The sequence below is a fragment of the Halichoerus grypus genome, chromosome 5 (genome assembly GCF_964656455.1).
Source record: "Halichoerus grypus chromosome 5, mHalGry1.hap1.1, whole genome shotgun sequence".
Lineage (NCBI taxonomy): Eukaryota > Metazoa > Chordata > Mammalia > Carnivora > Phocidae > Halichoerus > Halichoerus grypus.
The window spans coordinates 62,293,296-62,806,357 of NC_135716.1; the positions used below are offsets into that span (position 1 = coordinate 62,293,296).

General features: G+C 36.9%; 1 protein-coding gene and 1 pseudogene across 1 annotated transcript; both read right to left on the bottom strand.

The window, feature by feature from the left end:
* Positions 1 to 42,019: 42,019 nt before the first annotated feature.
* C5H8orf34 (chromosome 5 C8orf34 homolog) lies at positions 42,020 to 414,168 on the bottom strand. Its single transcript, XM_078072311.1, is given in 17 exon segments — positions 42,020 to 42,955; positions 45,903 to 45,962; positions 64,273 to 64,366; positions 75,028 to 75,075; positions 117,920 to 117,996; positions 125,140 to 125,225; positions 161,719 to 161,854; positions 256,610 to 256,776; positions 266,032 to 266,204; positions 296,423 to 296,451; positions 315,283 to 315,411; positions 318,111 to 318,242; positions 325,220 to 325,367; positions 413,545 to 413,612; positions 413,615 to 413,675; positions 413,677 to 413,736; positions 413,738 to 414,168. Coding segments are annotated over 17 exon segments (1,611 nt in total). The 5' UTR covers positions 413,873 to 414,168; the 3' UTR covers positions 42,020 to 42,947.
* A 27,130-nt stretch (positions 414,169 to 441,298) lies between these two features.
* Positions 441,299 to 448,802, bottom strand: LOC118536832 (tRNA (guanine(6)-N(2))-methyltransferase THUMP3 pseudogene; annotated as a pseudogene).
* Positions 448,803 to 513,062: the final 64,260 nt, after the last annotated feature.

Genomic DNA, 513,062 nt, shown 5'->3' on the forward strand with positions numbered 1-513,062 from the left:
TTCTTAAGCATTCATGCTATCTAAGCATTTTTGGCTCTAAGGGCACAAGGATTTTCTCCTGTGTGTATGTAATTTTTTCCAGGTCTTGTTAGAAGTAACCCCTTCTCTAGAATGATCTGATTTTGGCCATCTAATATCTCATTTATCCAGTTTATGGATTTTTATATTTGTTTTCAGTTATTCCAGGGAAGACACAGAATTCCCAAGGGTAATAAAAGGTCCATAGGGAAATATTGAACAGAAAATTAGGCCTTTGGTGTAAAGCTTGTTCTTTCTTTCTTTCTTTCTTTCTTTTTTTGGGGAGGGTGGGGGTAGTGACTCTAGAAGCAGTCAAAATTTGCCCATAGAATTTAAACCCAGAAGGGGCCTTAGAGATCTTCTAGTCCAATTGCTCCCTTTTGTAACATAAGAGAACTGAAGCTTTTAAAAGGTTAAGTAATTTTTCCATTAACACATGGTTAGTTCTTTGTTCTCTCTACACATTTTATCTTCCTTCTCTGAGGCATAATCTGAATTTTCACATGGAATTCTAAAGTAACAGTCTTATTCCAACTAATATTGATAAAATCACTGAGAATCTGCCATAGCTTAAATTCCAATTTCAAATATACCTCAGGAGAGCTATCTGAAATTTTCTAATTTGAATGAAGAATTTGGTTGTCTGTCCCCCAGGTAGTTTCTTTCTAAATGATAAGATGTCAGAAAAACTCCATTTATCAAAATATTCCCTATGCACCCACTGGATTAGTTATCTATTGTTACATAACAAATTACTCTGAAACTTAGCAGCAACATGTATTTACTACCTCACAGTTTGTTAGGTCAAAAGTCCAGGCATGGCTTAGCTGAGTCCTCTGCTTTAGGGTTCCTCAAAAAACTGCAGTCAAGGCCTTGGACAGGTCTGTAGTTGATCTCAAGGCTTGATGGAGAAAGGATCAGCTTCCAAGTTCACTCATGAGGTGTGGGTTGGATTCAGTTCTGTGTAGGATGTTGGACTGAGGGTTTCAGTTCTTCACTGACTATTGGCCAGAGGCAGCCCTCTGTTCCTTGGCAAGTGCCCTTTCCATTAGGACAAGCACCCAAGCTAAGCCAGAGAGAAAAAGCCATAGTCTTCTATAAGGTAACTCTGTAGGTCCAATCCACACTCAAGGGGAGATTACATGATGGTGAGAATACCAGAGACATGGATCACTGGGGGCTATTTTAGAAAGCTGCCTACTACACCCACATATAACAATACCTATATTTCCCACATCAGAGATTCATTTTCTTAGCTTAAGTCCTAACTTTTAAGAATTGGCACTTCAAAATTGGCACTATCCAAAATGATTCAACTATGGGAATGATAACCTCTTACTTGGTTATTATGTCAGATCCTTTTTATGGATTTGTTATATAATTAGTAATTTGGAAAGTAGATTCTGGTACATAGGGCAATATGGATCTTAGATTACCAAGAAGGGAGTAAAAATTCCCAATTAAGTATTCCTAACCAGTGGAAAAATTCAAAGAGCCAAGCAGCTGGAGTGATCAGGGAGCCATTATCTGGGAGCCCTTGTCTAGATACAGCTTCAGCCTCAAGAAATATTCCTTCACTTAAAACAAAAAACAAATGCCCTGAATTTGTGTCATTGAGTTCAATCTGTAGAATGATCCCATCACTGACAAGTTGGCATATGCTCTTTATCAACTGCTCTACCTACCCTCAAAGTTCCCACTCAGGTGGCACTTTTTAAAAGCATTCTAACCAGGGTATATTCTAGTCTATGCGGCCCCTCTGATGAGAAAAAAAATACAACCCCTTTGGGAAAAAGACGTCTCTGGGCTCACGGCCGGGAGAGCAGAGGGCACATGTTGAGAAGAAACAGTCACCCTTTTCTCTGACAGATGCAGTCCTCTATGCCAGTATCAGGCCCAGGGTGCAGACGGGACAGGACGGAGGACACTTCCGGCAAGACTCGTCTCCTTAACGGGGAATCTTTGTGCAGTGCGTATACTCCACAACCAGCTTCGGCAGCCTGAATCTCTAATGAGAGGAAACTCAGCATTTTCCTTTTCCTTTGCAGTTAAAAGTTGAATTTGGATTTAGAAGACCTGCGTTGGGTTTCAGTTTTGCTACATACTTCGATAGTGACCTAAGGCACCCATCTCCTGAAGTTTTGGTTTTCTATTTTTAGATGAGAGTCGACGTGACATAGGAAAGTCTGCATGACATAATCATTGTGGTAATTAAGTGAAACTGTATTTGGACACTTTGTAAGCTCCGAGTCTTATGTGGCAGAGTCATTTGGATTATCTTTTGGATAAGCCAGTGGGATCTGGGTCTAGTGCCATGTTTTCCCTATTCACTCCGAAAGAGCTGGAGAGGCTGCAGTCCAGTTGGCACAGACTAACACTGTGAGCTAGGAGGTCTTCAGACCTGTGTGTGTCTGTCATTCCTGGCCACGGTCTGCACAGATGTTCATTATCATAAACTTACTGGCAGGGTAAGTGTCCCAGGGCTCACAAAAAGGTCTGTTTCTTCCATGTTTCAGAAAACCTCATGTTTTTGAAAAAGAACTAACAGAATGAAACGAAAGGATTGCAAAAATAAGTTACAGCATTTTGAAAATCACAGATATTTGATCTCTGTCTAAACATCTACAAATCCTCAAAAACAACAGCTACAAAAATAAAATTGCTTTTTCAAAATACTTAAGCCCCCCACCCCCACCACAGAACCTCTCGGTTGTGAGAGTATTAAGTGACAGGACTCCTTCCTGGATCAGTTTTCCCACACAAATAAGTCCACACCCTCAGTTATCTTAGTTATTTCCTTCTAAACACCTCCCCCCAATCTTATCAATATCTTCATGGTTAAAAAAAAAAAAAAGTGGGTGGAGAGGCAAGTTATCTTACTAATGGCAACAACATGAAAAGGAAACCAGACAGAAAGAAAGACTGCAAAGGAAAAATTGAGTTTAGATAAAAGATTAAATACTTAAGTATCAACAAATTTGGCCTTGTCTCTGAGCCTCAAGAAATCTATGTGCTGGATCTTAGTGGGGGAGGGACGACAGCACAAGGATGGCACGTTTTGCAGAGCAAGAAGGTCCACCATGAAGAGGCAGCTGAAGCGGGATAGGCTCCGGGCTGCCCTCCCCGGTTCCCACAGGTCCAGAGTTGGACCAAGCACCAGATCTTCCTGAGAGTTTCTGTAAATAAGCCAGCCAGTCGCTGGGAACCCTGATCTCCCTTCCTATCCAAAAAAAGATGTGAAAAAGGGGCGCCTGGGTGGCTCAGTCGTTAAGTGTCTGCCTTCGGCTCAGGTCATGATCCCAGGGTCCTGGGATCGAGCCCTGCACTGGGCTGCCTGCTCAGTGGGAAGCCTGCTTCTCCCTTTCCCACTCCCCCTGCTTGTGTTCCCTCTCTTGCTGTGTCTCTCTCTGTCAAATAAATAAATAAATAAATAAATAAATAAAGATGTGAAAAAATCCATTTCAACCCTACTGCAGCACCAACAAGATTAGGATAAAAAAAAAAAAAAATCTCAGGGAACATAAAACAAAAAGCCCACAAAAGCTTGTCAAACTGACTTTATCTTGGAAAACTTAATGAAGTAGAGACTCATTTGAAGGGAAAAGGTATTTCTGTCCTATCCCTGAGCATGTCTGAAGACATTTTCTTCTACTATCAAGGCTCCTCAGACCCCAGTTACAGAAACACTGGCTTAAAAAAAGGTGGATTCCATGAAAATGGCTTTCAGTTGTGAATTATTGTTTCAGTCAGTATTTATAACTTATATGTTGTTAAAGTCTCAGAATATGTCTGTGGACTCCCAAGCTTGAGAATAAAGAACTAGTTATGCCTGGTGTTGAATCTCAGCACAAATATTTTTTGGTTCCATGACATTTATCAAGTTATTTAAATATTCTGAGCTTAGTGGGATTAATGCAGGGACTGGCACATAGTAGGTGCTAAATAAATTTTTCCATCTTGCTAAGTGCATTTTACTATTCACAAATGATTTCATATTCTATCTTGCATTATAATCTCGGCAAGAAGTCATTGGCTATTTCAGTTTATAAGATACTTATTCCTTTGTTCCTTACTCTTAAATGTTCTTCCTGCTTTTTGTTTTGTGATTAGAAATCAGATTTCAGGAAAACGTACTCACATTTCTGTTTTAAGAAAGACTAAGTGTTATCACTTCCAGATCTTGAAAGATCTTTATCTCAGTGATTGATTTCCAGATACTGTGGAAGATAGACATCATCTAGACGGTACTCCTTCGAAACACACAAAAATGTTGGATAAAATAGAATAAGAAAATAATTTTAAATATATAGTCAAGGTCGAAAGAAGGAAAGAAAAATCTCTTTATGACAGAAATGAAGAGTGAATGCAAAGCAAAGGCTACAGCCACAGAGGAAGTGGACCTGGGTAAAGTCCTTTGAGGAGTAAAGTTTTAGGACCTAAGCTGGAACAGGAGAGAAGGTCTCAAGACTGTGCAAGAGGGGATAGGATAGATCACAGGGTGCCCTGAGGAAAATTGGCAGGCTTAAGGGAACATACCTTCCACAAAACTGAGACTAGAAAATTCTGCCTCCTGCCCAAGAAATTTGATATTTTTAGGAACTGCTGAGGGGAACAGAGGGAAATTAAAGACCTTAGTCAATAATATATGCAAGAGTGAGGTATGGATTTATACTATGCTATGGCTTGGAGACTAAAATGAGGGAAATAACATAATAGCAGGTTTGATCTTAGGGCCCAGAAAGAATGCAGAAAGCGACTCAGTATGTGGCAGTCCCACATTAAGTTAACTACACCAAAGATGAGTTCATGTTAAAAAAAAATTATTAGGGGTGCAGGGGTGGCTCAGCAAGTGGAGCACCCGACTCTTGATCTTAGGTCTTAATCTCAGGGTCATGAGTTCAACTCCTGTTTTGGGCATGGAGCCTACTTAAAAAAAAAAAAAAAAATATATATATATATATATATATATATATACACCATAGAAGGAATTGTATCATCATCAGGAAGAGACAACATATGCAATAAACAGGAAAATGTGAACCCCAAAGTTGGGAAAAATAATGGAACAATTGGTATATTATAGCTGTTTAATAAAAGAACTTTTGACAAAGTATCAGCACGTTGAGGTTTTTAAACATCAAAGACAAAGGACTACTATCCAGAGTGTATGTGTGTGCGTGCACGTGAGATTCTGATATAGTCTAGAGCTGTATTGGAAGGGGTTACATTGTATGGGCCTGTCGTTAGAGTTTTGTCTCCTCTGACCGACAAGTCTTGGACAGGGAATTGATGTGGGGAACTCTCCATACAGGTGGGGACTCAAAAGATTCCTTAGTTTTATTTCAAAAGGAACTAGAAAAAATTCATACACCAGCCTAGTACAGCAGCAAAGGAATCTTGCCATCCAACTGGGACCGTGGGTGAGGAAAGAGAAAGACACCAGCATGAAATTGAATCCGAGCCAGTTCCGTACGTAATAGAGGGGTTTAAATGCGTTCAACCTGTGTGGTGCTAGAACCTTAAGACCAAATATGAACATAAAATCTGTCTGAGACAAGGGAAACACAAGGGCACTGGCAGAATCCAAAAAAACACTGCCTGTGAGAACACAGTCATCACGCAGGGCACAAAGCAGTGCTGATAGATGAGCTCACGACCTAGATTCCCAACCACCCAAGAAAACATGAGGTCAGATTCACATATACAACAAAGGAAAATTAGTGCCCCAGGAAATGGCCATAAGAACAATATGATTTACTCCGTATCTTTGAAATTGTAATGACCAAAAAGAATGGGAAGCCATAATGATTGCTCTCGTGTGTTCTCAAATATTTGTATGTAGGGGCAGGGTACAGATCATTAGACTGAGATTTTAAGGGAAACCACTGAAAGGACAGAAGTAGAATGGATAACTTCCAAACTCAGAAGAGGAAAAGGAAGAGAGAGAAAAAAAAGAAGAAGCAAAGGAAAAGTGTCCAAAAAGATGCACACGCACACAAACAAAACGTGTAGAAATAAGTGCGAATATATCAGTAATCATAATTTCCTAAAACTGTAAAATATCCCATTCGATAAATGTTTGTAATTTATTTAACCAGTCTTACAATCATGGACTTTTTGAATGTTTTTAAACACAGGTAATATCTTTGTGTAGGGGTGTGTGTTAAATATATATAAATATATAATATATAAATATATCATTATATATATAATTTCAGACATTTTCTGCTAAACCTATAGGATAAATTCATAGATGTGGAATTGTAGTGCTTTTTTTTTTTCTTGACACTTGCTGTCAAACTGATCTAACTTGCACCAGAAAAAAGAATGTGTTTCTCTACACCTTGGCCATAGCCATTTACCATTTAAAAATATATGTATTTTGCCAATCTAATGAATGACAACGGTTTAGGACTATTGTTTAATTTATATTTCTCTTAATTTGAGTTTTAGAGTCATTTGTATTTTCTGCTTCGACATTTCCCTCCCTACAGTCAATTTGAAATCTCACTGCCAGAGCAAACCAGTGAAAACCTAAGTCCATCACGTCGTTCTGCTTCAGCAAACCTCCCCTTGAGTATCTGGTTCGCTCAGCGAAAAGCTACCTCTCTGAGGTGACTCCCTGACCCCTCCCCCATTACGCCGCGGTGCCCCTCCACTTCAGGCCTCAGCCTCAGGTCTGGCTACTCCCTCCCTTGCTCTCTCCCTTGCACCGCCCTGGCCTTTTCTCATCTTCAATGCTGGCCGGGAGAGCTCATGCTTTAGAAAGTTTGTTCTGGCTGGTCTGCTTCTCCCAGCTATCTGCTTGGCTAATTCTCACCCTCTGCAAATCTTTGCTCTGATTTTACCTCTTCAGTGAAAGTCTCCCTAAATAACTTGTAATACTGCAGTTTTCCCTCTGGCACTTAGGCCTTGCAATCACCACCCCCTACCTGGCTTTTTTCCTTTTATTTGTTGTACTATGAATGATATACTATCCACAGTATCCTGTCATTTAGTATATGCTATATAATGTGCTACTTACTATTGTAGTAAAGTTTGCATACTCGTCTCCCTATTACCTTTTCTTGCTCTTTATCATTTTCTTCCATTCAATTGTTAGTTTTTAAAGCGCTGATTCATAGAGCATTTTTATAAATGAAAAATGGTCATTTTATTGCTTTATGTGTAGCAGATAGTTCTTCTGACTTGGCCATTTGTACTTTGATTTTTCACTTCAGGGCAAAATTTATTGATCTTATGCCTTCTGTTGTTTTTTGTTTTGTTTTGTATAAAAAAAGGTTTTATTTATTTATTTGAGAGAGAGAGAACAAGAGGGGAAGGAGCAGAAGAACAAGCAGACACTGAGCAGGGAGCCGGATGTGGGGCTCAATCCCAGGACCCCGAGATGATGAGACATCATGACCTGAGCCAAAGTCAGCCACTTAACTGACTGAGCCACCCAGCGCCCCTATGCTTTCTGTTTTTTAAGTCATAAGTGAAGAGGTCTTCCCACTCTGTATAAAATATATATATACACACACACATATATATACATATATATTTATACAAACTCACATAAACATACACACAGAACTGTAACATCACTTTGTAGGATTTAAAACACAAACATACACACAATGCCTTTTGTTTTCATTGATATTGCATTTCTTTTATAGATCAATTTAGAAAAGAAAATTTGCTTCTTTGTCATTTTGGTTCTTCCTATTGGAAAATGGTATAGCTCTTTATATATTTAATCTTCTTTGTATAAATTGGATGCATTTAAAGAGTTTGGGGAGGTTTAAATTTATTCAGATATTCTTTATTTGTTCTTAAGCTTATTTCCAGGCATTTTACACATTGAGTTGCTGTTAAAAATAAGATTAAAAAAATAATAAGATTTTTCTTGCATTATCTTTTCTACCATCTGTTATTCATACATAAGAAAACTATTGATTTATATGTTAATTTTGTACTCAGAAACTTTATTGAATTCTTTAATTTGAATAATGTTTCAGATACGTGGTTGTGAAGATATCATGCTGCATTATTTGCAAACAATGAGAGTTCTTATCTCCTTTACAGTTTTTCCTCTCTTTTCTTTCTTGTGAGTTATATCAGATACTACTTCCAAAATAATATTACATCGCAGTGGTGATAGTGAAATTCTTGTCCTAGTCTTAATTATCATGGAAAGACGTTTTTGGGTTGAGATAAAGTATACATTCCATGATATTAGTTTGTCTCTATTCATGTTTTACTTAGACACTTTCCAAAAATGGAAAAAAATGCCTGTTCAGCATCTATGGAGACAGTCATATTAATAGATTTCCTAATATTGAGCCATGGTAAAAATGTGTATATGAACCTCTCTTGGACAGGTGCTATTATTCTCTTTGCTAATATTGCAGATTATTAAGTTAATATCCACAAATCTTTTCCATGTGCTACATTTTTTAATTTTATGGTCAACATTACACTGGTTTCATAAAAAGGATTGAAAGCTGTCCTTGTCCATCTTCTGCCACAGTTTACATAGCTGTTTCTCTTCTGTCATTTATAGGTTTTATATAGTCCTCTTAGCAAACTATGATTCTGATGCTTTAAGGGAGATGAGTAAGACTTTTTTGCAAACATTATTATTTTTTTTTTTTTTAAAGATTTTATTTATTTATCTGACAGAGAGAGACACAGCGAGAGAGAGAACACAAGCAGGGGGAGTGGGAGAGGGAGAAGCAGGCTTTCCACTGAGCAGGGAGCCTGATGCGGGGCTCGATCCCAGGACCCTGGGATCATGACCTGAGCCGAAGGCAGACGCTTAACGACTGAGCCACCCAGGCGCCCCTGCAAACATTATTTCTGATGTAGAAATGTTGGGGTTCAGAGCCAACGGCCAAGGAAGAATTCTTGAGACGTCTTTGGTGCAAAAAGGTGGTTTTATTATAGCACAGGGACAGGACCCATGGGCAGAAAGAGCTGCACTGGGGTTGAGACAGGTGACTGGTTATATACTTTCAAGGTGGGAGGGGGTTAGGGATAGCACAACTCTAAGGAATTTTGGAAGCAAGGCTTCCAGAACTTCGAGGGGGCTAGCTATTGTTAGGAAAAAGTCATTTATTACTGTCTAGTAAAACCCTAGTCATGAGACCCTTCAGATGTATATCGGTGGGCCATATGCTTGGAGAATGATTGCTGACATATATCTTGGGGGGTAGAGATAAAGGAAGTTTCCAAAGGAATTTTTATATGTTAAAGTAGACTTACAGGATCCTGGGGAGTCGGGATAATGTTAAGCTGATTGCCTTTTGCCCTTAGCCAAGTATTAGCATCGAGGCAGCTGAGCTCCTAGAGGAATGTCACTCTGCTTGTTTCAAGGACTTGTCAATGGGCTGTAAGCAGAAAGGAAATTTAACTTTTCTCTTTTGCCTTTGTTTCCCACATCAATTTCCTCTTTGGAAAACTGGTCATTTTGTCAGTTTTAATCTGTTACATTTTCTTAGAAAATGATCCATTTTATCATGGTTTTCAAATTTATTTTCTTCAAGTTAAGCAAGTTTTCATTCATAATTCCTTTAATTCTTCTGCATCTCTGGTTATTTTCTCTTCTTACATTTATTTTTATACTTGTCTCCTTTTTCCTTGATTAAATTAAATAATGTTCCCTTTATATGGCTAATTATTTTTCAAAGAATTGACTCTTAGTTGAGTTAGTCCTACCATTTTTTCTGTTTTCTTATTCATTAATGTGTTCTTTACTTCTTTAATGTCTTCTTTATACTCTTTGGTTTTTATTTTTCATCATGTTTCAAACCACTTTAATTAAATGCTTGATCCTTTAACTTTTCATCTTTCTTATTTATTAATGTGATTATTTAAGGCTTTTCTTTATAGAGCACACATAGTTCTGATTTGTTTTCATTATGGTTTTTTTCTATGTATTTTCAATTTCAGTTTTGTTTATATCTTTGATATGATCAGTTTAATTGGTAGGGTTTTTTTCCCTACATTTTAATTAATATGAGACCTCAGCCAATTTGAAGTATAAGCAGAGAATGTTATCTATATCCCAAACCATTCCAATTTACTGAGATCTCCTCTGTGACCTAATATTTGGTCAATGTGTATTAATGTTCTTTGAAAATGTGAAAAGAAGGTACATTCTCTGTTTTTAGATTATAGAATTACATATATACACATAAATTTTATTATGTTACTTAGATCTTCTCTATCATCTTTATTTGGCTTATAAAACAAGAAGCAAGACTTCTCTTAATATCTTAATGTGTTCAGTTTATTTCTGTGCTATGTGTGTGTTTACAAGTTTATATTTTATTTTATTGTTTTTTAAGATTTTATTTATTTATTTGACAGAGAGAGAGCACAAACAGGGGGAGCAGCCAGCATAGGGAGAGGAAAAGCGGGCCCCCCGCTGAGCAGGGAGCCCGATGCGGGGCTCGATCCCAGGACCTTGAGATCATGACCTGAGCTGAAGGCAGATGCTTAACTGACTGAGCCACCCAGCCACCCCACGAATTTATATTTTATTTTATTTTATTTTATTTAAGATTTTATTTATCTATTCAGTAGAGACAGAGAGACAGAGAGAGAGGCAGAGGGAGAAGCAGACTCCCAAGGAGCAGGGAGCCCGATGCGGGACTCGATCCCAGGACCCTGGGATCATGACCTGAGCCGAAGGCAGATGCTTAACCATCTGAGCCACCCAGGCGCCCCACGAATTTATATTTTAGATGATTGGTGCATAGATATTGATGAAAGTCAGACAATCTTTATAGATTGTGCCCATTGCTATCATAAGAAGTGTTTTTATTTGTCTTGTCCAGTATTTTTACTCTGAATTCTACTTGCTTGATACGGAAATGGTGGCCACTGTTGTTTTTTTTTCTCTTTGCTTCCCAAAATGCTTTTTTCATCTTTTTTACTGTCTGTTCTTCTTAGTCACTTTGTTCTAGGTGTGTCCTTGATTTATGCTTTGTGAGCTTGATGATGACCTTATAATTTGGGAGGTTTGCTTTCTGTTTTTAGAACACTTAGCAGTTACTTCTGTAAGTATAACTGAATGTAACATATTTAATATTTTATTTATTTGGGTAGTATCAACTGACTCCACTGTGAGGCCACAAGAAATTAACATATCCTACCTACTTCCTTTCAGGTCTTCTTTCCTTTTTTCTCACTGCTACCAATACAATAGTTGATGTTATTTTCTTGGTTCTTGTATAGTATTTAGCTTTATGACATGAAAAAGACACACTTTGGTTACCTGGTTTGTCAGCTCTTAAATTGATGGATTGACTCTTGGCTATAAAGTGAATTACACTCTTCCCTAACCCTCCACACACTTCTTTAATTTTGTCCTTGTTGTGTGTATGTGTATTTCCATTCTCTTGGTTTTAGGAGTAATCTTTAAGAGATATCCAAATGGCAGAACTGTCTATATAGCACATCTTCAAAAGTGGAAATCCAAAAATAGTTTTATATCTCTGTAAAAGCAAATACATTTTAGATATTTTCCTATAGTCACCAAAGAGTTAACCAAGAATTTTAAGAAGGAATTTAGACAGAGTAAGTCCTGTACAGCACAGAAAAGAATAAGTTGAATGGTATAAGATAACTCAATTCTTACAGAATATTTTCAGTGCATAAATTTAAATTGTGTCATTAAAGTAGTTATTATGTATATAATAATGTTGCATGAAAATATTGCAAGGCAAAGATAATATTTGTGAAGTGGAATAAAAATGGTTTGTTTTAGCTTCACCTGCATAGTGCCTAATATAAACACATTTCTGTTTGCTCACTAGAAAGAATTAGTTGAATACACATTCTCTGGACAGTTTGACATACAGTCAAGGGGTACAGTCTGTTCTACTTGTCTAACTATACAAACTTTTCAACTTGAGTTAAGTAGAAGAGGCAGTTTCTAATGGGCTTGTCTTTTGCATGAGAACCTCTTTATGTCTCATATAACCCCAGGAGAAAATACCATTGGGGTTACTTGGATTGGAATCAGGACCACTAGAATTGGATGTGAGTGTTATTTGCTGTGTCAGGGAAAATTCAATGTCTATTAGGTGACTGTGGCTATCACAGAAGGAATCCAGAGTCAGTTGCTTAAGAAGTCACACATGGGCAGTCCCAGGATGGACTTTTATATGCATTTAATCAGATCAGCCTATTTCTTGGTGCCCCCTGGAGTACCTAAGGTTCATAGGCAGGGTTATCATCCACCTCTCTGAGAATGTGCATCCCAAGGTTATTTTTACTTCACTGTCTATTATTCATTCATGCATGTGTGACCATAAATAAAATTTCCAACTGACTGTATTATGAAGTAGACATGTAACATCCCACTGGCTCTCTAACACTGCCCAAAAAGAATTCTAGATGTTTCATTACAGAGACTCAACATGCTCATAACCAGAGAGGTAGACACAGTTGTGATAACCTGCCCAGCAAGTCACAAGCTTCAACTACCTTGTTTGAAATGTTATCAATACTAATAATATTTACCAAATCACCATCCTAAGTAAGCCAATCTCCTTCCTACATGCTCACTGAACTCAGTGCTTCCAATGAGGAGATGGTTTTCAATCAATATACCCATTGTGTTAGAGTTCCTGCAACTTGGCCCTTGGCCAAGGCTATGCCCAAGACATTAATTCTGTCTTCCCTCAGTGAATTCAGCCTTTCTTATAGGATGCAGGTATTTAATCACTCATGTCCACACAATACCACTGTGAGCCCTGGGAAGCATTACCACATTTCTGTTTTTATTTTGTCACTCACTCCCCTGACTGGTTTGTTTTTAGAGGTTTAACTGAGCCTTTAGCCTAAAGGCTGTTTCCTTTACACGTGTTATACAAAAGCATGTAGGAATTTCGCCGAGAGGCAGTATTATGAATGTTGAAAATGGGACGGGTTTTAGGGTCAGAGGGACCGGCTGCATTTGAGATCTGACTCTACCACTCACTTACTGAGCAACCGAGGAAAGTTTACTTCACTTCTCAAAATCTTGTTTTTGCATCTGTAAGTGTACATACTACCCTCCAAATTAAATAACTATTTTGAAAATTAGAAATAAAGCTGTCTATCTAGTAGATTTTAAAATATAACTACTTCTTTTCTTTATGAGTACATACGCATTTAAAGCAAAAGACTCGCACATACAAAACTGTCGCTTGTCTATACTATTAAGGGAAAAAAAGGAAAGGAAAAATAGCTATTACCATAAGAGAATAAGATACTCCTGGAATTTTTTGTTCTAATATTTAAGTTAATATATTTCATAGGAAATGTTTTTCACAAATTTTGAATGACAGATGACTCAATGCAACAGTCACCTTCAAACCTGAGGACTGTGCTGGGTGCCATGAGAAATTCAAGATGCAGTGGAAGGGCCTTGCCCTCAATGGCCATATGTTCCAATGTTGTGAGACTGTACAAGGAATGAAGGCATTATAAACACAACATCATGAAAACTACCTGAGAGGAATTGAGAGTGCTTTGCAATTTTAATGAAAGAATCCACATCTGGTTGGGGGAAAAATTAGGAAGAACTTCAGAAAGGAGGAGATCTTTGAATTGGATCTAGCAAGATGGATAGGAAACCTCCATGTGGGGATAAAGAAAAGGCATTCTGGGAGAATAAAATAAAAATAAATGTAGCTGCCAGCTGTTGACATTTTCCTACATGCCAGAATTTTTAATAAATATTTTTAAACATTTAGTCCCTAAAGTCTTCCTGTGAAGTAATTATATCCTTTTAATAAAACAGAGAACCAATGCATAGAGAGGGTAAGTTACTTAAGGTGAAACAACTAGTAAATGAATTTAATCTTTCTTGTTGAATTACAATCTGTCTGATTCTAAAGTCACTCTAGGAACACCATACTAGGTAGCCTGGAGATAAGTATGGTACATAAGTATGGTATGTACCTACATACTGTAGAAATTAGGTGGTAGTTCATTTCCAAGTTAAGGCTGGAACCATGTGGTAGGGTCGGATAGAAGAAAGTTTTGGTTGAAAAAATCGGAATTATTCTTAAAATGAAGAGAACTCTTGGAAGTATGAAACAATTGAAAATTTGCCTTGAATTTTAATGTGACTGTGGTGTTTAGAATAGGGACAGTGATAAAATTAAAGATAAATAATTATTTCGGAAGCTAGTGCAGTAGTTAGAGGAACTAGCTTGGAAATAAGAAATATCTAAGAATTACTGGATTATCTAAAAAACTATTGGATATAGAAACTAATTGAGTATTGTTTAAAAAGAAAAAAAGGATAAATCAAAGGTTGCTCTTGTATAATAAAGAATTTGATTGGCATTTATCCCTATTTCCTGGAAGGGAAACTCTAAATCCTTGGGATTTCTAAAGTAATAGGAGTATCTCTGTGATTCATGAGCCTCTGGGATCACACTTGAATTTATGCAAGAGATGAGATGATTCAGCATTTGGACTACTCACCAGAACAATCAACCAGGTAAACAGAGACTTGGGACTAGAGACTGAGTTCTGTCACAGCCAGTGATTCAATCATGCCTCCATAATGAAATTCCAATAAAAACTCTGGATGCTGAAGCTCAGTGGGGCTTCCTAGCTGCTGAACACATTGCAGGAAAGTGACATGAACTTATTCCATGAGACAGCACAGAGGCTCTGCTTTCAGAACCCTCCCGGACCTTGTCCTTTGAGTCTCTTCATTTTTTGCTGGTCGTGATTTATATAATTTACAATAAAAGTGTAATCATAAGTATAGCACTTTCCTGAGTTCCCCGAATCTTTCTAGCAAATTATAGAACCAGAGGGGGGTCTTAAGAACCCCTGAATTTGTATGCAGTTGGAAAGAAGTGTATGAAACCCGGGGATCCCTAAAATGTAGCTGGTGTTTGAAGTGAGGGTACTCTCGTTGGAGACCATGCAGTTTCACCTGTGGAGTGTGACACAGGTGAAACCAGGTGGTTAGTGTCAGAATTGTACTGCAGTATACCAGCTGGTGACGACACAGTGGTTGCTCAGAAATCTTGAGCCTAACTGAGAAGAAGACAATGGTAAAGATAATAGCACAACTAGAGAGATCATCTGGAATTGTACTCCAAGGTATTGAAGGGAATTAGAAGATTTCTAGAAATGGAAAGCTACAGCTTATTATTAGCATTGGCTTTCTAGGAGTTGCTTCAACAAAATACCACAGACTGGGCTGCTTAAACAACAGGAATTTATTTTCTCACAGTCCTGGAGACGAGAAGTGTTAAGGTCAGGGTGTCAGCGGTGTCTTAGTCTGTTCAGGTGCCACAGACTAAATGCCACAGACTCAGTGACTTATAGACAATAGAAATTTGTTTCTTACAGCTCTGGATGCTGGAAGTCCAAGATCAGGGTGTCAGCATACTTGGGTTCTGATAAACACCATCTTCTGGGCTGCAGACTATTGACTTCTTGCCTTGTCCTCACATGGTGAAAGGAGCAAGCAAATTCTCTGGAGTGTCTTTTTTAAGGGCACTAATCAAATTCATGACCAAATTTCCTCCCTGAAGCTCCACCTCCTAATATCATCACTTTGGGGGTTAGGATCTCAACATATGCATTTGGGATGGGGGCACTTTAGGACCACAGCATAGCATTGGGATCTTCTTCTTTTCCTTGGCTTGCAGATGACCACCTTCTTGCTGTGTCTTCACATGGCTTGCCTTTTCTGTCCCATGCATCCTGGTGTTTCTTCTTGTATTTATAAGAACGAGTCCCATTGGATTAGAGACCCACCCTAACAGGGTCATTTTAATTTAATCACCTCCCTAAAGACCTTATCTCTAAATATGATTATATTCTCAGGTTCTGGGAGTTGGGACTTCAAGTTGGGGCTGGGGGTGTGAGACACAATTCAGTCTATAACACTGTAGTCTTGAGAATCATCCATAATATAAGGTATCGTTGAAATACCTAAATATAAGGTATTCTGTTGAAAACAGAAGATTGGAAGAAGTTGCTTAGAGAACAAATATAAAAGGGAACATAGGTAAAGGCTAATAAAATACTTGGGAATCCCATGTAACAAATTACATGAAGCCAGAAATTAGAAATCTAAGAATACTTTAAGATCAAAAGGGCAAGAATGATGACAAAATGCTCCACTATTAAACACAAGTCGTTGATGCAATTGGTTGGTTGGTTACTCAACTAGTGAGAACATATTACTGTGGCCACTGCAGCAATTACCTAAGTGTTGAGGAAAGAGGCTAACTTGGAAGGCAGCCTCCCCAAAAGTGGATAGGGATGGATACAAGGAATAGTGGGTACAAAAGAACAAAAAATGAATGACTATAAGAATATCTGTTTCATGAAGTCTTTTATTAAAAACTGGCCTCTCATCCAAACTTGGAGGGTCAGTTAACTGCCTAACTGAATATCTCTGGTGTCCTAGGCATCTAAAAATAGCTTCCTACCTACCTACATACATGCAACAGCCTCCTCACCTTCCTCCAAAGGTCAAAAAAAAAAAATCTCTCATTGATTTTGCTTGAACTCAAGAGCATTTGGGAAGAAAAAGGGGAAATAGAAATAAAATTTCTAATAGGCTGAGCATTTATGTGTATAAATAGAAGTACTACTAACTCTTTTATATTTCAGTTATAAAACTGTAGCAAATAATCTAGAAAGGAAAGATCCTTTCATTGGCTCTCTAGGTATTAAAAGGCACTGAGAAGTGAACAGTCTCTAATTCTGTACTCTCATTGAATATAGTCATTAACATGAGCACAGCAATTTAAATCAGTACTCAGTAAGTGATTGGACAGATTCAAACTCAGTTAAGAAAAATGCATGATTTAATAAGCTCTAAAGCTATAGATTTTGCTAAAGAGAACTGTAGTCGGATCATAGTAGTGAGTACATGAAACCACTTTTAGTAGATTATGTTCTTCTAAAATGCTTTACAATGGTGTTTGTTTCCTGGGTGTTTTCCCCAAGCAAAACTATTGCATTTACCCTACCCTTGAACTGCTTCTATTCAGCCCACAGATACAGTCGAGGTTAATTCAGAAACAGAAAATGATGCCACAGTGCCACGCTCAGGATGAAGTTCAATATATATTTGTTCATTTTATTTTAATCAAAGGAAATAAAAGGTAACACTATACCATCGCTAACAGTATAGAATTCCTTTCCAACAAAACAAATGAGTCTTGTCTGTTCCACTATACCAAAAGACCTAGCATTCTCTTTGAAAATCAGAAGAATGAAGAACTAAACCTCCTGGTTACTATTCTGTTGTTTGGGTTGACACTATCCCTAGAATGTTACATGTTCATCTTTATAAACAAGAATATCATGTTGAGGCAATAACAGTGAACAGAATCTGTATTCTAAGTTAGCTGGGAGACGGGGCTCTCGTTTTCTTCTCTAACAGATAATATAATTTCCCACAACAGTGTACATGCTTCTTAAAAAATGAAACATCTTTAGAAGGCAACTGTCTCTTCTCACTGGGTCATTTGATGCCTTTCCAAAAACTGTAGCTCTTCGTATATTTTTATGACCTCCATATTCTGCACGTACCATGTTTATCCATGTTCTTGAATCATATTTAGTCATTTGGTCTTAAGCAATCGTGGAGGAACTGGGTGAGGATAGGAATGTTTAAAAAATTTCTCTGCTATAAATTCATGAATAATGTTTGTCGTCATGACTATTGTAACACAGTGATTTTAAAGTGAGACAGAAGCTGCTGTTTTGTTTTTGTGGAACTATTTTTCTTAGATGAAGAGATAAAACTAAGGATGAGGGATTCAAAATATGGCTCACTTTACTAAGCTGGCAAAGCACAGCATTTAAAGCAGTTTTTGGAAGAAGAATGGGGGTGGAAATACCATTAAACCACTAAAATGACAGGCATTGTATTATGTTTGTCTATACACATGTGTACTTTTCTGGTAAGAAGTCCCACATTTTGAACAGCTTCTCAAGAGAAATCTGTACTTTTAAAAATGTGACAAGCAGCTGAGTTACTGACTTTTATTTCAGGGCACATCTAAAAGCACAAAAACAGTGCATTTATTTTTTGTATTTATTTAACATTTATTGAGTTCTTATCATGCCACCCCACTCCTCAGGAAACTGCAACTTAGTGGAACAGATGGTAATTATAATACTAAGGTTATATGAATGCTAAAGGATAATGTTTTTTAAAAGATAAAAAAGCATGGCTCTCAAAAATGTACCATGAACACATGTAAAAGATTTTATTAAATTCATTAATGAGGGAATCAGTAAGATGTTACAACCAGTTCAGAGCAGAATTTTCAAAAAACAACACAACTGTAGGCAATCAGGAATGCTAAAACAAATCTATAAATCAATCCAAACTGGTTTATCCACAGGGCAATAGTCAATTGCATTCTACTAGGACCCAATATTTTTGCATTTCCCAAAAAGAATTGTTTACGATATATTTTGTCATTTTTTAAAAAAATTTATTTGAGAGAGAGAGAGCAGAGCAGGAAGGGCAGCGGGAGAGGAAGAGAGAATCTCTAGCCGACTCCATGCTGAATATGGAGGCTGGCATGGGGCTCAATCTCACGACCCTGAGATCATCACGTTCCTGAGATCATGACCTGAGCCTCAACCAAGAGTCAGACGCTTAACTGACTGCACCACATTATGATTAGTCTTAAAGAGTTCAGAGACAGTGAAAAGCACAGATAACCTAGAATGGTACAATGTAAAGGATACCAGTGATCATCCCCTCCCCCATTCTAGATCTGTCTTGTTTTTTCCTGCCATGAATTTGCAGAAAAATCATGATAAAGTTTTTTTTTCTTTGAGAAAAAAAGTAAGCAAGATTGGACTGAAGGAATTAAAATAAGTTCCCACGCAAATGATACATGAAAATTGAGGAATGAAAATGAGTCAGATAGGAAAAGGGAAGGTGAAGGGCCCGTAAAGCAGATTTAACAACATCTATGGCGCGAACGTTGTCACTGGGTTTGTCTGACGTCTGCACAGCTGTGTGAAGCTGCTAGATGGCAATGAAAATGTAATTTAGAGTCTTGTTTGGAACGAGCAACTTTGAAGTCCCAGTGAAGGAATTGGAATTTTTATGATTTTCCAAAGTATTTCTGATAGTAAAAGAAGTGCACTTCAACGCTTGAGGGAGTCTGAGCGTGTACCTGGGGTTTCTCAATGAAAAAGTCGAATTTATCTAGAATCATTTGTTTTATCTTAAAATTTTATGTTATGGTTTTTAATTTGAAAACTTGAGATTATCATTTATTGCATAACGTTTATCGTGTCTGAGGCACAAGAGGTAGACGATGTACGGGGGCTGAATTGGGCTGAACGGACATTCCAGGAAGGCATCTCAGGCTCTGAGTCACAGACTTTCTGGGCACATGCTTTTGTTTCTGGGGATACACAGGCTTTTCCATTTGAGATTCATAACAGATATTTACAACAGGCTGCTAAGAGTATTTCTTATGGAAGTCACATGGTTAGCTTGTTTGGTTTTTTATTTTGTTTTATTTTTTGCTTGACGGAATTTACTAGCAATTCCATGAAAAGAGAACTTGGATAAGCACTGATAGGAAGCAGGCTGTAGAGGCAGCTCAGAAGATAGGTTGGGAAGGCAGGGACTAAAGTGGTGGCAGCTCAAGTGCAAAGGGAAAGGCTATATTAAAGAGCTAATTAGAATTTTCTAACCAATTGGCTGCAGGGGAGAAGAGAGAAGGGGCCGATATATAGATACGTTGCTAGTGGAACCAGAGTTGGCTATTGAACAACAGGAGTTGGTGAAGGATTTACAGACACAAGTCCTCTGAGAACCAAATCCTAGGTTTCTTGGGCTATTCATAGATCTTTTCTTTTATCTGTTTAGGTAGATCTGTAAAAGACCAGGCCGCTTTAGAATTTCTTTTTACCTGAGATTCACATAAGCTTTGCACTTGAACAGGGTAACAGGTTAGTTGCCTTTTTGAGACCCTAAGGGACATGAGAAGAACTTCTTTGCATGATCAAAAGGCATCATCTGCTCCATGTGCATCTGTGAATAAGTCTTCCATGATTAAGTTCTAATAAGAAAACAACATTTCCATGTTCCTACTGGGGTAAAATAAAGTTCATGGTAATATTACCATTGTCGTTGAAGGGGTTAATGGGAGTGTACAAAGCCAAGCAATACTTAAACTTATCTGCCTATAAAAGAAGTCTCCAATCTGGCGTTGTAGCAAAGAGATCTCATAAAAAATTTCTTTTAAGTCCCTACATAACTGAGCTTTTAGAAATGCAACATAGGACCTTTCAGAGATAAGTTATATAATTACAAACAAAACTAGATATATATATGTATATATATATATATAAGAAACATATATATATATATATATATGTTTCATTGGATGACAGCAGGTAGAACCCAAGAGGAGAGATTCTATGCTGAGGTAATTGTGCTGAGTACCAGAAACACACACACACACACACACACACACACACACACACACACAAGTGTTTCTAGAACGAGAGGTACAGACCTGGTTTTAAGAGTGCTAGGACACAAATCCCATTCCTCTTGTATTCCAGGAGGCTGGTCTGGTTTAAAGGGCATCTGAGGGAAATTATCATAATTTCTTTAATACCATCTGGTCCTGAACTTTCCCACAAGTCTGGTCATGGAGGCATTTCCCAAGGAGCCCTGCTTTGGGTATTTATAACCATCTGACTTCTAGGAAAAAGCCAAGGAATTGACAGAGAAACAAAGAATACCCTAAAGACACTTAGAGATGAACCAGATTGTAATGCTGCACGTTTCTTATGACAACATAATATATTAGAACAGGGTGGGTTTGCTTGGATAACAATCAGAAATTTGGAAAAACAATGGCTCTGTTAGCATATGCAGGCTTCAGCCTACCATGGAGGCTGTTTTTCTTAGCACACAGTGGATTTAAAGTTATGGCCTGAGTGGATATTCCCAGCTCGGTTGATTTCTCATGAGCACATATATTCACATGCCCCAGACAAGATCATTTCCAGTTTTCAGCACTTGGAGTTCTGGGAAGGGAGAGCTAAATTATGTGAGAGCACTCCCAGTGGGGGAGCATGTAGAGATAGTTGTTCTAGAAGCAATAAAGCGAGGGCAATAAAGGGAATTGAAGGTTAGGCAAGTTTGAGGCCTCAGACATTGTGTTCAATTAATTATAACAGAAGGGCCTTAGCACTGATTCTAGCTGAAATCTTAAGTATATAGTGGCTGGAGAGAGGGAACACAAGCAGGGAGAGTGGCAGAGGGAGAAGCAGGCTTCCCGCTGAGCAGGGAGCTCGAGGCGGGGCTCAATCCCAGGACCCTGGGATCATGACCTGAGCTGAAGGCAGACGAAGAAGCTCTTATTTTCATATAAAATATTAACACCTCAATAAATAAAATCTTAAAAAAAAAAAAAAAAAGAGTGGGGTGCCTGGGTGGCTCAGTCGTTTCGCGTCTGCCTTCGGCTCAGGTCATGATCTCAGGGTCCTGGGATCGAGCCCCACATCGGGCTCCCTGCTCAGCGGGGAGCCTGCTTCTCCCTCTCCTACTCCCCCTGCTTGTGTTCCTGCTCTCGCTATCTCTCTCTCTGTCAAATAAATAAAATCTTAAAAAAAAAAAAAAAAAAAAAAAATATTAACACCTCAAAACAACATTAGTGAGTATATTCTGGACACTGGAAATACAAAAGTGAGGACACAGACCTTTCTCTCATAGAGCTCCCAGTCTTTCCATGGATTCCTTGTGGATTGACAACAGAAATAAAACTAGAGAATATGTATACCCATAACCACTAAGGTAACTTTTCAGGGAGAAGAAGGGTGAAAGAATATCCAAGAGAAATAAGATATTCTAAATAAAATAAAAGCTTATGCAACTCTTGTTTCCAGCTGCTAATGTTTTCTCTACCAATTTTTTTTTTTTTTAAGATTTTATTTATTCATTTGAGAGAGAGAGACAGAGACAGAGGGAGAGAAAGAGCAAGAGAGAGCACACAAACAGGGAGAGGCAGAGGGAGAGGGAGAAGCAGGCTCCCTGATGAGCCAGCCCGGAGCCCAATGCGGGGCTCGATCCCAGGACCTGGAGATCATGACCTGAGCGGAAGGCAGATGCTTAACTATCTGAGCCACCCAGGCGCCCCTCTCTACCAAGTTTTATCAGATTTTTCAAACTGCCACCTGCCCTTAATAAGAAACTTTTATTTTGATCATTTGGTTTCCATGGTTGATGTGAGCTGATTTATAACATTCAGCTGGCTATAAAAGCAGTGGCTACTGGATTCTCCTTAATAGCTCTACTTCCAACCCTATGCAGGAACCATTTCTAACTTCCTAGTATCAGTCTCCCCACCTGCAAAATGGGTTTAACAATACATTTACCTAATGGATATTTAAAATAAAATAAGTATCCCAAAGGTAAATATATATAAACCACAAAGAAGAATAGTTTATTCATAGTAAGCTATTAGTAAATGTCAGCAACTATTATTGCTCAGCAGGCTATTTTGGTTTCCTAAAGACTCTGGGATCCCCCTCGCCCCCAACCCCCGCTCTTTACTCCTGTCTGTGGTGTGAAGAGCTGAATCGAGCAATAGCTTATGCTTCTCACATGGGAGGGGCTGACCTAGCAACAATCCTCAGCACGGACATTGGGACTCTTTTCTCCTTCTTCCTCATCAGGTCTGGTGGGAGGCAAAGAGCTGAGTAGCGGGCACACTGTGTGCATTGGAACTTCTACTTGGGTGGGGATTTCCAAGGTCTGTACAGGAGGGTAGGTGTGAACACATGCATTTTTGTTCTCAATACGCTAGGTCTCTTGTCCAGTTGACTTTGATGTTCCATCTGCTCATACTCTTTTGTCAGATTTCTCAAATCACACAGAACTTGGGAGCAGGAAGCAGCCAGAAGAGGAAGGGTGATTTTCATTCAGCCCCTTCAAAAATCTCTGTATTGTTCATAGCCCGAACAGATCGTTCATAACGTGAACTATGAGCTTTACTAATAGTGTGGGTGAGTGAGGAATAAAAGCTCTCTTGTCTATTGCCATAAAATATTTAATGGTCCCATTAAAAAGCTTCCTCTGGCTATCCTGTGTCTTACTTCGAGCTAGGCCTTGCAGTCTGGCGGGCAGTAAGGTGGATGTCACTGACGGTCCAGCAGAAGCCATGGCGTATGTGTGTGTGCGCGCGCGTGCGCGCGTGTGCACATGGGTCAAAAGGAGTAGGAATAAAATATTAGAAATCAAGTTCTGGGAAGAATGGACTCAAGCTTTAGCTTAGATCAGAATCCCTAGAGGGCTTGTTAAAACAAGATCGCTGGGCTCCAACCTCAGAACTCCTGACCGCATAGGTCTGGGGTGGGGCCTCAGTGTGACTGCCCAACAAGGCCCCCGAGACTGTCTCTGTTAGTCTGGGATCATGCTTTGAGAGTCACTACGTCAGAACTATTTACAATAACGGTGTGAGTGCGCAGCGAAAGTATGTGTAACCTTCTCTCTGTAATTGTAGGATCAATCCAATGGACAGCTTCGAATAGGAAAATACCATAGCCAAAATAAAAAATTCAGTGAATGGGCTCAAAAGTGGGAGGGAGACAACAAAGGAAAGAATCTGTGAACTGGAAAATGGACTAGAAATTAGCCAATCTGAACAAAGAGAGAAAAATAGAAAAATTATTGAACAGTGCCACCAGGACTGACAATATTGTAACAAAAGATTAAAAAAAAAAAAAAAATCTAACAGATCATGTGAGTCCCAGAAGAAGAAGAGAAAGTGGGAAGGGCTGAAAAAGTGGTCCAAAAATATTGGCTGAAAACCCCCGACTTTTTTTTTTACTTGATGCATTTTGGAGCTGTTATTAAGTCCATTGACACTTAGCATTATGTCCCCTGGATGAATTGACCACTTTGTCATTAGGAAGTGTCCCTCTTTATCACTGGTGATTTTATTCCCTCTAGAAGCGACTTTGATACTAATATAACCACACCAGCATTTTTCAAATTAACGTCAGCATGACATATCTTTTTCCAACTTTTACCTTTAACCTATTTACATTTTAAATGCTCCCTTATAAGGAGCATATAGTTGGAGCATGCTTTTTGTCCAATCTGCAATCTAGTGCTTTTAAATCAGTTCTTTTGACATTTGCATTTAATGTGACTTGGATATGATTTGTACCCCTATAAATATTCCAAAACTTTGTCCTGGGACATAGTTAAGTTACTGGGAAATAGGTTGATCCTTTCAAGTCTTGCTTTTAAGCTTTAGTAAACAGGGCAATAGTGCAGTCAGTTTTGTGTTAATTCTGCCCCACGATACAGGCAAAATCCTTTTGTCTACCTAATACAGTGAATTATAAGGTTTGGTACTCTGGTAGTAACAGAAAATGTTCTAAGCCATGTGGGAGTTCCAAGTATTGTTCCCTCTAATCCTCTTGAGCAGTTCGTTTCTTAATTTTGTATAGTTTCTTCACATGCATGCGCTGATCAGTACTCAGTTGATGATTTGGAGGAAATGCTCTGGAATTCTCTGGAATTTTCTCTTTCCAGTTTTCTGTCTCTGTCTTCTTCCCTGTGAACTCAAGCTTCCTCAACCTCCTTATACTCCCAGATCTGTCTCCTCAGTTCAGGGAAATAAGCAAATCCTGCCTGGGTTCTTCCTTATTGTGCCGTTGTCTGGGAACTGGAAACATTCTCCAGGTAGTAAACTGGAACAATTGTAGATTTTGCCTTATTTGTTTCCTGACTCTAAGTGAGCATTATCTTTTATTGCCTGATGTCATATACTTGGTCCACTGTTTTGTTTTGTTTTTCAGCTGGGAGGGTAATTCTGGTCCCTGTTATCCTACACTGGCTAGAAGTGGAAGTCCCATTACTCATTTTTGAATGAGTATAGTTCTATTTCTACTATTTGTTCAGGAATAGTTTACAGAGTAGCAGAAGTAATCTGTGGCTGTCAGCAATTTTAAATGAGATGTGTTTCATCATCATCATATTTTTTTTATGCTATGTCATGGAAGCACATTTGTCCTAAAGTGAACAGATTATCCAAGCAGGTTGATATAGCTCAAAATTAAGCATCCTATTTATCTTTTGCTAGACTACTGAATGTATTTTACTTACGCTCTATTGACTTTGATCAGGAGTTAGTATTTTCTATTTCTTCCTAACTTTACTTCATATCCAGACTCCTCCCATATAGGAGCCCAGATTTCAAAGAAACCTACATCCCACAGGGATGTTTATTACTTCAGTCCACCCACACTCCCTTAGGATTCTTTGCTGATTCGGATGCCTTTTATTTCTTTTTGTTGTCTGATTGCTGTGGCTAAGACTTCTAATACTATGTTGAATAGCAGTGGTGATAGTGGACATCCATGCCATGTTCCTGACCTTAGAGAGAAAGCTCTCAGTTTTTCCCATTGAGAATGATATTTGCTGTGGGTTTTTCATAGACGGCTTTTATGATATTGAGGTATGTACCCTCTATCCCTACACTCTGAAGAGTTTTGACCAAGAAAGGATGGTGTACTTTGTCAAATGCTTTTTCTGCATCTATTGAGAGGATCATATGGTTCTTGTTCAGTCTTTTATTAATGTGTTGTATTACATTGATTTGTGGATGTTGAACCAACCTTGCAGCCCAGGCCGCTTGGTCATGGTGAATAATCCTTTTAATGTACAATTGGATCCTATTGGCTAGTATTTTGGTGAGAATTTTTGCATCCATGTTCATCAGGGATATTGGTCTGTAATTATCCTTTTTGATGGGGTCTTTGTCTGATTTGGGGATCAAGGTAATGCTGGCCTCATAAAATGAGTTTGCAAGTTTTCCTTCCATTTCTATTTTTTGGAACAGTTTCAGAAGAATAGGTATTAATTCTTCTTTAAATGTTTGGTAGAATTCCCCTGGGAAGCCATCTGGCCCTGGGCTCTTGTTTTTTGGGCGATTTTTGATGACTGCTTCAATTTCCTTAGTGGTTATAGGTCTGTTCAGGTTTTCTATTTCCTCCTGGTTCGGTTTTGGTAGTTGATATATCTCTAGGAATGCATTCCTTTCTTCCAGATTATCTAATTTGCTGGCATGTAGTTGCTCATAATATGTTCTTATAATTGTTTGTATTTCTTTGGTGTTGGTTGTGATTTCTCCTCTTTCATTCATGATTTTGTTGATTTGGGTCATTTCTCTTTTCTTTTTGATAAGTCTGGCCAGGGGCTTATCAATCTTGTTAATTCTTTCAAAGAACCAGCTCCTAGTTTCATTGATCTGTTCTACTGTTCTTTTGGTTTCTATTTCATTGATTTCTGCTCTGATCTTTATTATTTCTCTTCTCCTGCTGGGTTTAGGCTTTATTTGCTGTTCTTTCTCCAGCTCCTTTAGGTGTAGGGTTAGTTTGTGTATTGGAGACCTTTATTGTTTCTTGAGAAAGGCTTATATTGCTATATACTTTTGTCTTAGGATCGCCTCTGCTGCATCCCAAAGATTTTGAACAGCTGTGTTTTCATTTTCATTGGTTTCCATGAATTTTTTTAATTCTTCTTTAATTTCCTGGTTGACCCATTCATTCTTTAGTAGGATGCTCTTTAGCCTCCATGTTTTTGAGTTCTTTCCGACTTTCCTCTTGTGATTGAGTTCTAGTTTCAAAGCATTGTGGTCTGAAAATATGCAGGGAATGATCCCAGTCTTTTGGTACTGGTTGAGACCTGATTTGTGACCTAGGATGTGATCTATTCTGGAGAATGTTCCATGGGCACTAGAGAAGAATGTGTATTCTGTTGCTTTGGGATGGAATGTTCTGAATAGATCTGTGAAGTCCATTTGGTCCAGTGTGTCATTTCAAGTCTTTATTTCCTTGTTGATCTTTTGCTTAGATGATCTGTCCATTTCAGTGAGGGGGGTGTTAAAGTCCCCCACTATTATTATATTGTTGTGGATGTGTTTCTTTGATTTTGTTATTAACTGGCTTATATAATTGGCTGCTCCCATGTTAGGGGCATAGATATTTATAATTGTTAGATCTTCTTGTTGGATAGACCCTTTAAGTATGATATAGTGTCCTTCCTCATCTCTTATTATAGTCTTTGGTTTAAAATCTAATTTGTCTGATATAAGGATTGCCATCCCAGCTTTCTTTTGGTGTCCATTAGCATGGTAAATGGTTTTCCACCCCCTCACTTTCAATCTGGAGGTGTCTTTGGGTCTAAAATGAGTCTCTTGCAGACAGCATATTGATGGGTCTTATTTTTTTATCCAATCTGATACCCTGGTCTTTTGATGGGGGCATTTAGCCCATTTACATTCAGGGTAACTATTGAAAGATATGAATTTAGTGCCATTGTATTGCCTGTAAGGTGACTGTTACTGTATATTGTCTGTGTTCCTTTCTGGTCTATGCTACTTTTAGGCTCTTTCTTTGCTTAGAGGACCCCTTTCAATATTTCTTGTAGGGCTGGTTTCGTGTTTGCAAATTTCTTTAGTTTTTGTTTGTCCTGGAGCTTTTTACCTGTCCTTCTATTTTCAGTGACAGCCTAGCTGGATTTAGTATTCTTGGCTGCATATTTTTCTTGTTTAGTGCTCTAAATATATCATGCCAGTCTTTTCTGGCCTGCCAGGTCTCTCTGGATAGGTCTGTTGTCAATCTAATGTTTCTACCATTGTAGGTTACAGACCTCTTGTCCTGAGCTGCTTTCAAGATTTTCTCTTTGTTTCTGAGACTCGTAAGTTTTACTATTAGATGTCAGGGTGTTGACCTATTTTTATTGATTATGAGGAGGTTCTCTGTGCCTCCTGGATTTTGATGCTTGTTTCTTTCCCCAAATTAGGGAAGTTCTCTGCTATAAGTTGCTCCAGTATACCTTCTGCCCCTCGCTCTCTTTCTTCTTCTTCTGGGATCCCAATTACTCTAATATTGTTTCGTCTTATGCTCTCACTTATCTCTTGAATTCTGCCCTCATGATCCAGTAGTTGTTTATCTCTCTTTTTCTCAGTTTCTTTATTCTCTATCATTTGGTCTTCTATATCACTAATTCCTTCTTCTACCTCATTTATCCTAGCAGTTAGGGCCTCCATTTTTGATTGCACCTCATTAATAGCCTTTTTGATTTCGACTTGGTTAGATTTTAGTTCTTTTATTTCTCCAGAAAGGTTTTCTCTAATAACTTCCATGCTTTTTTCAAGCCCAGCTAGTATCTTTAAAATCATCATTCTGAACTCTAGTTCCGACATCTTACTAATGTCCGTATTGACTAGGTCCCTGGCAGTCGGTACTGCCTCTTCTTTTTTTGAGGTGAGTTTTTCTGTCTTGTCATTTTGTGCAGAGGAGAACAGATGAATGAGAGAACACAATGTTAACAGGGTAAAAATGACCCCAGAAAAATATACACTAAACAAATCAGAAGAGACCTGAACCCAGGGGAAAAGAAAGGGAAAGAAAGAAAAAAGAAAAGAAAAAAAAAAGAAAAAGATAAAAACAAACAAATAAAAAACAGAATATGATCAAATATAATCAGGTTGGTGCATAGATCAGTGCCACACACTAGATTTTGGGTGTATTTTGGTCTGTTAGAAGAAAGTGCCTCCCAAAATTTTAAAGAAAGAAAAACTTATATATGTACAAATGTAAGGGTAAATATGATGAAGGGATGGAATATGACTGTAAAGATGAACATTATAAAAGATTTTATAAAAGGAATTGATCAGATAAGAAGTTGGTTGATAAAGAAAAAAGAGGATTTTTTAAAAAAAGGAGAGAATGTGATCAGGCAGGAGACTAGAACAAAGCCATACACTAGAGGTTTAGGGTATATTTTGGTCTGTTAGAAGAAACTGTATCCCAAAATTTTAAAGAGAGTACAGCTTATATATATATATACTAAAAATAAGGTTAACTACTATGAAGGGATAGAATATGACTCTAAAAATGAAAAATAAAAAAGATTTTTTAAAAAAGGGATTGATGTTGGTTGAAAAAGGGAAAAAGAAAAATTAAAAAAAAAAGAAAAAGAAAGTTAAAAAAAAAGAATTAACTTTGAAAGACTAAAGAATCATGGAAAAAAAGCCATGAATTCTATGTGCTGTATTCCCCTAGTGCTAGAGTTCTGCCATTCTCATTGATCTGTAAACTTGGTCTTGGCTGGCTGTTCTTGCTGATCTTCTGGGGGAGGGGCCTGTTGCCATGGTTCTCAGGTATCTTTGCCGGAGGCAGAATTGCCCCACCCTTGCCGGGGGCGGGCTAAATAATCTGCTAGGGTTTGCTCTCGGGAGCTTTTGTTCCCTGCACGCTTTCCTTACAGCTTTGGGGGACAGGAGTGAAAATGTTGGCCTCCTAATCTCCACCCTGGAGGAGCCGAGAACTCAGGGCCCCACTGCTCAGTGCGCCCCCGGAGAAAAGCAGTCAATCACTCCCAACTCCCTGGTCTCCGGCCGCACTCCTCGTGCAACTGGCCTGTGACCGAGCATTTCTATCTCTGGGACACGACCCCGTGTGGAGTCTCCAAACCCAGCAGATGCCTGAGGTGCCCTCCCGCACCACTCCTCCCACGGGAGGAAGGGGACTCTCCCTGGATCTGCCGCTTATTGGGTCCCTTCCAGAAAGTGGTTGCTTTTCTGTTCAGAGAGTTGCTGCTATTCTTTTCTTCGATTTCCTGTTGAGCTCGTAGGTGTTCAGAATGGTTTGATCCCTATCTAGCTGAATTCCTGGGACCAGATGAAATTTAGGTTTCCTACTCTGCCATCTTGCTCCTCCTCCCTCAGCCACCTTTCTAAATATGGAGAGCAAGAGCAAAGGGTGAGTTAGTCATTTAGCTGTCAATTATTTTTCAACAATTTCCCTTACGTTGATCTCTTTTCACCACCAAGAGAACACTTGTGTAGGCTTTTATCATTACTGAAGTTTTTCTTTCATGTATTATTTTGAACTCTTCTTCTTTGAAAAGAATGTTCATATTGATTTACAATATGAGATACAGGTACAAGTCTAGATGTCACCTTTTCAATAAGGCCTGCCCTGATGACCAAACTGCCATCTACTTTCCTGATGCTACCTAATCTCCCTTATCTTGCTCTGATTTTTTTTTTCTTCCCTGAGAACTTATGGAAAAGCACTCTAATATATACTAGAGGCATATAATAGAATTATATACTATATTTACTCTACACTGTGTAACCTCTGATATATGACATAGCTTCCTTTTTTTATTATGATTGTTGTCTGTCTCTCTGTTAGAATGTAAGCTCATAGGAACAGGGAATCTGTTTTGTATTGCTGTTTTGTTCAGCTAGAACAGAGCTTGACATTTAGTAGGTTTTAAGACATGTTTGTTGAATTAATAAGTAGAACTATTAAAAAACAGATAAGTGATGTACTGGAGTAAGAGAAACACATAATTGAGGGGCACTTGGGTGGTGCAGTCAGTTAAGCCTCTGGCTCTAGGTTTCCCCTGAAGTTGTGATCTCAGGGTCTTGAGGTAGAGCATTGTGTTGGACTTCAGGCTCGGAGTGGAGTCTGCTTGGGTTTCTCTCTCCCTTTCCATCTCCCCCCAACCCAGGTGCTCACACATGCTCATTCTCTCACAAATAAATAAATAAATCTTTAAAAAGAGAGAGAAACAAATAAAATGGAATTGCTGCATTTGCTAAGTTTCTTGGCAGAACCAAGAATGTGATGAGTTAGAAAGGTTTCTTTTGAGAAAGACTGAAAATGGTTTTTTTGTCTAGCACTAAACTCTAAAACGGTTATTACAACAATCTTATACCCTGTCTCTCTGCACTGTAAAATTCATCTTTCTCATTCCTAGAGGATCATTCTTGTTAAAGTGCTACTTTATTACCAAGTATATTCTCCTGTTTGAAAACTTAAGATATATTCACATTTGCTACAAGATCAAGTTTTAACTTCTTAGTGGCATTCAAAGTCATTTTTAACCTGACCCTGATTTATTCTCCAACCTTTTCACTCTATAGTTTTCTAAATATTAAACTCCAGCGTTATTTACTTACTGGTCAACTGTCAATTAAAAAAAAACTTTTTAAGAGTATTCTACATTTCTTCCTCTCTTTTATTTACATGATTCCTCTTGTCTTAGCTCAGGCTGCCATAACAAAACACCACGGACTGGGTTCCTTAAACAAGAGATGTCTATTTTCTCACAGTTCTGGAGGCTAGAAAGTCCAAAGTTAAGGTTCTGACAGGGTTCAGTTTCTGGTGAGAACTCTGACTTGCAGACAGCTGTCTTCGCATTGTGTGTGTGTGTGTGTGTGAGAGAGAGAGAGAGAGAGAGAGATCTGGTATCTTTTTTATAACTGGAACAGTTCTATTGGATTAGGGTCCCACCCTAGGGCTTCTATATATGAATTATGGGGGAACATAGTTCAGTCCCACAGCACCTTTGTATCCATTCTGGGTTGTCATTGATTTATCAATGTCTTTCTCTTTCTAGAGCCTACCAAATTATTCCTCAAAGTATTCCCCCAAAACAGTGTACATATCACCTATTGATTCTTTTGTCTTCCTTTGAGTTCCTATGACAGCTGTCAGAGGCATTTATTTGGAAATTAATCATGACTACTGCATGAGATTTCTAGTGTTTTGATATTATTTATCTCTTTAACCTTTTAAGTGTTTATACCATTTCTTTGTAACTAAATTGTAAGGTTCTTGATTTCAGAGACTGTGACATATATCTTCATATTCTACAAGCACCTAGCATGTATTTACTACATATATATCAACTTTCATTTGTTTCATAGCTATTAATAATTTTTAAAGCACTTGGATGTATAATAACCAATTTGAATCTCATTAGATTATAGATAATTTGATTGATAGATTTGATTGATAGCCTCATTAGTTGATGGATAATAATCCTATTTCAAAAATGAAGTGAAAACTCAGAGAACCCAGGTAACTTGTCCAAAATAACACAAGTTAGCAAAAGTAGTAAGTCTAAGCTCTAAATTTGACTCTTTGTACAGATCTTTTTCCAACCACATTTACTAAGTTATGTTTGGTAGGACAAGTTTCTTTAGCTGTTCCTCAAATAATGCAACCACAAAAACAAAGCAATCCTCCCACCCTAGGCAGGGTCTTTAATAAAGGGTAGTTGAATACATGATGTGGCAGAAGTCATACTCACTTGCCTTTATATAATACCATTGAGTCATCCCTTAATGCGATGTTGGTACTGGAAGGGCTCATAGAGATTCAGAGCCACTCTAAGAGCCTGTGTGCCTACTCCCAAGCTGAGGACTCAAGGCCTCCCCTCTCCTCAGTATAAATGATCATTCATCATCTCTGAGGCCTGTATTACTATACTTTTCAGACATAGAACCTGACCCTGATTGATTGTGCCGTATCCTTCTCATATCATTGACTGTGACAATGGGCCTTGGGCCAGGAAGGATGTTAGTAGCAAGAATCCCCTTCCAGACCCCCCAGGGGAGAGGCCGTGAGTGCTCAGAACATCATGGGGCCAGAACCCCTCAATGAACAGTAGCCACTCACTCTGAAATCCTTTGAATTCCTCTCCTCTGGATTTGATCATTTTGAGAAAGGCTGCCAGACCCATGGCAAAAACTGGCATCTTTATTCCTGGCCCAGAATTTGGCTTAAAGGAGTGCTTTATACAAATAAATATACAGAAGAGGCAACCCCTTCTTAGAAAGAGATGGAAAGACTGACTTCAGAGAGAACTGGCTCTGAATCCCAACCCTGGCCTTCACTGTAAACTTCGGCAACTTAATTTCTCTGGGTTCAGTTTCACTTTTAAAATGCAGATAATCTTTGCCTTACATGGTTGAAAGAGGATTAGAGATAATGTACATTAAGAGACTGGAATATTGCCTCCTAGGGCTGTCACTCAGAGATGGGCTGTGAGATTCTTTCTGCTGCTTTGAGTAGCCTCAGATAGGAATGAGAAAGGTTGCAGGCTCATGGCGAATAGAACTGAAATACTAAGTCAGCTAGGATCCCCCTCCCTCAGGACTAGGGAACACATCAGAAATCAGACCCAGTTTAACTTCAAATGGTCAACTTTCACTGCCCCAAATTAGAGACCCATTCCTTAGCTTTTTTTTTTTTAAGATTTTTATTTATTTATTTGACAGAGAGAGAGACAGCGAGAGAGGGAACACAAGCAGGGGGAGTGGGAGAGGGAGAAGCAGGCCTCCCGCTGAGCAAGGAGCCCAATGCGGGACTCGATCCCAGCACCCCGGGATCATCACCTGAGCCAAAGGCAGACGCTTAACGACTGAGCCACCCAGGCGCCCCAGAAACCCATTCCTTAGCTTTTTAATAGTCACGCAAAAAGAGAAATAGAAACATACATCTTAATTTTCCTTGAAGCTTCCATAAACTACACGTATTAACCCAGAAAACACAGGGTGTGTATATGATATCACAGGCAATGAATATGTAGGTTGCCTGGAGTCATTATGCCCCCTCCTCCTATCCCTAGTTCTCTACCCAATTTGCGCACAAGAAGACCAGGGAACCTAATATCTCCACACATCTGCTGTAGAGACAAAGCCAGGTGTGATGTGTGAGTCGTATCCTGGGAGCGAGTTCACTGCTCTTGGCAAGGCCCTGTTATAAACATCTCTTTCTTACTGCATGGTCAGTGATGACATTGAAGCTTGGAATCAGGTGTAGTTAGGGTGTACTATATGGAAGGCATACACTACAAATTAGGGCCTTTTATTAGGGGAGATCAGGTTGTGAAATATTTACTAACACACCACCCAAGTACAACCTTAACACATCTTTATCCCCTGCACTTATACCAGCCTTAGGGTCTTTAACAAATGCAGGATCACACATGCAGCCTGGTTATGATTGAACTTTGATACCTGCTTAGAAGGGAAAGAATTAGTATAATATTTCACAACTTATAAAGCTATATATGTTGGATTACTGGAAGGATATTTACTTAATGGCTCTGAAAGAAAGAAAGGTTAACCCAAAAAGTCAATGTCGCTGACAGATGAGTGAAATAATAAACACAAACCCTGCAATGGTTTATACTGAGGAGGCCCACACATCACTCCAAACCTCTTTGGTCTGGCTATCAGGCTGGAAATCTCACAAACTTGAACTGGCAATGGATATTTCCAGTGTTTCTTGGGTTTGGCTCAGTGAGGGACACCACAAGCTCGGTTCACTTTCTTCTGTGGTATTGCTTTACTTCCGATTCCATAAGAGCCGTGAAGTCAAAGGATCAGGCAAACAAAACAAAGAACATGAAAAAGAAAACAGGAAGGGAATTTGACGAATGACTTTAACCCTCAACAAGGATCTGGTTTGATTTTCATGGCAAGTGTTCCCATGTAGCGTAGACCAACTCAAGCTCCCTCTGTTCCTTTTCATCCCCTCACATTCCACTCGGCAAGATTTCAACACAGAGATACAAAGTTGATGCCATGAATGTGTTGCTTTGGCTTCTGTCAGCTCAGATGAGGAGTGCTGGCAGGCAATAGTGAACCTGCTTTTGGAACCAATCAACTTGGCAGATGAAGTCCTTCAACTTGTAGTGAAAGCAAGTTTGGTGTGTTTCCCATACATCTGTGATCAGAACATACTAGACATTTTTTTTCCTCCCTAAAGATTATCTCTTCTGTTGAAATGTGACTTAAAAAATAATCAAGGGGAAATTCTATAAGCTCATTCTGCTTTTGCCAAAGATGTTCATCTCAGAGCAGGTTACATACAATAGAACAGAATAATAGGAGTAACTCAGAAAGTCATTCCTTCTCCTTCCCAATTAAAAGTTCTTCTAGTGCAGCATTAACTTCCATCAGGAAACAAAACTCCTAAGTATTTTACCACAATTTTCAAGAAAAAAAAAATGCCTGGATAGAGGCAGCCAGGAGCGTCAGGGAATGAGGTACCGAGTTGGGAGGTGTACCAGGATTAACCATAATCTCTTTCTTTAGAACCATCAAAGTTCAAAGCCACCTGGCTATGGCTACACACGGGAAATCCTTTGCTTTCATTGCATGGCAAAGAATTTGGCCCCCTGGCCTCCAGGGAGGTACCTACCATACCTTTCAGCCATAGCCTGCCTTTGAATACAACTTTGCACAACGTTGGCCTGCCTTGAATTGTACATGTATCTGAAGTCTGTTGAAAACTCTGAATTAAAGAAATGGAGAGGACCAGGGATTCTCTATAGACCAGAGAACCATCATAAATCTTTACTTTTAATTCCATGCTATTCAGCCTCATCAAAGGAAAAAGTGGTGTAATAGGCTCTTCCAGGAGGGGGCAGGAAAGCTGGGGTCACATCTTGGTTTGTTGTTCATCTGATCACTTACTCTATGTAGCCACGGCAATGTACTTACACACACTAATGAAGAGGAGACAAAGTATAATGGTCACATCCTTGGCTTCACACACCAGCCAACTGGGGTTCAAATCTTGTCTCCACCACTTCTTGGCATGGATCAAGTCTCCGAGCATTACATTTCATTTTTTTACTAAACATATCCAAAGAGACATATTTTGGAAACAAAATGACTCTAGGCTACAATGTTTACAATCATTGGAGGACCATGTTTCAGGACGCCAGGCTAGACTCAACTGTTTATGGACATTGGAGCAATTTTCTTAACATTACAACCTGTTTCTTTTCTTGGTGCTCCCAAGAAAATCTGGCTCACCCCATCGACAAACAGCAGTATCCCTTGCAGCTTTGGCTCTTTGGTTTAATTGTATTTGTTTTTAATTAACACCCAGACTATTAATATTGCTATTAATATCTTTTTATTTGTTCTTCTCATCAGCCCTCCTAACAGAAGAAATCAGCACAATTGCCTGCTAGATATTTAAGGTGATAAGATATGGTAACCTTTCTTCCAGGGAGAAGAAACTCTTGATTGCTTCCTCAAGAAAGAGCCAAGCTTAGGAAAAGAGTTAGACACCATCGTTAGAGAAGTTTCTTAAAACCAAGTGGCTGAGACCATCTGCTCATCTCTGTACATAACTCCAGGCAAGGTGCAATGTGCTAGAAATATGCTCTGTGTAAATAAGAGCATGACACACTCTCAGAAGTTGTTTTCCAGAATCACCAAGTCTTTCCATGACTAAACCATAAAGTCATAATAAGGTCTGGAAAGCGTACACCCCCATCTTGGAGGCGCAGAGTGCAAAGGCCTGGCCTTTGGAGTCTTGAGGTTCACAGACCCGCCCTGAAACCTGCTGCATCATCTCAGATAAGTTAACTCAAATCTCCCTTCATCTCAGTTGTCGCATCTATAAAATGAGGATAATCATAGTGCTACCTCTTAGGGCTGCTGCAAAGATTAGATGAGATAATACACAGAATGCTTAGGGAAGTAGCTGGTATGTGAGAAGGCCTCAACATATATTACTAACAAATAAATAGTATTTTTATAAAAATCTTTTTTATAAATAAAAACTTTTAAAAAAGAAAAAAGGTTTTTTTAATGTGTAACTACGAATCTGTGTCATGAAGAAATTATAGGTATGCTTAACTTTTGCTTAAAGAGAAATGGAGCCTTCAAATCTCTTTAATAAGCTACATCACTGTTCATAGTCCTCCAGGTTGTGGTATTTCTCAGCCTTGGCTGCATAGAAGAATCATCTGAGAAGAGTTATAAACCCTCATGCCTTAACTTCACCCCTAGGTATTCCGATTAATTGCTCTGGGATTGGATCCCAGCCCTGAGTATTTAAAAATCTCTCTCTGAGCAATCAGTAGGCACAGTTAGTTTTGAGAATGACTTGGGTTAGAAGAATGCCAAGTACAAGTTGGTCCTTATTGAGTTAAGTTGGACCTGCATGCTCCTATCTTATGTTGTTTCTGTAGTTCAGCTGCTATGGATGACTAAGCGAGTCACGATCAAGTAGGTTACTTTGCAGAACATGGCACTAAAACTGAATTCCAGTTTTCTGATATCAGATGTGTTACATTGATCATGTCTAATTGCTAGGCCCTCAGAGACTGCGAAGACCCAGATTTCCATAGCAGACATCTACATTTCTACAGTCTACATGAGTAGCAGTAATACTGTGACTATCAAAAAATAGTAATTACTGCCATTATTTAGCACTTTATCTGTTATGGACTGAACGTTTGTGTTCCCCACCCCCCAAATTCATATGTTGAAGCCTGATCTTTTGATAGTGATAGTACTTTGAGGTGGGGCATTTGGGAGGTGATTAGGTTTTAATAACGCCATGATGGGCTTAGTATCCTTATAAGAAGAAGAAAAGACACCAGAACTCTTTCTCTCTTCCACACGACTTGGTGAAAAAGTGGTCATGTGCCCACTGGGAAAAGAGCTCTCACCAGAACCAGACCATGCTGGCACGCTAACCTTGAATTCCCAGCCTCATCTAAGTGTGGCTACTACTATTCTGTAGATAAATAAGCCCCTTGGCAAAGTGATTAATAGCACTGGACTAAGGAACACTAGGACGGAGGGACTGCTCCACACTCATGGCAAGAGCGGAGGTGTGGTCTTTAACTCCTCCAAGCCTCATTGAACTGTGGGGAAGATTAAATGAGATAATGTATACAAGGCACAGAAGAAGACCCTGCCAAGCATTGTAACCACAGCAACAGCAACATTATTATTGTATTGACCCTGGGAGAGGTGAGTTAGATTCCTAAATTTACACAGCTTCTGAAGAATGCAGGAGGTGTTCAAACACATACCTAACAGCAAACCATATGATCTTATCACCACAATACACCATCCTTGCCTTCCTCCTTCAACAGATGTCTGCTTGGCACAATAATACTTCTTCTAATATGAAGGCTATGTTTAAATCTGACTATCATTGGCAAAGAGTCCCTCTGTAAACTTAATTTTCCAATGACTTTTATTACTGTCAGTAACAAGAGTTTTCCAAGGCATACAATTCCCGTTTGAGAACAAAATAAACCAAAGATAAAAATAGGGTGTTAAAAAAGTAACAGTAATGCACATGAAATTATACAATCCGTTCCATAAACCCTGGTGTCTGTGGCTAGGATCTGCCTATGGAAATGTAATATCCCCTCTGTACTTGATAAACTGTACTTGATAAACTTCATAGCCTTGGGAAGCTAACTCCCTTATTTGCCATCTGAAACTTAATTCTATCTTGAGGTTCTAGAGTCACTTAAATCCAAAATCCCAGAAAGATTGAAGAGATATAATCCTAAATGAAATGACATGACTGTCTTGCATGTATGTTAATGTATATAAGAGTTAAATCTGTGATACCATAAACAAACAAAAAGAATAAGTTAAGGTAAGACTTATTTTAGATGGACATTTTATTTTATGAATGTACCTAGTTGCAATCTCCTTTTCTCAAAGTACAACTCATAGTTTCTTTAAAAGGATCATGATCAGTTGTACCTGCTCTAAGCTCAGGAATGTCTACAGTGTCTACTGCAAATTTTGGAGCCATCATCTTCTGCAAATAGAGAATTTGATCTAATATTATTCAAAATAAGCCAAACTATGCTGTAATAACAGACTCCTAAGCTCAGGAGATGATTGCCAGACCCTGCCACCTCAATCCACCTCAGTCTCTAACACGCAGGATCGCTGCAGCAAAGAGACTGTGGAGAACTCACACCTGTGCCAAATGCTCTGGACTAGAAGCTACAGTCACTTGCACTGATGGCCCGTTGGTCAGAATTGATCCTGTAACCCTGCTTAGCTTCAGGGGGCTGGGAAATATTCCCAAATGCCCAGGAAGAAGAGGAGACCTACATTAGGTTGAACAATACTAACCTCTATCACAGACCCCAAGAAAGATATTTCACAAGGAATTCAAACAACAAGTGTATAAAAGATGCTAAAACCTTGGTTCATAACTTACTTAAGATGTATACATATTTGTTTTCCACAGGGAAGCACACATTTCCACAGCTCAATTTAAGCCACTGACAGTATGATGTTGATGACGCTCCAAGGAATATTTCCTGTTTATTCTCATTATCTTTACCTAAAAAGTTTTGCAAAATATAGTAGTAAAATTTCTACCAGCACAGCAGTTCCCCCTTTGACTCAGAATCCAGGTGGTAAATCTCGGGCTGGTCACTCAGTGAAATGCCCGTGGTTTATAAAGGGCCCTTCAGACACAGCTGATCTGTACTACACTGGAAAATGCAAGTCTAACCAGTGAGTTGCAAGTTCTTCTAACGACTCCTTTTTTAAACTATAGGTGGGCCATGTTCCCCGAGAAGCCATGTGCACCGCACATCCACAAAGCCATTCACTCCCCTTGCCATTTAGCTAGGCAGTCTGTGTGACCACAGTATTTTTCAGAGAGTGGGTCATTTTACCACTGTTGTTGTGCAGGTAGCACTCGGGGATTTTCAGGCACATTTTAAATGATTCCAATACTGAGGGGAGTGGCCAAATCATGGCTTCTGCTCATATCCAACGCCACTTATGTTGACTTCCCAGAGACGGGTTCTATAAACATCAAGGACTTGAAAGCGACAAGAAGCCATCATAGACATTTAAAAAAAAATAGAACAGTGGTAAGAGAGCCAAATGCAAGTTGAAAAACCAACAAATATTTATAGTGTGGGCAAGCCACAATTTGCAGCAGGGGAACAGCTCTGTCCCTAGGACTGGGAAAGATGTTCCCTCCTCTCTCTCAAAGGAATGCCTTTTAAGACTCTGAGTTCAGCAGCCGGCACTGGTTATTTTCCTTAAAATCAACCAAAAACTTATGTGTGATTAGTTTGAGGGGAAAAAAAAGGAAGGTAAAAATGTTACAGCTGGACTAATTCTTAAGCTCTTCCTAAAGATTTTAGTTGTCTCTTCATCACTATTAACCAAAGGAAAAGGAGTTTTCAGAGTAGATGCCTCCACACACTGACTAGAGAGACCTCAAATTAGTAATGCCTTAGTTTTTCTTTCTAAATAAGGGAAACTCTATGTTCCTCACACACACACACACACACACACACACACACACACACACACACACAGCTGTTTTTCCATCTATCCACCCACAGGAAGTTTCTACAGCCTCATTAAACTAGACTACTAAAGGTTGTTCAACAAATGAGCCCATGCTTTTCTCCCCCCCTGAAATCCAGCTGTGCTTACAGGAACCAGGGACCTAGAAGTGCATTGATTTTGACCTTCTACTTCCTAGAAACATTGTGTGGGCCACCCACTCTGTCCGGTGCACATAAAATCTTTGCTCTTGAAATCACTTTTCCAGTCCGTTAAGCACTGGTGTGTTCCTGAGGCTCTGTTCTCTTTTCACTCTCATTGGATGATGCCATCTACTGCCCTGATTTCTATGATGCGCTGTTTAACCATTTTTATGTTGATCGTGCTCAAAGTCTCAGATGTGTCCCAGTCTCTTTAAACTTTACAAGTCCCCAACTGAACTCAGCATCTTCCCCTCAATCCAAACATATGTCACTACCAGGTGTTTGGGCCGGAAACTTGACCATTATCTGTAACACTTGCCAATCCTCTGTAATCATTACCCATCTAGATTCTTCTTCTATCCATGCACTTCCTGTCTTTCATATTGACTACTGCAACAGTGTCCTAACTGTTCTCCTGGCCTCCAGTCTTATCCCTTTATGATCCATTTTCCACAGTGAAAAGAAAGAAAGAAAGAAAGAAAGAAAGAAAGAAAGAAAGAAAGAAAGAAAGAAAGAAAGAAAGAAAAAGAAAAAGAGAAAAAGAAAGAAAAGAGAAAGAAAGAAAGAAAGGTAAAGCAAAATGAATAATGGGAGTCAAGGTGAGTGCCTGGAGATTCAGAGTTCATGTACGACATTTGAAAGAGGAGATAGAAAAGCAACCTGGAGAAATCTCCTGATTTGGGCTCTAGCTGTTTACTGGCCTTGCCCTCTGTCCTTGGACTCCAAAAGTGATTATAGCGGTTGACAAAGAAGACAGGGCAGAGACCATGGTGTGTGTGTGTGTGTGTGTGTGTGTGTGTGTGTGTGGCCAGCATTGATGAAGATTCTCTTCTTGACCAAATTCTAGCCTGGTTCCCCTAAGCTCTCTTCTTGACCAGGCCTCAACCTTGGCCTATAAAAACTGCAGACTCTGAGCCCAAATTGTTTCATCCACTCCAACCCACTCCCACATTAGAAGATATGAACAAACACAAACATATTTTCTAACAATCAAGGCAGAATCTCCAGGATGATGGTTGCAGCCCCCTTAAGTTCCTTCCTGGGAAAGTGGAAGGCTGCCAAAGAATTTACTGTTTGTTCCTGCCAACACTTGAAGATAGAGCCCCTGTCTTCCAGTCTCTGTGGAAGGACAGAAGTCAAACTTCAATAAGCAAACCCAAATGAGTTTCACATGGGTCACTGCCCCTTCCTGTTTTATATAAATTTCCATTTCCCTGCCTCTCCTCAAGCTCTGGCAATTCCCATCCTTACTGCCTCTCTCTTCCTTTGAAATGTGCAGTCACCTCTGCACAAATCAAAGTTGAGTTCAGTTCATGCTGGACCCTCTTCTCTATTGCAATAGTTTATCACTGATTAAAATCTATCCTTACTACTTTAATAAGTAGTGTCCAGCTTTGTATGTCTTTGGTAGCTTTGTCAGCAACATACACTCTGATATCCTGGTCAGTCTGATTCCTGAGGTTGGTGTGGCACTTAGGAGAGTGACTGTTTCCAGGAAAATGTCGGTGGGCAAGAGGCAGACAAACACTGACCAAGTGAAGTTTGGAGGAAAATACAGCTCAGATGAAGGCATCAGGGATGACATGTTTTAAAGAAAGACTATTCCTAATAGGGAAAACATTTTTGAAGATATTCTTTACCGTAAGGACTTTTAAGTAGAGGAGGGTTCTGGTCCCATAAACTTACTCTTGACTTCTCTCTTTTCTGCTCAAAATATAGTATTTTCTAAGCCTTTAATTTGTTTCTACTTATAAAAACCAATAAATTGTATGAAAATTAGTCTCAAGTTTCTGTACATATGAAGGTGTTACGGGAAGAAAATGTATTATAATATTTAATTTAGGAATATAATGTCATTCATACAATCAGAATTTCTTTGTTTATTCTTTAACCATGTTCTGGCCTTTAATATTGTTTCTTTGACAGTAATACAGGCAATTTTATAATTTAACCATATGCCTTAAAGGTCCAGAAAGCAAACTTAGATTAAAACAAATAAGATAAAACAGACAATAGAGATACTCAATAGATTTACTTAGATCCATTCACTTAGCATCAGTGCATAATATATTCCAAAAGCAAGCATATATCAAATGCAAAATGGATAACTTTAATTGAGTTCAGTAATTGGATAAATAGTCAAACAATATTCATTGCATATGCTTTGGGGCATGCATTTCATTCCTTATTGATCTGCTTTATTGAATTAACATATCAATTATTTGATTTGATAGGAACAGGGAAGATGATCATAGGAAGGAGCAGTGGTAGAGAATATGTCTCTCGCTGCTGTACAAAACACACATGGCAGGTGATGATACCAAACAGCTAACTCCCAGAGAGACCTAAATGGCACATCTTGGCACATGTGGGTAAGTATAATGTTTATTAATCTAAAAAATGAGAAAATATTATAAAAATATAAGAAGTAGAAAACCCTACACAAGTTAAAATACAGAAAAATTTTAAGCAAAGTTATTTGAATCAGGCAATATTTAATGTATCAAATAGTAATCCTAATAACTAGGTATAAAGTAATCTAAACCCAGGACACTAACCATGTCAAAAGGCAGCAGACATCCTGACCATCCCAGAATCCTTTGCCAGGGTTAGTGTTCTCTGATTACACATTTAGGCACCCCCTGGTTACAAGAGTACTTGTTTATTACTGATATTATAAAAATAACCATTCTCTAAATGATGACACATAGTAAATAAAATTAGAACTATACATAAGGATTTGAATAATTGCAATTTCTTTAAGGACCACCTGCAACTTCTGCCTGCTTCACAGACCTGTAGGGGAGAAACAAAACAAAAGAAAATGTGCTTAATAATACCTCTATAGTCAGCATATTAAAAGAAAGTTTGGGATCTTAATGTTTTCCTATACCCTGTATAAACTTTTACAATGGCATTGACCTTAGGGTACCACTTCTGTCAGCTGTATTTTGTTGCCAGGATGTCAATTTCTGGTGTCTGTATAAACCCTTTTTGTATATTTAATTAGAATTAGATATTCTACAGATATCTTGGACTGTTGAAAAAGACTGGCTTCCCTCCCTTCTTATAGGAGGGAGCCAAGGGAGAAATATAGCCAATGAGAAATACTTGCAAGGGATGTACACAATTACTATCTTGGAAGGAATTATGAAAGCTTAATTTAGGAAGCTAGAGTGGCATAAGCTAGATCAGGCCATACAAGTCCTTACTTCAGCACTGGAACTGTGTGCCCATACTACTTGATTGAAAAGAATTCCTTTATTTTTTTCCTAGAGGAATCTGATTATGATGGCAAGGGGAAAGATCCATGCTCCTAGAATATTTTATCTGTTTTTTTCCTGCTTTGTTAATATTTGTATTAAATATTTAATATTTAATTAATATATTAATATAATTTATTATATGTAATATTTCTGATTCTTCTACTAGACCATAAATACTTTGAAAGAAAAACATAAATCTCCAACTTACTTACAGGACCTGAAAGAATACTTTGCATATGGTGTTTGCTCAATAAGTATTTGTTTGATGGGAAAGAGGGAGAGGATAAAGGGAGAAAAAGAGGAAAGAAGGGAATCCAGTTATTTTTGCACATAACTTTTCCCTTATCTGGAAAACTTTGCTTACCCCAACCAATCCCAGCTAACTCCTTTATCTAACTAACTCCTACTACTTCTTTAGGACTTGGTCTTCAATATCACTTTCTCTAGGCCCTTGACTACTAGTCAAGGTAGAGTTCGCTGCTGCATGCACTTATCTCACCCTAATGCTTACATGAGGATAATCTGCAGTGTTTTATATAAATCATGTTCAATGTGTGACTTCATCATTTAGTAAGCTTATGTCACATATGATAGTGACATGTTATTCTCTGGCATAGTTCCTGTTTTATTTTAGGTCTTTATTAAATATGAATCAAATGAATGATTTACTTATTTAGATCTCTTGGGTAGAAGGGCCATATACCTACATGTTATACAAAGAACATTAGAAGGACGAAAGAAGAGAACAACATGATCTGTGTGTTCCTACGATGGTAGAATTATGATGTGGAAGAGAGATAAAATTTTTGTCTGTGATACAAAAAGAACCAGAAAGAAGGCAGCTAAAGGATTCAGATTTTGGGGCAAAAGAAAATAATTTCATTTGAAGTAGGTTTTAAACATTTTGTACAACTTAAGCAAACTGTTTGCTTACTTGTTTGTTTTTGTCACCATACTGTATGTTACATCCCCATGACTTCTTTATTTCATGATTGGAAGTTTGTGCTTTTTGACCAACTTCACCTATTTTGCCCAATCCCTGCCTCTGGCAACCACCAATCTGTTTTCTGTACTTTTGAGCTTGGATTTTGTTGTTCAGATTACACATATAAGTGAGATCAGATGTTATTTGTTTTTCTGTGCCTGACTTATTTCAATTAGCAAAATCTCCTCAAGTTCCATCCATGTTGTTGCAAATGGCAAAATTTTATTCTTTATGGCTGTATATGTATATTGCATTTTCTTTATCCATTTATCTGTCGATGGACACTTAGGTTTTTTCCATATCTTGGCTATTGTAAATAGTGCACAGAACATGGGGATGCAGATATCTTTTCAAGACATTTTTGCTTGTAACCATCCAGATAGTATTCTGAAGATGTACATATATGACTGTGTGTCTATGCATTGTGTATGACAAAAAATCTATTTAATATACTGTTTTGTAACTCACTTTTTAATGTAACATTATTACAAGAATATTTCCACATCAGAATATATATAGAGATATAGATATGTAGACCCAGTTAATATCAGTATAAATACATGTATTTATCCAGTGAATATATATCTCATCCTTCATAAGATGTACAACAGTATTCCATTATATAGATTGCTATACTTTTTTAATCAATTCTTTTTTATTGGTCATTGGCTTGTTCACATCTTTTCACGTTTTCCATGTTTTAATATAAAACATTTTTTTGTTTTATTATAAAATATGTGCAATGAACATAATATTCTGATAACTACACAGCAAGGCATTGCAGAAATTATTTCTTCAGGTGATTTATTAATATAGAATTATTAGGTTAATGAGCAATTAGACCAGAATAAAATTGAATGAGAAGCCACAGGAGGTAGAATGCTTCCCATTACTCAAGATATTGAAGACTGAATGTTTATTTTGTAGGGGCATTGCAGAGAAGATACCAGCATTAGATTGGAAGAGAAGTACATGGTTCTAAAATTCTAATTTTGATATTCTGTGATTCTGTGAGTGCTAAGGACAAACAACCTTTTGCTTATCTCTGTGACATACTTGAGAGAAGAAACTATGAATTATTCATGTTATATATCCAGTTCATACAGTAGCCTCATGTCTATGGATGTAAAATTGTTCTGATATTCTGTATCTCTAAGATATATTTAATGGTGTCATAAAGTTCATGATCTTCACAGAGTGGGGAAATACGTTTTAATCTCAATTCTATCTAAAAGTGATTTTCCTGCCAAGGAGAAGGGATTTAAATTCCCATCCTACTTCCTCAGCATGGGAGAATACAGACTCAATGAGAAGCCTGAGATCCATAGAACATCACAAAAAGAGAAAGGAAACATTATGCAGAGTAGGAAGGAAATCTCTTTTTCATTAGAGGTCATGAGAACTACGCATTAAAAAAATCTAAACTTGGAGCAGTTGTAGATAGTACCCATAATTACCTGACATTGATATTAAGTGCCCTGAGCAAACATACCAGAGTAGACCAGGGTAGGACAAGAAGAGCATGGAACACAAAGGAGAAGATCAGCAGAACCTGCACAGTGAAAGAAAAAGAGATAATATGCTGGACCAGGAAAAAAAAAATCTATTAAACATAATTCCCTAGCAGGTTAAACAATTTCTAGTGAAGATTAATTGAAATTAATATGAAAAAACTACACTTAGAGTATATAATGAGCTGCAATTACATACACGTTAACTGCCTAATGGTGTGTATATTCTTATTCCGTACTCCAGTCATTTTCAATTCAAGCTTCTGCTGATTTTTAAATAAAATCTAGGGCAAAATGCCCTCCAGCTAGTGTTTTGAATATATATGTAGACTTTAAGAAGATCTCACATAAATCATATTCATAATTCTTATGTCCAGCATGGGTTAGACAAGAAAGTAACACTGTTCAGGTGGCTACCCTAACACAACTTAGTCGGGATTAGATATATATATATCACAGAATGGTGATGCTATCATATTTGCAATTTAATGTCATCATCACAAAGTTATTATGAGATTTATAAAAGTAGTGCATATAAATACATATACACTCTATTCATAATGCCTGGCACATAACATTACATGCTAAATGTAATTCCTCTGAATGCATCCCTGGCAGAAGGGCAGTACCTAATGGGACAAAGGGACAGGAGTATTCTAGTTTAAAAGAATGGGGAAATAGAATGGAGATAAATAAAATAAATAAATAAATAAAAAGCAGATGAACTAAAGGACTCAAGGAAGATAAGCAATTCCACATTTCTTGAAGAGAAAGGAAATAGAGTAAGTCCAAGTTTTCCAAAGCAAATCTTGGAATGCTAGTCCTGCATGGTGTTAATATGAATGATTCACAAAATATGGTTCCTTGGTCAAAGAATTTTGGACAGGGATGCCTGGGTGGCTCAGCTGGTTAAGCATCTGCCTTCTGCTCAGGTCATGATCCCACAATCCTGGGATCAAGTCCCGCATTGGGCTTCTTGCTCAGCAGGGAGCCTGCTTCTCCCTCTGCCTGACACTCCCCCTGCTTGTGCTCTCACTCTTTCTGACAAATAAATAAACAAAATCTTAAAAAAAAAAAAGAATTTTGGACAGCAACATACCATATCTGCTTTTTGGAGGATCAAAATACACACCAGCATATTAAATAAAGGCTCTTAGAAGTCTTCTGTAACTTGATATTTATCAAAGTTAAATAAATTTAGGTACTAAATAAATAAAACTATGTAACTTGGTATTTATCAAAGTTATTTGATACTAGATTTTCATATAACTCATTTTTTAAAAATCTGTAGAGATCCATTGGTAAGTTCTGATTCAACCAGAGTCAAAGACTTATCTCAATGCAACTGCTGTTTCAAATAATTCAGCAACAAAATTGAAAAAGCATGGGTTTTGTACTCAGACCTGAATTCAAATTCTGATTCCACCCCTTCCTATGTACATGACTTTGAGCAAGTTAGCTCAACATCCCTCTCAGAGGAAGACTATAAGGGAAACATCTTTGCAAGAATCATTAAGTAGTGGATATTTGACAGTGTTGCAGTATTCAAATTTAGATAAATAGGAACTACAAAAAAAATATGGACTGAAAGCGATGATTGTATGTGGCAAGTGGATGCTGAATAAAGCCGGAGAACTTGATAAACTTTTAGAAATCTTAAACATGGAAGGGTTTTGAATGAAATAATGATGCATTCATATTTAAATGTTCTTTACCACCCAAAGGTACTAAAGGTGCTTGCAAGAGAGCAATTGAATTAATGCTCTGTATTAGTGGTTCTCAAATTTTAAGCATATTAGAATCATCTGGAGGGTTTTTTAAACACAGGTTGCCGGACTTCACTATTAGAGTTTCTGATTTAGCAGTTGTGGAGTGGGGTCCAAGGAACTGCATTTCTTACAATTTCCAAAGTGATGCTGATGCTAATGCTGATGTGGCTGGTTTGTGGACCACACTTTGTGTATCACTGTTCTGTGTAGCATGGACTTTGGGTGAAGGATGAAGCCAGCCGTGGTTGGATATACTTGAAGAAAAAGTAGTGAAGTGTCTAGGTACAAAATTAGATTGAAGTGTAGGTTTAGTAGGAAATAGCCTTAAGGGCAGAAGGTTTGGGACAGAGAATGGATTATAGAAATATAAGATGTTAGAGTTGGATGCTATTTCACAATTGACTAAAAAAAAAAAAAAAATGCATTACTTTAGAAGATCACTACATTTGAGAGGGCCAAAGAATTATAATAGTAAAACATTGGATAAGTCTCCCAAGTTGGAATTAAGTTTTCCTAATGATAAGATTGGGGCAGAGAGAAAAGCAATGAATCAAATATAAACACCCCACATGAAAGAATAGGAGTGATTGGTAAGATTATAGTGACAAGGAAAGAAACAGGACAGCCAGACAAATGGCTTGAGCCCAAAAAGGAGAATTTCAGGCAGAACGTTAATGCTATCTCATGGTATTTGACACCTGGCAACTGAAAGAAGGAGCAGCTTCTCCTGGTAAAGGTAAGAGTAGCAGCTTTTCTAGAAACCATTTCAAATAAGGTAAAAAAAAAAAAAGGAGGGGGGTTATGAAGAGTGTTCTTTGAATAGCACTGACAAACAATCAGTTTGGAAATAAAATTCCAATTCCATAGGGCCCAGAGGAAAGATCTGGGAAATAGATCCACAGTGCTTAAGAAACAAACATATGAGGAGATTTTATTTTGGTAGGGACAGTGGGGCAAGGCAAAGTGGCCAAGGATAAGAGAAATAAAAGACAGAATTAACTGATCTCAAGTTTCTCAATTGAACTTTGGCATAACACTTGGTCTCGTGTGGCAACTGACTTAGGTATCCAGCCTTACACTGCTTCCCTCTGTGAAGCAGGACTACTTATACAGGGATGGCCATTATTACCCATACTTAGGGGGATTAAGAAATGAAGCACCTTTGGTCGGGGGAAGAAAGAGCAAGCTAGAGAGTAGCCATAAAGTCTAGAAATAAAGGTAATATTTTTGTTTACAGATTAGAACCTGCTTACTTTCTTCTTGAATGTTCTAGGTACAGGTCTATAGTAAAAAACAGCAACACAAATCACCTGAGGCAGTGATCACAAATACATATGTAGGGATAGATGTAAATGCTGCATTAATGCTCTATGTTCACTGCAACTCTGACTAAATTATCATTACAACAGAGGAACAACACACTGAACATATGAAATGTCATTGAACATATCATGTTCTGTTGTGTAGACGGATAAACCACTTATTAGATAGATATGTCTATGTTTCTAGACATTGTGGCCTCCCTGAATAATCAGAAGATAGAGACTCAGGCTTGGCCATTTCTCAAGTGATCTTCAAAGGTCACTTAAACAATATGACCTAAATTTATTCATTCTTTCATTTGTTCAATTCATTCAGTAAATATTTATTAAGTAAATCAATAGTGAATATATAAATATTTATTAAATAAATATGTGTTGAATACTTACAATGTAAAATAGGAACATTAAGAATAAATTTTCCCTAATAGGTTAATTTTGGGGATTAAATATGTGGAAGAAACTTATAAATTATGAAGCCTTGCATAGCTAGTAGAAACTTTCTGAAAATTATTTTAAATGTTAACAAATGGATAATCCTTTGTGTCCTAATATGAAGGAGAAAGTAACATATAACATATGTTTAATAATATAAAGAAAAGCCATGTTTTTGGTTTGAAGAATGTTTAATTATACTGAAGTTGATATATAGTTTTGGAATATTTAGTCAACATTTCAAAACAACTCATTTTTAAGAAATTTGGAAGCCTGCTTTGAACAGTTGTTCTATTTTTAATATCTAACTATGGGATTTAAAACATGTTTAATGTAATTACTAAATGTTATTTATTTTATTCTGTCAAAATTTTAATTTTTACGTTTATCATGTATGCCTCCCTTAATTTTCTGGATGACTTTGCATGTAGATAACAATTTGGAACACAGTGTAAATTTAACTAAATCAAGTTGAAGTTTATATTAAAAGCAGATTTTCTACCCAAATGTATTACTGCTGGTTTCTTTATATGTCACTTTTTCTTATTTTCATGCTCTGTAGTATTTTTTTTTTTTATGACACAAATTCTGCACTCAGTGAACTAATTCCTCTCTTGATACTATCTATACACACATTCCCTCCCCCCCTCCTTTTTTTAGCTTATAGAGATGGAATGACATTTTTGGAGTAGAACATATGGCCTTCGATTGAGCTAGAATGTAGATTGCACTTTTAATTGTGTTTCCTGGGGAAAGGATATTTAACAGATCTGAGTTTATAAAACCAGAGTAATATCACCTACATATTAAGTTGTCACAAGGATTAAAGGAAATACTACCTAGCACATACCAGCAAAAATTTAGCAAGTTCTCTTCCATTTTCTCTTCTTTTGGAGATACAGGTGTTCCTATGTAAACCTTAAAATGTCAATTACTCATAATAGGCTTTAAGGAGAAATGGAATGATATAACCCTAATTACTCAAATAGACTTTGTAATTCTATTTTATGTTAGCCTATGTGACAATTTTCCTAATTCATTATTAAATCATATATCTAATAGGATAGACACTAACTTTCTCAGTGAAAAGATTTATTATGCCACATTTTTGAAGTTCTGTGCTTAGAACTCCTCTTCTATCTTCATATACCCTCTTCATTATGCCTACACAAGTAGTTTCTTCAGCCACAATGCCTATCTTCAGGCTAGGATTTCTTATCAGATCCTAATAACAAATACATTTCAGCTTTTATTCCACCTTTTAGGAGACTATGCTAGTCAACTTTTAGAGCTCAGACAGTGGAAATATAGCATCTTCTGGAGAAAACAGTTTGTTCTTTGATTTTTTTTCCCTTTAGTTTGAGGTAAATAAGCACTTAAGTTTGAAATAAGAGGAAAAAGGAGAGTGAAATAATAAGGTGAGTTGAGATAAATGATGGTATGGCTGCAGGTACCCCAATTAGTAGAAATGAGATGAATTCTTTCAGCCTGGGAGAATATAAGAACACTGCAAAAGATATCACCCATCAACCACCCAAGGGAGAGGTCACTCTTTTGGTCCCAAAGTAGGACTATAAAATCCTTCTCTCCTCTGCTAGTGCCAAGGCATATTAGAAGCAGCAAGCTAAATGCAAAAGCCATAGAATAATTAAGAAAATCAGAAAAAATGAACTGTAGCTTCACAAGTGAAGACAGATTATTCTTGGTTAGTAAGTAAAAGGCAAAAATTATTTGGCACAAAATCTTAAAGGAAAGCATACTCTTTTACTCTTTTACTCTTTTACCAGAGGTAGAGTTAATGTACCTCTGATGTTAAAATCTGAGAACCGAGCAACTGTAGATGCACCTGAGTGAGTATGAGCCCATTCTTTGCAATTTACCAGCCTGGGGACCACAAGGATGGACGAGGACCTTATAGTCTTCTGACTCCTAGTTTTTTCACACTCCATCATATGTCTAGAAAGAAAATTAGCCTCCCACTGAGATAATTAAATGACACATGTGTATACTCACAGTAAAAAAAGTGAGTCCATTAGTCAGTCACAGTAAGAACCTAGCAAGTATCTGGGAACAAATTCCACACAGGAGTAAAAACACAATGTCATTAAAAATAACATCATTAAAGGTAAGTAGAAAACCTAATAAGAAGCAAGAGACAAGTCCTGGTGGTTTAGAAGATAAATTGTCCTTTTTTTTTGCACAAATAGAAACCATTTTATATGACATATGCCTAGCCTAAAAGTAAAAACTTAGAATTTACTAATATTTAGCAAGCATATACTATGTGTCTGGCACTGTTTGGCAGAAATTAAAGCAATGAAAAAGAAATGTTTTCTTAATCTTTGGAAACTAAAGGCAATTATCTGAAAATGTCCTGATTTTGCCCACATTTACTGAAATATACTGAAGTAAGAAATTTAATATCCAGGATTGGTTGGGTAAATTATTCAGACAGAGCATCAGGGATCTATCAAAATAATAAGGTATTAAATGGTCAATATCCAGGAGAATAAGAAAATAAACAGAAATGAGCATGGAATTTGGGGACATGGTTCCTCTACAGGTATCTACCAGTTGCAGAAGTCCTGAGAGACTGACAACTTGCAAAATTTCCATAGGCAGGCAGGACAAAAATTGGGGATCCAGGCTTACTGAGGAAGATGACCCACAGTAATTTCCTAGGTTTGGGGTTGCTACTCTGAAGGGCCACACTATAAGAATAAGGGCAAAATAGAATAAACCAGCCGTGTCAATGAATAAAGCCTACTTAAAATCTTCTCAACTTTGTGTTGAATTCAAATAATCTAGGATTACTAGTACCCCAGAAACAAAGTAAAATCCTATCTGGAAGAAGATAACATCATTTTAGGCCTCAAATTATCTTTGCAATTTTTCATATACAATTTCACACTTAATCTAAAATAAATAAACATGATGACAAGATCATGTGATCAAAAACCAAGAGAAAATGACAGAGAATAGAAAGACGCACAAGGAATCAAATAATGGACTAACACAGATTTCAAAATAAGTATGGGTAATAAGAAATGAAAGACAATATTTAGAGTTTTTGGAAAGAACTAGAAATTAAAAATAAACCAATGAAAATGCTAAAATAAATATAGTAACTGAAATTTGAAAGTCGAGATATGTGTTAAGCAGCAGATTTGATAGCATTAAAGAGAGAAATAATAAACTTGAATATAGATCAGAATAAAACATCCACAATGATACACAGAAACAAATGAATGGAAAATGAAGGTGGGGCACATTTTTCATACAGTTAGAATGTCTAATAGATGTTAATTGCTGGCTGTGGTAATTTTAAAACATAATGCCCGAAGTCTTTTACATTTTTCGCATCCATTGACCTTGAATCTATAATCTATGACTGCATAATCAACAAAATAAATCAATTAATTAAAAAAGAGAGATCATCACAGAACTGGAACACATTTTTCTAAAAGCTATATGAAAATATTACAAATACTTTGTAAGAATGAATTTGAAAATTCAAATGAAATGAGCAAATCTCTGGAAAAATAAAGCTTACCAAAACTGTCACAAGAGGAAATAGAAAATCTGAGTAGTCACATAACTATTAAAGAAATTAAATTCATAGTTAAAAATTCTTTACACGAAGAAATTTTGAAGCCCATATAGCTCCACCACTGAATTCCTCTAATCATTAAAAAAAAATTCAGTGTTACACAAACACTTCCGGAGAATCCATCGGGAAATATTCCCCAACACATTTTATGAGGCTAGCTAATGTTGATTCCAATGCATAACAGAAGAATTGTGTTAAAGGGAAACTTTTTTGCCTAAATAAGCCAATTGAATTATAAATATAGATATAAAAATCCTAAACAAACTTTTACCAACATCCTTATCAAGTTAGGTTTTATTGCAAAATGCAATACCAGATTAATTCTCAAAAACTAACCCATGAAATTAACCACAATAATATAATAAGTGAGAAAAATATTTAAAAATGGATTTAAAAGTTTGATAAATTTTGACATTTATTCACAATTTAAAAAAAACTCAATGGATTCAGAATGTAAAAAAATGTTCATAATCTAATAAAAGTGTATACACACACACAAACCTATAGCAAATATTGTACTTCATGATGCAAAATTGAAAGCTTTCCTTCTTAGATCAGGAATGAGACCCAATGATTTCATTTCCTTAGAACATATATCCAGAAGAGGGCTTGCTGGAGCATAAGGAAGTTTTAGTTTTACTTTTTTGAGGAAAATCATCCATACTGTTTTCCATAATGGGTATACCAATTTACATTCCCACCAACAATGTATAGGGTTCTCTTTTTTCCACATCTTCACCAACTCTTACCTTTTTGATTAAAGCCATTCTAAGAGGTGTGAGGTTATATCTCATTGTGTTTTTGATTGCACTTCCTTGATAATTAGTGATGTTGAGCACCTTTTCATGTACCTATTGGCCATTTCTATTTCTTCTGTGGAAAATGTCTATTAAGTTTCTTTGTCCATATTTTAATTGGATTATTTGAGGTTTTTTGTTGTTTTTGTTATTGAATTATATGTGTTCCTTATACATTTTGGATATTAATCCCTTATCGGATATATGGCTTAATAAAAATTCTCAATAAAATAGATATAAAAGGAAATTTCCTCACCCAATTATTGTCATTTATGAAACTCCCACAGGTAATATCATAATCAATGGAGAAAAATTGAAAGTTTTTCTTCTAAGATACAGTACAAGGCAAGGATGTCCATTTTTGCCACTTCTATTCAAAATAGTACAGGAAGTACTAGCAAAAGCAATCAGACAAGAAAAAGAAATAAAAGGCATCCAAATCAGAAAAGAGTAAAATTATCACTGTTTGTAGATGACATAATCCTATATATAGAAAACCCTAAAGACTCCATGCAAATACACAGACACACACACACACACACACACACACAAACCTGTTAGAACTAATAAATAAATTCCATAAAGTTACAGAATACAAAAGCAACATACAAAAATCATTTGCACTTCTTTATACTAAAAATGATCTATCTGAAAAGGAAATTGAAAAAAAACCAATTCCATTTACAATAGCTTCAAAAGAATAAAATACATAGGAATAAATTTAACCAAGAAGATGAAAGATATGTACACTGAAAACTATAAAACAGTGATAAAAGAAATTGAAGAAGTCATAAATAAATGGAAAGATATCCTATGCTGATGGATTGGAAGAGTTCATATTGCTAAAATATCCACACAAAGTGATATATAGATTCAATGCAATCTCTATAAAAATTCCAATGGCATTTTTCACAGAAATAGAAAACAATTCTAAAATTCTTGTGGAACCACAAAAGACTCCTAATAGCCAAAGCAATCTTGAGAAAGAATAGAGCTGGAGACATCACATTTCCTGATTTCAAATTATATTACAAAGTGATAGTAATCAACAGTATGGTACTGGCATAAAAATGGACACATGGACCAATGGAATAGAATAGGGAGTCCAAAGGTAAACCCAAGCATATATGGTTAACTGGTTTTTAACAAGAGTGCTAAGAATACACAATGGAGAAAGGACAGTCCCTTCATTAAATGGTTTTGGGAAAACTGTATATCCACATGCAAAAAAAGAAATTGGATCCTTATCTCACAATATACACAAAAATCAATTAAAACGTTTTAAAAACTTAAACGTGAGACTGGAAACTATAAAACTCTTAGAAGAAAACAGAGGGAAAACTCTTTGACATTGGTCTTGGCAATAATGTTTTAGACATGACAAAAGCTCAGGCAACAGAAGCAAAAATAAATAAGTGGGACTGCATCAAAATAAAAAGTCTGCACAGCAAAGGAAACAACAAAATAAAAAAGGTAACCTGAAGATTGGGAGACAACATTTGCAAATCATAGTTCTGATAATTATGTATTTTAATATAAAAATATATAAATATAAAAATATAAAAATACATAAATCATGCATACTTTGAGACTTTGGGTAGGAGTTTACTCTAAAATTAATTATGTTTTAAAGAATTATAAGCTCAAGCTACATATATTTAGTGATATGTAATTGATAGGTTAATGACTACACTCAATAACAACAAAGTTTTAAAAAGCACTTCAACAATGATTTATTTCTCCTCCTGTAAGTTGGGCTGTATTATGGTCCATGTTTGCCTTCTTTGCCTAGTAAAGAACATAACTTCTGAAAAACTTATTATTTATTTATTTATTACTGCCTACAGAGACTCCTTTTATTTTCATTTTTAAATTTTTTATTTCAAGTTTTTACTTAAATTCCAGTTAGTTAATATACAGTGTAATATTAGTTTCAGGAGTAGAATTTAGTGATTCATCACTTACATTGTATGTGGTATGAACCCAGTGTTCATCACAAGTGCCCTTCTTAATACGTATCATCCATTTAAGCTATCCCCCTGTCCACCTCCCCTCCGGCAACCTTCAGTTTGATCTCTATAGTTAAGAGTCTGCTAGTTTGCCTCCTTCTCTTTTCTTTTTTCCCCTACGTTCATCTGTTTCATTTCTTAAGTTCCACATATAAGTGAAATCAGATGGCATTTGCCTTTCTTTGACTGACTTATTTCACTTAGCATAATATACTCCAGCTCTATCCACGTTATTGCAAATGGTAAGAGTTCATTCTTTTTTATGGCTGAGTAATATTCCATTGTATACATATACCACCACTTTATTTTATAAGTCTTTTAAAAATGGCATGTCTTAGGGAGATGATGATCTCTGTTTGAAATAGCACTAGAGCACAGGTAGTTTAAAAACGAGTTTTATTCTCATCAAGTTAAGAAATATGTAAAGGGCCAAACACCTGGACCTCCCCATCATTTGTGTTAATGCTATCCAAAGTTCTGAATATGAATGTTCTCATCAGAGTTCCTCCCTATGTAAAGATTTCTCCACTGTTTATCAATTCACATTTTTTATCCTTATAATTTGCACCCTCTGTGTTCTTTTCATGACTTATATTTCCAGACTTATTTCTCTCTGATCCCCTGTGTCTAGTGTTTTTCCCTAAAAGTATGAATTGCTAGTTCCCTGGGCCACCAAACATAACCAATGCTCTTCCTATGTTCGCGTCCTTGCCCATGTGTTATTCTTGCTCATATGACATTCTTGTCCATCCCTGTACTTCAAAATCTTACCTATCTCTTAGTTCAAGCACCACTTCTTCATTAAGATCTCTCTAATTACATGTTCCTACTGCCAACTTCATGTGATATTTCCTTCCTTTGACTTCCTTAACATTCTGTTTATCTCTTAAGAAATATATACCTTATGCTACAGATGCTCATGCACTTCTCTTTAACTTACTAGAGAAAAGAGATCATAACCTTTTGTTTTGTTTTGTTTTTTGTATATCCTATGCCATAGCGCCCAACACATAGCAGCTTCTCATTAATGTGTTTTGAATTTTAAGATTCATAAACATGATTCTAAGGAGATTCTAAGGAGGTAATCTGGTCTCTGGAGCATAAGGAACATATTGGAAAATCTTAACTAAAAAAATGCTAGTTTGGGACAAATATGTCCAGGTCTGTTTAATTTGTGAAGCTGAAGCAGGTCAATGTTACAAAACAAGTCAGGGAAAATTATGCAACCAGTTTGTCCGGTGTGAACACGCTGAGTTCTTACAGCAACTGAAAATATACAGAATAAAATTCATGGAGAACAAATAGGTTTTACTTGCAGCCAATCAATACATTCTTTTCATTTGTGAAAGATATATCCCATCAAATATTAAGACTGCCTATAAGCTAAATCCATCAAGGTTAGAGTTATGAACTTCATTTTGTTTTCATTATTATATTTTGTAGTTTCAGGCTACACCTAGAGCAAATGTAAGAATATTCCAAGACAAACAAAAAGTGTTTGGTAAAAGGATTAAAAACATATGCTACTCATTTATAACTTTGATTTTTTTAAATAACCATGTATCTCCTATTTTCAGTTTTAAAAAATTCAACTCCATACAATATTCTAATCCAAAGAATTCTGCATCACAAAAGAACTGTTCTGTTGTTTAAATACAGCCTTCTCTGATACTTGTTATGAAATGTTCTGACTACTATTATTGCATATGACAAGGAAATGTCAATAAATAAAGCAGGTAAGCTTTGTATCTATTCTGAAGCATGTAACTTTATATATTGGAGAGCAACTTGATACATTTTTCCATTGTACTTAATAATAGTTTATTTGGTGAGATTAACTTTTATATTGTATTAAATATTACCCTTTAAATTTTTTCTAGGAGGTTAGTCAATTGAACCATTCATAATATCAAGGTTTTACCACAAACATGGGAAACATTTCAAAGTAAGAATGTCACATGAATAATTCAGAGGCATTTGGCCTCTAGAAATTGCAAAAACTTCTTTATAGCCAAAATATCCTCTACAATCACTATTATAATGGAAAATTACATTTTGACAGAATGTTTTGCTTGCAACAGATAATTAACAGTAATTATTAACTTATTTTATATTTATTGGTTAAAGATAAATTGTTAAATATTTATGATGATAACAGATACCAAACATGCAAATGCCTAAGGTATAGGATTTATTGCCTGGTATGAATTCAGATGCCCTGAATTTTTTAGGAGAAGCTTTAGAATTTTCTGAACACTCATAGAAGATTTAATGTGAAAAGTGAGATTAAAAATCATCACGATTTCTTTTGGTCTTCAAAAATAACCTAAAAGAGTTTGCCAGAAGTTTTTGTCTTTTTTTACTTTTAGAGCTCATCTTTCTAATTATTCTTGTGCTGTTTTTATCATATTACTGTTATTATTATTATTTTTTATTCTTGGTTGTTTCCAATGTGTGTATGTCTTTTCTCTACAAACACATATATTGTGTAGGACAATCCAGTTGACCTTTAAATCAGAACAAAATACTGAAGTCCTGTCTCATTTATCTCCTGAGGTATATATTTCTAGTCCCTATTTCTGATGCCACAACCCTAATATTTAAACTCTGAGTTCCAAGTCTCCTGAAGCCCTGACACCTATCTAAAATTGGCTATTAACTCATTTTGGTCTTTATGTTATCTACCTTCCACTGCCCCTAACACATCCTTTTCTACTCTTTCATTTGATAGTAAGTTAGTCCCTTATCTTGGGCCTGGTAAAATTATCAGCTGTGGTACAATAACATCACTGCCTCAAGCATTGCTCAAATACAAATCTTGGGAGGCTACGTGGAAAGAAGTAATGCAAGGTTAGATTAAGGAGAACAAAGGTCACACCACATCTTGAGTGGACAGTAGAATCCTGTAGCCCCATTTATTGCCCCAAGCACTTTGGTTCTCAAGAGTGACAGAATAAACTGTGTCACCCCCTGGTAAGGGGAACAAAGTGAAGTCATGAGTAAAGGATGAAGCAATAAGAGTAAACATCACTGGGCCCAAACAAGAACTCTTGATTCTACTCCTGGCATCTGCTACTAACCAGGTGACATGAACAAGTCTACAATCTCTTAGAGAATCAACTTCTTCATTAAATTAAGAGAATTGAGATTGAGAGGATTAGATTAGATTAGCACTTCCTAAAATCCTAGAACATTTGTTTTTCCCACAGTTAATAGGCATTCTGAAAATTATAAGCATTCTGAAAACAGAAGATAATAAGCATTCTGCACAAAGAACTCAAGTAAATACACAAGAACGCTGGACTCTACATAGTCAAGCAGATCTTGCAGCAGGACCACCTGGTGACTTTTAGAAAAGACTGTATATAGCATGTCTTCAAGTCAACAATGGACAATAATTTCTCTCATTTTAAGCCAAGATGCTGATTACACTTGATCTGATCATTTAAAAGTGTAGAACTGTTTTTGCTCCTCTTGAAAAGTTGTTACATCACTGGTATATCTTACAACTGAGAGTTTCTCAACTATAATGATATGTATAAAGTCCCAAAACTTATCTTACTACAAAATTGTTTTTAATAGCTTATCATGAAATTAGGACTTAAAGAAATAGATATTATCTGATTCTACAGCCCATTATGAAGATATCTTACTCCCATTCAAGCAAAGAGAAAACTAGGCTGATGAAAGCAGGAAAAATAGGAGAGGAGAAGCATTTCTGGAATGTGAGTATAGGAATCTCCAAAAATCTGCTCCTCTAAAAAGCAATGAGAACATTAGCAAAAAAATCACCAAAATCAACTTTTCACAACTCTAGAAATTAACCAAAGGCTTGCAATAATCCATAGAACATTTATTAAAGAAAAGCAGCTGAATCTCAATGAGAACAGTGAGCTGTGTGGGATTTTCACTTACCCAATATCAATAACCTTCTCTCTAACTCTGCAGTAGCCTTGAAACCAGCAGCCTCACAATGATGGTAGCTATGAAAAAAGCAGCCTCTGATCCACAAGAGGGGACAGAATGAGTTTGGAGTTCCCCCAGATGTCCCATATCTAGAGAATTGTCACTATTTGACCTATATAGAAGCTGCCTGCAAAATCCTCACTTGAATGTTTTTTCTTTATTTGTCCCAGATTAAAGCTCACTCAGTGAAAAACTCAATCCCTATGACATTTGTCAAAAACAGTTAGAGGCAACAGTTTTACTAGCAGGTGCCTGAGGCAGTGATACCAATTGAGGCAAACAAGGGGTTTACTAAAAAAGAAAAGAAAAAGAAAGAAAGAAAGAAGAAAGAAAGAAAACAAGAAAGAAAGAAGAAAGAAAGAAAACAAGAAAGAAAAGAAAAAGAAAACCTCATGGATGAGATGTCCTTAAGAAGCTTTCAAAAGATCTGACATATTCCTGAGGATCTAGAAGTCCACCCATATGTGTGGTACTATGCATCTGCCCAGGAAAAACCTAGTAAGGCTCTATCTCTCACCTTTTGTTGACCTAGAAGCTCTGTGTAAGCAAAGTTGTAAAGTTCTGGAGTGTCCATGGCATGCCTCAATACTTTGTCCAGGCATTAGCTGACTACTAAGCTACTGAGCAGAGACTTCAGCAGGTATACAAAAAATAATATAGACTTTAAAAATTAATTCAGGAAAGTCAGTAAACAAAAAGTAGTGAGGGCAATAACAACAAGAAAAAACAATAATAGACTGAAAATAACTTTGATCACTTAAGACTCTCAAAGCTCATGAATATAATTTTATTATATTAATAATAAATTATACTTGTACAACAATTAAGAAAGTATATTCACTCACACCTATCATTCTATTTGATCTTCACTCAAATCCCAGGAATTCAGTGACAATTAGGTAGCACTTTGCCTTATTTTTGACTCCATACACTAGCTCTTTGGGATTAATGAAGTGTTTGGACTGATTTATGCCATCACACTTTGCATCTGCTATTTGTCATATTTTCCTTTTGTTGTTGTTGTTTTAGCTTGGTTTTTCAAGTTTTAAAACTCCACAATCTAATTAGAGGGTGCTGGCTGGTTTGATGGTAGCTATTTTTGTCCATGTATATGTTGAACCTACTGATTAGAGAGCCTGTACCTCAATTTCATTCCATATTTATTCCTTCAAATTTCAGCCTTCTTTCTCCATTCTCATATTTTACATCCAAACTTAACTTACAGATAGGAAAAGCAGCCTAGAGAAATAAGGTCCAAAATTGAACAACACTATGGAGTCAATTCTGAAAACACAACCCTCTGATTCATTGGACTTTTCATTCCAGAGTTCTCAATCTTTAGAATAATCAAGGTTCACCTGAGGGGTTTATTAAAAGTGCAGAATTCAGAGTCCCATGCAGAGATTCTGATACAATAGGTCTGAATGAAGCCCAGGAATATGAGCATCAAACAGTATCCCAGTAGATTCAAAGGTCTGTGATATGAGTTATTTAGTGACTTCACACTACAATCTGAGAGATTAAAAACAAACACACTCCTAACATGATTTTTTTAAAATTGTGATTTATACTTTTAAACAAAAGCAGAATAAAGAAAAAAATCTATTGAATTAAGGGTTCTGCTTATCTTATTTAGAACAAAAGTTTTTAAAGCTTCCCGTTTGATGATTCAAAACATCTTTTCCTAAAAGGTGTCTTTTATAAAACTTCTTTGAGCTATCTTATTTTAAGATGATGCAATAAGAAATATGCACTACTACAAAGGTCCTCACATTATTTGGAAACTTTCTGCCATGATAATTTGTCTCAGGAGAAATGAGAACATTCTACAAAATTACCTAGGAATAATTTATAGAAAGCTGACTCAAGAAACAGGTGTTACTGTTGGAGTGATGAATCTTGTCCTTTTCCTCACTCATAAATTTCTAATATATGAGCCTCTAGACTCTAAATCAGATGTTGGGTTCACATGTATTTATGTCATTAATTCTCTTTCACTGAGAAAATCAAGAGGTAGATGATCTCTACACATCTTGCCGGCTGTTCCACACACCACATGCCCTGAGCACAGTATCAGTGGAGATGCGGGTACCACAGCAGCTCCATCTTACACTTCTCCCAGCACCTGAAGGTCGGATGCTGTTCTTGAAAAGTATTTGCATCTCTGTGCTATGAACTTGGCTACAATGTTAGCTAGCATTCCGTTTCCAGATGGCTCTTGTTACTACCTAATTATTTTTAAACCCTGATTTTATTTCAAACAATTTACCATTGTCAAGGGTCACCTCCAAGTACAACATTGCTGAAATAAAATAGTTTTGGTTCTAGGTCTATGGTTAGGAGAGTTCAAGAATGGCCTTTTTTAGAGTGATTGATAGACCATATGGCAGAAGCCATGGCTAAACTATAAATCCATTATTAAAATTTTAAAAACTATAAATAATTTTTATGGCAATTACTCAGTCACAATTATTATTTATTTTATTTGTTTAAATTTCCAACTGTCTTGATAAATGAATTAGAAAGAGTCAAAGAAATATATTCATTCATTCATTATTCTGATATTTATTGAGGTCTTATTGTGTATGTCAATATATAAACAGATTCCTTCTCTCAAAAACTTTGCATTCTAGTGGAAGAGGAAATTATTGCAACTTACCAAAATCTTGTGAAAGTATATGCAGAAAGGTAATATGATTCGGTGACAAGGGTTAAAGAAAGTTTTGGGGATTCTTATATATCTCCTTTGCATTATTAAGCTATTTTTTAGACTTAATACTGATTGGGAGGCATTGGATTTAAGGGGAAAAATAAGTCTAAATTTGCACATGGATTAAATACACTATTTTGATTGATTATGTTCTTGTTTTTAAGTTTTAGTTCATTATAAGTAATAGCACATAGAAGTAACACACTGTGCATCCTATAAGGATGTTGTTTACCTGGCCTTACTCACTCTGGGCACCTATGTGTTGATTCTGATAGAGCAAAATTATATATATTGTATTTATACAATACACATACACATTACCTTGAAGAGTTTTTTTTTTTTTAAACACAAAATTTATGAAGGCCTCAAAGAATTTGGTGAAAATGATTAAATCCAAAGTGTAGAATGAGTGTTCATGTATATTTAAATGTGTGGAGAGTAGGGATGGAGTATAAGTGTGTTTGCATTTGTTTTCATAAAAGTTTTGGGCCACTACTAATTCTTTCTTACTTGGGGGATTCTCTTCTTTGTATCCCATGCTGCTCTTTTCCTAGACCATTTTACTCAGGATCCCTTACATTGAAGATCTTCAAAATATTCCCTTTATTTTTGTACTTGCTTAAAGTACAGCCCACTTTCTGAGTCTTTATCAGATGTTGTCTGAAAAAGGTGATGTTTCCCTCCAGACAATCTGTAGAATGTCACCATGTTATTCTGTTTCTGAATGTGCCAGCCAAGTGACACTTCAGCTCTCTGCATCCTCTTACCTGAGCACTCTGCCTTACGTCCCTCTCCTGGCTATGTTCCCTCTGACTACATAAGCCTACAGCAATGGAAATGGGATAAGAATATTTTTAAATGCTTTTTTAACCCAGAAGAGTAATTTCTTTGATCCCCCTGGGTAAGGAATCATAATGTTGGTTGTGTAACATAATAGGTATTTCTGGTAGCTATGGCTTAGGGGAATTTTTAATTAATCACTTCACACCAATTATTATGAGAGCTACATTACCATTTACAATTTTTATTTCTCTCTGCAGGCTACCATTGATTTAAAAAAGTAAATTTTGATATGTTATTTTTTTTAATGATGGTATTTCTATATAGTCCAGACTCCAACCTGTCATCTGGATTGCTGAGCCCATATATCTGACAATGTCAGTAACCCCCTGGAAAGCATGCCGTGTGTCATGCCAAAGTAGAGTAATCCATCCTTTGTTATGAGTATAATATAGAGATTTAAATCAAGAGCTGTATATTCTATTTGTCTTAAATACTATAATATTAATTTGTTTTGTGAGCTTACAAGAGTTTCTATATACATGCACTTATTCATTTAACCAATAATGATAATTTCACATATAATAAATTATGAGATGATTCTCACATACTTTAAAATTTTTTAATAATCACAAATTATCACTGATCTAATTCCACAATATTTATAGAAGATTCACATTCCAAATGGACATTCTGTGCTGGTCTTTAGGAAAAATAATTCCTTCTTTTGAGGTGTTATCTACCCTTCTTTGCAAAGTCAGTTTGCAGCCTCTGCACCACAATGAAAAAACATCCCTGAATCAAGATTTAACCTGAAGTAGAGCGTATCTTTACACAGTCTCCCTAAACAAGCCTGAATTTTTTGCAGGCATTTAATGTTATGAAAGGGAAATACCTTCATTGTGGATTTCCTTTGGCTAAAAGCAATTTATCAGTAAATAGCAATGTCTACTCACATTTATCTTGTTCTGCTTCTACTCCTTCACTTTCTGTGTCACTTGGCAAGATCCACGGCTGATGAACTACTTGCAATTGCTTTAAAGATTCATCCTGCCAAAGAAAAAGTTCATTCTGGATTAAACTCTAGATGGATATCATGAATACCAACATGGGTGAACACTTAGTCTCTACGAATTATATGTCAAAAAGAAGAAGAAAAGAAGAAGAAGAAGAAGAAGAAGAAGAAGAAGAAGAAGAAGAAGAAGAAGAAGAATTTCCTCACAGCAGAGCAGAGTTCTAAGTTTAAATTCATTTTCAAGTCAAAGTCATGCCATAAACTCTGAACTCATTTTTTATATTCCCTTTTAAATAAGATTTAATGTTTTAATAAGAGGAAATATCTAGACTCTGTTCCTTCCTGAATTAATATTTTTATGGAAATCTTGGCAAGCATGCTTAGAAATATAACAATGAAATATTCAGTATAAAATTGCACAAAATGTGCCTGTTTGCCATCAAAGTTTCAAACTCCTTTTAATGAGAATAAAGATTAGTAGGATTTAGAGAACATTCTCAACTTTACCTTTCAGTATTACTTACTTCACTGACTTCTTCCTCTTCTCACTTCTTTATTTTTGTTAAGATATTTCTCATACTTCCTTCTTGCTCTATGCTTTCTGTCATTGCCCTAAAGCAGACCCTCATCATCTCCCACCCTGACTGCAGTAATAGCCATCTATGATGTTTTCTAGGGTCAAGTTCCTTCCTAATTCTCCCCACCAGTTTCCTGGCAGAGTGTGCTTTTGAACATGCCATATAATGTACTCATTACCTTTTCATAATCTTCCAGTGGCTTCATAATTCTCAGGATAAAATCTAAACTCAAGGTCCATACTTGATCCATACTTGTCTACCCCAATATACCACCACTTCCATCTCCATCCCACCTCAATTAACACTTCCACTCCAGCTACAGTTAATTGGTAGCTCCTCAAGTTGGTTATTCTGTCTGATATGCCAAGATGTTTTCACATATTATACTTCCTGCCTTCATTTATTTATCTGTCTCAAACATTAACATATCTCCCAAGGCTTAGATGTCATTTCCAATGAAAGCCTTCCTCAGGGAAGACAGAACTACTCCTCTATTCCTTTATGTGCCTATTGTGCCAACGTAATAATTACTACATAGTAATTGCCCTTTCATATTCTCCTGCTTCAAAGATAATGTGGAAAGTCCCTAAGGGCATGGATAACTTTTGCCATCTCTAAATTTGAGATTTATTGAGCCATGATGTAAGAAAATCATTTCAAATATATTTCAAAATTTTCAAACAAAATCACTATGACCTGTCAATTTACTCTTGACTTCTCAAATTCATCCATCATCTTCCCCCTCTTTCAATAATCTTTTTCTCCAACCTGAGGTATTTTGTTCAGACAAATGCTGACAAGATAAAAATAAGGGCCCACAACTCCTGATTTCTAAGAAAGATGATATCACCAAGTATTAAATGTCCACTTTCCTTAAAATGATTCCTGTATGAGAGAAACATCCTATTTGTGACCTCTTGATTGTGACAGTTACCACTGGAGATGTTTAGTCCTGATCTAGAGTTTCAAAAAGTTACAACTTTTCAGGAGTTTTGGAGGGGAAAAGGGGGTTGAATAGGTGAATCAGAGGGGATATTTTAGGGAAGTGAAACAATTTTATATTATAATGGTAAATACAAAACACTAGCATTTGTCAAAACCTATAGAACTTCACACAACAGGGTAAAACTTACTGTATACAAATGAAAAAAATCGATTAGAAGATTGGGGGATCCGAAGATGGAAGGCAAAATACTAAAAAAGAATCTAGATACATTACAAATGTATGAAATGTAGCTGAAGACGGTGGGGGAATAAGGTTCTAACCTAAGTCACTTTGAAAACGAGTGGAGTCTCTAAAACCAAAACCAAAAGGAACTGTGCACAAATACTGTATACTAATTGATAAAGTTGCTCCCTATGTACATACATGTTTACAATTCTGAAACTACTATACATATATTCTGGAATTAAACAATGAAGTAAATGGATGACAGATGCCGGGAGCCAAATATTTCACTGTTGAAGTGGGAGTTAATAGAAAGCACGGCTAGACTGATTCACGTATAATGTACTAGAATTGGAGACATCAGTATGAACTCATGTTTAGCTTACTATATATACAGAAGGCTACATAAAGAAATATTTATGGATATTTGTATATACATGGGTTACTATATACACATATATCTCTCCGCTCTGGCAGCTGAGAGGGCTTAAAAGCAATGACATCCCAATAGCAATGAACACAACTATCACCCAGATCTTGATTCCTAATACCATTCTCCAATGAAAGAACCAGAACTCTTGAAGAAATGACTGATTCTAGGACTGAGGCAGGAAAGATACAAGATAAGCCTGAAGCATCTTGTAGTGCCAGAAAGCAAGTGTTCACATATGCATGCACACACACACACACACACACACACTCACACACACAAACTCTCACACACACACACACACACACAAACTCTCTCACACACACACACTCACGCATACAGACTCTCTCACACACACACACACTCACACACACAAACCCTCTCTCACACACACACACACACAAACTCTCTCTCACACACACACACTCATGCACACAGACTCACACACACACACACTCACACACACAAACCCTCTCACACACACACACACACACACACAAACTCTCTCTCTCTCTCTCTCACACACACACACATAATGAGGGATATATCAAAGGGTTAAAGGAACCAACTGAAAAATCTATCAATGGCCGAAGCTAGCACAATTTATACAATTTTAAAATAAAAGCACATCTTTTTTCATCTTTTTTTTTTTTTTAGCACCAGCAACTCAAAAATAATCTGTTAATCAGATTAAAACTTAAATTCCAGAGAGTAGATCCTAAGAGTTCTCATCACAAGGAGAACATTTTTTGTTTTAATTGTATCTATCTGAGGCGATGGATGTTAACTAAACCTGTTGTGGTAATCATTTCATAATATATGTAAATCAAACCATCTTAAACTTATACAGTGATGTATGTCAATTACTTGTCAATAAAACTAGAAAAGATAAAAACAAAACCAAAAACTTTTATTGCTGTCATGAGAGATGGGCTTTGCAGTGAAAAGTCCTTGCCTGAGGGGTCAAGAGTCACAGGTTTTGTTTTGTTTTGTTTGTTTTGTTTTTTGTTTTGTTTTACTATGGTTAATTTAGGGCATGTCACTTCTCCTCTTGGGATGGAATGGAGTGCGTGAAGGTACTGGATAAGATGATCTCTAGTATATCACAAGTGGCAGATTCTAGGTCTAGATTCTTTAGACAGCCAGTAGAATGTGAGAGCCACTAGATGGGCTATTGCAGAGAAAGTTAGCCGAGAAAAAATATAGTCAATCTTGGAATACACACTTTACATATAAATCTGTTTATTTTTAGAATTTAACTTATTTTTTTTCTCAGATTTATCAATTATTGGATTTAGTCTTGCAGGTCCATGACTAAAGAAACAGCATAAATGCAAAAAAAAAAAAAAAAGTCTTGGATGTAAAACTCCATAGCAGTATAGAGGACAGCAGAAATATAATTTCAAAAATTTTTGTGTAACAGAGAAGAAAATCGCCTTCCTGCAATCTACTAAAAATAGAACACGTGATCTCTGGTGTTTAAAAAAGAACTATGAAAAATAGCCTTTTTGGTTTTGTAAGTTAAAATCAAAATGGCTAAATCTTACTCATTTAAAACATAAAATTTTAAAGTAACCATGAAAAAATCCTTTTAATTAAAAAAGTATTTTGGTTATTTACCTTTTGGGCCCAAATACTAAAACCTGTTTTTATAAGAAAACATATAGCTAATAAGTCACTTGTGTTACTTTTTCCCACAGTGGTTCAGAATACTAAGCAATCCTACTGACTGGTTTCCGGTTTTAATGGCTTTACTCCTGAACAGATAACAAGCATTCAGTTATTCTTTTGTTTATTGCAAATTATATAAAGTACAAATGGAACATTAGCTCAGTAAAACATGTAGTTTGGGAAGAACTTTAAAATGCTGAGTTGTTGGAATTGTAGAGATAGTACAAATATTACTGTTAATAGATCATTTAAATGCTTTATTTGGTTTTCCCTTAAATACAATTGGTAATATAATGCACCTGTTTGCTTCATCGATGCTGACAGGCAATACAACGTATGTTCATACTTGAGCCCATAATACTTTTTGATGGGGTCAAGAAGCTGAAATCTTGAACATTTTTAAAAACAAGAGCTAGGGGCACCTGGGTGGCTCAGTCGTTGGGCTTTCGGCTCCGGTCATGGTCCCAGGGTCCTGGGATTGAGCCCTGCATCAGGCTCCCTGCTCTGAGGGAAGCCTGTTTCTCCCTCTCCCACCGCTCCTGCTTGTGTTCCCTCTCTCGCTGTGTCTCTCTCTTTCAAATAAATCTCAATTCAAATAAATGAATAAAATCTTTAAAAATAAAAAAAAAGTTAACACGTTCATCTTTGCCAACTTATTGAAAAATTTTTCTACAGGAATATTAAACTAAGTCTGAGCCTAGTACAAACTGTTTCATATGCCCAAGGGCGAGCTCTTGGGTTGCTTTTAGAAGAAATGCCACTCATCCTTTTTCTAAAACACTTTCACCGTAAGTATGTAAACATCCAGGGACTAGGAGTGGTGAGAAATAGTGACATGCATCACATGGAAAACAGTTGCTAGCCCTATATCAACATATCATTTTATCTGCCAACAGAATAAGTGCTTTATAAACTTCAGCAGTATTGTTATTCCACATGGATAGCCTATTTTTGGATTCTCTAAATGCAATCAATCAGTGATTTATGTCATCTGTGGTCATGGAAGTTCAGTTTGTTTAGAGAAAAAAAATCCTCCTCTGCTTAAACTTTCACCGTTGGATACTTCAATTTGGAGGTAAAAGATATTCCTCTCCCTTTGGTTAAATACGAAAATAATGCACAAAACATCAGCTTCTATCTTTCAAAAAAGATTAATCACTTTCATTTTACTTCTATAACCATAGGATCCCTACAAAATAAAAATCCCTGAAGCATGTTGCATGTAAAGCAAAACAAAATTACCCTCCTCTTCAGATACATTTAATAGACTGCTTCTACTGACAAAGAATTAAGCCTATATTTCCATTAAAATGAATTTCTCCATATATAACTTACACACTTAAATTAATACAGGCATACCTCATTTTATCACGCTTCAGATACTGTATTTTTTTTTTTGTTTTTTTTTTTTTTACAAATTGAAGGTTTGTGGCAGCCCTGCCTTCAGCACGTCTATCGATGCCATTTTCCCAACAGCCCTTGCTCACTTCATGTCTCTGTGTCACATTTTGTTAATTCTCTCAATTTTTCAAACTTTTTCATGATTATTATATTTGTTATGGAGCTCCGTGGTCAGTGACTATGACTTGCTGAAAGCTCAGATGATGGTTAGCATTTTTTAGCAATAAAGTATTTTTAAATTAAAATATATACATTTATTAGACATAATGCTATTGCACATTTAATGGACTACAATGTAGTATAAACATAATTTTTATATGCACCGTGAAACCAAAAAATTCATTGGCTCACTTTATTGCAATATTCACTTTATTGTAGTGGTCTGGAACCAAAGCCACAATATCTCTGAGGTATGGCTGTAAAGTTTGAAAATACCTTTTTGTATTTGTTAATGAAATTCCTTGTATTATCAGACCGAAATCCATAAATTTTTAGTAAATTATACTTCTACAGCCCAATTCTTTTGGGAATTGTAAAAGGGCAATTAAATCATAAGAAGAGGGAAGTAATAAGTTTAGGAAGCTGTAAGTCTGAATTAACAGGGTTTGGGAAAAGAAAAAAGAAAAAGCAATAACAAAGTTAGAAATAAATGGTAGATTGTGAAAAATATTACAAAATAAATGCAAGGTGCTAAAATAAATTTATCTGAGAAATTTGCTATACTATACTGCACAAGGGGATTACACTCCATTTCATGTCCTAATTCATTCCATTTGGTGACTTTTCTCTCTGAGGAAATTGTGGGATAAAATTGTAAGACTCTGAAACGGATGAAAGATTATGGGTACAGACAATGAAAAACAATACATTTTTCTAGTATATCCTTCTCGTTACCTGATTCTGTGGAGGCTCTAGGTCTTTCATTGACTTTGAGCTGTTTAGTAACTATGTAATTCATAGACATTGATAGTAGTGCAAACGATTCCAGCCCATACATTGTATCCATTTGAATGTAACTGATTATTACCCTATGGATATTGGTCAGTTTTACCAATTTTTGCCTCTCTTTATAACTTCATTTCAGCATTCCTTATTTAAAGGAGGGTTTAAATTTTCCCTTGAACTGGTTGTAATACTTTACTGGTTCCCTTACTAATTAGTGAGTTCAATAAATCTTTGATATATGTTCATTTTATATCTGTATAAGAGCCATGATTATAACTTTTTAAAACACTGTTATCCTTTAACATCATGTATTAGTTATTGAGGAATGTCAAAGACAAAACAGGGTTTTCTTGACAAAGTTCCTTGTTTCCTTGTTTCTTAAGTGAATAAAACCATATAATTAAATAGTAACATCAATTTTTGAAAAGTAAATCCCTGTGCATGATAAAAAAGTTGATCATGCCTTATTTATTATAGGACGATGTCCTGCACTTTCCACAGAAGTAGAGTTGGGAGGAACTTCACGACGGTCGTGATCACAAATAATACAACACAGGAGAAACAAGACGGGCCAAGACTGGCATGAGAAGTGGTTTGAAGATATTTTGTTGCATAGAATCGATCCCTTTTCCCGTTCAGATGGTACAGCTGGCAAAACCCACCTCAACAGATTTGGAAAAGGCCTGCCCACTTAGCATGCTTTTCTTCCTGTCTGACACCCTTAGAGATTGCGAAGCTGCCTCTTGACACCTTGAGTTAGTTCACACTCCCGTGTATGTTGCCTCCAGCCTTCACCAGCTAACTTCCTCAAGTTTTGGGGAACTGCTCTAAATTGCTCTTTAGAAAGTTTCAAAAAATCATTAAGTTGAGTCTTTAGTTCTTTATAGCTTCTCAACCATTGAAGTTGACGATACTTTTCTGATAAATACATATTTAAATTAATAAATTTCTCATGATGAGGGGATTTTTAGCCAGTGTGGTGTGCTGCTTTCCAATTATTCATCTAGAAAATGTGATATGTTAAATGGATTAGCTTCTCTACAAAAGGTGTGACAAGCAAGCTCTGGAGGTACTTGATTTTGAGAAGTTCCTTCAAATTATATGTGTTTTTTGAATAAATGTTAGTATTATTTCAAAACTGAAATCTCTGCAATATGAAATTATAATGCCTACCTGAGTTATCAAATGTCTTTCAAGTGAAGAACACATACTTTCTTTTAAAAAATTTAACTGTAGGGGCGCCTGGGTGGCTCAGATGGTTAAGCGTCTGCCTTCAGCTCAGGTCATGGTCCCAGGGTCTTGGGATCGAGCCCCACATCAGGCTCCCTGCCCAGCGGGGAGCCGGCTTCTCCCTCTACCTCTGCTGCTCCCCCTGCTTGTGCTCTCTCCTGTCAAATACATAAAATCTTAAAAAAAATAAAAATAAAAAAATAAAAAATTTAACTGTAAGAATGATTTTGAAGATTAGTAAAAGTAGACTATTATAAAATATCTCATCTTTTATTTGGTCAAAAATACAAATCCTATTCTGGGGCGCCTGGGTGGCTCGATCAGTTAAGTGTCTGCCTTCGGCTCAGGTCATGATCCCAGGATCCCGGGATCAAGCCCCGCATTGGGCTCTCTGCTTAGCAGGGAGTCTGCTTCTCCCTTTGCCCCTCACCCCACTCGTGCTCTCTCACTCTCTCTCTCAAATAAATAAATAAAATCTTTAAAAAAAATACAAATCCTATTCTAGAAAAATAATACATTAAAAACCAGAAAATATAGAATGAAAATTCCATTTTAGCTTTTGTAGAGGAGACTCTGATGTCTCTAGTTTCAATTTAGGTCTAAACAATATTGTCTAATGTCATGTGGTTATAATTCTGTCTAATTATAAGACTGAATTAAAAAAAAAATCCAGACTTTGATCTGCAAAGAGTTGCCCACACTTTAACAAGAAATGTTAAATATATTAAAAATGTAAACACTATGGTTTATTTGAGTTTTAGTGTATACTAAATAAAAGCAAATGTTTGCTAGCACAGTTTTAACTTCAATGCTTCTAACATTTATAAATATTGTTCCTTATTGTTTGCTGATTTAACTAACATGCAGAAAGAGAGCAAAAGTGAAATAAAAGCACAAGTGGGAAAAAAAAGCAACTATCATTTTATGGCTCACACTCTCAACGTGTTCTCAGTGGAGAAGAATTTGAGTATATATTTCCTAAAGACCAAATGGATTAATGTCTACAAAAAGAATCCAACTAGTAATGAGTTAATAGTTCACTAATTAAGGTCATATTTATAGTTTTATTGTAAAGAATGATCATTTGTTGGTTTAAAAAAAGAGCTAAAATCTAAATATCAAGCAATATTAGATAAAAACCCTATGTGATACTGAACCCCCCAAAAATGTTTATGGGCAGTTCGCACATACTTGTAATTTTAAACTGAAAGTCAGTGATGAATCTCACAAGCTAGAGAGATTTTATACCCCTAATCAACCAAAACTTTTGTTCTTGAGAGTAAATGAATAAATAAAACTCAAATTTATTAACAGAATTTTCCTCTTTACCTGTATTATAAAAATTGGGGGTTTTTCATGATATATGTAGTTACTCTCTAGAAATAACATTGAAAGAACACTTTAGGGCAGTGCTTCTCGAACTTCAGGGTACTTTGAATTACACAGGCATCTTGTTAGAATACAGATTTTGATTCTCTGGATCTGGTGTGATTTTGCATTTCTTCCAAGCCCCTAGGTGTTGTCCCTGTTGCTTATCAGAGGACCACATTGAGGAGCAATGCCCTGCCAGAACCTCGAATGCAAAGGCACAAATTCTCACCCCTGTTCTCACATTAAGCATTCACAATTGTGTAAAACATGTATGTTTAGATTGCACATTCATAATAACGGAGAAAATAAGGATCTTTTTCCTGGATAAGAACTACAAATTTAAAATAAGATTTATTTTAAAAGTTCCGGGGTGCCTGGGTGGCTCAGTTGGTTAAGGGTCTGCCTTCTGCTCAGGTCATGATCGCAGGGTCCTGAGTTCGAGCCCTGCATCTGGCTCCGTGCAGAGGAATGCTGAGCCAAGCGCGTCAGCGACCACAGAATCCTAGAGAAATTCTGCTGGCGTACACATTGAAAACAGTGTCTGCCTCCCTTTGGCACATTAATTGCTTTAATGTATTCTACTCAATCTCTGCATCAAATTCATTAAACTGAAATTTAAAGTTGGTGCTCTAACCCTCCAATTTTTTTACACCATATATTTTGATTTTTCTAACCTGAACCCAGACAATCAACCTGGTTATTTCCTTTCGTTATCTCTTCTCCATGTGCCTTTGGCAAAACTTCAACCACCTCCAAACATGCAAACTGAAGATGTTAGAGACTTAAAGGGGTGCTAGGCACTCTGATTTTCCTTTCTAGGTGGTATCTGGAAGCAACTGTGAGTTTAAGCATGGGTACACCGTTCTGAATAAATTTTCAGTGGCACATTCAGTAGGCCACTCAAACTGGGTTTTGTTTTTGTTTTTTAAAGATTTTATTTATTTGTTTGACAGAGAGAGATACACCTAGAGAGGGAACACAAGCAGGCGGAGTGGAAGAGGGAGAAGCAGGCTTCCCGCTGAGCAGGGAGCCCGATGCGGGGCTCGATCCCAGGACCCTGGGATCATGACCTGAGCCGAAGGCAGATGCTGAACGACTGAGCCACCCAGGCACCCCTCAAACTGGGTTTTGAATGGATGCATGCATGCAAGAAGGAAATGTTTAGAGAACGAGATTCTATCTTTCTGAGGAGCAATATTCAAACCAAGTATCTGGTACTTCCATGATATCATCACCAAACTATTTCCCAGCTCCCTTCACCTACAACAGATTCAGATAGCTAATTTAGTGACCACTGTGGTTTGGCTTCAGATCAAGTCTTATGGATTCTATCCACAGATTTATCTGCGAGTTCCCAAATACCATTTGCAGACAGTCCAAAGACACATCTTGTGACACAGAGCACCCTTGAATATCTCCAAAATAAATCCAGACGTCTAAACGGTTTTCCAACAAAAATCTACCATATATTTTATTTGTCAAGACAGCACTTTGCTTAATGGCCTGCACAAGTAATGTCCTTGATGAACATTTATCACATGAATGAAAGCCAATTTGGTACAGATTGTTCTTTCCATAAGAGCAATGATCATGTCTTATTATTTTGTGCACATGTTTCTCATTTATTGGGATATCAACAAATGTTTGTGAGTGAAAATAAATAGCCCTAGGTTTGTGCAATTTCGCCTTCATTTTCAGGATGACTGAGTTGTTATAAGGTATGCCTCTATCAACGAGGAACAAAAAACATTTTGATAACATATTATTTATTATCTTGTTTTTGTGGGCATAACCAGTGAATGGGTACAGACTGGAAACCCTACAGTGGACGGTGAAAGCCCAAGTGAATATTCATCCTATATCTGATTTCAGACTATGTTACAAGGCTACCTTAAAACTCACTTCTTCCATGTAGTTTTTCAGTGACTGTCCTCCACTGGAGGCTTCTCCCTAGAGGCAAAGAGGAAGAGAAGTTGAAAAAGTCAGAGGAAGGAGAAAGAAAGAACAATGGAAGATGAATCATGGAGAGTAGTGAAACCTGGGAACAACACCAAATCCTTACTGTTCTCCCACCATCACAGTTGATATTTATGGGATGGTCAGTTTGGCAACTTTCTCCTCTGAAGAAAATAATTTTTTCAAGGCAACAGTATTTCTCTTAAGTGGATTTTAAGTCACATAAATGAATAACTACTTAGAATAGTTAACTAAGGGGCTCCTGGGTGGCTCAGACAGTTAAGCATCACCTTCAGCTCAGGTCATGACCCCAGGGTCCTGGGATCAAGCCCCACATCGGGCTCCCTGCTGAGCAGGGAGCCTACTTCTCACTCTCCCTCTGCCTGCTGCTTCCCCTGCTTGGACACTCTCTCTCTGTCAAAAATAAATAAAATATTTCAAAAAAAATTTAAAAAAAAAGAATAATTAACTAAATCTTAGGACAGAATGCTAAAGGAGATGCATAAAATTTTCTGTTACTAGGTTTATAAATACTCGCTCTCTCTCATTCTCTCTCTCTCAAATAAATAAATAAAATCTTTAAAAAAAATGAAATCTTAAAAAATTATTAAAAAAAATATATAAATATGTTCTTAAAGTTAAATTAAGAAAAAAGTCACTCATTCGGTATTCTATAAATCTGTATGAAGATCTAACATATGGACTTAAAAATATTTTATGGGGAGAGTACAGATCATTAGCCTGTCCTTTTCCCAATGTTTATATGAAGTCTTTCTCACCTCGCTTGTACGTTATTAGTAAATTCTCCATTATTTGCATTTTTCACTAGACTTTCACTGTGCACTAGTAATCATTGAGATTTAATTCATAGAAATTTAATATGAAATTAAACATATATCCCAAATTCATCTAAACATTGGTGGTCAAAATTGTCAAACAACTCGTTAGTTTGAATAAGTTATATTTTTATACTACGTGGTCAGAGACATTTGGAAATAAATTCTGAGATACCATGAAATGATAAATTCTAGGAGAACATGTGTGTTTAAAAGATAACTAAATAAGTGTGAATAAAGCTTACATTTGTTCCTAATTTTTCAAGGACATTCCTTTTTCACATTTCAAAAACCCTCCATATATTATCTCATTTGATTGGTTTTTCACTACAACTTGAAGGCAAGACATCCTCAAACCAATCTGATATATAAAGACCTTAAATCCAGAGGGGCTTAGGGAAGTGCTTAACTTCAAGTGGCTACGTATAGGCAAAGCTCCCCTGGGACCGGATTCAACTCTGACATTCCTCTATCTCACTAAAATGAAAAGTTTAAAACATTAAAAAAAAATTAAATGTACTTTATTTTTAAAAAATTGTGATGTATACTCCAAAGCACTTTGAGAGGGTTGATAAAAAAGCACGCTCATTTCAAACCAAAAATTAAGCCAGAAATAAAGTGCTGGTTTCCCTAAACGCTTAGAAATCACAGATATAAAATATTTTTTCCAAATTATGGTTTCCACTGGTGAAAAATTCGTATGCTATAGTTTAAATATTTCCAAATGCTTCCAAGCTTGTGGGCTTTTCAATAGATAAGACAGTCAAAGAGATAGGACAGTTATATTTACTTAAACTAAAATATAAACTATTAGGAAAAATCAAATCCGTATAAAACCTCCAAACTGGGAGGAATTTAACTCAAAGCATATGGAGAAGGCTGGAAATTTTCTTCAGATAAACTGCTTTTTCTAGTTGAACTTGCTATACTATCTCCCTTTATTTGGACAATTAGTCTAGAAAGAATGCTGTGGGCTCTTCTGGTTTGGCTCTTCCCTGTGACAGAACCAGTCTTTTGTGTACTAATGGCCTCCCTTGCCCCCCACTCCACGTGAGTTGCTAGGGGTTAGAAGACAAGGTGGCAAATGGCTCGCTGGTACGGATCTGCTTTCTGGAGGGGCCAGCGTCGGAGGCCTGCCTGGCTGACTTCTGAACATCTGAGGGCTCACAGTGGGGTCCTGCAGAGCAGCCCCTGGGTACTCACTGAAGAGGGCTATTTGTTTCCTTGGAGCTAGAGTGCAAGGGTTTTCCCAATTTGTCTGGACACTTACAGTCTTATGCTAAGACCTGGTAACGACTGAGGGCTTTCTTGATGGTCAGATATAACCAAAGCACTGTGTACACTATATGGCTTCTTGACAGGCTTGCTTCTTCCCACAGTGCCAGCTACTTTTCAATATCCGCACCACAGAAAAGGAGAAACCCACACAACACCATTTGTTTCAAAGGCCACATAGACTGGAGTTGGGCTCTAACTGCCATTCAGAAATCAATGACCTGGGTGGCACTGATGAATGAGGAGCATGAAGTAAAAACAATCTGGGAGGAAAATACAGAGGAAACACTTTGCAGAGAGGATTACAAATTTGGCACAGGGCCAAGTGCACAAAACAAAGAACAAGATGCGGGATCTCTAATTCTTAGAGTGGGAGTAGATGGCTCCTATCAAGAGGCTCCATTCAATATGTCGTCGCAGGTTCCCCATTTCCAAGGCGGGACTGCTGAAATGCTGATGCTGACCTTCGCTCCTTCCCCTGCTGGGGGCGCTAATGAAATAAAATCCCTTTCAAAGCACACAGTTGTCAATTTACGTCATCCTAGTCTAAATTTTAAAGAACTGGCATTTTAAGTATCAAGTCATTCAACAACATAATATTTTGATAATCATCCAGAAGTAAATCAAAATTATCCAAATGCAAAAACTCAGAGAGAGAAAATAAAGAAAACTGGTATGATTACGGCTTACCATTTGGCATGGGATTACGGCTGTTAGAGATGAAGGCTCTTGTCGCTCCCCTAGTTATTTTCCATTTAAGAAAATACTCTTAGTGAGACAGAATATACTAGAGACAGAGCTTGGACTAGGCCCACATTCTCCTGAAATCCAACACCATTTTTCACGATCCCATGCTTCTCTTACTTAAATCAGTATTTTCTATTTCACCTCTTACAAATCCTTAGATAAAATGCATATAGACTTGCACTTTCACATAGAATATATTTATTTGCAAACATTTTATGTCTGAGGGCTCTGGTATGAATTTCTTCCAAAGAAAGTTTCATGAGAACCCTACTTTCACCAGAATGCTCTTTCTTCCCACCTTTTCAAATGAAATTAAACAATAATCCTAACACAGCACCCTCTTAAGAATATGTAGGAGAAAGGGAGTTTGATAGGAATGGCCAAGGCATGTCTAAACCCCAGGGACTCATAAACTTCACCCATTATTTATTCCACAAGTATGTATTAAGCACCTATTGCATTCCACATACTACACTAGGTGTGGGGACAAAGAGGTGAACAAGAACTCATCCCTTACCATAAAAAGTTTACCTTAAGAAGACAGATACACAAGTTATTCGAATGTAGAGCAAATGTTACTTGACATAGGTGAGCCCAAGGTGCTATTGGGGAAAGGGCACCTAGCCTTTCATTTATTTAATAAGGTTGTATTGAGAACTCTCATGTGCTAGAAGTTTTTGTAGCCACTGCATACATGTGATCAAAAGGACAAAGTAGAGGAATTTAGGAATTTCCAAGAGGAAATTATTTTTAATCCTAGTCTTAAAGGCTTAGTCAATTAGCCAGATGAAGGAGCTGAATAAAGAGGAGAACTCTTACGAGGAAGGAAGTATTGTGCAGGGGCCCAGACACAATATAGCAAATACATGAAACCACAAGTATTATAATGAAGAGCACTAGTTAGACTATGCACAGAAATATACCCTATTTTTAGATATAGAGGTATTAATATCATACATCATTTCCTAATTTTATGCTATAATTTCCTATAATACAGCTGCTAATATGATGGTCATATGTTGTGTTTTCTCATTGCATTATTACACAGGATTACTGAATTTGTGGCAGATGTTATAGAATTTGAAGTTCAGCTTTGCAAACTCCAGCAAATTCTACAGGCAGCAATTACCACTGATGTCCAAGAAAATAGGCAGTGATCTATTTCCAATTAGTAAAAAGCTGGGTGCAGTAGTTTATAATTCAGAAATTTTTGGAAAGCTCAAAAGTCTTTCAAATCATTGATGGAGTCCATAAGTTAATAGTTACACTTGTCTTCAGACTCATATATTAACAAGTGCTGTTTCTAGTTGGCCCTGATGTCTTTCATATTAAGTTAATTTTTTTTCTGAAAATTTGCCCGCAATCTTATGAATAAATGTTGCACTAGTGCAGATACCTCTTTCTCTGAAAATAACACCTTTGTCCAATAGAAGAGATACCGGACTGCTTTAGCATTGTTAAGAGCTAAAAGATAGTGACATTGTAAGATAAGATGTTATGATTCACTCTGTCTTTAAGTTCCACTGATGCTGCAGGTTATGTCTGTACTTGAATCAGCAATCTAAGGCATGACCAGAAGCCAAATTTGTCCCCTCAGAAGGGACAAATAATACTCAATCCCTAAGCACATATCTAGCTGTTAAACTAAAATGAAAACAATTTACATTTTTCTTCCAATTTTTTTTTATGTTAAACTAAATAATTCCCTTATGGTAATGTCTTTGCCTTAGAGACTTACCTTAAAAAAAAAATGGAAAAAGGCAGGAGCAATTATGGGATTAACGATTGTCACTAATAATGTTAAATTTTAAATGATTTAAGGCATTTTAGTGTTCCTTCTTATTTTCTGAAAAGTAACCATGCAGTTGCAAAAATGGGGAAAAAAACCATTTTATTCTTTTCTTTCCTTTAATCTCATGTAAAACAAAAAAAAGAGGGGGAAATGCAAAGCCAGTAATGAAAGTCTCCCTGTTTGGGAGAGTGGTAACTTATCAGTGGATGCTAGACAGGGGAAGGGACAGGATGAGAGGGTGCAGCTAGTGTTAATGATATTTAATTGCACTGACTTGTAGAATAGACAGAGATATATATTATTGGTCAATTGATTTTAGAAAAATCCATTTGACCTTGAACTATTATTGTACTAGTCATGTGTGTCTTCTCTGATACACTGATGAATTTATCATATCAATGATTAATACTGTTTAAGTATTATCATATGCAGAAAGTAGTATTCATCCATTCTTTCTAAAACGGTTTAGGGGCACCTGGGTGGCTCAGTCAGTTAAGCAGATGATTGAGCCCCATGTCTCTGACATGACTCCGCATTCAGTGGGGAGTCTGCTTGTCCCTCTCTTTCTTCCTCTGCCCCTCCCCCCACTTGTGCACACACACTCTCTCTCTCTCTCAAATAAATAAATAAAATCTTTTAAAAAAATAAAAATAAAATGGTTTAATGTGCCAACAGAGCAAACTATCAACCATAAGATCTTGGACAGTCAACTTTTCTTCTGAAGCAGAGTTTCTACATATATAAAGTGTAGACAACAGAACCACAGGGTTGTGTTTCATATGACATAGTGAATGTGTAAGAGTATGGGAAATTTCCACTGTAAAGTGCAGTGTTATTATTTTGCAAATGTCTGTATCTCCATTGATCCCCCACCTATTGGTTTTCCCACTTCCTGCCCTGGCCCCATTACTCAAATTTCTATGTGTTCCTTTGATACTAAGACAGCTTTATCAAAACACCTATTACATTCTATTATAATCACTGGTTACTTGCTCAATTTTTCCTGTTTAAGTTCTTGGAGAGCAAAAATGGTTTTTATTAATTTTTGCTTCCTATGTCCTGGCACAGGGCCTGGCAAAATGTTTGAAGAATGAATGAATAAATAAACAATCTGTAGATCTTATGTGCTCTGGATCTACACAGAGCCTATAGAATTCAAAATTTATAAATACTGGGATAAAAGAAGTAAGTCACTTTTAAAAACAATGAGGAAATTATTATTGAAAGCTTGTTCAGCAAACCCACTTCTGAAGGGATACCTGGGTGGCTCAGTCAGTTAAGTGTCTTCCTTCAGCTCAGGTCATGATCCCAGGGTCCTGGGATCAAGTCCCACATCAGGCTCCTTGCTCAGTGGGGAGACTGCTTCTCCCTCTGCCTGCCGCTCCCCCTGCTTGTGTGCTCTCTCTCTCTTTCTCTCTGACAAATAAATAAATAAAATCTTTAAAAAAAACAAACCCACTGAAGCTGCTGATCAATTAAGATTTGTAAGTAGTTACTGAATAGAATTTTTTACCTTGAAATATGAAAAATATGTATTAATAAGTGTATTTTTATTATTTTTTTGGTAATTGAGTGCTATGGATGATTATTTTCATAACCTGAAAAATGGAAATGTTCAAAATTGACTTTTTAAAAATATAATGAGATACAGAATTAAGGAAAAACATGTTTTTATTTATTTTTTAATTTAATTTTATTATGTTATGTTAATCACCATACATTATATCATTAGTTTTTGATGTAGTGTTCCATGATTCATTGTTTGCGTATAACACCCAGTGCTCCATGCAGAACGTTCCCTCTTTAATACCCATCACCGGGCTAACCCATCCCCCCACCCCCTCCCCTCTAGAACCCTCAGTTTGTTTCTCAGAGTCCATGTTTTTTTTAAAAAACTTTGAGAAATAAAGGCTAAAACGGAAGAGACACAAGATGAAACAAAAACAACAGATAATGCCTTAGGAGAACCAGAAGGTAAAAAGAAAAGAAAAGGAAATTTTTTAATCAAAAAGAAAGGGATTTTTAAAACAGGATTTTAGGGAAAGTGATAAATACTGAAGATAGATAAAAGGTGAAATAAAGTTGACTCTTGAATGATGCAGGGGTTAAGGGTGCTAACCCCTACTCCCCCCCCCACCTCCGTGCCAGTCAAAAATACATGTATAACTTTTGTCTCACCCATAACTTAACTACGAATAGTCTACTGTTGACCAGAAGCCTTGCCCATAATATAAACAGCCAATTAACACATATTTTATATGTGATATGTATTATGAGCTGTATTCTTACAATCAAGTAAGCTCGAGAAAAGAAAGTGTTATTAAGAAAATGGTAAGGAAGAGAAAATACACTTACAGCACTGTATTGTATTTATGGGGGAAAAATATCCCTATATAAGTGGCTCTACACAGTTCAAACCCATGTTGTCCAAGGGTCAACTGTCTATGGATAATAGAAGACCCTAAAGAAGAAAACAAAAGCAAGGGAACAGAATAGATGCAAAAAATTGTAATTCCAGAAAACTTCCCTGAAATAATAATAAAAAATTACATACTGAACTGCATATCTGACAATAGTTAGCCAGACAGTCTGACTACCTGAAGATAAATTCTAGCAAATTTATTGTATTTTAAAGAAAAAGAAAAGAAGTCCTTTGAGCATTTAGAAAAACAGATCACACGACTTATAAGGGGAATTTAGATTATCATTAGATTTTAACAGCGATTTATACCAGTAGAAAAATGAAGTATTGTATTTAAGATACTGAAGGAAAGAAAATGTGAGCCCAGTAATCTGGTACAGAATGAGCTTCAAAAAACCAAAACCACATAAGAATGGATGGTGAGAATTAGCTACAGAGTTACCTGTCCTGAGGCCACATGAAAGGGGAGAATATATTAAGTATTAAGAGTATTAAGTATATACTCTGACAATGTGGATTTTGTACAACTATTAAAAATTTGGGAGAGAATAGAGAAAGCATGTGCATTTTTTTTGTTTGTTTTCAGTATTCATATTGGTAGATGGATTGGTATTTTTATCCTGAGACTGCTGGGTGTAATGTTTTAAAACAAATAAGTTATTATGGAATCTTTTAATTCTAATATCACTTTTATCAATGAAGACCAAAATTGTGGGTATGGAAAAAAAAGAGATAAAGATATAATAACAAAAGGTTAAATTAAAGTCTTGGTATTCTCTAATCTGAATTCAAAGTGTCAATATGAACTAACTGTACACTCAAAGCAGCTAGAAATAATGACCAACCCTGTAGCAATGAGCATCCTTAGTGTCCAGACTATGATCTGGAAATACCGTTTCTCACTAAAAGAAGGGCTTTTTCAAAAAATATTGTCTTATTCCATGTTTGGGGCAAGATATGTAAAACATAAACTTGGAACATCTTGTGCTACCCAATACCAAGGAAGCTGCCAGAGACTACCAGGGGCATAACAAAATGACCCGAAAATAAATGTGAAGAAGCTCTCAAGAGCCAATGATGGAACAATTTGAGCTTTGGAAATGACAGTAATTTCCATGGGTTAAAACATGTCAAATAAGTTTAAAGAAAGAATTGGTTATCTTCCGAAGATAATAGGAAACATATTCGTTATCTTAGAGAACTAGTAAAGAAGAGAAATCAAGCATGTATCCCGTGTTTCTTATGGGAACTGTATTACTGGCTAATCAAATGGTACATGAGGGAAAGGTTCTCTTAACAAAAGTATTCTAACAAATAAACACAAAAGAAATCATTAAAGTAAAATATCACCACTTTGCAACTATCAATGAATTAACAGATTTTGTCATGAAGCATCAATGGCTGTTAAGATGATAACATGAGAAACAGCCAGATATTACATGTCTCCTCTAGTTATGCCAAAGAGGAGCTTCATCCAGTTTCTGGATAATTTGCAGGAAAATACAGAGGACTGAAGAACATGTTGAATTGTACCAGGATTAAGAAGTTAGTAAAATTCAGATTGCAGAAAACCACAGATCAAATGGCCAGGGTTCTTCTAACAGATGAACTCTAAGAAAATGCTAAAAATGGTGGAGGAACCTATAGGTTAAAAGAGACTTAGGGGCGCCTGGGTGGCTCAGTCGTTAAGCGTCTGCCTTCGGCTCAGGTCATGATCCCAGGGTCCTGGGATCGAGCCCCGCATTGGGCTCCCTGCTCCACGGGAAGCCTGCTTCTCCCTCTCCCACTCCCCGTGCTTGTGTTCCCTCTCTCGCTGTGTCTCTGTCAAATAAATAAATAAAATTAAAAAAAAAAAAAAGAGAGACTTAAAGACATACCTGATTTTAAAAATTTGGCAAAGTTGATAATAATGTCAATAGATGCATCTTTGAGTGATAAAGCTACTTTTAAAATGAAAGGAACTGATGATTATAAAAGTTAGAATAGCTGTTATTTGTGGGGAGAAACAGAGGTTGTGACCAGGACAGGGCACAGTAGAGGGACTTCTCAGTTGTCTAGCAAAATTCTATTTCTTAATGTGGGTAGTGTTGTCACTATAATAAGTCATGAAGCCATACGTTTGATTTGGGTGATTCTGTATATTTGTATTTTATTTTGTAACAAAAAGCTATTTAAGATTAAAGAGTAGCCATTTCTAATATTAAACTATAAAGTTACAGGCATAATTGTTAGGTACAAGGGAAATTTAAAAAATTAGAGTGAAATGTTACAATGCTCTATTTACTGCTGGCTACAAATCCATGGTCACATATCTAATCTCTCATTGCTCCATATCTTTTGGTGTATGTAACGAAGTAATTATTGGTTATATATCTAGACAAGTAGTTAAAGAACACTCTTATTGTTCTGATTCAATCTTAAGCTAATCTAATTATAACACTGACCTCATAAAAATCAGTTGGCAATTCTGATTTTTACCATTTGAAATAATTATGCCTTTAAATTCTCTTCCATTAAGCTTTTAAAAAAATCAATAGATGTCACTTTGGAATCTGTAAAGTACCTGTATAAATTCTCCAAGGTCAGTGAAATATGAATGTCAGCGTCATAATTTAAACCAAACATACAATGTATTCTTTTGAAATTAAATTAACTTGTGTCTTTGCAAAATGGCTAAATGACTAAGGTGACCAACTTCCTGAACTGTGACTCAAATGGGAGCATGCAGGAAAACTGATATCCAATGCTCATGAAATACCAAGACTTTTATGTCTCTACTGTTCTCAGCCCATGTTTCCTTAATTAAAAAAATGATTGATTTTTTAGATAAGTAACAATACTAGGCATTTCTCTACATTGAAAGAAACATATTTCTCTAACAGATCATGGACACAAATAATTTTGTGTTTCCTTCAACATTATCTCTGATTTTTTAATTTAACAACAAAAAGATCAGTTTCATATTTCAGACACCCTTGCATTATTTAATAGACATCAAAGGGCTATGGAATAATTTAAACTTAGTAAGAAAAATTCTTTTTCACTGACTTGTAAATGTAAATAAATGTAGGCAGTATACTGCAGAAGTACTGCATTAAAAGTGTATTTTTAATCCTTAAAACATTTATTTAAAGGGCTGTGATTTTTTATGTTTTAATTGATTCCTTAAGTGGTCCAAGGAGAATGCTATCTGTAGAATTAAGTTTCAAACCAAATAAATAAAATGTATGAAGTAACATTATCTAGCCTGTCACAAACTTGGCAGCTGATGTCATAAACAGTGTCACGAGGAGAGTTGTGACTTGCTTAGAGGAAATATGTTGGAGCATAATCAATTTTCCAAGAAAAAGAGGTGACCTCCAAGTAAATAAGAAAAGTGACTTAGAGGGGAAGATAGAGGGAGTATTTATTCAAGGTATCTCAATTCCTGGCTCTGAAGTTTTGCCTATAGTCTCTAGGATAATTTGAAAAGACAATTCCCACTATTATGTCTGAACTCGCCACCTGTGTTTATGTACAGTATTTCTTTTGTTTAATATGAGTTTGTCACTAGACTAAGACTTGGCCTTGATTTGATGTACTATCAGAAGGTGGCAAAAAGTGATGTCCTAGAGAGGCAAGAGAACAGGCTTTGGAGTCAAGCAACCATGGGCTCATACCCCTGTTCTGCCACATATACTTATATGCATTGGGTAAATTATGTAACTTCCCTGGGTCTCAATTTCTTCTTCAGTAAATGGTGATAACGCCATGTGCACCTCATGGGTTACTGTGAGAATTACATGAAATAATGTCTATAAAGCATAGAAGACAAGATTGAAAACCTGTCTGTTATCATTATTAATCAGGATAATAAGTATTAGTACTAGTATTAGGAGGTTTTCGGTGAATGAAAGACAGAGAAAACCAACCTGATACAATGCAAGGAAGGGAAATTAGAGATATGCTTAATTCTTCAAGGAGATAGCTGGAAAGGGGACCCAACTGTGGGAAAATCAGATGCTACTTTTCCATTTATCTAGTCTTATTTTGGTGTCACTTTCATTACAAGGATCTTACACTTTCAATGACAGGTCATTATCGAATGACTTCACATACAAATAAATTTTCAGCAGTAACTTAAGGTTGACTGATGGTGAGAGAAAGAGGACTTTTACAAGACTGGACATCAGAACTAGAAAGAAGCAAATGACACAAGTGAAGAGAAATTGTTGAGAAAAGGGAGTAAGACAGCATCCTTAATAGGACTTTGTTCCTGACCATCTCTCCCTCAACTCAAGACCATCCCCAAATAGTCCAGTCATACTGAATAAACTCCAGGTCCCCTACAGTCAGCACCTCTGTCTCTTTGTCTCTCTGTCCTTCCTTCTGTCCTTCCCTCCTCAAGCCATTCCTTTGTGCATCCCATGTCCTCTTCCTGATGTCACCTAGCAATATTCTACTCTTGGCAAAGCTAAGTGCAGTGCCCCTCATTCCAAGAGGACTTCCCTGACCTTCCATGTGTTCCTGTGATTCCCTAAAATTAGAGAAAGGACTTCCCTGACCTTCCATGTGTTCCTGTGATTCCCTAAAATTAGAGAATTTGCCACACTGACCCTTGGCCTGTCCACTACATTGTCAGCTCCATAGACACATCTTTAACATTTGTGGGCCCGAGGCAAGAGGTCAAGCAGGCGTCCACATTGCCAACAAGCTATGACATAAAATATATTCTGACTTTCAAACAGACTTGGCAGGCCAGCTTCAAATTCAGAATTCTTATGTTCCTTCAAGTTCTGCACCATAATTTGGAAGAAAAAGGATAGCGGGAAGGCAGTGCTGACCCTAGCACCATATTCTTGCCTCTCTTTTCCCCCACCCCATGTTGTACCACCAGGGGCTTTGTGAGCGTATGTGTGGACATCCCTGCCTGCATCTCCAAGCTCGTTTACACCCTCCCAAATAGCTGCTGCTTGTCCATACCTCAGGCCTGGAAACTGAGCTCTTAGGGAGGGATGGACAAAAGGAAGAGGCCATGCAGGTTCAGGAAGCAGGCTTTAAATCATTTGGGCAGAAGATTCCAAGATCCTATATTTAGCACATGGTCGGGCTCCAGGGAGATATGTTCCCTTGACCGAGGGACTCCTCATCCCATGTAGAGGGGTACAGCCTGGGGCTGGACTAAGGATACCATGGAAGCTCTCTGACAGTAGATACTTGTATCTCTTTACTGTCTACAGCAGTTAACACAGGGCTTGGCATCTGAGAGTCACGCCAAAGTATTTACTGAATGAATGAGGATTATTACAAAAGGCACAAATTCTTAATTTAAGGTGCCAAATTATCAAAAGATAGTTAGAAAATGTGGTTACAAACATAGGAAGACAAGACTGTGTATAAGTTTTGAATATTTCAGAAATGACAGAATCCATGGAGATTCTAGTAGCAAGAGATAGGGAGAAAGGTCATATTTTAGATCTATTTAGGAGCCACAGAAAGTATGGTTGAAACATGAACTAGAGAAAGATATTTTAAAAATGGGTTCTGTTTTTTTTTTAATTGGACAATGACCCTAAAACATAGATGAACAAAACTAAAGATAGAATATAAGAATAATAATAAATGAGTGAGACCCAATGAAATTGCCCTATCAAAAAAGAGACTTCAGTCTCACCAGCTAAAATGGTCTGAGGAAAGATCAAAGGCACAATTCTCTCTAGGACAAGCAGAGTGCTTTGCAGTGTGATTACCAGGGAAGGTGGGTAAAACAGAAAGGAAACAAAATGAAAAAGGATGTGGAAGGACCTGTTTCCAGAAGGTACTCTTGCAATCAGATTCTGCTAACCACAGGGTATACCACACCTCTTCAGCCTTGTCTCACATTTCTGTGAACTATGAAGCGATACCAGAGGAGTTTATGTGGATCACCCGACACCCAACAACCTTGCAAACCACAATTCGAATGCTTGATTAAATCTAAGGCACGGCATAGAATGTAGAGCTCATGATGATGCTCCAAGTTTCTTTGATGCTCTACTGTTTTTTCTTTGTGGTCTCAAACCCTGGCCCCTTTGGGAAGTAGAGCCTCAAGATGTTCTATAAGAAGAAATTTCTATGTTAATTCTTAGTCCAAAAAGTAAATTTAATGTGCCTTACAGAACAAAGCTTACTTTGGGGCCCTGAAAAGGGCCAAACCACATCATAGAGAGTAAGAAGATATCTTCCATTCTCATGAAGGTATGCCCATCTTTAGAACCAAGTTCAAAGCAAACATCTTTTGAAGTCTTACTGAATATGACTGAACATTGAGGTTTATTACAATATTTTTGCATGTGTTTGCATTTTGTGAAAACAGCTAGGATCAGAAGCAGAGAAGCCAACAAGATTTGCTGCCAGGTCTGGGAATCTAAAAGCCAGAAATTTCAAGAGAAAAAATAATTCTTGTAACATGTGTAGCCTAATTTTACATACTCTCAATGTTAATTGAGATAAATACCTGAAATCCTGGATACTTTTTGAAAATGAACTTCAGAGCCAAACTACTTAGGCCTGTCTCATATCCAGGGCAATACTGCAAGTTAAAAGTTAAATGTAACTCATCTTATGGTCACTGCCAGTTAGTTAAACATATCAGTTTAATAAAGCTAAGTCATGAGAAGGCAGCCTCAGTATTTTTAAAGATCACAAATCTCCTGGGAAACTGTTCTCTTTACTCCTCCAGAATGCCCTTTGAAGCCCAGAGACAACACAGATCAAGCTCTTGTCACAAAGAGTTTTGCCTTAGAATATTGGGAGGCTTTAAACTCGCTTGGCTGAGCACCAACCTCAGGGCTGACCACCACAAACAATCATGCAGCACATACCCCAACCAAGGAGGTGATGGAGACAAATGTTGGCTGCTTTTGTGGAAGAGAAAAGTTTCAATGGCAGGTGAGAGAAAGCAATACACAACAATACATTTTCAAGTTTTTCAAGAAGCTGAAACTAACCCAGTGAAACTAATTGTAAAATACTCTGCTATGTTATTTAAAAGATCACATATAGAATCATAAAAACATAGCCAGATAGCAGTTCATATAAAAAAAGAGGGAACCTTTAGGTAACTACAACCCTAGTGTGTATAGCAGTGCAATGGAAACTACTGAAAAGCTATTTAAATAGTAGGTGTGGTTCATAAAAGCACAGTCAACTCCTTAGATTGTTAATAGTTGAATTGTACACACCTGACTTGGTTAGAGTGTTGTGCTTAGGCTTGGTATGTTGCAAGGAGAGATGATTAAAATGGAGAAAAGTCTGGGAAGAATGACACATAAGGAATGTTTGAAGAAGTTGTTCACTTTTCATCATAAGGACAGAAGACATAAAGAAAGAGTGAGATATTTAACTAACGGAAGATTTAAAAGATGGAGAGGAAAGTAGAGTTCTTTCTTGTTTCAGAGAGCAAAATTAGGGCATATAGATGAATGTTTCATGGAGACAGATTTTTCTCTCAAAATGAGGAGGCATTGTTGTAGAGCAGTAATAAAATATGGGTGGGAGCAAGAAGTTTCAGGAATGACTGTTGCCTGAAATCTTAGGAGCAAGATGAGGCAGTGAGCTACAGCAGGAGTTCTTCATGGAGGAAGAAGCTGAGCTTCTTGAGAAGCTGAGTCTTACATTGAGCTTTCATTGTGTTTCCTTCTCTTAGGAAACTTGATCTCTTCCTAAAGTTCCCAAGTTGGGTATCTACACTGAGGCATATTGACAGTGAGGGGATAGAATCAGATTGGCTTTTGTTTCCCACAATTATAACCTTGTGGCATTTAATTCAGGACAATGAGGTGGAAAAGCCTTCAATGGTTAGCCTTGCTTTTGACTGTGTTATCTGAAGAAAGGAAAGGAAAATGGCCTTTATCTAGTAGGTACTATAGACCACACATGTGGCTCTATGCTCAATCCTCACAATATTGGTGTCAAATAATTATCTCTATTTTACAGACAAAGAAACAGACTAAGAAAATTCCAAAGCAGAGCCAGGTTTTGAATCTTATGGTCTTGAAGCCTATGACCTTTCTAGAAGACAGAGAATGAAATCAATTGCATTAGTCAAATTGAATGTTTAGACTGTGACCGAGGTGGAATTAAGCCCCTACCTGGACACCTGGACTCCTAATCCAGTTCTCTGTCAATTCTGCTATCTGTAATTTTCTACTTCCTAGGTTTGCTAGTCTAGGGTCAACCCAATGAATTATTTACACTAAACCTGAATGTAAATTCTTATTCTGGACAATGAACCCATTCAAGTACATGTAAAGTAACGTAAAGAAAAACAGAAAACAAAAAACCTTACTGTGAATCATCAAAGCTTGTGTTAGGTTCTTATTAGAATTTATGATGTAATACTGCAAAAACTCCATGCCCAAATAAATTATTTCATTTCTGCCAGGAGTAGGAAGTAAGGGCAAGTGTTAGAATCATTAAGTGTCTCCTCAAGGCTTTCAGGATATAAACATGCCATTCAATACTCCTGGGAAGCCAAGCCCCCAAATCAGTAGAAAGAGTATTGGCTTTGGAGACAAGACTGGGTCTAAATCTTTTTTTTGTATATCATTCATTAGGCATGTAACCTTTGGGTCAAGTCCCTTAGACTCCCCAAGTCTCTCTTTTTTTAGTTCTAAAGAGAGAATAAAAAAGAGTAAGAATGCTTTCAATTGAAAGATTAGGGGTAATATCCATAATGTATGGTGGTAGGCCCTCAATAAATCGTTCCCGCTTTGATTATGAGCCAGCACTCCAACACCATGGCCTTCACTCTACCCACTGCCCTTCCACCATCTAATTCTCCAGCTGTGCTTAACTGCATGTGGGCTCCCAGGCAGACTTTTCTCTCCCTCTGTGGTAGTGAACCTCCCCAAGAACTCACTTAGCCATCAACCCAGAGGCCACCTTCTCCTGGAAGCTGTCTTTGATCACTCTTCACCCTGCGGGCTCCATTAAGTGGCTCCCCCTCCCATGTGCATGCTGTGTATACATATCAGAGCATTTCTGTGCTCTCACAAAGTCTGTTCATTCAACTGCCTTTCCTATCATACTGTCAGCTCTTTAATGCCAAGAAGTGTATCTTTCATTTCTAGATGCCCAGTACTTCACAGAATACTTTACAGTAGAAGATGGTCAAAGAATGTTTGTTGAAAGAACAGATGCACTAAGCCCAGAAGGTCAGGATAGCATATTATTTCAGTGCTATACTAAATCATTCTCTAAGAATAGTTTTATCTGTCAGTCTTCTCAAAATCTTATGTAAGAATTCAGCCAACTTAAAACAAATGTGCATTTATAAGCATTTTAGTTCATTTGGGCTGCTATAACAAAATAACATAAACTGAGTGGCTTATAAACAACAAATATTTATTTCTCATGGTTCTGGAGGCTGGAAGTCCAAGGGTGCCAGTGTGGCCAAGTGAGGGCCTTCTTTTGGGTTGCAGACTTCTAATTGTATCTTTGCATGGTGGAAAGAGCAAGGGAGCTCTCTTGGGTGTTTTTATAAGAGCATTAAACCCACTCATGGGTTGAAACCCAGTCATCTCCCAAAGGTACCACCTCCCAAAGGCCTCACCTCCTAATATTATCACTTTGGGTATGAGGCTTTCAACATATGAATTTTGGAGGGACACAAAACCTCAGACCATAGCAAGAAGATAACCTGAAAAGCATTCAGAAAAATCAAAGGTTAAGTTTCTCTACATTTTCCACTGATAGTCAAATAAAGACACCACTGATTTATTCCTACATGTATGTGTAAATTCAATAGACCCAATACATATGAACAAGGTGCTTATCCACACTTTTGTAATTTTACAGCCAAGGAGTCTTTTAAGAATTTAATCTTGGGAGAACTCTCACTTCCGGCAGCCTGGTTATTGAAGTTCCACATGGGGCGATGGGGGTGGGGGACTGAAACAAGGGGACTTGTGTCCAAGAAAATTGTAACTTACATTTTTCTAATTTTCACTCCTCCCACACAAAGGAAGGTCAGATTCTCCATTGTTGTTTTCATCTGAATGAAGGTGAAGTATTCTCTTGCAAATTTAGTAGATGTTAACTTTAGACTGATAATTTAATGTTTTTTCCTCCCTAAGTAAAATCAATGTGTATATAATGGGTAAAAAAAAAAAAGTGAATTTGGTTATACATATGCAAATATTAGAATGGTTTAAAGAAATATAGACTGTGTGTGTGTATGTGTGTACGTGCATCTATATAGAAATATTTAAATATTGCTTTCTTCAAAAGCTCTGGCACTCTTCTTGGAAATGCAAAATAGTTAAGGCTAAAATAACTAGTTTTTATTTTTATCATTATTGTCATAGCTGTGCCAAGGTCATAGCTGTGCCAATGTTGCTAAGAATCGTTACAGGAAAAGTAACTCTAAGTTCAGTAGTCTTTACTGCTGAGTTTAAAACAAATTCCAACCTTTGAGGAATGTTATGACCATTTAGAAAGGAAGCCTACCTATTCAACACAATGCACTATTTAAATAAGTGAGCCTAAGAACAGTACAAGAAAATAAGTCTAAGAATCATTTGCATGCTCTACATTATCTCTGCTTTGGGTGAAAAGAAGTGTAGTTCTGAAAGGCCCCAGGTTCCCATGCAGACAGCGAGCCGCCACAATCCCTTATAACTCTTCCTGCCTCATTTTGGAATAAAGTTAACAGACTCTGCAAAGCTCAGTTAAAGATATATAGTTCTTAATAGTGATACTACACTCCCTGACTTCTCAGAACTAATGTAAATATGTTCATACATCACTCATTTTAGGAAAGGATAATCCAGCCTGACAATCCCAGCCAAGAAGTATGGCTTGAATTCAACTTCATGAAGGAGTCATCCTGTGTTCCTGAGCTGACTCCAGTTTAGCTTGAGAATCTGCTGTTATAATACAAAGGGTAGGCCGACCCAAAACCACTGAGCCAACAGAAAAACAAATACGTCCACACGGGGGGAAAAAAGCAAGTCTGTTTTATTGTTTGTACAAAAAAGAGAGAATTTAAAAGCAAAAACAAAAATAAAAACAAGCCACCTTATCCCTGTGACTGTCCCTCTTGTCATGGCAGCTCGCATCCTGGGTTGGCGGAAGTACACAGTGTTTCCTGATCTCCATGAACAGACTGGAAGTCCCTGAAGGACAAAGGCAGGGCCTTGTCACCATTGTGTTCCCAGGGCTGTCAGAATGCTTGGCACTCAGAAAGCACGCTGTCCGTGTCTGCTGACTGACTGAATCTTACCCTGTTGGGCTACTTCAATCCAAGAACCCAAGACAATGCAGAACAACTGTGACCAAGTTCAATAGCTACCATTTTTTTGCACTTTACCTATAAATGATCTCAGTTCACCCTCATGCAATTGTAAAGAGTTGCTTTTATGAGTGAAAATACCGAGTTCAGAGAAACCATTGCTTGCTCAGTATCTTAGCGCTAAAAATGAATAATGCCAGATTTGACCTTGGGTTTTTAGAACTCCAGAATCCATGTTCTATCCATTGTGCATTGTCTTTACTTCTCAGAACACATATAAGATTTGGCTTGGCCTAGGTTTAAATTTTGGGAAACTCTACATAGATGTTCAAGGCAGGCAACATTTTTAACTTTGCAAAGTTCTTAAAGTCAGCTGGTTCATCAGCATCCCTGCCCCACCGTTTCCAGAGACTGATAGTAGAAAATGTACAGGGACACAGATCCTACAAAACTTTCCTACAGACAGCACAGGGTTTCACTTTTGTTTTAAACGCTGGCTTAAAGGACCTTGGTTGTAAGAAAAATGCAAAATAATAATAATAAAGTTTTGTCTTTTATCAGTTGCATAGCAAGACTTAAAATGGAATCAAGTTTATTTCCACTCTGACAATCACATTTTGATGATGAACTGCAAGTGTGAGGATAAGATGCCTTTTTTTTTTTTTATGTTATGGAGGAGGAATTGTTTCAGTTTGTGAATAGTATACTTGGTACGCATCTGATCACCCTGTGTGTAAATCATTTATTAAGCCCTCTGTCAACTGTGTTTAACTAAATAAGAATTCTCTTTCATCTATAGGAAGAAATATCCATATGTGAAGACTCCAGATTTTTAGAGAAATAAGCTAGTCCTGTTCAAAATCGTATCAATCAACACCATTTAAGTTATTCAAGACCTTGATCAGGATATTTATTTACATAGAATTTTTGGAGTGTTGTGGTGTGCAGATTCACTTCCACACTTGTTCTGTTTAGATTAACATTCCTTACTATCCTTCCAATTAACACATCACTGAACAGCAAAAATGAACAAAAACCAAAAAAGTATAGAATAGTTGACCAAAACGTTATTTAAATTTTTACTTTTTAAAAGTTCTTTTCCATTAAGCGGAGATGACTTTTCTTCACCTTTAAGGACTCATTTTAGAAGCAAAATTGCCCTCCCACCTCCACCTCTTCTACCTGGCATAACACCCAGCATAGATGCTTAGCAAATATTTAGGGATTTTGATATGAATATTGATATGAATATATCAATTTGATATGAATGATAATGAAGGAATTAGTGTTCATTATAATTGTTTTTAAGATTTTATTTATTTGAGAGAGAGAGAGATAAAGATAGCGACAGAGATAACACAAGTGGGGAGGAGAGGGAGAAGCAGGCTCCCTGCCGAGCAGGGAGCCCAATGCGTGGCTCGATCCCAGGACCCTGGGATCATGACCTGAGCCAAAGGCAGATACTTAACCGACCGAGCCACCCAGGAGCCCCTCATTATAATTTTTTAAGAAAAAAACTGCATTTTCTACATTTATCATGAATAGTAGGCCAGAAATCTGCTAAGATTATGCTTTTCAAAATAGAATAAATTAGTTCCTCATTGAATTAATTCTATATAAGTGGTCTATAGCATCTGAGTACTTCTATCTCTTGCAGGCCACGAATGTAGGGAAAATAGAGTCCCCCCACCTACCTCATGCCTTCAAGCAGGCACACACTCTGTGTTAGGTACTGTACCTGATGCAGGGGACATCGGAGGGTCTAATGGAAAATGCAAGGCTGTCAGTTACTCTCACATGCACCATCTACACTGGGGACACTCTTCGTTTTAAGCCACAGATGCTTGTGTGCATGAAGTTACTTCTTACAAAGCTGGGGCTATATTTCCCCACAGGTACCCAGTTGGCTTGGGCAATTGCGGGTGTTGGACATCTAGAGAGAGGCAGCAGTCTGACTACCAGAAGTAAGAGTACTGGCTGCAGAACCACGAGGATCTCTGTCAAAGCCGGCTCTGCTATTCCCTAGCTTTGTAATCTTGAGCGATTGTTGAGCCTCTTGACAGCATTTTCTACAGCTGTGAAACTGGTATAACAATGCCCATCACATATGAAGATTTTATACAATAGTATCTGGGAAGACAGCACAGTCACTAGCAAATAATACATTTTCAATATAAAGGCAGCTCTTAACGTGATGCTGAATTATTATTCTATTACTGTTATTACTGACATGGCCATTATACCTGTTCCTTCTGTCAGAGTCCGGAGGGAGTTACAGAAGATTCAATTGTTTTAGTGTCAAGAAGACTCAACAGGAGACCTCATTAATCTGGGATAAAACCTTTCCTTGACAGTGAAAGCATGACAGTTCTTCTAGAGCTGAGCTTGGGCTCTATTTTGAAGCCAGTGACCTTGAGTGATCCTGTTATCTTCTAGAATATTTATAATGCCATCACACACATTATTTCATCAGAATAAGCAACGCCAAAATGTATTCCACTTGTGCTACAGAATATTTAGTTTTTGTAGGTTCAGGAATTTCCTATGAGGTTAAATATTTCCAGGAAGTTTCTGAATACAGAAAAATATATTAATGTACTATTTATTAGCTAAAGGTTAAGTAACCATTAACAAAAGTTTTGATGTGTCTAGTCTATGGCTAGCGATATATGCAGTATAGTTGCTCTGAGAAATCTGCTTTACCTTGGTTTTTATGTAAAAGTAGACATTTTATGTGAACATTTCTAAGTGTGCTTTTTACTGTGATTGGTAGACTATGATGTTCATATCCCCTTAAGAGTTTCAAAGGTAGAGTTTATTGGAGTTGTCTTTGCATTTCTGTTTTCTTAAAAATCTCAGAAGTTCTCTGTGCAAATAGTATAGCTTCAGTTAACTCAGACATTAATTCACTGTGACCAGAAGAGCCTGGGGTATTCTTTTCCAGGCTCTAGATTTACTCACGTTCCAGGGTGAATTGGATAGGTTAAGTTTACTTAATGTCTTCTTTGGCCTCAAGGTTCCACCCTTCACCTGCTGTTTAACATTCCTTTCCAGATTCTTAAAAGCCCTGTTTACATCGAAAAGGAATTTTACGCCCTAACACAAAGTAATCATGAAAGAACGTACTTGTCAACTTAACTCCTGGTAGCAGGTTTTGGCTTCTTTTCCCCACTTTAAACTAAGGTAGCAATCTAACAGAGCTTTAGAAAAAAATGTAAAAGTAACACTTCCAGGATATACTTTCAGGATATACTTTTCCATTTCTAAGGTCAACGGTATGCATTATTAGTTTATAGTATGATTTATTAGTTTGGTTTTTCCCCTAGTACGTAGCACCATATTTTTTAATCCATTTGGTTAATGAAATCACTCTTGGCATTTTTTAAAGTGATTCTTTTTTAACTTAATACATGCACAGAATTGTTTGAAAGTACATGGTAACCAAATGCTAGAAAACCACAGAAACGGGAACTTGAACAGAATGTAGGAGGCGTGTTCTCAGAGCCTCCTGCTCCTGACTAGAACATGACTTGACCCCCTCCAGCAGCCACAGAAAGGGCTTTAGTACCACTGACCATGACTGTCCCTTGCCAGGAACAGAACACACACAAAGAAAGGTCATGTAGAGGCCATGTATGACAGGCCAGTTACTAGTTAATTTCAATAATATGGAGCATGTCATTCATACATCAGAATCCTCTTTATCATATTACAAACCATATTCCTGAAAAAATTTTTTTGGAAGTATAATTTGTAGGACAAGGCCTATTGAGTCTTATGTAAACTATATCCTCAAATTTCTAAAGGAGGGTCATATAAAATGTCCCCGAGGCTTCTAGTTTTCTATCTTCTTTATGTTTTTACTTGGAGAGATGGAAAAAGATACTATGTCAAATAGTAAAACAGGTAGTCAAAAATGACTTATGTGGTATAAAGATCAAATCCAAATCTCCGTTAAAATCTAACTCTTCCAACCTAAAGAAAGTTCTCTTTTCTCTAAACTGACTATGTATACAGTCTGTATCATACAATTTACTTAATGGTTTTCATCTTGGTGCATTTAGATAATCTTCCTAAGAGAACTAGAGTATCTTTAGGGCTAAAACTATTTCACTTTCCGTTTTTCTTCTACGAGGCTTTATGCAACGAGTGTGGTGGAAGGGGTCATATTAATATCTTAATAAATAAATCTCAGTTGGTTAACAAAACAGGATACACAATTTAATAGTGTGTTAAATTTTATACTTAGTGTTCACAAACACATCTATATGATCCAAGGGTGCTCTTTTTTTTTTTACAAAATAGTAATAATTTGCTCTAAGAGAATATGTTTTCAATATTCCAGTGCTATAACCATAAAATATGCTATTTGTCATTTTCTTTTAAGTATTACTTCAAGAACAAAATAATGTGCAGCACTACAGAACTTCACAAGATCCTATCTTTTTAAAACATCAACATTCTCTGGTGGATTGGTAGGAAATTGGATCCATGCTATTCTCAAAGAGAACTACCTACAAATTTATGGGGACTTTCCTGATATTCAAAAAAACAAAACATAAAAAAAAAACCCACTACAATTTAAGACCTAACTAAAGAGAAATGCTGGTCTAAATACACCACATAATGTTAAAATTAAGAAACATTTTCTAACTCAACCACTCTCTTTGATCCATAGAGTACGGCATCGCACTGCTGTTTTATGTAAGCATGGGAGAAAATTTCCCCACTTTTAAATTTGGAAATCCTAATCATAATTATAAACACAAAACTGTGGCAGTCCCTATAAGGATATAAGTTCCTGGGAGGCAAGCTCTGGAGCCCCAGCTGTGTATCCACGATCAAGTTTGCCAGTGATACCCCAGAGCCGTGACCTGTGAGTTTTTACGGAATCCTTCTCTATGTTTCTCACTTGGATTCCTTTTGCATGTGTGTGTTCTCAAGCTTTATTTATTTATTAATTTGTTTGTTTGTTTGTTTATATCTATTCAAGTATAATTAACATGCAGTGTTATATTAGTTTCAGATGTACAATGTAGTGATTCAACAATTCTATGCATTACTCAGTGCTCATCAAGATAAGTATACTCTTAATCCCCTTTATTTCACTCATCCCCCCCACCCGCCTCCCCTACAGTTTGTTCTCTGTATTTAAGAGTCTGTTTTTTGGGCGCCTGGGTGGCTCAGTTGGTTGAGCGACTGCCTTCGGCTCAGGTCATGATCCTGGAGTCCCTGGATCGAGTCCCGCATCGGGCTCCCTGCTCGGCAGGGAGTCTGCTTCTCCCTCTGACCCTCCCCCCTCTCATGTGCTTGCTCTCTCTCATTCTCTCTCTCTCAAATAAATAAATAAAAAATCTTTAAAAAAAAAAAAAAAAAGTCTGTTTTTTATTTGTCTCTTTTCTTCTTTGTTCATTTGTTTTGTTTCTTAAATTCCACATAGGAGTGAAATCACATGATATTTGTCTTTTTCTGACTGACTTATTTCACTCATTCTGTATTTTCACCTGGATTCTTTATATCAGTGATGTGGTAATCAAAGTTTAACAACCAGTTCTACAGGTGAAAAACTAGGGCTCATTAGGCAGCACTTGCTGATTTCTGCGATGTAAATATTCCCAGAGCACTGATGTCAGGCTACCAATGAGATGTCATTGAACACAGAGCTGGGAAACCACTGCGAGCCAGCTCTAGCACACTGCTCAAAATGCTAACAGTCTGGTCAAAGGAAGAGTACGTCCCAGGTGATAAGGAACAAGCTTACAGTTATAAGCCTTGCCAAAGAAATAGTTAGAAAGGTTTCAAGGAGTTGTTCTTTCATACAATTCAAAGGGAGGGACATTGAATTTAATGGGACATCAATACAAACCATCTGTGGGAGGTCAAAGGGGTCAAATTTTGGTCACTAAGTAACAAAGAGCTCTCCAACAAGTTTAACGGAGATATGTTTTTCATCCTGAAGTCTTAGTTTCCTTTAACCTGGAAAAGTTGAGGAAAGATTGGAAAGCCTCAACATCAATGTTTGAGAATGGAATTGCTCTTAGGATTCTCCATACATGTTGAGCCAGTGAAGCTGTGCCTGCAGTTAAACTAAAACATAAGGAACCTTAACCTTTTCACCTTGTGATGTGAAGGAAGTTCATGGATTGTGGGTATATATCTAAATTTATACAAGAGATGTTGACAAATTATTTGTAATATAATTTATTTTTTAAAAAAGTTCACAGATATTAACATTTTATATTTTTAAGACTTCAATGCAATATAAGTTCTACTAATTTCAGGAAGAAATGTCATAATAAAATAATTCATATATCTTTTCTAATCTCTATATTTTACCTATTCAAGCTTTAGTATAACCAAATATTTATCAAAGTAATTTCATATTTTTCTAATAACTAATGGTTAAATCTTAATGTCAAATAAATCCTAACCCACAGTTTAGAGGCTGATTGTAATTCAAGCCTCTAAACCCTCAATAAAATGTGGAGTGCGAGACTTTTAGCTTTCCATTGAGATCCTGTATACAACAACTTCACATAACCTACTTTTTCTATTAAGGCTCACTAAGTATTAAGTCCTTTAGCCTTTGTGATGTTTTCCAGCACAAGGGTAAGCTGGTCCACTTGGCCCTCAAAGTGATCTAAAAATAATAATTCTTTCCTGAACTGTGTTGCTGTCCTGGCAGTCAACTCTAATCCCTCAGTCCAATATTAGGACATGGTTCTGCTTGAAATGCCATGTAATTGAAATTATAAGCTCTTGTGTTCTTCTTGGAAGTAAGCCAGAATATTTGAAATCAGCTTATAGTAAACATATACTGAGCTAGGAACTGTCATGTTACAATGTGGGATAAATTATGGTCATTGTTCCAGTTTACCCAGGGGTCCACTAGCATTAAACACAATGTGAATTTCCTAAAACACTGAGGTTTCCAATAATAGAGTCCCTTTCCAGGTTCTTCTGCCTTCTTCAATAATAATGCTTTGTTTTACTATTCTTTTGTGCATGATGCCTTCCAGCTAGTACATGCTCAAACAATTTTAAAAGAACAAAATATAGTATAAAATCCAAAGCCTTTAGAATAAAAGAGAAGGTCTCTTGAGTCACACTTCCAGCATTTGCTAACTCTGTGACTGTGGATATATTAATCTCTTAGAGCTTCTATTTCCTAATCTTGAAAATTAGGGATAATGCCTGCCTGTTTGGAATGTTATGAAAATTAAAAGATAATGTCTGTAGAGCCCTGAGACCAATGTATGGACATAGTAGACACTGAATAAGTGAGCTATGATGATAATGATGATGATTAATTGATTCTAAGGAAGAAGAGTTTCCCTTGGCATCCTGACTCTCCAAGAGCAGTGTACCAAAGCAAATCAATTTACTCTATCCATGTGGATTTAAAAATGTTCAGTTTGTGGATCATACAAAGCTTTAATCTTTTTTATTATGGTAAAATATGCATAACATTTACTATTTTAACCCTTTTAAAGTATATGAATCAGTAACACTAAGTATATTCACAGTCCTGTGCAACCATCACCACTATGTAATTACAGAAGTTTTTCATCTCCCCAAAAGTAAACCCCAAACCCATTAAGCAATGATTTCCCTTTCTCCTTTCCTTTCAGCCTCTGACAACCCCTAATCTGCTTTTTGTTTCTATGAATTTGCCTATTCTGGATATTTCAAATAAGTGGAGTCATACAATATGTAACATTTTGTGTCCGTTTTCTTTCACTTAGCATAATATTTTCAATATTGTAGCATGTATCAGAATTTCACTTTTTTATGGCTGAATAATATTCTATTCTACATTTTATTTATCTGTTCATTAGTTGATAGAGATTGGGATGTTTCCACTTTTTGGCTATTGTGAATAGTGCTGCTATAAACAGTCACAAAGTTTTTTCTCTGAGCATCTGTTTCCAATTTGGGGGGTATATACCTAGGAGTGGAATTGCTAGGCCATATGGTAATTCTGTATTTCAGTTTTCATTTTGTGCCTTTAAAAATTGCAAAGGCAAAATTTTAGAAGTTATATATAAACTTACCATATAGCACAGCAATTCTACTCATGTGAATCTCCCACAGGAAATGTAAACATATTCACAGAAGTATCTGCACGTGAATCTTCATAGCATATTAATAATAGTCCAATATCAGAAACACCTCAAATGTCTATCAACTCATGAACTTATAATCCAAATATGGTATATCCAGCAATGTAATACTACTATTCATTAATAAAAAAGAATGAATCTACTGATCATATTACAATATGGATGAACCTCGAAAACATTATGTTAAATGAAAGACGCCAGATACAAAAGACCACATGCTATCTGTTTCCATTTATATGAAATGTTCAGAACAGGCAAATCTATGGAGACAGAAAGTAAACTGATTAGTGGTTGCCTAAGGCTAGGAGTGGAAATGAAGATTAACTGTAAATGGAACATGAGTTATCATATTGGGGTGATGATAATGTCCTAAAACCAAATCACTTTTTTAAAGATTTTATTTATATATTTGACACAGAGAGAGAGAGAGAGAGTACAAGCAGGGGGAGCGGCAGGCAGAGGGAGAGGGAGAAGCAGACTCCCCGCTGAGCAGGGAGCCCAATGCGGAGCTCCATCCCAGGACCCTGAGCTGAAGGCAGATGCTTAACTGACTGAGCCACCCAGGCACCCCCTAAAATCAAATGATGATGATGGTTGTAAAACTCATGATATTTAACAAAAATCACTGCATTGTATCCTTGAAGTGGTTGAATTTTTATGGTACATAAATTGTATCTCCTAAAGTAAAAACATTTCCGTAGAGGAAAATGCACGGTAAAAATCATACTATTCCTCCTTGTTATCCATTGCTATTCTGGGTTCAGAAATTCATCATCATACTCAAGGATTACAAAGACTCCAATTGGTGTCCTTGTCATCTCTATAATGTTCTCCATTCAAATTTAACCATATCAAGTAACCCTCAGGTAATTCCTTCTACTATTCCAAAACAAAAAGAACAAGCTCAGAGATATCCAAAGATCTCTACTTATTGCCCTCAACCTAGCATTCAGGACCCACAATCCACCATTATTTCTCCTACTCAAAAACAAATAATCCGGTGTGCCTGGGTGGCTCAGTCGAATAAGCGTCTGCCTTCGGCTCAGGTCATGATCCCAGCGTCCTGGGATCAAGCCCCACAACAGGCTCCCTGCTTGGAGGAAAGCCTGCTTCTCTCTCCCCCTCTGCTGCTCCCCCTTGCTTGTGCTTGCTCTCTCTCTCTCTGTCAAATAAATAAATAAAATATTTTTTTAAAAAGCCATAAAAAATAATCTGCTACAACATCACAGGCTTCTGTGGCCCTCACAACAATACCACCTATTCTAAACTCCAAGACTTCTTCATCTCTTTCTCATCTAGTGTGTTTTACCCCTTCTCATAATGCATAGGAAACCTTCCCAAGATGTAAGATTTCCCTAAGTTTTGTATCACGCAAAAGTTTTCTCTTTTAAGCCTACTTTAGTGTTTTGTAGTAATAGTTGTCTTACTTCTTCATTTGTACCCTTAAACAGAGATGCTATTGAGCTATACAAAGTTCGTGAAACAGATCACCTGGTCTGAATTATCCCTTGACCATCACTGTCCTTGAGCAAGTCTAATTAACCTTTAATTAATTTACTCATTAATAAAACAGATAATTTGTCACTAATTTGTCGCAAAAATTGTATGTCATGTGTGAGAACACTTAGCACAGCAATTGGAACATTGAAAGAAATCAATAAATGTCAGTTCTTATTACAATTTATATTATTTTCTACATAAAATTGTAATCTAATTTCTAGTGAATGCCTTAATTCAGATGACAAGATGATACATTTGAGAATATAAATTATATCCAATATGTCAGTTCTCTATAGCACTAGACAACTATTTATTGATTGAATTATTGATTGATTATTTTTAAAAAAAACTTAAGGAAAAACAGAGTTTCTGTATTTATGCTGAGTATTATTATTGTTATTATTATTAGTATTCTTGAGAATCATGTATACCAAACCAACAACTAGTCTGAATTTTACCCAACCAGAAACAATAACATGATCAGATTTTTATTTTAGAAAAATCTCCTTAGTTTTGAGTAGATAGACTGATGGAGTAAAAGACTGAAGTCATGATGATAATTTTTCAAAATAACTTGGGTGAGAGATGGTGAGTTCTCTGGATTAAGGCAAAAACAGGTTAAGTTTAAGGATTTCAGCTTTGATGTTTTAAGATTGAAATGCCAATAGGGCTTCTAGCGAACAGGTTCTGTGTTGTTTTCTTTTTGTTGTAGTGGTGGTGTTTTGGTTTGGTTTGGTTTGGTATATATAATTCTGAACCTTAGGGAGAGATCCAGAAGAGAGAACTAGACTTAAAGCCAACAGAAGTCATGGGTGTGAATGACATTACTTCGAGAGAGTATGCAAAACGAAAAGAAAAAACAACAGAGACAAGAAGTAGTATTGGTAAACACCAAAATTTTGGGGGCAGACAGAGGAATAAACCTAGCAAAGAAGACTAAGATAGATGGTCAGAGCCTAGATAATCAGAAGAGAATGGTATCTTAGGAAACAAAAGAAGCAGGAGCTTCAAGAAGAAAAATGTGTTAGTCAACTATACCAATTTGCATGAAAAGACTAAATAAAATGAAGACTGATCCATCCAGATATTGGGTGGAAGTTATTGAAGAATAGAATGTAAAATATTCTTGAAGATAGCATGTTGGATAGATTGGTAATGACAAATATCAAAGTCCCCAGTGAAGAATGTGAGCAGTGTATTGACATTGTATCAGATAATATAAACCTCAGAGGAAGAAGAATTGTTATTTAGAGTTGAAAACAAATGGTCAGTAAGTTGCAATGAAGAACTAGGATAAACACAATATTGCCTCTTATAACTGGTATAACTAAATAACGAGTATTTGCACAAAAGCATGAGTAATGAAGAAATGTCTGGGAAAGTACAGATCTTCTTCAACTTACAATGTTGTTATGACCCAGTAAGCCCATCATAAGTTGAAAATATCCTAAATCAAAAATGCATTTAATATACCTAACCTACCAAACATCATAGCTTAGCTTGGTCTACCTTAAACATGCCCAGAACACTTATAGCCTACAGTTGGGCAAATTCATCTATTTTATAAAGTACTATTTTATAGTAAAGTATTTAATATCTCATGTAATTTATTGAATACTACACCGAAAGTGAAAAACAGATCGGTTGTATGGGTACAAAATGGTTTTAAGTGTATTGGTTGATTGCCTTCGTGATCACATGGCTCACTGGGAGCTGTGGCTGCTGTATCATACATACCATATCATACCATATACTGCTAGTCCAGGAAAAGATCAAAATCGAAAATTTGAAGTACAGTTTCACTGAATGCATATTGCTTTTGTACCATCATAAAGTTAAAAAAAAAAAAAAAAACAAACCCGTAGGTCAAACCATTGTAAGTTAGGGATCATCAGTTTAGGTTTCCACTAAGGACAGAAAATGGAAGCACCATAGGTACTTATAGGTACCTTTGTAGGTAAAGAGGTTGAAGATACTTGACATTTGATTTTCTGTAAGATAAGAGTTCAAAAATAAGATAGTTTTAAGGACATTCTGCTTAGGGAGTGCTTTCCGAGTCTGTTTTTGAAGAAAGGACGTGTCTTGGAGGTACTGGGACCTCCTGGTTTCTAATGCCAACCTGAGCAGAACTCCATTTCTTAGAGTTATGCTGACATAACCACAATGACAATAACAATATTTCATCATATTCAAACATCTGATTAGGAGGTACTGTTACCTACTTAGATAAAAGGAGAAATTTGAAAAGAGATTAAAGGCCACAAAATGGAAATTATTCAGACCCACATCATCCTATAACCTTCAGCCTAAGCAACATGCTCCGGCAAATTGGGAGGTACCCAAGACAGGAGAACTGTGGCTTTACATGCAGTTATAAGAGTTGTAATGTTATGTTTAAGGACACCATTATATTCCACTTAGGACATCAGACCTTTGGAAAAGATGGCTAATAAATAAAAGAACACCCAAATATTCGGAGAGTGGTTTTCCTTCCTTCAGTGCAATCCAACAAGCATTCATTGAGCACCTCCTGCTCTTAGCACCGTGCTAGGTAGTGAATATCTTTAGATAAATATGACTCATTATAATAGAAATTTTACTTTCTACTTTATTATATTATTGGTAAAAATATCATAATGGTGATAATCTCAGAATCCATATCATGGAAATCTCTGGACTCATGTCAAACACTGGTAAAATAATTTGATTGGTGATTTTGCAAGCTACACTGCCATCTATTTGCTAAAATTCTAAAAGACATTCAGAATAAGCCCAAAGAAATTCTAGTTCTATGTGATTTGAGGCAACTATTCTCTCTAAGCTTCTTTTCACAAATCATAAAGACAAAGTTTGCCTTGTTACAGTCTCTTACCAACTGTGTGAAAACACATCAAAAATCAACTATTTATTGACATCTGCACATCATGGCTGAGCAAAGACTGAAAAACCACAGATAAAAGGAATATGTTACGCTTGAATCTCCAATATATAAAGGATGATTTAGTAAGTTTCTTTGCTTTCCTTTTATGTCAACAACTGTATGAAAAAAGTTACTCGTCTAAGAAATAGAGAACATCAGTATTCTGTTGTCTAGCTGGAAACCAGTCAACAGTAGAATAAGAAGGTTTTCCTAAGTGCTACAGAGCTGTTGTTGAATCAAAGATCATGAACTAACTCCATTCTGTAGAAAAAGCACCCCGGGACAGAATTTGAACAATTAAGCAGTATCATAAAAAGAGAGGAAAGTGAAAATTTGGTGTTTTAAAAATTTGGATCAGGAGTAAGGCAGTTAAAATTTAATGTCCATTAAAAGTGAAAGTGATAAGATTGGCTATGGTTAGTCTCTAAGTATAAAACACTTCCTCATGAATTTCTGACAATTTTCATTTATACATGACTTACTGCATTTATGTGGTTTTATTTCTTTTCTTTCTCTCAAGTTGAAGAGTAATTCAAAGATGCAGTCAGATATTTAATTAAATCTATAAGGACTGAATTCATCATACATACTTGCAAATAATTTAAAGAAAAAGAAATTATAACTGCCTCATATCTAATTTTATCCTTTTAATATCCTTTTGCTGATAAAGTTTAATATCTTTTGCTTCATATAATTGAATGTATTTGTTACTTGACCAAACCTCATACGATTTTCCAGGACCCTAAAGGCATTCAAAATCTCTAATATAAATTTCCTTGTAAAGAAATACCTTATATAATTCTCTCAATTCTTGAGCCCTTAAAAGTGTTTAACAAAAAGTGTTTAACAAAAAGACAAAACATTCACATGATGTAAAAGGAACAGCTCCATGTTAAGTTAGTGCTCTAAAAGAAAATAAATACTCATGTTTCTCAATAATCTAAACAGTAATTTTCAAAGTTTGTTTATAGTAGGACAGTTCATATTTTCAAAACAAATGTTACACCCAAACCTTATGCATAAAACAGACAACACTGGAACTACTCTACTGAAGAGGAGACGGGGTCGGAATGGTGCTCCCCGAAGCACAAGTGCATGCTTCTTGGTCTCTAAACACAGGTGAAAAGAAATGACTTGAATTCTAGTAGTGCCACGGTCACCCAGTCTGTCTCAAGTATGACAGAGACTTGGGTTCTGTCTCAGTCTGTTCAGGCCATCTTAATAAAATATCATAGATTGGGTGGCTTATAAACAACAGAAATTTACTTCTCATAGTTCTGGAGACTGGTAAGTCCAAGATCAAGGTACCTGCAGATTCTGTGTGTTGTGTTGTCTGGTGAGAGCCCATTTCCTGGCTCACAGATGGCTGTCTTCTTGTTGTGCCCTCATAGGGCAGAAGGGATAAGGGAACTCTCTAGGGTCTCCTTCATAAGGGCACTAATCCTATTCCTGAAGCCTCCACCCTATGATATGATCACCTTCCAAAGGCCGCACCTCCAAATACCATCACATTCGGGATTAAAGGAATAGGTTTCAACATACAAATTTTGAGGAGACACTACTAACATTTAGTCTATAGCAGGTTCTAATCACGCTTTCACCATTAGTGGTAGTTATTTACCTTCCCTGAGACTTAATGTCTCCATCTAAAAATGAAGATAAACTTACCTCACAGAGTGTTTATACAATTTTAAATAAGCTAATGTAAACAAAGCTGAAGTACTTCACATGGTTACAGCCAGGGTCCCTGCTCTCAAGGGAAATATATTCTAAGAGAGTTGCAAGCCTCTCTCAAATAGAATCCTTCTACATACCTATCAATATCTCTAGCAGTGAATCCTCAAGCAGAAAGATCTGACCTCCTAGAAGGTTTGTAGTCCACTACCTGCCAGAGGAGAATTCCTAGGTTGGAATTCCATGTGGACAAATAAACTGGAACAGAGTAGTGCAGAGATGTTAAGGTGGTGAGTGTAACTTCCCTGACCCAGGATCGAAGCAGACAGAGGGATCTAGGATGGTTGCCAGCTTCCTAGATTAGTTGACTGGGAGAAACAGTGGTGGCATTCTGTAGGAAGTACTTTCTGCTAAGGATGAGGGTTGTTGGCCAGAAGACAAAAATGAAAGGAGAAGAGATTTGGAAGTGGAAGGTATGTTGAGCATGGAAAAGACTGCAAGCAAAACTGGAGTCCAGAAGTGTTCATGCATCCTATGCTCCACCAGAAACGCAATCTAGTGAGGCAAATCCACCAAAGTATTATTGATTTCCCCCAAGTTGATCTCAAATGGTGGAACCACAGGAAGGAGACAAATGTGAGGGAATGGCATTCCTGGCAGAGATAAATGGCTTGTGTGTCTAAGATCTGAATATTGTCCACTCTCATTTTATTGTCCTTGGGCTGCAGGTCCTCCAGGCTGGGATACCTTTGTCCCTTCCTGAAGAGTAGACTCTACATGGCTATTTCTCAACTTTTGTGGTCTCCAAGTAAAGATGTCTGTTAATTATTGATTATGTTTTCTTGACCTCATTTAAAGTTTGTCTTCTTAGACTATAATACCTTTATATTTCTTATTTGATTAAGCAATCTTTCTAGAAATTCTCTTTTATGACATGTTTGCTTTTTTACTACTGAAATGCAAATACTTTTCCAATAAATATTAAAAAGCAGAACACTTAAAAAAGAAATGAAAATTTCCAGAAATTCAGATTTAAATAAAATACAGGCATCTGACTCATGATTCTTAAGAAATACAAATACTTATTTTATAGTTGTGACATCACAGAGATATTAAAAAATTACTCATCTACCCTTTTTCTCAAAAAGCTTGTGTTATTTCTGAATCAAAATGTCCCAACACACGGAACAAAATAACTGGAAGTTAAGATATCAGTTCTGTCTCTAATTTATAAGATTCTTGTAAATATTATTGAAGCTTTGTTTCAGAAACAGTAAAAATCACTAGTGAAATGCTTTTTATATAAACAAACTAAATATTCTGCAGAAACTGATGGGTAGGTTCCTATATTCTGGCAAATGATATACCAAGCTTCTCTTAAAAGATCAAACCCCTAAACCTATATTTAAAAAATTTATATATTTAAGAAGGCATGCTTCAGAGCTATAATAAAAAACAGCTAGTTATTGTATAATGGTTAAATTCTTTGATTTTTGGGAAAAAAAGAATGAAAGCGAGGGGCTTTATCTTTTCTATATTAAAACATATAAAGCTACAAGAACTAAAACAAAAATAGTATACAAGTCAATTGAGGCTGAGTCTCCACTTCCCAGATGGTAGACTGGTTAAGTGAGCAGACCCTGATTCAGACCACCTGGGGTAAGTACAATCCAGGCTTGGTGGGTTACAAACAGAAACCCAAGGCAAGTTATCACATCTTAAAGTTTAGTCTCCTCAGCTATAAACTGGGTAATAATTAAGACCCGTTGACAAAGATAAGGGATAATGTTTATAAAGTACCTGGCAAAAATTAAAATTAAATAAATATTAATTGTGATATTGTTATATCTAGTAAATTAAGTGAAAAGAAAAAAATATATGCTAATAAGAAAGGAAAGGTTCTCAAAAGCAAATGGCAGTAGCAAATTTTCTCTGAGAATATATTTAGATCTGTGCTTCACAATAACCACCAAAATGAACTCAAAATTGATAAAGGAATTTCAGGGGAAAATGTAAAGAACTTTAAGGCAAATATTTATCAAATACTGGGAAGGGAAAGCTATGTCTAAAAAGAATGAAAGAAATCAGAAAAAGTATAGCTTTAGTAGAATCTAAAAAAAAAAAACTATCATAAACAACATTAAAAGGCAAAAAAGTTTACTAAAAATATTTACCAGAAACATAAAGTCATTATTTTTAATGCCTAATAAATACTGACAAGTCAATGGGAAAAACAAATGCCCCAGAGAAATATGACCAACAGCAAAGAAAAATAATTCATAAAAAATAGAAATTATGAGTCCAACACATAAATGTAAAAATTGTTCATTAGAAATCAAAGAAATTTACTAGTAAATGAAGAAATCTAACTTTAAGGACCAAAAATGTTCCATTTTACATTTATCAGTATGATAAGTTAATTTTGTGAATTTTTTGTTTATTCATTTGTACATTTTAAGAGAATACTTAATTCTGGTAAGGCTTTGGGAGATTTCTGGTTAAAATGGCAAATGAACTTTTTCTGGTTATGTATCAAGAACTTGAAATAGTTCATATTATTTGACCCTTTTTAGAATCTAGCCCAAGGAAAACACTGAGACACTGACGATTTTGTTCATGGTTGGTCTCTAAAGCATTATGTCCAAACCCAAAATCTCAGAAGCAACTCAAAGCAGTGATTCCCAGCCTTTTTCACCTCAAAACAAACATGGAAAATAGTATTTGTGCAACATAACAGTGGGGCCTGGAATAGGCTGTTTGCAGCTGAGTGGGACTCAAAACAGTTACCAGGAGGACTGGAATGTCTGGATCCTAGCATATCTGTCACCAATTCATGACCATCATCAGCCTGGGACAAAATTGTTGGCCATAACCAGCCTAAAAATCTAACATTAAATCAATTATAATAACTCTGTGTTATGGTTTGACGCAAAAATTAAAGTCTTAAACTTTAAAAAGATAGGATATTTGGTCTGATACTAAAACAGGTAAGTCTGCAGTAATATACAGGTATTAAAATTAGCTTTACAAGAATTTTATGTGAGACCGTTGTCATTATGTTATATAAAGAAATGCAGAATGTAAAGTTGCTTGTTGACCACAGTCCAAAATTTAAATTATGATATGACATGTTTACTGATATACATGCTTAAAAATATTGGCAAAATAAAATGTGACAATTCATCTTTTTATGTTATGGTTTTTGGATTTTAAATTATATTCTTTACTTGGTTTTCCAAAATTTATACAATAAATAGTTTTATATTTATAATAAAAATAAACAAATTTGAAATAAAGAAACCTGTAACAGAGATGCCAAAGAGTTAAAACAAATTGTAGCTTAAAAATATTTTGCACATTGAATGTGGTATTGATGTTGATATTTTATTAACATTTGGAAATCTCTTTAAAAATCTGTGATGCTTGGAAAAGAAGCAAAAAGACTTCACTGTCTTAAAAAAGGATGGTCATTCATCTGACCCAAAAGTCAAGATCTTTCAAATATAGTTCCTAAAATAATTTTTTTCCCTAATGCTCTTTTAATATACATAATGTTAGGTCAACATAATAGCAGGGATATATAATATCTTTTTTAGTTTGAGTCAGCACATTCCTGAGACTCAGACTTTATATGTGACCACTTCTTATAATAGGCAAAAAAATGACCTTGGTAAGATCACTGTGGTTCAGAGGGAAAGGAAGCCCACCAATGTTTAAGTTTCTGTAGGAAAGCGCTTTGCATCTAATCATTTTTATGTAATCTATGTCGTTCCCTTAGCTGAAGAAGAAGATGAACACGTAAAAGAAAACCTTTTTGTGGGGATCTTCATGTTTTTTCATCTCCAGTTAGTGACTGAATATTAATTTAATGTGTTTCACACAAAACAGGCCATCCCAGCGTACACCCTGCACAGTTCCTGATCAGAGTATATACAGGGGTTTTACTGCACTACACAAATTTAACCTATATTTTTTTTTTCCTCTTCAGTCTATTTATATACCAATCAAATGAAATTTTCAGTAGCTGGCAATCATTTTAATATCGAATTAGCAATAATGTCAAAATACTGAAAATGTCAAAATGCATCTTCTCTTTTGCCCACCATATTTATAAGAATGAGTGGCCTCATGATGAGCTGGGATCCCAGGACATTAATAGCATGCTGTCAGACATCTTCTTGGGTATTATTTGTTTAGAAATCAACTTGTTCTACATCGATGGATATTAGGCCACTCTTCCTTCCAATTATCTTAAGAATAAAATGAAGAATTTAACTGACCTTATTTCTTAATTTTACTAACGGAAAAACAGTGAAATTATGTAAAGAGACTGATTAATGACAAAAGTTACAGTCAATATTTTAACATTTATCATATCATACTTTATCCTCTTAGGCCATTTTTTTCTGATGCAAATGTGCCATTTAGAAGTTACATTTTAAAAATTCATAGAAGTTTTAAAAATAATATTTGCATAGATTTGGGCAAATATTTCCATCCTCAATGTGTTAGAAATCAACAGACCTGAAATGTCAAAAGGAAAAATCCCACAAATTCCAAAACTTGGTCATATAAATTTCCTACTATAGTACTTAATTTTAAGCAGTTTTATTAGTGTCCTAGATCCGTGAATGATAAAAGCCAAGCAAAATTCCACAGGCTAGAAGGAAAAAGAAATGTTAAAAACCTTTAGGGTTCAGCAAAATGTGTACTAATTGCTGTTCATTGCTTCCATTGACCAGCTTTTTAAATCAATTCTCATAGAATTATAAACCTTCCAAAATATGTGTAACAATATTTATTTATTGTGAAATTATACTTGGGTATGAAAAAGAATTTGTTTTATTGGAAAGATGTAAGACGTCAAGTTGAAAGAACAATGAAAAGACAAAAATTTCCTGAGGGGAGGGTTGTGTGTAGGGTGGCATAATATTAGTAAGAAACAAGATAGAAAGTAGGGGTATCAAAATTCATAAAGAAATAGTCTAAATGTCCACTAAATATCCTTACCTGTAGTTTTTACTGGAAAGCTATGGTTACAATTCTTTTTATGCTTGTTGTTAAGTTTACGTGATAATTTTGTAATTTTATATCTTTTAAATGTGTATGTCTCTTTTGGCATGCCTTATAAGAGAAGAAATAAAGATCTGGGAAGGAAGAAATGGGATAAAAGGAATGAATCTCCAAGGGGACACATGCTATTTGGCTTGAAAATAGTGTGTAGGTTTGTAGAGGGGAAAAATAAAAGGCATTTGTGCAACCTATAAATTGTGAAAAATCATAGGATTTCAGCAGATTGCAAAATTTCCCTTAAATCTCAGCAATCAGTGCTCCCTTTGTGTAGCAGAATTCTTTTTTTAACATAATTCCCAAAAGCACCCAGGATTGGTTAAAAGAAGATTCCACAGTACTAATTAACGATCAGACCAGAAATAGAAATATAGGTGGAACTCTTTGCTGACCTATGTACTTTATTAGCTGAATAAAATTTTTTTAAGTTAACAAAGACTAATTCACCTAATTTTTTCCAGTAAAAAGAAATTCATTTAGGAACAATGTCCTTCCTATCAAAACTCTTTTCTGAATTTGTACATCAGTTGCATGTGTTACTGGAAGTACGCATGTAAATGTTTCTTTAACTTTATGTCTCTTCCAATTAGAGTTGTTATCAAAAGAGAATCATATTTATATCTAACCCAAATTTACTCTTTTTTAACTTCATATTCATGGAATATTGGAAAAATGTGGTATGTGTGGGATATTTCAACTTCAGACGATCAAGTATCTACCTTACTACTTGTGAGTGAAGTAAAAAGAATCAGTGAAGAAGAGAGAGACAGAGAGGCCATCCACTTGTCCCTGTATCACTAAACAAAACTTTTTATTTACTAATCAACAAAGCACAATATTATGCAAGCTTAAAAGTAATCAAAGTTTACCTTTAATCCCGAAAATTCCAGAATCCCGAGTTTCACTTTTGAATTGTTTGTCAGGGGAATTTTTTCCAAGATGTGTTGTTCTTTTCCTTTTCCCTTTCCTTCCCCCTAATTTTAAGATCCCCTTTCTTAGTCATGCTGCACTGGTTTCTCAGACTCCTTCAGTAATTAAGGACCCAAGAAAGACTAGTCTTTTATGTTCCAAACTTACTGATCCTTTCCTCTCATAAAAAATTACCTGTCATAGATGAATGGATAAAGAAGATGTGGTACACACACACACACACACACACACACACACACACACTAGAATATTATTCAGCCATCAAAAAAATGAAATCTTACCATTTGCAATGACATGGATGGAACTAGAGGGGATTATGCTAAGCGAAGTAAGTCAATCAGAGAAAGACAATTATCATATGATCTCACTTATATGTGAAATTTAAGAAACAAAGCAGAGGATCATAGGGGAAGGGAGGAAAAAATAAATGACAAACCAGTGAGGGAGACAAACCACAAGAGACTCTTTTTTTTTTTTTTTTTTTAAGATTTTATTTATTTATTTGACAGAGACAGAGATAGCGAGAGCAGGAACACAAGCAGCAGGAGTGGGAGAGAGAGAAGCAGGCTTTCCCCCGAGGAGGGAGCCCGATATGGGACTCGATCCCAGGACCCTGGGATCATGACCTGAGCCGAATGCAGACACTTAACAACTGAGCCACCCAGGCACCTGCCACAAGAGATTCTTAACTCTAGGAAACAAACTGAGGGTCGCCCGGAGGGGAGGGAGGTGGGGGGACGGGGTAACTGGGTGATGGGCATTAAGGAGGGCACATGGTGCAATGAGCACTGGATGTTATATGCAACTCATGAATCACTGAACTCTACCTCTGAAACTAATAATACACTATATGTTAATTAATTAATTTAAATAAAATAATTTTTAAAAATTATCTGTCATGATCCAGTACCTCAAACTTCTACTTTTTCACTATCTACTTAATCTAATGAATAATTCTACCTTTAATATTGGCTACTGATAATGGCCTAATTTTTATCTTTTCTATATTACATATGCTATTTAATAGTGGCCCTACTACCTTAGTAATTGTAGGGACCCCGACAAGTTCTGGGAGAGTGTGGGGCACTGCGAAATACAAGTTTTAGTTCTGCCCTGTCTATGTGACATGGACAAATCACCAGATCTTTTGGAAGCTCAGTATGCTCACCTAAACTTTAGAGTACTACTGATTTCACCCAAGGGTAGTCAAGCCTATATGCACAAGGACTTGCAAAATTCTGAGACAATTGATATTAAGTATGTAAAAATGCTTAACAATTAAAAAGTGCTGTAGAAATGTGTGATATCATTATTATTATTACTACTCTCATTCTAGTTAATTTAACATAACTTTTCAAAGGGATAAAACTTTTCAGAAGGAAAATGTATTAACAGCACACTTTCAATAATTCCTGAAAACTTTAGGAAAACCTTCCCTATTGGAGTCCTTTTTAAAATTTTTCTTCTACTTTAAGAAATGATGACTAGTTACATAAAATGCTATGGGAATCTGCTTATGATGGGCTGATTGGTATTGACTAATGAATAAAATAGATTTACAAAGGAAAAAGAAAAAAGTAAGATGTTGAACGTTAAATGTCTTTCTTAGTTATCTTTTCATCTTCCCATTATGCTCATATATGTGTTTCATACTTTCAAAACAAAATAGAATTGTGAAGATTAAGAAAGCTATAGAAATTGTGATATTAAAAAAATCATTAATATTAAATCTTTATGGATCATTGATCTAAACAAAAGTTGTGTACTATATTTATGAACTATATATATAATGAACTATATATAATGAACTAAAGTTCATTAATCAGTATCTGCTGCTTGGCATTTTCTTCCTAAGATTTTCTTTTTGTTGGTTCATTTCTAATAAATAGATGTCTCTAACAAGTCTACCTTTAATCTTCATAACATGTACATATGCTAAGAAACATTCCAGAATGCAGAAGGAGGTGGTGGAGGAAAGGGAAGTTTCAAAAAAATGCCTTGTTTATTTGGGGGAGGATAAAAATGTAAATCTAAATGTTCCCTTTACCTCCTTCAAATATTCACAAAATATCCACAAAATATTTTAAACATGGGTTAAGCCACTGGGGAAAACAGTTTTCAAGAGTCTGTTACCTACTTATTAATATCCAATACCCAACAAGGAAAGTTAGCAAATAAGACAGCATGTGTTGAAACTGCTCTAGATGGATTTCAACATTTGTGGCATGTTTATATTTTTACAGGATGTGACTCAAAATTTGCTTTGAAGTATTTTGCATTTCTCACGGTAATAAAGAAAAAAGTTCAGGTTTCTTCCAATTCTCCATTAATATTTAGATAAAGCCACAATTTTCTCTTTGATTAACCAAAAATACAATCCTAAAAAATATTATTTAGGGGATTTGCATCTAAAATATTATCTGACTTTTTTTTTTAACCCATGTTTTCTTCATAATAAAAGCAGCTGTTGTTTAGAAATTATGTTCAGGGTCCTGATATTAATTTATTTATCCATGTATTGTTTATATTCTGCATGCTTCCAAAAAGAATTAAATAGTTATTTTGACATTAAATAGAATTGTAGAATTTTTAAGAACCCAAAATCTAATGATGATAAGTGAAAACAAGTAAAATTGGCTTAGAACAAATTTTTGCGTTAGGAAAGCACTATGTAAACACTGAGAAAAGTAAGTAAAAATCTTTCACAGCTTGAAATCACTGAGAAGTTTTCTTCCCCTTTTTGGGTTATTAGGTATTATTAAGCAAGGAAAATACTATGGACAGGATCTATCTTGATTTTAGAAAGTGATTAGGAAAAGAATCTAGTAGGATTCTTTTATATATGAGGGAGATACAGGGATTTTGGTGAAATTCACAGAGGAATAAAAAAAGGTTTGCAAAAAGTAATGAATGAGACATTCTCACAACCTGAATGATGACATGCTTTTATCATCATGAGATTATCAAAACATACTGAATTTTATAAATGTCAGAAAGTTCCTTTAAAAAAGCTAGTAAAATCCCAGATTATAATCCAAAGATAATTTATATTTGATCAAGTGCATACCCCATGATACTCTCTGATGTGCGAACATTATCCAGAACCCTGGGCTTGGTTGTGGCAGAACCCACACTTTACAGGGACTTGGCAAACAAGAATATGCTCACAGAAAAGTATCAGAGGTACTGAAGTCTTTGAAAACTACACAATGTAAGAATTTGTTGAAAGAACAAATTGTGTTTGGGCTGAAAAAGAGTCTCAGATGAGAGATGCTAACAGCTTTTAATACCTGAAGATGACTTAAGAGGAAGGAGAGAGGCCTCAGAAGAAACAAATCCTAATACTTGGATCTCAGACTTTTGCCTCCAGAACTGGGAGAAATAAATTTCTGTTGTGTAAGCCACCCAGTCTGTGGTGCTTTGTTATAGCAGCCCAAGCAAGCTAATACAGAGACTATTGTTGTATATAAACCCAGTTTAAATATTAAATTTAAGGTGATGCAAGACTGCGTAGTCATTTTTATAGCAACTCAAAATCTTTTATAAACTTTACACTTAGAATTCACAGGTAGATTTTATTTTTTCTGTTTATTCTTTTAACATTAAATTTCATCGAAAATCTTAAACCTAATGGGTTTTTTTCTCAATCTACTCTATTGAAGAGAACTAGTTTAACAAAAAGAGCGCAAGGACTTCACAACCAATTAACAGCAAGCTTAAGTTATATGTAAACTTTCAGGATATGCAAAACATTTAATTTTTATCAAGATGTGTATAGTTAATGAAGTTTAGGATGGCAGCTCATAATCTTTTAGGATATTCATGTGCACAAGCCAGCAGTTAATAATAGCAGAACATAGCTTTTTCTAACTCATTCAAATCATCTGCCCCCGGGGCGCCTGGGTGGCTCAGTCGGTTGAGCATCTGCCTTCAGCTCAGGTCATGATCCCAGGGTCCTGGGATCGAGTCCAGCATCGGGCTCCCTGCTCATCGGGGAGTCTGCTCCTCCCTCTGCCCCTCCCCCTGCTTGTGCTCTCTCTCTCTCTCTGGGTCTGAAATAAATAAAATCTTTAAAAAAAAGTCTTCTGCCCCAATTGCTGAATGAGCTTAGTCCCGCTTTGCTGTATACCTGTAATCAAGCACTCAGCATGATGGTGTAAGGATATACTGAATGCACATTTGAAAATATTTTTTAATTTAAAGAATATTATTTCCTATTCCTTTTAGAATTTCCTATTGGTAATATACATTAGTTTTAGGAATTAAGAAAAAAGTAAGTAAATGAATGTACTTACAGGTCCTGTTAATTTAGATGCTTTCTCAAATTCTTCACCCTCTTCCATTAGTGCTTCTTCAGTCCCGGGTAAAGAATCTATTTTTACAAAAAGAATGAATAAATTGTTGTCAAATATTGCTTACTAACTCTGTGATATGTAAACCTATTATGAGAAGGATATGAAAGTGACCAAACTGGTTCTTGAAAAATCATAGTGTTGGTGAGTTAAAATAAACGGTAGAATGCTGTTTATTTAATTTAAAGACAACATATGAAAAATGTTAAGTATTTCTAATTGAGAAGGACTCTATGAAATAAAAAATGTGCGACAGCTGCAGTTACATTTGTCAGAGCAAGCCTGTTTTTGGCATGATTTAGCTAACTGTTGGAACTTTTATTAACGTCCATTTTCTGGCTTGTAATTTTATATTTGTTTTATTTCTCCACTGTCTCCTTTTCTTTCTTTCTTTTTGTTTTTTTTTTTGGCTACACAATTTAAGCACCAATTTGTGTTCTCTCTATTAAATGGAATGGCAAATTCTGAAAAGTTTAGAGAAAGGTGTATCCCATGAAATGGTAGTGGGTTTTCCATTTTAAGTATCAAGTGAGACGTCCTGATTACCTAGCTTGACTAGATTTGAGGAGTGGGTGAGTATTGACTTTCTAATATGTGAATAAAATGATGGCAACCCTTTCCTTATATCTACTGAGTTACATTAATTACAACAACAAGGATTTCTAAGGGTTATAAATAATTCTGCAGTAAGGATAGATATATGGAACATTAGAAAAAGTCTGTGTTTTAATAACCTTCTATTCGAATTCCAAAAATCAGTTAAGAGGAAAGTATTTTAAACCACTGGAAACTTTTAAAATTGATTTCTTTTATTTATTAATATTTGAAAGAGCCATATGAATCCCTCAAGAAGACTTCCTTCAGATTCACATACATATGGAGGTAGATTTTTTCCACTGCGTAAAATGTGCACTCTGGGAAGAAAATAAAAGCATTAAATCCTTCAAAAGCTTAATGGTCACCTAAGACCAGAGAGACAGTGGAAAGCTTAGCGCAAATCCATAATCATAGCTTTTGAACCGTGGAGCTCTGCCTCTAATAATTCAGAGTTTTACATTCAAAGGAAAAATTACTAAATCCCAGGGCACACTGTTTATCTAGATGTAAATGTAGATTTTTTTTAGAACACAGAATTCTTTCCAACATAAAACTAACTTTGGAAGAACAACATACTTTCTTGAGCCATAGATAAATTTTAAAATGTTACCTACCACCCTTCCAAACAAAACAATGACATCCAAAAGAAGCAAATTTTTGTTGATAAAATCAGGATAGATGATGAGAATTACACAAGTTCAAAAATATTAATCCATTTATGAAGAATACTTGAACCCCTACCTACTAACACCCAGTTGTAAGGGTGACAATACATTGATTCTTTAAATTAGAATGTATAAATTAGCATAATTTAAGTCCTGCAAGGCTGAATTATATTCTATATAACTGTGAGCAAATATTAGTGTAATTTTAGTATTCACTCACTATTTTTTGTTTCACTTATGTATTAAAATTAAGTAGAATATTGACTTAATAAATAATATTAAAATGTTCTATTCTACATTACAAAGCAAATTACATATACAGAAGAAGAAAACCAACCCTGTTGTAGATTTGTTGATTTTTTAAGTTAGAAATACTCACTATTCTCAAGTTTTTCTCAGTGAGTTAATGATTTTATTTATTTTTAAAGATTTTATTTACTTATTTGAGAGAGACAGAAAGAGCACAAGCACGAAGAGAGGCAGAGGCAGAAGGAGAGGGTCAAGCAGACTCCCTGATGATCGGGGAGCCCCATGAGGGGCTCGATGCCAGGACCTGAGCTGGTCAGATGCTTGCTTAACCAACTGAGCCAATCAGGCACCCCCAGTTAATGATTTTAAAAAGTACTGTTATTCTGTTTGATTTTTCTTTTTAATAGATTTTATTTATTTATTTGAGAGAGAGAGAGCATGAGCAGTGGGAGGGGCAGAGGGAGAGGGAGAGGGAGAAACAGACAGCAGACACTCCCCGCTGAGCACCAAGCTGACTCTGGGTGTGGGGGGGGCTCAATCCCAGGACCCTATCCCAAGAACCAGAGATCACGACCTGAGCTGAAGTCAGATGCTTAAATGACTGAGCCACCCAGGCACTCCTGTCATTCTGTTTGATTTTTAATGCATGTATGTACTAATCAATTCATTCATCCATTTATTTGTGTATTTGTATAATCATTTAATTCAATTGTATGCCAGGCATTCAACTTGATGCTTTCAAAACAAGTTGAGCAAAATAATTTTCTATGACTCTTTCTCTCTTGGAATATACTTGAACACCTTTACAATATTAATTTTTTAAGAAAAATGAACATTTATAAAGGGAAGGTAGTGGTAACTTTTTATGGTTTTACATTCTGTTCTGTTCTTGTCTTGGTTGAATTCTTCCTGGCTATTGGTGCCATATCCAGTGAGATCTACAATATAGTGAGGTCCATTCAACTTAGTGTAGAAGGACAATGGTGAAGTGCTGCCAGAATATTGGCAAATTTACATATCCATATTAAAAGTTGTTAAATTGAAAGAACCCTTCTAAATAGTCCAAATCTAGTGCCAGAATATCAATCTAATATACCAGTAGGGACAATAGACATCATGAAAATAACATCTTCGTGTTTAATGCTTGGAGGAGTACATTCCATTTTTTAAGTGTTCTGAGTGCATTGCTTATTAGCAATAATTGGTGGGTGCATATGTGTAAGCTATTTTACTCTATTCCAGAACAATTTCTTTATAACAGTATACTTACTTACTGTACTTAAAAAGTATAAATGATTTTCAAAATTCAAGCAATGAACTCTTTGAGCTTTTTTCAATCACATGGAGGTGGAAATGAGTATCTAAATTTCTCAAATATTAGAATTTATCTTGTCTTTTCATTTTAGAGAAGAAGAAACCAAAACACAGAAAGACAAAGTGATTTTGTCAAAATCTAACAGTATCTGGCAGCACTGGGCTGAGAAACTTAGCCAATGTGGTTGACTGGGCACACAGGTAGGAACCTAGAAATCTGTAGGGTTTATCACAATGTTTAGCTATATCCAACTTCTTTCTCTCATTAGTTTTACCTTTGCTGTTTATGTCACAACAGTTTTTTTTGCAGAAAGTTACACCTATTCATAGAAATATGTATGTTTATTTAGCCAAACTCAATGTGGATGCATAGTTGACATAAAATTCACATCCGCACATTCGGATAATGCCAAAAAATATTTAATTACTGAATCTAGTGATCTAACTTAAGTGGAAAAGAGTGTATTGAATCAGAAACATGTTTTGTAATTTGCTGATTCGGTTTACTAAAATTGGAAAGTAAAGAATTCAGGATATAAGCAGTTCAAGAAAGGAGCTTAGGGGTGCCTGGGTGGCTCAGTTGGTTAAGCGACTGCCTTCGGCTCAGGTCATGATCCTGGAGTCCCAGGATCGAGTCCCACATCAGGCTCCCTGCTCAGCGGGGAGTCTGCTTCTCCCTCTGACCCTCTTCCCTCTCATGCTCTCTGTCTCTCATTCTCTATCTCAAATAAATAAATAAAATCTTTAAAAAAAAAAAAAAAAAGAAAGGAGCTTAATGAATATCCCCCCCCCCATGGATGCAATGAAGTATAATCAACCACATATTAGTGATGATGCATTGTTAAAATTTTCCAAAAAATTTAAATCCCTACAATACTGTTATTATGCAAATGTGATTGCTGAAGGATATATATCTCCTTGGTGGATTAGTGGATTCCAGTGGTTTTGACAAAATTAAAAAATAGTAATGGGCCAGTAATTAAATAATGTCTGCTTTTTGTCTAGTTTTATACCAGGCATGATGGGGAACACAAGAAAGCCTCAAGAAGCATATAATCCAATGGAGCGAGAACAACACACAAGAAGTAATTCAAAAACTATTAGGGAAAAAGGAAAAAGAAAACTGGTGCAGGTTGGACACCAGGGAGACTTGACATGATCTTAGAGCATAGAATCTGAATGGGCAGAGGGGAGGAGAAAGAATTCACTATGAATCAAGGAAGAATGGCTTAAGTAAAGGTACACATGCAAGACTATCAATGAAGAGAAGCCAGGTTGACTCCAAACCTAGAATGCCAAGGAATGGCCAACCTGGGTTCTCCGTGTCGCTAGTGCCACATGGTTCAACTGTCATTGTCAATGTTAAAGGTCTACCATGGGAGTGTATCATCTCATTAGTACTACAAGAGATTTCAGTATAAAGAAACTATTATCATTTCTTGTCTTGTGCTACACTGGCATTGGCTTATGTTCCCACAACACATTGTTTTGTTTTGTTAAAATTTTATTTATTTAAGAGAGAGAGTCAGAGATAGCGACAGAAATAGCAAGAGGGAGCACAAGCTGGGAGAAGAGGGACAAGCAGACTCCCCACAGAGCAGGGATCCTGACATAGGGCTCGATCCCAGGACCCTGAGATCATGACCTGAGCAGAAGGCAGACGCTTAACCGACTAAGCCACCCAGGTGTCCCAACACTTTGTTTTTTAATGTTTAATGTTGTTAATATTTGACATGTAAAAAAGTATATATAGTTGACCCTTGAACAACACGAGTTTCAACTGCATGGGTCCTCTTACACATGGATTTCTTTCAATAAATACAGTGCAGTACTATAAATATATTTTCCTTATGATTTTCTTAATAACATTTTCTTTTCTCTAACTTACTTTATTGTTAGAATACAGTATATAGTACATATATAAAATATGTGTTAATCAACTATTTATATTATTGGTAAGGCTTCTGGACAACAGTAGGCTATTAGCAGTTAAGTTTGGTGAGTCAAAAATTATACTTGGATTTTCAACTGTGCGGGGGGTTGGCACCCCTAACTCCCACGTTGGTCAAGGGTCAACTGTATAAAATATATATATATTTTTTATGTATATATACATATATGTACATATATGTATATATAGTAAAAATATATATAGTATATTTAGTTACAAAGCACAATGGTAAACAGCCTCAAACCACCCCCTAAGAATTAGAACATTTCCAGTAACCTGCATATACCTGTGAGCACCTGCCTTATCCCATCTCCTTGCTTCCCCATCCACTGAGGATAACCACCATTTTGAGTCTATCATTCTCTTCTTTAAATATAATTTTATCATTTATGTATATTTTCCTAAAGAATATATTATTTAGATTTGCTAGTTTTGAGCTTTATAAAAATGGTGTTCTACGACTTGCTTTTGTTCAATCAGTATTATGCTTTTAAGATTCATTCAGTTGTGAGCTGTAACTGCTCATACAGATTGGGAGACCCACTGGCATTTTCAGATCAGTTGCTTTAAATCAGCCACAGTGGTAGTATTTACATCATGGAAAACATCAATCTCTACAAATCAGGGCTTTCTTTTTCAAAGAAAGAGTTGTTAACTTTTACCAGCACACCTCTGATTTCAACCATCCTATGTGTATTTGAAATGCAGTTTTCTATAATGGGACAATTCCACAGTGTATCCATTTTCCTGTCCACCAGCGTATCAACAAAGGTTGTTCACATTTCATGGTACCTGAGACTTGTTTCTCTAAGGTATTTACCCAGATGTGGAGTTTCTGAGCTTTAAGTTATGTGACTATTCATGACTTTAAAACTGTTTCCAAAATTGTTTATGCCCCACCTAGGGTGTATGAGTTTCCTTTCATCTCTGTCTTCACCAGCACTTTTGTTTGATTTCCTAATTAATACCGAACCAAAGCTTGTAAAATAACATCCCCCTAGGGTCTTAATTTGCTTTTCTTTGATTACTATAGTAGTTAAGCATTTTTTGTATGTTCTTTGGCCATTTGTGTTTCCTCTTCTGTGAAATATCTGTTCATATCTCTTGCTTATTTTTCTATTGGCTTGTTGACCTTTATTAAATTGTATGTTGTTTATGTGTTCTAAATATTCATCTTTAATCAGTGACAAATATATTGCAAATGTATTTTGCTATTTTGTGGCTTATTGATTCACCTATTTCTGGCATCTTTTGATGAACAGGAGTTTTTAACACTCTAAACTTGAGTTAAATTTTTTTGTTATGTTTTGGGATTTTTTTTCACCTTCTTTAATATGTCCTTCTCTATCCAAATGTAAGGAAAATATTTTCCCATAGCTTCTTTTCTAATTATCCCAACTGGATGTACTGACCGCATCTAGCCAGAACACTGAATGATGAAGTCGTGATATATCTTAGACGCCATTGTCATGGCACTATACGTACTTTTTTATTTATGCAGGAAACATTTTGAAGTCCCCTGACATGAACTTAATGTGCTATGTGTCTTTTTTTTAAGATTTTATTTATTAGAGAGAGAGAAAGCATAAGCAGGGGAAGGAGAGCAAGGGGGAGAAGCAGACTCCCCACTGAGCAGGAAGCCCTACAGGGGGCTCGATCTTGGGACTCCAGGATCATGACCCAAGCCGAAGGCAGATGCTTAACCCACTGAGCCACCCAGGCGCCCCTTAATATGCTGTGTTAAGGAGTTTGAATTGTGTCCTATAGAAAATGGGATAAAAGAAGCAGCTTTACTTTTAGAAAGGTAATAAACTAAAAAGAGAGAAGATAGTACAAGGAGTCCCATTTACAGGCTTGTTCCAGGAGGCAGAGGAAAAGGACAAAAGCACAGAGGAGGTAGTGTCATGGAAAATGAAGAGGAGGCTGGTCTGCGGAGGAAAGTCACCGCCACGATTTGAGACCAATTTAACATAGGGCTGAGAAAGAGGGAGGAAAACCAAGTATGGTGCTGACATTTCTGCTGGGAAAGTCTGAAGGGATCTATAATGTGAAAATGGGAGTAGGCAATGTAAGTTACAAAAACAAGTTGGAAGCAGTGACAAAATTTGGGGGGGAGCCAACATATAATTGACCAGTTTGTACCTAAATCAGGCACAGACATGACGAGGCTGTTCGTCAGAATCCACACGTCTTGTTTGCTTTTCTCCTTTGCCCTTAACCTTGTGACATACACAGCCCGAGGGAGTGGTGGATGTACGACTGACCGTTACCATGATCTGGATGATCTGGAGCAGGGCAAGGTGTTTGGTTTCATTTCTTTCTTTCTTTGTTTTTTAATCTTCAGGTGCCATTCAAATACAGTCAGTATTGTTGGATTTAAAACTTACCCAAAGAATCTGGGACTATTTCATCTGGAGAATGAAGTGCTTGTGAAGTCTCCTCTGCCCTTTCTGCCAGGTTGTCTCCTTGAAGCCTAAATAATTAAAAATGGTCATTGAAACCTCAAATAATGTTGAATTGTGAAATGTGAACCATATACTACTGGGGACATGACTATGAACTTTTCAACTTAAAATCAGGCATCCTTCCTCAAAGTAGAAATAAAAGTTTTCTAAAGCCTTTGTCATATAGTGTTTTTGTTTTTGTAGCCTTTAAGGACAAGTCTTTCATCATCCTTTTCCCTTATATACATGGGAAGATTAAGTGTAGGCAGAATCTGCTTTTCTTCTCAGCCTGACTGGAGGAAGGTTTATAAGCAAACATTTTCACTAAAACTACAATAGGGAAGTGAGTGGAAGAAAAGCAGGAGGCCAACACAGTGGGCTCGCTTTACTTCTGGATCCAGGGGATGAGAGGGTTTCCATGATTATACAGAGGTTTATCAAACACAGTTCTCCAAGTCAACCAAACTTGAGCTTAAAGGCCTGCAGGTCAAGGTAAGTCTCAACAATGGAAGTTAAGATTCCTAATCTGTGTGACTCCCCAGGGTTCTCATAGACACTGGGTCTTCAGGAAGGGAAGACATGGGTACTTTTAAGACAATATATTTCTGAACTCCTGTGTCCACCTTGCAATGGTGAGACTAGCGATACCTAATTCAGACAGTCTGGATTTACCTTATACTGTGAAATCACCCTACCAATGAGGTAGAGCTTATCAATAACTGTTGGAGCTCTATCCTAAGAATAAGCTCTGATAATATTGGAGGACAGTATATTAGATAATCCAGAGATTGGAAGTTTCTATCAGTGCCCTTATTTTTTTCTTGTATTTAGCTGATGGCAAGTGCCCTCATGGCAGAATATTAATAAATGCATAACAAATAGCATTAATATTTTTAAAAATACAAACTCAAGTACAATCCATAACTGTACAAGGCTCAAAAGTTAAACTTTTCAACTGCCTTATATCTTTGCTTTTATATGCCACAGTAGAATGACATACTAATTTGCATTTTGCTTTTGCATATTCAAGCACATACGCATGACTCTTTACCTTTTGTGTAACTATAAATAGTATAAATTATATTTTCATCTTTATTCTTTTAATATTAAGTTAATATTAATATTAAAATCTGCACATTTTTGTACATATTATATATTAATAGTTACATATTACCTTCTATACACAAAACCATATTTACTGTATTATATAAGCTAACTAAAGAATTCTCAAGAGTAATTTCCTGATAGGACATTTTTTGGTCAAATATATACATTTTATACCTTTTTTATTGATTTTATACTTTGAATTAATTTTTAAAATTTTACTTTGAAAGAACAACATCACTTTTAAATGATTTAGCTACATACTTCTCAAATCTGTCCAACTACTTGTTGTTTATTTCTAATCATCAGAATAAATACTTCACTAAACTGCAGTATCAAATAGTCTTTTTGCATTTCCTTTGTCTAGGACCATTTCATCAAATTTTCAAAGAGAGAAAGTATGTAGAAACATGAGATACTGAAAGGTGTAAGTAAACATTATTATTAAAAATTGACAATGAAATCCAACATATTTGGGTATTTCAAATTAGATTAAAAACCTAAATGGAAAATAAATCTCCAACAAAGGCAGAAAGAAAGAAGCAAGAAATAAAAACTAAGTTGTAAATTTCTTTTTGCTCACTGCAAGCTTCAATAAGACTTATTTTGTATTTATTAATATGCTCAGTAATAAGCCTAATATGGTAGAGATGTAAATAAGTGACAACTGATCCTGATTTCAGACTTCTCAATTTAGCTGAGTCAAAAAGACAAATGGCCATGAAAGCAACTCAACAGATTGGGTGGCCTTGAAGCTGGCTCATCTCTTGCAAACACTGCCCTCCAGATACCTTAAGAGTTGGAGTTACCGTGACTTGGCAGCAACTCCATTAAGGAATGCTTCACAGCCCTGCTATCCTTGAGTGCTCTGCCAGTGTTTCCCAAACTGTAATCCACACAGCACTACTTCTGTAAGAGGTTAATAGGCACTATGCAAACAAGGGTTATGTGGGCAAGTCCGGGAAATTCAGTCTTAATAAAAGTTAAATCTTTTTTTTTCCTTTACACTACAAGAGTTTTACTTATACTCCCAAACCTTTTCTCTTTGCTTTCTAAAACTCCTTTTCCATATTAAACACTCTCTTATATTCTCAGTGTCTAAACAAAATGTTTCCTGCTCCGCCTTGTCATCATTGAAACCCTTTCCCAAGAATATTGCACCCTTTTTTCCTCTAAGAATATGAGAGTGCATCCTCTCCAAAGGAAGCTGCCTAATTCCTTGACCTCAGATAACACAGGATTAGAAATATTAACCTTCTTTCTTTCTGCCTGTGAAGACTTTGCTCAGAATCAAAGTTTTCTTCTTCAACTCAAGCATCATTATCACCTTGAATGATTTCCGTGTTCTTGTGTATCTACCCACTAATTTGGCCCTTGATCTCAAATCTGGAAATCTTCCCTTCTACTTCACCTTCTCTTGCCCAAGGACATATAACCCAGAATTGCTCCATGTCAGCAATCTTTCAATCCAATGTTCTGTCTCTGACAATAAACTTGCTTCCTTTAGGCTCTTTCACAAACTCACTGTTCTTAACACTTTCTCTTCAGTCAAATATGGATCCCAATTTCTTTTTCTCCCAGGTACCTGGCCTCCGCTCATTCCAGTTCTGCCCTACTCAGCTGGGACTTGTGGTCTCCTCAGTTCCCATGCACCTACATCCTCCTGTCATTCGTGACCAACCAGACCCTAATTCTGTATTAATCCATCATTTTCCTACACATGTGCACCTGGAGCAATGCGGGAGAAAGTCAAGACACTCTAGGATTGGTGAGTACAAGTCAATGGTCTCCAACTTTAAACTTGGGCTTCTTGGCTTCTTGGTTGTCTTTCTTCTGTTCCTTTCAAAGTTTTTACAAAACTATTATCTCTTTTTTAGGTCACCTAGAAAAATGATATATTAAGGAAGAAAGATGTGCTACTCCCCCTCACACAGCACCTACAGAATTATCTTCAGCCCAGCCAGTATTCACCACCTTTCCAATTCACAAAGGGTGAGACCCTCTGTCCTGTGTAAGGCTCAGACCATCCATTTAGGCTGATGATTTGGATCCCCTCATCTCATCTCTCTCTTGGACCTTGATTTATTTTATCCATTACCATTCATTCTGTTCATCCCCATTGCTCATTTCCCACAGCATAGAAGCAAGCTCATTTCTCTTTCAGCCTTAAAAAAAAAAAAATAAATCACAAAACAAAATCCCTCCCATAATTATCTCAAACATCTAACTGTTGCTTTTTCTCGCTCATTCTTCTTTGAACCAAACTCTCTAAATATTCTTCATTCATTACCTTTGCTTCCATAGTTTTCATTCATTCCTCAACCTATTTTAATTGGTCTGTGTCTCTCCCATTCTGAAATGACTGTCTGGCTTAATTGCTATATAAAACAGAAACTTCTAATACCTTATTTTTATTTAACTTTCAACTGTACTTTGTATGCACACTCTTTTCCCAATCTCTTTTATACCATCTCTCTGAATCAGCTCATCTACTCATGGTTTTAATTACATATAGATTGACATTTTTCAAATCTTTATCTTGAGTCCTCAGCTCAAGATTGGTGTAGCCAAATTTTTGTAGGACATTTTACTTGGATGCACCAAAAACATCACAAAGGCAACATGTCCAAAAGCAAACTCATTTTCTTCATCACCCTGTATTGTTAATCAATCCCAGTGTTGCTAATTACGCCTCCTAAGGAGATTTCCGGAATCCATCACTTCTTCTTTATACACTACTATAAGTTTGCTGCTCATTTTTATTCACCTGGATTATTACATAATGTCCTCACTGATGGCCATACTTAGAAACTTGCCCTTCAAAAACCAATTTTCCATATGGCTACCAGAATGTTCAAAACAAATCCAAACATATTACTCTTATGATTTAAATATTTTAGTGCAAGAGGTCTTAACATGAGTATTTTTAGAGGGTCTATGGGCAGGTTTTAGGGGAATCACAATAATTCACAGTAAATGGGATGAAAAGTTTTTGGCAGATGTGCTCTCTTTGGACAGGGAGACAGTAACTTCAACCAGATTTTCAAAATAATCTTTGACTCCAAAAAGTTTAAGAACTACCATTTTTACTGGCTTCTCATCACCTGCAAGATGAGTTATGGTTTCCTTACCAAGTCATTTGAATCTCTATTGCACAACCCCTACCTGTTTCTGCAAATTCATCTTCTTTGATTTTATACTTCATAAAGCCCACTGCTTTTACTTTTTTGCAGATATTTTGTTATTAAGGTTCTGAACTATTATATAATTATCTCTGGCATGTCTTACTTCCCCTCTTTTACTATTTGGTTTAATCCTGGTTTTTCATTCTAGAGTCTCTTCTTTTCAGAACCTTTTCTTTCAGAAGTCTTAGCACCTATGCAAAACTTTACCATTGCTCTTGCTTTACTATATTTTAATTGTCTGTTTAGATGTCTGTTTGTCAATACACTCCAAGTGTCTTAAAGGCAGGAATTCTATTTTTCATATTTTTATGTCCCTAAAACCTAGCTTAGGTTGAGCTTGATACATTGGTAAGCTCTAAAAGAGATTTCTTAAGGCATTTTTTAATGATTAGCTCACCTTGGAGATAAGGACAGGAAAACAGGGCACACCCTGTACATGAATTTTCTACAGAATACTGCAATAGAGTTACATTTCCTTGAAAAGAGGTAACACTATCTGGTGTATACTTAGGGTTAAACAGTTCTTAACCTGGTTTGCCCTAATGCACAACATGAGACAGAGGCTTATGTGCCAGTGCTTGTATGACCTGGGGAACAGGAGTGAAGGTCATGGGAGTAAAATGCAAAAGGAGAGAAACACGATACAAGGATGTGTTATTGAGCCAGCCCTGTACAGATGGCTGCAGCACAATCCCAAAGAATTCTGAGGATCCTTATGAAATGTGTCCACTTGAAGGACGAAAGGGTAAAGAATTTATCCATAGGCTCCTGGTCAAGGGTGGTCCTTGAGCACTGATAACTCTGAACCTATAAATTGCATATACATTAGTATTGAGTGATTCTCATTGGTTATCCCAGGGCAGGAAATGAGATACAAAAGATACTAGCAAAAGTGGGATGCTAAAGATTGCACCGGCACAAAGCTGGTTGCTACAGTTAGGAACATGTGCAGATATAGTTGCTAATAAGAAGTATTTGAAATGACATACAGGTGGGGCTGATAACGACAGTAAATGTATTTGGCTTTAAAATAAATCAATCAGATTTAATTTTATATTGACCAGTGAGACCTGGCTAGAGGAAATGCTATTATTATACCTATTAGTAAATTCTATCTCTGAGTTTGTGAATCAACAATCATCTTCCATGGACTCAGTCTTAATAGTGACTAAACCAATGAAAGATAGCATCCTCAGAGACTGTTGTGATGTCTACCACAGAGCCTATCATAGTACCAGGCACATGTATATGATCAATAGATATTTGTTAAGTAAATGTTATCAAAAATTCCCTGGGTCTTATAAAATCGATTTAAGGATGATGGACCAGTCAAGAGAAAGAAGGTTGAAGCTCATTTAGGAGATTGGTAGCTAAAGCAGTGGCTCAAATTTTGGTGTTTGCAGATGTTTTGAGATTCAGTTGATCCCAATGTCTCATTCTGTAAGAAGCAAGGAAACCAAAACCAGCGTCAAATAGCAGCCCAGTTCTAGTTCAAAATGGTCAGTAAAAACACGCTATTCCATATCCACTCAGAGGAGGAAGTTTTGAATATTGTAAGCAGTGGGAGAATTGAAAAGATTAGTGCCACTTTTCTTTTTATACTTAAAAAAAAATCCAAAACACTCAAAAAGGAGACATATTTCCCTTTTCTTTAACTCTCTGGTATTGTCAATCCAATTGAACTACATGATGCAATGAGAGAAGATTCAAATAAGTGAATTCTTACTTTTTCACTTTGGCCTAGAAGACATTCAAATTCGTGAGCAATCATCTTTCTGTTTTTATGTTATTACACTATATATTATATATTATATATTTTAATCTTCCTTGAATACTTTCTGGAAGAAAGTAGTATCTAACTATAACTAGAATGGACACTTATCAAATGTTTCTTTGAACCAAACTGAATACACTATGGTATGCATGAAATTAAATGCCAAGCTGACATTTCTAGCCTGGATAGTTCAGAAGACATGATAAACAAAATCTGGATTAATTGGAGAAACATTAATAGAGAAGGTGGTATTTGAACTGAGCTTTGATAAAGCTAAAGTTTGATTAGAAAAAAAAGAGAGAGAGAGTGAGAAAGGGGTATAGCTGGGTCTGGATCAAGTAGGACTTTCTACAATGTCATCTAGAAATTTGATGCTAAAATTCCTAGTCTTCTTCCCTGATGAAAATGGAAGCCAGTGGAGGGTTGAAGCAGAATGACATGATCAGACTTCCACTTTGAGAAGGATGTGCTGTGTTGAGCATAGACTGTTGGGGAGCAATGATGAAAGCAGGGAAATTCTTTAGGAGGTTATTTCACCAATCTTGTTGAGAGTTGAGCATGGCTTGCCTAAGGGTGTCAATGGTGGAGGTGGTAAGAAGAGGACTGACTGTGGATAAATTCTGTAGGTGGAGCCAATAGCACCCCTGACGAATTAGATTTGGGGGGACAGGGGGCGGGGAAGGAGAAAGAGAGAGAGAGAGAGGAATAAAAAAAATGTTGCCATTTTTCTGTCCCTAGCAACTGAAATCACCATGTTGCCATTTGCTGAGATAAGGAACACTGAGGGGAAAGCAGATTTGTTGGGGATGAAGTGGAATTTATTTGGGGACATGGTAAGTTTAAAATGCATTTTAGACATGTAGGTAGAGGTGTGGAGAGGCAGCTGGATATCCATGTGGAGATGCTGAAAAGACTTTAAGGAGCTGTGGAAGGAGGCGTGCCCCTTCTGGATTCTAAGACCTCTACAAAGGACTTCAGAATATGATATACTACTATTTAGGTGAGCTGTTTTGTTGAAGAATATGATATTCTGTTTCACGGGAAAATAAATAGCATATCATAATAAATATCAATTAGAGCAAGTGAACCACAATAAACAGTTTTAGTTTTCAGAAACTTTGAACCATTTTCTTCAAACGGTTAGAAATTAACTTATCTCCCCCCTCCAAAGTCTGCTTTTAATTCACAAAGACTCTTTTACAGAATCAGTCATCGAGTCATTTCTAAGTCTCCTTCTAAACGTTAATATTCCATTTCAGGATTCCAGTATGTGTCTCCAGAATTATTTTTTGAGAAAAATTCTAACAATTTATTGTCACTCACTCACTTTTGAAGTCTTAAAAAAGCCAAAGTTGTCATCAACGTCAAAAATTTACTGGGAACCTTCAAAGGCCAAGCTCTCCACTAAGCCCTGAGCCCACAATGTGGCATGAGACCTGCATGGATTTGCATGATCTTTCTAATTTCTTTGCAAGCTTTCATGAAGTTAGAGATCAGGCCTGAGACTCCGACACTATCGGGGCCTAGTATATTCATTTACCTTTGTGCCCCCTTGAATAATGATGTAATTTGAATGGCATTTCTCTGAATTCACTAAACACTTATTGTAATTCCTTTTCTATCCTACAGCTGCTGTTCTCTGAAACTTTGCTGCCCTCCTCCCTAAGTTCTTCAGGGAATTACCTGGACATTCTTCCTCCCATACTCCTTTTGAAACCCACGGACACCACCCGGCATTCTCCCTTACCCCTGGCCATTCCAGTTTGACCCTCTGGTGAATGGTCTGCTTTCTGTGACTCGGGGCCCTATGACACCATCTCTCCGACTCCTCGGCAGCCTTCTCTAGACCCCCGACAGAGATCTACCTCCCAGAGCCTCCAGCAAATACTCCTTCCAGCAGTCCCCCGATTTCCCTTCTTATTTTAGCATAGTCATTTTAAAATCTTCCTTCCAGCATTCATCCGAGGCACTCTTGCTCTTTCTTGACTCTGGCTGTTTAGGTCACATGAGGATAAGTAACAATGCGACAGGATGAAGCATCTTTTTCCTGAAAGCAGAAGGCGGTAGAGTAACATCCTCCTTCACCAGAGGGCTTCCCTTAAATATTGCTTTTTAAATTCCCTCCCTCGTTCGCAAGAACCTCCGAACATCAACCTCTAAAATAGAAGGACTGATGGTAACGCAGAGATAAAAACCATGCTCTTTCCTGATAAATTTTCCTCTTAACTTCTTATCTCCTGAAAATGAACTATGGGTCTGCAAACTCTCTGTGACTCTCCAATCAAGTGTAGAGCTCTCTCCTGTGGGGCCAGTTGCAGACAGGTAGCTGCCATAGGTGGCCTCTTATCTGGGCTGCTAATTACTCTCCTGGCAGAGGCTTAAGAATTTTGAAAGCTAAATCTGAGGAAAGCACACGTGGAAAATACACATTTTATTTTCAGTCTCCTCTGCTTTATCTCAACTCAAAGGTAAAAATGTCAACACAAAGTAAGGTGGAGAAGATCAGGCATAGAGCAGGATTGATTCTCAGACCCTTTGGGACTACTAGAGCAGCTTCCAGGCAGATGTGACCGGAATGTGGGCCACTGACTCCCACACCTTGGCTAGATTGTTACATGCATGAAGGACAGCACTGGAGGCACTCCAACTGTCCCGAATCTGAGGCGGCCATGAGAAAGGATTAAAATCAAATTGCCAAACGGCTCTGGAGCTAAAGAAACGTCAAGAGAAAGCAGCCAAACCCAGAAGGTCTGAGCTAGAGGCAGCTCTGGGCATTGGAATTCTCAAGTTTCTTCCAGCACAGCATTCATGCACGTTTTTAACCCAATTCCATGTCTATCATCTGGCGAAGTGGAGGTATGCTTTCAGTCTGCTATCATCCCTAGAGAAGACCCTTTTTAAAATGTCTCTAAAGGAAATAGGCAGTTAATGTACTTATTTGACTTTGTAGACAGTGGTTCTTAACTTCTAGTATGCATTAGACTCTTCTAGAGGACAATAAAACCCAGATTGCTGGGCTCCACCCATAGAGTTTCTGATTCAGAAGGTCTGGAATACAGCCCAAGGATTTCTGTTTCTACAAAGTTCCCAGGTGATGCTAATACTGATGGCCAGGGGACTGCCCTCTCTGTAGTGCCTCCTTTCTTCACAGCTACGCAAGGACATGGCTTCCCCCACCCCCCATCCATTCTCAAGGTGGTCCTAGGATTGTGCCATACCCGGAACACCAAAAATAGAGAAGGATCTACCAAGGGATGTTAGTATCTTTCTTCCTCTAACTTGCTAGGTATTGACTTTTTGAGCTGAACACTAAATTTTAGTCCCAGGTGTATATGATTCCATCTTATATCCATCTCTTCCATAATAGAAGTTAAAAATCCAAGTCAGATTCCTCTTGAGCTCAGGATGCTATATACTTAGCCTAACTCAGAGAATTGCCTGGTCAGCAGGCATCTAGCTCAGCAGCAGCTGTGAGAGGTCTTTTTAAAGAGCTGATTTCTAACAGGTTGAAAATGGAATTGTGTGGGCAGTCAAAACACCCTTTTGGAAAACTAACAAAACTTTTGTTCCTTCCTTAGCCATTCCTTCCTTCAATCAGAGAGCCCTTACTCACAGTACTAAAACAGAAGGCTGCCTCACAAATGTACCTGACCCCCTCTTTCCTATATCCCCTGGAAGCATCTGTTAGATTGCTGAATTGTTCTGTATGGAGCCATTCTGTCTCCCACTCTCTGGTAGTTGAAAACAAACCCAACCCTGTCAGGCTTTTTTATGCTATAGCATCAGAAGAGATAATGTGTCTTGCTGCCTTAGTCAGATGCTTTATGTTCCTTTCTTTGCTTTTTCCATTTCACAAAATTTGGAATAATTGGAATTCAGTTGTGGTAACTAGTAGAATTATGAGGTATACTGAAATTCCCAAATTATGAGTGCTATTACTTTGTACCAGAGAGAGGTAATGTTTTAGTAGGGCTCTATTGGCTCACAGATGGCAATTGAGAAAATGTTGCCAGTGATATGCAGTATTACAAACTGAGCAATTGTTACTAGGTATGGAACTAGCATGAAGGAATGAACCATGGGCAGCCTCATGGCAATCCTCCTTGATAAAGTTGTACATTTTGGGGAGGATTAAATAAAAGAAATCCCACCAAATCCTACCAAGTTCCATCTACTTAGGAGGGATGGTGGATAGAGGACAGGGAAAATCTGAGAACATCCACTTAGAAACCACTGTGCACTGAGGTTATAGCCTAAGAAAGGTGAGCTAGCTTGCTTCTACATCAAACAGAAAGGCTGCTCCGGGTGGGATTTTATGACCTGACTTCCCCATAAAGGTAACTCTCCACGTTCCAATAAAGGACAGTAGAATACAAAACATTTAAGCATACAAACACGGTTCCCCTTTTTTCCATGCTTTAATGTAACCCTGATGTACCCATAACAGGCAATAAACAGTTGCTAATTGAGTCAGTCTTTAGCATTATCTCTAAGTTTGAGATCTTTTCTATGTTGTAAGTTTGTTGTAGGACAGGAAGCTTGGCTTGTTTAAGTTTGTTTTTAGCAATGACCCTGTGTAATAAATGCAACCTTTGATAATGAATTTTTTAAAATTCCTCAATATTAAATTGCCATATTTACTAGTATTTGGACAGCATAATGAAATTTTCTGATAAGCAAGTTGGTGATCTGGCAAACAAGATTGGTTTAGAAAACGTTAAGTATGTGGGACCCCTGAAGAGATTATAATAGAAAAGATAAAGGCATTCTTTTATTCTTTTAACAAAGCTTTTAAAATTCTTAAGAAGGACAACACTGAATACAAATGTCTGCATAATTGGAAAAGCCAATAAGCCATAAAGATATTAGGATGATTCATCTTTTGGCATAACATTCTAAAAGAAGAAATACATTCAGTGACTTACTAGGGAATATAAATACTGCTTTGTTAAATTTTAGCTACCTTAGTCTAGAATTTATTTTTTCTGATGTGCATATTGATTGATCTCTCAAAATATTCACAGTATTTGTTTATGGTGAAATTTTTTCTCTGTGCCTTCTGCTTCAGGAAAATAAAAATGGTTTGTATTGGTACCAAGACCTAGCTTGTACATAAGATTTTTCCAAGGGGTTTTTAAGTATTTCTTAATTTATTATTGTATAATTATCATATTTCAAATCATGTTAGTATTCCACAGATTTTATTTATTTTTCTGACTTTTATATGGCATGGTTTAGATGCTCTAGAATTTCTGATTTCAAGTGAGAAAACAGATATTTAAAACAGATATTTAAAACTCTGAAGAAAATTCATTAAAAACCTCAAACGAGTTTTCCTAAAAATACAGATATATTGAAACATAATACATCATGGGCAGTGATATCAAAACTATTGGCTTTTCTTTTTGGGAATTTCATACTCTGGTTTTTTATGTATTTATTTTTTCTTTTTTTTATTTATTTTTATTTTATTATGTTATGTTAATCACCATACATTACATCATTAGTTTTTGATGTAGTGTTCCATGATTCATTGTTTGTGTATAACACCCAGTGCTCCATTCAGTACGTGCCCTCTTTTTTTTTTTTTAAATAAAGATTTTATTTATTTATTTGACAGAGAGAGAGAGATAGTGAGAGCAGGAACACAAGCAGGGGGAGTGGGAGAGGGAGAAGCAGGCTTCCCGCCGAGCAGGGAGCCCGATGCGGGGCTCGATCCCAGGACCCTGGGATCATGACCTGAGCCGAAGACAGACGCTTAACGACTGAGCCACTCAGGCGCCCAGTACGTGCCCTCTTTAATACCCATCACCAGGCTAACCCATCCCCCCACTCCCCTCCCCTCCAGAACCCTCAGTTTGTTTTTCAGAGTCCATAGTCTCTCATGGTTCATCTCCCCCTCCGATTCCCCCCCTTCATTTTTCCCTTTCTACTATCTTCTTTTTTTTTAACATATAATGTATTACTTGTTTCAGAGGTACAGGTCTGTGATTCAACAGTCTTACACAATTCACAGCGCTCACCATAGCACATACCCTCTCCAATGTCATACTCTGTTTGAGCACTAATGTTTATAACTGAAAATATTACATATTCTAAGAATTTTGGGTTTTATTCTGAAATGTTATCAGAAAATCCAGAATTCAATGACACTTGGTATTCTTTGTTTTAATAGTAATAATATCTCCAGTCTGGTTTGATTCTAAAATATTTCTTTTATATTAATGAAGCTAATTAACTATTTGACAATTCTGGAACTAGTTAATAGAAGACACTAATAGAGATAAAATTAATATAATTATACACTTGATATGACTTACGCAGGCCATTCAGGAATTGTGACCCAATTATAAAGGTAATTAGCATAACACATAATTGAAAGTAACTGCAATTTCAATTTTACTACAAAGTGTACCAGGGAGGTCCAGAATGTCAAGCAAGTGAATAAATAAGTTTTCAGATAAAGATAATGATGTGAAATATAATTTTTCACTTTTGTTCCTATTTCTTACATAAGATAACTCATCTTGTGCCAGTAGGGAAACAAAAATGGGGGAAAAAATAGAAGAGTCATTTAAATCAATCTTCCATATTATGACAACAAAATAAAGCTCACAGTGCTGTTGCTATTACAGTATTAGAAAGGGTATTTAAGCAAGACTATATATTAGCAGACTTTCAAAAATTACTCTTTTCACATCATGTTTGGTATTCTTGGTTGTATATATATGCACAAAACTGAGGAACCCATGATTTTCTGTCAAAGTAATTTCTATGATTATTTTATCCATAGAGGTAGCATTTAAATAAAAATCCTTTCTCAACCAAACTCTCACCATTTATCAGATCACTTGAATAGTATGTTTTTATCCTGTGTCATTCTATCAAACACCTTGTTTTAATGTTCCAAAAGGGAAAAAATGCCAAATACACTTCAGGCCTATTCCTATTTTCCTAAGGTTTTTTTAAGGTAGCCGCTTTATGTAGTAACTAATTTGCTGGTGAAACAATTGCCCTACCATACCTAAGAGGGGAGCCCTTAGGAAACACCCAATAAAAAAACCCAAAAAACAAAACCAAACAAAACAAACAAATAAAACCTTAGTTAGAAGCACTTAAAAAAAAAAAAAAGGTTTGTAAAACTTGGAATTTCAGGGGCATCGCTGTAACAAATCAATAGATGTTTGGGGATATTGCTTGTGTTGAGGGAGATTATTTATTTGAACAACAAAACAGCATCTTGTACATTGCAACATTCCTCTACTCTTGTGGTGCCCCACCCGATTCTCGTCTCCTTCCTAAATGAATGTTAAAAGTCATTGACAATGGTGCGGGAGCTGCAGTGTATCCAGCTTGCTCATGGATGCTCAGCCAGTAAGTAGCAAACCTGGGGCACTGTTAGAGTCTGAGGTTCAAGGCCTTAACTACATGCTTACCTTGTTTTGCAGGCTCACCCAGTGAGATGGATCAATTATCAAATCATAGCAATTCAGTCTGAAAATAAGGGTTCCACCTTCATGACCTCATCACCACCTCCTAATACTATCACCTGGAGGGTTAGGATTCAACATATGAATTTTGAGGAGACACAAACATTTAATTAGAGCATCTACATGGTCTTTTGAAAAGCTAATATTTATAAGAAGAAACCTAAATAGAATTTGAACTTTAAATAAACCCACTAAGAACTGGAAAGGAGGCTTCTGACCCTGATATGAAGCACAGTAATAACTAGAATCAAGACACCTACAAAATTCATAGTTCGTCGTGTTTTCATTCCACAGTAGCAACTAAATATTTTTATCTTAAAATGTAGCTAGAGGGGCGCCTGGGTGGCTCAGTCGTTAAGCGTCTGCCTTCAGCTCGGGTCATGATCCCAGGGTCCTAGGATCGAGCCCCACATTGGGCTCCCTGCTCTGCGGGAAGCCTGCTTCTCCCTCTCCTGCTCCCCCTGCTTGTGTTCCCTCTCTCGCTGTGTCTCTCTCTGTCAAATAAATAAAATCTTAAAAAAAAAAAAACGTAGCTAGAAAAAGGATATTTAAATAACTGACGTCTCAGTTGGAAGTTATTACTACATTGGTTCTAAATTTCTTATATAGTATCTACATCACAAAGCTCATAATCTATAAAAACAGGATAATTAATTCATCTCAATAACATGGACAAAAATTTATGTTTGCTTTATTTGTACTTCGTAGCCTGAAAATTAAGTTTTTAATTTCTTATAAATAACATGCCTGACTCCATTCCATTAGCCTTTTATTCTAAAAATGGATTAGGCAGTACAATAAATTATTTGAAAAATGTGTCTAATTCCAAATTAGGACCAACAATTTGACTGCTTTAAAGCTAGGAGGCAGCACCATATAGTAACCAAGAATTGGGGGCTTTCAAGTCCGATGGAGCAGGGTTCAAATTCCACCTGTGCCACTTACTAGCCTTCTGACCTCAAGCAATTTACTTCGTCCCTTTGAACTTTATTTCTCATCTGCAGAATAAGGCTAAAAAGCACCCACTTGGAAGACTTGTCTGTGGGGATCAGAGATGTTCCCAAATATCTCTGTGTACCCACCTCCAGTGGGGTTTGGTACACAGCTGGTGCTTTGTATCAACCATAGCTTCAAAATGCTGTGGAGCAAGGGATACCTTCACCTTGCTTTTGAAGCAATTTCCAAATCCATGCCTCAATGAACATATTTGTTTAAATATTACAAATAAGGCCACTGAATTGGTCAGTTTGGCTGAATTCATCCACTGGGAATTTGAATGGACTGATCATCTGTTTTAGCACTTCACAGACATAGGATGGCTGAGTCTGAGTTGTTTGGTAAATGTCAGTTCTGAACGTTCTGCATGGAGCACTGGGTGTTATGCACAAACAATGAATCATGGAACACTATATCTAAAACTAATGATGTAATGTATGGGGATTAACATAACAATAAAAAAATTAAAAAAAAAGAATGTCAGTTCTGACTCTGAATTGCTACATCTTTACCTTACCCTCCCCACCTTTTTTCCTGATCACTGCACTTTGAAAATTTAACAGGCTACTTGAATTTAATCTGAACTCTTTATGCCTCTGAAGTCTTTGTGTTAACTGTAATGAAAGTGATAGTGAAGAGGAGCACTGGTTGTGAAAAATAAAGGATAGAGTGGAAAGTTTGGGATAATAATAGGTTTATACATTAAATATACATAGCATTCATTCATGGACTCTTTCACCACTTCCATTATCATAGATCATTTTCTTCCAGAAAAGCATGTACTATGTTGCTTATGTAGTACCTTAATTTCAAAGGGTTATAATAATAAAACCACTGGTACAAATCTCTGAATTTTTGAGATTTACCAAAACAGGATATTTGAAATGTATATAATTATTTACATAAATAATCATATTCTCATTTTAATTACTGCATACTAATAGAATATATAGTTCACATAATACAGTAAATAACATATAACAAAACAGTAATTATTCTAAATTCTTACCACTTATTCAAGTCTAAAAGATAAGAGAAAGATGTAATGACAATTCATGACTTTGGAGAAAGGAGAACGGCTAGCTATCTAAATGGCTGTCTCTGATTCAGAGCAATATACTCCTCCATAAAATTTAAGAATATTTCTTACAACTTGAATTCTTTTGCAATCCCAGTATCTGCTCAAACCGGCCCCTAGATCCTTATACTTTATGCCTGTTAAAAACTGTCCTTTTGTGGGGCGCCTGGGTGGCTCAGTCGTTAAGCGTCTGCCTTCGGCTCAGGTCATGGTCCCAGGGTCCTGGGATCGAGCCCCGCATCAGGCTCTCCACTCCGCGGGAAGCCTGCTTCTCCCTTCCCCACTCCCCCTGCTTGTGTTTCCTCTCTCACTGTGTCTCTCTCTCTCTGTCAAATAAATAAATAAAATCTTTAAAAAAAAAAAAAAACTGTCCTTTTGTGATATGGAGCCATTTTATAGAGAAGGTATCTAGGTCCTGTCCAATTTTCTTTCTCTTCTTAAGTGGTAATCTTGTGTTTTATTTTTGCCATGAAGCAGACATATCCCGGGCCAACACTCACACACACTGAGTCTCAGAAGAAAACCCTGTTGCACTCTATTTTTATGAACTCATTGAACATTTTAAAATAAACAAAGGTTTGGTTGGTCCCAAGGGACTTCATTCAGCTGGTGAAAGAAAAGGGAAGTAGAAACAAATAAAATAAGGCAGATGAAAGAAATAGAGAAATAAGCAAACTTACTCTCCTTTGGATGTTACACATAATGGTTACTGTTTTTATGGGGATATTTTTGGTTTGTTTTAAAAGTCAATTTAAAGGCATTAGCCAGGGTTGCCTGGGTGGTTCAGTTGTTTGAGCGTCTGCCTTCGGTTCAGGTCATGATCCCAGAATCCTGGGATCGAGCCCCGCATCCCCACATCGCGCCCTGCTCAGCGGGGAGCCTGCTTCTCCCTCTCCCTCTGCTGCTCCCCCTGCTTGTGCTCTCTCTAGCTCTCTCTCCTGCTGTCAAATAAATAAATAAAATCTTTAAAAAAAATTAAATTAAACACATTAAAAATCATAATAAAATAAAGACGTTAGCCAACCTTTAAAATAGTCCTGAAGGTAAGCAGAGTGCCGCTCCATGTCTGCCCCTGCATTCTGTGGGTTACACTGCCTGTGGGTACAGTCAGCGCTCCCTGGCTCGTACAAGCGGCTCTGCCCACTTCGAACGTTTGTAATTATTTTCATAATTTGAATGTGAAGTTTCCCCAAAGCCCAGTATGAAAAAATAATATATGTAACATCTTTTTTATTGTTGTCAAACTACCACCTATTTTTTTCTTCTAATCGTTGGAAAGATTATGTATAGATTCTGATTTTGCACTACAATAAATATTTAAAAGCTTTTGGGAGATACATTTTCCTTCTGAAACTGAGACCTCTTTCCAGACTGCTTAAATTTGTCATTTTGATCTCTACCAATGTTTTAGACTTGTGTATGTCACAGTTTTTTTTGCTTCTTTGTTTCTCTTTTTGTTCAGTATCAAGACGGGCAAAGCAAAACAGTGTAATCGCCCCTTTGTATCAACCTTTCTCCAAGCTCTTTGAGAAATGGATAGTTTGTAGAGAAACAGATCAATACTCCCTGCTACAATGGGGTCTTTGTTCCCCTTCATAGGAATCAATTTTAAGCTCCTTACCATCTAATGGAACCTGACTACTGGTTCCATTTCTTTTTTTTTTTTTTTTTCAATATTTTATTTATTTGACAGAGAGAGACACAGTGAGAGAGGGAACACAAGCAGGGGGAGTGGGAGAGGGAGAAGCAGGCTCCTCACTGAGCAGGGAGCCCAATGTGGGGCTCGATCCCAGGACCCTGGGATCACGACCCGAGCCGAAGGCAGATGCTTAACGACTGAGCCACCCAGGTGCCCCCTGGTTCCATTTCTTAAAATTTCAACGGTGAGGAGGACCTGTATTCACAGATCAACCCTAAGCCATAATTTTATCTAAGTCTTATAAATATCCTCTTGAGCAAAAACCAACCTGCCCAAACAATATTCCAAATGACATATGCAAAATCATTTGACAACAGTCAACTAAGTGAGCCTGTAGTCCAGGGATCTGAGAGTCCAGAACTGTCAGTGTTCTCACTAGGGTCAAATTCAATTGTAAGACACCTGATTTCTTTCTGTTCAATGTGACTGTACTAAAAAAAAAATTTCTTTGGGTCCAAAATCAGTGCTAAATCTACATAGCCACCTTGACATTCAGTCTGCCTTGCTGGCACTTGGTTACAATGAGTCTGTAAGCTGTGGAATCTTTAGGAGTATCTTTCCACACAGAGTGGCACAAAATATTTTTCTCCTGAAAACTCAATGGAAATACAATGGTTTGCTCCTCAATTTGTAAAAAAATAAACAAGATTTGAAAAAAGAATTTCATGAATTGATTATAAAACTCCTTCAGCCAGAAAATACTGTGAATATGTCTACGCTCTGAAACTTGCTTTTTTAATTTCCAAATTAATACTTTAGTGCAAATTTATTTATTTATTTATTTATTTATTTTTAAAGATTTTATTTATTTATTTATTTGAGAGAGCGAGCACAAGGGGGGGGGGTAGGGTCAGAGGGAAAAGCAGACTCCCCACTGAGTAAGGAGCCCGATGCAGGACCCGATCCTGGAACTCCAGAATCATGACCTGAGCCGAAGGCAGTCACCTAACCAACTGAGCCACCCAAGCACCCAGTGCAAATTGATTTAATCCAACACTGCTTATTTCTGACTTAAACTGCCTCTAGTACAGTGATTCTGTGTACTGAATGCACTAGTCTAACTAGTTGAATCTCAAACCTCAGTGAACTGTTTAAAGGGAAAGAATTCTCTGGAAGCCTAGAATCAATTTAAATTAACTTAAAATGTTAATACAATAAGAAATAAATCATACTGTTAAGTTTAAACTCCTTAGACAATTCTTAATTATAAAATTTTTAAATTGCAAATTCAATAAAATCAAAATTATAAAATAATAAACATTTAAATTGTCAGCAATAATTTAACACAATTATAGATGTAGGTTTGGCTGAAACTAAGCTATTAATGTATATGTGATGCTGACACCATGCCTCTGCCATTATGCATGTCCTCACATGTCCCTCCACTTTTCTCCACTTGAACTATTGAGAAATTTAGTTCCTTGAGTAAACTAAAACATATTTTGGCCTTACTTAGCTCTAACATGTCATGGAAATACTAGCTTCAGCTGTTCTTCTAAATAACTTGCAACTAAGTGGCGCCGGTAACTCTTAAACACCTGTGGGAACTGACATCCTGTGATGGTTCTTAGGGATCAGATGGTCATCCATATGATCCAGAAAATGCTCATAGTTTCTGATTCATCTTTAAAATGAAAATACAGAATTAATTTTTAGTTTTTAAAGAAATGTGAGGATCCAAAAATAAAATGTATTTTGAAAAACCTTAGATTCATCTAGGAAACTTCAGTGGCTGTCAGATTTCCCCTCTTAGCTATCACCCATGATTTTAGAGGTGGCACCAGCTGTGACTCTACATGCAGCAATTCCACTTTTGGAAAGTATTGGTGCCAATTATCCATTTATCTCTTGAAAACATTATTGAGCACATGGTATGTGTGTTATGTTGCTCTATATTTGGAAAATAAATGAGACAGCATGACAGACTCAGTCTAATTTTTACATGAAGCTCACTTTCTAGAAAGAAAAGCCCAGTAACTAAATGGTTATTATTATCAGTAACGATTGATTTGTCACAATTTTTTAGAGTACTACAAGAAGTCCTAGCACTAAGTCACCTAATATAGCTGGGTGACTTAACCTAGTCAGGCAATTATGACAAGACAGAAGAGAGACCTGCTGACCAGGGAGGACAGCAGCATGCCCTCGATACAGAAGCTCCACGGTCATGAATGGCACCAATGCAGTCAAACCCTCTAATGCGGAGGCATACTGCTCAGTGAACAAAGGTAGGCAGGTTATCAAGCTCATGTTACTGGTCTTCAACAATGAAAAGCATCTTTCTCAATTCTTTGGGGAAGCAGAAATCCATCCCCAAATTGGGTAGAGGGGACCTGAAGTGACAGTGCCCCCCTAAGATGATAATTCACCTTAAAGTAAAGCTCCATCACTCCAGTTAGTGGTTTGCATCTCTTCACCCTACCGATACACTAGGGCGCCCACCTGGTTGGACTGGAAGAACTGGCTCAACAAGTGATAGATGTGTGACTTCAAGCTCAGTTCAGAGTCTTATTCATAGCTGAGAAAGATGAATAGAACATTGCCTTAGTCCATTCAGGCTGCTATAACAAAATACCACTAACTGATGGCTTATAAACAGCAGAAATTTACTTCTCATGGTTCTGGAGGTTCTGCCTACCAGGTCATCTTGCCCAATCTCTTACCCCACACAGATGCTCCACCAGAGAGTTATTTAGCATCTGCTTGCGCTTCAAGCAATCAAGCAGTCACACTTGCTGGAAGTCAGACCTTCCCACTTTTCTACTACTCCAGTTGTCCCAACTGTCGTTAAGTTGAAATAAAAGCCTCTGTGTCCTTTAGTTTAGTGCCAGTACTGCATTTTTGGAGTGACAAAAATAAGTATATTTTTTCTTCCACAGGACTGCCTTTCAAATATGCACAGCTCTATTTATTCTTTTCCAATATAAACTCCCTAAATCCACCTATTTTCTTGAACCATTGAGCTGAGGAAAATTTTATATTTCTCCTGTGCTGGACAACTTGGTATTTAGACCCAAAGGCGATCTTTTTTTTTTTAAGATTTTATTTATTTATTTGACAGAGACACAGCAAGAGTGGGAACACAAACAGGGGTAGTGGGAGAGGGAGAAGCAGGCCTCCTGCGGAGCAGGGAGCCCGATGAAGGGCTCGATCCCAGGACCCTGGGACCATGACCTGAGCTGAAGGCAGACGCTTAATGACTGAGCCACCCAGGCCCCCCCCCCCCAGGGCGATCCTTAATGGAAGTTCAAAATTTAAAAAAAACAAAATAAAATCATGCATTTTTTAAGATTAGTTAGTTAGTTGACAGCAAGAAAGAGAGAGAGAGAGCACAAGCAGGGGGAGCAGCAAGCAGGGGGAGAGGAAGAAGCAGGCTCCTCGTAGAGGAGGGAGCCTGATGCAGGGCTCTCTATCCCAGGATCCTGGGATCATGACGGAGCTGGAGGCAGATGCTTAACCGATGGAGCCACCCAGATGCCCCTAAAATCATGCATTTTTGAGACTAACTATAGTAGCTTTTTATTGACATGTAGAAAAAAAGAATGTCTTTTATATAAATTTATACTTGAAAATAAAGGTATAAAATGGCCTTCCTTGATTATCTATTAAAAATCTAGATTATTTTCTAGAATTTCTGAATTCTCAATTATTTCTAAATTACTAGGTAACTCTCACCTAAAATTTCTGCTTTACATCGTGAAATATTTTATAAGGGCAATTCATTTTCTCTTCTGTTTTTTACTTGATTGAGTTAAAGCTGTTGGAAAGTGATTTGATTTCATATCTTTATGAAGTCTCTTTCAAAGTGTGCTCACTGACCAGTTGAGATAGAGAATTCAGGTTCCTTCATCCAAAGCAGAAATATTTACCCTAGACACTGTTCTTGTCAGTCACCTAGTGACTAGAAAATTGGCTCATTGATAAACACCTATTCCCATATTGGGAGGATTGACTAAAATATTGGTGTAAAATGTTTTTCATTAATAATAAAAATGAGTTCTAGTGGATCCAGAACAATGAACACTATTAGGCCAGTTTTTGAATCACCGTCATTGAAGTTTTTATTATATTCAGCTCATGAGACTGCATCCTGGATGAAGTCTCATTTTTTCTTTAGTTAGTGCCACAGTTCCTTGCACAAGGTAGGCATTCAAAAAATATTGATTACATTTAACCAAGTTGCTGTAACAACAACAGCTGTGCCTGGACTTAGCTCAGCAGGAAAATCTGGTACAGAAGAGAAAAAAAAGTCTATAACCACTGAGATAATAACTGAACTGTTGACATTAATCTTCTGTTTAACGAGTATTTCCTAAAACTGAAATTAAGGATTTGGAAATCAGGGAAGAGGATATCTAATTTGGGCAGCTTTGGTTCTTGTCTGATTTGATTCATTCTAAAAAAAGAAAGTAAAAAAAAATCTCTCTATGAAGTTTTTTTTAACTTTTAAGGCATAAAATCATTTGGTAAACATGAAGGAATATACATATTTTGATGAACAAAAGGAATTATAAACTTTTGTATTTGTTATTTTATTATATATATACTACTTAGTAAGCCAATAAACAAATAGGGGGTATCCTTTTGTTTGATTTATTTGCAAGGAAAATTAATTATATTTTGGCTCTCAAAGGTTTTTTTATATCTTGTGATAGCTCATCACTATGAGTTTTGTGAGATCTCTTCTTTCACAGTTAGAATTATTCTTTCTACATGCAAAAATAAATCTTTAAACAAATGAACAATGAATCAACATAAATTATAGTGATATAGTAACCTGTATCATAAATAATAGATGTATTTTGTTTTCTTTTCTTCATTAAAATTTTATTAAAATTTAGTTTAGGGGCGCCTGGGTGGCCCAGATGGTTAAGTGTCTGCCTTTGGCTCAGGTCATGATTCCAGGGTCCTGGGATCGAGCCCCACGTCGGGCTCCTGGCTCAGCAGGGAGCCTGCTTCTCCCTCTCCCTCTGTCTCCCCCCGCTGCTCATGCTCTCTCTCTCTCTCTCTGTATCTCTGTGTCTCAAATGAATAAATAAAATCTTTAAAAATAAATAAATAAAATAAAATTTAGTTTAAAAATAAAAGGTTTAAAGTTCACAGCTAAATTGAAGGAAAGGTATAGCTATTTCTCATAAATCCCTCTCCCTGCAAGTGTGCAGCCTCCCCCATGATCAGCATTCCCCACAGAAGTGGTACATTTGTTAAAACTGATGAACCAGCATGGACACATCATACTCACCCAAAGTCTATAGTTTACATTGGGGTTCACTCTTGGCATTGTCCATGAGTTTGAACAAATGTATAATGACATGTAGCCATCATTATGGTATCATACAAAAGCTTTGCACTGAGTTCACATCCTCTGTGGTTTGCCTATTCATCTCTTCCAGTCCACACCACCCCTGGCAACCACTGATCTTTTTATTGTCTCCATAGTTTTGCCTTCTCCAGAAAGTCACATAATTGGAATCATATAGTGTTTAGTCTTTCAGATTGGCTCTTTTCACTTTGTAATTGTTCCTTTAAGTTTTGTCCATGCCTTTTGATGGCTTGATAGCTCATTTCTTTTTAACACTAAATCACATTCCATTGTCTGGATGTACCACAGTTTATTTATCCGTTCACCTACTAAAGAACATCTTGGCTGCTTCCAAATTTTGGCGATTATGAAAAACGCTCCTATAAACATCCATGTGCAAGTTTATGTGTGAACATAATTTTTCAACTCATTTGAGTAAATACCAAGGAGCACAATTACTGGATCAAATGATAAAACTGTTTAGTTTTGTAAGAAAGCACCAAACTATCTTTCAAAGTGGCTGTATAATTTTGCGTTCTCAACAGCAATGAATGAGAGCTCCTATTGCTCCACATCCTTGTCAGTATTTGGTGCTCAGTGTTCTGGATTTTGGCCCTTTTTAATTTATTGTTGTTTCTATTTGCATTTCCTTAGTACATCTGCTCTGGAACATTTTTCATATGCTTATTTGCCATCTGTATATCTTCTTTGGTGAGAGGTCTCTTAAGGTCTTTGGTTCATTTTTTAATTCAGTTGTTTGTGTTCTTATTGTTGAGATTTAATAGTTCTTTGTGTATTTTGGGTAATAGTTCTTTATCAGATATGTCTTGGCAAATATTTGCTCCCAGTCTGTGGCTTGTTTTCTCTGTCTCCTGACATTGTCTTCCACAGAGCAGAAGTCTTTAATTTTAATGAAGTCCTGCTTATCAATTATTTCTTTCATGGATCATATTTTGGTGTTGTACCTAAAAAGGCATCATTATACCCAAGGTCTTCCAGGTTTTCTTCTTCGTTACCTTCTAGGAGTTTTACAGTTTTGCACCTTATATTTAGGTCTGTGATCCATTTTGAGTTCATTTTTGTGAAGGGTGTAAGGTTTGTGTCTAAATTTGTTTTTCTGTATGTGGATGTCCAGTTGTCCCAGTACCATTTGTGTAAAAGACTGGTTTTGCTCCATTTTATTACCTTTACTCCTTTGTCAAAGATCAGTTAACTATAGTCTTGTGGGTCTATTCCCTATTTTCAGCTTCTTCATTCTGTTCCATTGGTCTGTTTGTTCTCTTACCAATACCACACTATTGTAATTCGTTTAGATTTATGGTAGGTCTTAAAGTAGATTACTATCAGCCCTCCAACTTTATTTTTCTTTTTCAATATTGTGTTGGCCAATCTGTGTCTTTTGCCTCTCCATATAAACTTTAGAATCAGTTTGTAGATATCCACAAAATAAACTCTTGTGGATGGGATTTTGACTGGGACTGCAATTGAATCTATAGATTAAGTTGGGAAGAACTGACATCTTGATAATATTGAGTCTTCCCATTCATGAACATGGAAAACCTCTCCATTTATTTAGTTCTTTGATTTCATTCATCCGAGTTTTGCAGTTTTGCTCATACAGATCTTGTACATATTTTGTTAGATTTATACCTAAGTATTTCATTTTGGGGGGTGAACATTTAAATGGTATTGTATACTTAATTTCAAATTTCACTTGTTGACATTTGTATACTAACCAGTATCCTGCAACCTTGCTATAATTGCTTATTAGTTTCAGGAGACTTTGTCAATTGCTTCACATATTTTACATAGATGATCATGTCAACTGTGAACAAAGACAGTTTTATTTCTTCCTTCCCAATCTGTATACATTTTATTTCCTTTTCTTATTGCATTAGCTAGAACTTGAAGTACAGTGTTGAAAAGGATTGATGACAGAGAACATCCTTGCCTTGTACCTGATCTTAATGGGAAGGCTTTGAGTTTCTCACCACTAAGCAGCATGATTTTAGGCCTTGTACCTGATCTTAATGGAAAGGCTTTGAGTTTCTCACCATTAAGTAGCATGCTTTTAGCTATAAGTTTTTGTAGATATTCTTTCTCAAGTTGAGGAAGCTCCCCTCATTTCTACTTTATTGAGAGTTTTTATGAGGAATGGGTGTTGGATTTTGTCAAATGCTTTTCTGCATCCCTTGATTTGATCATATGATACCCTGGGTTCATGCCCACCAAAGACATTTATTAGCTCTGTGTAGAAGTTATTTAAATTCTCTGGATCAAGTTTCATCATTTGTACAGTTGATAGAAAAATTAAGAAGACTGGTTTTAAATGAATTAATATCATTCAAAATGCTTTCTACAATTTAAAGCTCTCTATAAATAGAATATTTTATTTTATTATGATGGTCATGCTATTATTTAAAGCTCTCTATAAATGATGGTCATGCTATTATTTAAAGCTCTCTATAAATAGAATATTTTATTTTATTATGATGGTCATGCTATTATTTTGTCTGTGATGAATCTCTTTCTTTTGGTAAATGCTTCTCCCTAACTTCTCATGATTCTGTTGAAATTATCAAATAAGAGATTTCTCTTCCCTAACACATGGGTGAGCCCATGACTGGAAGTTAATTAGAGATCTCATCACCCCCACGCACTGCCTAATCTCTGGTAGGCACATTACTTGGGAAGAGGTTAGCAGTGCCTTTTTAAAGATTATCATATAAACCCTGGGAGAGAAAGGACATAAGCTCTAAGGATATTTTAAACATAGATCATCCAGGCACCAGGACCACCTACATGGAGTAGCCCAACAGAAAGTAAAATCTGGAGGAAAAATAGAGATGTTGATAGAGAGAAAGAAAGATGAATCTAGAGATAGAGATGGAGATACACATGGAAAGAGACACAGAGAGGAATAGAGAAAAAGAGATTCCAGTTGATATTCCTCTAATCTTCTGTTCATCCAAGTATTTATTGACTATCTCATGTAGGTCAAGAATTATTTAAGGTACTGAGATGTATCAATGATCCAAGTCAGATTTGGTCCCTGCTTTCATAGAGTTAATATTCTAATGAGAGTGAAAGAATGATAAATGCTTTAAAAAGGAAAAGCAAGTTAAGCAGATTATGGTAGATCTTGAACCAATCATGCTGGGAGAGGTGAAGAGTTATGAGACATGAGGTGATTTTTGATCAGTGTAGTAGATTAATCCCAATGCCAGGGACAGTCAGTCACAAAGCCTGCTCTGGAAAGACATGGCAAACTCTTTAATTTCTTTCATACTGCTGAAAGAGAATATAATCTTTCACTCTATTAACTGTCAGTTCTGTTGCTGATTTTGACCACATATGTCCAATAGGAATCTCAAATTTAACATGTGCAAAAACTCCTAATGCCTCATCATCCTCAACAAGCTCCTCCCATCTATCTCTATCTCAACTATATTCCAGTTACTCTGGAAAATACTTGGAATCATCTGTGATTCTTCCCTTTATCTCATATGTATCACTTAAATCTAATGGCAAATCCTGTCAGCTCTAGCTTCAAAAAATTTCTAAGTCTGACAATATCTCACCATCTCTATAGCTACCACCCTAAGACTAGGAAATTTAGACATATGTCTTGTTGTTTTCTCAAGATCTTTATACTAGAAGCTGGGTGAGTACATCATCTCAGTTATTCCTGCCTGCAGATTTTGATGAAATGACATAAGCCATATGTCAAGATACTGAGTCCATGTTCCTTTTTTTTTTTTTTTAATACAAGAAAGGTGCCATACTCTGGGTAGTCTGGGTAGGATTTGGGCAATGCACACCCTAGGAATACAACAGGCAGCCTACAGGACATGGACAAGTTCTTATTTTCATCTTCTCTTCCTTATTTTCTTCCACTTATCGGAAGGGTTGGCTATGATTCATACTGGGGCAGTTTCCAGACCAAAAATACTTTGTTTGGATGGAACTAGAGGGTATTATACTAAGTGAAATAAGTCAATCGGAGAAAGACAATTATCATATGATCTCACCATCATGTGGAATTTAAGAAACAAAACAGAGGATCATAGGGGAAGAGAGGGAAAAATAAAACAGGACGAAATCAGAGAGGGAGACAAACCATGAGACTCTTAATCAGAGGAAACAAACTGAGGGTTGCTGGAGGGGAGGCGGCTGGGGGGATCGGGTAACTGGGTGATGGACATTAAGGAGGGCATGTGATGTAATGAGCGCTAAGTATTATAAAAGACTGATGAATCACTGCCCTCTACCTCTGAAACAAATAATACATTATATGTTAATTAATTGAATTTAAATTTTAAAAATAAAAAAAAAAGAATGACTTTTTTGTTTCAGATGGAAATCATAAACTGAACCTGTGTGCTTCTTTGTCTATTACCTGTGTTACTCTTCTCACCAGGGAAAAACAAGCAAACAAGCAAACTAAAACAGGAATTTACTATTCTTGTCCCTTGGCTACTCAGGTTTTTAGATGGATTCCTCAATTCTAGGGTCAGGAGGGTATCCCAGGCCTTTTCTTTTCCTTTATTTGTCTTAATTTATTTGATTTTCTTGGTTTAATCCAGGACCAAGATGCCCTGAAATATCCAACTCCTATCTCAGACAGATGGAATCATGTATCTGTAAAGCTGTAAAAAGAAAAAGCTCTTTAATTGTCTTTCTCAAAAATACCCAGTAAAGTTTGCAGAAACTCATTAAATACTTCAAGGTGGGGGTGGGGGGGTTGCCTGGGTGGCTTAGTCAGTTAAGTGTCTGCCTTTGGCTCAGGTCATGATCCTCAGGTCCTAGGATTGAGCCCCACGTCTCAGTGGGGATCCTGCTCTCCCTCTCCACCCGGCTCCTGCTCTCTCTCGCTATCTCTGTCTCTCTCTCTCAAATAAATAAATAAAATCTTAAAAAAAAAAAAGAGGATTTCAAGGGGGAAGAAATAGAAATCTTGGAGAAGAATCCTTCTTAGGAAACTCTAAAATGCCCCTAAGAGTAAAAGACCACTCCCTCTTTACAGGGACTGATCCCTGTATTACAAATTAATTATAATGCTATCCTATTAAAAACAATTACAGAGATCTGAATGTCTCAAGCATTATCTGTTTGGAAAGGTGCCCTCACAATAAGCAATTAAATATAAAAGTTAATAACCATGAAATCTGATAAGTGAATTTAAACAGTGTTTTTGAATACAGTATGTTGATTTTTGGGGCCACAGGGTGAATACCTGTAATATCTGTAAATAAAAATGATGTTAATTAATTTTTCCACAAGTTTTTAGTGATTAAATTCAAATTATAATAACCAATTACAATCTTTTGTAATACAGGTCTATTAATGAAAATTTTGGGGGGGGACAGGATAACATTTTTCAAAATTGGGGTCCCCTTTCATTAAAATTGATAGCAAATTTTCATCTGCTAATGCTGATTCTGTAATGAGATCTTATAACATCTGTAATGTCCTTTCACATAGATAGGTACTACCAAATACTAGTATTAATTCATAAGCATATAAAACACAAGCATATAAAACAGCTTGACATGATGTAATTCAAACTACATTAGTTGTCATCAAAATGACTTTACACAATATAAGGTTTTCATATAAGCACTGTTTTACCTTGTAATTTAGGTTGGATTCGTTAGAAAACATTATCAAGTCTGAAGCAAAAGCTAATTTCCAAAGCTATTCAGTGTCCAATATAGCAGTTGAGGGTGATTCTTCTCATTCAGAAAACTTTTCATATCAGCCCTTAGCTCAAAAAATTGCAAGAAAACATCACCACTAACGGAATCAAACAAATGTGCAGTAGGGTGTCAGAATATTCAGCTTTTTTGACAAAAATTCATGGAATTGATGATGGTTCAGCCCACAACAGCAAATGAAAATTCATCAATGACGCTACTAGTTCAAGAACATATGAGAGATTCAAATATTTCCCACAAAGTACCTATAGCTGTTCCAAGCAGACTATTCGTAGAGGCTAATTCTTCAGCCACTTTAAACGTGGCGTTGACTCCACGAATAAAGAACTGAACACCAAGAGTGGCATCTGTAAACTCAAGTGCTGGGGAAACCAGGTGAAATCATTTGAATTCTTATACAATTGACTCTTGGTGTTGCTCCCAACGTCCTCAACGTTTTGAGGAATTATTCTTGCCAAAAGGCTAACAGTCTTAAAATTATTGTTTCTAGACACGCTTCTTCAGAGACAATGCTAAGGGATTGTAAGTCACTAGAATCCTTTCCATCTTCTCCTCTCATCAGTTCTTGATACTGTTGTTAAATTGTACACACGTCAGCCATCAGGATGTCGAGAGTGGAAAGAAGTAGGTCCACAAGCGTGTTTTGCTTTTGTGCACTTACGTTGGGTGCTATTTCTAGAGAAGGAGCTTCTTTATAGAGTGTGCCCAACATGGATTTCTCTAAGTTGCTCCCACAGTTGGCCAGCTGCCCTCAGCATTAAGTCACAGCCTTTGTAGTTGTATAGAAACCAGCAGTCGCAGCAGGTGGGGATGGATTTAGTAGCTAACACAGGTGGAGCTCTGCGGTGCCCCAGGCTGGGTCTGAAGCACCTGAGCAGCAGTGCTTGCGGGGTCCCAGGAAGCTGGGAGACACTGGCTGGGAGACACTGGGCACAGGACCCTTTGACATGGTCCTGAGTTAAATTTTTCAAACCAAAAATTCTATCCTCCCCTTAGCAGTTTTAAGCTCCAAAAGAATGATTTAACTTTAGGTTAACAAGAAAAAAGTCACAGGCAAAGAATGAAAAAGTGGCCTGGGTCTAAAGCTTAGGGGGTCTAACCTGCCAAAACCCAAATGCCAGAAGATGGGAGTAGAATGAATACCTTTGTCCTTCATTATCACATAAATGCTGAGTTTTAAATCTTACTGCTATTGTTGTGGAGTGTTTTTCCTCCCTCCATCCAGTCAAAATCAAGGAATTTGTATTAAATGCCTTGTAATTTACAAAAAGAAAAAATTATTTTGTAATGAAATTGGGTGATTTATTGGTTACTTTCATTTTAAGAAAGCAATTATGAGTTTTACTTTGCAGTAACTGGTACAGTTATAGCTGAATGTAATACTGGGAATTCAGGGAATGTCATTTGATTCCATGTGGGTTTAGATTTCTGCATTAAATTCAATGTAAAGCTAAAGCTATATGTAGGTATGGTATAAAATATGAGATTTCAATTTTCACAAAAAATTTTTAACTTCAAACAAGTGATAGCAGTCCCATTTTGTCCTTCCCCATTTTTCTTTATGTCACTGCTGCTCACCTTTCCTTCCAATGGGAACTTGCTGAATTTAAGCCTTCTAAAAATAGTTGGGGAACAAAGAAAAAATGCCTAGGAACGTGAACCAGAATATAATGTATGATTAATTATGCAGATTTCCTCAGGTCAGCTAGGAAATCCTAATATAGACAGTTTGAAATTAGCTCACACTTAACAGGATTTCTCACGCACCTTTACTGCAGCCTGTCATCACGAAGGACGATCTCCTTCTGCTTTATTGAGTCAACGCACAACCAAACTCAGTATTTTAAATGTCATGATGTTTAGGGAAAATGATGAACAAGTGTTGGTACAATGACACGAAGCAAATCAGTTAAAACTCAGCAGGCTATTTGGAAACACATTTCCCCTAGCATTCTCATGCTGGAGTTTCTGAGCCGGTGTCACTGTATGTTCTCTGTAATCCAATTTCTTTTAAAATGGCTTTCAGTTCTTTTTGTGTGTGCACTATTGATGTTAGGCATGAATGAATACAAACACTTGCACCATCAAAAACAAATAGCATTTTACCACCCGGAATGCCCTGGCAGGAGTCCAAGAAAACAAGATTTAACTCCTCAGAATGGCAGTGGGTAGACAGAATTAATGGGTGGTCTTTCCAGAAAAATGGCTTATAAACTTCACTGAAATAGTAATTTGGTGTCTTCGTATCCACATTTGCCTGCTTGCTATTGGTATCTTAATTGTTATCTTACAACAAAAATTTAGGACATTTAATAAAAAATGTAATTTGAAACTCAAAATTTTACAAACCACTATTTTTTAAAACCACAGAAGTGTTGCTGATAATTACTGATAACTTGCATTACTGACGTACTGACACTTCACTTTTTAGTTGATACTATTCAGTGTGATTCCTAGGCAACAAACAAAATTTGTTTTGCCCATACATTCAAGGATTTATAGCTACAATGGTGGAATCTTCTAAAAGTCAAACCAAGATACTCAATGAATATATTAAAAATCTATTTTGTAATGAGTAAAATCACCAGTCATAAGGACACCGCTACATGCTACACAGAAAATTCTTATTTACTTAAAATTGCTGTTTTATAATGGCTACTTTATGATCTGAGGGGGACAAGTGAAATGTTCTGCATTAGAATCTTAATATATCTTGGTTGGTCAGATCTCTACGAGGCAACATTTTCCTACTTGCCAGGTGATGTCATCTCTTTGTTTAAATCACACAAATTGCAGCAATGCCCACATCAGACCAAGGCCATCAAGAGCTGCAGGCGTAACACTATCCTGGAATGATTTCCCAGCTTGAAAACACAAGCTTTCTTTCATCTGTACTTTCCCAACCATGTGTGAAGTATTTATGGAAAAAAAAAAAAAAATTCTGTAATCTTTTTATTTCTTGTAACTAGGCTAATCAATAAACTTTGTGACATTCTTGATGTTTTAGTCACCTTGTCTCACGTAAAACTTTACAGAGCAATTTAATGTGAACTGAATTCCTCTTTTCCTGATATCTTGGAAAGTGGAAGTCTCTCCAATGGTCACATGTATCTTATATCCCTCAAACATTCCCGTAGAATGTATCAGTCTCATTACAGATTATGTCTTCCCATCAGGTTCTGAATGAGAAGGGTTCTGTGGCCTTTGGCTGAATGCCCTCAACTTGATTAGAACAATAATGTTCTGTACATATCAAATGCAAACTCACTTCTAGATACTGTGACCCCGCAAGTAGCTCATAAGTAGTGCAGTATCTGAAAAAAAGATTGAGAAAAATGGCAATCTATAGAGAAGCTTCTCCCTCTTACCACTAACTTGTTCATTGATGGGCTCTTTGCAGAAACTCTAATATCACTTATGTTTCACTGATGCTCCACTGAGCTTGCAGCTATAGTATTATTTCAAGATCACAACAAAACCATTAAGCTCACTTATGCATTTTACCTCTCCAGTTCTATGGAAAAAATGGTTTCTTGACCTTAAAACTTGAAGAAACAACAAACAAACAACAAAAATATTGTCCTCTTACACTGTCTTATTAAATACAGAAATCCTGGAAGACGGACATCGTTTTTTCCCTAGTTGGAAGCCTAAGGCAGGAGAAAATTCCAGAATGTCAGAAAAATGAGGCTCTTTTTTCCTTCAATACCTGAGCACTTTCAAAAAGATGGGGGGGGAACCCTGAAGCATTTTAAACTGTTTAAGTATTTACATGGTAATTATCCCAGTGAGTGAGAGAAAAAGAGGAAACCTCCTGTTCCTTGACAGCCATGCACTGTGAACAATTTGCTAGCTGTCTTTGCATACATTATTCTGTCCAGACCTCTCAATTGTCCTTAGAGGTGATCTCCAGGATTGCAAGAATGCCATTTCACAGACGAGGGACCAGATTTTCTGAATATTTGCATAGTTTTTCCCACGATGATGCACTAGGTAAATTAGGGTATGTAAAGATCCCTTTGCCAGACTTCGAAGGAGGTTGTCTTTCTATTTTACCTTTACTGTAAAGTCTTGAAAAGTGTTGGTAATTACGTGCTACAACTGAACATTAATTATCCAAAACTTTCTTATCCATTAGTACCACACTGTCTCCAGTCCACTGAGATTTGGAATTAAATCCCCATCCCAAAGGGTCCAAAAAATCTAATGTCCAGTCTTCCTCTATAAAGTCTACATTATCTCTTACTATCTTCCAGGCAGAGTACCAGTGCCCACTCAGGAAGAGCAACGAGAATGGGTGCAGTTCTCTAAATGAAGCAACCGTTTTCTCCATTTTGGTCTAGTCTACAGCACTGGAATTCTGACTCCCTCTCTCTGAGCTCTGAGGGATCAAGTCATCACTCTAAAACTACCACCTGCCTGTCATAATCTCCTGTGGAGAGCCTGGTACCCTGAGACAGTATCTTTTGCCTTTTCTGGGCACCAGAATCTTCCCCCAGTGGACTGGCTAGGTACCTCAGCCTACATTCCTCCAGTCCTGATGCACTGCTTATCATCGAAGTCCCTACGTTTCTACAAATCAGAGGTTACAAAGGCCTATAGACTTTAGACAGGTAGTGTAAGTGAGTGAAGCTCGACAGACAAGCTAATGTGAACTGGTGCACAGCTGTGGGGTCCGAGGGTCTGGGGAGGAAGCTGCTACTGTGTGATCATCTGAGAATGTGGGCCAGGTGTTATAGCCTGTATGGATTTTTAAAAGAAGACAGAAATCTCAATATTTTATGTAAAATTGGTAACTAATCCAGTGGGTTTTTTTTAAAGATTTTATTTATTTATTTATTTGAGAGAGAGAGAGAGAGACAGAACACAAGCAGGGGGAGGGGCAGAGGGAGAAGCAGGCTCCCCGCTGAGCAGGGAGCCAGATGCCCAGGACCCCAAGATTATGACCTGATGCTTAACAGACTGAGCCACCCAGGCGCCCCTCAGTGGTATTTTTAAATGTTATGGAGACGCAAGACAACTGGACACTGCCCACAGGTCCTCCAGTTTGACTTCTGCCTCAGATAATTACTCAGCCCTGGCTTAAAAAGTATAATTCTCATTCTCACAGTCTTCTTCTTCTTCTTTTTTTTTAATGCTCACAGTCTTAAAAGTCTTACTTGCAACTAGGAGAGGTGAGCCAACAATATAAATTGATGTCTGAACATTAATTTTGGAAAAGTTTGATTACCACATCAATGCATTACAAAAGTAGTCCACTCTAAGTAGTATTGGGAGATAATTTTCCATGAGTTTCTCATGTTACTACATCTTGTGAGCAAAGACACTGACAGCCTTTGTTTCAGACAATCTGTTCAGGGATGTTTATATTGTTAACAGCCTTGGAAGAGACATACAGAGTCTCCCTCTAGAGCAATGCTAACTCCCCATTATAAAACATTCAGTTTTCCTAAACTCAGGTTTCCTCACTAGTACTGTAACCTATTATCCTATTTGTGTCATTCTGTGAAATTTGTGGATCGGGGGTCCAGTGAAAGTGGTAACACTCTGGCAATTGTTACTGTTGTGAGTGCTAAGTCCTTGGTCTCTGCCAGGGTTCATAAAACAGTGGCAGACTAACACATTCGGCTGCAAACAGGGTAAAATCTCAGGTTCTTCAGAGTTCTTGACAACTGATACTAGTTTTTCTTCCACTCTGAATTCTGAGTATGGTAGGTCTCTAAAATCCACAGCCTAGGGGCTCCTGGGTGACTCAGTCAGTTAAACATCCAACTCTTGGTTTCAGCTCAGGTCATGATCTCAGCGTTGTGGGATCGAGCCCCACGTCCGGCTCTGTGCTCAGTGTGGAGTCTGCTTCAGATCTCTCTCTCTCCCTCTCACTCACTGTCTTTCTCCCTCAAATGAATAAATAAAATCTTAAATAAATAAATAAATAAATAAATAATAAAATTCACAGCCTAGTGTCTTCTTCCGTACTATTTACCACATTTCCCTGAATCAGTATATCCCTGTCTTGCTTTTGGAAGTACAACATTGCCTATTCTCCATTAAAACAGTCATGAGCTCCCATCATTTCAAAAACCCAAATCTCTTCCTATCTCATTGTCTCCAACTCTTTGAGGCTTCCATCTTTACCTTCAGACAACAGCTTGGTGCTAGCAATAAAATAAAATGACGACGCAGGCAGTCAAGCTATACCTCCTGGATTTGAAACTGTATTTTGCCTCCTACTTGCTGTGTTACTTTGGACAAGTTATTTAATCATCTCAAGACTCAGCTTCCTTATCATATGAAATGAGGATAACAATAGTAATTAACTCCCAGTATTATTTGAGAATTAAATAAATTTATATATTTAATGTGCTTAGAATAGTATGTGGTACGTAGTGAGAAAGCAATAAATGTAATCGATTATTCAACTGAATATCTCTTCAGTAAATTAGTTAAAGACTCGACCTTAAATGCAGGTTATTTGCGACTTGCGGTCTAACTCTATTATTGGCAAGCTAAATGGTGGATAATTCAGGGTTAGGTAGTGCTTGGTCCTTTCTCAATTCAAATCCTCAGCAGTTTAGAAACGTATCATTTTCATAGGCTTTCTCTTCTGAAAAAACAATTTCCTACAAATGATATGAAGGACCAAATACTAATCCCCCTCAAGTCAAACAGTAAATGAACAAATATACTGTTAAAAAGAAACCACAGGGCCATAATGGAACCATTTAAGTTAAGGCCCCAAGTCAGTAAACCAAGACTTAATACTTAACCTAACTGCAGTTTCAACTCTCCAGGACTGTGTAACCTTTAACCAGTCAACATGGGAATTTCCTGGTCAGCCCTAGGAAGTTTACTGATAGACCCCTTCCGTTCCACCTAGGAGGGCAGCCTAGCCTAAAACAATGGATTCTTTGCTAACAATTCTCCCCACATCCCCCCACCCCTCCCGTACCTTTGAAAACCTTTCCTTTCCTGTTGCTCAGTGGAACTCTTTTCTGTTTGCTACATGGGATGTTGCCCGATTCAGGAATTATGTGATAAAGCCAATTAGATCTTCAAAGTTTACTCAGCTGGACTTTTGTTATTTAGCCATACTACAAAGGTTTTTCAAAATTGCCAAACAACTTTCGTATAGATAACTCTGTACACTCAAGATGCCTAAATACCATTACATAAACAGTAGAAGTTTTCTTTGCAGCCTTAATCAAAGTCAAGTCACCCAAATATTACTCGTCTGAAGCAATGTTTCCACTGTGCTGTGGCATTTCTAATGGTCGCAAATAACGTCACTGCTTTTCTAAGACGTATCCTTTCTATTTTCCTAAGCCTGTGACAATTAAAATAAAAATTTCAAAAGGGTAAAAGGAAAGAGGAAAAGCTACAAGAATCTGATTTGATTTTCCTACACTCCGTCCCTTCCTATTTCCAAGCAGCTAATCCCCTCTCAAACAGTACAATAGAACAGCTAGACATAAAGAAAAGGAGATAAAACTGGCCAGCCAGTGCATTGTTCTTGCTAATCTGCACCATTTACATAAGGGTTAGAAGGCTTGTTTTATCATTTAAACAGGCTTAAAAGCCTCTTTGCAAATGAGATTTAGTTCCTACAAAACAATGAATTCTAGCTATTTGGTGAGTTTCTGCTAGACAAGCACTGGGAGCTGACTTGGCAGTAACTTAAGCTAGTTCTTTGGCCACATACTGTATATGCAAAGATTGCTTCCAGCTGCCAAAACTGAAAAGTGTCAAGCTGATTAAATTCTTTCGAGGAGGTTAAGAGGCCAATAATATCAGATCTTAAACTATACCTGGGCAAACTCGTCTTTATGCAGGTGCTTTAAAAGAGGCTTTGAACCTTTAGAGCCCTTAGATTCTTCCTTTGAAAGGGAACCAGTAGGGCAGAGAGCAAATGAAATTCAGAGACAGAAAGACTTAAAATTTCTCAAACTGTGTAGTGAGGACAAGCTAAACTCTTTGATTCATTGTTGGTCTGAGTGGCATTGGACACAAGGATAAACTGCAGGACTAACTCCCTCACCAATGTTAGCACAAAGGATCTTTTGAAGGAAATGATTTTTTTTTTTTTTTTAACACAGAGGAGTTACACCCTTTGCATCAAAATCTTAGATTTAAAAAATTAAGATTATGTTTATATATACTATACCTATTATTTGTTTTACCTGGCACACCTTGAACAGATGTTCAGTGTGACCTTGGCCTGAGGTTCAGCAGGGTGAGTAGCACGACCTTGGTTAAATTTGCTCCCAGAAGGTACAAGGGTAGTTACTCCCTCCATTCTTAAATCATCAAGATCCTCTGTAACAACATAAACAATTGCAGAGAAAAAATTAGCCCTAATAGAATTAATAAGAAAAGTCCATGTTTTCAGGTATCTGCCAGTAGTTAAGTAAAACATTATTATTTCTGCTTTGCAAAAATATTACCTCATGTATCAGTTATTTTTCAAATCATTTCTAGATGTAGTTGGAGACATATATAAGAAAAGATTTACAGAAGAAAAATGGTGAGAGGCTGAATCCGTTTAGACAATGGGCAGATCATCATCTATGACCACAGAACATGGGTCCACCACCTTTCTGTAACCGTTCAAAGAAACCACACCAAAATCTCTGCTGCAATTAGCCCCAAATGGTCAGGACTTGGTCAATGACTGCCAGCTTCCCTATTTTTGCCTTTGCATCCCACTCAGAGCCAACCAAAGACAGACATATAGTCTTCCAAACTAATTATATAAGATCATTTGTTTCTAATTAGCTTGCCTTCACAGCTTCCTCATGCAACAACCTCTATTAAGCCTTCTTTGTTTTCACTCTTAACCTTTCCTTTTTGTTTTCGTGTGGGGAGGATAATATACTTGGATAGTCATGACCAAGTTTCACTGAATCCCCCTCCAAATTTTCCCAGGTCCTCAATCAAGACTTAAAAGATCTAAGTTTCCCTTGCAATTCAGTCCTGATATAATATGTACATGATCTCCTGTTTTATTCAGAGGACAAGGGCTCTGGTAAAAAGGATTCCATTTATTTGTTCTTATTTTTAGCAAAAGAGGGACATAAAGTTTCAAAAGATAAATTACAATTTTGCCAAAACATAATCCATTATTTGAGGTTATAACCTATATAAAGAGGGAAATCACTCTTTCCTGATAAGGCTATAGACTATCCAAACATCTTAGACCCCTCACAAAACAATCAAGAGTATTTCTGGTATAACTGGATATTGTAACCAACAAGTATCAAATTTTCCTGAGATTGTGACAACTTTCAGTTTAAGTCATAAACAGGCTTTCTGCCATCTGAAGACTTGTCAACAGACTCCTTCCATAGGCAATACCAACTAAAATCTTTTCTTCTACTTGCATATGAGCAATCTGGGCAAGCCCATCGAGTCTTAACTCAATTTCATGGGCGTCATAAAAACTCACCACCTTGACCTGGTTGCAAAAGCTTCTTCCCCTTGTTTTAAAGGCAGTAACCACCACTTCAAAACTTGGTCCTTTTGTTGAGCTAGTTATATAACCTTGTCTCTTGATCTTATGGATCTGTGTTCCTCATACAACATAGACATTACTGTCATCTGAGAACACAGCACTTTTCAGCGAGCTAATTAGCCTCCATGAGACTCTGTTAGTGTCTCATCCTCACATTACTATTTACCACTGCAACACCTTGATATGCTGTTCTCCTGACCCTACCAGGAGAAGAGAACTTCACGATTTTCTTAGCTCAGTTAGGGAACTTACTATACCCCATTCAGTTTTTTTGAAGACTCCCATTGAAAAGTCTGACCTAATATTATTTGTTGATAGATCATACTTCAAATTTCAAACTGGAGCAGAATATGCTATTACCAATTTAAGCTTGACTTTGGAATACAGCCCTTTACGTGAAGTAAAATTACTCTAGAAGGCAGAATTAATGCACTTACTTGAGCTTGTCAACTAGACAAAAGACCACAGAGTAAATATATACACAGACACACTTTAAAATATATACATATATATGAGTTTGGGATGCTTTGGAAACAAAAAGGTCAACCCTGTTGGAATCCCCATCAAAAATGGACAAGATGTTTGAGATCCTTTTACATGAATTCCTTCTTCAAAAGGAGGTAGCGATTGTAAAAGTTGGGGCTTATGAAAAAAAGAAATAATATGGGAGCTAAAGGAAATAATCTCTAGCATATCATTTTGCCAAACAAATGGCTTTAACCAAGGTTTTGATCCTATCTAAACTCAAAAGATAAATCCTTAAAGAAATTCAAAGAGACCATTATAAAATATCAACATTTAGCCCCTCATTTTGGAAAAACATAAAATGGAAAAAATGTGGTTCTAGCTTCATTTGCATAATCTCTGGTACTCTCAAGACAGTGCTTTGTGTCACTAGATGGTTTCAAATGTATATTAGCTAAATTTCTCCATGAAACTACTCATCATAGTACAGATAAATTGGCTATTATCTTAAATTTAAGAGAGCTGAGGTATTTTTTAAGTCACATGGACTTGTCACCAGCATTAATTCTAGAAAAACTGTAAATGTGGGACATGGCCAGAAACCAAAGCTTCAAGGGCCCTTTGAACACCTTCTGATGGATTTTATATGGCTTCCACTTTCCATGAGATTTCTCTGTTTTAGTTATTGTATGTCTATAGAATTTTAGGATGGGTTGAAACATTTCTTTGTCAAAAAGCTACCGTCTTTACAATTGCTAAAAATCTGCTCAATTCTGTGTTTCTAACCTTGGGAATATAAACTTTTATATCAAGTGACCAATGCACACCTTTCACAAGAAATACTATAAAAGAAATCTGTAAGGTATTACTCCTTATTCAGAAATCATGTTGCTCTTACCACCTACAAACTTCTGAGAAGGTGGAAAGAATCAATGACGTCCTTGAAATAAAACTAACAAAGCTTTCAGAAACCCTTGAGCTCTTTTGGTCAAAGGGACTCCTACCCACCCTTAAAGCAGTAAGGTCTGCTCCCTCAGGGACATACTGTTTGCTTTGTTGTGAACTGGTAACTGCAAGGCCCGCATGTTTAAGGATTTTACCTATGATACTATACTCAGGCACACAGACATCACAATATATTACAGGTTAAGGGTACATTCAAATAGTCTTCTTAAATGGCCTCTTTATGATATTCAACTATGAGGTTTCATGTATTGGAAGATATATCGGGGAAAAACTGCTCTTGAGCCTCACTGGAAGGAATTCTATCAGATATTGTTAGCGACAGATACAGAAGTAAAACTCCCTGGAATAAGTCCTTGGGTTCACATTTCATGACTAAAGAAGCAATCCAGAATCAACCAAATTGGAAACCTGACCTAATAGGGCACATCAGCTGAAGATTCTCAGAGATTCTCTAGAAGCAGTTGATCTTCCCAGTAGATAGATGACCCAAGACTCAACTTTAGAATAATTCACTCAAGATGGTGGACAGCTCCCGCACAAGATGCGGGATCAAAACATTTGCCTAATTCCTATCTTGTTTTTATCTGCGTACTTATAATCATTACTCATTTTCTAGAGACCCCTGGTTATTGCCCATGCATAATGGCCCTTTTTCTTTTATTTCCCTCTTACTAAAATTAGATCAGAGCATAATCATTATAACACCAATCTCAGATTATCCCAGCAATAGCCTTCAAGCTTACTGATTGCTGGATATGCTATTCCTCACTACACCCTAATGATGAAAATCTAAGGGAAATTCTAATCTACGGGAAATGAGATCAAAGGGAATTATAACCAATGGTGTTTTCACTTGTACCTACAGGGACAAATGACCTTAAACAGATCAATTTGTGACTCTGCTAGTGTCTCTCTCTTACAGAAAAAGAGAGGGACCTTCCTAAATTGATGGGCCAATTATTTGTCATCTGGACTAAAAGAAATACAAATATGTAAGCCAGCCAATGTAAGGCTTTTGTTCTAACCTCATGTCATAAATAATTCCTTTTTTCCTGGATATCCATGTGTTCCTACCAGATACTACTTTCTTTGCAGCTGGGATAATTAGTCTTGCTTGTCTCACTAATATCTCATGCACTTTAAGAATAGTATTACAAAATTTATCTGTACAAAGACACTCTAACTCTATATATCATCAAATCTGGAAATTACAATTGAGACACAAGCTCCAAAATGAGGCTACCTTTGATTATTCAAGCACATTACCTACAGGTTACCAATTCAGAATTTATACAAACAATCAAAGCAGTGTTTCCAATAATAAGAATCATACAAACAAAAGACTGTAAGACATGTGTTATTATAACTTTGGCAGAAGTTATAAAATTATACCACTTATAATCTAGATGGAATATAGATCAATCTCAATTCCTTGGCAAGAGTAGTAATAGACAATGTAGATTTCTTGTTCACTAGTCATGATGGTATCTGTGCCATTTCTAATACTTCTTGCTGTACTTGGCTCAATGAAGCACGTAAGTTACAGAAGGCAATATATTATCTTAAGGAAAAAAGCTATTTGGCTCTATAAGATTGATCTTTATGACCTGTGGGATTATTCTCTTGGCCTTGGTTAGACATTCAGGTTTCTGGTTCTGAAGAATCTTAAATGGAATTTTAATTATTCTTGTTTATGTCACAGTGGTCATGATACCAGTCCATTTAACTTTATCACTTAATACTTAGTGCAAGTTTTAAATGCTTCTATTAGCCACTTTCTTACCAGATGATCACCATGATGACACAACATCAAAAAGATTAAGAAGCCCTTGTGATACAATTGATTATGGAGACAAGTGAACAATCATCAACAATCATCTGAAGATGTGGATCTTTTGGCCAACTTCCTGAATAAAAGAGGGGACTTAGAGACTGAACATACAGACAGCGGAAAGATCATACAGGACATTAGAACACTATCCACAACCTCTGTTGGAATCAACCAGTGAAGCCTCAGCAGCAGTTATCCCCAAAACATTCAGGACTTGGTTCATAAAGGCCAGCTTTCCTCCTTTTATTTCCATTTCTAACTCAGAACCAATCAGAGAATGTCAAATATGCTCTCCAAACCAAGTGCATAAGGCAGTCTGCTTCTAGTTAGCTTGCCTCCAGGTTCCCCATGCCAACAGCTTCCAATCAAAACATACCTCAAGCCATCCGTCCACCCCATCCCCTCCCCCAACAAACAGTAGAATCTCCATGCCAGAATTCTCTTTGTACTTGCAAATTCAAGAGGGGTATTTCATAAAGCCTTTTGAAGATAGCCCAACCACCCTATCCCCATCTGGGTATCATCCTTTTTTTCTAGCTCAGAATAACTATCGCACTATGGGAGAAAAAGAGAACCCTAGAGTGAGAAGCCTGCTAGAATTTACTTGCTGGTTCATTGGAGACTTTAGGGTGCTGTAAGCTAAGTACCCGAGCAGCTGTGGTGGCTGTGAACTGTCCAATGAAGTTGTGATGATGGTAGTGCAACTGGCTCTTGAAATCTTGGGAGAAGCCTTACTCTGAGAAATCCTCATCCTTTCATTCCTTACCAATATTTGTTCTGCCACAGAAGGTCAATAAGCTCCTAAAAACTATGGAGTACTTGCCAAGCTTTAAAGGGCAATACAACTATAAAGAATCCTGCATCTTATTTAGTCATGGAAGAATACTAATAATCTATGTTTAGTTTGCAAAGGAAAAAAAAATACAAATCTAGGTCTCCATAGCTCCATCTCCTTAACAACTTTATTATAGGGAGCAGTTGTCTAGGATTAAATAAATCAAAAGAAGGAAACAGAAATGCCTAAACTTTAAAAATTTTGGAAAGTTTACACAAATTGAAAGAGAGAGAAAAAACAAATTAAGGAATTTGAGAAAGATCCTGTCCAAGGAATTTTCTTTTTTTTTTTTTTTTAAGATTTTATTTATTTATTTGACATAGAGAGAGACAGCGAGGGAGGGAACACAAGCTGGGGGAGTGGCAGAGGGAGAAGCAGGCTTCCTGTGGAGAAGGGAGCCCAACACGTGGCTTGATCCCAGGACGCTGGGATCATGACCTGAGCTGAAGGCAGACACTTAACGACTGAGCCAACTAGGCGCCCCCAAGGAATTTTCAATACCGGATAAGTCAAGGGAAGAAATGCAGAGCGCATTTCCTAAATATAGAAAACTTAGAATCTGAGAACATCAATGGTATCAATGTTTCCTTCTTCTTTTCTTCCTTCCCTCCTTCTTCTCTCCCTCGCTCACTCTTTTCCTCCCTCCCTCTTCCTCTTTGTCCTTCCTTCCCTCCTTTCTTCCTTTCTTTACTTCCTTCCTTCTTTCCTTCTTTTCTTCCCTTTGGGCCTTTTTTCTAAATAAAATATTCTCTAAGATATTCCCCCACAATAGGCAGCCCAGTGTTGTAGATAAAGTCGATATACCATATACCATCTTTGTGGTAAGTAGATACAAATTCAGTCTATTAAGGAGAGACTTCAGGCAACTAGAAATTTCTTTAAAGCAATCAGGAATACATTTTTCATCCGAGAATCTCATGAGTCCTAAGACAACAGTGGTAGAGAAAGATTATGTAAAAATAATCTGATGGAAATTTTAAAAAATATTCTTGGCTCTATTTTGATACTTTGAAATCTAACTATCTAGTGGATGTTAATGTCTACTTAAGAAGGTAGGTAACTCTAATATAATGTGATTAGCCCTATCCCAGAAACAAAACATATAAATGTTTTAAATGTTATGGAAAACAAGAAAGCAACAAACTGAGGTTTAAAAAAAAAGAAAAGACAAAACTGCCAGATACTGTCTATTAGCACTTGGCACTATTCTAATTATGTAGAGTATTTTCAGTTTTCTAACTGAAATATGAACGATAAAGGAATTATTGGAAAGCTGAATACATTAAGTAAGATGTGAGTAAAAGAATACAGGCCAGAAAAGGTGGTAAAGGGCTTTTTGGAAGGATGGAAAAACATGAAAATGTACACAGATTTAAAAGTACATAGTATTTTGGGGAATGTTATGCAGCTATTTGACTATAACCTGAAACGTATAGGGATATCAGGATGCAACACTGGAAAACAGCTTAGCCTCAGATAATGAAGGGTAATAAAGTGATCAAATCTGTGTTTTAAAGATAACCATAGGTATATTTATTAAACAATTTTCTAAAGTTATACAAAATTTTTAGAAATATTCTTTTTGAACATAGTTATAATCTCTATAATATAGATACATATTATATGTAATACAATATATAATCATGATAAAATACTCTCCATTGAAATGAATACATTCAACTATCATATTTAGTGAATAAGTTCATAAATACATTACTCATAACTATGAATGCATTTCTCATTAATATGTTCTTACATAAGGACTTACAATTGTACATGCAACTAAATATCAAGAATATATTTGATATAGTTAATGCAATCAATGTATTATAGAACTGTACCATCCAGTTCATTAGTTATTAGCCACATGTTGCTATGGAGCACTTAAAATGGTTAGTTTGAATTACGATATGCTGTTAAGAGTAAAGTAAACACAGGATTTAGAAGACTTAGCACAAAGAAAATAATATAAAATACCTAATTTATAACTTTTATATTGATTACATGTTGAAATAATAATAGTTTGGGGCACCTGGGTGGCTCAGTCACTAAGCGTCTGCCTTTGGCTCAGGTCATGATCCCAGGGTCCTGGGATCGAGCCCCACATCGGGCTCCCTGTTTGGCCAGAAGCCTGCTTCTCCCTCTCCCACTCCCCCTGCTTGTGTTCCCTCTCTAGCTGTGTCTCTCTCTGTCAAATAAATAAATAAATAATCTTAAAAAAAAAAAGAAATAATAGTTTGGGTAAGCTGGATTAAATAAATTTTATTATGAAAATTAATTTTACCTATTTTTTCCTTTTTTTTTAATGTAACTACTGGAAAGTTGAAAATTACATATGGTGCTCCAATTTGTTGCTCACATTGTATTTCTATTGGACAGTGCTATTCGAGAATATATTTCATGAATATGTTAATAAAAATTATATTTTTAAATAAATGGAACTATGCTATATCTCATAGCTTTAGACTAAATTAACATGCCTTAAATTGATGCAAATAAGAACACAGTCACTGAATAATATGCAAAAAAAAAAAAAAAGAAGATGATAGGAAGGGAAAAATAAAGGGGGGAAATTGGAGGGGGAGACGAACCATGAGAGACTATGGACTCTGACAAACAAGCTGAGGGTTCTAGAGGGGAGGGGGTGGGGGGATGGGTTAGCCTGGTGATGGTTATTAAAGAGGGCACATATTGAATGGCGCACTGGGTGTTATATGCAAATAATGAATCATGGAACACTACATCAAAAACTAATGATGTATGGTGATTAACATAATAAAATAAAATTAAAAAAATAATATTTCTGTGAATAATATAATCATATTCATTGACTCTATTCAAAAGATTATTTCCTCTGAGTACTTGCTATCCTGTTATCTGGCTTTATTTTTTTCTTATAGCCCTTATCACTACATGAATACGTATATGCACCTGAATTTATACACATATATATATATATACACACACATATATACAGAAGACAACATACATAAACCCTTGCAATTCATTTATTTTGAAAAAATTGTTTCTTTTCTGATACCTCAAGATAGGAACTAAGTCTTTCTTGTTTCCTATCATAATCTCAGTGTTTTAGAAGTGTGTCTACCACAGGATATTCATTGACATTTGCTGACTACAGGACTTTTTTTTTAAAGGATAGCCCTGAGTTCCTGTGAGACTTTACTAAAAGCACTTATCAGACACCAGTCTCAAGGGAAGATTTCAGTATAATCTGACAAATTCGGTTAATTATTTGACAAACTGATCTTTTATATGGAATTGGCTTTTTGGAAATGGGTTTCTGAATACATTTGTTGCACTTGTCTATAGCCCTTTGGAAAGGTAAAAACTGAAAACAGGGAGATGAGGCAGGAAGGAGTGTTTATCAGTAGTGAATGTATAAGCTTCTGAGGGCTTGGAGCAAGGAAGTCACAATAAGAAGCGAGAGAAATGTGTTAGAAGGTCGTTTCAGAGGAAGATTCAGTAGGGTTCGTGATTGAATGTGAAATCCTAGCAGGTTTCTCCAACATTACCTTTTTGGGGAATATAGAAAGAGAGAATACCTTTGGTTTGGCACACGTTGAGATGGAGCTAGCTGTCTTCAAGATATCCAACCGGATGTTTGGTAAACAGAAGGACAAGTCTAGGGCTAGGACGGGAGTGTGGAGTGAAGTGATAGACCATATGGGGGGGAAGCTGATACAGTTATCAGCCTAGCAGTTAAAACCAAGCAGGGTCAATTCTTACGTTAACTTTCTCTACCGGTGAAATGATACATTATGTTAATATTGTATTAAAAAAAAGAGTGCCGAACTTATTTTTTTCATAGTAGAAAATACAAGCAGTTATTTATTTTTAAAGGTAGCCTATAAAATTGTGCGGCATCCTTTGACTCACGGGGACACTACTGAGAAAAATGAACTAATTTATGACTAAAGACTGTGAACACTTTATACAATCTAAATAACCAAGAATTAATCAAGCAAAGAATTGTTTTTATTTAATTTAAGGAAATAACAGCTGCCTAGATGAAATAATCTCAGGACTTTCATTTCATTCAAGTGTAATCCATGAAATAGTTTACAGCTGCTTGAACTAGACAATGTGGGATATGAGTGAATTTTCACATCTGTTTCTGGGAACTTTATAACAAAAATTAAAAGCTTTCCAAACATAAGTCCCTTCACAGTGATTCAGTGAAGGGTTACATAAGAATTATATGGCAGTTTTTTCCTGCATTGCAATTGGTTTGTTGATTTACGTTGATAGTGATGATTTGGTCAAATATTTTAAGCAGATGTTATATATTCTGAGTGAATTATTAAAAATAAAACAAATGTTAAGAAAATACATAAGAAATTAGACAAGTTTAAATAAAAATATTTATGAAAACTTTTGTTATGTGAAACAGCTATATTTCTTTATAAGAAGGAAAGAAAAAATAGAGAGCAAAACATAATTCACTTTGCTGGGACAAATTCTGGTTGAAAGGTACAGGAAAAATGTTAAGGCCATGCTTCTATTGGTTCTCTTTCTAAAATCATGCCTGAAATATGAGTTCAGCATTCTTTCTTAGTACATCAGAATAGTACAAGTTAACCAAATTTTTAAATAGTAAGAACAAAGTCGTAGATATAAAAAATTATAGGATGTAATTTTTTAGAATGACCTTAATTTTTAAAAAATTTAACTTAGAATTGCATTTAAAAAAAAAAGTCTTGTGGAATTTATATGCTGTGCTGGTTTCCCTCTTTAAAAACATAAGAGAGAGCAGGTTACAGAATATTTACTTTCCTTGATCACATGAGATCAATAAACAAAGAAAGTGATTAGACCAGTAAGTTAGGGAAAATGTTTACAGAAATTTAAGTTTACATATATTCTGTATCTTCTATTAACTGAAAGGAGCAAGAAACTTCCTGAGATATCTTTGCTAGCTACCAGTTCCTGTTTAATTTCTTTGACCTTCAAGAGCCAAACCCATCATGACCACAAACATTTGTAAAAATTGAGGCTAGAATTTGTTCGCTTAGTTGCAAATGAATCACAAGACTTGTGCTAATTGAACCCATCATGATGTAAATTGTGAAGGTTTTTCTGTTAGTCAGAAAAATTAAGACATCTGGGAGTGGTTTTCTCTTTCCAGTCTGCAAAAAAATACTACTGCTTCTAGCAAATTCAAATCCAGACACTACCCAAAGTCTGGTTTCTGCATTAATGTATCTTTATTTTTCTTAATTTTCACCCACCACAAATCAAGAGATTATATTGTGTAAACAACAACAAAAAATTGGCTTTTCTCCGAAACTTTTTACCCTTGGAAGGTTTTACAGATAGAATTTGTGAACAATTCTCTTCCATAAAACTTACTGAAATTCCAGGCATGTGGACTCATGTCAGGTAAAGTTATATAAGCACAGTGGCCTGATATAAGTTAAAGCCCAGTTACAGCCCTAATTGAAGTGAGGACACACTGTGGACAACAGAGAACTAGAGAATGTATCAGAGGAGTAGCATCAGGGACCAGATTTGAGGGATAGTAGGGAGAGGCTCCAACAGATCAGCAAAGAGCTTAGAAGTAGAGGTGTTCAGGAATACAACTGGAAAACAGAATGTGAGGCAAGCCAGGCAAAGTGTGTAAACACGGGCAAGGCAAAGATGGTATCTAGGAGGTCAGAGGGAAAGGTTGGTTAATCTAAGAGACTGCGATTACGTCAATTATTAATTTTCATAAGGTGATGAGTAAAAAGGTGTAATTTTTTCAAATATTAAAATCACCACAAAAATCTTGCAAAAGCTTATCATTTTAACTACTGTTTAAAAGTGTATTTATTCCATTTTAAATTCCCTGGCATGTGTCTCTGGCTAAAGCACTCATGTAATTTTTATCTCTCAAGAGTGAGAAGGCGGGTGCCTGGGTGGCTCAGTCGTTAAGCATCTGCCTTTGGCTCAGGTCATGATCCCAGGGTCCTGGGATGGAGTCCCACATCGGGCTCCCTGCTCAGCGGGAAGCCTGCTTCTCCCTCTCCCACTCCCCCTGCTTGTGTTCCCTCTCTTGCTGTCTCTCCCTGTCAAATAAATAAATAAAATCTTTAAAAAAAAAAAGAGTGAGAAGGCATTTCTCATCCCAATGGCTTAGTTATAGAATGACTGCTGGCCATATTAGCCACCGTTATGTTATAGTAAACATTATTTCAGCCACTAGGGATGATATGACATAAAAACACCTATTCTTTCTGTTTTTAAACTAATTGTTAACCCTATTTAAAATAATTTTTATGTTCCTACAGGCTCTATGTTAAATAAATAAGGTCCTATGTTGAAAAGTCCCTATGTGCACTGTATTAATTTGTTGATTGCTAATGAACTTTGGCCATCAACCTAATAATGTTTGTATCCTGTACCATATTTGATGCTATTTTGATTTTTGATCCAGACCACAATTATTAATCAGGCTCATTCTGATGAGTGTTTCTGCATTGATTATATAATTTGCTAACTCAAAATAAGTCCTTTGAGAGAGTATGATAAATTTATTCACTAATTGCTACAGTCCCAAGACTAGCAGTTAAATTCTCTGTGTCCATGCTCCAAACTTATCTTTAGTAGAGTTGACTCTACCTGAAGCCAGTTTACTTTATATTCATGGTGCAAATACACAAAAGTAAATTACTGTGATATTTGTGATTAAACTCAAGATTCATTGTTAGTTTACTTTTTTCTTGGACTTCAAGTGTAACATGTCTTAGGTCATTGACATCTTCCACCACTATCCTCCTTTCTTTTTTCTTTTCTTATATTCTATCTTTATTTTTGATCAAGTCTTCAGTTTTGATCGTATTCTTCCTTCCCTAGATCCTTGACACTGTAGACTTCTTTTGCTCCAACAGTCCTCCATTGTAAATCCTTTGTACCTTGCTTCACTCCCTCGCTCAACTTTGTGCTACTGATATTGAGATTTTTTTCATCTCATCATGTGCCATTCTTAATTAGGCAAATTTTAAACAACTAAATGCACATTTGAAAAGTTTTTTAAAGTTGGATAAAGAAGTATTTCATCATGCTTGTCAAATTTGTTGGAATTCTAAATCCAAAATGGTTAATCTAAAAATAGCATTAAGTAGCATAGCTACCCCTTTTCCTGTCCCCTCCAAACTCCCTTTAATTCTGTTTTATACTCGGTCCTTTGGAATAAATTTTAAAAGAATCAAATTTTAGGAAAATAAAAAAGATCATGGCTGGCCATATACTAAAATTGCTACTGATGTATTTTGGCTGTGGTTGCCAACTCATTCTCCCTTGTGGTGTGCCACAGGCAAGAAGCAGGCACAGGACATACCTTTCCCATCACTGAGATGGGAGCCACATGCCACAAGATGTTGCCACCCTGTCTGACACACTGTAAATTCTCCTTCCATCCTATGCTGCTTTCTTGGAATTCACATGCTGTTCTCATCCTTTACACTTCAAGCCACAAAACATTGCTACCCCAATGAAATTTTACAAGACCATTTTTAACTTTGTTCCATTTTCTTGGATAGTTGCCTCTATGGAACTATTCTTTAATAACATATCATGTGGCATGATATCACCTAAGAACTCATCTCACATCCTATATTACATAAATGTTTTGAGTTTACTAAAAATGGATATTTCAAGATAAGAAAAAATATAAAAACCAAAAAATGTACAAATTGGCTATACAATATACTCCTTCTATAGCAACCCTAGCCTCTTTCTGTGCCTTAAGCAATCCAAGAATGTTAATGTCTTCAGGTCCCTAGACTTAACATGCACCCTTCCTGGGTGCCCTTTCCCTAGACATGATCATACTGATCTGCTCAAATACTGACCTCTAATAGGAGACTCTCTTGACTATTCTATCCAAGAGAACATCATCTATCATTCTTTATCCTTTTTATCCTTCCTTACCTCCAGAACATTTGTTACATTCTGTAAATACATTTTATATCTATTTGTTCATCATTTGATTCTCCACTAATAAATTTCCAGGAGGGTAGAGACTGTCTTACATTTCCTATACAGTCCCTGGAACATAATAGATGCTCAATAGGTATATAATGAATGAATGAGTGAATGAATCATCCCAAAACCATATCCATGCCATTGTTTTTCCATTTCATTGATAACTAAGGTATATTATAAATAAGGTCCCTTAGAAAATATGAAGCACTTCCCCAAGGGACATAATATTAACTGGAAGAGACAGTAATTGAAGCTTGATTGGTTTGACTTCAGAGGTGAGGGCCAGCTTTTATATATACACATAAACCCCTACAACTAATGATTTCCCAAATTAGTGCTCATATAAATTATTATTACATAGTATTATTTACCTTCTATATTTCAGTAAACTTATATCATGTATGATGCTACTCTCCAATGTCTAATATTTACAGGAAAACTATCATATGTTCAGTGTCAATTATGTTTTAATCACTCTTTCAGGTGCTTTCAGATGTTACACCTTATTTTGTCCCAAACAATGACCCTGTAAGGCAACGGTTCTCAACCATGGGTAATTTATTCCTTCCCTCCCCTACAAAGAGACATCAGAAAAATGTCTGAAGACATTTTTTTGTTGTCATAACTGAGGGGGCGGGGTGGTAGATAATACCGGGATCTAGTGGGTAGAGGCCAGCCTCTCACAACAAAGACTGTTAATAACGTCCAAAATGTCAATAGTGCTGAGGTTGAGAACCCCTGCTCTAAAGCTTGTATTATCCCCTTAGCTGCATTATAGGCAGGTACCTTATATGAATAAAACAGATAGGATAAGAAAACAATATTGGCAGGAGATTAAGCAGTTTTAGGAGTTTAAAGTATAGGCCAAACAATAGTGTAGGCCAAGTTAAGCCTATGGATTCTAATAATTGAGTTAGTCTTTAGTTTGAAGATTTTTTTTTTTTTTTTTTGACAGAATGAGAGAGCAGGAGAGCATAAGCCGTGGGAGAGGCAGAGGGAGAAGCAGGCCCCCCGCCGAGCAGGGAGCCTGATTCTGGGCTCCATCCCAGGACCCTGGGATCATGACCTGAGCCGAAGGCAGTTGCTTAACCAACTGAGCCACCCAGGTGCCCCGAGTTAGTCTTCAGTTTGATCAGGGCACACAGCTGATATGTTGTGCAGCCTGAATTTGAACACTAAGGCAATGTTTTCTCAACCATAGCATGATACTCTATTCATACTACATTACTGATTAACTCTATGTTACACAAAGATGACTTAGTCTGCTGGTGCTATTCTGCTTTTACCTTAACACCAATCTCTCCAACATCTCTCATCATATACCCTCATTCCAAATGATATCTAATGGATATTTTTCCTGAAAAGTTCATAAGACAGTGGAAGAGATAGTCTCTTGACTATCTATCTTTCGCTTTAAAGGAATAAAAAATTTATTTATTTATTTGAGAGACAGAGAGAGAGCACAAGGTTGGGTGGGGGAGAAGGGCAGAAAGAAAGGGAGAAGCAGATTCCCAGCTGAGCAGACAGCCCAAAGTAGGGCTCGATTCCAGGACCCTGGGATCATGACCTGAGCCAAAGGCAGATGCTTAACCGACTGAGCCACCCAAGTGCCCTTGACTATCTATCTTGACTAAATTGAATTTTGAACAGCAAAACTTCCCCCAAACCACCTTTAAACATTTTCGGTATTTCACCAGTTTTTGCTCCCTAAGGCTGCTCCAGATTTTGCATCCCATCTTTTTTGATTCTCCCATCTTTCCTAACTACAGCCTTATTCACAGTCCTTCTGGAGCACAACTGAACTCATTCTCAGTTTGCATCCCCACTCAACACCATGATTAATAAAACAAAGATTTCACCTTGAGATTCATCATCCTTATGAAATCATTTCTGTCATGACCATTTATTACAATGTCTTTTAGTATTACAAAAGCCCCCATCTTATGGCTGTATCATTCATCCCCTATCACTCTGCTGTATGAACAATGCGAAAAGCACATATGTTCTGGTCCCTTCTCCACTCACAACACTGATTTCTTTGCCCATCAAGAGCACTGTACATGAGAAAGAAAACAAGAAGAGTTACATAAAGGTTAATATGCTGAACACATCTGTGTCAGGATGACTCTAAGATGATCCATAACCCCTGCTTTCTAGTTACTCATGCCCTTGTATAATCCTCTCCCATTGAAGTATGGCTGAATATAGTGACTTATCTTCTAAAGAGTAGAATGAAGCCAAGTTGATTGGATATCACTTGTGTGATTAGGTTTTTAAAAAACGTGACTTTCATCTTTCTAGCACATTTTCTCTATTGTTTGTTTGTTTTTTGGGGGGGTTTTGGCTTGCACACTTTGATGAAATAAGTTGCCCTGTTGTGGAGGCCCACAACAGGAACAAGGAACAGAGCGTGGCTTCTGCCCAACACCTAGGTAAGAACTGAGATCCTCAGTCTGAAACCCTTGAGGAACTGAATTCTACCAACAACCCTTTGAACTTGAAGGGAGACTTCCCCAGCTGAACATCAGAAGAGACCCCAGGAGCCCTGACTAACACCTTGATTACAATCTTGTAAGAAACCCCAAAATGGAAGACGTACCTGAGCTGGACCTAGATACTTGACCCAAAGAAATTGTGAGATAATAAATATGTATTGCTTTAAGATGGTAAGTGTATGATAATCTGTTATAAAGCTATCAATAACAAATACAACATTCAAGCATTTTTTCTTTTCTCCAAATTATTAAGAATAAAATTCTTAGTGAAGTCTGAAAGAACTACTTTACTGGGTAGTTTTACATTAAATAACCTGACTTGCAGATTAGTTGAACTTACAAAATATATAAGAGACAAACAATTAAAATTTCAAAGGACCCTATTTTAAGACACGTGGTCATTCAAATGATTCCTTAAAGTGTTTTCCCAGTTTCAAAATGGCAAGTAAAATTATGAATTAAAGATGAATAGTTATCATAATTTAACATTTGGTCATATTTATTATACATACAGCTAAGTTGTGTGTAGAGTATTTTACATAGAGTTTACAGTATATTGGAGTTCCACCTATAATTATTTTATATAATACTTTTATCCATAGTTAATACTATCATGATGTAATTTTGTTATTTTAAATTATTATAAAATTTTGTAGTAACTGAGTTTTCCCTTTGTAGTTGTAGTGCTTATGATAGCTAGGATTTGATGTTGTATCTTAAATTTAAACCAAAATTATAACATCATTTGGGTAGGAAAAAATATGATCTACTCTGTGAGTCTCAGATCCAATATGTGGTTTTCATGACTACATTTTGACAAAAAAATGGAGTCAGCTTGTAGCAGCTTTTCATAGAAGGTACACACATATATATGCAGACAGACACACACACAGATATACATGCATACAGACACACATTTATACCCATACTCATACAGCCACACACACCCATACTCATGTACACATGCACATACAAATACACACATACACACTTATACACAGACACACACACATACCCATACACACACACACACACACACACACACACACACACACACACACACTCTGCTGGAGGACTAAAGCATCACATGACCCATTATGTTCTACACTGTCCTAGCTCAGAATCTCCAGGATGGACTATTGCCATAGCTTAGATAAAGCCAGAGCCAGAGGAAAACTCATCCAACGTTTCTGTGTTTCATCTTCTGGAACTTTTGAAATTAAAGCACTTTTTCATATAAAACACATTGAATATATTTCCAGATCCAACTTCAATGTATTGGTGTTCCCACATTCAGACAAATATTTATATATTTCTAAGTCTATGGATCACTATTTCCTAACACAAACACTCCACTCCAGGAGGTCTGGTTTATTCACAGCCTCCAAAACACATGCAGACTGCTCCAGAACTAGTTACAAGTCAACTGCAGCATTCTTTATTTTTTATAAGTGATCTATAAGTGATCCATCCTTTCACATAGGGGCAAATAAAATAAAACTAAACAAATAATGATAATAAACCCTTACATTTGCCTTTTAAAGGTATCTTAATTTCCTCTGGCTTAAACTTTCTTTTTCAATAAGCGTAGTCTCTTTTTAGCTTAGATCCAGTAAAATTTAGGTTCAAATTCCCAAAAAGTACCTTTTTTTCTTCTTTCAAGTTTCACTTTTCTCCCTTGCCAACTAAGGTAGCACCTGGATATAAAGGAAAGAGTATGTGTCCTCAGGACACTGGCTAGCAGGCAGCTACCACGTGTGTGGACTCTGATGCCCTCCTCTGTTCCTTGCTGGACACTGAGAGGACTGTGCTTAAGCAGCCTGGGGTCTGAGCATGGCTTGTTCTCAACATGGTTAGGAGCCTGGCCATCATCCCTCCACCACTGATTCAGCTCCACCTCCATTCTGGGATCCTCTGAGTCCCACCTCCAACCTCCTCCTGGACTCAGCGTAGGCTGGGACATCACATCTCTGCTGTGGGGTCCCCTTGCCCTCACTGTGGCAGCCCCCTAACTCTAAATTCTCAGCTTTCCTCCATGTCCCTCACAGGGCATGTAGGAGCTGCTGGGCCGCCTCTCTTGACCTGCAGCTCAGGAAGAACTGGAAGTGCCCTCTGAGGCCATCTTGCTAGTCCTCTTCTCTCTGCTCCTTTCTGTTCTTCACTGTTGGTTACATAAACATGGAATGGAAATCAACAGCCCAAGAGCTTTCAGATTTTATATCAACCAGTCTAAGGTTTTTGAGTAAAGATTCTGTCACCTTCCTCCCCATTCTTTTTTTTTTTTTTAAAGATATTTTATTTATTTGACACAGAGAGAGATAGTGAGAGAGAGAGAGAGCACAAGCAGGGTGAGCAGCAGGCAGAGGGAGAGGGAGAAGCAGGCTCTCCGCTGAGCAGGGAGCCCGATGTGGGGCTCGATCCCAGGACCCTGGGACCATGACCTGAGCCGAAGGCAGATGCTTAACGACTGAGCCACCCAGGCGCCCCTCCTTCCTCCCCATTCTTAATCCTTCTGGATGTTTCTATACCCTACACGACTGGGATTTGTATCCTGAGAGGTGAACCAGGACATTTGTCTCTGATCTCCTAAGTTGGTCTTTCTGTCTTTTCCTACTATCCAGGATTGTACGAGATTTCCTCTTTCACTCTGTCAGCTGGCTACTTTCTCTACATCTCATTTTCCATTATGAGTATGATCCATGATTAAACCTCTGACGGGTTTTGCTTTAGAGATGCAAAGGGAGCCCTTTTACACTTTAGAATACCTTTCTCTCCCCACAGGTCTTGCTTTAAGATGACTACATCCCTTTACCCTCAAGGAAGTTAGCTTTGAAAGATAAAGCTAATCAGAAATAACTTCTTTTTTTTAAGGCAGTACTTCTTTTTCCATGAGGTGATAGCTTCACTGTGGTCAAAAGCAGCAGGGAAACAACTTAAAATTAAAAAATAGTTTAAAAACTTTTAAAATTGGGGGGCGCCTGAGTGGCTCAGTCGGTTAAGTGTCTGACTCTTGATTTCGGCTCAGGTCATGGTCTCAGGGTCGTGAGATTGAGCTCCGTGTGGGGCTCTGTGCTGAGCTTGGAGCCTGCTTAAGATTCCCTCTCTCCCTCCACCCCTCCCCTCACTCATGCTCTCTCTTTCTCTCTCTCTCTCTAAAAAAATTTTTTTTTAATTTCATTCAATGGCAAAATATTATCCCCATTTTTCATGAAAACCTTGTTTCCCACATGCCTTGTTTATTATCATAGGCTATGTGTCCTCACTCAAATTTTTGTCTCATCTGTAAAGCCCTCTCATGGTTTCTCTATCAGTAAAAAAACAACCTCTCCTTCCAGTTTAGCTCAAATGTTACTTTCTCCATGCAGTCTTTCTCATCCCCTTAGCTCACAGACACAATTTATTTCCATTGAACTTCAATGACATATTACCCATGGTGTTTGAAACTTAATATATTGCTTTACATCCTTATCTAATTTTTAATATTTGTCTCCTCATTCATTGACTTACACATCCGTTCTTGAGAACTGACACGTATGTAGATCATCTTTTGCCCCTTCCCCACCATGTGCATTCAGCTTGTACCAGCTTGATAGGAAGCCTCCAAGCTGCAAACTGATTTTATATTCCTTAATTTCATCCATATAATTTGACCTTTTAAATGAAGTAACAGATATTCAACTTTTGGCAGAGGTAAAGAAGTATATCTAGATAAAGAAATGAAAAAGAAATTTTAAAAAATCTAATAAGTATATGAATTGCATCCTTATAATGGAATTAAGGACCTTAGATATGTGCTTCAGGAGTGTAATTTTGATCATCACTCCTGCTATTTTGTTAAAAAAAAAAAAAATAAAGAGAACATGAGTTTAAACATCCCTCACAATTATTTTAAGACAGTTAATACCTGTTTGAGACATTCAGATACAAGATTACAGTAAGTTTTGAAGATTCATTTTTAAATTGGTAAATAAGAAGGGGTAGGTGGTCCAAATGAAAAAACAGTATTTAAAAAGGCATAAAAATGGAAACACTCATAAAAAATCTTTTTCTTCACAAGAAAAGTTCAGACCATGGGACAAGAATTCCTACAGCTTTCTCCCCACTGCACTTTTGAGTTTAATTCCAATAATATCCACCATTCTTACTTTCTTTCAGTCTCACTGAAATCCACCGGGTTCAAAGTCAATTACCCAACCAATGATTTTTATCCCATTTATAATAGGTAGGCTATATGCTCATAGGTACAACTTTCTGGAAGATATGATAAATATTTTTAATTTTTCCCATATGAAAAAATAACCATACTTTGCATTTGCAAAATCACTAAGACATATTCAAGTGGATGAAACATTAAATAGTGTAGAAACAAACTCAGTCAATTGTGGGGTAGCCAACATTTTATGAGGTAACCAGGAATTTGAGATTTTCTAAACATGGGCATTTTATTGTGGATGTTGACTTATTAATTCAAACAGATCTATAAGACTCACAGGAAGAAGCATGTTAGCAAAAGGTGCAGACACACAGCAGAGAAAAACTTAGCCAGAAGTAATGAAGTAAGGAAAGAAAAAGTATAATAACTGATTTATTTGTCAGTGCTCCTATTAATTTTTAAGTTCCTGAAAATCAGAAACCATAGCATATTCATCTTTGTTTCTTTAGTACCATGCACAGTTCTTGGCATATATTTAATAAATGTTTGTTGAACGTATACATAAATAAAAGTTTCTTATAGGAAATACAATTGGATGAGTAAAGTGGTAAGAAAGGTCTTGAATGGCAATATAGGTTGAAATGATCAGACAAGCAAAAGGTTTATTGAGCTAGGTCAGGATAAGATTTCTGTAGTATTTCAGAACACTGGAAAGGTGAAATGGTTTAGTGGTTCAGTGTTATCTCTGGAGTCAGACTACTAAAATTCAAATTCTGATTACATTTCCATCTAGCTACTAGCTGTGTGATTTGGGGCAAACTGTTTAACATCTCAGAGCCTCAGGTCCCCATAAGTAAAATGAGGAAAAGCAGTGGCTAACTCAGAATTGTTATGTTGGTTAAATGAGTCAACACATGAGAAGTGTAAAACAGTGTCTGGCACATAGATAACAGTCAATAAATAGTACTTGCATTGTTATTAGTCCAAGAAATGATAAAAATGGATTTGAACTGGAGACACGGCCGGGAATGGTACCAGATGATTATTCTATATCCCTAAAGCTATGGGGAAGAACATTCCATCATTCCTCCTATTCATTTAACAGGTACAACTGACTAGTATATTTCACTTCCAAAGTTGCCCTTCACAAGTTTGACTTTTCCAAACTTTTCCAGGAAAATATAACAAATATTAAACTTAACACATGTCATTTGACAACAAAGCCACACTAATTTGAAATTAATGTGAAAAACAAAGCTTTTACCTTCTGACCCACTGAAGTACAAGAATTCATTGTTGGTGATTTTACTCTTGGTGCCTTTGTTTACGGTTTGTTGTTTATAAGTACACGGACAATTGAAGTCAGAGACAAAACTAACATGCATTTTTGTGTTCTCTCTGTAATCAAAATTGTTAGCAGACTCAAAATCTATAAACAGTGCATACCAAGCAATATAGCAATCTACAGTGAAGATATCAATAAATTAGTTGATACTGACTTAAATTCATGTCACTACAAAATGAAAATTTGTAAAACGTGAGGAAAAGATTTCAATTTAATTTTAAAGACTAAGAAATTTAATTAGGAGCTTTTCTTCCAATCTGACTTAAAATAATGCTGTATATTGACTTTATGAGTACCTTGTTTAAAACTGTAATTGACTTGAAAGTCTTAAAGATATTTACTTATAAAATGCATCCACTGCTTGCAATCTCAGCTAACAATCCTATAAGAGACCTCCTGAGATCCTAAGGTACTTTACCTTAGACCTAGGAGTTCTTCAATTTCTTTTTACCAAAATAAATGCAGCTGAACTGAATTGACAACTAAGAACAAGAACAAATACAGAGGTAGTTGGTTCTATCTTTCTTGTAAAAAGCTCATCAGTTTCCTCATTTCTTCCTAAACATTGCTATTTGTTTCCATCTCCACACCTTAGCTCATGCTATTTCCCTGATGTCTCTCTGTATAAATCTCTCCCTTGAAGACATGACTAAAGATTTACTATTACCATAAAACTTTGATCCAAAGTTTTTCAAATCAATTTCTTATTTATTCATCACTGGCATACATAATAAAATGTACATGACACTAATATGTCCTCACTGGGTACTTTTAATACTTAGCTTTTTTCTTATAGTTTTCAGGTGTCCACCAATTAAGTTAATAAGTCAAAGTAAGTTAAACTAACTCAACTAAGTTAATAATTGAGAAAGGACAATAATAATATTCTACCTCCTCCTATAGCTCTGGCATAATAGCCAGTTATCTCCCAAAGCTTAGTAGATACCTAACAGGACTTGCTGAATATGTGAATCAAGGCAAGAATATATGAAAGTTTGCCTACTTATTTTTAATGACCTAAGTCCAAATATGATTACATTAGACCTTAATATCACATATATGTTTGAGGACTTAATATAGATTTATAACACTAACCTACATTTGATTATCCCCTAGGAATAACTCAGAGAACTTCTACGCAGTACCTCATTAGAGAGAATCACTACATAAATAATATGACCACCATTTACATACAAGTGTCAACACCCAACTCTTGGTACATGGAGTGCCACAAATAGTAACATTCTTCAATGCATTGCCCCCATGTAATTAGTTTCATGAATTACTATCTTCCTATCCACCTCCCTCTCTCATGTATCCACTCTTCCAGAACTCTTAAAAACATCTGAACTTCATATTAATAATTCCTGCAAAAATTTATGTTGAGACCTATTTCTGTTCATTAAAAACTCCTATGCTGCATATATATGAAACAAACTGAATGCAGACATTGGAAATTCATGCTTGAAATTGGTCTTCAATTCTATATTCTTGTACTTTTTCCTGAGTTAATGTGTAGATCACAGTGGATTTGTTTCCATGCTCAGCCTCTCAGCCCTTCTTTATTCCTCATTGCATTTGGAAGAATCTGGGAAATGGCATATATTCCCAGTAAAATAGGAGATACTGTTGATTAGTTCATTAGTTCACTTCTTTCCATCATCATTCTTTATCTCCATCTGGCTCCACTTCCCTAGTTTTGTTGTTTGATCTCATCACTTTCCACCTTCCAGGAAACTAGTGATTGGACCATACCTGGTATTTATCTGACCTGCTTCTCCCTTGAGGTCCACAGACCTCCAAAGCTGAAGAAGGGTATTAATGGTGCAAAGAGAACTTAACACTTTCCCTGAAAGATTCATTCAAACTATACAGGAGAGTATTCTCCATTTTCTTACCCACCATTATTTTTTCTATTTATTGCAATCTGGATGCTGGCATCAGCACACCACTGTTTTCAAGAGAGCCAGTGATTTCCCAGATATCCAACCCAATGAGCCTACTCAGTTTCCATCTTAGACACTGGTGATCACCAACATTTTTAAAACTCTTCACACCCTTGGCTTCTGTGACCATGCCAATTTCTGGTTTCCCTTGTAGTTCTCTGTTAATTCTTCCTTTTGTGGTCTTCATTTTGAGATTCCTCAAGTTACATGCTTATTTTTCTCTTCTTCTTACTCTCTGTTCTCTCCTAGAAAAGAACTTTAATTCCCAAGGGTTTCAACTATCACAGACATGCTAATAACTCCTAAGAACATCTCCAGTTTGCTGAGCCCCATATAGTCAAAGTGCACCTGAATTTGTAACACAGAAATTAGGGATCCATCTTGACTCCTTTTCTACCCTCAACTCCCCACTTCCCATCTTCCAACTTACCATCGAGGTCTGCTAGTTTTACTTCCCAAGTATGTCTTATATTCACTTGATCCACTCTATCCTTACTACTGGTGCCTTGGGTTAAAAAGCACTTAGACTACTGCAAAGGCCTTCAACTCTTCTCCTTACTTCTTGCCCTGTCCCCTCAGACTATCTTCCACACAGCTGCCACATGATCAAGCGAATATGCACATCAGCTCACGTCATTCCCAGACCTTCCCTGACTACAGAACATATCTCAACTTCTCTCAGTGTCACAGGAGACCCTGCATGTGTGAGGAGAGGCTCTGCCTTGTTATCAATTTATTTTCCTGCTTCTAATTATCATCTAGCTTCACCAAATAGCTGCTTCTAGTTTCCTTTCATATACAATGCTGTTTCTTAGCACTGTGCCTTTGCTCATATAGCTCCCTGAGCTTTGCTGTCCTCTCTCCACCTTCTCATCATTTCGTCCTCTTCACCAAAGGAATTCTATCCATAATTTAAGGCTCTTCAACCCTGTTCTCATAACTCTAGTGCGGTCTGGCTCACTTTCCTCTATGTTCCCATTATACTCCTCTCTTTACCACATGGTATTATAATTTTTGCATGGCATGTCTTTCTCACAATGAAAAACTTGAGTAGGGAGGCCACGTTTTATTGTTCTTTCTGTGCTCAATGTCTACTTCATTGCCTAGCACATAATAGAATAGGTTTGTTGAATAAATGAGAGAATGAATAAATTAATAAAAAGTATTATATTGCTTGCTACCATCTGTCTATTTTCTTGACCAGAAAGTTCTGTTTACTTCCCCATTAGGAACTTCATTGACCATTCTGACCACACCCAGACTTCCAAAGTTGCTTTACAATTCATATTCATTAGAGTCTCACTGAACATCTTAACCATATCCTTTTGAACATATCTTAGCCATGAACTTTGCCAAATCATGATCAAGACTCAGTGTATGTGCTACCCTCCAAATGACACTACTCATTGAAAGTTTTTGATGCCAAAAACTTTAAGTGAGAAGTAGTAGAACAGAGGTTCTGCAGATTTTGGTATTCAACAGACTTGGTGATTCATTTACACTGCACCAGGAATGATTCCTAACTTTCCAATAAATCTGCATCTTCAGGCGTCAATGTAAATAAGTAGGTCTTATGAGCTAAATTGTGCACTCCTCTGCCCAAATTCTTATCTTGAAGTTCTAACTTCCAGTAGGTTGGAACATGACTATTTTTGGAAATAGGGTCTTTACACAGGTAATTAAGGGAAACTGAGATCTATAGGGAAGGCCTTAATCCAATATGACTGTTGTCCCTATAAGAACAGGAAATTTTACAAAGATATGGGCCAAAAAAATAGGACATGAAGACACAGAGAGAAGATGGTCAACTACAAAGCAAGGTGAGAGGACTCAGAAGAAACCAACTCTGTAGCATCTTGCCCTTGAACTTTCAGCCTCCATAACTATTGTTTGAGCCACCCAGTCTATATTTTGTTATGGCAATCCTAGTAAACTAATACAATAGACCACAATATTAATCTTGAATATTTCATTATAATAAAGAATATTTATTACAGGGAAACAAATCTTGCTACCAGTGAAGCAGGGAAGAAAAAAAATTAGCCTTTCTGTTTTGCTTTTTTTGATCAAGAAAGCCTTAGGAATACCTTCAGCTGTTGGTGATAACACTCTGATTGAAAGTAAGAAACCACAGATGGTAGTTTTCATTTTTTCAAATACTTATAAATGGTAAACATCTGGAGATGTGTACTGTGTGTGTGAATGTTTCCTGAGAGATGCTACTATGCAAAATTTTACTCCTCTGTCCAGCAGTGCTTTGAAGGTAGACACATGGAGATCTTAAATTAGTTCCACTAGTTTACTTTCATTTCAAAATATACAAGAAACAAGTAAAATACAACCAAAAAAAATCTATCTTAATACCAGGAATTAATTGAACACAGTGGTACCAGGCATTTTTAGTTTAATAGATGTGATACATGATCCTCAACTATGCCATCCTGTATCCAATTCCCACACTGCCCCCCTCTTCATCCTACAAAAAATCCATGACCATTGCTTTTCCATTACAACATTTTTCCAACAAATTGTAAAGATTAGGAGGGAGAATATCAGGTTGCCTGTGCTGACTTAGTTGCCGATTTACTATACCACATTAATCTCACTAGATTCAAATTAAATACCAATAAATACAATTTATCTTCCTTCAAAAGTCTGCAATCTGAGGTAATGAATGATATCAAAGTTCTTAAAATACAGTGAACTTCTGATTATTAAAGAATTAGCTAGTGGATGGTAAAATCCTTTATTCTGTTACCTCTCCCTAAAAGGCCCATCTTTTATCCACAAATATTTTGTTTATTTATGATTTTGTTAATAACTGGTCAGGATATATCAGAGACTATTTTTCCACACAACAAATATTTGTTGGATACATTATTCCAGGAACTGGGATATGAAATAGAATAAAGCATAACTCCTGCACTTAGGTCCTAAAGCTATGTTTCTTCATAATACTAACATAGGACAATTTACCAAATACTATACCAAGTACAAGTCACTTTGTCAAATACTTATTAATTATAATAGTCTGTTTCCTGTTTTTTTCTCAATAGATAATAGAATTAATTCCTAATAATTACGATTTTGTTTTTCACTATCAGTTATGCTTCATATGGCATTGGTTGATAGTTACAGAAAAAATATTATACTTTTACCTTATTCCTGACTTTATGAGGAATTCCAAATTTTGAAACCCATGAAAATTGTTGTCATTAAAAAGATTTACTTTTATTGACATAAATTCACATTATGTAATGTGTTAGATTATATTCCATTAATCTGGAACTTGTTTGTACTTTATTTTTACTTATAAATTCCTCTGAATCAAATGAAAAAAATAGAAAACTTCAGCCAAGAAATAGTAGTTAAAAGAGATCAAGCAAAAATGATAAAAGTAAAAAATACAGTAACAAATAAAAACCTTGCTGGATGAGCCAATAACAGAGTGGAGAATACAGAGGATAGAATCAGTAAATGTGAGGACAGATCAATAGAATTTATCTAATCTGAACAACAAAGAGAAAAAATAGATTGGGGGAAAAAGAGTGAACAGAGTCTCAGGATGAATCCATGGAACAATAACAAAGAAATAGTATGTGTACCATTGCAGTCCCAGAAGGAAGAATGAGAGAGAAAGGGGGTGGGGGGGAGAGAGAATGAAAAAGTATTTGAAGAAATAATGGTTGAAAACATTCTAAATTTGGCAAAATAATAATAATAAACTGACAGAAACCAGAATATGAGCAAATCCCAAACAGTATAAATGCAAAAAAATCTATACAAAGATACATCATAATTAAACTTCTGAAAACTTAAGACAAAGACAAAAATCTTGAAAAAGGCATCTAGAGAGAGATGCCACATTATTTATAGGAGAACACCAACTTACATGCTGGTGGATTTCGTATCTGAAACCACAGGTGTCAGAAGAAAGTGACAACATTTTTCAAGTGATGAAAGTAAAGAATTGTCAACTGCAACTTATATCAGTCAAAATATACTTTAGGCCCTGGGACGCCTCTCCACTGTTGTCAACACTAACAGAGGTAATTGGACATTTCCCTATAAGCGTCCTGGCTCATCCAGCATGCCAGTAAGGCTCTGGCCTCCACTATGAGAGCTGCACAGCTGTGGCTGAGTCTACTTCCTGTGTCATGACCTCAAGAAATAAATTTCCTTGACTTTATAAAAGCCAATATATATATATATATATACTTTAGGAATAACGAGAAATAGATATTCTCAATTGAAGGAAATTAAGAGAATGTGTTGGTAGCAAACCTACTCTTAAAGAATGGTTAAAGAAAGTTCTCTAAACAGAAAGAAAATAATAACAGAAGAATTAAAATTTAAAAAGGAAAGATGAACATTAGAATAGGCAAAATAGCAGGCTATCTTTATCACAAGTTTTAAAAATCATGTTTGTTGGTTGAACCAAAAATTGTAACATCACCTAATTATATTTACCATATTTTCATGTCCTTACTGGCCATCAGTGTATCTTCTTTTGAAAAATGTCTGGGGTGCCTGGGTGGCTGAGTTGGTTGAGTATCTGACTCTTGATTTTGGCTCAGGTCATGATCTCAGGGTCCTGGGATCGAGCCCTGTGCTCCATGCTCCGTGAGGAGTCTGCTTGAGGATTCTCTCTCTCCCTTTCCCTCTCCCTCTGCCCCCCCAAAATAAATACATCTTTTAAAAAAAGAAAAGAAAAATGTCTAAGTTTTTCCCCATTTTGTGGTTATGTTTTTACTATTGTTATTAAAGTTCTTTAGATATTCTTTTGACATATATCTTTGTGTGCATATAGATGCTACTTCTGCTTTTTAATTTTCTTAAAGGTGACTTTTGATAAGCAGAAATTTTTAATTTTGTTGATGCTTAATTTATCACTTTTTTTAATGATTGGCGTGTTCCATGTCCTCTCCAAGAAATCTTTGTTTTCTATGTTCATAATCTATGTTCATAACCATATTATCCTGTTTTCATCTAGAAGTTTTATAGTTTTAGCTTTTGCATTTATTTTTAAATTTATTTTTATATAATAGAAAGGAAGAGTCCAACTTCATTTTTATCAAGCATAATTCATTTAAAAACTTGCCTTTCAGACTACATTCATAAAGGTCCATTTCTAAATTCTCTATTGTTTTCTATTGACTTATTTTCCTATTTTTATCCTAGTACCACATTGTATTTCTTACTATAGCTTGCAAATATCAGATAGTATGAGTCCTCCCATTTGTTCTTCTTTTACAATATTGTTTTTTGGCTACCTAGGACAACTGTGTTTCCATACAAATTTTAGAAATATTTTGTCAAATTTCTATAAGGAAGCTTGCTGGGATTTTCACTGGTGTTGCGCTAAAACTATACTGACATCTTAATAACATTGATTTACCCAGTCCACGATCATAATGTATCTTTCCATTTATTTGAGTTCACTTTATTATCTCTCAGAAATGTATGTTTAGCATTTAGGGCAGACTCTTAAACTTTTGCTAAGTATATTTCTAAGTACTTTGTGTCTTCAATGTTATCTTAAGTGGGTATTTTGGTTATTTTTTTTTCTATTTTTTGTTGCTAGCATATAGCACTAAGATTGTTCTTTGTATAATGACCTAATCTTGTTTAACTTCCATTTTAATTTTCCTTTCTCTTTTCAAGCTCCATTTAAATTTCACCATGTTATCTTTTTATATTCTTTTTAATCCCTTTTTTCATAAACACCTTATTTTCTGAATATTGAGAGTACAAAGCAAATGTTTCCTATATTATAGAAATGTCTCTTATATTATAGAAAACCCTCTCAGTTCATTAAGAGAAAATCCTCCTCCTCTGTATATTATGCTCTCCTATTTATGATCTGTAACATTTTCACTTTTCTTTAAGTTAATGTTTTGCAGATTTCTATTCAGATCTGACATTTTCTCTGAAAGAGAATTGGTAAGTCCTCATTAGATTCCTTCATTCTTTACTTAAGTACTATAAGAATTCTCTTTTCACATCTGAAAAGGAAGGTCTTACAGAAGAAAATTTCTATAATATATTCAATGAACCAACAGTCTTAGAATTTGAGAGATGCTGGAGTCACAGGTAATCTAGGAGAGGAATCCTTTCATCTGGTTTCTAGCTTCATTTTTTTATATTTCTTTTTTTTAAATTGAGGTATAATTTATATACAATATTATATTAGTTTCTGGTATACAGTATAGTGATTGGACATTTGTGTTCCTTGCTAAGTGAATACGTCACTGTATTTCTGTATGGCTTTTTCCTCTACTAGTCTAGCTTCTTTTTGTTTGTTGATACCCTAAAGCCATGATCCAGATTTCTTTATCCATGTCAGCAAAGTTAGCTGTGCCATGGATTCTTCCCATTGGTGTTTTTGCTGTTTGAGTAATTAACCTCATACACACCAGGGTTAACTCTTATATCCTATAAACTGTGAGTCCCCAAGAACCATTGGTACCCATTACTTTTGATCTCCAGTAGCAAAAGTAATCCCAAATGGTATGCTGCTAGAATATTGTACATCTTGTGCTCCCTTTAAACATTTTGGGCATATTAATGGGACAGTATAATACTGCCTAGGGAGCAGAGTTGAAGCTGATCTGTGGAGTCTTTAGTTTGATCTCTGCTGCATTATTTCTAGCTTCAAGCTTCTAGCTTCAAGGATTATGGAATTGGTGGCCATCCTCCTAGGTTGTCTGTTACAATGCACTGTTTATTTTGACCGGTATGGGGGGTTTGAGGAAAGAGAAAGTTGCTTAAATATGTTAAAAGAGTCACCTTAGCCTAACACTACTTTTTAATTTTTAAAAGCAACAATTAACATTAGTTTGAATTTGTAAATTACCTTATCACAGCTTTATCAAATGTTAATTTTCTTGAATATAGTAAGGGAAAAAAAAAGGACAGTCATAATTAAAAAGTTCTTAAATCTAAATAGTTGTGGGAAGAAAAAAACTTCTTGGTTTTAAAATATTCACCATATTCATTTTTTTATCAGTATAAACAAAGTTAAAACTAAGACATATGTGCTACTGACTGTCAGACCATGACAAGAAACAGGAATAAAGTTACTCTTTCCTAGTAGTTATATTACTTTAAGGCTTAAAGTGGGTTTAAAGGTATTATCTGAAACATGAGAAAAATTGCTCTTACAGTATCAATTTTCTAGCAAAGAGACTCCCTTTGGGGTTCTTCCTTGGATGCCAAAATAATGAGGGAAAGAATCCATTTAAATTTCCCTTATCAGTGCACATGCACACACATACACATACTGATTTGGCTTATGTATTATGTGAACTGCAGGATGAATTTATTTAAGTTCTTCTGATTTCCCAGGATTTGTACTTAGAAAAATAGACAGATGAGTTTTCAATGTAAAGTTCACGCCCTTATAATTCAACCAGTCTTCCAAAGCACATGGATGAGGTCCTTTGTTTAAAGAATAAAGATATTCCTAATAAATCATTTTAAAATAAACATCTTATTTCATACATATATAAAAAAAGTCAGCCATTAGAATACAGTCAGAAAGCCAATCTGTACGCCATAAGAGAGTGTGCACGTGACCCACTCTCACATTTGAGACACCAGACGCCTGCCATTTGACTGAGACCGACAATGCTTCTCTTTGTGTGACCCTCACTTCTTGTTCCATAGGGAGTAGTCTGACCTCAGGAGCATACTCATGAGAGTGGGTTCACCTAAAATCCTGTCAGGGGATATCTTCTGACATCTCTGATGTTTTGACATCAGGATTCTAATTTGAGAGCTTCCCTCTGAGTTTCATTTGTGTTTTTGCACTTTTTGAAAGGCAAAATCCTCTTTGAAATGATTCAGATTCCGTTCATCTTTGGCTTTTTAAGCAAAGACTAAGTTTCTCAGAGTTTTACTCTATAGGCATATGGTATGTTTTTGAGGAGGATGGTGGCCTTGTTAAGAATTCCTACCTCCACGTGAATTGCGGCTTTGAAAGTGTGCATGTTTCCATGGAGCAAGATGACTGCAAAACATAATTATTTTAATTAAAAATAAAGAAATCAAATTTCAATTCTCAGCTACAATGTAGAAAATATTTTAAAGGCTTAAATGATTCATAGCAATTATATGTACATTGAGGATCCATAAGTATACACACCTTGGAAAATTCTTTGAATTGATTATTAAGATAGTTTACCCACCCATGTTCAGAAATAACTGTTTCTGCATGCCTTGACAGCTTTTTGTTCTGGACTGTCTTTTCAATGCATTTGTATAGTAAACAGGCTTGGGACATAGAAAGTATATCACTAGTATCTCCCTCCCGGACAAAAGTTGGGCAGGTTTGCTTGCATTCCCATTATAAAAGACAAGAGTTGCCCTGGCTTAGGGTTAATTTCCTGTATACAATCCACACATGTGCAGGTATCACCTGGCCTGGTGATGCCACCTGTGGGGACTGGGATATGAGGAATCACCAAAGGAAATGCTAATACCCTGGCTACTGTTATTGCTGTGGGTACTGAACTAACCTTTATCCCTAATACAGGAGTCTTGTGTCTTCTGCCAGCATCCATGAAACCATAGCAGACTATCTTATTGGCCAGAAAGTAGGGCAAAAATCACTGGCCCTTCATAGTTTTCGTTGTTGTTGTTTTTTTTTTTTAAGATTTATTTATTTTAGAGAGAGACACAGAGAGAGAGAGCACATGAGTGGGGGGAGAGGCGGAGGAAGAGAATTCTCAAGCAGACTCCTCGCTGAGCACAGAGTCCAACCTGGGGCTCAATCCCATGACCCATGAGATCATGACCTGAGCTGAAACCAAGAGTTGGACGCTCAACTGACTGAGCCACTGAGGTACCCCATCCTTCATAGTTTTTGACATCTGCATTTAAATAACATATATATGAATGGGCAAAAGTAAATGTGTTCAGAGTAAGGCCATGATACTTAAAAGATGAAAGAGGCTTTAGAAAATGAAGTATCCAAGGAATATGATTATCTAATAAGGGTGGTAATTGAGTTCATAGTACAACAACAAGGTTCTTTATCCTACCTCTATCCCCAGCTCCCTAAAACTTAGTTGGAGATGGGGACTGGGCTTTTGCCACTCTCTCTTAGGTCTCAGTCATGTTAGTCAAAGGGAATATATAGTCATAGAGAAAGAACTCTTATGGCATTCAAGGGGCATAAGTGCAATAAAAAGAAACACACAAACTAGATAATCTCTACCAAAGTAAGTAGACTTAAAAGATCAAAAATAGAACAATATTCATAAGGAGCATAATGGAGGTTCACAGAGAGACAAAGGGAGATCTCAAAAACACATAGCAAAAACAAGTAGTTATAAGAAAAAAAGACCATTTGAATATATTGGATATAAATCAAAGCATGCAGTATTTGCAATAAACAGCTGAATTTGTTCAATATAGGCATAGATACAAGCAAAGAATCAGTGTTCTGGAAATACTTTTTGGGATCTCTGCCAGAATGTTTCAGGAAAGGAGAAAGAAATGAGAAGAAAAAGGAAAAATTAAAAGATGTGGAGAATATAAACAAAAGAATCAATTTCTATAGAATGGAAGTCTTAGTTGAAGAGAAAACAATATAAAAAGGAGTCAATATTTGAAGATATATTGCCTGAAATTTTCCTGGAACATGAAAATCCTCTGAATCAAATGATTTATAAGGGGAATATCTAAAGAATAGGTAAAGGGAAAGAAACTCCCCCACACATAGAAACATTACAGAGAAACGTAAAAACCTCAAGGAAAAAGAAAACTCTAAAAGCTCTGAGAGACAAAAATAGATTACAAGAAACAATTACAATAGCCTCAGACTTCTCAACAGGAACAATATTCACATTTTTTTTTTTTTTAAAGATTTTATTTATTTATTTGACAGGGAGAGACACAGCGAGAGAGGAAACACAAGCAGGGGGAGCGGGAGAGAGAGAAGCAGGCTTCCTGCGGAGCAGGGAGCCTGATGCAGGGCTCGATCCCAGGACGCTGGGATCATGACCTGAGCCGAAGGCAGACGCTTAACGACTGAGCCACCCAGGTGCCCCAATATTCACATATTTTTGAAGAAAATCATTTCAAACTAGAATTTTATATCATCCCTGATTTAATGTAAGAGCAAAAAAATTTTAAATAATATTTTCAGATATACAAGTCCTTACAATTTTTTAACTAAAGATCTTCTTTGAAAGAACTGTTACAGAAAATATCCTATAAAGAGAGAAATGAACCAAAGAGGATGCTAAAAGTGTCTGGGAGGTGAGTATCAGTTAATCACTTAGAAGAGTTTGTTATTGTAAACGAACAAACAGAAAGTGCAACTGTAAAAATCAAGAGCTAAAAAGAACTATAGATGAAAGCAGCCAATGTGGAGAGCGAAAGCTCAGAAGGAAGTGAGAGTAAGCAAACATAATTGTGTTGACTCAAAAATCATTAAGGAAAGATACAAATATGCATTAATCTTAAAGTCAGGGAAAATGCCAGAAGGTAAAAACAGAATGCACAAATTTTAAACTAGCAAAAGTAAAATTGATCTATCCTATCGAAGGTATGAAAGAAGAAAAAAAAATGAACAGAAAATTTAAGACAAGATAGCAAAACTATTCCCTGATCAAAGAGTAATTACCATGAAGTTACATGGGTTAAGTCCACTGCTCAAAAGTCCAAGACATTCAGGTTGAATTTTTAAAAGATCCAGAAATATACTGGCTAGAAACTATAAATATAAAACAAAAAAGTACAGAAAGGCAGAACATAAAGATATGAAAATAATGAACCATAAAGCTATAAACAATGAATTCTACAGTACCCATTTTAATATTAAAATATTAATATTTTAATCTAAAAGATAAAAGAACTTAATGTAGAAAGACATCTCAACAGGAAAAGGGGAATCATATTTAAATAAATGGAGCAATAGATCAAGACATCTTAATTATCATCCCCATGCATGGATCTAACATAGTCTTTTTTTTCTTAAGATTTTTTTTTTCTTAAGATTTTTTTTTTTAAAGATTTTTATTTATTTATATGACAGAGAGAGACACAGTGAGACGGGGAACACAAGCAGGGGGAGTGGGAGAGAGAGAAGCAGGCTCCCCGCGGAGCAGGGAGCCCGATGCGGGGCTTGATCCCAGGACCCTGGGATCATGACCTGAGCCGAAGGCAGACGCTTAACGACTGACTGAGCCACCCAGGCGCCCCTCTTAAGATTTTTTTTATTCATTCATTTGAGAGAAAGGACAAGCAGGGGGAGCAGAAGGCAGAGGGAGAAGGAGAAGCAGTCTCCCCACTGAGCAGAGAGCCTGATGTGGGGCTCAATCCCAGGACCCTGGGATCATGACCTGAGTGAAAAACAATATCTGACAGAATTGTAGAAAGAGACATATATGCAGATATTAATAAATCAAGAGGACGAAAAAGAAGCATAGTATTTGAGAGCACATTTACTACACTCGACATATGGATATAGAAAACTTAACACTCCCAAACAGAGAATAGGCACATTTCAAACATTCCAAAAAATCTTTCATGGCCACAAGATATTCAATAAATACCAATGTATGAACATTGAAACTCTAAAAAAGGATACCTAAAAACAAAATCACACAAAAAATCTCTCCTATGTCTATAATAGAAACAAACCACTATTAAATAACCTTTAACTTAAAGAGAATATTTGGGAAACTTAAACAGTAGTTAAAACTAAATCAAAAAGAAGTCATTATATGTCCAAATTTGTGGGACACAATTAATTCAGTACCTTAAGGAATATTAGAGTGGAACGTGTTTACTAGAAAGCAAGAAACAACCGAAACTTTAATGATTTAAGATAATAAACCTGAGGATACCAGAAGAAATAAAATGATAAATGTTAGGTCAGAAATCAACAAAACAGAAAACAAACAACAAAAAAGAGATATTAATAAAACAAAAAATACATCTTTGGAACAACTAATAAGATAGCAAAACTCTGATTTTTCTAAATTACCCGTTTACATTTTGTATTTTGTCCCTTTGAAACATTTCTCTCATTTATTTCTTCTTTCATCTTGCCAAAGATTTATCTATCTAAGGTACTGAATGCTTTACACAGGAAGTAACCTTATGAAGAAATCTCAATATCTTTATGGAGAAACATGTAAAAACTCATTAAAAGTTATGTGAGTTGAATAGTTTACTACACTAAATTGATTTATAGATTAAATGCAATTCCAATCAAGACACCAAAAAGAAATTTTTGCGGAACTGAAAAATTAATTATGATTTTTTTTTAGTTTAAATGCATTACTATGAATGCCCATGTGTGGAGTGTGAAGAAAGAAAATATTAATAAAGGCTAAAAGGAAAAAATAACTATAAAATAAATGGAGAAAGATATTGCAGGTGCCCATGTGAGAATGTGTTGTGAACTGAGGTAGATGATCCACTCCTAAATTTATACACTTACAAGTTAAAAAACAAAATAAAATAAAACAAAAAACAAAAATTTCAAGTAAATCAGGGGAATTATTTATCTCTTAAAGAGATTATTTTCTTTTAGGGGTTCTTTTTTTTAAGATTTTATTTGTTTGAGATAGAGAACGAGTGGGTGCACACAGGGGGGAGAGGCAGAGGGAGAGGGAGCAGGAGAAGCAGGCTCTCTACTGAGCAGGGACAGCTAATGGGACTTGATCCCAGGACCCTGGAATCCTGAACTGAGCCGAAGGCACACACTTAACCGACTGAGCCACCCAGGCACCCCGTTTTAGTGGTTCTTTTTAACAGTAACCTTACTCTGTGCATAGTTTTATGAATTTCAATTTAAGAACAATCTTACTCAGGAAAGTGCGCTCGGATCATGAAATGAGAAAGCTCCTGTGGTCAGACTCAAGTGACAGCCTGATCATGGGCAATTCATTGAAATTAAGTTTTCTAAATCCTAGTTCATTCATCCGAGAAATGCAAATAACAACATGTACTTTATAAGTTTGTGGGAAGTACATGAGCATATATACATGTAAAAGCAGTTACAGTTTTGCCTAGCACTAGTATTTCCTCATGTATGATAGGTACCATCTATATTCTCCAGTGGGATAAGCTCTGGATGAACTGTGGGAATAAATTCTGATGTGTAGGGGAAAATATGTTAAGTTAGCCTATAGTTTAGGTTATTCCCCACCAAACTTTGGAGGATCTGCTAATTATGAAATATTAGGTATATTTAAGTATTCCACACTGCCTCACCATAGAGGTGAAATTAATACCATTCATACCAACAGTGAGGTGAATCTCAGCTATCCTAAAAGCAGCAGTTTTCAGATTTTTTTCAGAATCCTAATCTTGTGGGACAGTTAAAATTTTTTCCTGATATTGCCCAAATGTGCAAAGAAAATGTAGCTTCTTTATTTTCTCTTCTAACTACTCCTCTTAAGGTTTCTATCCTATTGGATAATAATGGAAAAAGCAAAGAAATCATCAATAATATTATTTTGTCAAATAAAACAATTGGAGAATTTTCAGTTCAATAATTTTCTCTTGAATGACTTAGACTTCACATATCTCAACTTATCATATTTTGCTCCCCTCCTGTTGATACTTTCAATATGGTAACAGGGTCTCCAGGGGGACTCACATGACTGCACGACCTTGAGGCAGAAATAGAGGAAGGGGCCTCAAATCTCTCTAGTACTTTCCCATGCGTTTCTCCTGCAGTGTGGCTTGTCTGATACTTGCCTTGTGTCTCTGGTATCCTTGGTAGTAGGATAGGTCTCAACCGGGTTTTTTAGAAGGTTGTGCTGGTGCCTCCTGACTCCAGTGAGAGGCCCTGCACATTACAGCATCTCTATTCTAACTCCAGGTTTCTGCCAGTCAGCTGTCTCAGCTGGGTGCCTGGAAGTATTGCTGGCTATGGGAAGTCAGCTGCCTCACATCCATCACTACACACTCCCTTCTGCCATTGTAGCCCTTTGCTCCCACATCATGCTGGGTAAAACTGTGAGCTAAGGGCTGGGGTTCTGGAATTTTATCCTGATTATAGATCCACAGGCTCAAATCCTTGGGGGGCTTCCATTACGTAGTTGTATGTTTTAATGATTTCATTGGTTCCAATTTTATTGATTTAATGATTTCAATCCCTTGAATTTGGCTTCAAGAGGGAATGAGAATTAGAACTCTTTCATCAACTTGTTCTCTGTTATTTCCTCCATCCTCCTCTGTCACATGTGTTTGGATTTTTCTCCTATGTCTGTGAACAGGAACTTCCTTTAATTGATATCCTGAGTTCTTGGACATCTTGACTTTATAGTACAACTCCATGATCTGCTTCAAAAGCCAGGCTCTTTAGGTTAATGAAAATGAAAGGGAGTAAGAAAATGTTCTTTCTTAATAAAATTGTTGTTGAGAAATTGAAAAGTCATGCTCTGTATTTTAAAGGTTTTTCCTTCTTCCCTCTCTCCTACCTCTTTCCCTTTCTATTTCTTCCTCCCTCGCTCTTTCTTTTTCTTTCTCGTTCTTTCTTTCTTTCTTTCTTTTTCTTTCTTTCTTTCTTTCTTTCTTTCTTTCTTTCTTTCTTTCTTTCTTTCTTTCTTCTTTTCTTTCTTTTTCTTTTTTTCTTTCTTTCTTCCCTTTTCTTTCTTTTTCTTTCTTTTTCCCTCTCTTTCTTCCTCCTTCCCTCCCTCCCTACCTCCTCCACCCCCCCCTTTCTTTTTCTTCCTCCCTCCCTTTCCTTTTTTTTTCTGTATTCCTGCTATATCAATCTTAATCTCCCTCATAATAACAGATATGTCTGGTCAAATAGGAGAGAGGTAACATATAATGAAATATGAAAGAGAGGCATGGGTTTATAGATAGATACAGAGCAGAGGTGGGCACCTGCTCTTACACTGTCCTTGATTTTGAAGAAAACTTAGGTAACGTTCTCTGTCATCCTGAAAAATCTGTGTAGAATGTGATTGATAGAGAGGATACTTGCCTGCATTTGCAGTACCCAGCCTTGTAAATTAGCTTAGTCATAGGCTCAGCAAACTGGCCTATAGGCCAAGTTTAACCCTTTGCTTAGATTACAAATAAAGTATTTTTGAAACTCAGCTACAGTCATTCATTTGCATGCCGTCCAAGGCTGCTCTGCACTAACTAAACAGCAGGGCTGAGGAGTTTGTGACAGACCATCTGGCCTGCAAAGCCTAAAATATTTATTATCTGGTCCTTTACAGAAGAAGTTGCTGACTTCTGGCCTGTTATGTTAGAGAGCCCAACTCTTAGAAGTTCTTGTAAATGCAGAGCTGAAATCAGTCATTAGCCACTTTCTGTCATTAGTCCTGACTCTACCCTTGAGTGCCACGTAAAATGACAGTCCGTTTTCCACATGATAGTCCTTCAAATTCATGAAGACCTCACTATGACCACCCCTAAACCTCTGTTGCATTGATTAATATCCACAGCTCATTTTTTTTTTCATTCAACTGTGTTTCTAGACCCTTTAATGTCTTATTCTCATTTTCCAATAAATTCCTAGGGCAACTTGTTTTCCCCAATATTCACGCAGTACTTGTTTACCACTGTATCTCTTAACCTTGAACAGTATCTAGTGGAAGCTCAATAAATATTTAATGATTAAATATAAGAAATATTGGGGAAAATCGTTAATATTTTAGAGCATATCCATTGTTTTTATTTTGCATTAGATTTTTTTTTGTATATCTATTGTATGCTTTTTTTTTTTTTTTTTTAAAGATTCTATTCATTTAATTCACAGAGAGAGACACAGCGAGAGAGGGAAAACAAGCGGGGGAGTGGGAGAGGGAGAAGCTCAGCAGGGAGCCCGATGCGGGACTCGATCCCATTATGACCTGAGCCGAAGGCAAACGCTTAACAACTGAGCCACCCAGGCACCCCTATACTGTATGCTTTTTATGCTGATTTTTACTACAATACTGTATCATGGTCTTTACTATTACCAACTCACATGAAATTCAGTGTCTTTTTATGTAAATAAAAAAATAATAATGGCTATCTTTGATATAAACAAGCTCAAAGCTAAAAGCTGGCTAGATTTCTACTTAAAACACCTCAGCTTTTTGATGGGGAAGGGCAGATAGTCAACATATGTAAAGGCTCTAGCACAATTCCTAACATATGGAGGTATAGCTACACCTATGAAAATAATCTGTGTAAATATAATTTAACTTTTCCTATTGGGGATCAATGTTCCCTTTAAAAATGGCATCTAGGGCCACTTGGCTGGCTCTCGGTCGGTAGAGCACATGACTCTTGATCTCAGAATTGTGAGTTCAAGCCCCTCATTGGATGTGGAGCCTACTTAAAAAAAAAGAAAAAAGAAAAAAAAAAAACATTAAAAATAAATAAATAAAATATGGCATCTACAACTGAACACAAATACTTACTTAAATATGATTGGTCTGATTTGCATCCTTTGATTTGTACATTGTATGCTTTCAATGGAACCTGAGATTGCATATTCTCTCTCTCTCATAATCTTTCCACCACTCCTCTTTCTTTCTCCTTTTATAAACAGCCATGCCTTAGTTTTATTCTAAGTCCTTCCAAATCTGTACTTTTTATACAATGCTTATCTATCTTTCCTATCTTTGGGTCACTTATGATAAGTATGTCGTCTGTCACCATTCAAGTCTTGGCAAAATGGTCAAAAAACCCTAAAGGCAATTCCTCAGAATTCCACATGAGGTCTAGATTAAAGTCAATTAACCAACACAGATTCTATAAAATAATAACATAACATAATGTAAAAGTTACATGCTTATGTTCAAAGGTATCTGCATTGAATTTCTCATTTCATTTATTTCTATTACTTATAGGTCATCTGTTTAATAATTTGTCCTAAAGTTTTACCATTGTCCAAAAGCTACGTACTATGTTGTACTAGGCATTTGGTACACTTAACGTCTCATCCTCAAAAAAAAACAAAAAATATCTTATGATAGACTAAAGGAGAAATGTGACTCCAAGAAATTAAGTAACTTGTTCAAAATCATAACACCAGAGAGGGCAAGAGCTGGTTTAGGAATAGGTAAGTAACCAAAGTTTGTGTCTTTAATCTCTAGACCACACTGGACCACACTGTCTTCAAATTTACCTGACACTCATATATTCTGGACACTCACTTAAAGCACTCAGAACAAGGGCTGGTAAACTTTTCTTATAAAGGGTTACAATAAAACTTTATTTACAAAAACAGGCAAAGTGTCAGATTTAGCCTTTGGGCCAGTTTGCTGACCTCTGATCTAGATGACATGTGTGTTTCTTTATTCACTCCCTAAAGCAAAATCAGTTTTGAGAAACTAGCTATGAAATAGGTTAAAGTACAGAAGAAAATATTAAACATGCTATATTGTTTTGTTTTTTTCAAAAATAAAAGAAATTAATCTTTATTTTATTTATAAGTTAATGCTGGTGCCCTTTGTTTCTATGTCTTATGGTCACATTTTAGGGAAAGAACATGAGGTATCTGGAGGATCGGGAGGATTCTCCTAAACTTGGCAGTCAACATTTTGTCTTTCTTCATCTGCTCTCAGTGAGTTAAAAGGTATTACAGTTTATCTGGCCAGATTAAGTGAATTAATAGATTTTATTATCCAATTTTACTTAAGCAGCCCTCACAAAATAGAGAGATGGCTTAACAGGTTTTTGGATAGAAATTACAGATTAAAGATAACACTAATAATGAAAAGTAAGGAATTAACAAGAAAATGGCAAAACTGGCCCTTCTCTTTCAAATAATACAATATCTGTGTCAACCAGAAGTAAAAAAAAAAAAAAAATCATCTAGTCATGTCTGATAAGTACAAAATTTTTACATAAGTACATATTTTTCATTGAAGTATTACTGATGATAGAGAACATGTAGACAATTTGAAAATAATTACATATACATGCATTGATGCTCTCCCCTCTCTTTCTTAGAGAGGGGCATAATCAAACACAGCTAGAGACCACTGAGCCTGGCCCTTCAGGGCAGGGGCCATAGTGATGTCTAGGGCCTTGCACTGTGCTGGAAAAGAGTATGCACTTCAAAATATATACTGAATGCTGAAATTAATGCAACAATACAACCTTAGTCTGATCGTTCCTATACTCTAACTCTTTAGTTAAAGACAGGAGGAAAGTAATACAGGATTCCTCGTACAGTAAGAAATTATTCCTGGGAATATCAAGTTGACTATGCAAAATCATGGGGGTCCACTGACTTCAAGGTGAATAGGGGCATCTTATATTTGTTGTTCATATGGAAACTTAAACGATACTGTATTTAAGCCCTATAAATCATCATTAAAAGTTTTGGAAATAAAAAGATACAAGATCTTTAGGGCAATAGATGTGCTATACCAGGCAGACAGTCTCTCCTCTGCTGTCCTGCCCACCTGTCCCTTGCAGTGTATTCAATAAACTTCTATCTCCTTTAAAAAAAAAATAGATGTGCTATAACACCCTAGATTCTATAAACAAATATTAATGTACTACAGTGGAAAGAAAGAAACTTTAAGGCTTCTCGGTTTAGAAAGACTTCTGTAGTATTTCAGAAGTATTTTATATCTTTCAGCGTTTAAAGCATTTAATTTTCAGATAGATGCCTAAACTCATCAAATGTATAGCGTATCTGAAATGTAGCCCATTTCAGTGATATATCACTTAAGATTTCTTCTTTAACTATGGATTAGCTTGATTTGGTAATATTTTGCATTCTTCTCAGCAAATAGTAAAATGCAACAATAAAGGATATGTTAAATATCTAGCTCTGTAAAATCTTTCCTCTCCTTTTTATATCTATACTTAGAATCAAAATCTCAGCCATTTTCAGTTCTTAGTGTTGTATTTTGTTTTAGTATTTGTGGTAGCCAGCCTCCAAGCTGGTCCCCAATGATCCTATCTCCTGGTATTTACGCTCTGTTCTTTCTCACGCTGTGTCACGGGAGAACTGGGTGACTCCTAGCATCCTAGGAGTGATGGTGGGTTACTTTCGAGGCTAGTTTATAAAAGACATCTGGCTTCTGCTTCTGTCTGCCTCTCTCACTCTTTCTCTCCCTTCCTAGATTGCTCACTCTAATGCTAGTTAGCAGCCATGTCATGGGGACACTTTGCACTTTATGGAGCAGTTTATATGACAAGGAACCGAGGCCTCCTGCCAACAGCCACGTGAGTGAGCCTCTTTGGAAACAGATTCCCCAGTCCCTCAATCCCTCACTGGGGAATGTGATCAAAAAAGACATGACTGGGTGGCACGGTCAGTTAAGCATCTGACTTTTGTTTTTGGCTCAGGTCATGATCTTGGGATCATGAGATCCAGCCCAGAGTGGGGCTCAGTGCTCCCTGCAGATTCTGTTTAAGACTCTCTCTTCCTCTCCCTCTGTCCCTCCTCCCACCCCCTCACACACACTCTCTCTCAAATAAATAAATCTTAAAAAAAAAAGAAAGACATGACCAACCAATTGAAGTGAGTTGCATCCAGGCCCTCACAGACTTCTCACCTGCTCCCGTGTCCTTTAAATGCAGATTCCACTTGCCTTTCCCACTCCCAGAGGCTGCTCCAAGGAAATAGCCTTGAGATGGTGATGTGATCTTGAAAACACCTGCATGGTATGTGGCTGAGCCCTCCTAAAGCCTCTTTATATCTTTATAAACCTTTTTTTGTTTTGTTTTTTGAAAGAGAAAGAGAGAGAGAAAGATTGAGAGCATCCATGGGGGGGAGGTGGTGGTGGAAAGGGGTAGAGGGTGAGGGAGAGAGAAAATCTTAAGCAGTCTTCACACCCAGCATGGAGGCTGATGTGGGGCTCAATCTCAGGACCCTGAGATCATGACCTGAGCCAAAATCAAGAGTCAGATGCTTAACCAACTGAGCCACCCAGGCACCCCCCTCTTCATAAACTTTTAAGATTTGGAGGGCGGGTGCAGGGATCCATTTGTCTTGCTGCTGTCCAAAGCAAGTCTCGTATATAAGTTCCCTTTGCTATTATTAAAATTGTCACCTATCAACATGGAGTTGCCAGCCTCTCTCTTGAGTCTTTTCCTGCCCTCTTCACACAGGGGACAATTTCAGATTATACCAGGAAAGCTGCTGAGAGGATTGTGAACCTACACTGCCCCCCTCCATGTCAAACCTGGCTGACATCCTGACTGTAACCTCCTGAGACCTTGAGTCAAAACCACCCAGCTAATCTGATTCCAAATTCTTGACCTATCAAGACTGTGAGATAATAATTTTTGTTGTTTTAAGCCACTAGGTTTTAGGACAATTTGTTAGGCTGTGATAGATAACTAATATAGTATTGTAACTCATGGTAAAGCAAAATACAAATTACTGCATAACTGTCTGCTCAGTATTTTACCTAATATACACCTTTTATCCAATATGAGAATCTAGTTTTTTGTTTAACCATACATTGAAAATGTCTTATCCCATTCTTGACCAAACTAAATTCATAAATTATCCCCACAAAATTCCTCCCTAACTTTCAAAGCTTTTATCATGGTTCCAGCGCTTCCAAGAAGCTACATTAAACACTAAAGTTTTCTTTCTCTCTCTCTTCTACAGATGTACTCAACACACTGCTATTTTCCCTACATTTTGCTCAATAAATTGAATTATAAGCATCCTAAGAGCAATCTAAATTCACATCTCAGGCTTTTAAGTTTTCTGCCTACAAGCCAACACTGAGCATCAAGCTCAAAGACAGGATTTTAGTTAATGCAGTCAATTAAAAAGAATCTTAGTTCAGAAATCTTAATATTTGAGGTCTACAGAGAGTAAGCAACCTACATAATGACAGGTCTGCATTAAATTGTAGGAATCCTACTTCTCCATCTAGTCCTACTTCCACATCACCATGTTAAAACAAAAAATGATGTTGGTATGACAGTTAATAAACTGCAGAGGCAAAAGAAAAAAGGGTTATATCTAACTCTGTTTTCTCTATGGGATCCTTTAAGCCCCATCACAACCCAATTCATGGTTATTGTTTTTATCATGCCAAATATTCCATTTTTAAGCAATAAGAACCAGGTTTAAAAAAATAGAAAAGAAAACCAAGACCAAAGGAAGTTACAGTCATGATTTATTTTAAGATCTATGTTTTAAACAATGTTTCTCTTTCCAGATTTCTGGACTACTTTGTCAGAGAGAACACTCCACCTGCAGGGTTTTTACCTTGATCCCAGCTATGCTTATGACTAATGATTCCCAGCTGTTCTCTTTGTGTTGCATTTGCTCTTTCTGTGCATTTGGTGCCTAAGAGATTAGACACTGAAGATACGGACATATGTATTTATATGCATATAAGTACGATTTACACAGAAAGATATATACATCTCAGTTGGTGGGACAAAATAGCTCCCCCACTGAGGAAAACAGATACCCTTATGAGTACTCTGTTTTGCTCATCCTTCCTTGTTTGCATTCACTCTTTAATCAGGTTCCACAGACTTTTTTCTCCTAGAGAATTCTTTGAGGATGGAGGACTTTTGGCAACAATCTCCAGGGACTTTTGGGGGCAAAATGAAGCAGATCTGATCTGTCTGGAGGTACCATTTAAGAATCAGGGGCAGATTTTCTAATTCTACCTATATAATAATACATTACAAACAGTACGCATATAATATTTGTTGAAATATAAAAAGATTAATGCACTAAGTGATTGCCTATGAATCCACAGCTAAAGAAAAGTCCTCATTATTCTACATCAGCAATTTTCAAACACTGTTAATCCCATGTCAGTAATGCCTGACAAACAGGCTTCAGCAATGTGAATTTTTTCCATGGTTGCCTTCACATGACAGATCACATTCACACAGATGACATATTCCTATATCCATAATTTTTTAAAAATTCCTGTACTTAATTTTTTTTTACTTAATCATAAGTAACAGACTTTAGGATTCATAACCATCAGTAAAAGCCACTCACAATGAATGTGGAACTGGTTAAATAGATAATGTTATGTAGCATTTCCTGGATGTCCATTTCATCTCAACCTCTCAAGAATGCAAATTGGAATGGAAGTGAGATAATGACCTTGTTTGAAAAAAACTCTGATTTTGTTCTAATTTGAAAAAGGGCATCATTTATAATCTTAGGTTCTTTAAATATTATTAAACACAAATTACAAAATTCTTCACAGCTATTGATGGCCTGAGAGTATAGATTTACACTTTCATTGAGAACCATTTATACATATGTCCTATTGACTTAAAAAAAATGAAATTGGATCAATATATTGAAAAATACCACTGTGGAGATTTGGAAATGAGTAATAATTTAAGCATACCGGGGTCATTATTTATCTGAAGAATTCATTGAGATTAGCACTATATGATGAATAGGGAAATAATTTTTTACTCAGAGAAAACGGAGTTCAAACATTAAACATTTGCTCTATCATTTACTAGTTATGTGAACTTGTTTAAGTTATTAAATTCTCTAAGCTTCAGTATAAATAGAGTAATAATTTAAAAGTTGTTTGAAATATTAGGGTAATAATTTAAAAGTTGTTTGGAACACCAAGTAACTTAAAAGCCCTTTAAAGTTTCTCATACATAGGAGGCATCTCATATATGCACTGTTTTCCTTCCTGCAAATTATTCTTTCTCTCCACATGTTTTCACCATTATTTCTGCTCAGCACCCCTTCCTATCCTTTTATGCGCTTTTCCAAGTTCCATAAGAGTTAGAAGACTGAGGATTACTTTCCTGAGATTCTCTTGCAGCTAGAATTCTGGATGCAATTTGGTTCTGTCATGAGATGCACTGACAAATTGGAAGACAAGGGTGATAGAGGACATTTTCCGTCTGGCAGTAGTAATGCCAGACAAACAGATTACAGGAATGTGATTTTTTTTTTTCCATGGTGGGCTTCCACGACTGGTCTCCACATCTAGTTACCAGCTTTGGCACTGAAGGACAGGTCTGACTTAAGGGCAGTTTCGTGAAGCTTCCTGATCTCTGGGTAGAAGCAGCTGCTCTAGGAACTTTGGATCAGCAATAGAAGCTAAAGACTGAAAACCTAGAACCCTGACTTTTGCTCCTTCATCCTGCCAATAATTTTGATAGCACCTAATCCCTGTATTAAATCACTCTTCACTTGAAATAGCTAAATGGTTTTCTGCACTGAACCTTGACTAGGTTCTAAACGCATTCTAGACACTGGGAAAGGTTAGAGGAGAAAAAGATTTTATTCCTGTTTTCAACAATGTGAGCCTAGGGAGTAGGCAACTCCATCATCAGAAAAATCAGTATCTTTTCATTATTTACATTAAAAGCTATCTCTGTAAAATGTTATATTATAAATTATTTAATAATTTTGATACAAATTCTTTAATTTCACATTTTCTCACAAGTAATTAGGCGTATCTTCTCATGATTTATTAGTATTAGGTACTGATTATGCTGGTAGACATAAGTAACTCAAGTTTTATGTTCTTTTTTTAAGATTTTATTTATTTATTTATTTATTTATTTATTTATTTATGAGAGAGAGAGCACAAGCAGGGGGGAGTGGCAGGCAGAGAGTAAACTAAATTCCCCACTGAGCAGGGAGCCTGACGTGGGCCTCAATCCCAGGACCCTGGGATCATGACCTGAGCCGAGGGCAGACGCTTAACCTACTGAGCCACCCAGGCAACCTGTAACTCAAGTTTTTTACCATGTAACATTCTCATGACCTCTGTTCTCTTCTGCAACCTAATTGTTAAAGCCAGAACACACCTTATTTGAATTAACCTGATCAGGGGCATAAGTATAATGTTATCACTGATAGCATTTATTATAAAATTACCTGGATTTTTTTCTCTTTTGTACTTCCAACTAAAGAAATAAAAATCCCAATTCTAATGATTATACATTAATGTAATATAATATAAATGAATAGAACTATTAACAAGTCAAATACACACTTTAGATCCCCTTCCTTCCTTTCTTCCTTTTTCTCCTCCTCTTCTTTTTCTTCTTTTCTTTTTATAAATTTAAAAGGCAAGTCTTGGGTTATTTCTCATATCCTTTAGTGCTCTGATACTGTTTCTCTATTTAAGAAAAAACAAGTTCTTGGTCTACAGGGACTTGGTCCAAGATATTCTTTACAGTTCTGGGAATGAATAATCCTTTCTCACTTACTACCTACATGTCAACTCTTGTCACTCATTCATTATGTATTTGTTCTAGTTTCTGTACTTACTATGAATTTATATTGCAATGCTCTTATATGCAGCCATTTATAAAGTAATTTCTCTTATTTTTCTCTAGGGGTGAACAAAGTTGATAATCTTTGTCCAGAAGGCTTAGATAAGTTATGATGAATAGATTTAATGTGAATCTATGTTAAGGGCTACTTAGAGTGCTGGTTTGAGAATTTGTCTCAGGCAAAGTCTGGGATCAAGGGAAAAGAGTGACATGTTCATTTAGTGATGATAGTTATTACCACCGGTCGGAATAGAGGAAAATACTAGCACATGTGCCCTCTATTTGCCATCCTTAATCTAAAATTCATTCATTCAGTCATCCTTGCCCTTAGAATAAGCACTCAGTTCGGCATAGCCTTCAGACCACAAATGGTAATGGGATGCACGTGTGCATTTCTAACAAGCTCCCAGGTGACGCTGCAGCTGGGGCTGATGATCTATAGAACACACCTGGAAAGGCAAGGCAGAGAAAGCTTCATGAAAAACAAAAAGTTTGCAACTTTTCTTTAAGGGGTAAGATACACCATCAGACCAGTTCTTGAGGGCAATAAAGGATAAGACAGTAATCAAAGTTTATCTGACCAAGAAACTGGTATTTTCTGAGAAGGAACAAAGCCAAGAAGAATGAATTTAAAGAACTACTAGGTCCTTTGGAACTGTGTCTTTATATTAATGTGTCCTTATATTTATATACTAAGTCAGGTATAAGTATACCTGGTTCAGTCTTTCTAATTGCATTTTTTAAAGATTTTTTATTTATTTTATTTATTTGACAGAGAGAGAGAGGGAACACAAGCGGGGGAGTGGCAGAGGGAGAAGCAGGCTTCCAGCTGAGCAGGGAGCCCCATGTGGGGCTTGATCCCAGGACCCTGGGATCATGACCTGAGCCAAAGGCAGACGCTTAACCCACTGAGCTATCCAGGCACCCCTCTAATTGCATTTTTAAGAATGGAGATGCTTTGAAAAAGTGAAAAAAAAATTTAAGTTCTGATCTCATCAAACATTTCCATTTTGTGTTCACATAAAATTTGAGAAAAATTATTTAGGAATTCTCTCATGTCAAGAATCAAGGCAAAGAAGTTTCTGCACTTGAGAGCAGCAAGACAGTTATGATCATAAAAAATAAAATCTCAGAACCTTAAGGGGACAAGAATTCAGAGGGGCAGAATCTGGAACACCAGCCACCTAAATAGGTGTTACTCATTAATTCTCATTTGGACATTAAAACATATATATTTTCTGCACAATTTTGGAAGACCTGTGCTGTATTCTTTTAATGAGGTAGGCTTGTGCTTTATAAACATCTAAAGACCTCTACCCCTTAACAAAGAAACAGATTTAATTATTTTACATGTTGATTTACTGAGGGCTGGTACTGGCAAATACTCCAAATAAGAAAGTAAAAGCATGTTTAGGAATTGTGATCGGTTGTTTGCTTTTAACTTTTAAATGATATGGTATTTTTTTCTCTAAGCAAGATCTTCTGTCAAAAGTAGAAGAGTAATAGATCAGATTTTGATTAGACATGCAACTGTAGGAAATTCAAATATATTAGTGATATTCAAGTATAGTTTATATACTAATGGCAAAATGATGGCAAACCAAGCAAAACCTGCTAAGTTCTTCGGACTGTGATAATAAGTACTGGAGAACAGGTAAATATTTACATATCATATTTCATCTACAATGAACCATACATATCTTTCACTAAAAATTTTGCCATAGTTTTTTCTCTCCTGGGGCTAAATTACTTATTATCTTATTATCACATTAATGAAGCCTCTAAGAAACCACTTCTGTTGGCCTCTAAGAAACCACTTCTGTTGGCCACCAAGTTTGTTCTAGATTTAGGAAGGCAACCACATTGAAGTTACCCTCCTGATTTAAAAAGAATTAGTATATCCTGCCAGATGAACACATTTGTACTAGTTTAGGTGTAGTCTCACTCAATAAGAAATTTCTATTGAGAGAATATCTAATGTTGCACTGATTTAAGCAGGAATCCAAAATCAAGTTATGTTACTTTCCTGTAGCCTTGGTAAATACTACATGAAGAGGAAAATTCAGGAGGTATCTTAGCACTGCAAATATTATTTAATCCTATTCACAAGACTTCAAATTCTTTGTTTCTTGTGTCTTTCTTACATTTAAATCATTTGTAAGTTTCAAGCAAAATTTGAGTATTAGCCCCAACATATCTTGACAAATGACTGTTAAATCTTTTCTTCCTTCCTTCCTACCTTCCTTTCCTTCTTAATTTTTTTTTTCCTGGTTTTAAATGTAATCTCCCATGACCATGGTAAGAATATGAAATGGAAAATACACAGAAACACATAAAGAGTATAACAGTTTCCCATAATGTTAGTCTCATGCTGTAGCCACTGTTCATATTTCAGAATATTCTCTTCAATGTTTTTATGCTAAAATTGTCTCTAAATTTTGCAGAATGTTCAAAAAACAATGGAAATATGAAGTTTTCTAAATTAATCTTTGTACATAAAAGCAACTTGTAAAATAAGTTTGATTTATAACCCAGATTTCTATTTTAATAATTTACACCATTTTGTTCTGTGTGGAGTTTACTTACATATAAGACATAGTCATTCTTTTTTGAAAACTTAATTTTTATCTAGATGTAAATTTTCAAATTGCAAATCAAAAGCATTAGCACCCCCTTGTGGTATAAAAAATTTTAAGCTCAAAGAAATGCTTTCCTTAAACTTGCCTCAATTTTTCTTTCACTCCATTTTTAATAATGCATAAAATAATTAAAAAATCTCATAACATGTAATTCTAAATATATTCTACTCATTTCAAAGTGCAAACTCACAACATAAATCATTTTAAAAAGTGTTAAAAGAAATATTACTGATATAAAGAAAAGTTTAATACTTTGTTATATATTTGTTATATACTTATATTAACACTTTATGTGACTTTTTTCTCTATGACCCTATGATAATAATAGCATATTTAAAAGCACTTATATGTATTTTTTAAAAGTACATAGAACTTGTCAAATGTGTGTATGAATCAGCTGGGCTTTGGTTAAAATGCAAATTCTGATTCAATAGGTTTGGATGGAGCCTGACATTTTCTAATCTCCCTGCAGATACTGATGTTGCTGGTCCAAACAGCACACCTTGAGAAGTAATTAGGTGGAAAAAAATATTTAAGCTTTTTGTATAAAGAATTTACAAATCTTTAGAAATACTTTATACAATGAGCTAAATAAAAGATATAAAGATACAGTCCTTTAGAATATGATTGCACTTTAAAAAGAGCAACAATTCTATAAACTAATTGATTTGTGTGCATTTTACTATACCAGCTTACATTAATAAGTTCACAGAAAATTCCCAAATTGTTTTTTTTTTTAAGATTTTATTTATTTGAGAGAGAGTGAGAGAGAGAGAGAAGAGCACGAGTCGGGTGAGGAGCAGAGGGAGAGGGAGAGGAGGACTCCCCACTAAACAGGGAACCCAATGCGATGCAGGGCTCGATGCAGGGCTCAATCCTGGGACTCCAGGATCATGACTAGAGCTGAAGGCAGACGCTTAACAGGCGCCCCAGAAAATTCCCAAATTGTATTTGTGGATTTCTTTTATGCCTTTTTGATTTGCAAATGTGGAAACAAAAGTCTATTTTGATACATATTTTACTTTTAAATGTTTCTATCAGATTTTCAAGAAATCTGTGTTTAAATTGAAAATCAATTAAAAGAATGAATTTTGACGCTAAAACTTCTTTCAGCAACAAATGTCATGCAACAATGCATTAAGCACTGTGTTTAACATATAATGAGAACTTTGTAAATTTTAACTATTATACCATTCCATCAAATACAATATCCAAACAAAGTCTCCAATTATAATACATTTATTAGTGATTCTGTAGACAATTACACTGAAAGGATTGTAGCTAAGCAAAAGTAACTAGGTAGTGATGATTCCTTCTGCTAAGGATACTTAGCCTGTTACCTATGACATTAAACAGCTATTTTAAAGACTCTTGGTTTCAATAACTTTCCATCCCTAATTTAGCACCATACTTAGAAGGAAAAAAACTACTTGAATGTTAGCTGAATTCATTTTACTGTTTGTGTTTTATACTTTATCACCGAGTACTGAAAGGTTTAAATCCTCAGGGAAAGGTTACTGTTTCTTCTAAAATATTTCCATATACTTATAATATTATTCTAATAATTTGTATTTCCAGAAAAGCAGAGAGATAACATATAGAATGATGGTTGTGCATGTGTATGTGTGTACGTGTGTGTGTGTGTAAAAAGAACACTAAACTAGAGATAAGTAAATGCCCTAACATTTCGAATCTTAGGATAGGAGTAAAAGCAAGATTATTGCACAGGTCCTGGGAAATGCTGGAAATGACAGTCATTTTTGATGTCTAAATAACACAACTTTATTAAACAATAAATAGAGAAGGGAGAAAATTCTCATAGCCTATATATCATCATAAAAAAATGTAAGCATGTATTGTCATCCAACTTATCCAAATTAGGAAATTAAAGTTAAAAGGAGATAAATGACTTACCTTGTCACTTGGAGCCAATGATAACACTTAAGTCCCAATAAAATCACTATGCTCCTGAAGAACAGGAACTACAGCTCTTTAATGTATGTAGACCTTTTAGGACATACAGCATATGGAAGACTCATCATATTACCTCTGTTCACTCTTAACATAGAACCCCATTAAAAGATCATTCATTATTGGGTGGTCAGTGCTCATGGTAGGGGCTGAGCACTTTGTAGCCTCGAGACAGATTTAGGATGTCATCATTGTGGACAGTTCTAGAGATTGCACACCTCCGTAATGACAAAATATCTTTTTCTCCTACTTCAATTATTTCATAAAATGAACAGTATCCATCTCTAACGCCAATTGCAAACTCCATCCAATGTATCACTGTAACACATACGGAATTAAAAATATGAGTAGGCAGTTACATACACACTTCAGGACATGACCATATGAGGGATTAGAAACTATACTGTGCCAAAAGTAGCAATATAAACTGAAGAATAACAGCTTGACGAAAAGAGTGATTAAGAAATAAGTGTGATAAATATTTTTAGCTATATTTAGTTTATACTGATTTAGGTGTATACCATTTTATTGGCATTTTAATACACAAAAATAGGAATGTATCACATTAGCTAAATACAAGTCATATTTATAAGTGAAAAATGAGGAACTTATGGCACCCCTGCATGCTCTACATTATTACATATAAGACAAACGATAACTAGGGTTCTCTTACTCTGATTTCCTCAGTGGGTCACATACTACTTAATTAAGTCTATGTGATTTATAATAAGTATTTTCTACTCTGCAGTTCCAAAAATTTAAAGCACAACACAACAGAGATGACCTTTGCTATATACTAGATTTTTTTGAATTAGAGAAATATTCTGATTTTAAGACACTAGATAATATATCCTTATTCTAATTTTGTGAACAAGATGAAGTAGCATAAGATGGATGTTATGTCAGATAGATGAATATTTTCTGGTTGAACAATGATAATCAGAGATTATCACATAATCATGGGACAGATAATAAGCTGAGGTAAGAGCTCCAGTACCTTGTCCTAATACTCACTTTTCACCATTTTTCTCATTATCTTAGATCAAGATAAATATCACATCTATCAAATACTTACATTTTTATACAGATGTTGAAATAGCAGCTGATATTATTGGAAAATCAAATCAAAATTAAATAGATCCAATAGAATAAATTAACAACTCACAAAATGTATCAAGCAGAACGCTTAATGATATGTCACTAACATTACTTGAAAATAATTCAGTAGTCAAATAAATTTGGGAAATATAAGTTTAAATTGGTTTCCTAACTGTAGAACTTCTCAGAAGTTTTGATTATCTAATAATGATGACTGAAAATCTGCAAGACAGGAAAAACAGTATAAGTAATTTTACAAATTTATTTGACCACAAAAATTTTTTCTTAAGGAAAATTCCATAGGATCAGTATGTCATAAGAGGCACTAGCCCCCCAACCCTATACTCTTTAGATTCCCCCAATATCTTCCAAGAAAATAAGACAATATCACAATCAGAATTTGACTTTGATACAGTTAAGATATAGAAAGAACTAATCATTAATACTACCCAAAGCAATATACAGATTCAATGCAATCTCTAACAAAATTCTAATGGTATTTTTCAGAGAAATGAAAGAAATAATCCTAAAATTTGTGTGGAACCAAAACCAAAAACAAAACAACCCAAAAACAAATAGCAATATTGAGGAGAAAAAAGAACGAAGCTGGAGGCATCACACTCTCTGATTTCAAACTATATTATGAAGCTACAGTAATTAAAACAGTAGGATATTGGCATAAAAACAAAACACACAGATCAGTAGAACAGAATAGAGATCATGATATGCACTTTTGATGACCTAATATAAATGGCCAAATAACTAAACTGAAATTTAATAGGGATCAACATAAAATTACATACTTAGATTATAGTCGAAAGGTCAACCAAATGAGTAAAAGACAAGGAGATCTACCATAGTTGTTCTAGATGAGCCAAGAATACGTTTGTAACGTGAACACAAAAAAAGCCAAATGCAATATTAAACAACATCCAAGATATGTGCTCATTAACACACATTTAATTAGAGTAGATCATGAAAAGATGCCAGAGATAGAAACAGCTCTACAAATGAGGATATTATGGAGCAGTCGAAGAAAATGAGGATGTTTAGCAGAAGGAAAGACTTGGCACATCCATGATAATTCACATCCATGATAACTCAACTAAAGGCCACGTATGAAGGAGAGCCCAGAATTATTCAGGGTTGCCCCAGGAGAGTGAAATAATAGAAAGGCAAATTCCAGTCCTTTATAAACAAACAGGTCATGCATTATCAGTACCCATGTTGTTTTGAAACACATAAAATCTGTCAGATTCAAAGCAATGATCATCACAGTGTAATCCTGCTAAGCTTAGCACCTTCAGAAACTAGACAGCAGTCATTAAACCCTGTTTATGGTGCACTAAAGTGTAGTGATCAAACTGGACAAATAGAGTAAAATGCCTATCAGTAAAATACAACCCCTAAGAACAGTTTAAAGTGGTGCAATATTTCTACAACCTGATAAGAAACAAAAACATAATACACACTGATCAAAGACATAGATAAATGAAATAGAATTTTTTTTCTGAATCATCAGTGTCAAATATATACACACATATGTATATATATGAACTTATATATATATGTATACATATATACACATTGGAAATCATATCAAACATATATATTCCAGAAACACACACACATATCTGGAAATAATGATTGCAATAACACCACAACACTGTTCCAGAATATTTTGTTTTTATAGTGTAAAAGCGTCAAATGGATAGTGTAAGATACATAGCTTATATACTGTTCTAATGATGTCTTCAGTTAGAAAACATTAAAAGCAGACAAATAATCTCACTGGGAAAAACCAGTGATCAAATTCATTAAAGTATTGTTTAACAATTTGTTTGAAATACTACATATATACATATTTATATTTATCATTATTGTTAGTATTAAAAATCCACACATTTGCTTTTTCATAGCAGTTAGAAGGCTCAATCAGTATGTTCACATACTGAAATCAATGTAAGCAACATAAATGCAAACCTAGCTATCTTTGGCATTAGAAGATAAAAAGAAGGCTAGTTTGCAATTTCCCTATGCTTCTTCCTTCTTTGATATAAGGGCTACTTATCAGTCATAATAAATAAGCTTGCACACAAAAAGTATTTTTTCTTATCTTTTTCACACTATTCACAGGCACATGGGCCATCTGCCTACAATAATCTCAACCACTGGCACAATAAGCACAATAAGATTAAGAGTAACTTTTAAAACATTTTACAGATTGTGGGTGCTCCACACCCATTTTTAAATGAAAGGAATGATGGACAGTTCCTGATGGGCTTGACATTGCATCCATTGCTATAATTGTCTTTGACTTCGGGGCTAGAAGACTGATTACAAAGTTCCCAAAGGGTAATTTCCTTCTGGGGATTTACTTATGAACAAATTAAACACAGTTAAAAAAAAATGTTTTAAAACCCTCATTATGTAGGAAGCAGACATACCAACAAAAAAATGTGGCCCTGCTGCTAAATGAATCTAGATCTAGCCAAACATACAAGGCACTCCCTCTGTAGAGAGGAGGGGTCTCAGTGGAATGGTTTTCTTGAGATTGCTGAGGTCGACCACGTGCATGGTCTCAATGCTTAAATCCCAAAGGTGGACACATTTCTGTAGGCCCCTGCTCTTCTCTGAGGGAGAGGACCATTTCCCAATGATTCCCTTGACTAGTCAAAACTTCTTCCACCAGCCTTCATGATCAAGCAGAGAGGAACAAAAGCACCCATTCCCTTCCCTTAAGTAAAGAGGGAAGTCCTTTTGCCCCAGGCTTCAGTGCCAGGCACTCAGCACATACCATCTCATTTAATCCTTTTGACCATTTATGTATTATGATTTCCAATTTAATGAGAAAACTCCAAGAATTAAGTTGGCACTTATACCTTAACGTGCAAATATATGACAAGGGATTTTGTTAAAATGTACATGATGAGGGGGGCGCCTGGGTGGCTCAGTTGGTTAAGCGACTGCCTTCGGCTCAGGTCATGATCCTGGAGTCCCGGGATCGAGTCCCACATCAGGCTCCCTGCTCAGCAGGGAGTCTGCTTTTCCCTCTGACCCTCCCCCTCTCATGCTCTCTGTCTCTCATTCTCTCTCTCGCAAATAAATAAAATCTTAAAAAAAATAAAAATAAAAAATAAAATAAAATGTACATGATGATTCAGCAGCTCTGGGCTTGGGACTAGCTCACAGGTGATACCTATCTGCTTGTTCCAAAGTACCCACCCTGTGAGCAGCAAGGGGTTCATGACTTATTTCACAGGGCTTAAACTTAACAGAGGAAAAGTCTGTGCCATTGACAGCACTTAAAGCTATATTTCAAAATGTGTGTAAGTTAGGTAGGGGAACTGCAACTAATATTGGATGCTCCGCAAACATCCACAGTGAGGTTGGTTTGTATTTTTTTTTTTATTAGCATGAGGACTGCCCCCCTGCCCCCACCACAGGAGAGCTCTAAGGCTATGTTGCTGAATACCAACATCACTGCCTTGTTTTATCTAGGTGGGGCATTAGTCTCCTATTATTGTTCCTGTGGTTGAGGGTGTTTGGACATTATCTAGTTTCATGATGACACAGTTAGGAAATGCGTTTGATAGGAAGCTTTCTAAGGATGAGTCAGAGACAGTAAATGCAGAAAATATAACAAGGAATATCTTCCCCAAATTTGTTTAAATGTCCTTAAGCCAGATTCAGCTTCAGAATTGTATTTACTGACTAGTGACTAGGTTCAAGTAATGTTCAGGTTTGCCCTCTAGTAGTGGTTCTGATAGACTGAAGAGAGAAAATTGCCTTTGATATAGAAATATGTGGGCTTCCAGCCAATTATTTTGATGATAATAGAAAATATGAGAGAATGGGACAGGAGGGAATGAGCAATGAGAAAAGACTGAGTCTCGGGAAAGCTGAAATTCCAACTGCATCCTGAATAGAAGCTTTGGTGTTGATAACTTAGTTGATGATCGCACCTCATGTTTTCTTGAAGTTATTCAATTATTAATAGAGATAAGTTATAAGTACAGAGGGAATGTCGGTGCTCTACAGAGGCAACTAAAATACTAAAGCCAGCAATATTTATCAGCAAGGCTATTTTAAAAGCCAACGAACGTAAGGGAAGCATGTTTAAACTTTAATGACACTGACTGACATTGTCCTCTGAATTCCTTGGCAAAAAATACTTGAATTCAGGGAGGTTTGTACCGTAGTTTGGTAACAGTTAAGAACTGTCTAGGAGATTTGCAAAGAGGAAGCGAAGCAGGAGCAATGTTGAACTAGGAACTACACCAGGAGCATATAACAAGCTCCGTGGAGAAGAGCACCAGCTCTGGGAGTCACCTGTATCACTGCAGTTGGAGGTCAAGTTGGGAAGGGGCTGATGTGGGCTCCAGTTGGTCCTTGTGGCTTTGGTTTGTCTTTGCTCTCTCCTACTTCATGCGCATCTTTCCTCCTTCACTTGCTGTGCAGCTGACATCAGCCCAACACCAGACATAGAAGCAACAGCCTCACCCACACTTTAACCAGCTCCCTCCATGTGTGTGGTCAAATCCTACAATAAATCCTTTCTTCTGCATCACTCTTAGAACTTTTGTTTCTCCGAGCAAACTCTAAGTCATGCAGGCTTAAATCCAAATGATCTTTTCTTAGTAAGGGTCAGTGTGTAAAGATTGATGATCTTGGCATAGAAACATGCACCTTATTTCTGAGAGCCAATAAACCAGGTGGTTATTTTTTTTTTTGAAAGATAAGTGAGTGAAAGGAAGGAAAAGAAGACAGTCTGCAACATAGGTTGACAAATGAAAGCCCATAGCCCAAATCTGACCCACTGCCTGTTTTCGTAAAGTTTTACTGAGACACAGCCATGTCCATTTGTTTACTTATTACTTATGACAGATTTCGTGATGTAACAGCAGAGCTCTGTAATGAGAGATAGTATGGCCTACAAAACCTAGAATAGTTATTATTTGACCTTTTACAGAAAAAGTTTTCTGACCCCTGTTCTTGACCTTAAAGATGGAATCCTTTAACCAGGTTTAATATTAAAATATTATAAATTTCTATTTTTAAAAGTTTTATATTATTAGAATTTCTTATATAAGGGTCTTTCAACAAAGGATTATGAGAACTTGGGGTCTTTATAAAATATACTGATGTAGTTATAATGTAAATTACCATACATTAATCAGGTACTTTGTGCTAGACACTGTTAAATATAAAAACATCATTACAGTTGCTCCATATAGTAATACACTTTACAGACTAATAATCAAAAGTTCAAAGAGCCTATTAAATTTCCTAGGATCACACAACTAGAGTGATGGGGTCAACATTAAAACCCAAATTCTATTCTAATTTTTAATCTTAAAGTCTCCCCTGGCAATATTTATGTTAAATATTTAGTGGAGTCTTAGTACTGCGTAAAGCTCACTAAACTAATACTTCACAAAAACAAAAATAAGAAGGATTTGATAGAATTACAAGTAAAATTAAAAACATAACTTTACAAATAACTAACCATAATATGAAGTTATATCTTTGAAATGCTTAACAGATAAAACAAAAATATAATTAAAATACATATGAAAATGCTGTAATGTTTAATAACAGCATCTCTAGTAAGACTCTTATCAGCTGACTTCTCCTTACCTGTTTATGTATAATTTGTACCTTCTTCCAACCTATTCCTGTTTCTTACGATGACTGTCCATTTTGAATACACCAAGATTTCACTTACAAAAAATCCCTGGTAACTATATAGCTATATTTCATTTTTTTAAAAATTGTCTCATAACAAACTAAGTCCTATTTCAAACATTCTGTTTAAAGGTTAAGATAAAATCTGAGTAAATCTTAGTCCATGCTGCCAGATAACAGTTTAAGCAATTTTATGATACATTTTGTGCTGTTCATCACTGATCTTCATTGAGATTAGAAAACTCTTGGCTATGGGGTACAAATGATGGGCCCGTTCTGCTATCAGCATTATTTAGCTTTTAAAATGTACCCTGTGTTTCTATTTTTTTTTTTTTCCTTTAAATGCTCATTCCCTGTTTCTCTTACTTTCCCTCACTGTGCACTGCTTTTTCCTTTCCTCTATCCCCTGGAAAGAGAGTTGAAGAAACTCCTGTTTCGCAAGGTACGTTTGAAGGCTATTATACGGGGAATGATGGCACTGATTCATTCTGGCTTCACCCTGACCTCTAACCACTGGGCTAGCAGCTTTATCTTTTGGGAATGGATTTGCTTCCTAAAATGTAGGGCGTATCAGTTAACTGAGTTGAATCTAAGAGAGACTTATCCTGTACAAAAACCCATTCTTTTTTATTTTTTTATTTATTTTTATTTTTTTTATTATGTTATGTTAATCACCATACATTACATCATTAGTTTTTGATGTACTGTTCCATGATTCATTCTTTAAAAGAGTGGAGATCCAGTTCTGAAAAAACATTGTGACTACAGTGCTAGAAACTACCCAAAAGCTCAGAAACACTGAGGCCAATATGGACAGACAAGGACAAAATAGAAAGGGATTAGATGCAATATTAAGCAGAGAAAAATAGACCTGAAAGTGCAAAGAACAGAAATTAAGAAAAGGAAAATGAAGAAACAATCCACTGTGGTTCCTACCTGCCCCCATCTGGCCACATGGAAGAAAAAGATACATAAGATGATGTTTTTGTGACGAGTGGTTCTGTGATTAGAAATGCCAGGCACTCTGTCTGCCCTTGCCTCAGCTCCAAGAGCATGTCCAGGGCAGTCAGTTTCCTCCTCCAGTGGTGGGTAGGGAAACCACACACTCTTTAGTTCCTTTGCACGTTTGTTTTTCAGTGTACTTACTAAAATCTAAGTCTCAGTTTCCCTCCTTCTCTGTCTCTCTCTTTCTCTAAGTCTCCTTCCTTCCCTCCTCACCCACTCCTTCACCTCCTCCTTCTTCTTTCCCACTTGCTCTCCTTCTCTCTCTCTCTAGAACAACCTGCAGAGTCCATTAAATCCAAACACTCAGCTTATATTTCATAACTTCTATGGAATTTATTTCCACCGACAAACCTCTCTGTTTTCTTCTGCTTCGCCTCCATCCAACATTGACTCTCTCACCTTCTCTGCCCTTTGTCCTGGTGGCTGCAGATCAGAGACCAGAGGGTGGACCAATGAGAAAAACAGGCTTCAGGAGGAAAAGCAAGTGAGGTGGTTGGAAGGAGCTGTCACCTGAATCTGTTCCTTGTTTGGATTTAGGAAAAAAAAAAAAAAAGAAAGAAAAAAAGAAAAAAGTATTCCAAAAAGCTGCAGTCTGATCCAGGATAAGACTCCTATACTTAGCCACACAAGAACCAGAGTCAAAGAAGTTTATAGGAGAAGGATGCACTATCTCTTTGTTATATCAGTCCACACATTTCAGCACTGAAGAAAGATAGGTAAGTAACTCAGAAATACTTGCCAATTAAGTGGCTACATACACATTTGAAAATTCTTGTCTGCCTTATTCTCTTGTCTTTTCAACCCTACAGTCAGTCTGGCTGGAACCTGGCAATGCAGTGAAAAATTGCAAATTGAAAATCTTGAAAAAGAAAGGATAATGTGAAGTGCTGGAAGTGGACTAGAGAACACTCGGAGTCCTGTGTTTAGCCATTGAGAAATGAGGATGCGGTTGAGTTGGACCAGTTAAACAACTGAAAAAGAAAACACAGATAGGAATGGTGAGATCATAGGGCCTTCAGAAGAGGAATATTTGCAAATCAAAAGATTGAAAGAGAACCTTGGAAAAATTATCGAAGCCTCCAGATCATTTTGCGAAAGTGGCCATTTCTATGAAAGTGCTTAACAATTCAATGTGAATGAAGGATACAGTGACTACTGTTATCCCACAGTGACCATGCCAAAAAAGTCCACACAACTTACTCATTACTGTAACAATGAGTACCTAGTAGAACAGCAACCTAAATTTTATAAGCAAAATATAACATAATTTTAAAGAGAATCATTCATTTGATTTTTTAGGAAATATTCTAGTCAAACTTTTCTCCAATATTAACTATGAAATTGTGCACAGCATTTTAAATGATTTCATTTTAAGTGATCTCTTCCTGGTACCACTTTTTCTTGGATAACAATATCCTCCTCTATTAGGAAAGAACCTTTGGGATCCCTGGTCCCGTTCCCTCATTCTACAGAGAAAGAATCCAGAGCCCACAGGATGAGATGAGTTGCCTAAGGCCAAGGGGACCCAAATCAAGGGCAGGGCTGTCAATCATCCCACTGGATCTAAACTTAGGACTCCCCTCCTCCATTTCTAGGCTAGGCCCACTTCCATATTTCAGATAACATGCAAAGTCCGTAAAAAGAGGTTTCCTATCATGTAAACATGTTACCCTTCCCAGGGTGCATCCTGAGTGAGCAGGTTCTACATTTGCCTTTTGGGATCTTTTCTAACTTCAAAGGTAGCAGTCCAGAGAGAAAAGATGACAATATATGTAATTAAATATCATTTTTTCGACTGAGTGAGGTTATAACTAAATCAATTATATTTTATCTAATTTTTATTCTTTTAAAATAACACAGTCCCTTTTTTAAAGAGAAGGATATTGTCTGCAAATGCCATTTTGCAAAAGTTTATGAAAACTGGAGTTTTTGTTCATTTGTAAAATAAAAAACTTCAGAAATAAAAAATATATACATGGCATTTTTATCACACTAACAAAATGTAGGGCATAAAGATGTTTCCTTACTAAGAAACTATTAACAGCAAACTCATCTAGTTAAGTATATGCAGTCTTCATAGTTATGTAACATAGCAATTTTACTTTCAAATTCAAATAAACAAATTATAGGTACTTCTTTTTCAGATATCCTTTTGTCCTATCCAGTCAATACTAAATGTTGTGTGGAAAGCTCCTAGCAGATTTTCTGAAGCTAAATTGTGTTTAAAAATTCCCCTTTCTTCTATATATCTGTTTGATTTTATTTTAGACAATGTTATTCGATTCTTCCTCAATTCCTCCTAGATATTTGCACATGCTTCTGTTATATCACTCACCACGTAATATAATTATTCAATTACATACCCATTTCCTCACTAATCCTCAGAAGTTTTGTTTTGTTTTTAAAGATTTTATTTATTTATTTGACAGAGAGACACAGTGAGAGAGGGAATACAAGCAGGGGGAGTGGGAGAGGGAGAAGCAGGCTTCCCACTGAGCAGGGAGCCTGATGTGGGGCTCGATCCCAGGACCCTGGGATCATGACCTGAGCCGAAGGCAGACGCTTAACGACTGAGCCACCCAGGCGCCCCTAATCCTCAGAAGTTTTAAGGACAGAAACTTTGTTTTATTATTTAAGTATTAATGCAGCATAATATAACATCAGGCACATACTGAGTTTTGATGGGGCTAATATGTCTTTTTATTTTTTCTTAATTTTAGCTCTCTCAAGTGGATAATCTCAAACCTGAAACATGAGCCTTCTAAATCTCCTAGCCGGCTTACAGTTGAGCTCTCCTTCTCCCCTTGTGGCACTGGGATCTGCAGGTCACCCCATTGAGGAAAAAGAAAACACTTTTTAAAAAAATGCTTTAAAAGCTGTGTTTTTATTTTAAATTTCCACAGGCTTTTGTTAAGGTCACTAACGTGACCATTTCTTATTATGGCTCCAATAAACATAGCATTTCTTTAATGCTTTAATTTTCCTGACTCAATTTCAATCCCTCCTCTAACTAGAGCTGTGAATATTTAGAGATGCCACAACTATAAAGTCTGAAAAAGACTGGCTTTTCAAAATATAGGGAGCTATGGCCCTAGAAATCATTTCATTTTTAATTACGTACTTCTTTCAGTAAGAAACCAATATTTTAATTAAGTTTCTTATTTATAAAAGCATTTCTCTGGCTATCAAACCAGGCTAGATCCTTTATCTGAAGCTTTATGTATTAATGGCAGTATGGAGGGTGTGGAGGTGGTAGGAGTATAGAGGGTTAGTGGTGTTAGAATGGGTCAAACAGGGGTGCCTGGGTGGCTCAGTCAGTTAAGCGTCTGCTTTCGGCTCAGGTCATGATCTCAGGGTCCTGGGATCGAGTCCTGCATCAGGCTCCCTGCTCAGCGTGGAGTCTGCTTCTCTTTCTCCCTCTGCTCGTGCTCTCTCACTTGCTCACTCTCTCTCTCAAATAAATAAATAAAATCTTAAAAAAAGTAGAATGGGTCAAACGGTCTTGGGAGACTGAGATGGACACTGGCCATTGTGTAACAGCCTCCCAAAACAAGAGTTTCACACAGCTTTGAAAGGTATCTGCTTTGCTAGTACTATAACCTGAAACCAAAATGGACTATGTCATCAAGAAACATATCTTTAAAAAAAAATCATAGTGATATGTCATAAAATGCAGTTTTGGAAACAGGTCCAGCAATTATGCATAACTATCAAGATTAGGGCATGAACAGAAATTTAAATTCCTTAAGAAAAGTTCAACATGTCAACATTTGACAGGGATTAAGAGTACCAGTGGTGTTTCAGATGCCATGTTAAATTACTGGATAGAACAACAGCAAAGATCAAGTCTTTACTCTGAAGGAGCTCCCAGTCTGATTGGAGACACACACAAACATGAACAAATAAGCTACATAATAAAGGAATGCATCAAGGTACTTTGCCCCAAATGCTGCCCCTGTCTCTTCCACTTTCCATGCAATAAAGCCTTTTACAAGAAATGGCACACAACAGATCCCTAGTATTTTTAAGATTAATCAGGCTATTCTTCCTCAGTCTCTCCTGTTTTCCCCACCACTATTTCAAATAACTGTATGTATTGGAACTTTACACATTTTCCTTCCAACTTCCAAATAATCAGAGGCTCAGAGATTGACAAATGGTGCCTAACACAATATCTGCAATAAGGGTGAGACTGCAGAAATGATTTATTGAACACTGAATGAAAATAAATCCCTTTATTGACTTAAAAGAGCAGTTAAAACATGATAAAAAGTCACAAAAGAGAATATTTCCCAAGTATCAACTTCATTTTCGTATCACGCACTCACCCTACCAAACAGTTAAATGAAGGTAAGTTGTCACTAATTTCGGTCCCAGTTTCAGGGCAAACTGGGAAATAGTAAAGGACAGTGAAAGGCAAATACTTAGAATTAAAATGGTCAGAAAGTATGACTATAAAATTTCATGCATTTTTTCCTGATATGAAACTAAATAACACAAGGTCAGAAATGAACGTTCCTGTTCCTTTCCCCTACTAAGTATGTGTGAAGTATTTCTCTATATGCATGTATATGAGTGTATTTTTCCCCACCTCTGGTCAGAATGTTTTTCCAATACATTACTAAACTTTCATGAAAAACACATAGGATCATGTGATTCCCTTGCTTATACCTTTCTGTAATTTTCCAATGAGCGGAGGAGAAAATCCAAACCATTTAATATGAAACACAAAACCCTCCATTATCTGACCTCAGCCAATCTGTCTGCTTCATCACTTTCAACGATTTGTCTCCCACCTCGTGAACAACCCAGTATGCATACTTCATGCTCTCTGTTGTCCTCATTTAAAACCTAATTTTCCGCTCTGTAACTATTTGCTTTTCAGAGACTCTTCCATCATCAGCTCCATGAATCCTTCTCTTCACACTCCACCCTCTTCCATTCATGGGGCACTTACCCATACGTTCCCCACAGTATCACATTCTTGCTACATGATAGCACGGATCACTCGGCATGTTTTAACTGTTCACCTAACCTATTACCTTCTTAACTCTCTGAAGTTCCTGGCTATGCGTTTAATTTCATACCTAAATCACACTGGGGCTTAATTTTTTAAGCTGAGATGTTTGTAGACATGTAAGAACAAAAACAAATCCAGACGATCTTTTCATGTACAGATTCTTCTGTATTAAGGCAGGTCACTTGTGACAACTAAGGAAAAATGAATATTTATCATGTGACTAATGTTGCCATTTCTCAAGTTCGCATTAGTATCCCTTCTGTTTTTACTTTAAAGCTCTCTCTAAGCAGTTTTAATTTGCAAAACTAAAATTCCTATCCTACTTTCATCAACCCCACCACCAACTTATAGATCACCCATATATGCCTTTTAATTTACAGATGATGTCAAAAAAAATTTTAAAACTTGTTTTAATATGAAATTATTTCTCATTCCAAAACTGAAAATTAATTATTTTGTCTTATATTCCTTTTCTAGGTTGGTGACACCAACATTCACAGAGGCCAGATATATGGAAATCATTTTAGATTCTTCCATCTTCTTCACCTCTCGAGTATAATCATCACGTCTCATCCAGATTCTTGCAAAGTTACCTCTGGTCTCCAAATGCAGTGATAACTGCCTTTAATCAAATCATTCCCATAACCATCAGAATTACTTCAAAAATGCCAACCTAACCTTACCTTGTTGTATTCACTACTACTTTTAAATCAGTCCTCAGTGTTCACTCTTAGTGGTATAACCTCTGCCACTCAATCTTCTTACAATAAAACCCATCTTTACTAGTCGAAACCCTGTCAATCTATCACTTCTATGAACCCTTCCCTAATTCTCCCACTAACAGAATCAATCACCCCTTTCCCTGAATCACATCTTATCTTGTACATACTTCTGATATTGTATATATCACATGGGTTTACCTATTTTAAAAAATGTTTTTGGTCTTTTTCTCTAATGTTACATTTGAGTAGGACTGTATTTCATTTGGCTCTGTATTTTCAGCACCTAACACAGCATGGCATAGTCAATGACCTAAACAGCTAATTGGGAATGCAATCATAAACCTTGACTGGCACTGTTACCTAACTATAATCACAAAGAGAATTAGCTTTTTTTATGTTTAACAATTTCTTTTTGAAAAATCCTTTTGAAAATTTCTTTTACTTGTGTGATCTCTCTTCCTCCTCTCTTCTCTCTCATCCTTCCCCTATTCTTAATAATTATGAAAAAATTTTTTCAAATAATTAAATTCCACACATTGTTACATTCTATGAGGAGGGAAAAAGAGAAACTATACGGTTAGGAATTTTCTTTTAAGCTTGGTGAAAACAATTTATTGTAAAACAGGTACATTTTATTAATTAAAAAAAACTAATAGCACAAAACATACATATGCTTTCCAAAATTTAAAAAACGGCAAATTTTTTGATTTTTACATTTCAGGTTAGTTATCACAATTAGACTCAAAGCCCAAATAAAGTGAAGAAGAATTAGTTTCTAATTTCACTCTTAAATTAGCTGTCTGCACAAACTTATGTTGCTAAATAACGGACAACTTCATTTTGTTCTGTGCTGACTCAGAATAAAAATACTGAGGGCTAATGTATAATTCTCATCTATTCTCCTACAACTTTCATTTATAAAAAATTCACAACTCAGAAATGAGGACCAGTAGATGAGAACCAGATTCATAAAGAAGCACCTTCTGAACCACAGGCATTTCAGCATCTGTTCGTATTTTAAGTGGAAAATTTCCACTTCTTTCTCCAACTATAAGGGCATTTTATTCAAGTGGCCAAAAATCAAGGCAGAGAACACTCTAAAACATTTCATTACTAACTCACATCTGTTGTTAATTCTTAGCCTCTCATCTCTGTCTGCCAACAACCCTGCTGCCCATATTCTGATGTTTATGCTATGAGCACCTGGTCTGAAAAGGCACCATCACTCGTATCCATCTGAATAAAATAGCACAAAGGAAAATATCCTTGTTGTTAACAGATTGAATATTAAGTAGAAGCCATAATGAAAGTCACAATATTCCCTGAGTAACAATGCCTCTCAATCACACTTTAGGAAGTATATTCGTTATTGGTGTGGAAAGCTGATATGATAAAGTCACACTTTTTGTTATGGGCTGTTCTATGGTAAGGGCATTTATAAGGAAATCAAAGCACCTCTGAGAATCCCCCATGCAAGGTGGGGGTTTCTATTTATGTGCAAGATCTAGGTGGGCATGTAGCAAATACATACTAAATATATTAAGTTTTGTTTTGATGGGTCACTTAATTCCCAGGATAAATAGACTCACTGTTGGCCTAATAGTAATTTGAATATGGTATCTTCACAAAGTAATCTGTAAATAGCTTATTTTAAAAGTAGAAATATTTTGGTTCACCTTTTGGGCATCAAGTTCAGAATCAGTTTCAAAAGGATCAGCTAATTAGACAATTCAATTTGCAAGAAAATGATTCCCCCACAGAGAAGGTTAATGGAGTTTTCAGTGTAAAATTATTTGCCTAGAACTAAGTGCTGAGTAAGATGCCAAATATAAATGGGTAATGAGTTAATTACAAAACACAGAAGCTAACAAACTTTATTTTACCCTGCAGGGAAATAATGTAGTCTGAAGTACTGTTCAATTAGTATGTAGAGAAAGCAAGATTTTTTTCCCCTGGTTCTATGCATTGAGATTCAATAAAACACACATTTTGTCCGTTGATGTGAATAATGTTGGTTGTATGTATGGCAGAAGTGATCTAAAGGTAGAGTCAAGATAAGTTAAGAAACTTAGGTTTAGGAAAATTTATCGTAAGCATTGTTATTTCTTATTTTATGATAAATCAAATATGGTTTGCGGAAGGTTGAATAAGAATGAAAAATTTAAAAAGGGAGTATGTGGCTACCAAAATTGAAGGCAGTGCACTCTGAAAGGGAAATTCAATTGACCTTTAAACGGCATTTGTGGATGGTATCTATCATAGCTGCAACCTGTATTCTTATAAATGATTTAAAATCCACAAGGACTTTGTGGCCCTCTATAAAAAGCACAAAATGCCATAAGGCTGACACAAACAGAGAGGACACAGACCGATACTGACTTCCTCCATGAGTGGCCACAGTTGATCTGATTCACCGGCTCCTTTGTCTCCAGCAGGCCTCCGAGACACGTTCTGCTCTTGGTCACTTCCCGCACCTGCTCCTGCACCCAGATCCTGGGGTTTGCTCTGAGGCTGACTGCATTTCCAGACTTATCCATCACACAGCAGTCAATGAAACAAGTTCACAATCTGTCTTTTTACAAGGTTTTTACTTTGTCTTAAAATTAGTAGTAGTGTTAGCATCTTTTTCTTGTTTAAATGCCTATACACAAAATCAACAACAAGGAAATAAATAAAGTAGAAACATGAAAGATTTCCTCCCTCCTGAGTTCTGTCCCTCTAAGTTAACCATGGATAGTAGTCTGGTTTGATGCGTGGAAGTAGAGATAGATACCTGTATGTTAATTTATATATTTATAGCTCATATAAATTTATACAATTTTTGACCAATTTGCTTTTCAAAAATTAAATGACATAATGTTTGCTACTTATTTATAAAAACTAATTTTTATATATTTCTCTATATATTTGTTGCATTTATTTTTAAATTTTTTAAAGATTTTATTTATTTATTTATTTGACAGAGAGAGAGCACAAGTAGGGGGAGCGGCAGAGGGAGAGTGAGAAGCAGGCAGGCTCCCCACCGAGCAGGGAGCCAGATGTGGGGCTCAATCCCAGGACCTTGGGATCATGACCTGAGCTGAAGGCAGATGCTTAACAGACTGAGCCACCTAGGCACCCCTATTTGTTACATTTAAAAACTATTATTTGGATTTCGTTCAAATTAAACAATGTAAGTTTCCACCAATGTGGCTAATTGAATGTCACAAAAGGCTTTCTGTCATCCCAAACACAGAAATGCTAAATAACGTATGACAAAATAAAGTTACTTCAAATAAGTTCTAAAAGAAATGAAGTCTTTATGTAGCAGAAACAGAGAACAAATCTAGAACAAAGACATCTAGTCTAAAGCCTAGGGCGCCTGGGTGGCTCAGTTGGTTGAGCGACTGCCTTCAGCTCAGGTCATGATCCTGGAGTCCCGGGATCGAGTCCCGCATCGGGCTCCCTGCTCGGCGGGGAGTCTGCTTCTCCCTCTCCCGCTCCCCCCTCTTGTGCTCTCTCTCTCTCACTCTCTCTCTCAAATAAATAAATAAAATCTTAAATAAAAAAATAAAAAAATAAAGCCTAGAGCCTACAGAGTTCTAGGACTGGATAGGTAGGCCATGAGGCTAGTGGCAGGAATTTATGAAGTAAAGAGATGCGGCCTTTAGCTCACGTAAATCATGAAGCTAGAATGGAGTCTTCTGAATAAAGTTAAGAACCCCCAAATGCTGTATGTTACATTAAACTGTGACCAGAAACTGAGCCAAAGAAATTCTCCTACTCAACCATGGAAGTGGTGAGGAAGCTTGTCATCCACGGATTCTTCTTGGAAGAGAAGTCATTAGAAATGGAAACACACAGATATACTACATGGTGGTGTAAAGTCCTCATTTACAATGTCTAAGTGATAAGGAAAGCCCAAGTTGAGAAATTAACATGAAAACTCAACTGAGAAATCCTCCCCCTTTCCTATAAGAGAAATGAAATAACACTTTGTATGAGTGCTTCCACAGCCCATGCTACATGGGTGGCACTCTCCACCGAACTTGGTCACAATTAAAAGCCACAAATAGCATTAAAAAAGAAAACTACCAGGAGGGAGCATAAACAAATGAAAACAAAGGAAGAAACAAACTGATACCCCAAGAACTGGAGATGATAGATTGACTTCAAAAACTAAATATAAGTTTATTTAAAATGTTAAAGAAAGAAAACAAACACTCAGAAACTATAATGAAAGACTGGTAAATATGGGGAAGACAACAAAAACAAACAGATCTGAATTAAAAAAATAAAATTACTAGGTATGAAAAATATAATAATTGAAAGTAAATATGTTAAAGGACAAGATAACTACAATCAAACGGAGAGAATGGGACAACATAGCTAAGGAAATCATCCATAACCCAAAAGAGATAAATAAGGAAATAGAAAATATGGTAATTCAACTTCATTTAGTTATCAGAGAAATGAAAATTTTTGAGGTAATCAAACTGACAACTTTTTTTTTAGGTTGTACATAACATGATCTTTTTAGGGCATACAACATAATGATTTAATATAGGTATACATTGTGAATTAATTTGATTACCACAATCAAATAAATTAATACATCCATCACCTCATACAGTAAAAAAAAATTTTTTTTAAATTGACAATATCATGTATAGTCAAAGTTATAGAAAAGCAGAAACACTTATTCATTGCTGTTAAGACAATAAATTGGTGCAATCACTTTGGAGTTCAATATGGCAATCTGAGCCATATTTGAAGATGTTTATAGCATATGGCAAAAACGGCAATATCACTCCTAGGTATATACCCTCAAGTAATGAAATGTGTCTTAACAGGGGTACTACTGGCAAATTAAGTAGGAAAATTATTCAGTACCCAGGACAATCTTGCACAATACAGGATATTTAACATTCCTGTTCCTGCACAATAAATGCCAGGAGTGCCCCCAGATGTTATGACAAGTAAAAATTCCTTCACATATTCAGAAATGCACCTGAGTGGTGCAGCACTCTCCCTGGTTGAGAACCATTACCCAGACTCTAGAGAAACTAACTCAGGTATACAAAGAGATAAATGAGAGAAATTAAGTAAAATCCAAACTGTTGCATATACACAAATACCCATGACCCAGAAGTGCTAGTCTCAGCTATGTACCCCAAAGATACTCCAGAACAGGTACCCATGGAGACAGGATAGGAATATTCATAGCAGCACTGACGGTAATAGTGTAAATCTGGAAACTGATGAATAGAAAAATGGATAAAAAAATTTTCGTGTATTTATACAATAGAATGCAGGAGCTGAATTGAATGAATTATATCTACATGTACCAACATGGGTACATTTCCAAAACATAAAATTAATTGAAAAGAGAAACTATCCAAATTGTATGTACAATATGATACCACATATGTAAATGTTTAAAAGTGTACATTATTATGGGCACATCTTTTACCATATAAACCATGGAATGAAAGAATACAAACCAACTTTAGCATAGTAGTTACCCCTGGAGAAGGAGAAGGAAGAAATGAAACAATGGGGATGGGATAGGGAACTTGGCTGTATCTATGTAATTTTTGTTCCTTAAAAAATATTTGGAGTAAATATGACAAAATGATGAAATTTATTAAATCTAATGATGAATACAATAGATTTGTTTGATTACTTTCCATAATTTCTTATATGCTTGAAATACTTCATGATTACATTTTATTTTAAAAAATATTTCACAGAGATTAAGATACATGGAGTATAGAATGTGACTAAGAGAAGGATCTCAAGAGTCACTGAAATGGAAGGACATAATATGCATACAGAAAAGACAAACTGACTTCTTCAAAGTATTGTCTTCAAAATCCTGATAAGAAATGACCATCATCCTAGAAGTCTACACCAGCTGAACTATCATTTAAGAATGAGTGTGCAATTGTAAGAACTCTAAGGAAAAGAACGATTAAAAAATCTTGTTTGGACATATGGTGATTAACATAACATAATAAAATTTTTAAAAAATCTTGTTTAGAAAGAGAGAAATTGAATCCAGAAGGAAAAAACAAAACAGCAAAGATGATGAAAAATACATTGGCAAATCTAAAGAAGCACTGACTATAAAAGCAAATACAAACTCTGAGGAATTTAAACACAGGGTAGAGCTAAAATCCTAGAGCACAATAAAGTGGAATATGGAGGTGGAAAATTAATAGGAAATGTTCTAAAATTTTAGTTTTGCTAAGAAGAAGGCTAGAGATGCTGATTACACTTAGCCTTTGTTATGTCAAAAATGTATGTTCAAAATTTTAAAGAATGTAAAGACAATGCAAGAATCTCACCAGAATAAAGGAGGAAAGAAAAAAGGAGAGGTGGGGGCACCTGGGTGGCTCAGTCGTTAAGCATCTGCCTTCGGCTCAGGTCATGATCCCAGAGTCCTGGGATCGAGCCCCGCATCGGGCTCCCTGCTCCGCGGGAAGCCTGCTTCTCCCTCTCCCACTCCCCCTGCTTGTGTTCCCTCTCTCGCTGTGTCTCTCTCTGTCAAATAAATAAATAAAATCTTAAAAAAAAAAGAAAAAAGGAGAGGTGGATAATAGCAAACACATAGTGCTTACTATAACTATGCATCAAGTACTATTTTACATATATTTACTCTTTTAATTCTCATGGCAATTCTCTGAGTGTCATTCTCGTTCTGCAAATGAGAAAACTGCAAAAGAGAGAGGTTGAAATAACTGGCTTAAGGTTGTACAATTACTAATAGGGAACTTGGGAGTCTTAAACCCTCTCATGCTAACTCCAAAGGCCATTCTCTTTACCATGCTACCTCTTTTGTTGTTTAATAAAAACTGACAAGCCAATGGAAATCTGTGGATGGGAAGTAAAGTAGTGAAACAAACAAAAACTAGGGGAAAAAAAGAGGTAGAAGAAGAAAAAATAGTATAGCAAATATAAAACACAGAACAAGGTAGCAAAATAAATTCAAATACTTTCAGACCTAACAAATGTAAACAGAATAAGCCCACCAATTAGGCAACAAGTCTCTGAGCTTGAATTTTAAAAACAAGGGACAAAACTAAAAAAAAATATTGGCACAGAAATACTAAACTAAAATGATAAAAAGATGATATGTGTGTGTGTATGGCAAACCACTGCCCCCAGAATTGGATAGACAGGCAGGCAGATACAGATAATCTCAATTTTCTGGAGAAGAAACCCATGAGTAGAAGCCTCCATGGGAAACAGTGCATCAGTAGGTATACCTAACCTGTAATTGATGAATTGCTTGGGCTCAGGCTGGACAAGTCTGAAAGTTAAAAACTCCAGGAGGCCCAGTCATGGAGAAGCACCAATACATTTGTGAGTTTTACTTCTAGGAGCTTTACCCCATTCTCATGGTAAATAGCATGGAAAAATCCCCTTGTGCTTCTGGCAGGGGGAGGGGTAAAGTAAATAACCATCTTAAAATATGCCAGAGTATTCTGTTCTTAACAAGGCCTGCCTTTGAGAGAAACTATTTTACCAGAACCCAAACTATTATGCTTTTTAAGAGTTTAATTGACCTGGGGGAAGTAAAATACCTAACACAAGGGAAATACGAAACTCCAGCATCCTGTAGCCATCCTGTCTCCATCTAAGGGGTTAGGGGGAGCAAGGAGAATGCAAAATATTTATAAATTTCACAGTCCAGAGGCACCAACTCATTAAAAAACTGAGACCTAATCATAGGACTACAGAACACTTCTCCTGCTCCCAAAAGTTACCACTACATTACAAAAGGCTTATTTACCACAGTTGCTTTTACCAAATACATCATGCTTAGCTATGAAGGAAAAAACTACAAGACATACTAAAAACCAAAAAATAATCCAAGTGACAGAGGAAGCATCAGATTCAGACTCAACACAATATTAAAGGAGAAGAACAAAGCTGGAGGACTGACAATACCCAACTTTAAGGCTTACTGTAAATCTCAGATATAGAAAGGATGTTGGAAATATCAGACCAGAAATTTAAAATTACTATGACTAAGATGCTAAGGGCTTTAATGGATAAAGAAAACAGCATGTAAGAACAGAGGGACAATTTAAGCAGAGATGAAATTCTAAGAAAGAATGAAAATGGAATGCTAGAGATTAAAAACTAACAGAAATGAAGAGCGTCTTTAATGGGCTCATTAGTACACTAGACATGGCTGATGAAAGAATCTCTAAGCTTGAGGATATGTCAATAGGAACTTCCAAAACAGAAAAGCAAAGAGAAAAAAGACTGGAAAAAAAAATCTCCAGAATATCTAAGAACTACAGGATAACCACAAAAAGTATAACATATGGATAACAAGAATACGAAGAAAGAGAGAAAAGACCAAAAGAAATATTTGAAGCAATAATGGCTGAGAATTTCCTCCAAACCAGTGTCAGCCACCAAACCACAGACCCAGGAAGCTGAGAGAATGTCAAGCAGGATAAATGTCCAAAAAAACAGAACAAAAACTCTACACTTAAACATATTGTATTCAAACTGCAGAAAAATCAAAGATAAGGAAAAAATCTTGAAAGAAGATGGGGTGAGGTGGGGAACACATTATCTCTAGAGGAGAAAAGATATGAATTACTTCCAACTTCTCAAAACCATACAAACAAGAATAAAGTGAAGTGAAATAGAGTTGAGAGAAAAAAATTCAACAACCCAGAGCAAACTTCAGAACAAGAAAAGTTATCAGGGATGAAGAGGAGCATTATACTATAATAAAAGGGCCAATTCCCCTAGAAGACATAATAATCCCTAATATGTATATGCCTAACAATGGAGCATCAAAATAGATGAGGCAAAAACAGAAAAATGGCAAGGAAAAATAGATGGACTCATTGTTATAGCTGGAGACTTCACCATCCCTCTATCAGAAATGGACAGATCCAGCAGGCAAAAAATCAGTAAAGACATAGTTGAACTCAACAGTGCCATCAATCAATTGTATATAATTGATATCTACCGACTACTTCATCAACAACAGCAGAATACATACTCTTCTTAAGCTCATATGAAACAGTCTCCAACACAGATCACATTCTTGGTCATAAAACAACAAATTTTACAAATAAAAATAATGAAATGTCTCCTTTCAGACCACACTGGGATTAAATTAGAAATGAGTAACAGAAAAACAATGGAATGTCAGAAAATAGTTGGAGATTAAACAACATATTTCTAAATAACACATAGTTAAAGAAAATATCAAATTTAAGAATATGTTGAACTAAGTGAAAATGAAAACAAACATCAAAATTTGTGGATGCAGCAAAAGCAGTGCTTAGAAGAAAATTTATAGCACTGAATATATATATAAGAAAAGAAGAAAGTTCTAAAATCAATAATCTAAGCTTCTACTTTAAGAAACTAGAAAAAGAAGAGCAAAATAAATCCAAAGCAAGGAGAAGAAAAAATACTAACAAAAATTAGAGCAGAAAACAATGAAATTCATACAGGAAATCAATAGAAAAAAATAAAACCAAAAGCTGGTTGTTGAAAAGCTGAATAAAATTGATAAGCTTCTAACCAAGCTAACTAAGAAAACAACAGAGAAGACACAAATTACTAAGATCAGAAATGAAAGAGGGAATATCACTACAGATACTATGAACATGAAAACAATAATAAAGCAATAATATGAACAGCTTTATGCATGCAAATTTGGTAACCTAAATTCAATGGACCTATTACTTGAAAGACAAGAACTGCCAAAAGTCACATAAAAAAAGTAAGAAATAGACAATCTGAATAGGCCCATATCTTTTAAAGAAATTGAATCAATAAATAATCTTCCAAAACAGATTCAGATGACTTAACTTGTGAATTCTACCAAACATGTAAGATAGAAATGATACTAATTCTCTACATTCTCTTCCAGAAGATACAAGCAGAAAGAATACCTCCTAACTCATTGTTTGAGGATGGCATTACCCTAATACCAAAAACAGATGAAGATATTACAAGAAAACTACAGTCCAATACCTCTCACAGACACAGATGCAAAAATCCTCAACAAAATATTAGCAAGTTGAATCAATTAATGTATCAAAAGGATATAAACCATGACCAGGTGAGGTCTATCCTGGGTATGCAAGGCTGGTTCAACTTTCAAAAATCAATTAACATAATTCATCACATCAACAGACTAAAAAAGAAAAATCACATAATCAAATCAAGGGATGCAGAAAAGCATTTGACAAAATCCAACACCCATTCCTCATAAAAACTTTCAATAAACTAGGAATAAAGGGGAGCTTCATCAACTTGAGAAAGAATATCTACAAAAACTTACAGCTAAAATCCTACTACTTAAGAGTGAGAAACTCAAAGCCTTCCTACTAAGATTTTAGGTGAAAGTAAGGAATGTTCTCTTTTATCAATCCTTGACACTGTACTTGAAGTTCTAGCCAATGTAATAAGAAAACTAAATAAAAGGTATACAGATTGGGAAGGAAGAAATAAAACTCTTTGTTCACAGATGACATGATTGTCTATGTAAAATACATGAAACAACTGACAAAAAAGCTCCTGCAACAAACAAGTAATCAGAGCAAGGTTGTAGGATACTGGTTAGTACACAAACGTCAATTGCTTTCCTAAAAAACAGCATAGATAGGTGAAATTTGAAATTGAAAATGCAGTACTATTTACATTTGCACCCTACAAAGTGAAATATTTAGGTATAAGTCTAACAAAGAAAGGAAAATTGCAAAACTCTGATGAATGAAATCAAAGAACTAAATAAATGGAGAGGTATTCCATATTCAGGAATGGGAAGACTCAATATTATCCAGATGTCAATTCTTCCCAACTTGATCTATACATTCAATTACAGTCCCAATCAAAATCCCAGAAAGTTATTTTGTGGACATCTTACAAAGTTACTCACAAGTTTATATAGAAAGACAAAAGTGGCCATCACAAAGATGAAGCTGAAGAACAAAACTGGAGGACTGCCAGTACCCAACTTCAAGACTTACCATAAACCTAAAATAATCTAGGAAGTGTGGCATTGGTAAAAAAATAGACACAGAGATGAGTGGAACAGAATAGAGAGCTTAGAAATAGACCCACATAACTATAGTTAACTGATCTTTGACAAAGAAGTAAAGGTAATAAAATGGAGAAAATATCGTCTTTTCAATAAATGGTACTGAAATAACTGGACATTCACATGTAGAAAAATTAAATTGGACAAAGACCTTTCACCCTTCAAAAAAATTAACTCGAAATGGAACACAGACCTAAACATAAAAGGCAAAACTATAAAACTCCTAAAAGATAACATACAGAAAACCTTAATGATCTTGGGTAAATTAATGCCTTTTTAGACACAACACCAAAGGCATGATCCATGGAGAATGAATTAAAAAGAATTAGTAAGCTGGACCTGATTAAATTCAAAACTTCTGCTCTGGGAAAGACAATGTCAAAAGAATGACAGAGAAAATATTTGCAAAAGATACATCTGATAAAGGCCTGTTATCCAAAATACACAAAGAGCTGTTAAAACTTAACAATAAGAAAACAAACACCAATAAAAAATAGGTCAAAAATCTGAATAGACAGATATATAGATGGCAAATAAGCATATTAAAAGATGCTCAACATCTTTTACATAGGGAATGTAAATTAAAACAATGAGATAATTCTTCACACCTATTAGAATAGCTAAAATCCAAAAAAACTTAAAACACAAAATGCTAGTGAAGATGTGCAGCAAAAGGAACTCTCATTCCTTGGTGATGGGGATACAAAATGGTTCAGCCACCTTGGGAGACAGTTTGGCAGTTTCTTACAAAACTAAACATACTTTTACTATACAATCCAGCAATCATGTTCCTTGGTATTTACCCAGATTAGTTGAAAAACTCATGTCCACACAAAAACTTGCACACAGATATTTTCAGCAGCATTATTTACACCACCAAAACTTGGAAGCAACCAAGATGTCTTTCAAGTAGATGAATGGATAAATAAACTGTGCAGAACTGTGTGAAAGTCAGTCTCAAAAGCCTATAAACTGCATGAGCCCAACTGTGTGATGTTCTGGAAGAGACAAAACTATGGGAAAAGTAAAAGAAATAGTGGTTGCCAGAGGTTATGGGGGAGGAGACACAAATATGGCATAGAGGATTTGGGGGGTAATAAAACTACTCTGTATGATGTTATAATGGAGGATACTGTATTATATACTTTCATAACCAATAGAATGTACAACACCAAAAATGAACCCAGATGTAAAGTATAGACTGGGTGACAGTAATGTGTCAGTGCAGGTTTATTATAACAAACGTATCACTCTGGTGTGGGATGTTGATAGTAGGGGAGGCTGTGCAAATATGAGAGTGGGTGGTATGTGGGAACTCTTTGTACCTTCAGTTCAATTCTCTGTGAACCTAAAAATGCTCTAATACGTAAAGTCTGCTTTGTTTTTTTTTTTTTAATGTTACAACATTGATCAATCTTGTAAACTTCATGCTAAGCAAAAGAAGGTCTTTACAAAAGACCACATGGTATATGATTCCATTTATATGTAATGCTGAGAGTAGGTACAGAAAATAGATTAAAGATTACCTAGAGGTGAGGGAGTGGGTGGTGTGAGAGACAAGTAGTGACTGTTAAAATTGGATTTCTTTTGGGGTAAGGAAAATATTCTTGGATTGCAAGATGCTTGCAAAATTCTGTGAATTTTGTAAAAACCATTGAAACGTACACATTAAACGAGTGAATTTTATGTCATGTTGTATATTTCAATAAAGATGCTTAAAAAAGAATATAATCATATTCACATTATAGTACTATACATTTTCAGTTGACAATAAGGGCATTTTCAGGTCAAATTTCCACATCTTTCACTCTTTATATCACAGGCACACTAGTGAGAAAGGAAATTTCAGTATATCAAATATATGATAGTGACCACATTGGAGGAGTACATATATTCAAAACTAGGAAATTTATCATCAAAGATCAAATTCTGCTTTTTGAAGTGCTACTATGAAATTAAAATGACAATTTCTGTTTCTGCTCAGGATTATTCAAACATCGTGCTTACAAAAGACACACATTTTTGCAAAATTTATCAGAGGTCACGGTTATGAGACATTACTGTAGTAAGGACCCATATGATTGTCTTGAATTACTTTTCATACCTCATGTGTTTTTACATGAAATTCAACCATCATTTCATTTCAGAAACAATAACAAATGTCAACTTTAATTTTAACTCCTGCAATAGTCTCATGATGTAACATTATAGTGCCACAATTTTTATTTGTGAAAATTGCTATTTTCTCTTTCAATCCAAATTTTTAGTAAAATGCACAGATATTAAATGTACGATGTAATGAGTTTTGCGAAATGTATATGTACACCCATGTAATGAACAACCCAGTCAAGATACAAAATATTTCTATCACCCCAGAAAGTTTCTTCATGCTAATCCCTCACCCGGCCCACCATGTTCTGATTTCTATTACCATAGATTAGTTTTACCTATTCTTGAATTTCTTATGGTTAAATTAATAGTATGTAATCATTTGCATCTGGTTTCTTTAGATCAACATAATGTTTATGAGTGTCTTAGTTGGCTTAGGCTGCCATACCGAGTATCTTAGACTGGGTGTCTTAAACAACAGAAATTTATTTTCCCATAGTCACGGAGGCTGGCAAGTCCAAGATCAAGATACCAGCATGGCAATAACTGGTGAGAGCTCTCTCCTTGGGCTGCAGATGCCCACCTTCTCACCGTGTCCTACATGGTCTTCCCTCAGTACCTACACATGAGTGTCACAGAGGGAGCAGAGAAGGGGAGGGAGAGGGAGAGGGAGAGAGAGAGAATGTTCTTCCTCTTCTAAGGCCACCAGTTCTACTAGATTAGGTAGGACTTTCTTTTTGGCCACTTTTATGACTGCATGTAACCTTAATTAACCTCCCCCAAACCCTATCTCCATATACAATGACATTAGGAATTATGGCATTAATGTATGAATTTGGCAAGGGAAACAATTCATTTCATAGTAATGATACTGATCCATGTTGTTACCTGTATCAGTATTTAATTCATTTTTATTGTTGAACAGTGTTCCATTATGTGAATATACCACAAATTGTTTATAAATTCTCCTGACTGTAATTTTGATTGTTTTCTGTTTGGATTATTTTGAATAGAACTACTTTTATATACAAATATTTGTGGATCCATGTTTTACTGCCCTTGGGAAAATACCTAAGAATTGCTAGGCTATAGGGTTAAGTACATATTGAACTTTATAAGAAACTGCCAGACATTTTCTACAAAGTGTAGAATTTTTCATGGGCAATGTTTGAGAATTCCAGCTACTCCACATCCTTGGTAACATTTCGTGTTGAGAGTCTTTAATTTTATCCATTCTAGTTGGTTGTGAAGTGATATCTCAATGTTGTTTTAATTTGCATTTCCCTTATAGCTAATGATGTTGAATAACTTATTATGTGCTCATTTACCACTTGCTTAGCTTATTTTGTGAGCTGCATATTGAAATCTATTTTTATTAGGCTACTGACCCTTTTAAAAAATTGATTTATAGAAGCTCTGTATACATTCTAGATACAAGTCTTTTGTTGAATATATTGCATATATTTTGTACCACTCAGTAGTATGCCTTTACATTTTATTTTCTTCTCTCTTTTCATTTTCTGAGAAGCTTGTAATTTTAATGAGGCCCAGTTTATTAAAATTTTCTTTCATCCTTAGTAATTTTTGTTATCTCTAAGAAGTCTTTGCCCACTCCAGGATTACTAATATATTCAGCATTTCTTCTTCTAGAAGTTTATAATCTTTGTGTTTATGTTTGCACATATAATCATTTCAAAATAACTTTTGTTGTGGTATGAAGTAGAAGGTCAAAATTCATTCTTTTTCTGTAGGTTTATCTAATTGTCCCAACAATAGAAGTTGAAAATATTATCCATTCTGTATCAAATTGCTTTGGTGCTTTTGTTGAAAACTAATTGAACACATTATTTCTGGACTTTAATCCATTCCACTGATTTGTTTGCCTATCCTTACATTAATACTACATGGTTTTGATTATGGTAGCCTTATGTTGAGGCTTAAAATCAGATACTGTAATTCCACTGATACTATTCTCTTCCTAGATGACTTCGGCCATTCAAGGTTATTATTTCAAAGTAAATTTTAGAATTAGCTCATCAATTTCTTTTTTACAAAAGCCCATTAGGAATTTGATTAACACTGTATTAATCATAGAGATTTAATTTAATAATGTTTGGTTAAGAATTTATGCATCTATGTTCATAAGAGATATTCATCTGTAATTTTCTTTCAATGTCTTTGTCAGGTTTTGATATTATAGCTACATTGCTCTCAAAACAATCTGAGAAGTGTTCCCTCTTCTCTATTTTCTAAAAGTGTTTATTAGATTTGAATTTATCTCTTCCTTAAATATTTGATAGAATTCACCAATAAAACCATCTTCACCTTAAGTTTTCTTTTTGGGAAGGATTCTGTTTACAAATTCAATTTCTTTAACAAATATTTGACTACTCAGAGGTACAATTTCCTGTTTTATCTCTGGTATGAAGTTTCACCAGAATTTTTTTTCATTATATCTAATTTGTCTAATACGTTGGCATAAAGTTGCTCATAATATTCTTTTGTTATCCACTGTGTATATATGATCTGTAGTAAAGTTTAGTCCTGTCTTTCATTTCTAATATTGGTAATTTTTGTTTCTCTTTTTGTCAGTGTTACTAAAAATTTATCAGTTTTGGCATTGCTGATATTCTTTATGTTAGCCTATTTTCTATTTCATTGGTTTGTCTTATCTTTATTATTTCCTCCTTTCTTATGTAGATGCAATTCGCTTTTTTTTTTAGATTTAAAGGTAGAAACTTGTATCAATGATTTAATAACCCTTGCTTAAACCTCTGAGCTTCTCTTTAAGCACTGATTTGTATGCTCTGTATGTTGTATTTTTATTATCATTTAGTTTAAATTATTTTCTGAGTTCCCTTTTCATTCTTCTTTGGCCCATGTGTTATTAAGAGCATTTAATTTCCAAATTTTGGGATTTTCCTAATTTACACTGTTATTGATTTTTAGTTTAATCCTGTTGTGACTTAAGTACAGAAAGTTGACCCAGTATAGTGTTTCTCAATGAACATTTCATCTGCATATGAAAACAATGTGTTTCCTGTATTGTTAAGTATACTGTAAATTTCAATTTACAATAAATTTGACAATGTTGTTCAAATCTTCTCTCTCTCTATATATATACACACACATTTTCCACTTTTCCTGTCAATTACTGAGAGAAATGTATTAAAATATCCAACTATGAATACCCATTTGTCTAGTTTTTTATTTTGTCATTCTATATTTTTAAGCTCAAATGCATACATATTTACAATTGTTATGTCTTCCTGATGAATGTGCTTTATATCATTGTGCTATATGTTCTATGCCTACTTTTTGCATGTAATATATTTTCCTATCCTTTTATTTTCAATCTATCTGGTCTTACACTGTGAATCTTATACTCAGTCTATATAAATCTTACTTGCTTATCCACACTGACAATCTCTGTCCTTTAATTGGTATATGTAGTCCATTTATATTTAATGTAATTATTACTATGTTTGGGTTTAAAGTTTATCATCATGTTATTTGTCTTGTATTCACCCCAACCACTTTTGATTCATTTCTCCTTAGCCAAATGAATTTAGTATTCCATTTTTATGTCCTTTATTAGCTTTTCAGCTTAACTTCTTTGGTTTCCTATTTAAAAAATGTTTTTCTCAGTGATTGCTCTTAGGATTAAAGTAATGCATCCCTAATGTATTAGAGTCTACTTAAAATACAGTCTACTTATTAATATTGTATCATTTTTTTGTGTGAAAATGTAGAAACTACAGCACTGTAACTCCATTTACTATCATCTGCTTATGCTATTTTTCATATGATTTTATTTCTATGTTATAAACTCTACTGCATTGTTTGCACTTTTGCTTTAAGCAATCAGTTGTCTTTCCAAAAATTAACAGAAGGAATATAGTCTCACATATTTATTCACATATTTATCATATCTGGTGTCTTCATTTCTTCCTATAAATCTTATTTTCCATCTGATATAATTTCCTTCAGCCTGAGAGACTCTAACATTTTTATAGTGAAGGTCTACTGGTAACATACGCAGTCTGCTTTTGTTTACCTGAAATTGCTTTACTTTGTCAGCCTGATATTTTCTAAACTTGTATTGTAGGCTCGTATTTTTCATCAAACTGGGGGGGAAATGGGCAATATTGCTTAAAATATTTTTTTTCTTTCTTATTCTTTCTCCTCTTGAATTCTGATTAAATGTTTTGTCATTTTAAACTGTCCCACCAGTCATTGAAATCCTTTTCATTTTATTTTACTTTTTAAATCTCTGATCTTCAATTTGGATAGTTTCTGTCAACCTATATTCAAGTTCACTGAAACTTACTTCTACATTGTTCAATCAGCTGTTAATCTTATCTAGTAATTTTTAAAATTTCATATATTCTAGACTTTCCTTTATATTCTAGACTTTCCTTTGGTTCTTTTTCTAGTTTCAATTTTTCTACTGAATTTCTTGTTTACTCTTTGTGTTCTTTTCCTTCAAGTCCATAAAATATGTGTAATAATTGCTTTAAAAGTATTTGTCAGCAAATTCCAGCATCTGAGTAAAATGCTCTATAGGTTGTTTTTTTTGCCTTGATTTTGGGTCACATTTTCTTACTTTGTTGAATGATTAATAATTTTTATTAAATGATGGACATTATAGTTGATTCTTTTTAGGAAGTCTGGCTTATGTTGTCTTCTCTAAATGACATTGAGTTTTCTGTCAGGAATTAACTGGCATACCTACTTCACCTTTGTAGGCATGGTTTTATGCTTTGTAAAGCTAGTCTATTTCAAGTTTTCCTTCATTCTTAGGAGTGGCTCTCAATTCAGTGTGTGATCATTACTCCTAATGGTTGACTTTTCTAAGGTCTCCTCTGAATGCTAAAGGAACTCAGGAAGGTTTCCTTTCTCTGGTTGGGCTGGAACTCTGATGTATCCCAGCTCTGTATGAGCCCTCTTCTTCCATTCAATTCTCAGACACACAACAACCACTATCAGGTCGTGGGTAGTTTTGCTCTGTGCAAGAGCAGCACAGTCTCAGCCAAGGATTTAAGGGAACATACCTGCTGACTTACGTCTACACCCTCTGCTCAGCTTCCTTCTCTTGCTATACTGTCTCACCAATCTCAGCCACCTCAACAGCCCCAACTCCAATCTCTTCCTCCTCAAATCAGTGAGACTGCCACTCTTCACTCTCCAGTTGAGCTCCTCATCCACACAAGTTGGTCAGAGAAGTGTCATGATGAAAAAAGCCAGTGTGAAACATAGGGCTTACCTCACTTTTTCCCCTTCTCTTAAGAATCAAGGTCCTGTACTGCTTTTTGTCCAGGGCCTGAAAAGTTGACCTCATATACTTTGTGTAGTTTTATAATTGTTAAATATAAGAGATAAGGCCAATACCAGTTATTCCATCATAACCTGAAGCAGAAGCCCCTGATGTTAAATTTTAAAATTTTATTATGTGAGAACTGCATATATGTGGCAAGTAAATATATACATGTTAATTTAAATGTGCATTTTAATGTGTATGTATTGCACAGTTAATGTTTAGTTCAGAAACGTAGGCATCTGATTCTTGAGTATCAACTACATAATCTAGGTAAATTTTGCTTTGCAAGGATTTGTGTCCTTTTCTACAGTGTGAGGATAATAATACAGCCTACTCCATGGTATTTTGTAATTATTAAGTAATGTACAGAAACACTTAGCACAGTTTATTGCTTATTACAAATGCACATGATAATACTATTCTTCATACATTATATATAAAAATATCTAAAACATCACCAAAACATGATACTGTTTTTAAAAAGTTTTAAGATTTCAAATTGCTGAAAATAATTTCTTCAGTCAAATTATTAGAAAAAATTGAATATTATAATATTCTCTTCTAATGGGGGTATTATCTTTCAATGGAACAAAAGGCCAAGATTCTTTCTGACACACTGGGGGAAATATAGGCTCATGTGGCATTCTCTTAAGAGAAAGTTGTTTGTGATTTTTTTAAGGTAAGGGAAAAAATTAGAAAGTAGGACTTAAATATCAAGTGGAGAATACCTGTTGAAATAATTTCTTTTTTTTTTTTTTTAATATTTTATTTATTTATTTGACAGAGAGAGAGACAGCGAGAGAGGGAACACAAGCAGGGGGAGTGGGAGAGGGAGAAGCAGGCTTCCCGTGGAGCAGGGAGCCCGATGCGGGGCTCGATCCCAGGACCCTGGGATCATGACCTGAGCCGAAGGCAGATGCTTAACGACTGAGCCACCCAGGCGCCCCTGAAATAATTTCTAAATATTTAGAACATATCTATATGAGACATTTATGATAAAAGACTAAACACTTAAACCCAAGGCCAAAGTCCTATGATCTTACTTTCTTTTTCACATGTACTAAACCTCATGGGCTAGATGGAGATAGGAAAGGAATTGGTATAAAAAATGATATGAAGTATAGTAACAAATCCTTTTCTCAGCTCTAATCCTTTATCAGATGCACTGAATACTTCATCTGAATGATTTATTTAATCTTCACAAAACCCTATAAGTATTGCCAAAGTTCCTATTTTTCTGATAATGGATCTGATAGAAAGAAAAAAGTTGCTGTTCTCAAATCACAGAATTAGTAAGAGGCAATGGTGAAACTTGCAACTAGGGTTACCTGAATACAAGGCTCATGTATACTGTTGTTATTTCTAATATCATGCTATACTATCTTCCATAAAATTAATCTCATTAGATTAACTTTTGTTTTTACCATATTTATAATATTCTACATTAAATTCTGAAATAGATTTTATTCAAACACATGTTGGTAATTAAAGAAGTAAATATGACAGCACTAAAAGATGAAAAACAGCTGGCCTAGTAAACTCCCTTCTGAAAATTCCTGAAAAAGTAAATTTTAAAGAAATCAAAATTTTACATGAAATTTTACATTTATATTCTGATATAAGTAAATTCATTCTATATTAATATCACGCATTGAATCATCTTTTGCAGAAAGAAACTAAAATGTTGAAAAGCAAAATAAAATCAATAAATTTAATTTACCTCCATTAGAACAGTGTCATATTTTTTTCCGATTGTGTTCCTTAGTGCCCTTCTATTTAAACATTTTAGAGCAACTTAAAAAAATATTTTCAGATTGTTAAGAATATTTTCTGGGGGCGCCTGGGTGGCTCAGTTGGTTAAGCGACTGCCTTCGGCTCAGGTCATGATCCTGGAGTCCCTGGATCGAGTCCCGCATCGGGCTCCCTGCTCAGCAGGGAGTCTGCTTCTCCCTCTGACCCTCCTCCCTCTCATGCTCTCTGTCTCTCATTCTCTCTCTCTCAAATAAATAAATAAAATCTTTAAAAAAAAAAAAAAAAAAGAATATTTTCTGAAATTACACAATATAAGACTATTTAAAAAAGAAAATCATAATACTTTCATTTTAAAAGAAATTCCTATATAGGACCAGTTTAAATATTTCAGATTTTAAAAAATGTATTTCTAAAATACCTTTAAAAATCTTGAATGAAACTTTACAAAAACTATTGCTTTTAGATATTGAAAATAATTGACAAGTTCTGTGACCCCTCTATTACTGTGTACTCAATATTTCAACTTCAATAATTTTAGTTTTCTATTTAAAGATGATTAAATATCAGTGATATTGTAATATATAGAAATCTAAACAGATTACTGTAGTTAGACAAAAAAGTTTTAAACAATTCAGAAGAACAGTTTTAATACCTCTTTAATGTCTATCGTTTTTTATGTCAAAATGCAAATAACTGCTAAGTTAATAACACTCTGTTGCATATTTTTAACCAGGAAAAAAATACAATAAAATAGTGATTTTGGCACCACTTTCAAATGGCTCTTACATAGAATACAAAATTAATTTAAATTCAAACTGTATGAAAATCAATAGCACAGCTAAACAAATCATCTTGAAGTATAACATTACCATTTTATTGTGTATTTGAAATGGGAAAGTTTATTTCAAAAGCAACAAAACCCTAATAATATTTAACACTGATTTTTAAACTGTTTGTGATTTGATTATACAATGAATTAATGTAAAACCAGAAAATTGTGCTGTATCAATATTTTCATACTTATCAATATAATTGAAGAGTTTTTAAAGCTTGTAGATTTTTCAACACTTTTATGGTTTTATTTACACAAAAGCATGTAAACGTATTGTACAAATTTCTAGTCTTATATATCCCGTCTTTGTCTCTCTCTCTTATTCCTGCTCCCAGCTCAACTTATACTAGTGAATAGTCTTGTGTATGCACAAAACATTTTTCTTTTCCTCCTAGAAATTACACACTTATGTGGAAGAAAATTAAAGACAATGGAGTAATTTGCTCTATATCCTTAACTAAATCACATCAATGTTTGCCCCTGTTTAAATACCCACGTTAAAAATAAAAAATGTAATGCATTGTATTGATATATAAATTATTTTGGGTTACAAATACATTTGTAGCTTTACCTCCTTTCTCTTCAAGTCTTTGATTGTATTATCTTGTGGGAAACATAAATTTTTACTACTAGTAGGTATTTCCAAAGCTACAGAAAGCTATTTTTTTTCTTTGCTTATAACTAGACAAAATGTATGCGGGGTTGGAGAATATAAATTTACTTGGAAGGAAAGTTCCATCTATAAATTCTAGTGTCCTTTTTCAAACATTCCTGTTACGCATGACAAAAAGAAAATAATAATAAAAGCGTTTTCAGAGAACATCTCATTTTTATTCCTACAACATCCCTATGTGATAGGAAGATTGAAGTTGTTACCAGCATTTTATAATTAAGTACTTGTAGCTCAGATGACAAAACTAACAAAAGGCAGCATGAGGGCTGGAGCTGGTCTTAGAGTTTTGTAGCTCAATGCTCTGGACATAGACCACATAATCACATCACAATGTGGCTCACACCTTTGCAAGATACTCAGTGAAAAGCTATGACCTAAATATGAAAAAGCACATTAACTTATATTACTGTTATATGTCAAACAATCTGTAACTTATTTCAAAATGAGAAATATGTACTAAACAACTTACTTACAAATATACTGAAACAGCTATCTCTGAAATAAAGGAATTTTCAAAGAAGTCTACAATTGAGATGAAGGACAATTGTCAATAATATGTCTATGGGTTTAGGTTTTATTTTCAAACTCTTGACTTTATTCTGCTATGTTGATCTACTTTTACCATTAGAAAAAATTTTTAAAGAAAAAAAACATTTCTTATTAAATGCCATAAAAGTAAATCATGTAGGATGATGTATGTTTTTAGTGACATGCAAGTTTGTATTTATTTAAAAGGCAATCTCTACATGTAAATGCCAGTTATCATTTGTAAATGTTCCAATATTTTGTTGAAAGAAGCACAAATGAAGAATGAAGAGAATGAATCACAAATGCAATTCCAAACACAAAACAAGTACTTCTAGAAGACTGTGAAGGGGGCTATGAGTCACATCTAACAAAAGCAAAGTCAGAATCCCAAATAAAGTTTAGAATAATAACATGATAAAACAGAATCTCAATGAAACCACGTCCACAGGTCTATGCTAGAATCATTTCATAACTTATGTAATTTTTGTACTCTAGCAGTTTGTCTTTCAAGTGCTCCTATAAAATATGATATTGGGAGGGAAGACAGAAATAATCAGTAATACAAACTACAGTAACCAAAGCTTCTTAGCAAGACTTTTCCTTGTTTTCAGGAGACATTTCAAAAGAGCTTGGTTAACTCAGAAACCTCTATTCCATGCTTTTTATTATAAAAATCACACTTTCTATAATTTTATTCCCCTTGCTTCAGGATATATTAGATCAAACAACAAAAAAGTTCATTGACCATACCTTCTAGATTAGAGTTTCTCATTGTATGCTATACAGATCACCCGCAACAGAATTTCTTAAAGGACAGGAGGAAGGGCATTCCTGTTGGAAAATGGTAATTCATGGGCTGTATTCAAATCTAATGAACCAAAAATTGGGGATAGAGGGAACTGGAATTTTTATTTACAATAAGCTTCTTAAGCGAACCAAATTTTGAGAATCATCCCTGAATAGTTAGTATTTCATGAAACATGCTCATATTTGTGCAAATGTGAACTCCCAGAAATGTGCAGAGTCACTTTGTAAGTGGAGAAATTGATAAACTTATAAATCAATTAATTAATGGGCTAATTGGGAGTTGAAGCAAAAATCTACAAATTGTTTGGTTCTATATAGATGTCAATGTTCACTAGATTCACCGTTCTCTCAAAGCCCAGAGATCAAGTAATTAGAAAAATAAAAGACATAATATTCTACTGCTGTATATTAATATGAATTAGTACTGTTCACATAGCAGGTGCATGATATTTGCTGAATGAAAAAATACGTCTGAGTGGATTTACTCAAATGCTGTCACTGTAATCCCAGAGAGACAAACACAGTGCTATTCAATTCCACTTAGAAGACACTTCAGCCTGAACTTACTTGGCATTTGTGCAGGCAATGATGGCTCTAAAGAGAGCTGAAGTTAAAATTCAAAAATATAGGACCAAACTCAATAGCAGGGGCATTTCACGGAGTTTCTGTTACAATATATCACACAACTCAACAGCAGTTAATATTTATTATTTAGCATGTGAAAGATATTTTCATATATCTGTGTGAAGCCCTAGGTTTTCAATTATATTAATTCATTTAGTGAACATTTAAAATATATGTGCAGATTTTTTATAATGTTTGGGTAACTGTGGTCATCAACTGCCAGTGTAATTACTGGAATTTCTGAGAGTATCTTGTATTTAAAAAAGAGAGCTACTTAGATTGAGGTGGTCTGGGTGTTATTTTATTCAGTATGATCTAGATTTCACTGACTTCAGTGGTCCTCAAATTTGCTGTACCTTAACACCCCACAAATTCAGAATATTTTAATCTCTAATATTAAGTTATTTTGGTACTATGCTGAATGAATTTCTAAGCAGTATTTAAAGCAACCTCACAGATAATATTAAAGAATCCATAAATTTAATTTTGGAAAGTCCTTCACTTTTTAAAAGAATCTTTTCTACAAAGAATCTTCAATTTAAAGTGATAATTCTTCTATTGTCCTGATATTCCCAATGATCAATACTCAAAGGAAACAAAGTTTATGTGTGCTTTAGACTAGTTCTCATACTTAATATCATTAGAAATAAGTATATTGATAGGTAGGTAGATTTTTTTTTTTAACATTTACGGTCCTCTCCCTTCTTTTTCTAACATCATTGAATGACAGCATTTTTCACTAGGTGAAATACATGTTTTTATTCTGTAAATATGGGTGCTTTCTGCTTTAAGAAGCCTCCAACTGGGAAAAAAAAAAAAAACAAAACAGAAAGTAAATGTTTAATTTTATTTACTTATTTTTTTTAAAGATTTTATTTTTTTTATTTTTTGTAAATGTTTAGTTTTAAAGATTGGTCACAATGCAAAAGAATTTGCCAAAATACTGCCTTAATGCAATGAGTTCTTCTTGAAAATTAAATGTTTTACATAATCTGGTAAGATATTGGGGTTTTAGAAATTTAGAAATTACTGTATTCTACAAAGAATAGCAGTATAATTATACTTGTTTTTAATTACTAAATTTAAAACAAATAAAATATAGAAGATGATTTGTAATCACCTTGTTTGCTTTTGGTAATACAATGTTAGTTTTAATTTTTATATGATTAATTAAATTTATATGATTATACTTTCTAAGATCAGAAAGTATAAATCATGACTAACGCTGCTTTCCTTTTTTAGCATCTCTGGAATGTGATTTTTAGATATTTGCCTCATCATCAATTCTGAGAGAAAGCCAAAAAAAATTTTTTTTAAGTAATTATCTTATACTAAAATGTGTAAAAATAATACTTGTGCCTTTCAAATAATTCTGATATTTTCAAGGGAGTATAAATTATATAGAAGATAAACACATAACTGCAATTAGCATTTCATCAAAAATAAAATAAAAATGCATGTAATGAAAATGAGCTTACATTTAAAAGCTGAAATATCTTTTAAATTAGTGAAGTTCCTCAAATTTTCTGTGAAAGTTAATGAAGTAAAAGATACATATAGGCTTTTTATAAATCCCTTGCTGTACCACTGTAATTTGTTTTTCTACTTTTGAAAAATTATTGATTTTAATAACTTCAAAAATATGCAAATTTAATCATTGTGATCCTTAATTTCCAGCATAGTTTAAAATATTAAGGAATATCTTAAATTTGAAGATGAGAACTACTTACTTTGAGGTGAATTGGCAGATACTTTATTCAATGTCTTCTGTAATTACAGCACCAATTTCAGTGGTGCTTAAAATTGTTATATCTTAAAATTCCAGAAATTTGGATATTTTATTCTCTGTTATATATTAATTCCATTTAAACTACTTTTGTGCTATGAATTTAAAAGTAGTATTTAAAGCAATCTTACAGTAAATATTTAATCTACTTAAAAATTATAGATGCTGTATGTACTATATTTTCATATGCCCAATACACTTGGAATAGAAATCCAAAAACATACAATTAAACAACCGTGAAGAATTAAATCTTAACCAGTATGTGTTATCAATGATAAATTCCTTAACAAACAAATTAAGATAAGAAGTGTTACTGACTTCTATTTATTCAACTAAAAGGCTTATTTTCCCCCTTCAGTTTTACTGAAGAACAATCCTTTGTTACATTGACATGAACTAGTAATTACACTTCTCATTTATTTGTCACTTCACAAAGAGTACAGACTACTCTTGGGCATAATAAAATTTTTAGCCAGTTATATCTGATATAGACAAGTTATACACTGAAAACACATAAGTTATAGCAAACTCATTCTACACAATGTTGCAGATTTGCAAAAGATATTTTAAATACCAGATGTCTCTTGCCTTTTACAATGATTCTATGTACTAAAATTTGATTTCAAATAAATTTTCAGGAGCTTAGCATTTCTATTTTCCTCAAATATGTACAATCACATATGTTTCCCTGGGATCAGGGTTTCAAAAAATACTGTCTTCAAATTCTTTAATAATAAACAATATGACTGAAATCTAATATTAAAAGGGCTGGAAAAGTAGGCATTATATAGTTTCTAAATTGATTTAGCAATATCACATTAACTGATTAGTGTAGGGACTGAAATCTACTGAAATACTAATAGAGACATACACGGCTACTGAGGATATAAGGTCTTAAAATTGAATAACTTAATAATCATTGTATTTTATACCCATACTCATCCATATTAATCATTCATCCATTACTATATCATGACTGAAAAAAAGTTTTAACTTTTATATTAACTGAAATTTTTCACGTACATCTGTTCGATTTCATGTAAGAGATTAACCATCATCTTAGATAAAAGCATAAGTAAAATTTTAAGTCATGAATTTATATACACTACTTTTGAAGAAAACTGAACCTATATTTTAAATATATATTTTCTAAATAATTGAATGGATAGGTATACTTGGGTCTTAAAGACAAATATATTTCACACCCAAATACCATTTTACATAATTAATGAACTCCTGGGCCAAACAATCTTTTGGATACAATTTTCTGCTCTATGACCTTTATTCACTGAGACAGCTAGGCAACAGGGTTGCATATGGCATTATTTTAGAGGATAGCCCAGTGGACTTGGAACATCCTATGTCATGGCAGAGAAATCTCATAATCTAGAGACCAGCATTAGTATACTACAGCTGTCTATGCTGAGATATAAAGTCCAAACTCAAATATTTCTCATTCTTAAATTTGCTCAGACATTTAAAATGTCTAAATGAAAAAAAAAAAAATGAGGACCAGCTATTAACTGTTCACATTAGATAGTCTCCAAAACCTAACAGTCTGGTCTTCAACTTGGGAGACTAGAAACTTCAGAGGAGCTGAGATCTATGGGGTATCAGCACTGAGTGACACCTAAGTTTTCATAAAGAACTCCTCAACATCACTGAAATTTATGATTTCCTCCACTCTGATGAGATACTCCTGAGGCTATCAGGAAATCCAAAGTGATTTGGAGCATGCCTGCATTTCTTCAAAAGATTATCTTTGCGGGCGCCTGGGTGGCTCAGTTGGTTAAGCGACTGCCTTCGGCTCAGGTCATGATCCTGGAGTCCCAGGATCGAGTCCCACATCGGGCTCCCTGCTCAGTGGGGAGTCTGCTTCTCCCTCTGACCCTCCTCCCTCTCATGCTCTCTGTCTCTCATTGTCTATCTCGCAAATAAATAAAAAATCTTAAAAAAAAAAAAAAAAAAAGATTATCTTTGCAAGTTAACTGTAATTGCCCTCCTGTGGATATCAACTGACGAAGAGCTGTCATGTAAAGGAAGGGAGAGAAAGAACACTACCAGCACAACCCAATGTCGATGTACCAAAAAGCCAACATTGATGTGATATGAACAACCTCCTGGCCCTTCCACTGACAGTCATGGTTCAAGCCTTGCCCCCTTCACTGTTACTGACCAAAGCAAAGGAACAATTTACAGGCACAGTTATGGAGCACAATAGCAAAAGAGTCCATTCCTACAAGGGTAATGACCACACTTTGCCTGCTGAACTTCCATCTACTTGGCCTCCAGGACTCACCTCACCACCGGAATCAGTTTCTCTATGAAACATTCCCTGGGCACCATCCCCTACCTCCACATTAGGTGTTATCCCTACATTAAACTGTCTGCTTAATCAAATTGGCACCTGTCGCAAAAACTACTAGAATGATGTATTTACATTTTTATTTCAAACACTAGAAATGTAAAGTTCCTGCAAACAAGATCCAAGATTACTTTATTTTTACGTCTCTAGGACTGAGCTCAGTGCTTAGCACATGGTAAGTACTTAGTAAACACTGGCTGAATTGAAGCTGAATGAGGGTACCACAACATCTGGCACATCTGCCACATTAATGATTTGGAGGTGGGGAGATAAGATTCCTTAAAAAAACATCCAGACTTCATTGTTCTTAAAAAAAAAAAAAAAAAAAAAAAAACAAAAAACCAGATGAACATCATGAAGTGAAAATGCCATGACAGTCTCCTCAATGCTGGAATGAATGCAGTATTATAAAATCAGAAAACATCAGTGACCTTGCCATCACTGAGTAAATAACACATTTGTAGGTCTATGCAAGAAGACCTATACCATTTTTTAACATGATAATATTTTACTGCCCTAAACACTTAAAACCCAGGAAGCTGGTTTAGAAAAAAAAATTTTTTAAATGTCTGTATATTTCTGGGACTCCTTATTCTATGTTAAACTTATTTGCAGCTTTCAAATGATTACATTATTTATTCACTTCAGTACATGGTTACAAAGTATTTGGAAATTGCTTTAATGACTTAGAATAAAAGGAAAGTTCAATTTTAAAAAACTACTATCCAAAGATTTATGGTGAAATAAAAACATACATTTACTTCATGTAAGATATAAAGGGTTCCCTATATATACAACACTAATAAGGTTTTTCATGAAAGTAACAAGCCTATAAAAACACCGAAATCTTTTTGCAAACTCTCCTCTAACTTATGGAAGACATAAAACACTAATTTACTATCTGCCTCTCTAAATTTTACTGTATTTTTCTAAAACATCCTTGAAACAAGGGACTATCTTGGGATGAGGGCTGAAATATGTATTTGGATGTATTTTATAGACAAAAGATGTGATCAAGGCAATCATAATCAGAGAATAAAGCAGACAGACTTGAATTTTTATCACAATTGCACATAGAATAAAGCTTGAGTAAGGAGTCAGGAGGTAAAGTGCTGCATATACAAAGCACAAAATACAGTCTAATAAATACTTCACATGCTTAGGTGATTTCAACTTAGTTCTTACATGCAACTTCGTGAAAGGCTAATGTTTAAAGTATGTGTTAAACGATTTCTTTCCCCTAAGACAAAACTATTCAAAAACTTTAAAATCTCTTAATCACTACACATTTTTACAATGCCAGAGAAGAAGAAAAAGAGAAATTATTAATTTTTAAAATTACCCAGCAATTCCATTGCATCATCTTCATTATCAATATCTTCTTCTGTTACAGATGGGGTAGGGCTGTGGAGAGACTCAAAAGAATCTTGAGAGAGCATTGCTGCCAGAAGTTTCTTATGTTGTTGTTGCTGTTGTTTTAATCCTTTAGTCTTGGGCTCCACCTTTAAGCTGAAGAAATATTTAAATGTTAGTTTTCAGCGATGACAACTCTATCTCAATTAGCTGTGGTAAATAAAGAAATCTACAACCAAATTTTCATTCGATTATTTTGCTGTGTAAAATTATATATTATATATATTATATTATATTAGTATATATTATATTAGTAATATTTTCCCTAAGGATAATGGAAATATAGACTGTCTTCTTTCCTAGACATCCTTTGGTACCTTATTAACCATACTGCAAGTGGGTATAGGTGAGAAATATGGCAAACTGAAACTCCTGCCCCATTTAAGGGAGGAGGTGCTAATCAGCTCCTACCAATTGTCGCCATGCCATAATGAAAGCCCACTGTTAATGGATTTTTGATTTTTTTTAAAAGATGAGGCAGAAAATCCAGATTATTATATGAAATTCCTTGACTTACAAATAAATCCATGTCAAGAAAAACAAACGTAATGGGATAACTATTTTAACATACTATGACAAGATTATTTTTTAAAGATTTTATTTATTTATTTGAGAAAAAGAGAGAGACAGAGCACAAGCAGGGCGGAGGGGCAGAGGGAGAGGGAGAAGCAGGCTCCCCACTTAGCAGGGAGTCCAACGTGGGGGTTGATCCCAGGACACCAAGATCATGACCTGAGCCGAAGGCAGACTCTTTTTTTTTTTTAATTTAATTTTATTATGTTATGTTAGTCACCATACAATACATCATTAGTTTTTGATGTAGTGATCCACACAATTCATTGTCAGACTCTTTACTGAATGAGCCACCCAGGCACCTCTGACAAGATTATTTTAAATGAAAATTTTAATTTTTTTAAAAAATGATTTATTTGAGAGAGAGAGCACAAGTGGGGGGAGAAGCAGAGAGAGAATCCTCAAGCACATTCCCCACTGAGTATAGAGCGTGACCTGGGGCTCGATTCAGGACCCTAAGATCATGACCTGAGCTGAAATCGAGTCTGCCGCTTAACCAACTGAGCCACCCACACACCCAAAAATTTTAATTTCTATGATTAAAATAAATTTCCTCATTGTTCTATCATGCTGCCTAGATCTTGGGGTAGGATGAGGTAAAAGAAAGGATGGATCCAGAACTGGTATATAAATGTTTCTCAGTTTCTTCCAGTCTAGAGAGTCTTTGTAAATTTGGAAGAGTTTCTTTGTGATAAAGCTGGGCTCCTTTGCGTAAATGCTATCTTTCATGGTTCTCTCTCTCCCAACTTCTCAAGACAGTGTCTGACTAGACAACTTACAAGTCCAAAGAGCAATCACATATAGTTTCAAAAACTGTCCCAAAGTTTTTCTCTTCTCTGTAATCCAATTTCTTTTCATGTTATTGCCCAAAGGAAGGAAATGCCAAATGTCACCCCATGAAAGAAAAAGACATGATATGTAGAAGAAGTCTTCCCCAAGCAGGATGGAAAGATAATCTTTTCTATATTCAGAAGGAGGGCCCATAAGGCAAATGGGTTAAATGAATTGTCCCCACTGCCACCAGGCCAAAATGCAGAGGTAGCTTGGTAAAAAACAAAAACATAGAACCAACCAGATAAATTTCAGGGCACAGACTGAACATCTCAAACTGTCTTAATAGAAGTACCAGGTTTAACACTGTCTAAGAAGACGATGGAAAACAGCAAAATGACATTGTATGTCATCAGTGGGCAAAGATCAATCAGCCCTACCTCACTGGTTCACCTCTAAGTTATGGTGAATATGTTAGAGAAGGCCAGGGGAAATAGGGATGGATAAAAAGCTTTTATTTTCCACATTAATGCTAGTTAATAAATGTAGAAGGAAAGACAGAATCAAAAAATCACCATCTTGCAACCACCAACATAGTAACTGTTCAGGTAAGAATCATCAGTGGATACTAATGCCCTTTGCTGAAAGATTGTTGGGGGAGGTGGACTGTCAAAAATCTCAAGGTGGGGGCGCCTGGGTGGCTCAGTCGTTAAGCATCTGCCTTTGGCTCAGGTCATGATCCCGGGGTCCTGGAATTGAGCCCCGCATCGGGCTCCCTGCTCAGCGGGAAGCCTGCTTCTCTCTCTCCCACTCACCCTGCTTGTATTCCCTCTCTCACTGTCTTGCTCTCTGTCAAATAAATAAATAAAATCTTTAAAAAAAAACTCAAGGTGTTTTCAACAGATCACTAACATTTTTAATTGATTTTTTGGCTTTGAAATAATATAGATTTACATGTAATTCTAAGAAATGATACAGAGAGATCCTGTGCACTCTTTACACTGTTTCCTTCAATAACATTATCTTATAAAACTAGAATACAATATTATAACCAGGATCCTGACAATGATACGATTTTCCAATCTTATTCAGATTTCCCATTTTAATTGTACTCATTTGTGTGTATATGCCTGCATGTATTTAGTTCTAGGTAATTTTAGTACTTGTGTAGGTTTGTGTATCATATATCCACCACCAGGATCAAGATACAGACCATTTCAAATACCACAAGGCTCTTTTCTAGCCACTCTTGCTTTCCGCCATATGCCTTCTTCCCCTTCTCTAATCCCTGGCAACTACTAGTCTGTTCTCCATTCTTTTAATCTTGTCATTTCTAGAATATTATATACATGGGATCATACAATTTTAAGATTGGCTTTTTCAGGCAGTCTAAATCCCTGGAGATTCATTCATGCTGTTGCATGTATCAATAGTCCATTCCTTTTCTTTGCTCTGTAGTATCCCATGGCATGGATATACTTCAGTTTATTTAACCATGCAAACATTGAAGGACACCTAGGTTAAGTTTTTTGGCTATTATGATGGAGTTGCTATGAACATTTGTATACATTCTTTTGTGTGAACATAAGTTTTCATTTATTTGAGACAAGTGCCCAAGAGTGCAACTGCTGGGTCATACGGTATTTGCATGGTTAGTTTTATATAAAACTCCCAGACTATTTTCCAGAGTGACTATGACATTTACATTCCTAGAAGGGTCATCAGTTGAACATGAGGACTGAGGAGAAGTGCTGGAGGTTTGAGGAGACAAGAAAAGGCATGCAATCATCACTGAGGAGCATGGACATGTGAACAGACTAGGTGAATGCAGAGTATCTTTGGGCAGGACCAATGACTTTCTGGAGTTTGGTGGCCACGAATTCACAGTGACACCCATCAGTGTGGCCATGTGTTCTCCAGTCTATGCCAGTTCAGCCACAGAATAGGCAAAGAGTTAGATTTGAATAGGATAGTTTTACCACACAAGGAAAACAAAGGACAAGAGAGGTAAGGGAACTAGGATATATTCAACAAATAGATCACAATAATGAGCCAAAAATAAAAACTGGATGAGTGGCAAGGAAAACTCAGTGGAACCAGTGTGTTTGGGTCCCAGTTAAAGCTGGGTACCAGAGGGAACGAACTAGAAAGACAGGAGGTGTAGTCAGAGAGTGAAATATATGGAAATTGACATTAGGGTTTGCAGTTAACTATAATGAGGCCTAGATATAACAGAGGGAATAAGTGATTGAAGTAGGGTGGAATTCAGGATCAGTGGTGAAGTGCAGGCAAAGGAAGGAGAGGCTAGGTTTGGGGAAGAATCATCAATGTGGATATTAACTTCATCAAGATAGGAAGGGTGTTGGGGAAAGTGTCAGTTGAGCCGGATGCTTGCATATTTAGGAAAAAGGGAATGACCTGGGAATTGATAAATTATTGCTACAAGAAGTGGTAGAAGATTACCATGTGTGAAACATGGAATTCAGAACCAGAGACTTTTTTTAGGGAGAAAGGAGACAGCAAGGTCCACAAGCAGGAAAGGGGAGCAAGGATGATACCTTCCTCTTTTCCAGCTCCGTAACCTATAGACTGTAGAAGTGAAAACTACAACATTAGAGAGAAAATACCACCCTTCCTCAGGGAAGCAGGACTCTTACTGCAGACAAGTGGTGAGTAGGATGGGGAGAGGTGGGGTGCAGGGTCTTTCTAAGAGCACTTAGGGCTCTGGCCCCCTCTCATCCCAACCTCGAACCTAAACTTTAATGATAAGGGGATTCTTAGAACTCCTTTCTGAAGAAAGGTGGCATAGCAAAGCACTTAAGGGCACAGAATTTGCAGCAAGACAGACTGGCTCAGCTACTTAATAGTTGTACAATCTTGGGACTGATGCAACTGCTTCACGACTTAGTTTCCTTATTCCTAAAATACAGATAATAATGTTTCATGAGGATGAAATGAAGTAAGAGATATAAAGCCCTGACAGCAGCCACTAAATGGTAATTAATACCATATGTGCTCAATGAACACAACATGCAGCATCCTAGATATTTACATGTGTTTCCTTGAGCAGTAATATCCCACATAGAAAGAAAGAAAATCAGAAAAGGGCCTTACGAAAAAGAAGAGCAGTTAATACTTCAATGTGGTGAATATACTCTAGGACTGCATTTTACTTTGGTTCAAAAAGATAAATTCTAAAGCAGATCAGATTGAAAAGGATGGTTTAACGTGACTACCCACCCCCAAACTTACCTATCTAGGTGGAACCTTTCTCCCCTTCCTGATGGCCTACATTCTGACCATTGTTCCCCTCCTCCTGACCCCACTCTTCCCTGGGTGCCTGACGCTGCTTTTTTTGTTTCATATTCTTGTTTCTGAACACAGGTTGGTAAGTATTAGTTTTATCTGACCCCAGGTGCTCTTTTTGGTGGAAAACTGGATTATTCCTCTCTTGACCCATCTCCTAAGCTTGTTTAGTTCACCACTGCAGCCTAGCAGGCAGAATCTGTGCCCTTCCTCTCGACTCTAGTCAGAAATCAAAGGACTCTCTTTGCAATAAGGCCCAGGTTGTTGACGAGATCATAAAAAGTTTCACACTGAATTGCTGCATTTTGGTTTATGCATAAGAGCTCTGTCTTTTTTTTTTTTTAACATGTCTAGATGTGGTGTTTTTATAATTAATTTAGCAGACATTTATTAAGTGCTTTTTATAGACCAGGGATTGTGGGTACTGTACTAGAGAAATAAGACATATCTCCTTGTCATTCTCCTCATTTGAAAGTAAGTACTTTGAATCTGGGATGTTCTTTTTCATATTGGTCTCACCTAGTATCTAGCACATATTCACTTTTTCTTCCTGAACCCCATTTTTTTAATAATCTAAATAAGAATTAATTTAAGAAGATGTATATGAGTCTTACAACTTGACAGATATGAAAATCGAGGGAAATATATTGGCAGGGAAAGAGAAAAAGGAAAACTATGTAGGATTGGGATGTCGAAGATAAGGAACAAATGGCAGATTATAAATGCATAACTCCCGGGCACCTAGGTGGCTCAGATCATAATCCCAGGGTCCTGGGATCGAGCCCCATGTCGGGCTCCCTGCTCGGTGGGGAGCCTGCTTCTCTCTCTCCCTCTATTGCTCCCCCTGCTTGTGCTCTCTCTCTGTCAAAATAAAATCTTAAAAAAAAAAAATTTAAAAAGTGCATAACTCCTATTCAACAGCCAACAATGATCAAGATCATTTCATGAAGGTTGAAGCAAGTGTTTTCCTGAGTCTCATGAAAATACATGGTTTGGTCATGAAGATAGTGCTAGGCTATGAGTCCTAGACACTAAGTCCAAAATGTTGCCTGTCTCGTAAGAGACCACCTATGAGTCTATGAGTCCACAGGTAACTAGCAATGTGTTTCATAAAATAATAACTTGAGTTAGGATATGTATTTCCTAAAGAAATAAATGAATAAATGAGAAAGAACAAATTTTGAACATATCAAAATGACCTCATCAACATTCCGAAATAAATGCATGACTTAGTTACATACTTTCTGGCTTTAAAAAAGAAATGTGTGAGTCACAAGGTACATTCTTTAATATATATTTTAGATATTTTTAAGGCCTCTATTCTTTGATTCCTTTGACAGATTAATTTTTGATTAATCAATATTCTTTCTCCTTAAAATTTACATTTAGAATATCCCTAAATTACTAAACTTAATTCAGTTTCTGGCATATGTATTACATATTTTCTATCATGTCCAAAATAGCCAAAATCTGACAATATTAAGGTTCTTTTTTCTTGGACTTCTTATATAAAATAGTGCCCTTTATTAATTTTCTTCCTTCTTATTCTGGTTTATTTTCCATCTTGCCACTTATCACTACTTGAATTTATGGTATATATTTGTATATTTGCTTGTTTATTATTTGTCTTTTGCTGCCAATTGAGGAACCTCTAAAAGAAGGGGAACATTTCCAGGCTTTGTTAACAGATACATCAGAAGAAATTAGGAGCTTTAATGAAAAGAAACATTTCTTAATGGAAAGTGAAGTTAGCTTTTATTTTAATATTTAATACATATTTCTAAATTGTAAGATTTTCTATTCATTTTATGGCATACTTACCATCTAATAACAATGCTCACTTAACAAAGCCAATTCACCAGACCTATAATATTTACTGATATTATTCTTGCTTTAATAAAGTGGTTAAGCTTAGAGGAGCTTCATCAGGCTTTCAAGGCTTGATAAGCCTATTTACAAATTCACATTACAATTTAGCTAGTAATTTTAAGAAATCCATTACCCAGCTATTGCAAAGTTTAATTAAGATGGCTTAAAATAGAAAAAAAAGATAGCTTAAAACAGAATTATATAGATCTATTACACTCAATTTTTATTTACAGTTACATTATCAATGTGTGATTATTTTTAATATCCCTAATGTGCAATAAACACATAGGATTTCCCACTAAATGGCTAGATAAGCCATAGCAATTCATGCCAATTGGTAGTATCAGAAAGCCTTCAATTATTCCCCAATGTATTCACCTCTCTCTTTTATAAATTCCTGTTTTCTTGCTTAGATGTTTTAATTTCTTTCTTAAACTTACTTAATAGAACCTTTTGAAAAATCTAAGAAAGATGTGTCAGGAAAATGCCCATGTCCACAGAATCTTGTCCACATAATTTAATTTCAAGAGATTCACAGATCTCTTGGGTCGATCCAGAGACCATGGAGGGGTCAGGAACCCCACGTCAGTCACTCTTGTCTTATCCTATTAGTTTCTCCTTATTGCCCTCATAACTGCTTTCATTTTAACCAGCACTTAACCCTTCAGGTGACAGCTCTGTGTACTAAAGTTGCTGACCCTCTTCATACAATGTCCCATATGCAGCACCTAAGGAGAAAAGTTGGCTATGTACTAAAGATGGAGTGTTGTAATAACAGCCATTCAAATTAGACTTGAGCAATTAACAACAGGAAAAACTGTGATAGGAAAGGGCAAAAAGTTAGGACAGACTATAAACAACCCTTCTTATAAATAAGCTTTATTTAGCAGATGTCTACTCACAGCCTTCTATGTGCCTCCTTCACTCACACAACAGATGTCTATTGGTAATGACAATGCACCAGGCCCAGTAGGGAAGAGAAAAATGGAAGAAGTCGTCCTTGAAAATTAAATCTTCTCCTTCCAAAGCCTAGAATACCACTTAGCCTGTTAATGTTTAAGACCATTATACTACAAGTTCATTACTATTTAAAGGCAAAAGCTAATACTCTAGTTATAGCCTCTAGAGTCATTAAAAAATTTCTCCCAATCCATTTTTATTCATCCAATTCAAATCTAATGCTATGTGAGTTCCTTGTATAAATTTGGAATCCTGTTTGGTATTAGAAGATGTGAGAGATACTGTTTCTAACCCATAGTTTATTGCTATTCTTTAAACTAAGTTCAGATATGCATGCATTCTTTTATGCTCTGATGGGGCATCGGGGTGGGATTTCACCTGTCTTCATTTCATAGAGAATACCTCAATTCATGATTTAAAGAGAGAGAACAGTAACACTAAGAAAAACTTTTCGTAACAAATACCTGAGAGAGGTCTTCATGGGTTGAGTTTTCTGGGAAAGGGATTTGACTTGGATTGAAGGAAAGATTCCCCTTTATTGGGTATTCAAGAGGGAATCAGAGCTCACTGAAGCTAGGAAGAAAATAGAAGCACTAACATTTGCAATAAATAGCTCCGATTACTATTATGACTAAATGAAAGCAAAATGAAAGTTGACATTTCTCTATTTTACGTTAAAGATCTGGCAATGACTAAAGATGAAGGTCTAGAGGGTTTCATAAGTCTGGTATTAAAAATAAAATTACCTTCATTGACAGGTGAAATTGATCTGGCATTTCACAAAAGAAGGTAAATGGATTTTTTAAAATGGCTTTCTTCTCCTTACATGGGACACTTCAACTATTTAAATAATTTAAAAGTTATTTCTCATGGAAACAGAATCAATTTTCTATATGCCTGAAGCACATTAATGAGTATTCTGAATTTCCTTCCTTCTAGCCAAGTGATAAGTCAAAGTAAAACCCCCCCAAAAGCTATTACATTGTAGAAAATACAATTTTCTCCTTGAGAAAGAACAGTTATTGGTTGCTGCCAAATTTAATGTAGGAAATACAAAGTTACTGTGGCTATGCTATGCATAGGAAAAACTCTTCTGTGGTGGTCAGCTAGCAGCACCCAAAGAAAGTTGTGGCTCTCTTACATTCAATTCATGAGCATTTAAATCCATTTTCTCAGGCTCGTGTAAGCCGTGCCTCCATAATGCTTTTTCACTCCAACTTCCTTGTGGAAGTTTTCATTTTGAGGTTTTACTCACTGCAGCTGGTGTTACAAGACAAGAAAAAGGTTGTTCTGAATATACTTTTTTCTAACAAATATGAAACTTTCAAATTTAAAAATCACAAATGCTTCCAAAATTAAACAAAGAAAATGAAAAGAATTATGTTCAATCATAGTTACCAACTCTAAATTTAAATGGTTCTAAACGGAAGTTTTTCTCTCTTATTCTACACTAACTCTGCTTCATGTGGTCTATTATAAATAGTTTTCTTCTTGTTGATCAACTACATCTCTCTGGTAAATGAGAAGCTCCTTCATCTCCAGTTCTTAATAGTCAGCCATTCCCTGCCGAGCATTATAGTGCGCCTTGACTGACAATCTATGTCTTTGAAATTATTTCTCTATTTGGTTTTAGTAGCAAAGAGATGGTGATTTTCTTAGATATAAAGAAAAAATTAAAACCAAAATCTAAAAGCAATCTAGTAAAACTTTAATTTTAAAAGAGAAATTAATTTTTATCTCATGTGGAACCCAGCATAATTTTCTATATAAAATTGCTAAGTTATTTCATCAAAATCATGCCCTTGGATTTATTTCCCTGTTAGCTTTTAACGATCAAGAATATTCAGAATCTTAGAAGGCATCTCATCTCACCTTCCTGCAGGGCTAGAGCTATTATCTTCATTTTCCCATTTTTCATTTTTACTTCTTGGAACTGGGGGCTGTAGCATTTCAGCGGCTAGTGGGTCAGCATCGTTCTCTTCTCGACCAATCCATTCTCCAATCACTCGGGGTCTCAGAAGAGAAGAATGAAATGCCACTGTTTCCTAAAGAGAAAAGAATGTACTGACTCAGATGACTTACTCTTTTTTTTTTTTTTAAAGATTTTATTTATTTGACAGAGAGAGCACAAGCAGAGGGAGAGGGAGAAGCAGGCTCCCCACTGAGCAGGGAGCCCGATGCGGGACTCTATCCCAGGACCCTGAGATCATGACCTGAGCTGAAGGCAGCTGCTTAACCGACTGAACCACCCAGGCGTCCCTCAGATGACTTATTCTTATTAATGGGACAACAGGGAAATAGTTTTGTCTAGAGTTTCGACTGCCTCTGCAAATCAAAATGTTCCTTTTTTCTTTCTGTTGACTTAATATTTCAGGTCTCTCCGTTTCTATTAGGTGACTTACTCTTCGTAATTTGTGCTGACTCCTGAAGGTCACTGACAAAGGATCCAGGAGTGAAACCTTTGATTTGCATCTGGAAGGCTGCATGTGTGTTCTCAGGAAGGAGGAGCGGAGACTAGCATTTGTGACAGAAGGAAAAGCGTGTGGCAAGGCTCCCACAGTGAAAGAGCTTAGCATTGCTGGGAAATGGTAAATAATTTCTTAGGAGGAAACTGGTGTGAGGTCAGGGAATAAAGTCAATAGTGGTGGAAGGATGGATTGCCTCCAATTGTGGAACAGTCTGGACTTGTAGGGATCCAGTAGAGGTTGGAAGCAGGGCAATATCAATGACAGGTATGGTATGCTAATTCAAAAAATGCTAAAGTGACCTCTTTTCATAGATTTTCAGATGATGTGGGTCTTAAAATGATACTTAACCTATTTAAATCATTTAATAATTTGAAAGGTATACTAGAATACTGAATGTGTATAATTGCTGGAGGTATCTCAGTAAGTGGGAAAAAAGGTTAAAAGCAATGCCTACTCTATGATCTTAGGTTTGTTTTAAAAATTCATATGGGTGTATATCAATATTTTGTGCTGGTCTCAGCCTCTCAATAACCAATGTTGTGGTTCTTATGATTACAAGATGCCCTTCAGCAATAGCCATCAGGAGACTTTAAAAAATTAAAAGTTTATTCCTCCTAAGACCTGCAAATTATACAGCACACCTGGGGGCCACACACTGAGGTCACAGGTAGAAAGAGAGAGAAAAAGAGAGAGCTAGCAATCACAATGCTGGGGTTCTGCTTTTATTGGGGTTGAAGGTGGAAGCCTAAGGTTTTGTGGGCTCACTCTTTATTGGTCAATTTAAAAAATAAGAATAAGAATTAAAAGCATCGGGAGAGAAAAAACAAGTGGCCCAAATGGTCAGTAATTGAAATCAACCAAGATCTCTAAAACAAAAGAGCTTCAGTCAGGGGAGGTGGCCTGGACCTTTATCTAGTCCATTATGGCTAACAATGTGTTTATCAGAAATAGCCATCTTTGAAGTAGACACTTTGACAATCAAGGTTTAAGTGGGGCACTTGCATTACAAAAAGAAAAAAAAAACAAAACCAATTGTTAGGGCTTATACTACAATCCATCATTCATACAGTAATTACTTATTAATTTTCTTAGATTTATTAAGACCCACTGTGCGCCAGACACTGCTTTATTTGTTGGGAAAAATAATCGTAAGACCAAAATTTGGTGGTTTTATCTGAACAGAGGGACTACAGGTAATTTTAGTTTCTTCTTTTTGTGTTTCTATGTCTTTGCAATATTATGATAAATATATATTTGTCTTATAATGAGAAAAATGCATTTTTTTAATTTTTAAAATTTTATTATATTATGTTAGTCACCATACAATACATCATTAGTTTTTGATGTGGTGATCCATGATCCATTGTTTTCGTATAACACCCAGTGCTCCATGCAGTACGTGCCCTCCTTAATACCCACCACCGGGCTAACCAATCCCCCCCCCGCTTTCCCCTCTAAAACCCTGTTTGTTTCTCAGAGTCCACAGTCTCTCATGGTTCATCTCTCCCTCCAATTTCCCCTGAGAAAAAATGCATTTTAAAAATAACCTGATCTGAGAAACATAGGCTTGACTTAAATTATGTTTCCCTATAGTTTTTAGTATTACAAGAGTTCTGAATAATTCCTTAAAAATTCAGACCTGGTCTTCTGAGTCTTTACAATTCTCCAAAATATTATAAAAATACAATACAATGCAAATATGGTATAACAATATGTACAATATAATATTAACTAGTGTACAAATATAACACCAAAGGAAACATATGAAATATGATTAGGACATAGCTGATGAATATTTATCCAAGTCATATCAAGGGATAGAAAGTAGTTGGATATCTTAATACGGATTTCCTAGCCCACATGAAAATGTACCAGATAAGTTTTAGTAATAGGTATTTTTATAACACAACAAATAATCTGAATTCTTTCTGTATTTATGTTCCTGTCGTCAGGAAATCAAAGCACTATAATGGCGTTCAGCTGTGAAATCATGCAATCAAATTCTTGTTTGAAATTACTAGAAAGGCACATTCACCTATCACAATTTAATATCATTTGAAGTATAACAATTAAAATTAACATCAACATTGTTAAATCTTAAACCTGTATTTGTTTTTAAAAGCAAACTGAAGTAAAGTCATGTTTTAGAATTTTAAAAAATTATAAACATATTTACAGCTTCAGAATCAATTCTGGCCTGTGTCTGAAGTACAACTTATTTTGTGAATTTCACTTTCTCCAAATGTAAAACAGTGATGATGGGAATTATAAAGCCTACTGTATCAACTGAGTTCATAGGGAGCACAGTTAAACCACAGAATTATGTACATTTGCTAGATACAATTATTTAAGGATGTGGACTATATTAAAACCACTTCTACATGTGTGATATATCTGGGGGAAAAATGGTAAACAGAACTGCAAGAATGGGCAAGTTGGGTAAAAATAAATCCTTGGTTGTCAATATGGGCAGAGTAACAGAACAGAGACTTGATGCGACAAATTTTCAACCTCTGAAGTTTTACAGAGTATTAAAAAGGTTGGATAATTAAGTTCAATGTTATTAATCTCATTTATGTAATAAAGCAGAATTGGGCTTGGAGATTTGTCCTATTATAGGTTCAACAATAAGAATGGGGACAAAGAGACTGACCACTGTAACAACAGAAAGGAGTGGGTTTGGACACTGTAAATGAAAAATGCGAAACAGAATTTAGAGTTGAGTATGATCAAAAGTTGAGAGCTGAAGAGAATCAGAAATAACTCCCTGGTTGCTTACTGAGAAATTAAATAAAATGATAGATGCCATTGCTGTTGGAAAAGTAGAGCACTGAGAGGCTAAATCGTTTGATATGCAGCCTGTTTTAACACTGGCTGGCAGCAGAAATTTCAGTGAGAAATAGCTGATGAACAAAATACAAAGAGCTGCAAACAGGGTCAGAGGAGTTAGGAAGTGAGTATTTTACAGGTCAAAAAATGGGACTCTAACTTTTTGTATTTTTCAGAATGATTAAAGCTCTTTTGATATCTATGCCTTTTTAAAAATGTTATAGCTATAGAAATTATTGAATGTAATCTATTTACTTGTAATAGATTAAAATAGCAAATATTTCCTTGGATATATTGCTTATATTTGATTAAGCTAAGTAAACATAAATTTTTATGAAAGGATTTCAATGAAGAAAGCAGTTCTTAACACTATATACAATGTACCACAAATGTCATTACAGAGCAAAAGAAATTTTAAAATGCACATCAAAAGCAGTAACTTCTTTTTTTTTTTAAAGATTTATTTATTTGACAGAGAGAGACACAGCGAGAGAGGGAACACAAGCAGGGGGAGTGGGAGAGGGAGAAGCAGGCCTCCCGCTGAGCAAGGAGCCCAATGTGGGGCTCGATCCCAGGACCCTGGGATCATGACCTGAGTTGAAGGCAGATGCTTAACGACTGAGCCACCCAGGCACCCCAAAAGCAGTAACTTCTTGAAAATATTTTAAGTACATGGTAAACAAATAATTTAAGGTGTCAATCTAAACAATGTAAATCCTAATGATTCTTTAAAAATGTATAAATACATATTCCTTTGCCATCCTACGGATAGAGTCTCTAGAGGTTGAGATTCTTAAACAAGTATGTTGAAATTTAATAAGAAAAGCATTTCTGGTCAAAATTCAACCAAAGATCACAGATTTGCTTAGTATTTTCGATCAGCAGAAAGCTAACCTATCCAAGAAGCAGTTACCGTAAACCAGGCCTACTCTCTCCAAGTAGCTTACTCCCACTGGCTAACTCACAACGGGTTCAACTGCTCTGACCACTTTATCACATTTGATCATACTCCGTGGTTTTGTTTCTTTTTTCTTTTATTTTTTAATTCCACTATGATTAACATACAGTGTTATATTAGTTCCAGGTGTATAATATAGTGATTCAACAATTCTACACATTACTCAGTGCTCATCATGGTAAGTGTACTCTTAACCCCCTTCAACTATTTTGCCCATCTCCCCACCCCTCTGGTGGCTACCAATTTGTTCTCTATATTTAAGAGTCTGTTTTTTTCTTTGTCTTTTTTTCTTTATTTGGTTTGTTTCTTAAATTCCACATATGAGTGAAAACATATGGTATTTGTCTTTCTCTGATTGACTTATTTCACTTAGCATTATATCCCCTAGATCCACCCATGTTTTTGCAAATGGCAAGATTTCATTTTTTTTTTTCATGGCTAAGTAATATTACATCGTATATATGTATATATACACTACATCTTATCTATCCATTCATCTATTGATGGACACTTGGGTTGCTTCCATATTTTTGCTATTGTAAATAATGCTACAATAAACATATATATATATCTTTTTGAATAGTGTTTTCATATTTATTGGGTAAATACCCAGTAGTGGAATTACTGGGTCATATGGTAGTTCTATTTTGAATCTTTTGAAGAACCTTCATACTGTTTTCCACAGTGGTTGCACCAGTTTGCATTCTCACCAACAGTACATGAGCGCTCCTTTTTCTCCACATCCTCACCACCTGTTTCTTGTATTTTTAATTTTAGCCATTCTGACAGGCATGAGACGATATCTCATTGTAGTTTTGACTTGCATCTCCCTGATCATGAGTGATGTTGAGCATCTTTTCATGTGTCTGTTGGCCATCTGATGTCTTCTTTAGAGAAATGTCTGTTCACATCTTTGGCCCATTTTTAATTGGATTATTTGTTTTTTGGTGTTGAGTTGTATAAGTCTTTACATATTTTAGATACTAATCCCTTATCAGCTATGTCATTTGCAAATATCTTCTTCTATTCAGTAGGCTCTCTTCTAGTTTTGAAGACTGTGTCCTTTGCTGTGCAGAAGCTTTTTATTTTGATGTAGTCCTGGTAGTTTATTTTTGCTTTTGTTTCCCTTCCCTCATGAGACATATCTAGAAAAATGTTGCTACAGACGATGTAAGAGACATTACTGCCTATGCTGTGTTCTAGGATTTCTATGATTTCAGGTCTCACATTTAGGTCCTTAATCCATTTTGAGTTTATTTTTGTGTGTGGTGTAAGAAAGTGGTCCAGTTTCATTCTGTTGCAAGTTGCTGTCCAGTTTTCCCAACACCCTTTCTTCTTTTTTTTTTTAAAGATTTTATTTATTTATTTGACAGAGAGAAAGAGAGAGAGCACAAGCAGGGGGAACAGCAGAGGGAGAGGGAGAAGCAGCTCCCCACTGAGCAGGGAGCCTGACTTGGGGCTCCATCCCAGGACCCTGGGATTATGACCTGAGCCAAAGGCAGATGCTTAACTGACTGAGCTACCCAGGTGCCCCTCAACACCATTTCTTAAAAGGACTTTTTCCCATTTAATATTCTTGTCTCCTCTGTCAAAGATTCATTGACCATATAATTGTAGGTGTATTTCTGGGCTCTCTATTCTGTTCTGTTGATCTATGTGCCTATTTTGTGCCATTACTATACTGCTGTAATTATTACAGCATTGTAGTATATCTTGAAATTGGAGATTGTGATACCTCCAGCTTTGTTAATCTTTTTCAAGACTGCTTTGGTTATTTGGGTTCTTATGTGGTCCCATGAAAATTTTAGGATTATTTGTTATAGTTCTATGAAAAATGCTATTTGTATTTTGATAGGGATTGCATTAAGTCTATAGATTACTTTGGGTAGTATGAACATTTTAACAATACTTGTTCTTGCAATCCATGAGCATGGACTATCTTTCCATTTGTTTGTGTCATCTTCAATTACTTTCATCAATGTTTTATAGTTTACAGAGTACAGTTCTTTCACCTCCTTGGTTAAGTTTATTCCTAGGTCTGGAATGACTCCCACCAGCCCCTTTGCTCTGCAGAAGTCTCCAAAATGTCTCTGCCCCTCCACCACACATTCTGAGATTAGCAAATAAATCTCAGGTACTTTCCAAACTGCTGCTTCTATACTGTATCTCAATAGGGCTGTTTGTCTCTTTTAGGGTGGGACTCAGTTTCCTATTACTCTCTGTCTCTCCCAGAGCCAAGCCCGCTGATTTTTTTAAGTTCCAGGTGTTTAGTCCCACTGACTCTAAGAACTTTCAAAGTTAAGCCCCTCTGGTTTCCAAAGCCTAATGTTATGGCTCCCAGTGCAGGTCCCTCATGCCTGGGGTGCCTAGTAGGGGCTCTACTCCTTCCTCCTCCCTATGCCTATGTTGTCTCTCCCCATCATGGACAGTCTTAGGGGTTAACTTGTTTCCTGACCATGTCTCCACCCTTCCGACCACTTTCAATGTGGCCTCTTCTCTAAGTCCAACTGTGAAGAGTCTGTTCTTTCAGTTCTCGGGTTGTTTTCTGCATTATTTACAGTGATGTGGGTGTTATATAGGTATATCTGTGGGATGAGTTGTGCCTAGGATCCTCCTACTCTGCCATCTTCCCCAGAAGTCTGTTTTCTCTTCTTAATAAATCAAGATGTTTATGGAAGCCTGAGATCACATCTTAAATGCCTTTGTTTCCTCCATAATAACTAGCATAATTATGATTTCATAAAATAAGCATAAAACTTGTGTAAATGAATTAAAAATAATTCATATAATGAAAACCAATGCAAATGTGGTTTATGTTTAACTAAAAATTATATAAATGATTCATGTACAACACTGATTAATACATTTTTTTTTTTAAAGATTTTATTTATTTATTCATGAGAGACAGAGGCAGAGGGAGAAGCAGGCTCCCTGCGGAGCAGAGAGCCCGATGTGGGACTCGATCCCAGGACCCTGGGATCATGACCTGAGCCCAAGGCAGATGCTTAACCGACTGAGCCACCCAGGTGTCCCTGATTAATACATTTTTAAGCAACATAAGAAAGTCTACAAGATGTGATCTATTTAAAATCATTAAATATTTCTTACAAACTCTTAAGTTTCGAGTAAATTATTTTAATACTACCAGTTCAAAAAAGGAAAATTATGGAACACAAATCACACATTAAATGTTTAACACAAAATTGCATTAAATGTTTAATTTAATAATCATTGTTAAGTAATCCACACATTGAACTTGCATTAGAGTTTAAAGAAAGTAATGTAAGCAGATAGTTAAAAGCTTTTTTCCTACTGCTCCTACTTCTATTTTCTTCCAGCTTTGAGATATAATTAACATTATTATGTAAGTTTATACTGTATAACATAATGATTTGACATACATATATACTGCAAAATGATTACCATAACAAGGTTAGTTAACATACTCATCACTTCGCATAATTACCATTGTGTGTGTGTGTGTGGTGAGAACTTTTAAGATCCACTTTCTTAGCAACCTTCAAGTATACAATATAGTGTTGTAAACCTTAGTCACCATGCTGTGCATTAGATCCCCAGATCTTGTTCATCTTATAACTGGAAGTCTGCATCTGATCACTTGCACCCATTTCCTCCACACCCTCACCTCTGGCAACCACCACTCTACTCTCTCTTATTATAGGTTAGTTTTTTTTAGATTTCACAAATTAGTGAGATCATACAATATTTGTCCTTCTCTGGATGACTTATATCATTTAGCATAATGTCCTCATGGCTCATCCACATTGTCACAATGACAATGGCAGGATTTCCTTCCTTTTTATGGCTGAATAATATTCCATTATGTTATATATATATATATGATGATATATATTATTATATATATATAAATAATCACTTTCTCTTTATTCATCTATTGACAGGCACTTAGATTGTTTTCATGTTTTGGCTATTGTAAATAATACTGCAATAAATGTGGAAGTTCAGATATCCCTTTGAGAAAGTGATTTCATTTCCTTTAGATATATACTCAGAAGTGGGATTGCTGAATCATAGTTTTATGTTTTTTGAAGCACCCCCATGCTGCTTTCCACAGTAGCTATATGAATTTACATTCCCACCAAGAGTATACAGGGGTCCTCTTTTCTCCATATTCTTGCCAACACTTGCTATTTCCTGTCTTTTTGATAAGAGACATTCTATCAGGTGTGAGGTGATACCTCATTATGGTTTTGATTTGCATTTCCTTGATGATTAGTGATGTTGAGCACCTTTTTATGTACTTGGCCATTCATCTATCTTCTTTGGAAAAATGTCTGTTCAGGTCCTCCGCCTAATTTTGAAAAATCAGATTTTTTTTTTCTATTATTGAGCTATCTGAGTTTCTTATGTATTTTGGATATTAAACCCTTATCAGATATATGATTTACAAATATTTTCTCCCATTCTACAGGTTACCTATTCAGTTTGATTTTTTCTTTTCTGTGCAGAAGCTTTTTAGTTTGATGTAGTCACACTTGCTTGTGCTTTTGGTGTTAAAAAAAAAAATTTTAAACCACTGTCAATACCAATGTAAATGAGATTTTTCTTCTAGGAGTTTTATAGTTTGAGTCTTACATTTAAGTCTTTAATGCATTTTAAGTTGATTTTGTACTTGGTGTGAAATAAGAGTCAAGGTTCATTCTTTTTTTTATAGTTCTATTTTTAATTTTAATTTTTTATGCTATAAATGCTTGTATTAAGAAACAAAGTTCATGGGGCACCTCGGTGGTTCAGTCAGTTAAGCGTCGTCCTGGGATGGAGCCCTGCATCGAGCCCCGCATTGGATTCCCTGCTCAGCAGGGAGTCTGCTTCTCCCTCTCCCTCTGCCCCTCCCCATAGCTTGTGCTCACTCGCTCTCTCTCCAAAATAAATAAATCTTAAAAAAAAAAAGTTCAAATAGACAACATTACACCACAAGGAACTAGAAAAAGAAGAAACTTAACTGAAATTTAGTAGAGAAGGAAATAAGAAAGACCAGAAATAAAATGGAGACTAGAGTAAACCATAACATAATATTGAAAGTAGTAACAAATTTTTCCAAAAAAATAAATGCAATTGGCAATATTTTAACTACATTAAGAAAAAAGAAGATTCAAAAAGCAAAATGAGAAAAGGAAGAGAAAACAATACAACAGATGTCACAGAAACACAATTTCATTTTTTGCAAGTGATTATCTAGTTTTCCCAACAACTTTTATTAAAAAGATTGTCCTTTTACCTGCTGGATTAAATGTATTCCTATTTACTGTATTGTTTTTTATGCTGTTGTAAATGGGATTTTTTTTTTCTTTTTAGGATAGTTCACTGTTAATATACAGAAATGTAACAGATTTTTCTATGTTGGTTTTGTATACTGCAACTTTACTAAATTCATGTATTAGTTCTAACAGTTTACTGGTTGAGTCTTAAGGGTTTTCTATGCATAAAAACATGTCATCTGCAAACAGAGACAAGTTTACTTCTTCTTGTCCAATCTGGATGCCTTTCATTTCTTATTCTTCCTCAGTTGCTCTGGCTAGGACTTCTGGTACTTTGTTGAATAGGAGTAGTGAGATTGGGCACTCTTGTCTTGTTCTTGATTTTAGAGAAAAATCTTTCAACCTTTCATCACTGTTGAGTATGATGTTAGCTGAGGGTTGTTATATATGTCTTTTATTATGTTGAGTTACATTCCCTCTATACCCAATTTGTCAAAAGTTCTTACCATGAAAGAATGTTAAATTTTGTAAAATGTGGGTTTTTTGCATTGAGATGATCATGTGATTTTTATGTTTCATTCTATTAATGTGATGTGTATTTATTGATTTACATATGTTGAACCATCCTTGTATCCCAGAGATAAATCTCATGTGATTGCAATCCTGGTATCTGATTCTTTTAATGTGCTGTTGAATTCAGTTTGTTAGGACTTTGTTTTGAGAAGTTTTACATCTATATTCATCAGAGATATTAGTCTATAGTTTTCTTTTCTTGCAATATCCTTACCTGGCTTTGGTATCAAGATAATGCTGGCCTCATAAAATGAGTCTGAGTGTCTTCCCTCCTCTTCCAATCTTTGGAAGAGTTTGAGAAAGATTGGTGTTAGTTCCTTAAATGTTCAGTAGAATTCATCAGTGAAACCATCTGGTCCTGGGCTTTTCTTTGTTGGAAAGTTTTTGATTCCTGTTTTAATCTCCTTACTTGTTATTGGTCTGTTCAAATTTCCTGTTTCTTTGTGATTCCATCTTGGTGAGTTGTATGTTTCTAGGAATTTATCCAGCCTTTTTTTCCTATGTCATCCAGTTTTTGGCACTAATTTTTCATGGTAGTTTCATGATCCTTTGTACTTCTGTAGTATTAGTTGTAATATCACCTCTTTCACTAATAATTTTATTTATTTGAATCCTCTCTCTTTTTTTCTTGGTTAGCCAAGCTAAAGATCTGTCAGTTTTATTTATTTTTTTGAAGAACCAACTCTTAGTTTCATTAATCTTTTCTATTACTGTTCTATTTTCTATTTCACTTATTTCTGCTTTGGTCTTTATTATTTCCTTTCTTCTGCTAACTTTGTAGCCCTTACTCTTCCTTAGTAATCAATATAAACTGCTGAAAGCCAGGACATCAGCAATTGGAAGTATTCAAAGTATTTTGTTTTAGTCTTTAATATATTTACTTAGCACAAGTTTTTCTCAAAAACTATATATCACATTCTGTGAAAAAACTGAAATATGTTTTGAGCATTTTGATGGATCCCCAGTGCTCCTGGCTTAGTGATCATGCCTTTAGTGTATGGTATGATGGCATTAATGGTCCTAATTGTTCAACCTCATTGTGTCCATGCCCCTTATCATGTGAGTTTATAGTTTCTCTTCTAAAAGTGGACAAATTTACCCTCCACATGTGACCTGTTTTAGCCAATGAAATAGGGACATTATTGTATGCCTGTTATAAACCTAGGCCTTAAGGCACCTTACATGTTTCTACTTACTCTCTTGTATTTCTGCCATCCCATGAGAAAGATATGCCTATTCAAGTCCACTTGCCCCAAAATGAAGATAAGAAACACTTGTAACAGACCTGAATGACACCAAACAAGCCCACCTTATGTCAGCTGACAGTAGCCAACCTCCAGTCACATGAGAAACTCCAACTGAGATCTGTTGAGCCCATCTAACCAAGATCCAGCCACGGTCAGCCGAATTCCAGAAAAGCAGGAAAAATAAATTTTACTGTTTCAACCCTCTGAGTTTGGGGTTAAAACATTACATAGCTATAGCTAACTGAAACAAACTGATCCTAGAAGTAGAATGCTGCTTAATAAAAACTTCAAATATATGTCATTGGCTTTGGAATATAGGGGCAGGTGTTGGCTGTAAAAACAGTGAGGAAATTATTATAAGAGGCTGGAAAAATGGAGGCCAATGTTATGTGGTGTTAATTGCTTAGTAAAACTATCATCTCTGGTTAAGATAGAAAGTGATCTAATGAAGTTTCAAAATTGCACAAGGAGATCTCTAAGAAAAAATCTGTAAACATTACCTACTTGCTTTTAGCCACATATGATAAGTTTCTTCAAGAAATAGATGAGTGCAAAAAATAACCTACCAATTTGCAAGCAAAATTTAGAGGAAATATTAAGAGTCTGGCTGATTTCTTATATCCAGCTTTTCTCAACAGCTCAAGATTTTTAAATTAAGATAATCCTTGTATAAATATTAAATCCATGGCCCTGCCAGAAAGACAAAACCTCAGGGTAAAGAAGAAATTAAGAATGTGGTTATAAGGCCCTTCATTAAGACTTCTGAAAAAATTAAGAGAGTGTCTTATTAAGGATGTTGTTTCACAACACCTAAAATACCATTAATTAAATCTAGAGAGAGAGGCATGTCCTGAAAAGAATTGTGGATGTGGTTTTTGGCACAAGAAGGAGAGAGGAATCAAATACAAAGGAAACCCAAAAATTATTTAAGACAGCTGAATTGGCAAAAAGCACCTGAAGTAAAAGGGACATAGACTACAAAATGTAAATGCCATTTTTCTATAAGAAAGAACCTGAAAAAGTTGCTCAAAGTTATCTTTTCTAAATCCCTCTTCAGAAGTGGCCAAAGACATTAACAAAAAAGAAAGTCCTACAGGAAGAAGCCACGAGCTATGGAAAAATGATAGATGGAGACTCCCAGGGAACCCAGTTTCTACTCCCACAGAACAGAATTGGGGCCCAATTAAGGAACACTTCCAATGCCTTGGAGAGGAATACCTAATGATATGTGCCCATAAGAACCAATAATTTCTATAAACCTCTCATTATTTCCCTTTTCTAGTGGGAATATTTAATGTGGTTACCTCACGTCAGTCTTATCACTTAATGGAGAGGAAGAAACAAAACTATCAGTCACATATGTTTCCCTATAAAGAAAAATCAAGAGAATTCAGAGGCAATTTATAACACATGAGTTTGGCAAGTTTATGGAATTTAAGATAAAATTAGAAAAATAATTTTCATTCCTACATTCCAGCAAGTTTTAAAATGGTAATTTATAAAACAGATTCCATTTACAATAATAGCCAAAAGTACAAGTTATCTAGGAATCAATTTAATAAAATTTGCATGGTTTTATTGAATATAACTATATGACTTTATCATGTAACATTGTAATATTTAATTAAATGGAAATATGCCAAATTCACAGAATGACTCAGAAATGTAACAATGTCAATTCTCTCATATCAATCTAAAATACAATACAACTCCAAACCAAATGGAATAACAGATATAAGCAAATAGGGCAATAGAAGAAAAAGGGCCCAGAAATAAGACAAGTAACACAAGCATGCATCCTGATGGACAAATGATGAATTTTTCAATAAACAGTTATAGCAAGTATATTATCCATATGGGGAAAATATGTTCCAACTTCTTACCATATTAAAAAAATAATTTCAAGTGGATGAAAGACCTAAACATGAAAAACAGAACTTTTAGGAGAAAATAAAAAAACAATTATTTTCATGACATCAAGTAGAAAAGGATTTCTTAAAACAGTATTACAAGTTAATGTTAAAAATGTCTGTTAATAGAAAGCACTATTTAAAAAGAGAAGACAAGCCTCAAACTTAGAGAATATATTTGAGGCACATATAACCAGTAAGAGATGACATCCAGAATATAGAATAAACTCACAAATCTAAAGACAAAAATACTGGCAATAAAAATGGGCAAAAGAGACAAGCAGGCATTCAATCTTATTGAAAATTATAAAATCACTAATTGAATCTACAAGAAACTATCTTTCATTAAAATGTTTGATGACAGCTAGTGTGAGCAAGGATCAGGAGCAAAAAATATTATTACAAACTGTAGGTGGAAGTGTAAATGATACAACCTTTAGAAATTCTGCATTACCTAGTAATGTTAAAAATGCACATGCCACGGGGCGCCTGGGTGGCTCAGTCGTTAAGCGTCTGCCTTCGGCTCAGGTCATGATCCCAGGGTCCTGGGATCGAGCCCCGCATCGGGCTCCCTGCTCTGCGGGAAGCCTGTTTCTCCCTCTCCCTCTCCCCCTGCTTGTGATCCTGCTCTCACTGTGTCTCTCTCTGTCAAATAAATAAATAAAATCTTAAAAAAAAAAAAAATGCACATGCCACATTGTTAGATTAATTGAAGTTCATTTGGTTGTGTTTTTCTCTTTCAGTTCAGACACATTTTCATTCCTCAGTTAATTTCAACATTCCCTCTCTCCTGGTTCTCAGCTTATTATGTTGCTTCTTATTTCAATGGGAAAATGAAAGCAATCAGAAGAGAATTTGTTTATCTTTTCATCAACAAACCCACCAGCTATTAGCATTCTTTTTTTTTTTTTAAAGATTTTATTTATTTATTTGACAGAGAGATAGAGAGAGAGCACAGATAGGCAGAGTGGCAGGCAGAGGGAGAAGCAGGCTCTCTCCCGAGCAGAGAGCTCGATGCAGGGTTCGATTTCAGGGCCCTGGGATCATGACCTGAGTGGAAGGCAGACGCCTAACCAACTGAGCTACTCAGGTGCCCCAGCTATTAGCATTCTTGTCTACAGTGACAAAAGATGAACTGTCATTTCTTCTTTTCTGGCATATAGAAGGTATTCTATATATACAGTGAATAAAAAATTGATAAAACTTAGGTAACGTATGATTCAATGGTTCATAATGCTTTATCAACATTACTAGTCATTGGAATATGTAAATGTAAATCAAGACCACAATGAAATACTACTTCACACCCATGAGGATGACTATAAGTGAAAAGACAGGGGCGCCTGGGTGGCTCAGTCGTTAAGCGTCTGCCTTCAGCTCAGGTCATGACCCAGGGTCCTGGGATCGAGCCCCGCATCGGGCTCCCTGCTCTGCGGGAAGCCTGTTTCTCCCTCTCCCTCTCCCCCTGCTTGTGATCCTGCTCTCACTGTGTCTCTCTCTGTCAAATAAATAAATAAAATCTTAAAAAAAAAAAAATGCACATGCCACATTGTTAGATTAATTGAAGTTCATTTGGTTGTGTTTTCTCTTTCAGTTCAGACACATTTTCATTCCTCAGTTAATTTCAACATTCCCTCTCTTCTGGTTCTCAGCTTATTATGTTGCTTCTTATTTCAATGGGAAAATGAAAGCAATCAGAAGAGAATTTGTTTATCTTTTCATCAACAAACCCACCAGCTATTAGCATTCTTTTTTTTTTTTTAAAGATTTTATTTATTTATTTGACAGAGAGATAGAGAGAGAGCACAGATAGGCAGAGTGGCAGGCAGAGGGAGAAGCAGGCTCTCTCCCGAGCAGAGAGCTCGATGCAGGGTTCGATTTCAGGGCCCTGGGATCATGACCTGAGTGGAAGGCAGACGCCTAACCAACTGAGCTACTCAGGTGCCCCAGCTATTAGCATTCTTGTCTACAGTGACAAAAGATGAACTGTCATTTCTTCTTTTCTGGCATATAGAAGGTATTCTATATATACAGTGAATAAAAAATTGATAAAACTTAGGTAACGTATGATTCAATGGTTCATAATGCTTTATCAACATTACTAGTCATTGGAATATGTAAATGTAAATCAAGACCACAATGAAATACTACTTCACACCCATGAGGATGACTATAAGTGAAAAGACAGACAGGTACTAGCAAAGATATGGAGAAATTGGAACCCTCACACTTGCTGATTGGAACGTAAATGGTGCTGTCACTGTGAAAAATAGTTTGGCAGTTTCTCAAAGAGTTTAAACAGAGTAACATATGAGCCAGCATTCCCATTCCTACAGATATGCCCAAGAGAAATGAAAACACACATCCACACAAAAACTTATACATGACTATTCAGAGAAACACTATTCGTAATAGCTGAAAAGTAGAAACAACTCAAATGTCCATAAATTGATGAATGAATAAACAAAATTAGGCCTATCCATACAGTAGGATATTATTCACCAACAAAAAGGAATGAAGTACTGATACAAGCAACAGCATCACTGAACCTTGAAACCATTATGCTAAGTCAAAGAAGACAGTCACAAAAGACCACATTTGTTTGACTGCATTTATATGAAATTTCTAGAATAGGCAAATCTATAGAGACAGAAGGCAAATTAGTGGTTGTCTAGGGCTGAGGGGCTGGGGGGATGGGAATGGGTACAAGGTTTCTTTTGGGATGATGACAATGTTCTAAACTTAGGTTGTGCTAATATACTTTGAATATAATAAAAACCAGTTTAGATTTTATTATATGAATTATTATCTCAATAAAGTTGTTATAATAATGCATTAAACCCACTTTAGCTTTTCCCCTTTCATGGGGAGTATAGTGTTAGTATAAGGGAAAAGCATGGATTTGGAGTCAGATGAACAATCAGAAGCCAGAGGGAAGTATTCTAGATCTAAGTACTAATTCTGATTCAGCAAATCACTTAATCATTCTGGCCTCAGTTTCCTTATCTGTAAAACAAGAAAAACACAACCACTTCATTGGACTGGTCCAAAAACTAAATTCAGTAACACATCAAAAACCCTTAGCATATCTGCTAGCCCTAATAGAGACCCAATATTATCCCTCCTCCTTTCCCCCACTATCTTCCGCACCCTCCTACCTGTGATCTAAAACATTTTATTCTTCATTATGGAAATTTTCTTGCAAATACAAAAGTAGACAGAAGAGCAAAATAAACCCCTTTGTAGTCACACACATTTTCACCAATAATCAACTCACAGGTAAACTCACTTCATCCTATCTCCATCCATGTCCCTTCCACATCCCCCCATCCCTGCCAAGATCATTTCAAAGCAAATCCCATTCATTGTATCATGTCACTTGTAAACGGTCAATTATGTATCTCTAAGAAGGGTGCTTTTATAAACAAATACCATTATCACTTTCAACAATAAAGTAACAATATTCTTTAATATCAACAAATAACCTCATTAATTTTCAAATTTCCTTGATTATCTCAGGGAAATTATCTGTTTGTACAAGTCAGACTCTACACAAGACTTGATGTGTTATGACTTACTTTTATGTCTCTTCTAATCTACAGGTTCTCCTATGTCATTTTTTGTCCTGTAATTTTGTTGTTGCTGTTGTTTTTCCAAAAAACCCAAATTGTCTGTCCTGTGAGTTTTCCATAGTCTGGATTTTTCCCTTTACATCCCTGTGATGCGGCTTGAAATGTCCCTCTACCCCTTGTAATTTCTGTAAATTAGTAGTCAGTTTTGGATAAAGTTTTTGTTGTTGTTCTGAGTACTGCTTCAGAGAGAATGGTTATACATTAGTCCCCCCACCCCATTATCTGCGGTTTTGCTTTCTGTGGTTTCAGTTACCCGCAGTCAACTAACTACAGTCCAGAAAGTAGTTGATCCTTCTGACATATCGTCAGAAGGTCAACGGTAGCCTCACAGTACGTCACAATGCCTCCATCTTTCACCTCACTTCTCTCATCACGTATGCATTTTAACATCTCACATAATCACAGGAAGTACAGTGCGATATTTTGAAGGAGAGAGACCACAGTCACATAACTTTTATTATAATATATTGTTATAGTTGTTCTCTGTATTACTTATTGTTAATCTCTCTGCATAATTTAAAAATTAAACTTTATAATACATATGTATGTATAGGAAAAACATAGTATATATATAGGGTTTGGTACTATTCATGGTTTCAGGCCTCCACTGCACTGGGATTTTGGAACGTATCACCCCACAGATAAGGGAGGATGACGATAGTTCCATCTGGAGGCACATAATGTCCTGTTGACTCTTCACTCTTCTTGACTAATTTTGGCAGGATTGATAATTATTGCTTAGATCCATTAATTCACTAAAGATTGCCAAATGGTGATTGTCTAATTTTATAAGACCATATTCATTTATTTGCTGGAAAACTTCTGTAAAGAGAAACTTCCTCAAATACTTGGTTACCCTGAAATACAATTTGTATAGGAAAGGTAGATTAAATGTTTGATTCTTTCCCTTTACTTTTACCAGTTTTTGAAAGTAGTAACTTTGGCCTCCTCACATATTTTTAAGGTTAATTTTTGGATGAACATAAAAATTTTAAAATGTTAGATATAATTCACTGCATTGCAGTTATTATTCTTATTCATGTTCAAATCTTCTCAACTCTTTCCAGTGGGAGACTATTTAAAGTTGGCTCCTGAGCTCTTTTGACACAGCCAAGTGGTCTTTTACATGTTTTGCTTTCTGGCATGACAGGATGTTTAGGCTCATTTTGCTTCCAACTCAGAATCAACCATTATTCCAAGGGACTCCAATTCATTTTAGTGGGAAATACATTTTAAGACTAGATTCTGGACACTTGGATGAACTCATTATTTTGGGGCCGGTAATAGTGGTCAGATATAAGAAACATGTAAGTTTTAAATATTTTACTTTGACATAATTCAGGTTTACAAAAAAGTTGAGAAAAGAAAAAAAAGAATTTCTGTATACCTTTCATTCAGATTGCCCAAATGTTGCTAATGTAATAATGTCAACATTGGTGGTTAATATTTTGCTTTATCATTTTCCTTCTCTCTTTTTCATATTTATAATAAAATTTCCCCAGAACCATTTGAAGGTAAGTTGCTCTTTACTCCTAAACACTTCAGGGTGTTATTTCCTAAAAAGGAGGACATTTTCTTAGGTGGTTACAGTATAATTATCAAAATCAGTAATTAACGTAAGAACAATACTAATATTGTATTAAATAACCTTGTTTAAATTTCCTCAATTATTTGAATAGAGCTGCTCAAGGCAATAGAGAATCCTAGATCATATATGACATTCAATTGTAATGTTCTTATTGTTGTTGCTTAATTTCCTTTAATGTAGAACAGTTTTCAGTATTTCACATTTATGACCTTTATGTTTTTTGAAAATATGGGCCATTTATTTTTTTAGGAGGTCCCTCAATTTGTCGTTTTCCAATGTTTCCTATGATTATAGTGAAGTCATGCATTTTTGGCAAGTATGACACAGAAGTGATGTATTCCTTTCATATCAAAAGGCACATGATACTGATTTGTCTCATCACAAGTGATATTAACCTTGGCCACTCGGTTAAGGTGCTGTCTTTCATGCTTCTCCATCGTAAAGTTGCTACTTCTCTCTTGTTAATTATTAAGTATCTTCTGGGGAGTAAGTCTGAAACTATGTAGATAACCTGTAATTCATCAAAATTTCACCCACTAATTTTAACATCCTTCGCTGACCCTTCCCTGCATCAATTACTATGATGACTACCAATCTGTGATTTTCTAATTTCACCATTCCTTCCAGATTTATTTGTTGATACTCTACCATGAGAAAGAGCTTCCCTCTCATCTCCATGTGTGTATGTATGCATGTACATACGTAGGTATATCAGAATGGGCTTATGGATTAATTTTTTTATTCAATGGACTGTAACATATTAGTATCATTATTTTTAGGTTTTAAAAAGTCCCTAGAAGGAGCTCCTACAAGTAGGCTCCTGTGTTTTCTTGAAATGTTCCATCATTCTTTGATTGCATCTTACTTCCTGACACTAAAAGACAATCCAGACAAAACACATACTTTCTTAGCTGCAGCCCTAGATTCAGCCATTTCTCCAAAGAGCCCTGGTTCCTTTTAACAGAGAATGATATTTAGAAAACAGTATCTGCTCTCTAGTTGTGCTCAGTGTCAGTGGAGAGTGTGTTATACTGAACTAATGAATCATTGAACATTATATCAAAAACTAATGATGTATTATACTTCAGCTAATTGAATTTAAATGAGACACCACCTCACACCAGTCAGAATGGCTAAAACGAACAAGTCAGGAAACGACAGATGTTGGCGAGGATGCGGAGAAAGGGGAACCCTCCTACACTGTTGGTGGGAATGCAAGCTGGTGCAGTCACTCTGGAAAACAGTATGGAGGTTCTTCAAAAAGTTGAAAATAGAGCTACCCTATGACCCAGCAATTGCACTACTGGGTATTTACCCCAAAGATACAAATGTAGGGACCCAAAGGGGTACATGCACCCCAATGTTTATAGCAGCAATGTCCACAATAGCCAAACTATGGAAAAAGCCAAGATGTCCATCGACAGATGAATGGATAAAGAAGATGTCCATCAACAGATGATGGATACACACACACACACACACACACACACACACACACACACACACACACTGGAATATTATGCAGCCATCAAAAGGAATGAAATCTTGCCATTTGCAACAACGTGGATGGAACTGGAGGGTATTATGCTGAGCGAAATAAGTCAATCAGAGAAAGACATGTATCATATGATCTCACTGATATGAGGAATTCTTAATCTCAGAAAACTAACTGAGGGTTGCTGGAGTGGTGGGGGGTGGGAGGGATGGGGTGGCTGTGTGATAGACATTGGGGAGGGTATGTGCTATGGTGAGCGCTGTGAATTGTGTAAGACTGTTGAATCACAGATCTGACCTCTGAAACAAATAATACATTATATGTTAAAAAAAAAAAAAAAAGAAGAAGAAGAAGAAGAAGATAGCAGGAAGGGAAAAATGAAGGGGGGGAAATCGGAGGGGGAGACAAACCATGAGAGACTATGGACTCTAAAAAACAAACTGAGGGTTCTAGAGGGGAGGGGGGTGGGGGGATAGGTTAGCCTGGTGATGGGTATTAAAGAGGGCACGTACTGAATGGAGCACTGGGTGTTATATGCAAACAATGAATCATGGAACACTACATCAAAAACTAATGATTAACATAATAAAAAAATAAACACCCAAATAAAACATAAAAAAGAAATAAATGAATGAATTTAAAAAATTAAAAATAAATTAAAAAACCAGGAATTTTTTTTTCTTTTTCAAGTTTTTATTAAATTCCAGTTAATTAACATACAGTGTAATACTAGTTTTGGGTGTAGAATTTAGTGATTCATCAAAAAAAATATGAGTTCTTAATGATACTTCCTCTTAAAAACAGGATTATTGGATTTTTACTTAATATTCATCCTACATCTGTATTTCCTTTCCCTTATGCCAAAAATTCTGGTTCTTAAGGATATTAACATAATTAATTCTTTGTTATATCACACAAAGCATAGACAATAATCTCTTTATAATAATGCCAACACTATCCATCAATGACACGATTGCCAAAAATAGCTTTAGATTGTACTGCTGTTCCCTCTGTCCTTAGGGAGCAGAGAACAATCAAATCACTGTGTTTATAATGACTTGGAGTAATTCATCTCAGTGGGTTTACACCATCAACCCTGAAACACAGTTGTGCTGATTTGTTTCATTTTGCTTTTGATTATTAAAAATTACTGTTTTAAGATTTTATTTTGTTTTAAAATTATATATGTAAGTGGTCCCAAATGCATACATATTCAAAGTTCTAAGAAATCAAGCCTCTATCCCTATCGTCTCCTCTCTACACCTTTCTATATGTAACTTTTAAAAAACAATGTGTCTGTGTGTGTGTGTGTCTGTGTGTGTGTGTGTGTGTGTGTGTGTTTTACAGTATGACAGATTTTGCTCTTGTTATTTTGGCTTTCATCTAAGCAAATATGTATCTATATTTTCATTACACTTACTCAGATAAATGGTACCACACTTACAAACACATTTCCTCTTCTTGCCTCTTTCATTTAACAATATATCCTGGGAATTACTCTGAAGTCTCTATAGAGAGATTCTTTCATTTTTACAGCTATATAATATTCTATTGTGTGGAGGTACTACAATGTATCCAATATTTTTCTTTTAATGGACATTTAGCTGTTTTATATTTTTGCTATTAAAATAGCATGACAAGGTGTAACCTCATGCATAAGTCTTTTTATATTTTTGCCAGTGTGTCTTTGGAATAGACTCAAGGAACTAATCAAAAAGTATTGCACCTAAAGTTTTTTAAATGTTGAAAATTCTCCCTGCATAGCGTTTGTACCATTTTGCATTCTCACCAGCAATGTCTGAAAGTGCCTATTTCCTCACAGCCTCACCAAAAGAGTATTTTAATTAACTTGGGGATTTTTAAAAGTCTGATAGGTAAGCAGTGGTGTTTAATTTGCATTTCTCTTATTCTGAATGAGGCAACTAGCATCTTTTCATATGATTAAGGAACATTTTCATTTTTTTTTTCTGTGAACAATCTATTCATATGGCTCATTTTTAGTGGAATTTAGGCCTTTTATTCTCTATTTTTAGAAGCGTCCTATAATTAGGGTTATTAAGATTTGCCTGTGATGTAAGCTGCAAATATTTTTCCTTGATTGTCACTTTCCACATTTCATTTTTAAGAGATAGGTTTTTAAGATAAAACATGAACAATAATTATACTGGTGGTCTCCCTTAATATTAGGACTATTGCTTGTTATAAATCAAACATATGACCAACACAAGATATTAAGCAGTTTTATGGATTTTCCTCTACTGCCAAAAATATAGGATACACATGTAGGTGGTCACATGTGGGTGGGCAAGAGATTCTGGAACACAGAAACAAGACAAAGGATCATAACAGTGTAAGTATGCCCTAAATCCCAAAACCATTCTCTAAATAATCACAAAGACATGTACGTACACACACACACACACAGACACACACACACACACACACACAAGGAATGCAATCCAGATTTGTTTGCTTGGGAGAAATGAATAGAAATGGAAAGTCAATAGCAAAACAAATCTATCTGGTGAAAAAATATCTTATCTTTGAAGGAGTTAAGATTTCAGTCCTTCCACTGGTATACTCAGTGGGGGCAATCATCAGAGGCTAGAAAGCCCATGGCATATTATGTCTGTACCAGATTATGTTACTCGCATCAGATAGCCAGTCTGAAATAATAAAAAATAGTCTCTTGTTGAGCTTCTTACTTGTTAGTGAGGCAACATAACATAGTATTTAAGAAAATGGGTTTTGGAGTTAAATTTGCACTCAAATCTGAGTTCTACAGTATATTATCTATGTCTGTAAATTCACAGAAGTTACAAAACTCCATGGGCTTCAACTGTCCTATGTGTAGAATGGACATAAGAGCTTTCTCAAAATAGGGCTCTTGCAAATGTTAGTAAGAAAGTGTACTTACGACACCTGGCACAGTACCTGTCATACTGTATGCTTGATAAATACAATCCATTATTATGTACCTAGTTAGTCTTTTGCATGGTCTCATATATACTTAACTTCCATGCTGAAACATTATTTGTGAGAATGAACACTACACTGTCGACCTCCCTTTCTAGATTTCTATCATATTAGAACTAGAGCTCTTAATATAATAAAATAACTCAAAGAAAATGTCTTGATAGTAGGCAATATGGTAAAAGGCCACAAAAAGTAAAACTGGATTAGAGAAATGGAACATACTTAGTTCTGGCTATTACACAATTATCTCCCCAAAGCTTAGTGCAGACTTAGTAGGCACTGTGAACTAAGAGTTTCTTTCTTTCTTTTTTTTTAAAAAAAGATTTTATTTATTTATTTGACACAGAGAGATACACAGCGAGAGAGGGAACACAAGCAGGGGGAGTGGGAGAGAGAGAGAAGCAGGCTCCCTACTGAGCAGGGAGCCCGATGCGGGGCTCGATCCCAGGACCCTGGGATCATGACCTGAGCCGAAGGCAGACGCTTAACGACTGAGTGACCCAGGCGCCCTGAACAAAGAGTTTCTAATAAAGATAGTAATTATTAAGTGAGTGATTTTTCTGCACCAGGCACCTGTAATAGGAACTGTACTGGCATAATCCACTGGAGAGACTATGAGTATAGATTCTGGAGTATAAACTGTCTGGGTTTGAGTTCCAGTTCTTCCATTTACTGTGGGACCACGGGGAACTTATGAAACTCTAAGAGCTCCTGTTTTGTCATCTAATAGACCGATAACTAACAGTAACTATATCACATACATGACATAATTGTTAAGAGCATGGGCTCTGAGGTTAATGTGTCTGTGTCCCACTTCTATTTTCAATTAATATAACTTCTGATAAACTTATTAACCTCTATGCATCCCAATTTTGTTGTTCGTCAAACAGGAATAATAGTACCTAATTTCACAGAGTATTGGTAAATATTAAATAAGATACTACAGGTAAATAATTTAGAACACTGCCTGGCATGCAGTAAGTTCTCAACAAATGTAAGATATTTTTTCATTAGGGTAAAATGGTGTAATCTATAAGAAATGCTTAGCCCAAGGTCTAGAATATAGTATGCACTAAATAGTCCATTATTATTATATCCATTATTATTATTATTACACCTATTTAAAGATTCAAGGACTAGAAACTCAAGCTGTCATTCAATAGTTAACAAGTTGGTTAAATGAGTTGTCTAAATGATGAGTTGTCTAAAAGAGATGCAAACTATCTATAACCCTAAATACTCTAAAATGTATCTTTTACTTGAGCCAGAACACCAGGGAGCCCTGTCCTATACATCACTATTTAGACTTCCTGTGGAATTGTTCCAACTAAACTTTGCTTTTGCATTATGACATCTGTCTAGGTCAGCAGACATTATTCAAGGAATTCCTATGAAACTAATGATCTTATTTACTGTAAGAATACATTGTTTTAAATTATAGTAAAACAAATGAACCTCCTAAACCATTTTTAAGTATACAGTTTTAAGTATACATTTTAAGTATACAATTCAGTAATGTTAAGTACATTCACGATGCAGTCCAAACCAATGTTGAGCAGACCTCTTTCATCTTGTGAAACCGAAGCCCTATACCCATTGAACAACTCCCGTGTCCCACTCCCTGGCAACTATCATTGTACTTTCTGTTTCTATGAATTTGACTACCTTAGATACCTTGTATAACTGGAATCAGACAGTATGTGTCTTTCTGTAACTTTTTTTTCACTTAGCATAATGTCCTCAAGGTTCATCCATGTGGTAGCATATGACAAGATTTCCTTCCTGTTTAAGGCTGAATAACATTCCATTGTATGTGTGTATCACATTTTGTTTCTCTATTCATCCATCAGTGGACACTTGGTTGCTCCCACCTTTTGGCTATTGTGAATAAGGCTACAATGAACATGGATGTGCAAATATGTCTTCAAGATCCTGCTTTTAGTTCTTTTGGATACATACCTAGAAGGAGGATTGCTGGATCATATGGTAATTTTATCTTTAATGTTTTTAAGAACTGCCATACTGTCTTCCATAGTGACTGCACCGTTTTATATTCCCACCAACATTGTGCAAAAGTTCCAATTTCTCTACATCCTCACCAACATTTATTATTTTCTGGAGTTTTTCTGATAGTAGCCATCCTAAGGGTTTGAGATGGTATCTTGTTGTGGTTTTGATTTACATCTCTCTAATGATTAGTGATATGGGGATCTTTTCATATATTCACTGGCCATTTGTACATCATCTTTGGAGAAATGTCTATTCAAGTTCTTTGCCCATTTTAAAATCTGGTTATTTGTTTTGTTGTTGAATTGTAGGAGTTCTTTATATATACTGGATATTAACCTCTTATTATATATATATGATTTGCAAATATTCCTCCTAATCTGGAAGTTATTTTTGCACTCTGTTGATTATACCCTTTGGTGCACAGAAGCATAAAAATTTTTTAAGAATATTATTGATACATTATACGTATCCACTTCATGAGGATTAATGAGGGATATTTTTCTTAAGATTCAGTAGTAGGAATAGTTAGTTTCCCTGTGAACAACTAGTTTGCTATGATCCTGTGAGTGGTGATGATACCAAGTAACAAAAAGCTCAATTGTGTCTCAACCAGAGTGATGATATTGAGCCCCAAGACTGCATTTTGCACAGGGGACTCACATATTTCCTATGCTCTGTTCCCTTTGAAATGATTTTCCCAAATATTCCTTTTAAATGTTTTACATTTTAGCAATCTGCCTAAAATTATTTTTGAGTGGGAGAGTAATTGATGTTATTTTCAATAGTTACTAAAACCATTACATTTCACAGAGAAGGAAACTAAAGCCCAGCATCTATAAATAACTTTCTGAAGTCCACATAATTAGTAAATGGCAGGAGCCAAGGTTCAGTCCAAGGTTTCCTCTGTGGATTTTTCCAAAATATCAGGCAATTTCTTCAAGCAGTGAACAAAAATTTCCATAATATGAGACAAGAAGTGTCATTTGTGATGTGGTTGCTATATCCTCTAAAAACTCAGAGGAGGTAAGATCACTTTCTGCAAGAGTGATCAGGGAAGGCTGGAGCTTGAAAAATGGAAAACTTAGAAGGGAGGGAATGACAATGAGCAAAAATGTGGAAATAAACAAAAAATATGAAAAGTACTATAGTCTAGCTGCCTTACACTATTCCTTGTTGAGCACAAAACAGACTCTGAATAGAGAAAAAGAGGGAAGAAAAGCATAAAATATAGATTTGAGTGACAAAATGGAGACCGCTTAATCTGTTAGAAATTTGGACTTAATTTGAAGTAGCAGGGAGTCATGGAAAATTTTTAGCAGGATTCTCTAAGTAAGCTTCCCTAGAACCAGAGGCTAAAAAAGGTGATATATTCATAGGGTGTCTCATGTGAACCTGTAAGAGAGTAAAGGAAGCAGAAGACAGGGGAAGAAACTAGGCAAACATATGGGTTCAGGTAAAGTCTACTCACAGCCTGATCTCATAAGGATCTCTGGAATGTAAATGACAAGTCAGAGTCTTATTTCAGTCAGTCACTAACTGAGGGCCAACCCAGGCATCTCTGGGCAGGATGGCTCCCAATGGATTGAAGCAATCCTCAGGAAAACAGTGAGCCCAGAAGCATCCAACCCTCACAGCACTTGAAGGCTTGGTCACACTGCCCCAACGAACAGAAACTGAGCAGGCACCAGCCATGTCTACTATATGGCATTTTAAAGGATGAACTGGAATGGCAGCAGCCTGAAGAATTAGATACAGATATGAAAGGTAATACTATCTGAACCTGAATAGTGGCTGTAAGGCAAAACAATAGCTTCCCCAGAATGTCCACATCCTAACACCCAAACCTGTGAATATGTTACATTAAATGGCAAAAGGGACTTAGCATGATTAAAGTTAAAAATGTTAAGATTCGATTATCCGGATTAGCCAGGTGGCCCCAACCTAATCACATGATCCCACAAAAGCAGAAAGCTTTTCCTGGCTACAATTAGCCAGAGATGAGATGTTTCTGGTTTTGAAGATGGAGGAAAAGGGTCATGCACCAAGAAATAGAGCAGCCTCTAAGAGCTGGAAGGGGCAAGGAAACAGACTTCCCCTAGAACTTCAGGAAGGAATGCACCCTATGATAACTTGATTTAAGCCCAGAGAGACTCATGTTGAACTTCTAAACTATAGAAACATAAGATAATAAATTTGCATTATTTTAATTTGTTACAGCAGCCATAGAAAACCAAACAGGGGCTAAGGAAAGAGGAAGGACAAAACTAATGAATAAGAAATTGACAGAATTCCCACAACTAAAAATAAAAGCCTTAAAACTAACATTAGCCTCTGTTTTGTTTTACTGTTTCCATTTTAAGTAAAATTAATCATTCTTACTACCTTTATCAGAATCCACAAACTAACTTTGAAATCCGCAGGAAAAAAAATCATTTCAAAGAAATGACAATTAAATATAATTGGAATAGGATAGTAAATGATTGGTAGTTTATAAAGGTTAAGAAAAACAGATCTTTAGCAACCCCCCCAAATTTTTAATGGAAGATTAAAAGGAAGAAACTTAATTGATTTTTATTATTACATTAAAGACATAGGTGTCAGGTCAACGCAAGTTGTAAATCATTCCTTTTGGGTTTTTTTAGTATCTGCCTGAGAGTCACATTTTCTTACCGAGAAAAATGCAGGACTGTGAGCTTAATGGTCAGCAGAGAGCGCCATGGGGCCAACTCTCTCCCCAACTAAAGCTGCTTTCCAGGCAGGCAAAGAATACTGGCTATGGCTCTGGCAGCCTGTGTTTGCCTTTTATTATCTGGGAACTCTTAAAAAATTAGGTATGAGAATGGGAACAATTTCTTTACACTGACATAAGTATTTTTAAATAAAAGTTTATTTATGACAATTATTGACACCTCAGTAAAAATTAAAAATATTAAATGTACAATAAATTTCATCAATTTCCATGAAGTCTTCAAAAATAGGAATATCAGGTAAGTAAATGAAAAATAGCAATTTAGTTAAATTGAAACTCCTTTCAGCTAGTACTTGGAAGAGAGAGGGTATTGGGGTACGGATGTGTTCTGAGGATGATACTAATCAAGGATCATGGCATCCACTGAGGGTGAAATCTATTTTCAGTTGAAAGAACAATTAGTATATTCTTTAGCTTACAAAAAAGGTGTAGGCACCAACCCCACTGCTAATTAGAACCCAGAAGAAAGGAAGGACAAGGGCCAAGCAAAATCAGACAAGCTCATATATGGCTCAGGCAGCCAGGGCTTTGCAAAATATATTGGAAGGAGCAAATGAACCTAGAAATAGAGATGATGAGGTCTTTGTACTTAAAGTGAACACAGAATAAAAATGCAGGAGTAGGGATTATGAAACTTCTGCAAGTTGTAAGGAAGGTCATGGTATAAGAAGGAGGCCAGCTGGGGCAAAGACAATGATGGACACAAAGAGGAAGAAGACTAGAAAAGCAGGACAAAGTCAGGAGACCACATCTACCACTTTTTCTACTTGCTATTGTTTGTAGTCAAGATCTAGCTTTGCACAGAGTTAATATAGATACAAATTAATTTTTAAATATTATGATGGTTTATTGACTTACTTAATACTTATAAGTATATTGATAAATTTTACTTATTATTTAGTCAAACAGAAATGTATTTTTATGGTACAAAATTCAAAAGGTATAATCCTATTTGGAACAGAAGAGTACTAACTTTATTGTTTTTGTAAAAATAATACAATTATTACATTATAGTTTATTATTTTAAAATGTAATGATTCATAGAATTCCATTTTTTTGTATGATGCTTTCTATCATTTTCTTTCTATATATCTAGCCACCAAGCCAGCTGTAATATGTCTTCTGTTTAGAGAGATTTTGGGTCAACATTCACCAAATATTAATGGCTATTTCTAGGTGCTTTGCCCTTTTCCAACTACATATCTGACGTCAGATTTTTTTTTCAGCCGAAACAACATAACACAATGAGTGCAGAAGTAGTTATGAAAATGCAGAAGTTTCCAATTAAGCCAGGCATTAAAGAGACTTTCAAAAATGTAAATAATGTAATGTTCTCACAAATACCTTGTTTTGGCAAATAAAGTATTTTTCATAAAAAACGTTACCTTTGTTAATATAATGGCTTTATCACTGCTATTTTTAAAATGAACAACATATACATTTTTTAGAAGTCTTAATTTCTTACATGGTAAATATCGATAGATATAATCTACACAAACCAAAGCCTCTTGAGGCCCTCTGTCATAAGAATGTAGAGGGGTCCTGAGACCAAACCAAACCAAACCAAACAAAAATGAGAACTTCTATCCCAATGACTCCTAGATGTATAACTAAATCGAGTCTCTCATGAGTAATAGTGCATATAAATATGCTTAATAGACAACTCAAAATAAACAAGCCAAAAGAGAACTCTTACTGTTACTGCAATCTGCCTAATCTGCTTTTCCCCAGTTTTTCCAATTTTGATAAATGGCACTACAGTGTACCTAGTTGTTTATCTCCCAAACCTAGGAATCATCATTGACTGATTCCTTCTTTTTTTAAAAGATTTTATTTATTTGTTTGACACAGAGAGAGAGACCACGAGAGAGGGAACACAAGCAGGGGGAGTGGGAGAGGGAGAAGCAGGCTTCCCGCGGAGCAGGGAGCCCGACATGGGACTCAATCCCAGGACCCTGGCATCATGACTTGAGCCGAAGGCAGACGCTTAACGACTGAGCCACCCACACGCCCCCCCTTTTTTTTAAAGATTTTATTTATTTATTTATGACTGATTTCTTCTACAACTCCCCACATCGGATACACTTAACAAGTTCTACTGACACCACTGTTAAAATACATTCCTAATGATGTCACTTCTCACCACCTTCACAACTATCACCCCAGTAAAGGTACCATCATATTCTCTTCATATCTTGGAATTTAAAAATAAAACAATACAAAACTTACTAAGTTTTCCAAAGGATAGCTATAGAAAAGTACAAGTGTCTTCCATATCCTCATCTTCATCATCATGTACAGAAAAAAATATTTTACGTAATATAATATGATTAGTTTTCTTTTTTTTTTTAGTGATTCAGTGAGATTCAGTTTTCTCTAACCAAATTCTAAAACTCCTGACTCTGAAGAGTAGGTGATATATATACTTCATGCAATAACTTTCATAAAAGAATCAAAGCATATAACCGGAAGTTTTGAAAAGTTAGCACCAAATAAATTATATTTGAAGACTTTATGTTTCAGAAAGTCTTTCATTTAGATAGTGAATTAAAATAAAATGTAAATTCTATATTTTCTCTTCAACTTACCTTATCGAGTTCATCTGAAATTGCAATACCTGGGATTCAAAAGAGATGTATAAAAAAGTTTTAGAAGAAGTCTTTAACAACCCAATGTTAGAAACAAAAACAAAAGTTCTATTTGTAAAATTAGTACATTTTCCATTCTATTTTTGGCTTTTATTAGTGCTTCAAAATAATGTGGTATATCCTTTCTACTAACAAAACAAATTAGGAATTTAAGTCAACTATAACAACATGAACTGCTGAAACAGTGCAATGTGTGACAAAAACAAAACAAGTACCATACTGCTTGCAGATTGTTAAATGCAGAGCAAACATGCAAAAACAAGTGTAGAGATGACAATCAAGTACAGCTTAGCATGTTACAATTTTGTTCCTCCTGAAGAATTGATTTAGACTCCTAGAGTGATAAAATATTATAGCAGAACAGTGGTTGGAGATCATTTATTTTAATTCCCTTATCCTACAACTGAAAAAACAGAGACCAGAGTTAAAGGGATTTGCCCCATATTCTCTTAGGTTGACAGCTTCTTGAGCCAATGGATAAATGATTCCTCCTCACAAGTTCGCCTTCAAACTATCCACGCATTTCTCATTGTATATCAAATTTCTATCTTTCCTATTCCTCCAAAATTGGTCTAAGTCAGCAATGTAAAAAGTTCTAGTCCTTAATTTATTTATCTGTGGTAACAGGCTCTTTTAACCTCATTCTCCTCCTTGAAATGCTGCCCTCTCTCTTCATTCTCTTTGTCTTCTTCACAGGAATCCTCTTTTTTGGGGGTAGGGAGTCCTTCCCTGAAATGCCTAGGGTTCTTTGCTGAGCCGTCTTTTCTTTAGCTTCCCGTGGTAATCTAACTCATACCAATGATGTTTTTATTTCTCTATACGGTGATGACCAGGGAATCTTTATCACCAGCATAGACTTTCTTCCTGAGCTGGTTGCTGAGTCCCTGTGGGCATTTCAATCTCGACATGCCAGGTTAAAGACATCCTCCCATCTCCTCACTTCTTCTTTTGAACAATGGTGTGCCTATGGCTGAACACACTGTGGCCAGGCGCAGGAGTAGTGCAGCCAGCCCTCAGGTTTGAGGCAGAGGGTAAAGGGAAGCTGGTGTCAAACCCCAGTGTAGGATGGGCCAAGAGACAAGGAAAGTTCTAAGGTTTGAAGTCAAAGGAAACACAGAGAAAATAAAAACAGCTTGAAGCCAACGTTCAGCAGGCTATAAATAAAGCCCAAGAAAGAATGAGCTGGGTTAGAAAAAAGAACCTGAAAAGAGTAGCAAGAAAATAAGTCTGAGTAAAAATCCCCTCACCTGATCAGGTACAGAATGTCTGTACAGAATTTCTGTCCTTTGTCGATTGCTATATATTATTTCGCTCTCCACTGACCTCATAAATCAATTATACACAAAGTAGAAAAAGATGCCCTACTTCCTCTCAGTAAGCAGCATAACACTTCCCCTTGTAGATAAAACTAAAACACAGGTGTATTTGAGACACATTCTTCATCGCAATACTCTATGAAATTCTTTTTTGGTAAAAGTTACTGTAACTAAGAATTTTTATGTGTCACTATGCTAAAAGAGAGTCTAGCTACCACTACTGGGATTTTGGAGGACCTAACTTAACAATTATTCAGGGACTTGCTGTATTATAAAGACAGCTCAAGGAGAGACGACTTCATGAAGGAGCACCGCAGGCGGGTGTGCGGTGAACTCCGAGATACAGTGGTCTGCAGCAGGGGAGCACACGCCGACGGACGAGGGACCCCAAAGCTCTGCGCGGTCATAAACATGTCGGAAGGCCTCACCGAAGTCACACACTTATGAATGTTTGGGTTTAAAAAATATATACAAATATGAATGTCACTTAGAATGACTCTGATTTCAAGCTAATGTAGGAATTTCAGAGTATCAAGTGGTTTATGTCACAGTCTATAGAAGATTTAAAAAACATTATTCTGGTTTATAGAAGCCAAATATGCATTTTAAATGCTTGGTATTTACATTTATTATAGTACTGAGGAAGTGTTCCTTTCCAGTGAGTTCAAGATTAAAACTGAACATATGGTTTAAAAATAAATATTTAAGACTTAATCTATTTTTTTTTTAAAGATTTTATTTATTTGTTTGAGAGAGAGAGAATGAGAAAGAGAGCACATGAGAGGGGGGAGGGTCTGAGGGAGAAGCAGACTCCCTGCCGAGCAGGGAGCCCGACGCGGGACTCGATCCCGAGACTCCAGGATCATGACCTGAGCCGAAGGCAGTCACTTAACCAAGTGAGCCACCCAGGCGCCCAAGACTTAATCTATTTTTAAAAAGAGAGAAAAAAGATATACAAAACAAAACTCTCTTTCTCATCCAAAGTCATAAAACTTAGCTATTTAGAATTAAATAATCCATGATTCAATTGACTGGGATCTTTTAAACTCTCTTGATTTTTTCAACTTTCTGCATTAATGCCCTTGGCCCTGCAATGAGTTTTCTTATTAGATTGTTAGAAATTGTTCAGTTGATCCTTAAATTTTTTACCCCTCATATTTATGCAATCCATTATTCATAAAGATAATAATACCTCACCTATCTAGAATGTAGCCAAGATCTAGCAAGTAAGTCAAAAGGCCTTTGAATAATGAGAATACATAGCACAGAGTACTTGCCTATCACTTATGAGCTAGCTCCTTGCAGCATCTGTTTACTGTCCATTACTTTTTTTTAAAATTTTTATTGTTATGTTAATCACCATACATTACATCATTAGTTTTTGATGTAGTGTTCCATGATTCATTGTTTGTGTATAACACCCAGTGCTCCATGCAGAACATGTACTGTCCATTACTCTTGATATTTCACACACATCAGGAGCTTTTTTGCAAGACAAAAAAATATTTGCCAGTGGAAACTGGAGATAAAGAGAAGGTTGCCATGAAGAGATACTGAAGTACGATGAAGTGACAGGTCCCAGAATAAACCTCAAACTAGCTAAAAAGGAAACGTTGTTTGGGAAAGGAATTATGCCTCTAATTATTCCAGGTGTTTGGTCTTACATATTTTGTTCAAATACCTATTATTTTCCTAACATTTATATATTTTGATGACTTTGCCTAATAAATTATCTAAACAAATCCCCACTCTCTTATATATATAATTCTATCAGCTCCTTTTATTTATATCAAATTGCATGGGAAATTTTTCACTTTTTGTTATTTCATTTTTAATCAAAGCTTAAACTGATTAAAAGCAGTTGAAAGAGCGCTAAAGAAATGTTCCTTTACAGAAACATGAAGCTGTGATGAGAACAATTCATATTGAGGAGCCGAGATTTTTTCTCCTAGTGCCTACCAGAGCATTCACAGCTATTCCCTGAGAGGAGATTAACAATTTTTGGCCATTTCATTAACTCGTAAAAGCCTTCATATCTTAAGTTATATTTTTTAAGTTTATAGAAGCTGAGAAGAAGTGGGGAACAGAAAATAAAATACCCTGGAAAATACGCAAGGGGAAATACAGTGGGTTACTATAATATGTTGTAAGGAAAGAAGGCCCGGAGTTTAATTGTGCAACTCTCGATGCATACTGGCACACATGGTCTTCCTAAAGGTCAACCTCTATCTGGATGGATTCCATTTGTGTCCTTCAGCTTATGGGCATTTCCATTTATTCTAATCTCCAAAGAGGTCTCAAAGTATCAGAAATTTATGCCAAAACACGGTTCTCACATTCCTAAATTTGAGCTGTGCTCTATCAAGGAAACAACAGCTTTTCTGCTTCACCAAGATGTGCATCTTCCCAGGTATCAGCTTAGCCCTAGAGTTCAAATTCAGCTGTAGCTACAAAAAATGGAAGTAGAAACTTTTCAAAAGTCTTTACAGTTTAGTCAGTGTAATTAATTCACGAGAGTAGGTCAGAAAATTCATATGGTATGAAATGGAATGAGCTATTTCTCCAAAATTTGTTTCCCTGTGGAAAAAAATCCCAAACTGGCCCAAACTGGCTTGTTGAGAACCAACTCTGCACATTTCTTCCCAACTTCTCATTCAGTACTAATTGGTAGCCTGAAATTAGCCATGTTGGGAGTACTTATACCATGGAAATTGGCAAATGCTACAAATTAGGGATTATTTTTTGAGTTATTGTCCCAGCACACTATGGAGTCATGCATAGTGTTAAAGCAAATACCTATGTAAGCATCACACATATCAACAAATTGAACACTGCTCATACCTCAGACCTATCCCTGACCATTTGCCAATTAAAACATTCTTTAGATAGGTTGCTGACTGCTTTTAGAGCAAATGGAATTCCTGATACAAAGTGAGGGATTCTACCTTCAATTTGATTACCAAAGAACAAAGTTGGAAAAATTTTCTGTAAGGAGTTAAATAGTAAATACTTCAGGATTTTCAAGTCACATATGGTCTGTGTCATATCCATATATTTCTTCTTCTTTTTTTATTTTTTTATTTTTTATTTTTTTTTATTTTTTTTTAAAGATTTTATTTATTTATTTGACAGAGAGAGAGACAGCGAAAGAGGGAACACAAGCAGGGGGAGTGGGAGAGGGAGAAGCAGGCTTCCTGCCGAGCAGGGAGCCCGACGTGGGGCTCGATCCCAGGACCCTGGGATCATGACCTGAGCCGAAGGCAGATGCTTAACTGACTGAGCCACCCAGGTGCCCCTCTTCTTCTTTTTTTAAACAAACTTTAAAAATGTAAGAAGCATGCTTATTAGCTCATGGGCCACAAAGACAGACCACAGGCTAGATTTGGCTCCCTGGTCAGGGTTTGCTGAGTCTTTTTCTAGAAACACATACCAATTTTTATCCTTGATTAACTGACTCTTTCAGTCTTTGAGGGACACTTCCAAACCTTAAAGGTTTTCATCAGGCCCCTACCCATCTCTTCACTATAAAAAGACTTGCTCACTGTTAAAGGACTATCAGATTTAAACTCCTGGATGTTCTGACCCATCTTACCCCCTTAAACAAGCCATTTACACTGTTCTCTCTAATCTCAGAGGACGATATGTTCTTTCCCCTAGGAAGACCAATCTCCACACCTGTTTCTTGACTCCATCCCCATCTACCTTCTCTGGTTTTTGTTCCATCTATTATCTTCCTTCTCTGTCCTGAATCTGCAAGTTCTTTATTTTGGTTTCCTCTGATCACCCTAAAACCCATTACACATTTACAGAGAGACACACATATTCTCTGTAATCACCTCTCCTGTCTTTGTTACACAAACCCACACACGCACACACGTGTGTACATGCACAAAACTAAAGAAAAACCAAACCAAAATGACTCAAAATCCTAACATCCTTTACCTTCCTCCACTAATTATGTTCTCTTTCACACCTTCCCTTTTGTCATCAAAACTTTTCAAAGGGTCATACTCCTTGTCTCTCTTTCTTACCGTCCATTCACTCTTCCAACCCCTACCTACTAGCCTCTGCTTCCACTATCCTCTTGAAACTGTTCTCTATACACATCCTGATCATGTAATCAAATGGAACCTTTTCTACTACAAAAAGATACCTATTTTATTTCACTTTATCAAGCCAATATCTGTTTATCACCAAAAAAATAGAAAACATAATAAGGGGAAAAAGGAAAACAAGCCTCCATTCATAGACAAATAATGATAACAGCTGGTTGTGAATTCTTTCAAATAATTTTGTGCACATATATAGGCATGCATATAAATACTGTAGGTCTATATAGGCATATATACACGACAAAATGAAATATACACACTTTTGTTACCTGCTTTTTACTTAAAGCATATCTTAACTATATTTTCATGTTACTACTTCCTGTATCATTTTTAATGGCTATACAGTGTACCATTGTGTGAATGTACCATGATTTCTTTATCCATTTCTCTAATAAAAGATACTTAATTTCCAACTTTTCACTATTATGAATCCCATGGCAGTAAACAACGGAAGCGGAGCTTGGAGATAGCTGCACACACAGTGGAATAGGTTTCCAACTTTTTCTTATAAACTTATCTGCCTCTTCAGACACTTCAGTTTTCTGAAATATTTTCCCTCTTCGATTTTTATGAAAATTCTATCTTGGTTTTCATCCCACCCTTTTCAGTCTCCTCAGCTAGATCACTTGTCTACCTGTATCTCAAATGCTGATGGGGTGTGTGTGTGTGTGTGTGTGTGTGTGTGTGTGTGTTGTCTTTCCCTACGTACTGAAGATTCCCACATCTATATCCCTAACCCAATTTCTCCAAATAGGCGACTTCTATATGTATGTGCTTGACTGCTGGGACCAGAGAAGAGCTATCCAAACCACTTGGATGTGCCAACAGTATCTGCAACTGGAGTGTGAAACAATACTCCTCCTTCACCCCAAAACCCTTTTGAATTTTTATTTGAGGTAGAGAGAGCACCCAGTCACCTTGATTATAAAAAAAATAAATAAAACAAACACATCCTTTTCTCTTTATGTGCACCCTTCCTTCATATAAACCAAGGACTAAGCCCCCTTCTCTGTTTTCTATCCCATGGCTTTTTTAGGCTCTCTTCATCTCATCTTTGCCTTGAGGCATGGACTATAATCATTGTGCCAGAGTGATTATTCAAAAACACGGGATGATGACCTGCTTACAAGATCCCTGTAGCACAGAAGCCCTCACCCCTGGCTGCCCTGCAACCTAGACTTCCTTCTTCATAGCTTTCTTACTCACTTCATCCTTTATGCATCAACAGTATAAAATTTTCCTCTTACATACATGCTTCTCTCTCTGCCAGGTACCTCCCTCTCCCCATGACACATCTTCCTTCTCCTTTTACCTTAGCTTTATCTTTTCATCCTTCTAGACTCCATTCAGATATAGTTTCCATCAGGTTGGCCCTAAACCCCCTTGTCAGAGGTTCTTCTACATTCCCATAGCCCCTCCTAAGGCGCCTTATATGAGGCTTTGAAATTCTGCTTTTCACAATTATGCCTCCTACTAAAAGGTAAACTTGAGGTCTGGGTGCACATGTTAACCATCTTTTAATGTATGAAGACTAGATAAATCTATGTGGCAATGAATGGATAGACAGCTCCACATTATCTGCTTCCATTCTCATTCACAGGCTGTCATCCTCTAACTCCTCAGGCTGTTTGTCAGACAAGACTTTCTTGGTATGTTCATGATTGATGAACTAAAAAAGTCATTTGTTATTTTTTCTTGGCTGAGTCCAGATTGCTATTATCAGTCACAAAGCATAAATATCTGTCTTCTGTCCTCTCAACAGCTGGGCTCTTTCCCTTGGAAAAGTTCCAGCCAGTGTTTCTCATGAACTGCATCTGTAGACCGACGTCCGATGAACTAAAGATACTCATCCTATCGCTGCCTCATTTCAGAGAAAACTGCCAAAAGCAGCAAAAGCCTCAGGCTCAGAAAATGCTGGAAGCACTGCTACCCTAGAAACAGAACTCTGCTAAGGAAAAGATTCTGTTGACCAATGTCATATAATATGGAACTGCTACTCTGTTGCTTTTAGTTTGTTATTTACCTACTCACTTACCTATTTATTTTTAAGCATTACTCCTTCAATAGATAAGCCACAGTCAAAGCTAAAGATCTCAGCAAACAAATCAAACCTACAAATACCAAAGCCATGTCATCTGATATCAAAGGCCCACATGTAGAGAAGTAAGAAGTAGCTCAGCAGTGAAGAAAGAATAAGGGAGGTCTCAGAGAAGAGGGATCAGGAAGAAATGAAATCACAGGTGGCACTCACTCAGCAAATCATAGCTGAGCTACATGCTACGTGCTGAGAAAGGCCAGGTACAGAGTGGCCCTGGCACCAGGGAGGAGATGAGTGAAAAGCAGGTAACAGCAAGGAAATGTGTTCAGAGAAAAACACAGAAGCACAAAAAGGGGGCACCAAATCCAGTCCAGAGAAGGACAGCAACAGGAAATCATTTTCGACGAACTGGTATTTGAGCTGAGGCTAAAGGGAGGAATAGGAGTAACTTGGCAGAAACAGAAGCCCTGGAGAGAAGTGACGGTGACATTTCAGGGAACAGGGACAGCATAAGCAAATATGTGAAATGGAAGAACTTCAGTAAGTGTGAAAAACTCCCATGTTGTTAGTGCATAAATGGCTAGTCATGAGAGATGACACTGAGACAGGATTAAGGGTCAAATCATGTAGCACCTTCTATGAGGTTTTAAGGAGACACTGAATATCTGCAAGAAGTGGGTGTCAGGTTTTAGCTTTAGATCCATCATAACGATCACAGTGAGGTACTGGAGGAACTAAGAAACAAGAGCATGGGCAAGACTAGTTATTCATTCCTCAAGCCATTTCCATGTTCCTCCCGGGCACACAAGCTAGACTACATTTCCCAGCCTTATTTACAGCTGGTTGTGCAATGTGGTCAGGTGTAATGCACTATTACTTTTACCTCTAGGCATTAGAAACCTCCCCCTTCAGCAGGACCGTTGGAGGTCATGTACTGAAGATGGCAGAATAACAGGATGGAAGTAGTCTGCATCCCTACCACATATCATCGGGCTACTTCCTGAGTAAGAAAATACTTATATTGTATGAAGCCACAGAGATTTTGGCCATGAGACTCCCCTACATAAGGTTATTGCAATCCAGCCAGCCACTAGCTCAGTAAGGGCAGGGACTTCATCTGTTTTTCTCTGTCCCAGGACAGGAATGAAATGGGACAAAACATAACATGTCAAATGGGTAAACCAATGATGTGGTTGGTGATGTTGAGTGTGAACAAGGGAGTACTAATAGGAGTGAAGAGAATCAAACCCAAGCCAGAGGGAAAATGAACAAAATTTGGTAATTGGTTAGTTATGAACAGCAAGGAAGAGAAAGGAGTCTATAAGGGTTCCAGTTTGGGTGAACTGGTAAGCGATGGTGCCATCACCTGAAGAAAATATGCAGAAAAAAAGTCATGTTTGAAGAGAGATGTATGATCTACTTCGATATACTGAGTTTTGCATGGCAGTAGGATATCCAAGTGGAGATACACTTCAAACATTTTGTATAAAGTGTAAACGTCTGGATGGTCAATATACTCACCTGACTTAGCTGTGTAGGGGTGATAGTTAAAACTATGAGGGAGGATGACAATGGAAACAGAGAGCATTTGAAAGAACAAAGGATGACTTGTGGGAACAGTATTTAAAGTGGTCAGGAAGAAAGAAGAGCCCAGAATGAAGCCTACAAGAAATGGTGTGAAGGGCATCTAAGAGGATCAAAAAAATAAGGGCCAGGTCCCAGGAAGTAGAAGATGAGCATCTGAAGAAAGACAGAATAATCAATGGTGTTAAAACTACCACAGCAATTTTGTAAGATGAGGATTTGAAAAGTGTTCATTCAGTTTGACAATGTGGATTCAATTGGTGACCATAGTGAGAAAGGTTTCAATAGAATGATAGGTGCAATCACATAGCCACACTGAAGGGAGAAAGGAAGATGAGCAAGTAGAAATAATGAGTGTTCATTATTTCTTTTGAAAATTTGTATGAAAGAAGAATAATTCTGATACTGTAATGAGGTAACTCAAATTCAAGAGAAGAGTTTTCATGTGTGTTTGTTTTTAACATTAATGAGAGCTGTGGTATCCAATACAGTAGCCACTCATCATGTGGCTATTGAACATCTGAAATGTGGCTAGCTCAAATTGAGATGTGATATAAATTAAAATTCACACCTGATTTTGAAGACTCAGTATGAAAAAAAATCCCAATAATAATTTTATATGGAATACAAGTTAAACTGATAACTTGGATATAGTGGGTTAAATAAAATATTTTATTAAAATTCATTTCACAGGCTTCTTTTTGCTTTTTTGTAATGTGCCTGTTTGAAAATATAAAATCACACATGTGGCTCACATTACATTTCTGTTGGGCCATGCTTAGCTGGAGCATGTTACAGGCTATTAAGGTAAACAGTAGTAATACTAATGATATATGTGGTAGGCAGAATTCTAAGATGGCCCCCAAAGTACACAACTGTGTAATCCTTTCCTCTTTGAGTCTGCATGATGGGACCATCAAATATGAAAGGATATCACTCTCCTGATTGGTTACTAACTGGTTCACTGAGTAAATCAGAGAGATTATCCTGGATGGCCCTGACCTAGTCAGGTGAGCCTTTCAAAAGAAGGCCAAGCTTCAGAGAGGTGATCCCCAGTGGACTCAAAGAAGTAGTACTAAACTACCATTACGAGAAGATCACAAGGCAGGAACCTGAGAATGGCCTCTAGTTTTAAGAGCAATCCCCAGCCAATAGCCAATGAGAAAACAGGGATCTTAGTGCTACAAGAGCAAGGACTACATTTGGCCAATGACCTGAGTGAGCATGGAAAGAGACCCCAAAGCCTCAGGTGAGATCATAGTATGAACCAGCACCTTAATTTCAGCTTGCCTAGACCCAGAGTAGAGAATTCAGCTAACCCACAACTGTACTCCTGAGCCGCAGAAACTATAAGATAGTAAATTTATATTTTTTAAAGCCACAAGTTTGTGGTAATTTGTTACACGGTAATAGAAATATAATATCTCACATTTAATTAGCATTTATTATATACCAGGCGCCATATGAAGCACTGTAGATACACACCATCTCATTTCATCTTCACAAGAACCCTAACAAATAGGTGCCATTATTGCAGTTTTGCAAAAAAGGTAACTGAGACACAGAGAGGTTAAGAAATTTTCCTAAGGTCACAAAACTAATATTGGGGGAATGGAATTAGAAAGATTTCCACATACAGAAAAGACAAAGTAATTAATGGAATCAGATCTCAGAGGACTGGGCAGGAACTGGGATCAAGATCATGGGTGGAAAGCTTGGCCTTAAACAAGAGAAACACCTGCTCTCTTGATAATGGAAGGAGAAGGGTAGGACAGATGTGGATGCACTTACGTATGCAGATGGGTAGAGGGGAACACATTCTACACGTTCTACAGTTAAGTTTTTCTATAAAGTTGGAGGCAAGCTAATTGCTAACACAGTGAGGCAGGGAATAAATAGGGGTGTGTAGATTTTTCACAGTTGCAGGAAGAGTGCAGAAAGGGAGGAACTCACCAAGGTAAGTAACATGTTGGAAACCAAGAATTTGTAGGGTAGTGTTCAGCTGGGCCCTGCCATTTTTCTCTGGAGCTCTCAGCCTTACTGGTGAAGAAGAGCTGAAGATGGCAGCACTTATTCAAAGACGGGAATTTCATATGGAGACACAACAGAAGGTTGGAAACAATAGGGAACAAGGATATTGGTAAAAGTGGCCCACAGTTCAGTCTGGGCAGGGGAAGAGGGAGATCAGAAATGAGAGAAAAATATGAAAAAGAATGAAAGGAGAATACACCGGAGATACTCCAATATACTGAAAGTCACAATGCAGGAAGAACAGAGTGAGGATAACAAAGAGCTAGGAAGAATGCAAGCAGGTTGGGTGCCTGGGTGGCTCAGTCAGTTAAACGTCTGCCTTCGGCTCAGGTCATGATCCCAGGGTCCTGGGATGGAGCCCCACGTCCAGCTCCCTGCTCAGTGGGGAGTCTGCTTCTCCCTCCCCTTCTGCCCCTGCCCCCAACTTATGTGCTCTTCTCTCTCTCTCTCAAATAAATAAACAAAATCTTAAAAAATAAAGAATGCAAGCAGGTTGAACCACAATCTGTAAGCCATGAATACAATTTTATTTTGGAATATAGATTATAGATCATTAAAATAAAGACCTGTGAAAACTGGAGAGACTCTTGATGGTAATTGGGAATAAATTACTTCATTTTAATGAAGAGGAAACTTGAGGAAGGAGGTCAAATGGTATACGCACAACTGGAAGCAACTGAGTGGCAGCGCAGGACCCATGACATTTCCCACAGCAGCCCCTGCATCTATTCTACATGATATACATTATGGTCTCAAAAAAGGATAGAACTAAGACAGCATAGAGTATATAATATTATATATTAAAAAACACTTTAAAAATGTGTACCTAACAATGACTGAATTTACAGTTTAATTACAACCTCAGACACATGTACATGAGTGTGTGTATGTGAGTATAGTTAAATGAGATGTTATTCAACAGAGAAGGATTCAGAATAACATAATAAATGTCTAATACAAGTGTACTACTGTTTCTTTCATTCTCCGGAAAAGTTTCCTAAAATTATTAATTATATATTCATATGTCCTTATTCCCACAAAGCATTCTAGGGAGAAATATTATTTATTTTGATGGACACTAGACCATTCCAAAGCAATAATTACTAATAGTGCTATCTCATACTTCTACTGAAGCACAAATCCCTGGAGATACTTTGCTAGGTTTTAGAACATGTCTTTGATCCAGGTAGAGAGTAGGCATAGAAAATGTAGGTAGAAGAGAAATATCAAGACCTCTTAACAAATCTGTCCCTTTTAGATTGTGGTTTCTTGAAAAAGCTATTAAATAAATTCAACCTGACAAATTTAGCATATTCAAAGCCAAGAAAAATCAGTATGAATTAATTTTGGAATATGTATTTTATTCTCTTTTATATCAATATCAGAAGATAAATGCCTATACCTATATTCACATTTATATCCATATCTACATATACATATATCCATATTCATATCCATATGCATATCTGAATATTAGATAAAAAGAAATATGACCAGTCATGAACAAAGGTGAATAGACCTTGTTATTCTGGGGGTGGTTATAAGTCCATTTTTCCTTCTCTCCATTAAAGAAGAATTACAATGAATAAAGGAATGAGAGAAACAGAAACCATCTTTTAGAAAACCCCAGTAATAATTGTTTTAGGCAAGATTTACCAATGGATGCTGAGATTACTGGGTAAAAGTGTGAAAAAGAAACATGATATTTTCAGTCTTCAAGTATCTCTCCTAAGATATTTATTAACTAAAAAAAGGAAAAGTATTAACGGTGGTGAAACCTGACAGACACCACCTTAACCAACAGATTGAGGTTAACATCACCAGTAATAAGATGATGGGCCCTAATATAATGCACTGAGAAGGACACTGCCCTAAGGCCCTTCAATCACAGTCACTAGAAGAGATACATTATTTGGGGATGTGAAGGTCTTTTATCTTCCCAATTTCCCTATTCAGAAACAGTTTTTCTCACTACTTGAAAGTCAGATGGAAACAAACACTTGAAGGAAAGGGCATGAATCCAGGCTCCTGGATGAGAAAGTCATGTTTGAAGAACGTTCGGAAATGCTGCAAAGGGAGGGATCCAGGCACCAAAAATCCACTATGCCTACCACATCATGACTATGCCGCATTACTAGCCACTGCAAGTTTTTCTAGCACATCTACCTTTTAAGGGAATCATAGCATGAGAGTGTCAGCTCCTGACTGACTTTAAGATAAAACATCACACTGAAAGGTTTGCAAAAATCCAGGAAAAAGAAGCATGGTACAGTTGTTACTAAAACAAAAATCCCATTTGCAAATTGGAGAGAATATCTAGTCTTTCCTGTTATTATCTGAATCCTGTCGAGAAAGAGAGAGAGAGGGGGAGAGAGAGATTTTAAGTCTGGATAAGCTGACAGCTGAAGAACTGAGATAATTCTATCATTTTGAAGGATACAAATGATTTTTTGCTGTCAATCTCAGGTACATAACAAAATGCTTCCAAAATATGTCACCATCTTTTGGACAGTACAACTAAGATAAAGCAAAGTCCAACCTTGCCAGAGAGAACTCTATCATAAAGTACGAAAATTAAGAAATCACTAAAAACTTTGAAACTTTCCTATCAACAGCTATGGCCCTGGAAAGAGAGGTCCACAATAACAAGACACTGAATATTCCCTTCGACCACACCTTGAAGGAAAAGTTCATTTCCAATGTCTTGCTAGTAAATAAAACAATGCATAATAGAGATTAGAGATAAAGGTCAGATTAGAGAAAGAGTTACCAATTTGAAGCTATTATAAGATCAAATAAGAACTAATGACATCCTGCTTCAGGACAACAGAACTGAGTTTGTGATTACATAGTTAAACAGTGGGCAGCTAGACTGCTAAATAAACATCAGTAAATGGTAAAGCTGCATTTCTACTAACTTACCCTGGCCATCTCAGGCAAACTGATAACTTGGTAGTTAGTCACATATTGGGCCTAAGACAAAAAGTTAGTATTAAACCTCAGATAGCAAAAATCACAGAAACTCAAGTCATTCCAAGAAAGCAGCATTTTGTTCCAAGAGACTCAAAAAAACTTAAAGGGAAAAAAAGCAATCCCTCCCTATGTGAAGACCTGCTCCCTTATTCCCACATAAACCCCACCACTACTGCCACAAAAAAATTGAGCCCCCTCAAAACCATCAAGGGCAGCCAAAAGCAACTCTCCATCATATACATAGAACTGAATGTTACACCTTATTTCTGGTCAAGCTACTGACTCATCTGATAGCCTCCTTGACCTTGACTTTGTCCCAAGAATAATGTCCCATATTTGCATCTCTTCTACTCTCCCAACCAAGGATTGCCCTCTGGCCATTTTTGTTTCTCCAGACTTCCTTCAGGAATTAAATGAGCCCCGTGTTACAGCCCCTACCTAACTTGTGATCATAGGAATCAGTTGCTAGGTCCCACCTATAAGGTCACACCTAGGTTTTCTTGGGACAGACCATCACTTGAACCTTGACATTTCTGCTACACATCTTGGCAAATACATAAGTGAAAGGCAATCAAACTCCTTTATTAAAAAGTTTTAGGTACAGGCCAAACGTTTTCTTACCAGCTAACAATGATATAACAAGTCTCTGTAAGGCAATTATCATATGTTAAAGAACGAAAATTGACTAATACTCTATTTGAAGATCTGTGTAATAACTGGGCATATTCTTCAATCATCTTTCTTTTAACTCATGCATTTAGATAAATTGAGAAGCTATAAGGAGCCACAGGCTCTTCCCAAAGGGGTAAGATTTATACATATTAATATAAACCTTTGACATTTAATAGGGTAAGACTTATTTCACGAACATAATATAGTAATAAGCTGCACTCACTTTATCATTATTTCTTCCAAAAGTAAATCTAGCCAAAAGTAGGGCCTTCTTGAATCCCAACCAGAAGATGTCTACTAATGGCAAAATTATAAGATCCTATGCACCAGGAAAAAGACAGTCTCTTCAACAAATGGTGCTGGGAAAACTTGACAGCTACATGCAGAAGAATGAAAGTGGACCACTTTCTTACACCATACACAAAAATAAACTCAAAATGGATTAAGACCTAAATATGAAACCTGAAACCATAAAAATCCTAGAAGAGAGCACAGGCAGTAACTTCTGCGACATCAGCTGTAGCAACATTTTTCTAGATAGGTCCCCTGAGGCAAGGGAAGCAAAAATAAAAATAAACTATTGGGACTACATTAAAATTAAAACCTTCTGCACAGCAAAGGAAACAATCAAGAAAACTAAAAGGCAACCTACAGAATGGGAGAAGGTATTTGCAAATGACTTATCTGACAAAAGGTTAGTAATCAAATCTATAAAGAACTTATAAAACTCAGTCCCCTAAAAACAAATAATTCAATTAAAAATGGGCAGAAGACAGTAACAGGTATTTCTCCAAAGACGACATCCAGATGGCCAAACAGACACATGGAAAGGTGCTCAACATCACTCATCATCAGGGAAGTGCAAGTCAAAACTACAATGAAATATCACCTCATGCCTGTCAGAATGGCTAACATCAAAAACACAAGAAACAACAAATGTCAGCGAGGGTGTGCAGAAAAAGGAACCCTTGTGCACTGTTGGTGGGAATGCAAACTGGTTCAGCCACTGTGGAAAACAATATGGAGGTTCTTCAAACAATTAAAAATAGAATTGCAATATGATCCAGCAATCCCACTACTGAGTATTTACCCAAAGAATATGAAAACACAAATTCAAAAAGATACATACATCCCTATGTTTACTGCAGCATTATTTGCCACAGCCAAACTATAGAAGTAGCCCAAGTATCCACTGGTAGATGAATGGATAAAGAAGATGTGGCGTATATATACAATGGAATATTATTCAGCCATAAAAAAGAATGAAATCTTGCCATTTGCAACAACATGGATGGAATTAAAGAGTATAAGGCTAAGTGAAATGAGTGAGTCAGACAAAGACAAATACCAAATGATTTAATTCATATGTAGAATTTAAGAAACAAATGAACAAAGGGAAAAAAGAGGCAAACCAAGAAACAGACTCTTTATTATAGAGAACAAGCTGACGGTTACCACAAGGGAGGTGGGAAGGGAAATGGGTAAAATAGGTGATGGGGATTAAAAAGTACACGTATCATGATGAGCACTGAGTAATGTATAAAACTGTTGAATCACTATATTGTACACCTGAACTAATATAATACTATATGTTAACTATACTGGAATTAAAATTAAAAACTTAATTGAAAAATTATATGATCCTATCATAAGGCAAATTAACTTATGACATAGGTTCACCACACAAAAGTTCTAGTGAGTTATGCATTAAGAGGTATGAAAAAACTCAATCTCTTTCTATATATAAAATTATAATATAATAAAATGTAAGGTGTAAATATATATAATTATAGTATAATACAATATGCAAATACACATATATTATATATACATATGATATCTACATTATTTCTCCCAAAATATACAAAGGGGCAATTTTATTTTTTTTTCAGTTCCCTATGCTGTGCCTTTTAGTCCCATGACTTATTCATTCCATAACTGGAAGCCTATATTTCCCACTCCCCTTCACCCAATTTGTTCATCCCCCCCAGGCAATTTTAACTTTGATACATCATGAAACTAGTAAAACTGTGCTATCTAAAGAAACATATATATCTTAAAATATAATCCACTAGAACGTGCTAGTATCCTATTTTCTATTTAAGAATTTTTAATATTTCATGACATCAAAAGAAAATTTTAGTGAGGTCATGGCATTAATGTACTCCTAAAGGTATCTAATTTTAAAATTGAGAGATATTTCAGAACCAGAGAAAGATAAGAATACTCTGAACTCACTACTAAAACCACAAGGTATATATATATGTCTACATATATAGAATGCATTTATCAAATATTTGATTGTCTACTCTCATGACAGTAATATTTAAAAGTTTTTACTTGAAATATATCATTTTAAACTTTCACACCTACCAGAAAAAGGAGACAGAATCACGTCTTCCTTCTCTGGAGATGAGAGGACCAAGGTTCATTGGAAGTTTAATGATTTACTTGAGGTTATTAATAAGTGGCAGAGCAAAACCTATAACCTTGGCTTTGGATTACAGAATCATTGTTTTTACAAAAAAGTATGTTGCTAGGTTCTGAAAGGATTTTAAGAAGAATTCTGCCCCAGTTGCTACTCTTAGAAGTTTAGAGACGTCAATGGCATCAGGGAAATACAAATCAAAACCACAATGAGATACCACCTCACAAAAGTCAGAATGGCTAAAATTAACAAGTCAGGAAATGATAGATTGTTGGCGAGGATGTAGAGAAAGGGGAACCCTCCTACACTGTTGGTGGGAATGCAAACTGGGGCAGCCGCTCTGGAAAACAGTATGGAGGTTTCTTAAAAAGTTAAAAATAGAACTACTCTATGATCCAGCAATTGTACTATTAGATATTTATCCAAAGGATACAAAAATAGTGATTCCAAGGGGCACATGCACCCCGATGTTTATAGCAGCAATGTCCACAACAGCCAAAGTATGGAAAGAGCCCAGATGTCCACTGACAGATGAATGGATAAACAAGGTGTGGTGTACACACACACATACACACACACACACACACACACACACACACAGGAATATTACTCAGCCATAAAAAAGAATGAAATCTTGCCATTTGTAATGACACAGATGGAACTAGAGGGTATTATGCTAAGTGAAATAAGTCAGTCAAAGAAAGAAAAATACCATATGACTTCACTCATATGTGGAATTTAAGAAACAAAACAGATGAACATGGGGAAGGGAAAGAAAAATAAAATAAGATAAAAACAGAGAGGGGGGAAAACCACAAGAGACTCTTAACTGTAAGAAACAAACTGAGGGGCGCCTGGGTGGCTCAGTCAGTTAAGTGTCTGCCTTTGGCTCAGGTCATGATCCCAGGGTCCTGGGATCGAGTCCCACATCGGGCTCCCTGCTCAACAGGGAGTCTGCTTCTCCCTCTGCCTCTGCCCCTCCCCCCTGCTCATGCTCTCTCTCTTTCTGTCAAATAAATAAATAAATAAATCTTTTTTTAAAAAAAGAAACAAACAGGTTTGTTGGAGGGGAGGTTGGTGGGGGGATGGGGTAACTGGGAGATGGGCATTAAGGAGGGCACTTGATGTAATGAGCACTGGGTGTTAAATGCAACTGATGAATCACTGAACTCTACCACTGAAACTAATAATAATACACGATATATAACTAAATTGAATTTAAATAAAGAATTTTTTAAAAAAGTTTAGAGACATCAAAAACTCATGGAGGCAATAGGTGTGTTTACTATTTAGGATGACACAAAACAATCAGGTTCAAAAGAGAAGAATGAGTAAGATACCATTATATGTGTGCAGCTGACCTGGGTGACAGAGACCTTGTAGAGAGATTGGAGTCAAATAGCAAGGGCAAGGGACAGGGTGGGGCAGGGGTGGTGTCTACAGTTCCTCCTACTCTCTATACCTATCTTCCCAGGAACGTGTGGAAAAGGCAAGATCAATCCTCATTTCCAATCACATACACACTCTTACAACCTCTCACGTAATTATAATGAGGATGTTGGAAATGGGTTACTGGCAATAGTCATAAATGTTTTTACTTTAATATTGGTTAGGAATTTCAATTATAATCAAGTAAATGAACTTACTTCGAGAGAGATTCTCAAGGGCTTTTCCCAGCTTCTTGCTCTCTTGAAGGATGTGGTTCAATTCATCAAAATCACGGCTTTCTGGTTTAATTCGCCAGTTCCACTTAGGATGATCTACTGACCTTGGCACTATGTTTTAAAAAAAATGATTACTTCATAAGCATGCTACATAATGATAAAAATTTCCTATTCATCATTATGTGAAAGATTGTATCAAGATCAATGTACAGAATAAAAATGTTTGTTTTGGAAATAGTTTTCTTATGAGCAAACAGAGGGAAGTTACGAAGCTGGGCTTTAAGAAATGTTTGAACTGAACTAGTAAAGGGAAGTGTGACTGTTTATAGAAAAAAGAAAATTCAGGCACTGATTTACAATTAATGATTTCTATAACTTAGGGGAAAACATATAAGCAAATTATATTTTATATCATCTTCTAGCAGCTTAAAAATTACTAATTTCTTCATCAGCAATTAGTATATATTTTTAAGACATTTTGCTATCTTCTGATAAAACAGAAGACAGAACACATCTACCTTCACTTCCCCCAAATTCCTACTAAAATTATATTAAATATTTTTGGGGTCAAATAATTAGTAGAACAAGAAGAGAAGACATTACTAGGCAAGAAATAGCAAATCTTTTTTTTTTTTTTTGAAGATGCAGTATAAATTGAGGAGTGGTAACTGCATCTAGCAAAGTAGAGAATACTGAAATCTAGTCACTGAGGAAAGACAGATGCCCCAAAAGGTGGATATTTCATAACATTTCAACACTCAAGCATCAATCAATCAAGGAGGACAAATGTCAAAGTAATAAAGATATAAAAAACCCATTTCTCAGATTGGAAGGATCCGTTAAATGTCCAGAACAATGCAAACCATATTATCACAAAATTTTACAACAGTGGTAAAAAAGAAAAGATCCTAAAAGCTTTCAGGGACAGAAACAGCAATCAAGTTCTTGTCAGACTTTTTAATAGCCATACTTGCCCCAGAAGACACAGGAGAAATTCCTTCAAAATTCCAACTGAAAATTAGTTCTAACTTAGAATTTTATACCCAACTAAGGAACCAATCAAGTTACTTATAAGGATTCAAATATTTATCTTGCAATCATTCTTGTTCAGAAAGCTTGTAGTGGAGATAATCCACCAAAATGAATAAATAAACCTAAAAGCGGAAAGACTTGGGATTCAGGAGACAGATGGTCCTCCACAAGAAGGAGGAAAAGAAAATCCTCAGGATCGCAGTGAAGGATGGTCTCAGAAGACAGTTGAGAAAAGGCTAGAAACCAAGAAGCCAAGATTAGAGCGAGAAGACAAAGGGCTACAGAAGAGAGGTCTCTAATTTTTTTTTAATGAAATAAAATATAAAATAAAATAAGATCAAAGTTAGAATTACTTGATGTATTTGATCATATTGAGTGTTGAATACTTTAAGGCAAGGTTTAGTGAAACAGTGAGGGGTACACAGAAAACAAAGCAAATAGAAAAACAAGACAATTATTAGTTCTAGAAACAAATTAATAGTTGGACATCTATGGCTCTACTGAAATTATGGCTAATTAATGCAGTCATAACAACATTGTGGGATATACATTCAACATTTGAAATACTTGCATGATTGTACTGTGAGGACGAAATGGGCCTGAGGTATGAAACCACAATGTCTTAGAAGGAGGTCAAGAGATGATGCCTCAAATTTAAAAAGTAAAAGGGAACTATGTAAATAACTTGTATGTTTGGATATGTAAACTTGTGTACCAAAAGGAACATCTAAAAGAGTTAAAAGTGGCTCCACATTAGAAGCCTATAATACTACTTTAGTTTTCAAACCATATTTTTTTGTTTTGATTAAAATAAAATAATTTTTAAATATTTATATGGTAATGCTATAGCAAAGGCGAGCTCAGACTACTGAAATATTTTTTCTGTCACCTTTTTAAAAAGTAATTGGAAATATTTACTATAATAAAAATATGCTGATTCTCTGACCCCACAATCTTATGTCTGGTAAATTATCATAAAGAAATGAGAACACATTCATTTATTTCAGTTAATAGTTTATGGAGGCAAAACTCTGTAATCAATCCAACTGTTCTTCCACAGGGGAATAAATAAATTATGGCACATTCACAGCATGCTACAGTATGTACTTATTAAGTAGTGTAACTTAGATCTAAGTTTAGCATGGAGATATATCCACAGCACATTCTAAAATAATAAAAACAAATTGCTCAAGAATGTGTATAGTCTAAAGCCATTTTATAAAGCAAATCAACTCACATATATTTTATATGCTAGTTTGTACAAAGAAAAGGATGTAAAAAGATGCAAACTATTTCAAAGGATGTGAAAATTATAAACTATTTCTGAGGAAGTAGAATTTGAGGGGGCTAAAAGAAGAGAGAAGGATTAAGAATTTAAATTTTGTTAAATTTTTTTAATATAAATCTCCTTTGCTTCCCCTCTAAAAGATTTAATTTGCTTTTATGTACTTTATTAAATGTAGGGCTAGTTTTGCTCTGAATGTGATACAAGGCTGCAACTGAACGTGACAGGCAAGGAACCTGCTCCAGTCAGCTTACGTTCTTAAAAGAATATACTCCAGAAGGTCTAAATCAATTAAACATGCTTGAGAATATGAGTGAGTAGATATTTATAAATAAAGCTCAATGTTACTGCTGAAATGAACACAACATTCATTAGGATTAATAGCCAGAAATATCAGATAAAAAGTTTGACTCCAATTCTTACCTTTTCTTCATTTTGTTAGTAACACATACTTACATACATTAAGTAACATTTGAATGACAAAATTCCTTACATGATTTGGATTCTGGTGATGGTGGAGAAATGTTAGACACAGCAAGGTCACTTTTTGACTTTTTAGGCTTCTTTGCATTTAATTGCCAAGGCTTATCATAACTTCTGAAATCCCTCCTTGTTCCTTTATGTTCTGTTAAGAAAAACAAACAAACAATATATATATAAACTCAACAATAAGTGATTTCAAGATTGACCAAAAACTAAATCCATGAAGTTATTAGATATGCCTGGCAAAAGCTATAGGTCACCTCACATCAAAAATAATGCAGGGCGCCTGGGTGGCTCAGTTGGTTAAGCAACTGCCTTCGGCTCAGGTCATGATCCTGGAGTCCCAGGATCGAGTACCGCATCGGGCTCCCTGCTCGGTGGGGAGTCTGCTTCTCCCTCTGCCCCTCCCCCCTCTCATGTGCTCTCTCTCATTCTCTCTCTCTCAAATAAATAAATAAAATCTTAAAAAAAAAAAAATAATGCAAATATTCAAAAGTATTTTTTGCTTAATTTCCCATGTAAATTTTAGTTTTGGATTTGATATGATTCAATTTATATATTAATATGATTAAGATCATTTTAAACTGTGAAAGGCTTCTGGAAAGACTCTTTAAGGCATGGCTTACCATTACTTAAAATAACATTCTTTAAATGGGTATTATGGAATAAAGCACTGTATTCTAATGTAAATAAAAACAACTGGGGCTCCTGGGTGGCTCAGTCCATCAGGGAACCGACTCTTGATTTCAGCTCAGGTCATGATCTCAGCTCAGGTCATGATCTCATGGGTGGTGGGACTGGGCCAGTGCTGGGCTCTGCGCTCAGTGGGGAGTCTGCTTGAAGATTCTCTGCCTCTGTCCCTTCCCCCACTCTCTCTCTCTCAATTTCTCTAAGGTAAATAGATAAATCTTTAAAATAAAAATAAAAATAAATAAAAACAACTAAACACTTGTTTAGTTGTAAATTTTACTCATCTGATTTTACCTTATCCATTATTCACTAAGACACATTAAACCATTGACAGTCATCTACATTCTTTCCCTAGCATCATTCATTTTTTCCACTTCTCTATTCAAGAAAGGGTAATTCAGGGCACCTGGGTGGCTCAGTTGGTTAAGCGACTGCCTTCGGCTCAGGTCATGATCCTGGAGTCCCAGGATCGAGTCCCGCATCGGGCTCCTGCTCAGCGGGGAGTCTGCTTCTCCCTCTGACCCTCCCCCCTCTCATGTGCTCTCTCTCTCTCTCATTCTCTCTCTCAAATAAATAAATAAAATCTTTAAAAAAAAAAAAAGGGTAATTCAACCAACTTTGTTGAAAATTATAGCTCCCCTTCAAATGTGGTCAAAGTCATACTAATTCCCAAATTAAATGATCTTTCCAAGAGTTCACCCCTCTCGACATCTTTGCCAAGCATTTCATATTTTTAGACAGGCCTAACTTTGTGGAATATTTTCTTCTCTTATCCTCAGGGCCCTACATTCTCCTCATCTCCATATCACCTATTTGACTCTTCCTTCTCTGTCTCATTCACTGCTTCCTCATCTTCCCCTTTCATCTATGTGACATTCCTTAGAGTTTACAGTTTCCTTCTGCCTTCCTGTTTAAATTTATAAGTTGTTGAATCATTCTAGCTTTATGAATGACTCATCAATCTTTCTCTAGCCACCCACTTGTAAATACCAAATAGACATCATGAAACATTATATGGATTCCTCAAATTTGTATTTGAAGGTTGTGCAAAACTAGCTGTTACCTAATTTTACTACCTCCAACACGCCATTCAATACCAAAAGAGGCATAAATATTCTAAAACTCTAGGAATAGAAATATCGGTCTGTGGTCTGCCAGAATGCAGGACATATTTCCACAGATAGGAATAAGACAAAAGATAGGCAAATCAGAAAAGGACTGGAAGATTTCTAGGCATCCATGATACTTGCCCCTATATCAAAGTCATCTGTTTCTGTTCTTCTATGAGAATCTGTCTTTCCACATCCATCTTAGGACCATAATATCTTCTAATGCAACATGGCTAAAGGAACAAAGAATCCTGATCATAAAACAGAGCATTTCATGATGCAAAGAAAAAGACTAAAAAGAACAAGGGAGGAATAGCATACTGGATTTTGTGGCTTTTTAACTTTTCCACTATAGTTAAGGAGAAAAATCCACATTAATTTAAATAATCTAGCAATGATACTGTTCTTATTTAGTTGGTTGAAAACAAGATGAGACAAAATTACTCATGAACATAGGAGAGACCCATAGGATTCAACTGATAATGGAATTTTAGTAGCAGTCATGATTTCTTCTGTCTCTCTAAAATTTTTGAAAGGGATCCAAATTGTCCTGAGCTATATGTTGAGGGGACAAAGAGTCCACCTATAATATTAACTGACAAACGTAAAACTAGATAGAATACTCCTCGTTTAAATTTGAATTAATGGAAAAAATATCGTTCTAAAAAATTTCAATATGAAAAGCAACACAGCATTCAAGATACAAAGAAAATTCATAGTTTTAGAGAAGATTTACTCTGAAAAACCTTTAAATTTTAGAATGCGGCTAATTGCCTTCTTAATAAAAATAAAGAAAATGGATTCTATGAAACAAACAGAAATGTGAGAGGAGATAAGTTAACCAACTAACCTACAATAAAATATAACTGCAGACAGAAATGAATAAAGAAGATAAGGAAATATTGACAATAAACCAAAATGTAATACCAACATTTAAATTTGTTTTCAAAGCCAGAGAAAGAAAACTGATACTGCAGAAAATTGAATCAGTGACACAGAGAGCACACCTGACAAATCTCCCCAGAAGTTAGTCAATAAAGAAAGGCAAATATAATGTGAAATGAAATGAGAGGAATGAAGAACAGCAAGGCAAAGTCAATTTACACATAGCTGATTTTCCCAAAGAAGAAATTGAAAACAAATATAATAGAAGCAATAACTAAGTACACAAGAGGAAAACAGTTTTAGGCTGAAGACCTGGATTTGCTGATTGAAAAGATTCACTGAATATAAGAAAAAAAATTTAAAGAAAAAAGATAATCATCGAGATATAGTCCCAGTAAAACTCATCAATATCAGAAAGAAAAAACAAATCCCGTTAAGTATTTAAGAAAAATAATTAAATATCTAAAAAGACATAAAAATAAGGAAGGCTTCAGGTTTCTGCACAGTAATATTAAATGACAGACTTTTAGATGATGTTGTGTCCTGAGTTGCTAGATACATTTGATGGCAATAAGAGGACAACTTAAGATATTTTCAAAAGATATTATACCAAAACACTTTGAATACTGAGATAATTTCTAGCTAATTAGAACATGCACCAGAAGAAACAATTCAAAATTGCAGTCAAGGTGTAAACTGGCATTATTTACTATCACCCAAATTATAACTTCATCACTTATATTCATATCCAGGAATTATCCTATGCTTTTCCTTCTCCTTCCTGTCATATTCTTTCTCTCTAAAATTTTGCCCCTTCACCTTCTGGGACATACATTCCACGGTAAACAAACACTCTTCTATCCTCAAGACCCCTCTTTCATGTTTTAAGAGACCTCACTCTTTCCACAAGAGTGCTCCCTCCTCTGCAGCTTCCTGGGACAGAGGGTTCATTTCCCTACGTGGTACCGGCCACAGGCTGGGTTTTCCTGGCCCAACACCGTTAAGCTGGAAGTCCCTCCTCTCTGGTGATAAATGCTGCCTGTCTACACCATTCACTGCTCCTCACTGTTGCCATCACTCCTCCTTATTACTCCACAGCCCAGCTCAAGACACTGGCACAGTCTCCCTTGACTTTTCAACAACTTGAACGCAACTCTGGTTTCATCTTCTTAATGGTCAGACTAATCATGCATTAAGTCTCATTCTTCCTTGTCCTCCCTAACTCTGAAAAGCTTCACTTCCCTTATAATTAAGATCACCCCACAACTAAGGCTACCAACAGGACCTTCTCATCATCTGGACTCACTCCACCCCCAAAGTCTTGATCTCAAATATCACAATTTCCTTCCTTCTAATCTCTCTCATATTTTCACTGCACCTACCCCTGCACCAGCCTTCTAAAGGTCTTTATCTTCAGCTCTCTGATTTGCTTTTTTGTCTAATTATTTTCCTATCCTTGCTCACTACTCTCTCATACCAGACCATGTGCTTTGATCACTGGAATAAATTCCTCACAAATGTCCTCAACTGCTTTGCAAAACTGTTCTTCCGCCCTCTACCCTTGCCATGCCACAACCACAATTCTCATTCAGTCCCTCAAACAGTTGGCTCTGCTCCCTTCCCACTGCTTCTGGGCACTGTTGGAGAAAATCACAACTGTCTGATGGTTTCTAGGAGTCATTCATGTCTTCAACTTCAGAGAGGACCCAGAATTGCCTCACAGTCTTTTTTTTTTTTCCTTTTGCCAACTGTTTTCTCCTTTTCCTTGGTGACTGTTAACAATTGGCATCACTACAATCTCCCCTCTTCAATTCCCAATCCTCTTGTTCTCAGCAAACCTCACTTCTTAATAAAAAGACAAAATTTCAGGCATCAGATATAATCTCACACTTGCTTTGCCCCATCCATCTCCCACTCTACTGGCAAATTTGACAACTTCTTCCATTCTTTCACTCTCGTAACTTTAACGATTATATATGATCCTAAATGCCACTCTGTGACTCCTGCCTTGACCCATCCCCAGAGTTTTAGACTTGTATCTAACTGCCTGCTGGAATTATTTACTATGATGCCTCACAAAAACTCAGTCATCAATAGAAGTGGACTTATCATTGTCCTCTGTTCCCATCTTGCTTTGTTAAATAAGCATTTATGCCATTACCCAAGTCAGTAAATTGGAAGTTATAATAATCTCCTCCCCTCCTTCACCTCTCCAAGCAGTAAGTCATCAGTACCTGTTTTTTTTAAAGATTTTATTAATTTATTTGAGAGAAAGAATGAGATAGAGAGAGAGAGCATGACACGGGGGAGCGTCAGAGGGAGAAGCAGACTCCCTGCTGAGCAGGGAGCCCGATGCGAGACTCGATCCTGGCACTCCAGGATCATGACCTGAGCTGAAGGCAGTCGCTTAACCAACTGAGCCACCCAGGCGCCGCAGTCATCAGTACTTGTGCTACTCAGAATTCTAAGATGATCCCCATGATCTCTGCCCCTGACATTATGTCTTATATAATTCCCCTCCCCTTAAGTGTAGTAGATAGGACCTTTGACTTGCTTCAAACTAACAGAATATGGTAAAGGTGATGGGATGTCAATGTTATGATTATGTTATTTTATATATGCTAAGTAGACTTGAATGACAGAAATTCCCTTGCTGATTTTAAAGAAGTAAGCTGTCATGATGTGAAAGAGCCATGTGGCGAGGAACTGTGGATTGCATCTAGGAGTTGACAGCAACCCCGGGCTAAAATGCAGCATGAAAACAGGAACCTCAGTCATACAGCTGCAAGGAAATTAATGCTGCTAACAACCTGAATGAGTTTGGAAGCAGGTTCTTTCTTATTCCAGCCTCCAGATGAGAATGCAATGCAGCTGATACCTTGATTTTCACCCTTATGAGATTAGACAGGGGATTTAGTTGTGGTAGGTACAGACTTCTGACCCATGGAAAGTATGAGATACTAAATATGTGATGATTAAAAGTGCAGAGTTTAACATACTACTATCTCTCCAGATAATATAATTTATAAACACGGGCTCATATGAGCTTCACTGGGCTCACAGATTTCATATGGTCTGCCTTTACATGATGGGTGCCATCTTTGTACCTACAAACCAGAGTTCATGCCTATATACCCATGCTACTTAGAATCTAAACCCAAGAAAGTGAGGCCAGGAAAATGCAAGAGTTCTCTTTTATATGCCAAAAGTTTGTATCCTAGTTTCCTGTATAATGCAGATATCTCCTATATGGATAACTGCCAGCAGAGAGCTCTACATTCTTTCAGAGGATACCCTATTTCCTACCCACTTTAGTGTGGCTTTGAGACATGGTCTCAAGAAGGTACCGATATGAAAATATGCCCAAAGAAGACCAAAATCCTTTCGGGGGATCTCATAAAGCATGAAGAGGATAAGAAAAGTGAAGATGTCAGGAATGCATTTGGAGTCCTGTCAGTCAGATTCCCACGGGAATTAGGCAAGGAGTTGGCTATTGCCATAACAGGCATAGGAGATTTGGTTTTAGAAGGAAATGTCAAACCAACAAAACAGTATGTAGAATAAAAAAGCTGTCAGACACACAATCCATAAGCAAAGATCAAAGTCGGGGTCTACCCAATTATCTTAACCAGTGCTTATTGGGGAGATGAGGTTATTGCAGACTTGGTAAGGTTGGTTCCCCAATGTCCAGAGTAAATGAATCTTCCTAAAGTTAAATTTACTACATAAGATAAAAATAGGCACCACAGGAAATAGAGAATAATCATCAGTTTGGGCAAAGTGAAAGGTAACTTTTTTAAAATCTTTTTTTACCTCTCTATAGGTAAGCTATAATCATTTAATTCAAAGTCTTCATGAAAAGAAGTAAGTTGAGAATAATTAGTTTGAATTCACACAGAATGAAATCTTTTTTTGCAAATCTGAATCTTCTATTGAAATTGAACACACACAGATTCTCATAATACATAGCATAATATATAACAATATATTCAAATTCAAGAATATTTTATGACAAATTAAAATTTTTTTCTTTTTTGGAATATAATTCACATATAGTGTTATATTAATTTCAGGTGTACAATATAATGATTCAACAATTCTATACATTACTAGTGGTCATCAAGCTAAGTATACTCTTGATCCCTTTTATCTATATCACTCCTATTCCCCCACCCCCCCACCTCCCTTCTGGCAACCAACAGTGTGTTCTCTGTATTTAAGAGTCTTTTTTGTTTGTCTCCTTTTTTCTTTATTTGTTCATTAGTTTTTTCTCTTAAATTCCACACATGAGTGAAATTTTAGCATATGAGTGAAGCTGCAAATGAATACATGAAACCCTTGGTAACCATCTACATTTATTATAATCAAAAAGACTTTTATACATTTTTACATTAAATATATAAAAACCAACTGTAAAATATACTTTTTCACTTACCTGATGTTTCACTTTCTGCCCAGAGAGCTGCAGATCCAGATAAAGTTCTTTGAAGTTGTCCGCGGTTTCCTTGTTTAGACTGAAGATGGTCAATGAGAAATGGGATTGGCTGGTCAGGTGTTTCAGTTATTAATTTGGTCATTAATTCCTGAAGGCAGAATAGAGCAAACATTTATATCTAATAATAATAGTGAACACTTACATAGCACTTACTAATGCCAGGCATGGCTCTAACTGCTTTACATACAGCAAATGATTTAATCCTAATAATAATCTTTTAAGGCAGGTACAAGTTATTGTCCTCCTTGTGAGGAAAGTAAGATGCAGAAATGTAAACTATGTTATACAGCTAACACATGCAAAGCCAAAATATATTTACTTATATTTATTTTTATTATTCTACTTGGCCAAAGAAATACTAGAACTTTGATCTAAATTCTTTTTTTTTTAATTTTTTTATTGTTATGTTAATCCCCATACATTACATCATTAGTTTTAGATATAGTGTTCCATGATTCATTGTTTGTGCATAACACCCAGTGCTCCATGCGGAACGTGCCCTCCTCAATACCCATCACCAGGCTAACCCATCCTCCCAACCCCCTCCCCTCTAGAACCCTCAGTTTGTTTTTCAGAGTCCATTGTCTCTCATGGTTCTTCTGATCTAAATTCTTTTAAAAACTATAGCCTAAGAATTTTAAACTTCAGATTACTATTTTGAGAAATGCCACTACAAACTAAACTTTTGGTAAACCTTGGTTTACCAATGTTATTTTCCTTAACCATTTATATAATCCCAAAATGAAGGAAATTTTGTTGGAATAAAAGAAACAAGTAACAAGCCACAGACTCACAGAAACCAAAAAGTGTCTTAAACTAGTCTCCAAACAATACAGAATTTACTTTTTCCAAAAGCCCTAATGGGTATTCATTCTTCTTCTTTTTTTTTAATGAGTTAAGCAATGAAGATTTCTCTACCTGCTGAAGCAGCCTGTTCCATTTTTGGACAGCTATAATGAAGCCTTAAATTGGATGGAAAGCTGCCTGAGGGTAATATCTATACATTGTTTTTTTCCAGTCAGGAACAGCAAAGAGCAAGCTCCAATTTGTGGTCAGTTAGAATCCCCAGATTGTTCCCAGATGAACAGCTGCCAAGCCACATGGATATCATTTTGTGCTGTGTAACTAAGTTTGTGAACTTGTAAGCACCATTGTACGTTCATATCAATCACGTTTCACTTTGCTAGTTTTAGCTGAGAATTCTAGTCTGTCAATTATCATTTTAAGTTTAGATTCTGTGAGAGGCAATGGTCTTATGAGTGGGCCAGAAAATCAGGTATTAGGAATGCTAACAGAAGGAATACTGGAAATTCCCCCATTCCATTGTCTTTTTTTGTTGGTGGCCTATTTCCTTTGCCTTGAATGCTCTTCTCTCAGATGTTCAGATGGCTGGCTTGTCATCATTTGTCTCTAATAATATCTTAAGAGAGGCTTACCCTAATGAATCTTCGTAAGTCTTTATCACTTCATTATCTTATTTTCTTCATAGCATTTAGTACTCTCCAGAATCATCTCATTAAATATTTGCTCATCTTTTTGTACCTGCCTCTGCTCATCCTCTACTACAGCACTAAGAACATGGGCTGGTCTGGTTTGATCTCTACTCTCTCCCTAAGGCCTGGAACTCTTCATAGCTCATAGATGGTACTGAATGAATGAATGGATTAATTAATTAATTCTTGGTTTACTGATCCCAGGTAAATATTAGTAATTAAAGTCCCTTAATGTCCTAATAAACAACAATTAAAGCATTCATAGATTTCTTAGCCCAGCAAAATACACTCTTCAAAATTCCTATACAAGAAACTGCTGTCACGATATCTCAGGTATATTTGCTGACATTTCTAACAGTCTAGAAATACACAGATTTATCTGAGTAGAGGTTAAATGGAATTTGTAGATGACAAGATTCCAAGGTGATCTCAAAGACATGGATAAAATAATTCAAGGTATCTCAAATGTGCAGATTGAACACAGAGTTGGAACTAAAAAGAGCAAAGGATTTCTAACACAAAAACACTGTGTGGCAAAATATTTATTGGACAAATGTGATTTTTTTATATATATACTCTGAAAAAGAAGTAAGCAAACAACCAGTTGGCACAGGTCTTCTTTATTTCTGTTTTTTAAGATCTCAACTATTAGTTATAAGTAAAGAAATCATTTCTATACTGTGGTTAAAACAATGCAAGGTTCAATTAAACCCCAATTATACATCAGTGAAATGCAATTTAAAACATTTTGGATTTTGCTTCTGTAGAAAAGATGTATTTTATTCTATTTAAATTCATTGTATGTTACAAAAAAAAATAGAAAAATAAATAGAAGAACCAACTAGATTACTCTTGTCACAGAAGGCCTGGGCACTCAGATAAAGCAAAATCAGGTCAGATAATAAGGCTTTAAAGCCACAGCAATTTCTATTCTGAAACCTCTGAAGATCTCATGCACTTCTTTTTACCTTTCAAATTAGATGGAAAGTTTCTGTGGGTATTTTCTTTCTTTTAAAATAAACTGAAGTGTTCCTGTATTGTCTTTAGACAATGTCTATAGTCATAATAAACCAAGTAATCACTGTTAAATTTTAAAAATATCATTAGTCTAGGGCGCCTGGGTGGCTCAGTTGGTTAAGCGACTGCCTTCGGCTCAGGTCATGATCCTGGAGTCCCAGGATCGAGTCCCGCATCGGGCTCCCTGCTCAGCAAGGAGTCTGCTTCTCCCTCTCCCGCTCCCCCCCTCTGTGCTCTCTCACTCTCTCTCTCAAATAAATAAAATCTTTAAAAAATATATATATATCATTAGTCTAGTAACTAATTTTGGATATCCTTATATTCCATTAATGAATATATATTAACGACACAGGACAAATTCAGTCATAAATAAAATGAAAATAGTTTGTAATAGGGTATGTTGGGTACCTTGACTGTACAACAGTATAGCTTTAGATTATTGTGTTTATAAGAGGAATTATCCTGACTCTTACTCAATCCCTGTATCCACCAGCATTTGGACGTGAATAATTTTGAGGACTTGAACTGGACAGAAACCTCTTTTCCAGACGTGAAAATTTAAATCCTCAGATTTGCAAAGATGCTCTTGGTAATAAAAAGGTTGATTTCCACCACCACGACCCCCCCCCCAAAGATTTATATACACACAGACACAACTTTAGGGCAGATAGACTGGGGAAATGAGAGGGGAGTCGTGCAGCTAGAATGTCGGGTTGGCAACAGAAACCCCACTGCTGAAAAGTTTCACAGGGATCGTTCACATAGGGCAAAAAGTACTCCAGAACAGCAACGGGTATCAGGTAAGGAGGCTGAACTTCCGGGGAGGGAGAGGAGGCTTATCTACAATTCTTACCATCAGCGCAACAGCTGTGACATGAAATTCCCTGGGTGCTAGAACCTAACCAAGATGGAGACAATGCGCCTGGCCGTCCACACGACATGGGCCACATGTGGACCGTGCTGGGTGTCAGCTAGCAGAGCCCGCTGACGAGCGCCGACAGCGCTGGCACCCGGGCCAAGCTCGAGACGTCCCGCTCTGCCGCGACGGCGGCTCTGCGCAGGCGCAGACACACGCGCCAGCGCGCGATCCCGACCGACCGGCGTCGTGGAGGTACCCGCCCGCCTGTCCCGGAGCCCTAACAGCGCCCGAGGGCCTAGAGAGCAGAGTCCTTGGGTAACAACGCCTTTACTGCCCCGGGATGCAGTCACCTCCGCAACTTCCCCAAAGGAGAGACACCGACGCCGCTCGTTGGACTCCGCCCCAAGCCTGTCCCGGGATGTAGACCTCCCCGGAGTCCGGGAACCAGGACACGCCCTGAAGACGCCCCCTAACCCTGTGGCCTCGAGGCTGGCTGCAGTGGATCAGGGGATCCCTGTGTCTCCCGAGTCCTGCCCCTTGCCGTAAACCCACTCCTCCTGCCCCGCCCAACTTGCGCGAGACTCCAGCCTCAGACCCAAAGGGGATGCTGGAACCACCGTGTGGAGCTGCTCCCCAGCTCTGAGGACCAGGCACCGGACCCTGCCTTCCAGCTCAATGACGAAAGCCCTCCCAGAGCTCAGGCCAACAGCTCAGTGGCTGCCCTGAACTTAGGCAAGATTTGGAGAGAACCCGCCTGGGCCTCTTCTACTAATGGCCTTGCCTGCCCCCTTTTCAGCCGGGAATCAGGCCTATAGTGTGGGGCGCCCTCCTCATCTGCTGCTTCAGTGACATTCAAGTCTTCCTTCAGCCAAGGATTCCTGGGAGATGTTGGCCGTGGGAACATAAAAATTGAAACAACAATGGAAGTCATAGCACTCATGCCTTGGAACAAAAACATTTCCGGAAATTTTAGGCTAAGGACTTGGGGATTGATAAAATGTAGGTATTAATTTTAATGTGATCAATTTGCACTTACAAGCTTAAATTTGGGGCATTAAAGTTGCAAACAAAATATATTAACAACTGTCACCAATGGAGGATTTAATTCATACTTAACTAATATTAATAATATTACTAATGTAAATGAAATGCAATAGAAGACAAGGTAGTGATTAACACCAAAGCTTTGAAATCAGAGAGACACTTTTTAAAATCATCTTCTACTTACTAGCTGTAAGACTTTGGGCAAGACAATCACTTTAACATTCAATAGGACCATCTACTAAATGTGAATGATACTACTTACATCATAGAGTGCCCAGGAGGATTAAATAAAAAGATTGCAAAGCACTCATAAAGTGCTTGGAATATATGTGGCCTACTATAACAGGTTGTCTACATTTCATTCTAAGGCTGGGAACTGTTTCCCAAAATCTCCTTTAGATGATCTGGGTTACAGTTTCCTACTGTGAGGAATTCAGAGGAGACTTGGAAAGAGCATAGAGAGGCAGAAGAAATTCTCCAGAGTTAACTGCAGGCAGATGTGAGGGCAGATGAGGAAGTCACAGCAGTTTCCCAGCAAATTTGTGAAAACCACTGCAGACTGGAATAGCTGTGGGAGCTCTGCAAAGGTACTGGAGAACTGCAGCAGCTTCCAGGCAAGCATTTGAGAGCCACTTACTTCTGTGCTCCAGGCAGAAATCTTCAGGGTCAGCTCCTCCTGCCTTTGGCGACAGCCCCACAACCTTCAGCAGCATTTCCCTGGCCTCTGTGTCCCACCTTCTAACTCACCATCACATAAACTGGTTTGCTTTAAACCCTATATGACCCAGATACATCTGTTTTCCTGACTGAACCCGTAATGATCCACCCAAAAGAAGTGTTACCTTATATTTTCATGTTTACTATTACTTTTATATATTTACATAATATTTTATATATTTATGTTTATTATTACTACTACTATCACATTACCATTTTTATCACATTTTATAGCATACATTTTTTGATGCTATAAATGCATACTGCATCTTTTTATTGGCTTTATTTTTCTGGTTATAAAACTAAGATATGTCCTCTTAATATAGTTTATTACCAACTACAGTCTTTAACTTCATGAATATACTATATATTGAGACAGTCCCCTGCATTAATATCTGTTTCCTTGTTAATTATAATTCTGTTACTGGTACCAATTCAAATATATTAATTTTAAAAATACACATATGAAGATAACATTCTTTTTAAAAATTTTGAAAAACAATTTAAAGAACCATTAAGTAATTACTGAATGCAGATTTATATTATATAACATGTAAGGACTAATGGAATTTAGGGCTATTATAGCTAGTAATAGACAACTGTGTACTATATGTAACATTAGCACAATTAATGAGCTGGAGAATGGATACTAATTAAATAACAATGATGAGTGTCCCAAAATACATTTTAATGTCCACTAGATAAAAGCAAAACTATGAGTGAGGACGTAGCTCATCATAGAGTCATTATTAAAACCGGAATGAGTAATCAGTCAACAGTAGAAATTATTTTAATAAAAGATCATTTCATTTAATGAAAGCTAAGGGACTCCTTAGTTAAAAAACAAACAGAAAAAGCACATATGTACACACAAACACCAAATTTTACATAACATTCCTGGTGGTTTACCCATCCACAGGCTGACCCTCCGAGGTTCCAGGTTAAGAACCCTTGTTCTGGGTCCCACAACGTACAGATAGCATGGGATTCTGCCCCAAAATTACTTAACCTAATTACTTCCTTAGGAGTAAGTTACTTTGTACTTCATTACCCTAAGAGGTAAGTACTACTTTTGTTCCTCTTAACCTCAGGAGAAAGTTATCAAGAAACAAAATTAAAGCCAGTTCTAAAATTTCAGGACTTTCTAGTCTTTTTGTTAAATCAATAAACATGCAGGACAATTACAGTCAATAATGGAGGTGGTGTCAATCAGATATATTTCTTACTCAACATCTACAATTACCTTAAATATTAATTGCATATGGCACATTATCATCTGTAGAATGTTATTTTAGTTCAAAACTGTATTAAGATCTGATCACTGAATTAATTCTAAATCTGCACATCTTTCAATTTTCTGTTTTTAATTAGATCTCTTAAAAATTTGCATTTGAAATCTCAACCTTCTGAACACCCACCCCACCCCCACCACCCAACTATATGTCATAAATAGGCAGGTAATGGACATTGGGTTATCAACAAATATATGAGAGAAGTCTACTTAAAATTCAGTTGTCCCAGAAACACTTTTTTCTGATTTATTTATTTATTTATTTGAGAGAGAGAGAGAAAGAGAGCAGGAGAGGGGGAGGGAGAGGGAAAGAATCTCAGGCAGACTCCATGCTGAACACAGAGCCCCATATGGGGCTCGATCTCATGACCCTGAGATCATGACCTGAGCCAAAACCAGGAATCATATGCTTAACCAACTGAGCCACCCAGGCGCCCCTGAAACAACATTATTTTAAATCGATGTCACCAATCCCAGTTGGTTGAATTTTACTTGGTTTCTACCCACACCAGAACCCATGCTTTCCTTTCTCTCCTTCCATTTTTCTGAATGGGAGTAGAACAAGGGGGATTTTTTTTTCTGCCTTAAGCTCTGTTCTGAGTTTTGGCTTTGGCCAGGAATGGGTTCCAATGCATCATCTAGGTTTCCATGCACATGTGAGAAGGGGACAGACATCTGTTTGGATGTTTTTCTGTCCTCTATTCAGAGAACTCAGATTATCTGCTGGTTATTCAACCTTCCTGCATCTCAGAACCATGCCCACACCTGACCTAAACTCACTTCCCTCATTCCCAATTAAAACTGAGATTTCACTGGAACAGTGATCTCAACAGAAAAGGAAGCAAAGTGAATAGCAATAATTAAAATATCAGTTATTTATTGCACTCAATATGCACAAGTATCAAGTATTTTATATAGAGTTAATCATTCACTGTAAATTAAAGGCTTGCATACAAGATGCACAATCTAACTAGTATGTGCTTGTTAAATCCTTGCTTATTTCTGGTTACCTGCCCCTCACCAACAACCTATCAATGCAAACCATCACAGTCACACACCCACCCACAACAATATAAGCCTAGGGCAAAGAAAATTTGCACTCCTCTTCTGAAAGGCTCTTGGCCCTTTTCAAATATAATCTAATATAAAATTAGGATTATAATCCTCATTTATAATTAGAAAAGGCATCTAATTAGCCCTGCTGTATATTATGGAATATAATCTAGATAATCTAGGGAAAGCAAAAACTAAGTTGTTCTATAATAAAAATTAAGAATAATGAAATTACCACAATTAAAATGAACAATTCTAAATCTAAAGCTAAGTCACTGATACTGAATCCTCCCTGCTTTTAATAATATAGGCAAATAATAAGTAAATCTACCCAGTAGAACTACTGAATGATGACAAGTGATAAAATATTTATCTAATGCCTACTAATCTTTCCTCTAATACAGAAATGTCTTTTCAGATTAAATTATTTAGAATATTTAGTATTTTAGTATATTTAGTATTCACTTTGAGAAAATCTTCATATAAAAGTACAAGCTTATAATTAAATTTCCAGGCAAATGTCAAGGTCCCCAGTGAAAAATATTAACATACTCTATGAAAATACTTTCAGTTAGGGAATTATATTGTTCAGCATAAAAGTCTATCAAAACAATTTATCTGGTGTTAGGAATTTCCAGAGTCTTACTTGAAAATACCACTGTAGGAGTAAAATATGGGTGATACTCAGAAGAAATAGTGAAACACTTCAAAACTCAAAGAAATTACTTAAATCAACCCATGATGGAAGTAGCAGATGTATATAGAAATTACCATAAAAAGGATGTCTCTCAGTTGAGTATGAATTAATTTGTTTTAGACTTTTATCATTTGTAAAGAATATGTAACTAAAACAAAGTGCTCAGCATGACAGAATAATGAGGAAATTTCATAGTGCATGCCCAGAACTTCCTCTTAGAACTAATGATCTAAGGAAAGGATGTACACACTTCTGTCTCTATGGCAAGTATAGCTTCAAATTGGTGATGGATATATTGGACTATCATAGGTGAACACTGCTACATAGTGAGTACTTATTCTGATTGCATGCACCCCAAAAAGTCATAAAATCAAGTGGCCATATATACATGGTCTATTTCTAGAACCTACATTCTCTTTCATTAATCATTTGCCAATCTTATGCCATTGTTAAAATATCTTAATGACTGGGGTGCCTGGGTGGCTCAGTTGGTTAAGTGACTGCCTTCGGCTCAGGTCATGATCCCGGGGTCCTGGGATCGAGCCCCGCATCGGGCTTCCTGCTCGGCCGGAAGCCTCCTTCTCCCTCTCCCACTCCCCCTATTTGTGTTCCCCCTCACGCTGTCTCTCTCTCTGTCGATTAAATAAATAAAATCTTTTAAAAAATAAAATAAAATAAATAAAATATCTAAATGACTATGGTCATACAGTAAATTCTGATAGCTCAAGGAAAAAATCTTGTATCAATCACTTTTCTATCTATTTTGTCAAAACTGTTCATTTGTCTTCCTTTGCATTAACTGAAATTTATTCTACTTTTCCCTCTGTTAGTCTGAAAGTCATACACACTTTTAATATTCTTTTAGTGGTTATCCAGAGATTATAAATTAATACTGACTTATGTACATTAAGTATTCATTGGTCCTTTTCCCTCATCTCAGATTTTGCAAGGAACTTAGAATACTTTAATTCCACTTGTCACACCTGGCATTAGCATACATTTATATGTATCTACATATTTACTATTCTTATTGCTCTATTTCTTCCTTCATCTCCAACCATCCATCTGGGATCATTCTCAGCAGCATAAGGAATACCTTTTATTTTAGTAGTGACAAATTCTGTGTTTTGTTTTGTACAGCAATCTTTTTTTTTTTTTTAGACCTGAAGATATTTTCACTGTATCTCACTATATATTGGGATTACTTTCTTCCCCTTTTCTTTTGTTTCCAGTATTATTTTTGAGAATTCAGCCACATTTCTTTTTTAAAGAAAATTTGAATTTTTCTAAGGATGTTTTTAATATTTTCTCTTCTTTTTATTTTTTATTTGCAGTTTTTTAAGAGACTTTTTTATTTTGAAACAACTATAAATTCACAGGAAGTTGCAAAGATATGTACAAAAGGTCTCATGTACCCTTCACCCAGCTTGCCTCATGCAAAACTATACAGCATAATATCAAAACTAGGAAATTGACATTACATTCACCAGTTTACATGCAGTGTGTGCATGTAGCTCTACACAATCGTACCACATGTGTAAATACTTAACTGCACCATTATCACAAGACTTCCTCTTGCTATCACCTTATAGAAATACCCACCCACTCCCTGCTCCATACCTAAGCCCTGGCGACCACTATTCTATTCTTCATTTCTATTATCATGTTATTTCACAATGTTATTATATAACAGGGATCATAAAATATATCTCCTTTTGAAATTGACTTTTACATTCAGCATAATTTCCTTGAGATTCATTCAAGTTGTGTTGATATGCACAATAAACAATAAACAATAGTTTATTGCTGAGTGTTATTCCATGATATGGATGTACTATAATGTGTTTAACCATTCATTTATAACTATCAATAATCATTGAAGGACATTTAGTTAGTCCAGATTTTTTTTTTTTTTTTAAGATTTTACTTATTTGACAGAGAGAGACAACGAGAGAAGGAACGCAAGCAGGGGGAGTAGTGGGAGAGGGAGAAGCAAGCTTCCCGCTGAGTAGGGAGCCCGATGTGGGGCTCGATCCCAGGACCCCGGGATCATGACCTGAGTCGAAGGCAGATGCTTAACGACTTAGCCACCCAGGTGCCCCGTTAGTCCAGGTTTTAACTATTATGAATAATGTTACCATGAACATGCATGCATAGGCTTTTGTGTGAACATACATTTTCATCTCTCTGGGATGAATGCCTAAGAATGTAATTGCTGGGTTGTAATGCTAAGGCCATTCTTAGTTTTAAAAGGAACTGCTAAGCCATTTTTAGAGATTCAATTTTACTTTCACAACAGCAATATATGAGTAATTTTAATCATTCTTGTAGTTTTATAGTGATATCTCATTTTATAGTGATAATTGCATAGTAGCTGTACCAGTTTACTTCCCACCAACAGTGTAAAAGGGCTCCCTTTTCTTCCCATTCTCACCAACACTTATCTCTCTTGTGTTTTGACAATAGCCCTTCTAGCAGGTGTGAGGTAATACCTCATTGTGATTTTCATTTGCAGTTCCCTGATGATTAGTAAACTGATCGTCTTTTCATGTACCCTTTGTCCATTTGCACTTTTATTTTTGCAAAAATGTCTGTTCAGATCATCTCTCCATTTTTAATCACGTTTGTTTTTGCTATTGAGTTGTATGAGTTCCTTATATTTTGGATCTTAACTCTTTATCAGTTATATGGTTTGCAAACATTTTTCCCATTCCATATGTTGCCTTTTCATTTCGTTGATTATTTCTCTTGCCATGCAGAGCTTTTTAAAGTATATCTGACTTTTTTATTTTTGCTTTTATTGCTTGTGCTTTTGGTTTTATAAACAAAAATTGCTGCCAAGACTGATGTTAAGGAGCTTTTCCCTTATGTTTTCTTCTAGGACTTCTATAACTTCAAATCTTATAATTAAATCTTTAATCCATTTCAAGCTAAATTTTATGAGTGGTGGAAGACAAGGATGCAATTTTATTCTTCTCCATATGAATAACCAGTTTTCCCAACACTTTATTGAAAAGACTATCATTTCCCCACTGAGTACTCTTGACTCCCTTATCAAATATTAGTTAACCATATATGCATGGGTTTATTTCTGTGCTCTCTATTCTATTCCATTGATTTATGTGTCTGTTTCCATGCTAATAGGATACTGTTTTGATTTCTATAGCTTTGTAGTATAAAATATGAAATCAGGAATTGTAATACCTACAGCTTCATTCTTCTTACTCAAGATTGCTTTATCTATTTGGGGTTTCTTATAGTTTTATACAAATTGTAGGATTTTTTTTCTATTTCTGTGAAAAATGATATCAGAATTTTGATAGGAACTGTATTGAATCTATTGAGGCTTTGAGCAGTGTAGACATTTTAACAATATTAATTCTTCTAATCCATGAACATCGTATATATTTCCATTTATTGGTGTCTTCTTCAATTTCTTTCATTGAAATCTTATAGTTTTCAGTGTACAGATCTTTCACCCACTTGGTTAAGTTATATATTTTACTTTTATGTATTGTAAAGGAGATTGTTTTCTTTATTTCTTTTTCAGATAGTTCGTTGTTAGTGTATAGGAATGCAACTGATTTTTGTATATTGATTTGTATCCTGGAACTTTACTAAATTCATTTGTTAATCCCAAAAGTTTTTTGGTGGAGTCTTTAGGATTTTCTATACATACATCATGTCATCTGCAAATAGAGACAATTTTACTTTTCTTTCTTTTTCTCGACTAACTGTTCTAGTTGGGACTTTCAGTACTGTGTTGAATAAGAGTGATAAGAGTAGACACCCTTGTCTTGTTTGTGATTTTAGAGAAAAAGCACTTAGCTTTCCACCATTGAATATAATGTTAGCTGTGGACTTGTCATATATGACCTTTATTTTATGTTCCTTCTATACCCAATTTGTTGAAAGTTTTTATCATGAAAGTGTGTTGAAATTTTGCCAAATGCTTTTCCTGACTCTACTAGGAGGATCATGCGATTTTTTCCTTCATTCTGTTAATGTGGTATATGTTTATTGATCTGCATATGTTAAACCATCCTTACAACTCAGGGATAAATCCAACTTGATCATGGTTTATAATCTTTTCAATGTGATTTTGAATTGAGTTTACTAGTAATTTGTTGACAATCTTTGCATCTATATTGATCAAGGATATTGGCCTGTAATTTTCTTTTCTTATAGTGTCCTTATCTGGCTTTGGTATCAGGGTAAGCTAGCCTCCTAAAATGAGTTCAGGGGTATTCCCTCCTCTTTCATTTTTTGGAAAAGTTTGAGAAGGACTGGCAAACATTCTTTAAATGTTTGATAAAAATCACCAGCATCTCTTTCATTTATAATTCTTTTGAGTCCTCTCTCTTTTTTTCCCATTGGTTAATCTAGCTAAAGGTTTGTCAATTGTGTTTATCTTTTCAAAAAACCAGCTCTTAGTTTCATTGATTTTTTTTCTATTGTCTTTCTAGTCTCTATTTTATTTCTGCTCTAATCTTTTTTATTTTCTCTGCTAACTTTGGGTTTAGTTTGTTCTTTTTTCCCCCCTAACTCTTGTAGTATAAAGTTAGGTTGTTTGAGATTTTTCTATTTTCTTAATGTATTCATTTATCATCCCTTCACTTTCAGCCTATATGTGTTCCTAAAACTAAAGTGATTCTTTGGTACGCAGCATATAGTTGGAGCTTGTTTTTAATCCATTCAGGCACTCTGTGTCTTTTTATTGGAGTATTTAGTCCATTTAAATTTGATGTAATTATAGATAGGTAAAGATTTATTATTACCATTTTGTTATTTTCTGACTTTTTGTTGTTCCTTTATTCCTTTCTTCTCTCTTGTTGTTTTCCTTTGTAATTTATTTTCTGTAGCAATATACTTGAATTCCTTTCTCTATAGATAAATATAACAGTCTACTTTAAGCTGATAACAAGCAACCTTCAATTGCATTAAAAAACTCTACACTCACAATAAAAAAGTCTACACTTTTACTCACCTCCCCCACATTTTATGTTATGGATGTCACACTTCACACCTTTTTATACTGTGCACCATTTACAAATTATTATAGCTATAGTTATTTTTAATAATGTTTTTAACAATTATGCTAGAGATAAAACTGATTTTCACACCACCATTATAGTTTTAGGGTATTCCGGATTTGACTATTTATTTACTTTATCAATGAGTTTTATACTTTTATTTGTTTTCATGTTGTTACTTAGCATCCTTTCATTTCAGCTTGAGGAGCTCCCGTTAGCATTCCTTGTAACACTGGTCTAGTGGTAATGAACTCCCTTAGCTTTTGTCTGGAAATGTCTTTATCTTCCCATTTCTGAAGGATAGTTTTGTCAGACATAGTATTCTTTGCTGGCAGCTTTTTTTTTTCCTTTCAGCACTTCAGATACATCATCCCTTCTCTCTTGGCCTGCAAAATTTCTGTAGAGAAATTTGCTGATAGCTTTATGGGTGTTCACTTGTATGTGATGAGTCATCTCCTGAGACTTCAAAGTTCTTTTGTGTTTGACTTTTAACATTTTGATTATAATATGTCTTAGAGTAATCTGTGTTGGAATGATTTTGCTTAAGGTCCTTTGAGCTTCCTATGCCTGAGTGCCTTATCTCTCCCATGATTTGGAAAGTTTTTAACTATTATTGCTTATAATAAGCTTTCTTCCCTCTTCTCCATGTGAATATTCAATTTTTGGTGTCCCATACCTCATGTAGGCTTTCTTAACTCCTTTTCATTCTTTCTTCTTTTTGTTTTCAATTCTGTCATTATATTTTTCATCTTCAGGATGTCTGTCTGGGTTTTTTTTATGGTTCCTTTTTATTAAACTTCTTGTATTGTTCATGCATTCTTTTCCTGATTTTTATGTGTGTTCTCTTACATTTCATTGAGTTTAAGATGATTATTTTGAAATTTTTATGCAAATCATAGACCTCCATTTCACTGGGGTAGATTATTGGAGCTTTATTGGTTTTCTGTGGTTGTGTCAGACCTGCCCAATTCTTCATGATCCATGTAACGATAGCCTTGCATTGGTGTCTGTGTATATGAAGAGCAAACACCTCTTCCAGTCTTTAAAGACTGGTTTTGGCAGGTAAAGACCTTCTTCTGTCAGTTCCCCAGACTGATAGGTTTACTTCCAGAATTTCAGGGTTACAGTTGGTTTAAAGCTGTCACTGGGACTACGGTGGGGCCCATGTCAGTGGGCTTGTTATCAGGGGCTTAGGTAGGCATAGATCTTCTCTGGTCTCTGCATGAATGGGACTGCCTCCTATACCTTTCTCAGTAGGATGGTGCTGTGGAAACGGTCTGGATCAGGTTCCTCAGTTGGGTCTTCAGATAGTGGGCCTATTACCGGGTGTGCAGATGGCTGTGTCCCACCAGATCCATAGCAGAGCTCCTGCCTGGTCACTGGATGGGTCCCTAGGTAGAAGGATGGCCCTGGATCATGGCCGTGAGGGACAAGAACCAAGCTCTAGGACTGCTTCAGGTTCCACAGCTAAAACTAAGGTCTACATATCCAATTCTGAAGGCACAGATAGGTATGTCTCCTGCCAGGTCCCAGGACATGCTTGATTGCTCCCTGACCACAGCTGGAGAGACTGAAGTTGATTATAGGGCCATTTCAGGATCTCCTGAAGCACAGACATTAGTGACTCCTGCCTGATCCCTCTGCCAACCAGACTACTGGAAGATTATGGCCATGAAGGGGATAGAACCAAATATAGGGCCCTTTCTGGATCTTGGAGGGCACAGACAGAAGTAGCTCCTGCTGGGTCCCTGTGCCAGAGGACTATTCACAGCATGCAGGTGAAATGGACAGTTACAGGGCCCTTCTAAAATCTAGTCTGACCCAATTTAATAGGCTTATCTCCGGGAGCTCCCGGACCACACCACAGAGAAGCTGCAGCTGGTTTATGGGCTTCAGCATCTACAGCCAAGACTGAGGTCTGTATGCCTAGTACCCAATGCATGGGTAAGCATGACTCTTCCTGGGTTCCTTGGTCCATGGTACTGGTGACAGGATTAAGGCCAAATGGGGTTGTTGTGAATACTCAGAGGGTACCTAGTTATCTGTAGGGCTGTAGCTGGGATCAGGATTGGTGAGTCAGCTACCTGGGTGTGAGCCTGCCTTCACAAAATGGTTCTCCTTCGTCTTGGACCACATCAAAATTTCACAATCTCCTACCAGATCCCAAATCTACCTCAAAAACACTTCTGTCTGTGGATGAATGTCCAATTATTGTTGCTGAGAAGGGGATCTGAATGGAGGACATCTTATTTATCTATCTTCCTAATACCACTCCTGTAGTTGTTAGATCATTTTTACGACAGCTGTTTTAAAATCCTTATCTGTTGACAAGGGAGCTAAAAATATTCAATGGAAAAAAAAGTCTTTTCAATAAATGGGGCTAGGATAATTGGATATTCATATGAATGAAACTGGACCCATAACTTATACCACTCACAAAAATTAACTCAAAATGGATCAAAGATTTATATGTAAGACCTGAGATCATAAAACTCCTAGAAGAAAATATAGGAGTAAAGCTCCTTGACATGGGTCTTGAAAACAATATTTTGGATATGACACCTAAGCCACAAGTAACAAAATCAAAAATAAACAAATGGGAATACATCAAACAAAAAGCTTCTGCACAGCAAAGGAAACCACTAACAAAGTAAAAAAGAAAACCTAATGAATGGGGAAAAATATTTGCAAACCATATACCTGATAAGGGGTTAATATCCAAAACATATAAAGAGCTTATACTACTCAACAGCAAAAAAACAAATAACTCAATTTAAAAATGGGCAAGGGCTTGAATAGACATTTCTCCAAAGAAGATACACAAAAGGCAACAGATACATGAAAAGATGCTCATCAATACCAGTCATTAGGGAAATGAAAACTAAAACCAGAATGACATATCATCTCATGCCTGTTTGAATGGCCATCAACAAAAAGAGAAAACAAATGCTGGTATGGATGTGGAGAAAAGCAAACCCTTGTGCATTGTTGGTGGGATGTAGATTGGTACAGCTGCTATGGGAAACAGTATGGAGGATCCTCAAAAACTTAAGAATGGAATTACCATATGATCCAACAATTCCACTTCTGTATATCCAAAGGATATGAAAACACTATGTTCATAGCAGCATTATTTACAATATTTACAATATTAAATTATTTTCAATGGCCAAGACAACAGAAACAACCTAAGTGTCCCTCAATAGATGAATGGATAAACAAGTTGTGGTACGTATATATACAGAATAGAGTAGCATTCAGTCATAAAGAATACAGAAATCCTACCATTTGCAACAACATGGATGGGCCTTGAAGACATTATACTAAGTGAAATAAGTCTGACATAGAAAGACAAATACTGTATGATCTCGCTTATATGTGGAATCCTACAAAAGAAAAAAAACTTACAGAAAAGATCAGATTGTGGTTACTAGAGGTGGAGGGTGGGGGAAAGGGAAATCATAAGAAGGCTGCCAAAAGGTACAAACTTCCAGTTATAAGATAAATAAGTACTAGGGATGTAATGTACAACATGATGGTTATAGCTAATACAGCTTTATGATATATACAGAAGTTGTTAGGAGAATAAATCCTATGAGTTCTCATCACAAGGAGAATGTTTTTTCCTTTCATTTTACTATATCTATATGAGAAAATGGATGTTAGCTGAATCTATTGTGGTAACCATTTTACAACATACATAAATCAAACCATCAAGCTGTCTGCCTTAAACTTATACAGTGATATATGTCAATTATTTCTCAATAAATCTGGAAAAAAAAAACAATCCTTGTCTGGTACTTCCAACATCCAGTTCTTTTTGATATTAGCTTCAGTTGATTAGTCTTTCCTCATTCAAATTGTGGTTTTCCTGGTACTATGTTTGGCAAGTGATTTTATATATAATTACATTTATATATAATCCAGGACATTCTGTTTAATACATTAGGAGACTCTTGATCCTATTTACCAATATCCTATCATTTAACATGCAGTCATACTGTTTAGGTTTAGCAGGTGGGTTCTGTCCTACTTTTGTGGGCTTTTGTTTAAAAGACAGCTAAAACATGCAGAAGAATGAAACTGGACCATTTCCTTATACCACACACAAAAATACTCAAAATGGATGAAAGACCTAAATGTGAGACAGGAATCCATCAAAATCCTAGAGGAGAACACAGGCAGCACCCTCTTCAACCTCAGCCGCAGCAACTTCTTCCTAGAAACATCGCCAAAAGCAAGGGAAGCAAGGGCAAAAATGAAGTATTGGGACTTCATCAAGATAAAAAGCTTTTGCACAGCAAAGGAAACAGTCAACAAAACCAAAAGACAACCGACAGAATGGGAGAAGATATTTGCAAATGACATATCAGATAAAGGGCTAGTATCCAAAATCTATAAAGAACTTATCAAACTCAACACCCAAAGTACAAAGAATCCAATCAAGAAATGGGCAGAAGATATGAACAGACATTTTTCCAAAAGACATCCAAATGGCCAAAAGACACATGAAAAAGTGCTCAACATCGCTCAGCATCAGGGAAATCCAAATCAAAACCTCAGTGAGATACCACCTCACACCAGTCAGAACGGCTAAAATTAACAAGTTAGGAAACGACAGATGTTGGCGAGGATGCAGAGAAAGGGGAACCCTCTTACACTGTTGGTGGGAATGCAACTGGTGCAGCCATGCTGGAAAACAGTATGGAGGTTCCTCAAAAAGTTGAAAATAGAGCTACCCTATGACCCAGCAATTGCACTACTGGGTATTTACCCCAAAGACATAAATGTAGTGATCCAAAGGGGTACGTGCACCCCAATGTTTATAGCAGCAATGTCCACAATAGCCAAACTATGGAAAGAGCCAAGATGTCCATCAACAGATGAATGGATAAAGAAGATGTGGTGTATATATATACCATGGAATATTATGCCGCCATCAAAAAAAAAAAAAAAAAAAAACGAAATCTTGCCATTTGCAACAACATGGATGGAACTAGAGGGTATTATGCTAAGCAAAATAAGTCAATCAGAGAAAGACAAGTATCATATGATCTCACTGATATGAGGAATTCTTAATCTCAGGAAACAAACCGAGGGTTGCTAGAGTGGTGGGGGGTGGGAGGGATGGGGTGGCTGGGTGATAGACATTGGGGAGGGTATGTGCTATGGTGAGCACTGTGAATTGTGTAAGACTGATGAATCTCAGACCTGTACCTCTGAAACAAATAATACATTATATGTTAAAAAAGAAAAAAAAAGAAGAAGAAGAAGAAGAAGAAGAAGAAGAAGAAGATAGCAGGAAGGCAAAAATGAACGGGGGGAAATCGGAGGGGGAGACGAACCATGAGAGACTATGGACTCTGAGAAACAGAATGAGGGTTCTAGAGGGGAGGGGGGTGGGGGGATGGGCTAGCCCAGTGATGGGTATTTAAAAAAAGGGGGGAGAAGCTTAATATTTGGAGCCCTTGCAATGTTTATTTTAGTCTGATTTGTTCTTGTAGCACTGCAGGAACGCCTGCTCAATCCTGGTGCTGCAATCAGCAGAAGCTAAGATTCTTTCCTAAGCTAATTGGTATCAATGGGTGATCATGGTCAGGGGCTAGGCAAGAAGCCTCTGGCCCTTTTGTTCTTACACCATTCAGTAGAAAGCAGGTGAATAGGACTGCGGGTGAATGGAACTGCCTGCTGGTGTGCCAACTTGTAGAGCCAGGACTAGGTCAGCCTACAACTTTGCCACTGCCACTGTGGAAACATCAGACAATGCACTAGCTCTCTAATTGTGTACGAGGGACTAGAATGGCCTAGAGCTTTGGTGATGCCACTGCTGACAGATCAAACTGCACAGAGGTGCCTCAGTTGTACAGTGGTTTCTGTTCGGGGTTCCTGGTCAACCTCTTAATGGCCTCTTAGAAAGGACCAATGCTCTCAGGGTAAAAGTAACCCCAAACACATGGCTTACCACCCTGAATTTTCATCTTCTCCTTGATCTTGGCCCAGTCATCTTTCACTAATTTGTTAGCTTTTTGAGGCTCTCAAAAAGATGTTTTCTATATTTTGACCAATTATTCCAGGTTTCCTTAGTTGAATGCTTGATCTAAATTATCTAGTACACCAACTAAGCTCTTTCAATATTATTTATAAAAATGTGTTCAAGAACAACATATGTTCTTATTCCTTCCTCTCTCATAAAAGTAACATATTTTGCATACCTCACTCTTTCATTTAATAGCATATCCCTTATATATTTTCATATCAGCACACGGAAAAAATCATCTGTATAATATTCCATTGGGTGTACAAAGTTTATTTAATCAGTGCCTTGAGAGACCAGGGTTAATTTCAATGTTCTGCTATGACAAACTGCAATAATATGTGGTCCATTTTGTATATACTGTGCTAATATATCTATGGAATAAGTTCCAAAGAGACTTAAAAGCAAACTTAAAATTTAATTTGAAAAAAAGTATATGGAAACTCTCTGTACTTACTATTAAAATTTTCTAAAAACCTGTACATGTTCTAAGAAATCAGGCACTTTTTAGTCTATTAATAAAATAAAATCTATTACTTTAAAATAATAGTCTATTGGGGTACCTGTGTGGCTCTGTCAATTGAGCATCTGCCTTTGGCTCAGGTCATGATCTCAGGGTCCTGGGATCTGGACATCCGCCTCAAGCTCCCTGCTTAGCAGGGAGTCTGCTTCTCCCTCTGTACCCCCCCAAGATCGTTCTATCAAATAAATAAATGTTTTAAAAAATAAAAATAATAATAGTTTATTAACTTTTAAAGTTCTATTTAGAAATATTTTAATTAAAAGAATGGCAGTTGGATTCTCTAACAGGAGCTTAGGAATTACTATGTATACTAAGTCTTTATATGAATAGTAGTTTTAATAGCAGTTGTTAAGAACTATGAGCCATTTTTATCAAGAGTGGAACTGCTCCCATATGGTACCTAAATCTTTCCTCCATCCTTCCCTTCTCCCATGTCTTACAATGTCAGCTCTGAGGAAAGCAATAATATAATACTTAAGGAACACAGAAGAAAGTTTATAAATAACTGTTTTTGAAATTGATGTTAACAAATACAACACAAGTAACAGTCATAACATTATTCTAAAATATTCATTCACTCAATAAATATTTACTGATCACCTGATATGTGCCAGTCTCTTTTTGAGATATTTGGAATACAGAAGTGAACAAAACAAACAAAATCTCTGTTCTCAGGGAATTTACATTATAGTGGTAGGGAGAAGACAATGAATAAAATAAATACACAAATTATATAACATATTGATAGGTGATGAGTACTATGGTCAGAAATAAAGCAGGGAAAGGGAGGGGTCAGGTGTCCCATAAATGGGAATGGTTTAACAATTTCACCCAGAAAAATGTCATAAATTAATTCATTTTTAACCAGCTAGGGGAGTTGTTTAAAGATTAGTTATGACCTTAACATTATTCTTCCTACTAAGAACCCAAAGGTTAAAATACCACCCTCCAATCATACATCCTGGTTAAGAATGAAGAAAGAAAAAAATTATCTGCAAGGCACAGTCCTAGGTGTTTAAGACATGCTTTCTTTTCATGCTCACAACAATAACCCACGAGGCAGGTATTCTTTTGCTCGTGTTAGAATTAGGAAATTGAGATATAGAAATTTTAAGTGACTTTCCCAAGAGATATCAATTAATTGCTAAGTCCATCCCATAAGAATTTTTAAAAAAGGAAGTCTTTTTGAACATAATCCAGGCTCCATATGTATATAAGAGCACAAATAGAGAAGCCCTTTTGAGCAGAGTTGGCAGCTGTGGATACCATTTGCTGTAGCATATGCTAAAGAACAACTCCCCTTAATATCACTGCTAAGAGGATAGATGAAGCCATGTATTTGATGATCCCTCTGTGTAAAGTATAAAGTAGATGGAGAATTTTCTGTAGTTAATATTTTTAAATGTGTGGTTCTGGTAACCACAAATCTGATCTCTTTGTCTGTAAGGTTTTTGTTTTTGTTTTTGTTTTTGTTTTAAATTCCACATGTGAGATCATACAGTATTTACAAAAGTTATTGATCATACAGTAGAGAAAGTATTATCTTTCTCTGTCTGACTTAATTCACGTAGAATGATTACCAAAGCCGGGGGTGGAGGAATTGGGTGAAAGTGGTCAAAATGTACAAATCTCCACTTATAATACAACTATGTCCTGGGGATATAATGTACAACATGATGATTATAGTTAACACTGCTGTAGAGTAGATTTGAAAGTTACTAAAAGAATAGATCCTAAAAGTTATCATTAACAAGAAAAAGAAATTTTTGTAATTATGTGAGGTAATGGATGTTAAAAGAATTTATTGTGTTAATCATTTCACAATATATTTAAGTCAGGTCATTACGCTGTATACCTTAAACTTATACAGTGCTGTATGTCATTTATATCTCAATAAAACTGAAAATAATAATAATATTGCCTCAAAAATTTATGGCTCAGTCAAATCTCTAGCTTGGGCAAAAATGTAGATTTATTGGCTTACAGATTCCAGAATGAGTTGAATAAACCAATCTACAGGAAGTGGAGGGATGAATGCTGGCTTTCAGGAAAAACTGGAGGCAGACTCTTGAAGCTTATCACATGTCTCTCTCCATTTACTTTCTCTTTCTTTGCAGCTGGCTTTCTCCACATGTTGGGAGTCAATTCCTGCAGCTTCCAAACCAACTGTCCTCTGTGGCTGTAGTGTGTTACATGACCACACGTAGCTAACCTAACTTAGCTCATGTCAGGTCAACAAGACATAAATGAACTTTGACTCTCTGGGTTTCAAATATAAAAATTCCCAGAGAAGAGATGGAGTGGACATATTGATCAGGTTCTCATGAAGAATATCATAGCCTTTTTAATAGCCATATGGATGGTGGAAATGGTAGTTTATTAGAAGAAGAGGAAATGGTGGGAAAGTGATATTACAGATGCCTACTAAATATAGCTTCAAAGAAGTGACTATCATAATAAGAACCACATGGAATTAAAAAAAAAAAAAAAGCAGCTCTGATCAGCCCCAAGCACAGTTGGTTAGGCATAAGAAGTATTTGAATAACATCATGAATACAGTTCTAGACAACACTCATCCCACTGTATTGAATCATGTGTTTACCAGCGCAGCTCTCTGCAGAGTTCAGGAAACATGTCTTAGACATCTTTGTTTCCCAAGATCAAAGAACAGTTCTTGGCACATTTGCTACAAGAAAGAATGAGTAAATGAATAAATTATGTCAATAGCTTTACCAAAAATCTTCTGTAGCTGCATATTACCTGCAAAAACAACGATACATACCTCCTATCATGGCATTCATAAATATATAAAAACTGTTCCCAACCTGCAGTTTCAGATCTTACAATAATATGCTCCAGACTCTACAGATAGCAAAGGTTCCCTTGATAATCTTTCACTTTCATATCACATATTTATAGTAGTCTCTAGTCTCAAAATAAATTAGATGGCCTAGGGAGCTTACATTCTTTGGAAGAGTAAGATAATAAACACTCATATCAACAAATAAAATAAATACAAATTCTGGAAAGCTCTATGGAAAAAAATGGCAGAATAATAGAGAAAAATGGGGGTGGGATATATTACATAGGGTGGTAAAGAAAACCTCTCTAAGGAGGTAATATTCGATCTGAGACTTGAGGGTAAAACTAGAACCAGACATTCCAGGCAGAGAGAACAGTAAATGCAAAGTCTGCTGGGCATTGAAGAGTTTGATACATTCTGAAGAGCGGTCAGAATGCCAATAGAGACTGAATAGTATGTGAGTTGAAGAGGTAGGCAGATGCCAGACCTTGCAGAGTCTTGTCAGCTAAAGCACAGAGTCTGAAGATTACTTATTTTTTTTTTAAGATTTTATTTATCTATTTGACAGAGAGAGACACAGCAAGAGAGGGAACACAAGCAGGGGGAGTGGGAGAGGGAGAAGCAGGCTTCCCGCCGAGCAGGGAGCCCGATGGAGGGCTCGATCCCAGGACCCTGGGATCATGACCTGAGCCGAAGGCAGACGCTTAACGACTGAGCCACCCAGGCGCCCCTGAAGATTACTTTAAATGGAGTGCAAAGCCAACGAATGCTGTTAAGGAAGGAAGTGACATGGATTTACCCTTCTAAAAGGTGATCTCTGGCCACTGGGTAAAGATCAAGAGGGGAATCCAGAAGAACTGTTCAGAGACCACTAGACTACTAGAGTGGTGGCATAAGTGGGGGTGCAAAGCCTTTGGCCTGACTTTACACAAATTTCAAAAGTAGAGCTGATCTGGGGAGGGAGTTGGTAAAAGCAGGCTGAGGAATGAATCTCCTAGGTGTTGAGCTCGAATGACTGAGCTGTGGCCAGTGCCACTCACTATGACAAGGAACAACGAGCAAGGGATGGTTTAGGGGCAGAAGACCAAGAGCTCCAATTTGATAAAAAGAGCCGTGAAGTAGCCAGACAAATGAGATAGTGCTCACAGCAATTTTCAAGTTAATATTTTAATGCGTCTTTTAGAATATCAATGATACTATTTATTTGTTCAGCAGATATTCGATAAGCACCCACTGTAAACCAGGTAGTTTGCAGTGTTGCAGATTGTCAGTGAACAAAAGAGAAGGGTACCCCTGCTCTATAGCTGGTGGTGTTGGTCTGGAGATTTTCTCTTCAGATCAGAGTGCTTCAATTATCTCAGGAAAGTAGGAAAGAAGGTCAACAGCAGAAACAGAGCATGGGAGATGAGGACTGGGAGTTTTGGGGAGAGGGAAACATGTAAAATAGTGACCCAGGAGTGCATGAGAGTGATTGAACTATGAATGTGATCACTGTCTGGCCACTTGATATTTGTGGTCACAAATCTAAAGCAAGGCAAGTTAGTGTCACCGCATGTTTCCCTCCCAGCCATGTTCAGCTACACAGGTACAGGCATGAAAGAGGTAAATGTTTCTATTTAGGCAGGGTTATGGTTTTGCTAACTGAATGGGATGAACTGAGAGAGGGGCAAGGCACTTGAGGGTACATGCAGGGGAGCAATTATGACTGGCCATGGACTCCAGAATCTAAGCTGGGTGGGAAGCAGAGTCAGGACATCAAGGAGGTAAGGGAAAATGAAAACATGGTAGGATCCATGGCCTGGATGTCCAGGTAAGGTCAAAGAAATGCTGGGGTTGGAATACTAGAGGTAGTGAGCTAGAAGGATAGGAGGAGATGGTCAGAGAGAAGGATGCTTGAAGGTGAGACTATGGAGAGTCTGCAGTTATTGGTGATGGCAATAGGGGTGGTGGAAGATGGAAATCAGGTAAAAATTATTGGTTAAAAGCTTAATAAAGATACTAGGATGAGGGAAAGGTCATCTACACATATATGAAAATTGTCAAGAATGAATACATGTGTAGTATTAGAAAGAGTGGTAATGATTAGGAGTTAAGACTTTTGAGGAATATGGGGAACCACCCAAGGGTCTGTAGATAAAAGTAACAATGAGGGGTGGTGGGCAATATAATCGGATAACATGGAGTTGAAAGACAGGACTATATTTAAAATATCTCTTAAATCTAGCAAGTCTAGAACAGTTAAGTACTAATCTTTCTTCTTTACTAGAAATATTTTCTCAGCTATACTATTACTATTAAAATCCAAAATTATAAAACATTACATTAATATTTGAATTTATGTATTCATTTTAGAAGAAATATTCTACCCAATATGCAATGTAGAAAAGTCAGTATAGAAAAAAGTTAATGGATAAGGTATTTAGTACTAAATACTATATCTACATTAAAGCAAAAGCCATGGCATTAGGCATAGACAGACATTCTTACATAAATTAATTTAGCGGCATGCTGACAATCATATATTCCCTGTGGTTTGTGACAAGTAAAAGAGCAAATTCACGTCATCAGTAATTGCTGGTAACATATTTCTAATTTACAGACACCTAATACCCCCATTCACAAGGTAGGTATTGAGCTCTGTTTATATTGCTTTATACAAGGTTTTGTTGAGTTACATATGTTTTGATAAAAACAGATACTATGTGTTTTAGACTAAAATTCCTTAATGAACAATAAAGAGCAATCATTTCAACAAACATTCAGAGTCCAACCGAGCTCACTGCAGCTGGTAAACCACAAGGTGATTTAGAAAGATTCACAACCATTCAGTAAACTCCATTTTCGGCTAAGGCAGTGAATAATCTTGCCAGCTGTTTTCAAGACTGCTTTCCATATGAAATATGCTGTGTACACTTATATACATTTCTTTGACCAAAAATGTTCTCCCTCAACACAAAATCCAGACCACAAGTTCTATTTGGAAGCATGTGGTTGTGTGACATTTGTGCAACAAGTTAAAAACATGTCAGTTTCTCATGTAATATAGTGGAATGATCTTACACATCTTCACACTGACTAGTCCTTCCCTCATGCCCCAAAGTCCTATTAAAATAAGAGAAAAATATTATTTAAAGAACGAAAACACTTCATAAGAGAAAGCAAAAAAAGGTGCCATCAATGGACCAGAAAGTTTGAGAAACTCTGGAAGCATGAAGAATGAAGCAGGTAGGGTAAGACTAGGGGTTCCATCAGAGCAGGAGAGACACTACAGCCCAAGACATGGGAAGTAGAGTTCTTTTCTTTCCAAGAAAGCTAGAGAGAACATTCAAGCTGAAGCACATAACCAGAAGCCAAGGAAAAGCCTTTGGTGCATTCTTTTATGAATGGCGTTCTGAGCAACTGGGCTAGTTGGTGTCCCATCTCCCTCTTATCAGGGGTGCTGATGACAGCTAGGGCTTTTACCCACACAGTGAGGTCGGAGAACTCTTTTCCCATGGCACCTATCTCAGAGAGTCTCCAGGAATGGTGTTAGACTCCAAGAAGTAGCAGAGCAGTAGATAACACTGGACTCCACATCTCATGAAAAGTGAGGACAGATGCCTGTGACTGAGCTACGGGGAAGCATTCTACCCTCCTCATTTGGGCAGCTAGGTGTTCCACCTATGCATTGTATGAGGAAGACTGATTGCTAACCTCTCAAACAATTCACCCAGCCTTCCCAGTGAAGGAAGAGGTCAGATGGGGGAATCTAGTCAAATACAGAGAAACCTATCTATAATAAGCAACCTCATTTTCACTCATATATATGAATCAACAACCAGAAATCACCAGAAATTTTAGGAAAAATTTACAAGTGTATAAACAAAGAGCACAACTGAGCCAAGAAGAAATAGAGCTATTTCAAGAAATTCAGCTGGAAAGACTGTGGCATTTATAAAACAGGAACTTACTGCCATGAAAAGTTAAAAATCTGAGAAAAATAGAGAGTCCATGGGGATTAAAATATTATGGCTAAAATCAAAATATAAATGGAAGGACTCAATAAACTAAAGGCAATGTTAGTGACCTAAAAATAAAGACAAATGGATCTAATGATGAATGAAATAAAAATATGAAAAGAATGGGGAAATATAAATGAAAAGTTATGGAAGTGAGATATGGAAGTCCCAACAGTCTTTTAAGAAGCATTTCAGAAGGATACAGTGATAATACAAATAAGAAAATAAAGAAAAAAATATAATAAAATTTCTCTAAGCTGAAGAGATACCCAAAGCTTCAGACTGAAAGAGCTCAGATTTAATGAAAAGACCAACTAAAAATATCCTGATGAAATGTTATTAGCTCATAGATAAAAATAAAATAATAAAAGATGTCAGTGGGGAAAAATATTGCCTATAAAGAAAATCTGACTATTACCAACTTCCCATCAGTAGAATTTGACGTTAAAAAACAAAAGGGCTGGGGAACCTGGGTGGCTCAGTCAGTTAAGCGACTGCCTTCGGCTCGGGTCATGATCTCAGGGTCCTGGGATGGAGCCCCGCCTTGGGCTCCCTGCTCAGCGGAGAGCCTGCTTCTCCCTCTCCCTCTGCTGCTCCCCCTACTTGTGCTCTCTCACTCTCTCTCTGTCAAATAAATAAAAATAAAATCTTTAAAAACAGAACAAAACAAAAGGGCCGTACCTTTCAGATCCTTGGCTAGGGCAAGAGGGGAAATGAATGTGTTGTGTTATAATCAACTGTGTGGGGGAAAATAAGGATATTTTCAGATATGAAATTCAGAGTTTATCTCCCTCACACCCTACGTAGGGGAAAAAAGTATAAAAAGAGATATTCTATAAAGAAAAAGGAAAAGAAAAAAATAGGGTATGAATATAAAAATCAGAGGCAGCCAGGTATACAGAAATGTGGTAAAATGTTAGAAAGAAAAAAGAACATTTAAATATAGAATTTGATCTTTAGTAAAGTCTTTAGGTGATAGTATTTTAATAAGATGTGGTTACTTTTCAATTTTTATGGGCACAGTCCCCCTACAAGGCTCTGCAGCCATGGGCAGAGGCAGCGCCTTCACATCTCCCGCTTCAGCCTCCACAACAACCTATGTCTGGGGCAGCCCCGGTCTCTGGCTCCAGGCTAGCTTTCCTCTCCCTGAGCCACCCACACCATAGCTCCACCAGAAGGAAGATGTCCTCACGGTCCCTGTGCTCTAGTCCACCCAACAAAGAAGTCCTCTGACACACCATCATCACTGGGATCTGTGAGGAGAACAGTGTTGCCCAAGAAGCTCCTGATCCCATGTGGGCAGATGACCCTCCTTCACCCATAAGGCTCTCAGGAGGACACACCATGCCTCACATTTCTCCCAACTGAGTCATCAGCAGAAACACACATCTCTCAGTTTACCACCCAGAATGTCACACCCAGTCTTCTGTATAGTCACAAATCTAATCTATCTTCAACTCCTCCCTATGATTCTGGATCCTTCCGCTGTTCTATGATAATATGCTTCACGGAGGACAGAAGCCACATTTAAATTTACTAAGACCAAAGCCACCAGAGAACCAGCAGATTGACTTGTCGTGCTATCCACACCCCTTCCCCCTTTGTTTCCTTGGTTTCCACAAGGCTCTTAGCCCCGTGACTGGGTCCCCTGGACCAACCTGCTTCACGTTTCAGGGCCACATTCCCTCCTCCCTCTTATACTCAACACTCTACCCTGTAAGTTAAAATAATTTCTGTAAATAATCTTTGTGCCTTTCCTTTGGTAACATGGATTTTATGTTGCTCTACCTTTCATTCCTCCCCCCAGTAGCCAACTTTTTTGTGTTCTTTTTGCTATTTTTCATGGCGAAAGAAGCCAGAAAAACTCAGGAAATCTAAAAGTTGGGATATAACAACAAAACTCTCTAACAGTTTCATTACAGCAGGAAAATAGAAGAGTTTATTTTATTTGCTTTGGTATTTTTAAAAAATTAGATTGATTTGCCTTTATTTTAATTTCTCATGGAATTATGGGAAGAAGTGAGATTGGAAACAAAAATCAAATGTTTATTTTCTTTTGAGATAGTTGTCAAGAGTAGTAAGTAACCAGATTTTGTCTGGGTGTTTCTTTTGCCTGCTCTTTCATATGTCTGACATGGGTAGCTACAGATTACAATACTCTCAGAGGTAAAGGACCCTCCCTGGATGGACTTTAGATGACATATGAAGTGTAACCTATCACACAACATATCACCCACCTACTATGTGTTCTCTGCCAGTCTAGTTCAATCCTCCACCAAGTTATTGTGGTGGGTCTGTGAGGACTGTCCTAATAAGCAATGACTCAGACTGGCCCACCCCTTTGAATTTACAGTATCTTAGGGAAGATCAGGTTAGGTAACAGACTTACAATATTTTATTTTAGGATCTGGGTGAACCCAGTGATCCCAGAGTAAACCAAATTCTTAGGTCTTAAGTAACCCCAAGGGCTCTAGGGATCTTCTGTGAGATTCAATATAGGATCCTTATGTCAAAATAAGTGACTTAGTAAGCTAACGTTGATGTCAGGCTCTGATGGACAAATGATCATCGAATCACCTCAAAAACGTACAGAGTCGAAAGACAAACTGACTCACTCATATGTAGTAACTCTGAGGCTTCCAAAAGATGGGGGGAGAAAGCACAGAAGGCTAAGCAGAAGATGGCCAGTGGTGAGAAAGAGCAAGTCTCCAGGAGGTGGAGCATGACCTGACAGCTACAGGAGTCATGGCTGGTCTTCAGGCGCTCCTACCTCCCAGGAGCCTCCCCCACGGGCACAAATGTACATTGTGGAAGAGGAGCATCTCTACTACTGCAACGATAACATCACAAAGCTCCTTACTGATGTTTGTTGCAGATGGAATCAGGGTCTTCAAGAAGTAAGTTGAAAAAAAGTAGGAAACCTCATTCATCAAGGGGTTCTCCGTGACTGCAGAGGGTAGAAAAAGAAAATGTGGGACCCCTTGTTAAAAAATGATTAAGAATTTCAAGACAACAATAGCAGAGCATTAAGCCAAGAGTGGAGACTTCCGAGCCCGGGGCCTGTGTGATGGCGCAAGTCGCACACCCACAGAGCCAGCCCTGTCTAAAGGAAAGTTAAGAGTTGCTGACTCAGATACTGCTGTGATGTAAACTGCTTTTTCAGTAAATTTCCCCAATGCTAAAACTGCATATTTAGCAAAACAATTCAAATATAGAATGAATATCTCAAGAGTACTTGAAACTTTCTCAAACTGCTTTGAAATCATTTCTTTCTTAGGGATGTTGGATTATGTAAGTGAATTCTTCTGTGCCAAAACAATAACTCTATTTTGTGATGATACTACTAGATTTTCAAAATACTATTTCAGTATACTGTGTTTTGCTCCTGATGACTGTTTGATTACATATTCCTTTCAGGCTTACGTTCATCAACCCGTGACTACACATTTAATATAAATGGGATAGTCTTCACAAATATTAATTACTGGTTCAACTGCAAGGGAATTTTAATTAGCTTTGTTTAAGCATAACTTTTAGGCTTTTCAATTAAGGGGCCCTAAAGACTTTCAATAGTTAAAGTGGCTACAGAAAAATCATAGGTTATATTTTATATCTTTGTGTTCCTAAAATCTGTGTTTCTGGTTTATAAATTGTATTATTGGCAGTACATATGTCATAAATAAAATAAAAAGATAGACTAAAAGGAACCAGTAAAAAATATAAAAAGATAGTTCACAGGACAAAAGGAATGGCTCTTAAACAGTACAGCACAATGTAGCAAGGCATTTCAAAAGTAAAAATGTGCATCCTAATCTAGCCAATTCAAAAAGGACAAATAAACAAGAACATTTATTTAAAGCACTATTTAAAATAACAAAGATTGTAAACAACTAAAAGTCTGTAAGATTTTGGCTAAAGAAATTACTATACACCACACTTTATTTTACAATTATTAAGCAGAATAAAACAGTTTATACATACACATACCATCTTCCCCCAAGTTAAACTGCTAAATGAAAAAAAAACAAACAAGGAGTTAGCTTATGATTATTAAGATAATGATCCAGTATAACGGAAGTTAAGAGCCTAATTAATATAGCATTTAGGAAAATAATGGGATTGAAAGGAGAATGGGGCAGTATTTGGGGGGCTAGGAGAAAGGTGGCTGCCTCAATGTAAAAGAAAGAAGAAGCAGTACAGGTGAGAGGAGCAAGAATGACCATCTAACACGGCCAGAGCTTGAGGAGACCTTCAGAATAATCTGGCAGAACCTTCTCACTTTACAGATGAAGGAACTGAAGAACACGGTCTACTTGTCTAAGCTGACAAAGCCCCTAAGAGTTGTACTGTATACTGTACGAGATGGAATTAGTCCTTCATTTCTTACAATGATTAATTATTAATTCATCATTAAATTTTTTATAAATATTACAAAAATAGAAACATGTTGATATATTCAGTAAATAGATACTGAGTTTTTTTTTTAAGTCACATGCCAAACTCTGTGCTAAGGCCTTAGAGATATTACAATGAATAGGACATGTCTCTTACTGTTTGGTGGCAGGGGTGATGGGGGCAGGAGTGGAGAAAAAATTATGCCCCCGAAGTTGCCATTTAGTGTAAAAGTTGCTAAACTTCTATAGGTACTGCCCCCTTAGGAAGAGATATAAACGGAAAGTGTATGGTTTTATTACATGTAAATTTCCATTAAAACTAGCGGGCACATTTCTATTTCCCTGCCTTCAGGATCTGTAGGTTTCCTTATGCCTGAACACTTCAGACAAAATATGGATGTTAGTCTTCTACCCCACAACATCAAACTCCAGCACAGATACTGAATGAAGCTGACAGGTTTCCCACTTGGCCCTCTAATAGCCCTCTCCCACATTCCTTGCCTGCCATTATATAGTTGTTTTAATAACATAGTTCTAATGTAATAGGTGTCCACTTATCTCTCCCCTAATAGACTATAAACTTCTAAACCACAAAAATCTGGGCTCTAATATGGGTGCCTGGGTGGCTCAGTTGGTTAGGTGTCCAACTCTTGATCTCAGCTCAGATCTTGATCTAGAGTCATAAGTTCAAGCCCTGCATTGGTCTCCTCATTGGGCTCCTCACTGGGTTCCACATTGAGCTCCGCACTGGGCATGGAGCCCACTTAAAAAAAAAAAAAAAGATCTGCGCTCATATCTATTTCTAAATTTCTCAAAGTACATATCAATGATTTGTACTGATTAGGTCAGACTGTTAACTTTTATTTTAATTTTTGTTTGTTTGACATGGTGAGGCAAACATAGGAAATATAAAACAACACGTTCCTTGACATCAAGGAGTTCATCATTAGTACTTTGACCAGTGATATTCAATAGGAACAGGAGGTCCCATTCCAGATATTCAGAATCTTGAATTATTGGTTGGAGCATGTGTATACGTGCATATGTGTGCGCGTGTGCATGTGTGTGTATAGTTGGATTCAGAGAGGGCTAGAAGCAAACAGTATATTTTGCTATCTTCCCCCAGTGAAGTTATATTTCCAGGGAAAACCCTGTGCTCTGCTCTTTATTTGCATCCTTCAGAATATGACAAAATTAATCTTTGGGCACACAAAAACTGTTCAGTAGGCATCTACACACTGATAGTTATAAAAACCCCTTTGTAAAAAAAACAAAAACAAAACAAAACAAACAACAAAAACCAACACTTTGTACCTTTTCCACATATTTGCCATTGAGGGGCATTCTATTACTTGACATGATATGAAGGAATTTGAACTATTGCCGACTGTTTTGCTAAATTCTCCCTAAAAGTGCTAAAATAAGTTGTTCGAAGTCCTACTCCAGAAAAACCAGAATTAATACTACAAAATTTAACAGAATCTTCACATCACTAACCCTCTATATAATATGATTCATTCAACTGTAGGGATTCTTACTGAATTTTCAAAGAAGCTGATTCTCCAATAGCTAATATTCACTGTGGTATAGCCTTCTCTCAGAGCAGTATAATGCAAGAAATGAAATCTTGAGCACAAAATTAAATGAAAGGCACCATAACTAATAATGGCCACTAGATGGCAACAGCAGAAATGTCATCATTTTTAGTACTAAATCATGCACTGATATAACTGCCTTCACTTAAAATGAGAAACTGTGCGCTCACTGTAAAGCCTGAGTCCAAAACAAGATGGAATTCATCATTAAAGCTATAGTAAATATCACAAATTTAGAAACAAAATTATTTTGCATAATACCTGGCACTTAAAAATGAGGCAATAATTGCCAGGGATGTGTGTTTCTTCCCTCAGAAATAGCATGTCTACCCACTCAATTTCACTACCTATCCAATTATTCTCGAATACTCCTTCACCCTCACCCCCACAGGTAATCAAATACTAAGTCTGACTGATAACACATGGGCTGATGACTATATCTTGAAGCCGGAGTATACTGTAAGCTTTCATCTAATTATTTCACTAATCTGTTTCAAAGCCCTTCAATGGCTTGCTATCACCTTCAGAAACAAGCCCAGGCTCCTAAAGATGGTTATATGGACCCACATGAACTCACTTCTGCTGAATTCTCTAATTTCATCTCTTTCCACTTCTCTCTTCTCAAACACTACACATTTCTGAAATATTTTGTTTCCTGTAAATCTTCTAAAGTTTCCCCTTTCTCTACTTTTTCCATGTTCTACATTTTCTTTCCCCATGCCAATCTTAGGAAGCCAGATGAGAGAAAAACTCACCTGATTTTTAGGCTGCGATATAGCTTCCAATTTGTCACTGCAGCCTAGTACTGTTCTGTTATGGTGGGAGAGAAGGTTCAGTGCAAAATTCCCCACTTTTCACTGATCTGCTAACATTCCCATGACGTGTGCTACCAAAAAATGTGAGATATTCATGAATTTTTTTTGTTTCAAGATATCCTCCATTTATTTCCTGCAACAATGAACAACTCTGCTGGATGTGTCAATTCTCCATACTTCTTTATTTCATCACATCATATAACATAGACAACATTCCTTGTCATATATGGAATAAGACTGAGATTATCCCTCATTTTTAGATGGACTGGGCTTGACCAACCACCACTTATACCCGAATTCAACTCAAGTTACTCACAAGAGGCTATTTAGTTGTAGAAAATTTACTGCATACATAGACATATATCCACCTCAGTCTTCAGCATTTTGTCCTTTCACCAGCCCCAAATAATTAGTTTAAAGCATGAGTGAGAATTACAGCACTGTTTTACAAATGAAATGAAATTCTGGCTAATGGATTAAACAAAATTAAGAAAGTAATGTGTTTCTCTAACACATTCCCTTATAAAACATTTCCAAGGTCAACATTCAATCCTTGGGCTTTTTCCAAAGCTTAGTCTTTATTCCCTGAAGCCAAGAACATGACGTTATCACTTTTCAAAATCATAATAACCTATAAAAGAAAACAAGACTGCAGTCCCTAACACAGGCATATTCTTCAAACCAAGACTAGATTGAGGATGAACTAGGGTCAATCTCCTTTAAAGTGGATTCTGAGAAGCTATCAATTTTTATATATTTAATTAGAATATTCTTGCATTAAGTATTCTTTTTAAGTAAAGCATAATTGGGGATAAAAAGCATTTGATAAACAAAGCTATTTTGTAATGAAATTTTATCTGTAATATCTTCAGAAACTTTACAAAGAAAAAAATGGTTCTGGCTAAACATTACCTTTTTATATTTGGGAATATATACAAAAAGTTACAAAGACTAATCCACCAAACATTCTTTTACTCACACTCAAAATTAACATACATTACTTTTGTTTCCAGGTTTGTATGTTTCTTTTACTATAAAAAACAGAACATTGTGAAGAAAAATCAGAAGCCCCTAGGCACCCAAGTAAATATGAGAAATTAATATATTTTAGAGGTAGCCTTGTATATCCAAGAAGAAAAACGGACTATTTTATTAAGGGTATTGAGATAATGTATTTTCTATACATAAATAAAATAAAAACTAGATTCCTAATTCAAACCCCATATAAAAACAAACTCCAGATCTATTAAATGCCTAAATGAAAAAAGAAAAAACTATTAGAAGAAAATATAAAAGATGATCTTCATGACCTCATGGAAGAAAAATATTTTGTAGATAAGAAATGGAAAAAAAAAAGAGAGAAAAAAATGGTAATTTTGAAATCAGAATTTATATTCCCTTCAGATCAGTTACCTTTTACCAACAAAACTATCTAATGTGTTTTACATGAGTTTAAAGTTGTGCGAACCATTTGGTATTTATTAGGGATGTTCATCGATTTTCCTGGTTTTGCCCTTCTGGATGTGATAGGATTACACTTTCCCAGGTCCTTGCGTTTTGGGGCGGCTATGTGATTTGCTTTGGACAATGAAATATGAGCAGAAGTGATTTATGTTACTCTGGGCCTTTAAGAACCAGTACACAATCTGCCATCTTCCTGTCCCTCTGCTGTGGTGGACAGCCATACTTCAGAAAGCAGAAGTTTTTACATGAAGATGACAGAGCCCAGAACTTCCCACTGACCCAAATGGGCATGGAATGTGAGCAAGAAATAAAACTTGTGGCTTAAACTGCTGCGATGTGATGGTTGTTTGTTATGTGTCACTTTGATAGTAATGTAGCAGTATCATGCGGGACTCTGATAGCAAGTGTCAAACACCTAACTGTTGCTTAAGGAAAGAAAAGCAACAATTAGTTAATAAGGGCAAATTGTAGGACAGAAGAGACCTCTTGTAACATCCGTCGTCATTGCTCTTTCTCTGACTGTCACCATTGCTTCTCTGAGCATGTCGGCCTCATGCTCTTCAACCACCCTGTTACGTGGCATGCGCGACATGGCCACCAACATGTCAGTACAGCCTGAGCATTGAGATGGTAGAGAAAAAATGCTTTTCCAATTTGAATTGGAAAACGTTTGTGACAGGACTCCAGCTGACCCAGACATGACTCCCATGCTTGTGCAAATTTCAGTGGGACAGTGGCAAGTTTTATCCTTTCTAAGATAGTAAAATCTCCTCTTGCAATGTTTATCAGAACCAAGTAAAGTAATCCACGTGAACATTTAGCTCAGAATAAGTATATATTAGCTATTACTAATATGAAAACTGTGTGATAATTAGTTTTATGAGTCAACGTGGCTAGGCCACAGTAGTCAGTCATTTAGTCTAACACTAATCTAGGTATTACTGTAAAATACTTCGCAGATGTGGTTAATATCTACAATCAGTTGACTTTAAGTAAAAAATATTACCCTTGATAATGTGGGTGGGCCTCATCTAATCAGTTGAAAGCCCTGAGAGAAAAAACTGAGGTTTCCAAGAAACAAATTCTGTCTCCTGCTTGCAACACCAACTTCTGCCTGAGTTCCCAGGCTGCTGGCCTGCTCTACAGATCTTAGACTTGCCAGCCTCTACAAATGCATGAGTCAATTCCTTAAAATAAATCTCTATTGGATCTGTTTCTCTGGAGTACCCTGAATGATACACACTACAAATATACTCACACGTTAAAAATCTCCATCTCCAAAACTGAGCTATTAACTGGTACAATTTAATTCAAACTCAGATCCCCTGGTTCCAAAGCCTATGGCCTGGGGGAGATGCACAGGATAAATTTTTAAACTTGATAAATTTCCCATAGCCAAAGTAAAAAGGAAAAATATGACAGGGATGAAAAGAAAGCCTGTTCTGGTTTTAAAGAATCTATGAGATACAGCTTCCATTCAAAATCCCCTCTGATTTGTATTAACTTCCACCACCAGAGCATTTGTCTTTGTATATATTATTTTACTGCTAGCTATTTCTTCTTGACCCATTTATAGCTTATGTGGAAAGCAAGTAGCTATTATCTTCTAGTTCAAAAAATTTCATAAATTTAATTAGTTACATTCAGCTATCCCTCCAACTTTTCCAAAGAGAATAAATTTAGTTCATGGTCCCAAATTCATGGACATGGAGCCCAATGTGCTAAAATTTTCAAACACTGGTCCAGGGGACAGATTGGCAGACTCAGAAGCCGAACTCCTATCCTTTATCCCTGACCAAGTGTATGCTCATTGCATCCTGCTTCTTTTTAGTCCCTTCCATGGCAAAAGATGCCACACCAAAAGGGAAAAAAAGATATAACAATAGTGAGGAAAAAGACAAAACAAACTCAAATTTGAAATAGGATATATAAATCCAGGGTAATGAAGGAGTCACCTATTCATTAATAGTAATGGTGATGGTGATAACTTCAAAAGTAACTGTAGCTCAAAATGCTTACTCATATGCCTTAATACATAAGCACCTTAGAAAGAGGTTAAAAGAAAAGTGGTCAGCATTAGGATTATACAAGCCAAAAAATAATTTCCATCTAAAAAAATTGTCCTTGAACCAGATTTTGCTTCTTATGTGAAAAGTAAATATATTTCTCTCCACACGAGTTCACCAAGCCTTTTAGAAAATAAATAGAAAAGAAATTGTCAAATCATCTCTTCCATATATCAAAAGATCACTTTATTTCTTTTATTAAGTCTCACCTTCAGATTTTTAATATATAAACCCTTGAATAAGTAAGTCTCCAAGTGCCTGATAATTCTGAGTTCCTAAGCTACAATCAAAAAAGAGACTGTCACCCATGCCCTTTATAATACAATAATTACAAAATAAATTCTTACCTTTAAAGAGGGAGGCTCATGTGCTTTGTACAACAACTTGAGTAACAAGTATACTTAGGTATTGGATGTGCTCGAAATGTGCCTATAAGTCATCACTACAATGCCTTACAAGAATCTTTTTCTTTCTATCTATCATGGTCTCTCCTATATACACATTCTTTTTTTGTTTGTTTGTACCTCACATCTAAGTAGCACTTGCTAGTATACAAGGCACTTACAAAACCTCACTTAATTCATGGCGGCTGTGTGAGTTTTATCATCACCACTACATCACAGATGTAGAAACTGAGGAGCATGCCCAAGATCATAGATCATGCTCGATCACTGAGATGAAAACTATGTCTTAAATTTTATAATTGCCTACTTATTATTCTTTTTCCTCAATACATTACAGGTTCCACGAGGGCAATAATTCACTAATTAATCTACCTACAGGAGGGGGTGGGATTTGATAAATCTCCATACAATAAATGTATACTAAAATCTGGATGCCAGATCTTATTAGCAATGATAAAGCTTCAATTAACTGAACATCTGCTGGATAGCACATCTTGTAATTGGTATTTTACATGTATTCTTTATCAACTGACAATACAAAAGGTTGCAGTACAGATCCTAATCAGAAAAGGCTAACATAAACTTGTAACACTCATCTAAAGCTAGTACAGAGCATTGGTTCTCAAAGTGGGATTCCTGGACCAGCCACATCTGAATGCTTGGGAACTAGAAGGGCAAATTCTTGGGTCTCACTCCATATCTACTGACCCAAACGTTCTGACAATAGGACCTACCAATGCGTGCTATGACGAAGCCTCCAAATTATTTTTATATATATGCTAACACTCTGAGAAAGACAAGACTAGACTAGACTAGTGAAATAGCATCCATGGAAGATGGTTTGAAGGCTATAAGGTCTTTCTATTTCTCTATACCACAAGCCACGTTATTTTGGTCCTCTATAACATTGCTTTGCCTGCATTGTGTCCTGGCATCAAGCAACTGACCTGTGTCAAGAAAGAATAAGCTAAAAAAAAAAATTAGTAAATACCCATTTGTTCATTGCTCAGTAGATTCAGTATGATAACACCATAGCACTTCAGTCTGCTAAAGTGCCTGTAGCCAAGGGAGATGGGAGGGAAAGGAAGTAAGCCCCTATTCCCAAGAAGCTTAAACTTGAGAAAAGAGGAAAAATAGTTACATAAAAATGCATACCATAATGACATGGGTGATAAGTGGTTACAGGTAATCCACACCTCAGAGGAGGGGTGGTTCCAGCTAGCTGAGTAGCTAAGGTGATCAGATAAGACTTTTTATGCACTCTGGAGAGGAAGAAAGCTATGTTAGACTCCACTGGCTCTCTGGAATGAAAAACAATGAGGCTAGCAAGCTTAAAAAATGAAGTTGCTAAATACAAAATATAAGCAATTGCATTTAATCCCCAAATCCTTTATGTAAGCTTTGTAAAGATTTTTCTCCATGGAATAATGAGTAAGAGAGAAAAAAAAAAAAACAAACCATAAATTGAATGTTTACTGAAAAAAACAAAATTGGTCCTGGGGACAAAAATCGGAAGCAGTCTTCATGGAATTCATTATTAGAAATGATCAGTGGAAAATAACTATCAACAATAGGAAGCAACCAAGTATTCCCCGTGACACACCACTGGGAAATATACAACTGGTATTAATCAAAAAAGTAGCTCCCTACTGGTAGGTGCCATTTCCCTCCACCGGGCCCCAGCATACACACAGAGACACCTGGGGGAACCAGCATTGCCCCAACATTCACTATCTAACTTGCTAACAGTGTGTCCCAACCTGCATTCTCCTACAGACACTCCCCCTCAAGTTAGGCCTCAGCTCCAGGTCTCCTCCAACAGCTAACTGAACAAACTATGCTAACACCACACCTCCCAACCACTGGGCCCCTCCATGGATCCACCCTCTACAACTCCTACAACCTCCCCTGCCTCAGTCCCAGCAGCTGTAGGTCCCCTCCTGGTGTGGTCCTTGCTGGTACTATGTGCTCTGCCCCTGCATTCTTCTGCAGTGTGATGCTACTGCATCTCTGGTAAATGCCTAATCTTACTCAACTTAAGCCCAATGCAACCACAGATTGGCCCACTAAACACACAGGAAACAAACCCTGCCAATAATAGACAAAGCGAGCCATTACAGACAACTGCGCTGAAGGCAAACACAGCTCAGCCACAATAGCAGGGGGCAGGCAACACACATAGGAGACACCCCTGAAGTGTGAGGTTCTGGTGAACAGGAGATATTCCACAGCAGGGTACTACAAGACCACTTCTTCATAAGGCCACTACTTTCAACAGCAGATGTAGCTGAATTTACTAACACATAGAAACAGACACAGAGAGTTAGACAAAATGAGGAGACAGAGGAATACATCCCAAATGAAGGAATGGGACAAAAATCACAGCAAGAGACCTAAATGAAATAGAAATAAATAATACAGCTAATAGAGAATTTAAAGTAATGGTCATAAAGATATTCACTGGACTAGAGAAAACAGTGGAGGATCTCAGTGAGAACTTTAACAAAGAGATAAAAAACATGAAAAAGAACCAATCAGAGATGAAGAACTCAATATATAAATTAAAGATAGACTAAATGGAATAAATAGTAGACTCGAACACCCTGAAAGAGTAATGGAAAGCAATCAAACTAAACAAGAGAGAGAGAAAAAAAATGAAAATCGACTTAGGGAACTCAGCAATACCATAAAGCATAATAATATTTACATTATATGGATCGCAGAAAATTTAGTTGAAGAAATAATAGCTGGAAACTTCCCAAATCTAAGGAAGAAAACAGAAATCTAGATCCAGAAAGCACAGATAGTTCCCAACAAAATCAGCTTAAGGAAGTCTACACCAAGACACATAGTAATTAAAAAGGCAAAACTGTAGAGATTTAAGAAAGAATTTTAAAAGCAGCAGAAAAAAAAAAAAAAAAAAAAAACAGTTATATACAAGGGAAACCCCAAAGGCTTTCAGGTGATTTTTCAGCAAAAACTTTGCAGGTCAGAAGAGAGTGGCATGATATATTCAAAGTGCTGAAATTAAAAAAAAATAATAAAAAATAAACTACAACCAAGCACTCTATCCAGCAAGGCTATCATTCAGAATAGAAGGAGAGATAAACAGTTTCCCAGACAAACAAAAGTTAAAGGCATTTATCACCACTAAACCAGCCTTACAAAAAAATGTTAGAGGAGACTCTTCGAGTAGAAAGGAAAGACCATAACCAGGAGTAAGAAAAGTAGGAAGCTCAAAAGCAGTAAAAGTAAGTATATCTATAAAAATCAGTGAAGGGATTCACAAAATAAAAGGGTGTAAAGTATGACACCATAGACTTAAAATGTGAGGGCGGTGAGTAAAAATGTAGTGCTTTTAGAATGGGTTCAAACTTAAGCAACCATCAACTTAATATAGACCACTATATGCATAAGATGTTTAATATAAACCTAATGGTAACCACAAATCAAAAAATAGTAATAGATATGCAAAAAGAGAGAGAGGAAATGGGAGAGAGAGAGATAGAGAGAAAGGAATCCAAGTATATTACTAATGAAAGTCAACAAACCATGAGAGAGCAAGAGAAGAATGGAACAGAGAACTACAAAAATATTACATAAAACAAGTAACAAAATGGCAATAAATGCATACAAATCAATAATTACTTTGAATGTAAATGGACTCAACACTCTAATCAAAATATACAGGGTAACAGAATAGGTAAAAACAAAAGACCAATATATATGCTGCCTACAAGAGGCTCATTTCAGACCTAAAGACACATGAAGACTGAAAAGTGAAGGAACAGAAAAACTTTGGAATGGAAGTGAAAAGAAAGCTGGTTAGCAATACTTACATTGGAAAAAACAGACTTTAAAACAAAGAGTGTAACTACAGTCAAAAAAGGACACTATACATTCATAAAGAGAACACTCTAACAAGAAGATAACAATTGTAAATATTTAGGCACCCAACATGGGAGCACCCAAATATGTAAAGTAGCTATTAACAAACATAAAGGAAGTAATCAGTAGTAATACAATAATAGTGGAGGACTTTAACATCCCACTTACATCAATAGATCATCCAAACAGACAATCAAAAAGGAAACAGTGACTTTGAATGACACATTTGACCAGAGAGATCTAACAGATATATTCTGAACATATCATTCTAAAACAGCAGAATACATATTCTTCTCAAGTGCAAATGGAAGGTTCTCCAGAATAGATGAGATATAAGGCCACAAAACAAAGCTCAACAAATTCAAAAAGAGTGAAGTCATACCATATAACTCTTCCAACCACAATGCTATGAAACTAGAAATCAAGCACAAGAAAAAATCTGGAAAGAACACAAAAACATTGAGGTTAAATAACATGCTACTAAACAATGAATGGGTCAACCAAGAAATCAAAGAGGAAATAAGAAACTACAGGGAGACAAATGAAAATGAAAACACAATGGTCCAAAACCTTTGGGATACAGCAAAATCTATTCTAAGAAAATTTATAGCAATACTGGCCTACCTCAAGAAGAAAAAAAAATGTCAAATAAACAACCTAATCTTACACCTAACGGTGCTAGAAAAAGAACAGAGCACATGAATAGACTTTTTTCCAAAGAAGACATACAGATGGCCAACAGACACATGAAGGGATGCCCAATAGCACTACTCATCAAGGAAATGCAAATCAAAACCACAATGAAATATCTTACACCTGTTAGAATGGCTAGAATAAAAAAAAAGTAACAAGTGTTGGCAAGGATGTGGAGAAAATGGAACTCTTGTGCATTGTGGGTGGGAATGTAAATTGGTATAGCCACTGTGGAAAACAGTGTGGCAGTTCCTCAAAAAATTAAAAATAAAACTACCATATGATCTAGTAATTCCACTACTGAGTATTTACCCAAAAATAAAATAAAAATACCAATTCAAAAACAGAAATGCACCCTAATGTTTGTTGCAGCAATTATTTGCAATAACCAAGATATAGAAACAGCCCAAGCCTCCATCAACAGATAAATGAACAAAGATGATGTGGTGTGTGTATGTGTGTGTGTCTGTGTGTCTGTGTCTGTGTGTCTGTGTCTGTGTGTGTAATGTATACACAATGGAGTACTGCTGAGCCATAAAAAAATAATGAGATCTTCATTGTTTCGCAACAACATGGATAGACCTAGACAGTATTATGTATGCTAAGTGGAGTAAGTCAGAGAAAGACAAATACCATATGGTTTCACTCTTATGTGGAATCTAAAAAACAAAACATGTGTGGGATCTAAAAAAAGAAAAAAACAAAGAAACAAACAAAAAGCAGAAACAGATCCATAAATACAGATAACAAATTGATGGTTGCCAAGGGGAGGAGGGGGTTGTAGATGGATGAAAAGGATTGAAGAGGAGTGGGAGGTACAGGCTTCCAGTTATGGAATGAGTAATTCACAGAGATGAAAGGTACAGCATAGGGAATATAGTTAATGGTATTGTAATAGCATTTTATGGTGACAGGTTGTAGCTACACTTGTGGGGAGCATAGCATAACGTATAGACTTGTCAAATCACAATGTTGTACACCTGAAACTAATGTAACTGGTATCAACTATATTTTAATAATTTAAGAAGAAAACATTCTGCAAAAAAAAAATTCTATAATTTGACTCTAGATCAATTAATCTTGTTTTCCAGTGATTCTTGAATATACCTAGTCTTCTATCTTGAAAATTAAAAACTCCTTTCCTGCCTTCAGTGTTTTGGCACTTCTGTGTTTCAGCTTGGCAAGTATGGCATGGGGATTAAAACCATGGATACTGATATTGAAGTACCTGGGTTTGAATCCTAGTCCCTCCAGTTGATTGATGCATGACCCTAGAAAAATTAACTTCTCTATGGCTCAGCATCTTTATCACTAAAAAGAAGCTAACAAAATTACCACATAGAGCTGTTGTGAGAATCAAATAGATAATATCCTAACACTGAGAACAGTGACTAGCACATCATAATTGTAGTTAGATGTCAGCTTATTAATAAAAGAAGGTACACAGTGGTTCTATGACCTCAATTGTTGAATTCACAAGGATATAACTCTGAGCCAAAAGACTTTCAGCTCATTAAAAGCATATTGCATTATTTTTTTTCTCATTTCTTGGTCTTCAGCTTCATCTTAATCAAGAACATCCTGTTTTATGGTGTTTAAAGATAATCCTCTTTGATAGAAAATATATTAACAAAATAAAAGTTGAATTACTCTACTTTCTCCATGTCATCTGTTAAAATTTCACCATTTGCTCCCACCATGAGCTTTGTTCCATCATATTATTAGAACCTACATTTCCAATCTTTCAAAATATATGCAGAGAGAGAACAATGCCTTTAGCTGAGTGGAAATAACAGTTATGTCTATGCATAATGACCGAATCAATTTCCTTGTCAAAGTATTTTTATGTATTTAAACAACCAACTTTAGCCTATTAATCTGATAGTAATCAGCAACAGCAGAGGCTAAATTGTGCCTTTATACAATAAATTCATACTGGCTTCTACTGAGCATCTTTTTTTGATGTGACCAGCAATATATTTGTATTTGGAACACTAAACTGGCAAAAGTCCTTGAATCCATGTTCTTTTGATCCATTGTTTTTGCTATTGATATATTTTCCTTCTATAATTAAGGACTTATTAAAACTTCAAAGAAGAGGGTTAAGAACTCTAAATTGACATTGACTTGAGATGCAAACAGATTTTTTTTAGTTTCAGAAAATATAATTGGAACAAGTCAAATTTCTATCTCTGAAGCATAGCTTTAGTTCAAGTTATCTTAAAAAGGTGAAACTTCCCTTCTTAATATATCTGCTGAGAAAGGGCAGTGTTGTTACACATGAACTTATAAAACTTATAAACAGGACACACATTTGAATGGCAGACTACTTAAAATACATCCACAGCTATCCCAATGTCTAGTGTATTGCTTTTCGTGGAACCGAAATACTCTTTCCACCCCCGACTAGAGAGATTGCACAGGTTCATTTAGACTGCTTGATGACACAAACCTGGATTCTTTCATCCAACAAATATTCTCTCAGTACCCAGTAACTGCCAAGATAATCTCTTGGGCACATGGTTGCAAAATATTTATGGAGATACCAATGACCACAGAGAGGATATGAGCAATTCTCACCACACGTTAAAGAATTAGATGGGCTGCAGTGTTGAGGGGGGAAGTTTTTTCCTATATTTTTTCTCTGAAAGGTTCACTGTTGTATACTCTACAACTTGAAGCATTAATCTGGATGTGATAACTGAGAAGCTTATTGATCATTTTCACACTGCAAGTGTAGATGTACATATTGGACTTGAAACCTTAAAGGATCATCCCAGATCCAAATATATTTCCTCTCAGTAAACAGTCGGAAGAGAATGTGTCTTTATAGTTTATATACTATAAATTTCAACGTTAACACTGGGAGGAAAATCTTATGATGGAGAAATGTCTAAACCATACAAGCAAGACACAGATCTCTGAAGCAGCTCATGAATGATCACAGTCACCATCATATGGGTCTGGAGTAGAAGATGAAGAGATGGAGGGATGGAGGACACAATTTCATGTATAACAACCTCCCCAAATTTAGGCAAAAGGTTCTCTTTTGGTTCAGAATTTTCAATAAAATTTTACTAGAAAGTAAGAAAACAGTTATATGAACACAGTCATGATAATGGCCTTGGATAACTTTATTTTCAAGTGTGTACTCAACCTAGGATGACAGTTACATCTTGCCTGTCTCATGCATTTCTGAATTCTTGGCCTGGTGCCATCAGTCACTTCTGCTACACTGATACACAGGTATCCAGTTTCTGGTCCACTCTTTTTCTGCACACTAGAATCATCATTTTCTAGTTCTTGTCTAAGGAGCCCCCTCTTTCCCAGGAAGATGGAGCTGTCAACAAATCTAAGCAACTAGGATATAAAGTAAACATATCAGAAGACATGATATGAAGTGAAAGTATAAAACTCAAAATTGTCAGCCAACAAAAAGCATTTGAATCCAAAGAGGTGGATGAGTCTAGGATTGAGCCCTGAGAATATACAACATTTAAAGACTTGGTGGGTAGTAGAAGCCTGAGCAGAAATGGCCTAAAGAAGCAGGGGCAAAACTGGTGTCATAGGGGCCCAGGGAAGATGGCATCTCACTGTGTGAAATAGCTGGGAAGCTAGAAAGGATAGAAAATAGAAATACCTCTAAATCGAAGGCAACACCACCCAATAAAATATTCTGCAATGATGGCAATAACCTATTTCTGTTGTGTTCAACACAGTAGCCACATGTTACTACTGAACTCTTGAAATGCAGCTAATGAAACTAAGGACTGAATTTTTAATTTAATTTAATAATTTAATTAATTTGCCACATGTGGTTGGTGGCTGCTGTACTGGGCAGAGTAGAGAATCTAAGGAGATATAGGGCAAACTAGCCTAGTAGTTAAAAGTATGAGCTTTGAGGGGCGCCTGGGTGGCTCAGTCATTAAGCGTCTGCCTTCAGCTCAGGTCATGATCCCAGGGACCAGGGATTGAGCCCCACATCGGGCTCCCTGCTCTGTGGAGAGCCTGCTTCTCCCTCTCCCTCTGCCCCCACCCCTTGTGCTCTCTCACTCTGCTCTCCCTCTCTCAAATAAATAAATCTTAAAAAAAAAAAGAAAGAAACTATCAAATGATGTAGTAATTCCACTTCCAGGTACATATCCAAAAGAAATGAAAACAGGATCTCAAAGAAACATCTGCACTCCCATGTTCATTACATATAGCATCCATGCAGCATTACTCACAAAAGCCAAGATATGGAAACAACCTAAGTATCCATCAACAAATGAATGAATGAAGAATATGTAATGTGTATGTGTGTATATATATATATATATACAATGGAATATTATTTAGCCATGAGAAAAGGGACATTTATAACAACATGGATAAAACTTGAGGGCCTGGGGCGCCTGGGTGGCTCAGTCGGTTAAGCGGCTGCCTTCGGCTCAGGTCATGATCCCAGGGTCCTGGGATCGAGTCCCGCATCGGGCTCCCTGCTCAGTGGAGAGTCTGCTTCTCCCTCTCCGTCTGCCTGCCTCTCTGCTTACTTGTGCTCTCTATCTCTCTGTCAAATAAATAAATAAAATCTAAAAAAAAAAAAAAAAAAAAAAAACTTGAGGGCCTTATGCTAAGTGAAATGAGTCAGATAAGTATTGTATTATCTCACTTATACCTGGAATCTAAAAAATCCCAACACATAGAAACAGAGAGTAGAAGGTGGTTACCAGGGTAGGAGAGTGGGAAAAATGAGGAGATGCTGGTCAAAGAGTACAAACTTCCAGTTATAAGAGGAGTAAGTTCCAATGTACAGCTTGGTGATTATAGTTAATAATACTGTACTATCTACCTGAAAGTTGGTAAGAGAGTAGATCTTAAATGTTCTTACCACAAAAGAATAAAGGTACTTATGTGACCTGATAGAAGTGTTAACTAATACTATGGTGGTAATCATGTTGTAATATATAAGTACACAAAATCAACACTTTGTACATCTTAAACTTATACAATGTTATAAATAGTCATATCTCCATAAAGCTGAAAGAAATCTAAAAATTAAAAAAAAAACTTAAGTATGGACTTTGGATTCAGACAATACCAGCTTCATATCATCTCCTCTAATTGTACTCTGTATATTTTGGGAAAGTTGTGTCATCTCTATAAAGCTAAGATCCTTCACACGCAAAATGGACACAATAAAAATAATAGCATTGTTAAAAGTATTAAATAACTCATGTATTTTAAGTGTTAAGGGTCATAGACTTGGCACTTCTAAAAAAACTTATAAATGAGATAAATGGAACACTAAGCAAAAATCTATAAATAGCAACACTCAAGAGGTGAAAACATAGATATAAAAAGTCATCTAAAAAGAGGCTCCCTTCCTACATGGCTGCACTTAACAAACTAAAAAAAGAAATCTGTCAACTGGAAGGGATGATGGTCAACTATGGAAGCATAAAAAGTACAGTCAGGAGGCAAACAATGCAGTGCTCATCCAAGGCCCATCCAGCGCTAAGATCTTAATAACTAGTCTTTAAGTATTTATCTATTTGCAAAAACTAAACCTTCCTTTTGTAAGATTAATGTATGGAACATCTTAGCCTGATACCAACACATCAAGCTCCCGCTGTTCCAATCAATGTCCCTAAGGAATCTTCTGAGTCTCACATAGCTCTATTCATATGGAGAGAAAATCCTGGAAAATATATAGTTTGCCTATTTTCAACCCCAGTGATAAAGATTTCTTACAGAAAAAAAAATTGATGAGATGTATTAGAATAATAATTTTCTTTTCATAAAGCTTGGCTCCAAGAAAAACTCCTGGTCACGCCCACCAGTATTACTGGTCCAGGATACATTTATCAATCTCTCTTTTTAAGATAAACTTAGCATTCTGCTGTTCTCCCCTGGCTGCTATGTATTTTGATAAGTGAGGTGGGGTTTTTTTTGCTTGTTTGTTTTGTGTTGTTTTGTTTTTTCCAGGGCTTGATCACCAATGCTGGATATCAAGAGCTAGTCTCTGGACTTTGCCAGCTAAGGCTCAGATCTCAATGGCTTCTCCTAAGATGACATTCTCTGATGGTTGCCATCTAATGGCAGGGGGTCCCTGACAGAGATTACATTATACACACACACACACACACACACACACACACACACACTCTTAGTAAGAAGTTTTAAGCTATTTTGGAAATTATGTGAAACTAGAGGACCAAATGGAATTATGGAAGATAATCTTCCTTAGATGGACAGATATTTGGAAATACCCTTTGGAATCATGTGTGGGGTCTTTCACAGAGGGTAAATCACACAGCAGCAAAGAGAATGGCCTCTTCCTTAAGAAAAAGCTTGGTTTATAAATCTATAAATCAAGCCCTTTGTATTTAGAGCACACAAAGAGATGGACTGATGCTTACCCCTCCTTTAGATTATATAACCCCTTGGGTTTTCCTGGGCCTTATAAAGAGTAGGTTGGGACAGAGACATGTTATTTCCAACTAATAAAGGCATGTGGAGTTTTAAGGATTAAGCAGGTAAACAGATGCAATTGCATAACTGCTTTATTGAGTGGGTCACAATATCACCTTTTCAGACTATTTTATTTGTATTGAATGTAAAGTGATTGGCTCAATATCTAGAACATAAGAACTCAATGACAGGAGAGAGAGAGAGAATCAGCAAGCAGAGAGGCTCACAGAAGCCACAGTAAGAGAGAACTGCAGGTTATTGGAGAAAACTCCCTTGGGACCTTGAAACATCAAGCTTCTAATTCTTTATAGAAACCATTTTCACATGTCATTACAATGTGTTTTCCCAACAAGCCTAGAAAGTGGGAAAGAACTGTATTATTATCAGCATTATTCTTATTTTATAGATGAGGAAATAAAAGCTCAATATGAAGAAAAAAATAACCTACAACACTGCCGAGATTGTGACCTGTAAAAATCACTCTGGAAACAAGTTTGGCAATATATGTAAAATTCCCTAAACTGAGCACATCTTTTTATATAGCAAATGTATTAATGAGAATTTACTCTAGAAAGCAGAGATATATATGTATCCATCACAGCAATGTTTACAGTTGCAAAGATGGAAAAATGGAAAAACAAATGCCCAATAAAGTAGGAAACTGGTTAAATATGTTATGATGCTTTATACAATGAAATAGTATTAAATTTAAGTTATCAAGGGAATTTTTATGCAAGATATATTTCTAATTGAAATTTTCAAGTTGCCAGTTTGTGTAGTATGAATCACTTTTGTTAAATAAACAACATATATGAATAAGAATGGAAAATGTGTATTAAAATCTTAACAGTTACTTCTGATGATGAGGTTATAAAACTTAAATTTATTATGATTTTTTTAATGTCTATTTTTAAGCAATGGTTATTTAAATATTTTTTTAAATGGAACAGAACACACACCATGTTTAAGACACATAACTTGTAACCCATTTAATTGCCTATTTTAATTGCCTATTAAAGCTTATAAATGCTTTGGTGTTTTAAATGTAGGCTATAAATAGTGAAGGTCTTCCAATGATGATGGAATATTCAAAAAGCAACATTTACAAATCGGAAGATATGGTACTGACTACATGAAATGCAGGGATTAAGTGGACTAATTAAAGTCTGGTTAGTTAACCTGTAAGTCTTCTCTTTGGAAGATTTAAACTGAGAGCAGGGCTTCTGAATACAGACTCATGAAGTTTGTTGTTTTCCCTTCTTGTTAGAGAATCACAACCTAACCTTCCTCTTTCAGATAATGTGACAAACTAGCCAATCCCATATAGTCGTTTCTTGTTGTAATTCTCAAAATATTCAGAAAAAAATATTTAAGTATTCTTTCATTAACCTGCTCTTCTACTAAATAACTAAAATCCTTCATACTTTAGTTCACGATAATTGTTCTAGAATTCTTAATTGTAATTCCTTCACCTAAAAGCCTTCTTTTCCCTAAGACAACTCATCTTAGCAGCTTTCACCTTTCTGCTTACATTTTATTATCTACTTTATTAATATGGACTCTCAGTTGAAATTTAGCTTCAAGGTACAATTCAACACATTAAAAAAGTTAATGTTTTCCCAAAAGAATCTTCTGAAGCAAGTGCTTGTGTTGTAAATCTTGATTGCCTTGGATTAAGTAATATATATATTCTTCCAAGCTTGGGTTCAACCTGAGTTTCTTTCCAAACTGTCTGTGCAAATAAAACATTTGCTGACCTCATCAGTGTCTTATATATATCTATTTACCAAGTGATACAACTGAATTAAGTTAGTGTTACATAAAGTGGGTTTTTTATGTCAATAAAATATCAACGCATTCAGTAAACCCCAATTAGAGCCAAGAAATCTAGGGCTTGCATTCATCCAATCTAAAAAAACCTATCAACAGTTTTGCTGGCTTGACAGCCACAGAGCCAAATACTGATAAAAACACACTTGTTGGAAGCAGGAAATTATCCTAATCAAAATGTCACTTCTAAAAATATCTTTTAAAAATGACAATACTGTAAACAGAAATTTCCACAGTGACAATTAAACATAATTAAATGCTGGATTTATCTTCAAGTTTCTTTCATTCTCTACAACTTATTTTTTTGGGCTGAACTCAATTTCTCTTTCAAGTACATCTTGTTCCTGTCAGAGAAAATGTAGCTACTATTTTTTTTAATTTATCAAGTGAATTTAAAGGCACGTTGAGCCATATTACAAATCTTAATGACCCTGAAGATATTTTCTCTAACCATTAGAGGAGCCTCGGATTAACATGCAACAAGACAAAGGGTGGAAGGTTTATACATATGTGCCCAGGAGGAACAGAAGGGTGTCCTGGCACATTTGTCTCAAAAATAATAATACGATTTTTTTTTTAGTTTTCTAAAAAGTAGCCTACATTGTTCAGGTTTTATTTTATGTGTTTCTTCCTTTGAACATCAACAGCCTGTGGAAGGAATCAGATAACACTGCAAAGAGAAATGAAAGGAAGGTCCAAGCAATGGAAGGAAAGAGAACAGATAAAGTTGCAATAGCAAGAGTGGGACCAAAGTCAGAAAGAAAAACAAGAGTAGCAAAAATGGTTAAAATGATATCCCAATATGGGGTGCCTGGGTGGCTCAGTCAGTTAAGCATCTGACTCTTGGTTTTGGCTCAGGTATTGATGTCATGGGTCATGAGATCAAACACTGGATGGAGCTCCAGGTGGGGCTCCCTGCTCAGCGGGGAGTCTAAGTGGGAATTCTCTCCCTCTGCCCCTCCCCCTGCTTGTGCTCTCTCTCCCTCTCTCTCACAAATAAGTGAATAAATGAATCTTTAAAATAAAATAAAATGATATCCCAGTAAGTTTTATCTAAGTCAACGCTGCTATGGAGTAGGGCAGATAGACGTGGAGGGAGATAAACTTCATGCTCAGTCTACCTGTAGGAATGTGAAAACTATAGTAGACATTGCCCCTTTGTGGGAAAGAGAACAGATGCCTTCTGGAGTATTGTTCATAAAAGTATGATTCTTCTCACCAAGAATAGGCTGCACATGGGATTGATAAACAAGTAATGATGGAATGTCCTAGAGTTGCAAAGTCTGATTTTCAAATATCCATGAACTGCTAAAGCATTCCATCATCTTGTTCCCTCTCCAATTAGTTATAAGCTATTGTTTACAAATTAGTACAATGTTCAGTTTAATCTATTTATATAAATACATGTGTTTTTTTAATAAATTAGGGCATGTAAAGTATGCTTACTTTGTTCACATAGCAAGTCTTCCTTCTTTGAAAGCCCTGAAGAACAACTTTAAAACACATTTAATAATATATAGGGAATTCATACAAATGTTGGATGCCTCATTGTCCCTTTTCATTTCAAAGATAATCCTTTGTTTTTTGAAATTTATAGTATCAGATTTCTATTTTTAGACATTCTTAATATCAGTCTTTATATATTGATCCAGATTTCAAACTTTAAAAATAAATGTTCCTCACAACACAGACACCCCAACCTTTTTATTGCTTATCCCTCAACTTACCCATCCTATATGTGTACTGCTTAAGATGTTTGGGGTTGCAAGTAATAGAAAACCCAATTCTAACTATATTAAATAATAAACAGGATGTATTGACTTACTTAGCTAAAAGTCCTCAGCTTGATAGACTCCAGGTTGGTTGACTGAAGGGCTCACTAGCATCAGTAAGGAACCAGCAAGGACCTAGTCATTTCTGCTTCTCTGCTTTGATATCCATACTGTGGGCTGCATCCTAAAGAAGGCTCTACATTGATGTGGGAGAAATTTAAACTTAACCCTACCCAAAACAATCAAGGCATGGAGAAGTTTAGGGGACAAGGAATTTATTCTAAAGATTATTACCATTCAAGCATAGAATCTGAAAAATAGAGTTTTCAATAAATATTTGTTGAAAAAGCAAGTAAATGAATTATCCAGGAAATAAATTACATAGTATGATTCCAAATCAATGTTATCAGGTCTCTGCCTTAGCACATTCACACATATGGCTTTAAAAAAAAAAAAAATTGCCTTGCCAGGCCTTAAAAATAAAAATAAAAAAACACCAATCACTAAATCACTCTACAAAATGGGTGGGGGGGGAAGTCATGTAAATGTTTCCTAAGGATTCACACTTAATATAACATAACGCCCAATGAGACTCAAAGACATTAGATACAATTGTGAGTAGCAGAATCTTAGAAAATTCTTACTGAGATTGTAACTGAAACCAGTACTTCTACCATCTGCTTTTATTCCTAATGACAGGCTTACCAACTCACCACTCTTGCTTCTTGCTTCTGCCTTTCTCATAATTGGACCTCTATGAGGTTCCTTTTCTCAGCTTTTATTGCTGACATTTAAAACAAGAAAAAAAAAAAACAAGGCAAAACAAAATAGCACATTCCTGTCTTAGAATGTCTGGATTATTATTTAAAAAAATACCACAGAGTAGGTAGCTTATAAATAAAACCATTTATGTCTCAAAGTTCAGAGTCTGGGAAGTCCAGGAACATGGCACTAGAAGATGTGGTGTCTGGTGAGGGCTCATTTCCCGGTTCACGGATGGCTGGCTTTTCACTGTGTCCTCACATGGTGGAGGGGGTGAGGGATCTCTGTGGAATGTCTTTTAAAAGGACACTTCATGATTCACCCTCATGACCTAAGCACTTTGCAAAGGCCCACTTCCTAATACCATGACATTGGACGTCAGAACGTCAACATATGCATTTTAGGGAGACACAAACATTAAGACCATAGAAGTTCCTTTGGAACTTTGGACCACTGAGATCCAAATCCTTAGGTTACAGACAACTTTCTACTATGGCCTTTGTGGCCAAGAGCATGGCCCCCCTGTTAACATAGCCTCACTAGAAATTCTGAAATAGAAATCTGTATAAAAAACAAATGTCATAGACTAGCTCAGTCAGATTCTAAGTCAGTAGCACTTACAATCCACTGAGTGCTATGGACTCAGTTGTAATGGTGCATACAAGGAACTCAGGATGGCTTTCCTTTAAAAGATGTACATGTTAGGCAAGATTTTTTGTCTTTTGTTTTGTTTTTATCTGTTTAGTTAAAATACAGTCAAATAAACAGGCATGGTCAGAGTGAAGTAAAATGATTGAGGGTAAAAGACAAAGACACACAGTACATAAAAGGAAAGGCAGAGGAACCAAAAGTAGGTAGTGCAACGACCCTACAGATTTTGGAGGATCTGACTCCTGACCACTGTTGCAGCCACTTTCTGCACCATTCCTCCCTTCATTCTCTACTTCTGAGGCACACCAGTCAATATATTCCAGTGTCAATTAGGCCAAGCATCTCACTACCTCAGGGCATTCTTCCACCCTATTATGTAATTCCTCTGCCCAAATCTTGTTCCCACTCTTTCTTTCAACTTACATCTATTAACCCTATTAAATCTATGTTCTGTCTCATCACTACCTGAAGAAATACTCACAGGGCCTACCTATACTTCATGAGGTACTCTCATTTATAAGCTCTCACAACAGCTGTACTTTCCCTTTCTCTTCCCAATTCAATCAAGATTAAATAATTATTTATCTAAGTTTCTTTACTTAATGTCTGCCTTTTATGATATACCAAATGATCTTCCCTCCCTTCTTTCCTTCTTTCCTTCCCTCCTTCCTTCCTTCCCCCACTCCCACCCCATCCTCCCTCCCTCCCTCCCTCCCTTCCTGCCTTCCTTTCTTCCTTCCCACAACAAATATATACATTGTTCTAGGTCTTGGGGATACAAATGTGAACAGAAAAAGGATGGAGACCTTGACATTGTCTCATGCAACATTGTGTCTCCTCAACACCTCAGCACCTAGCACAGTCAATGGTATATTGCAGCACTCCATAAACTTTGAAGGGTAGATGATGGTTGGATTGATGGAGGAGATTAGGAGTATAAATACGTTTCAGGACTGGATTCAAAACTAGATGTACCTGACTCTAAAGCCCAGCCTCTTAAACACTTGGCTATCTTGCTGAATGCATCTATGTATTATTTATAATACGTAGTGTCATCAAATCTAATCATACTTTTGGAACAAATTAACACCTAGCACAGTGTTGGTATATCATCAGAATTCACTAAATAGGTGCTAATTCCTAGATTACAATAGGTCAAAACATGTGAGTATTTTAAGTAGTTTGTACTTTGTTTCTCTAAGCAAAACAAAATACCCTTAGGGGCCCACTCTATAACACATACTTCATGAATCAGTCTTTCATGACTGAAAGACCACCTTGTCTCAGGTCACCCCATTTGTTTTCTGGGCTTGAAAGACCAGAATACCAACAGAAGCAGAAAAGAACATAGGAATATCCTATATAATGAGTTTCTATTGTAACAATGCTTGTGCATGTCCACTAAATGGTTGGAGCAATGGTTTCTTAATGGAGTGTACATGACCATCTATTAGGGAATGGGAAGAAAATATTAGAACTTCTACTTAGATTTATTTTTATCTCATCTTTTGCAAAGGTCTTTGTTCACATGTTTTATTATATACAAAATTTATTAACACAGTTGTATATGCCTATAATTTATATATGCACATAAATATTATGGGTACATAAAGAAACAATTTTTATGGACAGCGCTGCACAAATAAAGCATCCGAGTTAGAACATGATATAGGCAAAGCTCACGTCAAAAATTCAATTTCCTATGTGACCTTATAGCACAAAAATAAAATCTCTCTCCTATAAGGCGTAAAATTAAGTCCAATTAATTCTATGTGGATGAGTCACTACCGAACTATCTCTGAGAGAGTTAGAAAACATCTCAAAGAATTTTAATGATGTTGATTCTATAAAATCTTTTCCTATATGGAGAAGAGAAAACTATTTATTGACTCTTGTTTTATAATAGTCACTAAATCCAAGCATATATCCTTAATCTTCACAACAAGCCACTAAGGTAGGAAATATTTACCCTACTTTATGGTTCATTAAATGAAAGTTAAGGAAGTTAAGTAATTTCCTAACATCACACTTCTAGTAAAAGGAGAAATTGTTATTTGAACAATTTTTTAATTGCAAGGGCCAAGTATTTTTCCCCTAAGGCTGATCCTAATTTTAGCACTTAGACATGATCTTGGGCAAATTATTTAAATTCTTTAAGCCTCAATCATTTATTTTTTAAAAGAGAATGATAAAGATAACTACCTTTAGTTGATTGGTATGTTTCACATATGGATTCTTCTTGGCGCTGGGAGATATATAGCTGTTTTAGGAGCTATGTGGTGTCCTCAAGGCCTCACTCTGAATTTCAAAGCTCAAGCTGAATAATTACAAGAAAGGTCAAATATCTTCATCTGCATTTGGTGGACAGCTGGGCCCTCAAACGATATCCATGTCTGGTTAGTTCTGAACTACAACGAATCCTATCTAATATGAACAATAACATAGGTTCAGATACGTTGTGCTATAGTCAGAAATGGGGGAAAACTTTCATTTTAAGTTGGATTTCATTAAAAGAGGAGCTCGATATCAAGGACTAGGAGCTTGCATCTTGTATTTGCTGTAGATTTATCTAAAACACATCAGAAGACATACAAATATATTTCTAATAGAATCTTCAAATCAAAAATTTTGAAGTACAACTGCCCTTTAACAAAGAATTATATCTCTTTGGTTTTTGTTATTAATGTCTTCTGGCTGTATTTATTTTAATTTTGTCATATACCAAGACTACTAATTAGAAAATAAACTCCAAAATATGTATTTCATATCAAAATGAATGTAGAAAAAACATTTTAATTTTTTGGCCATATGCTGCTAAAAATAAAATATACTGTGACTTAAGAAAAGGAAATAAATCCTATTAGTAAATTAACCAGTGTACTAGGACATGGAATGAGGCAGTTCCAGCTGTCTCAGAAATTTGGGCTAAAGCATTAAAGCAGAGAACAGTGGATTAGAAGTAAACCATATTGAATACTGTGATGACTAGTTTTATGTGTCAAACTGACTGCCTAAGGGATGCCCACATAGCTGGTAAAACATTATTTCTGAGTATGTCTATGAAGGTATCTCCAGGAGAGAGATTAGCATTTGAGAATCAGTAAAATGAGTAAAGAAGACTGTCCTGACCAAAATGGAGGGGCATCATCCAACCCACTGAGAGCCTGAATGAACAAAAAGGCAGAGGAAGGGGGAAACTTACTTTCTCTGTTGAAACTGGAATGCCCACCTTCTTCCAACCCTGGACACGGGTGCTCTCCTGGTTCTCAGGCCTTTGGACTAGTAACGAATTATATCACCAACTTTCCTGGTTCTCTAGCTTCAAGACAACAGATCATGGGACTTCTAAGCCTCAATCATCTGACTCAATTCCTATGACAAGCTACGTGTGTGCGTGCACGTGTGTGTGTATGTGTGTGTACATAGGTACTGTTTCTCTGGAAAATCCTAATACAAATATGAAGCTCTGCACACATCTGCCCAGCACTTGTTAAGAGGGACCAAACTGGTGTAAACACCATTAACTGCAATAGCCAATGTAAGATAAAGCTAGAGAGGGAGGAGGAGCAAGATGGCGGAGTAGTAGGAGACCTAAATTTCGTCTGGTCCCAGGAATTCAGCTAGGTGGGTATCAAACCATTCTGAACACCTACGAACTCAACAGGAGATCAAAGAAAAGAATAGCAGCAACTCTCTGAACAGAAAAGCAACCACTTTCTGGAAGGTAGGACATGCGGAGAAGTGAATCTGAGGTTATATTCGGGAAGACAGACAGCGGGGGAGGGGGCCTCCATCAGCCACTCCCGGGAGGTGATAGAGCAGCAGAGCACAAAATTGGAACTTTTAGAAGTCTGCTCCCCTGAGGGACGTCGCTCCAGTGGCTAAGTGGGAGGTGGAACCCTTGCGGGGACAGTGTGGTCGCAGGACCCTTGGGGTCACAGAAAGACCAGGGGTGCCTGAGTACAGCAGAGCCCCCAGGTATCGGAGCGGGGAAGCCGGCTGCAGAGACGGAGCCGAGGTGCGGGCTCTCAGCTCGCGGTTGCCATAAACTGTGATCCGCGGCACAGTCGGGCCACTGCTCTTCCAGCAGGGACTCAACAAGCGGCAGATCGGGGGAGACTCCCCTTCCTCCCCCAGGGAGGAGCGGCACGGGAGCACACCGCGGGGATCTGCTGGGTTTGGAGACTCCACATGGGCTCGCATGCCAGAGATAGAAACGCTCGGTCACAGGCCGGGTGAGCATGGAGTGCGGCCAGAGATCGGGGAGACGGGAGTGGCTGACTGCGTTTCTTTGGGGGCTCACTGAGGAGTGGGGACCCGAGTTCTCGGCTCCTCCGGGCAGAGATTGGGAGGCCGCCATTTTCACTCTCGTCCTCCAAAGCTGTACAGAAAGCCTGCAGGGAACAAAATCTCCCGAGAGCAAACCTGAGCAGATTACTTAGCCCAGAGCCGGCAAGGGTGGGGCAGTTCCGCCTCCCGCAAAGACATTTGGGAACCACTCCGACAGGCCCCTCCCCCAGAAGATCAGCAAGAACAGCCAGCCAAGACCAAGTTTACTGATCAATGAGAATGGCAAAACTCCAGCACTAGGGGAATACAGCACATAGAATTCATGGCTTTTTTCCCCCTGATTCTTTAGTCTTTCAAAGTTAATTTTTTTAATTTTCTTTTTTTTCTTTTTCTATTTTATTTTTGAATTTTTCTTTTTCCCTTTTTCAACCAACATCTTATCAATCCCTTTTTTAAAAATCTTTTTTATTTTTCATTTTTAGAGTCATATTCTATCCCTTCATAGTAGTTAACCTTATTTTTGGTATATATATATATATAAGTTGTTCTCTCTTTAAAATTTTGGGATACAGTTTCTTCTAACAGACCAAAATATACCCTAAATCTCTAGTGTATGGCTTTGTTCTAGTCTCCTGCCTGATCACATTCTCTTTTTTTTTAATTTCTCTTCTATTTTCAACCAACTTCTTATCTTATCAATTCCTTTTATAAAATCTTTTATAATTTTCATCTTTATAGTCATATGCCATCCCTTCATCATATTTACCCTTATTTTTGTACATACATAAGTTTTTCTTTCTTTAAAATTTTGGGAGGCAGTTTCTTCTAACAGACCAAAATACGCCCAAATTCTAGTGTGTGGCACTGATCTATAATCCAGCCTGATCATATATGATCATATTCTGTCTTTTTCTTCTTCTTCTCTTTTTTTCCTTTCTTTTTCTTTCTTTCTTTTTTTTTTTCTTTTTTCTTTTTTTCCCTTTCTTATTCCCTGGTTTCAAGTCTCTTCTGATTTGTTTAGTGTATATTTTTCTGGGGTCGTTGTTACCCTGTTAGCATTTTGTTCTCTCATTCATCTATTCTCCTCTGGACAAAATGACAAGACAGAAAAACTCACCTCAAAAAAAAGAACAAGAGTCAGTACCGACTGCCAGGGACCTAATCAATACGGACATTGGTAGGATGTCAGAACTAGAGTTCAGAATGACGATTATAAAGATACTAACTGGGCTTGAAAAAAGCATGTAAGATACTAGAGAAACCCGTTCTGGAGAAATAAAAGAACTAAAATCTAACCAAGTGGAAATCAAATAGGCTATTAATGAGGTGCAATCAAAAATGGAGGCTCTAACTGCTACGATAAATGAGGCAGAAGAAGAATTAGTGATACAGAAAACCAAATGATGGAGAATAAAGAAGCTGAGAAAAAGAGAGATAAACAACTACTGGATCACAAGGGCAGAATTCGAGAGATAAGTGATAGCATAAGACGAAACAATATTAGAATAATTGAGATCCCAGAAGAAAAAGAGAGGGGCAGAAGGTATATTGAAGCAAATTATAGCAGAGAACTTCCCTAATTTGGGGAAGGAAACAGGCATCAAAATCCAGGAGGCACAGAGAACCCCCCTCAAATCCAATAAAAATAGGTCAACAACCCAACATCTAATAGTAAAACTTACAAGTCTCAGAGATAAAGAGAAAATCCTGAAAGCAGCTCGGGACAAGAGGTCTGTAACCTACAAAGGTAGAACCATTAGATTAGCTCAGAGACCTGGCAGGCCAGAAAGGACTGGCATGATATATTCAGAGCACTAAACAAGAAAAGTATGCAGCCCAGAATATATATCCAGCTAGGTTGTCATTGAAAATAGAAGGAGAGATAAAAAGCTTCCAGGACAAACAAAAATTAAAAGAATTTGCAAACATGAAACCAGCCCTACAAGAAATATTGAAAGGGGTCCCCTAAGCAAAGAGAGAGCCTAAAAGTAACACAGACCAGAAAGGAACAGAGACAATATACAGTAACAGTCACTTAACAGGCAATACAATGGCACTAAATTCATATCTTTCAGTAGTTACCCTGAATGTAAATGGGCTAAATGCCCCCAATCAAAAGACAAAAGGTATCAGATTGGATAAAAAAAAACAAGACCCATCGATATACTGTCTACAAAAGACTCATTTTAGATGCAAAGAGACCTCCAGATTGAAAGTGAGGGGGTAGAAAACCATTTACCATGCTAACGGACATCAAAAGAAAGCTGGGGTGGCAATCCTTATATCAGACAAATTAGATTTTAAACCAAAGACTATAAGAGATGAAGAAGAACATTATATCATACTTAGAGGGTCTATCCAACAAGAAGATCTAACAATTGTAAATATCTATGCCCCTAAAATGGGAGCAGCCAATTATATAAGCCAATTAATAACAAAAGCAAAGAATCACATCAACAACAATACAATGATAGTGGGGGACTTTAACACCCCCCTCACTGAAATGGACAGATCATCTAAGCAAAAGATCAACAAGGAAATAAAGGCTTTAAGTGACACACTGGACCAGATGGACTTCACAGATATATTCAGAACATTCCATCCCAAAGCAACAGAATACACATTCTTCTCTAGTGCCCATGGAACATTTTCCAGAATACATCACATCCTAGGTCACAAATCAGGCCTCAACTGGTACCAAAAGATTGGGATCATTCCCTGCATAAGTTCAGACCACAATGCTTTGAAACTAGTACTCAATGACAAGAGGAAAGTCGGAAAGAACTCAAATACAGGGAGGCTAAAGAGCATACTACTAAAGAATGAATGGGTCAACCAGGAAATTAAAGAAGAATTTAAAAAATTCATGGAAACAAATGAAAATGAAAACACAGCTGTTCAAAATCTTTGGGATGCAGCAAAGGCAGTCCTAAGAGGAAAGTATATAGCAATATAAGCCTTTCTCAAGAAACAATAAAGGTCTCCAATAGACAACCTAACCCTACACCTAAAGGAGCTGGAGAAAGAACAGCAAATAAAGCCTAAACCTAGCAGGAGAAGAGAAATAATAAAGATCAGAGTAGAAATCAATGAAATAGAAACCAAAACAACAGTATAACAGATCAAAGAAACTAGGAGCTGGTTCTTTGAAAGAATTAATAAGATTGATAAACCCCTGGCCAGACTTATCAAAAAGAAAAGAGAAAGGACCCAAATAAATAAAATCATGAATGAAAGAGGAGAGATCACAACTAACACCAAAGAAATACAAACAATTATAAAAACATATTATGAGCAACTATATATCAACAAGTTATGCAATCTGGAAGAAATGGATGCATTCCTAAAGATGTATAAACTACCAAAACTGAACCAGGAAGAAATAGAAAACCTGAACAGACCTATAACCACTAAGGAAAGTGAAGCAGTAATCAAAAATCTCCCAAAAAACAAGAGCCCAGGGCCAGATGGCTTCCCAGGGGAATTCTACCAAACATTTAAAGAAGAATTAATACCTATTCTTCTGAAACTGTTCCAAAAAATAGATATGGAAGGAAAACTTGCAAACTCATTTTATAAGGCCAGCATTACCTTGATCCCCAAATCAGACAAAGACCCCATCAAAAAGGAGAATTACAGACCAATATCCCTGATGAACATGGATGCAAAAATTCTCACCAAAATATTAGCCAATAGGATCCAACAGTACATTAAAAGGATTCTTCACCATGACCAAGTGGGATTTATCCCTGGGCTGCAGGGTTGGTTCAAAATCCGCAAATCAATTAATGTGATACAATACATTAATAAAAGCAAGAACAAGAACCATATGATCCTCTCAATAGATGCAGAAAAAGCATTTGACAAAATACAGCATCCTTTCTTGATTAAAACTCTTCAGAGTGTAGGGATAGAGGGTACATACCTCAATATCATAAAAGCCAACTATGAAAAACCCATAGCGAATATCATTCTCAATGGGGAAAAACTGAGAGCTTTCCCCCTAAGGTCAGGAACGCGGCAGGGATGTCCACTATCACCACTGCTATTCAACATAGTATTAGAAGTCCTAGCCTCAGCAATCAGACAACAAAAAGAAATAAAAGGCATCTGAATCGGCAAAGAAGAAGGCAAACTCTCACTCTTTGCAGATGATACGATGCTTTATGTGGAAAACCCAGAAGACTCCACCCCAAAACTGCTAGAACTCATTCAGGAATTCAGTCAAGTGGCAGGATGTAAAATCAATGCACAGAAATCAGTGGCATTGCTATACACCAACAACAAGACAGAAGAAAGAGAAATTAAGGAGTCGATCCCATTTACAATTGCACCCAAAACCATAAGATACCTAGGAATAAATCTAACCAAAGAGGCAAAGAATCTGTACTCAGAAAACTATAAAATACTCATGAAAGAAATTGAGGAAGACACAAAGAAATGGAAAAACATTCCATGCTCATGGATTGCAAGAAAAAATATTGTGAAGATGTCAAGCTACCTAGAGCAATCTACACATTCAATGCAATCCCTATCAAAATACCATCCACTTTTTCAAAGAAATGGAGCAAATAATCCTAAAATTTGTATGGAACCAGAAAAGACCCCGAATAGCCAGAGGAATGTTGAAAAAAGAAAAGCAAAGCTGGTGGCATCACAATTCCGGACTTCCAGCTCTATTACAAAGCTGTCATCATCAAGACAGTATGCTACTGGCACGAAAAAGGACACATAGATCAATGGAACAGAACAGAGAGCCCAGAAATGGACCCGCAACTCTATGGTCAACTAATCTTCTTCGACAAAGCAGGAAAGAATGTCCAATGGAAAAAAGACAATCTCTTCAACAAATGGTGTTGGGAAAATCGGACAGCCACATGCAGAAGAATGAAACTGGACCATTTCCTTACACCACACACAAAAATAGACTCAAAATGGTTGAAAGACCTCAATGTGAGACAGGAGTCCATCAAAACCCTAAAGGAGAACACAGGCAGCACCCTCTTCGACCTCAGCCGCAGCAACTTCTTCCTAGAAACATCGCCAAAGGCGAGGGAAGCAAGCGCAAAAATGAACTACTGGGACTTCATCAAGATAAAAAGCTTTTGCGCAGCAAAGGAAACAGTCAACAAGACCAAAAGGCAACGGACAGAATGGGAGAAGATATTTGCAAATGACATATCAGATACAGGGCTAGTATCCAAAATCTATAAAGAACTTCTTAAACTTAACACCCAAAGAACAAATGATCCAATCAAGAAATGGGCAGAAGACATGAACAGACATTTTTCCAAAGAAGACATCCAAATGGCCAACAGACACATGAAAAAGTGCTCAACATCGCTCGGCATCAGGGAAATCCAAATCAAAACCTCAATGAGATACCACCTCACACCAGTCAGAATGGCTAAAATGAACAAGTCAGGAAATGACAGAGGTTGGCGAGGATGCAGAGAAAGGGGAACCCGCCTACACTGTTGGTGGGAATGCAAGCTGGTGCAGCCACTCTGGAAAACAGTATGGAGGTTCCTCAAAAAGTTGAAAATAGAGCTACCCTACGACCCAGCAATTGCACTACTGGGTATTTACCCCAAAGATACAAATGTAGGGATCCGAAGCGGTACGTGTACCCCGATGTTTATAGCAGCAATGTCCGCAATAGCCAAACTGTGGAAAGAGCCAAGATGTCCATCGACAGATGAATAGATAAAGAAGATGTGGTGTATATATATACAATGGAATATTATGCAGCCATCAAAAGGAATGAAATCTTGCCATTTGCAATGACGTGGATCGAACTGGAGGGTATTATGCTGAGCGAAATAAGTCAATCAGAGAAAGACATGTATCATATGATATGAGGAATTCTTAATCTCAGGAAACAAACTGAGGGTTGCTGGAGTGGTGGGGGGTGGGAGGGATGGGGTGGCTGGGTGACAGACATGGGGGAGGGTAGGTGCTATGGTGAGCGCTGTGAATTGTGTAAGACTGTTGAATCACAGACCTGTACCTCTGAAACAAATAATGCATTATATGTTAAAAAAAAAAAAAAAAAAGGAAGAAGAAGATAGCAGGAAGGGAAGAATGAAGGGGAGGAAATCGGATGGGGAGACGAACCATGGGAGACTATGAACTCTGAGAAACAAACTGAGGGTTCTAGAGGGGAGGGGGTGGGGGGATGGGTTAGCCTGGTGATGGGTATTAAAGAGGGCACGTACTGAATGGAGCACTGGGTGTTATATGCAAACAATGAATCATGGAACACTACATCAAAGACTAATGATGTATGGTGATTAACATAATATAATAATAATAAAAAAAAATTCTTTGCAGTGGGAATTTTGTCTTATTCGTATAAAGGAAGAAACATAATGTTGTCTACAACAGGGTTTGATTGACATTGAAATAAAAATACGTCATTCTTCTAATAGCTTCCCCAAGGCAGCTTCCTGGAGAGACCTGACTATCTGACTCTAATTTCTGAAAGGTAATTTATGGTATATTATGTGTAGCTAGCAAGAACAGGGCAACTCTAGAGAGAGATCTCTGAATGTATTTTATAGCAAATTATGATTAATAATCACACATGTAAAATTCCAGATCCTTAATACATTAAAAGATTTGATTCATAAACACTTTTTCCTGAATGCAAAAAATTGTATTACCTCAATAGGTTGCAAAACAATAAAATGATTATTAAAAAAAAAATAAAAATAAAAAATAAAAAAAATAAAAATTGAGTTCACTTGGGGCACCTGGCTGGCTCAGTTGGTAGAACGTGTGACTCTTGTTCTTGGGGTCGTGAGTTTGAGCCCCACATTGGGCATGGAGATTACTTAAAAAAAATTGATGGGGCGCCTGGGTGGCTCTGTCAGTTGAGCGTCTGACTCTTGATTTCTGCTCGGGTCGTTATCTCAGTGCCCTGGGATTGAGCCCCATGTTGAGCTCTGCTCAGTGTGGACTCTGCTTGTTCCTCTGCTCCCCGACCCCCCAGCTCGTGTTTTCCTTCTCTCTCTAAAATAAATAAATAAATAAATAAATAAATAAATAAATAAATAAATCTTAAAAAAAATTGAGTTCATTTAATATTTAAATGTCTTTCTTTGTATATTGAGATTATCATATGATTTTTCTCCTTTGTTCTGTTAATTGGAAGAATTACATTATTGGATTTTTAAAATGTTAAACCAGTTTTGCGGTTCTGAAAGAAATTGATTCTGATCAAAATGTATAATCCTTTTTTTACATTTGGATTGCTAATATGTTATTTAAAACTGTCCCCTTCTACTTTTGGAAGTATTAAACTTAATTTTGTGTGTGTGTGGTTTTCCCAGAAATAGTAGGATGCATGTTGAGCAATATATTTACCTTCCTCCTGAATAATGCAGAGGCCTTAGAGGGCGGTGCCTCTTGCCACCACTTTTCCCAGCTTATATGCTGTTGTTCTTTATTCTGTTTACTTTTTTTTTATTCCAACCCACAAAACAGACAGGTAACAAATATCTTAATCCTTTATTCACATTTTAAGATGTTCTTTCACATACTTCTCCTTAGACATCCTTGAAACCAATCTTCCAATTCTGTTCTTTTCAGATCTTTGAGCCACACCATTATCCACTGTCCATAAATAAGTGAATCCCTACTTCTGGCAATAGATCCATTATATGGGCAAGTAAATATTCTTAAAGCTGGGGAGCCTTTCTCTCTATCTTTCCAGAAGACATCTTAGTGCACATATAATGCTTTAACAGTCCACTTTGATTTTATGCCAGTATATCATGCAGGTCTAAACCAGTCTCAAGTTTTGGTTTGGTTGGTTTGCTTTGCTTTGCTTTTCCTTCTTTCTCCTTCATCATGGGTCATAATGGACTCCCCATGAGGATGTACCTACAGACTGAGGGAAGGGAGGCAATGTAACAGAAGTATGTATTTACGGAGTCTGAGCCACCTGCATATGTAACTTACTGTGCTCTGGATTTCTGCCGTATATATCCAATCTTACAGTTTGGTAGTCAGAAATACCCAGTTCATGATGGACAGCTCAGGTCTCATGGTCAATTCATGTCCAATAGTCAGGTGTTCTTCTACGGCTCAGTATAAACCTAGAAGTGTATTTCAAGAGGAAACTGGTTGTTTGGAGGAGCACATAGGACTTTACTAAAAATCTCTTGGGGCCTGTGCTTATTCTCTTATGCAGGCTTGCTCAACACTCAGCGCAGCATCCCACTTGGCCCATGCACTTGGAGTATTCTTGGATCTCCTGGACATAAGGATTTGGTGCTAGAACAGCACGTACTACAGCTGCATCTGCTGCAGAGTCTGGCCTTGCTCTGGACCCCGCTCAGAAACAGCAACCTAATGGGTTATTCAATGTATTCAAGTATTCAGTATATCAAAGGCGTGCTCCTTTGTCATGTTTGCTGGTGTGGGTGCAGCAACTTTGGAGGGGATAATCTTGCAGGATTAATGGGCCCTCAGAGATTTCACTAACTTGGTACATCCCTAAATTTTCACGAGCCAGACTCTCCATTGTGGTAACTCAAGTCAGGTTTTAGCCTACCAGATCTACCAGATTTTCTTTTTATATAGATTGAGTAATAGTCTGTAGGCTGCCCATCTGTTCCACTTCTAGGGACACCATGATTAATTATTAGCCAATATGAAAGAGTACTGTTGGTCAGAACATTTTGCTTATCATTCGGTTCTTGTTGCTCTTTGCGATAAATATGTCCATCCTGTCTGTGGAAGTTAAGCAGTGGCACCTGACCTTCGTTACTCAGGAAGCCATCATCCCTGTTAAAAGCAGAGCCTGTCTTAGTAGCAGGGTTTTCCCTGTCATCCCTGGCCTTCAGGAGACAGCCATCACAGGGCTTTTCAAGGAGACCCTCTCGGTCTTCTCCCTAATATATTTACTAATGCTTTAGTGAAGAGAATGTCCTCGTCCTTTTGTAGATTCAAGGGTGAGTGAGAGTGCAGTTTTCACATGATATATTTGCTCCACTATTCTTATCTTTCCAAGCACTTGGATTCTTTCCTTTGTATCATGATATACTGTGACATCTCAACCTTATCGAATGCAGGACTCTGTTGAGGCCCAGTGTCAGTCAGCCAACCCAGCAAATTGTTAGAACATGAGAGCGAACACTTTACATAAGGAATCTGTACATTCTTCCATATCAATCAGTCCAGCTCAATCCAGTGTTTTTATTGCATTTGCTCTGATCTGACATCCTTAGAATTCATTTCTACACATATTTTTCCCAAAATAAATTAGGGACATCTTATGGAGTATGAGCTTTCTCCTACATGGTCAACCTTTTTACTTGTCTCCCAGGAAGAAATTGATACCTGATTGTAGTTATTAATTTAAAGGAAAAAAAAGGGTGATTGAGTGAGTCTTAGCAAGAAAGGTATCCCATTGCAAGGCAGCTGCCCAGGTGAGGTTATTCAGGGCCCCTGAACAAAGTAAAACTATCTCCTTAACAAAGAAGGGCATGATTCCCATGAAGTCATATCTATAGCTATAAGAAATAAGAGATTGTTTTACAGCTGCCGGTGAAGCATTGTGGTTCTCTGACTGTGATTTGAGCTGAGAGTTTAAAGCTCTGAGCTTGCCATTATTTCTATAAGCTGTCAGTTTAGGCAGAATCCCCCTTATGATCATTACTGCAGTCCTTATGCTCACCATTATTACAATCGTGGTTAAGTGTAGCAGCCATTCAGTTCCCCAAGGCACAGGCTTCTCCCAAGTGATTTATCACAGTCAAACATAGGTGGTAATATTTTAAAGTGTGATGTGTCTACATGTCACATATTATTATCATAATTCTCATTGGCAAGGAGTTTAACATTGGGGTTCAAGCATATGACCAAGCTAATCATAAAGTTCCATCTCCGAGGGTCTCAATCCTAAGTACTGATTAGGAGCAAGTTGGAAAACAGAAACCATATTTAGTATTTCAACAGAGATAGTTTATTATGGGGAACTGGCAGAATAGGGGTTGGAGGACTGAAAAAGCAAATAGGGAAAAGCTGAGGTTAATGCCAATTCAGTAACTTCAGGGGCAGCTACACTGAGAGCCTTGGGAACAAAGGGAAGAAACTATAGTTATCAGAATTTAGAAGCTCAGTGGAGGGGGGCCCCTCCTGCTCAGAGAGCAGCTTAACCTAGATGGTGCTGGTACCTCTACGGAGCTGTAATGAGAGTAGCTCCCAAGTGCCAACAGAAGCTAGAGACAGGAACCCAGCGGGACAAGGGGTTATATTGACAGGAACAGCAAGAACTCAGGATGGAGTAACTGCCTTCTCCCCTCTTCCAGTTTTCCTCAAGTTCCCTCTGTTGGTATAAACTTAATAGGAAGCCAGCTGCCAAAGGAAATGAAGTTTTCAGAGTCCCAGCTTCTGAATTATGAAGCAGACTATAGAAGTATGGAGGATATGTACTCTAGAAGTATGGAGGATGTGTTGAGAAATAAGGTTTCATAATTGGCACAAAGATTATAAATTTTCTCTTGGCTTGGGTTGGGGGAGTGCATCATGGAAGGAGAGTGAAACAACCCAGCTTTCTCTGCGTACAGGAATTACCTTCAAAGAATTTTCCTCTCTAGCTTTTTTTCTTCCTTTAATTTTTTTTAAATTTTATTTTATTATGTTATGTTAATCACCATACATTAAATCATTAGTTTTTGAGGTAGTGTTCCATGATTCATTGTTTGCGTAAAACACCCAGTGCTCTATTCAATACGTGCCCTCTTTAATACCCATCGCCAGGCTAACCCATTCTCCCCACCCCCCTCCCCTCTAGAACCCTCAGTTTGTTTTTCAGAGTCCATAGTCTCCCATGGTTCGTCTCCCCATCCGATTTCCTCCCCTTCATTCTTCCCTTCCTGCTATCTTCTTCTTCCTTTTTTTTTTTTTTTTTAACATACAATGCATTATTTGTTTCAGAGGTACAGGTCTGTGATTCAACAGTCTTACACAATTCACAGTGCTCACCATAGCACCTACCCTCCCCCATGTCTGTCACCCAGCCACCCCATCCCTCCCACCCCCCACCACTCCAGCAACCCTCAGTTTGTTTCCTGAGATTAAGAATTCCTCATATCATATGATACATGTCTTTCTCTGATTGACTTATTTCGCTCAGCATAATACCCTCCAGTTCGATCCACGTCATTGCAAATGGCAAGATTTCATTCCTTTTGATGGCTGCATAATATTCCATTGTATATATATACACCACATCTTCTTTATCTATTCATCTGTCGATGGACATCTTGGCTCTTTCCACAGTTTGGCTATTGCGGACATTGCTGCTATAAACATCGGGGTACACGTACCCCTTGGGATCCCTACATTTGTATCTTTGGGGTAAATACCCAGTAGTGCAATTGCTGGGTCATAGGGTAGCTCTATTTTCAACTTTTTGAGGAACCTCCATACTGTTTTCCAGAGTGGCTGCACCAGCTTGCATTCCCACCAACAGTGTAGGCGGGTTCCCCTTTCTCTGCATCCTCGCCAACATCCATCATTTCCTGACTTGTTAATTTTAGCCATTCTGACTGGTGTGAGGTGGTATCTCATTGAGGTTTTGATTTGGATTTCCCTGATGCCAAGCGATGTTGAGCACTTTTTCATGTGTCTGTTGGCCATTTGGATGTCTTCTTTGGAAAAATGTCTGTTCATGTCTTCTGCCCATTTCTTGATTGGATCATTTGTTCTTTGGGTGTTGAGTTTAAGAAGTTCTTTATAGATTTTGGATACTAGCCCTGTATCTGATATGTCATTTGCAAATATCTTCTCCCATTCTGTCCGTTGCCTTTTGGTCTTGTTGACTGTTTCCTTTGCTGTGCAAAAGCTTTTTATCTTGATGAAGTCCCAGTAGTTCATTTTTGCGCTTGCTTCCCTTGCCTTTGGCGATGTTTCTAGGAAGAAGTTGCTGCGGCTGAGGTCGAAGAGGGTGCTGCCTGTGTTCTCCTTTAGGGTTTTGATGGACTCCTGTCTCACATTGAGGTCTTTCAACCATTTTGAGTCTATTTTTGTGTGTGGTGTAAGGAAATGGTCCAGTTTCATTCTTCTGCATGTGGCTGTCCAATTTCCCAACACCATTTGTTGAAGAGACTGTCTTTTTTCCATTGGACATTCTTTCCTGCTTTGTTGAAGAAGATTAGTTGACCATAGAGTTGCGGGTCCATTTCTGGGCTCTCTGTTCTGTTCCATTGATCTGTGTGTCCTTTTTCGTGCCAGTAGCATACTGTCTTGATGATGACAGCTTTGTAATAGAGCTGGAAGTCCGGAATTGTGATGCCACCAGCTTTGCTTTTCTTTTTTCAACATTCCTCTGGCTATTCGGGGTCTTTTCTGGTTCCATACAAATTTTAGGATTATTTGCTCCATTTCTTTGAAAAAGTGGATGGTATTTTGATAGGGATTGCATTGAATGTGTAGATTGCTCTAGGTAGCTTGACATCTTCACAATATTTTTTCTTCCAATCCATGAGCATGAATGTTTTTCCATTTCTTTGTGTCTTCCTCAATTTCTTTCATGAGTATTTTATAGTTTTCTGAGTACAGATTCTTTGCCTCTTTGGTTAGATTTATTCCTAGGTATCTTATGGTTTTGGGTGCAATTGTAAATGGGATCGACTCCTTAATTTCTCTTTCTTCTGTCTTGTTGTTGGTGTATAGCAATGCCACTGATTTCTGTGCATTGATTTTATATCCTGCCACTTGACTGAATTCCTGAATGAGTTCTAGCAGTTTTGGGGTGGAGTCTTCTGGGTTTTCCACATAAAGCATCGTATCATCTGCAAAGAGTGAGAGTTTGCCTTCTTCTTTGCCGATTCAGATGCCTTTTATTTCTTTTTGTTGTCTGATTGCTGTGGCTAGGACTTCTAACACTATGTTGAATAGCAGTGGTGATAGTGGACATCCCTGCCGTGTTCCTGACCTTAGGGGGAAAGCTCTCAGTTTTTCCCCATTGAGAATGATATTCGCTATGGGTTTTTCATAGATGGTTTTTATGATATTGAGGTATGTACCCTCTATCCTTATACTCTGAAGAGTTTTGATCAAGAAAGGATGCTTTACTTTGTCAATTTTTAATTCAAAAATCCTAGCAAACTACTAAGAAGGAAACTTTCCTAACTTTATAAAGTATCTATTAAAAACAAAAACCTACTAATGTTGCAATGATCATTCCTCTTAAAATCAGGACCCACTCAAAAAAATATTAAGTATTACCACTTCTTTTCAACATTGTATTTGAATTCTTAGGCCCAATTAAAAAAAAAGACATAAAAGCTATCAAGACTGAAAAGAAACAAAACTGTCATTTTTACTACTTTTCACTAATGATAGCGATCATATAATCATATAGAGAAAAAAAGAAAAGCTATAATAACTGGAAAGAAAGAAATAACACTGTCATTTTCACAAACAATATGGCTCTTTACATAGAAAAATTCAAAATAATTTCTGACTAAGTAAGAATAAATAAGATAATTTAGCATGTTTCTCCATGCACATTTAAAATCAAAATAATAAACTTCTTTTATCATAATTAAATCCACTTTCTGGTCCAATCTCAGAGAATAATCCATGGTAAAACCTCCTCATTTTCAGAGTAGGCTGGCATTGAAGCCCTTTTGAAGCAGGACTTCAATGAGCTGGATGATCCTCCAAAATCACACTTTTAAGTATATTAAAATACAGAAGAAAGTAAACTAATAGATATAGATTCTGTAGCACCTTCACTAACCCAGAGAAGAGTAAAATAAACAATTTGTCTATCTCTATCTCAGCAAGGCATTTACTTTTCACAAACTAAAACTCTGCTAGATATTAAATAAAATCTCAGTATCAGTGAAAAGAAAACATCAAATTCAGAATTTCTACAAACTATATGATTTTTATGAATAACCATTATTTGGTCAAAATGAGCCAGCAAGAAAAAAAACCCTCCATTTAAGAATCCCAGATGTATACCTGGGGCGCCTGGGTGGCTCAGTTGGTTAGGTGTCTCCCTTTGGCTCTGGTCATGATCCCAGGGTCCTGGGATTGACCCCCATGTCAGGCTCCCTGCTCAGTGGGAGCCTGCTTCTCCCTCTCCTCTCTGCTTGTGCTCTCTCTCGCTATCTCTGTCACTATCTGTCTCTCTCTCACAAATAAATAAATAAAATATTTGGAAAAAAAAAAGAAAAAGAATCCCAGATGTATACCCCATGTGAGTGAAAAGGCAATCAATTAAACAAACAAAAAAGGATGCTATTTATTTTAGCTGCATCTTTCTTAGGCTTGCTTAGATTGAATGGAGTCACATAAATAGTTATGTTTTTACTTTACGCAAATCATAATATTTTTAATCACATGGATAACTTAAGACTCTTACAAACAACAGAAAATCCAACTCAGTCCTTCTTACACACACACACACAAAAGGGGGATCCACGGACTCCTGTACTAGACTATAGAGATTTTAATTCCTTTTACTTTGTGGATCATCTTTTACCCTTCTTTGAGGTCTTTGCATATTTTTCATTTGTGAAACTTAGAAGTAGTGGAAAGGTTTAGCCTGCTTTGTAATAAAGCAAAGATTATCTTGTATTTCTGCAAACCATAATGGTTTTATGCATTTATTCATTCAACAAGTATTTAATTAAATTCTTATGATGCATATACTATAAATTAGATACTTAGGAGGAATATTGGGGGGGGGGAAGCCAATAGTATAGTTAGAAAGACAAACTATAACCCAGAAAGTAGTTAAATAACATTGTGATTAACCCCTAAAGTGAGTGGCACAGCCCCTAAGTGCAATAGGAGTTCACAGAAAGAGTATATCTAGGGTAGCCATACATGTCCAAAATATTTAATTAAAAAGGCAAAACATGAAATATCCCTTAATGAGCGGTTGATACTCAGATAGGAAAATGTAGATTCTGGGGTATGTGCCCAGATCCTTCCTTCAGAAACAAAAGCTCATTCTGCCAAATGCCAGGAGTGTTGGCTGTTGGGAGGCCCTCACTTAAGGCCTTTTCCAGAATTGTCCTTCCAGGAAGGCAGTTGCCTCATCCAAGGTCACATTCTCTCTCTCTGGAGGAAGCCTGCTTCTAATCACTAAGTACAAAAACCCAGCCCCATGCTTCTATTGGAACAGTCTTTAAAGGCCTCCCCACTTCCAGGGCTCTCCCAGTGAGGGTCCCTATGTGATCAGCCGAAGGCTTTCTTATAGCAGCCTCACAGTTCACTTTGTTCCTCCACTCAGTCCCACTGCCTTCACTCCCTTCAAGGTGCTGCTCCCATGAGCATTCTGCAATTAACCCTCTGCATGAAAATCTCCATCCCAGAGTCTGTCTCCTGAGGAACCTAGTCTAAGACATTATAGAAAACAGAGAAAATACTCAATGTAGAGAGAACACCAAGCAAAGACTTGACATTATAAGTTTTGGGGTAATTGGACAAACTAGCCTGGTTCACACTGAAGGCAGTGTGTGGGGAAAACGAAAAGTATGGTTAAACAGATTTTGGAGGACCCTGAATGCCACCCTCATTTGGAATTCATCCCATAATTCAGTGTTCCAAAACTCTTGCACCTTCAGTGGCCCAGGACTGTGAATTCATCCTCCTGGATGTCTGGACACAGAGCTAAAAGTGACAAAGTGCAAGCATGAAAATTCTCTGAAGTTTGATTATCTTTAAAATTTACATGAATCTTGCATTTTGCCCACAGTTATTGGCATTTGTCATAATGAATGCATACTCTTGTTTAAGAAGCATGGCCACAATGAGTGGAGAAACAGTGTGTGTGTGTTTGCGTGTGTGTGTGTGTTCACAATTCTGTGTTTTCAGCTCTTTAAAGAGGGCTTTAAAGAGGGCTAAAAAAAAAGAGGGGGAATAGGTAAAAATGATAGTCGGATTGTGTTTGAAAATGTTGACTCACTTCTTCCTCCTGCCCCAGCACCATTTCTACCCACCTGATGCTCATTTCCATGCTACCTGCTCTTAGCCTCTCCTAACCATCACTTCTGATTTGTCTACTCAATGAGGGGTTTTCCTCTCATCCTCTGCCAATAGGCCCCATTAAGGTTTTAGTTGACAAGAAATTCAGTACTAATATGCAAATACAGTATGCATGTGGGAGTCAGCAGGGGCCTCAAGAAGACGAAATCATCTAAAACAAATGACTTAATACTAATAGCAATAGCGCAGTAACACAGAGAGCTTGGAAAATCAGAATGGTTGTGGGAGCAAAAACAGCCCCTTAACTTGGTACCTCGTATAAAAGCTGGATCCCATTCTTATCCATTCTTATCTTTTTGCACATGCTACAGAGTTATAATAATATCACACATACAATCTTGAATTCATCTTTTCTACATTTTTAATGGTTCCATAATATCCCATCTAGAGAAAAGTTTATTTAACCTTTTAAAATAATGTTTAGTAACAAGAGTAAGAACAAATAGCTAATTGCAGGAAATGGGCTCCTGTGCACTGTGGAAACAGGTCAGAGAACAAGGCTGACCAAGTCTCTTTCCTTGTGGAGGTTTTATTTAAGACAGGGAGCCAAACACTAAACAAATAAATGAGAACCTGCCACACCTGATGAGTGCTGTAGGGGATAAAACACTGGAATGGTGGAGTCTGATGGGAAGCTGTTGAGACTGAGTTGCCTGTGAGGGCCTCTCTGACATGTTTAACCCTGAGATCTGAACAGCAGGAGGAGCTAGCCACGTGAGCGAGGCATGTAGGGGAAACTCCAAAGCAGAGAAACAGACCATGCAAAAGCCCTGAGTCTCAAAGCTTGCCTTTTAGGCAGCTTCGTCTCTGCTACTCATAAGGCTAACCCTGGGAGACATCGTCTTGCAAATATATTCTCACTAAACAATCCAGAATGAGCCAAGCAAATATTTTTAGAAAGAAAGCCAGCTGTCGTGGGTAACAACAGGAAACAGAGGATTCAAATATATCCTAGGATGTGCCTAAATTATTTGGACCAAGAGTAGGTCATTTTATGAGTTATAGAACATATTTATATTCATCCTTATTTCAGAAAGAAGTATTTTCCAAAGAAGTATAAATTATGATCAAATAGCATAAATAAAAAGTGGAGGGAAAAAAGATAAAGTAAAAAAACGTAGACAATGTGGGGACAAAACGAAGGTATAAATGCTCATGAAAAAGGAATTCTCATATACTATTGGTGGGAATGTCAATTGGGGAGGGGTGAAATAGAAGAGATTAAGAATACACTTATCTTCATGAGCACTGAGACATGCATAGAATTGCTGAACCATTATAATGTACAACTGAAACTAATATAACACTGTATGTTAATTATACTTCAATAAAAAAAGGAAAAAATGTTCATGATAATGGCCTACATTCTGGCTACCACTAGGTATGACTTTTCCAGAACTCTATGCAAAAAAAGGAAGGGAATACTATGAATTACACAGTTCAAAATAGTTATATACGATTATTTTTCTTTCTTTTTTATTTTACTTATCTTTTAATTCCAGTATAATTAACATACAATGTTATATTAGTTTCAGGTGTATAATATAGTGTTTCAACAATGCTGTATGTTAGTGCTCACCATGATAAGTGTACGCTTGATCCTCTTCACCTATTTCACCCATCCCCCCACCCACCTCCCCTCTGGTGACCATCAGTTTGTTCTCTGTAGTTGGGTCTACTTTTTAGTTTGTCTCTTTTTCCTTTGCTTGGTTTCTTAAATTCCACATATGAGTGAAATCATATGGTATTTGTCTTTCTCTGACTGACTTATTTCACTTAGCATAATACCCTCTAGATACATCCATATTGTTGCAAATGGCAATATTTCATTATTTTTATGGCTAAGGAATATTCCATTTTGTGTGTGTGTGTGTGTGTGTGTGTGTACACCACATCTTTACATCTTCTTTTATTCATTCATCTACTGATGGACAGTTGGGCTGATTCCATAATTTGGCTACTGTAAATTATGCAACAAACATAGAAGTACATTTATCCTTTTGAATTAGTGTTTTCATATTCTTTTGGTAAATACCCAGTAGTGGAATTACTGGATCATATGGTATTTCTATTTTTAATTTTTTGAGGAACCTCTACACTGTTTTCCACAGTAGCTGCACCAGCTTGCATTCCCACCAACAGTGCATGAGGGTCCCTTTTTCTCGGCATCCTCGTCAACACTTGTTGTTTCTTTGATTTTAGCCATTCTGACAGGTGTGAGGTTCATACACTATCTTTGACATTATAAAATTGAACAATAGTTCAATTTCAAAGAGGATGCTGCCTAATGCAATGAACATGCCCCTCCACAACATCCTTTAACAGATGACAAAACTGTATTTTCATGGTTTGATTCTTATGACTCCCAAAGGATTTTTTTTTTGGTGATTTTTTTATTGTTATGTTAATCCCCATACATTACATCATTAGTTTTAGATATAGTGTTCCATGATTCATTGTTGTGACTCCCAAAGGATTCTTAACCAACTGAGCCACCCAGGTGCCACTCCCAAAGGATTCTTAAATCACTCCACTGCACAACTCAGGGAAAGAAATTCTTCAGTGGGTCACCCTAATGCTGAATGGGCACCCAAGTCACTGTTCAACTAACTTTATCCAAAAATATGTTTGCTAGTAACTTGAGAACTTAATGTATATGACCCTCATGAATTATTCACTAAATATTATTTCTCAAAATTGAACTATTGATAAACCTATTGACACTGATCTCTGTCTTAGATTCCCTATCAATCCATACACCATAGAAGTGGATGTTGCCAATTGTGCACAGACCTCAATGTCTTTTTTTTTTTAAGATTTTATTTATTTATTTGACAGAGAGAGACACAGCGAGAGAGGGAACACAAGCAGGGGGAGTGGGAGAGGGAGAAGCAGGCTTCCCGCCAAGCAGGGAGCCTATGTGGGGCTCGATCCCAGGACCCTGGGATCATGACCTGAGCCAAAGGCAGACGCCTAACAACTGAGCAACCCAGGCGTCCCTAGACCTCAATGTCTTAACTGAAAGTTAAGAAAGGGTTAGATTTAAAACAATTCTGTGAAAACTAGGACTTTAAGCTTCCACAGAGTAGAGGATTTGTCATCTGTATACTTTAAGAGTGTTTTTTCATATCATTGCTACACCACTAAAATGAAAGATAATAAGAAATGTTTCAATAAATTTTCAGTCGGAATAGAATAATATTCTGCACTTAATAAACTGTAGCTGGTTTCAATTACCATTTTATATAATGCTAAGCTGATTATTATACATTGTAAACAAAAAATACAACAGGAAAAAATGAAATAACCAAAACAATACCAGGTCCTCTGGAGAGAATTCATAGAAGTAAAATAGCATTAAAATAAAAATAGTATCTCAAAAACATACGGCTACAATAAATCTTACACAATAAAGTTCATTTCATACAAACAAATATATTACTTCAATGTACAGACAAATAAAATGTATTCTCAATTCAATATAGCTAGTCACTTTGAATTTAGATCATGTTCAAAAAGTGAAGAAACAGCAGGAGTTAAACACTCCTTTACGCTCCAGGCTATCCTTCAAAAAAAAGAGTTCTCTTTTTTATGTTAAAGTAACAAATTACAACCTAAAACTATCAGTGTGTTTCATGTAGAACATTACCCAACAATCAGATCATTTAGATATTTTTAATAATTCATGTTTAGATATCTTACTGTTGCTAAGAACTTCCAGGAACAAAGACAACAGAAACTAAGTCTATTTAACATATCTACTTTTCATGTTATTTAATTTACATACTTGATTCTACGGCAAATTTCTTGAAAACCAATTTCTAAATGTCAATTTCAAATATGAATTTCTTACTTCTATTAGTATAATGATGGAATGTATTGATGAGTATGAAAATGGACCAAGCATATAAACAGAAAACCAAGATAGGCTTTTGTAAAATTACCAGAATATGATAGTTGAGAGTGCCCCCAAGTATTGCCAGTCTTTTCCAAATACACAGGAGTTTTTGAGGACAGGAAATGTTTTATTTGAATTTATATTTCTCAGTACATAATACAGCACCCAATAAACGTACCAAATGAATATAAATGAAGTTCCAAACATCATGCACCAAAGAATTTAATAGCTGTTGAAAAGATAACAAAGTCATAATGAATTTTCAAGAAAGTGAAATCTCCCATAAACTACTGACATATTCCCAGACTCCTAGTGGCAAATGATTATTCATACGCAAACCACCCTTTTCAAATTTGTTAAGTTGGTCCTGATTTTTTTATTCATAAATGTATTTGACAACTATTTAGTAGAACACCTATTATGCACCAGACATTTTCTAGGCATGAAGATATAAGCAGTTAAAAAGACTGACAAATATCTTCCTGTAAGAAGCGTATGTACTAGTGGGATAAACAATATAAACTGAAATCAAAGGAATAAATCCAATAAAACAATATCAAATGACAATAAGGTATATATAAAAAAAAATCATGCTACAGAGAGTGACAGGGGAGGCTGGGTCTGTGTGTGCTATTTTAGTTGAGGGTGATCCAGCTTGCCTCTCTGAGTCAAGACATATTCGGGATTGTTTTCTAATTACATATAATGTTTCCAAATTTAGCCAAAGTATACTTTTGTGATACAGCCAACAAACAAGACTTGCCCCCACCACTGAACAAAGAACACACACACACAAACACACACACTGTTTGGCCAAGTGCTACTCTTTCTACCTGTGCCAAAATGCTTTTTCAGAGAATCCAGAGCTACAACATAAAAATGCAGACGCACACTTTGAATTAGTCCTAATTTCAGGATACTAGAAGGTCATCCTTCAAAAGCATCTCTCTCTCCACATCGTCTGTCATTGAGGTATCAATATTAATAGGAAAGAGAAGTAGCAGCATCTAATGTGATGGCAGCCAAAATTCACTGGGTGTACACCAAGTGCCAGGCACTGGACTGGGTTCTTTAGACCTTGGTTCATCTCATACATTCCTCATAAAGCCCCTCTTAGGTATTATTTTGCAGATGAGGACATTGATGTTCACAGAGATCATCAAGCAAAGTGCTCAGGGTCAAGCAGAGAGTAAATGATTGCTAAGCTTGAGATATTTCCAAAGATCACCTGCTTCATCCCATATAACTGTGTCATGCGACTTCCTCATGCAAATGCACTTGAGGGGCATGCAGTAAGCCTTGCACAGTGGTGTGACTTAATTTATCAGGCCCTCTCTTAAAAGCAGATATTAAAAAGGGAAAAATATGACTGAAAGTGAATTAGGTAGTTAAGTACGTAATTAAAATTTATTCACTGTACATAAAGGGTAATTAATGTGACGGGGAATATTTTGCTCTAGGTCTTAAAGGAATAAATATGAAGATGCTATTTGCTAGCTGGTTATATCTTCAATGTACTTTTTCCATAGAAGGAAAAAAAATACACAAGTTAATGTTTTGTTTAATTCAACAGATATCAATTAAGCCCTGTGTTATAGTCTGTGCTCCACTAGATACAGTAGATGCACAATAAAGAATGAGGGAAGATACTTGTTTCCCACCTTCAGGAACTAAAGATCTACCTTCAATACCAAACATGATATATTATACGAACAAACACCTCCTGTCAGCAGATTACTGATATTCATACATCTTTCACTGTAGAAGAGCCTGCTGTCTAGCTGGATAGATTGTCCTCTATGAATGGAAGGGCCCAGAGGAATGACATAAAAAGCAGGCTCCCTATTCTAACCAATCACATCCGTCCACTTTTTAAATGTATGCATGCTAGCCTACAAAATTCCCTCTCAGCACTGCTTGAACTGTGTCCCACAAATTTGGATATATCTTCCTTTTCCTTGTTTGATGGATTTTTATTCCCCTGAGATTTCTTCTTTTTTTAAGATTTTTTATTTATTCATTTGTGAGAGAGAGAAAACGAGAGAAAGCACAAGCAAGGGGAGCAGGAGAGGGAGAGGGAGAAGCAGGCTCTTCACTGAGCAAGGAGCCTGATGCATGGCTGGATCCCAAGACCCTGGGATCACGACCTGAGCCGAAGGTAGATACTTAACCAACTGAGCCACCCAGGCGTCCCTGAGATTTCTTCTTTGCCCATATTATTTAGAAGTATGCTGTATATTTTCACAGTGTTTTAGAAATTTTCCTGTTTTCTTTCTGTTACTGACTTATAGTTCTATTCCATTGTGATGGAGAAAATACATTGCATGATTTCAACTGAGGTTTGTTTTGTGGTTCAGGGAATGATCTGTCTTTGTATACATTCCATGTCACTTGGAAAAAACATGTATTCTGTAGTTGTTGCATAGAATGGTCTACAAATGTTGACTAGGACTTAGTTGACTAAGTCTACATAGAATGGTCTACAAACACTTAGGACTGCTATTTTTCTTGGGTTGACTCTTATAATACTATATAATGATAGTTTCTATCTCTGGTAATTTTCTATCCTCTGAAGTCTACTTTATCTGATATTAAGATAGCCACTCCTCCTTTCTTTTGATGTTTGCATATTTTTTTTCTATTCTTTTACTTTTAGCCTGTTTATATCTTTGTATTTTAAATGAGTTTCTTAGACACAGCATATGGTTACATCATGTTTTTTAATCCACTCTGACAATCTCTGTCTTTTAATTGGTATCCTTAGACCATTTGCATTTAATTTAATTATTGACATATTAGGGCTAAAGTCTTCCATGTTATTTTTTGTTTTCTGTTCTTTGTTTTGTTTTTATTTTTCCTATTCCTGTGAGTTATCTGAACATTTTTTAGAACTCCATTTTAAATTACTAGAGTTTTGGGGGCACCTGTGGCTCATCTGCCTTCAGCTCAAGTCATGATCCCAGGGTCCTGGGATGGAGCCCCATGTCAGGCTCCCTGCTCAGCAGGGAGTCTGCTTCTCCCTCTCCCTCTGCTCCTGCCCCCCTGCTCATGCTCTCGCTCTCTCTCTCTCAAATAAATAAATAAATAAAATCTTTTTTAAAAAATCTATTAAATTACTAGAGTTTTTGAGAGCATCTTTATGTATAGCTTTTTTAGTGGTTGCTCTAGGTATGACATTATATATATATACAACTTATCCATAGGAGTCGTTGTTTGACCAATATAAGTGAACTACAGAAACCTTACCTCCTTTGTTCCTCTTTACTCTTCCTTGCTTATAATACAACTGTCTTAAATACTCCTCTACAGAACCACATCTGACACTGCTATAATTTTTGCTTCAACCATCAAACGTAATTTAGAAAACTTGAGAAGAAAAATGTATTATATTTAGTCATATCTTTGCTCTTTCCATGTTCTTTCTTCCTTCCTAATGTTCTCAAGTTTTTTCTTTTATAATTTTCTCTCTGTTTAAAGGACTTCCTTTAGCCATACTTTTAGGGTAGACCTGCTGGTGACCAATTCTCTTGATTTATCTTTCAATTTCTTTTTTTGAGTTTCAGAGGTAAAATTTAGTGATTCATCAGTTGCATATTACACCCAGTGCTCATTACATCACATGCCCTCCTTAATGCCCGTCACCCAGTTACCCCATCCCCCCACCCACCTCCTCTCCAGCAACCCTCAGTTTGTTTCCTAGAGTTCAGTGTCTCTTATGGTACAGCAATGTCCACAATAGCCAAATTATGATTTCCCCTTCATTTCTAAAGGATATTTTCTCTGAGCACAGAACTCTAGGTTCTTTCTTTCAGCACCTGAAAAAGGTTTTGCCACCGTCTCCTGATATCCATAGGTTTGATGAGAACCTGCTGTCAAACTGTTTTTCCTGTATAGGTAAGGTATTTCATTTCTCTTGCTGCTTTCAAGATAGATCTTGTCCTTTTTTTTTTTCCAGAAGTTTAATTATAATGTATCTTGGCATGGATTTAATGGCAGGAGTGGCCTCATTACCACTCAGTAATGTAGAAAGTCCTGACTCTTTTCTAGGCCTCCTCTGACATGACCCTCTGGGGAGGGAGAGGAATATCTCATTATTGCCAGGGGTAAGAGAAGCCAGGCTTCCCAGATGGTCTCCGCTGACACTGGGCTCACATGGTAGGGTTAAGAGTGGGGCCACAATGTAAATGTAAAATAAAACCACAATAAGAGATCACACAAATCTATTAGAATGGCTACTATTACAAAGACAGGTGATACCAAGTTTTGGTGAGAATATGGAACAACTGGAACTCTCACACAATGTTCACAGGAACATAAAATTGCACATACACTTTTCAAAACTAGTGGCTAATGTCCTAAAAAGTTAAACCTACACCTACCATATGATCCAGCCAATCCACTCCAGGCATTTACCCAAGAAAAACAAAAGCATACATCCATACAGAATACTGCTCAGCAATTAAAAGAAATAAACTATCAATACATAATACAAAATGGATGAATTGTAAAATAATTATGTTGAGTGAAAGAAGATATACCCCCAAAAAAGTACATAGTGTATGATTTCATTTATACAAAACTCTAGAAAAGGAAAACTATTCTATAGTGACAGAAAGGAGACCAGTGGTTGCCTAGGGAGGTGCAGGGAGTAAGGAAAGGTACAAAGGAGGAATTACAAGGGGCATTCTAGACAACAGGAAGGAGAGAAGGCATATGAGGAGCACGTCCTAACTAAGTCCATGTATTTTAAGGCACCTTCCAGAGAATTCCAAATAACATTTCCAATATTTATCATTGCCTCTATGCCACTTATATATTTTATTATGCACCATATATACTGCAAAGGAGATATCACTATTCATAATAAAGAAGTTCTATTATAAAGAAGGAGAAACAGTCTCTCTGTCTCAGCACCCTTCCTTGTGTTCCAGTACTCTTGTGCATTTATTTTTTTAAGATTTTTGTCGATATTTCAATAAAATTTTGAAGGAAGAAGAGGAAAATGTATAGGCTTAGTTGACCAGAATTGTAAATTTTCTTTACTCAGAATTATAGCTTGTTACTTATTGGTTTCCATGTATAAACCACTGATACAATTCTTAACTATATTCACATAATTTAATGTTTAAAGAAAACCCAATGGGTGAACTATTTGTAAGTACTTATTTCCTAGATGCTCATTTTTATTTTTACTTTTAATATTTTTTTACTTTGAAATAACTTTAAACGTACAGAAAAGGTATATGAACAGCACAAATAACTCCATATACCCTTCACCTAAAGACCCCATTCACGTTTTGCAAAACTTTCCCAAGAATGTCCTTCTTAGTGAAAGTGTCAGTTCTAGGACTATATTTTGCACTTAGTTGTACTGTCCCATCAGTCTGAAACTTCCCTTGACCTTCATGACCTTCACATCTTTGAAGACACCAGAAAAGCAGGATTTCCCTATCAGGTTTATCAGATATTTTTTTCATTAATCAGTTCAGGTCATGCATGATTGGCAGAAATATTAAAGAAGCAAAATCATGTTGTTTTAATTGCATCCTATCGGAGGCACACAATATTGATTGTCCCATCACTTGAGTAAAGCAGCATCAGCCAGCTTTCTTTACTATAAAGTTACTTTTCCCTTTGTAATTAACAACTACTTTGTGGAAAGATACTAGAGATTAGGTAAACATCTCATTCCTCCTCCAACTTTCACCCATTATTTTTGGCAACAATTAACGTTTCTTGCCTGAATAATTGCTAAATGCTTGCCAAATAGTGATTTTCTAATTCCACCACCCCTTCTACTCTTATTAATTGGCATTCTACTATAAGGTAAAGCTTTCTCTTCTCCCCATAAATTGAATATCCCATTATATTGCAGGATAATAAAATACTCCTATTTTATAAGTAAGAAAATCTGTTACACTCATACTTCGGGTCTCAAATTGTCCCAGATTTAGTTAACAGAGCCTCTTCAAGCTTTTGACATGTTCCTATAATTCTTTGACTACTTCCTTATTTCACATAAGATGGTCCAGGCTCATCTTGTACTTTCCCAGACCCATTTCTCCAAGGATACCTGGTTCTACTTGATGGAGAATGGTATTTAGAATGTAAAATCTGGTCACTAGGTGTGCTCATTGCTACTGAGGTGTTGCTATTCCCAGGCCATCACAGTAAACAGAGTAAGAAAATAAATGCAGGCATATATACTTATGTATATGTTAATACGTACAAATCTATACTTACTTCTGTTTCCTATTTTATAAGTAAGACAATCTGTTACTCTCATATTTTGAGTCTCAAATTGTCCCAGATTTAGTTAACAGAGCCTCTTCAAGCTTTTGACATGTTCCTATAATTCTTTGACCACTTCCTCATTTCCTGATATAAGATGGTCTAGGTCTTGTACTTTCCCAGACCCAAGTCTAGAATCAACCATTTCTCCAAGGATACCTGGTTCTGCTTGATGAAGAATGGTATTTAGAACTCAGAATCTGGTCACTAGGTGTGCTCATTATTACTGAGGTGTTGCTTTTCTCAGGCCATCACAGTAGACAGAGTAAGGAAATAAATGCAGGCATATATACTTATGTATATGTTAATACATACAAATCTATGCTTACTTCTATTACATTTATATCTATTTCTATTCTTGAAGTCATGAGATACACCAATACTTCCAATTTCAATCCAACACCACAGGGTTCATTCTACATTTTTTCCTTTTTATATTTGTGACTCCCATCTCTAATAGCAAGAGAGCTGGCTTGCATTATTTTCAATATATTTACTTATTCTCTCAACAGCCCCTTACCTCATATATAACAAATCTCCTGATCCTGCCAGGCGACTGCCTGATAATCTGCAGGCCAACTGGAGTTCAAGGTTGCAGACATGGCTGGAAAGTGTGGGGTAGGGTACCAGAGAAAAACAAGTTGTGCAGTAGTAGGTGTGTGAATGATGCAAGCTGATGGTTGACCACCTGTTTGATATGAGTCCACCTCATAACACATATGTCAAATTGGTTAGCACGAATTTAGCCCATGTAAGTAGAGGTACTTTGAAGTAAACAGAGGTGATAAAGTGGTTCCATTCTACTTGGAGTGGTTCAGACCACATTTGGAGAAATGTAGTGAATTGGGTTTGCCACATCTTCAATACACAGAGATTTAAATATTCTATGGAGAGTTAATGGGGGCTCCATTATCCTGCTTTTAATAGTTTAGGATTTCACTCTCTTATAAATGTAATCATTCCTAAACCAAGATATATGACTGCCCTAAGCACCCTTCCAACCAATAATATTCAAATAATTATTCTGTTTATTTCATGGGAAATGGGAGAAGCTGATAAGTATATACTTCTCTATGTTGAAAATAAGGAATTTATTGTGATGTTCCACATCATATAATTTATCGGGAATGAAGTTTAACTGCTTACAGTATAGATGAAATAGATCACTTGATCCCAATAAGCAGATATATGCCAGTTAATTATTCAGTTTCAGAATTTTTGACTGTCAGGTTCTTCAACTATTAAGTGGTTGGTTGAGATAAGTCTTGTGTTTGCACCATGAATCTTGCCCATATGTGCTACAAAAAAAGCATACTTTGGTGGAAGCCAAACCATTTCACATCTTGCTAATTAAGTAAGTCATTACATGTGGAAATCTATATTAAATAGGATTACAGTTCTAATTTATTGAAGCGATGTCCAGCATTCCTTATAGATTGATGCCTAGGCTGTTCACTACTAACCTGTCCTGAATAAGCCAATGAGAATACTAATAGTATTCCATCTTACAAAAATTTCAAAGAGGTTGTAGAATATAAGTCATTATTACCTTATCCACCTTACATCTTTATATTATTTAATTAAAATAGCATTACCCAAGACTCTAATGCAATGATTTCTAAGCATGGTTTTGTAATGCCTCAAAGCATGTTAAATCATTTAAAGGCAATATAAATTTATACTCTTAAATCACCTGGAAACAAGATAAATTTTCATCTAGAGTAGTTTTTGAAATACAATACTGTGTACAGTTTTATAAGCTTCTCACATGATAAAATGTTAGAAATAAGCAAATAGGCTAAGTAAGAAATAAACTAAGTAACTAAATTAAGTAATTAAGCTGTATAGGTAAAAACAGCAGGATACAAGTATTCTCAACCAGTATATGTTACCTTTGCTTTTTGTTTTAAACAATATTCATGTGCTCTCTTTAAAGCGCCTTACTCCCAATAAGTTCTCTCAAAATATTCCTACCTTACAAAATCTGTAAAGGGAACATCTTGTCGGGTCTTGTATATTTTCAAAACTAAGGTAAGCCTATGTCACCAACTCCAGTGCCTTAGCACAAAAAAAAAAAAAAAAATCACAACACAGAACAGATAAAACTTGGGAGTCACCTATTTCAATCTGTGATAGGTAAGAGATTTTAACTTATGTACTGTTTCTTACATTGTGGTCCAGGAATTAAATATGTAACAATCATTTGTGCCACCTCTTACTAAATTCAGGTTTCTGGGATCCTCCTTGATTGATCTCCTAAAGCAGTTCTTATGAGAACCATTGACCAAAGTCCTGGGAGCTTTGAGGAAAATGCCAGATCAACAATATCCATTTTACACTAGTTTCACTGGTTTTCTAGCATGAGGAGAGAGAGGCTACAAGCTAGTGAGATTTTCTAATTTTGTGAAGTACGTAGAATTCTACTCAAAACCAAGCTCTGTTAGGATCAAAATTTTTGCATATGAACCTGCTTTTAGTAGAAGTTAGCTATTTTCTCCCTTCAATTATTTAAAGTGCAAATCAATCCTCAAAAATTACCTACTCATCACTGCAATCCAAGCTAATGGGGATGTAGGTAATATGTAACCCCCCCCCAAAAAATCAATAAAATACACAGCATATAATTTTGTCATTGTTTGGTTTTTGGTGAGCAGGTCTTATGATTTTATGAAAACAATTCTGCCATCACTTAAAATTCATCAATGTAGAACTATCTGGTGAGCTAGTTTTTTTTTTTTTTAATGAGCACTTGATAAAAATCAAGTTGGATTTATTTCCTAATTATGTAGAAAGTTTACATATACCCTAAACTCTATTATTATCACTTGGAGAGAGTCTCAGGAATTTTAAAATAAGTTAATAAATCTATTAAAACAATTCACTTGTTCTCCCTGGTAAATGGTACTTTATATTTTAGGGGAGTAAATACACTCTAAAAGTATTTATTTTAATATTTCTTTTGACACAATTAATACACTGTGTCACAAAGGGTTCTTATGCTTTAGCTTTTAATAGATAGATAGATAGAATTATTTATATGTAGTCTCTAATCATTAGACTAAAGAAGAAAAATCTAGTCGCTCCAGCAATTCTACATTGCTTTTATATACGGACTTCCTTTGCTAACACTTTTGGCAGAAACAAGAATCAAGACATGCATTATAGGATTTTATGACTCTATACAAAAAATGAGTTTCAGTTGAAACAATGGCCGTATCTCTCTCTAGACAGTACAACGTTAACTTAAAGTTGGGCAGAAAAACTTGAGACCTAGTTATCTGAAACCCATCCTTCCCACATCTGATCACATCCCTGTCTGCCTCTCCCTTTTTCTGCTAGGGCATTATTTCGCATTATTTTTTTTCTCTGCAGTTATTCTCTTCTCTTCAGTACTAGGGAACCAGCTCGGTTCTCTCTCCCCCAGCGCGTTCCAGCCTTATTCCGACGCCGCGGACACGTAAACCCCCAATAATGACCACAACTGCTTTTTTGCGGGGGTGGGGGTATCTTGACCCTTCCACGTCCGGTCGTCTCCTATCAGTGCCCAGCTGGACGGTTGAACCGGGATGGGAACGGACCGTGGGCGTCCCTCCCCGCCGGCACCGGCGTCTGCCCAGCGCCCTGGCTATCCGCGGGACGCTTTGCCAGCGCCGGGTTCAGTCTCCCGTTCTTTTTCTCATGTCCTCCCGCTCTTCCTTTCTCCTACTGTATTTCTGTCATCAGTTCTTTGATGGCGAGAGAAAACAGCTCAGAGCTACACGTCTCTTCTCATAAATACGTGTATGCTTTTCCTGAATCTTCCTCCGCCCCTTTCTCCCCCTAACACATGTAGGGTCTGCAATGCAAAGGACTCTCCGTCCATCCAGACATCAATGTCAGCGTCTCAGTTTGACAATTTCATTCAACGCTCCAGCACCTACCGAAGCCTACTCCTTACCACTTCAGTTTTCTCCCAGTTAACCATATTCCTCTCCATTGCTAAGCACCTCTTCCCCCTTTCTGGGTTCTACTACTGCCCACATTAAAAAAAAAAAAAAAATCCAACACGCAATATAGTGTAAATTCCAGGAAGAAAGTGTGCATGTGTAAGACAGTCTAAGTGTGTGCATCTATCCGTCTCAGCCTGTCCGGGTCCTGTGCATGAGGCTGCGAGATGCAGGACGGTCAGACCGCTCAAACTTCCCTGCCAGACTGAGGCTGGGCCCTCTCCAGCTCACCTGTCCGCTCCCAGGTAACCAGCGAGGAGCCCGCCCGGCCGCGTTCCAGGACACCTGGCCCGGCCAGAGCTAATGCCAATGAACTGGGGCCGTACGGCCGCCTCCTCCCGCGCATTTTTTCACTATCCCTCCTTCCTCCGGGTGTTCTGAACCCCTTCCCCCAAACACAAACGGGACCGCCCTCACCCACAGCGCCTTACCTCAAACAGGGGACCGATTTTATTCTTCTCCAGGTAAGCCTGGATCCGGGATTGCTGATGAGACGCCATGGAGAGACAGATCGGGCCGCGGAGAGTGCAGGAAAAGCGCGCGGCCGTGCGCCTCGGCCAGGGGACAGCCCTCCTTTTTCCCAGACTGGAGCCGGGACAGGAGCTCCGGAACCTCGGCTCCCCCGGAGCGGCGGGCAGAGCCCGGGCCCCGGGCGTGGGCTGCAGCCCCGCGAGCCGCGAGCGCGTGGGGCGCCGAGAGCCGGAAGCCCGGGCGCGGCGCCGCCAACTCAGTCAACTCCGAGGCGAAGGGAGAACTCATTCACCGCGTTCTCCTCCTCGCGCCCACCTCCGCCGCTCTCCGCAGCGCGCGGCGCCGGGGGAAATTCTAGGCAGAGGTTCCAGGTTCCTCTCTCCTCTGGGCGGCAGCAGCCGGAGCCAGGGGGCGGGTGCTGCTCCGCCTGGCGCGACGCGGGGGGCGCCCTCGGGCGGTCGGGGGCTGCGGGGCTCGAACTCGCCGCGAGCGTGCGTGAGCGTGCGTGTGTGTCCGCGCGCCCGACTGTGTGCGTCCCCTCTCCCGGGTTACAGGAACAAACAGGCTGGGCTTCTCCCGGGGCTGCGCTCGCCCTGCCCGCCGCTCCCTAGCGACAGCGCCTCTCAAAAAGCCAATGGTGAAGGTGCTTCTTTCAAAGTGCTCATAAATCTGGTGCTTGTTGGCTACTCTTAGCAGCTACAAATGCTGTTCGAAAGTGTCGTTCCCAAACGCCCCTTGTAAACCTGTCCTCGGCACCTCGTGCTCTGCCCACTCTAGCTCAGAATCCGAGAAAGGCAGAGTTGTGAGAAGGTGCGTGGGTCTGAGGGTTTGCCGCTAAAATGAAGTTGCCTTCCTTTAGAATGTCTGGCTTGGCCTGGAACAAGTCAACGCGCCAACTAGAGGCTGAGAACCCAGCTGAAGACTCCCAAAGTGTAGACAGCCAAATGTTGGGAGCCACCCTTCAGCTTTTGACAGGAAGAAGGAATAAAAGTGAGCCGGTCCTCCCTTCCAAATTTGAATTCCTGATTGACATGTAACTATAATCCACATGTAATTGTGCTTATATGTCTATAGCTATACGCCAGATGCTACTACTCTATCCCACTTAAAAATGTTTCCTCTAGACACTTCATGAAATCCTCAAGTTTAGCCAATACCTTTCTTACTATGCAGGGATTTCCCGAGTTGAAGATGACAGACATCAGAGGTTTCTTCACAGAGCTCTCTTGAAAAACCCACTGAGGTCTCCAAAGACGATTTCCGTGGCTTCTAACCATGATGTGCTACCAAAATTAAGATTTGTGTTGGTAAATATGAACGTTTAGAATGAAGGGAATAGTTGTACCTAAAGCAGACTGCAACAGTGTAGATTTATTTTTCTTTCTCATCTGCAATTCATAATTTCTTTATTGGTATCGATGTTTTTTTTATTTCCTTCTGTAGGACTACTTAAACAGATCTACTTATGTGGAAACATTCAGTAATTAAAAATGGAATATTTCAGAAAGTTCTGTTAATTTCATTTAATAATTCATATAAGAAATCTGCCAGAAAGTGAAACAAAAGCAAAAATGAACTTTTGGGATTTCATCAAGGTAAAAAGCTTCTGCACAGCACAGGAAACAGTCAACAAAACTGGCAGCCCACAGAATGGGAGAAGATATTTGCAAATGACATTACAGATAAAGGGGCTGATATCCAAGAACTATAAAGAATTTCTCAAACTCAACACTCAAAAAACTAATAACCCAGTCAAAAAATGGGCAGAAGACATGAACAGACACTTCGCCAAAGAAGACATACAAATGGCTAACAGACATATGAAAAAATGCTCAACATCACTAGCCATCAGGGAAATACAAATCAAAACCACAATGAGATACCACCTTACCCCAGTTAGAATGGCAAAAATTAACAAAACAGGAAACAACAAATGGCGAGGATGTGGAGAAAGGGGAACCCTCTTAACACTGTTGGTGGGAATGCAAGTTGGTACAGCCACTTTGGAAAACAGTATGGAGGTTCCTCAAAAATTTAAAAATAGAGCTACCCTCTGACCCAGCAATTGCACTACTGGGTATTTACCCCAAAGATACAGATGTAGTGAAAAGAAGGGGCACGTGCACCCCAATGTTCATAGCAGCAATGCCCACAATAGCCAAACTGTGGAAAGAGCCGAGATGCCCTTCAACAGATGAATGGATAAAGATGTGGTACATATACACAATGGAATATTACTCAGCCATCAGAAATGATGAATACCCACCATTTGCATTGACATGGATGCAACTGGAGGGGATTATGTTAAGTGAAGTAAGTCAAACAGAGAAAGACAATTACCATATGGTTTCACTCATGTGTAACATAAGTAATAGCACGGATAACCATAGGAGAAGGGAGGGAAATCCAAAGGGGGAGAAATCAGAGAGGGAGATGAACCATGAGAGACTATGGACCCTGAGAAACAATTGGGGTTTCAGAGGGGAGGAGGGTGGGGGCAGGGGATAACAGGGTGTTGGGTATTGAGGAGGGCACGTGCTGTGATGAGCACTGGGTGTTCTACTTAACTAACGAATCATTGAACACTGCATCAAGGACTAATTATGTGCTACACCGTGGCTAACTGAACATAAAAAAAAAAAAAGGAAATCTGCCAGAATACCTAAGAGTTTAACCATTACTGATAACTTGAATTACACATGATTTGGAATGAAATGATCCCCCAGTTATTACTTTTACAATCAGACTTAGGTGATCTGCCCAGAGGGAATTAATTGAATAGCAGTGAGATGCATAGGGCTTTCATGTATTTTCCATTATGGATCAAAGGTATACTTACTTATATATTTTAAATATGTTCAGGAGAAATTAAATGTGCATAGTGAATATCAACATTTTTATTTGCTAGAAGGTATGGTGTATCTATGACCCAGCTAAAAAGTCAAGTACTTTTGATACCACATTGTGCTGGAGAATCAGAATGATATCTTCTTCCAAAAGACATTAGGAAGATGCTTCTTTAAATCAGATAATTAACACATAGTCTTCATCCCACTCAGAGCAACTGCACCTTGGGCCTTGAATAGAAAAAACAAAGCCTTACCGGCAAAACACTTATGTATTAAAGGGAGAATCATGAAGATATATACATTATGTGTGTTAAAACACTGAACATCCCAAAGTTACATTTTTAAAATTAAGAAACTATTTCAGAAGTTTTTCAAGGCCAACCTCACATACCACCTCCTCCACAAAGCATTTCTTGGTTCTTTCCACTGATCCCCAAACATGATTTCATTATTACAATAAATATTTATTGCACAGCCTTTCCATGGCAGATGTTACGTTAGGGCTGAGGATTCAAAGATTAAAAGCCTTGTCTTTGCTCTCAGGTGTTCAATCTTGTTGAGGCAATTGGCATATAAACAAATATGACATTTGAATGCATTATGCTAACCTAGGTATATAAAACATGCTGTGCACATACTGTACCAAGATTCTCAAGGAATTCTCCACAAAGGAGATGGTGTTTGAGCAAAGTCTTAAAGGAGGACCAAAATTTTTAAGTTTTCCAGATGGGATTGTTGGAGTGTGGATGGGGGCAATGTTTCAGGCTTTGGCATTAAGAAGTAGTGTATGCAAAGGCACAGAGCACAAAACAGGCTGGTGGTTAGAGACACATGGGGTCTATATGGAGGAAGACTGGCATGTGGGGTTAAAAATGTAAGCAGAGTTCAGCTCATTAAAACTCTTGAATGCCTTATTAAGACGTGTAGACTTGCATCTTCTAGACAATGAGAAGTAACTAAAGAATTTTGAGCAGAGGAACGTTGTAGTGAGGTAAAAGTCTTAGAAATACTGCTCTGGTTACAACATGCATGATAGATTGAAAAAGAATGATATGGAGATAGAAAGCAAATTTGGTTTACAGAAGCCATAAGCAATCAGGAGAGCCAACCTTAGGATTAGGGATGTGGGGATGGAGACGATGGAATGTATCCAAGAAATACTTGAGGACTAATTTGTTGATGAACTATACATAGGATGAGGTTGGAAGAGAGAATCAAAGATGATCCTCTGATTTCTGCAACGAAGCTAAGAGATTATAAATTACTTGCCCAAGTCACCCAATGGTTTTGATTCAGGTTTTTCTAATTCCAAAGCCGACACTATTTCCATTCTCTGCCTTGTATCCTGAAAAGTAGTCAAGAATTTAGTTTGCAGATATCAGTGTCCCTTAGTGAGAAGAGCACCTAGTAGGTACTCAATCAATAGCAGCTGAATGAGTGAATTAAATTTTAGTAGATCTATTCAATCCAGCTATATTCTTTCAGGCTAAACTTTGCCTCAAACACATGTCATTTATGTTCTGTTTTGTTCCATTTAATTGCATGCATATCCTGGCCCCTCTTTTGAATTGCAAACCCTCTAAAATCATTAACTGTATCTTAATAATTATCTTATACTTTATAGCATGTAACATAGTATTTTTTTCCATGCAGTAGGTTCTTCATAAATAGATCTTTAATTATTGTCCTGTTGCTATACATTTAAAGAATTTATTTCATTTAGTCCCTTTAAGATTAGCTGAAAAGCATCCATTGTCTTGGATTGAATTTAACAACTTTCTTCTGTACACATAATATGGTGCTTTTATGATCATTTTCCTTTTTTTTTTTTTTTTGGCTTGAGTACAGCATGAAAAGACCATTTTCGGTGAGATTGTTTTGACCTCATTGTGTTATAGGAGTGCCTGTGAGCATAATTTACAAATATACAGAATCCAGTTTATAGAATGTACTAAAGCTCTTGTCTAACTCTGTAAGATACCTTGCACAGCTCCTTAAACAAATGATTTTTGATGAGACAAGAACAATGGCGAAATTCACCTGTTGACCTAATTAGGAAGTATTAGCAATGTAATTCCATGAAATTAATTAAATATTAAAATCAAAGAGCAGAGAAATTTATAAAGGTTGCATATGTGCCCCTTTCCTGTCTCTCTTCCACTTTTCCACTTTATAACAAACAGGGACAAATATCTTCACAGACAATTCAGTGAACCATCCAGGATTTTTTTTTTTTTTTTTTTTTGAGCTATTAGGTGGGAAGATTGTGTCCGAGACTGAAATAAAGGAGATTCTGGAAGAGATGAAGAAGAAAAGTGGGGACATGGAATTGTCCTGAGTGACGGACTTCCCAAATGTATTTAGATTTCCAAGTCTGAATTGTCAAAAATAAATGATAATTATGGTTTAAACCACATTCAACTATTACATGGTCAGATACTCTATATATGGAAACTTTCAATATACATGTTTCAGGAAACAATTCAGAAGATGCATGGGTACATTTTGATGCTAATGCAAGAATATTATCATTATATATATTATAGTATACTTCGTTATGAAAATACTAATTTCAACATAGTGTTGGTTTTGTGATTAGCATGAGGCCTCATATCTGTGTATGAGTGAAGGGTCACGTAAGTGTCCCTTGACTTTGATTATCTCTTCAATAGCTCCTCAAGAAAATTTAGAACGTGTTTTCTTGTTTACTCAGCTAGTAGTTCAAATTCAGCTGAAAGGGAGGGACATATTCCAGAGCCTATCAAGCATGATCATTGAGAATACTGACCTTGGAGTTCTAACATGGGATAGAATCTAGGCTTTGCCACTTACTGGCCATGTAATCTTCACAAGCTTCTTAACCTCTCTATCCTCAGTATCCTCATTTGTAAACTGGAGATAAATAGTACTTAGTTCATCAGTTTATCCTGAAGATTACATGAGATAATGCAGGACATAGTCAGTACAAATCCAGGCACATAGTAAAGATTCAATAAAGGGTAGTGCTAATATTGTTATTATTGTCATCATATCATCATCATTACCTCCATCATCATTGTCAATTCCCTGAGATTTAGACTTGCAAAATTCACATGAACTGTATTGAACCAATATCCCGAAGATGTCCCAGGTAGAAAGAATATCTTGCTAATCAAAGCAGTGAGACACGGTATTATAGTCCCCTTAATTAAAAGAAGGTATTCTAGATGCAAAAAGAGAGCTGTAAGATAAGTATAGATTATAATATAAAATGATCTACTCAATTGTATTACTCTACATAAAGAAATTATAACAAGGGAAAAAAGTTTTGTACCCGAAGCCTGGAAAATGGGAGGCAAGAGGAATTGTAGGTGATTATTCAGGCCTGTCTACCAAGACAGAAAGTTATAAAACCCAGCACATATGAGTAATCTGGCCATTAAGGGGCTGACGGTGGTCACAAAGAGTTTTCTTCGTTTCTGCCTGAAATACCTCTCACAACTAATGCAAGTGATGAGCACATATATAGCATCTACAGTGCCAGGTACTGTTTCAGGCACTTTATCCACTGCCCTGACTCATTTAATTCTCAAAACAATGTCATAAAGTAGGTACTACTATTACTCCCATTTTTTTCAGGTGAGGAGACTGAGGCACACAGAGGGTAAGAAACTTGTACAAGGTCACAGCTAGTAAGTAGCAGAGTCCATATTTAAATACCACTCTTCTGCCTCCCAAAGCCTTGACTACCAAAGTCCCAGGCATACCACTTCCCTTTTCATTTTGACCAAGAGGTATTTTTTTATTTTTATTCATTTATTTTAGAGAGAGAGTGTGTGTGTGCACGAGCAGGGGGAGGGGCAGAGGGAGAGGGAGAGAAAGAGTCCTCAGGCAGACTCCCCGCTGAACACAGAGCCCCACACGGGTCTCGATCTCAGGGTCCTCGATTCAGCCCTTGAGTTGAAATCAAGAGTCAGACACTTAACCGACTGAGCCACCCAGGCACTCCTTGACCAAGAGGTATTTTGATGACTAATTTTACTTCCCCAGTTTGTTTTTATGGGAAAAGAAGTAGTGTAGGGAAAGATCCCACGGTGATTTTCTGGCCACATACTAAATGAACATAGTGACCAAATGGCTTGTATGCGTCCCTTGTGTTTTTGAATAATGATAATCACGTTGGGACTGATTCTAACCGCACTAATAACTGTGACTTACTGGACCTACAGAATTCAAATGATGCTGCCAGCTTATAAAGTCCTGCCATCCAGCTTTCTCAAGTGACATTTCTCTGTCTTTAATCTCCATATTTGAATATTGGGTTTTAATATTTAATTTTTAATATGTGGCATATTTATGAGCAATTATCATCTAAAATACTTTATGTCAATATCTTTTTATCACTTGTTTATTTGAATTACATTATGAATCACTTAAAGGAAATCTACAGATATCAAACTGTGTAGGTAACTTTCATCTCAATCATCAATAAACTGTTAACTCTGACATGCTTTTTGCTTACTATTTCCAAAATGATACTGTCTTGATTTTTCATCCCAATTAGTGAGAGTCTTTGTTAGGAATAAAAAAAAAAAACCCTTAAACGAGGAAAAATGTTACAGAATACTGAATTTATTGATAATTTACATGATAGTAAATTTATTGAAAAGAAGGAGAAAATAAGAGCAACTAAGCAAACAAAAGATGACTTGGGAAGGAGAAACAATTCTACTTGTGCACCCTGGGGAACCAGGCACTCTGCCTAGGACAGAATGTGCTATTGTTCCAGCCTAGCTATCAAGGAGTAAGTAAGTAACGTGGGACATATTTCTTGAACATGCATCTCTGGAAATGCCAACTAATGCTCAGTCATGCAGCTCATCTCAACAACCCCAGCACTAAAAGTTAAAGGTATATTTTAGCAGAATTGGTGGAACTGTCACCAGCTAGACCCTAAGACCTGACCTTTACTACCCACTTGCTTACACTTACCAACCTTTGTCCCTCATTTTTCCTTAAGTTCTTCTTTACAGCTTGTCTCTTAACTCAGGCAAATGAGAACCAAAACCACCACTCAGTGTTAGGGACTGCCCTGACAAGACCTCGTGTCCCAGACCACCCAGATGAGTTTGAGCCTAAACCCTGACTCATACCTGCTCAGAGGGACCATGGAGTAACATCTAGAATGACCGACAACTACCTTTACCTCATTCTAATACTAAAATCTCTGCTCAAGGATGAGAGCACAAGCCTCATTTACATAACAGAATGTAGGCCTGTTTCCTTAAGGCACATGCATGGCCTTCCACCCACCTCTACATACATCCTAAGGCTCCCCTTCCTAAGTATTCATCCTAACCCTAAATAAAAGGAACCTATTCACCCTTGCTCAGGGAGTCACAGCTATGGAAGTCATTCCCTGTGATCTCCACTTGCTATGAATAAAGTTTACCTGTGTGACAATTCCACCTGGTCTATCTGTGATTCACCAAAGAGTGAATTCACATTGCTTCAGTTACAGGGCCACCATAGCCTAGAGTGAATTTAAATTGAAAAAAGAAAAAGAAAAGGATGACAGCTTTCTCCAAAAATACTCTCCTCCCAAAGCAAATGTTGACCTATTTCCTATGGGTAATACCCTCCCTCCAGTCCTCAAATGGTTTTGGTCCTGAGAGAGAATTTTGTGATGTCTAAGGATATGCTAAGCTTCCACAAACAGAATCACACTGACTTACTAGACACCTAACACAAAAGATTTATGATGAGGTCATGAGGAACAGCAGCTGACCCTACTAATTTTGCCTGGGAGGATTAGGAAACCAAAAATTGAATGAATGAATAGATGAATAAATGAAAGAATAAATGAATATTAAAAAGAAAGAATAGGGGCACCTGGGTGGCTCATTCAGTTAAGCGTCCGACTCTTGATTTCGGCTAAGGTCATGATCTCAGGGTCCTGGGATGAAGCCCCAAGTCAGGCTCTGTGCTCAGCGGGGGTCTACTTGTGGATTCTCTATCTCCCTCTTTCCCTCTCCCCCCCCTTCAAATGAATGAATTAATTAATTAATAAAAGAATAAAATGCTAGTAATTCATTAGGTAACTATGAAGCATATCTAATAACCAGGTCCTCAATCTCTTATGTTTAAATCACCTTTTTACATGCATAATAACATCTAGTTGATTTTGTTCAAGAGAATATTTTTCTAAGTATCTATAAGTACTTCAATATAGTGTTTCAGTAAGATAGCAGCATTGATTTGCCTTTATGTATTTCTTTAGCCTCTCCTCTTTAATTTGCCACTTGTCTTGGTCTCTTATTTTTGTCTTTTACTTTTTTTTTTTCTTAAAGCATGTTGTTCATCTTCCAGTCTAGGCCTGAAACAATTGTCAGTGATCGATGAAAACCAATTGACTAGAATTGATGACAAATATTTTCTGCTACATCTGTTTCTAAAATGTATTTTAAGATCCCTTTGTCTGTAAATGCTTGTGAAAGTCATATCCCTACACATATTTTATTATCAAATCACTGCCAGAGAACCCAAGATTTCATATACCTTGGGATGGTTATTCCTTACTCTCAGCGTATACTGACTCAATTAATCTGTTTTGCTCAAAAAAATATTATCAAAAGAAAAACATTTTTCTCCTTTTCATTTCATTATCTTTAATAAAATGGCTTTATAGCAAAAATTTGTAGTCTTAGTGAAGCAATGACAATAAGAATATTTCAGAATTCAAACAGGCAACAAAGATATATGTCAAACCTTCTACATTTCACTGATATTTCATTTCAAAATGGTCTCCCTCCAATAAAAAAATTACAGTTAGGTAGTGACAGACTGGCACCTTATGAAATGAAATATGCAAGGCTAAATTTTTCTAATATGTGTCCATCTCTCCCCAGAGTAAATGGTCTCTCTTTGTATTTGTTTAGTATTTGAATTACTATCTATAAGTTTTGGAGGTTTTTTGGTTTTTTGTTGTTGTTTTTTTTTTTTTTTAAAGATTTTATTTATTTGACAGAGAGAGAGATAGCGAGAGCAGGAACACAAGCAGGGGGAGTGGGAGAGGGAGAAGCAGGCTTCCCGCTGAGCAGGGAGCCCGATGCGGGGCTCGATCCCGGGACTCCGGGATCATGACCTGAGCCGAAGGCAGACGCTTAACGACTGAGCCACCCAGGTGCCCTTGTTGTTGTTTTTTACTATGTACAAGTTTAAGTGTCTTTTGATATTTTTTGTTTCCTTCAGAGTACGCATTTCTCAAAGGTAGTTAAAGTGGCTTTGGTGTCAAACCTGAGGTTAAACTATGGGTCAGCTACTTACTGACAACTGTGTGACCATGATCATCTGTCATTATCTGCATTTTACATATGAGGAAACCAAGGCCAAGAGCTGTTTGATAACATATACTAGTTGATGGAAAAGTCAAAATATAAATTTAAGTCTATCTTATTCCACAGCATGTGTTCTTTCATTTTATTTCTCAGGACCAGTTTCAATTATAGTTGAATGCTTTGAATACTCATTAACACCTCAATTCTCTCTTATTTTTATAACATTTTCATTTTCAGAGCTATTTCTATCTGGAAGAATATTCATTAATGTCTGGGGCACCTGGGTGGCTCGGTTGGTTAAGTGTCTGCCTTCGGCTCAGGTCGTGATTTCAGGGTCCTGGGATAGAGCCCCGAATAGGGCTCTCTGCTCAGAGGGGAGTCTGCTTCTACCTCTCCCTCTGCCCCTCCACGCACTGGTGCTCACTCTCTCACACACTCTTTATCTCAAATAAATAAATAAAATCTTTAAGAAAATGTCCTTTAATGTACCTGTAATTCAACTGATCAACTCATATTTTTCCAGCAATAGGAAGAAGTATGGAGGCACCTGGGTGGCTCAGTCATTAAGCGTCTGCCTTCGGCTCAGGTCATGGTCCCAGGGTCCTAGATAGAGCCCAGTGTCGGGCTCTCTGCTGGGCGGGAAGCCTGCTTCTCCCTCTCCCACTCCCCATGCTGTGTACCCTCTCTCGCTTGTGTCTCTCTCTGTCAAATACATAAATTAAAAAAAAAAAAGGAAGAAGTATGTGTTTGAACATTGTAATACAATTTTTTGGTAATTTCTCACTACCTGTTTTAGAATAAAAGAGGTCATATTGGAGAATGTTTAAAAATATGGGCTTGGAGTTAGACTTTGCATTGTTTATATTTTTTAAATTTTCTTTATATTTTGGTACTTTTGTCATCTTAAAAACCTTGCAGGTTGGGGAGAGACTGCCCAACTCAGGGCTAGCCCATTCATTTCCAGATAACAAAGAGCTCAGCCACTTTGCAAACTAACCACATATGCAAACTAACCAATCCGGGAGACTGACCTTCTCAATCCCACACATAACCCGCCAGGAGGCAATATTCTTCTGCCTTAATCATCCAAAGGGCGGCTACCAGGCAACTAAGGACCATCCATATAACTCAGAGACCAAGGAAATTATTTAAACTAGTCAATCCTAAACTGTTCACTCTGCCCTGCCTTGACTTCTCCTTGGAAACCTCAATAAATATTCTAGCCTCAGTTTTCCCTTTGCTCTTCCTTTCTGCCTCCTCACCACCCTGAGGCATTTCCATGTGGCCCTGTGTGGTGTGCCTGCCTCCAGTCTTGAGGGCTTGTTAGTATAATCAACTTTGTTTTCCTCAGCCTCTCCTGTGTCTGTGCCTGTGGCCACATCGGACCCACCATCTCATAAAAGAACATAGAACAGACTTCCATGGATTTGAATCCTGGTTCTAGTACATACCAACTATGTAGATTTTAAGCCTCGTCTGCCTTAGACTTACAATCAACAATACTAATAGACCTGTATTGTAAGTTTATGAGGTTCCATGAGAATATGTCAAGCATTTAGCACAGTGCCTGCCAAGGAGTAAGTACTCAATAAATATTAACTGTATTGCTGTTGATTATACGGGAAGGTATTTCAGAGATAATCCATATTTCCTCCTCTTCCTTTTCCCCATTTTAAAGGTAAGGAATGACTAGCCAAAAAAACTAAATTGCTTTTTTCTCATTAATCTTACCTCTTAGTCTAAAATAGCTCCCATTTCACCATTCTGCTCCTTATGAAAAATTAGAGATTCAAGTGATATGTGTTTATTGGTCAGAATTTAATATTTTAACAGATTTCAAATATCAATATTAAAAACAAAAAAGGAAAGGATTACAGATAAAAAAAACAAAACCCAACTTGGAAGTTATTATTGACACTTTTATTAGATGACACATATTCATTACCAAACACAAAGAAAAATTAACATAACATAAGCTGCCTAGGCCTAGTTTAAAACCATATATTATATTTCCTTGTGTCATAAGAAGTATGTAGATCATTTAATACCTCATATTGATGAATTTGATTTTTGTTGTGCATGAATTATATAAAAACAACTGACAGAAGTTTAGGGTGGGTTTTTTTTTTAGGGTTTTTTATTTTTATTTTTTTTAAATATTTTATTTATTTATTTGACAGAGAGAGAGAGATAGACAGTGAGAGAGGGAACACAGCAGTGAGAGTGGGAGAGGGAGAAGAAGGCTTCCCGCAGAGCAGGGAGCCCGATGCGGGGCTCGATCCCAGGATCCTGGGATCACGACCTGAGCCGAAGGCAGACACTTAGTGGAGGAGCCACCCAGGCGCCCCTTTTTTAGGGTTTTTTAAAATGAAGTTTTACCTCCAGCCAAAGCTTTGAGATCCAATTATATTAATGCATTCTTGATTGTGTGATAATCCTACATAAATTGATGCATATTCTAAAAAGAATAAGCTTTATATTTTGACAAGGAACCTCCACAAGCTTCCAGGCTGTTAATTTCCAGACCATGTTTCAGGCCCAGACCAGTCTTCCATACTCTTCTGGGTTCCTGGAAGAGGCATGAGAGCCCATCTGCTCTCTTTCTTTCATATTGCTAATGGTCACAACTCCTCTTTCTCCCTTTTAGTTGTTCTCAGTCAGAGTTACAGGACACTGTTTGATTTCCACCAACTCACTCCTTCCTTACTGCTTCTAAGAAGAAAAGACACAAGCTCTTTTATTTTACTACTTTACCACTAGTTGTAAGAAGTAAAAAAATCAGAGAGAAACACAGGCTTCTTTGTCTTTAAAACTCCCATTTTGGGGGGGAAAGATGGCAGAGGAGTAGGGGACCCTATTTCAACTGGTCCCTGGAATTGAGCTGGATATCTACCAGACCACTCTGAGCACCCACAAAACCAGCCTGAGATGTAAGAAGATCTGGATCTCTACAAACAGAATATCGCAGGCGGTTGGTTTTGAGGTACAAAGCGGGGAGCCATGATTCCGCGGGCAGATATCGGAGGATAAACGGCAGCGGGAGGGTGCCTGGCCGTGGGGATCCTATACTGCCGGTGAGTGACAGCCTTGCGCGCTGCGGACAGGGCACAGACTCGCAGACCGGTAGCGGCGGGGAAAGGACTTTAGGGCAGCCCCCGGGGTGGAAAACCAGATCGGCAGGGTCGTGCCTGCGAACTGCAGCCCCGGGGTGGAAACCGGGAGCGGCGGGGTCGCGCGCTTGCGAACTGGGAGCGGCTGGCGGTTTTAGAAGCACAAAGGGCAGAGACGGGCCCCAACCTGAAGGCAGGACTGGGGGCGCTGACCAGGGGCGCACAACCCAGGACGCTGCAGTTTATAGCAGCACGGACAGAAACGGAGACAGCGTGGCCCAGAGAGCTCACTGAAGAACAGACTATGATCTCTCTGCTCTGAGGCAGAGGGTTGGAAACGGTCTCTTCTGCTCTGACTCGCGGAAGAGACGCGGAAAGCCGCCAGGGAAAGCCATCAGAGAACAAAAGCCCCAAAAACTGATTCCCACTGAGCCCATCCCCCACCACAGGGGCGCAGGGCAACTCCGCCCAAACAGGGTTGCCTGAGTAACAGTGCGGCAGGCCCCTCGAGCAGAAGACAGGCTGGGAAAACAAGAGGCCAGCAACCCTAAGGTCCCAAGAAAACAGGTACATCTTGCTTGGGTTCTGGTCAATAATTTGGACTTTATACATTCCCTCAAACACCCATCAACAGAATGACTAGGAGGAGGAGCCCCCAAAATAGAAAAGACTCAAAGATTATGACTTATGCTGCAGACTTACAAATGGATGCAGATATAAAAAGAAGTCGGAGATGGAATTCAGGCTAGCAATTGTGAAGACAATGGCTAGAAGGGAGAAATCAATTAATGGCAACACAGAGTCTCTAAGGCCAGAAATAAAAGGTGAATTGGCAGAACTTAAAAATGCTATCAGTGAGATCCAATCCAATCTAGATAAGCTAACAGCTAGGGTAACTGAGGCAGAAGAGGGAATAAGTGACCTGGAAGACAATATAATAGATAAAAAGGGAAAAGAGGAGGCCAGGGAAAAACAACTCAGAATCCATGAAAATAGAATCAGAGAAATAAGTGACACCATGAAGCATTCCAATGTCAGAATAATTGGAATCCCGGAGGGAGTGGAGAGAGAGATAGGACTAGAAGATGTATTTGAGCAAATCGTAGCTGAGAACTTCCCTAATCTGGGGAATGAAACAAACATTCGAGTCCTAGAGGCAGAGAGGACCCCTCCTAAGATCAAGGAAAACAGGCCAACACCCCGGCATGTAATAGTAAAACTTGCAAATCTTAGAACCAAGGAAACCATCTTAAGGGCAGTTAGGGGGAAGAGATTCCTCACATACAGAGGGAGGAACATCAGAATAACATCAGACCTATCCAGAGAGACCTGGCAAGCCAGAAAGGTCTGGCAAGACATATTCAGGGTACTAAATGAGAAGAACAGCAGCCAAGAATACTTTATCTGGCAAGGCTTTCATTTAGAATGGATGGAGAGATGCAGAGCTTCCACGACCGGCAGAAATTGAAAGAATATGTGACCACTAAGCTGGCCCTGCAAGAAATATTAAGGGGGGTTCTGTAAAAGGAGAAAGACCCCAAGAGTGATATACAACAGAAATTTACAGGGACAATCTATAAAAACAACATCTTCAAAGGCAACATGATGACAATTAATTCATATCTTTCAATAATCACTCTCAACGTGAATGGCCTAAACGCTCCCATAAAACGGCACAGGGTTGCAGATTGGATAAAAAGACAGGACCCATCGATATGCTGTCTACAAGAGACTCATTTTGAACCTAAAGATACATCCAGACTGAAAGTGAAGGGATGGAGATCCATCTTCCATGCCAGCGGACCTCAAAAGAAAGCTGGGGTAGCAATTCTTATATCAGACAAATTAGATTTTAAACTAAAGTCTGTAATAAGAGACACAGAAGGACACTATATCATTCTTTTTTTTTTTTTTTTTTAAAGATTTTATTTATTTATTTGACAGAGAGAGACACAGCGAGAGAAGGAACACAAGCAGGGGGAGTGGGAGAGGGAGAAGCAGGCTTCCTGCAGAGCAAGGAGCCCGATGCGGGGCTCGATCCCAGGACCCCGGGATCATGACCTGAGCCGAAGGCAGATGCTTAACAACTGAGCCACCCAGGCGCCCCAACACTATATCATTCTTAAAGGGTCTATCCAACAGGAAGATCTAACAATTATGAATATCTATGCCCCCAACATGGGAGCAGCCATCTACATAAGCCAACTGTTAACCAAAATAAAGAGTCACATTGATAACAATACGTTAATTGTAGGAGACCTCAATACTCCACTCTCAGCAATGGACAGATCATCTAAGCAGAAAATCAACAAGGAAACAAGAGCTTTGAATGATACATTGGACCAGATAGACCTCATAGATATTTACAGAACATTCCACCCTAAAACAACAGAATACTCATTCTTCTCGAGCGCACATGGAACTTTCTCCAGAATAGACCATATACTGGTCACAAATCAGGTCTCAACCAATACCAAAAGATTGAGATTATTCCCTGCATATTCTCAGACCATAATGCTCCAAAACTGGCACTCAGTCACAAGAAAAAATTTGGCAGAAATTCAAACACTTGGAAGCTAAAGACCACTCTGCTCAAGAATGTTTGGGTCAACCAGGAAATCAAAGAAGAACTTAATTCGTGGAAATCAATCAGAACGAAAACACATCGGTCCAAAACCTATGGGATACTGCAAAGGCGGTCCTAAGGGGGAAATACATAGCCATCCAAGCCTCACTCAAAAAAATAGAAAAATCCCGAGTTCACCAAGTAACTCTACACCTTAAAGAACTAGAGAAAAAGCAACAAACGACTCCTAAGCCACGCATCAGAAGAGAAATAATTAAAATTAGAGCAGAAATCAATGAATTAGAAACCAGAAACACAGTAGATCAGATCAACAAAACTAGAAGTGGGTTCTTTGAAAGAATTAATAAGATCAATAAACCACTGGCCAGACTTATCCAAAAGAAAAGAGAAAGGACCCAAATTAATAAAATTATGAATGAAAGGGGAGAGATCACGACTAACACCAAGGAAATAGAAACAATTATTAGAAATTATTATCAACAACTATATGCCAATAAACTGAGCAATCTGGATGAAATGGAGGCCTTCCTGGAAACCTATAAGCTGCCAAGACTGAAACAGGAAGAAATTGACAACCTGAATAGGCCAATAACCAGTAACGAGATTGAAGCAGGGATCAAAAACCTCCCAAAAAACAAGAGTCCAGGGCCTGATGGATTCCCTGAGGAATTCTACCAAACATTCAAAGAAGAAATAATACCTATTCTCCTGAAGCTGTTTCAAAAAATAGAAACAGAAGGAAAACTTCCAAACTCATTCTATGAGGCCAGCATTACCTTAATCCCCAAAACAGGCAAAGACCTCATCAAAAAGGAGAATTTCAGACCGATATCCCTGATGAATATGGATTCCAAAATCCTCAACAAAATCCCAGCTAATAGGATCCAACAATACATTAAAAGGATCATCCACCACAACCAAGTGGGATTTATCCCCGGGATGCAAGGGGGGTTCAACATTCGCAAATCAATCACTGTGATAGAACACATTAATAAGAGGAGGGAGAAGAACCATATGGTCCTCTCAATTGATGCAGAAAAAGCATTTGACAAAATACAACATCCTTTCCTGATTAAAACTCTTCAGAGTATAGGGATAGAGGGAACATTCCTCAAGTTCATAAAATCCATCTATGAAAAACCCACAGCGAATATCATCCTCAATGGGGAAAAGCTGAGAGCCTTTCCCTTAAGATCAGGAACACGTCAAGGATGCCCATTCTCGCCACTATTGTTCAACATAGTACTAGAAGTCCTAGCAACAGCAATCAGACAACAAAGAGCAATAAAAGGTATTCAAATTGGCAAAGAAGAAGTCAAACTCTCTCTTTTCACAGACGACATGATACTTTATGTGGAAAACCCAAAAGACTCCACCCCCAAATTACTAGAACTCATCCAGCAATTCAGTAATGTGGCAGGATACAAAATCAATGCACAGAAATCAGTTGCTTTCTTATACACTAACAACGCAACTGTAGAAAGAGAAATTAGAGAAACGATTCCATTTACAATAGCACCAAAAACCATAAGATACCTCGGAATAAACCTAACCAAAGAGGTAAAGGATCTATACTCTAGGAACTACAAAACACTCATGAAAGAAATTGAAGAAGACACAAAAAGATGGAAAAATATTCCATGCTCATGGATCGGAAGAATAAACATTGTTAAAATGTCTATGCTACCCAGAGCGATCTGTACCTTCAATGCCATCCCGATCAAAATTCCAATGACATTTTTCAAAGTGCTGGAACAGACAATCCTAAAATTTGTATGGAATCAGAAAAGACCCCGAATCGCCAAGGAGATGTTGAAAAAGAAGAACAAAGCTGGGGGCATCACGTTGCCCGATTTCAAGCTATATTACAAAGCTGTGATCACCAAGACAGCATGGTACTGGCACAAAAACAGAAATATAGAGCAATGGAACAGAATAGAGAACCCAGATATGGACCCTCAACTCTATATTCAAATACTCTTTTTCAAAGCAGGAAAAAACATGCAATGGAAAAAAGTCTCTTCAATAAATGGTGCTGGGAACATTGGACAGCCACATGCAGAGGAATGAAACTCGACCATTGTCTAACACCATTCACAAAGATAAACTCAAAGTAGATGAAAGACCTCAATGTGAGACAGGAATCCATCCAAATTCTAGAGGAGAACATAGGCAGTAACCTCTTTGACATCGCCCACAGCAACTTCTTTCAAGACACATCTCCAAAAGCTAGTGAAACAAAAGCAAAAATGAACTTTTGGGACTTCGTCAAGATAAAAACCTTCTGCACAGCAAAGGAAACAGTCAACAAAACAAAGAGGCAACCCACAGAATGGGAGAAGATATTTGCAAATGACACTACAGATAAAGGGCTGGTATCCAAGATCTATAAAGAACTTCTCAAACTCAACACCCAAAAAACAAATACTCAAGTCAAAAAGTGGGCAGAAGATATGAAAAGACACTTCTCTGAAGAAGACATACAAATGGCTAACAGACACATGAAAAAATGTTCATCATCATTAGCCATCAGGGAAATTCAAATCACAACCACATTGAGATACCACCTTACACCAGTTAGAATGGCAAAAATGGACAGGGAGAGAAACAACAAATGTTGGAGAGGTTGTGGAGAAAGGGGAACCCTCTTACACTGTTGGTGGGAATGCAAGTTGGTACAGCCACTTTGGAAAACAGTATGGAGGTTCCTCAAAAATTTAAAAATAGAGCTACCCTATGACCCAGCAATTGCACTCCTGGATATTTACCCCAAAGACACAGATGTAGTGAAAAGAAGGGCCACATGCACCCCAGTGTTCATAGCAGCAATGTCCGCAATAGCCAAACTGTGGAAAGAGCCGAGATGCCCTTCAACAGATGAATGGATAAAGAAGATGTGGTCTGTATATACAATGGAATATTACTCAGCCATCAGAAAAGATGAATACCCAACTTTTACATCAACATGGATGGGACTGGAGGAGATTATGCTTAGTGAAATAAGTCAAGCAGAGAAAGTTAATTATCATATGGTTTCACTTATTTGTGGAACATAAGGAATAGCATGGAGGACACTAGGAGAAGGAACGGGAAAATGGGAGGGGGAAATTGGAGGGAGAGATGAACCATGAGAGACTATGGACTCTGAGAAACAAACAGGGTTTTAGAGGGGAGGGGGGAGGGGGGATGGGTTAGCCCGGTGATGGGCATTAAGGAGTGCAGGTACTGCATGGAGCACTGGGTGTTATACGAAAACAATGGATCATGGATCACCACATCAAAAACCAATGATGTATTGTATGGTGACTAACATAACATAATAAAATTTAAAAAAAAGAAAAAGAAACACAGGCTTAAAAAAAAAATAATAACATCTTACCACTTCTATTCAACATTGCATTGGAAGTTCTAGCCAGCACAGTTGGGCAAGAAAATGAAATAAAAGTTATCCTAATCAGAAAATAAGGAATAAAACTATATTTGCAGGTGACAGATCTTATACATATAGAATCCTAAGGAATCCACTTAAAAAAAATCTATTGAAATTGATAAATGAATTTATTAGCTAGGTTGCAAGATTGAAGCTCAATATACAGAAATCAATTTTATTTCCATACATTTTCAGTAAACACCTCAAAATGGAATAAACACAATTACAACAGCCATCAAAAAGAATGAAACATAAATATATTTAATAAAAGAGGCATAAAACTTATATCCTGAAAACTGTAAAACATTGTTGGAAGAAATTAAAGATGACCTAAGTAAAATGAAAGATATCTTGTGCTCATAAATCAGAAGACTTAATATTGTTAAATAGTAATACTCCCCAATTGATCTACAGATTCAGCACAATTCCCATCAGAATTCCAACTAGCTTCTTTGTAAAAATTGGCATGCTGATCCGAAAATTCATATGGAAATGCAAGAGACCTAGAATAACAAAAACAATCTCAAAAAAAAAGAGCAACGTGGGAAGGTACACACTTTCTGAATTCAAAACTTACTATAAAGCTCTGCAGTAATCAAAACAGTGTGGTACTAGCATAAGGACAGACATATATATCAATGGAACCAAGTTAAGAGTCCAGAAGTAAAGCCTCGCATTTATGGTGACTTGATTTTAGACAAGAGTGTCAAGATAATTCAAAAGGGAAAGAACAGTATTTTCATCAAATGGTGTTGGTACAACCAGATAGCACATGCAAAAGAATGAAGTTGGACTCCTACCATACTATACACAAAAATTAATTCAAAATGGACCAAAGACTTAAATGTAAGATCTAAAACCTATAAAAATTTATAAGAAAGGGGCACCTGGGTGGCTCAGTCCATTAAGCATCCAAGTCTTGATCACAGCTCAGGTGATGATCTCAGGGTCGTGAGGTCGAGAACGAGGTTGAGTTAAGCATGGAGCCTGCTTAAGATTCTCTCTCTCCCTCTTCCTTTGCCCCTCCCCCTCCACTCATGCTTTCTCTCTCTAATAAAAAAAAAAAAGAAATTCACTTAAAAAATTTTATAAAAAGGGGCGCCTGGGTGTGTCAGTTGGTTTTGTCTGCCTTAGGCTCAGGTCATGATCTCGGGGTCCTGGGATTGAGCTCTGGGTCTGGCTCCCAGCTCAAAGGGGAGTTGACTTCTCCCTCTGCCCCTCCCCCAACTTGTGCTCTCTCATGCATGCACTCTCTCAAATTAATAAAATCTTTAAAAATATTTTATAAGAAAACATAGGTGTTCATCTTGATGACATTGGATTAAGTAATGTTTTTTTCTGATATATATGACACTAAAAGCACAAAGAAAAATAGATAAATTGTATGTCATCAAAAACAAACAATTTTGGGGCACCTGGGTGGCTAAGTTGTTCAGTGTCTGCCTTCAGCTCAGGTCATGATCCCAGGGTCCTGGGATCGAGCCCTGCATCAGGCTCCATGCTCCACGGGAAGCCTGCTTCTTCCTCTCCCACTCCCCCTGCTTGTGTTCCTTCTCTTGCTGTGTCTCTCTCTGTCAAATAAATAAATAAAATCTTTTTAAAAAATTAAAAAAAAACACTTTTTTGATGCAAAGTCCATCTAAAAATTTAAAAGACAACCCACAGAATGGGAGAAAATATTTTCAAATCATATAGCTGATAAGGGACATGTATCTAGACTATATAAAGAACTCTTACAACTCAGTAAAAATGACAAATAGACAATAACAAAAATCACAAACTCAATGACAAAAATGACAAATGATAAATGACAATTTATCAAATTGTCAAAAAATGATCGAAGGAGCTGAACAGACATTTCTCCAAAGCAGATATACAAATGGAGCAAATAGAGAGGTAACTAACGTGATTATCTATTTGAGAAAAACTGATCAAAACCACAGGGCGATACCACTTACACCCAAGAGCACGGCAATATTAGAATCACAAAGATGGATAATAACAAGTGTTGGCCAAGATGTATAAAAATTGGAATCCTCATACACTGTTGGCGTGTACTACCAATTTACAAAGCAGTCTGGCAGTTCCTTAAAGGGTTAAAGACTGAACTATATTCCCCAGCAATTCTGCTTTTAGGTGTATACTCAAGAGAAATGAAAACACATGACTACACAAAAACTTACACATGAATGTTCATAGCAGCAATATTCATAATAGCCAAAAGCCAAAGTAATCCAAATAACTCAAATATCCATTACCTGATAAAAGACTAAATTAAATGTGGTATGACCATACCATATAATATGATGTGGTGATAAAAATGAATGTAGCACTGATACAAGCTATAGCACGGATGAACCTTGAAAACATTGATCTACATGAAAAAGATCAATCATAAAACACCATCTATTATATGCTTCTACTGACATGAAATATCTAGAATAAGCAAATCCATACAAACAAAACATACAAAAAGTAGATTCATGCTTTCCCAGGGCTGAGAGAGAACAGGAGGCAGAGAAGGGGGAAGGTAGGATTAGGGAGGAGAAGATAGGGGGCAGGAATAGGGTGGGGGAATGGGGAGTGGGTATGGGGTTTCTCTTAGGGGTGATGAAAATGTTCTAAAATTTATTGTGCTGATGGTTGTACAGCTCTGTGACCATTTAATCGTACACTTTAAATAGGTGAATTGTTTGGTGTGTATATTGTAACTCAATAAAAATGTTATTTTAAGAAATAGCAATAATTATTAAATTTTGTTGGCTCCAAGGTCCTCAACTTCTGTTGTGTTTTTGTTTTTTTAATTGCTTGTAACAGAGAAAAATATTGCTATGAAACAGACACACAGTTATAAACAGATCCTAAAAAAGGAGCCTTTTTTTGATGAACAGCATGATGGGCTAAAGATGCAAGTTTAAAAGCAAAAGGAAGTTAAACGACTTTGCATAAGTTTGAAACCATGTGTATATGTGTGGACTCAGGAAATAAGAGACACATGGTGAGGCCAGAAAGAGGTGAAGATGTAGTGTGGAGAGAAAGCAAAGTTACAGATAGACTGAGTTGATTTAAGTTTTGGTGAAATAAATGAGAATACGAGAATATTTCCTATTTAATAAAGCCACCATTCTATCTCTCGTGCCATGCTGCTGGACCTGTTTTGATGGTCTGGTCTGCAAGGTAGATACTGGGCCAAACAGAAGCCAATTACATCTGCAATGCTGGTGTGGCTTTCATTTTTGAGAGAAGTCCTTTTTGGTCTCCATCTTGAGGTTAAGAATTACAATTTTTTTTTATTCTTTCTGATTCTCTACATTTCAGCTCTTAGGTTGAATGCTGCAAATACTCTGCAGCTTGTCTTTCTTTTTCACAAAAGTGAAGCTTTTGAGAATTACCCCTTGATGATACATATCTATAGTACATTGATTTTCACTGCTCTGTGCATTCCATTAAATGAATATAGCACAATTCATTTATCCACTCTCCTGTTCCAACTTTTTACTAATGCAAACAACATTGCAATAAAATCCTCAGCCATGTCTGATTTTTCCCATGGCCTTGAGCTTCTCTAACATATAAACCTAACAAAAGAATTGCTTTGTCATAAGGATGCACATATTCAAATTCACGGGACATTGTCACATTGCTCTTCAAATAATGATGTAATGTATGGTGACTAACATAACATAAAAAATAACATTTAAAAAAGTGGTTGTATAAATTTATAATTCTTCCCACAACTGTTGAGAGTTCCCTTTGCCTGAATCCTCACTCATACTGAAGGGGTAGCACTATAAAGATGGGGGTCTCAGTCCCAACTCTCTCTCTCCAAGTACTGGTATTAAATTCAAGACCCTGTATTATTAAATGTGATAAATACCTCACCGCCCCCCCTCCCCCAGCAGACACTATGTCAGCTCCACAGTTCACTGTTCTGATTTTCAGTCCCTTCTTCATTTCTGACCCAAGGCAACTTCCCTGCCTTTCTTAGCAGTTCAACCGTGCATTTATAAGGATGTTAGTTATAATTTATTGAGCAATTCTTGGTGTTTGTAGCTGGAGGGTTTTCAAGTTGTCTGTACTGCTAGACCCTTATATGCCTGACAACATTTTCAGCACCTGAGCAATCTTTAAACTTTAAGCTGCCCAGATGTTGGACATTATAAAGAAAATAAGTGAAATCAAGTTAACAACTATGATGAGCAATTAAACTCTCTTTACATGTATTCATTAGTCACCACACTGCAGCGCAGAATGACAATAGACACTAGGGACTCTACAGACGAACTGGGTTTGATTCCCAACTCTGTTGCTCACTAGCTGTGTGACCTTGGGCAATGTATTTCATCTTTCTGGGCCCCAGTTTCTTCATCTGTAAGGTGAGGATGTAAATCATAGAACCTACTCAGTAGGGTTCATATAAGGATCCAATGAGTTAATATTTATAAAAATGCTTAGAACTATATCTGACACACAGCATGTATCATGTGATAAATAAAAAATGGAATAATAAATATTAGAAATTCATTTTTGTATTACCTATGAATATTCAAATAATGAATTGTCCTTCAATCCCCAGCAGGACGATCTAACGCTGGCAACATCATAGCTCTTCTTTTCAAGTTTAATGATTCTAGTGCTAAATGGCTTTTACCTAAGAGGATCTCTGTGCCCCAGAATACAAGCAAAATCGTTGTGGTCCATTGTGCTCCAGGCACAGGAAAAACACTGCCTGCCCAACCAAGGGGTTACGGGGACTGGGAGCAAGGATGTTAAGAGATGGTAAGATGGAGAAGGAAATAAACAGGAGAAGAAGGAGAAAAGAAATGCAGATACGTTCTTCCTCCCAACCTGGGACCAGGCCAGAGTGCTGGCAGGATGCTCCCTCAGGGAGCCTCTTCCCTCCCTGCTGCATCCCCCCCCCACGCTCCCTGCTTCAGCCACACAACTTCTTGCCTGCTCCCCATGTGGACCCTTCAGCTTGCTTAGGTTCAAAGAGGAGATCTGAGCAAAACAGGGCAAAAAGCTTTCTCTTAGTCTAGACAATTTGCATGTCTGAAGGTGTTCAGGCTGTGAGAAATGGCATCTCAGGGATCTGACTCTGTGTTGTTATTACTGTCCTTTCACGCCATATGCACACCACAATATTTTGTCCTTAATAGATACAAAATACACTTTAAGTTGAAATCAATGGATCGAGGCTCACCACATAGCCCCTACAACAGACCTGGCAATAATGCTCCATGATAACTTGACAAGCAGTGAACCCCCCTCCTCTACACGGTGTCCATTCCCCACAAGGCAGGCCAAAGCCAGTTTCCTTCTGGAGGGGAGTGATGGGAGGTGATTACCTCATGACCATTATGGACTTTCTCCTGCCTGGAAAGGTATGTGTTCTGTTAGAAATACATAGTTAATTTCTTACGCAGCTAATAAAAGTCATTATTTTCTTTTTCCACACCATAACTGGAAGACTGACTGAAAAAGTTTGTTTGCAGTATTGTTTGCAATCCCACATTTTACTTGACTAAACTTTTCTTCCTTTTTTTTTTAAAGATTTTATTTATTTATTTGACAGAGAGGGAGAGAGCACAATTAGGCAGAATGGCAGGCAGAGGGAGAAGCAGACTCCCCACTGAGCAGGGAGCCGGAGGTGGGGCTCGATCCCAGGACCCCGGGATCATGACATGAGCCGAAGGCAGACGCTTAAATGACTGAGCCACCCAGGTGCACCTTGACTAAACTTTTTGACCTCACTTATGGTTTTACAGGGGAGTAGAGGAGTATTATTTTATTTCAAGCATGAAGAGAAAAAAATCTCTTACCAAAACTGGGTTATCTATATGGTGGACACATCAATTACTAATTCTATAGCTTGTCTACAACATAGCATTCATGATTCAGAAAGAGATGTAAGGTTAACCAACAGTTGATTTCTAAAGTAAAAGAATTTTAATTATTTTTAATTTTTAAGATAACTAATGTTCTAGTTAAAGAACTAGATGGCAGGAATCCTTTCAATTGTATACATATATCAAATCATCACAGTTTACATTTTTAAATATCTTATAATTGTATCTGCCAACTATACCTCAATAAAGCTGGGAGGAAAAGGACATGGAAATACAGTATTCCTGTATGTATATTTTTTGAGCTAGAGGAATAAATTTTTTCAAAAAATAGTGTTATCTGATACAATTTAACACCACTGTATATTAAATATTATTTTCTTATTTATTTACTGAAAAGTCAAATCACTTTATAGTTTATAATGGAAAAAATTGTCTTCTAGTCTCTTCCTCACCCCGATCTATGTTTTCCAGAGGAAAGATGTTCAACTCATTTTCTTCTGTTATTTACCATCATATTCCTAAATTATACCATGTATTATTGATTTTTTGACTCTTTCAATACTAGTATCTATTGACTTCATACTATGAAAGATGAGGATTTAGTTTCCTAAAATACCCTTTCTCTATTCACCTAATGTAGTTATATACCATGTTAGGTTAATATTCAATCTGATATTAATATTGTCATATAATAATCACAGCTGAACCATGTGCTCATTAACGAAGGAAGCATTTCCTTGTATAACTTTATTTCCCTGGCTTCAATCAATGCCTCTTATTTGTTTAATTCATTTCTTATGTACCTTCCACTGATTCATGCCTAAACTCCCTCCAATTAGTGTGACTAAAGCTCCCCAGAACATGTCCATAAACAATAGGTAAATGTGGCTATTTTGTTTCTTAGAACAATCCTTCCAGAATCCCTGGATGTTCTTGCTGTAACTGAGTTTGCTTCCTGGACCTGCTTCCCTGCCATGATTCTAGGACTTCTCTTTACCATCATGTCAGGAATTAACTTCACCTGGCTCTCTAGTTGGGTTTTCTGTTTCCCAAATTCCATATCTTTTCTAAAAATTCATTTTACTTGAGCATCATCTAGCAGGTTCCTGAGAAAGGATGAATGAAGATCAATGTTTTGTATCTTTTAAAATGTTTTATTCTAATCTCACCACTTGACTATTTGACCATAAAATCCTAGATTGGAAATAATTCTCTCAGAATTTGGAAGGCACAATTCCATCATCTTCTGACAATAGTGTTGCAAGTAAGAGTCAAATGCCATTGTGGTCCCCAGCCTTGTTGACAACTTCTTCTGCTGCCCTTCTCATCCCGCCCCACACCCCAGCCCCTCCCCTGCACTATGCTTGGAAGTTTTCCAAATCATATCTTTATCCCTAGTTTTTTGAAATTTCTTGGTAGTGGTTAATTTTTTTCTTTATTCACTGTGCTGGGCACTTAGGTGTTCAGTTGAGGAAAGCACATTCTTTTCAACCGGTTGTTGGAAATATTTTTCTTTTACCTTCTCCTCCTCCTCCCCCTACCTCCTCCTCTCCTCCTCCTCCTTCTTCTTTGATAATTTCCCTTGTCACATGTTTTCAATTCTCACTGCCTGGAATACCACTTAGTTAATGTTGCCTAATTCTCTAATTTTCTTATCTTTGTTCTTCTATTTCTCCATCTTTTTGTCTTTTGGGGAGATTGCCTCAACCTATACTTCCCATCCTCCTGTTGATTTTGTGCATATGTAGGAGATAGGATCTACTATTTAAGAGATTGTTGCTGTCTGAATACTCCTTGTTTAGAGCATCTTTTAAAAAAGTTTTTAATGTTATTTTCTTTCTTTTTTTCATTACTGAAAGAGAACTGAATTTGCTTTTAATCTGGCTTATTGCTCCCATGCTCCGTTTATCAGTGTATTTGCTACTGTTTGTACATAGACATGTCCTATACTAATCGTAAAGGATCTTTGCAGTTCCTTCGATGAATTCAGTCCTCTATTTCAGTTCTGTGTACTAATCTGAATAACAGATGCCTATTTTCATTTTCAAGGCAGATGGCAAACTTTCCTACAGGTCTCGTGAGATTTCACCTTGTCCTGGACTTTGGTTTTTAAGGATGAGGTAACGAAATATTGAGCAGCTAAACAGTGAAGCTCCCCAGGCAAAGGGACATGGCCCCAGATGCTCTCATGTCCTCTGCCTTCCCTTTAGGCCAGGGGAAATTTCTACCTGCCACAGTGGAAAACAGGAACTGTTCTAAAACCTGAAAACAAACTGTTCTAAACCCAAATCCCAGAGCATTTCAGTAGGCTTTTCTCTGGGCATTTTTGAAGCATTTTAAGGAAAGTACTAAATGCCCAGCTACCTCTTCAGAACAGATCTAAAGAAAAGCTCTGCTTCTTCATACGATATTTTGCAATCCCATCATGTAACGTTCACATCTTTTGCTAACCAGGGTAAAGAGCCTTAGACCAGTTTAAATAGTGCAAACTGCACTTTGGTTAATGCTAGTTTTCTCAGTTCTTCGTGCTGACATTTCCAGTGTTGGAAAGTACCAATACTGCATTCTTTGCATTACCAGAGAGTTCCTCTTTCTCCATCTTCTGAAGGATAATCAACAGCTTGGGATGGATGTTTCAGAACACAAACTGCTGCAGGAAGACCCTCTATGTCGCCCAGACAGTAGATGCCTTTTGCCAGATGTGTGTCATTAAAGATAATGCCCTGGTAGAGCATTTCCGGTCCCGGTAAGCAGTAGAGCCTGGCCCATCTCAGGTCCACAGATACAGTTCATCTCTGTAAGCAAGCTGGATAAAGGTTACAGTTTCTCTTCTGGGAGGCCATCATTTTTCCAAATGGCATATATGTTACAGTAATATCAACAGAGCCAGGTCTCAGTGGTGAATTGCAGATAGATATCCCACTGAACGGCATCTATGGACAAGCCCCAGAATGGTTTGCCTTCTTTAATTTGGCTCTTGGTCAATCAAGAAGAGATATTACGTGCCACCCTCCCTATTAACAGCCAATGTATTATTATCACCAGCTTCTGTAACCCCCTCTCTTGGTATTGCCCCTGTTCCATATATCCCATCAACTACTCTATCAGTAGTTTGAGGAACACAGAGCCTGAGCACCCCATAGGTGAGAGCAGATCTGAGTTGTAGGTCCAAAATGTGAGATGTTTCTTTGGTGGAGACTCTCTTCTGTCAATGCAATGCTTGCAATGATTTGATTATCATGGATTTTCAAAAGAGTTTCCATATCAAAATTGGTCATGTCAACTTTCCACTTAAATTAATCCTGAACAGCACCCCTAGAATTTCTTGCAGCCCGATTTGAGGTACAGCACTGTTTCTCTCCTTTCTGCATATGACTCTAAACTTTAACACTTGAGGATTAGTTTCCCCTTTTGAACTTTCATCAGTCTCATCTTTGCAAGATGCCAAGTCAGAATCTACTAATGTTGGTATCTCTTCGATAGCTGGATTTTCATCAGAGTCGAAGACATATGAATCTAAGCCAGTGTTAGCAAACTCTTTTAACATCTTTGTCTTCTGTTTTGTCTCCTCATTCATTATCAATTTTACCTTTACTCGAATTCTTATTTATCCTTTTGTAATTTTTTCCTTGAAACTGGCTTTAATTTTCCGTATCTTTTAAGGGTCTGAGCATGGGAGTTTCCAGGCAATTCTTCAAAATCCTTTAGAACTTCTGTTTCTTTAAACTGGTAATCTTCAAACTCCTGAACAACCACAAATAAGCTATCAACTGATTTCAGACAATAGACCTGAGCCAGGCTTTCCACCAAAACGCCAAAACACATCTCACTTCATTTCTGCAGTTTGCACGATGATCAGTTTCTCTCTCACTTAATCTGCAGCTGTCTGCGCAAAACCAGTAAGTAGTATGGCTCCACTCACTTGTGAGTGTGAGTAGGTGCTCAGACTCACTTGTGAGACTACTTCCTGTCATGAATGTTCAAATCCAAGAGTTGGTCAGTGGTTTCTTGAACATCAGACCTGCTGGCAGTTCTTCCAAGATCCCTAACTTTCCTGCCAACACAGACCCTTCCAGTTCCAGCCCCACAGGCCCGTGCACCCCAATGCTATGTTTTCTCTTCTCTCTCAAGATGTTGGGTATAGAACTTTTTCAAAAAATTTATTAGCAAAATATTGAAACAAAGCAAAACTGAAAGAATTTTAGAATGAATGCCAATATACCCATCATCTAGATTCTAGCATCAACATTTTACTATACTTGCTTTTTCACATATTTATTCCTACATCGATACATTGCATGTTTTATGTATTTTAAAATAACTTGCAGACAAATGTATGTCCCCCTAGGTACTTCAGCCTTCCTGTCATTAACTAGAGTTCAATATTTGTTTTTTTTTCTTTTGATGTAAAATTTATATACAATGTAATGCACAAATTTTTCTGAGTTCTGAAAAGTGCAAATACTTGTATAACCCAAAGCCTGTCATTATAGAACATCACTATCATCCCAGAAAGATCTTTCATGCCCTTTCTAATTACTGATACTAATCCCACCCTGAAACCACTGTTCAAATTTTCTTCCATCATTGACTGATTTTGACTGTTTTAAAACTTCATAAAAATTAAATAATAGAGTATGTACAATTTTTGTCTGGCTTCTTTTGCTCAACATAATGTTTTTGAGATTTAATCATACTGTTCCTTGACAATGTTGATTCTTTTTACTGCTGAGTAGTATTCCATTATATGAATATGCTCTACCTTGTTTATCCATTCTCCTATTTTAGGATATCTGGGATACTTTTCACTTTGGACTATTATGAATAAAGCTGATTTGAATATTTTTGTATAAGTCTTTTTATGTGCATATGTGCTTTTATTTCTCCTAAGTAAATACCTAGAGATGGAATTATTGGACCATCGGTTAATGTATATTTAGTTTTACAAGGAAATGCTAGATCTTTTGCCATGATACTTGTCACATTTGACATTCCCAACAACAATTTATGAGATTCCCAGTGGCTGTACATCCTTACCAAAATTTGGTATTGATAATCTTTCTAATTTTATTTTTCTGATGTATGTGTAGTGGTATGTCTATATAGTCTTAACGTGCATTACCCAGATGACTAACAATATTGGTCACATTTTCATGTGCCTGTTGATGTGTCTATTCAATTCAAGCTATTTTGTTTTTATTATTCAATTGTGGGAGTTCTTTATAAACCTTGCATCCCAGTCCTTTGTCAGATACATGTTTTACAATACATATTTTCTTCAAATCTGTGGCATACCTCTTTAGCTTATTTTTATTTATTTATTTTTAAAGATTTTATTTATTTATTTATTTATTTTAGAGAGAGAGCACAAGCAGGGGGAGGAAAAAAGGGAGAAGAGCAGAGAGGGAGGGAGAGGAAGGTTGAAAGAATCTTAAGCAGATTCGATGCTGAGGACAGAGCCTGCCATGGGCTCAATCTCACGACCCTGAGATCATGACCTGAGCCGAAACCAAGAGTGGGACACTTAACCAGCTGAGCCACCCAGGTGCCCCATCTCTTCAGTTTATTAATAATGTCTTTTGTTAAGTAGTTTTTAATTGACACGTTGAACTAATCAATTTTTTCTATTATGATGATTGCTTTACATTTCAGAACTTTGCTTTTCACAGATCACAAAGATACTATCCTATGTTTCCCTTTAAAAGCTTTATGGTTTTCTTCTTCATTATTATTCAGTTCAAAATATTTTGTAATTTCTTTGGTGATTTCTTCACTAAAGAAATGAGAAAGGTTTTCTATAATTTCAGTGATTTTCCGAGATGTTACGCTGTTATTGATTTCCAATTTAAATCTGTTATGTTCAGAAAACATATCTTGTATTCTTTCAATCCTTTTAAATATATTTAAGACTTGTTGGAAGATCCAACATATTATCTATCTCAGTGAACATATCGGGTACACTTGAAAAGAATATGTATTATGCAACTAGTTATTGAGTGTAGTGTTCTATAAATATCATTTAGGTCAAGATGTTGAGTTTGTTCAGATCCATCTATATCTTTTTTTTAAAAAAACATATTTATTTATTTTAGAGGCAGGGGGAGGGACAGGAGGAGAGGGAGAGAGAATGCTGAAGCAGACTCTGAGCTGAGCGTGAAGCCGGACTCGGGGGTCTGTCCCAGGACCCTGAGATCATGTCCTGAGCCTAAATCAAAAGTCGGCTCCTTAACAGACTGAGCCACCCAGCCACCCCAGATACATCTACATCTTTACTGAATTTCTTTAGTTCTATCAATTGCTGAAAAATAGTGTTAAAAAATCTTCATTATGATTATAGAGTTGCTTATTTCTTCCTTTGATTCTGTCATCTCATGAATTTTGAAGCTGTTATGAGAGAAAAAACATTTATGAATACTATGTCTTCCTGATGAACTGACTCTCTTGGCATTTGAAAAGTCTCTCTTTATTTCCAGTGCTCTTAATTCCTTCTTGAAGATTGAATTTCAATGTGGTGTCATTTCCCTTCAGCCTGAAGAATTCCCATTAGCATCTCTCAAAGGGTATGTCTGCTGGTGATGAATCCTCTTTTTCTTAGCTACAGTTGCCTTTCTCTAGCCTTCCTCATTTTTGCTGGATATAGAATCTTGAGTTGTCAGATTTTTTTTCTGTTCTTTCAGAACTCTAAATATGTGTTCTGCTATCTTGTTAACCTATATAGAATGTATTGTTTTCTCTGGATACTTTCAAGATTTTCTCTTTATTTTTTTTATTTTTCTTTCTGATTCCCCCCCTTCATTCTTCCCTCTTTATATTCGATATTCAGTAATATTAATATGATGAGCTGAAGTTTGGTTTTATTTTTATTTTTTCCCAGTTGGAGGTCCTTTATTTTTCAAAAGCAGCCTATTGAAGTATAATCGACACACAGTAAATCAGTGCATATTCAAGTATACATTTGGATACATTTTGACATACATACTCCAGAAACCATCACACAATAAAAATAATGAATATTTCTGTTACCCCAGAAAGTTTCCTTCTGCCTCTGTAATTTCTCCCACCTTTCATCCCATTCTCAGGCTCACTGGTCTCCTTCCTGACACTATACATTATTTGTATTTCCTAGGATTTTGTATACTCTTTTTTTTTTTTGAGAGAGAGAGAGAGAGAGAGCATGAGTGGGGGGATGGAGGGAAGGGCAGAGGGAGAGGGAGAGAGAGAATCCTAAGCAGGCTCCATGCTTAACTTGGAGCCCAACATGGGGCTCCATTTCATGACCCTGAGATCATGACCTGAAATGAAATCCAGAGTCAGACAGTTAACTGACTGAACCACCTAGGCACCCCTGTATTGTCTAGCTCTTTTAGTCTGCATACCTATGTTGAGATTCATATGCTATTGTGTGTATCAATAGTTCAGTCCTTTTCATTGCTGAGTACTAATATACCATAATGATATAGCACATTATGTTTATCCATTCACCTCTTAATGGACATCTAGATTGTTTCCATTTGGGGGCCATTACAAATTAAGTTGCCATGAACATTCACGTACAATCTTTTCATCTCTCTTGGGTAAATACCTAGGACTGGAATGGCTGGGTCACGTGGCAGGTGCGTGTTTAACTTTTTAAGAAACTACTAAACTATTGGTATTTTCCAAGCAGGTTTTATATCTCACATTCTGGCCAGAAGTGATTGAGAGGTCCATTTGCTCCATATCCTTACCAACATTTGATTTGGTTGGTCTTTCCTCATTTTAGTAATAAAAAAAAGAGCCTAAGAGTATAGAACTTAATAGGTTTATCACCAGTGTGATTTTGTGTATTAAAATTGATTTAAATAACTTAAAAATCTGATTACAAAATTAATGTATTTTGTAGAAAATTTCTAAAATGTGGAACTATGCAAAAAATAAAACACCTGTTATTGTGTCAGTTAATCGTAATGCTCGTTGAGTCTAGACTTCTTTTCAATACTTACATATACTCGTTTTATTTTACTTTTTTATTTTTTTTAGAGAGGGAGAGAGAGAGAGAGAAAATGAGAGGGAGAAGGTACAGAGGGAGAGGGAGAGAGAGAATCTTAAGCAGGCTCCACACACAGCACAGAGCTCAATTCATGACCCTGAGATCATGACCTGAGCCAAAATCAAGAGTTGGATGCTTAACTGACTGAGCCACCCAGGCACCCCTCATACACTTATTTTAAAAAATGGATTCTGGTTCACACACTGTTTTCTAATCCACTTTTTTTAAAAAAGATTTTATTTATTTATTTGACAGAGAGACACAGTGAGAGAGGAAATACAAGCAGGGGGAGTGGGAGAGGGAGAAGCAGGCTTCCTGAGCAGGGAACCCGATGTGGGGCTCGATCCCCGGATCCTGGGATCATGACCTGAGCTGAAGGCAGACGCTTAACGACTGAGCCACCCAGGTGCCCCTCTAATCCACTTTTTTTTTCTTAATACTGAATCATGAGTTTTTGAAGTCATTAAAATTCTTCTACAATGTATCAATTTTAGTGACTATAAAGTTTTCATCAAATGCAATGCCATACTTCATTTAATGTCTGCTATCTATTGTTGGATGCTTAGGTTCTTTCTAGGTTTTCACTTAAAAAAAAAAAAACCTGCATCTGGGTGGCTCAGTTGGTTAAGCGACTGCCTTCGGCTCAGGTCATGATCCTGGAATCCCGGAATCGAGTCCCGCATCAGGCTCCCTGCTCAGCAGGGAGTCTGCTTCTCCCTCTGACCCTCCCCACTCTCGTGCTCTCTCTATCTCATTCTCTGTCTCAAATAAATAAATAAAATCTTTAAAAATAAATAAATAAATAAAACCTGGTAAGGTAAAATACATATAACATGAAATATACCCTATTTTAACCACTTTTAACTGTACACTTCAGTGTTAACTAAGTACATTCACATTGCTGTAAAATCAATCTCCGTAACTTTTTCATCTTGCAAAACTGTAACTCTATACCTATTAATTAACAACTGTCCATTTCCTCCTCTCCCAGCCTCTGGCAACCATCACACTACTTGCTGATTTTTTTTTTTTGAATCATGTTTTTGGGGTCATACCTAAAAATATTTACCTAACTGAAGATTGCAAAGATTTTCTCATAGATTTTTCCTTGAAGTTTTGTAGAGTTCGATTTTACATTTAGGTCTATGATCTATTTTGAGCTAATTTTTCAATATGGTGGAAAGATATGGATAACACTTCATTCTTATGTGTGGATATCCACCTGTTCCATTACCATATTAAAGGATTATCTTTTGTCCACTGAATTGCTTTTGCATTTTTGTGGAAATAAGTTATCCATTTATGTATGGATGTATTTCTGGACTCTTCAATCTATTCCTTTGATCTTTTTCTCTCTATGCCGGTATCACACTGTCTTGATTACTGTAGCTTTATAATAAGTATGAAATCAGAAAGCATTAGTCCTCCAACTGTATTCTTTTTCAAATTTATTTTTGCTGTTTTAGGTACTTACATTCCATATGAATTTGAGAGTCAATGTGTCAACTTATGCAAAATAATCTGCTGGGGTTTTGATTGGGATCGTACTGAATCTGTGAGTGAATTCAGGGAGAACTGACATCTTAACAGTATGGAGTCTTCTGACCACGAACAGTGTATCTTTCCATGTGTTTAGGTCTTTCTTAATTTCTCGCAGCAACATCCTTTTCCTTTTCAGAATATAACTCAGAATGGTAATGTCAGGCACTATTCCAAGCTCTGTGTGAGTACCAGGCACTGTTCCCTCCAAATCCTTTCTGATCATTCTCTCTATGGCCTCACATGGTCTCCTTGCCTCATACATGCACCTATCAGTTCTCTGCTCACCCTAAAGAGGACCCTCTGCAATCTCCAGGAATCTCTCTCTGTAACTCTTCCCTCTTTAATATTCTTACAAACTCTAACTCTTTTGTCCTCCTCAGACTCTCAGCTCTGTCTCATCAACTCAGGGAGACGGCACAACTAGGTTCGTTTTCCATTCCGTGTAGCCTGGAAACTCTCTTAAGGCAGTAAGCTGGAGCAATCGTAGTACTAACCTTATTTCCCATCTCTAGGCATCATTGTCCTTTACTGTCTGATGTCCAGTGTCTTGAAAACTGTTGTTTCATGTATCTTGTTTATTTTTTTGTTGTTGTTTCACATAGGAGGGTAAATCTGGCCCATGTTACTCTGTATTGGCCAGAAGTGGAAGTCACCACCATTATTTTTTTTTTAAATATGTATTTTTTAAAAGATTTATTTATTTATTTTACAGAGAGAGAACGTGAGTTGGGGGAGGGGCAGAAGGAGGGGGAGAGAAGCAGACTCCCCACTGAGTACGGAGCCCAACTGTGATCTCACCACCCTGAGATCATAACCTGAGCCAAAATCAAGAGTTGGATGCTCATCCGCCTAAGCCATCCAGGCGCCACACACAACCATTATTTTTCACATATTTTTTTTCTCTCCTGTGCTTTTTCTGTTTTCCTTCTGGGACTCAATTACACTTATATATTAGACATTTTTCATATTGTCTCACAAGTTCCTGAGGTGCTCATCCTTTTTCCCCCTTTTTCTCCTACTTCTTCAGATTAGACAAATTCTACTGATTTGTCTTCAAGGTTACTTGTCTTTTCTTCTGCCACCTCCATTTTGCTAAATCCATTCACTGAATTTTAACTTCAAATATTATACTTCATATTCTAGAATTTTCATTTAAACTTATTTCTCTGCTGAGAATTTCTATTTGTTCATCTGTTATGAGTGCATTTTACTTTACTTTATTCAGCATAGTTGTAAAATTCATTTTTAAATCCTGCCCGCTGTTTCCAACATCTGGGTCATTTTGGGGGCTCAGTCTTTCCTTGTCCTCTCTTCTTTTGAGAGTGGGTAACATTTTTCTGTTCTTCTTTGCTGAGTAATTCAGTACTGTAGCCTCACATCATGAATTCTATAATTTAGAGACTCTGAGTTCTACTTTATTCCTTCAAAATGGTTTAATTTTGTTTTGATTAACTTGGTTGGTCTCCTACTAAACTCTGCTGCTTGGAGTCTGTTATACATATGCATGGATAAGGTTCGACCAGGGATCAAACAAAGCTTTGCAAAGCTTAAACACATAATTAGAGGATTTCCCTCCCTTTCTCTCACGTTTTCAGGATTTCCTCCAAGACTCTCTAGTGTGTCTGGTAGCTCTGTTCTCATTTCTTCAGGACAGGAAAAGTATATGTTTTCTCTCATGATCTTAGCCACTCAAAGTGGTGCCAACTTCGGGCTGCTCTTAGGCTAAAACCATTCTGAAAAGGAGGGTCCCTTCTTCCAAATGCCATCTTCTCTCCCAAATCTGCCTGCTTTTATTCACTCATTAGTTAGTGAGGTAGTTGTTTCTCATATTTTGTCAGTGGAAAAGAAGTGGTGCCCCCAGTAATTTATTTATTTATTTATTTATTTATTTATTTATTTATTTAAGATTTTTTATTTATTTAACAGAGAGACAGAGACAGCGAGAGAGGGAACACAAGCAGGGGGAGTGGGAGAGGGAGAAGCAGGCTTCCCGCTGAGCAGGGAGCCCGATGTGGGACTCGATCCCAGGACCCTGGAATCATGACCTGAGCCGAAGGCAGACGCCTAACGACTGAGCCACCCAGGCGCCCCCCCAGTAATTTATTTTTGAAGTTTTCTACATTCTCTCTTTTCTCCTGAAGATGTCCTATTATTCATTTGGGTCCCTTTCTGTCACATTAAAACTGTTCTTAAGGAATCCTTGGTTGCACTTTCTTTCTTAATAGTGACACACCGAAAGGCAGATTACAAGATCCACACTGGTGGCTGTACTTAGTGAGTGGTAGACTTTCCCTAAAGCTAACTTTGCCAAGACATTTTCATTATTTTGATGGTGGACCCTCAAATGTGCATATTCACATGTCTTTTCTTTGGGGCTGGTCAGTTATATGGTCAAATATCTTAGAAATCATTTTCATACCAAAAATCTTTCAATGGAGTGGTTGTCAATCATATAGACATAGATCTTTAATACAATTCCTTCTTCAAATATAATGCATATGCTTTATTTGTACTCTCTTGTGCTTTTCTCAGTGAACACTTGCCTATTGACTGAATTAAATATTTCAGTTTAAATATAAAAAAAAAAAAAGACAAGCAGAACTCCCTCAAATCTTAAAAGTTTGGTTTAAGTGCTGGATGATGGCATCATATTTCAATCACCCTTTATTTTCATTGAGACTTTATTTCATCCCCAGTAAGAGAGGCTTCTTTGTCACATGTATTCTATGTTATAGCCATCCAAAACTATTTATATTCTGTCAAACAGATCTTTCTGACTTCTCCAGACATACACAGTCTGACTTCTTCACCCTTTTTATGCTTAACAGAAGCAGTGCATCTACCTCTATTGAAATACTTACTGATTTCTGTTTTCATAACTTTGTTTATATGTCTCCCTTACTAGTTTGTGAATTCTATGTAGTCAGGGACTCAGACGATTTTATGAAACCATCTTACCAACTAACAGCATCTCCACCATTGACCAAAGAGGTCCACACCAATCACATTCGGTACTCTCTTGTAAGAATCAGATTGCCCCAGATGAGAACTTATACTTTTATTTTGGAATAGCTTTTAGTTAAAAAAATACATACACACGTGTGTGTTCATGTGTGTACATATATGTGTGTAATTATCAGTATTTTAGGAGAGTATTAACTAAAGCTATTTTATATTCAAGTATTTAAAATTCTAAGTTATGATAACTTAGAGAGCCTCATCCTGTAAACTCAAATGTATGCATTACAGGTAGTCCAGAGTCTGTTCTCCTTTTATCTACTATGATTTTTGCTGCGAAATTTAATACGAGAGAGATGGTTGTTTCTGTAGTGAATTTGCAATATGTTTCCATTTAGAAATACTGTGTATTCATGTGTGCAGGGTGTCAGCTGGATAAATATTTAGAACAGCTTTTTAGGTATTATAGATTTTACACAATAATAGAGATGGAATCACTACTTATAAAATAATCTGTGGAAGCTTATCTTTCAATTATAAGTGACAAACCCCAGGCCTGGCATATAGAGTGAGCCCTGAACAGTACTTTTTCCAGATCTTTGTGTTACTAAACTGTTTGCAGGAGAACCCAGCAGCTGTTGTGTGAATCTGATGAAGCATTAGGAAAAAATATTCTCTGAGTAAATTTAGCTTAAAATTCTATAGAATTTTTTGAGGATTGTGAAGATGCAATACCTCATCTCTATAAGAAATGTGACATGATAAAAAAACAAATGCTTTTACAGATGTAGTAAGACTGCATTAAGCAGCGACTTCAGCCATCCTGGAATTAAATGCAAGACAAATTATAAATGAATCTATCTTCACTTTAAATGTATCGAGTGTAAGTTTCACTACACTCAAATGAAATACTTCTCTGAAAATAAGTGTGCCACTAATTTCCTGAGAATTTTTATGAATTTTCTCACCCCAGATGTGAAGAAAATGAATATTTAAAACCATGAGAATGTTTACCTAGCCAGATGGAATCTGGAGAATCAAAGAAACAGGAAAAAATGATAAAAGGTGATCAAAACAACTATAACATGCTGAAGTTTTGTCCTGGTGAATCGGAGGCAGGCTTGGGGGTGGTTAACCACGGCCGTGTCCTTGCCGGCAACCCCCTTGAGCCTGGCTGTGCACCGCTGAGCCGCGCGTGGGGAGGGCAGCTTTCCCCCATCAAGTCCCACAGGGAAGGACTTTGCAGTAGCCTATCGTGGACCTGAAAGATCTCATATAAAATTTTGACCTGAAGCTGGATTCCCCCAAATGTCAATCTAAATAATTGGTATTCAATTAAAATATTCTCTTGTAAGGAATAGCTCCATCTGACCTCATCTACGAAAAAAAAAAAAGAGAGAGAGAGAGAATTCAAGGTGAGATAAGTGATTCAATAAGTTACACAGATCAGTTTATAGCCTGGTAGTTAATATTGAGCTCAGGAGATCATTACCATATTTTCAGATATTTGGTTTCAACTTTTAATTCAAATTCACTCATTTAAATATTAAAATAATAATAACCCCCACACAAAAATAGTCAATTGATCTCTGACAAAGGTGCAAGAACAATTCAATGGAAAAAGAATAGTCTTTTCATAATTGATACCGGTACAATTCCACATCCATATGCAAAAAGAAAAAAAAATTAAAAATGAACCTGACACAGACCTTATACCTGTCATGGAAACTTATTCAAAATGGATTATAGACCTAAATATCAATTTAAAAATATAAAACTTCTATGGGGCGCCTGGGTGGCTCAGTCGTTAAGCGTCTGCCTTCGGCTCAGGTCATGGTCCCAGGGTCCTGGGATCGAGCCCCGCATCGGGCTCCCTGCTCAGCGGGAAGCCTGCTTCTCCCTCTCCCGCTCCCCCTGCTTGTGTTCCTGCTCTCGTTGTCTCTCTCTGTCAAATAAATAAATAAAATCTTTAAAAATATATATATAAAACTTCTAGAAGAAAACATAGGAGAAAACTTACAGAACCTAGTGGATTAGTTTGCTAGGGTAGCCAAAGCAAAATACCACAGACTGGGGGGCTTAAATGACAGAAATTTATTTTCTCACAGTGCTGGAAGCTGGAAGTCCCAGAACAGGTATTGGTAGGTTTGGATTCTCCTGAAGCCTCTCTTTGGGTAGCAGATGGTTGTCTCCACACTGTGACTTCCTGTGGTTGTCTCTCTGTATGCATGTATCCCTAGTGTCTCTTCCTCTTCTTAGAAAGATGACAGTCACATTAGAGTAGGGCTCCAACCTAAAATCCAAAAAACTGACAATACCAATTGCTGGCAAGGATGCAGAGCAATAGGAGCTCTTATTAATTTCTGCTGAGAATGCAAAATGATGCAGCCACTTTGAAGACCATTTGGCAGTTTCTTTCAAAGCTAAACATAGTTTTACCATATGATCCAACAATTGTACCCCTAAGTATGTACCCAACTGATTTGAAAATTTATGTCCACAAAAAACCTTTGTCCAAATGTTTATAGCATCTTTATTCATAATTTCCAAAAACTAGAATTAAAATGTTCTTCAGTCCATTCAATGGAATACTATTTAATGATAAAAAGCAATCTGCTATCAAGCATGAAAAGACTTGGATGAATCTTAAATACATATTGCTCAGTGAAAAAGCCAGTCTAAAAAAGTTACATACTTTATGGTCCCAATTATATGATATTCTGGAAAAGTCAAAACTATAGAGACAGTAAATACATGAGGGGTTGGGTTTGGATTGGGGATGGGGAGGTTTGAATTAGTGAAGCACAGAAGATTTATTTAAGGCAGTGAAGCTATTCTTTATGATATATAATGGTGGGCATATGATACTATGGGTTTGTCAAAACCTATTAGAACTTTACAGCCCAAAGAACAAACCTTAACTTATGCAGAGTTTAGAAAATAATTTAGACAGTTCAGAGATCTCAGAATGAAATGCAGATGCTGACAAACAATCTGACTGAATTGTTAAATGAATCAAACAAGGAGGACATTAGACTGAGGTGGCTTTAATGCCTTAGCAGCCCATGTAAGCAAACCAAAATCGAAGCCTGAAATGCCTCAAGGTTAAGGAATCAAAACCTAAGGACAACCAATCACAAACAGCCAACTAGGCTTTCCCAAATAAGGCAACTGCATAAGCGACAGTCAATCAAATCATTTCCTTGCTTTGCTTCAGCCCCATCTCTAGACAAGTCTTTCCCCTGGCTCCTGTTGGTGGAGCACTTCCAACCACTTCCGGTTCGGCACGACCCAATTCCAATTGATTTTGCGTGAAGAAACTCTTAAAATGTTTAATAAGCCTCAGTTTAACAGTTGTGCAAATGTATGACACAACCTCACTGGGGGGAATGAAAAGTATGAAACAAGCAAAATGGGGTAAAGGTGCTGACCTGAATACCTTTGGAAATTAATAGTCCGTAGGCCCAAAGGCAAAGGGACCTCTACAAAAGCACTGTACTCTAGTTAATAAAGTTATTTCCCACAGGATGCAGGTAATCAATTCTGAAACCTGAGTAGATACTTGAACAGATACTTCTCCAAAGAAGATATATGGGAGGCAATTCAACACATAAAGCGATGTTGAATGTCACTAGTCATAGGGGAAATGCACCACAGCACACACATGAGAGTGGCCCAAATCAACGTTACTCACCAGGGGGCCTGGGTGGCGCAGTTGGTTAAACATCCGACTCCCGGTTTTAGCTCCGGTGATAATCTCAGGGTCGTGAGACTGAGCCCCGAATGAGGCCCCACACTCAGCCCGGAGTCTGCTTCAGATTCTCTCCCCCTCTCCCTCTGCCCCTCCTGCTTGTGCTCTCTCTCTAAAATAAATAAGTCTTTAAAAATAAATAAATAGGGGCGCCTGGGAGGCTCAGTGGGTTAAGCGTCTGCTTCAGCTCAGTTTATGATCCTGGGGTCATGGGATCAAGCTCCGTGGGGGGGCGGGGGAGGGGTGGGTCCCTGCTCAGTGGGGAATCTGCTTCTCCCTCTCCCTCTACCTCTCCCCTCCTCCCCGACCCATGCTCTCTTTCTCCCTCTCAAACAAATAAATAAAATCTTTAAAAAAGAAATAAATAAGTAAATAAATAATTAAAGTTACTCACCAAACCAAAGGCTGGTGAGAATACAAAGCAACTGGAACACTCCTATAGTGTTGGTGAGAAGGCAAAATAATATAAGCACTCTGGAAAACTGACTCTTTTCCATGAGGTTAAACATAGACTTAACCGGATGCCAACATTCCCTCTCTTGGATATTTACCCTAGAAGAATGAAACATTATGCTCACACACAAACCTGTATGCAAATATTTATAGCGGGACTACTACAGTTGCCAAAATCTGGAAACAGCTTGAATATCCTTCACTGGATGAATCAATAAACACAGTGTTGTCCCTCATACAATGGGATACTACTCAGCAATAAGAAGAATGAGATTTTAAAATTTGGCTTCAGTTTAATTAGTGTTAATTTTAACTTTAAAAACTGATATTTGATTCGGTTAATGAAAAACTTTAAAGTATGTTTGGAACAACTTGGGTACATGAATATTCTTTTTCAACTGTGAATCTTATAACATCTACATACAGATGAAATACATTTGATAAAATCTAACTTTCAAATCAAGATGTGTTGTAAATGTAAAATTATAATTGGATTTTGAGCCCTCATTCTAAATCAAGAATATAAAATATATTACTCATTTTTATGTGGATTGCATTTTAAAATGACAAGATTTTGGATTTATTTGGTTAAATAAAAATCTTATTAAAATTAAAAAATAATAATGACATGAATAGCCATGTAAGTTATTATGTAGTGAATATAATAAGGATGCATGAAAGAATGAAACAATAGTGAAAAATCACAGAGTGCTAAAGGGCTTTGGGAAGATACAGGAGATAAGAGAAGGATTTAAAAGGGAAGATGATTGCAATTAGCCCACCACAATGACGTTGGTGCTGAACTGATTAATTTAGGCTCTGAGGTTCCACTCACCAAGTACTAAACTAATTTTTCTTTTAATAAATTGGTCTATGGAGATCATTGAGATTAGCATCTTTTAAAGTTAATGAAGGGGAGGCTTCTAAACGTTTCTGTGTGCTCCTTCAATAAATTGCCATGTTCCTTCAGAGGGAGAAGTTGAATTAGTTAGGAGGTGACGAATTAACAGTTTAAAGGTGTAAAACCAATTCTCAAGGTCAATGCTTTGTGTTATGTGGGTCAAATTTTGCCAGTTTATGAGAAGGGAATTTAGGTTACTCTAAGATTTAACTTCATATATGCATTTTCATTGTTTGGAGGCACCCCTTTATCTCTTTGTTTTCCTAGAATGAAGACTTTTTGCTTTTGGGTTGAGTAAACACAATAGTGCCGTCTGGTCTTAGAATCTCTTCCTGTCCCTTGTTTAAGCCAGAATGGCATTCTGATACCTCATTTATTATTACAGGCATTCTTTGCCAGTATACACAGTGCATATGATGAGATTCAAAGTTCAAATCAAATTTTAAAATGGGTGTTTTTGTCTGTTTCTCTGTAATAATAAGAATATTTCCTTCAGATATATGTTTTTTAATCAGTGATTAAATCCCTCTCACTTTTCCAGATTCTGATAGAAGACAGTCTGTGTCCCGGTTAATAGAGCTGGGAAAATACAAGGACAAAAAAGAGGCAAGTAGTGGATTTAGTATTTATTAGCTTTTTCTTCTGTATAACTAAATAATGGCTCTGACACTCTGTTCTCTTCAATGCTTCCCAGATCAGGACAGGGTTGAGGAAGGCTGTCAGACACATGCAGAAACCTTAATATGATTTATTCATGCATACATAAGGTGACCCTCCCACTCTCCTGATTACCCATGCCATGTGAAAAATTTCCTAGTTGTTTCTATTTCCCCCTATAGAAAAGATTTAACCAAACACACAGACTCCAAGAATAATACGGTCAAGATATATTTTTCTTTCAGTTTTTTAATATCAGTAATAGGTTTCATTTGATTTTATGAGAACATTTAAACATTGCTATAATGCATGAAGTTATTTCTATACTCTGTGTCATTACATTTTTAAGGTTTTGTATTGAAAATTAATGGTTCATTTGGTTTTTAAAATGAAACTAAAAATTAAGTAAAACCAGTTAATCTAATAATGAAAAGGAAGATGACAAATATTCTCAGATATTTGTTTTATTGTTATTATTTTTTGAAGCAATGAAAAAGCCCTGTATATTTAAACAAGAGTAAAAAAAATGAAGTATTAGACTCTCTGATATCTGGACTCCAATTAAACTTCTAAAAACTCCTTATCCTATTTCTCCAATTAAACCAGATGGTTCTGCTCATTATTCTCTAGAACCTGGGCACTTTTACTCAAATCATTCCCTGGGTTAAATATCTGCCCCCCCAACCCCCCCCCTTGAAATGTAAATCTCTGAAGCCTCGCTCCCGTGGCACCTCACCTACAGTCTCTCTCTCTCCTGGATCTACACCCACGGCTCATACTCGGTAGCGCATACACACTGGTGCCGCACATCCATTCTAATTGGTTAGCTATATCTTTTTATTCACTGGAAATTATGCCATGTCGATTTTTAACTTTTAAAGTCTTACTTCTGCTGCCCATTATTAATTCAATGAATATTCATTGAGTCTCTGCTCTAGACACTGGGAATAAATAGTGCATAAAAATCAGCTCGGTTAGAAATAAAAAAAAAATCAGCTCGGTGTTTCCCCTCATGGAACTTATACTCTAGCATTCATTCACATATTGGACAACATTCTGATTCTAATATGTCTCGGTAATTACATTTATACAGGCATAGATCTTATGACTGTAACTATATTTCAAACACTTCTAGGATTGTCTCAATCATTGTGCCCAACATAATGTCCAGAATAGAGCTTACAAAAACAGTGAAAGAAAACTGGAAGAATCTTTGGAGATTAAAAAAAAAAAAAAAGTTGACTTACAGAAGAGAAAATTAACAGGGAGAGAAAGTGCCAAGCCTAAAGTCACATGGTGAAACATTCCAAGCAAGTACTGGTTGATTTGATAAACTTGAAGAAATCTCTGGTTCAAACTCTCATGAGAATCTTTGTCAAACCATCTCCCTCATTGGCTGGTTTACATTTTTCATGTCCTCAGTAGTTTATTTGGTAACAGATTTTCAGAGACATATTTTCAATGAATCTCTCTATTTTTACAAATGGGAAAATGAGCCAGGAGACAATTTGACAGTTTGATTTGTTCAAGAACATATCAGCTGACTATAGATAAGCAACAGCAATACATAAACTATAACTTGTATTTTTTTTTGTTTTTTTTGTTTTTTTTTACAAGGCAGTGAGCAGAGGCATAACTTGTACTGATGAAAAACAAAGGCAAACTTGACTAATCAAAACATAGTTGTGAAATAAAATAGAGTGCAAAAACAGACACACACACACAGAAAGCCATCTGATTTTGAAGTATAACCCTCATACATTTTAAAATGCATGCTTGGGCGCCTGGGTGGCTCAGTCGTTAAGCGTCTGCCTTCGGCTCAGGTCATGATCCCGGGGTCCTGGGATCGAGTCCCACATCGGGCTCCCTGCTCGGCGGGAAGCCTGCCTCTCCCTCTCCCACTCCCCCTGCTTGTGTTCCTGCTCTAGCTATCTCTCTCTCTGTCAAATAAATAAATAAAATCTTTAAAAAAATAAAAAATAAAATGCATGCTTTTGGTCAGTGTAGAACTTCTAGCCCAGATATGATGGCATATACTTCATTTCTCTCTGCTCCTCCTGACTTAGTAAGATTATAAACCCCAGAAAGGATGCAATAGGCAACCAAAAGACACCTCTGAAAGGCCGCAAGAGGAAGGAGAACTGGTTTGGGACCCCAATGACTGGAGGAATAACATAGCTGCCGCTTCCCACAGTTAACAGAAGAAAGTCACCCGGGTCTGGTGTTTTCTGACACCCGGTCTCACAACAGAAGGAACAGCTCAGGTAGGTTTGTTTCTCCCCTGAACTGGAGTCTCACCGACACCACCAGCCAAAACCAAAAACTGAGAGCCTGGATGATTTAAGTGGCCAGGGAAAGGGTTCAAATCACAAATGCCCAGCTGCAAGAATAGTAACCAAAAAGCTCAGCGATATTCTGAGTTTTGTTTTTGAACTCACATAGCCATGATTCTTCTCACTGTATATCAGAAATTTACATGATTTGATTGGAGGTTATAGAGATGAGTATTCCACTTGTTTCCCTATTTTGAGGTCTTTTTCATCCCGGCTTTACTTGGGGACATCTCTACAATATGTCATAGTATTCAAAAGCTAAGGACTGAAATGCCCAATGATTGCTTGGCAGTGAAGGTTCTCCCCACTCTCTCAGGGTACTTCTATGTGGAAACCTGCCAACATGGCCAGCAAATATTGGATTGTGCTTGTGTTGACTATTGTGTTTCCAACATAATTATTTTTTGGAATTGATTTGTAGCACCACTAGGAAATCCTGTCATAGAACTCCACATTTTTTGTTGTGCCTACATTAAACTTTAATGAATATAATAGAAGGAAATTGACCCTGTGATTTAAGACAATAGCAGGAATCAAAATTTGTGAGTTTACAGGTGCTCTTTCAGTGGATATATGAAGCTAAAAGTTCTGAAATTTTGTTGCTGGTGTGTGAATTTCTGTTAATTTTAAAATACTTGTCCCTGTCTTTGGGTACCTGGGTGGCTCAGTTGGTTAAGCAACTGCCTTCGGCTCAGGTCATGATCCTGGAGTCCCTGGATCGAGTCCCGCATCGGGCTCCCTGCTCCACAGGAAGCCTGCTTCTCCCTCTGACCCTCCCCCCTCTCATGTGCTCTTTCTCTCATTCTCTCTCTGTCAAATAAATAAATAAAAAATCTTTAAAAAAAAAAAAATAAATAAAATAAAATAAAATACTTGTCCCTGTCTTTAACATTTTTTCTGTAATAACACAAATTGTATGCTTCTGTTTTACCTAAGTAATCCTAGAATTGGGAATTTATGGACTTTTTTGTTCCCATGGATTGTTTTTGTGCTTAAAACCAAAGGGAAGATATGTCATTTGCAAATATCTTCTCCCATTCTGTCAGTTGTCTTTTGGTTTTGTTGACTGTTTCCTTTGCTTTGCATAAGCTTTTTATCTTGATGAAGTCCCAATAGTTCATTTTTGCCCTTGCTTCCCTTGCCTTTGGTGATGTTTCTAGGAAGAAGTTGCTGCGGCTGAGGTCGAAGAGGTTGTTGCCTGTGTTCTCCTTTAGGATTTTGATGGACTCCTGTCTCACATTGAGGTCTTTCAACCATTTGGAGTCTATTTTTGTGTGTGGTGTAAGGAAATGGTCCAGTTTCATTCTTCTGCATGTGGCTGTCCAATTTTCCCAACACCATTTGTTGAAGAGACTGTCTTTTTTCCATTGGACATTCTTTCCTGCTTTGTCAAAGATGAGTTGACCATAGAGTTGAGGGTCCATTTCTGGGCTCTCTATTCTGTTCCATTGATCTATGTGCCTGTTTTTGTGCCAGTACCATACTGTCTTGATGATGACAGCTTTGTAGTAGAGCTGGAAGTCCGGAATTGTGATGCCGCCAGCTTTGCTTTTCTTTTTCAACATTCCTCTGGCTATGCAGGGTCTTTTCTGGTTCCATACAAATTTTAGGATTATTTGTTCCATTTCAGATAAAGGGCTAGTATCCAAAATCTATAAAGAACTCATCAAACTCAACACCCAAAGAACAAAGAATCCAATCAAGAAATGGGCAGAAGACATGAACAGACATTTTTCCAAAGAAGACATCCAAATGGCCAACAGACACATGAAAAAGTGTTCAATATCGCTCGGCATCAGGGAAATCCAAATCAAAACCTCAATGAGATACCACCTCACACCAGTCAGAATGGCTAAAATTAACAAGTCAGGAAATGACGGATGTTGGCGGGGATGCGGAGAAAGGGGAACCCTCCTACACTGTTGGTGGGAATGCAAGCTGGTGCAGCCACTCTGGAAAACAGTATGGAGGTTCCTCAAAAAGTTGAAAATAGAGCTACCATATGATCCAGCAATTGCACTACTGGGTATTTACCCCAAAGATACAAAAGTAGGGACCCGAAAGGGTACGTGCACCCCGATGTTTATAGCAGCAATGTCCACAATAGCCAAACTGTGGAAAGAGCCCAGATGTCCATCAACAGATGAATGGATAAAGATGATGTGGTATATATATACAATGGAATATTATGCAGGCATCAAAAGGAATGAGATCTTGCCATTTGCAATGACGTGGAAGGAACTGGAGGGTATTATGCTGAGCGAAATAAGTCAAACAGAGAAAGACATGTATCATATGACCTCACTGATATGAGGAATTCTTAACCAACTGAGCCACCCAGGCGCCCCTGATATGAGGAATTCTTAATCTCAGGAAACAAACTGAGGGTTGCTGGAGTGGGGGGTGGGGTGGGAGGGATGGGGTGACTGGGTGATGGACACTGCGGAGGGTATGTGCTCTGGTAAGCGCTGTGAATTGTGCAAGACTGTTGAATCTCAGATCTGTACCTCTGAAACAAATAATGCAATATATGTTAAGAAAGAAAAAAAGAAGAAGAAGAATGTAGCAGGAGGGGAAGAATGAAGGGGGGGAAATCGGAGGGGGAGAAGAACCATGAGAGACGATGGACTCTGAAAAACAAACTGAGGGTTCTAGAGGGGAGGGGGTTGGGAGGATGGGTTAGCCTGGTGATGGGTATTGAGGAGGGCACGTTCTGCATGGAGCACCGGGTGTTATGCACAAACAATGAATCATGGAACACTATATCTAAAACGAATGATGTAATGTATGGGGATTAACATAACAATAAAAAAAATAAAAAAAAAAACCTAAGGGAAGAAATAAATGAAGAGAAAAAAATAGCTAGAGTCTAGCGGAAAACACATGCATAAATGAGTTAAGTGATTTACCTTTGAGTCTTCTATTCATTAAGTTTCCTCTGAAAGTCATACCTGATATTTTCCCATTTAGTTAGGTTAATATCAAGTTGTAATGTAATATTATCCTTCGTTACCCATACGGCTAACCCTTTTAGCCAAAACTATCAAGATGATATAAACAAAATTCCTTTAGTTAAAATGGTCTCATGTCAGGCAAAAGCCATTTTCCCCAAAGATCAGATTTGAGAAAATAGAGCGGAGCTGAGGCAATTTGGAGTTATTAAATATTTCAGATGCTAGATTCAAGATCCAAATGATCAGAGTCTCACTTTCTGCATTACACATTGTCCAAATTAAGGCTGAAAGCAATTCAGCTTTCATGACAGGTGAAAGCAATTCAACTTATCAGTTCTGATGAGAGGGAGAATAAAAGGGTTAAAAATGATCAAACCAGGGGCACCTGGGTGGCTCAGTTAGTTAAGTGTCTGGCTCTTGATTTGGGCTCAGGTCATGATCTCAGGGTCGTGAGATCGAGCCCCACATTGGGCTCTGCGCTGAGCGTGGGGCCTGCTTAAGATTCTCTCTCTCCTTCTTTCTCTGCCCCTCCCCACCTCACTCTCTCTCTCAAAAAAAAAAGATTAAAATAGAAATAACAATGGTAATGAAAATTAGATTTTACTGGCAGCTTATGGGACTTGCCTTGCATTAAATACTTCACATGTTTAAATAATTATGAACCTTATAACATAAGTGATATGTTAATTCTCAGTTTACAGAGATGTTGAAACTAAAGTTTAAAGAGTATACTCAAGGACATAGAGCTTTAGGTGGCAAAGCTGGGTCTTGACCTCAGAGCCATCTAGCCTTGGAGTACATTATTTTGTCATCCCAGTAATGAAGATGTAATGATTGATAACTTTATAGCTTTATCTACATTATTCATTCAACACTCCCTATGTGCCAGTCACTCGGTAGACAGTATGTTTTCTAAATCTAGAGAAGATATAATTCAATTTCAAGAACGTGCTGTTGAACAGAACAGACAGTAGCTATGCAAATATAATGAGCATTAGAAACATATCAACAAAAGGAAATGATTTAGAGTAAGAGGAGACATGTGAACTTGAATTACAATTCCAGTATCAGTTGTAATTTATTTCTGGTAAATTTATGAAGATCCAGGGCTCTCCTAAAAGATTGTCCAATCTTTCTAGGATTAGTTGCTTGATCTTGGCACTGTCTCAGGATTATCAAATTTGGGGTACTGATTTATGCTAACCCAACTCTCAAGGACTGGAAGTCTAAATCACAATTGTAGTTTTTAATTTATATAGAAAATTTTATTTGCCAAAACATAAGAATTTCCATTTCTGATTATCATTTTTTTTTCCTCTCTGCTGAAACACTATATTTGAGGCTAAATTGATGGAATGTTGTAAGTTTAATCATGGAGCCTGGGCAGAGAGTCATTGCTCTGATTTGAGTCTTCGGCGATATCATACTCCTCTCATGCATCCTATATTCCATAGAAGAAAGCCAGACTTTGCATGAACTTGTCAAAATACCTCATCATGCTGAGACACACAGACAAAAAAGTGCCATTTGTTTCACCTCAAAGTCGACTAACCAACCTCTAATTGAGATAGTCTTTCTAAAACTATGCTAATACTCTTCATAAGGTAGTCTACAACTCCATCAGATGTGATGTTACCATCTTATAACAATTAGTTGTTATACCCCCTTTATGATCATGAAATGCATAGAAATAAAGCCAAACTTCATCCATATTTTAAAATAAAGACTTGTTTTCATATACAGTATATTAACAGAAAATTTGAGGTATGGTAAGGCCAACAGATCCGGAGACAATTGTGACTGAAAAGCTTGTTACTCACAGTTCCCAAGAGGAGAGGGCCACACAGGGAAGCACCGGTGTTGGTCAGGAGGCAGAGGAAAGTGGGAGGTGGGGAACTGTGGGCCAGAGTCTTTATTACAGTTTCCACAGGAAGGAACAGGTGAGGCAAGGTAAGCAGATTTAGGCCTGGCTAGTTTGCATAATTTCCAGACTCCAGAGCATGGGGGCTGCCCCTCATTGTGTGGTAAATGGCCCTGGGGTGATTAGAGCAGGTGGATAGTGGCCTGACGTGTGAGAACCTATAAAGGAGATGATTGGGGTGTAGCCCCAGGATTGGTTGGTTTGTATTTTGAAAAGCATGACTTCAGGCAAACTGTTTACTACCTCTAGAGATTGGCTAACCCTGTGAGGGGCAATCTCAATAGGGTCAGCAAGTCCCCAGATGTCACAACGTTATAATACGTTGAACGAAATGAAAAGACATGATTTATATGACATTATACCCTAAATCTATTAAAGGAATTGATCTGTAACATGCATTTCAATAGACAGATGCTCAGGCATGACTACACTAGAAGATGTAATGAAGAGATCCGATCTTTGCATGAATACGTAGAATCACTACAGAAATGACACGAGAGCAGACGATGCTGGTGGGGGTTTTCCTTGATTACTTCTTTGTGTAGGTTTATTTTTCCTTTTTGAGATTAAAAAATCCTAATTGGCATTGTAACCAGGGGACTGCCTTCCCCAAATGGTGAACAATTCTTAGGAAAAAAATACAATTCTCCTTCAACTTGTATGGTAATGACATTTCTTGAAATTTCAGTATATATTTAAGAATAAACTGTTCAGGGGCACCTGGGTGGCTCAGTCGTTAAGCATCTGCTTTCAGCTCAGGTGACGATCCCAGGGTCCTGGGATGGAGCCCCAAGGCGTCGGTCTCCCTGCTCAGCGGAAAGCCTGCTTCTGCCTCTCCCACTCCCCCTGCTTGTGTTCCCTCTCTCGCTGTGTCTCTCTCTATCAAATAAATAAATAAAATCTTTAAAAAAAAGAAAGAATGAACTGTTCAAAACCACTTTGAGTCTATATGTAAAAATGAGTTAGGTTTTAGGCTTAGATAATTATAGCTTTTCTTCTATGTTTATGCCAATAGGGACACGGGAAGAAATGTCCAATGAAAGAAAATTCTTGGTTTTTCCCATGCATGGCATTGACTAGCATTCCTAGCACCAGTCCATTAGATACAGTGGTACAGTCAGTTCTCCAGGAATGTGACAGACTTCTAAAAACACCTGTCATGCAAAACTGTGCAATTAAAAAACCACAGGGCTTATGACAGGGGAAAATGGAGTTAGAGGCACAACACTCAAACGTTTTGTCAGCAACATGTTAAAAACAAAACAGAACAAATCATTGAAACCTAATAAAAATGGTAGCAAAATTTTATGTGTGTTCAACGTTAGTAAATATATAACTTCTAGGGTGAATATGGCACTTTACCTTGCAAAAGACCTGGAGTTTGCTTGGGAAAGTGGGGCTTGGAAAGGTTTCAGCTTGCAATTATTGTGAAGTGATGAAAGAAAGGTTTTCTGAAAGTGTGAGGAGTGGGGGAATTGTAATATCAAATGTAGACAGGTATGACTCATCGTCCTCCTGTTGGTAATCTCTCTCAGCCTTCATTCCTGGGGCATGTCTTTTTGCCTTTGAGATGTAGATCTTTTGGAGCATGTGCTTGTAATAGATACCAACCTCACCGAAATTGAAAATTTGATTCAATGTATAACCTTAGTCTTCAATTAATGTCAATTAATGTCCACCTCATTGCTGGAAATTTTTTTCCAGCTTTCCCGTCTGCATTGAGAGCTTTACCTGGCAGCGGAAGACTTTGGAAATTGTAGCGATGTGGGAAACTCCTAAACCCGACACTAATAGCACCAAAAGGATCCTTAGAAGTATTGATGATTTCCATCAGGGTCCTCCAGTGCTTTCTCTTTTGTAAGCACTACTTGGTGTTTTGAACTAGAATTCTTAAACAGATTTAGGATGTTGCACAAGTGTTTTTGTTTTATATATGACATTTCACAAATACAAAAAAATAAGAAAACATAACTTCATAGGATAACACATGGTGAGCTGAGGTAGCTGGTAGATGTTTGGGGAGAGGGAGAGAGAGAGAGAGAGTGTGTGTGTGTGTGTGTGTGTGTTGTGGGGTGGAAAACTTTTTTCTTCTTCCCTTTTAGGTTCTTTGGCTGGTCTGATAAATAAATTGACATAAGTCAGATGAACAGGGGAAAAACAAATTTCATATGTACATGAGCCCCAATAAAACATGAGACTCCCCAGCAGTCAGGTAATTGAGATTTATATACCATCCTGAGTTAAGGAGAAGGATATAGGGGTCTGGGGCTTCAAAAGGGAGGGAGATAATTTACAGGAAAAGGAAAAGAGCTAATGTCTGATAAATGTTTGCCTTGTCATGCAGATAAGTCTTTCTGGAGACAAAATGTTCTCTCTGCTAATAGCTCTCTTCCTGTAACAGGCCACCTATCTTGATTCTTTTAGGCAGTTAGTGGGGAGGCAAAAAGCTCTTCCTTAGTCTCATGGGCCCTGCTAGTCTTCAGCTCAAAATAATCCATGTGTGAAGTGGCACATTCTGGGGTGGTGTATTCTGCTCCCCCCCAGTGCGTGTGTATTTCGTGTTTCCCCACACAGTTGGGTTCATCTGGGTGCAGTTCTCTGCATTCACCTTAGTGCTTCCTATGGATGAAATTTTGCAAAAAGCAAACTCAAAATTCGCCTTATGCTCAGCTTGTTCCCTAATATATTAATTGCCTTGGAACAAATTCACAGGTTCAACACAAGCATTATAGTAGAAGTGACTGCACATTCAATCATTGCTGTAACAGAAAACATCCCACAGACCTTTTCAACGGCCCTCTGGGAATGAGAACCGCTGTTACATTTCTTCATAATTCTGGTTGGGGAAGTGTTATCTCTAGAGTCTTTTTGTCACGCTGATGTCACGTATTAGTTTAACTCATTTACACTGCTCTCAGAGCTGCCGACACATACCAAGCTATATCAGAGCACAGAAAAGGGGAAAAATTAACTCAGTTGTGAAAGACCAGAGAAACCTGAACAATGAAGATGAGATGAGTCATGAATAGTGAACATTCTCCAGGCAGCCTGAACAAAGGCCCTAAGGCATGATTTTATTGAACAGGGAGTAGCAAGGAGTTGAATTTGTTAGAATGTGGACTGTATTGAGGCAGTGGCAGGGAAGGACTTGGGAAATTCTTTGCTATGCTAATAAGTTTGGGCTTTATTCTTGGGTGATAGCCAACCATCAAGACTTGCAAGCAGGAGAAAGACATTCTCTGTGTGCATTTGGAAAGATTAGCTGTAGCAACAGACTGAGGCTATTCCTGCAAAGCTTGGTGGGGCGATGTTCTCAATCTATTGCAACCATCAGCAAAGGTTCTCAAAAAATGCAAAGTATAAACCGGAGCAAAGGCAAGCATGTGTTTTTAAAAAAAAATTATGGAAAAAAATAATTGCTACTCTTTGTTAAGTAAGTACTGTATGCCAGGCAGCATCTTGTGCCCTCCAGCATTTGGTTTTTAAATCCTCATAACATCCATATGAGTTTGATCTCATCTGATCATATTTTTACCTCTGTTTTACAGGTAAAAGACTAAGACAGCACAGTTTAATTAATTTGCCAAAAATTATGCAGTTGGAAAGTGGCATATCAAGGATTGGGCCCATGAACTGTGACCCCCAGAGCCTTCTCCCTGATCATTACCTAGAGCTGCTTTTGTTCAAAACAGCAGTAGTTCCTAAAGAAGCATGATCCAGGAAGAGAGGGGCTACATAAATAGAGTCTTCCTCTGTGCGGAACTGGTCCAACCAGTTTATGCCAATTCGGGCAACATAATTACTAAGAGTAACCGTGAACCTTTTCACTCTCAGAGGTGTTCCAGTTTGTGGGGAAGAAAGCAAATGAAGATAAACTCTTTTGAGGTTCTTGTATCATTCAGGAATTGGTACAAGTATTTACTTAAGGTACAGTCCAATAAGTCAAGGATGCATTTGGAAATGCATATTCAACCATTGAAAGCACAAAAAAATAGTACTAAAAATTAACAGTAGAGAAAAAAGGGTAAAAATAAAAAATACTTGATTAATCCAAAAGAAGTCAGGAAAAGAGAAATTAACAACATCAAAGAAAGGACAGATGGAACTAGTAGAAAACAAACAGCAAGAAAATAGAATTAAACCAACTGTATCAACACTTAAAGTGTAAGTAGATTAAACCCTCAAAAGGCAAAAATTATTATACTGGATAAAAAAATGAAAACAAGATTCAACTTGCACTTCAAATATATACCTTAATTATAAAGACACCACTGGGGGGGGGGGCGGAGCAAGATGGCGGAGGAGTAGGAGACCTGGATTTCGTCTCCTCTCAGGAATTCAGCTGGATAGGGATCAAACCATTCTGAACACCTACAAACTCAACAGGAGATAGAAGAAAAGAATAGCAACAACTCTCTGAACAGAAAAGTGACCACTTTCTGGAAGGTAGGACGTGCGGAGAAATGAATCCGAGGTGATATTCGGGAGGATAGACGGCGGGGGAGGGGCCTCCATCGGCCGCTTCTGGCAAGTGATAGAGCCACGGAGCACAAAATCGGAACTTTTAGAAGTCTGCTCTGCTGAGGGATGTCACTCTGGTGGCGAAGTGGGGGGTGGAACCCTCGCGGGACAGTGTGGTCTCAGGACCCTTGGGGTCACAGAAAGACCGGGGGTGCCTGAGTGCGGCAGAGCTCCCAGGTATCGGAGCGGAGCGGGGAAGCCGGCTGCAGAGACAGAGCCGAGGCGCGGGCTCTCAGCTCGGGGTTGCCATAAACTGTGATCCGCGGCACAGTCGGGCCACTGCTCCTCCAGCAGGGACCCAACAAGCGGCAGATCCGGGGGGACTCACCTTCTTCCCCCAGGAGGAGAGGTGCGGGAGCGCACCGCGGGGATCTGCTGGGTTTGGAGACTCCACCCGGGGTCGGGTGCCAGAGATAGAAACGCGCGGTCACAGGCCGGGTGAGCACGGAGTGCGGCCGGAGACCGGGGAGACGGGAGTGACTGACTGCTTTTCTCTGGGGGCGCACTGAGGAGCGGGACCCCGAGTTCTCGGCTCCTCCGGGGCGGAGACTGGGAGGCCGCCATTTTCACTCTCCGCCCCCAAAGCTGTATGGAAAGCTTGCAGGGAACAAAAGCTCCCGAGAGCAAACCTGAGCAGATTACTTAGCCCGGACCGGGCAAGGGCGGGGCAATTCCGCCTCCGGCAAAGACATTTGGGAACCACGGCAACAGGCCCCTCCCCCAGAAGATCAGCGAGAACAGCCAGCCAAGACCACGTTTACCGATCAGTGAGAACGGCAGAACTCCAGCGCTAGGGGAATACTGCACATAGAATTCATGGCTTTTTTACCATGATTCTTTAGTCTTTCAAAGTAAATTATTTTTTTTAACTGTCTTTTTTTCTTTTTTCTTTTTTTTTTTGAATTTTTCTTTTTCCCTTTTTCAACCAACATCTTATCAATCCCTTTTTTAAAAAAACATTTTTACTTTTCATTTTTAGAGTCATATTCTATCCCTTCATAGTAGTTACCCGTATTTTTGGCATATATATATAAGTTGTTCTCTCTTTAAAATTTTGAGATAATTTCTTCTAACAGATCAAAATATACTCTAAATCTCTAGTGTATGGTTTTTTTCTACTCCCCTGCCTGATCACATTCTCTCCCTTTTTTCTTTTCTTTTTTTTTTTTAAATCCTCTTCTTTCTTTTTTCAAACAACTTATCAATTCCTTTTATAAAATTTTTTATAATTTCCATCTTTACAGTCATATTCCATCCCTTCATCATATCAACCCTTATTTTTGTACATATATAAGTTTTTCTTTCTTTAAAATTTTGGGAGGCACTTTCTTTTAACAGACCAAAATACACACAAAATCTAGTGTGTGGCACTGATCTATAAACCAGCCTGATCATATTTGATCACATTCTGTTTTTGTTTTGTTTTGTTTTGTTCTGTTTTTGTTTGTTTTTATCTTTATCTTTTTCTTTTTCTTTTTTCTTTTTTTCTTTCTTTTTCTTTTTTCTCTCTTTCCCTTTCTTTCCCACTGCTTCAGGTCTTTTCTGATTTGTTTAGAGTATATTTTCTGGGGACATTGTTACCCTGCTAGCATTTTGTTCTCTCATTAATCCATTCTCCTCTGCACAAAATGACAAGACGGAAAAAATCACCTCAACAAAAAGAACAAGAGGTAGTACCGACTGCCAGGGACCTACTCAATACGGACATTAGTACGATGTCAGATCTAGAGTTCAGAATCATCACTTTAAAGATACTAGCTGGGCTTGAAAAAAGCATGGAAGTTATTAGAGAAACCCTTTCTGGAGAAGTAAAAGAACTAAAATCTAACCAAGTAGAAATCAAAAAGGCTATTAATGAGGTGCAATCAAATATGGGGGCGCTAACTGCTAGGATAAATGAGGCAGAAGAAAGAATCAGTGAGATAGAAGACCAAATGATGGAAAATAAAGAAGCTGAGAAAAAGAGAGATAAACAACTACTGGATCACGAGGGCAGAATTCGAGAGATAAATGATACCATAAGACGAAACAACATTAGAATAATTGGGATCCCAGAAGAAGAAGAAAGAGAGAGAGGGGCAGAAGGTATAATGGAGCAAATTATAGCAGAGAACTTCCCTAATTTGGGGAAGGAAACAGGCATCAAAATCCAGGAAGCACAGAGAACCCCTCTCAAAATCAATAAAAATAGGTCAACACCCCGACATCTAATAGTAAAACTTACGAGTCTCAGAGACAAAGAGAAAATCCTGAAAGCAGCTCGGGAGAAGAGATATGTAACCTACAATGGTAGAAACATTAGATTGGCAACAGACTTATCCACAGAGACCTGGCAGGCCAGAAAGGACTGGCAGGACATATTCAGAGCACTAAATGAGAAAAATATGCAGCCAAGAATACTATATCCAGCTAGGCTGTCATTGAAAATTGAAGGAGAGATAAAAAGCTTCCAGGACAAACAAAAACTAAAGGAATTTGCAAACACGAAACCAGCCCTACAACAAATATTGAAAGGGGTCCTCTAAGCAAAGAGAGAGCCTAAAAGCAACATAGACCAGAAAGGAACACAAACAATATACAGTAACAGTCACTTTACAGGCAATACAATGGCACTAAATTCCTATCTTTCAATAGTTACCCTGAATGTAAATGGGCTAAATGCCCCAATCAAAAGACACAGGCTATCAGATTGGATTAAAAAACAAGACCCATCGATATGCTGTCTGCAAGAGACTCATTTTAGAACCAAAGACACCCCCAGATTGAAAGTGAGGGGGTGGAAAACCATTTACCATGCTAATGGACACCAAAAGAAAGCTGGGGTGGCAATCTTTATATCAAATAAATTAGATTTTAAACCAAAAACTGTAATAAGAGATGAGGAAGGACACTATATCCTACTTAAAGGGTCTATCCAACAAGAAGATCTAACAATTGTAAATATCTATGCCCCTAACATGGGAGCAGCCAATTATATAAGGCAATTAATAACAAAAGCAAAGAAACACATCGACAACAATACAATAATAGTAGGGGACTTTAACACCCCCCTCACTGAAATGGACAGATCGTCTAAGCAAAAGATCAACAAGGAAATAAAGACTTTAAATGACACACTGGACCAAATGGACTTCACAGATATATTCAGAACATTGCATCCCAAAGCAACGGAATACACATTCTTCTCTAGTGCCCATGGAACATTCTCCAGAATAGATCCCATCCTAGGTCATAAATCAGGTCTCAACCAGTACCAAAAGATTGGGATCATTCCCTGCATATTTTCAGACCACAATGCTTTGAAACTAGAACTCAATCACAAGAGGAAAGTTGGAAAGAACTCAAATACATGGAGGCTAAAGAGCATCCTACTGAAGAATGAATGGGTCAACCAGGAAATTAAAGAAGAATTTAAAAAATTCATGGAAACCAATGAAAATGAAAACACAACTATTCAAAATCTTTGGGATACAGCAAAGGCAGTCCTGAGAGGAAAGTATATAGCAATACAAGCCTTTCTCAAGAAATAAGAAAAGTCTCAAGTACACAGCCTAACCCTACACCTAAAGGAGCTGGAGAAAGAACAGCAAATAAAGCCTAAACCTAGCAGGAGAAGAGAAATAATAAAGATCAGAGCAGAAATCAATGAAATAGAAACCAAAAGAACAGTAGAACAGATCAACGAAACTAGGAGCTGGTTCTTTGAAAGAATTAACAAGATTGATAAACCCCTGGCCAGACTTATCAAAAAGAAAAGAGAAATGACCCAAATCAACAAAATCATGAATGAAAGAAGAGAAATCACAACCAACACCAAAGAAATACAAACAATTATAAGAACATATTATGAGCAACTCTATGCCAGCAAATTAGATAACCTGGAAGAAATGGATGCATTCCTAGAGATGTATCAACTACCAAAACTGAACCAGGAAGAAATAGAAAACCTGAACAGACCTATAACCACTAAGGAAATTGAAGCAGTCATCAAAAATCTCCCAAAACACAAAAGCCCAGGGCCAGATGGCTTCCCAGGGGAATTCTACCAAACATTTCAAGAAGAATTAATACCTATCCTTCTGAAACTGTTCCAAAAAATAGAAATGGAAGGAAAACTTCCAAACTCATTTTATGAGGCCAGCATTACCTTGATCCCAAAACCAGACAAAGACCCCATCAAAAAGGAGAATTACAGACCAATATCCCTGATGAACATGGATGCAAAAATTCTCACCAAAATACTAGCCAATAGGATCCAACAGTACATTAAAAGGATTCTTCACCATGACCAAGTGGGATTTATCCCTGGGCTGCAAGGTTGGTTCAACATCCGCAAATCAATCAACGTGATACAATACATTAACAAAAGAAAGAACAAGAATCATATGATCCTCTCAATAGATGCAGAAAAAGCATTTGACAAAGTACAGCATCCTTTCTTGATCAAAACTCTTCAGAGTATAGGCATAGAGGGTACATACCTCAATATCATAAAAGCCATCTATGAAACACCTACAGCGAATATCATTCTCAATGGGGAAAAACTGAGAGCTTTCCCCCTAAGGTCAGGAACGCGGCAGGGATGTCCACTATCACCACTGCTATTCAACATAGTATTAGAAGTCCTAGCCACAGCAATCAGACAACAAAAAGAAATAAAAGGCATCCAAATCGGCAAAGAAGAAGTCAAACTCTCACTCTTTGCAGATGATATGATACTTTATGTGGAAAATCCCAAAGACTCCACCCCAAAACTGCTAGAACTCATACAGGAATTCAGTCAAGTGGCAGGATATAAAATCAATGCACAGAAGTCAGTGGCATTCCTATACACCAACAACAAGTCAGAAGAAAGAGAAATTAAGGAGTCGATCCCATTTACAATTGCACCCAAAACCATAAGATACCTAGGAATAAATCTAACCAAAGAGGCAAAGGATCTGTACTCAGAAAACTATAAAATACTCATGAAAGAAATTGAGGAAGACACAAAAAAATGGAAAAACGTTCCATGCTCATGGATTGGAAGAACAAATATTGTGAAGATGTCAATCCTACCTAGAGCAATCTACACATTCAATGCAATCCCCATCAAAATACCATCCACTTTTTTCAAAGAAATGGAACAAATAATCCTAAAATTTGTATGGAACCAGAAAAGACCCCGCATAGTCAGAGGAATGTTGAAAAAGAAAAGCAAAGCTGGCGGCATCACAATTCCGGACTTCCAGCTCTACTACAAAGCTGTCATCATCAAGACAGTATGGTACTGGCACAAAAACAGGCACATAGATCAATGGAACAGAATAGAGAGCCCAGAAATGGACCCTCAACTCTATGGTCAACTCATCTTTGACAAAGCAGGAAAGAATGTCCAATGGAAAAAAGACAATCTCTTCAACAAATGGTGTTGGGAAAATTGGACAGCCACATGCAGAAGAATGAAACTGGACCATTTCCTTACACCACACATAAAAATAGACTCCAAATGGTTGAAAGACCTCAATGTGAGACAGGAGTCCATCAAAATCCTAAAGGAGAGCACAGGCAGCACCCTCTTCGACCTCAGCCGCAGCAACTTCTTCCTAGAAACATCGCCAAAGGCAAGGGAAGCAAGGGCAAAAATGAACTATTGGGACTTCATCAAGATAAAAAGCTTTTGCAAAGCAAAGGAAACAGTCAACAAAACCAAAAGACAACTGACAGAATGGGAGAAGATATTTGCAAATGACATATCAGATAAAGGGCTAGTATACAAAATCTATAAAGAACTCATCAAACTCAACACCCAAAGAACAAAGAATCCAATCAAGAAATGGGCAGAAGACATGAACAGACATTTTTCCAAAGAAGACATCCAAATGGCCAACAGACACATGAAAAAGTGTTCAATATCGCTCGGCATCAGGGAAATCCAAATCAAAACCTCAATGAGATACCACCTCACACCAGTCAGAATGGCTAAAATTAACAAGTCAGGAAATGACGGATGTTGGCGGGGATGCGGAGAAAGGGGAACCCTCCTACACTGTTGGTGGGAATGCAAGCTGGTGCAGCCACTCTGGAAAACAGTATGGAGGTTCCTCAAAAAGTTGAAAATAGAGCTACCATATGATCCAGCAATTGCACTACTGGGTATTTACCCCAAAGATACAAAAGTAGGGACCCGAAAGGGTACGTGCACCCCGATGTTTATAGCAGCAATGTCCACAATAGCCAAACTGTGGAAAGAGCCAAGATGTCCATCGACAGATGAATGGATAAAGATGATGTGGTATATATATACAATGGAATATTATGCAGCCATCAAAAGGAATGAGATCTTGCCATTTGCAACGACGTGGATGGAACTGGAGGGTATTATGCTGAGCGAAATAAGTCAAACAGAGAAAGACATGTATCATATGACCTCACTGATATGAGGAATTCTTAATCTCAGGAAACAAACTGAGGGTTGCTGGAGTGGGGGGTGGGGTGGGAGGGATGGGGTGACTGGGTGATGGACACTGGGGAGGGTATGTGCTCTGGTAAGCGCTGTGAATTGTGCAAGACTGTTGAATCTCAGATCTGTACCTCTGAAACAAATAATGCAATATATGTTAAGAAAGAAAAAAAGAAGAAGAAGAATGTAGCAGGAGGGGAAGAATGAAGGGGGGGAAATCGGAGGGGGAGAAGAACCATGAGAGACGATGGACTCTGAAAAACAAACTGAGGGTTCTAGAGGGGAGGGGGGTGGGAGGATGGGTTAGCCTGGTGATGGGTATTGAGGAGGGCACGTTCTGCATGGAGCACTGGGTGTTATGCACAAACAATGAATCATGGAACACTATATCTAAAACTAATGATGTAATGTATGGGGATTAACATAACAATAAAAAAATTAAAAAAAAAAATAAAGACACCACTAGGTTAAAAGTAAGCACCAAACTATTGGCACAAGAATGGGCAAGAAAGGGAACTTGAAGAAATGATGATGTTCTAAGAAGACAGCTCTGAGGAATGAGAAAGGGAGTTTGGTAGAAAAAAAATAGGAGCTTTCCATTTAACCTTGAAGGCCAGTTTGAACTTGCAGCTCACAAATTTTCAGAACTCATGTCTCCAATAGAAAGTCAATTAAAAATACTGCTATAAAGAAAAAGTTAAGGATGCAAAGTTAAATTAAGACATAATGAAAATATTTTTGCTAAAAATCCAAGACTGGAAACTAGGGCTTCTAACTAAGATAGGTAATATGCTCCCTGATACTATGTTACTCAAACATTTTACAATTAATTTTAAAGAGAACCATTTCTGATCACATTGTCACACATCCAACTGTAACTGTTCTTAATGAAACCACCTCTCAAGAAAACATACAACGAGCAGTTTACTCAATCTAGTTTTATAACAGCCATATCATTAAACACATAAAAGGATTTTGCAGTTGCTTAATAATAAGGAATTTATGCTTTCTTAGAGATAAAAGCATTATCTGGGTTGACAATTAGTTTCCCATCATTCCTCATATAAACAATCAAAGTTAACTGAATTATATTTCAGAAAATATTTCAGTCCCGACAGCATTTTAAAATGTTTCAGTTAAAGGCATTAAAAATGTCATAGCTTGTACATATAAGTTGCTATAATTTATCCACATAGCATATATTAATTAAATTACCACAATTATAGGGATTTTTATGTTGGTTGGAGGCAATAATCCGTTTCCTAAAAGGTTTCCTTTCTTCAAGGGAGAAATTAGAGAACTAGATCATTTCTCTTCTGTGAGCTCAGATATGTTTCACGTGGAGCATATTACAAAAAGAACATATTACAAATCTGCACATGTTGGATATTCACTGTGTGTTACTGGCTGGACACCCTGATCCACCATCAGTTAAGCATGGGCTTAATATCAAAAGTTGACCTTACCTTAGGCTTTTGACCTCAGATAGAAAGATGTAAAACACTCCACTCGGAAGCATTTAAGAATATTGCTTCTTCCTTGTGTTGGAAAACAGCTACTGACAGCACAGTCAGAAGAATAGCTATAAGCCCTGTTTGTACATAGAATGCATCTTCTGATTTGTGGTTGTTTGTCCTTAGTGACTATCCTTTTGATTTGTGGCTGTTTATAGAGCTATTACTGTTTATACTATGTCCACTTCTCAGTGCTGAACTAAGTACATCGATTTCTGACTCTTTAGTTTAAGATTATCTCCCTGAAGTTGTTTTCCAGGACCTCATGGCTTGATTTGGAAGTCTTCTTCATGGGCAAAAGTGGAAGCTGCATACATGGTAAGATTACTGACAAAGTCATTTCAAAAAAGAGGTGGTTCCCCAGTGTCCTGTCCCAGAAATCAGGAACAATGGAGACCAAGAAAGGCTGCGAATGGCGGAGTCCAGGCTGGGAGTGGTCATCTTGGAAAAGGGGGCAGCAGATTGCCATGGTGGTGTGGGATTAAGGAGCACCTCTCTTAGCATCTGGGTGGCGTTTCATTTTGTGTCAGGGCTGGTACTGCACTCTGTGTCCCAGCCTTTCCTGAAGGTCTTGGTATTCTTTGTAATTTGATTCCCAGCTCAGAGCAATACCAAGGATTGTATAAACTGGATAAGAGCAATTTGTGGTTGCTCATCACTCTCTTGCTGAGGACAGAAAGACAGCCCATTGCCAAAATCGACCAGATTGTAAAGGACAACACTATCAGGCTGAACCAACAGAAAGAACACCCTCCACACCACCGCTATGAATAACACAAAACCAAACTAAACAGAAATTCAAAATGATTAAGTTCCACTTGAATTATATCTTTATATGAAAATCAAATAGCATTTCTTTTGTTTATAACTTAGGGGCCAAAGATATTGTGTGAGTTTAACAATGATACTCATACTCAAATTAACATGTGCATATATACAATAATAAAGTCCATTTTCCAGCCAAGAATGCCTATGGAAACGTTCTTAGTTATGATATCATTTAATTTTAACTTTGGCAAATGTATTTTTAAACATTTCAAAAATAAATTCAGTATTCAAATTATATACATAATATAATTACTACAATTATTTAATTTAATTAATTAATGAATTTATTTATTTTTAATTTTATTATGTTATGTGAGTCAACATACAATACATCATTAGTTTTTGATGTGGTGATCCACGATCCATTGTTTTCGTATAACACCCAGTGCTCCATGCAGTACGTGCCCTCCTTAATACCCATCACCTGGCTAACCAATCCCCCCTCCCCCCTCCTCTCTAAAACCCTGTTTGTTTCTCAGAGTCCATAGTCTCTCATGGTTCATCTCTCCCTCCAACTCCCCCTCCCCATTTTTCCCTTCCTTCTCCTAATGTCCTCCATGTTATTCCTTATGTTCCACAAATAAGTGAAACCATATGATAATTGACCTTCTCTGCTTGACTTATTTCACTTAGCATAATCTCCTCCAGTCTCATCCATGTTGATGTAAAAGTTGGGTATTCATCTTTTCTGATGGCTGAGTAATATTCCATTGTATATACGGACCACATCTTCTTTATCCATTCATCTGTTGAAGGGCATCTCGGCTCTTTCCACAGTTTGGCTATTGCGGACATTGCTGCTATGAACACTGGGGTGCATATGGCCCTTCTTTTCGCTACTTCTGTGTCTTTGGGGTAAATACCCAGGAGTGCAATTGCTGGGTCATAGGGTAGCTCTATTTTTAAATTTTTGAGGAACCTCAACACTGTTTTTCAAAGTGGCTGTACCAACTTGCATTCCCACCAACAGTGTAAGAGGGTTCCCCTTTCTCCACAACCTCTCCAACATTTGTTGTTTCTCTCCCTGTCTATTTTTGCCATTCTAACTGGTGTAAGGTGGTATCTCAATGTGGTTGTGATTTGGATTTCCCTGATGGCAAATGATGATGAACATTTTTTCATGTGTCTGTTAGCCATTTGTATGTCTTCTTCAGAGAAGTGTCTTTTCATATCTTCTGCCCACTTTTTGACTTGATTATTTGTTTTTTGGGTGTTGAGTTTGAGAAGTTCTTTATAGATCTTGGATACCAGCCCTTTATCTGTAGTGTCATTTGCAAATATCTTCTCCCATTCTGTGGGTTGCCTCTTTGTTTTGTTGACTGTTTCCTTTGCTGTGCAGAAGCTTTTTATCTTGATGAAGTCCCAAAAGTTCATTTTTGCTTTTGTTTCACTAGCTTTTGGAGATGTGTCTTGAAAGAAGTTGCTGTGGGCGATGTCAAAGAGGTTACTGCCTATGTTCTCCTCTAGGATTTTGATGGATTCCTGTCTCACATTGAGGTCTTTCATCCACTTTGAGTTTATCTTTGTGAATGGTGTTAGACAATGGTCGAGTTTCATTCCTCTGCATGTGGCTGTCCAATGTTCCCAGCACCATTTATTGAAGAGACTGTCTTTTTTCCATTGCATGTTTTTTCCTGCTTTGTCAAAGATTATTTGACCATAGAGTTGAGGGTCCATATCTGGGCTCTCTATTCTGTTCCATTGGTCTATATTTCTGTTTTTGTGCCAGTACCATGCTGTCTTGGTGATCACAGCTTTGTAATATAGCTTGAAATCGGGCAACGTGATGCCCCCAGCTTTGTTCTTCTTTTTCAACATCTCCTTGGCGATTCGGGGTCTTTTCTGATTCCATACAAATTTTAGGATTGTCTGTTCCAGCACTTTGAAAAATGTCATTGGAATTTTGATCGGGATGGCATTGAAGGTACAGATCGCTCTGGGTAGCATAGACATTTTAACAATGTTTATTCTTCCGATCCATGAGCATGGAATATTTTTCCATCTTTTTGTGTCTTCTTCAATTTCTTTCATGAGTGTTTTGTAGTTCCTAGAGTATAGATCCTTTACCTCTTTGGTTAGGTTTATTCCGAGGTATCTTATGGTTTTTGGTGCTATTGTAAATGGAATCGTTTCTCTAATTTCTCTTTCTACAGTTGCGTTGTTAGTGTATAAGAAAGCAACTGATTTCTGTGCATTGATTTTGTATCCTGCCACATTACTGAATTGCTGGATGAGTTCTAGTAATTTGGGGGTGGAGTCTTTTGGGTTTTCCACATAAAGTATCATGTCGTCTGTGAAAAGAGAGAGTTTGACTTCTTCTTTGCCAATTTGAATACCTTTTATTGCTCTTTGTTGTCTGATTGCTGTTGCTAGGACTTCTAGTACTATGTTGAACAATAGTGGCGAGAATGGGCATCCTTGACGTGTTCCTGATCTTAAGGGAAAGGCTCTCAGCTTTTCCCCATTGAGGAGGATATTCGTTGTGGGTTTTTCATAGATGGATTTTATGAACTTGAGGAATGTTCCCTCTATCCCTATACTCTGAAGAGTTTTAATCAGGAAAGGATGTTGTATTTTGTCAAATGCTTTTTCTGCATCAATTGAGAGGACCATATGGTTCTTCTCCCTCCTCTTATTAATGTGTTCTATCACAGTGATTGATTTGCGAATGTTGAACCCCCCTTGCATCCCGGGGATAAATCCCACTTGGTTGTGGTGGATGATCCTTTTAATGTATTGTTGGATCCTATTAGCTAGGATTTTGTTGAGGATTTTGGAATCCATATTCATCAGGGATATCAGTCTGAAATTCTCCTTTTTGATGGGGTCTTTGCCTGTTTTGGGGATTAAGGTAATGCTGGCCTCATAGAATGAGTTTGGAAGTTTTCCTTCTGTTTCTATTTTTTGAAACAGCTTCAGGAGAATAGGTATTAGTTCTTCTTTGAATGTTTGGTAGAATTCCCCAGGGAATCCATCAGGCCCTGGACTCTTGTTTTTTGGGAGGTTTTTGATCACTGCTTCAATCTCGTTACTGGTTATTGGCCTATTCAGGTTGTCAATTTCTTCCTGTTTCAGTCTTGGCAGCTTATAGGTTTCCAGGAAGGCCTCCATTTCATCCAGATTGCTCAGTTTATTGGCATATAGTTGTTGATAATAATTTCTAATAATTGTTTCTATTTCCTTGGTGTTAGTCGTGATCTCTCCCCTTTCATTCATAATTTTATTAATTTGGGTCCTTTCTCTTTTCTTTTGGATAAGTCTGGCCAGTGGTTTATCGATCTTATTAATTCTTTCAAAGAACCAACCTCTAGTTTCGTTGATCTGATCTACTGTGTTTCTGGTTTCTAATTCATTGATTTCTGCTCTGATTTTAATTATTTCTCTTCTGATGCATGGCTTAGGCGTCGTTTGTTGCTTTTTCTCTAGTTCTTTAAGGTGTAGAGTTACTTGGTGAACTCAGGATTTTTCTATTTTTTTGAGTGAGGCTTGGATGGCTATGTATTTCCCCCTTAGGACCACCTTTGCAGTATCCCATAGGTTTTGGACTGATGTGTTTTCGTTCTCATTTATTTCCACGAATTGTTTAAGTTCTTCTTTGATTTCCTGGTTGACCCAAACATTCTTGAGCAGAGTGGTCTTTAGCTTCCAAGTGTTTGAATTTCTGCCAAATTTTTTCTTGTGATTGAGTTCCAGTTTTAGAGCATTGTGGTCTGAGAATATGCAGGGAATAATCTCAATCTTTTGGTATTGGTTGAGACCTGATTTGTGACCCAGTATATGGTCTATTCTGGAGAAAGTTCCATGTGCGCTCGAGAAGAATGAGTATTCTGTTGTTTTAGGGTGGAATGTTCTGTAAATATCTATGAGGTCCATCTGGTCCAATGTATCATTCAAAGCTCTTATTTCCTTGTTGATTTTCTGCTTAGATGATCTGTCCATTGCTGAGAGTGGAGTATTGAGGTCTCCTACAATTAACGTATTGTTATCCATGTGACTCTTTATTTTGGTTAACAGTTGGCTTATGTAGATGGCTGCTCCCATGTTGGGGGCGTAGATATTTACAATTGTTAGATCTTCTTGTTGGATAGACCCTTTAAGAATGATATAGTGTCCTTCTGTGTCTCTAATTACAGACTTTAGTTTAAAATCTAATTTGTCTTATATAAGAATTGTTACCCCAGCTGTCTCTTGAGGTCCGCTGGCATGGAAGATAGATCTCCATCCCTTCACTTTCAGTCTGGATGTATCTTTAGGTTCAAAATGAGTCTCTTTTAGACAGCATATGGATGGGTCCTGTCTTTTTATCCAATCTGCAACCCTGTGCCGTTTTATGGGAGTGTTTAGGCCATTCACGTTGAGAGTGATTATTGAAAGATATGAATTAACTGTCATCATGTTGCCTGTGAAGATGTTGTTTTTATAGATTGTCCCTGTAAATTTGTTGTATATCACTCTTGGGGTCTTTCTCCTTTTACAGAACCCCCCTTAATATTTCTTGCAGGGCCGGCTTAGTGGTCACATATTCTTTCAGCTTCTGCCGGTCGTGGAAGCTCTGCATCTCTCCATCCATTCTAAATGAAAGCCTTGCCAGATAAAGTATTCTTGGCTGCTGTTCTTCTCATTTAGTACCCTGAATATGTCTTGCCAGACCTTTCTGGCTTGCCAGGTCTCTCTGGATAGGTCTGATGTTATTCTGATGTTCCTCCCTCTGTATGTGAGGAATCTCTTCCCCCTAACTGCCCTTAAGATGGTTTCCTTGGTTCTAAGATTTGCAAGTTTTACTATTACATGCCGGGGTGTTGGCCTGTTTTCCTTTTCTTAGGAGGGGTCCTCTCTGCCTCTAGGACTCGAATGTTTGTTTCATTCCCCAGATTAGGGAAATTCTCAGCTACGATTTGCTCAAATACATCTTCTAGTCCTATCTCTCTCTCCACTCCCTCCGGGATTCCAATTATTCTGACATTGGAACGCTTCATGGTGTCACTTATTTCTCTGATTCTATTTTCATGGATTCTGAGTTGTTTTTCCCTGGCCTCCTCTTTTCCCTTTTTATCTATTATATTGTCTTCCAGGTCACTTATTCCCTCTTCTGCCTCAGTTACCCTAGCTGTTAGTTTATCTAGATTGGATTGGATCTCATTGATAGCATTTTTAAGTTCTGCCAATTCACCTTTCATTTCTGCCCTTAGAGACTCTATGTTGCCATTAATTGATTTCTCCCTTCTAGCCATTGTCTTCACAATTGCTAGCCTGAATTCCATCTCCGACATCTTGGTTATGTCTGCATCCATTTGTAAGTCTGCAGCATAAGTCATAATCTCTGAGTCTTTTCTGTTTTGGGGGCTCCTCCTCCTAGTCATTCTGTTGATGGGTGTTTGAGGGAATGTATAGAGTCCAAATTATTAACCAGAACCCAAGCAAGATGTACCTGTTTTCTAGGGACCTTAGGGTTGCTGGCCTCTTGTTTTCCCAGCCTGTCTTCTGCGGGAGGGGCCTGCCGCACTGTTACTCAGGCAACCCTCTTTGGGCGGAGTTGCCCTGCGCCCCTGTGGCGGGGGATGGGCTCAGCGGGAATCAGTTTTTGGGGCTTTTGTTCTCTGGCGGCTTTCCCTGGTGGCTTTCCACGTCTCTTCCTCGAGTCAGAGCAGAAGAGACCGTTTCCAACCCTCTGCCTCAGAGCAGAGAGATCATAGTCTGTTCTTCAGTGAGCTCTCCAGGCCACACTGTCTCCGTTTCTGTCCGTGCTGCTATAAACTGCAGCGTCCTGGGTTGTGCGCCCCTCCGCAGCGCCCCAGTCCTGCCTCCAGGTCGGGGTGCGTCTCTGCCCTTTGTGCTTCTAAAACCGCCAGCCGCTCCCAGTTCGAGCCCTCGCGACCCTGCAGCTCCGGGTTTCTGCCCTGGGGGCTGCAGTTCGACCCTGCCAGTCTGGTTTTCCACCCCAGGGGCTGTCCTAGAGTCCTTTCCCCGCCGCTACCGGTCTGCAAGTCTGTGCCCGGTCCCCAGCGTGCGAGGCTTTCGCTCACTGGCGGTGTAGGATCCCCACGGCCAGGCTCCCTCCCGCTGCCGTTTATCCTCTGATATCTGCCCGCGGAATCACGGCTCCCCGCTTTGTACCTCAAAACCAACCGCCTGCGATATTCTGTTTGTAGAGATCCAGATCTTCTTACATCTCAGGCTGGTTTCGTGGGTGCTGACAGTGGTCTGGTAGATATCCAGCTCAATTCCGGGGACCAGTTGAAATAGGGTCACCTACTCTTCCGCCTTCTTTCCCCCGCTCCTACTACAATTATTTAAAAAGAAAACTATTTTGTGAATCAATTAACCAGATTTGTACTATTTAAAAAGAGTAAACCACTTTTTAAAAAATCAAGAACAAACCAACAAACAAAACGAAACAGAAACATCTTCCATTTTTCTAAATATCTACCTGGATGTGAAATTGAGTAGCAAATTACAGATAGAATATTTAAATCATTGAATTATAACATTACTGAATAGTTTTAATAAAGTTGACATTCCCTTAACTATTTCTGAATACTGTATCTATTTGTCTGAGTAAAGAAATAATTATTTTTCAGAGGTGTAGTCTCCTGAAAGATTAACTTTTATGTGCATATCATAGAAGATAAAAGAACTAGATACTTTTTGCAAAGCATGATGCCAAAGACCCATGCCTATTCAACTACTCTAAAAACAAATATTTACATAACGTTTTATGTTTTTAAGCACTTTCTGTAAACTTTCATGTAGTCCCTATCTTAATCCTATGGGTGGTTCCTTCTAAAGCCGAGAAAACAAAGCCTCAAAAGCTCACCCACATTTACAGAGCTACAAAATAGAAGAATTGAGATTTGGATTCAGGTTTTTCCACTACTTTAGTATTCTTCAGGTAAAATTAGTGTTACTTGTGATAGAGATTTTTTAATAAATTTCAAGTCTCTATTATGAGGCAATTCCAAATTATATGATTCACTTTGCAAAATGGACAGAAATGCCCTTAAAGTCATAGATATATATTAATAGTGAATTATGTAACATCTTTTTATAGTCAAATTTGAATGGACAGTTGCCAATTATTAGACTTGAACCCTGAATAAAAGATGTTTTTTGCTGTCATTATTTTGTATACTGTAATTAAGGATAGAGAATTCTCTCATTTATAAATTCCATGCTACATGAAGCGGTTTTAGGCTCTTCTGTGTAAACAGGTAACTGGGACATGATGTGATGGATCTTATGTGTATAAAGCAATAAAATAATATGGATGCAGAAACAGAACATTCTGTATGCACATGAGAGGGAAGAAAGTACTGGAAAATCTATGGACTAGCTTGGTCCACATTCTCTAAAATAAACAATAAAGCTACAGACAAAGGGGTAGAATCTGTGGTTGCTGATCCTTTCTTCACTCTGCTCCAAGGCTTCCGAAGACAAAAATAAACAATACCTCACTATGCTGCCGCCAGTTTTTTTTTTTAAAGAATCCCGAGAAACAGAAATTTTATGTAAAATAGCATCCACAAAGTATTTCAAATGAAAAAGACCTGGGCTCTGTTGCCCAACCCTTCCTTCTTCAAATCACTCTCCTTGGGAAGGAACAAAGAAAAAACTCTATTTTAAAACTCTACCTATTTAGGCTTCCCTGGCTGGCTTCTGCTAGAGCAGACTTGGGTGTCACTTGGTTGAGACAGTTGGTTATTTGCTCCTAGCCAAAGAAATTACAGTTCAATCCAAACCAATTACTACTAATGATGTCTTTATGTATGGAAGTATATATGCATTTGTTCTCATTTTTCCATTCACCTAGGAAACATAAAATATCCCACAGGTCAAAAGTTCTAATAAAGATAGAACTAGATGGTGGTTTCCCAAAATAAATGGGGAGGGGGGATGTGGAGAGAGAAAGTGGTCTCTTGAACCCTGTAGTTGCGCTTCCTAAGGGTGGAAATCTGAAATGGCCAGAGTTGTCCTCTTGAACTAGTCTCAGAGGATCTGCAGCATTGTTCTGAGACACAGGAAATATTTTCTCGTTGCTTCAGAAATAACGGGAATGAAAACTTGCCTGTGGTTCAGTGCCCACAACATTTTCAGCACCACAGCGAACACGCATCTATCAAGGCACCATCTGCGAACAACATAACCATCCACAGACGTGCCCATCCGACTGTAGGCAGCTGCCTCTGGCCTCCCGCATCACTGTCTTCCTGGGGGACAGCCAGCTCCCTGGACAACATCCCTTAAGTAACCTGGAACTTAGTTTCCATTTCCCTATGAAGCAGGAAATGTTTTCCATTGATTTCAATTCCAAAACCAAATGATGCTTGATGAACTATTATATATGGGGGGATATGTGGGGGGGGGGCGGAATGGTTACATTTAAGTGTGGTAAAAAATTATATAGGCTAGAAAGAAGTAGGAGCAGAGGGGGGCCTGGGTGGCTCAGTCGGTTAAATATCGGACTCTTGATTTTGGCTTAGGTCATGATCTCAGGGTCATGAGATTGAGCCCTGTGTTGGGCTCACACTCAGTGGGGAGTCTGCTTGGGATTCTCTCTCTCCCTCTCCTTCTGTCCCCCCACCTGTGCACTCTCTCTCTCTAATAAATAAATAAATAAATCTTTTTTTTTTTTTTTTTTAAGAAGTGGAAATGGAGCTTATAGGCTCAGAAATCTTTCAGGGTTTAAATGGCGGCAAAATCTATGAAAAGGGAATGGAAGATACTCTATCCCTCAAGGACAAAAGCTTCACAGAAAGGTGGGATAAAGATGGCAATGATGAGAAAATAAAACTAGTATGCCATTTTGCTCACAACATCAGAAACTGGCAAGGGCTTCATGTGGTGTCTTAAAGTATTGGAGAGACACTGTTGAAATCAGTTAGAAACTGCATAACTGTGGGTCTGAGTTGTGTGGATTGGAGCCATTACAATATGGACAGTAAACAGAAATGCTGAAAAAATGGAATGGAAAGCTGGCCCTCACCTTCGGGCACCCCAAATAAGGTGAAAACGAATCACAAAAGCATACATGAGATGGCAAGGGAAGATGGAAATAGCGGAAATACTATATAAACTTTGCTGAGTTAGTATTAAATTGTGTGTTATGTTGATTACTCTTTCTAGATTTCTATGCTGATGGCATTCAATACTTGGGTAGGGGGGCATACTTACCACCTGGTCATAGTGCAATATAATAAAATTTAGAATCTTGGCTCTTGGTTCCAAACAGGAAGGGGAGCATTTGGTCAAACATGTAAAAGGCAAAAGATTTCCTATCATATATTTCACAATTATTGAATGTGTTTTTAAGAATTATGAAAAAATAGATTAATCAGAAATCTCTCATAAATAACCTGTTGTCAGTGTATGCCAATTCTACTACCAAGATAAATTTCCTTGTTTTTCCTTCTTTTCCATTTCTATATTTATTTCCCCAAGTCACCCTTTGACTATTTCTCTCTAGAATTATTGTTTTTAACTGACCCTTGCTGCCACATGAGTATTTCTGAAAATGTCTACCTTAAAAGTAGACCAGTTTCACTACACAGCATGCAACGTATCCAACAAAACAAAAAGCAGAAACAGACCCATAAATACAGAGAACAAACTGATGGTTGCCAGAAGGGAGGGGTGGGGGTTGGGCAAAAAAAGGTGAAGGGGAGAGAGATACAGGCTTCCAATTATAAAATAAATAAGACATGGGGGGTGAAAGATACAGCATAGGGAATATAGTCAATGGTATTGTAATCCTGTTGTATGGTGACAGAATGGTAGCTACACTTGTGGGGAGTATAGCATACCATATAGAGAAGTTCAGGTCTACTAGATTGTAGACCTGAAACAAATGTAACATTGTGTATCAATTATACTTCAAAAAAATTTTTTTAATTTAAAAATTTTTATACAGAAAAAATGAAAAATAAAAAAGCAAGATGCTTTTCAGTCTACTTGTCATAAATAAACTTGGTAGATTGGACTTGCTAGATTCAAACTGACCTTGTTCATTGCCACGTTCTTGGTGCTCACATTCTAACCCTCACTAGACTTTGTCTCTCCTTTGGCTTGCACCTCACCCTTTGGATTTGATTGAAGATCCTTTTTCCAGGTTTGATCCCCAGAATTCCCTAGTAGAGCTCCCAGATATCTCAGCAAGAAAGACTGGTGTGGGCTTGTGGTAGAACTTTAGAGCGACCACCACAAGTGTTCTGCCTTTTTAGCTACTACAGTTTGCTTCCTGATCTCTTAAATCCATGTACGTGGTTGTGGGAAACAGGTTATCATCGGAATGGTGAGTCTTGAGGTGAATGCAAATAATTCCAATTGTTCTACAAGACTTTATTAATGTATTGGACATTTATCTATTTGCAATTTGTGCCAAACTTGGGCACATATGACTATTACTGTATTTTGATACTCTGTGTCCAGAAAATCTTTAATGTAAAATATGCGTTATGAATTGGAAGTTCTATGATGTTGTTTGACTTATGAGAAACCACTTGGAAGTTAATTAAATATTAATACATTTCTGTAAGCTAAATAAAGCATGTAATTTTACATATATAAATATATAATAAAATTCAGAATTTTATTAATATATTGCATATATAAATATGTATGTGTAAAATATATAACTATAATATAATTATGTAAAGATGTAATAAAATAATTCATTTAATAAATATTCTATCTTTTGAATTTTTTTATAAATTCAGAGAGTAACCTTTCCTATTTTCTTTGCTAAAGGTCTTATTGTATGGGGCATTTTTATAAATTAAACGGAAAAAAGAAGAAAGGTTGCAACTACAAATTAATATAACTCAGTTAATACAAAGAGTTACCATCTGTGGATGCTTGCCGTGCTGCTGGACTGGGTGTTTTATATACATTTGGCATTTATTCCTTACAAGCACCATTGGGTGCCCCATATGCCTCCATTTCTCAGATGGGAAAAGTTACAGTTAATTTTCCCAAGTTTAGGCAGCTTAGTAAATAAATGAACAGAGATTCAAACCTTCTAAATGCAAATCCCATGCTCTTACCCAATGCTGAATCTTTATTTGTTTGCATAATTGTTTTTAAGGCCAAACTTGGAAAGATATTTTATAATAGCTAAGCTCATCTCTTCATAAAAGAGGTTAAATGAGGATGGTGCTTTATTGGATTTAAATGACCTCTTTCTGTAGTAATAAACTGTTGTAAAGCTCCTGATATATTACTGTAGGAGTTTTATTGGAAAAAGTATTTCATGATTACAGCTTCATGGAGCAAATAATTCTTGGATAAAACCAGATTTTAGAAAAGAATTGTCTCCAAAAAGCACATCAATTCTCGTGCATATCTTAGCTTTGGGGTCTGGAAAACACATGCCTGAGATCCCCCAAAGACTTCAAAATAAATAGCACTGTAAGAGGGAGTAGGAAAAGGAAAATGTATTATATAAAGTTTTATGTCAAGTATCAAATGGTTTGATTCAACGACATTTGAATTTGTGTCGTCAAAATCCTAGCTCCAATGGACCTTAACACATCAACTTTGCTGAGAGTTGATAGAAATTAGAATTGATTTTTGTTAAGTTCCTAAGTTAACTGACATTATAAAAACAGAGACTGAGTAATGCTTCAGAGGTAAACTGAGGTTAACTCAAGAATATTCCACATTTGCTGAGTTTTCCATTTGAGTTTTCATTCACACTGTAAAAAAACCTGGTACCTAAAGATGTGCATTCTAGGAAGGAAACGTTGGCAGTGTTTTCTTTTTTCAAATTACCTACATGGAAGAAATTTTTCTAATTATCAAAGTAGAGGAAATAGGTTTTAATTGCATCTGGAAGAATTAGGTTAAAATGATTAACAATAGAGGGAAGGAAGCATATAAATTAAATATAGGAAAAATTTCTGTATGAGATAAAGGGTATTTAACTTTATATATATATAAAGTATATTTAACACATTTGCATGGAAATATTTTAAAATAGGTCAGAATTTTGGCTACCATGACTTTTTTTGGATACAATTGAAACTTTGGAAGGCAGATATCCATCCTATTTGACGGTCGAGGATCTTTCCTGACCCAGATCCTTATTTTTCATCTCACTAAGATGTTCTAGTTTGTTCTTGTGAAAGCTCATCTTAAAGGCAGTGAACGGTGGGGGTGGGGAGATGCATGTCAGCTAACTTCCAAGATGGAGGAGCACAGGGAAGGGGTGACTTCTCCCTTCAGTGTTTTCCTTGAGCCTTTCCTGTTTCATTTTCCACGTAAAAAAGGGAGAACATAAAGCTCTCTGCATACATTTATTTCTTGTTTGAGAAAATACATTTCACACAGCTATAATACAAATGGAAATTAAAAGCTATGGATAGTCCCAGGAAGGGGAAAGTGAACTTTTTTCTGACATCAATTATTGAAGTTTCACATTTTTTTTTCACATTTTTTTCCCCACCAATCTTTTCCTACTTAAAGTATTGGTGGAGTCATACTGGTACCTGTGTAGATTACCTTAAATGACCAAGTCAGAAAGAAAAGCTACCACTGAGAAACAGAATTACAAACTCACTGCATTATAAAAGCCAAGAAAAAAAAAATCACTTCTCATAAAGATAACCTGACCTGTGTTCCCAGTCTGATATGTATATTATTAAAATCAGGTGCCATTGTCCTCAAGAGGGTAACATTTGGTTGCTATTTGCATCTTTATCATTTAGTCTTTATAGAGCACATTCATCTTTTATTAGATTTCAAAAGTCAATTTTGATTTAGGTTTTCCCAGATTCACCCCTCTTTTCTTGAATTCAGTTAGAATGTTTGTTTGGTTTGCTGTGTTCTGAAGCATTCCACGCTGAGTGGGAACCCCGTCCTAAGGATGCTTCAAGGAGACATGTCTTGATGACCCTGCTGAGGTGTATGTTGAAGAAAACATACATGTGTCTTCATCCGATTCAGGGCATGGCTCACATTTGCTGTCTACCCCCAGCCTCTTTAGATTGCTCTTGAAAGCAGATAGGAGGACAGGTCAAATGTGTCCACCTCAGGCTTCACTTTCCAGAGGAGGGATGAACTTGCTCCTTTTTGGTGGGTACCATAACCTGTCACTGACATTCATACACCGTCTAACAAATCATCTTCAAAGGGCTTACATTCAAGAGGCTTTGGTTCTCGATGTGTTCACAGGCATAATTGGATGGGTCCCTGCCTCTCTTGTCCTGCTTCATCACATCCAGTCATGTTATCACAAGGAGCTATCCTTGGAACTATTTAAGGAATTCTTGCCAAAAATGACAGGGCTCTGGTTCCTGCATGTATGGCTTTCCATGGCTAAAGGAAATCCTAGTGGCCTGTGTGACCAATGCACTGAAGGACAATTCAGCTTTCTTTCCACACTCCGGGGTTCCCCTTCTGTTATAGAGGGTCAATTTGGCTTTCACTCCAGCGCCATGCTCTGAATTCTAACTGGAATAAACCCGTGAACTCCAACTGATTTAGCTAATGCCAACCCTCACCCTGCCCGGTAATCGTCAAATAGGATGCCACTCCTTTTCCCATAAACCTATTGTGTGGTTATAGAAAAACCCTGAGGGAGATGATGGTGGCTCCAGCCCAGGCAATGCTACCTTTCCACCTAAGGCCGCTGAGTTTTTAAGTCGGGCAGTCAGCCCCAGCAGAGATTGTTGTCTGGACTCAGGCACAAATGAGCACTCCTACCTGCATCAACAAGGACACATCTCTTCGTCCAGGTTCTAGTAACAGTTCTGAGATCAGCTGATAACACCAAGACCTTTATCCCTACCACTCTTCACCACCGTCATAGGTGCAAGCCTTTCCGTCCCCTTCACAGTTCTGAATGGTCCTCCTAGACCTTGGGTTCCCAAACCCATCTTTGTTCTTTGTATCCCCTGACCATGTCTTTCTATTTCTTTCCATTGTGCCCACCTTACACCCTCAACCCCCTTGTCCTAGACTCATACCAAGAGCCCACCACAAGTGTAATCCAACTCTACTTCATTCCGACTGCCTCACCTCGCCTCTCCTCCTCTACACATCGTCATCCCGGAGCAGGTGGCTGTATTCCTCACGCTCGACACCATCACTTCTAAATAGTTTCTTGTGCCTCCTCTCCCAGGGCTTTTAGGTGGATTTTTGCAGCTGTTATTGGGATTTACTTCCCTTTTGTTTCCCAAATGGATAAAAATTACCCACCTTCTTCGAAAATGTTGGCATTAAAGCTTAAAGTTTTGACTCAACTCTTATTCCCATTATCATCCTGGATGACTTAAATATCCATGAGAGCATTCAATCAAAATCATGGCCTCACTGTTACTTGCTTTTTTCCCATTTCCTTCAGCTCCCACTCCCATGACTACACCCTAAACCTTCCATCCCCCTTTCTGACATTTTACATTTCAGTATCCCACTCCCTAGCCACCTTCACTGGTTGTCTCCCCTCACTCCTGATGCATTCTTCAGCCTTACTGAGACTCAGTTCCCTTTCCCCCACTGGTTAGCAACCTTCTGGCTTTCTGTCTTCTATCTCACCTACACTGCTTGTTACAATTGTCATTAATTCTATTTTTCCTGTCAAATTTTAGCCTTCGGTGAATCCAACCATTAGACTTTTCTCATTATATACTCCAACTGGTTAATCTTAATAAAGAAAGTCACAACTTAAAATTTATAGCCTCCTACCTCTGGGTTCTCATCAAGCATTGAACATAGAATCAGAAGCTCTCTTACCCCACAAGTTCCATGTATTATTTTTAAAAATTATCTAATTTTATTAAAATTTGGCTAAGCTTGAATGAGTAAATTGTTTTTGATGTTCTATTTGTGGATTTTCACAAATACTGTTTGTGAGGCCTTTTAAGTTGTAAGTATACTTTTGCATTTAAAAATGAAGAGATGCCATGTTGTATCTGGTGTAGTATCTCCTAGTCCAGGGATGGTAAAGACACTTCTTTTGCATGATGATTTCAATTGCTTGGAGTGCCAGTGACTCATTTGTATTGGCTCCCGAACACATGGCGCATAAATTGATAACAGGAGTTATACATCAAGGGTTAGGGAAGGCAGATACTTCGCTGCCTAAAACAGTCTTCCAAGTAGTACCTGGCTGACATTGACTCAACCTTTAGGTTTCAGATTAAATAGGACATCTTCAAAGACTGTCCCATTCCAGACTGGATTAGAAGTTCTTGTCATACGCTTTCTTAACATAGCTGTTAAACAGTCTCTCTTCCCCAAAAGACTATAAGTTCCCCTAAAGAAACCCGGCCTAACATACTCACTATTGTATCTTACACTTAGGATACTGTCTGGCACATAGTAAGTGCTTAATAAATACTCGCTGAATAAATAAACTCTATGGTTCCAATCTGCCTGTTCACACCTGTTCTCTACCTGTTCTAACCAAACTAGACCGCTGGTTATTCCTTTAAAGTCTCCACATTTCCCAACTTTCATACCTATAGACTTATTGTGGATTGGATTGCTCCCCTGGGAATGCAAACTCAACGTGGCTGATTTCCATTATGTATCCTTTATCATCTATTCCCAATTATACCTTTCTCTAGGAAGCATTTCTTCATCTTCTCTTCCCATTTGGGATTCCTGAACATTGATCACTTTCTTTTATATAGTTTTAGAACTATATAGAAGCTACCTTAAATTTAATTTGATCCAACTCTCTGATTCAACATATGAGAAAACAGGGCCCCAAAGCATGTAGGGCCTTCCCCAGGGTGACTCTACTCAGTGGAGGACCCGAGCCTACAAGGCAAGTCTCTTGTGTTCTTTGCCCTGGACAATGCCGCCTTCCTAAGGTCAATGGCCAACTTCACCATTATCAGCTGTGAAGTCTAACTCACCTGATGGATGTATGGATATGCTAGTAAATATAAATGATCACAGTAGGGATACTTAGAAGTTTTAAAATGCTGTCAAACTTCCTTTTTTTTTTTTTTAAGAGTTTGTTTTAATTTATTTATTTGAGAGAGACAGTGAGAGTACATGCAGGGGGAGAGGCAGAGGGAGAGGGAGAAGCAGACTCCCAGCTGAGCTGGGAGCCCAACGTGGGGCTTGATCCCAGGACCTGGAGACCACGACCTGAGCCGAAGGCAGACACTTAACCATCTAAGCCACCCAGGCACCCCGATGCTGCCAAACTTTCTATAAAAAATTACTTCTGCTTTCTCTTTCTCTCTCTGTTTCTCTCTCTGTGTCTGTCTCTGTCTCTCTTTCTATATATATATGTTACATATATACACATATAAACACACATATATATATTTTGTAAATTAAGGTATTTGTGAATCAGAAATGTTTACTGCAAAAGGCATCTGTATTAATGATTATAATATTTGAAGAGCATTGCTCACTGTCATGCAACTTGGATATGTTCACCCTGATTCTAGATTTTTTTAAAAGAGTGCTTTAAAGCTGATTACATCATTGTGATATTAATCTCCAAAGAGAAGATTTCTTCTAAATGAAACTACAGCTTTTATGGTGGAAGCATTTAACAAAGGTTGAAGAGGCATTTCTGCAGCCGTATATTTTCTCCATGACCCCTACAGTGCTCTCCTAGTCCCCTTTACCACCTTGCTGCCTGCTCTCTTTCAGGTTTCACTTGTTAACATGTCTTGTTGTTCATATGCGATTATTCGCAAAGATTGATTCAGGGCCCCTTACAGAAGAGAACATAATGACAATAGTCCATGCATCATTGTTCTACCAGAGCCCTATTTTTTTTATATTTTCTGAACATCTCAGCATAAACCCTGTCTGCTGTTCCTTATTAACTACATCTAGCAAAATCATATTCATCTTTCAAGGCCCAGCCAAGTTCATGACTGACTCAGAAGAATTCCTCCTCAAATCAGTCAGCAGCGATTGCTCCATCTGCTGCCTCCTAGGAGATTGATGGACCCTTGCACTGGGAACAGCATGAATAAGCATAAATATTTTGAGATTGGTGGAACCTACTTTTGTTTCTACCTCTTATGCTGGGATTTAACTATGTGGAGAAAATAGAAGAAATACTTTTAATACTGTATGACTTGAGTTCTAAGATGGGCAGGGTTGTCAGTCTGGAAATTTCTGATAAACAGGCAGCTAGAAACTAGCTGATATTAGATGAAAGTTTAGACTAAGAAGACTTAAAGTTTGGATTTGCCAAAAACACCCCTCATCTACAAATAAGTAAGGGTAAGAGTGACTCTTTCAGAAGCTGACAGGGAAATGAAATCATCACAGAAAAAGGAAAAGGGTTGTATTAGAGCAAAGGAGCACGTGTTAAATGCTGCTGTGTGCCAGGAATTACTTTAAGTATTTTATTCAACTTATACAATCACACTGTGAAGGAGGGAGACTTGGCCAAAGTGTCTGGTTAGCTGGTGGTACAGACTGAGGGCCAGCAATTCTCATCATATGTATTTATGTATGTTTGTTCTTTCCACTATTCCACAGTGCCTGCATGAAGATGCAAAATAGACTGTTTTCTTAAAGAACCAACAAATATGGGCAATATGGGAACTGTTGCGGTAATGTGCAAGGCTGTTCCTGTGTGTCTGGCCCTGACCAAGTAGAACTATGTCTTAGTCTTTTTAGGCTGCTTTAACAAAATGCCACAGAATGGGTGGCTTAGAATCAGCAGAAATGTATTTCTCACAGTTCTGGAGACTGAGAAGGCCAAGATCAAGGAGCCAACAGATTCAGTGTCTGGTAAGGGCCAGCTTCCTGGTTCATGGGAGGCTGTCTTCTTACTGTGTCCTCATATGGTGGAAGGAGCAAGAAAGCTCTCTGGGGTCTCTTTGATAAAGGCACTATTCTCACTCATGAAGGCTCCAGCCTCATGACCTAGTCACCTCCCAAAAGCCCCCACCTCCAAATACCATCATATCAGGGATTAGGTTTCGACATAAGAATTTTGGAGAGACACATTCAGTTACATAGCAAACTGCCCCAATACAAGTCTGTCAGCTGACCTCAGAAGAGAGAGTTGAGAGAATTTCACAAGTTGAAAATAAAAATTGCAGTGAGTTTTTGCTGTCAATTTATAATCCCAACACTATTATTAAACTAGTATAAGCATAAAAGGAAATTAAAATTTGATTCTAATAGTAAATATAAAGTTTGGGAATTAAAAGTTATTGCATGAAATACCAAGTAAGACTATGCACAAGATACACAACTTTATTTGATGTGATTATAACTCTGAGAGGCTTAAAGTTTTTATATAAAATATTGGTTTAGGACAAGTGGGCACTGAGCACATTTTATAAGTATAAGGCTATAAGGACTATGCAGTAGGTTATTAATCATCTTCCAGCCTTGGAAAAGGACTTCATTTAAATTCATCCCAATCAGCTTTTTCTCTGGGCTCTTTAAGTCTCTAGAAAGAGGGAAAGAAAGAAAAGTCTTTATCTTCCTTTGGCAGAGTGTTGGGTATATTTGATAAAGACTCAGAAATGAAAAATTTTTTATCATTTAGACAAGAATTGACTTTGGGGGGGTATTGCCAATACCCACAATATTTTCTTACTTGTGATGCTTCTTTAGCGTTTTTAAATTCTCTGCCGTCTGGTTTGCTTTGCCCACTGCACTGTGCAGTCAGCCCTTGCTGGCTTTCCGCACCCCACCCCACCCGGCAGCACGAAGTGAGGATGCTGCCCCATGCAGCTTTCACCGGTGCCAGAGCCGATCCAGATGCAGATGTGGAGTCAGGGAATTGCTGCCCTAAGATGTGTCTACAGGGTGTCTAAACTGGGTCCTAGATCTAGCAGGAACACCAAACTCTAGCCCTCTCTCCTATCTCTTCCGGTTTGCTAAGTTTAGGATTGTATTAGTTTCCTGGGGCTACTGTACAAATTGGTGGCTTAAAGCAACAGAAATTTATTCTCTCACTGATCTGGAGGATAGCAGCCTGCAATTAAGGCATTGGCGGGGGCGTGCTTCCTTCAGAGGCTCTAAGGGAGAGTCCTTCCTTGTCACTTTTAGCTTCTGGTGGCCCGCAAGAGTCCCCGGGCTGTGATTGTGTAACAGCAATGTCTGCCTTGTCTTCAGATGGCTTTCTCCCATGTCTCACATACCCTTCTGGCTTTATCTTCGAAGGACATGTGTCATTGGATTTAGGGTCTACCCACAGGATTTAGGGTCTACCCACATAATTCAGGATGATCTCATCTTAAGATCCTTTTTTAAAATTTTATTTATTTATTTGATAGAGATAGAGACAGAGAGAGAGAGAGCACGCACACAAGCAGGGGGAGCGGCAGGCAGAGCGAGAAGGAGAAGCAGGTTTCCAGTGGAGCAGGGAGCCCGATGCGGGGCTCAATCCCAGGACCCTGGGATCATGACCTGAGCTGAAGCCAGATCCCTAACCGACTAAGCCACCCAGGCACCCCTCATCTTAAGATCCTTAACATAATTACATCTTAAAAGATTCTTTTCACAAATAAGCTTTTGTATTTTGTTAAAGCAGCCTAAATAGACTAAGACACAGTTCTACTTTTTACAAAAAAGGTTACGTTTACAGGTTCCAGGGGTTAGTACACGGACATATCTTTTGGGGGCCACTATTCAACCCACAATAAAGATCTTGTTTCACAAATAATACATTATATATTAAAAAAAAGGAGAAGGGGCGCCTGGGTAGCTCAGTCAGTTAAGCGGCTGCCTTCGGCTCAGGTCATGATCCTGGGGTCTTGAGATCGAGTCCCACATTCAGCTCCCTGCTCGGCGGAGAGCCTACTTCTCCCTCTCCCTCTGCCTGCCACTCTGCCTACTTGTGCTCTCTATCTCTCTGTCAAATAAATAAATAAGATCTTGAAAAAAAAAAAAGACGAAGAAGAAGAAGATAGTAGGAAGGGAAAAATGAAGGGGTGAAATCGGAGAGGGAAATGAACCATGAGAGACTATGTACTCTGAAAAACTGAGGGTTCTAGGGGTGCCTGGGTGGCTCAGTCGTTAAGCGTCTGCCTTCAGCTCAGGTCATGATCCCAGGGTCCTGGGATCGAGCCCCGCATCAAGCTCCCTCCTTGGCGGAGAGCCTGCTTCTCCCTCTCCCTCTCCCCCTGCTTGTGTTCCCTCTCTCGCTGTGTCTCTCTCTGTCAAATAAATAAATAAAATCTTTAAAACAAAAACAAACAAACAAACAAACAAACTGAGGTTCTAGAGGGGAGGGGCGTGGGGGGGATGGGTTAGACCGGTGATGGGTATTAAAGAGGGCACGTATTGCATGGAGCACTGGGTCTTATACGCAAACAATGAATCATGGAACACTACATCAAAAACTAACGATGTAATGTATGGTGACTAACATAACATAATAAAATAAAATTTTTTTAAAAAGATCTTGTTTCAGTTATGTTTGGATCCTGTTTCTTCCACCTTCAGCATCTGGATAAGACTTCTGGAACTTCACACTGATAACCATCTCCACCCCCACCCCCCCAGCAAGTTTTCTTCCACCCAGAAACTCCATTCCCATGCTCCATCCATCCAATCAGACCCTTACACACCCCTGGGGTTGGGCGAGCCAGCAGTCCTACAAGAGTTTTGGAAACAGAGGGTCTGGATTCAAATACAGATTTCACCATTTCCTTCTCTCCTTACATCATTCATTTATTTGTTCATACATATTTACATCCACTCATTGCCAGGTAGTGTCCTAGGCAATGAAGATAGAGCATTATAGGAACAGGAAAAGTCTGTCTTCTTAGAGGTAATATTGATGGATGGGGAAGAAAAGCAACAAACAAATGAATTCAGCCCACAATATAACGCCAGGAACCGACAAGTGCCCTGAAGAACAATACAGCAAAGGTAAGGGCACAGAATCCCGGGGCCTGGGAGGTAGAATTTTAGGTGGGGTTATCAGGAAAGGCCTCTGCCAGGATGTAATATTTGAGCAGAGATTTGAGCAAAGTGTCAGACAGAACTGGAGAATATCTGAGGAAGGGCTTTCCTAGTAGAGGAAAGAGCAATGAGGCCCTGGGGCAAGAAGGGTCTTGGTGAGTCTGGTGTATTTGAAAACAGGTAAGAGGACTAATTATCACACTCACGGTCATAGCAGCATATTTGTAATAGCCAAAAGGTGGAAGCAACCCAAGTGTCCATTAACAGAGAAATGAATAAATAAAACGTGGCATATACACGCAATGGAATATTTTTCAGCCTTAAAAAAGAAGGAAATTCTGCCGCATGCTACACCTTCAGGACATTGTACTTGGTGAAATAAGCCAGTCACAAAAAGACAATCCTGTAAGATTCCACTTATATGAGGTATCTGCATTAGTCAAATTCATAGCAACAGGAGGGTAATGGCTGCCGGGGGCTGGGGAGGGGGAATGGGGGGGTTAGTGTTTAATGGGTACAGACTTACAGTTTTTCAGAAGTTCTGAGGATCGGTTGCACAACATGAATGTACCCAACTCTTTTGAACTGTACACTTGAAAATGGTTAAGATGGTAAATTTATATGTGTATTTTATTTTATTAAAAATGTTTAAAAAGATTTATTTATTTATTTATTTTAGTAGAAAGAGAGAGAGAGAGTTGGGGGAGGGGAAGAGGGAGAGGGAGAGAATCCAAGCAGACTCCGTGCTGAGTGCGGAGCCTGAACCAGGGCTTGATCTCACAACCCGGATATCAGGACCTGAGCGGAAACCAAGAGTTGGACGCTGAACCCACTGTGCCACTCAGGCGTCCTATTATGTGTATTTTAAAATACAGTTCTATTTTATTTTATTTTTTAAAATGGTATTGCATTATTTTTTAAAAGACTTTATTTATATATTTGAGAGAGAGAGTGATTGAGAGAGAGCAAGTGAGTGCACAAGCTAGGGAAAAGAGGCAGAGGGAGGGAGAAGCAGACTCCCTGCTGAGCAGGGAGCCCGATGCGGGGCTCGATCCCAGGACCCTGGGATCATGACCTGAGCTGAAGGCAGGCGCTCAACCGCCTGAGCCACCCAGGTGCCCCTTAAAATTCAATTTTAATAACATTTTTAAAAGACCAGTTTTTAAACCTCTGTAAGCCTCCGTTGCTTCACCTGTAAAATGAAGAGACTAGTCGATCTGTCATAAGTTTGATGTGAGAAAGAAACGGGATCATCCATGTAAAATACCAACCCTCCCTGACTTGCAAAGTCCGCTCCTCACCCGCTGGCTGTCCTTAGCCTCACAGATGCGGTGACTCTTGTTGGTCTCCTACCAGCAGCAAATCTCTGGGACACTGTCTCCTTAGCTCTAGAGTGTTCCAAGCACTTCCCACTCTGGAATTGGTTTACCTGCTGAGGCATCTACTCTTCGATTTGCCATCTCCGTCATGGGAACAGGAATACCTCTTTTAATTGATCACGGCAGCCCCAGGTCCTGGAACAATGCCGGTGCACAGCAGGTGCTAATCGGCATCCCTTGGAATAAATAAATTCCTTCTGTCATTGTATTGTCATTATTATGCGACACTCAGATATTTAGGCTGGTATATCCTAAATGATAAAATAATCTGACAATACAATTATCTGAAATGACTCGTAGGTCCAGCCCACCCCGCTGAATCAGAACCTCCAGGCAAATTCTCAAGCAACTTTATTTGCTACTCAAAATGTGGTTATTGCTCCAGGGAGCGTGCTAGAAACGCAGTATCAGGCCCCACTCAGACCCACTGAATCAGAATCTGTGTTTAACAAGGTTCCCAGGGGATTCACATGCACACTAAAGTTTAAGAAGTGTTGGTTTAAACTGTATGTTTTCAGAGTTTTCAAACTCGGCGGGTCACCAGAATTACTTAGGAAAACTGGGGTAAGGCCTGAGAAAAGATGCAGTTATGTCTCCCGACTGTATGAGCGATTCCAGATTTAGGAACCACCACTTAACACCTATTCTGCAGATATAGACAAACTTAGACACGATTTAAAGAGAGAATATGTCCTTGCCCTCTGGAAAGAAAATCCATCCAGTTCTATGCCCAAAGCTGTGAGCATATTATCAACAAACTAACCAATCAACTAACTCAAAGTAACTACCTAACCAGTGTAGCCCACTATGGACTCCGAAGTACAGTAGCTGATGCTGGTGAGCTTTGGTGGCCCCTGAGGAGGAAACTTTAAGCAGCTGAAAATGAGTCTTTACCCAGGACCATCACAAAATGGTTTTGGGGGCCATCTGACCATTCAATAGAACAGTTTTACTGTCACCTTTTCAGATATTCTAAAAAGAAATTTATTCCTGGCTCCCCCTCATATCCCCATCCCCGTTTAAAAATAGGTTTTAGTATTAGTCAGGTATGGTGAGGCAACAGATCTCGAGATGATTATCACTGAAAAGATACTTTGTTACAATTCCCAAGAGGAGGGGGCATGCCAGGGGCCACAAGGGGCCACGTGGGGAAGACCAGGACCGGTAAGGAGGCAGAGGAAGAGGAGGGAAAATGGGGGCAGGAGGCTTTATTGTGGTACCTTGGGAAGAAACAGGCGAGGTAAGGTAAGCAGGTTTAGGATTGGCTGGCTTAAATTATGTCAGTAGGCTCTGGGGCGGCGCAGGGCTGTCCCTAGTTGTCTGGTACCTGGCCCTGGAGTGATGAGGGTGGGGAAGTAGTAGCCTAGAGTGTGAGAGCCTGATTGATTGAGGAGGTGGCCAGGGATGTGGGCTCTGGATTGGTTGGTTTACATTTGAAAAGCACACTAGCTGGTGAGGGGTTACTATCTCAAAGAAATGGGTAACCCTAGGAAGGGCAGTTCCTTCAGGGGTCAGTAAGGCCCCAGATGTCAAAACATCAGAAGACAGAAAATAGAAGACAGGGTTACTCCCACCTGCTAGGCCCCGCCACATTCAGCCAGGATCAGCAACATTCCCGCTGTCAATCACAGAATTAGTACCACTGTAAGTCAGAAAATCTCCTTACACATCTCCTTTCTGACATTTTCCATTGTCTCTACATTTAACATAATAATAGTGATGATTTTGGAAATGGAGATGTGATTCAACTTTAACATTTCAAATGGTGTTACTCCCATGAGCACTGGCAGGAGTTTGCATGCAATCAAGTTTCCAAGTTTTCAGTTTTCTCAAACAACTGACTTTTTTCAACCATTCCCTTAACTAATGTCCATACAAATGCCAATATAAGATATTTCAGATAACTTTTCACTCTGCCTCTTCCCTACAGGTGAATCTGGCATCATTTGCTGTCTGTCGCCCTGGGCTCAAGCGGCTGATAACTGTTCAGTGATCTCATAGATTTTGATGAAATGGTCCTGGGAAAAATGAAACTTAATAAAAGTCTTTTCCCTTTTCTCCTCTGGTTGAAGAATAAAGTGACAGTGGGTTAAAGTCACTCCAAAAGATGCTTGAAATGTATCCTAGAAGCTTGAGAAAAGCTGCGGGCAATGCCTCTTCCATGTCTTCGTGATTTATAACGTCAGATGTGAAAACACTGTGTAATGGCTTTTCATCTTCTTTCACTCAGAGTGCACAAGATACATTTCTTTCTGGATTTCAGTGTTAAAGTTAAAATTCAAGGCCACTGATACTTATTAACTTACGCGGTGATTACTACCCTGGTAATAATCATCTAGTACTTCTACTTCTGATTTTTTATTCTATCCCAAAAGCAATGGTCAGGGATAAGTTCAGAATTATACACTCCATCCACTGTTTAGATCTGAATTCAAAATAGTGTGCCAAAGACTTCCTTTACTCTGTTTACTTTTTAAGAATACTTTCATTCTGTGGACAATGATGTGTGTTATTTAAATATAAAAATCTGCATTGTTTAGATAGCCATATTGGCATTTTCAACATTCAGGGACGTCTGATACAAACATGGAGCTCATGTTCAGACCATCAATTTGCCAAATATGTACTGGGACTCCTAAACCCATTCTCCCATAAAACCTGGTCTCTACCAAGGTTAACATGGCATTGAAAATTTACAGTTGAGTAATGTATCTCTAAGGGTCAAAGTCAAATAAAAGAAGTCCAAGACATGTGTATTTACATACCCTTATCGTGAAAAGCATTTTACCTAATAGATACATAGGAAAAAAAAACACAAAAAACTAAGCATTTTCTTTCTTAAGAGAAGTAATTCTCCCTTGATCCCTTGCCTATAAGCTAAAAAACAAAAAACTCACTTCGCACAATCTTTTTTTTTTTAAGATTTTATTTATTTATTTAGAGCACGAGCACAAGCAGGGGGAGGAGCAGAGAAAGAGAGAGACGAGCAGACTCCACGCTGAGCCCGAGCCCGACATGAGGTTGGATCCTGCGACCCTTAGTTCATGACCTGAGCTGAAACCAAGAGTCAGAGGCTCAACCGACTGAGCTACCCAAGTGCCCCTACACAGCCCCTTATTCAAACTATAGCTCCAGCTCTCTCCTTTCCCTTTTCTACCAATTTTATTTTTATTTTTATTAAGATTTTATTTATTTTGGGAGGAGAGGGAGAGAGATATTCAAGCAGACTCCAGCTCAGCACCCGGGCCCTATGAGGGGCTAGATCTCTCCACCCTGAGATCATGACCTGAGCCAACAAAACCAAGAGTCCCACGCTCAACTGACTGCACCACCCAGGTGCCCTTCTTTTCTACCAATTTTACAAAAAAGTCATTTATAGTTGCATTGTTTTCCTCATCTGTTCCATAAATAAACCTACTCTAACCTGGCTTTTAGACCAAGTATCTCTTTTAAAGATAACTACTACCGCCTTCCTGTTCTAGGTTTAAAATTTCAGGAAATTCACATAAGTGGAAATACACTGATAAACATGTCAATGCAAGATAAAGCATGTAATTAAGATTGGCACGTGAATACTCTAGTACTACTCCCGGGGCCATCTGTTGTTTATGCCTGCCCAGGATCCATTCCTGCTTCTGGTAATATCACTCCGATTGTCTTTTGGGAATCCTCTGACAACTCCTACTCTTAATCAAGAGACAGACGATGTAATCCTTGCCCATGAGAGTATAGCATCTGCTTGGCTCTAGGGATTAGTTTAAGGGAGGTCACATGACTCTGACTAGACCAATTAGAAGCAAGCAGGAGTTTTGCTGCACCTTTTGGTAAGCTCTCTTCCACTGGTATTGGTAAACTGTGAAATCAAAGTTTAGTGATGTTGGTGGCCAATTTGCTGTCATGAAAGCAGAGCTGGTCTGAGAAAGGGGCTAAAACAAAGGAAAGCAAAGTCAAGAGATCATGAGAAATTTCTGATGACATTATTTTAACCCTGGGAACTGGTCCTGCCCCACAGATTCACCTACAGCATTTATCAGCTTTGCGTCATCCTATTTATGTTTTGTTTTGGTGTTAAAACCAGTCAGACTTTGGTTTCTATTACTTATACTGAAGGAACTGGACTAATACAGATATCATCTAGTGTTGGTAACGATGCCAGGCACTAGGCGCTCTTGGTGTCATTGTTAGTTGCTATAATTAAAAAATATATATACTTTTTGATCTTACAAAAAAGCTTGTAAGATGTTTGCAGCTAGAGACAAAGAAAAGGCAGAAGGAAAAAAAAGTAATTCAAGGGCCAAATGCCCTTTTCATTTCTCATCATACTCATGATCCTTGAATCATTTGACAATTCCCTCTTTGAATTCTATTTTCTTGACTTCCATGACCACCCAATTTCTGGAATCTCCTCCCAACCACTTCAAATACTTCTTTTGGATTTAATTCACAGCATCTTTTCTTTTGCATAAATTTTAGTGTTCCAGAATTTTATCCTCAGCTCTCCATAGGTCAATTGTCCAAGCTAAAAACTTTGACAACATCCTTCATTCTGTCCTTTAATTTACTTCCCCACATCCTATGGATGAACAAATCTTGTTAATTTATCCCTTAAATATTTCTCAAAATTCCCCCTCTTCTCTATTATCGCTGATACTATTTTGTTACGAATTCCATCACTTCTTCTTTAGACCAGAATTCTCAATCCCAAATGTGCAAAAAGAACCACCTGTAAAGTCTATTAAAAATGAAATCCCTGGGGCGCCTGTGTGGCTCAGTCAGTTAAGCGTCTGCCTTCAGCTCAGGTCATGATCACAGGGTCCTGATAGCGAGCCCCATATCGAGCTTCCTGCTCAGTGGGAAGCCTGCTTCTTCCTCTCCCTCTGCTGCTCCCCCGGGTTGTGCTCTCTCACTTGCATGCTCTCTCGCTCTCAAAAAAAAAAAAAAAAAAAAAAAGAAATCCCTGAGCATAATCCTTCCAGAGATTCTGATGAACGTGGTCTGAGAATCCCACTCTGATTAACACTATTTTTATCATTGTAACAGGCTTCTAACTGCACTGCTGTATATGTTAACTCTTTTGATCATCTCATTTGTTTACCTGCTTGAAAACTTCCAAAGATTCACCACTGCCCACAAGACAAACTACAAACTCCTTAATATAGAGTTTGCCTGCTTTCCAACTGCAGCTAACCCCGCCAGTCTCATCTCTCTCTTCCCCAAATAAGCCATCTGTCTGAAGAAAACATCTCTGCAGAGTCTTTCCTCCCACTTTTATCTTAGTTCAACCTCATACAAATACTTAATATTCTATTACCTAGTGAACATTAGAGTGCTTCCAGGTGCCAAGCTCAGTGTTAAATTCTTAACCTCCGTCATTTCATTTAATTCATGCTACTGCCCTGTGAAGTAAGTGGTATTATTATTACAATTTTACAGCTCTGGGAGTCTGAGTGTCAAAGAAGTGACTTGTCCATGGTTACAGAGCTATTAAGGGCTGGAGTGGGTCTCTAAATCAGAGTGCTAGATTGTATATCTGGCCACGGGTTTGCCACACATCTAACATATGAGCTCCTCAAGGGCCCTGAAGTATGGACAGGGTACTCAATCCCAATACCAAGCCTTCCACATAGTGGGTGCTCAATCTGAGCAGTTGACTCTCTGAATGAATGAATGCTGGGAGGGAAAAATAATAAAGAAGGGAGTCATCATGTTTATTAGCCTCTATCTCAAAATGTGATTTCATTTTCCTTAGTGATAAAGCTACCTTTTTCTTTTCTTTTTTTAGAGAGAGAGAGCGCATGTGCGCAAGCGGGGGCCGGTGAACAGAGGGTGAGGAAAAGAGAGACTCTTAAGCAGGCTCCATGCCCAGTGTGGATGGAGCATGATGCAGGGCTGGATCTCACGACCCTGAGATCATGACCTGAGCTGAAATCAAGAGTCGGACGCTCAACCAACTGAGCCACCCAGGTGCCCCAATAAAGCTACCTTTAAACTACCATTTGAAAGTCACCTAAAACTCATTTTATGTTTTTAATGGAAATTTTTGAGATCATTGTAGATTCCCATGCAGTTCTGAGAAATAATTCAGAGAAATCTCACATTTATCCAGTTTCCTTGAAAAGTAGTATCTTAAACAAAATAGTAGAGTTTTACAACCAGGATATCAACATTAATATTGTTAAGTGGGAGAAGGCTTCATCATCACAAAGATCATTCTTGTTGCCTATGAATAGACATACCCACTTCCTTCTTTCCTTCTCTCTAATCTGTTCTCCATTTCTATAATTATGCCATTTCATTCAAGAATGCTACGTAAATGGAATCAGTATGAAACCTTTTGCAACAGGCTATTTGCAGAGTTCTTTACATGTTCTAAGACTCTAATTTGTCAGATACGTAATTTGCAACTATTTTCTTCCAGTCTGTAACTTGTCTTTTCTCTGTCTTCACGTAGACCTTAAAATAGAAAAAAGTTTTAAATTTCAATAAGGTCTCATTTATCAACTTTTCCTTTTATGGATCATGCTTTTTGTGTCAAGACCAAGAACTCTATCTAGCCTAGATCTTGAGAATTTTCTTTTATATTTTTTTCTAAAATCTTTGTAATTTTATGTTTTACATTTGAGCCCATGATCTTTTTTGAGTTAATTTTTGTATGAGGCGTAATGTTGGGTTCAAGAATCATTTTTATGCCTATGATGTCCAATTGTCCTTGCACCACTGGATGAAAAGTCTATTCTTCCTCCATTGAACTGTTTTTGCAACTTTGTCAAAAATGCGAATCTATGATTATCTCAAAATAAAAGTTTAATTAAAAAAAAAACTTGTTTGTAGGTGATGAAAATGTTTTGGAACTAGCTAGAGGTGATGATATACAACACTGTGAATGTGCTAAATGTCAGTGAATTGTATACTTCACAATGGTTGATTGGATGTTATGTGAATTTCACTTCAATTTTAAAAAGTGGGAAAAATAAAGCTTATCCTAGCTAACCTTCCAACTAATATTTTATGCAATTCAAATAAGTTTTTCAAAGGGCATAGAAAAGCCTCTTTTCATATCATCATTGAACCTATTTTCTCTAAGTTTGGTTACAGTTTCCAGATCCCTCATTGCTAAAGTTAGGGAATATCCTAATGTCTACCCTCTGAGGCAAATATTTTCAACAGTGAGTCAACATGTGGGCAATTAGAGCAGCACCAGTTCTCAGCGGACCTAATATTTCCTGGCAATCAATCCCGCACGTCCTTACTCATTCTTTGACCATCTTTTATACCCTCACTTGTCTTCATCCTTCCAAACTAATGTGCCCTAAACAGAACACTCTATTATATCATGTGGTGACCACTGCCTTTTTTCCTCCAAGCGCATAGCCCTGGAAAATATATTTTATCACTTTCCTGGCAAAGAGTTCACAGGTCTCTCCTAAATAAACGCAACATAGTGAGTCAAGGGCAGAGAGTCTAAGAACTCTAGGGCTTGCTAGATTCTAGACAGTCTGATGCAGAAACTTCCTCCTATGTATCCTCTTTAATTAATAGTGAAGGGGCCCACACTTACATCTGGAAAATTCCTGATCCCAAGGAATCTTGGAGATGACGTGGACGTTCATATCACCAAGACCTACCTTCAAACAATCAGTGAGATATTTGTATTAATGCATTCAGATCATGTTCAAATGACCAATCAATGTCAGTCTGGGAAACCCTAAACTTAGCATATTTTAAAATACTTTCTGTGAAGAGAAAATTCATCTTTTACTTTCAAGTCATCTAACTCAAGACACCCTGGACATAGCCATTGGAAATTTACAAATTTATTTCAGAAAACATGGCAAACTGGAGCCAAGGATTGACATAATAAAGTGTCTTCTACTCCAACATCTGATCATATTACAGGGCTGAAATGGTTAGAAAGGAGAGGAGACATCTGCATTTCTGAATGAATATAAGCTCTTCTTTGCCTCCTGATATCCTGAACATAGATGAATGGTGAGAGAATAAAACATCACAACCTGCTTTTAATCCCAATCCACTGTTACTATTTATTTATGTCAATATTTGCCATTTCTTCCTTTAAGCCTTGGTAGTACTCCCATCAGGTAAAGGTTGTATTATCTCCTATTAATATATTGACCTTTTTTCCCCCTTCATATTATCATGAAACTTTTAGAATAGTTTTCCTATATTGTGCTTTGCTGAATATTTGTATCCCAAGGAAATACTAACAAATCTTTTTTTAAAAAGATTTTATTTATGGGGTGGAGGGAGAGGAAGCATGGGGGGGCGGGGAGGGACAAGCAGACTCCACGCTGAGCCGAGTCAATCCCACGACCCTGAGATCATGACCTGAGCCAAATCAAGAGTCAGAATCTCAACTGACTGAGCCACCCAGGTGCCACAAGTCTTTTATATAATATGTCTTACCCTCTAGTAAGTTTGGAAAACATAGCATAACACCCCTCTCCACCAAAGCCATGATTTTCATAAGTGTATTAAAAGGTGAGAGAAATCCTGTGATAAAAACACCTGTTTAAATCCATGTTTCTTAAGTGTATTTTGACCACAAAATACTTTGTGTATGTCTCAATAGCATCTCTAGAATACCAGTGTCTGGAATGCTGTCCTAAAACAAATTGCCTATGCTTGCTGATTCCATTTTCTTCTTATTACCGTATTAAGTTCTGCAATCTCAGGGAATACCAGCAATCTCCAAAAAGTAAAATCTAGTTATTGATTTTTGTTTCCTTCAATGATTATTTCTTTTGACTTTTCTGAGGTCACCTCCACAATCAACAGCATACACATTTTTCGAACTCCTCACTGGGATTTCATAATTTTTTCTTTTAAGTAGGTTCTACCCCCAACGTGGGGCCCTAACTCCTCTAACTCACAATCCTAGATCAATGATTGCATGCTCCACTGACTGAGCCAGCCAGGTGCCCTATAATGCTCTATCATTGTTATCAAATAGGTATACCAAGTTCTTTAACTGAAGAGTTTGGGAATTATGTGCATTTATAACACCCTCAGCAACTAGGACTTGGGCTTATACATAATATGTACTGAATAAATCTTGGAAGATTGGCTGGTTAATTCTAGAAACAGCCCAAGTCTTGTATCTCCCATGAAGCTTTTCTATGCTGTGGCCCATATTAAGCTTCTTTTCCTGTCCCCTTCCTAGCACTTACTGTCTCTATAACTTACCTTGGTTCATGTTTGTAGATTTGTTTCATATGTGTATGAAGTTTCTCCTATCGAGGCTTGTGAGTGCTTAAAGGGGGAAAATCTGTGTTTCATGGATTTTTGTCTCCCAGATGGGTGAGAACATAATAGAAATTGGTTAAATAAATTTAAATGGAAAGTAGCTGAAATGGTCTTACTACACTTTGCTTTATTATTATTGACATTAATGATACAATGCTACTATTCTAGTCTTTTATGCAGACAAAATTAAATGATATAAAATACATAATACACTTTGATCATTTTAACCATTCACAAAATACTGAATGATTGAAACTATGTTACAAGTGTCTTTTACAAAGGAAAAACTGACTCCTATAATAACACACTCAGGTGAAATTTATCATTACATTTTGGGTGTCATACAATGTTAAATATGAATATATTCAAAAGAATTACTATTTATAGAACAAAATTGATATTTTACTATTAAAAATAGTAAAATGATAGTAAAATACTATTTAAAATAATGAAATGTAAATTATATTCAAATACATAAAGGAACTAACTCTCACTGAATACTTATAAAAATATTTTTTAAGCAAAAGCTATAATCTACTCATTTACTTGGCAGTTACAAAAATATATATTCACCTGAAACACTAATAAATTTGCTTGAGGCATTAGATATTCAAATTTAAATGTGTTTTCTAAAGCATTTTACCAACTTAGTATTCTTGATTTCATACAGTATATATACCTACAAGGTATTAGAATAGGTTTGCATTACACATCGTGTCATTTCAAGTAAAAGACACAAGTGACCATTAACACAAAAGAGACACTGTGAAGGCTTTCGAACCAAACACACCCAACACATCAATGAGGCCCACTGCCTCTGCCTTGTACAAAGTGAAGTCTCAAACATATTTGTGGAGTGAATACATGAATGGATGACATTGCTTCTGTTATTTGCACACAAAATTATCCAAAGCTTTCTATTTCTAGTAGAAATATCATTTGAAAATTCAATAACTATTCTTCACCAGCTACTTCTTCTGGATGGCCAAGTTAGCTAAACTGACTCCAGACTAAGTGGGACACTACTGTCAGTGATCAGAAGAAGGCCTACCAGGTATGCTTACCGTGTACAAATCTGATGTCTGTAGAACGAACATTCCATATATTGAACAACCCCATATTTCATCTCTTCATCTGAAACATGAGAATCTAAGTAATTTCGATAATGTATTATCACAGAAACAAAAAGTAGCAAATATATGTATACAGAAACATATATAGAGATATAGGTATCTCTACCTCTATCTATCTTAGTAGACTTCAGTTGTCTCTTCTCAGTGAGAAAAGCAAGCTATCCTGAGTGAAGAAGGCCATATGTCTATGGAACAACAGCTAGAGAATGCATAGGCCATACTTTTACAATCTTCCATGAGTGCACAACGTGGTGATATGAATGCTGATATCACTGTTAAAAGCAAAAGGCTTGAAGTAGTAAAAAAAATTTTTAAAACCAAAGACTAACTGTGATAACAATTACAGAATTACAGCACCTAGGAAGACTGCGACCACTATATGTAAAAGGAATTACCCTGAGCCCATTCTTGGCCCAGACTCCGCTCATAACTTCCCCCCACCTCTTCTGCCTCATGTAGGGTGAAACTTTTCTGAGGCTTATCACTAAAACTTCAAAAATCTGATAGCGTACAGAATATTTTTCTTAATCAAACTTCAGATCATTCTAAACCATTTCAAAAGCTTTTGCCTTTATTCTTAAGTAGAACAACTGACAATTCATTCAGCAAATTGGTATGCATGTTTATTTATGTGTGTGTGTGTGTGTGTGTGTAGGTATATATTCAAAAGAATTGTGTAGGTATACGCGCGCACACACACACACACACACACACACACACGTTAATGAAATAACTACCACTGGCTTCAGGAAAGTAATTAAACTATAATTTAGTATGTTAATTTACTTAAAAATGAGTCTTTAAGAAATTAAACATAGTTTCTAAAAATTCAGAAGCAATTTAATCACATACAAAATATTAGTTTCCATATTAGTAAATACCACTAGTGAAGAAAATCTAAAAATAACCTTAAAAGTAAAATGTAAAGTAAGACGACTTAAAGTAGGGTTATTTATTTTAAACTTCAATATTATGTTTTTTTTTTAAATACAAGTGAATAAAAATATGCCCTTGTAACCTGCCCTAATTCATAGGAAAAGATCTATATGAACTAATCAAGGAATACTTTAGTACTTTAAATACAAATACATTATTTTCAAATACATAGAGTACCTAACTCTCAACTAAATGCTTCCACGTCCCTAAATATTATTTTTTTCCTAAAAATTGTATGTGCACAGAGGGCTGAAAATAGTTTTTCTTTCTTTTTTTAAAGATTTTATTTTTAAAGTAATCTCTACACCCAACGTGGGGTTTGAACTCACAATCCCGAGGTCAAGAGTCACATACTTTACCAACTGAGCCAGCCAGGTGCCCCCAAAATAGTTTATTTTCTTAAATTAGTTAATATGCCCCTCAGGATTTTTTTTTTTTTTTTTACCTATTCATTATCTTGGCTTTAATAGTTAGTACCAAGGATAATTTCATTTCATACTGAACTTAGGTTAACTATCACAAAATTTAAATCAATAGAGTCAGAACCAGTATCATTACAATATCATATATATTATAATATCATATGAAATTAGCCCGTTTTTAAATTAAACACTGTTGCTGCAAGAAGAGTGACCACTGAATGCATAGGGAATCTAAGCCACTGAAAGAATGTGATTTAAAGAGACAGAAAATAGTGTGAGACTTCTAAGATTAGGATATTGGTTCATAAAATAAAGCCTACCTTCTAAAGTCAACTTTATATAACCAATATAAGTAAAACTCATACAGAAATTCTTTGTTTCTTTCTTTCTTGTTAAACAGTAACGGAAATAGATATAAAATTCTAGTCTCTTCAAATTGCTCATTCTGTTAATACTATATTAAGTTTTGTAATATTTAATATTAGATAACTTTATAAGATATGATGGAATACTTAAGATGTATTGACAATGGATTACTGGTTAGCAATTATTTTTGGGTTAGATCCCATGTTAAGAACCAAACTGTCTACTCATGACCTTCCTTTTTAGGGGAAGAGAGAAAAATGTCCAAACGCGGAACTTGGAAGAACTGCTGGTAGACTTCAGCAATGTTTAAAGGAGTTCTACAGGAGCACGTGAGCAGTTAGGTAGAGGAGTATGTGAACATTTAGGTAAACCCATTCTAAAAACTCAAGGCCAGTTAAATGTCTTGTCTTTATTCATTCATTCATTGGACATTTTTTATCGTTGCCACTGTTTTGGAATCATAGTCAAATTTTATAGGATATACTTTTTCAGAATTTCAAAACATATCTAAAACTGTTCATCTTCAATGATGAGGAATCTATTTTTTGAGATTGCAATAGCGTTGCATTGCCTCAAAACTGTGCATCCAGAATGGTAAAATGTCTAAGAAATCCTATGATTTTCACATATTAAAGACATTTTACATGTTTCCATTCATTTTTTCCCTCAATATAAAGTGCATAATTTAATGGCAATGAGTGTCACATAACTCCAGCTTTATTAACAAATAACTGGTAATAATATTACAACAGTTCTTCTATTAATAAGGAGAAGCAGCATAATGTATGAAGAAGAAGTCACAATGTATGTGACTAACTTGGGAGAATCACTGGGCTCTTCTTTGCTTCAGTTCCTCAACTGTGAAATGGGGGTGATGAAGAGAGTACCATCTCAAATCGCTGTGAGGATTTGTAGAGCAATAACAACAAAACAGGGGTAAAGCCCTTGGAGGTATTGCTTGGCACACAGTAATTACTTAAATGTTAGCTACAATTTTTATTTTAATAAAAAAATGACAGTGACTGATGCTAATATAAATCATTACTAACTTTTGAGCATTTAATAAGTGCCAAGCACTCTGATAGATGGTACACTTACACTACATTTAACCCTTAAAATATTAACCACATCCTATTATACAGAGATTAGATCCTTAAAGATATGCTATAATTTATACATACCATAATAG